Source organism: Ammospiza caudacuta, chromosome 11 (assembly GCF_027887145.1).
Source record: "Ammospiza caudacuta isolate bAmmCau1 chromosome 11, bAmmCau1.pri, whole genome shotgun sequence".
NCBI lineage: Eukaryota > Metazoa > Chordata > Aves > Passeriformes > Passerellidae > Ammospiza > Ammospiza caudacuta.
The window spans coordinates 5,512,137-6,073,754 of NC_080603.1; the positions used below are offsets into that span (position 1 = coordinate 5,512,137).

Sequence of the window (561,618 nt, forward strand, 5' to 3'; positions counted from 1 at the left end):
TTAATTAGGTGTTCACAGGGCAGCTGCAGTATGAAAATACTTCAAAGTCTCGAAATAGTCCAAAGCCCCTCACTGCTTTAATACAGGACTTATTTAAACATGACATCAGTGTTCAGCAGCAGGGCCTGGAACCTCACTGGAGAGGCTGATTTTGCCATTCATGGAAAGTTCTGTCCTGTGCAGTGGTCCTGACCAGACTCTGTCCCAGAAAAATTGTTGCAGCAGGGTGAGGGAGCACATCACTACAAATCCTTGAGACTCTGACTGCCTGTAAAGGGCAGCTTGACACCCATGTCACAGACATCTTTTATGGAAAATCCTTTCCTTAGGATTTTTCCTCCTGAGAAGCTGGGAGGCCTCAGGAACAAAATGTAAACATTGATTATCTGCTGCTGTGGAATGCAACAGGTGCATCTGGGATTGGTCTCATGTGATTGTTTCTAATTAATGGCCAAGCACAGTCAGCTGGCTCGGACAGAGAGCCAAGCCACAAACCTTTGTTATCATTCCTTCTTTTTCTATTGTTAGCCAGCCTTCTGATGAAATCCTTTCTTCTATTCTTTTAGTATAGTTTTAATATGATATATATCATAAAACAATAAATCAGCCTTCTGAAAGATGGAATCAGATCCTCATCTCTTCCCTTTTCCTGGGACTCCTGTGAGCACGGTCACACACCTTGACCTAGGGATTCAAAGCAACAATAAAAGAAATTTTTGTACAAAGAAAATTCTTTTCTGTCTAGTTTCTTAAACTGACATCATTATCTTTTAGTGAAGAAAAAAAAGGAAGAAACATTTTAGAAGTGCAAGAATATATTTTTAAACTTATTTCTGCTGGAAATAAATCTTTTCATTAAGAAAAAGCACTGAAAGATGAAAACTCTGATATATAACGATTTAAAGTTTTCTATCTTAAGGTAAAGATTTTTATGGTCCTTAATGGAGAAAGATAGAACATTTTGAATTACTGAAGTTGAATTCAAAGTTACCTGACTGGAGACTGCAGGAGTCAGTTCTGGGATGAGAGGAATCTGGAAGGCATGAACGGCGTCTCCTGCAGAGCCTTGGAAATCTCCAGGAGTGCTGCTCTTCTCTGCTTTTCCCCCAGCTGAGGAAACGAGGCCACTTCCCCAGAGGGAGCTTGTGTGGCTCCTAACTCAGTTTGTGTTCTGCTCCAAAGCAGGTCCTACAACTGCAAACCTCTGAACTACAAAGGACAAGAGCATAAACCTGCCCCCTCTTTCATGATGTGTTTGATGAGCAGAGCTGGAGCAGCTGCACAGCTGCTCAGAGGTCTCAGCGTTTACAAAGCACTGCGGAAGGCTCAGGGGGGAAATTGTCTTTCATTGAAGAGAGAGCTCCCTTTGATTCCTGCTGGAGCTGTGTTTCAGGCTTAGGATCTGATGGTGCACTCAGTTATGTCAGAAAAGAGGTCAGCCCATCCAGACCCATCTTCAGAAACATTCTTCAGGTTGCACCTTTCAGCAATGTCACCAGGTTAAATTTAGCTCCACTGATGTTGTTGAAATTTCCTTGAATATAACTGTGCTGCAATTGGATGATAAACTGTGGGGGTTGCTGGGTGTCTTGGTTTGGACAGACAGGTGTCTGCTAAGGAAGGCAGGAGACTCCCTTGAAATGGAAAATGTAAACCCCCTCCCTCTGAATTATTATAATTTTGAAATTAAGGGGCTCTCGGGCAAAGATGTGGGAACAGGAATAACAGTTCTTTACTAGGAAAATTAAAAATACAAATACAGTAGTACAAAAAACCCAACAGTCACAGAGTCAGAGCAGTCCCTGCCCCCTGTGTGCCAGGGAGGTGTCCCAGCCCCATGCCAGGGGGGCTCAGCCCTCCTGCAGTGCCAGCTGTGGCTCTGCTGCAGCAGGGATCCTGCACAAGGGGGGAGTTTTCCTCTGCAGCTCCAGGGCTGCTGCAGATGGGCCTGGGCTCCCTCTGGCCATGCAGGGCAGCAGAAAGCTGCTCCTCTGGCAATGCAGGGGGCAGAGGCTGCTGTGCTGTGCCAGGCTCAGATTGGATCCAGGCAGGAATGCTTGGCTCCTCCCCTGGGCGGAGCATCTCCCCATGGGATGCTGGCATTGGATCAGCCCTGCAGGGACACTCAGTGGCCATGGACAGCAGAGATCTCCTGCAGGGAGCGTTGGCTGGGGGAGAGAGAAAGAAAAAACTGCCCAGGGACAGCAGAGAACTGCCCCAGCTCTGACAGATGGGGATAGAATACACACCCTTAACTACATATTGCAATTTAAGACACTGGGTCTGAACCATCTTTGGTGCTGTCTATCCCTCCTCAGCTCTCCCATCTCCTCATCACATTCTGTGAGTGAGGCAGTGATTTTTAACCTGCTGAAAGTGTCCCTGAAGCCAAAGCCAAGATGTGTTTGGGTGACAGTATGCCCCTCAGGACAGCACATTTTAAGGGATGGCAGTGCTCAGTTTTTGGCAGTAGTGTCCATCTGGGGCAGCTCAGGAACGGCTTCCCTGCTCTTGGAGGCCACTGCTCCTGCCACATCTGCCTGTGAGAGAAATGGGGTCCACAGACCTGTCCCAGTTCCATCACTGGAACAAATCCATCCCTTTCTGCCCCTGCTGTGTCCAGGGCATTTCTCAGCTTTAGGCAGTGTTTGTGTCTCTGGGAGCCTTGGACAGTGTTTGTGTCTCTGGGAGCCTCCACTGGGCATTTCCCAGCCTTGGGCAGTGTTTGTGTCTGAGGGGGCCCCCATTGGGGCGTTTCTCATCCTTGGGCAGTGTTTGTGTCTTTGGGGGCCCCCATTGGGGTGTTTCTCAGCCTTGGGCAGTGTTTGTGTCCCTCCCTGTGAGCCCCCATCCCTCCTGCGTGGTTCCTGAGTAACTCCTGCTCAGGAGGGAGGCACATCAGCCAGAAGAAGTTGTTTTGCTCCACTGCCACCCCATCAGCTGCCCTGATGTCACCACACCCCCCCTGGGGTCTCACCAAGCAGAGCAAGGGGTGTCACCATGGCTCAGGACCCAGCAGTGTCACTGTGGCTCAGGACCCAGCAGTGTCACCATGGCTCAGGACCCAGCAGTGTCACCAGGACCCAGCAGTGTCACCATGGCTCAGGACCCAGCAGTGTCACCAGGACCCAGTGGTGTCACCATGGCTCAGGACCCAGCAGTGTCACCAGGACCCAGCAGTGTCACCATGGCTCAGGACCCAGCAGTGTCACCAGGACCCAGCATGTGTCCGCCTAGGGTGACAACAGAGGCTCAGCTTCTGGGCAGTGGCTCAGGAACAGTGGCCATGGGGACACCAGTGCAGAAGTGAGCAGATATTTGGAAATGGCACAGCAAAAAGTGGAATACGATGATTCTGATGCAGGAAGAAGAAGAGAGGAATCTGCCTTTGTGCACTAATCAAGCAGATTGACTGTTTGTATTTCTCCAGGACTGGAATTGGGGCAGGGGATGCAGAAAACTGACTCTCATGAATAATTAATATATATATATTTTTAAATGTTTCATCAACTCAGAGAATTAAGGAGATCTGCAATGAACAGATGAAGTATTAGACTGTGTGGAGTGAAGACAAGCATTTAAATTAAGAAAACAGCACGATAGGATTGTGCATGCTGAGTCCAAGAACCCTTGATCTAGACATTTAATGGATGGCAAGGAAGACAAGCAGGAATATATAAAAAGATGCTATTAGTGCCCTGGGGTTGTCTGAGGAAAAAGGGCTTTTCAGTGTGAGAAATTAATTTGAAAATGTTGGCTTTTTGTCCAGATATTTTATGAGGAACCTTATGGCAAAGTACAGAAAGAATAGGAAAGATAAAAATAAAAGTAGGGAAGGAAGGTACAATATTTTAGAGGCTCTTTTTTCACATTCTTGCACAGTGGAGCAGTCTGCCTTTTGTAAAGGAGATCAAAGCTGTAGGAGAAGCAAAATCTAATGAAAAGCATCTGGGCCTAGTGATAAAAGGAGGAAGTGTCTGCAAGGGGATGACAAGTGTGTAGTTGTTCCTCCTGTCAGATCTAACATGAAATTGGAGAAACAAAACACAACCTGCATCAACCCAGCTCTTCCCATCAGGAGTGGTGGGCTGAGGCACTGGAAGGACACACACACACACAGAGATTGTAAAACTCAGGGGAACAGAAAAGCTGCTGTGCTACAACTGAAAGGAAATGGCAGAAATTGTCAACATGTGCATTGCTTAAGAACGAACATGGTCAAGTTGTTGACTGAAAACTAATTGAAATTCAGTCAGAAAATGGTGGAAGGCAAAAGCTTTTTCATTTTTGTCTGTCTTGAAACATAAAGTTTGGATTCACTTTCTCAATTTCTTTGTGTGGTCGAGACCAAAACTTGATGAGAAGGGTGGAGAGAAGCCTCCAGCTCTTGCAGTGGCCCAGATGCATTCCACATTCCATCTTTCCCATTCCACATTCCATATTTCCCATTCCACATTCCATATTTCCTAGTACATATTCTGTATTTCCTATTCCTTATTTCCTATTCCACATTCCATTTTCTATATTCCATATTCCTCAGTTCATATTTCCTATTCCATATTTTCCATTCCACATTCCATATTCCATATTCCACAGTCCATATTTCCCATTCCATATTCCATATTCCACAGTTCACATTGCTGGGTGCATTCCCAGACAGCTCTTTAAGGGAACGTGACTGTGTTTGTGCATAGATTTTTACTGGAAAAATTGAAGAGGTCCAGGGAGCTCTGAAATACAGTCCTTTTGTGGTCCTTCTGTCTGAAAACACTTCTCTGGCTGCTGCTGACTCTCCTGGGGTCATCCTCTGAGGGAAGAAGGGGAGCTGGAGAGCAGGGTGACCCCCATGTACAGCTGCTGTTGTCATTTAGTTGCTCTTTTAAATTGAAAATTTTTTAAATTGAAAAATTTGAGAGACATTTTCTTACACACTCACAGGGTCTTCCTTTCTTCCTTTCTTCCTTTCTTCCTTTCTTCCTTTCTTCCTTTCTTCCTTTCTTCCTTTCTTCCTTTCTTCCTTTCTTCCTTTCTTCCTTTCTTCCTTTCTTCCTTTCTTCCTTTCCTTTCTTCATTTCTTCCTTTCTTCCTTCATTGCCTTTTTTTTTTCCTCTTTTAGAGGAAGACATTTCATAACAATGTAAGTACAGAGAGAGGGATATTACAAACCCACTGTGGCTGGATTAAGCAACTGAGCACTTGGCCAGAATGCCTGGAAAATTAAGAAACAAATAGTCTGTGTAAGAAAATAGAAAAATCTTTTCTTGCCCCAGAAAAAGTTCCCCTAATCTTAAGTTGCAATGCTCTTATCTCCATCACTGCCTGTAACTCATTTGTGTTATGTAACTGCTCCATTTTGCTGACCATTTAAAAATCCAGAGGAAATTGCTCAGCTCCATCCCTGTTTTGTTGCACACTTACTCTTCTTTACTACCTCTGTTCCAGTATAATCTCTGCATAACACCTTTTGGCTTCAGATGTATTTTTCCCTTCTCTCTTTTATATATTTCCCATTGTTTTGGTTGATGCTCTTTTTTGTTCTCTGGATCATGAAGGAGATAAGCTGTTCCTAAGAAGCTGTTTTGGGCCACGAGCTGAGACATCTGGGTCTAACAAAAGAGATCAAAAACCCCAAAAATGGGATGGGATGGGATAATGAACCATCCCCAAGACAGTCCTGCAGGTTAAAAGCAGCCTTTGGAGGTAGCTGGAAAGGCACAATTTGCTCACCTGGCAATGGAAAGCTATTTTCATCTAACATTCTTTTCTGTTGGTTTGGAGGTGTTTGTCTGGCTTTTCACTGGGTTTTTGTTGTGGTGTTTCTATTTTGTTTTGTTTAGTTTTCTGGTTTTGTTGTGTGGGAAATTTTTGCTTGGTTTTGGTTTTTTGTTTGTTTGTTTGGGGTTTTGTTTTTTTTTTTTTTTGGCCTTTTTTGTTTTTTAAGTAGCAATATAACCTGTTCTGGTAAGGAGCTTTGCTACTAAATTGTCCCACCAGCCTCCTACTTTTCCAAATTTTCTCCAGTACATTTGGGGTTTTCCTATCTGCTTCCACTCCCTCCTTTCACCTTTCTTCCCCCAATTCCAATATGATAAAATGGATGATAACTAGAAGTCCTCCTCAGAATGAGAAAAAAAATCATAAAATTGAAATGTATGCTAATAACTCTGACCTGGACTCTTTCTCTCTTAGGGAGTTTGAATTAGTTTGATGTAATTTATTAACACAAACCAGAGAACTGCAGGTGGATCTAAGTCAGGAGCTGAGGTTATTGATGACACAACCAGGTCCCTTGGTCTGCAGGTGTGAGGGGAGTGGATGAGGCTTGGAAGGAAAAGCAAAGTGCTCAGCAGTCACATTTGACCAGGTAAGTGGTGTGAAGCTGTGAAACATTCATGTTGAAGAAGATCTTTAGTTCACAATCACAGGTGCCACTTGAAATCCATTGCACTTCTTCCCACACATTGTATAGAACTGGAAAAACAAACTGGATGTTATAAACAAACACAGCACTGTTTTTGTGAACACAGAGCAGTCTCAAGCTCTTGGTTCACTTTCCTCTCTAACCCTGACCAAGGTTTCCTGTGAGATGCCCATTTTCATCAGGAGGTATCAGGTGCTTGTAGATGATGGCAGTAACTATTGTAAAACCATCAGTTCTAACATCACTCCTATAGAGCTGCTTCTTTTTGCAAGCAGTGGAATTTATATGATTGATTTTGACCTTTTCTCCCCTCTGGAAACCTGTGCTCTTGACATGCTGAGGTCTTTGCTCTGCTGTAGCACTGTTTAATACAGGTTTAGCTATCATTAAATGAGTATGAAATAGGACTCCCATGAAAGGGAGACATGCTCACTGCTCAGAATGTCACAGTCTTGCACGTGCTTGTTTAAATTCTCACATGTGAGAGACTAGAAGGTCTTTGAGATCAATAAAGGCATGCAGAAAAAGAAAAAAATAGAAATATATTTGCAGTAAAAAATATTTGTGTTTTTCAAGAAAAGCCTTGAGGATTTTCCATCAAGTTATCAGACAGCAGTCTTATAAAAACAAAATATCCTTCAAAAAGTTACAGCGAATCAATAAGGGATTTTTTAACACCATTGTGTCCATGTGAATTTTATCTCAAAACAGCTGCTTTTGTTTAAGGCTGGAACCCACAAGAATACATTTTCCTGGGTTTATATTTTTTCCTGAATCATGTCTTAGAGCAATCCAGCTCCTTGGCTGTGAAGGGACCCTGTGTGGGCTGGTGTGATGAGCTGAGCCACTGCTGTGTTCTCTCTGGGCTCTGCAATGAGGGGCTGCAGCTCCTCAGGTGAGGTCCCTCCCCTGCAGCCCCTTGGGGTGGCACCCAGGGCTTTGGGAGGTGTTGGGGAAGATGAAACAGGAAAGTCTTATAAATATGATTGCCTGGCAAAAGATTTTGAGAATATGGAAACTATAAGTGAGATTGAAATGAAAGCAAGCTTTGAGATACCTCAGTTACTGAACAACTGGAAAACAATGGTGTGGCCAGCTGAAGGTAATCCCCTCCTGATGGAACAGCACCCTCTGCTTGCAGACAGCTCCAAGGGTCAGAGCAGACCCTACAGCTTGGCAGAAGGGGCCCAAAGAGGAGTTTTTAGGGTTTAAAATGTAGCACAGTATGGTAATGTAGTGATTCTTATAGGCTGTATGGAAATGCTATAGGATTTGTATATTGTACTAGATTGGTTAGTGAGAATCAGAATATTCAACAGAGAAGAAGATTTATGGTATTGTAATGGGAACCTCGCTCTCTCATCCTCTTTTATCTCTTATGCTTTTGCTCTCTTGCCTTTTTGTGCTCTTATCCCCTCATCCTCTTTACCTTTGTCTTTCTCTCTGGGGCCTGCTCTGAGCTGTGTTTGGCAGCTCCCAGCAGGGCCCTGCACCCAGGCCCTTTGCAATGAACCCCAAATCCCAGCAGGGCCCTGCACCCAGGCCCTTTGCAATAAACCCCAAGTTCTCAGCCTCAGAGATCTCTCGTCTCTGTCCGTCCCCACCATCCTACTCCTGACACTCCTACAGGGAGGAGGCTCTGGAGGTTTTGTGGTTGGAATTCTGTATCCAGAGGCAGGCAGACCTCCTGTTGGATTGGGGCTCGCTCTAGCACCTTTGAGTGGCTTCTATCCATGCTTAGAATGTTTAACAGCTTAAAAATCATTGTTACAAATAAAAGAAAGCTGCTCTTGAAGCAGTACATAGGCTTTGACCCTTTCTTTGACTGCAGTTATTTTAGCTTTCATCCAATTCTACTGGAACTGCCACTTCAATCTTTGGCTTCTGATTTAATAGACCCCTGTCAAAGCCAGCATAAAACTGATTTAAAATAACCATAGAAACAGACAGAGTGTATTGTCTTTATCTTTTAGACTGATGTTTTGTTTCTCTTAGATCTTTGTTAAAATTCTGTAGAGGGACTTGATATGCTGCATTTAAATACAAGAAAATCTAATATTGAGGAGGAAAAAGCCAAGCCCAACTTGCTGTGTGCTGAAGGTCTCTTTTATGCATTACAGTTTAGCTAAAACCCATTGAAGGAGAAACTTCAGCAGCTTGCCAGGGCTGTCTCCATCAGCTGTGGCTGCTGTTAGGGCCTGCTGTAAATATTCTGCTGGTATACAGCTGCCAGCTGATGGACTTGGCACCACCCATGTGAAATGTTTAGATAAAAAAATAAATATTTCCCTTCTCTCCCTTCAGAGGTAATCCTGGCAATAAATAGCAAGAAGGACAAACCATCAAATTAGTGGTGAGGACTCACTTGTAAATGCTGTTATCTCACTCATTTCATTCATAAAGCTGCACCAGCCAGGTGTTTGGAAACCAAGCAGGTTTCACCTTTTAACAGCAAATCTACTAAACTGCAGTGGGTCTGTCTTTATTTAGACACAGCTCTATTTACATTTACTGAAGGAAAGGGGGTGTTCTTGGCACTTTTAGCAGATGGTCTGGGCTCTCCAGTTCTACTCAGAAGTTTATTTGTAAGTAATGCAATATTTGTAATATCATTCATGTATTTCTATTTTTTTTTAATGAACTGTTTTATAAAGAAGCTTCTGAAACTGAGGAGTGACATTTCTGAATCTCATCTGTGGAATATTTTACAACTTGAGACTAAAGTAGATATTTTTTTCATCTTATTATAAACCATATTTTTACCATATTTTATGGTTTAGACTCCTGACCTCTCCTTCCAAACGCTTCACAGATCATGTACTTGTTATATTGGACCTGTGCTATAGAAATAAAAGCATTAATGGTTTCTTGTACCTCCACATTTCTCCTCACAGAGGAAAGCAAGGCACAGTTCTTCCCAAGAATATTTCTGGGTTTCACATTCTCTGAACCTCAGAGAAAGAAAACACAATTCTTATCATTTGCTGTGCCTGTGTTTGTGCCAAAGCAGAATGCAATATGGAGATGGTTTACCCACAGTGATGGGGTTTTGGTTCCTTGGCCTGTCAGGGCCAGGTGTGTGTGTGTGTGTGTGTGTGTGTGTGTGTGTGTGAGGACTGTGGGGTGACAGTCATGAGATTCAGAATGTTGTGTGCAGGGCTGAGTCCTTGGCAGATTCAGTTAAGATGTATAGAATAATATAGTATAATAAAGTAATTAATTAGCCTTCTGAAATCAATGGAGTCCTCATCATTCCTTCTTCATCGCTTCATCGGGCCCTCACAACGCAGTGATGGTTTCCCTTTAGAGGTTACCTCACTTAAAACACAATTGGGGTGTAGCCATGATATTTTATGAAAAATCCTTTCCTTAGGATTTTTCCTCCTGAGAAGCTGGGAGGCCTCAGGAACAAAATGTAAACAATGGTTATCTGCTGCTGTGGAATGCAACAGGTGCATCTGGGATTGGTCTCATGTGGTTGTTTCTAATTAATGGCCAGTCACAGTCAGCTGGCTCAGACTCTCTGTCCGAGGCACAAGCTTTTGTTATCATTCCTTCTTTTTCTATCTTAGCTAGCCTTCTGAGGAAATCCTTTCTTCTATTCTTTTAGTATAGTTTTAATATAATCTATATCATAAAATAATAAATCAAGCCTTCTGAAACATGGAGTCAGATCCTCGTCTCTTCCCTCATCCTCAGACCCCTGTGAACATGGTCACATTGGGGGAACATGGTACCTGTGCTGATGAAGCAGGATGGAAAATTTTGTCTTAATCACTGTTTCCACTTTATTGTCATTAATTCTGAAGCATTTTTATCTGCATGAGCAGTTCAGCATTATGTTACTATGTTCTCCAAATCCCCCAAGTTCAGTGGCCAAAGGGTTGGAGCCCTTCAGGCCAGTGAGAACAGCCCATGCCCTGAACCAGGTCCTGGGGGAGCACTCAGGTTTGAACCCCAGCACTGGCTCCAGAAGTGTGCCCTGGGCTTCTCACCACCCCAGCTGTGCCTCTGCTGTGCCAGTGTGGATCCAGAAAGTGTCACCTCTGTCCAGGTTTGCCTCTCAGCCTGTCCTAAACAACTTCTTGCTCATATTGGCACCTTAAGGAGCTACTCCAAGAAGCAAAAGTTCTTCAGTCCCAACAGTGAGGAATACAGTTTGATTTTTCTTTTTAAATTTTTTTCCCATGTCATCCTCCAGGCTGTTGGCTCTCAGCCTAGCAGTTCTATGATTTTTATGGGAGGTCTAGGTGCCCAACTGCTCTAAGTGTTATCTCCTTGGCTTGAAAAAAAGCTCAGCAGCATTCTGGCTTCAAGCATGGCAGTAATTTGAGGGACAGGAAGCCAGACTGAAGTGGTGATATTTTTATGTGAAACAGAGATGCCTTAGTGCTCCAAGAGTAGATTTCAGTGGTGAGTGTCTACCCAAAGAAATCCATGGCTGAGAAGAGGCAGATTCCCAGCACATATCAATTACCCCAGCCTTGTTCACTTGAGTGGAGCTGCCAGTTTAGTGCAGGATTTGCTGCAGGAACCTGGCACAGAAATAGGGAATATCAGCAAGCACATCAATCACTGGTTGCACAGCAGTTTTCTTGGCATGTGGCTGCTTCCTACAAATTGCCCTCAAAAGCTTTACATCTTCTTGGAGCATGGAACTATTTAGCATGTTAGACTTCCTGCAATTTGGGGACCTGATAGAATTCCCTTTGTGGGCAATGGTCTGGCTGGCAATGCTTTAAGATACATAGACATGTATATAAAATAAGGTGTCAAGGAGCAAACAAGGTGAAATTGGGTTCTAGTGTGAAAATGTTACGTTTTCAGCATTCTCTGCAGCCACAGAAAAGCCAAGAAGCCATGTGGGGCTGAAAGCTTCTTCAAGGAAGAGACAAAGAGGGAGAGAGATGAGTTTCTCCTGTCTCAAGATTTTGGCTCTATCAGCAGTGCCCATCAGATGTCGTTTCAAAAAGGCTTTTCTTATTGAACATAAGACTCTGGTTAATATTTCAGAACTTTCAATTTCACATCCTCTGTAGCTGTCCTCCTTACCTGTTGCTCGTTTGTGCTTTTGACTTCAAAAAGTTGCCAGATTGGAAATTTCAGACTGAGCCTCTCATTAGCTGTGGGTGTCATGAACTCAGAGAAAGATAATGAGCAAAACAAACACCAGTTCTCAGTCTTCTTTTCTCTGAGAAAGTTCAGGTCTGGCTGTGAGTTTGGGTAATTATTCCTGCTCTTTGGACAACTTGTTCTTACATTTATTAACAGTATTGTGCCTCAGAGTATCACATTTTCTTCCCTGGCAGCATCTCCTCCATTTTGCATTATTTACCTGAGGACACATTTCCAGTTTCCCTTTCTCATCAGGCATCAGTAGGATGTTCCATTCAACAGGAGTTGATGGACTAGGAGGAGTAGGAGTTTCCATTCAACTCCACCAGAAAAGACCCCTGGGAAGGTCTGATCTCAATCCCTTTTCTTTTCAGAGTTTGTCATAGTTGATCATCCGGTGAGAGTCAGAGTTCAGGGATGAAAAAAGGACCGTATCCAGTTTTTGTGTTTAGACACTGGAAACTCCAACACTCCAATCATATGATGTTCACAAGGCTGTATGTATTGATTTTCAGTATCTTGAAATATTGAAAACAGTTTGATTAGCTTTTTTTTTATTAGGAAAACTATCAAAATCAGAAGAAAACCAAATGTTGTCTGGTTTAATTTTTTTGTTTGTATTTTTGTTTTGTTTTTTTTTAATAAAGAAACCAAATTCCTCTATTTACAGTCTTTGACAAAACTGATATAAACAAGCAAACTGGGTATTTTTTTTGAGCTTTAACTGCAACTTTGGGGGAAGTAAGGTTTCCAGAGCAGGAATCTGACATAATCATAAAAATAAATGTCAAAGAGTTGTGACATGCAGAGGCTCTTCCAACAAATTGGAAAACTCATTAAGTCAGACGTACTCAGGTGACTCCACTGAATCCAAGCCTCTTTGCTCCTTTTGGAATCTCAAAATCTTCGGATAAGGAAGTTTTGGAGGACACTTTTGTGTTCTGCTTCATCTCACCCAAAGCAGTGACACTGATGTCCACTGGTTTCTCCCACATTCCAAGCCTAGCCCTAACTTGGCTCCTACTGATCCCCGACCTTCCTGGATGTTTCTGTGCTCCCTCTCCTCCAGACCATGCTCAGATCCCAAACTGCTGATTGCTCTCAATGCTCTCAGGTCCCAAACTGCTGATTGCCCTCAATGCTCTCAGTCCCAAAATGCTGATTTCCCTCAGTGCTCCAGACCATGCTCTCAGATCCCAAAGTGCTGACTGCCCTCAATGCTCTCAGATCCCAAAGTGCTGACTGCCCTCAATGCTCTCAGATCCCAAAGTGCTAATTTCCTTCATTGCTCTCAGATCCCAAACTGCTGATTGCCCTCAATGCTCTCAGATCCCAAACTGCTGATTGCCCTCAATGCTCTCAGATCCCAAACTGCTGATTGCCCTCAATGCTCTCAGATCCCAAACTGCTGACTGCCCTCAATGCTCTCAGATCCCAAAGTGCTGACTGCCCTCAATGCTCTCAGATCCCAAAGTGCTAATTTCCTTCATTGCTCTCAGATCCCAAACTGCTGATTGCCCTCAATGCTCTCAGATCCCAAACTGCTGATTGCCTTCAATGCTCTCAGATCCCAAAATGCTGATTGCCCTCAATGCTCTCAGATCCCAAACTGCTGATTTCCCTCAGTGCTCCAGACAATGCTCTCAGGTCCCAAACTGCTGATTTCCTTCACTTCCAAGTTCAGAGTGGCCCCATTTTGTGCCATGAACCACAGCTTCAGGAGATGTCAGGAGAACATGAATGCAGCCGCCCCAAAGAAAGGACAAAAGGGAATTTAGGGAGACAGCTGAAAATAGCCATGGCCATATGGATTTCATTGGGTGTGTGTGATGTGCTAATGCCATCTCTTTTTTGGTAGCAATTATATGCTGTTTCCAAGTCGTCTAATTCTTGTTTTGCATTTAGCATTTCTCCAAAGCCATTTTGGAGAAACAAACTCTGAGTATCATTACTGCACAAATTGGTAAACTGGGTGTAAACATTTTATAAGCAACATGTTTGGTTTTATTTTTTTATGGTGGGATTTGTCGGGGCTTTGGTTTTTTGCTTTATTTTTTTAAGTGAACACATTATTTCACAGCTGCTGGCTTGCTGGGTCACAAGTTAATAGCATCTCTGCCTGGCACTGAGTTGGAGTTATTACTGACTTTCATAATGAGTTAGGCCACTGTGGATTTTTTCATTTCTAGCAGTTGTTGTTATAAATGCTGTGTCATCGTTGTATTTCTCTGATCTTATAACATAAAGCTTATTTGATATATCCTGAATCTGTCTGGTTTCTGATGGAATATCATCTAGAAGTAATTAGAAATATAGCAATGAGCATCATATTTAAGGAATGGAATCTTTAGGATTGTGCCCACTGTTTAGGATGACAGCTATATTCTTCAACTGGCTCAGTGTTTCAATTTCCTAGATTCATAGGAAAAAACGGAAAATTTTGTCCTCTCTGTTTGTAATAATGTTTTAAAAGAAGCTTCAGGGATATGGCCTGAGTGATCTATTGCTGCTTCGAGCTAAAACAACAAGAAGAGAAACTTGAAGCTTGCAGGGATTTCAGCTGTGACTTTCTTGGGTGCTGTCACAAGAGGGGAGATAACACAATCCGTGTATCTGCAAGTCCTAGGGAAAACTATCTTGTGTAAAGTTCCCATCTCCAGCAAGCATTCAAGGTGTAGGACAGATGCTCATGGAACATGGCAGGTAAAGTGTTGGAACGTTTATTAGCACCCTTATAAAGTCAGGACAGCTGTTGAGAGACCCAGTCTTGCTTTCTGCAGAAGCCATTACCACAGCTTTTAGCTCCCTGCTGTTGCTTCTGCGTCTCTCAGAGCTGTCTCTGGTTCGCTCTGTGGTGTGTTCTATAAATCATGCTTTGGCAGGAAACACTGGAGGGTGCTTTCTTTAGAGGTAATAACCCTTGGCATTGATGGGGCACATCAGGGAATCGCACAGAACTTTGCTGAGCTTCATAACAACCCTCTGGAGCAAGCAAGCATCATCACTCCCATTTTTTCAAATATGAATTTTGACCTCTCACTGTACCTTATGGGATGTTCTGCCGGGCCTTCACATTCACATCTTAAACTTGTGACTGAGTGGAATCCTTGTGTGTTTCACATGGTAAAACCCTCATGTGATGCTTCAGGTTTATGCTGCTCCCCAGTGAGTCACAGGCAGCCTGAGATTGGCTACCTGGAGTTGCCTCTGAGGGATCTTTCCTGAGTGAGGCTGGTGGCAGGATGCCTTCTCTTCTCTGCTGCTCCCTGGGCAGCTGTCAGACATCTCTGCTTTGCTCCATATCATTGTCCCCATCCTGTGGAGGTGAGTTCTGCAGCCCAGAGGGCCCACTGGAGGCTGGTGAAGCAGCTGAAGCAGGGCTTCACTGTTGTCATTATAGCACAAAGGTTCGTTGTCATTACATTGCAAAGGTTCCATATTGCCAGAGTTTTGTACCTCCTTGATGTTTTTTTCAGGCAGCTCCTCTGGGCACTGACTCTTCCTGGTCCTCACAGCAGCCAACTGACTCCAGTCCCCCTCAACCAACCAATCCACTCTTTTATAACACTCTTCTACAGCTGTGGCCTGTTAACATCACGCCAGCTCCTAATCTTTAATAATTAACCCAGCTGCAACTCTTTAGGGGGATAAGATTACATTCTATACCACCTTCATTTACCCACACTGTGTCCCCCTACACTTCACAGCTGTATGAACCTGACTGGGTTTGGACCAAGGCTCACAAGACACAGAGCTGGTGCATCTCTCTGTGCTTCTAGGGAGAAATGTTGGATGTGGGGTTTTGAGGTCACAGAAACCCGGAACACTCAGCTTCACATTTGTCTCTCCGGATAGCAGAGAAGTGGGAAACAGGAGCTCTAAGGGAAAAATGTCCCTGTGCTCCTCGTTCAGCAGCATCAGATGGGTAAATGTGATGAGGAGCAACCCAGTTTTGTGTCAGTTCAGGAAGCTGGACAAATGGAAGTGGGGAAGGATTTGGACAACTAATCCTGACCTGAGATCACAATCACAGGTTTCCTTACAGGGAAATAAGTGGAGGGAAAAACACACAAGAACCCACTACAAAACCCAACATCTGGTCTTTTTTCCTGAGCCTTACCTGGAGATGAGGTGGATATGTGAACAATATCTTTTCCCATAAAGAACAATTCATGATGTCATGAACAGGGAAAATCAGCTGTGCTCCGTCACTGTCCCGGGGACTCAACAACTCTTGAGTCGTATCTGGGAGGGAAAACAACCGGGGATGTAAAGCCCTGGCCTTCCAGAAGAGATGGGAGTACACTTGAGGATGCACCACTGGAGAATATCAAGGAATAAATGACCGAAACCATACAAGAGACAAAACAAGCCAAGGTAAGAAACTGCCCTTGTTTCACTCAAGTGCCTTTTGAAAATGTGCATTTGTTGAACTGCTGGCTAGAGAGATTAAAGGGTCTGGATTAAACTGTGCCAGACCCCGGGCTCACATTAAATGGCACAACTCTGTTAACTTTACTGGAGCCTCAGAGATTTGCGGCAGGTTGGGATTTGACTTCTTGCCAAGTTATTACTTTGGAAAACTCCCATTGACATCTGTCAGGTTAAGGACAACTGTATTCTCTATCTGTGGACATTGTAGACTCAGGATTGAAGAACATAATCTTGGCTTTAAACAGTGACACAAGCATTACATTAAATTTTTTCAGAATTTCTTTAACTGAGCTGGAATGTTCCATATTTTAGCATTTCTGAAGGAAAATACAAAAAACTATAGGTATCACAGAGAAGCAATTTGAACTCAATGTTCTTTTTGCTCAGCTTTGCCTTCTTTTTTCCTGCTCATTGTATTTCACAATATTATGTGCCAACTGGTTTAATATGAAGTGTTTGTGGAAGACAAATATAGTGTGCATATAGTCATTATGGCTGAAACATGTGCTTTTAGTACTGAAGAGAAAAGATGTTGCCTTAATTCGATAGTTATTCAAAATAAATGGAAAGGCTTCTAACACAGAGAATGGTCTGGGCTGTTGAAAAAAGATCTAAGGGTAATTTTTGTTTCACTACTAAAAAGAGTTCATGATAATGAGGCTGACATTTGCCAGTTGTTCTTCTCTATTTTTTACTCAGAAGGAATCCTAACTAGCCTTATGGCTGTAGTTATGGATAAGGTCATTTCTGCCTCATTCTTTTTTTGCTCCTTTGCTTCACGGTGGATTTGAAATGGAGTTTGGTTTGTTTTAACAGTTGCTACTCACTGCTTCCAAAAGTGACTGACTTCTTAAAACACAAAGGGCTTTCATTCCATTTCAAATGGGGGGGAGGTGTTTTTGTGAGCATGGGGCAGGAGAGTGAGCAACTAAACCTCACTGGGTGGGGCAAATTTTGTTTATACACAGGGTGAATCCCACACTCTGTGTGAATAATGGAGTACAACTGGCTGTGTGCCTGTAACATGCTGCAAGTGGAACATGGGTACTGGAGTTTGCAGGGAGAGCATAGCATTTTCCTGCTTTTGGCCCAAAATATTTCTGATTCCACTTTTTGGAGTGGAGCTGAGGGTACTGGCAGTTCCCCCTATCTTCCAAAGGCTGGCAAATTCTAGCAGATGTGCACTTTTTCTTTATTTGCCAGCTGATGTTTCAGAATGGACATAAAAGACTGAGGTCCTTACTGTGGTACTCCTCAGTTAAACATTCCCCTTGTTCCACCACTTTCCAAATAGGCACTCTCACTAAACAACTGAGATTTGGTAATTGGTTGCATGTGAATAAATTATGATCAGGTCTGTTTAATTATGAATGGGGATGTGTATGTAAGAGAGCAGAAGACATCTAAAGGAAATATGATATACACAAGGGATAGGAAATAAAAGAAACATTCCTTGGTGCTAAAAGCCATAAACTGTCAGGCATTCCAGTGATTTGTCACCTCTGCATTAACCACTGACTCAAGCTATTAATGATAAAAGCAGGTAATTACAGTGCCATCCTCTAACAAAGAAGCTGTTATAGCTGGGTAAATAACAGGCCCTATAAAATTGTCTTAAATTTGTGTTTGCACAGCACACAGCATTCAGTAAGCTCCTGTTAGCTCTGGAGACGTTTGGGAAAGGGAACCTATTCTTTTGTGTGTTTTCTGTTGTAATATCAGGAGAAGAAACAAAAGGTAAAAATGCCCCCAGATTGTATGACAGGTTTTAAAGTGCCTGCTGCAGAGGGATAAAGGCAAAATGGCCTTCTCAAAGCCCAAGGCATGTCTGTGGGATTGCCACAGAGCTTGCAATGGTTGAGCTGTGTTTTCTTCCACTGAAGTGAGGCATGGCAGTGCATTTTTACAGTCACGCTGGTGTTCTCTGCACTTCATTCCTTATTCCTTTCCTGGCAGCAGCACAGTCCTGACAGCTGTGTGACACAGGAGTGGGGAGTGAGCAGTGAGAGCATCCTGCTGGAGCTGTTCTGGGGGCCACAGCCACCTGAGACTGTTGTCTTATACATTACAACAGTTCTATTATCATTATAGTGCAAGGATTCCCTACTGCCAGAGTTTCGTACTGCCTCGATGTTTCTCATAGGCAGCTCCTCTAAGCACTGACCATTCCTGGTCCTTGCAGCAGCCATCTGACTCCAGTTCCCACCAATCCACTCTTTTATAACAGTCTTCTTATTGGCTACAGGTGTGGCCTGTTAACATCAGGCCTGCTCCTCATTGTTAGCAATAGGGTCCAGCTGCAACTTGTTGGGGGATAAGATTACATTGTGTTCCACCTTCATTTACCCATACTGTGTCCCCCTACAGGGAGTGAGCAGTGAGAGCATCGTGCTGGAGCTGTTCTAGGGCCCACAGCCACCTGGGACAGGTTATTAGGGACAGCAAACACCAGCCTAACGTGGGCAAACAGTCATCCTTGCCCCAGGAGCTGTCCACTTAGAGATACCTGACTCCTCCTGCCAGAAGGGGTGGTGGGTGCAGCTGTGCTGCCCCTCACACTTGGGCTCTGCTGGAGCAGCACAGGGAGTGTTGGATGGCTGGAACAAAGCAAATCACAGCAGGACAGGCTGAGGCACAGCCCCAGGAGTGCTCTATCCCTGGCTCAGGAGGTGCAGCCCCAAGTGTGCTCCATTGTGGTGGTGTTCACAGGGGTCTCAGGGTGAGGGAAGAGATGAGGATCTGACTCCATGTTTCAGGAGGCTTGATTTATTATTTTATGATTTACATTATATTAAAACTACACTAAAAGAATAGAAGAAAGGATTTCATCAGAAGGCTAGCTAAGAATAGAAAAAGAAGGAATGATAAGAAAGGTTTGTGTCTTGGACAGAGAGTCTGAGCCAGCTGACTGTGATTGGCCATTAATTAGAAACAATCACAGATTCACCTGTTGCATTCCACAGCAGCAGATAACCATTGTTTACATTTTGTTCCTGAGGCCTCCCAGCTTCTCAGGAGGAAAAATCCTAAGGAAAGGATTTTTCATAAAAGATGTCTGCGACACTCATCCCTGGCTCAGGAGGTGCAACCCCAGGAATTCTCCATCCCTGGCTCAGGAGCCGCAGCCTCTGCCTGTTGTGCTGGCTCTGGGAGCAGCTCCCTCTTGGCAGCAGTGAGCAGCGGGAGGTGACAGTGCCCATGCTCAGCCAGCCTCCCAGCCAATAGGGGACACCTCTTCCAGGAAAGACATTTCCCCTAATAACTACAGACAGGAAAAAGATGATGAAAATAGACCGATTTTCTGATTCCAATTAGTGCTTCACAGTTAGAATATTGTGAGCATAAAACATCTTGCAGAATGAAAAATTATCAGGACAACAGTAGTCATCAGTTCAAGTAATAAAAAAAGCCCTTAGGTATTAAAAAAGGATCTAGAAATAGACTTATTTAATGGGGCTTTTTTTCCTAGAGAAAGTTTAGCATTTCCTGCTGTACTAATGTTTATGTGAGATAAATATAAAGTACATCAGTTGAACAGCATTAGTTGCCACTGAGAGCCTCCATCTCCTTCAGCTGAATCTGCTTACCATGAGCAAAGCAACTGAGTGATACACCCGCTTAGATGCCAATTCAATTTAGGGAAAGGTTAGAAATGAAATTGCTCTTGGCCTTGATCAGTGTTAAAAATATTGATCAAACCGCTTATCTATCAAAAATGAAAGGCTTGTGAGTGTTCTTTGAAGATAGAGCATTGGTAAGGATCTGAGGGGATGATTCTAATCAGTTGTTTTTAAGGGATTTTTTTTTTGTATGGAGACCAGTGTTTGCTAGAGAAGGTGAAGGCTTTACTAAAAAAAAAAAATGTATTTTAAATTTTTTTTCTTGTGTATACACACATGTCTACGCACTGGTCTCTGTGTTAGTTGGCAGAGCCTATTCAAGGTGTAAATTATGTCCAAAGGGTGACAAGGACAGTTCTGGGAGCTCAGTGCCTGCCCTGGCACCCTTTGCTGCCCAGCTGCAGTACCTGCCTCTGTGGCCACCTCCTTCTGACAAACACTGCACATGGCTCACCAAAATAAATGCCCCCAAATGTTCTTATTTGAACAGCTCCTTCCAGATTCTCTCCCCATGACTGAACTTCTGGTCTCTGGCCTCCTTCACTCCTTATGCTGTGGCTCCTTGTCCCAGTTTTCCTGCCTTCCTCTCGCCCCCGTGCTGATCCTACTGTGTATCTGTGGTTTGGTCGTGCTGATTGCATTTCCTCTTTTTTTGTTCTTGTTGGCCTTTATTGCAATAAGCACAACACTGATTGTTTCTTTGTTGACATATGTGAGATGAGATATGACAATACATTATTTCACTGAAAATTTCCCTCAAAGGATTATCCCTCCAGGGTGAAATGATTGTTTCCTCTGTTTCAGATTAACCATGCTAGCAAGGAAATATTTCATGCTTCATTACTACCATTAATCTTTCAAGGTGCCCCTCTGAATGAAAATCCATTGTTTTCTTTAACAGAGAGGGACAGCAGTACAAGTTATCCTGTGTAATTACACTTCTAACAGATGTATCTGTCAGGTTGCTCAGTGTTTGGTAACATAACATCACTGAATATTACATTACAATGCTAAACACACTCTCACCTAGGTATGTGGACCTACAGTTTTTCTCTTAACTCTAATAAAATGTGATGGTGCTTGTGATGGTGTTCACAGGGGTCCAAGGATGAGGGAAGAGACAAGGATCTGACTCCATGTTTCAGAAGGCTTGATTTATTATTTTTTGATATATATTATATTAAAACTACACTAAAAGAATAGAAGAAAGGATTTCATCAGAAGGCTGGCTAAGAATAGAAAAAGAAATAATGATAACAAAGGCTTGTGGCTGAGACTCTCTGTCCAAGCCAGCTGACTGTGATTGGCCATTAATTAGAAACAACCACATGAGACCAATCCCAGATGCACCTGTTGCATTCCACAGCAGCAGATAACCATTGTTTACATTTCGTTCCTGAGGTCTCTCAGTTTCTCAGGAGAAAAAATCCTAAGGAAAGGATTTTTCATAAAAGATGTCTGTGACAGGTGCTTTGTCTGCTGGAGTGCATGGGAAGTGTATTCACCTTGCAGACAGAGGGGGACTCACCTTTGATGCTGTGGCAAGAGCACCTGAGGTAATGGAATGAGTCTGGAGAGCAGAAGAGAGAGGTGAAGTTCAGAACCCTTTAGACTTGGGAGCAAAATTCCCAATTTCTGTGGAGATAGGATCAGGATCAGCCAATGTTCCCTCTGGATTTGCTCTCTGGTTGGAGTCAGGGTGGCTGCAGCTCCACCTGAGGCAGTCTTCCTGCATCCTGTCCCTTCGGCACTCAGTGCCTCTGCAAGACAGCACTGCACATTGTGCAGCAAAAGGAAAAATAATTTTATGCTGCTCACTCATTTCTTTAGATACTCAAGTAGTTCTGTGAAAGCTTTGCATGAATTAATGTGTAGGATGTGCTAAAGCCATTGTGTTGCTAGCTATGATTTATGATTTCATCCTTTTCTTCTCCAGCCAGGAATACTCAGGTGTAGGAGAGCACTGCAAGACAGAGGAGCTCTGAAGGCAATGAGCCAGTGTGTTTGATTAGCTGTGTGTGCTGTCCTCTGAGGATTGCAGAGTCTTGTCAGTTCTGCTGCATCTTCCAGGCTTTTGTGTTATTTATCGCCCATAAAGCAAATCAAAGCACTCCTTTGCCACTGACACAGAAGGGAGGGCTTTGAACTAAGTGCTTTGCCTCTTACAGCTTTCCTTGTGATATGTTCTGAGATTTCTAAATGCTTATACAGGAATTGTCACTTACACTGAGGTTTTACAGTGCTTAGCAACTTTCAGACTGATCTGAGGATTGCTAAATAATAATTATATCATTCCTTTCTCTTCTGTTCTCTTTCTGTTCCTTTTGCTCCCACATGTACCCATCATGCTCCTACAGTTTCCAAGTCAAATATTAATGTGCTCACACATACTGGAATTAAGTTTGCCTGCAGTTAATTTGGTTTCATTATGTATTACCGCTTAGCTAGCAGGCACTGAGGTCTCTCTGCAGCACAACTGCCTCAGCCTCTGCTCCCAGCCAGCTCAGGATTCTTCTCCTTTTTCTTCCTATGGGTGGAGGCTGCAGACTGGGGAGCACAGAATGGATCCCTGCTTTCATGTTCCAGGTACTGATCCTGGCAGTAAAGGGAAAAAGGAGGCAAAATCTTTGAAATGCTGTGATAAACATTCTCAAAATACACAGAGCTTAAGCTCCAGACAATTTTCAGGAACTCCAAAACAGAGATGTAATTAAGACTTTTAAAAATACAGCTATGAGAACATATTTGAAAATGTCCTTAAGGATAGGAATCCTTTTTCTTATTCATCAAGATTTATATTTCTAAGCAAATGCTTTTTCTGAGGCTGATTATTTACAGCCTATTGGGTTTTAGTCCTTGGAATCAGAGGTTTACATATCCACAGATTTATCACACTGCTTGAAATGACCACGATTACAAACAACCATGAAAAAATTAAACTTGAAGATTATTTTGACAAATTGGTTAGACTCCCGCTTCCTCTTCTCTGCACACTCTGGAAAATGGATTCTGGGGCTCATGGAGAGATGAATTTTAAATTAGTGTGAATACCTGGGTTCATAAGGAACTGTGCATCAATTTTATCTCTCAGCTGGAAAGCAGAATGCAAGTTAGTAATTTTTGTCTCTGCTATAAAAAAAAAATTAATCCCTTTCAAGTATCTTTCTTTGTCTGTATTTAGAAAGCAGGTTACCTCTTCCAAATATTTTGAGATAGGTTAGCATTAGTCACTGTAAAGAGGGAAAAATCCCACTGATTTATTTTTATTTTTCAATGTATCCAACCCTCCTCTCCAGTAATGGTCTCACAGCACAAAGCAAAATTTGGAGATCCTTAAGAGGCTTGAATGTAAATAATGATTTCTAATAATGACTACAGGATTGTCTTTATTGGAGTTTTAGTGGGGATCAATGAGGTTAGACTGGAGAATACAAATCAAGAAGGGAAAATCAGGAGATTTACTCCTTCACTTTGTTAGGGAAGATGAGGCAGCCTGCACTGTCAGCCAACAGCCCAGCACTGGGGAAAGGGAAGATCAAACGTGCTCACGTCTCAAGACGTGGTCCCTTTCCCTTGGTGAACAGAATTCCCCTGGATTTCAGGGAGTTTTACCCCATTACCAAAGTGCATCTCTGGATCACTCTGCTCTGGGGATTGAGGGGTTTCCCCTGGGGCTATGGAGGATATTTTTCTCTTGCAGCATTACCTGAGGGGCCAAGGGTTCCATGGGGTCTGGCTCAAAGGAGGGACAGCACACACACCTGTCCTAGGGTGACGTTTTGATGCTTGTATCCCCATTCATGTGTTCTGTTTATGCTGGATATTATGTTCTGTGTCTTTGAGACTGGCTCTGAAGAGTGAAAGCTTTGATTGGGTTTTCTTATTAGCCTGGTGGGACACACAGACAGGGCAGTACATGGTGCTGCTTTTGCTTTTTCGCTTTGGCTTTTCGCTTTGCTCTCGCTCTTGCTTCTGCTTCGCTTCTGCTCATTAGCTAGTTTAGCTAAACAGTCCAAATTTCTTTCTGGACTGTTTCTCTTTTCCTTTTTTTTTGACCTACTCAAACCTGCTCTGGGCTGGGGCCTGGCAAACACCGAGAGTTTGCACCCTGTGGCCCAGCGGGGCCTACTCTGGGCAGCAGCTGCCCCAGCACAGGAGGGACTGAGAACAGAGCGACCACCCCCAAGAGAGACTTTCTGAATTTGTCATCTTTTTCAGAGCAGTGACAGAGTGGTGTCATCTGGTATTGTTCATTTTGTGTGCTGGGGGTGCTTTACCCGTTAAATAAACAGGTTCTTTCCACTTCTCTCCAAGGAATCCTTCCCAACCCAGTTGTGGGGAGGGGCTGTGTGGTTTTGCTTTCTGGAGGGGCCCCTTTGGAGATTCTCTACCAAATTTGCCCTAAACCAGGACAACACCTCAGAGCTCCATGTGCCAGCAGCATTTCATTGCTGAGAAACATCCCTTTCCCCCAGGGAGCTCAGAATGCTGCTGGGGCTGATCCCTCCAGCCCAGCTCCTGCCCAGGGAGGTTCCTGCAGCCCAGGACAGGTGAAGTCCTGGGTGGATTTGCATCCAACCCACCCCTGCCCACCCAGGGACTGTAATGCTACACTGCTGTGCTCACTAATTGCAAGCATTAATTGGTTTCTGAACTTGCTGATCATTTCTCCAGGGAGGTGTGAGGTTTGGCTGTGCCTGAAAGTAGGGTAGTGCTACCTTCTCTCTTCTAACAAACTGGAAATAAATTGGAAAGAGAAACCATAAAATGTTACTGCTGGAGCTGGCATTCCATGGCCCTCACACACTCAGTGCCCACAGATTGTGGAGGCAGATTCTGTTCTTTTGCAATCTCCAAATTTGATGGAAGCTCCAAGATGCTCCTGAACTGACCACAGAAAGCAAAGCGTTGTTTTCTTCTTTGGAAAAGTTGAGGAAAAGGCTAAGAAACAAAGTTCTTATCTTTCTCACCCAAGAAAAAATATTCAGGTCTTCCAGTGACAATTGCAGAAAACATTGCCTGTGGTTGTAACACAAAGAGCAGAATGGAAAGTCCCAGCACTGTTGCAAGACTCATGTGATCATTGTTGTTCCTGCTGGTGTGTTTTAGGCAATATTTTAAAAAATATTTTCCACTTTAATTTATTTAAAATTAATGCTCTTTTATGTAAAAAATAAGGTTTATGAATTCAAAGAATTAAAGTCTTCTGTTCAAATCTAGACTTAGTCCTTACTGCATAAATTTTCAATTTTCCTTCTGAGTATTATGCAAAGGCTTCCACACTTTGCTCATACTGAAGTTCCTGGGAAGTATCACCTGTATGCTGTGTATTTGACAGGAATACAAATAAACTGGAAGAACTACAATTATTCCTTCTTCTCAAGGTAATTTCTAAGCAGATTAGTTCAGAAATGGAAAATGGAAAAAGCATTTAAATTATTTCATGTAGCTTGGTTTAGGATATTCCTTTGCAATCATTGTAGATTTGTAACACCTGTATTTTATTTCAAAGAAAGTTGACTCTGGATGATCATATTAATTAAAGCAGAGAGAATAAAAATGTGCTCATGACATCCCTGCAGCCAAAAGTCAGGTGTTACCACATGGACAAGTAAAACAGGAAATTGAAATCTTTTGTCAAAGCCCTGAATAAAGTCACTCATTAATTATCATCAGTTCAACTCTTTTAGAATGGCAGATTTTGAGAGCCCAAACCAGCACAAACATTAAACTAGTTTTTATTCCTTCTATTATTTTTACATTGTTATGCAGAGACATTGAGTAACAAAACGTGGTAGGTTGCATTTACCTATATTTTAAACTAATTTCAGGCTTTCTTCTTTCTCCTATTCCTTTAATTTCCTGCCGATTGCACCCATGAGCCCATGACTGCATCTCTGGGTGCCCAGGAGGTTTATCCATGTGACAAGGCTGCAGCTCTCACCAAATGCACACCTGGACCTCCAAAACACTCCCTGCAAAAGGCAAAAAATGCAGTTTTTGCTTTCTGTTCACCCCACTGCACTGAGAGCAGGATCCACCTTGAGCTGAGGTTGATGGCAGCTCACAGGGGTTTTGGTGGAAGGGATCCTGTGTGGAGAGCAGGGAATGGGCTCAGCTGAGCAAAGCGGGCACCAAAGTCCTGCCCAGCAGTGCAGGGGGGTCAGATGAGAAAAAAATAATTGACTTTTTAAAATGCATTTCAATGTCATAATCTCTCTTTGGCACTCTATGTGCTGACATAAGCATCCATATTTTTGCTTCTCACCATGGGGTAGCATTTACATATATTTTTCATATATTAACTTTCTAATTCTTACTCTTCTGTGAGTTACCAGTTTATATAATTCAGTTGTTCCATAGACAGTAATTTTATAATTGGCTGTGCTGGGGCACTGGGCCCCGCTGGGGGACAGCAGAGCACAAGGAGCAAAGCACAAGGCTGGGACCCCGTTCTGGCCCCATTCCATGGGAATTCCTGCTCCTGCCCCTCCAGGAGGGCACAGGGTGACAGTGGCACTACCCAGGGAAGCAGGAGCCAGGGCTGATCCTGGTGCCAGCAGTGTCCTGCCCTCCCTGGTGTCACCTCATGTGGCTTTTGCTGCCACCGTGCATGAAAGATTCTGCCCTGCCCTGTTGGCAGGTCTGAAACTGCTGCTAGAAAATATGGCAAAACTTGTCTTTTAAAAAAATAAAAGTGAAACTGTCACCCTGATTTTTTAAGATTTTCTAAGCCTTCTGATGCTGACATTCTTGTAGTGAACTTTCTCACACACTTTCTGTAAATAGCTCATTGTTTTGCGTTCCTTTATGGAGGAGGAGAAAGTTGATGAGCTGTTGGTTTGACCAGTGTCATTGGAGAGGTGTCACTGTCACCCTCCAATCCACTGCCACTTTTAGAAAACTATAAATGCTAGAGTCAGAAAATAAACTCCCTTTTTTCTTCACTTTGAGAACAGCGGTGTGTGCTTGTGTTTTATTTCATGTCCTATAGTGACATGAAACACCACCCAAGGGGAAGAGAAGAAAAGGATTGCTCGTGGCCTGGCTTGTCCATCCACCTGCCAGTGCCTAGGCAGGTTTAGACCATGATTTTCATCAGTGGCACCTTCTAAACCACATGGATCTGACTGAAAACTGCTCCCTCCATTTTTATTTACCAAGCTTTCCTATTCCCAAATTATGCAGATAGTGGTTTGCAATGGCAACTAAGAAGTTAATCCTTTTCTTGGTAAGTCTGAAAGCTAAGAGCTGTGATTAACAAAATGACTAATGGAGTAGTTCTAGTTAATGATTTATATTTTTTTTAAGAGAAAGCAATTATTGTGGAAAGAAGTGAAAAAAATCATAGACTAGAAATTTCTGCCCTTTCACTAATGTGAAATCACTTTCTCCTGATGCATTTCCTGAAATGTTGGGGTTTGGGGTTTTTTTGTGGTTTTTTTTTTTTTTTTTTTTTAGGCATGTGACTTTTAAAAAGGCAGCAAAGCTTGACCAAATAACTAAATCACCTTAGCATTTTCATGATTGGGAAGGATCTACACAGAAATCATGTGCTTCACAGCAATTTGGTGCCTTTAAGGTCACACCAAATCCTCTGTAGTCATAAAGCTCTCCCTTTTGAGAGCAGTTTCTCAGCTCCATGATGACTTTGCCTTGCAGAAACCTCTCCTTCCTTCAGTGAGAAGGGAAAAACCTTCAGTGAGAAGGGACCAAAACCCTTTGGAAGCAGGGCTGACTGTGAGATGTAATTAAATGTTTGATGAGATGCTTTGAAATCCTTCACAAGGAGCTGCCTTTGTCTAATTAATAAACAGTATGGTTCCTGTTCTCCTGCATCTTTAGAGATTCTGTGGAAGCAGGTATGAAAGGGCAAGAAATGGATGAGGATTTCCTTATAGAATTTCTCCATTTTTAAATATATCTCTTATTTCAGACAATTGACTGCAGCAAGTTCCTCATTAAAAGTGTATGAGCAGGCCCAGTCTGTCTGCCTTGTACCTTGGCTGCGCTGTGATCACTGATTTTTCCAACTCTGCTGATTCTATGTTGGTTTTCTGTTTAGACAATTTGGATTTCTTCCTTCTTCAAGCTCATTTTTGTTCTTGTTTTGAGCTGACTTTCTTACATTTGCTTTCTGACAAACATGACTCAGAATGTAGGCAATGTTTCTGATGTAAAGATTGGTCAGATGAGAAGAAATAATTGCCTTTTTAAAATGCATTTCAATTTCACAATCTCTTTTTGGCAGTCTACGTGCTGACATACATATCCATATTTTTGCTTCTCATAATGAGATAGCATTTACATATATTTTTCATGTATCAGTTTCCTAATTGTTACTCTTCTGTGAGTTATCAGTTTTATGCACCTTTAGGTAAATAAGTTGTTACATATACAGCAATTAGCTTTGTAAAACATCTACATTCATGGAACTGCAGAAGTTTTAAGGCAATGTACTGTTTGCAATGCAAACAGCTGTAGGAGGAAAAAATTACAAGCAGCAGACAAAAGTAGAACACAGGAAAGAGATTTGATAGCTGCAGTAAGAGCAGCAAACAGCAGTAAACGAGTAAAAGATTCAAAATTTCAAATTAGTAAAGCTTGCTTTGAACTCAAAGAAACCAGCAGATCAGGTGGAATACAGAAAAATAACCCTAAAACCTTTTAAGATGGAATACAGCAGAAAGGAGCAGTTTGTAATGCAATCTTTTGTTAGAGAAAAGCCAGGTGAGCTGCTCAGCTTCGCTCCCCGAAGGAGCAGGGACAAACTCCAGCTCCCTGCTGCTGTCCAGGGACACCCTGGCTCTCCTCTTAACTTCCAGAATGAGTCAAAAACAAACAAAAACCCACAACCAAAGTCGAACAAAACCACACAGAGTGGTGTTGAAAAATAAATTTTGGACTAAATTCTTAAGTCTTCTGTATTTCACATGTGATTTATTTCAGAATGCATTAGAAACGTGACTTCTTGGCCTCACTGAAGTCACTGCAAGTTTTGTTCAGAGACTTTGGGTATCAATTTTTTAAGGCAAAACTTGGAGGAGTCAGTGGTGGTTGATCCCATGGAGTCCATGGCTCTGAAATGAGCCTTGCCCCCAGCTTTTTATAACTACCAATAGTGCTGTAATAAATGACTTGTGCAGTTTCAGTATTTGTGTTACAATAGAGCTTTTATTTTTTTCAAACAGTGAGGAACAGTCTAGGATAAAGTATTATCTTTTTTATGTTAGCAATTGGAGAGCAAAATCAGGATTTTAACTGGTGGAAGGGTAGGATTACACCATTCATTTTTCTGTCCTGCTCTTCCTGTTGGCATAGGGTTCTATGGGAATTAAAGTCTAAAACAGAATTATATTTTCTCATATGAGAAACAATTTACCAGTTTTTTTCTCAGAAGTCTTAAGTAATCAATACTTGATTATATGGAATATGATTTGTCATTTGAAAGCTGTAACTATTTGTGTAATCTAACCAGTTTTGTCTTGATTCTTGTGTGATAGCCCTACAAGTTAAATACAAATCAATCAGGCTTCCCCTCCACCTCTGAGTTGAAATATTCTCTATTCTGCTATAGTGGTTGGAACATGGACTCAGTGAAACCAGCATCACTTCTGGACAGTATTCTCCTGATAATTCTGAGATTGTTTTGGCACTCCTGCAGAATTCCCTTATTTTCATAGCTTTAGAGCTCTCATATCTGCTAATGATGAAGGACATGAGCCTCTTCTGCTCCTTTTCCTTAAATATCACAGCAGAAGGTTTACAGGGGAGGTGTTTGTAGACAATTCAGTAGCAATAGCAGAACGCTGAAAAAGCAACCTGTATTTGACAACTCTGCTAGCACCCAGCATTAGATCATCTCATTTTTCTTCAAAACCTAATGTATTGCTGTTATCTTCAGGGCCAAATTTTGTAGTTCTTTCACATGTAAAACTGCCTCTGATCTGGAAAGATGAATAACAGTTGCAATATATCTTCACCTCTGATTTCCTTGGCTTCAGTTTTCCTAATTTTTTTCCCTCAGTCCTTTCTACTTTGTCATTCCCAAGAGTTATCTCATAACGTGCTGCTTCATCAGATGCCTTTTTATGTATGCTAATCTACAAAAGCACAACTATAAAATGTTATGGCAGGGTGCTGCATTTACCAGCCACTAATTACCTCATGTTCAAGGCTGAGCACAGACAGTTTTTGTATGGAACTTTTTTCCATGGCACAGTATGGAGATGCTAGAGGACAACAATATGAAATTTAAAAAAAAAAGAAGAAGTAGAAGAAAAATTTAAAGAAAAAAAAAAGAAAAATAACACTGAACTGTGGGAGAGAAAGTTGTGGGTTTTTTCTTTGGAATTCATTTAGGCACAAACACATTCCTGGGAAATTGAGCATCCCAGTGAGAACAAGACAGTTGCCTGAGCAGGGAAGGGCCTGCCCAGGTTCCCATCTCACAGCAGGCGGAGTGAGAAGGGAAAGGACAGCTGAGCAGGGAATGGATGTCTGAAATTTCCAGGGAAGTGCTGACATGGCTGGAATTACAACCTGGCCCCGAGGCTTGCTTTTTTCATGGAGATTACAGACCTAAGTAGACCTTGTGTAGGTCTCAGTTCTGTTAATTAACAGTTTTATAACACATCTGAGGGACCACAGGCTGGCAGAATTTCCTAGCTCACTTCCATTTGTGCAGAAGCATATTGGTATTTCAGATTAATGATCCAGAAGTAGTAATTATGGTTTTATAATAGTTTTTTATGAGATATCAGCTCTCTGTCAAAAGAGTCATTTGTATGACTGGATAGAAACAAGACAGTGGCTTTTGAATTTCCCAAACAAAGGCCATAGCACTGCTCTGCTCACTGCAGCCTCTGCTGCATTTACCATGCCTATCTTTTGTTCATAATTAATTCAGTCTGGGGCTTTTTTGGTTTTGTTTTCTTCTCTCAAGAGATTAATTTTTCTGAAAATGCACTGAAAAGCATAGAAAATCCTTTTACATTTATTTAGGACATGGAAATATATACAATAAATTGGTAGCAGACTTGTTGCTTACATGCTGTACTGTTGATGGCAAAATGGCAAAAATTACCACTATAAAAATACTTCTATCGTTGTTCTTCTGGATGGGATATGTAGTTCAAGTTGGCTTTGTTTAATTCCTACAAACATTTGGAAATTGCATTTTAATCACTTTAAGGTTTGCAGAATCTGAACTTCAGATATTCGCATTTAAAATGTCCAGGTGCTTGGATGATGTTCAAGCTACATAGAATGCAGAAATACTTGTCAGGATGGGATTAGTGTATTGCTGTGCCAGAGCAAAGCTACAAGACCAATGAAATGGATCAGATAAATACCTGACAGCCCCTTGTACATCTTGAGGGATTACAGGACAAAGGGTGATGGCTTCAAATAGGATGGGTTCATGAAATATTAGGAAATATTAGGAAAAAATCCTTTCCTGGGAGGGTGCTGAGGCCCTGGCACTGGATGGGCTTCAAGGGCCCTTCCAACCCAGACCATCTTGGGATTCTGGGAACATGCACAAGTGTTCCTTAATGTAAGGAGAGAAATGTGAGTGCAAACTCTACAAAGGATGTCCTTCTGTACATTAGCTCCAGAAAAAACTTATCAGATAAGAAAAATGGGGGAGGAGGGACTATAGGCTGTAACACCAATTATTATAGAATAGTAAAGACACCTAGATATCCATCTGCCCATTTCCAGTGTTTTGAAATGTTTGATTGCAAAATAAAAATCACTTTTTTTTTTTTTTTCAGATTGCCATTTGTTTCTGGAGAGAAGCATTTGAAATTAACTCCACGTTACTAAATCCCACTTCAGCTCGGTGTGCTCTGCTAAGGTGCAATAGGAGGAGATGGAATGACTGCAGCTCTGATGCTGAGAGCCCTTTATGCACACCACCCCACGTCATGAATTTAGCTCCAATCTTCAGTTTGACCCAAGGCTGGTCCTCTGCACTGAGCCACAGTGAAGAGCTGGAAGACACCAGGTGTGGGCAGGAACCACATTTGCTGCTTTGATGTTGCTGGAAAGGAATCCAGTTCATGTGATCTGTGTGTGTTCCACAGGGTAAAAGGGTGTAAGAGAAGCTCTGAAGTTTCCTTCACTTGTCTGATTCTGGGAATTCAAGGACCCTGAAGATGCCCAACAGGAGCTCTGGCCTGGCTGAGGTGGATGTTTTCTGGATGTTATGACAAGTGGTTGTTTGCAGGTGTGCTCGCTGTGCTTTCACAGAACACTGTTTCAAACAGGTTCTGATTAATGGTGGCTTGTCCTTACACGCCTGCACCTGCCCCATGAGCTCTGACAAGCAGTGGCTTGTCCTTGCAGGCTCTCACCTGCCCCACAGACCAAGGGGTCTCAACACAATCTTCCCCACCTTTTGGCCAGATGCCACTGGCTTTGGATTGAGACAATATAGACTGTAACTTTTGAGACAACCTTGGTGAGCCCCACAGATGATGGTGTGTTGTCATTATACTGCAAGAGTTCTATTGTCATTACATTGCAATGGTTCCATATTGCCAGAGTTTTGTACCTCCTTGATGTTTCTTGTAGGCATCTCCTCCAGGCACTGACTCTTCCTTGTCCTCACTGCAGCCAACTGACTCCAGTTCCCTCAACCAACCAATCCACTCTTTTATAACACTCTTCTTCTTATTTGCTACAGCTGTGGCCTGTTAACATCAGGCCTGCTCCTAATCTCTAATGATTGGCTCAGCTGCAACTCTTTAGGGGGTAAGATTACATTTTATACCACCTTCATTTATCCATATTGTATCCCCCTACATCAGCAAATCTATGTGGCTGGACCATGAGGATTCCATCTCGTTGGTATCTACATTCCCCCTCTCTTTTCCTTTCCATCCTTTCTTTCCTTTTCTGATCCCTCTATGGTATTTGCTGTAGGCTCTCAATAAAGGTGCATTTGTTGTGATTAAACTGACAGTTCCCTGCTGTTTGTCCTTTGCAATTTTGGGATCTGGTAATGAATCATCAGGACTCGCTTGCCCTAGTGACAGAGGGGCATGGTGGGCTGGGACTGTTTGTTTTGTTTGCAAAGTGTGTCAAACCAAAGTGGCAACATGTTCATCCTCAGCTGTCTTTTATCAAAATCTTTGTGTTTTACCTAGTTTGCTGCTGATCCTGCACTTATAATTAAAAAAAAAAAAAAAGGAAATATTACACTTTTGATGTGCTTAATTTACAACGTAATCACACCTCTTATGATTGATTTAGTAAGGTGGGAACAGGCTTCAGAGAGAAGGAAAGCTTGTTTTGAATGTTCTGAACAACCTATCAATCAATTTGCTTGGCAAGGGATAATGTGATATCACTTGAACCAAATGCTGATCTGGGGGTGTTTTGTCTGAGCTGCTGAGTCCCAGACTCCCTGTGTGGCCAGGAGCTGCGTCCACACCCAGCATTCCCAGCTCAGAGTGCTCTTGGGAGGAAGGCAGAGCCTCCTCTCCCTCCCAGCCCATGCTGCTGTGACAGAGCTTTGGTGCCTGGGTGCTTCTTCCATGGCTCAGCTGCAGGAATTCCCTTCCCACTCAGCATTCCTGGAGCTCCATGGAGGGGATGGTCCTGCCTGAAGTGTCCTGGTGCTGCTTTGGAGGCTCCTGTGGGATGAGCCCCATGGGTGAGAAGGAGCTGGAGGCCCCCTTGGAACAGGGATGGGAATTTGCTTTCTCTTTTACTTTGGAGTTGTCCGAACTCAGTACATCCCTCTGGGGGTTGCTGAGGACCCCATCAGGGGGCTTGGAGACCCTGGCACACAGCCCAGAACACCTGGAGATTTGATTTTGACCCTTGGAGCAAGTTGCCGACTTTGTATGAAGGCATGAAAGTCACACAAGTTTGAATGGTGTAATAACAAAATTATCACAGGGTGAAAATGTAGGTTTTAGGATTTTTGGAATGGGGGTTATGGGGACAAGATGGAGGAATCAGGGCATGTCCAGCCTTTCTTCTTCTTGTTCTCCATTTTCTGCAGTGATGTTGGCACTTTGGGGTTGGTTTAGAGTAGAAGCTCACTGTCTAACACAGGTGATGGGTATTGGGGATTAAGTGTAAATATGTTATATGTAGTTTGTAGTATAAAAGGACAACACAGAGTGCCTGTGGCTGCCCTGCTGAGCAGATCTCGGCTGGGTAGAAAGAAATTTTATAGATAAGAATTAATAAACAACCTCAAGACCGAGAAGTGAAGAGTCCAGACTCGTTCTTCAGTTGCACGGGCTGAAGCAGAGACATCCTGCACATCTCGGGGCTGCAATTAAAACCAAAACCTGAGATGGAGTCACATTCCTCTCCCATTCAGAGCACAGCTACCAGCAACTGTATCGACTCTGCAAACCTCCAAACAAAGCAGGCAAAATAATGATGTGCTTACTGAAAACATTTTTGGAAAAGTAAACATTCCTCTTGATTAATGGACAATTTTAACCTGCTCTGGGAACAAGCCATTCCTTATTGATCCATGGGCAGCTGAAACAATATCATGCTGCTTGAATGGTTTTGCATTTTAATCATAATTTTGCTTTTCCTCTTAATTGGTCCCTATCAAATTCTAGGAGATTTCAGAAGCTAATGATATTTTTTTGTATTACAATAACAGCTTTTTGTATTATCACATCTAAATTGCAGCCTTTCTAAACTTAAGTAACTAAAACATAGAAGTTACTTTGTTGTTGCCAAAGACAGATGAAATGTAAATGTTGGGCAGCTGCTAAACAATCCTTGCCCACTGAGCACTGGGGATAAGAATTTCACTGGGAAATTTGCAGTCTGTGCAGCAAGGCTCTGCTCTGTGAAAAAGCTCTGCTTCTTTTCCTTTTTATTTTCTTAGTCGATTTACAGTAGAATTTGAGTCACTTAGTGGGCAAATAAGTTCATTCTAAATCCATTGCCTACCACAAGTTTTGCTCAAGTTTACACTCCTCAAAAAAGTCCATTCTCAATTATTTGGAAGACCAGCACTGTCCTTGGAAGTGCAGCAAGATGTAATTTTCCAAACCAGAGCAGTTTCACTAATGATGTTCTATACAAAAAATTAAATAAATACACTTAATCAGGAGTCTGGTGCTGTGTTGCTACAAAGTGAGGGGATGGGAGAATGGGGTAGGATACCTTGTGTTCCAATGAACTATTTCTGAAAGTTACTGTTGGTTATGGCCACTCCATGTGTCCCCTGGGGCTGTAAACAACGCAGGAGAGTTTGGAGGAATATTTCGAATTTGGCTCACTTAATGCACTTAGAAGAATCCTTTTTGCCTCCCTTGCAGTGTTTGGCTTTGCACCATTTCATGTGGAAAAAATGTTCCTTGTGACCGTGTTCACAGGGGTTTTCAGTTGAGGGAAGAGACGAGGATCTGACTCCATGTTTCAGAAGGCTTGATTTATTATTTTATGATATAAATTACATTAAAACCATACTAAAAGAATAGAAGAAAGTATTTCATCAGAAGGCTAGCTAAGAATAGAAAAAGAAGGAATGAATAACAAAAGCTTGTGTCTCAGACAGAGAGTCTGAGCCAGCAGACTGTGATTGGCCATTAATTAGAAACAACCACATGAGACCAATCCCAGATGCACCTGTTGCATTCCACAGCAGCAGATAACCATTGTTTACATTTTGTTCCTGAGGCCTCCCAGCTTCTCAGGAGAAAAAAACCCTAAGGAAAGGGTTTTCCATAAAAGATGTCTGCGACAGTTCCTTGCTCACATTTTATTTATATACCTAAACTTATCATTTGGGGAAATTGAGAGCAATTGCAGCATTTCTCACCTTCACAGTTAAAGGATTAGTGATTCTGGGAACTCAAGCCTTGCAGTGAGGCAGCACACCAGTAACTGGGATATTGCAGCAGCTCCTGGGTCAGCAGTGACACTGTGAGTTTGGAGATATCTTCTGGGACTAAAGCAGCAGTTATTTGTGCTTGGCTCTATTTGAGTTTCCCATAAGAAATTTGCTGTTTTGTTGAAATCTATGCTGAAGAGATAGCGCTTTGGAATGGTTCTAGGACGTGAACTCTGCTGGTTTTATTTCCTTTAGTTCACAAATCCAACAAAAGAGGTTATATTTTTAAGAATTCATCTTGGCTCCTGGAATGATGAATCTGCTATCTCTGCCCTGTGTATGTAATTCCTCTCTGAAGTCACTCTGGGTTTCTCAAACTCATTTTTTTTAGAAGGACTTGACTGCAATTCCTTTCTTTGGTTTCAGCTGAATTTTGCTGAAATTCAGAGATTCATGGATAGCAATGTGGATGCATTTCAGCACTGAATCTCTCTGCTGAAATATTTCCTTTATTTATCATCCTTGGGAACACTGTCTTTCAGTAACAGCTTTTCTGACTGGCTTCCAAACCACATTTTTATTCATCTGGGTGTGATACAGTGACCCACAAAAATCACAGTAGTTTCTCTTCTACAGAGAAGGGCTCAGCTTTGCAAAGGGAACAGGCACAGCTGGAGCAGCAGAAGCTGTGTGATAACAGCAGCACAATGTGAGGTGCTGCTGAGGACCCAGGAACTCTGATTTCCTGTGACACAGATCCAACCCGTGGCAGTCTTTAACCCAAAGTAATCCACATTGTACTGTGTTTCTCTAAGTGGGCAGAAAGGCCCCTGTGCTGTGACTCAGACATTCAGGTTTTCCCCATTTTCCATTTCCCTGGAGCTCTGTGTGCTCTGGATGTGACCCAAGCAGGTTTTCCCCATTACCCTGGAGCTCTGTGTGGCTCAGGCAGATTTTCCCCATTTCCCATTTCCCTGGAGCTCTGTGTGGCTCTGGATGTGACCCAGGCAGGTTTTCCCCATTCCCCTGGAGCTCTGTGTGCTCCTGATGTGGCTCAGGCAGGTTTCCCCTATTTCCCATTTCTCTGGAGTTCTGTGTGGCTCTGGATGTGACCCAGACAGTTTTTCCCCATTTCCCTGGAGCTCTGTATGCTCTGGATGTGACCCAGACAGTTTTTCCCCATTTCCCTGGAGCTCTGTATGCTCTGGATGTGACCCAGACAGTTTTTCCCCATTTCCCATTTCCCTGGAGCTCTGTGTGGCTCTGGATGGCACTCTTCACCAATATTCCCTCTGAAATGATGAGCTCCTGGAAATACCAGATCAGCCAAAACAGAGCAGCTCAGATCAAACAGCACTAAACCTGAAGTGGTTACTTTCAAAAATATGCCTCAAAAGAAAGCAAAATAGATCCAGTATAGGGTTATATTATTATAATAATCAACAGAAAATCAGACATGGGGGAAAAGGTAGGAAATTACACGGAATTATCATCAATCAAAAAAATGAGCAGCAATTGAAAGTTAACTGGCTCAAATTTAGCTTGAGGAAGAAATTCTACAGTGAGTGCAAAATCTTTACCTGCATCAACATTTTTTGACATTCAGCCTGATGTAATAATGGTAATTAAACTCCAGGAAAGGTAGCACTGCAGCAATGTTAATAGCCATGTAGAGATTCCAAGCTTTGACTACATTTTTGTATCAGAATATTCTTCTCCTGCAAAGGTGTGTTTTTTCATTTTGAAGTCTATGAGTTGCCAAAGGGAGGCTGTGCTTTGCCAAATAAATAGAAGCTCTCTAATTGTTAGTTTGGAATAACTTGTGTTTGTTGCAAATATAATGCAAAAACCTCATAGATATTAGGCTACTTTACCCTAATTTATAATCTGACACTTTGTTCATGAGCTTCAGGAAGTATTAAGAAAACTTACAGAAATTAGAAGAAAGTAGGCACAGCAAATATTGATTAATTGAAAGGTTAATATGTAAAATATTGAGGATGAAGTAAAATAATATTAATTTAAAACTTCTAGAACATGCAGAAACCTATAAGAGCTGAGAAAGTTCTGAAGAAGGCATGGAGCAGCAAAAACATTCTACAGAAATTTTGTTGTGCTGTCTGATGGGAGCCATGAAAGGCAGTACCATGAAGGGTAGATAGAAATGCCATAATTTTTCTCTTCAGTGCCATTAAAATTTTGTCAAATTGCATTTTTAGTTGGGCTTCAAAGGTCATCTTGGATATTTATTGTTATTTCCCCTCCACACATTCAAATGTGTCCCTACATGGATTCACATCTTCCCTAAAGTCTGTACAAAGCAAAAAGGAGAATAGAACGAGTGAACATGGGCTATAAACCTTGCAATGGAGCTCCAATTTACACCTCCAACTTTACTGTGCTGTTTACAGTCTGTTCTGCATGCAGGACAGAAAGGTTGGTTTGAAGGCAGGAAATATGAGGAAGAAGAAATAAATGTTTTGAAGGAACACTTAAGAGTTCAGTGAGTTAAAGAATTTGCGTGCTGTTCCTTCAGGTGACATAATTTCCTCCCAAGAACTAAGACTGCTGGAGTGATGTAGATTGTCGCAGACATCTTTTCTGAAAAACCCTTTCCTTAGGATTTCTCCTCCTGAGAAGCTGGGAGGCCTCAGGAACAAAATGTAAACAATGGTTATCTGCTGCTGTGGAATGCAACAGGTGCATCTGGGATTGGTCTCATGTGGTTGTTTCTAATTAATGGCCAATCACAGTCAGCTGGCTTGGACTCTCTGCCCGAGACACCAGCCTTTGTTATCATTCTTTCCATTCAATTCTTAGCTTAGCTAGCCTTCTGATGAAATCCTTTCTTCTATTCTTTTACTATAGTTTTAATATAATATGTATCATAAAATAATAAATCAAGACTTCTGAAACATGGAGTCAGATCCTCATCTCTTCCCTCATCCAAAAACCCCTGTGAACACTGTCACAGTGGATGTTCTCATTTCCCCTGGATGTTTAAGTCACCCAAAGTGCTGCCATCAAAGTTCAGCAAGCCATGAAGTCCATCCTGTGAAGAGCTGACTTAGTGTTCCACAAGGCCACGTTTTTGGCTCTCTGAGTGTAGGAAAAATGGTCCCAAAGAAAGGCCCTGGTTCAGCAGGTTGCACAGCAGCACCAATTTCATGATCTAATAATCTGCAAAGAGCATTATCCACTTGTGCCAGGCACTCCCTGTGCACTTTTCCTGTGGTCTGGTGCAAGCCCCAGTGTGTCGCAGACATCTTTTATGAAAAATCCTTTCCTTAGGATTTTTCCTTCTGAGAAGCTGGGAGGCCTCAGGAACAAAATGTAAACAATGGTTATCTGCTGCTGTGGAATGCAACAGGTGCATCTGGGATTGGTCTCATGTGGTTGTTTCTAATTAATGGCCAATCACAGTCAGCTGGCTTGGACTCTCTGCCCGAGATACAAACCTTTGTTATCATTCTTTCTTTTTCTATTCTTAGCTAGAAATCCTTTCTTCTATTCTTTTAGTATAGTTTTCATATAATATATATCATAAAACAATAAATCAAGCCTTCTGAAACATGGAGTCAGATCCTCATCTCTTCCCTTATCCAAAAACCCCTGTGAACACTGCCACAGCAGTGCAGTTGATCAGTCTCATGCTCTGATTCAGGTCTGTGTCCTGCTAGGGCAGCTCTGACCCTCCTGTGTCTGACCAGGAACCAAATAAAAACTCATTTATTGCTGCTGGGGCCCAATTGCTAATGCCAAATAGGAGAGATGAGAAAGATTGTCACTTTTCACAGCAGGAATGACACTGAGAACACTCACAAATGAAATAGGGGAGAATTTGAGGTGTTTTGAAATCATTCTGCTATGATTCATTACTTTTCCACTGAAATCATTCCAAAAAGTACAAAAATATTAACTGGGGGGGACCCCAGAGATAAAATGCAGTGACTTACTTGAAATCAACCGCCACCAGTTTAAATGTACATATAAGACTGCATTGCCCAGACTTTCAGAGCGGGAAGGAATTTCTGGTGAGTGGATGTGGGAAGCTGCAATTGTAGCTCTGCTGGAGGCATTAATCTCTGAGTCTGGCTAGTCAGGATCTGAGACAGTGCCCTAGCTGTGACTTACACCCAGTGGTTTTGATACCTTTGGATAGAGGCAGCAAAAACTAATTCTAAGTCAGACTTCCCAGAGTTTAAAAAAAAATAAAAATTATTCAGTGTGTTCCTAGTTTAATTTTCTTGAAATTACATCTTGGCTATAGGCAAAACTCACTTCCAAATTTTAATTTTAACTGTATCTTTCCCAATTTGGATCCAATGTTAAGGTTGAAATCCCGTGTTACCTTCATTTAATATTTCCTACAGATTTGCTAATTTTCTTGTTCTCTGCTGACAATCTCATTAATGCTATTAAAAATATGTTATCTCTGCTTCCAGATTCTATTTTATTTACATAAAATGTAAAATGTCTTAAATGAAAGATCCAAATTGGATAAGACAAAAGAAGGGTAATAGCACCCAGTAATTAATCTAGCACTGAAAAGACAAACAAGTGTGACAGGAGCAGAGTTTGAAGGCAGCAGTGTTCAGTGCTGGGGATTCAAACACCAGAGCTGAGGAACTGAGTGCACATTTCCATTATTCTGATTAGCCACTGCAGGGTTAAACACACTTGCAGAGCTCCCATCTGTATTCTCAAACAGGAATTACAGCACTGTGCACAAAGTGGAGGGGACAATGCAAGGGCCTGTCAGCAGTATTAATTCCCACCATTACAGTTTTGCTTGGGTTCTTAATGGTATTTAAACAAATACAGTTCTCTCCCCACCTTTCATGTGATTTTTCCTTCTGCAATAGGCCCTTCTGTTTAAAAACCTTCCTGATGGTTATAGAACACACATATTTATTATTCAGATGGTTCATTTATTAAGAATAAATAATTTAGGTACATTTTCTTCTGTTTAATTAACACATTAGCAGTTGCAGCGTACATGGTAACTAATGTTTGTATTTATACTCATTTCTCAGGCTGTTTTGTTCTGCTTGATGGCCACCGTGCTTATTTATGGAAAGTTCCTGAGCTGCAGAAGTCTGCAGAAATGTTTGCAAATCTCTGCACAGGCAATGGCCCCTGTGGCAGCAGCGGGAAAATGCTGCTTCATTCTCTTCATGTCCTCTGATATCCAAGGCAAGTTTAAACCCATGCAGCAAGAACAAATAATCAGGATGGCCCCAGGCCTGCTTCATGCTTGTTGGGAGGAAACATAAATTACCTCATTGCTGTTGCTGCTGCATTTGGCACACAGCAAACCCATTACTTTATATTCACCAGCAACCCCAATATTTACTTCCATTCTATTGGAAATTTATTTTTCTATCCTGTGACTGCAATAGCAAACTGCCATGTGTCAGAGAAAATGCATGCTCTATAATGCTGTACTTTAAATCCATTTTCTTCTTAAAAATTACATTTATGCTCCTTTCCTCTTTTTTTTTCTCTCCAACATGAAAATATGCTGCCATTTTCTTAGGTAATATATAAACATCTTCTAAATGTGATCAAATATAGATTCCTGTACCTTTGCTGGTTGGTTATTTCTATCTATACATTAAAATTTTTGGAATCATGGCTATAGGAACCCAATCAGATTATGCGCTTCCCATTTTTGGTGTTACACAAACATGTCTTAAAACAAAATTGTGAAGAACTTTAAACCTTAGACCCTGATCCTACAACCAATGCTGCAATGGGGTTTGCTGTAGGATCCAAATTATGTGTATTTACATACTGAATTCTTTTCTATGGATGATTAAGTGACTTTTATAATGTTAAAATAGATTATTCTTTTATGATTTCCTTTTCGTTATTTCTGTTCTTTTTTAACTAATGGAGTCTAATGCACTTAACAGTAGAGTAACCCCACTTTATACCTGAATATTACTGCTAAATTATCTCTTTGTTTCTCTCTAAAATCTAATATTCACCTTGATATTAAAGACTTTTATTCAGAAAACATGAACATCCCAATAGTTAAATCTCCCAGCTAAATGTCCCAATCTGTGATGAGGTAGGATCAACCATGACCTTGGAGAAACCCAGATTTCTTCATCAAATTCTGCCTGTCAGGGTTAAATCCTGGCCTCCAGCAGTATCTTGAATCCGTGCTAGGGAAATTATGATAAAAATAATCTTTACATCTCCAGACTCGAATGGATCTTTCTGATTGACTGCCTCTGGTGCCAGGCCCGTGTCAATAATTCGCAGGGAACGCATGGCTGTGACCTTTTCCCCCTTGTTTGAGAATTTCTATTTTACAGGACCAATAAACCATGTCAGGAGAAAGTGGCGGCTCTCGACATGTGAATGGATGGATCTCAGGTCACAGGTAATCCTTCAGCACGGCCCTGTTTGGGACTAAAGAACACATCTCCCTGCTGCAATGCTTCTGTCAAAAATGCATGCAAGGAAAAATTGCATCCTTCAATTTCCTTTCTTTCAGTTTAGCAGTGATTAGAAAGAAAGAATAAAATGACTGAAGGATTTTCCCCTTACTTTCTCCAGCCCCAGTGAAGGCTGTAGGAGTTAATGGACACTCTGGGTTTCAAGACAGCATTAAACAGAAGAGGTAGTGGCAATTACCTATTATAGATTCCTGCACGGTGCCATATCATCATTACTGTTTGTAAACCTTTCTATTCATCCACATCCATCTCCTGTATGAGACACCAGCAGAAGACTGCAGAACACCCAGGTTGTCACATCAATAAACAAACACAGGCAGGTAAAAAGGAGGAGAGTTTTTCATTAAGGCACCCGAGCTGAAATTAAGATTCTGACACCACCGCAATGTTATCTATTGGTGAGGCCTCTCCTTTTGTGCTTCAGCTCCCTGCCCATGGAATGGAGCAGCATTTATCCCCTTTTATTTCTGTTATCTGGCTTATTTATTTAGACTGTAAGTTGGCTGAAGAGATGCTTCTTGCTGTACCACATCTGCTGTACCACATCTAGATCCCACCACCAAATCAGTTTTATTTGGGATTCTTAATAACAGGCTTATACTAAAAATGCAATATTTTCCACTTTTAGCTCCCTCAAAGTCTTGCTGGTTGCCTGTAGGAAAATACCCTCTTCTGAATGATGATGCTGTGTTTATATTTATATATATTGCCGAGTGTTAGGTCGTATTTCTCGCCTTTCACAAAGTGGGATGTTGTGTTAAAAATGCTTATGCTGTTTGCCACTTTATTTATTTATTTATTTGTAAATTAACAGTCCTATAGGTTTTAAAGTTTTTAAAAGAAGTGACTGGTGGCAAAAATTTCATTTTTCTGGCATTCAAAGTTACTTTACTTCTGATTTTCCCTGTTTGTTCTATACAATATTCTACTCAAGCTCACAATAGAGATTACAGGAAAGCAGATTTCATAACTAATTAGACAAGCAGCCAAAAAAGAACTTTAGAAGTTTGTCCCAACAGTTTTGATTTGGACTTTATTTTTTGTCTGAATGCAATATAACAGTAAATGTGTATTTACATCTGTCTTCTTTAGCAGATGAAGCATTACATCTCTGGTTTGGAAAAGGGCTTGGGTTCTTCTCTCTATATCCCATCCCAATTTTTCTATGTGTGTGGACAGGAGGAGGAGGAGAGAATCCTTCATTCCATCCACTCAATGCATTTTGCTGAATGATTCATGCTTCTAACATCACATATATGGAAAAATAATGGAGAGGAATAGTGATAGAGAACCTAAACGATTTTATACAATGACTCTGTTGTCTGTGGTGCCAAATTTACAGTGCACTCTGTGGGACAGCCCTGGGGTTGCCCCTAGGTACCAAGTGCTCAGGGAACATTTCAGGAGAGCATCCTGGCACTGCTCTGTGAGAATGACCACGCTCCCACAGCCCAGCGACCAACAAGAATCCCTTGGAGTGGTGATTCTGTTGGAGGTACTGGCTTTTCCAGAGTCGGGTGGCTTTGATAAGCAATTTATGGGACAGAGCACAGATGAGGGAGCATTCAAAGCAGGGTGGGAGCTTTGAAGGGTACAATAATTCCTTGTGGCTCTCACAGTTTATGTGGAGCTTGCAGTGTAATGTGTAATCTTAATTTGTAATCTTTGTGCATCACGTCAAGCCTTGACAGGGCAGTCTCTGCGTCTAAGGTGTGTCCGTTCCTCGTTCCTTTCTGTGTCTAAGGTTTGTCTATTCCTCGTTCATTTCCTCCCTTTACCAAAACCTTTGCGATTTGTCCTTTTCCTCCAACAACACCATTTCACGTCCAACCCGCCTTGGGTTTCCAAGGTCTTCTGTCTCCCTCCAACTTTACTGAATTGTTATTTCATCTTTTCTCCTCCGTTCCTTTCTTCCAGCCGCCGCCTTAGTGTCTCCCTTTCCCGGGGCCCTCCGCATCCTTCACCAAAACCTCGTTTTCCTGCTGTCTGTCCCTTCTCCACCGCTCTGCCGTGTCCTTGCTCCCGGCTTGCCGCGGGCTGCGGGGACACCTGCGGGGCTGCGGGGACACCTGCAGGGAATGCGGGGACACCTTGGGGGGATGCGGGGACACCTTGGGGGGATGCGGGGACACCTTGAGGGGCTGCGGGGACACCTTGGGGAGATGCGGGGACACCTTGAGGGGCTGCGGGGACACCTACAGGGCTGCGGGGACACCTTGAGGGGCTGCGGGGACACCTTGGGGAGATGCGGGGACACCTGCGGGGACTGCGGTGACACCTTGGGGGGCTGTGAGGACACCTGCGGGGACACCTGCGGGACTGCAGGGACACCTGCGGGGGTTGCGGGGACACCTGCGGGGGCTGCGGTGCCACCAGCGGGGGCTGCGGGGACACCTCAGGGTGACTGCGGGAACATCCGCGGGGACACCTGCGGGGCTGAGGGGACACCTGGGCGGGCAGGTGCGGTGCCGGCCCCGGCCGCTGCCCCGGCTCATGAATATTCGGGCCTGCCCTCGCCGTGACGTCGCCGCGGTCCCGGGCGGGGGCCGGAGCCGCCCCGGCGCTGGCAGCGAGGGCGAGTGACGGCGCGGCGGCAGCAGCCTCCGCCCGCCGGCTCGCCCGCAGCGCAGCGCACACAGCCGGGCCGGGCCGGGCCGGGCCGGCGGCCGCCACCAGCGCCGGGGATGCGGAGACGCCGCTGCTGCTGCTGCTGGGGCCCGGCGGCGCTGCTGCTGCTCCCGCTGGGGCTGGGCAGCCTGCTCGCCGCCAAAGGCAGGTACCGGGGCGCGGGCCGGGCGCGGCTCCTCGGGCGGAGCGGGGCTGAGCGGGGCAGAGCCGCCGCTGCCCTCAGGGAGGGCACAAAGTTGGGGCGGGGGTCTCGGCTCGGTGCCCGCAGCTCAGCGGGCGCGGCTGTCCCGGGGCCGGGCGGGAGGCGCCGCCGCCGCCGCGATGCTGTGGGTACGGGCCGGGGCTGGGCTGAGGGGAGGCGCTGGAGCTGCCCAGGCCGGGAGTGGGTGAAGGAGAAGCGCTGTGCTCCCGCAGGCCGGGATGGGACTGCCCGCCGTGCCGCAGGTGCATCGGGGCTCTCGCTGTTCCGCGGGGCTCTCGCTGATCCGCAGCGCTCCCATCTCCCTCTCAGCCCCTGCCGACAGCTCCGGTCGCTCAGGTGTTCGGAGATTTCTTGCCTCTGTTTGTTTTCTTTTCCCTCGCAGTGTTTCCATGCGGTTTAGGACTGGCTTTGGAGCCCCCAAGTTTTAGAAACTTAGTTTTGAGAACTCTGTCTCAGTGTTTTTTAATATTCTTTTCAAACCTTACACTTGCATTTACACTTATATTTTTGTATGGGGCTTTGGTGTTTATTTCATTTGTAAGCATGTGTGTGAGAGAGAAGCGAAAACTTCAGTGCTTGTTTGGCGTTTGTTTTCTTCCCAAAACCCCAACCAACTGCTTGAGCCGTAACTTTGTGAGAAAATTGATTTTTTCCAGCAAATGTTACTTGACTTTGTTTACATGTACGTGTAGGAATAGCAGAAAGTGACTGTAAGAAATTAATTGCTCCTTCTGTTACTGACCCAACGTGCCTTGGTGTCCTGGTGGGAATGCCGTGTTTTCTGGGCGGATTAACATACAACGCGTAACATTTCGATGGAGGGGAGTTACTTTCCTCCTCTTTACTTTCTAATGTAATTCAAGGTAATCGTCTCCTTTAAAAGGACCTTTTCCTTAGACAAGCGTGGGAGGTTTTATTTCGTGGGAGATGGCTTTTAACCTGCCCGCAGCTCTTCAGACAAAACGGGGTCGGTGTCGCTGTGCCTTTGACCACTGGAGGGCTGCAGAGAACATTTCTGGATAGCAGAAGCCACAAGCTCCCAGTAGTTGGTGGTTAAAAATAGGCATTTTAATGTTATTTATATTGATATTCGAGTGCTTAAGTTTTTGGTTATTACTTTATATACCTTGTTTCTTAATATTGGGTATTTTCAAAGGCTATAAGGCGGTGTTAATAAATGAGGTAAGATGTCTTGGCGCTGTATGCAGTTAATATCTGATATGCTTTTTCTTCCTCCACCTGGTCGGTAGAGGGAAGAAAAAAAGGGTTTATTTCAGCAGGAACCTCGTGCTGCTTTCTCCTTGCTCTCTGTTTTTCTATGGTAGGGAAGTTCTAAGTTAAAAAGCATTTTGTGGGTATCTCGTGCACACAATTGCAAGGCTTGGTGCTGTAACCACAACCTGGACTTGTGGTCTGAATTGTGGTCTGAAGGTGCATTCTGGTGGGAGATGGAGGTAGGATGCAGGAGGTGTGTGCAAAGCTCCCCACGTGCCCTGAGCATCCTGTTATTTATAAGATCAAATACAACCAAAGATAATGATTTCAGTTCTTGTCTTACCTCACATTTCCTTGTGCTCTGCTGCTCTTCATTTTAAAAACAAAACCAAGCCCCCTCCACCCCGACTCCTTTTCCCTACATGTTTGTGAGGAAGGGGAGAAAGATTACAGGAGCAGTTCTGGTTCTCACTTTTCACTCAGTAGAAAATACAATTTCTTTCACTAAATTGTTTACTCTGAATAGAAGGGGGAACCTACCCTGCCCCCAAAAAGCAAACTCCCCAAAGTTTTTCCGAGGAAAAAGAAATAAGAGGCAACATCAGAGTGTTGAGGAGGTTGTTAGTTACAGAACTTAATGTGTGTATTAAATATGCACACGCAATTTGTTAGCTTTGCAGTAGGTTGTTCATACTGAGATGTTTGTCATAGGGGTACAATAAAAATCACCATTTTGGACAAAAAAATGTTTGCTGTTAAGTATTTTCAAATAGCTTTGCTCCATAAGACAGAGAGGCACACTTTCTGGTTTATTGGAATTGCATTAATGATATCTGAAATTTTGTGAACTGTCTCTTGTTCTCTTCAGTTATAGAAAACAGAATATGTTGAAGGATAAGGTTGGGGTTTTTCCCCATCATATTTAAAATTCATAGGTCCATGTGGTCACAGACAGGGAGTATTACAACCCGCAGCACTTTTTGTTTCCCTAAATCTCTGTGTAATGCTTCTCTCTTAAGTAATTTATTACCTTATTCTAGTATGTACTACAAAACTACTCAATGAAGTCCTAAAAGGGCTGTCATATCCAAATTTCTTGTAAGACCCAATTAATTAGCCTCTTAACTGTTACTGTATTTGAACTTCATCATTACCATAAACAACATTTTAGTCTTCATTTTTAAGTATGGCCGAAAGCCTTTCAATGAATAACTAAGCCTCTCAATTAATAACTAAGCCCTCAATGATCTGAATAACTAAGAATATTTGATCCTAGTTAATTACGTGGGCAAAACTTGAAGTCTTAGCCACTGCAGACATTTCCAAATCAGTGGAACATTCAGTCCCTGTTGGCAGGTCTGTGATGTGAGTGCATCAGATCTGACTCTCAGGAGCAGCTGACCCAGGGAGACAGAGCCAGAGACTTCTGTGTGAGAGAAACCTCACAGCCAGGGGGAAGGACAGCAAGGAGGAAGCTTTGAAAACACACTGGACAGATCCTGGAGTCTGAAATTTTCTGCATCGCTCATTGTTTCCTTGTATTCCTTTCTATCGTAAATAATAAGGAAATACTTCTCATCATTAAAAAAAAAGTACCTTCTTTCCAACCTCATTCAAAATACATCAGGAGCAATGTTTGGCCAGTGCTGAAGTCAGAAGATGGGAAGTGAAGCAACTGTGCTTTCTTTTGCTGGTGCTTCCAGTAGCTCACCAATAAACCCCAATAAAGACATGTAAATGATTTCGTCTTTCTGTTACTTTTCATCAATAAATGGAGTTAGGAGTCCTTTTTTTTCCTAGAGTGTTTTGATTGAAAAGCAGTTCATGAAGACTGATTCTTGTGTCTCACAGGATAAAAGATTCGTCTGATTATGAAGTCTGGGTGTCAAGATAATGAAATTATTTAGAGATCTCAAAAGACAGAAGTCAGTATTTGATAGCAGCTTTAGTATTCAGGAATTTCAGCACAGAAGACTGACAACTATATTTAAATTGTCATTATGAAGTTAGAGAATGTTTGCCAGTCAGAATCATATTGTTACCAATTTTAATTGCATTACTTGGAAGACTACCAAGACTGGGAACTTAGGAGATTCCAAAGCATATTTTAATTGTAAGCAGTGTGTGTGCCACTTAAAGAACACCCTCCAAGGTGTGTTTTTGTCACTTCCCGTTAAGTGGCTTGTGAGCTGTCAGAGCTGGATCCTATTTTTCCCCTTTGAAGTGACTGGTTTTGAACTGGGAGGGTTGTATCTGTATCTGGACACACCTTGTCCTGCCCAAATTGCACGCTAGAAAGGTGTAACAGGACAGGGAGTGGGCCAGAGACAGAGATGACCACACACCCAATGTCCGTATAGCAACACAGCATTTATTGTCCTTCAGCTAGCAGTTCTTGTACTAATGATTTTAGGGTATCTAGCCTCTCTCTTTAAAGGAGCCACTACGGTATCCACACAGGGTGACTACTAAGCCATTTCAGAGCTGGTGTGGGACACTTTACACCCTTCAACACAGTGGCCCCTGTTAAAAATCCATCCCCACCTGGACATCCCATGCAGGCAAAACATCCCTCCCGCACAGGTTAAGAGGTGTACCAGTGCTGTAAGGCCAGGTCGTAGCTGTTTGGCCCTCAGGATTTTTGATCAACACAGGATTGGTGCTCAGGCTGTGTGGGCCCTCCAAGGCAAGCAGTGGCAGATCCCACAGGCGTTGTAGGCCATGATGGAGGCCATGATGGAGGCCAGCAGTGGCAGATCCCACAGGTGTAGTAGGCCATGATGGAGGCCAGCAGTAGCAGATCCCACAGGTGTAGTAGGCCATGATGGAGGCCATGTGTTGGCAGATCCCACAGGTGTAGTAGGCCATGATGGAGGCCATGTGTTGGCAGATCCCACAGGTGTAGTAGGCCATGATGGAGGCCAGCAGTGGCAGATCCCACAGGTGTAGTAGGCCATGATGGAGGCCATGTGTTGGCAGATCCCACAGGTGTAGTAGGCCATGATGGAGGCCAGCAGTGGCAGATCCCACAGGTGTAGTAGGCCATGATGGAGGCCATGTGTTGGCAGATCCCACAGGTGTAGTAGGCCATGATGGAGGCCAGCAGTGGCAGATCCCACAGGTGTAGTAGGCCATGATGGAGGCCATGTGTTGGCAGATCCCACAGGTGTAGTAGGCCCTGATGGAGGCCACGATGGTGATGTCTGCCCCTCTGTCTATCATCCCACTGACCTATATCTGTGAAGGCTTTGCCTCAGGCACTGCAACAGTACAAACCACGTTAGATCTTTGATCTCCTTCAACCTGAGTGCAGTTCACCTGGGGCTGTCCTGTTGATTTGAAACCTTGGTCTTCTCGCTCCCTAGAATCTGCTTTGGGGGCACAAGACTTAAAAGGGATGAATTAAGGAATTCTGTTTTTTTCAGGGATAGTAATTGGTGGAGTAGGGGTGAAAATCAATGCCTGTATTTGTCTGGTAAAATCTGCATCCAACAACAGCAGGGTACCCAATGATATTTTGCATTGTGGCACGGGACCTTCCAATTAACAGTGCACTCAATCCTGTCCCAATAGGCCCCCAAGCCTTGAGAGGGACCTTATGTACCTTCGAGGTGCTTATGGTTACTGCAGTGGAGGAGGGCACATCCATTCCAGCTGCTCCTCAAGTCTTCCCTGCGAGCTGATCACATAAGCTGGTACTGGAGGGTGGGAAATTACTTGTGTCCTCACACATTCCCCTTTCACGTTCAGTTTCTTGTTTCCCCAGTTCTTGAGAAATTGATCATTAGCATGAGATTTGGACCTGCATGCCTTGGTCGTATGTGCCTTCCACATCAGCTGCAGCGTGCATTTGTTCCCTTCTGTCCTTGAAGCATCCCCTGTGGAAAGGACTTTTGGGGACAGTTTGCTCCCAGGTGCAAATTTACTTATCAAGAAGGTTAATGAGCGGGATCCAACTATTTAAAATGTGCAAGTGTCGATTTCTAAAGTGCGCTTTAAGACAGTACACTCTAAATGCCTTCAAATTCTTTGCTGTGAGCATTTCAATAAAAATGGATATGTTGATTGGTTACATCTATAAGATACTGATAAGAGCAAGGGAGTGAGTTACCTCGAGTAAGTTGATAGAACATTATGCATTATATTATGGCATCAAAGTTCAAGTGGCTTCTTGATAAAATTAGCCTAAAGGCTCTGGATGTGCATCAGTTTATTTGGCACTTGTTGTTCTCAAAGAGTGATATTAAAAATGTTAAAAATCAGCATTTAAGACATATTAAATCTAAGTGGGTTTTATCCCAAATCCTGCTTGATGTGGAAGATGGATGATTCTTAAAATCCATCTTTTAAGAAATTATTTGGGTTTGTGTAAATCTCTTGTGGTGCTTGGTGGTGCAGTATCCCTGATGCTGCTGGCTTTGTGGTACAGGTTGGGTGTGCACAAGATGTTCAAGCTTGGCAAAAATTAAAGGGATTGGAAAAGTGGTTCAGGTTTTTTGGGGCCCTTACGGGTCTGAGCATCCTCAAGATACAGAGTGTGAGTTGACCAATAGATTGTTGAAGAGTATTGGGCTAGGAAAGGTGATTTTTGCAGTTTACCTAAAAACACATTTTGGAATAGAAGTGTATGTGCTGAATTGCAATTCATTTTAATGTGGCTTCTCTCAGTATTGATTTTAAAGATGGCTCTGCATGGATTTGCAGTTTTCCAGCAGTTAATGCTGTTATTTAGATGTTTGGTTTTTGTATGTGTAATCCTGACCCTCATTAAATCAATGTGAGATCTGCAGTGTATCTTGGTAAAATCGGAGTTTCATCCTTTGTGTGTTTTCCTATAAATGTAAACAGTTATTTCAAATCTTTAATATTGTTCTGCTAATAGCTGCCTTTATCCAAACAGGAGGAATGTTTGATTTTTCTTTCCTTTTACAGCTTCCTGTGGTATAACTGCTTTCATTGAGCCAATAGAACCATTCTTGGTGGATTTTGTTTGGTTGGTTTGGGTTTTTTGTTTGTTTCATTTGGGTTTTTTTGTTCTTTTCAAAGTACTTTTTATTCAACTTCAAGCTATCAAGTGAGGAGTTGACCAGAATTGTTTCCTGCAGGTTTAAGTGTGGTTATTTTTCCCTTTGCTGCCTGTCAGAGCAGCAGTGTTGGAGCAGGCTGTTTGCTCCCTGTCTGTATTCCAGCCCCATGACTCCTGTCTCGTACTGGGTTAAACACTGGGAGTGCAGCAAAGTCAAGCAGGGCTGCACTCTCACAAAGTTTCACTCGTGCTCGTTTTGTGGAGCTGTTTCTTGTTGCTGTTATAAATCAGAACAATCACTTGAAGTCGCATATCCCAAATATGGATAGTACTTGGCTGTTTTTCTAATAGCAGTGATTAAGAATGACATTTAATTTACTAGTACTGTACTTTACGTGCCTTAGGACAGTTAAAATGAAGTGGGACAGCTTTTATTTCATTTGGTGAAAATTGCAATCAAATACAAATATTAAGATTCTGCTTTTTGATCAGCATTCATCTGTCACTCACTTGCTAGCAGGCTGTAGTAAGTAAAGTAGGTGAGAAAAATAAACTCTGCTCATTTTGGGACTGATTTTCCTAATATTTTCTTGGGTAGATTCTCTTCCTACTGAATATGCACATGATTATTAACACTGTGTATGTGTTCATATATGTACTGCATGTGTGTCATCATTATCAGCAACAAGGATTTCATGACTTTTCAGACACATGGGTTTTCTCCTCCAAGTTTCTGAAATAAGCAACAAAGAAAATTTAGTCTTTTATCCTTTAAAAAAAAAATATACCCTACCTTGAATGTGAGGGAGAAGCACAAAGGTCAGGCAGGTAAATCACAAAAAGTGACAAAGGAAGTAATGAGGGTTTCCTTCACAACTTGGTGGGTCATTTTTGTCTCACACCTGGCTCTTGGAAATGCAATCAAAGCGTGACTGTGGCTGGAAATTATTACACCCCTTGCCTATACCAGGCTGCACATTTGCAGTAATTGGGTTGGATTTTTTTGTTTGTGAGAGCAGCTTGTAAAATATGAGTTGGTGGAAATAAGTTAAAATCATTTGTGAACTCTCTCTCACAATTTACCGTGTGATAGATACTGCTGGTTTCTGATATTTGGTTTGGAGTTAGTTTCACAAAGGTTACTAGCACGGGTCAGTCTGTGACAGAATGCATTGGCAGGTATATTTGAGGCATTTCTGAAAAAGCTGTACAGCAATAGTGTTTGAAGGGTGATTTTCCCTTTTCCTTATGAGAGCTACTTTAAAAATTCCTGAGCTATAGCTGAACAGATGGTATTTGCCATTATTGTCAGGCTTAGATCTTAAAAGTTCATTTTTTCTTCCTTAGTTAACAGAATTTTAAATTTGTGTTGAAAAAGGAAAGCTAGAAAGATGTTAAATGTCTGATTTATACTGAACTGCCATAAAAAGTCAGCCTTTTGATGGTGGTCTTTAAACCTGGCAAACCTGGACTCAAATTCTTGCTTTGGTGTCATAAAGGAAAAAGCATTGGCTACTGAAGCCAGTTGTAGCTGGTTTCTGTCTTTTTCTTGCTCAAAAAAAGCATAAAGACCATGTGTATAAAATTATAAAAGTGCAATTATTTCAGTGTTCTGCTGAAGCGAAGGGCACAAAATTAGGCAGAGTTATGGAGATGAAATAATTTGAAGAGAAACATTTTGAGGTTTATTTTGGGAAACTAATTTCCTTTTTTTGCTTCCCCTGCACTCCTCCTTTAATGGTGGTCTTTGGTGTCATGGGATCTGTGGGACTGTTCCAATGGCTGCAAAAAAATAATCGAGAAAAACACGTCTATTTTCAGTAGGCTTGTATTACCATTCAGCTGTCCATCTAAATTTGTAGGGATTCACAAATCAAAAGGAGCTGGAGCTGCTTGTGAAGATCAGCAAAAATATCTGAGAGAGGATATTTTTGGTGGAAACAACATGACCTCAAAAAATGTCAGGCTGTTTGTTGGATGCTTGACTTTCTAATAATAAAAAATGTTAAGATATTTTTGTCCAATGCGTTTTCTTTTTAATAACTTAAAATCTGTGTAGATTTGACTGTAATGCCTTTAGTTAGAAAGTACTTCAATTTGAGATGTCTTAAAAGAGGTAGTTCCCTTCTAAGTTTAAGGGAATATTTACTTTTCCCCCCCCCTCCATTCTACAAAATACAAACTTGTCTTGTTTTCCAGTCTCAAAGAGTATATATTCTTTAATGCAGAGATGAATTTACTAGGGGATAAATCCTAAATGCTATAATGATTTCTTAAACTCTCCATTTGAATGTGAAGAGCTAAATCCATGCATGATTTGTCTTAACCTTCTTTGCAAATACTTGAACCTGAACAATAGAAATGCTTTCTGTACAGAGTGAGGCTGTGTACTTATTCTGCACAATAGAGAGCATTTATTTACAGCAAGATCAACAGAGGAGGAAAAGCAGTTTCATGTTTTGATAAGCAAAGCAGTTGGCAAATCAAGTTTTGAGGTTTTGAGGCTTCAGTGCTTTCAGCACTGCAAACCCAATGGAGGGACACAAGCTCTGAGCCACGAGCCTTCTCCAAAGAATTCAGATTGATGGGAAAACCTTGAAATTCTGTAAACGTTTGGGTGTGTGGCCTTGACTGTGTTTCAGGAAGCAGTTCTCATTGAAACCACAAATTCTAAAAATAAGTTAGGGCAAGGGAATAAGGTCTGTTATAGAAATTTAATTATAGACCAGCTCCCATCTCTTTGGAAGCTAATAAAACCCAATATATTTTCGCAAGACTTGCCGATATTGGCAGATTAGTGGATTGAAGGGTAAACTGGGACATAGCAGGAAAATTAATTTTAGCCTGTGTTTAAGTTCACTTTCTACACTAAAATACCTTCTACAAAGTGCTGACTGTACCATAATTGTCAAGGATTTTTGAGATTTTTTGAGTTTATCTTTGCAAAATGTTTCCTGGGTATCTTTTTGCAGATCTTATCTAACCCGGTTCTTTTAGGCTGAATGCACATCAGAGAATTATTTTATATTCCACATAAGCAATTACTCTGATATAATTTATGACCTGCTTACCTTTTCACTTTTCTGCTGCAATGATTATAATGAGTGTGTTGAACAAGGAGGAAATTGAAGGCCAAACACACAGGGGAGTTGAATCACCAGGAGCTGGAGAAGTCTGGTGTAATCTGTGGGCAGGGAGCTGATTGCAGCCTTTTCCTGGGGATAATGTGCAGATCTCTTTCTCAGCTATTGTTGCAAGCACAGGAGGAGAAATTTGATGATGGGGATCAAGGCAAGCAAGGAAATACACAGTGGGAACTCCTGGAAAAGCAGTGGGATGCTACTTAACGATTATTCTGCATTGTTCTGGGCAGCACTAACAGCTGTGTCAGTCCCTCCTCACGAGGGAGGGAAGGGACAGGAGCCTGTGGGACATCACGAACTACTCTTGGTTTGTTCTCTGCCTCATAAGAGATGAATTACTTATAAGGCCCCAGAGGCTGGGGGACCGAACTGAAGAGCTCTGGTTACAGAAAAACAGTGTTTTTTTGTTTTTTTTTTCCCCCCTGGTTGGCTTGTAATACTTCAGCTGGTTTCATATTTTTTATTACAAGTTAAATTTCAAGTTCTCAGATCTAAATGTAAAATTTAGTAAGAACTCTGTAAACTTGGCAGTATTTTTGTGATGCATATTGTTATAAATGATCAGCCAGAAATCCAAATTAATAAATGCAAAAGATTTTACTTCCGTGACCAAAATACGGTCCCCAAAACGCACAGCCAAAGAAAGAGCATCGAGATCAGTGCTGGGTGAACCTGGATCTGACCTCTGTCACATCAGAGCCCCCTCTGTTCACCAATGCCATTTCCAGCTGGGCTGTGCTATACAGTTTTTTATGCCTGAGGCAGAGGTGCCCCAATTTCGTTTGTAACCTCACATATGTATGAGAGTTTCTGTCTGAGTATCCCTCTGGGTGTCCAGAGTTGCATGGACCCTGCCAGGGGGCTCAGAGACCCTGGCACACAGCCCAGAACACCTGTGGGTTTGATTGTGACCCGTGGAGCAAATTACCAGCTTTGTATGAGGACCTGAAAGCCACAGAAGTTTAAGTAGTGTAATAATAAAATTATCACTGGGTGAAAAGGCAGATTTTGGGGTTTTTAGAATGGAGGTTTTGGGGACAGGATGGAGGGACTTGGGCATGTCTAGCCTTTCTTCTTCTTCTTGCGCTCCATTTTCTGCTGTGACGTTGGCACTTTGGGATTGGTTTAGAGTAGAAGCTCACTGTCTAACACAGGTGATAGGTATTGGAAAGTAATTGCAAACATGTTATAGGTAGTTTGTAGTACAAAGAGATAACACCACCCCAGGGGCAGGCAGAGTGCCTCTGTCTGTCCTGCTGAGCGGACCTCGGCTGGACAGGAGAAGAATTTCTATAGATAAGATACAATAAACAACTCTGAGAGCGAGAACTGAAGAGCTCTGGCTCATTCTTTGAACGTGCGGGCTGAAACAGAGACTGTTCACGTGTCTTGGGGCTGCAATAACCTGCAGAACTCCCGAGAAGTTTCTTTCACTGTGCAGGGCTGGACAGTCACTGTTTCCTGGGTAGTGGCAGGTGCTGATCATGTTAGGGGAAGTTGCATATTCAGATGTATGATCATTGGCGACTTAGATTATCTTGATTGATGGTATCTATCAAATGATCACCCTTGGGTGTCTCCTGATGGTTCCAGAAGTGGGAAGCGGATCATTGCGCTGGCCACATCTATTCATGGGTAAACAGGTCATTGTTCTCCTGTTGCCTTCAGGAATTTCAAAATTCCAAAGGAGTTATCTGTCCTTGGGCCGCTTGTGGTCAGAGACTCATTGGATTTTACAGTTTTTATAATATACATTTTCTTCTTAAGCATGAATTACTTTATAACATATCAGTGTATGTCACAGACATCTTTTATGAAAAATCCTTTCCTTAGGATTTTTCCTCCTGAGAAGCTGACAGGCCTCAGGAACAAAATGTTAACAATGGTTATCTGCTGCTGTGGAATGCAACAGGTGCATCTGTGATTGGTCTCATGTGGTTGTTTCTAATTAATGGCCAATCACAGTCAGCTGGCTCGGACTCTGTCCCAGACAAAAACCTTTGTTATCATTCTATCTTTTTCTATTCTTAGCTAGCCTTCTGATGAAATCCTTTCTTCTATTCTTTTAGTATAGTCTTAGTATAATATTTATCATAAAATAATAAATCAAGCCTTCTGAAACATGAAGTCAGATCCTCATCTCTTCCCTCATCCTCAGACCCCTGTGAACACTGTCACAAGTGTATGAGAGATCTGGAAAGCAGAAAGAAAATTAAATAGAACCTGTATGCTTTCACATTCTTAGGCATGTAGAAATTAATGTCTTCTGTGTTAGGGCTTTGCTCCTAACTTAGTGGTGGTTGTTGTTGTTGCAGGGATTTGATCTAAACATAGAAGAACTGATATTTAATTTCTGTAGTAATAAGTGCTGTTCCACTTGGTGTCCCCATTATTGAGTGGAACTGATTGCCAGCTTGTGACAGTGTTCACAGGGGTCTTAGGATGAGGGAAGAGATGAGGATCTGACTCCATGTTTCAGAAGGCTTGATTTATTATTTCATTATATATATTATATTAAAACTATACTAAAAGAATAGAAGAAAAGGTTTCATCAGAAGGCTGGCTAAGAATAGAAAAAGAAATAATGATAACAAAGGCTTGTGGCTGAGACTCTCTGTCCAAGCCAGCTGACTGTGATTGGCCATGAATTAGAAACAACCACATGAGCCCAATCACAGATGCACCTGTTGCATTCCACAGCAGCAGATAATCATTGTTTACATTTTGTTCCTGAGGCCTCCCAGCTTCTCAGGAGGAAAAATCCTAAGGAAAGGATTTTCCATGAAAGATGTCTGCGACACCAGCAGCTTTGTCTGACCCGTCAGGTGGGGAACTCGCTTTGGCATTTCCAAAATACCTGGCTCAGAACAACAATTGCACCTGCCTTGCGATGATCTTGAGTTCCCCTGTGGTCCTCAAAAAACATGGGCTGCTCAAATTGCTCAAAGCTGCAGCATCATGTGCTCACACTGGTGTTTTTTCTCCAAGATGTGTTTGGTGGGGAGTGCCCATGATCCCATTGCAGAAAGGGAATGGGGATGTCATTGCCAGCTTACAGATCCAAACGGGCTGAGTGAGAGTGTGACCCTGAAAAGCTGCTGCACTCTTCACTGCAGTGATTTGGATGAAGATGCTTTGGCTGCAGGGGAATTTCCATGCTGTACCTATCTGACAAAAATCGAAGAAAAAGTGTGTGTTGGTTTTACTGAAGTGTTTTTCTGAAGCATTCTTGTATTTCAGTGGCACATCAGCTCAAATGGAAATCAATGGCTCGTTTTCCTAACTATGGGGAAGCTGGGTCATTCCCTGTGTGCAGACCCTTGGTAATCTGCAAGTTTGCACACAGGAGTTCCGAGTGTCTGACAGAAATTGTGTTGATCGTGTTTGATAGCCTTTATATGAAAAAATGCTCCACATTGTCATGACCTGAAATAGAAACATAGGAGGTAGTATGCTGGAAAACCCAACGAACCATGTGGGATCGTGCTCCTTTGGGCTGGCAGAAATTGTGGAGAAGATTTTCTGGTGATTTGCAATATCTGGGTGTGATAAAGTGAGAGTTCTGTGTGAAACACCTGGCTGCTGCTGAGATGAACATGTTCTGTTAACACTACAGACTTGGTCTGAGCAGGAGAAAAACCAAGAGTGCTTTTGATTTTAAAATAAGTTCTCATCAGCTGCTGACTGGATTAACTAGGTATTACATAGGAATTGCTGTCTAGGCTATGTTTACCATGCAGCTGCAGATATGTTATTTTCAAATATCACTGAAAATAAAATTCCAACAGAAAATTTGTGTCTTGTCGTCCTCGCTTTCATAGCAGGAATTACATGAGGTTTGACCATTCCTCCTCTCTATTCAGAGCAGGCTTCAGTGTGACTGGTACCAGTGGTTTGTTTGGATTTTCTTTTTCTTTCTTTTTCATTCAGAGTGGACATACTGACTTTGTTCTCACTATGCTAAGGCTGTAAACTTCTACACATGGTAATGGTTCACCTTTTCTGCTATAATTCTTGAACGACTGTCTTTTGTGAGTTTGGGCTTGGTATTTCAAAAGCATCTACGTATCAAAACCTTCTTCAAATTGAGGGAATTGTTCTGGAATGTAAACAGGTCATAACTTTGTAGAACTAGCTCAAATTCCAGGGAACTTCTCTGTGTTCTTTCTTTCCTTTGCCTTTATAATAAGGGCAAATAGATTTTAATTTTTTTTTGAGTTTTTGTTAAGGGTATTAACTTTTGGATGAGATAATCTGCTGAAGTGCTTCATTTGCATAACAAATTACAAGAATGTAGTATTGATTGCTATTCACCAACATTCACTGAATAGCTTGGAAAGCTAATTAAAAATTATAATTGACTTTATTCTGCTTTCTCCTGTTAATGTTTCCCTTTCCTGTCAAATTGTAAAGTTGGTTTTTGTCTTCAGTGTTTGAAAATAAACCTGTCTGCAGCACAGTCAAGAGACTTTTGCAGCCTGTTCTGAAATGTTCAGGTGCAAAGTTATGGGTGAGTGGGATGAAGTCTCCTGGGGCTTCTTGATACCCTCTTTGTAACTCAGGTAAATTTAAAGACAGATTGTTTGCATATTTCACAGCCTCTTAAGATTAGAGAGTAAGATTTTTGTTTAAGAATTTTAGAATTTAGAGAACTAGAAAAGAAGCAAAATGTTGATTTATTTAAAGAAAAAAATCTTTACATATGTCAGTATTGTAAATACCTTTAAAAATCTTGTCTTGAGCAAATTGCTGCCTGACCAAATGTTGTGCTGAAAAGTGTCTTTATTGCATCAGTTTAAGCCACCGTTTAGTTTAACTAATGTTCTGTAACAGGAGAAGATGACAGAAATAATGATATTGTCCCTGTTTCTGGAGTCTTTGAGGTGAATATTGAGTGAGGCTGGGATGGTGTGCCAGAAAGTCTTGCTTTGTGCTTGCGGCTCAAGTTTTCCCTGTTTCTGGAAAATGCTGTTTAGCCCACTGTCGAAGACATCTTCTTGTGAAAATCCTTTCTTAGGATTTTTTCTTCCTGAGAAGCTGAGAGGCTCCAAGAACAAAATAAGCAATGATTATCTGCTGCTGTGGAATGCATCAGGTAGATTTTTGATTAGTCATCTTAGGTGTTTATAATTAATAGCCAATCAAGGCCAAGCTATCTCGGACAGAGTCCAAGACAGCTAGCTTTTGTTATCATTCTTTTCTATTCTATTCTTAGCTTAGCTAGCCTTCTGAGATGAAGCTTTTCCTTCTATTCTTTAGTATAGTTATAATGTAATACATATATATCATAAAATAATAAATCAAACCTTTTTAAATATGGAGTCAAATCCTCTTCTCTTCCCTCATCCAAAGACCCCTGTGACCACTGTCACAGCCCACCCTGACCTTTTGAGCTTCTCTTTTTCCCAAGGTGACCACCTGGGCAGGTTTTCTGTTCAACTGCAAGACCTTTCAGTCAGGGCCATCATTCCTGAATCTGCAGTTCAGAGAAACTCAGCAGAGCATTTTGCACAGGACACCACTGCTGCCACTCCTAACTCATGCCAGGGGATTTTTGATTGTATCCTATGAGAAATATCAAATACCATGGAGCAATTGATAAGGATATTAAAACAAAGTGGAGTGTGTTAAAATAGCTTTTGCAGGTAGAAAAAAATGTTATTTAAAGACTGAGAAGGCAGTTGATTTGCTCAATACTGAGCATAAGATGCACACTGTTGGGTGGACAGGGCTGTTTCTTGGCATGGTGCTTCTGAGGAGAAGATGGGTTTTAAAAAGTCTCATCACCAACGCATCCGAATGCAGCTGGTAACAGGATAAAGTTCATTGTGTGTGCTTTTTGTAGTTCCTTGTGTTCTACTCAAGCATCTCATACAAAATGTTATGCCAGCAGCTGAGGGAAATGAGTTAGTTCAAGGTTAGGCTTACTTTAGGCATATATATTGGTGCTTAGAATTTAAATTTATTGTCAAGTAATTTGTAAAATCTCTACCATAAAGAAGGATTTTTCATGCTGTTAGCTCATTTTAAATGCATTTGGCACACTGATTCATGAAAAAGTTTACCATTTTAAGTTGACTTCCTGAAGAGAACTGTAATATGATAAGAGCACTTAAGGAAATTGTAAAAACAGCTTTGAAAATACTGTGTATCCTTGCTGCATGCCTTGTATCATTTATGTGTACATACCCTGCGTATTCTGAAGAAATTATTGTATGTGGAGTCCATTTCCATTTTGTAGAGCAATTGATTGATTAGCTTTATGTCACTGTTCCTGTGAATGAGAATGGTGCATTTGTTAACTTTTTAAATATTAATTTGTAATTTTTGCAGGCAAGATCTGTAAACAGTTGAAGCACAAAAAATACAAATACGATTTATGCATTTCTTAATGACTTGGTGAAAAGACACGCTTTTTGACTTAAGTTTAATGTCTGTCTCTTTGTTATACATTACTTGTGGTTTGTTCTGTAATCAGATGGCTTTTGGGGATTAATGTGCATCAGATTCTAATCCTTTTAATTATGCTAGCTAATGTGTTTTCCTATTTTTTCTCCTTCACTGAAGTCAGCAGGGTGGCTTGTAAATGAATGTGAAAGTAAAGAGATCAAAACTGGGCTTTCAGTTGGGAAATAATTACAGTGCATATTCTGCAGATCCGGACTGGTGTGCAAGGCAGTACAAAACTATGTACTCTGTCTTTTTCATAAACCTGTATTTCACAATGAGATGACTTTGTATGAGGATTTGCCTCCAGATGTGGCACTGGAAGGAAAGAAGGCTCTGGGCTAAGACAATGCTCATGGATTTGTTCCTCGTGCTTCCTTCATGGCTCTGTATGGAGGGGTAGAATGTAAGAAAATAAAGATAGTGCAGAAGGTAATCTCACACCTGAGGAGTTCCAGCTGTGCTAATCACTAAAGATTAGGAACAGGCCTGCCCTTAACAGGCCACAGCTGTGTCCAATAATGATGACTGCTGTAGAAGAATGGGTTAGCTAGGTGAGGAGAGAGCTGGAATTTGTTGGCTGTGCTGTGAGGAGATACCCATGAGAAATCTCCAAGAAGGTATGGGACCTTTCCAATAAGATGACAACAGCTCTGTGAGATTCCATGGACAGGATTTGTCTTGAAGCTTGTTTTCCTTTGCTGCTTACTCTTCGTGGAAGAGGCGTGATGCCTTTTCTACTTGAAATGCTGCTCTTTGTTGAGAGGTGAGCCACATGCTGTGACAGTGACCTTGTCGCCTGTTCTGTGCTCCCAAGCCAGGGCTCTCCATCCACTCTGTGCAGTGAGTGAGGAACAGGATGGAGTGCAAGGAGAGCAAGCAGTGTGTGCTGTGTGTGGAGCCAGAGTACAGCTTTATGGGGCTCCTTTTTGTGAACTACAAAGCTGTGTTTGGTGTCTGGAACACACAGGCAATGTGTGTATTTGTGATTGTAATATGTGTGGAAACCAACCATGGGACAGTTGGAATTCTAATAATAACTGAGAAAAGTAAAGCATGGAAGAAGGCCTTTGAACCTATCTTTTGTTTGCAATTAACCTTAGTTGATTGAGGAGCATTGGAATGAAAGCGTTAAGGATGTGGCTTTTTGCTTGTAGTTAATCCTTGAAGAGTTCTGCAATAATAACCTTTTGAAGTATAATTTTAGAATATTGCTTGTATCCTTGAAACTATAGCTTTGGAATATATATAAAGGAAATATGCTTATCTCACGCCTTACTAAAGCAGAGAAAAGCAGCTTGAGAAAGGAAGATGAACATCACCTCAAGGATTTATAGTTTTGACCAAAGGAAGCTGGACATCACTGTTATGAGATTTATAGTCCTTGTCATTAAAAGGTGGACACACATCTGGGGAGGTGGACTTCACCAAATGGGATTTGTCTTTCTTTTTTCAGAAACTGGACCCCCACCATCTGGGGATGCTCCTTTTGGGATACATCCTGAGAAGAACTAAATCACAATAGTGTGTGGAATTGTGATGTAAAAATTGGAAATAGAAACTGCTGAGAAAGCTGATGAGTGCCCCTATAAAATACCTGTAAGCCTCAGCTATGGGTGTGCAGTTGGAGAGAAAACTTCCCCCACAGTACCCAGCGCTGTGTTGCTCATACTTTACCATATTAATTAATAAATTGATTGCTGCTTGAATATTGGCCTAGTCAAACTTCTTATTTATAACAGTGCAGTGGGCTTCTAAGTCCCAGACTACAGTTCTTTCTTTCCTTTCCCTCAGAGTTATGTACTATTCCTGTGAAACACTTTGTGACTTCTTCATTTTTTTCCCCCCAATGTTTTGGTTGTTTGGCTTGTGGCAGGGGTTTTTTGTGGGTTTTGTTTTGGTTTTTTATGCATTTTGTTTCTTTTTTGGGAGGATTGTTTCGTTTTGTGTTTGTTTGGGATTTTTTTCTGGTTTTTCCTTTGCTGACTCTGCTAGATTTTAAAGAATTCTTTTCCCCTTGCATTATGTTTTATTGTCCAGGGCATTACAAATATTTTTCTTTGGGTGTTGCTAATTTTCTTATCACCCCAATTTATCTTTAAATTTCTCCTCTAGCAAAAGCACTGAAGGAGCCTCAGAAAACAGAGATGGGAGAAAATGTTTAAACTTTTTTTTCCCCTAGGCAGAACACTTTGGCTCTTATCTCTGCTTTCCATTTGCGTAGGTTTTTATTTTAGCATTTCTAGCTACTGTAAAATAAGGATGTTATTTTTAATAGGTGTGAAATTATAGATAAGAATGGTTTGAAATAGGGAAAAAAACCACCCACCAAACCCTCAAAGCAAACCTATATTGTAATATAGATGCTACTTATATTTTATACTTATATTGGTGTATTTAGGCATAACAGCCAGACTCTTGGCCTTAATTCTGAATGAAACATAGTTTTCTTTTACTTTATTGGCTAGGGAAAGTTAAGAATTGTTTGTTTGGGTTTTTTAATTCTTCTCCTTAGAAATTTTATATGAATTAGGTTTTAGACTGCATAAAATGTGTAACTACTCTTATTGATTTTTCTCGCTGACGGAATAATGGTCATCTCTCTTCTTAGCTGGTCTCCTGAGATTCTGTAGGTCACCCAATAACATAATAAAATCAAACAGAGACACATTATCTGTTAAACTATACACCATGAATAGAAAATGAGCTCTGGAGTGACTCTTTGGTCTCTTTTGTATTTTATTTTACTGCTGACTTTGTTCTTGTGAGTTTTGTGGGTTTTTAAAAATATCACAGGGTATTAATATAGGGAAAAAAAGTAGGTGACAGAAACTACTGCTCAGATGGAAGTTGTTATATTAGGATTAGCTGACAGATAAAACATTAATTATAATCTATTTGTTTGCAGTCATGTACAAAAAAAAGGGAGTCAGGATTATGTCTCCAATGTTTTTACCTCCTTTCGTTCTTTTGTGAAATCAAGATTCGTGGGGAAATTTCATGAGGTGAAAAAGGGGATATAAAATTACGTGTGAGCCATTAAAGCACTGATTTCTTATGTTAATTTTTTACTTCATAAAATTCAAGGGGGAATAATAAAACCATGAGTGTAATAGCAGGGTCTCCTCCTTATTTGAGAAGAGATCTCAGAACAAAATTAGGACAAAGCTTTATTTTAGTCTTCATAAGAATAAAATTAAGTCAATTAATATTTTTAATAATTTAGAAGTTGGTCTCCATACTGGCTGTTTATTCTTGTCAAAATGTATTTTAAATTTCATTTGAAAATAAGTCTCTTTTAATGTGATGCAGCTTTACCTTGCAGGAGGAAGCATCTCTCTGCAGCACATTCCTTTGTGGTTTTTTTGTCTAAGTCTGTGAACAGACTGTTTTAACCTTAAATTACACCTCACATCCCTGGTTGCTTTCTTTGTAGGTTCTCCTGTGCCGTTTAGTGTGCAGGGTTTTATGCACCACCAGTTAGGGGACACCATGGAGAAGGTTGTGGTTCTTTTCAGGCTGATACAGGGCATCTCTTCTATCTTACATTAATATCAGCAGAGCAGTATTTCTCTGTTTCATTCAATTATTCTGCAGTCAGAATGCTACTGTTGAATTTAAATTTCATTAACTAGGAATAGATAGTACTCAAAAAAAAGCCAAGGTAATTTTGAAGAACCTTCTGATGCTATAAATACAATCCAGACTGGCAGTGGTTTAAGCAGTGGGAATCATGCTTACATGGGCTTTCTTTTAGATGACTTTTTAAATGGCTCGATGGATTCTAGGAGGAGCTTCCTATGTTTCTGACAGTTCAAATAACTATTCAAGAAGAGGCCTAAATTGTAACAAAAAACCAAAGTCAGCCAACTTGAGCACAGTATATAAATAAAAAGTGAAAGCTGCTGTTCCCTTTTCCAGTCATTTGCCCATACCCCCTCTTTGTTTTAGGGCCTGTAAAATGGGCTCGTTTTGATTAAACTGGCTGTGCTGTGGTTATGTTGGTTTTTAATTGCAGTCAGCAAAGAAGTTTTACTGCTGAGTAAATTAGTCACTTGCAAAAGTAGGAAAAAGCAAATTCAGTCAAGAAAAAATGTACAGGTGCTAATGCTGGGCTAGAATTAGATTCACTCTGAGCCACCACTACGAGGTAATAAGGCTGTGGTGATACTCAACAGCAATTGAATGTTTAATCAACAAAGCTTCCCGTCTGAGCATTAATATAAATGCAGTGAGAAGTCTGGTGCTCTTAAATGTAAAGATCTGAATCGAAGATTGCATTTAATCTGTAGGGAAGATGATTCTTCCTCTGTGAAAAAATGACTTCGTGAAGGTTGTAATTCCCTGTTTTTCTGCTTTGTGTGTTTGTACCTGTGGAACAAGAGGCTGGGGGGTTCACACTGGTGTTTTCCATGCTGGATGAGAAAACAATTTGCATGTCAGAGAGGAGTTTGGGTTGGTATTTTTTTCTCCCTGTAGCTGTTCCTTGCAGAGGTGCTGCACAGGTTTATTTTCACTATCTTGCTCTGCTGGTGTCCACACTTCAATGCTGCTGGCACAAAGATGTACACTGGCACTGCATCTGGGGCTGCTTTCAGATGAGTTTTGTGGGATGGCTTTTCTGCGGATCTCCTCTTTCCATTGTCCTTTTTTCATTGTGCCATGGGTGCTCTCAGTGTTGTGAGGGCAGCCTGTGAGCACTGTGCCCCTGAGATGAGAGCTCCCTTTGTTGGTCACAAATGGCCACACCTCAGTGTTCAACAGCACCTGTGTGTTCCTGTGGAGGGATAGAATGTAGGAAAATAAAGATAGGGCACAAGGTAATCTCACCCCTGAGGACTTGCAGCTGTACTAATCACCAAAGATGAGGAACAGGCCTGCCCTCAACAGGCCACAGCTGTGTCCAGTAAGGATGAGTGCTATAAAAGAGTGGGTTAGCTGGTTGTGCTATGAAGAGAGCTGGAGTTTGTTGGCTGTGCTGTGAAGAAGAAGGAGTCAGTGCTGCGAGGAGGTGCCCATGAGAAATCACCAAAAAGGCATGGGACCTTTCCAATAAGATGACAACATGTTCCCAGGGCACATTTCATGGAATACCTTTTCTGTTTGTTCTATCAGCAGTCTAAATGTACTCGGTATGGAAGGGATCTTCCTTCCCTCCTTTCAGATGTCTGGTACAACACTGCACAAAGCTCTTTTTGCGCCGGATCAGGGTGTGAGTTGTTGGTCTGGATGCTGTCAGGGCTCTCCAGGCAGCTCTATGGAGTTGCCCATCATGTCAGCTGGGGTGCTCTGCAACTATAAGGATCAAACACAGAAACACAGATATTTTTTCATCTGGCCAGGATCCTGAAGGGAGGACAGGAGGTAAGTAATATCCAATTGATTTCTGCCAGGGCAGCTCTGCCTTTTGCATGCTGACATTGCTCGTTGCCTGAGAATTTGTGGTGACACCTGGAGCTTGATGCAGATATTGATGTTAATGCAGCAGCTTCTGAGGCATCGTTAGGATGATGAATGGGATAATTCCGTCGTTAGATTCTTCTGCCACATGCTGTGCCCGGAGCTGCAGCTTAGCTTGCAGCCCACTGGGAGGGGAAGCGTTGCTGCAGTGTGAACCGTTCAGTCTGTGTTCAAATCTGAATAATGTTTTTAATAAAAGTAAATGCATTTGGTAATCAATATCTCCGTGTAATTGTTTAGCTGCTTTCCCAGTATGAATCTGTGTGCTTTAGGTGCTCTTTTGCTTAACAAGCTGCAGTCAGTGAAGCGTTTCTTGCAGTAAAAGAGGTTTTTGTGGAGGGGTGGGGGCAGAGAACTGCAATTGAGTTTTGACAAATAGAAGCTTTAGGAGTAAGAGCAAAGCACATGATATTGGATGCTTCTCTCCCTAAATTGTGAAAATCTCTTGGTGACTTAGTGAATATATACTATTTCACTTAGATTGTAAAAGCTTCAGTATCAATACCGATTTTCAGTCTTGTGGAATTTGATGGTATAATTTAAACCTGCAGCTGTTGTTTGCATCATGTCAGAGTGAAAAGGATTAATCTTCATTTGTATCCTGCCCTGAAATTATCTAGAGGTAGTGTGTGCCCTATATGATATAATCTGATACTGCAGAGGATTTCTTGTAGTCTTCATTCAAGCCAAACTTGAAGGGAGAATTTAATTTCGGGAAGGATGGTTGTCATGAATCAGAACAGAAAGTTCTGTATCAGAACTGCTCCTCAATTTCATGCCTGTAGTTCAAGCACTGCTGTAAAACTGCAACAGAATATCATTGTCCTCCACCTGGAGATGAGCAAAGGTGTAAATACAAAGTATGCAGGGGAGCTAAGACACTGAAGGTAGCGGAAAAGAGAAATGAAATCTGTGGGAGTGTGGTTACATAATAGGAAGGAAAAAAGAAATAAAGAAATTTGCTGTCTCCACTGTATGTATTTCCACTCTGTGGTTAGCCCAGATGACCTGCACTTGAATTTAAGTGGTTTAGGTGGAAGAGGCCATGTCTGAGCAGAGGTGTGTTGCATGTCTGTGCTTTCTGTCATTTTATGCTCATTTCTTGGGGCTCAGGCCTTCTGGATATACCAGTGTTAGTTCAAGAAACTGTAAATTGCCTCGTTGTTTTTCAAGGGATTATTTCTGCTTTTGGCTGGTCCTTGTGCAAGATCTTCATTCTTCCAAAATACGTTTTTCTGGCAGTGGCATTAAGCAAACATTTGCTCCTGTTCCACGTTCTCTGCAGCTGTGAGCCAGCGCTGCCAAAAAGTGTTGATGCAGTGATGCTCTGGGTGCCCGTGTCTGGCCAGGCAGAATTGAGGGGTCCAAGTCCATGAGATGAATCAAGATAAGATGAGCTCAGTTGGGTGCAGTGACAGTGTGGATCAATCTCTCTGTGGTCTTTGGGCTTCCCCTCCAACTCAGAATATTCTGTGACATCAAACACAGCTCTTCTGTGGAATCAGACTCTTACTGGGAGAAAGTGAAAATCTTGATAACTGTGACAATCAGTGACTAAATCAGTAAGGAAGTTTTCCAGTGAGTTAAAAGTTCCTCTTAAGTGGATATGAGTAATTACACCTTCAAGATTTTGGTGTGAATTCTGAAAGCAGGAGCAGGGATGCTGTTGTTGTACATGAATACACAGCCAAAGAAAAGCACATGTCTATCTTTTCAACGTTGGGAAAACTCAAACTGTTGCTGTCCGAGATTTTTGTTAGGCCTGGTTTACTAATCCAAACTAACTGGGGTTTTTTTGGTACCAAATAATTTATTTCTTTTTATTGTAAAAAGTAATTTCAGCCTGTTTCAGGAGGAGTTGAAGAATCAAAATTTAATTGTGGTATTGAAGCAGGGTCTGCAGATTTCCAGTTTGCTTCTGAAAAGCTGTACATACACATCAGCTTGTAAGTCATAACATAAATAGATTTCTACAGAAATGCTGAGGATACTGAGGTGCTGTGCAGACCTGCAGTTTTTCATAATGTCATATTTTATTTAGGAATTTTACAGAGGCTTAGGTAACAGCTACAATTCTAAGTGACTTTTTTTGGAGACATAAAGAAGTTCATAAAGGCTTAAACTAGTTTGGTTATTTCAGGGTTTCTCCTTCTGTCTCCTCATTCTGCTTTTCTCATTAATGAACTGGCATGAGGTACTCCTTCCCTCCCCAGGTCAGACAGTTGTTGGAAAGTGTGAGCATTGTTCTTAAAACCTTACTGAAACAGAGAAGGGTAACCACAAAAGACTTAAAATTCAATCATCGCCAAATAATGTTCATGAAATTAAATACTGTTTCTAATCATGTGGAATAACGTAGGCCAGCTGTGGTCAGTTGTAGTAGGAAAAGCCCCCAAGAAAGTATTGAGAAGCAATTAATTAACTTTAAGGACTAAGTGATTTTTTTGAATTTTCATCCAGCTCTTCTGGCTTTATCTCTGTGAGTAGAACAGTACTTATTTCTGAGGATTAATTAATAAGAGCACATGGTAGCTGCAAGTAACCCATTGACTGGAGTTCTTTTGACCTCTTGGGCAATGTATTGATCTGAAATGACTTTGCCATTATGTGATCAAGAGGAATAGAAGAACATAACTCTACAAAGTTACTGTAATGTGAGCAGAGCAAAGCCTTTTGTGTGAAAACATCAAGGTAAGGTTTTATTCCAGTGAAGAGTGACTGTCTTGTCTGTTCAGGTCAGTCTAAGGTTTTGGAAGCTTTTGCCCAACACAGTTACTTGAGAGGGAATGGAAATAGTTCTGTGGCATAGAGTTCTACCTCCTCTTGCAGGTGTAATCTCACAGTTTATGTTTACAGTATATTTCTGTACGTGTGTGCACACCGTCAGCACTTCCATTTTGTATCACTGGCTAGGGTTTGTATACAAACCACAAGCAGGATGGGATTGCTGTGGAACGTGCTTTGAGCTGTTTTATTTTCCAGCATAACTCTCATTCCATGATTATGACAGCGGGAAGATGCCACCAGCTCACATCTCAGGCACCAGACCAAGAACTTAATGTTACAACTCACTTTATAAGTTTTTTGACCAATCACACAAAGCAAAAGCACATTGACAGTAGTTCCATCCAACCACTGTAAGCACAGGTACCTTTGGTTAAACAATGCTTGCTTATTTCGAATGCAATACCTGCTTGTAAGCCTTGAAACACAATGCACAGAGCTCCATTATTAAGCTTAGAACTTCCCTATATCTTGCTAGATAAACTTTTCTGTATCTTAGAGAGTTATTCTGGACAAGTGTTAATACACAGACCATTGTTCTATTTGTCCTTGCTTTTCTACTTTTTAAATAATTTTTCTGCTGACCTATCTCATGGCTGCTGCTTAGCTCCAATCACAGTTCTGCTGTCTCTGAGGCCTGCCTCTTGCAGCTTTCCCAAAACCCTCTGATTTTGTGGGTTTTTACATTTGGACCTGAGTTGATGCAGAGACTGCTGCAGTTGCCTGGGATGGCTCACACCTCATTTGTGGATCAGCTTTCTGGCTGGCACTCATCTTCCACCATGTTCTTACAGCTGCTTATAAGACCCCTGAAACTGAAATGCTGGAAAAGTGGTGCTTTCTGGTACCATGTTATGTCTGGGGATTGATAACCACAGCCTCAGGATAAATCCTGTTGACTTTCATGAGGAGAAGGCCCTAAGACATTCAGGCTTTGTATTTCTGGTTCTCATCTAGGAAAATGGATGGTGAATCAAGTAAAATTATGGTGTTCAAGTCCGTCAGTATCGGAACTGAAATACAGATCTGTTATTTCTGAAGAGCTGTATGTGAGAGTTCATTTAAATCTCTCTTTAGGTTTCCCTGCTGCTGCAGATGTGCTGCTTCATGTCCCTGTTCCCATGGCTGATGTAGCGCAGGTGCTTGGCTGGGGATGTGATCCATGGCAGGAGTCATTGCTGTGGCCAGGGGAGAGGATTTGGGATCTCAGGAATACACCTGGACTCTCCAATCTGACTCACACTAAATTCTTTCCCTAGTTAAAGGAGGAAGCTGGGTGCCTTCTGTGATCTCTGTGGTGTGGATAAGGGGAACAGATAATTTCTCTCCTGCATCTGGAGCCCTGTGGATCTGCTGCCCTCCCAGCCAGAGGTGCTGGCTGTGTGTAGCCCAAAGCACTGTCACCCCCGTGGATCATCCCCCCAGGGAATGGAGGGGTGCAGAAGCTCAGGCCTCAATCTCTGCTCCACAAGTGCTCCTGCTGTCCAAGAGATTCAGCTGCAGTGCACAGATGTGGCTTTCTTCCTGCATGAGCCTTTACAGGAAGGTCCAGCTCTCTTTCACTTAATATCACGCTTTTATGTATGTGTGGTCATGCACAGCTGTGCATGTGACACTATGGCATAGATATTTGTACAGGATTAATGTTTTCCTTGCTATAAGGATTATTCTTTACTGCTCTGGTGCATCATGAGTAAATAAATTTAAATAGGATAGCCAATTTAACCAATTGGTCAGTGGAAGTAACTATATATGAAGTCAAAATAAGCTCAGGGTTGTAATGGAGGAAAAGTGTAGCTGTAACTCTTAGCTGCTGATTTGTATGTACAATCTCTTACTTTCTAATACTTTCTAATGTAGCATATTCCTCCATGTGTCATGCCAGAGGATCAAATGGGTGCTTTTCTCAGCAGTTTACTTTCTCCGTGGCAAAACAGTGTCTGGGTAAGAGGTGAATGATTATTTGAATTCCCTTTTTTCAGAGGATGGAGTTAGTTGGCAAGGTTTAACTCTGTGTTTAAGCCTGGCAGTGCAGGGTGAGTGTGCTGATACACCAGAGTCTGGCAGCCCTGCTCCTGTGGGCTGGAACAGCCACTGGGTGCTGGCTGGATTTGCCCATGGAATCCAGCATTTCTCAAGTGATAAGCTCTGTGCAGCTGAGAACTTGAGTATTGCAGTCATTGTTGCCCTCCTGCTCTTCCAGTGGCTTTTCTTGCAAGTCCTGGCCCTGCCTGCTGAGCCTTGTGCAGCCAAAGCTGCACATGGCATGCAGTCCTAGGCAGCACACACTGCAGCAGGAACCCATTTTATGAACTTGAGCTGGCTAGAAATTGTCTCTAAGCTACTTCTCTAATCAATATTTATAAAGAGAGAAGGGCTCATCTAGAGAAGATGGAACAAATCATTCTTTTTGACAGCTGCAGTAAGTAGAGTTGGATTCTGGCTTGAGTCTAGATTATGAAATAGTGAGTTTGGAAAATTTTGAATTTTCCCAGTCTGTTACTGCTGCACATACAACTGGGTAGGTTTTCAGGAATTAATTATTCAGGTTGATCTTCTCTGAGAAGGAAAGAGAACTTAGTTCATGTGAACTGCTTGTTTGTAATTTATAATCAAGGGCAAGCAACTTGAAGTGCTCTAGGTAACAGATTGTGTGAGAGACCACATGAATTACAATGTGGAAGTATTTTCATGTAATGTTCATAAAGATTTTCTTTAAACGAGAAAAATTTCAGTTTATTCCAGCTTTGTTTATGTGGCATAAGGAGGTAACTTGATTCAGAATATTTCTTTACCACCAGAAATGATCTCTGGGACGAGAGGTAAATGTCACATTTTGTAAAGTGCCGCTGTTTGCTATTTGTCCTACATCAGTGGTGAAATTAACTGGTTCTCATTCTTTCATGAGAGGAAACTTTTCTGACCTTGATTTGCAATATAAGAGCCGCAAGAGAGACCTGAGCTGGAGAGACGCGATTTTGACCTTTAGAGCCACATTTGTGAGTGCAGCTTTGATAGCTGAGCTGAATAAATAACTTCAGATGTGAGAGACAGAAGCGTTCCCTGGGAGGAAAGGGCAGAAGGAGCCTGTTCAGAGTCCGGATGAGTGTGGGAGATCACTCCAGCAGGAGAAGAGCCTGTGGGCCAACACCACCACCTAGTCTATTCACAAGCAGCCCATATAAGTTTTTGCTGTTTCATTTTCTGTATTCCGTCAACAGTTTTAAGTGTTAGTTAAAGGATAATTTACAAATCTTGGCTGTTATAATTACTCAGCAGAACAGGAGACTGAAATAAGCCTTCAGAGTGCTCCTGGCTTTTGTGGCAGAATTCAGCCATTAAGGCAGAATCAAGGTCTCTTTCTGGAAGGATGCCAGTGGAAATTATTTCTGTAATTTTGATTAAAATTTTAAAACTTAACCTTCTAAATTAATTATGTTAATTTTAAGACTATTCTTAAGAATGTGATTACATTTTCTCTAAGGGGCTGAACACAGGATCTATCAGCACTGTTAGTTTGTGTATATCTGACCTATTATTTCTTCTGACACCTCTGCAGGTTGTGAAGGGGCTACAACCAGGTGATGGCAAATAAATGATGAGTATTAATCTGCAAAATTTTATTTTAGAGGAGATGGAGTTAACTTTTGTGTAGATGGCCAAGGTGTCCTGTAGATTTCTTTTCTGAAACCTCTGGTTTTGAGGTTCTTTAAGGAAGAAGCCTAAATATTATTCTGTAAGTTGCAGGAGGGAAAATGAGCTTTTTGGAAGAGTGCTGGATTAGTCCTTACAGCCACTGTCACCATGAAACTCCTATGCTAGGACAAAACCTTTAGTTCTGACACTTGTACAGCATCACTGTTAATTAACTAGGTGATGCAGTAGGAAAAACTCAAACAGCTTTCTTGATGTCACAGACACATTTTATTGAAAATCCTTTCCTTAGGATTTCTTTCTCCTGAGAAGTTGAGAGGCCTCAGGAACAGAATGTAAACAATGGTTATCTGCTGCTGTGGAATGCAACAGGTGCATCTGTGATTGGTCTTGTGGTTGTTTCTAATTAATGGCCAATCACAGTCCAGCTGTCCAAACTGTCTCAGTCAGTCACAAGCCTTTGTTATCATTCTTTTTCTATTCTTAGCTAGCCTTCTGATGAAATCCTTTCTTCTATTCTTTTAGTATAGTTTTAATGTAATATATACCATAAAATAATAAATCAGCCTTCTGAAACATGGAGTCAGATTCTCATCCTCAGACCCCTGTGAACACGATCACACTTGACTCAAGGGAAAAAGCACAACTCTTATGTGTCTTAATGTTACCAGGATGGATTGTATAAAGTTGCATTCAGTCTCTAATTAAGATTGGTCTATAATTTAGGTGTTGTGATCATTGGGATGGGAGTGATGCTAGCAGAAGTTACTTTTCAGCTCCTTGGCTGCAAGATGGGGATTTATCAGGAGCTGGCCCTGGGTGCCCTTTGGTTTCAGGAATGGTTCCCTAGCCAAGGGAAGCCATCCCTAATCTTGGTACTGAGCACTTCTTTAGGAGAACGTTCCTTTCACTAAGGTGTTGGAGTTAAACTTCAATAAAGAGTTGTATTGCCAAGGACTTAGAAATAACAATTTAATACTTGTGTACCTACTGTTCTTCTGATAAACATTGGTAGAGGAGCATTATGGTGAAAAGTGGCCTGAAGAGGAAGAGAGTCCAAACAAGTGAACAGTGTGGAGCAGCACTGGCACCAGGGACTGTTCTTTTGAATTTGCCCAAGGTGTTTTGCTTTTAAATATGTTTAGATGGTGTTTGGGTTTCAATTACAGGGATTTGGGAATTGAAACTTGAATCTGAAGTGATCTGAAGAACTTGCTTTCATTTCTCCAGTGTTTGATTTCAGTGTTAGCTGACACCTGGTGTGATTGATCTCATGAGGGAGTGGGGTTGTTACAGTCTTCCCTAAGTCCTGGGCACTGTGTGATAAAACTGATTCTTTTAAAACCTAGAATAGGCAAGGGCCAAATGAAAATGCGATGGCAATTGTGGAATATTGGATCTTCAGGGAGCCAGGTCTGTTGGGATAGACACTGAACTGCAAGGAGAACTTGCCTAGATGAGGAAGAGACTGCTGGGTGACCCTGCCCTGATTTGTTTTACTGATCTAGAGAGGTTCACAGCAGCTCTGTTTCTATTTGGTCAGTTTAAGGTAGGCACGAGTGGGAGACATGGTCCAAACCTGAAGTTAAGTTGAATTAGATTTTGTTCCCCTGCATATACAGCGTTGGAAAGGTTATGGACCTTCTGTTTCCCTTCCTAAAGCAGGAGTGAGCCCTTCCCTCTGCTCAGAGCTGAAGCCACTCTGCGTTTCAGAAAGGAGTGGTGTCATATCTTACAGTGGCAGGGGTTGATGGGGAGGAGGACAAAGAAGGGTGGAAATAACGCTTGTGTACACAAACCCTGCACTGAATACATTGGCAGTGTACAGCTACTGGAACTGTGACAAATCCTTTCTCACTTCTTGATCTCTAGGAAAACACATGGCTTATGTGTTTTTAATTCTGAATGCAAGAGCTGCATTTCTGAGGGCAAAAATGCTTTATTTAAATTAATCCACCAGTGTTCAGTTAAGGCCCTCATTTACTCCCCCAAATTAAAATTAATAATTATTTAGTATATTATATTAAAAACTAAATTATGTATTAGTATATTTACTAATTATATTTAGAATTATTACTAATTCTAAATTAGTAATTAGTAATATTTGTTTCTAATTTGATGGATTTTGAAACAAATCAGTCTTTCTGAAAGATTTTTGTGTTTGTGTTTTGCTTCAGTATGCGACCTTAATTCTAGGTGTTAATGCCTTTTGCATGATGAAAGGTTTAACAGAGGTGAAAGATAAATGTTCACTACGAATTTCATTCTTTATTATATGGTGGCAAAAAAAGTATTTTCATAAGGTTAGCTCTGCCTGTGGAGTTTGGTTAATGTTGAGTGTGGGCTCATTAGGAATTCTTTTGAAATGTATCATAAAACTGCATATTAACTATGCTTATACTGCATATTAACTATGCTTATTTGCTGTTCCTGCCAGGGTGCTGTGGAAAAGTGTAATGGATTTATTATAATTCACCTTTACATATGTGTTAGTTGCTAGACACTGAAACCCCTGTTCACAAATGGCTCCCTGAGCTCTTTGTTAAAGGTTATTTTGCTGGTGTAAATTTCCAACTTTCATCATTATTTAATAGCTGAGGTGTCTCCCTGTCTTTGGGAAAATTGCTGATGAGTTAGTTGTGTCAGTAACTGGGAAATGTAGTGTATAAAAACCCCAGAAATGAAAGGAAATAGTAGACCTAGCAGGAGCCTTGCTGTCGCCAGAGCTGTGCCCGCTGTGCAGCCCTGGCATTGGGAGGATCAGGAATTGAGTAATTGAGAGGATCAGGAATTTTAGGAACTTTTGGCTGCTCAGTTATAGCATGGACAGGCCCGAACAGTGAGGAGCTCCCAGGGACTCAGTCAGAGGCAATTCCAGCCGTGTGTGGGCTGCAGCTCTTGGTGAGCAATCAAGGGATGAGTCCTCCCCAGCATCAGTTCAGAGATAGAAAAGGAACTCAGACCATTGAACGAAATCTGGTTTTTGAGGCTTAAATCTTCCCAAGAGCTCATGATCAAAAAGAGCCTAAAACATTAAATTTGAGATCACTGAGAGTTGTCATAAAGCAAAATTGCATCTCAATATAACTTGCAGGCACAATAACAGAGTCTGAAACATAAATCCAGTGTGACAGTGTGTTCCTAATCTGCTTTGGAAGGGACAGTTCCCACTTTTTCCCCCAGTTTTAATCAATTTTATTTTAATCAGCTCCAATGCAGGGCATGATGTTTGAGTTGTTGAGTTGGGTTTGGATGTTTCCTGCAAACAAACAGTGGAATTCTGGAATTTGTTTTGATTGTCATAACATTGGGGCTGACACCAGCAGCTGACATTATGAAGTTGGTGTCTTCAAGGCTGCTTTCCCTTCTGAAATGACCATGACTCTGAGGCCTCTACCCCTATTGTTTTTTTAGTCTCATGGTACAAAGTTGTGAAATGAAATCCCTGAGTAAAGTGAAATTTTGCTAATTGGTAGAGCTTGTTTTCAGTAATATATTTACAATATTTTGAACTGTCTGCTAAAGTTATTATTAATAGCTATTAATAGCTATTTTGTTCTATTATGGAATGGTACATTCTGTTACTGTTTCTTTTTCTGCTATGGAAGCATGAGACAATAATGAGAAGTGAATGTCTTGCACTTGAATTCTAATTTAGATATGGAAATAAACCTAAATGCTTAGTGAGGTTAGGGAGACTAATAAAGGGAACACCGTTAGTTCACACTTTGAAATGGTGTTCTGGCATTTGCCAAATTAGCTTTCATTACCTTCATAAAGAAAGCTTTTTCTGAAGTGCAGATTCGAGTCTTTTTACGAGTAATTGGTGTCAGTTTGGCTGGATTTTATTTTGGTGCTGTTCAGTCAAGTTACACTTTCTTCAAGAACAACATCTCTCAAGTTCATTAGGTGACCTGATAAGGAAGCTTTTTCTGGTGCTGCCTTGTATAATATGGATATTTTTTAATATCCCTTGAGACTGCAGTCAAGTAGAGTACCCTCAGATAACTGATGGACAGATTTGTAACCAAAATGAGCATTTTCTTTAGGAGTCAGCAGAATGAAAAAGGAGTCTGGGAGGGACATGTGCAGTGACACAGAGGCTGGCAAGGCTGCAGTGGACGGGCATTTCTCTGCCTGTGAACTGGTCTGATCATGTAATTAGAAGGTTTTTATTACTCTGCCACCCACTGCAATCCAGTTTTGCTGCAGCAATCAGACTTGTTCTAATTTTTAACACCCACAGTTGCAGAGGAAGCTCCTCATTCATTTGGTTGCTGCAGAAGTGAGCACAGGACAGGTTCCTCTCAGAATTCCTGTGCAGCTCCTGTTGCACCTGGTGAGAAACACTCTCCTAGAGCACCTCGTGGAAGAGATACCAAGGATACAGATGCAAACTTTTTTGGTGATTATTCATGTCTGAATGTTGATGTGAAATATCCATTCTTTCAGTTGTAAAAAACCCCAAACTCTGTGCTTCCCATTTTCATGTGATAATTTTTCCTCTAAAAATTCCTCAAATTCAGTTTTTTAAGAGCTGGAATTTACATCAGTCAGTTTGAAGATCCCATCATATTTTCTTCTGCAGCTTTCCCTGAACTGTGCATGGGATCTGTGATTTGCCAGAGGTAATTCCCAGTGCACAGCACCAGTGGACTCAGGGGACAATAAATGGGACAATAAATGCATCCCTACATGCTGCTACACTCTTTTGTCACCTACCAGTTTGTCTGGTAGCAGCAGTGTTATGAACCCTGCTGGACTGTCGCAGGAGAATCAGGAGCAATTTTTTCCTAGAGGCTGTTTACCTTCAGATAAAATCACTTAACAGTGTTTATTTGATACTAGCACAAGAGATCATCAACGTTTTATAATTGTTTCCAAACACCAACAACCAGTGGTGAACAAAGCTTTGTTAGATGTGGGCTTTACCTTCTCTTTGTTTACTCTGTTGTAGAATTAGGAGTAAATGTAAATGAAGTGCATTATTTCAGAATCAATAATACTGTGGGCAAGGCATGAGAAAAGAATAATATCTGACTGCGAGGTGTTGGATGGAGGACTGGAGCATCAGATGCAGGAAGAAACCACAGGAATTCATTGTGTGTGCTCTGTGTGTGTCTGTAATTCTAAAAAGTGTTTTGGATGAAACCTGAAACTAGGGTTTTGACAAATGAGGTTAATTATGAGACTTGCAGTCCATTTTCACAGCTGCAAACTTGTCATGTGCAAATTCAGGTCAGATTGTTGAATTCCTTCTGTTTTGGGAAATACCCCTTCTGATTTAGTCCATAAGTGGTTCTGAAAAGCTTTTTGTTCTCGTGGAAAAGAGGATATTTTGTAATGAAATCTGAGATGGGACAGAACAGTAGTAGTAGATGAGAGGATCCTCTACACTAAAAAATTTGGTACTTGGTGCTTTTTTTCTTAAATATCATTAGAGTTGGAAACAGATCCTTTGATGAAGCAATCAGTTTTAAAACAGGGATAAAACATGAATGATGTGGACAGGCGAAAAATGAGCTCTCATTTATGAGGACAGAAAAGTAAAGGTAAAGTTTTGTAAGTTGTTGTGTAAGAGAGCAACAATTTTTGTGTTATCTCTAATGTCACATTTCATTGCATTGTGGAATTCATAAGAAAAGGCTATTTTGGAAAAATGATAAAATATGTTTGCAGAGTTGTAAAAGAACTAAAGAGGGGTACACAGAGTGATGAAATTCTCAGAGCACATTCAGTGTTCCTGAGCAGTCTTGTAAACACAAAACGTAGCGATTAACATTTGATAGATTTCTTAAAGCAAAAAAGCTGGGAGAATGTACTAAGGAAAAATTACTTTGCACATTCCCTAACCCTATTTAAATAATGGGATGTACTTGCTAATTAATGGTATTTTGAACTGTGAACATGAGTAGGTTTTGAAAAATCTCAACCTTGTGTAATGTATTATTGGATTTGCATAGGAATTCTAATGAATGGTTAATTAACAGTTGAGATTGTCATCCTGTAATGAGGCATCCTCCTTACTGTTGAGATGTGTCAAGTAATAAAGATTATCTGCAATAGACACTTTTAGCCCTCTTGGAGCATGAATCTGTTGGTAAGCCAGGGTGGTCCCTGAGGAGCTGGGGACAGAACGTCCCGTGAGGAGCTGGGACAGAACATCCCATGAGGAACATCCCGTGAGGAGCTGGAACAGAACATCCCATGAAGAACATCCCATGAGGAGCTGGAACAGAACATCCCATGAAGAACATCCCATGAGGAGCTGGGACAGAACATCCCATGAGGAGCTGGGGACAGAACATCCCATGAAGAACATCCCGTGAGGAGCTGGAACAGAACATCCCATGAAGAATATCCCATGGGGAGCTGGGACAGAACATCCCATGAAGAACATCTCTTGAGGAGCTGGGACAGAGCATCCCGTGAGGAGCAGCAGGTGCTGCTCTGATCCAGGACCTTCTCACCTGTTGTGTTTGGATACTGGGCACTGTCTGTACCTGAACCTGACCCCAAACAAGCAGAAATAACAAACCCTTCTGTTTCCTCAGCCAGATTTGGACACATCTTCACTCAGTACTCTTGCAGTTTCTGTGTCAGGGAGGTAAGACTCATATTCTGTTACTCATTGTCTCCAGAAGGGGAATTCTTGCATGGTTTGGGATTTCCTCAGGTGACCAACAGTGGTAGAAATTGAACAGCAGTCGTTAAATAAAAAAGGCTTTATATTTCCATGTCCTCAGAGAGCTTAGTCATTGAGCTGGCTTTGGTTGAAACAACACAATTAGATTGCTCTTGGCTTGTCCTTGCAAATTTATCACAGTCTTTACTGCATTTGCAATATTCTGCCACTAAAGTCCCTGAACATACACATGAAAAGAAGCTTTTCACACAGAATGAGAAATGTTAGCTTGGATTTTCACAGAAAAGATGCCAGCAAAGCCTTTTTTCCCCTTAATGTGCTCTAAGTTAGTCTTATTTCTGCCTAATTAGCTTTATTAATATTAAAGACTACAAGCTGGTGTTCCCTTAATTCAGGGATCTTAAATACTTATCTGGGGATGCAGAGAAAATGTACATTATTATGTTCTGTCAATGCAAAGCAAAAGCCCTGAAGTCCTGTTTTTATCTCAGTCTTAGCAAGGCTTAAGAAAACAAGTTGCCCAAGTTGTAAACCAGCTGAGAAATAAACATCTGAAACTAGATCTGTTTTTGTGGAAAGGGAAATGAGCTGGTGACGGGGAAAAATTACTTCAGATAGGTTTATCTTGTTTTTCTTTTGGCTCTTTGACACTTCTTGTGAGCAGAACATTAACTGGACAAGTCAGCTGCCTTCCCAGGCTGGTGAGAGGTGAGAAAGAGCTGCTGTGGGGTTTGGAGATGCTGTTTCCTTTAGCAGCAGTGGGGATTTGGTGATGCTGTTTCCTTTAGCAGCAGCAGTGGGGTTTGAAGATGCTGTTTCCTTTAGCAGCAGCAGTGGGGATTTGGTGATGCTGTTTCCTTTAGCAGCAGCAGTGGGGATTTGGTGATGCTGTTTCCTTTAGCAGCAGCAGTGGGGATTTGGTGATGCTGTTTCCTTTTGCAGCAGTGGGGATTTGGACATGATTTCCTGCAGTAGCAGTGGGGATTTGGTGGTGCTGTTTCCTGCACATTCCCTGTGCTCCTTGGGAATGCCTGGGATGCTGAATGGGAATCAATCACAGTGCTCTGAGGGCTGGGCAGAATTTTTTTCCCTGGGCTGCATGAGAGCTTTATGCTAATTCTGTGTGCTGGAGCATGATTTCATCTCCCAGGAAACACTAGTTTCCATTTTTCTCCTTTGTCCTTTCTCATAATATTTGTGCTTTAGATATTTTAAGTGATCCAGCTGCAGAATTACAAGATTTTAACTTCTGCTTTCTGTTGAAATTGTTCAAGCTTTCCTTTGGGTGACTTTCTTTCACTGGCTTGCCCATACATTGTCTTCTTAAGATAGATTATTTTAATTTTTCTGTCTCTTGCTTTTTCTTTTAAAATCAGAGAATTCTACTGGGTATACCATCTCTCTTGCCATCTGTGTGCAAACAAAGCACCTAATTTTTAATGGTAGCTTTACTAAATTGAAAGTAGTTAAGGTTCCTATCCTAGGGTTTGGATAGGGCCATTTTTTACCCAGAAGTGTTATTTCAGGAATTCCAAAGTACACTTTAATGAACAAATGGTCTGTCAGTAGAGATGTTCTGGTAGCCCAAGTGGGAGCAGAGTGAAGTGTGGCAGTGTGAGGATGCTGAGATCAGAGGAGCCCCTTGGCTGAGGATTTCCCCTCAACCACTGCATGTCCTCAGCACTGTTTCAGTCAAATCTGAGAAGCTTTCATTCCAAATTTGAATTTTCACTCATTTATATGATCTAGAAGAGGCTTTACAATAACTTCATCTGTTTTGTTTATGAGCACGTGCAAGAGGCATTTTCCTTGCTGTGTTTTCATTGTAAACAGAAGTGCCTCTTTCAATTTGAAGTCTTGTGTGGAGGGGATGGAGGAGGGGCAAGTATTCAATATGGATTTCTTTTTTTTTTTGTTATACTTGAAGAAAAAAAAGAATGCTAGAAACAAGCTCTAACCCATGTAATTTAATGCTTTTTGCAAAGAATAATAGAATGCTGTGTTCCTAATTGCATTGAAGCCTTGTATTTACACTTTTATCACTTGACTGTAAATGCATTACCTCCTTTGGTATGCATATTATCCTTGTATTTTATTTAAAATTTTATTAACCAATGGCTCTGTAGCTGTTAGAGTGTAAGGAGAATTTCCTACATGGTGCTCTGTATTAAGAACCTGTTTTTAATATCAGTGATGGTTCTGAACATAAAGCAGTGTTTCTTCTGTGACATAAATAGTCTTTTGTATTAATGTTTGCCTCTGTGGCCTCATGACCTTCTGGTGTTTTACTGAATTTCCAGACTTACCTTCAATCATTATTCATCTTTAAAAGAATGGAAGTCACTACACCCATTTTTGTAATCCAAGCCAGCCCTTCATTATCAGTTTCCTTATCCTAAACACCTGGTCTGCTCCCAGACCCTTAAACAGGGAATCATCCTGCACAAGCCTCTTAAAGGCTAATTAATCAATTAACTTTGTCAGGTAAACTGAGATTACTGTGCTCTCTAGGCAACTTCAATCTTTCTTAAATTATTCCAAGATTTCTGTCGTTTCATCTGCTGCACTTGACACTTACATTTTTATATTTCCATTTTTATTTAACAGTCTGATGGTTCTGTATTAAGTTCTTGGGGGCTTCCTTACATTATCTCCATTCCTATTTCCCTGTGCCATGGGCTGTAGAAATTCTATATCTTGCTTTTGTTTTAGCTGCTGCTTGAGTCTTACCTGCACACTTAGAATAAAAAAGTTGAGGACTCATTTGCATTTTTCTGCTCTTTAGTTTTCTTCTGTGCCTGCTCTTTTTCCTCTTTTTCAGCTCCATACCACTATTGTACTCTGAGGCTTGGAGCAGACACCAATTTTTGAAGCCTTTTGAAAGTTTTCACATTAATTTTGGAGAAAGAAAGGCTATAATTTGCTCTTCAAGAATGTGTTTAAATGCCTTCCTGCTCACTCTGAGGAGTTCAGAGTTTCTCTGAATGGGCCTCAGGATCTGCCTGAGGGGGACAGTTCCCTGTTCCATGGGGGACAGATGTCAGAGAAGTGTTGGATTTTGCAGCTGTGAAAAACGCCAGTCACTTGTTTTTAAAATTTTAAAAGTTTAATGGTTATAAAAAATAGTAATACAATTAGAGTAATCATAATTTGGACAATTTGAATTAGGACAATATGTGACAATAGAGACAAAGAGTTACAGACAGTCCGGGTACCTTTTTCTGGGCAGCACAAGCCCTAAAAAGGACCCACGTTAACAGAGGATTAACCCTTAAAAGCAACAGCCTGTTGCATATTCATACACCTCATACATGCTGCATAAATTCCATTCAAACACAGGATTCTGTCTGGTCAGTGCCAGCTTCTTCCTCTGAATCCTGACAGCGCCTTCGAGGCAGGAAGAAGTTCATTTCTCCTGATAAGAGGGCAATAAATTCTCTTTCTCTGAAAGATTCAGGTGTCCTGTGGCTGCTATCTCGCTGTGAGTCCTTTCTTTGAAAAAAAGTATCTTACATAGCATCGTATCTATTTTAACAATTTTTATAACCTAAAACTATATTTAACACAGTACTTAAGAGAATTAATACAGCATTACTTTCTAACATAACACATCTAATATTCATTTTAATATTTGTGAAAAGCCAATCATAAAATACACATTTTTCACACAGCCTCCCTCTCTCTCAGCCATTAAAATTGTCCAGGCAGTTAAAGGAGCTCACCACGGTCATGAGGACTCAGCATCAATTCCTCTGTACTTAAATTCAGTTTGAGTTCTCAACTGCCCCACTACATCTAAGAGACCTACTCCAAAATATATCTTATCTTTGCTCAGGGATATTGGGACTATCTGTTCTAGCTGCCTGGGGAAAAACATTCTATTTTCTCAGTTAAAGAAGGCATCTAAATATCCCTTCATTAGAAAATCTCGTCTTACTCTTCCTCTCTCAGAGAGGGGACGAAGAAATGGAACTTAAGAGCATCTTCTCCATTCTGACACCACCATTAATATAAAACCACTGAGGGTTAAGAATGATGCCTCTTTGGAGGCCTGTTTCAAAATTGATTTTTTTTGAGTCTGCATGGCTTCCAAAACAAAGTTTCTTCATGTGGAAATAAAAAGGCATACATATGTATTTTTCCTTAAAATGTCATTATGAAATCCATCATAACTTTTAGTGCTCAAAAATCCTACCTTTAATTGCATTTGTGAAAATCCAACAGAGTAAACAAACATTTAATTTACTTGTGCAATAGGAACATGATTAATGTGTATCATGATGGTACCTGGGGCAGAACAAAACCCATTTTTTTTCCCCCCTTTAAATTAAATTGATTCTTGATCAAGAGGATCTGAAAAATACAAATAAACTGTTTCATCACCAAAAGGAGAAAGCTGTGAAGGATTCTGTTGGGTAAAATGTTGTGATGTTAAGTCATTTTTGAGACTGTAGCTATCTTTCCAGCATTGCTGCCTAAGGAATGTGCACATCATGGCTGATGGCTACTGATTTCTGTTCATTTCCAGCGAAAGAACTTTGTCTGCTTTTGTATATGTTCCTTCTTATAAATAATTAGGTGCATTTCTTCCAGAAGCTTTGTTAATTTGGGGATATGAAAATATCAAAAGGCCTTTCACGAAGTGTTTTCTTTACAGGTGGACAAATTTTCCTTCCCTTTAGCTAGAAGTTAACAAGATTGAGTAAGCAAATGCATTCAATTGTTTTTTGCAACTATAAAAAGCATATTCTTATATTTTCAAATACCTTTTCATAAGGTATTTACGGAAATTAGATTTGAAATGATAAAAGGATTTATTAGCCCAGACTAGGATTTAGGAAGCAGTAATGCTCTTTAAAGATTAAGGTTTGTGATTTTTTTTTCTTTATAATTCTGCTTTTACCCAATTGGGATCTCATTCTCAATACTGCTAAAAAGGCATTTGACATGTAAAGGCATTGTGTGCTTAGCACAAAATATGAATTAATTGAGGGTAATCCTTATTTTGTTACTGAGGATTATGATAATTTGTTGTTTATAAAAATAGTTGTTCCCTGAGTTTGGTTCATTTGAGTTTCAGTTCATGACAAGTTCATCTGGTGAATACGAGCAGCTTTATTGAATATGAATTGAATGAAAGCATCCATGTTGAATATGGATGCTTTATTTTGCTGTGGTACCTGGGGCTTGCAGTGGGGAGCCCAGAGGGCTGTGCTGGAGAGAACTGTGTGCATCCAGAGGTGTTGTCCTGTATATCAAGAGTTCCATTATCATTATAGTGCAAGGATTCCATATCCACAGGGTTTCATACCTCCTCAGTGTTTCTTGCAGACAGCTCCTCTAAGCATTGACTGGTCCTTGCAGCAGCCATCTGACTCTAGTTCCCACCAATCCACTCTTTTATAACATTCTTATTGGCTACAGCTACATCAGGCCTGCTCCTAATTTTTAGTAATTGGTTCAGCTGCAACTCTTTGGGGGATAGGATTACATTCTATACTACCTTCATACTGTATCCCCCTACACAGAGCAGTGGGAATTGTCAGATATGCCATTTAGTTCATTTGCCAGGAGCTCAGGATCTCTCTGGGGTGGTTGCGTGTGAAGCTGGGTCTGTGGTTTGGTGCAAAGAAATAAGTTAAAGATGGGAGCAAGCTGTGCAGTGTGGCTGTGCAAGGAGAACTGGGAGGTGCCTGGGGGAAGTGCTTTTTCTCTTGCAACTGGAAATTTAACTTGCACTTTTGTTTCTTGTTCTGCTCATTTCCCTATTGGAATGGAGCCTTTGTGTGTCACTGTGATGATTCCTCCATTGTAGGGGGATAGAACATTAGTAAATAAAGGAAGTATAGAATGTCATCTTACTCTCCAAAGAGTTGCAGCTGGGTTAATTATGAAGGATTAGGAGCAGGCCTGATGTTAACAGGCCACAGCTGTAACCAATAAGAAGAGTGTTATAAAAGAGTGGATTGGTTGGTTGAGGGGACTGGAGCCAGTTGGCTGCAGTGAGGACAAGGAAGAGTCAGTGCCTGGAGGAGCTGCCTACAAGAAACATCAAGGAGGTACAAAACTCTGGCAATATGGAACCATTGCAATGTAATGACAATAGAACTCTTGCACTATAAGACAACACTCCAGTGTTCTGTCCATCCCCTTTGGTTGCAGGGCTGTGCTTTGCTCTCTGCGGTGTGGGCACCCTGAGCACAGATCATTCATGGATCTTTGGCCTTTCTGTGGGCTACCCTTGGAAATTGTGCTGGGGCTTGTCCACTGCCAGGCTCTGAAAAAGATAAGGAGGTGACAGAGCTGATAGGAAAGGAGCTGGAGGCAGATATGCTCTTGTATCCCTGTCATTTCTTGCTCCAGTGACAGCCAGGTCCTTCAGTTTGCTAAAATCAAACACAAATATCTATAGAAGATGAGGGCAGGACCTCATTTGAGGATACCGGTTTTTCTTAAGGAGGAGGCTTTAGGGTGATTGGGAATAAGGAGAGATTCAGGCTATGACAGGGGGAAAGTTTCTGTGTTTCTGGGAGAGAGGAGGCTGTAATTGGAAGGACTGGAAGTGAGGCAGCAGTGGGAAGCCTGCAGAAGAGCTCTTTGTAGCTGGAGAGATGTGTAAAGAAAAAGTATTAGTGGAAGAGATGGACCTCTGCCTTAAAGAGTGGGAAGACTAAAGAATGGACACAATTTGAGGAGGCACTGAAGTTTGTGGAGTGTTTCAGGTGTATGGCATGAAGCCACAAATAAAGCTGGGCAGAAAGATTTATTTGCTGTACAGATGTGTTGGAAAGGTAGACCTTTAGCTGGTCATTTGGAAGATACCAAGATCAGTGACAGCAACAGACTGAATTGAACTGGCTTTAATTCTAGCTGCTGTTTTGTATCTAGTATTGACATTAAAATTAGACTTTGTATAATTATGAAAAGAATTGTTTCTGCTGCTGCCAATTAACTAGAGAAACACAATTACATTAATGCTTTTAACCATCTTTATATTGATACGATTTCATTTCCAGAAGGATGGTTCAAAACCTGCCATCAACAGTGGAACAGACCACAATGCTGGAAGATTCTTCCATTTTCCAGTTAGTAGACGGAAATCACATAGTGAGTCAGTTTTTACATAGGCTACTGTGACTTGTCCGATATTTGAGAGAAATGCATGTGAACTTGCTGGAGATGTGGCTTCTTTAGGCTGTTATTTACTGATCAGAAGGGTGAGGCAAAAGCAGCCAAGAACCACCGTGCAGAGCACGGCAATAACAACCTCTGTATTTGAGAGCCTGCAGGAATGTAGTGAAATCCCTGCTGAGTTCTGCTCTGAAAGCCTTTGTGACTCTGGGGAGGTGAAATTCATGACATTCCAGAGTGAATGTTCTGGTTTGTTCCTTTTCTCAGTTTATCCCATTTGCTCTCTATTAATATTGAGTTACTGTTTCTGTTGGTTTTTTTGACCAATCATGGCAGTGATACCTTTTGTTTTACAGCATCAGCCTTGAATAAATAATGACCTGCACTCCTGTAATCTAACCTAATGATCCCGAGACAATGGATAATGTGCTTCTCTGAAACTTGCTTATAAACGTTTTAAGGTCTCCTGTTCATTCTAGCATTTAAAATTCAGCTTTTACTTGGCAAATGGACTGCTTGGCTCTGACATTCATAGCACTGCTAGCTGTGAACAACTTCCAGCCCTGAGTTAAGGCTTGTACAAAAGACACAGACCAGTTTTAAAAATTGATATTATTTTGCTTACATGTGAGTGACATGGGGCCCTGGACACTCAGTCTATGCATTTCTGGTATTTTCTTATATGCCTCATGACAGTTTCTAGAAAGGCTTTGAAATTATTGAACTTCTGGAGGGACACCATATGTATAATACCTGGTTTGATTTCTCAGAGTGGACGTTCTTAACCAAACAGTTTGATGTTCTTCAGTACAGAAGAGGATAGAGGATATGTATTTCTGGTATTTTCTTACATGCCTCATGACAGTTTCTGAAAAGACTTGGAAATTATTATCTTTCTGGAGGAACAACATAGACTTAATGCCATTAATAGAGAGCCTGGTTTTATTTCTCGGAGTGGATGTTCTTAACCAAACAGTTTATGATGTTCTTCAGTACAGAAGAGGATAGGATGAGTATCATCAAGTGTTGCAGCAGACCTCTTGTTCGGGGTAGAAATGAGCCAAGACACAGACTCTCATTTAACAAAGTGCAAAGGGTCCTGGTTTGTTCTTCTGCACAGCTCAGCCACCCTGATGACTGCAGCCAGCTGCTGCTGCTGCCTGTTCCTGCTGGAACATGACTGCAGTCACAGCCAGCTCAAACATCACTGCAGCTCCAGCTCCATCAGAGCCACACTGAGCTCACAGCACATCTGCAGCAGCAGGAACTCTCTGCTTTGCCCTGTTCTTCCTTGTATCTCTCTAGGTCCATCCTTCTTCCTCAGGGCCCCTCTAGCTCCTCCAGGCTCCCCCTGCCAACCCACCCCTTTTATCACACTGATCTGGATCAGTCACAGCTGGGACCCATGAAGGGCAAGGCTGTTCTTCTTCTTTGGTAATTACTACAACTGTGATTTATCAGGGGTGAGGTCACTTGTGATCCCTCCTTCCACACCTACAGTCAGGAATGGTATTTGGAGTGGAATTTGTGGCATTTCTTTGGCAATGGCACTGAGTGAGGCTGCTGTGGAAGGAACCCAGAGCAGCAGTGCTGGTGCCCCAGGCTGGCTCTGCAGAGCTCACTCAGCCCTGTGTGCAGCAGAGATGTGCTTGTGTGGGATTGCTCACTGTCAGCTGCACCACTCAGCAGCTCTTGGGGCAAGCTGAACACCTGGAATGGGCTGACAGTAACCTTCCTTAACAGTTCAGGGCGTGAGTATTCAGAGAAGTTGATGGCTTTTTTTTTTTTCTTTGTATTTTTTTTCTTTGTATTTTTTTTCTTTGTATTTTTTTTCTTTGTATTTTTTTTCTTTGTATTTTTTTTCTTTGTATTTTTTTTCTTTGTATTTTTTTCTTTGTATTTTTTTCTTTGTATTTTTTTCTTTGTATTTTTTTCTTTGTATTTTTTTCTTTGTATTTTTTTCTTTGTATTTTTTTCTTTGTATTTTTTTCTTTGTATTTTTTTCTTTGTATTTTTTTCTTTGTATTTTTTTCTTTGTATTTTTTTCTTTGTATTTTTTTCTTTGTATTTTTTTCTTTGTATTTTTTTCTTTGTATTTTTTTCTTTGTATTTTTTTCTTTGTATTTTTTTCTTTGTATTTTTTTCTTTGTATTTTTTTCTTTGTATTTTTTTCTTTGTATTTTTTTCTTTGTATTTTTTTCTTTGTATTTTTTTCTTTGTATTTTTTTCTTTGTATTTTTTTCTTTGTATTTTTTTCTTTGTATTTTTTTCTTTGTATTTTTTTCTTTGTATTTTTTTCTTTGTATTTTTTTCTTTGTATTTTTTTCTTTGTATTTTTTTCTTTGTATTTTTTTCTTTGTATTTTTTTCTTTGTATTTTTTTCTTTGTATTTTTTTCTTTGTATTTTTTTCTTTGTATTTTTTTCTTTGTATTTTTTTCTTTGTATTTTTTTCTTTGTATTTTTTTCTTTGTATTTTTTTCTTTGTATTTTTTTCTTTGTATTTTTTTCTTTGTATTTTTTTCTTTGTATTTTTTTCTTTGTATTTTTTTCTTTGTATTTTTTTCTTTGTATTTTTTTCTTTGTATTTTTTTCTTTGTATTTTTTTCTTTGTATTTTTTTCTTTGTATTTTTTTCTTTGTATTTTTTTCTTTGTATTTTTTTCTTTGTATTTTTTTCTTTGTATTTTTTTCTTTGTATTTTTTTCTTTGTATTTTTTTCTTTGTATTTTTTTCTTTGTATTTTTTTCTTTGTATTTTTTTCTTTGTATTTTTTTCTTTGTATTTTTTTCTTTGTATTTTTTTCTTTGTATTTTTTTCTTTGTATTTTTTTCTTTGTATTTTTTTCTTTGTATTTTTTTCTTTGTATTTTTTTCTTTGTATTTTTTTCTTTGTATTTTTTTCTTTGTATTTTTTTCTTTGTATTTTTTTCTTTGTATTTTTTTCTTTGTATTTTTTTCTTTGTATTTTTTTCTTTGTATTTTTTTCTTTGTATTTTTTTCTTTGTATTTTTTTCTTTGTATTTTTTTCTTTGTATTTTTTTCTTTGTATTTTTTTCTTTGTATTTTTTTCTTTGTATTTTTTTCTTTGTATTTTTTTCTTTGTATTTTTTTCTTTCTATTTTTTTTCTTTCTATTTTTTTTCTTTCTTCTTCCTTTTTTTCCCCCATTTTTTCTCTTTTCTTGTTTTCTTTTCTCTTTTTTCCCTCCTCCTCCTCTTTCTTCCTCCTTCTCTTTTTTCTCTCTTTTTCTTCTCCTCTCTTTTTCTCCCCTTTCTTCTTTTTTTCTCTTCTCCTCTCTTTTTTCTTTTGTTCTCTTCTCTTTTTTATCTTTTTTTCTTCTCCCTTTTTTTCCTTTTTTCTTTTTTTCTCTTTTTTTTCTTTTTTTCTCTTTTTGCCCCTACTGCATTAATTCTCAGCGCTAATACAGTGAAGTCTCAGACCTAAGACTGAGCAAAGCTCATTTGAAGAGAAGTGTTTCGATATGTGATGGATCTAAACTGCACTAAACTGAGCTAAACTAGACTGAGCTGAACTAAATAAATTTAGCTTGTGCCCAGTTGAATTCTGGGGTTTGCAGGAGTGTGTGTGGAGCTGCTGCCCAGATAAAGCCCAGGCTGTTGGGATGTGTGTGCTGTGTCCTGAAGTGCCAGAGGATTTCTTTCCTTGCATCTGATGTGGAGTGCTGCACCTGACATCAGTGAGATTAATTGAACGTGTACCTTAATTAACTCATTATACTCTGTGTTTATTATCATTAATCAGCAGGAATTTGGGTCTCTTAATTTACACAGATGTCTGCTAAGACCCCCGGTGTCAGCCCTGGCAGGTTCAGCCCAAGAAGAAAACTGCTGTGAGGAGCAGAGCCTGACTGCAGAGGGCTGTGCTGCTGAGAATGAATCCTCACAAATGCTCCCTCTGGCCATCTGCATCCTGGCAGAAAAGTGGGGAGACATCAGGGGTAGCCAAGGACATTAGACAAAGGTGGCCTGGCAAAATAGCCATTTCAGAAAGGTATTGGAAGTCCTTCTTTAGTGGTAAGTTTTGCACAAGAAAAAGTAGTTTATCAGTGATAAAGGCTGGATAGAGAAATTAAGAGAGAAAGGCCTTTATTTGGTATTTTTTACTACAAACCTCTTAGTCCAGTCAGTCCTGCTGTGTGTGATTACAGGGCCCATATGTCCACTGCCAGAACTTCATTTTGCTCCTGTGTTCTTCTGGGCTGTGCAGTTTCTAGATAGGAAAATGCATTTCATTCAAGTGGTAGGACTGGTTTTATACAGGAACTTAATAATCTGCGGGATGAAAAGGTGTGATCCCTCTTAATCATTATTTTTCCTCTGTGTGTTGGATTTTTGAGGTGTGACTGCACTTTAAAGATGCTGCTTTCCAGAAAACAGCTCAGTGGAAAGACAGAAATGATTTTTGGCTGCTGCTCAAATGAGCGACTCCTCATCTAATGCTTAGTAGCTGATTGGTTTTTCTCCTCTAAATCTGTGTTTTCCATTTGCAGTACATATTGCCTAATTAAATATTGTCAGCCACTGTCTGACCTGTGGTGGTGGAAAACCTTAGGCTCAATTTATAAAGGAAGAAACTGTGCTGTAGTGTCAGTGAGATTAATGGTTCAGAAAATGCCATTATTGTTTAGGCCAGAAAAAGTGGAAAAGCAATGTGCATGTATGTGGACAGCAGGAAAAGGTTTTCTGACTCAAAATTCTAAGAATCTCAGTCTTTATGAGTGCCTTGGGTTTTCTTCTTAGAAACAATTTCAAGTAGTTTCCTTTCTTTATTGTTGTTTCCTCATTCTCATTGACATTTGAGATAATGTTATCCTGGCTCTTCGAGTGGGATTTGAGGGAGCTGTCACCGCCTGACAGAGAGCTGTTATTCAATTATATGCTGATTTGAGAGTGGCCTTTCCTAATGCACTGTACAAGGGGCACCCTGTGACCCTGACTGGAACCAGTTGTGAATCAGCCAAGGTGGCACTGCTGGATGTTACTGCTAGTGAGTGGTGCTGAGGTTTTAAATTCAGCCATGCAGAGGCAGAAAGTGATGCACAAAATATGATCTGCCTGCTAGGAATGTACTTTTCTCTTTTAAACTAGCAGGAATGTCAGTAACAACTGTGCTGTAGCATCAGGCCTGATTTAGTGGGCACTTATTCTGTAATTAGTGCTCTCAATTTAGCATCTGTTTTTGAGGTAGCACAGCGGGCCCCAAGGTAATCACAATGCATATGCTCTTTTGGAGTATTTTGAGGAATTAAGTTCTAAAATCAAAGTTCTGTTTGACTGTATCTATGAATCTTTTTACTTTTCCACCAGACTGTGGAAGCTCCATGCTCATCTTTAGTGATAAAGACTTAAATGCCTCTGTTTTTACCTCCTTATGAGCATGGCTAAAATCATCCTGTATCCTCAATTCCATGAGGTGATGGAGTGTGCTTAGAGCTCCAAAGGAAGGACAAAAAGTGCAGTGGTATCTCCTTCAGCCTAATTTTAATGTCTTCATATGTGGTGGAAATAATAATAACTCAAACGGTCTCATAGTATTTCAGAGAAATAGATCCAAGGGAAGTAAAAGTGCAGGTATTTTATAAAATGCAATAGGTAGGTGATGTTTAAGAATGTAAATAAATGTTTGTCCAATTGATCAGGGCCTCTCTCTGCTGGCAGGAGAAATGACTGTAGACTGCTGTAATAAACTGCACTGTCATCCTTAAAAGAAAGCTTCTTGCTTATTTAGCTCTAAGGGCAACTTTTCAATTTTTTTTTCCTATAACATAACAAATACGTCCTTAAAACAATCTGTTCTGTTGTGATTTTAGTTGTTGTATGGATGTTTATTATGGAAATATCTCTTTATTAGAAGTACAAAGTGATTTTCTGAAATATTGCTTTCCTTGGCTTTAGGGAAGTTCTAGCATAGGAGTGAGGGAGTATTTTTCAAATGATTGCATAAATATAAATAATGCATTGAGAGATTCAGATTAAAATTCAGAACTGTTTGTTCAAAAATCCAGGGCCATTTATCTCAGAATGGAAGAGTCATTTTGGTTTTCATATTCTCAGCTGAAAAACATGTCTAAAAGAAAAGAGGGGATTTTTTTCCCCCCTACTAAGCAGAAAACAATAAAAACAAAACTGTGATTGTCATATGAACTTCCCTACAGCAACATAGCAGCAATCACTCTTCTGGGTTGCACTAATACCCCTCAAATCACATAATAAAACATTGCATCATAAATAATTACCTGTCAATTGTGTATTTTCTTCCATGATGGAATTACCGTATCCCAGCTGATGCCTTTCAGTTCTTCCAGACACAGAACATTTAAGTGTTTAAGCCATTTTAACAACAGCTGTTTCTGTGCTTGTTGGAAATGGAGGGAAAGGTTTTTCTTTTCTAGTGCTTCTGTAGAGGATTCAGGTGTTTTAGAGCTCTCAGGGAAAGTTTTGTATGCTAAGAAGGCTTCAATGGCTGGAGTGGTGAGGATCAGAATGCACAGTTTGAGTTCCAGGTGCAGGAATTGGAGTGAGCCAGGGAGTGAGAGCTCAGGTCAGGACTGGAGCTGGATGTGTGTCCTTTACACATGGTGTAATAGAATATGGGTGCTCTGTGCTTCAGAAATCATTTCCTCCCTGTTGTTTCTAAACAAAAATTCAAGTTCAAACCTGGTCCAAATCTCCTGCCTGATGAAAGCCTGCTAAACAAGTGCAAAAGCCCAGCTCTGTGAGCAGCAAAGTCATTTGTTTACAAACTGCTGAGTACAAAACGTGAAAAACGCCAGTCAGTTGTATTTAAAATTTTAGAAGTTTAATAGTAATAAAATGGTTGTAAAAGTAGTCATACAATTAGAGTAATAATAATTTGGACAAATTGAATTAGGACAATATGAGACAATAGAGACAAAGAGTTACAGATGTCTTGGTGCCTTTTCTGGGGAGCATGAGCCCTAAAAAGGACACCTGTTAACAGAGGATTAACCCTTAAAAACAATAACCTGTTGCATATTCATACACCTCATACATGATGCATAAATTCCATTCAAATACAGGATTCTGTCTGGTCAGTGTCAACTTCTTCCTCTGAATCCTGACAGCGCCTTTGAGGCGGGAAGAAGTTCATTTCTTCTGATAAGAGGGCAATAAATTCTCTTTCTCTGAAAGATTCAGGTGTCCTGTGGCTGCTATCTCGCTGCAAGTCCTTTCTTTAAAAGAAGTATCTTACATAGCATAGTTTAAATTTTAACATTTTTTTATAACCTAAAACTATATTTAACACACTACTTAAGAGAATTAATACAGCATTGCTTTCTAACATAGCACATAAAATATTCATTTGAATATTTGCGAAAAGCCAATCATAAAATACATGCATTTTTCACAAAAAAACAAAAGCTGTTCCAGCTGATTGAAATGGATGGTGTAGTCATTCCTTGTTGTGCCTGGTCCCTTCACAAGGGATAATTCCTGGGTTTGGTTTGCTGCCTTGGACCAGCCCAGCAGGACCTGAAGGAGAGCAAGGTCTCTGTGCCCCGGTGCTGCTCGTGGCTCCCTTGATGGCACAGCTCCTGCCAGGCTGGTTATTGTGAGGGTGCTTATCCAGGCTGCTTATTGTGACCGTGTTCACAGGGGCTCTTGGATGAGGGAAGAGATGAGGATCTGACTCCATGTTTCAGAAGGCTTGATTTATTTTTTTTATGATATATATTACATTAAAAGTATACTAAAAGAATAGAAGAAAGGATTTCATCAGAAGGCTGGCTAAGAATAGAAAAATAAAGAATGATAACAAAGATTTGTGGCTTGCACTCTCTGTCCGAGCCAGCTGGCTGTGACTGGCCATTAATTAGAAACAATCACATGAGACCAGTCCCAGATGCACCTGTTGCATTCCACAGCAGCAGATAATCAATGTTTACATTTTGTTCCTGAGGCCTCCCAGCTTCTCAGGAGGAAAAATCCTAAGGAAAGGAATTTTTCATAAAAGATGTCTGCAACAGCTGATCAAAGGAGTATCTGCTTCTTCGACTCACAATTTCCACATTTCTTGGTGCTCCTATGGAGAAACTGCCGGGCTGGGCAGTTCCCTCACCTGCAACTACCATGTTTTAACAAAAAAGCAGCATTCTATACTGGTGCTTATGTAGAACTTCCTCAAACCACTGCTGATTTATTCCTTTCACATCAACTTCTCCGGGCCATGCTTTGTTATTAGATTTCCCACAGAGCTCAGCCTTAAAGGTAGCTTCAGCTTTTTTTATCTCACTATCTGATTATATTTAATGTCAGCAAAGTAAGGAGACTTGAGGAAGGGATAGGATGTGGCACTTCTGGGACTTTCTTTGGAGTGAATAGGATCACATCAGTCCCCATTTCTTATGCAATATAAAATGAATTTCTTTAGAGTTTTGGAATCATTCAAGTTGTGGAAGATGTTCAAAGAAGTTGTGGAAACCATTGCAACTTTCAAACTGTGTTGGAAACCTGTTGCTTTTTTCAAAGGTGCTTTAATGTCTTACTGCTGCCTTCCAGCAAATTTGTGTACTTTCTTCATTTATGAAAATTAAGTTATTGTAATATTTAGGGTAAGATAATATCAACAGGAATCCTGTGGGAAAATTTTATTACCAGCATTTGCCTTGGGTAATATCTTATTTCATACAATGATGAAATAGGTATTTTTGTATTCTCCAGGGTGATTCAAAAACATCTGCTTCACATTAGCTCCTCCAAGTACTTTGTTTAAAAGAAATGTATTAAAGAAGCCTTTCACAGCTTTTAGTAGAGCAACTGTCTCTTATTTAGTCTTGGGCTAAGTGCTTTCCAATATGAATGATTGCTCTGGCAGCAAGGACAATTAGAACAGCAGCCTGCAATAAAACAGCACCCAGTCCTATTTGGAGAGTATTAATGGTGTGCTTTCCCAGCAGGTTATGATCCAGATAATGCAAAATGAGCTGCTACTAAAAGTTCCTAGAATTTTATAATGCTTTATTTTTTTTTTTTTGCAGCACCAGCTACTGTAAGTGAACAAGGTAGAGACCATTAGCTGAAATTTTGCAAAGGTGTGGGATGATCCTCAGATTTGTGATTCTTCACTCCTGAATTAATAGGAATGTTGTTGTCTGTCACTGTTTTGTTGTCTTCTTTATTTTCCAGTCAGAAAAGCATTTGAATTTTTATTCAATGACTTTCATTATTTAATCTGAAATGATCTTCAGAAGAGAACACTGAGGGCTATTTTTAGTAACCTTCCTGTCTGGTCTTATTCCATTACCACCGTTCCATTATTATTCAGCCCTGTTTTTCTCTCTTGCATCTGTCCTATATTTCTTGTTTTCAGGAAGAACTAAATTTACAGCTGCCTTTTCACCCTCTGATCCTGTACTGATTCCTTCTCTGCAGAATTCTCTCAGCATTACAGTGTGGGAGTCTGTGTGGTTCCTTGGGGATGTGGAGTCTCAGCAGCCTCAGCCATTCCCACTCTGCAGTGACCAACAATAACAAATTATTCACTTGCACATCACTGCTTTGCCCCTGTGTCCTTTCCCTGCATGGGCAGTAACATTACCATGCTACACATTTCAGGGCTTGCTGCTGAACTGATTCATGTGGAGTTTGAACTCTCTGAAATATTAGAAATAATTATGTCATTTTTTTATTCCTACAACTGCTTTCCATGTAAATGCACAGAATTTGGCTTTTTCTGTGTGTATAACTGCAATACTTAGTTTCACGTAATTTTATGTTCCTATTTTTTAAGTAGGTAAGCAGGTGGTTTAGTTGTATAATTTTTTTCCTGTGATGGTGTTCACAGGGGTTCTTGGATGAGGGAAGAGATGAGGATCTGACTCCATGTTTCAGAAGGCTTGGTTTATTATTTTATGAAATATATTACATTAAAACTATACTAAAAGAATAGAAGAAAAGGTTTCATCAGAAGGCTGGCTAAGAATAGAATAGCAAAGAATGAATAACAAAGTTTTGTGGCTCGGGCTTTCTGTCCAAGCCAGCTGACTGTGATTGGCCATTAATTCCAAACAACCACATGAGACCAATCACAGATGCACCTGTTGCATCCCACAGCAGCAGATAACCATTGTTTACATTTTGTTCCTGAGGCCTCCCAGCTTCTCAGGAGGAAAAATCCTAAGGAAAGGATTTTCATGAGAAGATGTCTGTGACACCAACCTTTGCTTCTCTGTAACATCTGTCAGCTCCTAATCAGAGGACAGTGCAGGGTGGGACATTCCTGTGTGTGTGTAATTTATTTCCAGAACTTGAGGGTGTTACCAGTGCTAAATATCCATGTATTGCATCTGTAGCACTGCTGCAGGCTCATTTCTGAGAGTGCTGCTTTGAGTCTTCTCAGGCACCCAATACACTAGTGGATTGTGAGACATGAGGGATCTGAAATACCAAGGTACCAAACAAGTTTTCTGGACAACTCTGACAGAAAAGCCAAGTGAATTATTCCTTTCTCTGCTGTGATTGTGCTCCATCCTTCCTTTGCTGGATTGAGAACTCCAGTCTGACCTGGGCACAGCCTTGGTATCGCTGAGCAGAGTGGGAAACATTTACCAGTGTAGGAGTGTCGGGGGTTACACATTTGGGATGGATGGAGACGAGAGATCTCTGAGGCCAGGTCAGGAACTTGGGGTTCCTTGCCAAGGGCCTGGGTGCAGGGCCCTGCTGGGATTTGGGGTTCATTGCAAAGGGCCTGGGTGCAGGGCCCTGCTGGGATTTGGGGTTTATTGCAAAGGGCCTGGGTGCAGGGCCCTGCTGGGATTTGGGGTTCATTGCAAAGGGCCTGGGTGCAGGGCCCTGCTGGGAGCTGCAGCCACAGCTCAGAGCAGTCCTGAGAGAAGAGAGGGGTAGAGAGGGTGAGAGAGGAAAAGGCAAGAGGAGGAGTATAGAAAGTAAGTGAGTGAAGTTCCCGTTACAATACCATAAATCATCTTCTCTGTTGAATATTCTGATTCTCACTAACCAATCTAGTACAATATACAAATCCTATAGCATTTACATACAGCCTATAAGAATCACTACATTACCATACTGTGCTACATTTTAAACCCTAAAAACGCCTCTTTGGGCCCCTTCTGCCAAGCTGTAGGGTCTGCTCTGACCCTTGGAGCTGTCTGCAAGCAGAGGGAGTTGTTCCATCAAAAGGGGATTACCTTCAGCTGGCCACACCATTGTTTTCCAGTTGTTCAGTAACTGAGGCATCTCAAAACTTGCTTTCATTTCAATCTCGCTTATAGTTTCCACATTCTCAATATCTTTTGCCAGACAATCGTATTTATAAGGCTTTCCTGTTTCATCTTCCCCAACAACCAGTGTCTTCTGTGCTACCCATGCAGGATTTGTAGCTGTTTCTTATCCTGAATTCAGGAACAGTGTCTGTATTGCTGCTTCTAAAAGCCAGCCTAGGGGACAGGAGGTGGCTCTGCAGAGTACTAGTTTATTTATCCACCTTCAATAAGCAAATAGCAAAATATGTGCAGCCCCCCAAGCAGTTCTGTTTCTACAAGTGAATTGTAGCTAGCTAGCAGTGCCATGAATGCTCATGCTGGCTGAATCTTGCCTTGTTTTGAGGTTTGCTCAAATGGGAGATGAATGACTGGTCTTGAAGCCTAGCAAAATGCACTTCTTTTGAGAGGTTGAAATTATTTCAACTTCACCAAAAAAACCCACTGATTTTTCAAACTCATCTTAAAGTACAGAATACTCAGCCCTATCCTATTCCATTTCTTTGACCTTTCTGAAATGGATTTGATGGGAATTTTGCATGTAAGCAACAGATAACCAACTCTTGACTATAATGTGAAAATTATTAGTATCTGAATTGCTAAATCTTTAATGCCATCATGGCTGACTCAGCAATGCTTAAAGCCTTCAGCTTCAGCCCTTGTGGTGTGTGAGAGTGTCAGTAAGTGATGGCCCATTTGTCATGCAACATTTGGAGATTTCTTGAAATTTTGGGGAAGGCAAAGGAAATTTTTGTCTATTACAAATTTCCAGCCCGCTGGCGAGGCAATAAATTTAGAAAAGTGTGGTTCAAAGAAGATTGAGAAGTTAAAGTCTAAATAAAGAAAAATAGTTTAAAGTGGAAAGGATTAATATTTGTGAACATTATTTGTCTACTGAAAAACACTTAGAAGCTTTTTTCCCTCTAAATTTTACTGCATGTGTAGTAAAATTTAGGGACAGCACAGTGTGTGAACTGCTCTTGTCTTACTGAGCCAGCAAGATAAATCCTGCACATTCAGGGCTCTCACTGAGGACTAAAGGAAATCCTGTCATTAATGACAGCTCTCATGATAATTAGGTGTTAGTATAAACCATTGAGGCTTTTTGGAATAATGAAATCATACCTGCTGCATGGAGCTGATTTATTCTAAACAGCCACTGGGGATTAAATCATTGGCATTTATTTACATCTTAGTTGAGAAGTAAATCTGGTCATCTTAGCACTGTGCCTGGAAGCCAGGCCTCACTGAAATATGCTGCTGAGCTTTCTCCTGTTATTGAGAACATTTCACTGTGCATATTGCCCTCAGGTAGATAACCCAAATAACCATTAATCCTTTGGCTCTCTCAGTTTTAAGGGGCCACTTAACAAGATAAATTACAAGTATAAGAGCATTTTTCTAGCTGCCAAAACCCCAGGCTGAGGAGAGCCTGAATAATGCTCCGTGTTTGCTTATGTGGAGAGGCTGTCTCAGATGAGGGAGTGCTCTGCTGTTTGCTGGGTGGGGTATTCCCTGGAATATGGCTTGCTTCATCACAGGCTTTCCTAAAAGCAGCAGGTGGCTTTATTGTTGTTTTCCCAGTGTGAAAAATGCATGTATTTTATGATTGGCTATTCGCAAATATTCAAAGGAATATTATATGTGTTGTGTTAGAAAGTAATGCTGTATTAATTATCTTAAATAGTGTGTTAAATATAGTTTTAGGTTATAAAAATTGTTAAAATAGAAATGATGCTCTGTAGGATACTTTTCTTTAAAGAAAGGACTCGCAGCGAGATAGCAGCCACAGGACACCTGAATCCTTCAGAGAAAGAGAATTTATTGCTCTCTTATCAGAAGAAACAAACTTCTCCCTGCATCAAAGGCGCTGTCAGGATTCAGAGGAAGAAGTTGATGATGACCAGACAGAATCCTGTGTGTGAATGGAATTTATGCATCATGTATGAGGTGTATGAATATGCAACAGGCTGTTGTTTTTAAGGGTTAATCCTCTGTTAACGTGGGTCCTGTTTTGGGCTTGTGCTGCCCAGAAAAAGGTATCTGGACATCCATAACTCTTTGTATTTGTTGTCTCACATTGTCCTAATTCAAATTGTCCAAATCATTATTACTCTAAATGTATTACTATTTTTATAACCATTTTATTACTATTAAACTTTAAAAATTTAAAAAAAGAAGTGATTGGCATTTTTCACACCAGTCTTTGACTGCTGTGGCCCACATTGTCTGGGCATTTGGGAATTTGTCCCAGCACTTCCAATGAGCAACAGCCTGTGCTGGTGATAGAAATACAGTTACAGGAGCCTGTTTTCATAATGCAGAAAGTTGGTCTACACTGTTTTCCCTGAGAACAGTGGTGATACTCATTAGGTGAAGATCTATGGCTCACAGAGCCATTTAGGTGGGAAAAGGCCTTTAAGATCAAGTCCAGCTGTTAATGTAGCACTGCACGTGAGAAGTTGGAACATATTTTATCAACCAGTCTGTGCATCTTGTAGCTGAGTTCTGATGCAGTGCTTTCATAGACTCACAGAGGAAGCAGGACAAGTGTGAATCTTCAGCTCCTACCAGTACTCAAAAGTTCATTCTGTGTTGAAGCAACTGAATGTGTACTTTTTGACTATGCTGAAGTCTTACTCTGCTTTCCTATGGACAACAAAATAAATGGGTTATTCACCCAGCTGAACTCTTTTTCCATCTCTGCTCTGCAGATGTAGAAAATAAATTAGATTTCTGGCTTTTGTGCTGTATTTGATGAGCTCAAGTTGCACATCCCTGTTTTTGACATGAAACTGTATGGCCATGAACCATTGGCTGGGTGAAGTATTGCACTGAAGGGTTTCCACCAGTCTCATTCTTGAACACAGATGTGCAAGGAAAGGTTTTATTGTGCTGAACACACTTCAAGGAAGATCTTTCCCAGACAGAAATTACATCTTGCTGCCAAAAGAGTGAAAGTCTACAGAAAAGCATGATAATACATTTTTTTTAGTCCATATGTGTATTGCCCAATGCATTGAGTTTTGTGTGCCTGGAAAATAGTGAGATAAACAGAGCTTAACTGCAGCATCTTTTTATAACAATAATAGTAATATGGCATCATCAGAGAAATTAAATGCCAGTATGTTTTGAAAGTGTAGAGATATATCTGAAGTCAGGTTTTCAGCTTCCCTGCTTTTAGGCTGCAGTCCCTTAAGTTCACTTAAAAGCAGAAAGCACCTGGCTTTTACAGTGATTCAGATTTCATTTCATTCTCTGTATGTTCACCGTCCCCAAATACATTCTGTGACTGTGTTTATTTTATTGTACCCTGGTCCTTTGGCTTGTGCACATTCTTGCTGTCTCAGTTCAGTTTCTCTTGGCAAGGAAAGGGAACAATGCCCATTGTGCCCAGCGGAGCAGGTGAGAAGGTCAGGGAGTCTTTGAGGCTGAAGAGACACTGTTTTATGCTTAAATTTTAAACTAAAGTTTGTCCAAAAGGGTTGGATTATTAAAGGTGATGTGGTTGTAATTGGGTTAGGTTAATCTGTGATTGTTTAAAAAAAAAAAAGAGAGAAGGAAAGCATGGACATAAAGAAAAAAAAAGGGTATGTTTTGTAGAACCAAATGCTTTTAGTTGTTTACTTAAAAATTTCATATGTGTGGCTTTTGTACCTCATTTTAAAGCCAGCACATCTTGGGAATTGATTTTTGAATGACAGACAGATCATTAGAGTGCTGAGGAGCTGTGCATGGGATGATTGCCCCCAATCCTGTGCTCCCATGTTGTGTTGCTTTCAATTCAGGCACTCACAGGAAAATAAAAGCTGCTGCCCTTGCAATGTCAGAGATCAGAAGGAGCTGCTGATTTGGATGGAGAGCCTGTCTCAGCAGAAGGAAATAACACTGGCTGTGAGGAGCCTTTGCTGAGAGGCACCAGCAGCCATTAGCAGGAGTGGGATGCCAGGTGTCAGCTGGCTGGGGATGCTGCTGGTCCCAGTGGCTTGTGTGCTATAACTGGTGACAGCTCCTGGGAGCTGCTGCTGGAAGCACTCTGTGAGCTAACAGGAGGTGGTGTGCAAGGAAAGGTCTGAAAATGGGACACAGCAGATTTCAGAGCATGTTGGGGTCTCTGGCTGCTCACAGTGACCCCGAGAAGAGTTCCAAAGTCTCTTTTCCCAGCTTGGCACTTGAAGAAGGAGTCAGGGCTCTTCATTTCTCGGTCTCAAGGTTGGTTATTGTATCTTATCTATAAAAACTTTTCTCCTGCCCTGCCCAGGTCCGTCCAGCAGGATAGTTCCAGGCACTCTGCCTGCCCCCAGGGCAGTGTTATGTCTTTATACTAAAAACTACCTGTACAATATTTGCAATTACTTTCCAATACCTATCACCTGTGTTAGACAGTGAGCTTCTACTCTAAACCAATCTGTCAGTGCCACCATCACAGCAGAAGATGGAGGCCAAGAAGAAGAAGGAGAAAGGCTGGACACACCCAGTTCCCTCCATCTTGCCTCCTGAACCCCCATACCAAAACCCCAAAATCTACTTTTCCACCCCATGATAACTCCACTATTATTCTACCTAAACTGTTGTGGCTTGCTGATCTTCAGATAAGGTTGGTAATTTGCTCCACGGGCCATAATCAAACCCACAGGTGTTTTGGGCTCTGTGCCAGGGTCTCTGAGCCCCCTGGCAGGGTCCTGGCCATCCTGGACAGCCACAGGGATGCCCTGGGTTCCCACAAGAGCAGAGGAGGCATGTTCAGACTGCAGTAGAGATGGAGCTTGAAATTTTAGTTAGTCTAGAATGCAAACCAAAGTGCTTTCAGATTATGATGAATTATTTCTAAAACCTGAATTTTATGTACCACTATTAAACTGTTGTTAGGAAGCTATACATGTGAACCCTGAAAATAGGGTAATAAATCATTCATGTTACCTTTTTGAAATGCTCCACTGATTTATGTAGCTGGAGAGCAAGACCTCCATTCAGTATCCAGCCTGTGTGCTGAAACAGGATTGTGTTGCCAGTGTGTAATTCAACTATTCAGGGCATGGAGTGGCCTCTGAGAGCTGTGATGGCTAGTGGTGAGCAAAGCTGTTGGGAAGAGTTAACAGTAACCATTATCAATACTGCAAGAAGCTACACAAAAACCATGAAGTGAATTTTGAAAGTCTGAAATGCATTGCTGGGAATAAGGTGGAAGGCTTCCATTCAGCAATGGAGCTGCATAAATTGGTGCTTCGTGGTCTTTGAGGACTCCTGTAACTTTGTAGGCAGACAAACCTTGGCTTAGGGTTTGTCAGATTGGAATAAGATGGAAATAATAACTTGAGCCTGCGTTTGTTCCAAAGGACGTGATGAAAAGAGGGTTTTGTCACTCACAATCCCTGGATCCCAGACACCAGGGTGTGATGGTGTTCACAGGGGTCCGAGGATGAGGGAAGAGATGGGGATCTGACTCCATGTTTCAGAAGGCTGATTTATTATTTTATGATATGTATTATATTAAAACTATACTAAAAGAATGGAAGAAAGGATTTCATCAGAAGGCTGGCTAAGAATAGAAAAAGAAAGAATGATAACAAAGGCTTGTGACTGACCAGAGAGTCTGAGCCAGCTGACTGTGATTGGCCATTAATTAGAAACAACCACATGAGACCAATCACAGATGCACCTGTTGCATTCCACAGCAGCAGATAACCATTGTTTACATTTTGTTCCTGAGGCCTCCCAGCTTCTCAGGAGGAAAAATCCTAAGGAAAGGATTTTCCATAAAAGATATCTGCGATACCAGGGAGCAGCTGTGATGACTTCAGGCGAGGCAGGAGGTGTGTGGAGGTTTGTGCAGTTTGTATTTGCCTAACTGTGTTTGTTCTGCAAAGCTGAGGGACAGCTCTTTGTGAAGCACTTCCATGGGGTCTCTCTCACAAGCTCTTAGTAACCACACACCAGATTTCTCTGACACAAATGGAGGGCACACTGCTCATTTCTCTAGTGTATTTTCCAGTGCTGGGAGGAGCAGCAAATCTGTCATGGTGAATCTTAAAATAAAAGTCTAAGAGCAAAATCCTAGGACTTGTGGAGCGTGAGTATTTACATAGTAACATGAAGGTATTTAAATAAATGAACTTTAAAAATCAGTTTCAGACACTGAAGTGTACAAACAGAAAACAATGCTTTTCAGTCACAGCAGTGAGAATAGAGCTGTTTATGGTGTGTGGTGAGAGCTGATATAGGACTCTGCTCAGAGGTTACACTGCTAAGTTATTTTTCCATGTAGGAACAAGCAAACCTTCCCTTAACAGAAGCACCTTGTGGTGAGCCACAGAGATCTAGAAAAGCACTGTAGAGGTCTAAAAAAGCACTGTTTGGCTCATGGTGCTAATTATCCACCGTGCTCTGGAGCATTGCTGGGCCATGGCCCAGCAGACACCACAGGAATTGTAAACTACACCTAGTGCTTGTCCAGGACTGGAATTGCAGGGGTCCAGGGACACAGCCCCTGCTTAGGCTGCTCAGAACCTTTTATTCCTTCTGGCTATTCCTTCTGGCATTGTTATAAAAGAGAAGCTTGACTAGGCCAATATTCAAGCAGCAATCAATTTATTAATTAATATGGTAAAGTATGAGTAGTACAGCGCTGGGTACTGTGGGGGAAGTTTTCCCTCCAACTGCACACCCATAGCTGAGGCTTACAGGTATTTATAGGGGCACTCATCAGCTCTCTCAGCAGTTTCTATTCCAATTTTTTACTCATCAGCAGTTTTATTCCCAATTTTTACATCACAGTTCCACACACTATTGTGATTTAGTTTTTCTCAGGATGTATCCCAAAAGGAGCATCCCCAGATGGTGGGGGTCCAGTGTCCGAAAGAAGAAAGATGAATCCTATGTGGTGGAGTCCACCTCCCCAGATGTGTGTCCACCTTTTAATGACAAGGACTATAAATCTCGTTACAGTGATGTCCAGCTTCCCTTGGTCAAAACTATAAATCCTTGAGGTTATGTTCATCTTCCTTTCTCAAGTTGTTTCTCTCTGCTTTATTAAGGTGTGAGACAAGCATATTTCCTTTATGTATATTTCGAAGATATAGTTTCAAGGATACAAGCAATATTCTAAAATTATACTTCAAAAGGTTATTATTGCAGAGCTCTGGATGGATTAAATGCAAGCAAAAAGCCACATCATTAATGCTTTAATTCCAATGCTCCTCAATCAACTAAGGTTAATTGCAAACAAAAGATGGGAGCAAAGGCCTTCTTCCATGCTTTACTTTCCTCTGTTATTATTAGAATTCACAACTGTCCCATGGTCGGTCTCTACACGTTACAATCACAAATAGACACATTGCCTGTGTGTACCTGACACCAAACACAGCTTTGTATTTCACAGCATGCACCTTCACCCAGCTGTGCCCATGGTTGGGCTTGCCTGGGTTACTGTGACCAGGCTGCCCTGCAAATGCTCCTTAAATGAGCAAGCAGGGGAATAAGGGAATAGGGAAATTGAATGAGGGAAATTGAAAATGAATAAGAGAAATGTTGGCAATGTGATGTCAGGCTGCTCTGGCCACAGTGTAGGATGATTCCTATTCCAACAGCTGTTTTCAGCTCATACATTCTTAAAAAATGGTAAAAGAACAATTTCAAGCTATGCTTTCGGGTTTGAATAAGTTAAGAAAAACATTATTGATGTTTTTAGTATTGTGCTTAGCCTTGAAATCCGGATTTCAGAGGTCGCTTTATATTTTTTGTGGTCTGTCATTATTTAACATCTCAGATAATGTGATTTTTATGAGGGTTTATTTAGAGCACTCTTTTGGAGGCAGGAGACCTGTGGGTATTTATTTCTGAGGTGTTAGAAGGGGAGTAGGAAAGCATTTAAACACTCTGTGACTTCTAGAGGGTCCCTTAATTTTAAACTCTGTTCAGTGCAAACTGTAGCATTGTCATGTAACTTTTGACAGCGTTAAAATATTTCTCACTGTCTCTCACTGAGCATTTAAGGAGTGCTGCAGATGTGCACAGATTTTCTGGAAGGAAGGAGAACAGAATGTCCCAGGATATTTTCCTGCGCAGTGCTCCTGGTACTTCTGTCAAGGTATAGATTTACATTTTTAGTGCAGAGGTGGGACCCATGAAGGAAAGCTGAGTGTGTCTTGTACCTTGACTGTCCTAAATTCAGTTTGAGTGAAATGAACTTCCAGATCTGTACATTTAGTAATTTGTTACGTTATTTTATGTTATTGTGAGCTCCTTCAGTATATCTCAGGAAAGGTAGGAAAGGTCAAACGACTGTATTTTGACTTTTCTGACAATCTGCTATCCCACTTACTGTCTAGATAGAAAGAGAATTCATTTTGCAACATCTAAGAAGCACCAAGTGCTCGAAAGACTTTCTTTTCCCTAGTGCATTCATGACTTTGGAGAAATGTTTTTGCTCAGCCTGAGTCACAGCAGCTCACCTGGAAATCAGAAATTTAGAAAGCTGATGTATTTTGTGTTTTAGTTACCTTGCCTTGCTTATGATAATGAATGCCTGGAAGCACATGTTGACATTGCTGTGGGGGATCACATCTCACATGAGAGTCACTGCTACCAGTATGTCCTGGAAGCAGTGTCTGGCCTACCTCAGCCGTATTTATTTTTCTTGTCTGTGAAAAACACCAATCACTTGTTTTTAAAATTTTTGAAGTTTAATAGTAATAAAATGGTTATAAAATAGTATTACAATTAGAGTAATAATCATTTTGACAATTTGAATTAGGACAATATGAGACAATAAAAACAAAGAGTTACACACAGTCTGGGTACCTTTTTCTGGGCAGCATGAGCCCAAAAAAGGACCCACGTTGACAAAAGATTAACCCTTAAAAACAATAACCTGTTGAATATTCATACACCTCATACATGATGCATAAATCCCATTCAAACACAGGATTCTGTCTGGTCAGTGTCAGCTTCTTCCTCCAATCCTGACAGCACCTTCAAGGTGGGAAGAAGTTCATTTCTTCTGATAAGAGAGCAATAAATTCTTTTTCTCTGAAAGATTCAGGTGTCCTGTGGCTGCTATCTCACTGTGAGTCCTTTCTTTAAAGAAAAGTATCCTACACAGCATAGTTTCTATTTTAGCATTTTTTTATAACCTAAAACTATATTTAACACACTACTTAAGAGAATTAATACAGCATTACTTTCTAACACAACACATATAATATTCATTTTAATATTTGCCAAAAGCCAATCATAAAATACGTGCATTTTTCACATTGTCCATGACCTCTGTTAGATCCAAACATAAATCCTATTGCTGAAATGTCACCAAAGATCACAGAACTCCCTGTAGCTCACTGGGCAGCTCCGCTCAGAGGAGAGCAGAGCCCTGCAGGTGCTCCATGGGAGCTGTGGACAGTCACCTCTACCTTACACTGATGGATGCTGGAGCTTCACCTGAGTGGAAAATGTAATCAGAACACCTTTTATGGGGTAATTTGGATTTGTACAGCACTAAAGATCTGAGAGCTGTAACCACAGTGAAGGTCCCTGTCTGTCTCTTTATTGCATAGTTTTTATTTAGTTAAGACATGTTTTAAACAATTTGAGATGCACTTCAAGACAGACCTAGATCTGTTTTCTTGGCTCTTGATTACAAATTACATTTTCTGTTTTCCCAGCCTCTTCCAAAGTAACTTTTCAGCTTTTTACATTGATTTTTCCCCCAGGAAATGTCAGATGACTTAGCTCCCTGGTTTTAGTCTTGTCTGTATGTTCTCACAATGGGTCCAGCTGATGCCAGTTTATTCTTTTCTCTGAATGGTTCCCTGGTTTGGTCCCCACAGCTGCCAGTCTTGCTGTTGAGTCTGTGATAGGTAAAGCTGATGAAGTATTTAATATCTCTGACATATCCAGGCCACGTTGCCCTGTAGAACAGACTGTTTTCAGCTGTTTGCTCTGTGAGGTGTCTGAAATTATCTTAAAGGGACATTTTAATCTTGGGGTAACCTAGGAAAGGGAGGTTAAAAATGCTGTGGTGTAGAGTAGGATCCCTGGCATTATCACAGGTGGTTGTTAAAAATGTTGGAAAGTATGAAGAGCTAAATCAATTTTAGAAGTTCCCTGAAGAAATTAGTTGCTGATAATGAAACAATTTAAAAGGTGATACCTGGTTGTGGAATTTTAAAGTAAATAAACTCCTAATCAAGAGTTAACTCCTTTTCTTTATTCTCAGAATTGGCGCTGATATAATTTCATATCCTCAGTGGAATCAGCTGAGAAAGGAGGAAGAGGCTTAGTCTGAAAATCCAGTCTTAGCAGTGTGTGAGAAGGTGATCAATTGCTGTCTTTTCAGGTGATTGTCTCTTACACTTTTTGTTCCTTATCTTTGCAAATATTTCATGGAAGGGCAGTAGTGAACACGTCTGCTCTTTGTGCCAGACCATTCAGAAGTAAAGTCTTGTCCTTGTGCTCAGGAAAGAACCTCCAGTACTTCATTCTGCTACTTCCCCACACTCATCTATTATGCTGCCTGTTTTTAAGGCAAATCCTCTCACTGCTGCTTGGCCAGCCTCTGGAACATGAGATGTGTCATGTCTTCCTTGGCTATCTTCAATCTTTGCTGCAATGCAAAATTAATCTGCTGCCAATTCAGCCAAGTGTATCATCAATGAAATGTGTACTTAGTAAATAAAACCTGCTCCAGACTATTGCACCTAAAAATGCTCTTTCCATGGTTGTTTTTTTTTTTTTTTTTATACCATCTTGTATTTATATATTGGTTGCTGTCATTTTCATAGACCTCTTTCTCTGCCTTGCTACTTTTGTTTTTCCCCCACAGATTAAACAATCTTGATCCAGCTCTGACTTAAGGGGTTCTTTTCCCCCCTCTTTTTCTGCCAGTGAAAAATTCAGTACCAGCTTTTGTAACTACTTGCTGCCATTGTTATTTCAGCCTTTTGCACAGCCTGGTTTTGGAAAGGTTATACCAAGAGGTGTTCCACTGGAGACAGGCCATGGCAGTGTGACCTTGGTGGTTCTGCTCTGGTGCAAGGTCCTTCCCTTGGCAGAAAGTGCTTTGGGCTCTGTGGCCTCAGAGAGGGGCAAATGTGTCCCAAGGAGACAAAGAGACAGTGGCACCTGGCTGTCTGTTTATTTTGTCACTCTGGTTTTAAACCATGTCCAAGACATTGAAAAGCTGTTGCAGAAATGCGTTTCCTTTCTGCTACTTAGGGAAAGGTTGGTGATGATCAGTGTCTTCTAGTGATGGTGTATCTGCATCTTCATTATTAGGAGGAAATGAAAATGTGTTATCTCTCTGTGCACCCTAAAAGGTTTGACATCTCTAACCAACCTTGGGACCTTCCCTAAAGCTTCCCCTCTGTTAATCCCACGGGGAATCTTTCCACAGTGCACACTGCTGCATCACAGACATCTTTTATGAAAAATCATTTTCTTAGGATTTTTCATAAAAGATGTCTGTGACAGATCCCCAACACTGCCTTCACCTCTGCTGCAGTACAGACACATCACAGCAGCTGGGCCAAAAATGACAGACAACAGTTCCTGGCAAAATAGCTTAAATGCTTGATAGATTTAACTGTAATACATATGTATATAGATATATATAATTCCAGGCAAAATAGAATATCCACTAATGATAACCTCTGCTAGGTTTTATTACCTGCAGATAATGAAAGGTAATAAAACTTCTCTCTTTGTAAAAGGAACAAAAATGCTACATCAAACTGCCTATAACTGTGTTTCATTATCAAACTTACTTCTGGTTTTTCTTCTCTCACACACAGAGCTTTTAAAATTATTGTTGGCTTTGACTAGCCATCAACAGCTCATTTAACTGAGATTAGCCAATTCCCAAGAAAATTAGATTTTACTGAAGAATATGAGCTGATAAAAATGAGTATTTGATGTGTGTGTGGTCAGGTGTCCCTGGCAGTGCATGGTGAGCATCTGAAAAGTGTGCCAGGAGAAATGTGGGGGCTCTGCAGGAGCTCCTGCAGACAGGTGGGACAGGCAGTCCTGCAGCAGGGAGAACAGGAGGGCATGGAGAGGAACAGATTGCAGTTTTTAGCTTTTGGATGGTGGGGGGGGGAGTTGTGTGTTTTTTGTAGTTTCAGTTTTAAGTTTTTGTGATTTTTAATCATTTGCTTTGACTAGAATCTCAGAATTTGGAAGATTTCTGAGGATTCCCAGTGCCTTGGTTCCTAGCCATTTCTAGGGGCCTGTTGAGAACTATGGTTAAGATGAAGCTTTTTGCCATCCCAAGTCAGTTGAAATCTGATTGCTTTGATCTGTCACTTCTATCTGTTCACCACAATTATTCCCATCCTGCCCTTTCAGAAGTGCCTTTGCAATACTTTGACAAAACACCTTGACACTTTGCTTTGAAGGTTTGCTGAACAGTTCTGCTGGGGGGACATTTCTGCAAAGTCAAAAGCCACGTCCAATCCTACTTAGCACTTTATGTGTAACATTTCAGCTTCCCTTTAAATGGGTATTTCCTGCATTTGGCAGCTCTTGCATGTCAGAATCCCCCAGTGACAGCTTAGCAAGATGAGCAGGTATTGAAACCAGGGGCAGGCTGCTAAAGCATGTGTAGAATTATGGTTTTGTCCAGAGTTTTGATTGCTTTGCTAAAGCTGCAGTGAAGATTCGTTCATTAGGATCTCCCTTTAAAATAATGCCATGTGAATTTTCTCTCAGAGAGTGAGATGGGCTGAGGAGAGAGCCAGGGCTGGTTGTCGCAGACATTTTTTCATGAAAATCCTTTCCTTAGGATTTTTCCTTCCTGAGAAGCTGGGAGGCCTCAGGAACAAAATGTAAACAATGGTTATCTGCTGCTGTGGAATGCAACAGGTGCATCTGGGATTGGTCTCATGTGGTTGTTTCTAATTAATGGCCAATCACAGTCAGCTGGCTTGGACTCTCTGTCCCAGACACAAGACTTTGTTATTCATTCCTTTCTAGTCTTAGCTAGCGTTCTGAGATGCAACATTTTCTTCTATTCTTTTAGTATAGTTTTAATGGAATAGATATCATAAAATAATAAATCAGCCTTCTGAAACATGGAGTCAGATCCTCATCTCTTCCCTCATCCTCAGACCCCTGTGAACATGGTCACAGCTGGCAGCCCCAGGAGGGCTTGGAGCACTCAGCTTAGGGCTGCTCTTCTTTTGGCTTCTTTCCTCCCTTCTTGGCAAAGCTGTGCGTGGCCTCACAGGCACGAAGGAGATGGGGGTTTTGTCACCTTTGTGCTCAGACATACTTACCCAAGACTATTGACAGCCTTGGAGCGGTGGTTCAGCCTCGTTGCTCCCTGTTCCTCTGGAATATCTGCACACACTTGGAATTTCTCAAGGCTGACTCTCAGCCTGTCTGCCTCCACTGCTGCTCTTCAAGCCCTTTACTCTGTCAAGATATCAGATTAATTTCTGCACTTGTGACTCATGCATAAGGTGAAGGAGGTTCCAGTAATATTTAGAGAAGTGATTAAATCCCTCAGTAGGATGTAATTCTTTTGAATAATTGCCAAGAAGTCACCTTATTCTGTGAAACTCAGGCTTTCTGTTGTGGTGTGCAATCTGCAGCCTCCTTCACCACGCAACGGCATGCGTGCTTGTCTGCTTTTTTTTTTACATTTTGTCTTTGCATGCCTTTTGCCACCAAAGGATCCTTGTGCTTGAAAGCGTGGCAGATCTGCTGGAAGGCACGGCACTAACCAGAAGTGTTTTCTGCACTATATATAAATGTATTTTCAAAGAGAAGCATTAAACAGCATATAAAAAAATCTGGAAAACCAGATTTGAACTGATTTCCCAGTTGGACTATAAGATGGAAATGCTTTGCAGGATCACCTCTCTCCTGCTTCTCCTCCCATATCTCTGGGTTATGTGTCACATCATTTCCATCATTCTGTGGCTTCAAAGCAGTGATGTTGAGCACCTTTGTTCTCACAGCTGGCGTTGAGACTGGTGGGGTGCACATCTGACCCAGAATTTTATTCATGCAGCATATTTCACATCTTCACCCAGCTGCTTCAGCCACAGCAGTTAAAATAGTTCATCTAATCAATAAAAACACCCAAAGGAACAGGGAAAATACTAAATAAATGTTTTGCCAGAAATACTGTTCAAATTATGTGTTTTTTTCTCTATTTGTATTGTGTCAGAACCTATTTCAGTGTAGATCTGTTTAAATGACAGATAAATGAGTTGTGAAGTAGTCTGTAATCATGCTGTGGTCTCTGGAGAAATTTAATCAAAACTATTTTGAAGGCACCGTTTAAAGAACTCCAGTATTTGTAACACATTTCATGTGAATGTGAAAACGAGATTGGTGCTCCCTCTGCAAGGGATCAGCATTCTTGTGCAGGAACAGCTGCCCAGACAAATACAGACATATAAATAACGAAAATCTTTTATCGCCACACACAAATCAAAATTTAATAACTAAAAAAAGAACCTTGATATTAATTCAAGAGACTGCTGTCTTATTGCTGTCATTTGTGGACTGTTTTTTTTTTCCACACGTCCAATAAGGATTGAAAAATGGGTGTTCATTTCTCAGAACAGAAGAAAATGCCCTTGGGATTTGCATACCTGCAACGTTTTCTGTTGAAGTCTCAGTGTATGTATCAGCTGCTTTGGAAAATATACAAGTTTGTTGTGAGGTGACAGATCATTTGGAAAAAGAGGAATAAGAATGAGATGCTTCCACCTCCTAAAGGGGCCACAAGTCTTCTGTTCAGGCTGCAGAGGTCAGGAAATTATGATGTTTGCTGTCAATTTGAGCTCACAGGGTTCCAGCTGCACATTGCAGGGATAACTGCACCACGTTTTCATTTGGGGGTTTTAACGACTACATTACTCATATTTACATTTCCTTCTTAATTGGACATTTGGAGGAAAATTTATTTGGTAGTCCTCCTATGCTGCAGTTTTCATCTTGAGCAATTTTCTTTTAAAGAGCACAGTCTTGGTCAGAATGTGTTCAAAGCACTTAACATTTTTACAAAATTATCTGTGCAAGGATAATGAAGGGTCTAATTATCACTGCAATTACAAACTAATTCTCAAATGTGAAATATACCTCCCATATAATTACTGAGATCAAACTGGATTTTCAAATCATTTATCCTGGGTAACTGGAATGCCTTCTAAAATTAACCTGTCTCAACACTATAGGAGGCAATGCATTCCACTTTTGTTGTTCTTTTGGCTTTACTGTTCACCGGGAATCTTCTTATTTTTTTCTTTTTTTTTAAGATGCTGTGTGATTATTGCTGTAACCCAGAAATCAGTGTTATGCTGAGTTTGTGCAAATGTACTCCTGACGAACATACTTGCAGGAAAACACTGAGAGAAACAAAAAACACATTGAAATGTTTTCTTTAGGATCCACTAAAATAAATGACTGGGTAGTAACAGCTGTGTGTTAGGATTATTGTTATGTGAGTAGTAGTTGGGCAAGATGTACTGGTTTAACTTAGAATTAAAAATATGAACATGAAACTTAGCTTGGTTTTCCTGTTGATTTTCTCTTGGTTTTCCCCTTTCCCTGGTTTTGTATTCCCTCTTTTTCCAAGTGCTTTGATATTTTTAAGCCAAAGTCTTTATGTATCTGATTATTTACTGGTTGTAGTAATAATTTCTGCTGCAGTGATGGTATGGATCAGGGACTAATGCAATTACCAGACAGAATTACAGGCTCCAGATTCCTGCAGGTACTTAAAACTTGTTTTGCAGTCTATTAATGTTCATTCATTCTCCCTCATTGCCATGTCTGGAGTCTGTCCTGGGCTTGCTTGCCATTTTCTTTGGGCACCTCAAAGGCATCTCTTCCACACAGAGAGGATTCTGCATTAAAGATAAAATTCCTCTCCTCTGCTCCTTGTCTTCCTTAAGCAGTTAGTCTGGGCAAAGGGAAAAGCAAACATGCCTGGTCACATTCTGGCCATCTCAGGTCAGCCAGTTCCTCCCAGACTTTGGGAAGTCTGGGAATAAATCACAGCTTCCTAAATTCCCTTTGGAATGAGTCAGGGATCGGTGGATACCAACAGCTGACCTCCAAATCCAAGATGACAGGGAGAAAAATTATGTTCATAGACCCTTGATATATTGGTAATAATTTTTGGCTTAGTCTGACTCTTTTTTTTTATGCAAAAAAAAAATATGGGGTTCAGAAATTAAATGCTTTCTGAGCTGATGCAAAATAATTTAAAAACTCCTCCTGGTGTAAAATGGCCTTGGCAGGCTGTAGATACACCACTTAAACAAGAGAATCTCTTCTAGTGATTTGGGCTTAGACTTCCATGGTGCCAGAGCCTCTGAGGCCTCAGAGGAGCTTCCAGGGCCAGGGATTTTTGGAAGGTGCAGCTTTACTGTGCTGAGACTCTTCTGTCCATGCTGCGTGTCCAGCCTTTTGCTCCTGGTTGTAAGGATTTGTCCAGCAGCATCTCCCCACAGGAAGGGGAGCTGGGAGCCTGAACAGTGACAAGCCTTGGCCTCGCCCAGGGGCAAAATCAGGGAGTTGGAAATAAATGTTGATGAACAGCACTTCCTAAAACAAATATTTCATTATTTCTTTAAAATGAAACGTTATGAAAATGTACCTTGAAAGCCCTAGTGGTAGAAAAAGTGTTTGAAGTACTTAGCAGATCCAGAATTACATGCTTAGTATGTATGGGGGTTGGTTTTTTGGGTTTGTTTTGTTTTGTATTTTTAGTTCTTTCTGTAAATTATAATGATGTTTCTCGCTTGGAGATTGTACCTCTGCTCATTTTGAGTTTAAGTTCTGTGTCTAAGAATGTGCTAAGTCATTACAAAAAACATTCAAGTTGTCGTAGTCTGTGCTCTATCTTTTGAAATCTGCAAATAGCAATCTTTTCAACAAAACATATTTGCAGATTAGTTTGTCTAAGAAAGAAGTTCTACATCAAGCTCTGAAAGCCAAGTGACTGCAAATTCAAATTAAAAGTTTTATTCCAGTGAGGAAGTTAGTGGTTGGAAAGGTCCTATAGTATAATCTACCAAGTATTTATGGAAGTTACTGTAATACCAAGATACAACTTGGTGTTAAAGACAATATGAACCTGAAAATCCTTTCTGATGTTGTTGAGTCAAAACCAGTTGGGTCTTTGAAGTCAAGAGAGGGTTGGTTCTTGGCTTTACTGAGAAGCAGAACATCATCTATGTTTGGGGTGAGTTCCTGCTTGGTGGAGGGGAGGAGGGAGACAGCTCAGTGTAATCACTAATTCCCACTCTCTTCTGCTCCTGAAACCACCAGAAAAAGGACTTCACTTGTGCTGCAGACACAGGGGAAGAAAAAATAAGTGATAAAGATCCTGCAGCCTTGTGGGCTGCTGCGGGACAAAATGTTTCTTCCTGCCCCTGTGTTTAAGGGGAAAGTGCAGGGTTGCAGAACAGGCTGTCTTCTGAGACTTTCTTTATCCCCTTTACTTCTTTTAAACCTTTCTGTAAAGTGAGACTGCACCAGTGTTGAGGACTGCTCTGAAAGACTTGGAGCTGAAAGACTTGGAGCTGATCTTTCTTTTCCTGCCTTTTGTCACTGCTGTGGTGGCTGTCTCCTGCAGGCAGACCTTCAGGAACTGCTCCCTGGGGAAATTCTGCCTTTTCCAGCATGGCTGCAATGGGTGGCTCAGTCTGGCCACCCTGACCTGAAGGTGTGACAGGTCTTGGTTTGTCACAAGTCTTTTGTTTAACGTGTATGTTTTTGATTTTGGGTTTTACGTTTGTTTTCTTTTTTGTTTGCATCCCCAGGCTCTCCCCAAATGAAACGTTTGAAGATGATGTTCTGTGTGGTATTTCCCCAGCCAAACCAAGTACAGTGTTTGGGATTTAGGAGTCATGAATTAATGTTTTGACTTGCTGTTGTGTCTTGTGGATATGTGAACAGGAATAATGAAGACTTTCTGAATGAAATTACGTGAAGGAAAACATCAATATAAATTTTCTTAAATTTCTCTTAAATATTCAATTTTCTACATTTCAAACCCCTTGGGTGGAAATAGAGTCTTCTGGCCACTGTTGCCCAAATACAAAACTGATATAAATTAAGGTATCCAAACATAATGAGATTCTGATGGTCTGAGGACAATTGTAGAACAGATTTCAAGCAGACTTTGTTCCCTTTCTCCTGAATGATTCTGCAGCACTTGTCTTGACACAGAGGAGGCTATTTGGAGAGCATATGGCCTGGAAAAGTATTTCTAAGCAGGTGTAACAGGAATTCTTCTCATAATGGCTGCAAATAATTCAGATAAATATGTCATGGATGGTTGTTCCTGACAGGAGGGAGTATATAATGTATAGAAATGATAACTTGTGGGAGACTGACTTTGAAGAACCTCATTCTTTGCAATAAACGAGCTCCAAATGTATGAAATGCTGGTACAACTGCATAATGAAGGTGATTCACTTATGTTCCAAGGTTTTTTCAAGCCATAAATTGCATCAGGTGAGAGTTTTGTGATTTTATTATCATACCAGTCTACACCTAAACAGTAGTTGAAGGAGGATTTAAGTATTTTTATGTTGGTTTTTTTTCCTCTATTACATAGAATTTTAGAAATAATTCTTTGTGGAAAAAGAAAATAACCTTTATAATGTAACCCTCTATTAGCATCCATCTGAAAGCATTCATCTGGTTCTGGTGGTGACAAGACAGAAGGAAATGGATTATTGTCTTTTTAAATCTAAAATGATTCATGTGAAGAATTCACATGATTTTATTTCATGTGTTTGAATGGAATGATGACTTTACAAATGAATTTTAGGTTCTGTTTGCTGCTGCTGTTTTACAGAGAAATAGTCACAAATTTATATTTACAATTTATTTTTGGATTTCTTGCAAACTGAGGTGTAATGAAGGAAGCTGCTGGCTTTACATGTAATTACTAAAAGTTTCATTTTGGTGGAATTGTGATGCAGATCCTGGAACTTTATATATGAAGAAATAGTTAAAAAAGGTTGAGTGTCTGGTTGAATATAAAACTTCAGCTGTGATCAATCAATCTGTAGCCTGGTTATAATGTATATATACATTTTTAGTTTTGTTTTAGCTAAGCTAGATTGTTTTGAAAAGTAAAAAGGGACAATATTCATCTCAGAACTAAAAATCGCAAGGATTCTGATTTGTTTGCCATCTGTTCATTAAACCTGAGCATTTGAATTGGCATTTAATCTTAGTGTTTGCTGACACCTTCATAGATATAAAGTGAAATTAGAACTTGATTCCGCCCTTCCTCAGTCCAACCAGTCCTGATCCAATTATCTCATTCTTCGCCTCCGAATCAGCCAAAGGGTCCGAGTGAAACTGTAAATTCAGAATGTGGCACAGCACAAACTGATCTCGTGCACGTGCCTCAGGTGTTGGGATCTCCTGTTGGAATCTCTGGCTGCTCACAGTGACCTCGAGAAGAGTTCCAAAGTCTCTTTTCCCAGCCTGGCACTTGAAGAAGGAGTCAGGGCTCTTAATTTCTCGGTCTCAAGGTTGGTTATTGTTCCTTATCTATAAAAAGTTTTCTCCTGCCCTGCCCAGGTCCGTCCAGCAGGACAGTTCCAGGCACTCTGCCTGCCCCCAGGGCAGTGTTATGTCTTTATACTAAAAACTACCTGTACAATGTTTACAATTACTTTCCAATACCCATCACCTGTGTTAGACAGTGAGCTTCTACTCCAACACAATCTGTCAGTGCCACCATCACAGCAGAAGATGGAGGCCAAGAAGAAGAAGAAGGAGAAAGGCTGGACACACCCAGTTCCCTCCATCTTGCCTCCTGAACCCCCATACCAAAAACCCAAAATCTACTTTTCCACCCCTTGATAACTCCATTATTATTCTACCTAAACTGTTGTGGCTTGCAGATCTTCATCTAAGGTTGGTAATTTGCTCCACGGGCCATAATCAAACCCACAGGTGTTTTGGGCTCTGTGCCAGGGTCTCTGAGCCCCCTGGCAGGGTCCTGGCCATCCTGGACAGCCAGAGGGATGCTCTGGGCTCCCACAAGCTCCCACAGGGCAGGAGGTGCAGGACACTGGGGAACAGCAAGCCCTGTGAAGGAGCTGCTCTGGAGACACCTGGTGGGCTCAGGTGGATGCTGGAGCTTTGCCGTGGAGGATGGCATCCTCTCCATCACACCCTCGAGGACAGAAGGGGTTTCTGGAGCAGAGAGAACAACCCAGATTTCCTCACCGATCTGATATGAGCTGCCATGAAGTCCAGATGGGAGGAAGGGGGATGCATGCTGTCTCTTGAGAAGAGAAAGAAGTGAAGACCAGTGCAGTTCTCTTGTCCTTTGCTTGGAAACTTTTTTTTACTTCAGTATCCTTCACAAAAAGGTTCAATTTCTGCATCTCGGACTGTTACATCATCTGTAAATATAAATCTACTATATAGATTTTTTTTTTAAAAATAAAATTTAATGCAACTGAATTAACAGGTCCCATAAAATGAAGTTCTTAGATGTGGTAGGAATAAGGTAGGATTGCTACCTGATACAGGCTTATCTTAATCAGAGTGGGTGCTTTTTTAGTTTTTGAGATTCTGTTCTCAAGCTTCTGGAATCAATAACCTCAAAATAAAAGACTGTGTCTGGATTAAGTGGGGATTTAAAATCTGTTTTAGGGTTTATAATCCCAGATATTAACTGCATACTTCGTCCCTGTGGGTTATTTTGCTCCATACATCCATTCCTGGGAGGAAATGTTCCACCTGTTGGCACTGAGAGATGAGAAGGTGCCAGAGCCTCAATCCTGTCCTTCCACAGCCACAACACAGTGCTTTGATTGTTGGGAGATGATCAGGCATAGGAAAGGTGTGGACAGAATTGTATCTGTTTTCCAGCCATCTCAGCCCATTGGCTTATGGAACGGAAACCCCTGCTGAAAATAAAGTGTCTTTTGGAAGCAGTTTCATACTTCTCATGAGTTTCTAACATGTAGATCCAGGCCAAATACTGAAATGGAATACCCAATCATGTATTTGTCAGGTCCAAATCAAATATAAAAATTGGAGGGGAAAGCCTAAGGGGCGATGCACATGGAGGTTCCTTGAGATTTTCCCTACAGGAGAGACGAGGGAAAAGAGAGGCTGTGGCATCTCCATCCTTGCACACCCTGAAAAGAGGGTGTGTAAGGCCCTGAGCAAGTGCTTTAGCTTCAGAGTTGGCCCTGATTTGAGGAGGTGGCTGCAGCAGATGGCCTTGAAGGGTTCTTTGACTTAATTTATTCTATGACTCCATTTTCCTGTGTATAAAAATACCACCAGCAGCAAGTGTATTTTATTTTCAAAACTGGCTTGAATGCAAAACGTTGCATTAGTTGTACCTTGCCATTTACATTGAAAACTGACAAGATCAAATTTGTCACAGTGGTTGGTGAAACCACAAAACCAGTTTTATTGGCTGAGCTGGTTTGATGGTTTTGAAAGACCAAATGCTTTTGGGAACTGCCCTCGCTGTATTTGGTCTGGGCTGATAAGAGTGGGGAAACAGAAAAGATGTACAAGCTAGTATTCTTTTTGGGGTGAACGGTTAATTTGATACAGAAGTGCCAAAAGGATGCTAAAGAATTATATTTCTCACGTATTTCCTAGCAGAATAAATAAAAATGGGTGAAATGCTGGGAAGGTGTGAAGGACTTCACCATCAGCATATTGTAATTGCAGCACTGCAGTTTGCTGAGGCATTTGCTAGAAAGAGCAGTTGCAGTAAAACGTAATCAGCCCTTCGTGTGGTAATTGTGCAGAATGTTCAGAGCTGCTGGGAGTGCTGCAGGGCCATGTGTGCACGTTTGGCACACTGCAAAGAGTGTCATTTAACAGAGAAATGCTTGCAAATCATGAGCAGAAGCAGCAGCAACTGTGTGGCGGTGAGTCCTGAGGAATAGCTGTTTTTTCATGGTTAAAATTTGAGATTAGTAATCCAGGCTCTGTTTTTCTGTGAAGAGGCACTACACAGAGCAGTGTAATAAAGCTTCTGTCGAGAAGAAAACGTGTGGAATAAACTCTGTCTTTTTCAGGAAATATTGTTGAGACTTTGCTTCCGCAGGTTGCGGCGTTGTGTGCGGCTGAACGTGGAATGATTCTGAGGGAATGCTATTGCCTGGAATTCAGCCAGGGATACCCTTCCTGAGCAGGAGGGCAGGAAGGACGGTAGGAGCAGAGTCCATCTTACTGCAGGGGTAAAGGTGAAGGAGGAGATGCACTTAGGGACTCTGGAAAATCTCAGGTGACTTTTGCATTGGAGATGGATTTGCTGGAATCCTCAGGAACTCCGTGTGGCTGTGATGTCTGGGCACAGTCCAAAGGCTCTTTGGTGTTCAATCCACTCTGGCACTCGTGTTCTTAGACCAAGAGCTCTAAAATCCATGTGGGCAGAGGCTGCTGAGCTAGATATCATCATTAAATAAGAATGTAAGTATTGGAGCTTGTTCCTGTAACCACTTGCTGAAAAGTATCCTGCTCCCTACGCAGTGAACTGGGGCAAACACGCACAAATCTTTGTCAAAGCACAGATCACAGCAAGTGCAGGTGCCTAAAATTAAATACCTAAATAAGCCATCTGGATTTGCGAACTCCCAGAGCTCCCACTGAAGAAATTAATGCCAAAGGAGAGCAAATTCTACTAAAGATTGGGAGGGTGAAGGCGCTTGAATTGCTGTTGTCAATAATTTTGATTTTAGTTGTAAAGCTCAGGCTGATACTCTGCTGACCACTAAATATTGTCTATTGATTCTGTCACCTGAATTCATGTCTCTGAACTGCATCCTGTTTCCCCTTAATGCTTGCGTTCTTAGTATCAGATGCAAGAGGCAGAAGCAATGTGAAATTACAATTTATTATTTTAAAATATCAGTTTGGGCTGCATAAAACTTGACCAAATGTATAACCCATGTGAATATATCAATGTGGTGGTTAAAACAGGGCAATTCCATTTGTGTTGGGAAGAGATGGAATATTGCATGGCTTGGGGTTGCGCCTGATTCTGCACCATGCTGTTCTGATGATTGGAATATTTTAGTAGCCTTTTATTCTTTTTCACCCAAAGAAAACCAGGCACAAGTAAAATTGCTTTGTTAAAGTAAGAATGAGATGAGTTTTACTTCTGAAGAAGTAGTGTTGTCATAAAAGCATGTCCCCCAAAGGCAATGTTTTCCATTAAGAGTGGAAGTTTAGTGAATGTCCATTAGAATGGGATATCTTCTGGTAATAGGTAGTCCCAAGAGCACTTTCTCTCACAAGCTTTTTACAGAGCAAATCCTTGAGGATTGTTTGTGTTTCTATGCCATACAAATTCTAGTCTGTCTCTTACAACATGTGTTGTATAATTTATTTTTTCTGTTCTGCTTTACCTTCTACCCTTAACTTCTTGGCAATTTATTCAACTCCTGATAAATGTTTTAACACCTACAACTTTTTCCCTTCAAATAACAGCAAACCGCTGTTTCTGACAAAGTTCAAGTTCTGATTTTTTGGTTAAGTTGAAAGAAGTCTGTTCCCCATTGTTAAATTTTAACATTTCACATTTTTGAGTATTTGGTTACTAACACAGCTTTACTTTTAATGAGAAAACTCACATCAGATTTCTTTCCAGCTGTCACAGTGACATGCTGGGCATTAAAAGTTATCAGAGAGAGAAGCTGCAAAATGACATCAATGGTTAAATAAAGCATTTGTCATGGAATGTGTAAAAATTGTGTGTTTATAATTTCAAAGACAATTAATTACAAATGGGCTGGTTTTATAACCTATCTTTCAATATTTTAAAATGCCTCACAGTCATATTAAAAATATGGTATTTCTTTGATTTTTCTGGGCCTTGTTTCCAGTTCTCTTTTCCTTCCTGTTACACAACTGACTTGCTTTGCATTATTTACTGATTCATATTTTAGGATGAAACACGGTCAAACATGGAGAAATGCTGAGTTTAAGGTTTGTACTTTAAGCTCTTCATTTTAGGTCTCCTCTTGGTTCTTTGAAATGCAATTTCCAGAGGGGATAGTTCAGCAAAAAATTCAGTTGAGCACGGTATTTAGGAACTTTCCAGGAGATTGTTTTTTTCTTCTTTTTGTTCTTCAGGGTGTTGGTCTGTTTTTCTCTTGGAGTCCTATTGCTAGAATGGGGTGGAATGCAATGTTTAACTGGTGCAATCTCTGATGTGTTATCAAGAAAAAACATGTATTTGCTGCATAGAAGATGAGCACCCTCTAATATAACCTATAATATGTATGATATTGTGGGTGCAGTTTGTTTTCTGATGTGAATGAGGGAAGAATGTCCCAAGCTGTGGATGTGAAATGAGGACACAGCGTTTGTGTCTCAGGGCTCGGGGCAGGCTTTGCCCTCCTCAACTACTGCAAAAAGCTTTATTTATTGATATAAAATATTATTTATTTTATTTATTCCATTATTTATTTATTGAGGGCCCTGGGCCCCTGCCCTGTGGTGCTCAACATTTCCCTCCTGTGCTCCCATTTGTGGCATTCCCATGTAGAAGCATTCTTGTTCCAAACAGGAATCTGAGCTTTCCAGGCCTCGTGGAGCTTTTGGCATTGTCCAGCTCCACGTTCTGCTGCACTTACAGCTGGGGCAGAGCCTTCCCACAGCCTGTTCAGGTACAAACCAGAGAAAATAAATAGAGCAGGACCTCCTGTGTCCCCTCCCTGCTCCAGACCCTCCCAGTTCCTTCCAGCTCTCAGGCTGGCACTGCCGGCTGAGGCTGCCTCAGGTGCCTCTTCTGGCAGCCTGCATTTCCAGCTGCAGGACCCTGGACAGAAATGTTCTTAGAACAGAAGCATTTAGTGTTGTTTGAGTGCTCTGGCTCCTGGTGGCACCCGCAGGCAGAATGAAATATTCATTGGCCGGCATGACAAATCATAAGCCCTGCACCGGAGACTGATTGTTCTGTGGCTGATCTGACCTCTCTTAGCCCTCTCCTGGAAACTTTTTCTTGCTCTTGTCAGACTACTTCAACATCTGAAAGTGCAGTCTTTTTCTTGGCAATTAATCCCTGCTTCACATGAAGTTCTGCATTCGAGCAGAGGATGAGCTGTTGTCTGATCTTCTCGAGGAAGGGTTGAGGCTTTAAAAACAAAACCAAAAACTTGCTGAAAAGCAGCATTTTAGAAGTGGCACTGACAGAAGATACCATTCCCTTTGAGATTACAGGCAGTAAAAAGGTCCAGAAATGGAACAGTCAAGACCTTTGCTTTTTTTCTTCTTTCTGTGGAAGTAGTGTAGGGATATCACAAAACTGAATAGTAGGTCATTCCACGCTGTTGGTGGAAGCTTTGAAGTTTGTTCTGGAATTAGGTAACACCTCAGCAGCAGCTGATTTTTCCCCACCAAACCCACTGTGGTGTTGGCGCTCTTGCACTTTTGCAATGGCATATGATGTTGGGCTAGTTCAGGTCCTGTGCTTTCTCTGGCACCACCAGCATATCCCAGGTGTCATCCGAGCTCAAAGCTCTTCTAAACTTCTGTTGGCAGAGCAGGAACAGGGAAAGTTATTACTGTTAGAACTCTGATATTTCAGTAAGACCAGGATGTACGGCAAATGTTGTATTATAGGTGTGATCTCATTTATATGGATTTGATTTTAATTTGAAGCTTTCCAGTTCTGTAAAAAAAGAACAAAAAAATTGTCGCAGACATTTTTTATGGAAAATCCTTTCCTTAGAATTTTTCCTCCTGAGAAGCTGGGAGGCCTCAGGAACAAAATGTAAACAATGGTTATCTGCTGCTGTGGAATGCAACAGGTGCATCTGGGATTGGTCTCATGAGGTTGTTTTAATTAATGGCCAATCACAGTCAGCTGGCTTGGACAGAGAGTCTGAGACAGAGCCTTTGTTATCATTCTTTTCTATTCTATTCTTAGCCAGCCTTCTGATAAAATCCTTTTCTTCTATTCTTTTAGTATAGTTTTAATGTAATATATATCATAAAATAATAAATCAAGCCTTCTGAAACATGGAGTCAGATCCTCATCTCTTCCCTCATCCTCACACCCCTGTGAACACCATCACAAAAAATCCTTGAAGCATATTTGCAATTTCTGTTTCCTCCCCCAGAAGTTAGACAGTGCTATTCCAGTATAAGTTAGAAGAGAGTTTTCAAATCTCAAATATTCATAACCTGAACTAATTTTGTCCAGAAAATGATGGGTGGAATTGCCAGCTACTAATGATAAAGAAGGATGCTTCTGAAAGGGCAGAGTCTCTAAAAACTGCAGCTAGAGCATTGTTTTAAAGTCCCCTCAGACTGTGGTATTTTTACATGCTTCTGTACCAGTTGTGTGTTGTAGAGACTGTAGCAGTCCTTTGAAATCTCCAATTATTCAAGACCTTGCAATTATGTCTCTTATTGATCAGCATGCTGGAGACTGGTCTAGGCAGAGCCAATGATCTGTGACCCTCTGGGAGGCCTCTCATGTGCTAATTCAAAGCTTGTGGATAATTCAGGAACAATAGCAATAAGCCTTTGTGGGCTTAGGATGTTTTCAGTGGAATTAATGCACTCACTAGTTCAAAGGCTTTGCAAGCCAAATGTCAGCTCAGCTCCCTGTTAAACTCCTTCCTTGGATGTGTCACTGGGAACCTGTGAAATTACACTGATAATCTTCGTCAAATTCCAAATACAAACCCAGCATGTATTTGTTAATAATGTAAAAAAGCCTTGAACAGAAAAGCTTTTCCGTGCTGCAGCATTTTCTCCATTTCATAAATGGAGAGAATAAATACAGCTTGGTCATTTCATGACTACTTCAGTGCTCTCAAGGCCATAATTTACTGAAATGTAATGAGTTATTCTTTGTGAGGGGGCACGACATGATTGATTATTTTTTCCTTGAAGCTTTTTTATTTTTCTTGGGGTGTTTTTTTGTTGTTGTTGGTTTGGTTTGGTTGGGGTTTTGTTTGTTTATTTTGTTTGTTTGTTTTTGTGGCGTGCGTTTTCATTTGAGGTTTTTGTTTTGTTTTGGATTTGGCTTTTTTGGGGGTTTTGTTTGTTTGTTTAGGGTGGGGTTTTTTTTGGTTTTGTGTTTTGGTTTGGTTTTTTTTTTCCACCTTGGAGAATAAATTGCACAAAAATGCCTTTTAAGATGGAGATGATATAGCATCATTCCTTCTCCCAGAAATAAAAAATTTGCTACATGATTAGTTTGTGAAGGAAGCATTGAAATAAAAACTTCTCTGCCATGATAATTTAGTGTTGATTCTGCTCTGCCTTTGGTTCTGCCCCCAGTGGTGTTTGTCTGAGGGCAGGACACCTGATCACAGACAGCTGGCGTGGTTTTTCTCATAGCTCCTATGGGTACACACAGTAAGATCAGAAAATTCCCAATTCAGGCTGCTCAGTATAAGGAAACTCAGCTTTCTGTTCACCTCTCTGGGGCTGTACTTCAAAGATATTGCTGCAAGAGTCAATAAAAATGAGGATTTGTAGGCATAATAGAGATTCTGTTACACTGCTAGCTTCTGAAATTTCTTCAGGGCTTTTATTTTTTTGTGTGTGTGTGATCATTAAAATTATTAGCCTTGAGTGAAACAAAAGCATTTAACTTTCCTCAACATATGAAATTTTTGTTTTTTAAAGATTACAAAAATGGATGTAAATATTTTTCATTTTTAAATTGTGTTTTCCTCAACTCCACATTTTTAGCTGTCAGGATGTATTAGCACCTCTGGAGCTAAGTTCTGTGGATGAAAATGTCTGTCAATATTTTCAAATCTATTTTTTCACAAAGGGATTCTGTCATTTCTGTCCAGAATTGTGTCTGTGCTGAAGTGAACCCAGCCAGCCCCAAACTCATTGAGTTTCTTCAGTGTTCATTTTCTATAAATGGTGCTTTGGTGGAATTTAAAGCAGTGCAGAGGAAGGTGAGTTAGTGCAGTGTGCTCTGGGCTCTGGCAATGGCCATGTGCAGTCAGTCAGCTGCAGTCTCTCATCTTTGCTTCGTGGGAGCCCCTCTGGTGTGATAAATGGGGCCAGGAGAGCAGCTCCTTTAAAAAGGCTTTTATTAATGCCAGCTCTGGGTGGGGAACCCAAGGGGTCGCACACAGCACAACACTGAGGAGGAGGAGGAGCAGTGCAGCTTTGTCCCTGGGCAGAGCTGGGGCTTCCCTCCTCACCAGAGTGCTTAGGAAGACAATGTTGGCTTGTAGCTTAGGGGGATCCTCCAAGCTGAGTATTATTAAAATTTTAAAAATTAAAATAAAAACTATAAAACTATTATGGTGGCAGGACGGAATTTGGCTCTGGTCAGGGGTGGGTGATTGGGCTGGTTTTGCCCCTGAGCAAGGCAGCACAGGCCGGATAGATAGCTCAGTCCCTCCTGGGGACAGAATGCCCAAATACCCAGGCCACTTTAGCAAGCCCAAAGGATATCAGCTCTTTAGTGATTATCAGCTCTCTCAGAATTCCAGCTCTTTGCTTGCTAAGGCGCCTGGCAGGCTGTTGGGGAAGCAGATGAGAGAGGAGAAGAAAAATTGTCCTGGGGTTCCACAGTAATGGTTTTATTGAGGGGTCTGTGAAGGGTTCCAGCAACAGCTCTTCTTCTGTGGAATGGGCTAAAACAGCCTCTTTTTATAGGGTATGAAGGGATCCAAACTTGTCCAACAGTAGGGGTTAGGGGAAAGTGACCTATGGGGTTTCAGAGATAAGCTGGGGTCCAAAAGGCAGAAGACAGGAGCTTATTTTGCTGTCTCATAATGACTCAGCAATTCCTCAGCAATTCCTATGGATGTCTCAGCCCTCCATGGGGCCCGAGGCAACTCCATGGAGCCTGCTACATGTTACAAAAACCTTTGTAAGCCTCCAGTCGAGCTCTTGGGTGTTTGGAGATTTGAGCTTGAAGGGAAGCTAGTGCCAAATAAAGCTACCCCAGGATATGGGCTGCTGCTTCTTTGTTCCTGCTCTGGACCATCCCTGGTGGCTGGGATCCGCAGAGCAGAGCCTGCAGGGGCTCTGTCACACCCCTGGTGTCACCGAGCCTGGCCACCCTGCTTGTACCACACTGTGACAGGGCAGGAGTGGGGATCAGCTGATCCTGATGTGCCCCCGCTGATCAGGAGGCCAGGGCTGGCACAGGATCAGGGCAAGAGTTCTGTTTGGGATGGAGCTGCGTGTTGAGCCGCGGGCACTGAAGCGTCCCCCTGTGTGGTCACCAGTTGTTGCAGTGTTGTGAGGGTCCCTAGGGTGAGGTGAGAGATGGGAATCTGACTCCAAGTTCTTAGAAGATTTATTATATTATGACATTATATTAAAAAAAATTATATACTGAAACTGTACTAAAGAAAGAGAAAGGAGACATCAGAAGGCCGGACAAGAATGATACTAAAATCTTGAGATGAGAATCTGACTCCAAGTTCTTAGAAGATTTATTATATTATGACATTATATTAAAAAAAATTATATACTAAAACTGTACTAAAGAAAGAGAAAGGAGACATCAGAAGGCCGGACAAGAATGATACTAAAAACTTGAGATGAGAATCTGACTCCAAGTTCTTTGAAGGCTGATTTATTATATTATGACATTATATTAAAAAATTGATATACTAAAACTATACTAAAGAAAGAGAAAGGAGACATCAGAAGGCCGGACAAGAATGATACTAAAAACTCATGACTCACCAGAGTCCTGACACAGCTGGACTGGGATTGGTCATGAATTAAAAACAATTCACATGGAACCAATCAAAGATGCACCTGTTGGTAAGCAACCTCCAAACCACATTCCAAGCAATCAGGGAATTATTGTTTACATTTCTTTTCTGAGGCTTCTCAGCTTCTCAGGAGAAAAATCCTGGTGAAGGGATTTTTCATAAAATATCAGTGACACCCCTGCTCTGGCAGTTTGCAGCACATGGCTGGGATAGATGGATCATGGCAGAGAAATTGGGACTGCCTGGGTAAAAAAGGAGAAAAAACTGTCAGGGCTTATTTACCATCTCTTTTCCTCTGCTACCCTTTGGTTCGTGTATAAATCAATTTACTGTGCATTTAACTCAATAAGCAAGAAGCCTTATGAGGAAAGTGGGTGATCTGAGATCATCTTTGCTTTTGTAGAGTTCTTAATTTTTTATTAAGGACAAGTGGAGATCGTGTTTATATATACACACATACACATTTTTTTCTATGCTAGATTGTTCCCTTGGCATTTAAATGTCCTCTGCAGTCGTAGGAGACACACAGCCCTTTAAAGTAGTTAGAAACCATTGTACAGAGTTTGTGCCAGATCATTCAGGAGCACAGAAAAGGGAGAAAACCCACTGAAAAACTCATGATGTGTTGCAACCAAAGGCTGTGTATGTTTTGTCAAAATGTTGTGTCCTGTGTCCACCAGCAAGAAGCTGCTGTGATCCATAGTAAAGACACCTGTTAATTAGCTAATAATTTATGTGTCATGCCAGCTGATTGAGCTATTCTCGTTTGTTGTGTGCAATTAAATTTATGGCGGCCACTTCCTTTTTACTTCCTACAAATAAAAACACAGCCATCTTTCCTCCTGAAAGCCTCGGGACTTCTCATTTCAGTGGGAATACTGCAAGTGTTGTTTTTTTGTCTCAGTCCACCAGGTTGCCAGTGTAGGATTTTCACATGCAGTTCTGAATTTGGCACAACCTGAGCTCAATTCCTTTCCTCTCTGGGCTCTGCATTGAGGTCACTGGGGCTGTTCCCCACCTTTTTTCCTGTTCCAGGAGCAGGAAATTATTTTAAGTTATTAAAAAGGAGAACTTTTTGAAAGGCTTTTATATTTAATAATTTTCTCTCTCTTTAAAGCCATAGGAAAGTCAAGGTTCAATGGAAGTTTCCTCAAAATGTGATTTGCTCCTATAATAATACAGAGCTACAAAAAAGCCAGATGTGTGTGTTCCTTAGGTGTGAGTTAGCTCTTTGTCCAGTTCTGTGGCCTCCCTGATGAATTATCCTGGAGTGTTTGTTAAATAATAGGTTCAGAAAGACCTTTACACGGTCACCCTGACAGGTGAAGTCTAATTTCATGCATCACCAACTGATTAGTTCAATAGGAGTGGATACTTAGAATATAGAAAAATCTCTCTCCCCCCCAGGAGAAGAGATTGCAGCATTTTTTGGAGGTAGGGCAATTTCCACAGTTAGAAACACCTTATTAGCTTTCATGAAATATGTATTTCTCTTTGCAAATTAAGCTTTCCTTGCAATCAAGCTTTGTCTTAATTGCTCTACAGAAAATAACTGCCAATAGGGAAAAAAAGAATAATATTTAAATACTTCTGTCAATAATGCTTGTTGATCTTCAGAAAAAAGTAAACAATTCCCTACCAAGAGCTTGGTTTTGCCAGTGGTTGCTCTGTGAGAGTAATTGTTGATTTGGGGTTTTTTTCCAAGATACATGCTAAAAGTTTCATCTAATTCCACATACTTTCTGTTGCTTGTTTAATATATAATAAATCAGTTTATCCATGTACTTTCAGTTGCTTGTTTAATATATCAGTGTCAACTTAAACTTGGCTTGGATGTGGCCCAGCACACCCATGCCTGTCGTAGTGCACTCTGCTGGCTACAGGGGTTTAGTGAAGTTAAAATAGATTGTTCCCAATGGATTGAGAAGTGCCTTCTCAAGTCATGAATTATTTATTTTTTTTGGGGTGTGTGGGGTGTGTGACAGTGTTCACAGGGGTTTTCAGATGAGGGAAGAGATGAGGATCTGACTCCATGTTTCAGAAGGCTTGATTTATTATTTTATGATATATATTACATTAAAACTATACTAAAAGAATAGTAGAAAAGGTTTTCCTTAGAAGGCTAGCTAAGCTATGAACAGAAAGGAATGAATAACAAAGGTTTGTGGCTCGGACAGAGAGCCAAGCCAGCTGACTGTGATTGGCCATTAATTAGAAACATCCAACATGGGCCAATCACAGATGCACCTGTTGCATTCCACAGCAGCAGATAACCATTGTTTACATTTTGTTCCTGAGGCCTCCCAGCTTCTCAGGAGGAAAAATCCTAAGGAAAGGATTTTTTATAAAAGTTGTCTGCGACAGGGGTGGGGGGGAAAGGAAGGAAAAGGGATTAAATTAGTCTTGATATGACCCAAGAAGAAAGTAATAGATGGTATTCCTGATGTGTATCGTGCGTAGTTGTGCTGTTGGGAATGCCCATGCTGGGTGGCAGCTGGGGGATTGTGGAACTGAGCACGGGAAAGGTTCAGAGCGGCAGGAGCCGCTGAGATAATTGATGTGTGTGTGACTTGCAGCCTGAAGTGCCTCTTTTACAGGCACCTCTGGTAAGCAGTTGTGTTCTTGATGCATGGAGTGTCTTTCCCTGGGGACACTTGAAAGGAAAAGTGTCACTCAGGTCACTAATCAGCCTTTGTTTGGCAGTGCAGTTCCTGAAGGTAGGAGGATCCATCAGGAAGGATTACTCTGAGAGCTGAAGCACAGCTCAGTTCCAGGGCAAGGATTGCTGAGCCTGTGGCTCCAGGTCCAGAGGTGTGTTTGGGGGGGAAGCAGTGTGGGTAAATGAAGGTGGTACAGAATGTAATCTTACCCTCTAAAGAGTTGCAGCTGAGCCAATTATTACTGATTAGGAGCAGGCCTGATGTTAACAGGCCAGAGCTGTAGCCAATAAGAAGAGTGTTATAAAAGAGTGGGTTGGTGGGAACTGGAGTCAGTTGGCTGCTGTGAGGATAAGGAAGAGTCAGTGCCCAGAGGAGCTGCCTACAAGAAACATCAAGGAGGTACAAAACTCTGGCAATGTGGAACCTTTGTAATATAATGGTAATAGAACTCTAGCAATCTGTGACAGCAGGTGTGGGCTCTGCAGAGGTTGTTTTGTGACAGTTTCTGCTGTTGGTCTGTGGCTCTGTGCTCTGAAGGTGGGGGTAACGTCCCAGGACAGAGACACTGAATGCTCCAGGGCTGCTCTGCACCTCCTGCCTTGCACTGGGCATCCTCTCTGAAAAAGGACACGCTTGAGATACAAAAATGCTCTGTTCTGCCTTTTCTTCCAAGGTTATCTAAGGAGGCAGAATGGAGGTAAGGCAGGGATGAGGAGCAGTGATATATTCCAGTATTCTTGCTGAGTGAAGATGTAGCTCAGCTGAGCTGTCCTAATGAACAGTTTTATGGGATATTAGTCCTTCCAGTCAGGAGGGAGGGGTGGGAAAAGGCCTTGGTGATGAGACTTACAATCTATGCCCTAGAAAAATAAGGAGTCACTTGATTATATAAATTGCCAACATAGCAGGGAGAGAGAGATTCATGATAGCAGCTCTTTAATCTGCCAAAAACCCCAGAAGCAGTAATGGGATCCAATTATGACAATTTGAAGTTGAGTTAGAAATTGCAATGAGGGGATATTAGAAGCAGTTAATAGAATTAAGTGGACTCTTTCTACTGTAATGCTTTTCAGTGGACATGCCAAGCCAGCATCCTGTCAGGGTTTATTCATACAAAAATGAGTTTCCTCCCTGGCTGACAGAGCTGGGCACTCAAGGATTTTAGGTTCCTTTCTATTTTAATTTTGAAATTCTGAAACTGAAATACTTAAAATAAGTGCACATTTCAAATTTCAGTATTGAACAGTTCAAGCTGAACTTTTACTTTATGGAATTCAAAGCTTTTTGTGCTCCTCTAAAAACAATATTTCAGTTGTGTCTGTGAATGTTCCAGAATAGTAATTGTGAAAATGGTGGGTTTTTAACATGAAAAAAAGCGCAATGAAATTTAGAGGAAGTAGTTAATTCTCTTTTTCTTCTAACACAGTTTATAATTTCAATAGATCAGAAGATTAAAGTGTATATTAGAAAAAGAAAATAGTAATTCTGGCAGCTGGCTGAGAAAACATTGCAAAAGGTCACGGAGTTAAGTGCTTTTTCTTGCAAAAGGTTGAAGAATTCCCTTAGACAACTCCTTCCCACTGTCTGGGATCAGTTTCTAAGGGAGCAGCTGGATTTTAGTGTGAAGTTACCAATGGTAAATACTAGGGGACTGTATTTGCAAGCAGCATGTTTTGCTGTTGACTAGCAAAGAATTTAGCTATCTTGTGTTGGACACGAGGTTTTCCATGTTTGGGAGGGAAGGGTTCTGGTCTGTGTGGGATGGCTGCTATGTGAATTGAAACATTTTGTGTGCCTAGATTTAAATGTGCTTTTAAGTCCAATATTTCCAAACCTACCTGCCTAGTGAGACACTGATGCTCTTCCCTTAGTCATGTAAATCTGTGGAAGGTGCCAATAGTCTAAATGGGAAGATTTCAAATTCATAATGCTGATTTGTAATAGTTTAGCACAGGCACCTGGTTTGCAGGATCTGAAAGCAAAATGTGTATTTGCATGTGAAATCCGAGGAGTTAAAAAACAGCTAATACAGCGTGAGCCTTTGACAAGGGCCCCTCTTTGCTTTGTGATATTTTACATCAGTGTTTGTGAGGTGACTTTGCCTATAAAAGTTCATTTTCCACCTGCAGCTGATGTCTCACACAGTTAATCCAGGGAAGAGATGATCCTCCTGAGCCTTTGTTGGAGCTGAACTTTCCCTCTCAGCTTTAGGCTGAATGTTTTTCCTCTTCTCTCCCTTGAAGTCTGCCCCTGCTCCAGGCTTGGAGCTCGGGTGAAGCACAGCAGCCTGAGCTTCTTTATTCACCTGGAGCTTCCTCTCCTTCCTTAGGGTGAGTTTCTTGCTCTGTTCTGGAATGAGACTTTACAGGGTCACTCCAAAGACCTGGCAAGGTGGTGTGTGCTTTGGGAAAAAATTTAAATTAAAAAACAGGATTCTAGACTGATCACTTCCTCTCTTACCTCCTTCCAGTTTCCCTGTCCTGAAAATTGTTATAATTGTTATATAATTGTCAGAAAAAAAGTGAATGCAACCCAATGAGCAAGAGGAAACTCCCTCCAAATAGTAGGAAAGACAGGATTACTGAAAGCACATAATTATTTTTACTCAAATTGATACTGCACATGTTTTTGACAGGACAAAAGTTGAAGGCATCACATTTTATTCTTAAATAAATCTACTGCACAAACATCTTGGTTCATGCCTGGCTTTAACTTCACAGATGATTTATAAGAACTTTCCTCCTTTCAGACAGTGCATTTGTTATCCATTCTTCTGACTGTACATTGAAGTGATGATAAATGTTGAAAAGTTTCATAGGCATTAATTATTCCATGGAAATGGTTCCTAACTAATCTTGCTGGGGGTTATTTTTGGTAGAATTTAGAATAAATGTAATCATTATCTACATGCTTTGTGAAAATAACTTACTTTTTGGGGCTCAGATTCTTTATCATGCTGAAACCCTCATTGTATATTTATATTATCAAAGAATATTTGCTTTGCTCTTTTCAAAGATGAACTAAGCAATTTACCTGGGTGCTAAGAGGCTAAAGAGATGGCCAAAAAGAGACTAAACTGATATTTAGCAACATTAACTTATTTTTCCACTGATCCAAGCTGTAAAATCTTTATCAAAGAAAACAATGCCATGATCTTCTTCTGACCACCTCTTAATCTCCCTGAGATTCTGAGGGAGCTACAATAAATCAGTGTGTGTGTCGGTGGCTTCTATCTAAATGTCCTGGAGGTGTATGATGCCTTATCCCTTACAGGAAATGGAGCTTTCACATGAAAAAAAAGCACAATGAAATTTAGAGGAAGCAGTTAATGCTTTTTTCCTGCAGCCCAGGATGCTCCTGTGAGCTGGGATCCTTCCCTTTATCACTTGGGGTGTTTCAGATTGCCACCAGCAGTGAAGCACAAGTGGCTGCAAACCGGACAAATCTCAAAGGCTGGGCATTCCAAAAGGATAATATTCAACTCCAGAGCCATGTCAGGTTTCATTCTGTGTTTTACTGAAGGAAAATAGCCCGAGGCAGCTGCTGACACCTGAGCTGGTTTTCTGGGAATCCAGGTGGAAAAAAAAAATCTCTTAAAAGAAGTGCAGGTTCGGGGTGAAATCTGAATGTTCGTTTTCCTACACAAGTGGACTTCCCTTTCCAGAAGGTTCAGCAGTGGGATGCTCAGGCAGTGGGTGCATATCCAATTATTTCCAGCTAGTACACATTGTTCTCCTGTGCAGGTACCAACCAAGGCCTGCTGGACTGTCAGAGGCCCATTTCCATACCTGGTAGTTGGAACTGGATGCAGTTAATTGGTAGAAGTGTTGCTTTAGGGCTACCTGGCCAAGCTCTGAGTGTGAAAATGAGAAGCATTTCTCTGAGAGGCTTCAAAATTCAAAGTCATCTTGTGTATTTCCCTTGTGAGTTAAGTATTGGTTTAAATTTTGAGAAAGGAATGCTTGAGGAGGTGCAGGACAGGGTTCCTTGCCTGTCCTGAGAGAGGCACATAGAGGGAAAATGCAATTGTTTCATTTGAGTACATAATAATAACAAACCTTCCAGTTGGTTTTTTTTTTTATTTCTTTGAAATTTGTGTTCCTACTTTCCATAAAGAACTATTTTACTATTATCAATACATCTTCCAGATGATGCCTTGTCATTTGGTGATTCTTACCTGAGAAAGTATATGTGGGGTTTTTTTAATTTTATTAAAATTTTCACAGTAGAAGCACATTTTATTACCAACAAAATTATAACACTTTTAAAAAGAATGTTATCATCACAGACAAGTTTTCAGTAATTCAGGTTAATAAACCCAATTATATAACTGGAGATACAAGATCACACCAGAGAAAGGAAAAGCAAATTTTTAAATTTTTTAAAATTTAAATTAAAATCCTAAATTTGGAATTGACTTCTTGAATCTGTAAAGGATTAATTGTTTTATTAGTTTTATACCTCAAATCAGTGAGACTGTTCACTTATACTGAAAAGGTGTTAGATCTTTACAGCCTCTAATGTGGAAGCATTAAAAAAAGAAATGGGTCAAATAGGTTGTTTTGAAGCACAACTTTGTTTAGGCATTCTGTAATTTTAGACTTACATCCTGATGAGCTGAATGACAAGACCTCTGTGGCATTAATAGTAAATCAGATTTAGTTTATCTCTGCTTTCTGGCCCAATGAGCATGTTGCTGATCACAGCAGGAAATTCCAGCCCAGGGACTGAGATTGGGAATTTTGGGGGTGTATCCTGGGAGTACCCTGCTCCACCCCACACTGGCACTGCTCTTGTCTGGCTTGTGAGAAACAACCGCTCACTTGGAAAATTTTAAAAGGTTTAATAAACCTTAACAAAATATACTACAAAAGGACTAAATAAAGAAAAATAGCAGTCTGGACTACCCAGACCATCCTGAGATAACAGTGCTATAACATAAGTGCACATTTATAAAACTTCTCTTGACCTATTGAAAATATTAATCCCTTAATTGTGAGAGCCTCTCAGGTTTGCTCTTGCTGGAATGGATCCTGAGGTATTAAAAGGTCTTTTTTCCCAGCCCTGTGCTGAAGAAGTTGAGATTCCTTGGCTCTGCTTTTCAAAGTTGTTTATTTTCTCTTATCTATTCCATTCTTTCTCTGACCTGCTGAGATCTGTCCAGCAGGTCAGGTTGTGGCACAGTCCCTGCCCTTGGGGTGGTGTTGGCTTTTTATACTATAAACTATGTGTGCTTTATTGACAATAATTTTCCAATACCTATCACCTATGTTAGACAGTCTGTCTCTACCCTAAAGCAATCCAAAAGTGTCACCATCACAGCAGAAGATGGAGGAGAAGAAGGACAGGACACACCCAGATTCCTCCATCTTGCCTCTTGAACCCCCTTCTAAATCCTCAAAATTCTACTTTTTCACCCTGTGATAAATTCACTAACATTCTACTCAGACCCTTATGGCTTGTAGCTCTTCACACAAAGTTGGTGATTGTTTCCATGGGCTAAAATCGAAGGCATGGGTGTTTGTGACTCCATGCCAAGGTCTCTGAGCCCCTGCCAGGGTCTGAAGTCACCCAGAGCAGTCAGAGGAATGTCCTGGGTTCTGACAAGAGCCAACCATCTCATTACTCATCTATAACAGGCTCCAGGGAGGCATGAGGGCGGCCAGGCAGTGCTGCCTGTAGTGATGCTCTGTTTTTTCCAACTACAGCAGAGACAATCACCAGAGAACCCCATCCAGCCAGGGGTCACAGCCCGGTTCCTCGGTGCACCCCTCCAGCTTTTACTGGGATCACTTACTCCTCCAACTGTTGCAGACATCTCTTATGAAAAATCCTTTCATTAGGATTTTTCCTCCTAAGAAGCTGGGAGGCCTCAGGAACAAAATGCAAACAATGATTATCTGCTGCTGTGGAATGCAACAGGTGCATCTGTGATTGGTCTCACGTGGTTGTTTCTAATTAATGGCCAATCACAGTCAGCTGGCTCAGGCTCTCTGAGACACAAGCCTTTGTTATTCATTCTTTCTTTTTCTATTCTTAGCTAGCCTTCTGATGAAACCTTTTCTTCTATTCTTTTAGTATAGTTTTAATATAATCTATATCATAAAATAATAAATCAAGCCTTCTGAAACATGGAGTCAGATCCTCATCTCTTCCCTCATCCAAAAACCCCTGTGAACACCATCACATTCCATGGAGACAGTTGGCTATAATTGCTCTAATTGCTGTGATAATTGAAGATGAGGTTTTCTTATAAGTCCCTCTCTACTTCTGCTGGTTTTCCAGCAGCTTGTAAATATAGAGTGAATCCATTGGAGAAGGAGTAGCAATTTTAAGCTGTAAAGTCCACTTAAAAGTCCTTCTTTGTTCACAGGATTAAAGAGAAGGAAAACTCAGTTATTGCTGCATCAGAAGTAAAAGTAGCTTCAAAAAAAATTTATTCCCTTGACTATTGCATTGTCCTTTTCCACATTTAAAAATACATGAAAAAATCAGTGCTTTTTTGGTGAACCTGACATTATTTGCTTCTGATTCTCTGCTAGTCTCAAGACCACTCTTTTTGCTGCCTTTGGTCTGTGAATGTCTTTTGCTTTTATTCTCATCCAATACTTGACAGCTTCACTTTTGGAGAGCCAGATGACAGCTCACAGACAGAGTAAAGCAGTTTGGTGGGGTTTCATGGATGTCTTCTGAGGTGCTGAATGAGGTGATTTCTCACTCCATAACTTTTATCTGGAAGAAGGAACTGTGTGTTCACAGCAAAAATCTTTCAGTGACTCCTAACCAGAAGCTGTATCTGTGTTACAGGAGTAGAGATAAAAGTTACTTGTTTCTTGGAAAAATATGGTACTGAATTCATCTGTGGAACATCTGAGGGGGAAAGATGAGTGTTGGGTAAGTACAAGGACTGAAGGGTACATGTGTGACTAGGTTGGACAGAAGAAAGGGAAAGGTGAGGGTTTTGAAAGGAAACATGGAAGAAACCAGTAGGTTTCACACACCCCATGAGTTTAGAGATGAGATTGTAGACAGTTCTGGTTGCACACAGCCAATGCTGCATTCATTCCAGGTCTCTACAGCAAAAGTAAGTGAAACTTTACAGAAAATTGAATAAAGCAAGAGATAAATTTTGAGGACTAGAGGGAAAGGAACTCTGAAAAGCAGAACATGTGTATCATTAATGTAATTGTCAACATATGATTTCTATGCAAGCACAGATTAAAAAATTCAATTTTTGTTTCATGTTCAGCAGTGAGGAGGGCAGTAAAGGGATATCCTTAATACAAATACGAAGGGGAGAAAAGAGTTGTAAATAGATGCTGTTATTGCTGCTGAGGAGTTTCTCAGGGAACTGTTGCCACCAGAAACGTTCCAACTGAAGCTGGGAGAGCACCAGGAATGTGCTGTAAGGAAGGACCCTTTGTACAGCAGATACAGCTGAACTCTGATGTGGGATGTCATCTAGACAGGATGGGAAGTGGGGAAAGGCAGTGGGGGACCAAACTGGCTTATCTGGGTCTCTGAACATGCAGTGTTTATTTCAGACCTGCATTAGCCCAAGGCAGAGCAGCCTGTCCCAGTGCTGCTCGTGGATGTGTCACTGAGGAGTTGTTTCCATGCTTTGCAAACCAGGCTGGCCACTGAGCTGCTCTGGTTTGAACTTGGGAACAACAAAATGCTCATCATGATGGTGTCCAGTGCCTGTGCAAACCAATGGCAGCCCTCCAGGGGGCAAAAAGGCACCAAGCTTTTCCACACCTGCTCAGAAGAACAGGCAATATTGTGCTTTTCTGCCATTCCTTTTTCAACACTGGGATAACTGCTCAGTCTGCATGGTACAAACACTTGAAGTTTTCTGTGGGATTAGGGATTTAAACGAGAAATGTGATGGCTGCAGTGGGAAGTAACCAGATTATGGTAGAATTGTGTGGGAAGAAACAGGATCAGTAGCGGTCTAATTGAAGTCAGTGAAGAGGCTTTAATTGAGTGAGGGCTTTGCCATGAGTTTGGGAATGATGAATTTCAAATTGAAAAGCAAATTGGCAGAACATTCATGTGACATTTCTGCTGTGGACTGTGAATTTACGGAAGAAAATTGTGCTGAATGGTGACAAAAATTCTTCCTTCTGAAAGAGTATGAGAACAACGATAGCAGCTCAAAACCAAGCCATCACCTTTGGGGTGCAAGGGAGAATATAGAAACAGAAGAGTTGGCAGGTGGGGGTGTTTGGGGGCTTCATTTTGGTGTTGGGTTTATGGAGGTTAAGTTTTTGGAGGCTTTTTTTTCTTGTTTTTTTTTTTCAAATTGGAAGGAGGGAGTTTTTAGAAAACCAAAATTAAAGAGATGTCAAGCTATAACCTAACCTTGGAAGCAGGAAGAGAGGAAGGTGGTTGAGGTGGATGTGAGGGCAGAAATCCATCAGTCACAAACATCCCAGGTTGGAGGACTGACGAGTGACCCAATCTCTGTGGGAGCTCAGGGCTGCATCACCCCAGCAGGGGATGGAGGAGAACCTGAGCCTCCTTGCAGAGCAGCCCTTGGTGCTGGGGAGGGGATGAAGGCAGTGTCTGCAGCATTCCCTGAAAGCCCAGCTCCTGTGACCTCGCACAGTTTCAGTGGCTTGTTCTTTACCGTGAGTTTTTCATGAATCATAAGCATTTCCTTTAGACACATGTAAGGAATTGTCAGGTTTTGAGACCTTGAAGGACCAGTAGTTTTATAATTACGGGCTTTAAGGTAAAGGTCTGAAGATCTGTCCAACATGGGTCACTAAAGGGCATCCTCTCTGAGAAAACTATACTGATTTTATGTTTCTGTGGATAGCTGGGCTAAGTGCCCTTCATTAATCCAAATATACCAAGCCTCACTTAGAAAAGCAGCAGAGGCCATCGTGCTTTTCTTGCCCTTAGTCTGTCATTTGAATGTAGTAGTTTTTAAAGTCCCTTCGATATTCAGAGGTCCCAGAAAACTTCAGGCTTGTTTTATTCAAAGCTGTATAGTTGTAGCCACTCCTGAGGTTTAGACTGGAGGTGACCAATGTAAGGGAAGTATTGAATGTGCTCTGCAAATACTGCTTGGACCAAGCTTTCAGAATTGCACCAAATCCCATCAAGAAGCTTCACAGCTGCAAGTGTGTCAGAGCTGCTGTGATTTGGGGCATGTCCAGAGCAGACCTGGGATCTACGCTGCCGTGGCTGTGGAATGCAGTAGGTACCTGTATTAAGTAAAATCTGTTCAGGGAGAGATCTTTCCCCCAAACTCTGAAGGCCATTGATGCTCTGGTAAACTCAGCACTTCCCATACAAGTGTGACAGCCTCCCACCAAGCTGACATGATGCCCAGAGCAATCAGACCATTGAAGGGCTTTGCATACCTTCAGTTGTGTTGCAGGTTCTTATTGTCACAACAAGAAATAAAGCCAGGCTTACACCAGATCCCAAAGTATTCCTGGGAAGGAAAATAAGCCAGTAATTACATTTTATTTTACTTTTTGGAGCACTCGCTCCTTTCCTCCTGCTTATAATTATTGCAAGAGACTGGCAAAATAAATATTTTACCTCAGTGCACATAGCACTGTTTTCTATAAATTGTTTTTTCCTGTTAATTATTTGCAATTCTTACCTCAAAGGAAAGAAAAGGAGAAGTATGCCAAGGAAGCTGAGGAACTTTGGACAAAGTATAGGAGGTTCAAGGGAAAGTGCAGCACCCACTATAACTTTCTTCTTCTTTTAAATAGGTATTAACCTCTCCATGATCCTTATTAAATTAGCTGAAGTTTAGAACTAATTTTGCAGCTAAAATTTAGAGCCCCAATTTGCTGATATTAGGGAATTTGATGTAGTATCTATTAGAAAATAAACTAGCAACACTCTTAATTTGGCCTTGGTTTTAATTAACCCAAGTGTGTTTTGACATCCAAGCTTCCCAGGGCATCCCACAATCTAAAGGATGCTGCATAAAAGCTGCTTGCCTTGCATTGCAACTCAGGGCAGATTTGGGAGCTGATCAGTTATTTTTACCTTAAGGCAGCATTGATCTGCTTTGCACAAAGTTAGCAGCAATTGCTTAGTGTACTGAAATCATAATGCTTTGTAAAAGCTAATTAATGATGGAACTTGTACAGGCATGTGCTTCTGTTTACTGTGCTTTTGTGAGAATAGCTGTCCTAAAACAATTTCAGAAATGGAAGATTAAAGACAAAAAAAGAAAGGGAAATTATCTAATTATTCCCTAGAGAGGGATCTGGTACTGAGGTGGGTAAACTTCCCCATCCCTGTGAATACCCATATTCCATAAATCCTCCTTCCTTCTGTACTTGGAGTTTTGTGCTGGAGATCACTCACTTAGAGTGCATTTGCTAACGATAACTCATTAGTGGCGATTACCCCTCACTAATAACTTTTAACAGGCTTCTGTATTCTTGGTATCCTTTAAACTCTAATCGATATAAAAGGTTCTCTGATGTTGTGGTAACTTTCATTTCTGCCCACCTCCTCTTTAAATGGAGTAATCATTGCACATGCTGCTTTCTTTTCTGTTTTTGAGCTGAGCCTCTTGCAAATCACAGACTAATTTTGTGACTGGCACATGGTTTGCATTGTACAGGGTTAGAGATTTAGAAGTGTGTATTTGGACTCCTTGGGCGTTAGAAACACAAAAAGACAATGGGAGAGGAAACTTGAATAACTAAGACTTTGAAGAATTAAAATTTGTGTATTTTAGGTAAATGTTTAAATATAAATTGTAGACCTATAAATATCAGTGTCTGAAATAAAACCCAGGCAATTTCAGGATAATAGGACTTAACTGTGACCTGTTCCCCAGTAGAGCAGGGGACTAAAACACCTTGGCAGCAGGGGAGTATATTTGCAGTTTAACTTTCCAGTTTGGCTCAGCTTGGTTTTGTTCCATCTGGGACTGAATTTGGCAGATTTAGGCTAGCACTTTGAGGCATGAGTGCTTTGAAATCCAAACTACCTCCTTTTGGTAGTTTATTGCTACCTGGGGAAATCAGGGCTGCAGAGGGTGAGCGAGGTCCCTCTGCACCAGGTAGGATTAACTAAAAAAAACACTTGAGGAGCAGAAAGAGGCTTTTGAACAAGGACTTGCTCAAAGCACATGCAGCTTCAGGTGGAGCTGCTGCTCAGGAATAAACCTGTGCCAAGTGCCGAAGCAGCAATAGCAGCTTTGCAGAATGTTTCTGAGGTGATTGCCATTGCCAGGCAAAGTTTCACAGGAGGCACAATCCTCCAGTGGCTGCTTTTTCCCTGGATGCTTGCAGGGTATGCAAAGGCCAACATCCTTCATTTGATGAGGGTGGGATACCTCCCACCTGCCTGGTGTCTTGGGGGAAAAGGTTTCTTACATGGTTGGGTAGGGATTTCCCCCTTTATTTTTCCTTCTTACCATCTTCCCTTCAACAACACTCCAAAAAGTGAGAGGTGGTTGAGTATAGGTTGTTAGTTATTTACATTTTTTGTACCTGTTTCTTTCTGTGCCACGTGACTCAAATTTTCTGTATTTCTTAGCTTCCTTTGCTGGTTTGGGATTACAGTTGGAGATGAGGTTAATTAATGTGGAGAGGTGATGATGCTCTTTTAGAAAACAAAGGTATTTGGCAGCCTTCATGTCTTAGTGCTTCATTGATCAGGGCACTCAGCATGATCAAATTAATTCTTTTTCTTCCCAGAGTAGTGTCACAGACATTTTTTATGAAAAATCCTTTCCTTAGGATTTTTCCTCCTGAGAAGCTGAGAAGCCCCAGGAACAAAATGCAAACATTGATTATCTGCTGCTGTGGAATGCAACAGGTGCATCTGGGATTGGTCTCATGTGGTTGTTTCTAATTAATGGCCAATCACAGTCAGCTGGCTTGGACTCTGTCTGAACCACAAGCCTTTGTTATCATTCTTTCCTATTCTATTCTTAGCTAGCCTTCTGATGAAATCCTTTCTTCTATTCTTTTAGTATAGTTTTAATGTAATATATATAATAAAATAATAAATCAAGCTCTCTGAAACATGGAGTCAGAGTCTTGTCTCTCCCTCATCCTCAGACCTCTGTGAACACGGTCACAGATACAATGACTGGGGGTAGTGCAGAATAAAGAGGAGGACTGGCAAGTACAAATCTACTGTTCTGCATGTGTATCCTTCTATTTTCAGGGAAAAAGCCCTTAAATACTTGGGGTTTTAAACTTTTTTGGCATTGCCCTATGTACCCATCTTCTCTGAGTATGAGATTGCAGGACCACCCTTCAGACATTCTGGAATTTTTGCAGAGTTACCATCTGGATCCTTGGTGATGCTTTGCTTGTTTCTGGTATTTTGGTTAATATGATGTTCCTGCACTGATCAGCGGAGGGACAGCTCATGCATCTCGTGTTCTGTGTGACTGCTGCTCCCCACCCCTGCCCGTGAGCAGTGGGATGTGATTCCTGCGTTCTGCTGCCAGAGGAAGCTGGGCTGAGTTTGGAGAAATCTGTGAGGGAGCTCAGGGAGAGCTCAGCGTTGCCAGCTGCAGTGCTGGTGAGGACTGCTGGCAGTTATCATCCAGACAGAACTGGTTAAAAATGGACAACTCTTCCTGTTGTTGTGCCAGTGGTGTTTTCAGGGTGTGGTTTTGAAACACTTGTAACTTGCCAGTTTGGATCAAAAGTTCAGGCTGTTAGTAGAAAGCTTTTAGTTGGGCTTTGTAGGCATCCTTGTAGCACACCACGGGATAAAAACGTGCTAATGTAGCACTGTGTTGTTCTCTTTGAACTTCCTGCATGGATTAACTGTAGCAAAGAGTAAATAATTTACAGATAATTGTGGACATAAAGAAGTTTTTAAAATTGTTTGAATATGCTATTTTATACTGATAGAGTACAGTCTGCTGAGAAATGATGTGCAGAGAGAGGATGGACACTTGCTCTTGGTTCTTCCAGCGGTGCAGTTGACTCATCTGTACAGTTCTGCAATGGCCAGTGCTGCTCCTTGTGCCTCACACAGAGCACATCAAGTTACTTTTCCTGACAAATTCAGGCTCATATACTGGTAAAACTGATACAGGGATGGAGAGAATTGCATTTTCTTGCATTACCAAAAAGTGAATTATCCAATTTAAGGCAATCTTTGCTTTAATTTATTAAATACTTAATTTCTTGTTGAAGCAATTGTTATTTCTGCTGTTATTTTTTTTTTCCTTTGGAAAAGGCTGAGGAGAAGTCTTGAAGGTGTATAAAGGGTTTGTTCTCTTGGCATAGTGAAAATGGGAGCATGAGTGGTGATGTGGAATCTGCTGCTCTGTAGACTCTTATTCTCTGTTGCATTTGCAGAAATAGCAGGCTCAGATTTTTGTATTCCTCTGTGATTTCACTTGTTGCAAGCTGAACTACAAAACACTTTAGAAAGATGATTTAATATAGCAAAAACCACATGCAATTCTTTCCTTTTCCAGTTATTAATCATTTATGTATCTATGAAAGTGGCAGGTTTGCCCTTGGGTTTTGGTCATAGGTCATTATGATTTGCAATCCAGTATAGATTCTGTTGTGGCTTGATACAGGGCAGGAAAAGAGAGCCTGAGGTATGAATAAATCATCCAGCCCACTGTGGTATTGCCCAGCAGTTTGTGTCACCACTGCTCTGAAAGGCCAACAGTCTGACTTGCCAGAAGCAGAAAGTTTTAAAGAACACAGCATCCCTGCACTTTGGTCTGCAAAATGCAGCAATGATGATTAAATGTCTGAAAGCTCTTTTTAGAGATAATGAGAGTCCGAAGTTTGGGGAGCCTTTCAGTAGTGGTTCAGCACATACAAATCATCAGTGAAACCAGGAACTAACCAGCAAACTGGACATTTCCTCTGATCAGCTAGACAGAGGCTGTGCCTAAAATGTCAAGATTGCTATTGTGTCTACTTCAAAGGAAAAAAAAGTGCGCTTGAAAAACCCCACTATCTTATTTATCAGATAACAAGGAGATAGCAGAGAGTTTTCAGAGTGGCATTTGTACCTCTATGCTATCTGCTGATACTGCTGAAACAAAGGTGCTCACTGGACTTGCTCATTGGAATTAGTTTTGGAAAAAACCCTGGGTTGTAAACTTGTCTGGGTTTTGCTTAGGCCACGTTCTGTTTTAATTAACTTATGCACATTTTCAAAACTCAAGCTATCAGTGCCTCCAGAGCAGAAACTTAGTGTTTCAGACTTGGAGCTTTCAAAGTTGTTTGAAGCAGCGTGAAAGCATCTTTTGTGGTATTTTTCCGTTCTCTCCAATATTCAGTTCCTGATCTTATTATTCTGTAAAATGCATGGGAAATATGATTAGTTTTAGTTCAAATACAAAGAAGTAGGTCATGAGCAGACTGTGAAATGTGGATAAAATCCTTTAAATTAAATTGTTTTATTGAAGAAAATTATCTCAGTGCTGCTATGATGGAAAGGCTGAACATGAAAGAGATGTTTACTGAAAAAAAAAGTATTGATAGCAGTTTATAATTGTGGTAATGAAAATTATTTCAGTATATTCTGCATTGGCTATTGAAATCATAGCCTTATTTTTATTTATACAGCAAAACTGATATAAGACAGACCTGTATCCTGAAATCTTTGAAATTACATCTACTTTAAAATTAGATTTTTTTTTAATCAGCATCCTATCATTTTATTCTAATTAATATCTTTTGCTGTAGATCTTGTCCTTAAAAATGGGAAAACAAACTGTTAAAGCAAAATTATCCATTTCCTATATCTCAAAGTCTTATCTTGTAAGGTCAGAGGTAAACCCTTTATGCTCCTGGATCATCTCTTGTGGAGTGTGCTCCCCTGACTGTTCAGGGTGTGACAGTGGTCACAGGGGTTCTTGGATGAGGGAAGAGACGAAAATGTTGACTCCATGTTCAGAAGGCTTGATTTATTATTTTATTATATTTTTATATATATATATTACATTTTAACTACACTAAAAAGAAATAGAATGAAAAGGTTCATCTCAGAAGGCTAGCTCAAATAGACTAGAAAAGAATGAAAACAAAAGGCAGCTCTCTCAGACTCTGCCCGAGATAGCTCGGCCTTGATTAGCCGTTAATTAGAAACATCCAAGATGGGCCAATCACAGATGCACCTGTTGCATCCCACAGCAGCAGATAACCATTGTTTACATTTTGTTCCTGAGGCCTCTCAGCAGGGAAAAACATACTAAGAAAGGATTTTCACAAAAGGATGTCCACAACATTCCAGTTGCTGTGGGAAGGCTGATACCTGCTGGACATCAGGCAGTTCAGGTTAGCAGAAGAGGACATTGCTGCTGTTTGATAAATGGGGATCCAAAGCCATTTATGTGAGGGGTGGGGATGGTATTTTTGCACAGTGTGACAGAGGAAACAGCAATATATCCTGGGTACAGCTCATCCTGCCTGATGGATTTTGGCCCCTCTGAGTCAGGCTTAGACTTCTTCCCGTGGGCACACACAGAGCCTTGGCTTAGCTGTGGCTTCTGCAAAGACCATGCAGAGTCAGGGAAGACAATTCCAGCTGAGGCTGGAGCATACACAGAGTCTCTGGAGCAGATGTCTCACCCCCAGCCTGCTGTGCAGAGCTGCTGCTCACCCAGGCTGTGTCCAAGAGTCATCTCACACACGAGACCAGGCAGCCCTAAATTCACCCACATCCCTACTCAGACAGAGCTGATTTGTGCCACCAGAGTCCATTCCTGACTCACATGGCTCTCCAGTCTGTATTTAGCAGTCTTGACTTTTAATTGGGTACACTTATCATGTTTTTTTTCCATGTTTAAAATAGCACAGTAAAGCTTACTTAATTTTTTAAATATATTAGGAAGATTTAAATTTCTGGTCTTGTTGTCATTGCTGTGATTCTGTGCAAAAAAATGGCTTTTTCAGTGGGGAATAGCAGGACTGTGAGATAAAATTCAATTTTTATCATCTTTCCTGTGTCTGGTTCAATAGTGACCTGATTACTGGGCAACTCTGTTGCACCTATGTGAGACACTGAGATTCTGTTGTCTGTTAAAATTATGGTTTGGGTTACCATTAATAGCATTTTCCAGGGAATTTTGTTTTTTTTTTAAATTACAAATTACAGTCAAGTAGTTTTTTCATACATGATGGTGAAATTCTTGTGCAGTTTATTCTGAGAAACATATTGTTATTTCTAAGTTACCTTTTTTATTCTACTGAATGATGAAAGCCATTACAATGTTCTTTTATCTATGTTGAGTTTAATATATAGACAAAATCATGCTTAAAAACAAGAAAGTGGGAGACTGAAATAATTAGGTGTATCTTTATTGGAAGTTACAGTTGTACCTGAGTATTTGCTACCTGTGCTACCTGTGGTATTAAAATTATGACTTGTTCTGCAGTCTTGATTGAATTAAAAAAGGTCAAATCCAAACAGCTTTGTTCTCCTTCTCCTTGCTCAGTTTGTTACCTTACACCTGCCCACTGCCTTTGGGACTGGCCCAGGTTGGATTTGTCTTTTCCTGCTGGGCTCTCAGGGGGTCCTCTGGGTGTGAGTGTGTGCTGCCACAACTGATAGTGAATGGATTTGTGTTATTATTGTAACTTTCCTGTGTGAGCTTTTTTTCCCAGACTGCCTAGAGGGCATGAAAATAGCCATTATGTAAAATGAATACATTTCTAACAAAAATTTTGCTGAAATTCCCTATGAAAAATCACTTATACGGTAGGTAGTGAAATAGTATGCAGAGCAGTGGTCTCTAAGCAGCTATGGGATTTTCATTACGAATATCATTACACTGTTCATTTCTAAATTCAGCACTGTTGAGGGAACAAGCAATTACCACTCAAGGAATTCCATCTTGAGCTTCCATAAGTACATTTTGTGAAGTGATTCAAACACCTCAGTATTGGGAATCTTGTGTCTCTGTCACAGCAGTCTGTGTAATATATGTGTATGTAGACAGATATATAGAGTTACATTTTTAATCTATTACTATAAATGTTTTATTTAGTGTGAGGGGAATTTACTATTCATAAACTAAGACCTTGCTAACTGGGATTAGACCTACTGCAGATAAATGCTTTGCAAGCTCTTTGTGTCATTCCAACAGTTCTTGATGATCTTACCTGTGTGATTACTTGCTCTACCTATTTTTCATCTCACTTCTCTCATCTTTATAAAAGCGATTTTCAGTCTGCATCACAAGATGCTTTGTATCATGTGGCTTAGTGATGAAATGCTGGGGGAAAGCACAGCCACCGAGTTCTGCCGATTCTCGTGAGTTAACAGAATGATTACCCAAGCTACTGGATTCCTGTGATTGATCTTGTCACACTAAAGTGTTACTGGCAGTGGCTTGATTATAGCCTAATATCTGTCTGTATAAAATGTTCTACATATAGAATAAGCTTTAAAATGCCAACAGAAATGCCATTATTGGTAGTAACTCTCTGCATTAATGCAGAGCATTTGAAATTGCTTTTTGTGAGTGTATCATTCCACTGAGAATTCTTACGTACTTTCCATCGTGTTCTCTTCAGGATCCAACTTTCTTATGGCCTTGAAGTTTTAGCATTATACAAATGCTGAATTTATGTTTGCATCATCCCTCTGATAAGAAGAAAGATTTCCTGACATGTAGGTTCAAACCTGAGGGGGTGATTAGGGTGCCAGTCTGAAAGGTCAAGAAAAAAGTGTCAGAGACTGATGTAAAAATGTGGTTTGAATCTGAGTGTGAGATGTTTCTGAGGAAAAAAGGTGCTTTGGCATAACTTGAGAGACATGGATGCTGTTAGGATTTTGTTGACCCATACAAGGAAGATTAAACTCTGATGTGCTGTGTGCCAGCAGTCCCTCATCAGGAGGAGAAAGTTCCCTGCTGTGGTTAGCCCTAACAGTGCCAGTTCCTTGCCTCATTCTTCACCTGGGGATGGGAGCAAGGCTCCTTTAGGGCCAGCTCCCTTCACAGATCAGTGCCTGGATTTCCTGTTGATACATTTACAAACCTTGCAGAATTGCCATGCCGCTTCTCAGACAGCAGATGCTACCTGGACAGGTAACTGGTGGGGTTTTGTCTGGCAACTCACAGATTTATTGTTAAATTAATTATGTGTTTCTGAAAAGCACTAATTTTTGAACAGGTTTTGGTTTTTGCATTGTTAAGGTGCTTTTGAGAAACACAGCTCTTTGTTCTAGCCAGATGAAATCTACTCTTTATTTCTATATACCAATAGAATAGACTGTGATCCACAGACTGTCCTGATACAGACAGCACTGCCTTATCTGAAAACTTGTATTGTCCTTCCCTACTGCTGCATTTGATAACTGTCTCCACTGATACTGACAAAACTCTCAGGAGAAAAAAAAAATAAAGGAAAAGGAAAAACTATTCCATACTAGGTGCAAGCATATTGAATTGCCTGTGAAAGAGAACTCTGGGGGAGTGATAAGCACCAAGTGCCCCTTTCTGAAAAGGTGGATGTGTGTCCTCTGGAGCCATGTGCACTATCTGTATGATTCACCTTTCTTCACTGGAAATGAAATGTCTGCATCTGACTGGATGTGCTTGAAATTAGGGCATTTTAATAGAGCCGGGTGCTTTACATTTAAAATGGATCTGCTGTGCTGCCAGGTGTGTTCCCTTCCTCCAGACAGGCCAATTCTGGGCAGCAGGAGTTTGAACCCACCTTCTGTCTTGCAAGACTCAGACCAGCTCTTTTTTCCTTCTCCTGTGTTCTTTTGTTGTTAGCCAGCAGAAGCTTTAATCCTGCCTTTTTATCCTTATCTGCCCTGCAAGAGAACAGTTGTGGAGATGACTCTGTGCTTCTAAACTGGTTTCTCGTTCAAAGGGACCTAATAGTGGACAGATGGCCAAAGCCTGGAAAATAGGAAATGACAGCAAGGAGAAAATTCCCTCTGCCAAATATCTCTGCAGCTCATTGGGTGAAGGGAGCAGGGGGGAATATTCTATTCCTATCTCTTAATGTGAATGAATGTGGCAGAATTTCATTTTGTTTGGGTCAGATTCTGTGCTCAGTGTAAGATTTGGAGAATTATCTTCTTTATCTCTTTCATCTCTTGGATAGCTTAGCCAGGCATTTTGATGAAAATGTGCCCTAGGTGTTCTTTGAGTTCAAGCTGCAGCCACATGAAGGAGAAGTGACAGATGGGGCCATTTGAGTGAAATCCATCTGCTATGATAAGAATCCTAAGGGCAGCCTTTGAAGGCTTGTTGGAAGCACCCGAGCAGTCCAGAATTCTAGGGGGTTAATGTCTGCACCATTTTTCTGTTAATTCATTTGAGAGTTAGAAAACTTCTGAGAGGAAATACTCTCAGATGAAACTCTTGCAACTCTGTGAGGGTGAGATATCCCTGGTATTTTGTGACTTGAACCACGTAGCAGCATTTCTTAGGATGGACTTTTTTCTCATTTTCCAAGAGAAGCATTTCAAAATGTACTGTTTTAAAACAGCCCAAAGCTTTACGTTTATGGAAATTTACCAAAAAAATTTGCTGAAATTTTCCTTCGTGAGCAATTCTGATATCATGTGAGATCATTATGCAGGCACTTGATTTGGGTGTCATTTTGCAATATGCTCATGAGATCAACAGAGATGGTTTTCCCCCTATTTTTCTATAATTGAAAGAGAGAGAGGGAAGGTTGGGAAAAATACTTGCATCACAACTGGGAAACCAAACCTCCACACAAGTTAAAGGTGAGGATGCACTACTGCATTATGTTAAAGTGTTTAATATGTTGTGCCTCTGCAGTGCTGAATGCCTTAGCTCAAGTGAAAAATGCAATTGCTGCTTCTTCCATATCCCTGTCCTGGTTTTGCTTGAAGTTCAAATGGAAAGAAATCTCCAGAACTTAATAATTTGAATATTGATGTGTCATTGTGTAGGTTCAAGCACTTCTGTCTTTGTTTTGATCCCACACAATTGATACCTACCAGTAGAACAGCTTGTTTCTTAGTGTGATGATGAATGAAGTCCTGGAGTCAGATGACCTTTCTTGTTCTGGTTTGTCTGGTGTTTTGATAGTTTATATATGTGGATGAAACTAGTGGAAAAATGGGTGGCTGGGATGTGAAGATAATGCCAGATCATTGTGGCAATGACTATGAGAATTCATTTGGGACTGTGCAGATCCACAGAAGGAGTTTACCTGCACCTGCTTTATGGAAGGAGAGCAACACAATTCTTGCATAAGAAATTCTTCTCAAAGTATTTAGCAAGGAAACTAACAGAAAGTGAGCTGGCTAAAGAGCTATAATTTTGCTTGCAGTTACTCATTACTTTGTGGTAAATCTTAATTTGGGTCTATAAGAAATATTTTTTTCATTTTAGTGTATTCATTTAGGAAAAGCAAGGAGTTACTTAATATGCAGTTTCCATACATTGAAATGTTCTTTGCATTCCTCTTTGTTCCTTCAAGACTTGAAGTGTGTTTCAGCATAATCAGCCTCCCAGTGAATTTTAGCATGAAAACAAATCTCACTTTAATTTCACAAACTTCAGTTTACCAAGCAGCGCGAGGAAATTAAATTACCTGTTTGCAAACACAGCCTCCTTTCCTAGAAAACATTTTTACTATCACTTACGATTTTCATGTAGCTCTTTCCATTGGGGGTTTTTAACTATTGTGGCTGTGCCATTAATCAGGAGTACAGGCAGGGGAGCAATAAGTCAGGTTTTCTGCTTTGGGGACTTTGTGGTGTATTGTGGGCTCAAGGAAAGGTGGGGATGATGTCAGAGTGTAATGGTGACACTGGGGGAGCTAGCAGGTTGATCTATGTTATATATTACCTCTGTCATGTGCTTAAACAATTTCATATATATTTTGGGTTTGAATATTCAGAATTTTGAATACGTTGTTTCCCAGGTCATGACCCTTAAGCTGCTTGTGTGTTATGCCAGTGGTAGGCATGATACCTTACAGCTTTTTAGCACCTTTCAGGCACTGATGAAAACAAAGTTTTAATGAAACTGCTCACCCTTTCAAAGCCTAGCCCATTACTGTAGAAACAAATTATCCTTTAGAAGGATATAGGAGAAGGTGATAATTTTTTCATCACAGGATGCTTTATCAGAAACACTGATTTATTGACTGTGAAATTTCACAGGAATATGTGCCAGCCTTGATGAGCCTTTTGTGGAGTATTTCCTCAGGTCTCTGATAAAAGTGGTAACTTGAAAGAGAAATCCCCAAGAGAAAGCCATAGACTAGAAATTAATATATTAGCCTCATATGTGGGATCTGGAGTCTCATGTGACTTGTTCCTTTCCCAGCTGATTATTTTGGCACTGCCTTCATGCTAACACTGTCTGCCTGGTGTCATCTGCACTGTTGTTTTGTTTGGTGGGTTTTTTTCGTTTTTTTTTTAACCAAATCTTGAAATGCTTTGGTTTTCTAGTGATATAAAATAGAAGATATTTTTTGATCTTTTCCTTAACCTGTTAACTATTTCTTTGCCATCTTTATATGGCTCTTGTATGATTTGCTGCCTGGATTGGGGCTGGTCTGACACTCGAATCCCCACACAGCACACAATCAAACAAGGATGCAAATGAGTCTTCATGGTAAACATGAAGCATGGGAAGCAGTGCTTCAAACATGGAGGGAGTAAATCTCTCTCCCTTCAGATTAAGTACTTCTCTGAATGACAGTTCTTTATAGATTTTTCATTGGGATGATGTACAGCATCCATTATTTTGAAGTACTGCTCTTAGATAGAGGTAATCCCACAGCACTGGATATTTGTGGCTTTGGCATGCAGGCATTAAGTCTTAGCAGTGTGAACACAGGCACAGAATTTTATGGGCTGCAGAGGTGTCTGGGATCGCAAATTACATCTCAGCCAGGCTGAGAAAGGGCATCATAGATGATATTTTATAGAAAATTATTTGTTTACAGTAAAGGAGTGGGGGTTGGAGAGGGAGGTGTTTGCCCTCTGACTGATCAACCAAAGGCATTTTCATTAAATTTCCTGTAGGTAGGTGCATGTACAAGGTATTTATGAGGTGTGGGAGTCTGCAACTACAGACTTGGATCTCTGGCTCCTTTGACTAAAAACATCTCTTGCACGAAGTTAGTTATGAAATTGTAACTGATCAAGTTTATTATTACCTCACACTAATGCATGGGGTGTACATGTACCAATTCTGGAATCACTTGTGGTTCTCTATTCTGGAGCTTACTTGTAACTGTAAAGTAAATCTGTATTTTCATTCTTTCTTTTTGAGGGAAGAGGGGAATCATGTCAGCAGCCTCCAGCAGGGTGCTGAAGTAGGACTGCAGGAAGGTGAAGATTTCTGTGTTTGTGTCAATGCAGTGTCAGTGCTCCGGGCTGGGTGTGCAGAGGGGGCTCCTGTGGCACAGAATGCACAGCCAGGGTGAACTGAAACAGCTTCAGGCTGTGGCGATCTGCAGTTGTCAGACTGAATAGAAATGGGGCCTCAGGGTAGGGGAAAGGCCACAACAGGCACTCTCAAGAAATAATTCTCTGTGTTTGTATCAGGAGGAAAACTTAAAGTTTGGTGTTGTGAACAAGTGCTTCCTGCCTCTGCATTTTGTTCCTGTACTGTCCTCATTTTGCTGTGTAACAATGCTGGACTGGTTTTGAAATTTTTTCTGCCCAGCTTTGTTCAGTATTCATTTTTCTTGAAGTATCTAGTCTGTTTCACAAATTCCATGCATAAAATTGTACTGTGTGTTTTCAAAGTCCTGTGGGTAAAAAATAACGCTTTTTTCCTCAAGTCTTCAATTTATTTTTTTAAATGAAGAATTATTTTGGTCCTGAAGACATTAAATTATCCTATTACAGTGTGACCTCACAGCATGTTGCAGTGATGGTTCCCTGCAGGGGTAAGCAAGCAGTAAGTGCCATATGTACCCAATTCTGTCCCTGTGGAAAATATGTGTGAATTTGGGGTAGATTTAGTCAAAGTTAACACCCCTCTGCTTGAGGAAAAATAGCAAAGTGTGACTGTGACTAACTGAATAATTGAATGGATAATTGAATTCATTTCTAAAGGTGACTGCTGTGAGAGGGGTAGCTATGAGAGTTAGTGAAGAGAAAATAACTTCCTTCTTAAAATTAAGTCTTTTCTGTAGACCTACTTAGATAATAGTGCATGGAAATGGATTTTAATGTGGCTGTGGCCATTTTTTTGTATTGGTACATCATTAACATCATGTCTAGTATGTTGAGATCGGAGCAGTTACTCTAATGCTAACAGGTGGAGAGGACTGAAGTAACCAATGCATGGATCATATTGTGAGCTTTTATTTCTGGCTACTTTTTTTGTTTGTTTTTATATGCTACTTGGCCAGCTGCAGGTGTGTGGTGTGACTGCCCATAACTTAGCATTTAAAGAAGAATTAGTGAATTAATTTGATTTTCACAGCATCCTGCCTGCAGCTTTAATCTGAGCTCAGTGCCTCTGGATTTGTATGCACCTCATTTTGTCCATGTGAGAGGTGATCCCAGTGTACTCTGTGCAGAGTTTTGGATAGAAACAAAGCAAGACACAATCCAGCAGCCACTCTGAAGGACTCAGTACAAATGTTATCTCTGCATCTACTCCTGATGCAAGAAGAGCTGCTTCTGACAGGCTTCTCTTCTGCATTTGGCACTTGACATGGCAGATAATCTATGTGGATACTGATCCAGCAGATTTCTGTGTCTCAATATGTTGAAAATACACAGGTTTATACCCCTAAGTCAATTAACTCATCTTGAAAACTTCAGACTGGAGCTTGCACTGCTGAGTTCTGCCCTCTTTGGCCAGCACTTTTTAAACATGCTTCTCTTTTATTAACTGTGTCTAAGCCATATTGGATGAAATCTAGGTAAGGTCTGATATTCTCTTTACTTTAACTATTGCTGTTTTGTCACTTCAGTTGGGAGTGTGTACTGTGAGAGTGTTCACAGGGGTTTTTGGATGAGGGAAGAGATGAGGATCTGACTCCATGTTTCAGAAGGCTTGATTTATTATTTTATGATATATATTAAAAGTATACTAGAAGAATAGAAGAAAGGATTTCATCAGAAGGCTGGCTAAGCATAGAAAAAGAATGAATAACAAAGGCTTGTGTCTGACAGAGTCCAAGCCAGCTGACTGTGATTGGCCATTAATTAGAAACAACCACATGAGACCAATCACAGATGCACCTGTTGCATCCCACAGCAGCAGATAACCATTGTTTACATTTTGTTCCTGGGGCCTCTCAGCTTCTCAGGAGGAAAAATCCTAAGGAAAGGATTTTTCATAAAGAATGTCTGCGACAGTGTACCAGAGATGGAACCTGTGCTGTTGTCTTACTACTCCATGTGGCATGGATCTAATTTCCAAAGTATTAGTTTTAAGCTAAAAAGCATCCCTAAATAATTAAAATGTTGTTGCTGTTAATAATTCGGAATCATTGGGACTGTTACATTTGTTACATTAGTTTCTGTATATAGTAGATCTTTTCCTCTGGCTGAATTGTTTCCTCTGTTACAAAAGGGAAGTTAGATCTTTTTGTCAGGTCAACTTCTACCTCAGTTCCATTTCCTGAAGAAAGATGTAGCTTTGAGGCTGATAATACCTAACACTGACAGACTGCTATCCTTGCCCCTTAATGTCAATTACAAAGTTCCTGCAAGTGCAAGTTTCTGCTTTTATTTGTCATTCGCCCATTTTAAAAATGCTAATATAATGAGACTAAAAGAGATAATAGTATTTATACACTTGTGGATTGCATAATCCTGTTAGTTTTGAAAGCAGACTCTTACACTCACTGCCAGTACTTTCATGTGGCTGTGAAAAAGTTTAATTCCTCCACCTGAAAATCAGGTGGAAAGAGAGGACTTGCACTATCAGCCAGAAATTATTACCCCTGAGTCCTCAGTGTGTGGTGATACCTAGAAACATTTCCTTCTTCATGGGGAATGTGTCTGGACTGCTCTAGGAGCAAATGTCTGCTGTGGGTCTGGCTCCTCTGTGTTCCCCTGCCACAGAGGGAGTGGAACCACCCCACCTGCAGTAGGAAATGGCCTGGGTAGCCAAAAGGCAGGTCTTTGTCCATAGCACAGTGGGAGCAGGCAGATTCTTCATCTGCTGGCACAGCAGTGGTCACAGAAGGGCCCCTGCTCCTCTCTGGGTTTTGCCTGTCACACTTGTCTAGAGATGAGATTTCATCCCTCTGCTGATTTGCATCTCCCTGTTGTTTCATTCCATGCTAATTGCTATTCTGTATTTCACTTCTGTGACCTGTCTGTGCCTTATCTGTCACTTTTGAAGCTTGCAGTTGCTACACATTATTAAGGCAAATTATATCATAAATGACATCTTAATAGATATTTTCCTCATAGTGACACAACTCTACTCTTTCATATTGGTAAAAAAACCATATGAGTGGACAAGTCTCTATGCTTTTAATCTTTTGTTATGTAAAAGGATGCTAAAATTGAAATGAAAAAAAAAAAAAGTAACTGAAAATATTGATGTAAAAAGGAAGAAAGAAAAAAGTAAACACACTGTGATCAATACCAGAAACAGACAAGGGTAAGTGAATCCAAACACTGACAGATGTACAGGGATAAAGTTAACTGTTTTTGCCATCTAGAAAACAAAAAAAACCCTAAATCTAAAACCTCTAATACAGAAAAAAAAAATAAAAAAAAACCAAAAAAACCACCACCCACAAAAAAAAAAAAAAAAAAAAAAAAAAAAAACAAGCAGAAAGCACCCCAACCTGTGAGCCTTGTGAACACTTGGGTTGTTCCTTGGAGCTGAACCCTGTCCTGGCCATGTGCCGTCACCCATAATCTCTGTGTAAAAAGAACTTTCATTTTAACCTTGTTTGGTTCAGAAAGAAAATCAGTTATACATGTTCATGCTGAGGCTGTCATGGGAGGAGTTTGAAACCACTGCATTTGAAACTGATGATTAGAACCTTTGTTTTTCATAATGATCTTTCAATTGCAATCAGCACAAGATGACCACAGAATAAACCCAAAAGAACGATCAGGAGCTGGAAGAATACACACTGAAAAGTTAATTTATTTATACACTTTGGGTCTTACTGGGATTAATTCACAAAAGATTCTTCAATCCTATCTCCTAGCTGTGTGCAAACATGACCAAGGCAGGTTATTGGCCTAAAACTGGAATAATCTCATTGATGTCTGTGATACTATTTCAGATTGCTCTGTTACAGTTATGATGTGGAATTTTGTGATGCTGTTTGTTGCACAGAAGCTTTCTGTATCTGCACAATTCACCAGATATTTCTCACATCCTCCAAAAGAAATCAATTTCCCAGCAAGGGAAGGTGTGGGAGGCTGGCACTGTTGTACATTTTTTTGGGTGTCTTTGTCTGGGGGTGATGCTGGTATGAGACAGTGGCTACACAAACCCAGGATCCAGTGAAGCTGTTGGAGTAGAGCTGATTTACATTGATTTCAGTGTCCATCAAATTATGACTTGTGTAGGTTCTTGTCCTTCTTCTGATAAAAAAGCTTGAGTAATGAACCTGGCCACAGCATTTCTCTATAGAATATGACTGATTTAAAAAAAAAACTACACAAATGAAACCACTGATATGAGTATTTTTAAAAACAAATACGTCCTCCCCTTCCTAAAATTCAATGATTATAATATATTTGACATGACATTCATTTTCTGTCTCTAAAGTGGTTTTTTGGACAGAGTCCATCATTCAGTGGCAAAGACTAGAAGCTGCCAGGGCAGAGATGAGTTGCCTTTTCCCTCAGCCCTTTGTTCTCAGATTTTGCAGGTAACTGGCAGATCTGTCTCCCCAGAAAGACAGGACCTCTGCACATACAAATGCTGGCATTGCATTGTACTGCTACAAAAGCAGAAAACTTTCCTCTGGCAATGCTTTTCCTGCAAAGCCTGGACACTGCTCAAGTTGCTTCTGCTCTGGTAAGCTTTCTGAGTAGGCTCGAGCCTAAAAGCTGTGCTTAACAAAAATCACTACAGCTTTGATCCATGGAGAAGGAAAGGAAAAAGTCTCAACCAGCTCCCTCCTGCTTCACCCCAATGCTAGACTGCGGAATGTTGGTGGGCTCTGAGCTGCAGTGATGGGTTGTGGTCCAGGGCAGGAAATGAGTAAAGCAGCTGAGACTTTGTGGGGAGGTCTTGTCAAAAGTGATGCACTGAGCTGAAGGTCTGGACTGGGTCAGGAGCTCATTCCCAGTGGGATGCCAAGGTCCAGCCTCAGGGGAGCAGAGTTATTTGTCAAAAACATGGGGCAAAAGGTAATGCAGAGGGCTGTCAGCCATGCAGTTCTACTCTACCCCTGAAGTATGGCAAACTATGGAGCTCATAGTGATTATATACTTGTTACCTTTAATTCAGCTGCTTAAATTCTTGTTTAACTTGTTATACCGGGGTGAATGTGACTTGTGTGATAATCATAACATTTTCTTCTTTATTCAGTTTTAATTTTAGCAAGGAACTGTAGGGGGCTAGAACATGAAGGTAGTATAGAAAGTAATCTTACCCCCTAAAGAGTTGTGGCTGGGTTAATTATTAAGGATTCGGAGCTGGCCTGATGTTAACAGGTCAGAGCTGTAACCAATAAGAAGAGTGTTGTAAAAGAGTGGATTGGTTGGTTGAGGGGAACTGGAGTCAGTTGGCTGCTGTGAGGACAAGGAAGAGGCAGTGCCTAGGGGAGCTGACGACAAGAAACATCAAGGAGGTACAAAAAACTCTAGTGATATGGAAACTTTGCAATGTAATGATAATAAAACTGTTGTAATATAATGACAACAAGGAACAGTGAAAGGAAAACTTGGTGCTGTTGTGAGGTAGGAGGGAGCAGATAAAATATTCGGTTAGCATGACACTTATTTGTGATATTGCTTAACTAATAAGGGCCATACCAAGCAAATTCAGTGACTTTTTTTCCCGTGTTGCCCCTCACAGTGATACAAGCATGTTTTTACACTTTGTTATGCAAATGTGCAGTGTAGCATCAATGGTAAGACTGATGAAAATATGTGCAGCATTTGTTAGGGCAGCTTGCTTGTCATCATTTCCCTCTGTCATCTGCATCTCATTAAAATGTATGAGCACGTTAAACACATTGGGATAACAGTGGGTGTGTGTGTGTCTGGGAGGGGCAGTGGCTCCCAGGCCATGTCTTGCACTGTTCCCTGTGTGTGTGACAGTGGCTCCCAGGCCACGTCCTGCACAGCTCCATGTGTATGGCAGTGGCTCCCAGGCCACTTTCTGCACTGTTCCCTGTGTGTGACAGTGGCTCCCAGGCCACGTTCTGCACTGTTCCCTGTGTATGGCAGTGGCTCCCAGGCCATGTCCTGCACAGTTCCCTGTGTGTGTGACAGTGGCTCCCAGGCCATGTCCTGCACAGTTCCCTGTGTGTGTGACAGTGGCTCCCAGGCCACGTTCTGCACAGTTCCCTGTGTGTGGCAGTGGCTCCCAGGCCATGTTCTGCACAGTTCCCTGTGTGTGGCAGTGGCTCCCAGGCCATGTTCTGCACTGTTCCCTGTGTGTGGCAGTGGCTCCCAGGCCATGTTCTGCAGAACCTTTCAGCTCCCCCACGTGTGGGCCCTGCTGTTTCTCCTGCGCTGTCTGAGCTCGTATCAGGCCCCAGCTGCTGGTACTGGGGGAGCTTCAGGGGTACCCTTGATGTAAAGGCACTCCAAGTCCTGCTTTGAAAGGGAAGGTGCTTTTGAAGGGTTGCCAAGCCCTGCTCAATTCTGTGTCCCTTTTCCTCCTTTGTCTGTGGGGACTGGCCATATATGAGAGCAGTCAAACACAATTGGCCCCTCTGCCTGTTCCTGCTGAACCAGGCCAGGCCTCTGACGCTTGCCAGGCAGGTGACTTTTATTATTTATTACTGACACAAATAACAGAAAATACTTTTTTTCCCCCCCAAAGGCAAGTTAGTCTGGATTTTTAGGCAGTTTTCTTTTTACACCCCTGCCTCTTTAATCTCTGCTATAGCAGTAAAGGTTGATAAGCAGTGTTGAAGATGTGCTGATGTAAACTCAGCCAATTGCCAAACCGCTGCATCAGCCTTGTTAAATTCATGTTTACATGATTATGGGGTGTCATTTCTGCATTTATGTTGCTGCAGGCACTTTCCTGTTCTCCCAAGTGTGATGCAAACATTGAAGGAGTTCTGCTGTCTCTTGTTGCATTTTAATATACAACAATTTTAGTGTTTTTAAGTGTGATCTTGAATGAATGAACTTTCAAAGTCAAAAAACCTGGAGCTGTGTGGGATTATTTTGGGTTTTATCCAGGACAGGCTCGGGGCTGTTACAAGTGTGCTTTTAGATCAGATAAAACTTGTGAATGTTGTACAGTTCAGATGAGGACGTGACTGGTCCAGACCTTTTAGCTATTACACAGGAGGTCATAAATACAAGGCGAGGTCTTTAGAACTTTCATTTATTTACAAAATGCACATAAATAAATAAGCCTATAACTGTGATTTAATTCATTCCTTCTATCATCCTTTCAAGCATTGGTCTCTCCAAATCAGGCAATAAGCAACTGTCAGTGTTGACTCCTGAAAATTACTTAGTTTTTGCCTTCCCACTTACAATATAATGTAATTTCTGCATTTAAATAACTTCAGGCAGTTTTTTCTGCATCTTGGATGACTTGTTTAGTGGAGATCTTTGATTTGGCAGGAAAGGAAAGTGGTCTTTCCTTTCCAAACAGCCCCCACTGTTTGGGTTCTGCCACAGCTGCCTGGGCTGCACAGGCTGATGGAGAAGGTTCTCACCAGGCTGGGGACTGCACAGATTGTCCCATCTTGGTCCCTTTTGGTGTCACCCAGAGTAGATGCTTGGTCACTGATGAGGTGCAGCTGGGGTCATCAAAGCTTGACTTGTATTGAGGTGTGTCTGGTTTGGTGTTTTATGTGTGCCTGCTCTCCAGCTGTACTCATTCCTTCCATGTATTTTCTATTTAACATGCCATATTTCTTATATCATAACCTCCAGTTTTGGAGCCAGAACCTCTTCTTGGGCATGTCAAAAGGAAGAGCTGAACAATTTTCTATTAGCAACTCAAATTTTGTGAGGGCCAAACGTCCTTTGAAAATACTATTGAATATATCCAGTTCAATCAATGGATGAAGAGATTCTGATTATCAGCAATTATTTCTGGTGAAAGGAGCCTCAAAAGCAGAGTATCCAGAGAGCTCTTACTTAAAATTGGAACATAGAAATTGGCTGGAGTAGTTGCTTTAGGAAGCACAGAAAACAAGTTCTCCTTCATGTTACACACACTTTCAAGTAATCACTGGCTATCACCAGGGTGACTTTTTGAAATACAAAAAACAATTATTTTTTTGGTCAGATCTGAAATACTAGGAAAAATTGAGGTCCAAGTTTATTTCTTGAAAATATGTCCAGGAGCTTTAACCTTTTCTTCAGATTTCATAGGAATTATTTATATAGTTGTATATTTTTATGCCCAAACCTAGTTTTTTAACCAGGTTGTAAAAAATATCAGAAATGTGACTTTAGTCAGCTATTTCTTTGACAGCAGCCCCAAAAATTAATGTAGCAAGCTAGCAGAGCCTTTTTTATTTTTATTGAGGTTTTTTAAAATGAAAACTTGGTTGCAATCTCCTTTCAAAATTCTGTTGCTTGCTCAAATGCAGATATTATGTGCATAATGAGGGGTAAAACTGACAGGACATGTCTGTCACTGGAGTAATGAATATTAAATGATCAGTTTGAAATGAATGAACTGTAAAATATATAATTATCATTCAGTGTTCCATGCCTTTCACAATAAAAAGCATGAAATGAAATTTGCAGTAAAATGTGTTCCATCTGCAGTAGTGTAGGACAAAAGCTGAGATGTCACAGGCCAAAATCACTCATATTAGCAATTCATAGAGGTGGTTGGTAATTAGGGACCAAGTGATGAGGGGAAATAGTGTTTGATATTTAGTCACAAGACTTAACCAATTAACTAAAAAAACCCAAATGGGTGGAAGATGCAATTTCATTTTTCGTCCATCAGTCAGTCTTTTGTTTGACAGATGAGTTTTTCTGCACTCGCCAGAGCCCTGGGAACTCTTTTTACAGGAGACAGCAGTAATTAGGAAAAGATCAATGTAATTATCAGGGAATACTAATAAGCAAGGAATGGAAGTTTAGCTGTTTATGAAATTGGACAGACAGAAATTATTTAATTTGTATACCTAAAGAAGGTATATTATGTAAGTACTATTATCTAGCTCTTGTGAGCAATTAATTATTCCAGTATTATATAGTACCTGTTTTGGAGGGAAATGTACTGGTTGCATATAGTGTTCCAGTGTTTCTCAAAACAGATATTTTCTCCAAATGTATATTTTCATTTTTGGAGAAGAAACACAGCTAAGTTGTCACCTCCTGTGAAAAATGCGTGTATTTTATGATTGGCTTTTTGCAAATATTAAAATGAATATTATATGTGTTAGAAAGTGATGCTGTATTAATTCTCTTAAGTACTGCATTAAATATAGTTTTAGGTTATAAAAAGTGTTAAAATAGAAACTATGCTATGTAGGATACGTTTTTAAAGAAAGGACTCTCAGTGAGATAGCAGCCACAGGATTCAGGATTCAGGACACCTGAATCTTTCAGAGAAAAAGAATTTATTGCCCCATTATCAGAAGAAACAAACTTCCTGCCTTGAAGGTGTTGTTAGGATTCAGAGGAAGAAGTTGATGATGACCAGACAGAATCCTGTGTTTGAATGGAATTTATGCATCATGTATGAAGTGTATGAATATGCAATAGGCTGTTGTTTTTAATGGTTAATCCTTTAATATAAGTCCTTTTTTGGGCTCTTGCTGCCCCGTAAAAGGTACCTGAACATCTGTAACTCTTTGTCTCATATTGTCCTAATTGAAATTGTTCAAATTATTATTACTCTAATTATATTAATAAAATGGTTATAAAAATAGTACTATTAAACTTTTAAAATTTTAAAAACAAGTGATTGGTGTTTTTCACACAGGGTACCTGGGCAAGGCTGACCAATCTTCCTACCTATACAAAACCATACAGTAAAACCTCCTCCTCATTCAGGTGGTCTCCAGGTTTACCTTCCTTTACTTGGACATCTTCTTCCTCACCTGTTTATACTGTCAGGCTAACCTGAGAGGGACAGTTGTACAGGGAGGTTCCTTGGAGTCAAGATTTAAGAGAGCTGGAAAGTTTTTGTGGAATTTGATAGTTTGTTCTCATTCCTAAAGAGGCTATAACACAGTAAAACATCTTGGTGCTGTCATTGGATCCATATGGAGACAAGAATGTGTTAATTGTTGGTGCAAGGATGTGGTCCAGCTCTGACTGGAGCTCTGGGAACTCTGACTCCTAATGCCGGCAAATTGTGCCACACTTTCACCCCAAGCTCCGCCTGTACTCAGCATTTGTTACATAAATGCATAAATGTGGGCAGGAGGAAAGAGTAGTTGCTAATGTAAGAATTGCATTTTAAAACTTAGCTGTTGGCAGTATAATTTCTATGTAAATAGACTGATATGTTTCAAAACACTCAGGAATTAGGAGACACTTGAGGATGTTAATGAAAGAAAGAAAAATTAGAGCCTATTTCCAGGTTGAAATGCACAAAAAAAGATGTGAGGGAGTTTTGAGGGAAGAGTAAACCATTCAAATAGGATCAGTGATAATTTTAGGTTTAAGTCTATAGAAAATGTACTGAGAGAAAAGACTGCCTTGGAGAAAATAAAGACTGCATTGATAATGAGGAGGTGCATAAAAATAAATTAAATTAAGCATTTTGTTATAAAGTCAGAGCTATTTATAATAATCAGAAACAACATCAAAGCTTAAAAACATATTTCTTTCAGGCAGTTCCTAGGTCTAGACTCAGCTGTTAAAAGAAAACAAATGCAGTGGAAAAAATTAAACTGTAGGTAGAATATGTCTGAAGAATGCAGAGTAGTTGTGAAAAGGAGGGTGTCAATGTGTTCACTGTATGGATTCCATAGCTCATGGAATTCAGGCATTCTGTGCCTTGGAGAGCTGAAACACAGAGGTCTTGACTCTTACAATGTCTGGAACAGCCACATTCCCATTGATTTTGGGGGGTAGACAGATCATTATTTGTTTTGAAGTGTATAGAAGCTTCAGTCAGGACTGCAAACTAATAAGAGCTGTTGTATGAAAGTGCAAAGAAGTTGGGCTCTGTCCCAAAAACCAAGAACAGCAGTTCTTCAGAGTCTGTCAGAAATGACCACCATGGATAGAGCTGCACAGAATGGAACCAAGGCAGGAGACGCTCCAGTGTTCCCTTTGTTCTGCCTGTGTGTCATTTACTGCATTCCTGCTTTCTGCTGGGACTGAGAAGGGCAACGCAGGGGTCTGAGGATGAGGGAAGAGAGGAGGATCTGACTCCATCTTTCAGAAGGCTTGATTTATTATTTCATGATATATATTAAAACTATACTAAAAGAATAGAAGAAAGGATTTCATCACAAGGCTAGCTAAGAACAGAAAAAGAAGGAATGAATAACAAAGGCTTGTGGCTTGACTCTCTGTCCGAGCCAGCTGTGATTGGCCATTAATTAGAAACAACCACATGAGACCAATCACAGATGCACCTGTTGCATTCCACAGCAGCAGATAACCATTGTTTACATTTTGTTCCTGAGGCCTTTCAGCTTTTCAGGAGGAAAAATCCAAAAGAAAAGATTTTTCATAAAAGATGTCTGTGACACAACACCATCAGCTGACACCTGCCTGGTGCACTGATGGTAGGAAAACTTATGCAATCCTTGTTTTATTAATGTGTGGGACCGTGTGAGAAATGCCATTTAAAGGTATATTATGAGAGATGTGGAGTGAGGATGGAAAGTCAGTTAATAGATTTATTTTGAGTTACATTTTGACTTACGACATCTGAACACAAAATAAATCCTTGCAAATGGACTTCCTGTGGTGCTTCTCTGTGGTGCCCTTCTGCCTGCATTACTGGTTTGACACTTTGTGGTTTATCTGTGGGCTTGGTCCATGGCTGTTGGACTGGCTGTGATGAGCCTGTGCCTGGCATGGAACAGAGCTGTGCCACCCTACCTGAGAACAGTGGATGTGACACCTGCAGTCCCCCTGTGCGCTGCCCTTAATGCACAAATGGTGCAAGACTATCAGAGCATACGCACTCAAAAGGGTTCTCATGCCCCCAGCTCTGGATTTCTGTGCATTTTCACATCTCTGTCTTGACCTTTCAGCTTCATGAGCCTTTGCCTACACACAAATGTGCCTAGAATTTATCAGTCTCTCTCAGTTTCTTGCACTCTTCCTGTTATCCGCTCTTAAAGAATTGGAGTTTCTTGGTTTTCATCAGGGAATAAAGTATCTCTTCTGTAGTGCAGTCACAATTTCAAAACCAACATAGTTCATTTAGATGGAGGGGTGGCCATATGGAAAAAAAAAAGATGAGTAGCTTCTTTCAAGATCTGCTGGATGAAGTAGAGAACAGGTAATTTGCAGCAACACCTGTCCTATACATGATCAGCTTCTCTCCACTGCAATATCCTTCAGCCCCTGCTGCATGGCAATCTGTAATTTTAAACAAATAATGAAAACATAACCATCAATACTTTCTTCTATTAAAAAAAAAAAAAAAAACAGAAACCACTGACTCCTTTAAAATCCATGGCATTAGGATGTATCTATCACAATTCCCAAGATTTCCAAATGTGTAGGCTCATATGTAGGAGCATAGGATTTCAGTGAGATTAAATTTGTACACTGAAATAGCACTCAAATCTGTGCTATCAAAAAAGTGTGGCATGAAATTTTATAAAGGCTACCATTTTTAAAGCCTTTTTTCATTTATTTTAGCCTCATAATAGGGGTTTTAACTTGGAATTTTTCAAAATACTGTTCTCAGCTACAGAGTATTGCTGAAACTCTTGAGACAAAATTGCATAAAGCCTGAGGTACCTTACTATCCTTTCTTAAAGCTTCAACTCAAGGTACTATTTAGAAAGGAAAATGTGCTAATCTGAGTTATAAGGTGTTGAAAAGCCTTTGAAAATCTGCTCAGCCAGTGTTAAAATGTCTTGAGTTCTTTAGCATCTGCAATGTTCACTTTAGAGATATCAAAACTCTAGGAGTTATTCATAGGAGAAATAGCAGCAATTGGAAGGCCCTAGTTTTGGTATTTCAGGCAGTAAGGGAGGTATTACAGATGCAAATGTTCTTTTCTTCAGTTAAACAGGGCATCCTGCAGCTCCTCACTGAGGTCTGTCTTTGGTGCTTTTCGGGGATTGCTCTTGCTTTTCTGCACAACCACTGCATTTGATTTCTTTTGCTTCCTATGAAAACACACTGTCATGATAAAAAATGTTCACTGGGGATCTGTGTGTTCCTCACAATTACGTGAAATATTGGAATATTTGCAGTGCATTGATGTCCAGTCAGTGAAGCAGTGCTGGGAGCCCTGGTCAGCTCTGACAGAACCTTTCAGAGCTCACTCCATTCTTGTTTATTTAAGGAATAAGGACAAGAGGTTGAGTTAAAATGCCTGCTGTTAATGCTCATAATGGAAAAATAAATGCATTTTCTGAACAACTTTCACCCCACATGAAAGACATAATGTGTGTAAGACTGGGGCAGCTTCATACAGTGAGCGTGGAGTTATTAAATAGCAAAGGAAGTGAAATTAAATGATAGAAGGATTAAATATTGTGCATCTCAAGCTTTTATGTCTTTTTAAATGAGAATGAAGCTGTTCATGAGGAATCCATGTTGAATTGAAGATCAGCATTGATAAGCAAGATAAGTGAAATGCTTTTTGAGTGCAAGTAAATACATAGGAAAACACCTTCTTTGTGAGTTTTTTGTGCCCTTGAAACATCAATGAAAACATTTTTAGATCATTGGTTACTTTCCCCAAGATTTTTCAGTGTGTAATTTTCATGTCTGAGGATGCAATCAATAAGTGTTGTTAATGTTCCTGTGGATAGCTGTGGGACAGACTAATCCCCTAATTCCAATTTTGTTCCTTAGATATGGGACAGGAGCAGCTTCCTGCTCTTAGTGCTGAGGCATGGAGACTGGGAGCTCAGAATTCAGGTTTGAGTTCTCTGAGGTCTGTTACGGCAACTATCAGTAGATAAATTTATAAGGGCATGTTGATGAAGGAGTCGAAATGTCTTTTGTGTTAATTAAAATAACTTTGAAGCTTAAAGGCACTTCAAGGCCCAGAGACCACAACTGTGTGATCCATTCCCTAAAAGAGGGCGATGAGACAGGGTGTAAAGACAAATTCCTGCATGGATATGAAAATTCAATATGTGCTCTTCAGAAATAAGGATCAGAAGTAAAACATGCCGCTGAAAGTTTTACATCTCAGCATTGTCAGTGGAGTTCTACAAAATTTGTGGCTAGATTGTTTTTTCCTGAACAGCACAGGTTTGGGTTGAGCAAAGTATTCACAATGTTCCTGTTAAATGTGTAATATTCATTTCCTCAGTGTTAAGTTTCTCTCCCCCACTCACAAAAAACCCCAAAGAAACAGATTTACAAGAGAATTAATCATATTTATGGCTGCATAAGCATCTCAACATGTCAGAATAAGTACAGAGTATGTTATCTTACTTTAGAAATAGCCAACAGCAGTGAAATTACTGATGTTATCAAGTGTATTAGGCAAGGCATTTGGTGCTTTTGGTCAAATTAGTTTGTAATAAGAATTAGCTACTAACAAAAGAGTCTTCCTTTTCAAATGTTGTCCCTTTTTTAAACATAAGAACAAATTTTGTTGATGAGAACTGTCATTGTTGAAAGGCCTTCTCTTGGAGGCCAGAAAATGTGTTTATGGCAGGAAATTTGGTGCAGAATAGGTTTTGCTGTGCAGCAAAATCAAAGCAGCGCCAAGGTATCCACAGGAGCTCCACTGAGTAATTTAATGTTGCTGAGATGCACTGCCCATAAGGTGTTGCTCAGTTAAAATGTTCTCCAAAGAGTTCACATCTCATAATCACACATCATAAATCATATAAATTCTGCTTTAACTGATCTTAATGTCAAAACTCTTGTTGCCTTAATTGGGGCAGGATTTTCATGTTATTATTTTATGTAAAAGCACATAAAGCATTATAGTTTAAAGTTGTCTATCTAAAAATAAAGCCAGAACATAACTACTGGAATTTCAGTAATTCATGCAATGGCATCACAGGGAGAACGAAGTGTGTGGGACAGAATAAATTTCTTCTCTATAATTTGTCTTTGGCAAAGCATATAAAATGTGTTTTATATCAGAACCCTTCTGGAAAGTTTTCAGGGTTTTTGTAGGTAGGGAAACACAGTTCCTCCTGATAAAGCTACTCAATTTTTTTCCTAATGCTGAGACAGATTTAATCCTGTAAAATGCAAACATTTATTTACTTCTCCTACTTCACAGCCATTTTCAGTTTCCACTTTTTACTTAGTTTCTTTTTCCTCAAAAAGCATGCAAAAATCCAAGTTCTTGTTTTCTTTGCCTTCCAGAGGAAGTCTTAAATTCTTTCTCAAGCTCCAATCCTCATTTCTTTAGTGACCTAAGCCCCCAAATCTGCCTATCTTCTGAACATTTTTGTTCTTAGCTGCTACTTTATGAGATCTGGGATTTTGCTGCTGTCTTTGGTTTCTATTCCTGGCTCATTCTGGAAATCCAGGTTTCGATCTCAAGACGTACCTTGGGGGAATTAAGGTCTCCTGTGTTATAAAGCTACACGTGCACAATACAGTAACATGGATGACCCTTGTGAGGAGGACTTGCTTAGTAAAACACAATCTCTGAAATACTTCAGTGTAGTGACATCCAGCCACCAGAAACTGGAGCTACTGGAGACTCCAGTGAATTTCTCTTCAAGGATATGAAATTTCAAAACTTCTCGCTTGTTTATCAAAGAATGACCACAGCACGAGCCGCACTTGTGAGTCTAAATCATCTTCTGACCTCACCCTCTTTCAAGTTTCTCCTTCTTGGTCCAGAGCCCAGGGCTGTTAAAGAACAACTCACCGAAACTCAACAATGGACAAATTGTGGTTTTGGTTGCCATTTCCTTTGGAACAGCTGGAAAGCCAGGCGGAGCTGTGTCCACTGCTGACCCCACAGGTGTCACTGTGGTGTTTCCCCAGGGAGGAGTGGCCACCAGGCCAGTGCTGCCCATGTCCAGGGGCTCTTCCAGCCAGGGGCATTGTGCCTTGCAGCTGTTCCTGGGGAATGGGATCTCCCTGCAGGGCTGGAGCAGCAGGCCTTGCTGTTCTAGGGGGGGGCTTGCAGCAGGTTCAGTCTGACATTCTGCAGCAGTCAGATTGAATTCTGCTGCAGATTGAAGCAGCAGAGAGTCAGATTGAAGTCTGACATTCTGCAGCAGTCAGTAATGGGATTTCCTGCGTGCCTCAAAGGCTTCCTGTGTTAGTGTTGAGAAACACATAATCACAGGAATGATTATATGCAGGTGCTTTTATTGAAGAGCTCTGGGTGTCAGGGGTACAAACCCAAATCTGACTTCGACATGGGTTTGGGATGAACATGTTTTTCTGTTCTATCGTTATATAACTTTCATGTTAATTATTAAACTTATATTGTTCTATTGCATACATAGATTTCAGCCAAGCATAGGCTCCTCATGGTCCCCCTCAAACTTCTAACATAGTTTCTCATGATTCTTCTTACGATTAACAATAATTATATTTAATTACAAAACAATCATCACATCTAACAATTATATAATTTAAGATATACTGCTTATGCAGGTGCAATTTCACATGATCTGGCAAACACGAAGCCTAACATTTTCAGAGTCTATTTTTAACATTTTTCCAGGGCCCCACTAAGTCTAGCTTCTTTCTAATTCCCCAAATTTTATGATTTTAAAACCTTTTACTGTCACCTGGGCACCCTCAGTTTGGGTGGTTCTGAGAGGAAGGCCTTTGACACCTACACAGGATTGCAGCAGGCTGAGCTGAAGATCATTAAGTCAGCAGATGAAAAGACTTAGAGCTGAAAGAGGTGGTAAGAAAGCCTAAATTTTCTGCCAGTTTTTCTGGAATTGACAACCTCTTTAAGCTATAGATGGGAGAACATATTATCAACACAATTAAATGGAAAATAAATCCATTGTGCTATTTAGAGGAGAAAAACAAAGAAAACATTTGCTTTCACAAAGCAATTCTTAACCATTACAATTTGCTACCTCAGGTTTTAGCTGCCTGAAGTTTAGAAAGCATCAGTTAAATCAACTGACAGTATTGAATCTGCCCTGGTGTCAGGAGTTAAACCTTCTAATAGTCACTTCTTTTCTTTTACAATTATTTTATAATGTGTTCTTTTTGCATCAGTGACATTTCCTAACTGATTTGAGTCAGGAACCATCTGAATTTTGCAAATACCATTGTAATGTGTCCCTTGTACACGTGCTGCTTCCCACCCACTCCTCCTCTCCCCACGCCCCAGCAAGTGTCTGTCTCAGAGAAAAGGTGGCTTTGCTCATGAGATGATGGCCTCATGCATTTTGTCCTTATTGTACTCCTATTACTATAATGCTTCTGCGCTGACAAATGAAAGCCTGTAGAGTGGTTTCTGCAGTTAGTTGGTATGGTATGGTAACATTTTACCAGCCTTTAGGAGGGAGAGTATAAACAGCCCCCAGCCAGAACACCAGCTGTTCTGAACAACATCATCTCAGGATTAGAGATTTCTTAAATTGAAGCAAGTATCCAAAACAGTGCAAAAGGATCAATAATCTTCATGATGTGAAAATATTTGAAGAGACATCATCTGATGCAAAAGAATTGCTTTGCATTCCCAAAGAGCATGGATGTTTTCCATTTGTGAAATTTCCACACCACGGGTCACACAAAGCTTATATTGCCATAGGTTTTACATTTGGGGATGTATCTCCCAAATTCATCTCCAAGACAAGAGCTTTCAAATAATTTGATATATTATTTTATTTTGCTTTTGCTTTATTGTTCTTTTCCTCTTCCCAGCATGAGTCTCTAAGGTCTAAACTGCAGCATTTGTTCACAATGTACTTTTCTTTTCTTCCCCCCAATATAATTTAAGGAATGATGTTGCTGCCACTCATTTGACTGCTGTTATTGCTCATTGGACACCAACTGGAGAAAGCTAAGGCTGGTAGAATTGCGCTCACTCTATTCTGAGAGTTCCTTAGGTAAAAGTGCCATCAAAGTATTTCCTAGGAATCATTAAGAAGAAAGTTTTGGTGCTTTTTTAATTTGCTTGTTTGGGTTTTTTGTTTGATTGTTTTTTTAAGCGCTCAGACCCTTAACAGGACCAGGAGGAATTAAAAGCATTTGGTACTAGAAATTTGAGTTGCTTAAGGAGTTCCCTTTTCATGAGAGCTCCTGTTCACTGTCTCATTGTGGTTCAATTGCATTTGCCTGCAGTCAGGGGATGCCCTTTGGCTCAGTGCAGCCTGTGAGCCACACCTGAGTGTGCCACTGGAGCACACTGCTGTATCTGCATGCTCGGGCAATTCACATATTTCATTAACAAATAACAGAATACTTCAGCTGCCCTGCAAACCAGAATCCCAAATGCCATAAAAAGCTCTGAAATTGCATCCATCACTTCTCATTTTTCAACATCGACAAGACTTTTGGCCTTCATCTGTTATATAAACTCACCAATCTCTCCTCTGGCTGTACAGTCATTACAAGATAGAGATTTGAGATCCCTGTTTTCCATTTCACCTTTCCCTGACATATCCCCAGTTTAATCTTCCTATTGCTTAGTTACTGCAAAAATGGGGAAAAACCAACTACTGTGAAGTTAAGTAGGTTTTCTTCTGAAAGAAGATCTATTGCAACATGGGAATGAACTCAGAGCTCTCAGATTAGTGCTGGAATATAAAATAATTCAGCTTTAGAAGGATCAGTCTCCCGAGTCAACAGTTTCCTAATGGTTAGACAAAGAAGCAACAAAGGAACAGAATGAACTTCAATTTGCCATAAATATATTTGTATGCTTTCCCAAATAGCCAGTGAAAAAATAATTTGCTAATTGCCCATGTTTACCTGTGGCTAGAGCCCTGTGTTGTCTTGGTGGTTTTGCTGCTTTCTTCACAATTCGAGAAACTCGAATCTCATTGATGTCTGGGGGTTTTACAGAAGACAAGACAGGAAAGAGTTGAGGGTTATATGTGAAGATTTTGTTTGGTTTCATAATTATTTTATTTATTTATTTTTACATTTGGTTTCACTCTAAGTGTCAACTCTCCATCTTTGAGGTGGTTTCTGTTAACTCACCAAGTATTTTCCTCAGCATCTGGTACACACAGCTATATAATAGCTATAGAAATTACCTTGCATCTGAGTTTGCTGCAAATGGGGTAGATATTCCTTGGTGCAGTGCTCCCTCTTGCCTGGGGGAGTACATTCCTCAAACTGAAATTCATTTAGCTGTCACCATTGTATTCCTTATGTAGGAGTTCCAGTGACATAACATTCAGACTGTGCCTGCAGGAAGAAAGCTCAATTTATAACCACAGCAAAGCAAAGCCTCTTACATTTTTCCCCTTCCTTTTCATTTTGTGTCTTCATCCTTTGCAGTCAATAGGAGATGGATGGTGAGAGGGGTGTAAATGGAGAGGGTTCAGCAATAAGACAGTCTGATGGTGTAGTGTAGTCCCTCCTTAAAGTGTCTTTTTGTGTGATCTTCCTGTGTGCTTCAAGACCAGATATGCAAATGTTCAACAGGTGGATTTGAAGGACGGGTTTTCCCAGAAAAACTTCAGATCCCCTGGTTAAATTGTGAAGAAGTGCAAACTTTTATCTGTAATTAAAATGCAGATGTTTGTTTTCTCTGCAATGTACAAAACACAGAAGTAATTGTAGGTGTTGTTCCAAAAATACAAAGTGAGAAGGTGACCAAGAGTTGAGAGTTCTCACCCACCCTTCTGCTTTGTGTCTTGTCAAGTTGGGTTTCTCAGGATGCCCTTTCTCTTGTACCAGGGCTTTGCAACTGAAAGTAATTCCTGCAAAACTCTCTGAACCTAGTTAGGCTGACAGCTGAGAACACATCAAAAATATTTTGTGTGGGATCTCAGCACCTCAGGACTGAGGTGCAGAGGGACCGAGACCACCCTTGGGGGGCTCGGGAGTCCTGGAATGTTGCCAGAAGTGTCTGGTGGCTGCACTTTGATCCTGCACGGGAGACGACACCTGTGTGAGGATGGGAGGATTTCACTGGGGTAAATGGTGAAGGGATAAGTTAATTAGCGTGTGAGACACAGGGTTTAGGATTTTGGTACAGGGGGGTCTAAAGAAGTAAGATGGAGGAATTGGGGCGTGTCCTGTCCTTCTTCTTCTTCTTCTTGGCCTCCATCTTCTGTGGTGATGGTGGCACTTTGGGATTGGTTATTACTAAAAGTGCACTGGTTAATAAGGGTAAAAGGTATTGGGGAAAAATGATAAATATTGTACACGTAACTTTGAGTATAAAGATAGGTGACCGCCCCGGGGGCTCTCAGAGTGTGCTCATGGCTGGCTGCTGAGCAGATCTCTGTCGGGCCGAGAGAAAATCTTTTAGATAAACAATTAATAAACACCGAGACCAAGAAAAAACCTGAAGCCTCTTCTTGTCCTTTGAAGCGCGGGCTGTCCAAGGCCACCCCGGGCATTTCCAGGTCACCCAAACAGCCGAGAAACCGACAATTTTGCAAATTGCCTTTTTATTTCAGTGTCTTAATTGGAGGGATGTCTGCAAGTGTTGGTTTTGTCATCACTGCAGTACAATGTGCATGTCATTTTTCTTTTATGTTTGAATGCTTATTGCAGTGTCTTTTGAGTAATTTGTTAGTGGCTTTTGAGTAATACCATTAATATTGGAAGTATATTAAATAATTTCTCTTCATAGATAAAATAAGCTGAATGGATATGAAACACAAACCAAATTAATTAGGCATGGTTTCTTCTTTTCTAGTGAATAAACACAAACCTTGGATTGAGACATCGTACCATGGAATCATAACTGAAAACAACGACACTGTGATTTTGGACCCTCCCCTAGTTGCTTTGGATAAAGATGCACCTGTTCCATTTGCAGGTAGGAATGTTCATGAGCAGCACCATTTGAGCCTGTGGACTGCATTTTGAATTTGAAAATTTTGAATTTCAATGATTTTGAATTATTGGCATTTGTAAGGAAGGAATTTCCAGTGTAATTTGAAGGTTGTGTCTGAGTACTCAGGACCTGACTGTTGGCCCACAGATCCTGAAATGAGGTGTTTCCTATACTGAACTTGTTGTGAAGCACAACAGAATAAAGAGAATAATACAGCAGGCACCCACTATCAATATATTTTAATGAAAACACAATAATTACACAATTACACTTGAATTTGCTTTTATAGAAATTAATCATTGCAGTTGCCTGAAGTGATAATACATAATTAATTTTGTTCAGCAGTAAAAGCCCCTGCTTTCTCTCTTCCTGTTCTGCTCCCTGGCTATGGACAAAATGTGTGACAAATACTTAAAATTGCTCAAATCATATCTTACTGTGTAAGTACTTTTAGCTGTTGAAACTTTGACGGAAAATTTAATGGAGGTTTTGAACATTTTTGCTCAGGTTGCTGCATTGATAGATGTATGTCATAGCATTTTGTATGTCATTGCATTTACATTAAGTCTATTTTACCTGACACTTTTTCTGTCCTGAGTCCCTTAAACAGAATGTGGGACTTCTTCGTGTTGAGCAAGTTGTCTCTTAAATTCCCTCTTTCATTAAAAATAATTTTTGAAGAAAAGAGAGAATAGTAAAGCTTGATAGCTGTAAGATGGTGCAGTTGTTAAAAAGGTGGTATTGCTTAAGAATCTTCACCTTTTTTAAGGAAAGGGACTGGTAAAGGTGTTTGTTTTTAGGGAGTTGTCATGTTCAGGAAGCAGAAGTCCAAGTGCTTGTCCCAGACAGCATTTTACAGCATCCTGAAATAATTGTTCTCAGACACTTTTCCTAAATCTCACACTGGCATCAGCTCCTACCCTGCCATGCTAGAGCTCCCAAATGGTTTTTACATATTCACCCCCATTTTAATATCAAGATTGATTGTTGCTCGTGGTGCCCAGTGATTCTTGGCTGCATGAAGATCAGTTCCTAGTGAAAAGATGTCCTTGTCATTTTTTCCCTCTATTCCTGTGTGTGTTCCATGTTAGATTTGGTTCTTTTGCTTGCATTCCCTTAGGATCCTTCCAGGGATGTTCATCACGTGCTGTTGTCACTGACCCTGCAAACTCTGCTCACTGGGAATTTGTTAGCCTAATTATTTTCTTCAGCTTTTACATTGGGAGAATCAACACATTTTTCATTAAATAGTGGTTTACTTTTTGTGTAGAAAATCATCCTTTGAAATACTGAACTTAGAATGGCATTTGTGATAAAGGTTACATTAGACAGTAGTTTTAATCTAGCTTCTCCATTTATTAATTCAATTTATATTGTGAGAAATATCTCCTTCTTACAAGGGTAAATACTTTCTGTGTATTCCCTGATACTAATAGTTTATTTCCTGATAATATTTGGCCTCATGATCTGCAGTCCCCGCATAGTATTATAGTACTGATGGAACCCTTCATTCCCTTGAAGGGCCTGCATTCCCTATGTTTTTGGAACAACCTCTATGCACTTTTTATAAAAACTCCTGTCTTTTTAAATTGTTGGAGGAACTTACTATTTCTGTTGTAGTTTTTTATTTAATATAATGTACTTTTATTTCCTAATATCATTAATTTATTAAAGGTTTTTATGGAAAATTAAATTTGCGTAATGTATTTAGTAGGAGAAAACTCAAACAGATACAAGTACAACATTAACAATATTCAGTAGCTGTACATGTAATAGTGTGGTAATGTGGAATGTCTTTTATGGCCATATTTAATTTGATTGTGGAAGTTGCAGTTATATAATGTATCAGTCTTCAAGTGTAAGAGAGAATCAGAGGTCCAACAGTTCCTTTGTCATCATCCTGGTACTGTTTTCAGTATTTTGTGCAACTATTGGAGAAGGAAAAATTTCTAGTGCTTGGAAAGTTCTCCATGTTTGTTTGGTTGGTTGTTTTTTTTTTAATGGGCCCAGATTCAAGAATAAATCAGGGCAGTTTCTGATCTGTGCTGAAATGTCTGCTAAGATCTCCTTGAGCAAACTGTACTAAGACTAAATTTATGTGAATTCTTCCTCTGCAACAACCCTTGCAATAGTTTACAAGGTAAATAGTTGGCTCTTCCATCAGGATTTGTGTTACCTTATAAAAATAACCTTTTTTTCAGTAGAACCAGTGTGCATTTGACTTTAAAAACACACACAAAACCTATTGACAAAAGATCCCCTCCAACAAACCAAAACAAAACCCCAAATCTCAAACCAAACAATAAAGACAAAAACCCAGCTTCCATGTAGGCATTCAGTGCAGAGGGGCAGGAGTTCTACAGGACCAGGGAAACACCTATTTATTGAACGGAATTTTATCTACTAACTTACACTTACTTATTCCATATTTCTATGTTGTTAGTGAGGGTGAAGTTCTTTTGGAGGTGTGCTTAACTGAGTCCTTGTGTTTGCTCCTTGCTGCTTGCCCTGGTGTACAGGTAGTTCATGCATTTCATATTTTTCACCTGGGCAAATATTTTTTCACCAGGTAATTCCTTTGTTACTAAGAAGAACACTTAACTCTGTTAAGAGACATTTCCTATTCAGTGATTCTGATCTGCCCTTAGTGCTTTGATATGCTTTCTGTACCCATTCCTATGATCTCCTTTTTTTAATTTAAATGTTAGTACTCCAAACTTTAAATGGTGTGTTGGTTTTCACTTATGGAAACTTTAACTTTTTTCCTAATACCTCTGCCTTTTTTCATCACCATGCCTACAAAGCTAAGTCTGTCTACCCCTTCTAGGAGTGCACACATTATGGTGCACGTCAAACCTGAGTGGTCACAGGAGAAAATTACTGTAATCTGTGCTTTTTTCACCTCTATCTAATGTTAAACATCAAGGGTGATGACAGGAAAAATAGGAGTGTTCTGTGCAGTTACCTTCCTGACTGGTCTGTGTTTCCAGGAAGGAATAAGGGGAGACTAACAGGACTAAATGTGCCTGTGAAAATGCTGGCTGTCAAATGTGATCAGCTTTTTTCATAACTGGAGCACAAAGACTTTCACAAGACTGCAATGAATGGCTTTTCGTGTCTCTTTATCTAATGAATTTATTGTGAATAATTCAAGTATATGTAAAGTCCTGGTTCTTAAAATTATCATGGTGGAAGCATACCTCACTTTCTCTTTTTTATGCAATTGTATTTTTTGTCTCCTAGTTTGGAAGGAAAGCTTGAAAATACCAGTATAAGCTTCTAAGTGTGAGAAGTTTCAGGATCAGCAGCTTTCCATATTTCAGTTTTTCATGCCCTGGCCCAAAAAAGATTTTCACAGACTGGTGTTGAAATTCAACTGACCTTTAAAATAACTAAACCCACCATGGCATCCTGGAGCCTTTTGCAGGGTATCAGAGACATTCCCTCCCCTTGGCCAAAAAATCCCCCCCCAGAAAATGAAGCCCTACAGAACCCACAAAGAAATTGCAACAGTTCAGGCTTAGGGGTGGTTTGGCTAGAAACAAGGTGGGATCTACTGAATCAGTTTGTCAGGATTCTGTCCCTCACAAAATGCTGTGAGATGGTGGATGGCTTTTGGAAGAGACATCTGCCTGCATTCCAACAACAGCAACCACATTTCATCAGCAATGCTGTGCAAAAACAGATCTGAAAGGAACTTCAGGATGTTGTCAGTCCATGCTCCTGCCCAAGCCAGGCCCCTTGTCATTCCTGAGAAAGAGTTTAAACACTTTCCTGTCCTAATCTTACAGATCTGGAGTGGCAGAGATGCAACAGCTTCCCAGGGTGATCTGTTGCACACTTCACCACGTTCCTGGTGAAGTCGTGAAGTTTTCATGAAGCTTGGTCTGAACTTTCTGTACAGTGGTTTTAGCCCACTCCTTTTAGTCCTATCCACAAGGCAAAGCAGATTATTCTTTTTGTGCAGAAGCCTTTTATGTTACTCCCTAGAAGCACTGTGAGCATCCTGAACAGCCTGGTGTGGAGGGGGTTTCTGCTGCTCATGGTGTTTCCTGAAGCAGAAAAACAGGAGGTAACATTCAGGGCAGTGAGGTGATGGATGTCCCTTCTCACCCTGGAAGGGAAGAGCCTAACTTGTCACTGTGCCCCCATTTCTGGGCTGATAAAGTCACATTTGTGACACAGCCTTGTGTCCCAGCAAGGCTGAGCTAGATAATTGTACCAGAGCGAGCTGGGCGATTACATCTTCAGCTGCTTTGCTGGTCTTGATAAATTTATAGAGAGCCTTTCTTAGCAAGAGGAGAGCTCTGGCTCCCCCCAGACAAGAAATGTGTGTCTCAGAAGCAGTTCCAGGTCACACCTCCTGGGCACATGGAGTCTCAGACTCTGACTGTGTTTTGGCTGTGCTAAAAGCACTGTAAAGAATAAAGAGACAACAAAACCAGCCAGGAAGGATGCCTGAATATTCACTAAACTACAAGATGCTACCACAAACTCTCCAAATCTTCTTTGTTATTTTAGCAGCTCAGAGGAGTGTGTATTCTCAGCTACACCACGGCAAATCCAGCACTTGTCAGCCCACTTACACCCAGGGACTGAACACAAAATCCCATTTCTCTGTTTCAGACTCTGAAGCTGTTCAGCCTCCTTGTTGTTTGTTTGTTTGTTTGTTTGTATTGAAAAGCAGTGACATTAATAACAGCAACTGTCCTTTTGCTACAACATTGAAAATCCAGAAGTTATTCTAAAATTGTCATTCTGAATATTATTGTTTCTACTCACTGTCATCCAGACTTTGAACATGACTCAGTTTAGGATGCCCAGAATTAATTGGTGTTAAATATTTCACTGTAAAAATGAGGCTAGATCAAAAAATATGACATGCAGGCAAAGCCATGGAGTGCTGCAGTTGTTTATAACCATTTTTAATGATTTTTAATTTCTAGCTTTGAAGCTGACATTTATTACTGTAGCTTAATTAGTTAAGGCTTTAGCCTTCAAAGGCAAAATCCCAGTCTCTTCACAGTGATCCTAATCTAAGGTAAAATAAAAGATTGGTAATAGCACAATTAATTCTGGGGATGCTGGTTTTGACTTAAGGGAGGGGCTAGGGAGAAAATGAGAATTACATGCTTGGGTTGGGGGTGAATGCAGGTTCCTCCTGGCAGATAAAATCAATAATGAATGGGAAAATTGAAATTTTTTTTTACACCTAAATATGCTAAATTACTTGAAACTAGAAAGAATCCATGAAAATAGCCAAGGATTCCAGTCTGATGATATCCACTTGGACTTGTAAAACTAGTTATGGAAAACAGTGATTTGTGATACATTTGGTTTTGAGTAGTTTTCTTTATGTAGAGGACTTGATCTTTAGAAAAACAGGACAGGATACTACAATGGATTGACAATAAAAAAGGGTCAGACAATAAAAAAAATAAATATAAATAAAAAAGGGTCAGAATCTGTCATTTTATAGTCCTGATGTGGACTAAATAACCGTTTAAGTAAAAAATTGTTAAGTAAAAACAGATTGTCACTGAAGGTGCCAGGAAAACAGCGAGAGTTTTTAAACTCTTGGGCTATTCAGAACACGAGAGAGAAACTCGAGTGGGGAGTACTAGAATTCCTAAGTCTATAGGTCAAAAAATTTCTTGGCTGCTGTTATGCTCTGAGGATGGATGTAGATTTTGTGTCACACTCCTTTGAAACTAATGAAGCCTTGCTGTATGAGAGCCATTGCAATGTGCCTGATTCTGCAGCTGAAATATGATGTCATTTATTTCAGTGAACTATAAATCCTTTTATTTTCAACAAAATATTTCAAAAGCTGCAGAAAGTATTTATTTTGTTGAGGTACTATTTTTACTTTTTTTTTTTTCCTGCAATAAAACATTTTAGTGTGAATTAAGATGTAATTGGCTTTGGAGATGTGATTTTTGCTGTGAAATTAAGTGTGGTTTCTACACTTTTTAGATATTCTCTAAAATCTGAGGTGGTTCCTCAAGGATTTCAGATTCTGAAAGTCAAAGGAAGGACAGCATAGGAAACTCATCTGTTTGGGGGTGAAAAACGATGAGGACTGGTCATCCTCTTATGGTTTGAGTGATACATGGAGGTTACCTGAGGTCTGAACAGGCTCATTTGTTAAAAGAAATGTGAGCAGCTGAAAAATGTAAAACTGCTCTAGTTATCCCTCATCATTAAGATTGCAGTGGAAATCATAACTGCTTAGCTTCTTACAATTTCATGTAGAAATTGATGTTTTCTAACATGTATTGATATAAATGAAATTCTTTCAAATAACTATGCTAGCAAGCATAACTCCAAGCTATGAAGATTTATGGTGAGCCAGTTGAAGCAAACAAGAATTATACCCTGGGACATTTTCTTTTCTTGTGTAGTTTGATTCTCTTCATTATTTGATATTTGAGGAGCAGTAAACTTGAGCTGCTCACTTCTGCTCTCCAGTGTGCGTGAACCTGAGAATCGAAAATCTGCACCCATCTTTACTTCCAGTGCTGCAATAACAGGAGAGACCCCCAGAGGGAGGACTCAAAGGAAGGAACAAACTGAGTCAAATAATGGAAATTCCACCCTAATAACTTCCTTCACACATTGATTCCATCTGTGGTCCACCCATTACTTCAATTACATCTCTCTCCTCTACATAAATAATTTCCTTTTATGTGTGAGTTCCTGTGTTGTCATGTTCCTAGGTGAATGATGATGAAAACCTAAAATGCTTGTAAAAGCATGCAGCATTCTTTATACAGACTTAGGAAAATAATTTATAATGCCAGGGGGTGTTAATAATGCAACAAGTAGAATGGGAATATTCACCACTTAAAAGTTTACTGCGACAAAATTGGCACTGCAGGTTTAAAAATAAAATCAGAAGGCTTTAAAATGTGTTCCTCAGAATGGAACTACTTGAGTTAGTGTAAAGCAACAGGGACAAGTCTCTTGCTTGTAATGGTTTCTGAATATGAAAAATGTTTTAAAAGAACAGCCTGAATAGGTAATTATTTATTCTTTAGAGCTCCTTGTCCACAATTATCTTGTGGAAAGAATAGATAAGAGCCCCCACTTTTCTTTAAACCTGCTTCTTTCCACTCAGCTGAAAAGAAATTTTTTTCTGGACAGGAGGAAACACTCTCAGTAGCCTGAAACTGCTGTTGATCCCTTTTCTTGCTAGGGCTACCTAAAAAATGCATGTGATGCTACTTTTGTAAAGCAAGAAGGAGAAGGACAATATAAAGAATTCAAACTCTGGACAGGTGGTTTAGGTCATTGATTTTCTGTTCAATTCTCCTGTTTCTGGCTGTGTGAAATGCATCCAACCAATTTGTTCTCCTGGCTTGTGGTTTCCTCCACTGTCCTTTTTTCTGTCTGTTTAGATTACAAAAAAACCTCTCCCAGTGCTTTTATTTCAGTGTCAGTGGAGCGCTGAGAATCTCTGAGTGCAGCCCCAGCACAAGGAGGATTTGCTATTCTCAGCTATTTTCTGTTCCATACCCATTTATGGCATGGGTGTGTTTATAGGGGATGTAACAGTGCCACCAGACTGACACACAGCAATTTCGTTCAGTAATTTGGAAACAACCTCTCCCTTTATAAATGAAGTCCAATGCTTCTGTATTAAAAATTATATTATATTAATATTATATTAAATAATATATCATATTTATGCATTGTATATAATATCTATTTATATATTATATATAGTATATAATATCTATTTATATATTATATATAGTACATAATAGATTATATATAATTATATATATTATTATTGTATAATACATATTATATATAATTATATACAACTATAAATATTTATATTTATATTATATATTATATATTATTATTTATAAATATTATATATTATGTTATATTGTATATTATATGATTATTTTATTTAATTAAATTACATATAATTATTATATAAATATATATTATATATTATGCTATATTATATCTATTACTATATTATTATATATATTTATAAATATTGTAAATATATATTATGTATTTATAAATATATAATATATAATGTTTATAATACATTCAATTATATATTATATTATATTATATTATATTATATTATATTATATTATATTATATTATATTATATTATATTATATTATATTATATTATATTATATTATATTATATTATATTTTAAATGTTGTCAGATGTCAGGGTAACTCTTGTTTCTCAGACTGAAAGGCAGTCTAACAAGGACAGTGGAGGCAATATTACGATGTTGCCTCCATCGTAGTGGTGGTGAACATAAACATAGTAGAATTCAGAATGTTTTGAGAAAACAGTATATAATTTATGTTAGATTTTTGCAGTGTCACACACTCTGCCAGTCTCAGGCTTGACAGAGACCCTGCTCCTGCCCTGGTGGCTGTCACTGGAGCTGCCCAGCTAATTGGCTCAGGCCAGTTCAATCAAGGAGGACACGCTGGGCTGGTCAAGGGATGGAAAATGGGCACCCAATGCCATCCCCACAGCCCCAGTCATCTCCTCGGTGCTGTGATCCTTTCCTTGGAAAATGGGCACCCAATGCCATCCCCACAGCCCCAGTCATCTCCTGGGTGCTGTGATCCTTTCCTTGGAGAGCTGTGTGCTCCCATTCTGGGATTCTTGCTCTTTGCCTCACCCCCCAGTGCCTTGTGTCAGCCTCAAGGATTTCATTGATTTGTTTGTCATCCCATTCCACAACCCTGAGCCATTCTGTGCTTAGTGACAACACAGGAGGGCATGAACAGACAAAATACTGATGGGTATGAAGTATAGACAGATGTGTTATAGGCATTTATGATGCACGTTATTGCAAAACTTCCCTGTTGTCACAGCAGCTTTTGGACACAATTAACCAGCGTATGCCCTTTGTATCCACACAAACACTTGCCTTACACTGAGTTTGTAATAAAGTATTTCACATCATAGGTCAGTTTCCCTCACTTACAGCGCTGTCTCTTACGTGAATATTATACAAAGATTGAGAGAAAAAGAACTAATTCCTGGAAGTGATTGGGTTTTAGTTACTTCATGGACTGTGACTCCAGTTAGCTGGTGTGCAATTACCATGGTGATATAAACAGACTGGAAATAAACCTACATTGCCTTTAAAAATGTAATTTTAAAATTTATGATTTTTTATTTGTTTTTTAAAAATCATTATGTACTCTAACTTACTTGCCTTTTATATAAAGTTTAAAAGAACAGAAAATAATTCAGGTTTCCAAAGTAGAGCAATTGCCAGCCTGTTGTACGAATCCATCTCCATAAAGCTATATTTAAATTTAACTAATTTCCTTTAAAATTATTTAGTTAATTAAATTTAAATTTAGTTCAAGCATTCCTGTCAGATGACAAAGAAATTTAAGTAACTGTGATTCTGTGGCAGTGGATATGAGAACCACAACATGTCAGGCCCAGTGTGTTTTGTTGCTGCTGAAAAGTTTTCAAGTCAGGTGGGTCCCTGTTTAACCAGCTGCTCAAAAAATTTCTGAAAGGCTCATTGGTACTTGATTGATTTGTTAGTGCCTGTGACAGATTTAATGGATATTTCTGACAAGGCTTCTGCTCCTTACTGCTGCCTGCTTGGAGAGCTTCCAGGTGTGCTAATGAAAAAAAGTCATGAATGAAGGCAGGAGCAGTGAGCGTTCTATTTGGTGTGGCATCCAGAGGACAGAAATGAAGGATAACACTGTAATTAATAGGTGTGCTAGAATTGAAAGGATGACAGCAATTTAACATTCAGCTTTCAGATGCTTTTGGACTAGAATACATTATTTAGGACAGCAAAGTTTCTACAATCCCTGCCCCAAGCAGCTTCCCTGTAATTTGGAGCTGTTTCTGCATGGGCTCTTCTCCCAGGGCTTCACCTCTGCAGTGCTTCACTAAAAGTGGACAGAGCAAAGGGCAAAATCCTGCAGCTCTGTGGGTTTAAGTGGATGTTTGCCCACCTCTGCCTCAGTGCTGCCCTTGTGTGTGGGAGCTGCCTGCGAGAACAGCAGCATGAAAGGCAGCGGGAATCGTGTGCAATGAAAGAGAAATCATGTGCAATAAAAAGCCCCATACGCTTTGTATGAAATTTTTGATTAAAAAGTGCTTCCTTGAATGGAATTTGCCCCAGCTGTTGCCATCTGTCGGTGTTTCAGTGCCCTTTAGAAAGCACAACAGTGTTGATTTCGGTCCATCTCTCTGGGGGTGCTGCCGTAGGATGTGCCACATATGGCAGATTATCAGTGGCCCTGCAGGGGCCAAGGGCTGCTGGGTGTGGGGCTGAGCTGATGCACTGGAAACAAAACAGCCCTTTGCTTTCATCTGCAAGATTGAAGTAGCAGGGCCTGCCCACTGTTTACTGCAAAGTGCTTTTCTGTGCTAAGCACAGCAGAGAAATCACAGCTTTCTCCAGAGTCCCCACGTAATTGGTTTGCTTGGTGTGGTTTTACATACAGGGAAAAGTTAATTTGGTTAGAATGTTTCTTGCCAATGACTGTGGCTTAATTGAGCAGAATTATATATATAGGAATAATCCCCCTTGTGCTGATTTATTTTTAAGTTTTTTATTTCAGTATCATGTTATCTTCACAGAAGAGAGGGAATGAACACTCAGGAACAAACACTTTAATGTTTATGTGTCCTGATGCTGTGACTGCAGGTGTAGAGGTGGTGGCCTGACTTCCTGAGAGGTGAAAAATAAACAAAAAGGACAGTTTCTCAGACAGCAAAAAGTTTTTTTAAATAAAAAACTCCAAAATAAGTAATTCTGAAAGTGTATTTAATGTATTTTAATCTATTAAATAAACCCTTAAGTCAGAAAGCTACAGACTATCCTAAAATACCTTGTTAATTCTTTTGCCATGTCTGAAGCTGCCTCAGCATGTGGAGGTTTGAAATAACACTGTATGAGGGGCATTAGATAAACAGGTGAGGCATCTGGAGCCACAGGCTGGGTGCATTTTGCGGTTTTCAGCATCACTTTTTCTGGAAGGACAACACTGTCATGGTGCAGCTAAGGTAATGCTTAAATTTGCATTGTCATTAAACTCAGTCTGAATTTTCAGTACCATTTTGCCCACAGGGCAATTTCTGTATGAATTGTTCTGTGACCCAGAATAAGGGAGTGAAGTACAGCTACTTTGCTTAAATAACATAGATTGTTTAAAATAACATACAACTTCCTAGGAGTTTTTTAAATTGCTGTACTGAAGATGAAGTTAGTTCCTATACTCAGCCTTGAGACTGACTCTTAATTGTAGAAGATACTGACTTATCTTCAAATTGCAAAATTAAATCATATATAAATAACATCAAATATTTATTAGTTCATTCTGGGATATGTTTATTATGAAAATGGGAGAATTTTAACACTGTTCCTGTGATAAGGATGTAAAAATCAAAACATCAGAGGAGAAGTGACTGTAGATTTAAAACATGAAAGTTCAGCTTTGAATGAAAAAAGAGAAAGCTGAGTCATTGTTTCCTAAAAGTAATGAGAAGTAATTTAAGGAGCTGAAAAAAGCAGATGTTGGCTCATAATTAACCTTTGAGATTGATAAATCAGTAGATAAGCTCTAGGAAACAGAAGCCTGAATACACAGAAGGAGAGATATGCTGAGCATTCCAGGTAGTTCTGTGATTGCTACAGTCATAATATTTATTCTGAGTTTGTATTCATCTCGAGAAATGTTCAGACTCAATAGCAGTTTGCATATGAAGAAGGAGCTGCTGTCTTTCACTATGATTTATTGAAAACTCTGTTGAGTGTGTGATACTGCACTGTGATTTTCTGCTTTCTGAGTGCACTAAAGCTGCTCTTGTTGTGCTGCCTCTTTAGTTGCCACTTGAGTAAAACCAGGCTTTTTGAGAGGTTTGCACTGGTCAGAATCAATCAATTTTTTAGCTGGAAACCAAAAGTAACTTACCACACTAGAGGAAGGTGCACAGAGCACAAAACTAGGGCATAGGAATGAATATTTCAGTGTTCTGCACTTAAGCCACCCCATGCTTTGCTGAAAACACTCCATGTTTTAGTGATGACAATGGAAACAACTGAGAAAAGGAGGGAAAGAGAGGAATGCTCCCTTTCTTCCATTAGTATTTGTTTAAATCAGGTATTTGTCAGCAAATACCTGAATTGACTAAGGCTGTGATCTGGTAGCTGGTGTTTCCACCTCACCTGGCAGCCAGTTTTCCCACACTGTATATTTTATTATATTTCCCACTCAGTTTATTTTGTTCTTATTTAAGAATTATAAATTCATATAATTTCTTCTTTGAGCCAGGGTATGTATCTGTAATTGTTCGTAGAAGGAATTAGAGCCCAGAGGACTTCAGACACCAGCATTTAATTCTTTCATCTGACACAGATTCTGGGCAGTCAGTTAAGAAGTGCCCAGGGTTACCATTCATCATTGGGTGTCCATCAACATCAGTGAACATCACAGGAGGAATCTGTTGAAATAAATGGCTGATATTCATATAATTGCTGCTGTTCAGTTCCCTGTACAACTCTGATGACTGTAATGTGCACAATATTTCCTCTTTCATGTTCCAACATTCATCTGAACTTCTGCCTTCATTTCCTTTTGGTTTGGAAAGGTGGCTTCTCCTATTTTCCAAAAGCATGCTTGCTTCAGTTTCAGGGCCCTGTCCAAACTGGTCAAAGTACAGGATGTATGTGTATATTCATCTCTTTGAAGGAAAAATTCTTAGCAACTTAAAACCCTCAGAGAGTTTCACTTTATTGGCAGTGGACATTCAAATGATGTAGGTCAGTCCTGAGAGGGGGCTGTTTGACTCTCATGGCTTATTGCAAATTCTTTAATTGTCTCACCTGAAAAGCATTTAATTTTAGATTTCTTGTCATTTTGTTAATCACAGTCTGTACTTCAAATAGAACTTAAAATTCTCGTGTGCTTTTGTCTCTCAAATTATTCCAGATAATCAGTGGATTAGGTCAAGAAAATGCAAACTGCAGTGCTGGGCCTGAGCCCTTCCTGCAGGGGACAGAGAATTCTCAGCTATTCATTATTTGTGCACTTTAACTGAGATTATACACAAGAGATGATACACAAAGGCTTTGTCTGTCTCTCTCTGTTTCTAAGTGGTCCTAATCACAGGCAATGGAAATATAGTTTCAATTTATCTGTAGGCTTTTCAAGTTAAATGGAGGTTGCCTTTTCTGCTGCACCACAAATAAATATTGTGTGTATTTATGATCTGGTTCCTGTCTCTTATTTCCCCTGCCACACAGCACTGCAATTGCCACAGGAATTCTGATCTAATAATGATCTCATCACTGACACATTGGCACCTTTGGCTTGCACTGACACATATCTGAAGGAGTGTGACTTGTGTCAGGCCTGCACCTCTTGGCAGCTTCTGCTTTCTGCTGCTTCCTGCTACCCAATATTTTTCAGAAGGCAAAAATAAAAAGCTTTTCATTAAGACTCTCTATTTATTCTTGGCAGCGGAATAGTCCAGATGCCATTTGTGCACTTAATAGATTAGCTCTTGTTTATTAAGAAAATGGACACCATCAGTTTGAAATAAGTCAGATTTTAATCTACAATGAGTTATCAAAGCTCTGCTAAGAGACTGAAGGCAATATGAGTCTGGGCACACATGGGTCTGGCCCAACATTTACTCTCCCTTCTAATCAGGAAAGTAGCTTTGTTTTTAAAAGCCCTTTTGAAGGTGTTTGTGGTAGTCAGAAAATTATTTAGTGGCTCCATATTTACTATATGATTGACAAGTTTAATAGGCTACATTCTGTGATGTTAGTGAATCCTTTATTTTTTCAGAGCCAAGTGTAGGAAATGTGTATTTTAAAATTTATTCTTGTTAGTAGATCTGATTGCTTGAAAGAGTGGACAGCTGCAATAGCTCAGTTCTGGGGCTAATTAAATAATGTGTCTCTTGGTTTCCAATGGGAAGCAATTGCTTCCCTGATAAATAAAACAGTTTTCATGTTTTAGGTGCTAATGAGGAAAACCCGACAATGATAAAATATGTCCGTGTTCATTTTTGGTCTGTGTGAACTGTGTGACACAAAATAGTGCTGTTTGGGGAAAACTGACCATCACCTGCTGCAGAGAAACAGAAAAAGCCAAGAATTCCATCTGAGCCAAAATTCCCTAACTGGTTTTCTTGGAATAGCACTGCATCTTTTATTTCATGATTATGGCCATGTTATTGCAGCAAATAAATGACTGTTAGATCTGCAAATATCAAAAGCATAATGGATTTCAAATGATACATACAGAATTAAATATTAAAGAGCTGTTTGAACCCACTGCTCTGTTAATGATGGCTCGAGTCCTGGATCTAGTTTTTATTTCTTTCAGTGAAATGCTGACAGCAGTTCCTTGGCTTTTTTCCCAGTCTCCCCAGTAAAGATATAATTCTATTTGCTGAGCACAGGAAGGGTATGCTATATTTCTAATGCATACCCTTCCTGTGCTCAGCAAATAAGGACTAACCTTCCTGCTGGACCTTATCTTCCTAATTTCTAGCCCTTGAAGAACTGAAAAATTGACTATCAATTTACTTTACCTATAAAGTAAAATGAATCAACTGCTGCAGAAAAACAACCAATCTTTATCAATGCCAGGAGACCAGAATCTTCAGTGTGGCTGAAAATGAGCAAAAGTAACAGTAAAAGAGAAACAACCTCTCTTTTCCCACCCCCCTCCCTCCCCACTCTGTGTTTTCTTCTCATGACTAATTATTAATTTTAAATGTGCAACCATCTGCTGCAGCCAGCAGTAATATCCAATAAAGTCTGAGCTGGGATTTCCACCAGGATGAGTGGCAACTGCATGGCAGGGCAATCCTGGGCACTGTAAATGAAATAGTTCTCCTGGTTTGGAAATTCATTGTTCAGTGCAAGCCAGGTTTAAGTGCTTGGCTCAGCCCTCTGGAGCACACGAGGACAGAGTTCCCAGCTCTTCCCAAAGACTCAGCTTGCACAAAAGGTTCATTTGTACAGCAGAGTCCTCCAAGACACTTGGGCCTGAAATTTGCAGAAGGGGTAGATGCTGTTCCCTGCTGCTAAAGATTTACCCCACATGTTGAGGAATTGCTTTGGATAGGAGCTCAAAGCTACAGTACCAAAGTACCTAAGAGAATCAGAACAAATACTTATTCTAAGTTATGAAAACTATGGAAGAGCAGGAGAAGAAGGTGCTGTAGAACAGGTGTTTTCCCAGGGTTTTTAAGGGGATGGGGTAGTGAAACTTCTGGGTTTTTTTTCCCCTTTACAAATATCTTCTTGTAGACCTATTGAGCCAGCTGTGAGGGATTACTCAAGAGTCAAATAGTCCTTTACATGTATCCTGGGATGCTTCTGTGGGAGTTTGACTCATGTTAGGGAATCACTAGCTGTAAATTTAAGAAGCACATCTCTATTACATCCCTAAAGAAACTGTGTTTTCACAGTGGAAATGCCATGCCAGTGCTTGTTCTTTCTCTTGGATTCTTCTTGGTACTGAAACCAAGTGTAATGATGTTTGATTGCTTAGTTAGTGGTGGTGGTGATCCTTCTACCAATCCAAAAGGAAGTGATTTTGGAAGTGCTGTCCCTCCCAGCTCTCAGGCTTCTCCTCTGTTTAAACTCTTAAAGGGCTTCACAGTTCCCTTTTAGGATGAAAAGTTCCCTGAGTTCCTCATACCGTATTTTTTAATTTCCTTCACCAGTCCTGTGAACTTGGATGTGAATCTGTAATGTCCAGGGCGCTGCTTCCCATTCCTCTCACTGCTTCAAAGAACCTATTTCTATTAGCTATTCTATCATTTCTGTCTGAACATAAAACCACTTATTTGGTTTGTAATGTTCTTTATCTCCATTAGTTTTCATAAGTATAAAATATTTCCCCAAGCATTATGAAAAGATTAAAATTCAATTTGAGTGCTGAATTATGCATGGTTTTCAATTTGGCAATACTCTAAGAATTTTTTGTTTCTCAGCTTTTTAGTGTTATGAGAAAATATCTACTATCAAATGTATTTTTAATAGATATTTCCTGGTATTAGATGACACAGTTGGCATTTAATCCATTCTACGAAGATGTCTAAATATTTAATTTTACAATTCAGAGCGGCCAATCTTTTTGATAAATGGAATGCTTCCATTTATGGCTACAATTTGGGGGGAGCAAGCATATAAACAAAATTACTTCCAGAGGGGAAGAAAGTCAGTTCGGTTAATTATTTTACTTAACTGTGCGTGGCAATATCTATCAAGCTGCCAACATAGGAAAGTAACCATCAGCAGAATAAACCCTGAAAAGCACTAATCAAAATTCAGTATGATTAGCATTCTTAATTTAAATAAGGAGTAGGATCCTGCAGATATCCTGTGCTGCTGAAAATAACTGAATAATGGATAATAATAAAAGCCTTAAAACAGAAGAGAAGCTTTAAACAGTCAGAGTTTCCCTCTACCATGTTTTATCTTTTAGTATCTGGATTGAAATTACAGACATATTCTATTTCTACTTCATTGTAGTCTTGGTCTTTCTTTTCTAAATATTCATGTAGATATATAAATGAATGTCCAGAACACATTGGAATCACTTTGCTGGAATTAAAAAATACCAAAGCTTAAGATGCTGATTTCTTTGCTTTTATTCTTAGATTTTCATAGTTCTTTACCTGGAGACCTTTCAGGGGTTAGCAAGGTAAGGTTCCTTATTTCTTGAAAGGTACCAAGGAGAATTCTTTGCACATACTGTTTTTCTTTCTCTTTTGTTTTAAAGTGACATTTGCACACAGCCAATAAACTTTGTACCTTCATATAATCTTAGGTAATCTTATCTTGACCTTCTCAGGCAGGCAGAGAATCAAATGAATTTCACTTACTTGAACTTGGTTCTCTAGGTACTCTCAGCATTAGCTCTTTATATACCTATTTGCTAAAAATGCTTCCAGGAATTATTAGTGTTTAAATGTGTGCATTCATTCTTGCTAGAAATTTGACAGAGCAAATTTTATTGACTTTATTGGTTCATAATTTTAGCTTTATGTATGGAATGTGTGAAGCAATACAGATGGATTTACAACTAAACACATTCATCTCCATGAAATGTGCAGCTGAGGTCCTTAACTCTAGGATATTTCTGAACATTCACATAAATGCTTTCATTAAGTAATCAATAGCATTGAGTTTTTTTACATAAACCATATGGATGAGAGATGTCAAAAAGTAATAGGGATTATAAATCCATTTTGTCAGTTCTCAGAGTGCCTCAATACAAAATAAAGGAATATAACTGTGCATCTGTTTAAGAACTGATAGCTGTAATATTAATACACTCTAGACATGTTTTAGTAATGCAGAAATAATTTTTTGGTTATTGAGTTTAGTTAGAAACCTGCAGGTTTTGACCCACTATTCATATCATACCTAATAAAATACTTTTAATCAGTCAGCTCCTTTATACTTATACAAAAATATTTTTTTCCCTTTTGTATTAAATAAAGGTTTTATTTTGTAATTGTTTTTTTGAGAAAAGGTCTAAAACATTGAATTAATATGTTTAGTGTTGTAGTTCAATCAAAAATATGCTGCTTGCAAAGGATTTCAGAGTTGGCCACAAATGAGCAGGTTATAAAATAATCAGTTACAGTAATCTGTGAAAATGGTACTTTGTTGTTATTGGAAAATAAAATCCAATTCCAAATTTTATACAGTTCTTTCGGAGTTAATGTTTTTTCAACAGCTGCATAAATTAGGAATTGCTCAGCTGCTTAAGTTACGAGCAAAAGCCAGTGCATAAAAATCCTCCTTAAAACTTGTCTCTGAAATGAATTTGTGGGAGTGGAACAGTAATGAAGTCAAAAGCAGGCGAGCGGATTGAGATCAGGATTGTTGTGTTGTTGTTACCACAAGGTTTTATTGATGAATACATCTTCCCACAGACAGTTCTGGCAGTGCAATGAATTGTTCACAGGATAAAATGTGGGAGCCCAGAACAAAGGTTCTCCTTTGCTGTGCATGTCCTTGGTGGCACTTGGCTGAAACACCAACGTGTCCAAAGAAAACAGATTCCAGCATGCTTCTGTTTGGAATCAGGGAAATCTTTTCATGAAGACAAGCAAATAGAACCAGTCAAGAATTCCTGAATCCACCAATCTCATTTAATTACCAGAACTTTAATTGAGAGGAGTGTACAGAACACAACCTGGAGGTGCAAGCATCCTGTTGAAATTCCCATTGGACATGAATCTCAGGGATAACTTTGCTCGTTCTTGCCATACAACTCTTGTCTATCTTTCATATGCCTGAAAATTAACTCTGATTTCAAGAGTTAAGTTCATAAATTATCAAATGCCTGTGCTGCTCCTCATGCAGGGCCCTGGTTCGACTGGCTGAGCCTTCCTTGGCCCCATCCTTGTCTGTTATTAGATGATCTTGGGCCAAGAAAAAGTCCCTTGGCTGCTGTTCAAAGGGGCTTTAAATGAATTAAATGTGGCTTGGCTTGTAGGATCAAATCTTCTCACTCTTGACTCTCTCCAAATAATTTTCACAAAGAAGATAATACATGAAAAGACTACTTTTAATAATTGGATTTTACATCTGTTACACCTTTCCTTGTAAGAATGGGGATTCCTGACTTCTTGCTATGCCCATTATTTATTTGCAGCTCTTTTCTGTGTACACCCGCAGAATCATGCTACATGGGCAGAGATCCCAAGGAGGGAGCTTAGAAGGAATTTGGGTTATTTGATCTTTTGAAGAGAGGACTGCTGGAACAAAGGAGTTTTCAGGTGCATGAAAGGGTTGATAAGAGGAAGGTAGGAATGTCGTTCTCTGCTTGTCAGGACTAAAACAACGAGTAGTAGTTTGAAATTGCAGCAAGAGAACTTCTGATCCATTGCTATTTATTTTTATTTTATTAGATCCTGTGGTGTGCTAACAATCATTAACTATTAGACTAGTGGAGTTTGGCATTTCTATCATTAGAAACTTTTAAATAGATGTTGAAAAAGGTTTGGGTTAAAAATATATTTCCTTAGAGATACAGTTGGAGTAAACAGTTCCTTATTACCCCTTTCAGCCAGCTTCTGGTTGTCTTATGAAGGATTTTAAATGCACCCTGTTAAAGGGTTCAAAGCATATGGCAGGGAGTCTCCAGTGTGGTGTCAAGCAATGCAGTTTCCATGACAAGAACAGAAATAGCAGTTTGAAGTCTAACTGTTTTAACAAGATTTTTTTCATGGAAAATGTTGGCAGTACGTCACAAGAATATAAATACTGCGTCCTTCTCTCAGTTTTGTTTCCAGTTTCCCAGATGTAAAGCATTAAGAAAGACTGTTTCGATATTTTAACATCTAATTGATTGTCCTTAAGATGGATAATATTCTTCTGGTTTAGAAAATTATAAAATGTCATTCATGTCTCCACCTACACTGTTTTTCTCTGGTGGGTAATCTAATTGTAATGTAACTGTCTTCTGTTTTGTTTGTTGTGTTGGTCCTGTTTTGTCATTCTGTAAGAGAAGCTGTTAATCTGTCTTTTTGAGGAGCCCATGTTTTGAAGACAAACTGCCCAGAATACTTTAGCCAAATAGAAATGTAAATAGGAAAGAAAAGCTGTGACAGTGTTCACAGGGGTCTCAGGTTTAGGGAAGAGATGAGGATTTCACTCCATGTTTCAGAAGGCTTGATTTATTATTTTATTATATATATTACATTAAAACTATATGAAAATAATAGAAGAAAGGATTTCATCAGAAGGCTGGCTAAGAATAGAAAAAGAAAGAATGATAACAAAGGCTTGTGTCTTGGACAGAGAGCCGAGCTAGCTGACTGTGATTGGCCATTAATTAGAAACAACCACATGAGACCAATCGCAGATGCGCCTGTTGCATTCCACAGCAGCAGATAACCATTGTTTACATTTTGTTCCTGAGGCCTCCCAGCTTCTCAGGAGGAAAAATCCTAAGGAAAGGATTTTTCATAAAAGATGTCTGCGACAAAAAGCCACATCAGTATTTTCTTTGTAAATTAGAAGTTAAAATCTCTTAACCTGCATAAGCATATTCAGTAACACAGTACATACCTTGAACATTAAGTTTTGCCTAGGCTTTCCAAAAGTAAATATTGTGCTTACACGTGTTTTGCTGTTAATGCCCTGATACTAAAACTATGGCTGGTGAGTGCTCTGTGTGCAAGGCAAAGCCCAGGTATATGCACCCAAATTCTTGACTGTGACTGAGATACTGTTTTCTCTGGTAGCTTTGGGTCCTTCTCAGGTAGAGTCAGTTAAATCTGTTGAGGTCTTTGTAGATGAGAAAGGTCTGGAGTTTATCAGTATTCAGAAGAAGGCTTCTGGCAGTGGAAATCTTTGGCATGGTGTGCTCTTAGTGCCTTGTGTAACCGAGCACATCAACTTCACTGGGCTTATTCCTCAAGTGTCAGAATCTTTTAATGTCTTTATTTTTAGGTCTTCCAGAGTGATAACACCTTGGTATCCTGTTTCGAAGGTGTTGTATTTGCTGCTGGTCCACTGGGTCTCCACATGTTGTTTAGGATGAGTTTTTTCTGGGGGTTGAATGACAGTTTTCTGCCAAAGGAGGCACTGGGTTACAGCACTGGGTGTGAGCACTTCAGCTTGACAAGTCAATTCATGACTGGCATTTATCCTGCAAAGCTTTTTTTTTTTTCCTTTCCTTTTTGTGCAGTAAAGAATGATGCTCCATGTAAAGGCAAGAATTTCTGCCAATAGCAAAGAACTCAGCCTGATATCAGAGTATCTGTATGTGTGCCTGATTTCTGATTTACTCTTACATTTTCTCTCTTAATTTGAGCAGGAATTGTAGCACATATATCTCTTGCCCTGGTGACCAAAATGTCCATCATTCGATGACAAAATGGATTGCATTTGCAACTCCTGCTCTGAGTTCAGGAAATGAGAGAGGGGCTAAGGAGGTGCAGGAAATGTCCAGCCACATGTACATGGAAATTTTGAACTCTCTCTACAGTATCAGTTTGCATTTCAACCAGCTCTTTTGAAAACTGGTAGTTGTTGAGGGCTGAGGGTTGTTTTTTTTTTTTCAAGACACAAAGTATGTGCTGAGACTTGGTGAGGAACAGAGCAAGGTTCAAACAGATCCTGCCAGAATCACAGAAGTGGTTACCCTGCAGGATTTAAGGAGTAAGAAGACAAAAGATTATAGGCTCTGTAACACCTGGCAATTCTGGAATTTCTCACATTTATCTGGACTTGAGAGAATGGGATTTGCATTACTGCATTTGCTTAGAAGTAGTTTCTGAATTGTATGTTTTGTTTACTTAGGGCATCTTTCCCTAAGAGCTAGACCATGTGTAAGTGCAGGTGGCTGACAGAAGAGGAGAAATGCACAGGGATGATGAATAAGGGCTGGCTGGATGTTACACCGAGCTCCTGTTGGAAGGCAAACGCTGAGCAGTTAAAGAGCTAATGCAGTGTGGCAGGAAACTGAGTCCTCGGAAGAGCAGGGCTCAGTGTAAGGCATGCAGAGGGAGCACAGCAGTGAATTGCTGGTGCCATCAGGAGCCCTGTAAACCACTCCATGAGGCACAAACTTTCAGGTTCAGGTCCAGGTTCAGAACACAGAATATTTTCCTGACCTTTTCAGTGCCTATAACTAAGTATCACAGTCTCAGGCTTTGTTAGTGTGACTTGAATAGGCGTGCTTTATTCAGACATGTAATTACCTCTTAACTGTAGCTAAAGTAATTTCCTACGAATAGACTTAAATAATTCCTTTCAAAATGTTCTATTTTCTTTTATGTTGTCTTATACTTTAGATTTTTTTTTTTTTTTGCTAACCTTTACAGTTTTTCCTAACTTAATTGATACTAGTTGGGGAGTTGATTAGATTTTCATTATGATTATGCAAGTGTCTAATCTTTCTGAGAGCTGTTAGCCAACCCAGTTGCTTGTAAATTATAATGCATTAGAAATCCCTGGCTCAGAAACCTTTACATATTTTATACAAGGGGAAAAAAGAGCAGCATTTCTTCTGTATATAGTAAAGAGCAAGGCTACTTTCCCCTGGGGGCTCCCACTTACATGATAGTGCTTGGCTGAATATTCATGTCTGATTTAGTAAATAGGTGGGTGATAGCAATCAGGATGCTGCCTGCCTGAGTAATGAGATTCTGATGACTACCAGCTCCCTGATGAGAAATATTCAGAACTGTTAAGTGCTGTAAGATTCATGACATGGGAAGAGTGTAGTGAGCCCTTAGTATTTAAAAATTGTAGTAATTGTTTTTCATCGATTTTTTTTTTATTCCAATAAATAAAGCTTATTTGCTTTGTCTGCAGTTGTGCAGTTTTTAAATTTCTGAGTTTAAGGATTGGCTTTTTGTGTTCTCCTTATCATTGGTAAAGACATAAGCCCTAGGGTTTCTGTATGGATGCAGGGGGATCATGGCAAGGGTGTTTGGCCTTGGCCAGCCCTGCAGCAGATCCACAAATCACAGCAGCTCCAGCAGTTCCACACATTCCCTGAGATTTCTGTTTCTCCTAGTCACCTTTCTGCAGAGAGTAGGTACATTCATATAAACATTTCCATAGAAGCATACTTTCCACTGTTACCAAAATTAAATATTTGATTCTGTGCACTCAGCAATAGTGCTTGATTTAGCTGTTCCTTCTTCGTCAAAGCTGTTTATTCAATGAATACCCAGTTTTAAAATACCTTTTTAAAGAATAAATGGCAGAGATGGTGATTGTTATATGTTCTGTTTATCTATAATTTATCATTAGAATGCCATATTGTAACAACTATTGAGATCTAATAATTTGTAATCTATTTTTAGGCTTGCCACTGAATTTTTTACTACATTCTTCATATCTGCTAAGCCAAATATTTTAATATCACATCTCTTGAATGTCAGGATCCTCCTTGATTTGCTAGACACTCTGTAAGAACAGCAACAATTTAAGGGAAAGAGTCCACTTGTACAAAAAATGTTGGCATGATAATTCTGTTTAAATAATAACTTTTGTCATTAAAATTATTTAATGCTTCCTAATTTGCTGGAATAGAGAGCTTAATGTGGTCTTATGAGGAACAGCTATTGTTTACAAGGACTGTCAGCTGCTTTTATGAATTTTTGAAGCCTTGCTGATATGGCAGCAGATGAGTTCAGTGGGGTTTAATTAATTTGGGAAAAGTATTAAATTCCTTTTTATGAGATCATTAAATTAATATGAGTATTTAATTCATTTTATAAAAATACAAGCGAGAAGATTGATGCGTCCTGCCATATTTTTAGACCTCATGACTTTACATTAGGTTGGGCAGTGGACACTGAATGATAGAATACTTGAAATTAAAGCAGGAAAAAGGATTAACTACTCTGCTTTAGAAAAAATAGGCATATCAGCCTCTCTTTATTTAGTGGAGACATTTTAGAGTCCCAGTTGCATCACTGGACTGCTCACAGCTTTGGGGGCTCCTGCACTGTTATCTTGTTGTTTAGGTGAGAGATTTCTGTGTCACCTCAGCCAAATATTGTCCTGTGCTGCAGGAGGAGGAAGAGAAACACTTCTGGGTTCTTTTCCCAGGGCTCTGGTGAGCATCACCGTGGGTACAGCTGTAGATGTGCTGTAGCCTGGTGCTGGAGACAGGAGCTGCACTTGGTAACTAATCTGGTGCTTTCCAGCCTGTCAGATGCTCCTGTGCACAACCAAACTTGGGCAGAGCTGTCAGTTTGTGCTCCAGAGAAACGAAGAACCAGAACACAGCATCCTCGTGCCAACGGCAGTGACTCTGCCTGGATGCCCTATTCCTCTCCTTGTTGTGCGGACAAAATTATCTTTAAATAAAGCCACTGAAAAACTCTCCAGCTGCTCACACTTTGTGTTCGTTAAGCTGTGTTACCGAATGGACAATCCTTTATTATCAGCAAAATCAAGGGATGAAGGCCAAACACATGCAAATGATATTCAGGGATAAAAGTTTTCTGTATCCCGCCTGAAGTCCATGGCAGGAGACTTGGAGCTATTGGCTGGTTCAGCTCTGAAGCATCACAGGAGATTTTTCATCACCGGAACATCTCTCAGAAAAGCTTCTGCTGTCAATGCCCTGTGTCATTTGAGAGACTCAGAGACTTCACTCTTAAGTCTAACTTGTATGCTTTCCCTTTCCTATTTTGCACTGGATACAGAGGATAGAGTCAAAAAACCCTGTAAAAATAAAGAAAACTTGACTTGTTGACTGCGAGTCTCAAGTAGCTCAGATAATTTTATGTCTGAATTCTGGTTCTTAGTGTGTAACCTTTAAGGACATTGTCCTATTTCCAGTTAGTTTTATCACCATACTAATATTGTCAATTATCACCTGTCATAATTTTTTTAATTTAACATTTGGAGCTCACTAAAACACAGACAGTGTTTCCTACATTTTCTTACAGGATTTGACATGGCCTATTAGCCTAAAATTTTCGTGATAAATCATCTGCCTGATATTGTTATTATACTTTTTCCCCTTCTCTTATGATTTCTAATACTAAACCTGCCAGAAGAGAATAGAGAAAGGCAAAGAAATTGTGCTTCTGGAATGAAAGACTGTAAATTATAGATGTAGCTGAAAGATAAAACAGAAAATAAATTTAATGGGAGAAAAAATCAAGCAGAAAATAGAAAGATGCAATAAAATGGTTAAGTGAAAATTATAGAGGGAAGAGATAAAACATCAATACCATTCTAATTATAGTTGTGAAAACCATCACCTTCCCTTTTTTTCTGTTGATTTGAAGTGAAGGATATTTTCCTGTCTTTTCTATTGATATAGATCTCATGGAATATTACACTACAGTGCTCTTGTTCAGGCTGACATTTACAAGAGGACATCAGTTGAAAGCAAAGTAGAACAACAGAAGATGTAGGAACTCCACCAGTAAGGCCATTTAAGAGATATTAATACTCTGACTAGTTCTCAGACAGCTAGAAGGCTTTCGGGTAGACCATGAATTAGGGCCTGAATCTAAATTCCCATTTGCTTTTATGCAGTGGGAGGTTTCAGTGTCTTGGTGTGTTGAGGTGTTGTTGTGAGGGTCCCCAGGACAAGGTGAGAGATGAGAATTAACTCCCAAGTCCTCAGAAGGCTGATTTATTATTTTATGGTATTATATTAAAAGAAAATATATACTAAAACTATACTAAAGAAAGAGAAAAGAGACATCAGAAGGCAAGACAAGAATGATACTAAAAATTTGTGACTGACCAGAGTCCTGGAACAGCTGGGATGGGATTGGTCATTAATTAAAAACAATTCACATGGAACCAATCAAATATTCACCTGTTGGTAAGCAACCTCCAGACCACATTCCAAGCAATCAGATAGTTATTGTTTACATTTCTTTTCTGAGGCTTCTCAGCTTCTCAGGAGAAAAATCCTGGCAAAGGGATTTTTCAGAAAATACCATGGTGACACTAGTGAAGGAGCTGGAGTTTTTGTGAAGCAGCTTTTCCCTGACACTAGTGGTTGCACATGGAACAGATTTTTAGGATAAGCCATTGTTTTCTAACATGTCCCACTTCCCAGTGAACATGTTTGAAATACACTGTAGGAAACTGGCTGAAGTACCACCCTCCCCCAAATAATAACAACAGCAATAACAATGACAAATTACTTTGGTAGAATAAAAAGGAGATGGAATGAGAAAAGGTTTTAAAAATCTGATAATACCAACTGTTCCCCCTCCCCTTTTTCACATGTAAAAATCCTTCTAGCATATTATCATGAAGATAATTGGATTCCAGAACACTGTCCTTGTGGTCCTGTACCTCTCACTGACAAATGGCACTGTGTTTTAAGAATCCTGGATTAAATCTATTTTCTCAAGTTTTGGCTATGCTACTTCTCTTCTAAGACAAACCACAGAATCGTCCTAATTTCTGGGCTGCATCACTGTTTCCCAGGGAACAGCACAGGAAATCACAACTTGGTCAGTGACTAAGCCCTGCCTGGAGCCTGTGACAAACAGCCAAATCACCTTAAACACCATCTTTTCCAAACTAGAGCATCACTGATGCACAGGTACAAACCAAGCAGAATCAGCAGATGACAAAACAAAAGTCCCCATATCCAGGCCTCTCAAACATCTCCTGCTTCCTGTAGCATTTTCCTAAAGCTCCTGAAGAGATTAATTTATTCATTCCAAGCATCTCTACTCCCTCATTACTCGACACAGGGATCTCTAGCAGATTTTTATTTGCTTTTATAAAGGTACACCCCTGGGAAGAGTCCAGTTTTCTGCCTAAACAGACAGTCCAATTAACCAAATTATCTGCCCTTATTTAAGGTACCGCTTTGTTAGTCTTGGGATTGTTATTTGTATCTTCTAGCAGACCCTTTTGAATTAATTGTCACTGACAGGCAGAACTGAAATGCACATTTAGTTTCATTAAAAATGCAGATATCTGCTTTCATTTCCTGAAAATTTTAAATCACAATTATATGAAATATATATTACATTTAATGCATGATAAAAACGTCAGTTAACCTACTCATTATAAATAGAACTACTAAAGGTTTTTAGTGTTTGTGCCATCTTAGGTTATGTTTCTTGTCATGAAATCAAGTAATTGTTAGAATGACCATTTTAGGCCAGAAATCACAAAATCATATGGGTTTAAATGAAATTTCACCATTTTAACTTGAAGGAGTAGTAATGTAGCCAGAGGCAGTTAAGTGCATTAAAACTCTTGTTGGCTTCCTGAAAGAATTTTACCCTGAGGAACAATAAGTAGCTTTAAAATATTCAGTCCAAGTTTCTGTATGGTTTTGGAAATTTCAGCCTTTGTATTTACAGTGATGTTTCTACCAAAACAATGCTTGACAGGCATCAAACTGAAAAGTTCCTCTAACTGGTCACAGGAATGAATCCAAGTTTAACAAATGCTACAAAAGATGGGCTGGACCTTTTGAAGTGACTGTGTGGCACCTCTACTATGACTTTTAGAAACTGATTTGAAGAATGGGAGGTTTTTTCCCCACATCCCTTTTTCAGTTTAAAGGTATTAGTTTGGTTGCTTCAACCAAGTTAAGATAATGAGAATGTTTATTTTAAGTTGTAAGTGCATGAAAAGGCAGGAGTCTTTAGGTACAGAGGAATCTCACATCACAGAGTTCCCCACAATACCTATGGTTTTTTCCCTTTTCAACACACAGCAGAAGGGAGATAGCCCTTAGCAAAGGGTGTGGAAAATCCTAAATTAGTGGAGTGTGTTGGCATGGCCTGATCTAGGCTGTGTAGCTGCCACAGTGCCCAGGACATTAATTTAGACAGGCAGAACCTAGAAAGGTAAAGTCTGGGGTCTGTGTTCAGCACAGTATTATTTCCCTCTAAATGAACTGGAGTAAGGGTTAAAATAAAATCAGTATTTTCCTATCAGCTTTTCCAATCACATTGGGAGTGTGTATATGTTTTATTAGACCAAGGTAGGGACAGAGCCCTGGTCAGAGCTGGACTGAGCCATGAAGTCACAAAAGCACTGTGTTAACAGCTCAGAGCTGATGGATGCCTGTCAGATCATTCTGGAAGTCCTGTCAGCACCCTGCCACGGCCATGCTCTGGTGATCCTTCAAATGCAAACTCAGGAAGGCAAAGCTTGGGGCCTTGTGTGGAGGAGAGCACGGTGTCCTGTGACACTCAGCTCCTGCAGTGCTGCCATGAGGCCACAGAACTAACACAGAAATACTAACAATTACTTACTTATTTATTCCAGCTAGGAATTGCCTTCTGTATCTTCCACAACATATGGAAATAATGACTGTCAACAAAGAATTGCTTAACTTTTCATTCTAGATGGCCAGGTTGGACTCCAGCACTCAGGTTCTGCTTGAGCACTCTGTCCTATGTGCTAAGGCGTTCCTGGTGTGGGAGCAAAGTTCTTCATCCTGCTCTGTGTTGCAGTGTGGTTGGGTGTAGGGGAATAGAATATAGGTAAATAAAGGTAGTACAGAAAGCAATCTTATTCCCTAAAGAGTTGCAGCTGAGCCAGTTATTACTGATTAGGAGCAGGCCTGATGTTAACAGGCCAGAGCTGTAGCCAATAAGAAGAGTGTTATAAAAGAGTGGATTGGTGGGAACTGGAGTCAGTTGGCTGCTGTGAGGATGAGGAAGAGTCAGTGCCCAGAGGAGCTGCCTACAAGAAACATCAAGGAGGTACAAAACTCTGGTAATATGGAACCCTTGCAATGTAATGACAATAGAACTCTTGCAATATAATGATAATGGTTGGGTCCCCAGGATGAGGTGAGAGATGAGAATTTGACTCCAAGTTCTAAGAAGGCTGATTTATTATTTTATGATATGTTATTATATTAAAAGAAATTATATACTAAAACTATACTAAAGAAAGAGAAAAGAGACATCAGAAGGCTTAACAAGAATGATACTAAAAATTTGTGACTGACCAGAGTCCTGACACAGCTGGACTGGGATTGGTCATTAATTAAAAACAATTCACATGGAACCAATCCAAGATGCACCTGTTGGTAAGCAACCTCCAAACCACATTCCAAGCAATCAGATAATTACTGTTTGCCTTTCTTTTCTGAGGCTTCTCTGGAGAAAAATCCTGGCAAAGGGATTTTTCAGAAAATATCATGGTGACAGCCATGACATTCAACATGTGACAATCACTGATGGAGCAAGTAATATTTTAAGGAGACTGCTAACAGTCTTGTCAGCTATTCTGTGATTTCATGCCTGAATTAAGGCAGGAGAAAAAGTGAGAACTTTCTCCATGCTGTGAAAAGGCACCTGCCCTTTTTATGCTACACAGAAAAGAGCTACCTAGTCTTTGCATACAGAATTGTGAGGAAGGACTGTCCATATAGATGAGGTATTCTGGTGTCTTCAGATGCCAAAAGGCTTGCTTTTCTCCTCAATAGAACATTTCTGAGTGGGATAAATCATTGCTATGAAATTGAGATAGCAGTAAGCAAAAGCAAATTAAGCTCCATCATGGACCAAGGCCTGTTCCTTCATGCATGCCAGAACTGTCTGCTCTAGAGGCAATTCATTGGAAATTGCTGCCTTTCTACACTGCTTTATTTGTCATCTGAAGGACACCATGTATATTTTAGAGGTATTTTTTTTTTAACTTGGAATTCAAGCTAAATTCCTTTAGCCTGTGTACACAGTGAATGCAAAGAGAAGCATTTACACACCTTCCTTTAAACCATCATTAAAGGTGGAGCTGCAGTACGAAATTGCCCTCAGTGTAGAAGCACAGATTTGTTACACAAGAGTACTTTTTAGTGCTGTGGTACAAAAATTTAGGAGGTCTTTCCTCCCTTGGCTGCGTTCAGACTGACACAAGGAGGAAGGGCCATGCAAGTGTTGACAAATCCGTATGCATTGCTTTATTCACCAAAGAGCCTTTCCTACAAATGCCCCCTTGTTGCCTGCAGATAACCCTGTGTACGTACTGGAAATGCCCCAGCCTGCTCACAGGGTGATTATAACTGTGTGGAAGCTGGAGAGGGCTGTGGGCAGTTTGTGGTGGAGGCACTGCAGAACCTGTCCTGTGCCACAGCCACAAAACTGCACTTAGGCTGTGTGCTAAAGGGCAAGCCTGCAGGAAAAATAGTTTAAAAAAAAAAAGAACATCTACACTTTAGGATCATTTGTACAGCAATAGCCTGCCTTTGCCAAACAGCCTATTAAAACTGCCCCACTGCTCACCCCATTCAGTGGCATTTAACAAAGTGTTGCTGGGATGATACAAAATTATTCCAGCTGTGATCACTTTGTGGAGTTCTCTCCTCTTATGCAGCAAATTTCACTGAGGTGTAAAAATTTAAAAATACTAAACCCATGAAGGCTATTTGGAATATTCAGGCTTCTTTTCAATTTATGTTTGCTCACCGCAGTTCTAAAAATGAAATAAATATCCCAGTGTATGTCCTGTCTGGAAGCTGTAATGTATACTTGGGTCTTTTCAGAGTAGACCAAAGGTATGTGACAGATGGATATTTGAGGAATAAGAAATTCATTTTATCTTCCAGGGAGCTGTTAAGTATTTGTAGCAATATATAAAATCATTCTCCAACTCTCTCAAGAGTTGGAGAACCTCAACATTCACAAACTATGTTGACCTCCCTATTGCAAAATCAGTGTTTCAGAGGGCTCAAGACATATCTCCAGTTCTGTTTTATTTCTAAAGCAAATGGGACCACTCTGCTTGGTTCATCCATGCAGAAATATAAATCATTTAAAGAATGTTTATGTTACATTTCCACGACAGCACCTGGGACCTTTTCAGAAGCTGGTGCATGGCCGAGTGCCCACAGCAGGCTGATTGTGGGGACAGAGCACAGTGCTGGTGGCATAGGGCCTGTCCTGCATGGCTTCCATCATGCACAGCAGTGACATAAGGCACCCCTGGCTTGCCATTTCATGCTATCACATCATGCTGTATAAATTATGGATATTGCAAAATGTACATGCTGAATTCTTAGTTCCCATTCATATAGAAAAAAAATATTTTAACCCCCCTGCCCACTTGGAAATGATAACCAGGTTCATCTCTGTTACCTGAAGAACCACCTTTGGCTTTGCTGTAAAGCACTGACGTAGCACATGAAGCAAACAGAATTTTTATGCTAATTTAATTGACTTGCTTTCTGAGAATTTCTTCTCACTTGTTTTCTAGGTGGACTGTTATTAAGTCACAGGTGTTTGCAGTGGCAGTAACTGTGCCACACATTGTTGAGGCTGGAGGTTTTGCAGGCAGGGGTACAGGTGTGACTGGGTCGTGCCAGCTGGTGGCAATTATCCAATTACCCAATTACTTGTCACACAATGGATGAGGAACCTCAGGAACCTGGACTTCTCTGCAGCATCTTGGGAGTTTTATCAGTTTATCAGTTCTGTGTGAAGGTAAAGCTCAGGAGGAGTGTTTGCCCTCAGCATTTCCCCTGAATAGTTCTTAAAATCTGCTCTCTTATAGATTATTTCTCCGTTAAAATGTGGGAGAAAATCAGATCTGTATTACTTTAGCTGTATTAATGTAAAAGAAAAACTGTTTTGGGGAGCTTTAAATATAACTTAATTATTACATGGTCATTTTAAGGGCAGAATACTGCTTTTAGATGAGAAAGTAGCTAGTAGTGTGTTAAGCACAAAGGGAGTCAAAGGGTAAAAGTGAGTGAAATTTAATGTGTGTCAGTTTTCTGTTTTCTTTTTCATACTTAATTTTGGTTTTATTTAGGTTGATGAGAAGGAGGAAAGGCAGTAGTTCTTGGAAAAGGCAGCACAGCTGTTTCATAGTAATGTTTTGAAGGTTATGAGAGAGTTCAATTTTAAAAGTTGCACAGGATTATTTTTTTTACATTTACTTCAATTTCCTAAAGCTGTTATTAAAATGGATGAAGTGCTATATTTGAACCTTTAAATGGCTGCACAGGGTAATGTGTCAAAACTTTGCACTTTCTTCAGGCTTTTTTTCATCTCACCAGCCCTAGGTTATAGATGAACATAGTTTAAGGAGAAGAGCTGTGTGGTAGATTTTTAAATACTTTCATCTTTAATGGAAGGAGGAGGGAGAACTGTTTAAAATTATCATAAAATTTTGAATGCAATTTGCAGATCATTTGGTATGTTGATTTAGGCAAGAGCAGAAGCAGAGGTTCAGCTACGTGGGGGTGCTAAGAGACTTGGAGTTTCCACACTGTGTTGAACCAGAGGCCTTTTGTGCATGCTGGAAAATTTGGCTTTTACATCCACCATGAGAAATTCTGTCTGGGATTTCATGTGACCCTAATTATGGTGCGCTTGTGATGCTAAAATGTGTAACAAAATTATTGTTGAAATAATTCTATGCACTAGACAGGAAGGTACCCTGGAGTGCTCTGTAATAATTCTTGGGTAAATATTGAATGTATGTATTGACTTAATGGGGTGCTGCAATTGTTTGTGAAGAATTGATTGACAGGTTTGGACCTTGTTGGTGTTTTTCTTCACTGTCAAAATTCAAAGCTGGGAGGTTCATTTATGAACATTCTTAGTGTAAAGCATTGTTTGATCAACACTTCACTGAAGTTCAGGTAAATACATTTCACTGTCTGAACACTTCAATGTGTGCTGGGGGTTGTTGGGGTTTTGTTTTTTGGGTTTTTTTAGAAAAAACTTTTAACCACCTGCAGTGATAGCATGAGTAAATACCACTATTTATTGTAACAGTAGAAAATAGACATAGATTTAATATTTCAGTCAGCAGTCCTTGTCTCTCTGCTACTTGCAGTGTTTGTTGGACATCTCACATTCCCAGTTCCATAGCTTGGTTTATATGACTGCATCTGGCATTTGCTCTTCTGTCTCTCATCTCTCCTCCTCAGTGATGAAGACTGATAACTTTAGAAGAGCAAGCTCTAGCTGCTTTGCTCTTTGGTGTTCCTTTTGACTATTTGCTTCAGTCTTGCTTGTACTGAGATATTTTTGGAATATCTGGAATGTGATGGCCTGCTATGTCTGTGGAGGTTTATGCAGAACAAATATAAAAGACATGCTCCGCTACATCCTCTGAATAATGTGACAACTTCTGGGGTTTTTTGAACATTAGAAACTTTGCAGCCCATGGTGTTGAACAGAAAAATGTACATGATGATTTAAATGGAGTATTAAATGTAAATCCAGTGCAGTGTTTCCCTTTGGAATCCACAGTCAAACAGTACCACAGTAGCTCATTGGCTTTTTCAACGTGTAGCATGGCTGAAGTTAGAGCCATCACAGGATCCTTCAAAACTATCACAAAAATGAATTTTGCAGCCTTTCTGAGGAGATTCTTTGTCCTAGAAAATGGAAGGAGCTGAAAGTCAGGACCATGAGGGAGTTTGGATGGTGTTGTGCCCTGCCCAGGACGGCATAGCCTGTGTGCAAGGTACTGGGTCCCAAACACCCACCATGGTGAGTGTGAAAAACACCAATCACTTGTTTTTAAAATTTTAAAATTTAAATAGTAAAAAAATGGTTATATACATAGTAATACAATTAGTGTAATAATAATTTGAACAATTTGAATTAGGACAATATGAGACAGTACAGCCAAAGAGTTACGGATGTCTGGGTACAAGCACAAGCCTGAAAAAGGACCCACGTTAACAGAGGATTAACCCTTAAAAACAATAACCTGTTACATATTCATACACCTCATACATGATGCGTAAATTCCATTCAAACACAGGATTCTGTCTGGTCAGTGTCAGCTTCTTCCTCTGAATCCTGACAGTGCCTTTGAGGCAGAAAGAAGTTCATTTCTTCTGATAAGAGGGCAATAAATTCTTTTTCTCTGAAAGATTCAGGTGTCCTGTGGCTGCTATCTCACTGTGAGTCCTTTCTTTAAAGAAAAGTATCTTACATAGCATCGTTTCTATTTTAACATTTTTATAACCTAAAACTATATTTAACACAGTACTTAAGAGAATTAATGCAGCATTACTTTCTAACACAACACATATAATATTCATTTTAATATTTGCAAAAAGCCAATCATAAAATACATGCATTTTTCACAGTGAGTCTGCTGGTGCAGACTCCTCTTCCAGCTGGGAGACTGGGATGTGGGAAGGCCACCATGGGCTGAGCAAGCTCTGCTCAGCAGTGCTTTGTTTTGCCTGTGTTTAAGTTTTCTGTGGTTAAAATCTACAACATGCCCCTTAGAAACTTTGGTAAGCATGAGTAAACCTGGCAGAGATCACTGCTGTTTTCTGGCACGATCCTGTCTCTGTGGGCATTTGTGTCACAGACACATTATATGAAAAAATCATTTTTTTGTGATTTTTTTTTTTCTCTGGAGAAGCTAAGAGGCCTCAGGAACAAAATGTAAACAATGGTTATCTGCTGCTGTGGAATGCAACAGGTGCATCTGGGATTGGTCTCATGTGGTTGTTTCTAATTAATGGCCAATCACAGTCAGCTGGCTTGGATTCTCTCTCCAAGACACAAGCCTATGTTATTCATTCTTCCTTTTCTATTCTTAGCTGGCTTTCTGATTAAATCCTTTCTTCTATTCTTTTAGTATAGTTTTAATATAACATATATAATAAAATAATAAGTAAAGCCTTCTGAAACGGGGAATCAGATCCTCATCTCTTCCCTCATCCTCAGACCCCTGTGAACACGGTCACAATTTGTAAGCTGAGTTGGAGGTCTTGGAAGAGAGGAGGCTTCCCTCTCCCCAAATCATGGCAGCAAGAAGGGTGGGGAAGGAAAACAGGAAGGAAATATTTGTGTGTTGTCAGCTGGCAATTCGGGAGATTTACATCAGCAGTACTTCAGGGACGGTATCTCAAACAGGGCCCAAAGGCTTCCTCTAAAAAACCTGAGTTTCAGCAGCATGTGGCTCATTGTGTGACTGACTGACAAAAAACCCCTTCAGGTGCCGGCTTTAGGCAGCAGGGGAAGAGCTGCTTTACTTCCCTGCCGTGAGCTGGGTGTTGGGTGCACAGAACATCCCAGTGAGCCAGGAGTGGCAGGAACTCTGCAGCCACAGACACAGCAAATTTCCTGAAATTACAGGAAATTTCAGTACAGTTCACTCCAGAACTGACTGCCTGCAGTGTGAGGCAAAGCTCAGTAAAAATCACTGGAAGGAAAGCATACTCAGATTGCTGGGGAAGAATAACAGTTGAAGTCTTTAGGATCAGAAGAAGCAAAACAACAAAATAGATGAGGCTGCTGAGTTTCTAGATCATCCTTAGTGGCAATTTTTTACTTTTATAATGCGCAAAAATGGTAGCGATGATTGTGGTAGCAGGAGTTGTGGAGAATTTGAGCACATCAGGTGTGGGAACAAATGTCAGAGGTTTTTTAGGGGGTATCTTCCTCTGAGTCCTGTTCTGTAAATTAACTCTGGCACTAGTTAAAAAAAAAAATAACCTTGAAAAATAGAAAGGTTCATACAGAATGGAGTTTTAGGTTTTTATTAATTCTAATGATTTTATTTGTAACCTACCCCTTTTAATACACTTCCCTGCCAAAAGTATACTGCTAATACTAGGAAGCAGTGTAAGAGGTATTATTTATACATTTTTTATTGATTTTAATGCTTTACTCTTGATCTCAGGGAATAAATGCTGGACATGAAACTAAGATTCTTCTGTGGCAGTTAAGAAAATACTTCATAAAAAGAAAATACATGTGTATGGGCAAATTATACATATCTTAAACACTTTAGGTTATTCTCCAAAGAATGGATCATCAATTATTAATTTTGGACTTGTGAGAGCCGTTACAAATGTTAAATATATAACAAAACAATTAACAAGAAGCCCAGATTTGTAATAGTTTGTCTATTGTATGTCTAAATTAGGTGCAAAGGCAGTTCCTCAATAGCAAAAGTATGTTCCCTGAAGTCTCTTTATGTCTTTATGGGCATAGTTATTATTCAAGCCTTATTGATCTGAACAGAATTATGTAAACCTATTGTCTATTCTCCTTGAGCTATAGCCCAGATTTACCTGTATAATTCATAGTGCTGCTGCGTAGCACTTTTAAAATTAGGGAGGAACATTTACAAATTATCTTACAATTTGCATTCTTTGAATTTCTAATGAAGTTTTATATAAATATTTATTGTGATGGTGTGCCAGGAGTTGGGTGGTTTCTCAGAGTAGCAGAGGAGAATGGGTTTACAAGGGCCACCTTTGGGTTTTTGGGGTAATGATAGATACATAGAATACCTATTTCCAGCCCTAGTATTTCTGCACATACCTCTGTACTTTTGTGCCCTGGAGATGCTTCAGGTGTCTGATGCAGACAATCATAGATTCATTCTACTCCAAAGCCCTGGCACACTACACATAACTGATACTATACATATTATAGATATTATATTTATTTAGTTTTTTTTTATTTTATTTAATAAGATATTAATTATAATATAAATAATATTTATTATATATTATGTTATATTTAGAATATAATTATTATAATTATATACACTATATCATTATATAATAATATATATTTATATAGTATATATACTATACTATTAATAATTAATAAAACTATAATATAAAAATAATTTATTAATAATAAAATTATATATATTAAAAAATGATCATCCCCTCACTGGGTGTGACCTGGAACAGCTGGGTGTGACAGCTGGCGTGCTCAGGGCTTCCAGTCCTTCCTGGTTTCAGAGATGTTCCTGTCCCCCTGGTTTATGACACAGCCACAGCCGAATCCCATAATTCAGTTCCTTTCTGCTGTCCCAGGAATCTGCCCAATAAAAACAAATTTACCACACATAATCAGTGCTGAGGCTTGTAAGGGTGTACATGGTAGGCCAGATAAGCTCAGTTTGCTGCTGCTGTCACTGCAGTTTTGGAAACTTCTTTTAACTACTTTGCAGAGGATGTACTCTTTAAATTGATGTTTGTGTTTATCCCAGAGGTGACTGCATTTCAGTGAAATGTACCATGATGCTGACTTAATCCTTAATGATCTCTTAGAAGTACTTTGCTGCAGAATCTTGTTTAAGATTATGTGAAAGGTGCCTTAGGTTAAAGCATCCTGTTGCCATAACTTGTATTTACTTACTGTGTCCTTCTTCTGCATCTTTGTTTTATTGTTTTAAATTCTAAAACTTAGTAGCTTAAAGAAAAAAAACCAAAAGAAAACCCATGTATTCAAGCTTGGATTTTTGTATTCCTTTTAAAAATGTGTTGCTGTTTTCTTCAAAGATACTTTACTTCATGCTCTTGATGTTGTGACTTAACAGTTCTGGCTGTATGTTTTCAAAGAGCTGGGAAATTAAATATATACTGTTAATGACAGGGAAAATAAGCAAGTGTTATGGACAGATCTGACTTCTAAAGTAGACAGTATCTGAATGCTGTCCATCCAGCAAATATAATGTATCAGTGATATAATTAAAATTATTTTAGTACTTCTTGTAGATCTCTTCAGGTGTAGACTTACTTGTGGGGCAGGCATTGGTAAGCAAAGTTGAAATGACAGTAAGCCCTGTGAGTTTAGAAACTCAACAGAAATCCTAAGGAAAAAAAGCAGTAGTTTATAACTGTTCTGTAAATCTTATAAAGGATGTTCACACAGAAGAGAAGGTTTTGAAATGTCAGAATCTCCAGTGATTTTTAGTGCATATTTCAGGACGCGGAGCTCAGGGTGTGGCCTTTCCTCTCATGACAAGCTGGCTTGTCATGTAGCACTTGGAAAATCACTTTGATCTTGGTGTTCTATGAGCAGCCCAGGTTTTTTTTTTGGGTTTTTTTTTTTTCTTTTTGTTTGTTTAGGCCCTTCTTTTCTTTTGACAACATCAATACTTTGGGTGGCATTTTCTTATTTTTCCCAAACTATAATTCTTGAGGACTTCCCCTGCCAAATGCAGAAAGAGGAATATAAACATTTTCCTGTGTGTCCAGAAACATAGAAGTGGTTCCAAGTTTTATATTAACTTTAAAGAGATTCTGTGGAACTGAAAATAGTTCCATGCTCACATCAAATGAAATGTGTATGTTTAAAATACATCTAGATCAGGCAAAAACCTTGCTATTGCTTTGAGAAGCAGCATCTTTTTATGGTTTTATTCTGGTTTTCTTGGGGTTTTTTCCCCATTGGTCTTATGTGAATATGAAATTCACATTATGATTTTGTTTTTAATTGGAAATTATGTCCAGGTTGACTGTATTCAAAATGTATGAAACTAAGTAACTGGAAGCATCTAGAGACTGAAACTCCACTGGTGTAGGAACTCCTGTTGAATATTAGTTAAACCTTAAAAATAAAATCTTAACTGTGGTATAGGTGTATTGTAGAATGCTTTAAAAACTGAATTTTTCAACTAAGGAAGCTTCAACCCCAAACTAGGACCAGAGAAAAAAGGCTCAAAGTGGTTTGAGAGCTTGTTTTCAATTAAACCTAAAGAGAGAAGACATCTATTCTACCCTTCCATGATACTGGACATGGAAGAGTAGAATTCATAATGCAGAAAAGAATGGGGAAAATTCTCTGAGGTTCAAACCACTGGGAGATGAAGGTATTGTTCCTAGTATTCTGTTAGTATTTGATTTGTATGTTTCTAAATGGATGTAGACTCCCATGTCTTCATTTTACTAGTGACTTAGCTGGGAACTTAATTTGTGTTTCCTCTTTCCAAGTTCTCCATGAATAAATAAATTTGCATGGCTTCTGTGGTGAGAAAGCCATGACAAGGCAGTGCACACCTGGGATGCTGCCATGTCCTTTGTGTGACAAAAACCATCCACTTTTATTCCTGATGCTGTTTGATAATAAGCCCTAAACAGAATTGACAGATTGCCTTCAAGTAGGTGTAGCATATTTTTCTTTCAATATCTGGTGGAATAAAGGTTTTCTTTTTTTTTTTTTCTGTCAGTTGTATCTATGTGACCTGAATAGGTGGGGTCAGAAGAATGTTTAGGCCAATTTCTCTGGATCTGAAAGGGACAGGTATGAAAGACAAGGTCAGAGGCCTTTTTTGAAGCTGAAATGCTGATGTTTTTGTACACCCTGAGCATACTTTCAGTATTCTGGGCTTAGTTATATTCTGTATCAGAGGAGAGCATTCAGCTAAATGCTTCATTCTACAAAAGGCTTGCATTTTTGCTCATATCTCGGCAGGTGGGAATGCAATTATAAGTTCACAGAATGGTTTTCTGAGCTGAAATACCTAAAATTACTAAAATTAATAAATAAATTTTTATATTCAAGACCTTAAAGTGAGCACAATCATAAGCCTTCAAAAATGAAAAAAATCATGTATCTTCTAGGATTGGTCCACGGTACACCTATAAAGATGAAGCTTTGTAAATTATAATAGACCTTGGATTATTTAAGAGAGAATATCAGAGCAGAACATTGCAATGGGATAATGTCCTCCCACTGCTGGATGAATGTCTCAGCATCCTTTGGCACTCATAGGAAATAAACACTGAGGTGAAGCAGGGACATTTATTTTCAAAGTGAAAGTCATTTATCCTTCTAGAACACTGTATTTCAGGGACTCTGTTTCTGTTGTAACAAACAGTTGATAATGGAAGACGTCATTTGATGGATGTTGATATTGTAGAATGACAGGTAATCTTCATGTGACTTCTATGCAAAATGCACAGAATTAGTTTGAATAAGAGAAATATTTCCTAATTGTCTTGGATGACAGATCTGCATTTTGCTTTTAGCCATTGCAAAGGACCTTATCATAATACAGTCAATTTAAATTTTATATACTTGTCACACTGATTGAAGTATAGGTACAAGAATCAAAATTTTGTCATTCAGATAAGAAAAATATTTAATGTAGCTACAGCGGGTAATAAAGACATCCTGTTACTTAATGCAGTAGCAGCTTTCATTCGTTCACAAATAGCTTGAGCACTTCATCCAAAAGCGAACTTCAGCTTTGGAGAGTTTTGAATCTGATTTCAGAGCTGGACAGATTATGTTCAGCTATATTATATAAATATAAATATAGTATTAAATTATCTCCTAGGCAAAGTGTGGCCTAGGTGCTGTTGTCCCAGGGTAACTCCCTGCAGGCTCTGTCCCAGGTCAAATCCTAAGCTGAGTCCTTTCAGAGCAGCATTTCTGGGCACGTGAAAGAGAAGAGGCAATTATGCACAGTCAGTGTGGGTTTACCAGGAGTAGCTCCTGCCTTGCCACCTTCCCTGGTGTGAAATGGCCTGGTTTGAGGGCAGCAGAGAGCAGTGGCTGCCCTTTACCTGGCCCTTGGCAGGGCGTGCCCCAGCCTTTCTCCCAACACACCTGCGTGCAGGGTATGGGCACCCTGGCCGGCTCAGGGATGTAGTGCCATGCAGCTGTGATATTTTCTGAAAAATCCTTTCCTTAGGATTTTTCCTCCTGAGAAGCTGGGAGGCCTCAGGAACAAAATGTAAACAATGGTTATCTGCTGCTGTGGAATGCAACAGGTGCATCTGGGATTGGTCTGGTGTGGTTGTTTCTAGTTAATGGCCAATCACAGTCAGCTGGCTCGGACTCTCTGTCCCAGACACAAGCCTTTGTTATCATTCTTTCTATTCTTAGCCAGCCTTCTGATGAAATCCTTTCTTCTATTCTTTTAGTATAGTTTTAATATAGTTTAGTATAGTTTTAATATGGTATAGTTTTAATATAGTATGGTTTTAATATAATATAGTTTAATTTTATAATATAGTGTAGTTTTAATATAATCGTTTAGTATACTTTTAATATAATATAGTTTTAATATAATAGTTTAGTATATTTTAATATAATAGTATAGTTTTAATATAATAGTTTATATTTAGTATAGTTTTAATGTAATATATCATTGTATAGTTTTAATATGAGTATAGTTTTAATATAATATATATCATAAAATAATAAATCATCCTTCTGAAATGTAGGGTCAGATCCTCATCTCTTCCCTCATCCCCAGAGCCCTGTGAATATGCCACGTGTGACCTGGGACATGTCCCCAGCCCCAGAGCAGCCTGGGGCAGTCCCTGGGTGCACTCACACACCCAAATTTGAGGGAGCAGCTGTGCTCAGGGCAGGGCTCTGTTTCAGATTACATTTTTTTACAGGGATAACTCTCAAGATTTCAACACAGATTAAATATTGAGCCTGTGAAAATTCTTCTTTACATTTTAAAAAGCTTAAAATATTACATAAGTTTGATAGCATGCAAGTTGCTTGCAAGAAACACACACACTTTTCAAGATTGTGTGTAATATACTGAAGGCAAGATAATGTCACAAAATAATTTTTCACTGAAACATATGGTGCTGCTTACCTTGTAATGCTCTTCTAATTAACATGACCGTAAAAAGATGACTGTTGAAATTTAGATAGTAACTCTGATTGTTAAAATCCTAATTACAGTCCTGTTAACAATGCAGTTTCAGTAACACTCGTTATTATCTGAGAATCAGTTCGTTCACATTAATCTCCATGAACTTTGGAAGTGAATGTGTGTATTGATTAATGAGCCTGCTAAAGCATTTCATGTAAGATAACTTGATATTGGACTATGCATTTCTGCTTTCACTCTGTGGAATGTGGTGAGTTTAGGAAAATAAACCAGGTTACCTGGTTTAAATGTGTAGATGTTGCAAATTAATTTACAGAGAGTTGCATTAGAGAAACACCATTCTTTTGGAGGGAGGAACACTGAATACAAATACAGAACAAGGCAGGTAGCCTGTGCCACTGGCCAGCAAAGCAGGGCTTGCTTTTGAAGTGTACAGTGGCCAGTTTAACCCCAAGGGCAGTGCATGATTGCAGTCTTTTAAATGTATTCCAAAGATTCAGGAGAAAAGGGAACTGCTGTTTGTAACAACAACTGACACAATCTATTTTGAGATAATAAAAAAAGGTTCCTTGTAGGGATGGTTGGCTAAGAGAGAGTTAATAGAGTTATTTGAGAAGGGCAGAAGCTACTACTGAAGTCAAGCCTACTTCTTTTATGTGAAAAGGAGATGAATGCAGGGAAGAGGAGAGGAAACCAATAATAAAAGTGAAAAAAGTCCTTTTTGTTTGTTTTTCATTCAGCCTTTTGCTGTTGTACTGCCTCTGCAGAAACATGGGCTCAGCTCAAAGTCTTACCAGGAATTTTGTGACCTGACAAACTTGAATGAACATTGAACTGTTTAGGTCAATGCTCTTGACTGCCTCATTGGCCACAAGCTCAGTGAAAAATGGTCTTGTCTGGATAAACCCAATACTTGCTAAGCAAAAGGCAACTAAAAAATAAAAGGAAAGAGACTAGGTAGAGAAAGAAAATGAGCAAAAAAAGGGAAGGTAAACCAAACCGATATTTTTAGGTCTGACTTAAAGTTGTGATGAATATCTAATATATTCACACAAGCGTTTTTGATCAGGGAAATAAAAATTCAGGGGCATTATGAAGCACCCAACGAGCCTAAGGGACTGGCAGCTATGCTGATAAGGGTTTCCAAATGATGCAGGAAGAATCAATGTGTAAATTGCTTTGTGCCATCTTTGCAGATTGTGGTCCAGTGTCAGGCCTAAATCACAGATGCCAATTTCAGATTTCCTGCTCTTTTGTTTAATATTGCTTTTGGGTTTCATCTATGCAATATGTTTTTGCTTTAATTTGATATAGTAGCATATGTGGATTTTGATCATTTTGAATATGTTTTTGTGGTAATTACTGTGCTAAAATTCCATAGTATAAGATACCAGAAAGAAACATGACTGAATTGGTTGAAATGAAAATATCAGCTTGTTTGTTAGCAGTTTTTTAAATTTGAAATTAAGCTACAGGTACATGGTGATGCTAGAGGAGGACAGCTGGCAGAAAAGATTATTTTTGTTTTGGAATTTTGGGTCATAAATTCCTACAATGTGTAAGGATCTGCATCACTGGGGTAGCACCCAGGTACTCAGTGGATATAATCAGGGATTATGGGATTAACAAAGAGGATGTCCCTTTTGTAAATCTATTCAGTGCCCTCTCCTGAGCAGAAACTTTTCCTTTCTCTTCATCCTCTCAATCTCAGTGATTGTCATTTGTAAGATCCTTTATTCTCAGCTCCAGTGCCACTGAAAAGCAGACAGTATTTAATGACCTTCTGCATCAGTGGTTTCATCTCCTGAAAAATTAGAATTGATTTGTTTTGTCTTTGATTTTGAAAATCTAAAGCAGACCTTTTCTTCCTAACTTGTGTAATAGCTGCAGCTGTATTGAGGAAAGACTGGGGAAGAGGACAAAAGTTCACAGAAGGTGAACACATTGAGAATTAAGACTTAATTCACATTGAGAATTAAGACTACTTTTGAATAAACTTTGTTAACTAACATGCTCTAAAAAAAAGCCTTGTCACTAGGCAGTTTAACGTGTTTCCCTGAGAAGAATGAATGTTTTGCATCATCTCTGTATTATTACTGAAAGTTCAGTCTGTGTAAAGAAAAAAAATGGCTTAATATGACCAATTGTTTCCCTGTGTATTCCACAGGGAATTTATTCCTATTCCTATTATTTTATTCCTATTTATTTTTCTCATCCTCTCTTGGAAAGCTGCCAGGTTAATCTAGATATGGTTTAAGAAACCCTATACCCACCTCCTTTAAAGGGTAAATTAGTGTTTGACCTCAAACACCTTACTCTTTCCTGTGACAGACTGTGAGTTTTAGTTTATTATTTTAACAGATCAATAGGTACATTAATTCTAACAGGAAGCTCAGATTCTGCCTGAAGTTAAATTTGCCGGGTTTTTAAATTACTTTTATTCTCCCACAAGGTTGAAATTTCTTTAGGAGAATCAAAGACAGGAAAGTAATTCACTGGAGAAACAGCAAATGATGCTGAAAATGCCAATATCAATTTCCTCAACAAGTCATAACTGGAATGCCGGGAGTCTTGTTTCTGGCTCTAACTCTAATTATATGAGTAATCCGAGGCCCTGATTAGGAGGCACATTTGACAAACCTGTGACTTAACTTAAAAAGGTGACTGAGATAAATTAAACCCTGCTGGGCTGTGTGAGGTAATGTCTTGAAGAGAACCCTAGAGGAACTAATGTTTGTCGTATCATGATTTATATTTTAAAGGCATTATCAACAGTGTAGGTGGCCAAGTGCTGAAGATTTGTTTAGGAACATTCCCAGTTGTATTTTCTGTACTGTGTATATTTGAAATTGGGTGGAATCTGAAAACAGGCCTTTAAAGGGAAGAAACCAGTTAGAATTCTTGCTGTGTTGTGTCTTTGACCTTAGTCAGTTCATACATTTTTCACCTTAGCATCACATTTTGCAGATCTCCCTAGAAATTGGCTTGCTGTAATAACTTGTGGCTCAGTGGTAGAAGGAGTATAAAAATTCTGGTTATTGTTGATTTCCTCAAAGACACACGGGGACAGGACATGAAGACAAATGTAAGGCTCCAGGTTAGCCTAAACCAATTTTTTGTCTGCCTGTCTTCCACACTCTTCGCTTCTCTGTACCTTAGAAAACGTGGGAAATTAAACTTGTGTTGGAGGCTAATCCTGTGGAAAAGGGTGTCAGCCCAGACTGACTTCAGCTCAGAATAACCAGAGCCTTCTTCTGAGGCTCTGTGACAACGCCAAGATGTAAAATGTTCTGCTGGTGCTCCCTGAAGGGGTGAAATGGCTTTGAGGAAGATTAAGATACCAATAGAAACAAATTGATGGTGTAATTTTTGAAAAGGAGGAATATCTGAGTGTTAAAAGCAGTTGGGGGGTAAAAGTGATTTTCTTCCTTTTTTTTTCCTTGGAGATTTAGTGCATTATCAGGCAATAAGGAAAGGAGAAACTGCTTTTGTTCTGTTTGCAGTTTTGGACTGTGTCTTAAAAGTTTAATCATATTTCAATTTTAAAATATAATGTCTTGACATATTATTTTGAAGAGTCTGTGTGTTGGATCTTTACTTTGAAGAGGAAACCATTTATAGATGGCTTCATTATTTTATCATCCAAGCAAAATGCCTGTAGGTATCTAATGATAACTATTTTTTGTTACGTTATAATTATTGCAAATTAAGTTTTATTACAAAATGGTGTTCAAGATGCTAATTGCTTAACATTATAAGGGCAACCATCCTATTGGAAATATATTAGGTGTGATTTATAAAAAGAAAACATTAATCGGCTTTTGGAAAATAATCCTGGTTATATATGTGCAGCAACAAATAAAGTTCAGGACTATAAGTACTCATCCCACAGGAATAAAACAGGACAAAAGGCAGTTAATTGGAAGAATTTCTAAGGTGTGCTAGTGGAAATGAATTTTCATTACTTTATAGCTGAAATTCAAATCATGTTGACAGAAGCTTCAGTTATTGACTTGCAGCTAATTAGCAGATAGCAGACTAGACAATTAGCTGGAATAGAATGGAGTTTAACAAAATTTTAAAGTTTATAGCACTTATTAAAAACAAGTTTCAGTTTCTAGAAATGCACCATTTTAATTGCCAGCATGGAGAGAATGGTCTATGCATCTAATCTGAAGTCTTTTTTACTGTATGTATAGGTATTTAAACCTGTGTGGCAGCTAAGATTTACAAAGCCTGCAACACACCTTCTATACATGCAGCAGAAAAAGTTAGAAGTAACAGAAGTATTCCTTGGGAGGCAGGAATACAGGCAGTGTCAAAAAGGACAGTCCTAGTTAGAACAGATATGATTGCTTTAAAATAATTAGGACAAAGCCAATTAATAATATTTTTCAAAGGAGGTTTTGATTGTGTCCTGTGGTGGTGTTCACAGCAGTCCCAGGATGAAGGAAGAGACTGGTAGGTTGGTGGAGCTTCTCAGCCTGTGTCACTTGTTCCTGCTCCTCTTCATCAGTGAGACCCAAGTTCTTACCTTCTGGCCAATTTGTAATGATCTCTAAAATCCCAGGGCTGTTCAGGTTTACAGTATGGGCACACTGTGTGATCAGAGCAATCCATTTGCTCCATGTGGCATCAGGGGCGTGGTGGGTAGAGGAACCTTTCCTTTAAGCATCCACCCCAGCACTGGTAGTTGGGGTGCCAAGAGGAGTTGTGCTGGACTGCTGTAACTTGAACATCTGTGGGTTCAGTGGCTGCACCATCAGAGTCTCCCTCTTTGAGGCAGGGGGAGGGTTTCCCACCAGCTGGGGAAATGTACTCCTTCAGCATGTGGCCCGTCTCCTTCACCAGAACCCAGTCTGGGTGATTCGTTTCTGGGGTGGGCTGTGGGGCAGGGTCAGGCTCTGTGGCTGCAGCAGCATCCCTAAGCTCTGGTGCCGTGTCAGGTTCTGTGGTAGCATCCCTTGGCTCTGGGATAGGTGTCAGGGTGCTTATCCACGTTACTCTTCCCTTCTCCCTAAATGCTAAATAGAACAGGCATATCATCAGTACCAGCCACTGTATGGTATCATTAGCATTTAGAGTGGATCTGAATCCTTCAAAAACTGGTGGGGCAGACACAAAGAGATGGTTAAAGGGTTGGGAGAAGATTTCCCTGGTGTCATTTCCTCACAGTAGGTACCATTATTAAAGTAACCCCAAAAACATACAGTTAGTGTGTGATAGCTCTGAATCCACGTGCCTGCCTTTCAGAGGAAAATAAAAATCTACAAATTCTTCACTTTATTAATGCATAAAGCAAACTGGATAACAGCCACAGTAGCCTTGGTTATAGGAACCATGTTTAGATAAGGGTATGCAAATGGGAGAAATACAGCCAAAACCACGTGCCACCCAAACCAGGGTAAGGTAGACAACATGGTGATACCTAACGAGGTTTCTATATCCAGCACACAAAAATGAAATTACTCAAGAAATGTTATTCCTTTTTCCCCCTTTTTCTCTCGATGCCCTCGAGCCCCACTGTTGGGTGCTAAAATCTATCTTGGTTTGAAAGACAGGTGTCTGCTAGGAAAGGCAGAAGTTCTCCCTTACGCAGAATGCAAATCCCTTCCTTCCAAATAATTAAAATTTTGAAATTAAGGGGCTCTCAGGCAAAGATATGGGAATGGGAATAACAGTTCTTTGCTAGTGTGTGTAACAAGGCAAACAAAAACCAGTAACTGTGGCATTTACAATAAACAGAAGCAGGGAGAGCGAGGTTCAGGATTCCCAGAGAGCACTTGGGGTTTGGGAAAACTCCCAAAAACCAGTTTAGTTCCTCCTCTCCTGCCTCAAGCACCCAGCCACCAGTGCTTCTCACCAACTCAGTGGGAAAAAGTTCCACAAGTAACAAGGAAAAGAAAAGAAAAAAGCCCCAACCCCCAATAATTTTTAAAACTCCATTTCTCAGAGAGCTGCTATCAGAACTGTGCATTAATACCCATCTAAATTACAGCTCTTGCCATGTAGAACAAATTAGACTTCTTTTCATTAATATCAAAGAAGCAGAAAACAAGCTGAATCCCAAGTGAATTAAATGAACATAATTATTTGCCATTTCTTTTTCTACTACAAGCCAGTCTTTATTCAATTAAACAACTCGTAATCATGTACCCACTATTTCAGTGGAGTTCAAAACAGCTGGTGTAAAAATTAAGTAGTTTCCCTATATTTTGTATACAGGACTTTGAACTCCCTTACCCTATTAATGGCAATGCTCTGGTGCTTTTCTTTAAGCTAAATAAAACTGCTGAGGGCTCTGCAGAGTTTTTCTCCTATGCAGGTCTTTGAAATGCTGTGGTCAAAATCTTTAAATATGAGTGTCTCTGTGTTTTGTTGAACTTGATTCCAGTTCTAGATTAGGCTGCTAGGAAATAATTTTTTTTTCCCCTGAATGTGTTTTTGTGTGTGTATGTTTGTTTTTGTTTGAGGAGGAAAAAAAATGTCTTCATCCCCAAAATCCTTAATTACTAACTGTGCTAATGTTTCATTCAGAGCTTTATTATTTCCCTGGTGTCTTTATTGGTCTAATCAGGGCTGAAATGATGAGATATTTTCTAAAATGCAGAGCAAAAACTCTAATATTTAATTCTCAAAGGTGTTTTCTCCCTCTACTTCCAGTGATATATTTCTCAATGGGAAAAGTTCTATTTTCATGGGAGACCAGAGAAAAACCTCTCGTTTCTGCTGCTTCAATCAATATAAATGGATTTCTTAATTTTTTTTGGGACTGTTCTCCCAGAACTTCTCATTTCTGCCTCATATCTAAACGTTTCTAGCTGGTAGTTAATTGTTTGTTCCTTTCAGTATCACTCCAGAGATCCTCAATGGATTAGAACTTCAGTGCAAAGCATTAACATAATAAGATAACTCTCATAATGATACAAAAGAAAGTGCCCCGAAGTGATGAAAGCAATTTTCCCCTAATGTTGTTATATTCAGAGGCAATTCCTGTTATGGCTTTTTAAAACCATATTCTGCTACCTGTGCCACGGAATCAGAGTTAATTTAAAACGAGCAGACACAGCATTAGGTGAGAATGAACGCTTGAGCCACAAGGTGCAAGAAGTGAGAAATCTTCCTGTGCCTGGGAGACTCCTCACTCTGAGTGCTTTAGAAGGGAGAGAGAAAAAGTGGCTCAATCCTCCTGTATCAAATCCCTGAATATTGCAGCCCTTGGATGGAATATAATTTCTTTTTCTTTACAGGCACAATTGGTATAAAATATTATTGCTGTTGAGATGATGTTCATTGTTCTTAGAGGCTGGGTTATTGCCTTCACAACTTAATTCATGGAATAATTCAAATCAGTTCCTTTGGATAGTCTTAGACTCTTGTACAGACCAATGTTTGGGCTTTTTTGTTTGGGTATTTCTGTTTGTTGGTTTTGGTGTTTTGTTTGTTTGTTTTGTTGGGTTTTGGTGTTTTGGTTTGGTTTTTTTTCCCTTTTGAAACAGTTTTTTTATTTAAGATTAGCTGTATGTCAAAGACTATGGTGAAATATACTTCTGTGATGGTGACCTTGAAAGGACACTTGGAACAATATAAATTATATCTGTATATATACTAATTCTTTAAAATTCAATCTAGAACAACCTAAGGTTCCAGAGTAAAGCCAGACACTGATCTAGATTTCAACTTTTTGGTTCACATAATCTGGTTTATTGTCATCTATTCTCTTTCCTAAATTCTTACTTTTTCGGATTTTTTTCCACTGCTCTGGCTTCCAGTTAGGTTCAGAAACAAAAAAACATCCTGGGGCATGTGCCATCATTAACTTTTACCATCTACTATAAATTACCTCTCTCTGAGATTTAGTGTAGTGTCATGTAATGAAGATTCTTTTTATGTGTGAAAGGATAATTAACTCTTGACTGGAGTTGTTTTCTTACATGGACAGAAATAGAATACAAAGCCATCACTGCAGACTGGTTGTCTGCTTTTGAGTTCTGCTTTTTCCATAAGGGAAATACATATTATTTTTTAGGATGAAAGATAAAATAACCTGAACCTGAGTGTGCAGCATTTGATGTGTGTTGCAGACAAGTGTTCTGGGATACACTTGTTTAATTTACAAGTAAAGCACCTCAGGATTTCTTGTTATTTTTTTGTCAATGCCATAAGCTCAGCTTGGTGTAAATCAAGCTGTCTTCATCCTGGTTCATGCTTCATTGCCAATAAATGGGCTTGGGAGGTGAAACTTAGCTGGCATATCCCAGGTATTTGAAGATGGAATACAACTCATATTTCCACAATAGTCCAGATTCTTCAGAGCTATTGCAGTATATAGTAAATATACTTTTTTGCTGTTTGTTCTCTTTTGAGGACTTTGGGAGGACTCTTGGGCTGACTAATCAGTATTTTCAAGATCACAGACAGCAAACGTGCACACACATGAAACTACGCAACAATGGGGGCTAGTTTTATCAAATAAAATCACAAACTTATTAAAATAATAAGTCTAATAAAATTAATAGATGGTTTTATGAAAGCATTTTATCAATAACTTAGCAGGTATATTTTTCATTAGCCAGAATGAACTAGTTTCTCCAGTGCCTTTGTTAAATTCTCAAATGAACACTGTGTAGGATCATCAGCATTAAACAGCCTTTTGGTTTTTACTTTTTAAAATACCTATAATTTTATCTTTTATGATTATTCATAAATTCAAAATTCAAAACTGTTTTAAAATCGGTTCAAATTCTTGCATAAAGCTAACCCCAAGTTTCTTGTAAGCTCATGTCTGTTTTGGATGAAAGAATCCACTGTACTGGATTTCTGTGTTTGGGAATAATTTTCTTCTATTTAAATTTGCTCCAGTGGCACCCTAGAATTTACTTTATTGTATGAAATTAAAGTGCCACTCAGCCATCATCTCAGAGTACCTTTTCATTGAATGGTGCTATAAATCAACACCATCAATGTTTTATAATATCAAGAAAACTGAACCATACTTCTGTGTAGACAATTAATTTATATGTAATGCATAGTGCATTGAAATACTCAGATGAAAACAGAATAAAGTTAAGAGGGAGTAACAGGGACCTGTTACTTGTTCCTGCCTCTGTTCAAAGCAGACAGGCTGATAAATGCCCTCTCCCACCAGCCTGCGGTGCAGCTGGATCCAAGCACGCTTCACTTGTGGTCGCAGAATCAACTCCTAAATAATAGCTTGTCAGAAGAGGTTAATTTTCAGATCTGATACTCATGACTAGACTCTAAAGCATCAATTTAAATGTCCAAACATGTAAAACAGTTTGCCCTAGAAATTAAAATTAGCATGTAAGCTGACAGAATATGTGCTGACGTCTAGTTACGGTGCATAATAGGGTTTTGTTCTACTGTACTAACACCTCTCTTATTTTAATTTTTTCTAATCTTATTAATCTGGACTTGTAGGCTTTTTTTATCTTTTGGGCTCTCATTTGCTAAGATGCTAATTCGGATTCCAAGTCCTGTTACGGTTGATTAGCAATTTTTGCTGAAAACAGTTTTCTAGTAGGTTAAGTAAGAATGTTATTCAGATTCTGTCTTGTCTGCATTTAAACATCAAAGCCTGAGAGGAATCTTGAAGCCAAGTCTCTGCCATATCCTGTACCGTGCCCCTTTAGCTGCTTTACTCTCTGCTATAATGAGCTTTCAATAATAAGACCTTTATGGTGTCATTTTTTGGTTCTGTTCTTTTCTGAATTTCTGATTGATGGCATTAATAGAGTATTGGCTGCATTTAGCTGCATTTAGCAAGACATCAGCTGTGCTGCTGGGGATATGACAGTGTGCTGTGCAGTCTCATTGTCCCCTGGGGAGTGTCTGAGCCCTGGCGACAGAGGTGTGGTGTGTAAGAGCTGAAATGAGGGATGTGGGACTCCAGGGGCTCTCCAAAATGCAGTTTATTGTATGCAAAATGCAGTTTATTGCATACAAAATGCAGTTTATTCGATCCAAGAGGTTACAGCAGTCCAGGGTGGTGGGGACAGAGCTGTGCCCACAGCTGTCAGCTCCAGCTGCAGGCAGGCCTGGAGACCCTTAGTTTAGGTCATAATGCATTATATACTTTTCTTTTGGTCACAGTGCATTATAGACTTTTCTTTGCTGAGCATCTTCATACAGTAGAACCAATCTATACCTTAACTATTATCTATAGCCTGTCATAACTACTGTAATTACCATATTCATGCTACTGTTCTCCAATCACTAAAGGTTAGTACATTACAGTTTAAGCTAGAAATTGTTATTCAGTTTTCTTGCAGTGGAAAATTCTGAGACCTTCTTTCTACGTTTTCTACTTTTCAACTTTGCTGCCTTGTTTGCCTGTGCCTCTTTCTGATTGGTAAAAAACATCTTCTTGTTTGAGGTGGGATTATCCTTTGCTTTAAGCCATAAAAACCCCTTCTAACTAACACACCCTTTGCCTCCTTGGTTATCCAGTAATGCTGGCTCAGCAATTCTTTTCTTCTATATCAAAACTTGCTTCCATCTCTATTCCTTCATCAGACTCCACATTTAAAAATCTTTCTGCCAAGCACACATATCTGTGAGACTTTCCTGTCAAACTTTCATCCTTCCCAACAGTGGTGTCCAGGAGAGCCTGAGCTCCCAGGGGGTGCCTGCTGCACATCATCCCCTGGCAGCTTCTGGGGAGAGGGAAGGGTTGCTGAGAACTCCACGCTATCCTAAAGGTCTGTACCAATGTGTTTGTTTGCTTTTTACCCTGCTTGGCTCGCAGAAACATTGTTGGGCACATGTGGGAACCCAGCACATCCCTCTGGCTGGCCAGGATGGCCAGGACCCTGCCAGGGGGCTCAGAGACCCTGGCACAGAGCCCAAAACACCTGTGGGTTTGATTATGGCCCGTGGAGCAAATTACCAACCTTAGATGAAGGTCAGCAAGCCACAACAGTTTAGGTAGAATAATAGTGGAGTTATCACGGGGTGGAAAAGTAGATTTTGGGGTTTTTGGTATGGGGGTTCAGGAGGCAAGATGGAGGGAACTGGGCATGTCCAACCTTTTTCCTTCTTCTTCTTGGCCTCCATCTTCTGCTGTGATGGTGGCACTGACAGATTGGTTTAGAGTAGAAGCTCACTGTCTAACACAGGTGATGGGTATTGGAAAGTAATTGTAAACATTGTACATGTAGTTTTTAGTATAAAGACATAACACTGCCCTGGGGGCAGGCAGAGTGCCTGGAACTGTCCTGCTGGATGGACCTCAGCAGGGCAGGAGAAAGAATTTTATAGATAAGGAACAATAAACAACCTTGAGACCGAGAAATGAAGAGCTCTGACTCCTTCTTCAAGCGCCAGGCTGGGAAAAGAGACTTTGGAACTCTTCTCGGGGTCACTGTGAGCAGCCAGAGAGCCTGACAGGCACATGCAAATAACCACACCCATCATGATTCTGAGCACAGAGCAGGGGCCCATCAGCATCTTGGAAGATGAACACCAGGGCTGCTGCTGAAATCCATAAGGATGGATTGATGTATTTTCTCAGAGGCTTCCAGGGAAGTAGAGTTTAATGTCCAGTGGGATATATCACTTGATCTGTCACTTGGTGTGCATGGCTTGGGCACTGAAGGAGCTTGAACAGAGGGGCAAGCAACACCACACAGGTTGGGAATAAAATCTCAGGAAAACATCATAGACAGGAGAGCATCTGATAGTTGCATTTTATAGATTACACAACAACAACAACAACCAAACAAAATACCAAACACAAAAGAAAGGCCAGTTCAGATATGAAAAATTAAATTGGCCTTTTGAAAGTGACTCCAAGGAAGTTAAGTGCAGTGTAGTGTTGGCCAGCTGGGGTGGATTTGATTTGGCTTGCACTTGGAAATGGACACAGGTTTCAGGTGCAGTTTGCTCTGTGTTCAAAGATGAGTAATGAGGGTGTTTCCAAATGTAGCTCAGGAATATCTGTGATTACCGATAGAAATGCAGTTGTACCAAACTAATTCGAACATTAATGTTTATAGAGAAGCCTAGCTTTATGAATGACAATATTTACTATAAACTTCACAGACATTACAGTTTAATCAGTGTGTTTATTGTGGTCTACAACAGCAAATTGAATTTCTATGTTTTCTGTTGGCTTCAAGTAAAAGTGGGCTGATTTGTCATTGTGTTGGCTGAAATATTTGCAGTAAATACATGCCATACTGCTGTCCAGTGCCTGGGGCAAAATAAATTAGAAAACAGTAAAGAAAAAGACCCAACCAGCATTTCAAAGACTATTAATTTACTGTAGAAGGAACTTCTCATTCTTCTACATATTATCCGTGAAAAAGAATATATTAATATAGGACCATATTTTATAAAGTGTCTCCTAAAGCTTCTGAACGTGCCTAGTCCTAAATGTGTGTATTAGGGATGTTCCCATTGTGTTGGATATTTCTAGAATTCATTAAATACCAGCCACTCTGTAGCTGGGAACTTGTAAGGTAATTCAAGGTGCCAAATGTTTCTGAAGAACTGCAACAAATTACAGTCAGTAAAACTGATGCTGGTTATTTGATAGTTGGAGCGAATCCTCTGCAGCCCCCATCCTCGACATGAATCTGTTCATGGCTTTCATTTTTTGTTGGGATATAACCCAGTGAACTCACAAGCAACACCAGCTGGAAAAATCTAGGTGTTCTTCAGCATGATACTGGGATGTATCAATACAGCTTCCCTGTGCTGGGTCCTTAAAAATTGCATTCATTGATCCACAAGTTTTACTTTACTTTGGTCATTCTGTTGTTTATTTCTATTTTTGTTCAGTTTCTCCTGGGAAAATGTTATTAACAGCTCCTACTTTTGTTTTCTATTCCATTGTTTCCCAGGGTTGCGTCTTAAATTCAGATTAAATGACAATATTTACAGTGTCTGGTGAGGTTTGTAAAGCTGAAGTTTGTAATCTTTTATTAGGACTTCTGTTTGTCTGTAAAACTGGGAAGAAAAGAGGAAAAATAGAAAATCTTCCCAGAATACCGCTTTGGTATTGGAATAATTTGGTAAAGGAATTTGGTTTCCTTTACGCTATTTTTAGCTGCTAACATTTACGCTTTTAACTCACTTGAAAACATTTTTCTGATGTATTTCTAGACCACAGCTTTCATACAGAAAAGAGATTGGTCTTCTGTAGAAAGATTGCTATTAGGTTTACTTGGTTTTCTTATGTGGTGTTGTTAAAAAAAAAAAAAAAAAAGAAAAGATAGGAAGACTAAGGATGGTCTGGATCTTTTTGGTTGATATACAATTTTCTCATAATCCTTTGAAAAATGAATGTATAAACCTGATAACTGAAAATGAATATACATATCCATATATTCTTGTATATATATCCACGTACTCTCTTCCTTTCTTGATTTAATAGGATTATATATTTTTCTGTGTTTTATATGATACAATTTTTCCTTTAATCTGTTGCACTTCCAAAGGAAGTGCAGCACAGATGTGATCTGGAAGCGTATAAAAGAGGATGTAGAATAAATGAATAGAATAAATGAATGTTGCCTTCTCTTTTGTGAGGTGCCTGTAAAGCAGACTCAGTGCAAGGAAATGTTTGCATTGCAAAGTTCTGCTTTAATTATCCTTAATCTTCACTGAGTGACCTTTTCCAATTCAGAACAGTCCCCTGACAGAGCTGACAACTCTAATTTTGTTATCTATTTATTATTTTCTTTGTTTTGGTAATTTATGTTCTCGAGGCATTTTACCAGATTTTGCCAAATACCTAATGTTCATTAACATTTGATTGTTTACCAGATGTTAATAAAATGGACAGAAACCATTATTTTTTAAATTTATCCTGTTCTGCCTAGCTGTAGAAATAATTTAGAGCAGAGAGTCTAAGGCTGTTGTAATTCAGTACTTAGACATAATTCGAGAATAGATTATGTGTATATCCTGTATTTACAAAAGAATCATTAGAATATTTTCTCAGTTCCTGTGAAAGCAGGTGTGTTCTGCACTATGGATAAGAAGGGTAAAATAGCCTGTAGCTCTCTTATCAGTCAGATTGAGGCTGATATGGTTGGTGTAGAAGCAAATCAATGTGATGCACAGAATGCATCCCACAGTTTTCCAGACTGTGGGATGCATTCAAAGTCTAATCCATATGTATCTAATTGTCCAGTAGCTCTGCATTATTTTATGCAGATTGATTCTGTGATGGCAATTTTCTACTTTAAATGCAATAGTTCCATAAATCTTGAGTTGTCCTCCTGCTCCCCAAAGGACAAAGCTGTGACATGAGGGACAGGGCAGGGATGAGCGCTGGCTGTGGGCAGGCAGGAGGATCAGGATCAGGAGAATTCCTGATCCTGGGAAGGGCTCAGGTGAGGTCTGCAGTGTCCAGGACAAGCACGCTGCTCAAGAAGGGGTTTTTGATCACTTTCTTCCCTTGCTGTATTTTGTAAAAATATTGAAATAGTTGTTGGCATGGGAAATTGAACACTTTTCTTCTGTCCCAAGCAAATGCCTTCACTAGTGGACTGTAGAGTGTATTTATCCCCAGAATCAGCCAAATAAAATTAACTTTAGCAGAAGAATTTATAAGAAAAAAAGAATTACACTGAGCCTAGTGTTGAGAGATTTCACTTGGAGTGCAGGAGGCAAAGTTTTTCATCTGAGTCAGAGGTGAAATATGAGATTGAGTTATTTATGCCCACAATTAATATGTGCTTTTTACTCATTCCTCTATCTCTCTGGGGGTTTTTGGAGGTTTTTTTTTTGTTTGTTTTTTTGGGTTTTGTTGTTGTTGTTTTTGGTTTTTGTTTTGTTTTCCCCAAAGCATCTTTTTGGTCACCATTGTCATCCGTCTGCAAGATAAAGAAAAGTTTGCAATGTCCAAGACTCCTTCCTCCTTCCTCCCTCTGACAGCTTAGTTGTCATTTTAATAGGCAGCACACACACAGCATTTTAGACAAATACAGCACACATACAGCAGAGAATTTTAGACAAGTACAGATTTGCCAGAGGAAAAGCTAAAAGATAGGCAGGGTTGAGCACCAATAGGATGTTACCTGGTTGCTGCCCCAAAGGGAAAGAGGAAGCTCCTGGGGTTTTTATGCCTTTAACGTGTTTTCCACAGAGGCATGTACAGCTTTCCAGTGGCTGGACGCTTTGCATCACTTCTGTAAATGCCTCCCCATGAAAAACCACCATAAAAATGAAGATCATTCTTCTTGGAATGACAGTTTAGTTTTGTATCCTTTGAGGTTACACTAGTGAAAAAATGGGTCACCTGAGCTCTCTCTGTTCTGCAGCTTTCTAGAATTAGAAGTGGTCCTGGACTTTGTGCTGTGCACCTTTGTGGGGCAGTCCTGAGCCCAACACTGCAATTCTTAACTACTAAAAGAAACAAACTCTAAAAGAATTACAGTGAGGGTCCCAGAGGAAATGACAAAGTGATTCTGAGGGGTGGGAAGTGGCACCATGGAACACAACTTGGCTTTTGGCACCAGGTTTGAACCCGCTGTGCAATGGGAACTGAAGCATAAGCAAGATGGGAGCGTTGGGAAATTTCTGTCTAACACAGGCTCCTGATGGGAAAGGAAATGCTAATATGAGCCTAAATTGTGCATTTTGAAAAATAATTCCTGTAGCATAACATTCCTCATTCTAGAATGTGCCAGGAAATTTATTAGAGAATTTTGGTTATTTGATGCTCTTAGGGTAGATTTTTATCTATTAAGCTTCTCAGACACAGTTGACTAATTGATACTAAATCTTGCTAAAAGCCAAGATTTATCCTCATTTCCTACTAATTTCAAGGTGGCTGAAAAGAGGCAGCTAAGTAGCTAAAGATAACAAACACCTTTTTCCATCTAGTATTCTGTGAAAATTACATGATAAAACCAAGGTTTTCATTGTTCTGGGGACTCTTCATATGTGCTTGAGATATATATATATTTTTTTTTTTTAATTTTAAACTTCAAACAAAATTAATTAACTTAACTGAAAGGCTTTGATGAAAAAAATCCTCACTTTGATACGAGCAAAGCTAGATGGCCATATTGTAAAAATGCTAACATCAGAATGTTCATTGTATTAAAGAAAATTAATCAAATATAGTGTGAATCCCATCTTTTGGCAGCTGTTATACTTTATTGGCTCAATGATCCTGAAGAATGTTTATTGCTTAAGTACTCTTTTGTTGCTGTTATTCTTCCACATTGCTGGGGGAGAGAAACCCTACAAAACTTGAAGTGTTATTATCATGGTGCAGCAAAGACAGTTTCATGGCAGCAGTGAAATGAATGCTATCCTTATTCATGAATGCTGTTTAAATCATTTTACTCAGTAATCATTAGAACTCACAATTACATCATTCCAGTGTGGAAAAATGCGGTGGGGCTCACTGGTAAATGCAATTATGTGCTGTCCATAAAAACAGATAAAGGCTTGTGCAGGCAACTTGCAGGGAGCTTATGGGGAGGTTGTGCAGATCTCACCTGGCAGGATTTTACAGTGCTACAGAGAGGTTTTAGGTGTGGCATTCAGGATGATGTGTGTGTGCTGCTGGGGGATTTTACAGTGCTGCAGAGGGGTTTTAGGTGTGGCATTCAGGATGATGTGTGTGTGCTGCTTGCTGTGGCTCAGGGCTCACAGGAGTTACTGCTGGGAGAGAAGGGTTGGAATTCATGAAGTTAGAGGGTTTTTAGGAAGTGGTTAAAAAAGAATAGGCCTCAGACTGAAATTTTGTTGGCATTGCAAATACAGCAAAAAAGTTTTCTAAGCAGTAGAGCGTAGGTGACAAAAATAGGCCTCTGTAGAACTAGCTTATGGATGGCAACAAGGTTATTTAATGTATACCTTTAGAAGGTTAGCATGAATAGAGCTCTGTTCTTTGTCTCTTATGAACCAGTCTTTGTTTTAACTACCATTACGTGTGTTTTATAAGATTAGATAAAATGCTTGTCAATATGTGTTGTTCTATGTATGATTGGCTGAAATCTAGGCCGAGATGGTTTTATGCTATGCTGTAATGCCACACCTCCTTGGCATTCCCTGTGGATCAGCGAGCTGTTAACATCCTGTCTCCATTGTTTAACAATGTCCTGAGACTGATGTGCTGAAAATAAAAAAAACTCATGTCTCTGGTCCGGTTTGTCCTGTGTTGTCCATAACTGGACGTAGTTGCCGCGGTCAATGGTTTCCTCGGTAAGCGTGGGCATTTGACATAATTTGACACATTTCCAACAAGAAGGGTTTGCTTTGAGCAGAGGCATTCACTGGGAGCACTGCTCCAGCAGGGATGTTCCACATTCCCCTGGAAGCTGGATAGAGTTACTGGGAAGCTTTGCAGTACAAGGATGAACATCCAGGGACACAGACAGGTGTAGGACTTTGCCACCTTTTGAACTTGAGCAGCAGAGCGCTGACTGCAAAGAAACTCCATGCTCCCAGCACTTTGTTCTGATGTTCTATCCAATAATGCAGAGTTCTGGGGACAAAAGGAAGTCTCCCTTTCTCTGAGCATCAGCTGTGTTTTCACCTTTTCTTCCTGGCCCAGGAGAGTTCAGTGATGCAGAAGTACCCTCTAGTACAACGTGGTCATTAGCAGTGATGGAAGCCAGGCACTGAAGGGGGTCCAGGACTTGGGTATTCAGAAGGCACTGCTCAGCTGTCACGGCACCACCACAAAACCATTTTAATCAATGAGGATAATACAAGAAACTCAAATGAAGAGGCACAGCTAAGTGGAATACAGAGGAGCCTTAAATCAATAGCAGTCAGGTTGCATTATGAAGGAGTTGTGAGGTGCTGTTGTTCAAGGTCTGTCAAAGTTTCCTTGGCCAACTTCTGTTTTCAAGGGTTTAAAACTACATGTAATATCAACTTTAAAACTTGCAGCTCGAATATGGAGATTTAACTTACCATATCTGGGAAAATATAAGGATACTCAGGGAAGCAAGCGTTTTTTGAGATTTCATTTTATTTCGAGCCTGCCTCATTGTCTCTAGCCTTGATTTTGCAGGAAATATAAGCCAGCCAAGACCTACAACTGAGAAAACATACCTCATAGTCTAAGGAAGAACTGGTTTTCAGAATCAGATTTTGCAACTGACGTGCCTTATACAACTCTGTAAGAATTTGACTTTGCCTAAGTGGGAATATATAATATTTAGTTAAGGAGCAAATAATTTTAAATACTTTATTACCAGCTTCTAACTGTCAAATTTTATAAGACCCCACAGGGATAAGGTCATGTACTCAGATATTTCCAGATCGTTTGAAATATTGAACGATGAATCAGAGCATTTTTTTAAAAGATGGAGAAAATAAAAAAAGAAACCCACCTGTTTTCAGTAGGGGGTGTTTTGCTTTTGTTTGTTTGTTTGTTTTAAAGAAAAAAACACATAATTCTTCGTTGAATTCATTAAGCATAAGCTTGAATTTCAGTTCAACTCCTTATGCTTAGATTTGCATTCCAACTCCAATTAATATTGGCCTTAGTATAAAACACACACCAGCACAAGATTTTCAGTGGGGCCTGTGTCACATACAGAACTGTGTGCTCATTAAGGGGATCTGAAGGGGGCAATGTCTGGCAATGCTTCTCTGATGAAATCCATAATGCTCTTTCAAGGCTGATGTAACAGTGTCAGGATCACCTGAACAGTTGGAGTTTCTGGAGTTTTGTACTCTGAGTCACCAGCTTTTCCCTTTATACTAAGGGCGAGCTAAAAGAAGTTAACAAGCGCTAATATTTAGTATGTTTAAAGAATAGATTCCTTCATACTCTGTTTTACCACAGTGAGCCATGCTTTACCTGCTGGCCGCCTATTTATCAAGGTATTTATTTTAATAAAAGATGACAAAGGCTTATTTGTTTTGTAAACAGTGGTAGAGCTCCAGAAATCTGTCTCTAGTGTGGAGGGCTGAGAGCAGCGCTGCTTATGTTACGTTCATGTGCACTTCATGAATAGCAGCCTGGCTTCAAACAGATCCCACAGGATGGGAGGGCAGCTCTGTTCTGTGGGGAGAAGAGTATCAGGTTAAACATAAAGTGGTTTTTGTGATTTGCTTGAGCAAACCAGGTGACTCAAGCTGATTCACAGAGGAAATTAAGAGTTCGTTCATGTTTGCCCAACTGAGAGGAAGGTGATTGGAACAGAACATTGTCCTGTGCTTTCTCTGAGAATCCTTTTCCACTTCCTGGAAACCAGTGTCATGCATTTCCCCTTGGAAAGGCACATTGGAATACACTTGTGACCATGTTCACAGGGGTTCTGGGATGAGGGAAGAGACGAGGATCTGACTCCATGTTTCAGAAGGCTTGATTTATTATTTTATGATATATATTACATTAAAACTATACTATAAAAATAGAAGAAAAGGTTTCATCAGAAGGCTAGCTAAGCTAAGAATAGAAAGGAAAGAATTACAACAAAGGCTCTGTCTCAGACTCTCTATCCAAGCCAGCTGACTGTGATTGGCCATTAATTACAAACATCCAACATGAGCCAATCCCAGATGCACCTGTTGCATTCCACAGCAGCAGATAATCAATGTTTACATTTTGTTCCTGAGGCCTCCCAGCTTCTCAGGAGGAAAAATCCTAAGGAAAGGTTTTTTCATGAAAAGAAGTCTGCGACATACACTGACATAGTAATGTTCATAAAGCAATATAAAGTTCTGACCTTAGCAAACATCTCCAATCACTTATGGTTTTTGGAGGGTTTTTTTGATCCTTACATTAAAAAATGAGGAGAAAAAAATATGCATTTATGTTTTGTGGACTTATTAGGAGCTTTGTGACTTGCTGGGCCTGGGAACAGCTCCCTAAATCTGCATCATGTCTGTCCACCCACAGTCTTCTATCACCCTGTAAGCTGAAGCTGAAGGTCATGCGTACATGTTTCCCCAGCCTGCCACTGGCCAGCAGACCTGGCAAAAATCATTCAGAGGGTTTTTGCAAGATCGCTGCTTCAGGGTATAGAGGAATTGCACTAATCTGTCAAAACATTTTGGCTTATATAATTGCCTTTCTTTTTTTTTTTTTTCCCTTTCTGAACTTGTCCCAGTAGAGAGCATGTGCTTCAGTCCCCTCTTGATTTTTATTTTTATAGAAAAAATGTCAGCAGGACACCATTTGCAATTCCCCTTGGTGGCAAAGACAACTTCTGGGCATCAAAGTCATTTTCTTACACACGGATTAACATGACATTGTGTTTCTGATGCATTTGCAATATATTTTAATGTGTGGTGGCTCTTTGTGTTGAGATGGTTGTCTCTTCACATTTGTGTGTGTAACTGTGACCTCAGTGACAGCTCCTGGGTCCCCTGCTGTGGTAAATGCTGGATCACAGAATGGACACAGCTTCCAATTGCCTGCATTCTGGATATTACCCTTGAAATTTCCAACAACTTTCAGATAAACAATGAATTAATTATTACACTGATCTGGTTCTCTGCTCTCAAGTATAACACATCCATTTGAATACTCCTCTGAACTTGAAAGGCAGCCAGCAGCTCTGTTTTCTGTCTCAGCTCATTAGTGACCTTGCTTGTTTACAGCTGCAGTTTAATTCCCCCAGAGCTCATTTAGGGTGCCGCCTGCTGTTAGTGCCCCTGCAGTTACTGCAGTTTGAAGTGTGTTTCAGATGTGGCATTTAAGATTTAACACCATAATACATAAATATATATATATATAAAATAAATATATTATATATATATATATATAAATATATAGAATAAATTTCCCTAAGGCAAATTATTGGAAGTCTGCCCTTGCTACACTGACAACAACTGGGAAAATGCTGATTGGGTTTATTAGAGGAAAATCTAATGTTTCAAACTCCAAGAGGGCACTGTGCAGGCTACAGAGCCTTTAGTGTTTGAGATCTGTCAGAACAAGAGAGGATTACATCCTTTGTACCTCTACAAATTGATGAGACCTGGATAACCTAGATAAGATGTTCACCTTTTAATTTGGCTGAAAGGAATGATTTAGTTTGCATTTCTGGCTCCAGATTTTAAATCTGCCTCTCCTTTTTGATGTAAAACTGAAGAATAAAGCAAACATATTTTTAATGGACCACATCCATAAGCTGCTTACTGCTCCAAGCTAGAGAGATAAGCAAACTGCAGGGAATGCCTATAAAATGATATTACATGAGGAATAATCCAAGTATCCCTCATTCTTCCATGCTGAGGGATGCACCAGTGAAGCAACTGCATGTTAATTTGGTTAAGTGTGGTGAATTCCACCTTTGTACTAAGGTGCCTAACAAAAATTAGGCCTAACCTTTATTAATAGCAAATGTTTTCTTTTACAGACTTCTTAAATAACTAGGGCTTGCTGTGAAAATGAAGTACTCTGTAAGCAGAATAAGCAGAGCAAAAAGATAGAGACCCTCATGGAAGCTGTTGAACAACTTTTCCATCCTGCATCAATGAGTGCTCTCATACATGAGTACTCTATTTTTATTGTAGTAATCACTTACTGAACAAAACTCCTTTTTCCACAGGATCGCTTCTTTCTGCATTTTTCTCAATTTTGATCTCTTTGCCGCTAGTAATTTGTGATGAACAGGTTTGGGAAGAAATGGTACTCGTCAGTTGGACTTTCTCAAAGTTCAAAACTGAAATGTACAAAGCAGCTGCTTAGAATTACAAAGAAAAAAATAGCTTATTTTTTACTGCCATAAATGACAGGTTTTAACAGGCACTTTAGGAGTACACAATATTTTCTCTAGTTGAGCTTGGTTATTCTGTTGTCTTCAGCTGTGGGGAGCTGCCTTTTAGATAAAGAAATAAAATAATAGAGATGTAGCAAATTAGCTTTTGGAAGCCAAAATTCCATGTACAGTAATACCAGAAAAAGATAAAAGCAAAATTTTTACCTAGAGGGTTTTGTGTACAAGTAGTGGAACCTCTGTTTGTGAGTCTTTATAATCAGTACTGCTTGGTGACTCCATGTATTCAGAACAGCAAAATTACACCAAAAAAAAAAAAAAAAACCAAACCAACAAAAAAACAACAACCCAACACCAAACAGTTTGTTACAGCATTGTGATAATTTATCCCTGTCAAGTCTCAGAATGTGATGGAATAAATGGATTTCAGATAGCTCATGAAGCCTGCAGCATCCCAAGACAGTGGGTTAATTAGCTCATTGGGGAGAACCCAGACTGACCAGACAAAAATATTTGTGGTTCATTGCTCATAATAACTTTGTTATGTTTTGCCAGCCTGGCTTAACACCACGGCACTGGTGAATTGGGAGAGGTTTTTCTGTTTGTTTTGTCCTCAAGCAGAGAAATCCCCAGTCCCTGCTTGAATCACTCCAGAATGTGATGGCATTTCAGATGGCTGTGAGAAGGGGATGATGAAAGGCTGACAGGAATATGTGGAGCATTCAGCTGGACAACTCTCAGTGACAGGATGCATAAACAGACAGAAAGTGGTTTGGGAGAACACAATTCCCCAGAGCATTCTGTTTGGAACACACTGCCTTATTCCAGCTCACTTACGGCTTACTTATTTTCTGTCCAAATACGTGTGCAAAATATCTGAAGTGAAAAATATTCTGTTTTTCTTTCCTGTTCTTAGCATGTGCTGTATAACACAGAGAGGGGCAGGCAGGGTGTGTTTCCTGAGGAAAGTGGAGACACATTGCATTGTTCTGGGCTCACTCAGGCATGAGAGTCACTCCTGCTGTCCTCCACCGTCCCAGGAAGCCCGGACACATCAGGCATGGATGCAGGGTGGGAAGCCCAGAAGGCAGAATTGGGAGTATTGTTGTCATGGTACTTACATTCTTTAATTTCTAGCATGAATCATTAAACTTAGGAATTGCACAAAATGGCAGTGGGATAAAAGGTTGGTAGGGGCCGTGTCTATTCCTGGGTTGCATTAGTATCTTCAGATAAATGGCAATAAAGGAAGGAAATAAAGGACAGACTAATGCTGGGCACTTGTAAACACTGAGGGCTTCAAGGCAATTGCCTTTCTTTGTGATACCAAACTCTGCTGCTGAGGCTGTCTCTGCCTGGAGAGGAGGGAAAAATTCTCCTCCAGGCTCCCCTTTCCTTTTCAGATCCAGTAACTATTAGAATTCTGGTGGTGCTGGAGCAAACTCATTAATTTGGGTGTTGATGCCAGTTTGAGAGAGACACATCCTTCTGTCTTTGAACCTCTTCATTCTCTGTGTTCCATGCAGCTGATGTCTTTGCTCTGGAAAATCCCTTGGTGAGCGTTGTAGAGCATCTTCTGAGGAATGTTCTGACATTGCTGCAGCTCATTAAATGCTTTACTCTGCAACCAGAGTAAGCTCTGCTTTACTCTGTAACCCCAGCCTGGTCCTGATACCAAAACTTGACCAAACTGTGTTTGTAATCCAGATACATTCCGTGAACTACTGATAAACAGAACCCTAAGTGTAGAAAATTTGCATACAAAATCTGGTCTTCTGTCTCTATAGCTAAGGCACCCATCTATCAGGATTTTCCTGCATTAATTCAGGCAGATAAGGAAACCTGGAATATTTAATGAAGAATTTACACTTTGTAAAGAAAAAAGCAAAGTAAATACATCCATAGCACAGTGAGCTACTGTACACCTGCTTGATACAAAACATTATGTCTGGTATGGAGATGAAATATGATTGAATCTCCCTAGTTTGTGGAAAATATCTGGCCTTATTTAAGAACTTCTCTCAGCTGTTGCTTCTAACTGCACTTTATGACTCTCTAATAGCCAGTCACCCTCTCTGCAAGGGGGAATTCTGCAGTGTTAGCTCCAGATATAGCCTGTGAATATTCTATCCTCTGAATTCCTATGCCTGAAGGAACAGAAGTATTGTCTTGCCATTTTCAGACCTGTTCTGCATTTCTTGTTATTTGTTTTTCTTATGGACACATATTGCAAACTTGCTGTTGTAAACAGTAATTCGCAAACTGCTTTGTTTGCTTTTAAGTGGATTTGTCTGACCTCTACTGTGCCTGAAGGCTTGGAAGGCTTGGGATTCTTCTAAAGTAATTTTTAAAAATAAAAGTGCTTCAGTCTCTGTTGAATTAACACAGATTGACCAAGACAGTTAAACTATTTATTTTCTTTTTAATTGAAAAGCTCTCATTTTGTTAAAGAGTTTAAAACACAGGTTCTGTTGTATTTGGGGTGATTTACAGTAAGTTTATTCAGGCTGTAAAATATACCTTTCTATTCCCTCTATTGCTGATGCTTTTTCTTCCCCTTAATGTGAGATAAAAATTCTATTACTTCTCTCCGTGTCTATAAAACTCATAATCTGTGTAACCTTGGTCGTTTTTGCTGTTTCACTCACAGCTCTTCCCCTTGTTCTGTTGTAGATTGTTTTCAGTCAAGGAAATGTCCTTTCCAAAATGGCCCTGGATTAAACCAGGCTTCAGCCATGCTAAAATATAAAGGAAAATATGGATTTTATTCCCAGGATCTTTTCAGCAGACCTGTTCTTCCACATTGCATGATGTTAAAGACTGAAGGAACATCTCCTTTGGAATTAAAGGTCATCTGTTATTCGCACACTGCTGCCAGAATTTCCAAATGGTCAGAAGATCACGAGGAAGCCCCAGCTGAGCGTGGCTCTGTTGATTCTTTAAATAATCTTGGTGCCAAAGAAACAAGATACATTTTGAGTCTAAATTCTCTGTTACCATCCTGGTTTTCTTTTCCCCTGAAATGCTGCCACCTTCTGTTTTTTATGGTTTTGGCAGAGGGCGTGTGAATAAATCAGACAAAATCTCTCACTATCTCAGGACATAACTGAAAAGCGAAAATCTAAATGAACACCTGCCCAAACACAGCCTAATTTTTTTCATTTTAATTCCATTCATCCAGCTTGACATGATACAAATGGAAAACCTTTTAGCACGTGGAAATTTCAAATGTTGAGGTTGTCTTTTCTTTCTGCAGTGTATAATGAAATTACAGGGTTGCATTTTGAGCATCTGTTTCCAAAGCATACGCCTGTAGTCTGAATGAAAAGAAAAAATATTACAAAATATTACTGAAAGAGAAAATAGTGGTTTGTCTGTGGTGTCAGGGATGAATGAGGAACATCTGAAGTTCTGCCTTTGACGGAATACAGGTGGATGCTGTGGGGACCTTGTTGATGCTGATGTGTTGGGGGTTGGGGTTTTTTTGTGTTCTTTCCTTGTTACTTGTGGAACTTTTTCCCACTGAGTTGGTAAGAAGCAGTGGTGGCTGGGTGCTTGAGGCAGCGAGGAGGGGGAACTCCTCTGGTTTTTGGGAGTTTTCTTTCAGGGGGACAGAGATCCCGTGACAACAGAGGCAGGTAATGGGCAGGGCTGGGGAGGGCGGCCAGGCTGTCCCTCACTGCGGGGACAATTCACCGGCACTGCTGGAGCTCAGCCCTGAGGGACCGAGCACCGGCTGCTCCAGGGCCCAGGAACCCCGAACCTGCATTGCTCTGGGAACCCCGAACCTGCATTGCTCCGGGAACCCCGAACCTGGATTGCTCTGGGAACCCCGAACCTGGATTGCTCCGGGAACCCCGAACCCCGAGTGCTCTCTGGGAACCCCGAACCCCGAGTGCTCTCTGGGAACCCCGAGTGCTCTCTGGGAATCCCAAACCCCGAGTGCTCTCTGGGAACCCCAAACCCCGAGTGCTCTCTGGGAACCCCAAACCCTGAGTGCTCTCTGGGAACCCCGAACCCCGAGTGCTCTCTGGGAACCCCGAGTGCTCTCTGGGAACCCCGAACCCCGAGTGCTCTCTGGGAACCCCGAGTGCTCTCTGGGAACCCCAAACCCCGAGTGCTCTCTGGGAACCCCGAACCTGGATTGCTCCGGGAACCCCGAACCCCGAGTGCTCTCTGGGAACCCCGAGTGCTCTCTGGGAACCCCAAACCCCGAGTGCTCTCTGGGAATGCCGAACCCCGAGTGCTCTCTGGGAACCCCAAACCCCGAGTGCTCTCTGGGAATGCCGAACCCCGAGTGCTCTCTGGGAACCCCGAACCTGGATTGCTCCGGGAACCCCGAGTGCTCTCTGGGAACCCCAAACCCCGAGTGCTCTCTGGGAACCCCGAACCCCAAGTGCTCTCTGGGAACCCCGAGTGCTCTCTGGGAACCCCGAACCCCGAGTGTTCTCTGGGAACCCCGAACCTCGAATGCCTTAATTTCAAAATTACAGGTTTTTGGAGGGAAGGGATTTACGTTCTGTGTTCCAAAGGAGGTTTTCTGCCTTCCCTAGCAAACACCTGTTTTGTAAACCGAGACACAATGATAACATAGTTTAATATTAATTAATTAATTCATTCATTCATTCATTCATTTTGTTGCTACAAACTCTACCCTGGATGTTTTTTCTTTCCTAGTTTGATGTTTGTTCCAGCCTTCTCCTACTCTGCACCTTAAAGCCTTTGCAGACCAGTTTCACACAGTCTGGGCTTGCTTCTTTCGCTTTTTTACTTCCTTCTTCATCATACTCTGCCTGGAGTAATAATTCTCTGCCTCATGTCAAAGCTCCATTGTCTGTATTGCAGACTATGGTATTATATTGTATTTTATCTATCTCTCACATGCACAAAAATATTCTTTCTTGCTTTAACACCATTCAGCTTTACCTGTCAGGAATATGGATCAAGTGCTACTCAGATTAAATTTAGCACTCTCAGGAATGAGTTGTCCTCTCAAATCTGCTGCCAGCAAAACATCTTGTGTTGCAATCCTACCATCCTGTAATTCAAGTATTGTTTTATTAGACATTAACACTTTTCAAGCAAGTAAGGCTGATTCATCAAGAGTTATCTCGAGCAAATACTACAGAAGGCAAGCCTGTAGTATATAATCACACAGAAGAAAAACTTCTCCAGTCAACAAGATTAAAGTTACAAATAACTGTTACTGAGACTCCATAACTAAGGATCTCTCCTCCTTTCCTCTGTTCCAGTACATTCTTACAGGAATATGGCAATTTGGATCCTGCTTCAGCACATAAATAAATATCTGAAATAAATCTCTGCTCGCTATTGCCTGCAGTCAATCACTGTATTCTGCATGTTCACCCATTATTTGATTTGATTACCTTTTTAATAGCCTCTCTATGCAGAAAGAGGAAATTACACTATCAAAGGAAAAACAAAAGCCTACTTGAACATAAGTAATTATCTAATGAAGAAAAAAGCTGAAACAAAAGCAGTCCTAGACACTTCTGTTTGAGAGATGCAGGAGAAAATAAACCAGGTTTTGTGAAGACTTCCTGTACTTCCACTTCATTTGGCACTAGAGAACCATCCACAATCAATGACAGCAACAACAACTGAGGAGGGAGCAAGCCAGTTTACCATGGAGTAAATAAAGCAAACAAATCCCTGATTTACTGAAAAACAAAAGGAACTATAAATAGTGGATCTAAAACACTGATCTGAGGCAGGATGTAATCTCTTGCTTCCAGGACTCCTGTCAGCAGCACAGAGTTCAAAGTCAAGTCTCTTCTCCATAATGTTGAGGATATGAGGATATTCCAGTTCCTCATGCAGGAAAGCTGTTGTGAGCTTTGCAAGCCCTGTGCAACATTAAAGAAGGAGCTAAAACCTTCTCCCATCAAACGTCTAAGAGTTACGTATTGCATTTTCCAGGTCTAAAAGCTGAGATAGTTAGACAAACACCATTTTAAATGCTTGGTCTGTCTTCCATAAATGCCCAGTGTCAAATAAAGCCTTTTGTATGCCTTTACTATGGCCAAATCTGTCAGCTGTCTTCATTAACAGGCTTAACAAAATTTTTATCTTGAGCAGAATCAAAAGATTATCAAAAGTATATCCAGAGTGATGAGCATAAAATCTTTCTGAATGGAAATTCTTTCTTTATGAATCCACAGAATGTTCATCAGACACTGGAGTGCAGAGACTGAGAGACAGCAGTGTCTTGCTTTGACACACTCGAACAGACCCTGCTTGAAACCAGAGTGGGACGATAACATTGTCACACAGCAGGAAACAGGATGTTCCAGGACAGATGAGTGAATGGGAGGGGGGAAAAGGCATGTACTGACAGCTGACCTCAGATACCATAATCTCGATAGGGTAATGAGTAAGTGCCATGTTAGCAGACAGTGGAGAGCCTGAAGGAATCTAACAAAATGAATCCAGCTGTGATGCCACCAACATGCTGTGGTTATTTTCTGAACTATCATTAAGGTGCTCTTCAGGCCTCAGAGGTAAAAAGGGATGGTTTTTTTCTGACAACAGCAGCAGCAGCAGAGAAGCTAATAGCTGAACTGCTTATAAACACAGCTTCTCTCATATCCACCATGGCCTTAGATAGTGTTTCACTGTTTTAGACATGATTTCCCCCGGTGCAGTGTTTTCCTGGAAGTGCAGCAGACTGTGCCCAGCTGGCAGGGGCCCTGATCTTGCTCAGGGATGGTGCAGGACCAGCCTGGGCAGAGGTTTAGCCCCAGGTGACACTCCTCACACTCAGCTCTGCTGTTTCTCCACACTCACCCCATTCCGAGGGCCTTTCCCTGACACCCTAAAGTGGATGATGTGTTGGGCAGAGGCCTCCTGGCAGGGAAATAAAGAAGCTAAAGCAGAGAGGGAGCAGAGGCAGCTGGAGAGGAGCGATGCTCAGCTCATGCTTTGGGACTGAGTGGGGTGTTCAGTCACCTACCTGTACTCTGCAGAGACCAAACACACCTTTACACTAAATGACATTATCTCTTATGTGGGGGACACAGCATTTGTGGCCCTTGGTTAAAAACAGCATGAAAACACTCTAGGTTATTACTTCAACAGATAAAACTCCACAGACAGACGTTGCACAAGACAAATTATATACACAAAAACCTATCAAAAACTATTAGAATAAACACACAAGCGTTCTTTTGGTGTTCCAAGAGTTTTAAAGACCCAAAAACTCCAGGAAAGAGGTCTCCTGCACACAAAGACATTTATTTCTAAACCTGAGGATGAGAGCTGCATTCAGGGTTACTCAGGTGACAAAATAGGATTAGAAAGATAATACATGTAATTCTTCCCACTGGAGTGGCAGTAACAGCTATATTTAAGGCCAGGGAGACTGAAATGGATACAGTAGCTGGAAAGTGCTTTTGTTGTGAATACTGACTGCTGGGGAGACAAGGCTTAGTAGCTATAATGCTGCAAAATTTATCCTGAAAGGGTATAGATTTTTCCATAAAAACTACATTTTCAGACTCTGATCTAAGTGTTTTACAGAAGTTTTAGCTCATATATGTAAGTAATCCCATAGGTGTCATTTATTTGAAAAGAAAATGAAAATAGTTCTAAATTTAGTCCCTTTATAAATATAATTTTCTTAACTAAAATAGTGAAAATGAAAATAGTACTAGATTTAGTACCTTTATAAATATTATTTAAATAATATTTCTTATTTAAATGAAACAGAATCTTAACCTATGTTTCTACACAAAGGAATAGTGACACAATTTCCAAGCGTGTATAAAGATGATTTCCAGCTGTTTCTTATGTGCTATTTAAAGTCAAACCACTAATCCCCTAGGTACAGCTGATAAACTTAGTAAAAAAAGCTAAGGCTTGAAATCTAGGATATGGTGCAATGCTAGAACTGGGTCTGCAAAAAAGGCAGATTTTCCATGTAAATCAAAAATAAGAGAATCAAAGATATTTAAGGGAAATGTATCAAATATGTAAATTCCCTGAAATTAGCAGAAAACTCAAATGAGCAGGAAATCAGTAGGCTGATTAGGACACTTGTTTAGTGAATTAAGTTGTGTTTTCTTATTTACTTTTTCTAATTAAGGCTAAAATAGTAACTTGCATTCTGTGAATTTCTAGTTGCATAATTACTAGAAAATAATAATTGAATCTTGGAAAAAATTGTAGAACAAAGAATCCTTGAGAAAAATTGTACCAATTCTTTAGTTATATAGAATGAAAATCCCTTTCTATTAGAATTATACTGCAATTACTTCTGAATCATTCTTCCTCTGAAATGTCTAAGAAACACAGAGGGAAGTACTCCAAAAGAATATCTTACCAAAACTATGTGCTATGTCCAAGATGATGAAAAACCTTAGTGAGTGTTGCTACATTTATGTTCCACTTCAGTTGATCAGTAATTCAAGTGCTTCCATCAGTGTCAAAGGAGCAATTAAGCCAACTTCAGACAGTGTAATTGACCCCCTCTCTCACTCCTGTGCAAGAAAAGGGCACATCCAAACATCTGAGCAGGAGTTAAGAAGCAGAGTCCCCAACGAGGGTGATGCCTCTGTGCTGAGGGACACCCAGTTAATGGTTCCAGGACGGCAATAATTACTCGGTATTAACTTTGAAGAGAAACTGATGGTAAATCCATACATGGATGGCAGAAGTTGAGTCCAGCACACTCAGCGGGTGCAGTCGATGGCATCCAATTCCTGCATGAGGCCACTCTGCCCATGAGTGAATAAATAAATACACAGCCAGCCTTTCCAAGCTGAACATCATGGAACTTCTGCTTTGGATGGGGAGGTTTGTGCAGGCACCCAGCTGCTACCATATATTTCAGAGAACAGCAATTACAGGTGAACAATCACCTCAGGCACCCCCAAATATGTCCAAATTGCACATAATGTCCCCAGAGCTGCTTTTGTGACCAAGGCTGAGAGATGAATGGCAGCAAAGGCTGCTGAACATGATGCACACAGCACAGGACAAAGAGAAAATTATCTTCAGCAAAATTAGGGATGCACCGAAGCTTAGCAGTTATCAGTATAATCCTGCATATAAATATACCAACTCTTCCACTGCATGCTGCTTTAGCAATCAATAAAACCACTCTGGAAGTACTTTTTGGTTCTTACTTTTCACAGACAACTTTTATGAAAAATCCTTTCCTTAGGATTTTTCCTCCTGAGAAGCTGGGAGGCCTCAGGAACAAAATGTAAACAATGGTTATCTGCTGCTGTGGGATGCAACAGGTGCATCTGGGATTGGTGTCATGTGGTTGTTTCTAATTAATGTCCAAACACAGTCAGCCTGCTCGGACTCCCTGTCTCAGACACAAGCCTTTGTTATCATTCTTTCCTATTCTATTCTTACCCAGCCTTCTGATAAAATCCTTTCTTCTATTCTTTTAGTATAGTTTTAATGTAGTATATATCATAAAATAATAAATCAAGCCTTCTGAAACATGGAGTCAGATCCTCATCTCTTCCCTCATCTAAGAACCCCTGAGAACACGGTCACACTTACTAGATGTTTATATGTACAAAAACTGGACTTTACTATTCCATTGCTACCGCCTTCATATTATTTTTAAATATCCTCACTACAACTAGTGAGAAAAGAATGGATTTTTACGGACCAATTCACAAAGACCCTGAAACTCTTCAATTATTTAAACTATCAGAGAAGTGACCTTAAGCTGTAGTCCCAAAGTGCAACACTTGTTTTATAAAGTCTTCGTATGTACACCCACTAAAAAGTGTCTGATAACAAAAAATATAAATTGATAAAAGGAGCAAGATAAAAGTGAAAAAAAAAATTTTTATAATGTTACAGTTTAGATTGAAATCCTCAATGTAAGGAAATTGATGGAAAAGATTGACATTGCTGCTTCAGATCTGCTGATCTGAAAGTTCTCTTTTTTTTTAAGATACTATGGGAAGGCAGCCAGCTGAGATGAGCAGTGGTGTGGCCTCGGCAGCACACACAGGAGGCACCAACCTGAGACCATGGGAAGTGGGATACTGAAAGGGACATACCTGGTCAGGTCATGGCCAGAAGAGTGTGCTCATGGGAGTCAGTATGCTAATGGCATGCTAATGGGATGCTAATGAACTGTTCTAGATTAGGTCATGTTTCTGGCTCTTGTTCTCAGTTAGTTTGGAACCTGTCACGTTCAAGGTCGTGTTCCCAGCTCATGTTGGGGACTGGACCCTCACCCTCAGAACACCCCTGTATCTTGTTATGCTCCTCACACCCCCCTGCCTTTGGATCTTGCTCCTCAGATGATGAGCTTTCTGCCTCTGTTATATTGCTATTAAAGTTCTTTTTTTTTTTGGGCAAGTTTATCACAGCCATTCCTCTATTTTATGCTGTGCTCACCCTGCCTGAGCCGGACTAGAGATCGCAGTGAGCCAGACTACCACAGGATATTTTGACCTATTGGTGCAGACAAGATAATCCTCACATATTAGGTTCTTTTTCCATTCTGATGCTTCAGGTCCCAGTTGGAAAAAGGAAACCTGTGAGGTATTGATGTGTGGCAGTTTCTACCCTCTGCCAAAAGTTACCAAGGATGTGGAGCTCTTGGATAGCATTTCTCACAAAATCCCATTAACAAAATCCCCATAACAGCATGTAACACAACATGCCACGCTGCTGGGAATGCTCTCCCAGTTTCCTGCATGTACAGGCTGTAAAACTCCTTGGATCCTTGCAACCAAACTCCCCCTTCATCTTTTCCATGTGAGTACCTGAAGTTGAGAAAGATGACTGGCTACTTAGGACTGGGAAATTGTTTCATTACTTTTTTCCCTACAGCTATTTATTTACAAGATTCTGCTCTTAATAAAAAGCCACCTCAGAGACACCTTACACACTGTGAAGGCTCTAAAGAAGGTGAATGGAAATGGATCAGGTGTGCAGAGAGCTGGGAAGCTCAGGACTCCCTCTGGAAGCATCCAGTGAGGGACCTGCACAGACTTCCTGCAGGAGAAGAGTCAGGCATATTTCAGTGTGTAGGCTATCCCAGATCCAAAATTTCTCAGGCAGCTCTTCACTTTGTCTGCAAGAATCAGTTTCAAAAGTCAAATATTTGAGCTTTGTGCAGGCAGTAATGATATTGTAGGCAACATGAATTTACACAACCTGCGTTATCATCAGGGTTTTAACTCCTAAGTATTTTTTAAAAAACAGAACATAAAAATGCTACACATCTAATAAAAATCAAGTTAGGCAGATTTTTATGTAGTCTGGTGAAAATTGAGGCCAAGATGCCATCTGATAGCAATTTGTACATCTGATAGCAATTTATCTACTCTGCCTAATTCCCTGATTGTAATGCATAGCATTTATTATGCTTTCTACCATGAACTGGCCAGGGCAAGACTGACCATAAGAGCAATTATAGTCATTTGTTTTAATTAGTGAATTGAGGCAAGAAAACTAAGTCTAGAGGCTTGGTTCAGGCTAAAAGACAATACTTCCTTCTCCTGCCTAAAGGGAGAGGCATAATTGTCAGGAAAAGACAAAAATAAAGAGACAACAAAAAAGCCATCCTTTTGAAAAGCACCGACAATAAAGCAAGTGAGAGTCCCACAGGGAGCTGTGCACCAAGAGAGAAGGGAAGATGCATGGCCATGTGCCTTGCTTTGCCCCCAGGGCATGAGAAGAACATTCTTCATCTTCTCTTTGCCTGCCTGAGACCAGTGTCTCCTAAAAGTTTCCAAATGAAGATGAATTAGAGAGGTCCTGAGTCTGTGAGTTTGTGTTCCAACAGTTTCAGCTCTGTTCTTTCCTGTTCCAGTCAAAGCTCACCAATTCTGTCTCTTCACCAAATCCTGTGATATTCCTACAGATTTTTGTCTGTTAGCAGCTATTTCTTACAGTTGTGTGTTTACACAACCCACCCATGGGCTAAAAGCAGCAATCTGCAACTTGATTTAAATCTAGTCCCAGTGGTATAAACCAGAAAATCATCCCATGGAGCTGCATCAGTGGACTCCCCTGGGAGTAATCCTGATGTGTTTCCACAGATCAGACTGGGCAGGAGTTCACCTGCCCTGGAAAGGAGGCACAGGTAACAAGGGCACAGCTGGACTCTCCACCTGGCAGGGCTTCTAATCCAGAAGCAGACCAGCACTCTGGAGTTAATTACTTCTGCTTCTGAAGCTGACTCTTTCTTCTCAAAAGCAAAAAAAAAAAAAAGCTCTGGAAGTGACTGAAGGACATTTATCAAGTTATTTATGAGCATGAGAGAAAGCTGCCTTGTTGCTGCTGCCTTGTTTCTTCGTTTGCCAGTGTCATTTTTGGGACTGCTCTTGGCCTTTGCATCAACCTGGCTCAGAAGTAAATCTATAAATATGGAGGGGCTCTCCCTGTGTGTGAGAAGCTGCATGTCTTTGAAAGACACTGATATTTCAATATAATAAATTGCTGTTTCACATTTACAGAGTGTTTGGTACCATGTATATGCTGACTGTGCATTACAGAAGTGTCTAAGCTTGCAGACTTACAGCCTAGCAAGCATATTCATGTTTGAGGGTAGGCAGAAAGGAGACACCTCTCTGGTGGCTGAAAACAGGAAAGCTCTCCTCCATTTCCAAGCTTTCTAGAGAGGAAAAGAGCAAGCCCGTGTGTACACACCCGTGGGCATAAAAAGTGTTCATTGCTAGCTCTGTGCCTTGTAGGGTAGAAGATTAAAAATGCATCACCATCACTGTTGTGATAGCACACAATAAAAGGTCAGAGAGAATAAAGCTGGGAATTTCCAGCAGCCAGTTGATTTTTCCTGCACTCTAAAATCTTTGCATACTGTCAAATACTACATGAAGTGACACCTTACAAACACAGTGATGGAATTTTTGAAATGTTCATAACACCACAGTAGAAACCTGTGTAATCTTTTTATAGTAGTTTTCATGGTGTATGTTAATTATTTAGCAGAATGAGTTCCCTGCCTAACAGAAATACTTAAATAAAGAGATAACAAAGAAAAAAGGAGCACAGCAGTATCTTCAAAACATGCTTTTGTAAAATGTTTTCTAAGCATATTTTTGATAGAAAAAAAGTAAAAGCAGGCCCTGAGTTTTTCCTACAGCATGTTTGAAAAAAAAAAACCCACATAACCTATATTTTAGCCTCTCTGCAGAGATCCAGGAGAGACAATTGCCAGACAGCTACAGACAATATCTTGTTCCTTACACAGTTGTTCACCACTGCTGAACAGAGCGCTTTGAAATCCCTCATTAGCGGGGGGCCTCTGTTGTTTCTCAGTCTAATATCTCACTTATTTTACACAAGCTTTTTCAGAGTCATTCCAAGTGGCTTCTGACTCCCCAAAGCACAATCTCCAATACCACTCCTTCTGGAAAATGAATGCTCTCCTACCTCAGAGAGCAGTGACAAAGAGACAAGAACGTGCTTTCATCAGGACGTTTGATAACTCCATTCTGTAGTTTCTGCCTTCATTTTCTTTCATTATGGTATTCATCAGAGCTCTGGGAAACTACTCAAAATGATTCTTTGAGGCTTTCCCCCCCCCAAAAGTGGTTGCTATTTCACGCAATTTTACCTCTCCTCAGATCCACTTTTCCATAAGATTTGACAAAATTACTTTCTTATTTTTTGTGACAAAACCAGCAAAATAAGATTGTTTCTCTTGCTTTGGAATGAATAGATGTTGGTGTTATTCTACTGGAAAGCAACCATTCTAGTAGTAACATAACAATTTAAATGTATAAATCCTTCTAAAATTTCTTAATAACATGGAGATCCTTTGTCCTCTTGTACATCCTTTAAAACAGTAAATATTTTTTGCCTCTTTAAGAAAATGTTTTTGTGTTTTAAGAGATGTTGAGTCACTCTTTTTTCTTAGTTTCAGAATATCTAGTTCCACATCTTTTGTGTTAGATATAAATTGCAGTACAGCCTGGTATAATCCAAGTCCAAGAAGGCACGTTGCATATTCCAACTAAAATGCCTTTCCAAGGGATTATGTTTTTAAATAATGAACATGCTCACATCACACCTTGCTGCAGAGCATTGCAATATATATTTTCTTTGAATCCTCTGCTCAGCTCTGCATTATTCCCCACTGTCTTAGTTTGGAAAGACAAGTGTCTGCTAAGGAAGGCAGGAGCCTCCCCTGAAATGGAAAATGTAAACCCCCTCCCTCTGAAGTGTTATAAATGTGAAATTATGGGAGCAAGAATAACAGTTCTTTATCAGGGAAGATAACAAAAAGATAAAATAAACAATGAAGAAGACCAAAACAACACTGCCAGAGTCAGAACCCAACCTGACACCCTGTGGGTCGGGGTGTTGGTGGCAGTCCCATTGGAATTGTGGCTCAGCCCTCCTGCAGTGTCAGGGGTGGTTCTGCTGGAGCAGGGATCCTGTAGAGAAGGATGGATTCTTCCTCTGAAGATCCAGTGGAAGAGGCAGCTGCTGTTCCTCTGGGGAATCCAGTGGAGAAGCCGTGCTGGTGTCTCAAAACCTCTGGATTATATCTGGGTAGGAATGCTTGGCTCCTCCCTCTGGGCTCACATCTCCCAATGGGATGCTGTAGTTCTTATCAGCCATGCAGGGACATTCAACAGCCTCTTATCAGCAGATGCCCCCCGGAATTATTGGGTGTGCAAGAGATGAGGCAAACTGCCCACTGAACAGAAGACAGCTGCCATACAGATGGCAAATAGAATACAATCTGCTTGGCAATCCAGGACACCTCCCAGTTTCCTATTAATTATTTATATATAGTGAGTCTTTTCAACACATCTGAAACTTTGATTATACTGTCTCAGTTCTCAGTGTCTGTAAAGTGCTGTAACATTCCTCTTCCAAGTTGAGATGTTTCCTCCCAGTGATGTAAAATATCAGGCAAATGTGTGTGGAGGATGAATCCCAAGTTAAAAGTGGCCACTTCATGCATTTGCATGTCTTAAGTTTTAATATACCTCACTGTCTGCTTACCTGGGCTGAAGTTCCTCAGTTTGTCAGTGAGGATGTTACAGAGGCACTGTGGAAAACCTTCCTGAAGTCAAGAGGAACAATGTCCACTGCTCTCCTCTTGCCTGTACTTAGGGAATGAGAGATGTGACCTTGCAGGGAAAGCTCAAGTGCCTTCTGTGACCTAGTAAATACCTCAAGTCTTGAATATTGATTGGAATGTTCATCAGTCCTTCCTTTCTTCCTTGAATGAATTGCATCTGGCTAATGAATGGTAGTGGTGTGTGTTTATTAAAATTAGTTCATTTTTCCCATGCAATGTTGATATTTCAAACCATGTACTGATACTTAAAAGTCTGGCTTTAAGCCAGCCCTAAATATTTTTATCGTGTAACCACTGTGTGTACAGTCTGTGTGAAAACTTGAGGCATTTTTTAAGTTGAAAAAGGGGGTTGAGAGAACCACATTTGGTTCATCATTTGAGTAAAATTCTGTGTAGTTAGTAGGATGACAGGCCAGATGAAAGTCTAACAGCTGCTTTCTGTACTGTAGAACAACACTCATGTGCCAAACTTTGGTCTGCATTTCTGTTAGCTTTTCCTTTTTCTCTTCATCTGTATTTTCTGTTGACTTGCACAGCAGCCTTTTCTGTTTCATTTACCCCGAACACTTGCATCCTGCACAATCGGCAGGGCCAAGTTTTCTGGTCCACAGTCACAGTACATCCTCATATGATGTACATCCTCACATGATCACAGTACATCCTCATATGAAATTTTATGCCTTGCTGGGGTTACCATTACTGCATTCCTCGTGTGCAGACTGCATGCTTGTCTCTTGAAGGATGGTGAAGCTGTTTTGAACAAGAGCCTGCACCTCCAGACCTGTCCCACTGCTAATATGGTAAAGTATGAGCAATACAGCGCTGGGTACTGTGGGGGAAGTTTTCCCTCCAACTGCACACCCATAGTTGAGGCTTACAGGTATTTATGGGGGCACTCATCAGCTTTCTCAGCAGTTTCTATTCCAAATTTTTACATCACAATTCCACACACTATTGTGATTTAGTTCTTCTCAGGATGTATCCCAAAAGGAGCATCCCCAGATGGTGGGGGTCCAGTTTCTGAAAAAAGAAAGACGAATCCCAACTGGTGGAGTCCAGCTCCCCAGATGTGTGTCCACCTTTTAATGACAAGGACTATAAATCTCATAACAGTGATGTCCAGCTTCCCTTGGTCAAAACTATAAATCCTTGAGTTGATGTTCATCTTCCTTTCTCAAGCTGTTTTTCTCTGCTTTATTAAGGTGTGAGATAAGCATGTTTCCTTTATATATATTCCGAAGCTATAGTTTCAAAGCAATATGCTAAAATTATAATTCAAAAGGTTATTATTGCAGAACTCTTTAAGGCTTAGTTACAAGCAAAGAGCAACATCCTTAATGCTTTAATTCCAATGCTCCTCAATCAACTAAGGTTAATTGCAAACAAAGGAAAGGTTCAAAGGCCTTCTTCCATGCTTTACTTTCCTCTGTTATTATTAGAATTCACAACGGTCCCATGGTCAGTCTCCACACATATCCCAATCACAAATACACACATTGCCTGAAAGTACCTGACACCAAACACAGCTTTCACACTTTTCACACCTGACACCCAGTCACACTTTCCCCCCACAAATCCCCTTCAACTTACAGGTGCAACAGTGGTAACCAGAGGTGGAGAAACACTATGGAGAGCATGAAGGATGTGCTGGAGGGACTGGAACCCCCTTGTGCTGTGCAGATGGAAGGCTGGAACAGTGCCATGCTTGTGACCAGCCCCTTTAATGCACAGCCACTTCAGCTGTATTATTGAGTCCCTTCATAATGTCCATGCTACTTGCCTCAAAACAGTAAAGTTTAATTGTCAGCTGAACCAGGGAGATTTTGCAGCCTTCAGACATGACATAAAAATGAAAAAATAATGCCACCTACATGCTTTTATAATGTTAGGGAAAATACATTTCATAAGACAGTAACCAAAGTTGAAAAGAATTTTGTAAGGTACTTCGCAAATACTGTCTCTCTTGATTATATCCCAGGCCCTGCCACACCCAAACTAAAAGTGTCCATTAGCTGAAAATTTGCCCTAAGTTGTGTTATCTTTAGTCTCACAGAGCAATCAGTACAATATTATTAAATAATACCTTAAACTGAGCTGAGGCCTAAAAGCACATAGTCAGTTTGTATTTAACTCTTAGGTATTACAGAGCTAATATATTCAGCACTCTTTGCATTGTGTAAAATATAGTTGAGGTTATTGATAATTATTTTATTGTAACTTAATGAATTGTTAAAAAAAAATCAAAACTTTCAGAGAATATTTGTTATTTTTTAATGCCAAGTCACATGCTTATCTGGATTTTTTTGGCCAACTGTAGAAAAACATAGTAGGGGAGTAATGTCTCAAACACAGGAAATGATCCAAGTTTATGAGATGTGAATGTGTTGTAGTGTAGTGCAGTGTAAATTCTGTGGTGTAAATTTTGCAACTGTAAATTTTGTAGTGTAAATTTTGCAACTTTCAACTCAAATTAGAGTTGAAAGCTTGAAGAATCTCAAACGTTCATTGCACGAGGACTTGAGACCAAACCTTCCACATTTTAAATGGACAGGGATGTGTTGACTTTGGGAGATCAGAGTAAATTCTGGGAGGAGATGGGGTGGAATTTTTTAAGACTTTTGGCCCTAAGAAACAACACATGGAATCATCAGGGCCACCAAGCAGCCAGGGAAATGTATGGGCAGACAGGTGATGGAGAGGATGTGGATTGGTTTGGTTTGGTTGGATCCTTTATGAGGAAAGGAAAGGTGCAATGTCCTTATCCTGCAGGAGGAAAGATGGAGACTCCTCAGGCTGAGCAGGCAGTTTGCATCCAAGGACATGATGGGATGTGATACCCAGGCTGGTAAGAGGAGCAGATAAGGATTGCATCTTTGCTTTGTGATCTGTGATGGAAGGGGACAAGGACAGAGGAATTGCAGGGTAAAAAAGCCTGTGAGATTCTCCAGATAATACAGGAGACAGAAGGAAAATGTTGTTAGGTGTTGTCAGGGTGTCAAAGGTGAGTCACAAAATGGGGACATTTGTCACAGAATTAAAGGGTATGAAAAATGACAATGGCACAAAGTACTTTTTCAACTGAGCAATGCACTTCCATTTTGCTGGTTGAATTGAGAAGACTTACCCTTTATTCCCTGTATCACACATTGGGCAGCTGATATGTTAATATTGGGTTCTGAGTACTAAAGGTTAGAAAGACAATGCAAGACCAAGTGATTATAATATGACTTCCATTAGGAAGACGCAACAGGAAAAAAAGAGCATAATATCTCTGCTTCAGAGTATTACCAAAGTTTTTCACTAAGGGAATGTTGGGTGACTTAACATTTAACATCAAAATTATAAGCTTTTAGCCTGTGCTTGCCTTTAGGGCCCCTGTTACTTATTTAGTCACAAAATTACCCATTATTAGCACAAACTTGGCATGCTGTCATTCTGCAGTTCTGAATTGCAGGTGCTGGAAATGGGGCTGTTTGCACAGAGGAAGTGAATTGCCCATAATTTTGCAATTTCCTGCTTGTATATTACGAGCTTTATCACAGATTGTGTCCCATATCTGTGCCTTGGCAGGTAGGAGTGTGAGGTTGGAATAACTCTGGTTGCTAGGAGCTGATGTTATAAAAGTGCTTGAAAGGACTTCTTATTCCATCATCACAACCCAATTAAGCTTTTTAATACTTCCAAGAAATCATCCTTGGTTTCTCTGTATAACAGATAAATCTCTGGCCTTTAGACAAGCTCTGCTTTTGCCTGCAGAATGACTATGATTAAATGTTGCTTTTACCTATGAGAGACAAAATACACACAGCTATATTTTTGCACCTACTTGCCACTGCTTTTCTGTGGAGTCTGTTTCTCTCTTAAATACTCTGTGAAAAACACCAATCACTTGTTTTAAAGTTTTAAAAGTAAAATGGTTATAAAAACAGTAATACAAATTAGAGCAATAAGAATTTGGACAGTAAAGGACGACAAAAGCAAAGAATATCAACATTCAGACGCTTTCTTCAAAGAAAGCATGGCTCACTAACAAAGGATTAACCCTTAAAAGCAATAGCCTGTTGCATATTCATATATCTCATACATGATGCATACATTCCTTTCAAACTAGGGATTTCTCTGGTTATTGTTAACTTTTCTCCTTAATCCTGTTGGTGCTTCAAAGACAAAAAGGAGGTGGAATAAAGTTTGTCTTTTCCGATAAGGAGGCCTCTTGGGGATTTTGGTGTCTCGTTGCTGTTCTCTCTGTGCAACGAATTTCCAGAGCTAGTTTCAGTTGGAAAAAGTATCTTACACAGTATAATTTTTATTTTAATATGATGTTATAGCCTAAAACTATATTTAACACACTACTGAAAATTATTACAGTATAACTTTTTAACATAACATATATAATACTCATTTTAATATTTGTGAAAAGCCAATCATAAAATACACAATTTTCACACACTCTATGTCTCTACAAACACATAGGGGGGAAAAAAAAGGATGAAAAATAAAATTAATTAAGTCAGTCTTTTGGGTTGATTGGTGTTTGCAAAGCCAGAGGGAGGTGCTGGCACAGGTACCTCAGACTGCATCACAAGGATCCCAAACACAGGGCTCAGGATGGGCCAGGACCTGTTGGAGCTGTAGCAGTGCCCACAAGCTGCCTCACAGCATTATTCTCTTCCTCTTTACCCACTCCCCCGGTGTTGTTCCTTAGGAAATAGTTCTTGAATTACAATTTGTGGCTGCTTTAAATCTAAGGGCGGTTAGAAAATAGCAACAATCAACGTGCTAAATCTTTGTGTCTGTGCTATTTCATGCTTGGTTTCATTTTTAGTGATTCTCTGATTCTTTGAATGTTTTCAATGTTCTACACATTAATAACAGGACAAATTCTTGCCAGGCAGTGTAGCTTCTGTCATAGAGAGTGCATTATTGTAAGTCCTGGGGGAACTGGGGGGCTTTAACTTGGGTGCACTCAAGTAAAAGACTCTGGTTTGGCAACAGCAATATTTTCTAAGTTTTTCATCTGCCAGTCTCATTTCACATGTGTGAATCCAAGTCATCTTGAACAACACTAACTGCCTGCTCTGAGTAGTGCTTCTCCTTTGTGGATTATATTTCAGCTTCTTTTTTCCCACTGTAATTGACTGTATGTACAGTTTCTCTCTCTCTTCACCTGACTCTGCTCCCTAGAGAAGGGCTGCAGGATACTCTGCCTTTAGACCAGCATTATAGGAAAAGCAGGGGGGGGGGAAATCTTGCCATCTCTTCAACAAGAGGGAGAAAGGGAAAAGACAGATGTTACATTTGCTGGCTCACAAAATGATGTGACTATTCAATTGAAGTACCCAGTTTTTCTCTTGTGGGGAAGTGCATTTAAGCACTTTTTTTTTTTTTCTCTGTAAAAGAGGAGTCATGTTCCACAGGCAGCACCAGCAAATCTCAATTCACACCAAAAAAAATGAGGAAGCTTCTCTTCTTGTCTTCCAAACAAAAAGACATCAAAAAACCCCTAAACTTTTCTATGTAGGCCTGGAAACTGAAAGTCAGTTTAGGTTAGCTCCTGAGACATGGCACTAATGATTTTCTGCCTTCAGTTATACATAGATTTAATCTCAGAATCATCAGTGAGATTACAAACCTAAATCACAGTTCTTTGTCTGTGAAACAGACACAGAGGAGTGTAAGAACAAAAGGCAAAGCCCATCCAGTATTTGCTTGGGTGAGTTGGTTATGGATGCGAAAACAGATTTTAAAAAGCTTTTTCCAAGCCCCTGAGGGTTATGTCAAATTGGGAAGACTTGGCGCTGGTTTTAAGAATTATTTTTAACCCGGCTCAGCTCACAATCTGTTTCAGAACTCACTCCCATGTGTGTTTTTCTGAGAGCACTGAGGAAGGGACACGGTGAGTGTGGGCTGAGAGTGAGCAGTGAGAATAGAGGCTGTGTCATCTCAGGGCCTTCCCACCTCACCTGGGCACAGCAGAGGGGAATTCTAAAAATGTATTTGTCACAAATGAGATGGTGAAATGAGGGGTTGACTTCACCCATTTCACTGTGCTTTCCAATCTGATCATATATGTTGGAGCAAGAAATACAGACCCATTAAAGAAATGCCAATACATTTGCATATTGATTTAGATGCAGGAGAAGGAAAGGCGAAAACCAATAAAGGTAGTTCGGTCAGATCATTCTGCATTGAGAGGTAAATAAATAATGTTATTGATAATTTTACATTTGTTTTTTCATAGTGTTTTGTCTTACAGGTATTTTCGACTGGTTCAAAAGATTTCTTTCATCCTCTCTTTTAATTAAGTGAAAGAATGCCTGTTTTGGTTCTCTGCTGTAATAAAATCATGGAAAACTTACTGGCAAGAGAAGATTGCTGCTAATGCTGTTTTTTGCTAACCCATTTAACTGACTGTATTATATTACTCCCTGTCTGCCCCTTTTTATCAATCAGAAAATAGGAACTCAACTCCCAGAACTCCATCTCAGAATAATTGTTATGATTTCCTGGTATTTAAAAAAAAGCATAATATTACTATGTCAGCAAACTGACATTTGCCTGTGTACTCTATGTTTTGTAGTAGTAAACAGATAAATATTTCAGGAGGTTTTTGTGAAATATATGTATCATAAAATTCAAATAAGTATTTCAGTTTCTATTTGCGAATTTTAAAAGGCATTTGCAGGAAAACGCTGCTGGTCCAAAATGATCAAGTTACTGGCATTAAATAATTTTTCCCATTTACTTTTCATGTTTAATCTCAGCCAGTAACACAACAGCTAACTAAAGTGATCATGCTTTATTTCTGCAGATTTTACTTTAAGGAACTGGAGAGAGATGTAAATTATTAGATAAGAAGTGTGTGTCAGGAGCTAATGAATTAAGAGATGAAAAATATTTCCCATAATGGGAGGCTGTATCTTAACATTTCTTTTCCAAAAACCATATACTTTTTACTTCTGGGCATTGGGCACTCTCTTTTCATTCACTGATTTTCAGAGACCCCAGCAATATTTAAAATAACCCTTACTTCCCATGGAGTTTTATTCAAGACAAATGACCTCTTGATGATGTTTTTCACCATGGATGGAATATACCAGATTTGTCAGGGTTTAAAAACAAGTTATATTCCCATATGATTCATTATGTAGAGCCACTGGGAAAAAGCCACAACAGCATGGATGATTTCTATACTTTCAAATTACTTTTTCAGTAGTACAATGGTTTATATATGGCTTGTGCTCCAAGCCCCTCACCAGCCTCGTTGCCCTCCTCTGGACACGCTCAAGCATCTCAACGTCCCTCCTAAAGTGAGGGGCCCAGAACTGGACACAATACTCCAGGTGAGGCCTCACCAGTGCCGAGTACAGGGGAGAATGACCTCCCTGCTCCTGCTGGCCACACCATTCCTGATACTGGTCAGGATGCCATTGGCCTTCTTGGCCACCTGGGCACACTGCTGGCTCATGCTCAGCCGACTGTCAGCCAGCACCCCCAGGTCCCTTTCCACCTGAGCACTGTCCAGCCACACCGTTCCTAGCTTATATCATTGCAAGGGGTTATTGTGGCCAAAGTGCAGGACTCGGCACTTGGTCTTATTGAACTTCATCCCATTAGATTCTGCCCATCCATCCAACCGTTCCAAGTCCCTCTGCAAAGCCCTCTGTCCCTCTAACAGATCAACACACGTTCCCAGCTTAGTGTCATCTGCAAATTTGCTAATAAAGGACTCTAAACCCTCATCCATGTCATCAATAAAAATATTAAACAGAACTGGCCCCAGCACAGACCCCTGAGGGACACCACTGGTGGCTGGTCCCCAGCTGGATGCAGCACCATTCACCACCACTCTCTGGGCCCGGCCATGCAGCCAGTTCTGAACCCAGCAAAGAGTGCTCCTGTCCAAGCCACGGCCTGCCAGTTTGTCTAGGAGAATGCTGTGGGAGACAGTGTCAAAGGCCTTGCTGAAATCCAAGTAAACAACATCTACAGCCTTCCCTGCATCCACTAGGCAGGTTACCTGGTCATAAAAGGTGACCAGGTTGGTCAAACATGATCTACCCCTCCTAAATTCATGCTGGCTGGGTCTGATACCCTGGCCATCTTGTAAATTTTGCGTGATGGCACTTAATATAAACTGTTCCATTATTTTGCCAGGTACTGAGGTCAGGCTGACTGGTCTATAATTGCCAGGATCTTCCTTTGCACCCTTTTTGTGAATGGGTATCACATTGGCCAGCTTCCAGTCATCCAGAACCTCACCAGCGAGCCATGACTGTTGGTAAATGATGGAGAGTGGCTTTGCAAACTCATTTGCCAGCTCTTTCCTTACCCTGGGGTGGATCCCGTCTGGTCCCATAGATTTATGAATATCCAAGCATTTCAGTAGTTCTATGACTGCCTCCTCTTGGATAATGGGGGGACCATTCTGCTCCCTGTCACCATCAACCAGCCCAGGCGGGCAGGTGTCTTGAGGGCAAGTCATCTTCCCACTAAAAACTGAGGCAAAGCAGGCATTAAGCACTTCTGCCTTTTCCTCATCTTCAGATACTAAGTACCCTCCTTTGTCCAATAAAGAACAAAGGCTGGTCTTACCTTTCCTTCTACCATTAATGTATTTGTAAAAACATTTTTTATTATCCTTTACAGAAGTTGCCATTCTAAGTTCAAACTGAGCTTTGGCCTCCCTAATTTTTTTTTCTGCATGCTCTAGCAGCCTTCTTGAATACTTCCTTAGAGACCTGACCCTTCTTCCAACGCTGATACATCCTCTTTTTATTCTTAAGTTCCTCCAAATCCTCCTTGCCCAGCCAGGCTGGACGTTTACCCCGTTGACTGATCTTTTGGCACACAGGGATGGTCTGTTCCTGTGCCCTCAAGATCTCTGTTTTGAGGCATGCCCACCCTTCCTGAACTCCTCTGATTTTTAGGACTGCTTCCCAAGAGACACTCTGAATAAGTCTCCTAAACAGGCCAAAGTCTGCCCTCCGGAAGTCCAATGCAAGAGTTTTACTGGTGCTCTTCCTGACTTCACCAAATATTGAGAACTCTATTATTTCGTGATCACTCTGCCCCAAGCGACCTCCAACCACCACATCTCCCACCAGCCCATCTCTGTTTGCAAACAGCAGATCTAACATAGTCCCTCCCCTGGTGGGTTCACCCACCAGCTGCAACAAAAAGTTGTCCTCCATACATTCTAAGAATTTCCTGGACTGCCTCTTTACTGCTGTATTAAGCTCCCAGCAGATGTCTGGTAGGTTGAAGTCACCCACAAGAACAAGGGCTGATGATCTCGAAGCATTACCTAGCTGCTTATAGAATAAGTGATCTACCTCTTCTTCCTGGTCGGGTGATATACATTATATTAAAACTATACTAAAAGAATAGAAGAAAAGGTTTAATCTCAGAAGACTAGCTAAGCTAAGACTAGCAAAAGAATGATTAACAAAGGCAGCTGTCCCAGACTCTCTGTCTGAGCCAGCTGACTGTGATTGGCCATTAATTAGAAACAACCACATGAGACCAATCCCAGATGCACCTGTTGCATTCCACAGCAGCAGATAACCATTGTTTGCATTTTGTCCCTGAGGCCTCGCAGCTTCTCAGGAGGAAAAAGTCCCAAGAAAAGGATTTTCATAAAAAGATGTCTGCGACAGTGCAGTTCTGGATGAGTCCCTGTTCACAGAGCTGCCACTCCAGGTGCCTGCTTGGTGGATGGGAGAAAGAGCTGCTGGTCCTACATTTAATGGAATGAGATCCCTAAATTTGTTTCTGTATTTCTTCCTTCATAAGTGGGAGTTGCCATGGCAGAAAGAGTTGGAGCTCTGCCTTTAGAGACTCTGCCCCAGAGTGCCCAAATGACTGTGTTTGAAATCCCATGGGGCTTAGGCACTATGAAGTCTCAGGAAGTGTCTCATACAAAAACCACTGAAATATTTTTCAGGGTTAGTAAAATGCAGTGATCTGTGCCCAGGTGCTGTCCACCAAGGCACAGTGAAGCAAAACTGGTTCTTTGTGAAAAATGTCTGATCTTCTGCACCATGATTTGGATTGGAATGTCCGTGTACTTCTGCTGCTTAACCTTTTCCTGCCTGATGGAAAACACCTCAAAGTCACTCTCTCTTTACTGAAGAACAGCCTGTCAATTAAATGAATGCATTATTGGCAACAAAAGCAGGCCCTGTCAATTACTAGGAGCATTAATTATTACATTAATAATGACGTTGTTTAAATTGTTCTAAAGGCATATTGGACATTGCAATTCATTAGTTTCATTTCAGTTTTCAGCCATGTGTGCTAATTGAATTATATATATTTTGGCATAGCAGAATTCCTATTACATTTCCATTCCACCTAGTTCTCATCTGTCTTTCCTGAAAAAAATTAAATGCTGCCATTAAGGACAATCCTTTGAAGCTAAATATTAAAATCTGTATTACACTGCAGACTGAACTGCATAGTGATGGAAAAAATCTAATTTTTCCATATTGTAATTTTGAAACTCTGCATAGTGTTCCCTTAGTGCCCTGTATATTTCATGTCTTTTAGTTTTTTGGGGTTTTTTTCCCATTGTGGAACATCTAATTAAATAATAAATTAAAATACATTATTATTTCTCTTCTCCTTTTTTCTATTCTTATGTTTACTTTTTGTAACTTCCTCTTTGGAAATTTTGCTTCCCTTTTTACAGTAATTTATTTTAAATAGCACCTTTAAGTGTGTAATATATGGTCCATATATATATAAATGAGGCCACTGACATTACAGAAATTTTGTGTTATGTATTAAACCTGTAAATACCTTTTTCCCTGAGTTAATGAACTGCACAATTACGAAAAGAGCTTTAGAATGCATTTAAAGTTTCAGTAAGTGAAAATAACTCCTAATCTGAAAAAGTCCTTTTTTTCTTCATCAAAGATTCTGTTTGACAAAGAGTTCTTCACCATCCCTATTTCCCATTTTATCTAAATATATCTTAAACACCAAGAAGCATTTAAAACTTAAACCACCTGCTAGACCAGGTTTCTGTCTTTCCAGCCAACATCCCAAGAGGTGTCTAAAGAAGCCTGGTCATTAGGAAATATTGTGTCTTTCTCAGATGCTTTCTCTGGCCAGAGATTTTCATAGCACAGCAGGTGAGACTGAGACTTTTTCACTTTAAAAAACAAAAAATAAAAGCATTTGTTCTGACATAACAAATATTCAGCAGCTTTAAAATGCAGTTGTGGTGGCAGCGATTTGGGTAAAATTCACTGTTCCTCTTGTGGCTTCATTTAATTTCAAATCATTGATGCTGTATTTTACTTCTTATTCTGCAAAATATTGCTGACAGTCTTTTATGGGGAATTGGTATGGGTAAATGGATTCAAAATTGTTTGCTAGAAAAACCTATAGAGAACCAGAAAATAAATATCTCTATAAGCAGACATGTATTCTGAAAAATGAATCCTGAGTAGCTGGACTGATAAGATGCATTTACTGCTACTTTAACTGTATTTAGAGGAAAGAATTGAATCATTCTTTGAAGAAGATTATTCTGTTCTATCTGAAGAAAAACTCTCAATATATTTCATACTGTCTTGGGTACTATTGAAGAGAACATTAAATCCATACTGTTTGGAAGCTGAAAGTTGGTTAAAAAGAAACCTTAAGCAGGATGCTCTTTCGTGTAGATGTGATTTGGTTTTTTCTTGGAAGATCTACACCTATATTCAGTCAAGAATTTCTGTGTACTCACAGAAAAATGAGGGTTTTAGTGACATTCCTATCTTGAGACTTGTTTTCTGACTGTTTGGAGATTAAAAGCTTGTTTGGCAGAGTTTCTTATAAAGCAACTTTCATGAGTCATTAAAGGGCATTCTTGCAATAGTCCTTTGAAAAGGGGAAACCTTTCTGGGGTCTGCACATTTCCAATCCCCAAAAGGGAGAGGTTGGTCCAAAACAGAAGTTTTGGGGCCCACCCATCCTGTGAACTCAGTGGTGGCCTGTTGGACATAATGCAAATTCATAGCAAGTATTTAAAAATATTTGAATTATTTTTTAAGCCATGGCAACTATTAAAAAATAAAAGAGGAAGGGTAAGGGAACAGCAAAAGAAATACTTTCTAAAACAAAGTGTCATATAATTTATTTAATATTTTATTTAAAATTCTTATCTCCACAGTAGTTTTGACTGTGAATGCATGCTGTATTTTTCACTCTACATTCTCATTTCCTTTCCTTTTTCCTTTTCTTTGGTTGGTTGGTTTTGTTTGGTTGTTTTTTTAGGAGAGAAAAAAACAACTGGTGTTTTTATTTTCAGAGCCATAATGTGCTTGAATTCTTATTCTGAGCAGGCTAGATTTGTTGAAGGAGAAAATGAGCAATCCAAGCCTTTGAGCTGTGACTGCTTTATATCCCATGTGTTTTTTCACCCATTTTTGCTTCTTTATTAGCACCTTTCACTGTTATCAGCTCAAACAAATTGAAAAGTAATGGTGAGGTCCAGCTAAGTTAATGCTGACAGAGAACAAAATCATTTTGGAGTAGACAACTAAATTCTTCTGCAATATGATTCAGTCTCCTGGCAATATGATTCAGTCTCCTCTCAATGGGGGACATTGTTTCTGTTCAGTTCCAGCTGTGGTTTGAATATGAAATACTGGAACGAGTCAGAATTTGAAGAATCAGCTCACTCCTCAATTAAACTACATCACCCTGTTATTTGTATTTACAGCTTTTAAATCAGCTCCCACAAAAACTGTTGGGGAAAAGAAAACTTCACAAGGTTATAAACAACAGCAAAGGGACTTGGAATAATTTAAGCAAGCTGCATGGAATAATTGGATGCCATCCACTGCGTATGATCAGCCACTGCAGTTTTTTTCCTTGTTGTCAGTCCTTTGATCCTTTGTCTGACATCAGACAAAGGAGTAACAGATACAGAAAACGAGGTAGCTGGAGCATAGAGGAATGAGCTGACAAATCAACACCATATCAAACAAACTGCCAAAAAACCAACAAATCTATGGGTGACTGCTTAATCTATCGTACTGAGAATCTGGGACTGAGTGGGTCCAGTGGGAATGGTTAGTCTTTTCCTTCCTCCTTCCTCTGTTTTTTTAAACTATTTTTCTGATACTTTTTCTCATTTGAAGGGCTTGTTTTGTTTTGTTTCTAAGGAAGAAAGGACACTCCTCATTAAAACTTCTCTGTCTAACAGGGAGTAGTGTTGCCAGGTCACTGTGACTGCCCCTCACCCAGAGGAGAGAATAGTGTCCTGGTCATCCTTTTCCTCTGCAAGACTGTGAGAGCAATCATTTATGTGCTCCCCTACCTGCCATAGGACAACATATCCTTTTATGAGAGCCCTTAAAAGGTAGCTCTGTGTAAGGACTTGGGGATTAGTTCTGGCTCCTGACTTTTATGTCTTGGCTCTGGCTGAAGCCACTGCACAAATGCCATGAGAAGTGCTGTGTTCTGCTCCAACATGAATGTGTCCAGCAGAAGGCATGAGCTGAGATATTTTCACAATGCTCTCCTTTATTCAAAGTCATTTAAAGAAATTTAAACGTGTCAGAATTAGAAAATGTCATGCAGGGAAGAAGCACTCAACTGCATTTCAGATTTTGGGTCTAGGATGACCCTAAAGAATTCTTCAGACAAGCTAAGAAATTTCACAGAGCAACATAATTCATTTCACCTTTAATCATCCCGTTGTCACTGCAAGTTTAAGCATCCAACAAAAATAACTGTTTAGGAAAGATAATGGCTGTAACGCTGATTTTTATGATCAAGCTAGATACCTTCTTTAAGAGTATTTTATGGAAAAGTCATTATGTGAATAATCTGTTGTAAAACTGGAGATGTAGCTCTAGTGTTTATTGTGCCCCATCAATTTCCAATCTGAATATGCTGAAGTTTGAAGGAAAAATACTGAAGTTTCCTTTTCTGAAGTAAAACATGTAAAATTTGGGCATCTTTTCTGTGGACAGTTTCTAACCTGACAGATTCTGCAGACCAGATGCTGATGTCTGTAGTACCTGCACAGTACTTTTGTCTATAAAATTCTTTTCAGAATGTCCTGAGCATCTCATGTCAAGAGACTTGTGGTGCTCCCCAAGGAGACAGAGAGTTCCTGTTCAGAAAGCCTGAATCTCATTCAGAACAAAGCCTTGCAATCCATCCCTCCTGATGGGAGTGGTAGCAAAAAGCCACCTTGTATTCAGGATGTGCAAGATCTCTCCATGTGCCTCACATACCCCTATGGTTGCTAAAGTTCTCAAAGTTAAGAGAAATTACAAATGTATATATAGGAACTTCTAGTTCCAAAAATATGTCTGTAATCAGGAAATCCTGATGGGTGTAGAATAAACTGTGCAGCTTCTGCCATAGTGGATTTCTGATAGTTTTGATGGCTCTGACTATTGAAAATCTGACTGCTTTGTTTTCCTTAAAACAAAGTGATGGCTCAGAGATAAGGTGCACTCATGTCTGTGGGAATATATAAAATTAGAGGGTTTTGGGAAAGCTGCAAAAGGCAGGCCTCAGATATAGCAGAATTGTGAGTAGAGCTAAAGCAACAGTCATGAGTTAGGTTTGCAGAAAAATTATTTAAACTGTAGAAAAGGCAAGGGCAAATAGAACAATAAGCTTGTGTATTAATGTTCCTCTACCAAAGATGCTTTTCAAGAGATAGATCTAACAGCCCTTAAACCTGGTGTTCAACATGGGTGAGGTAGGACTGGCACCATAAACTGCAGGTTTCTTAATTTCCATGAGTTTTTGACAAGCCTGGTTTAGTCACTGCTCTCTCTTTGCTGTCAGTCTCTTGCAGTGTCTTGCTGGGGCCAAACCTGACTGTCTGACCCTCTTAAACCTGTCTTGGTGTGGAATTCCACAGATTCCTTATTCTAAAATACAAGAATAATCCTAGATTAGAATAATAATCCTTCCTGTTGCCCCCTGCCCTGCTCTCTATGAACCCCTGCTCCAGTGACCCCTCTGTTGTGGGGACAGGGACTTCTCTGTCACCTGGGGTTTGGTTCTGGGAGTTACAGGCTCACTGACCCTGGCTGGAAGCAGCAATCTCCTTGATAACCTCTTTATTGCTCATCCACACACCCCTCTGGTGTTTATTTGCAAGGTTTGCTTTCATCGTTGTTTTTTTTTTTTTTCTTGTTTTGCCTCATGCAGTACCATTATTTCTGATACAATTTCATGCCTCGTAGAATGGTTTTAAAAGAGATGGAGGGAGGAACTCGGAACACTCCGTTGAAAAAAGTCCCCATTGTCAAACATCAGTTGCATTTTCAGTATAGAAACCAGAAATCCTCACTGAATTGTTGAACATATATATTTTTAAAGCTGTGTATTTTTACAGAACTGAGTTGAAAATACAGGGAGTATATCAAAATAATTGCTGCCAGACTATTCTCCACCTCAAGCCTGGTTTCTCATTCTACTGATGGTGCCATTCAGTAGAAGAAATCAGTGTGAGAGTCATTGCAACCACATACTTTTGATACTCTAACAAAACACAGACTGGCTGGTGGCAGTGACCTCTCAGAGCTTCTACTCTGGAGAGCAAGGCATTAATGGAATAATGAATATTGATTTTATTCTAGCTCTTTCTGGTGTTTTACATGTTCTGCCATCAGTTTTGTGGAAACTTTGTTCTTGTGATTTTGAATTCGTTTCAAATCTAGTATCAACTAAAGAATTTGTGATTATTTTTGTTTGTTTTTCTTTATCATCAGAGCAAAGGCATCTCTCATTCCTGGATAGCACAATCTGTCAAACATCCTTCCAAAGGTCCTGTCAGAGTAGCAATGTGGTTGTGTTTTCAAGTAATCCTTTCCACATCCGTATTTTACTTCTATTTGCTGGCTAAGAGAATGTAATTCAGGGCAGAATGACCTGGGTACTGTGTAAAACCCCCTGTTTCTTCCTCTGTCATGGCAAATAGAATCACTTTCTGGGTGTGATTGTATCCATGTATCCTTGATTTATAGGTCACAGTACTAGTGACTGGTAGCAGTAAAAATAACTTTTCAATTATGCTTTTGAGTTCTCCAGTGAATTTAAACAGACTCTTGCATGGTTTTTTATACATACAGTGGATATGCACTATTGAAACAATAAATGTTGGTGTGTTGTTCACAGTGGAAAAATGCATTAATGCCCTGGAATTCCCCCCCAAAATGCCTCATTTGCAGCTGTCATTGGGCATTATTGTGCTTATTTTGTTCCCTTATAGCTTTAAAAACAGAAAACATTTTCCTGAAGTGAGTGGAACAATGCTATGAATAAACTGATATGAGAGAGATCTAGTTCATCACTAGAAACAACAAAAAGATCATGATCAGTTCTATTACCTGATTGCCTCCTACCCAGAATGTAAAACCTCCACAAAAACAAAAAAGGAAAAAAGAGTGGGGAGAAGGGAATCTCCAAAATGACTGCCTGGAGCAGAGCACAATGGTGTACACAGCTTTTGCACCCCAGGTTCACACATTTGTTCCACTGTGGAAAGGAAACCAGAGGAAACCATTCCAAAAGACCAAGCAAGCCTGGCACATGAATAAAGTTGTAGCCACTCCTTGGTGTCACTGTCTTTCCCCATGTGCAGGGGCAGATAGCAAGGGTTCATCTCCTTTCCAGCCAGGAATTTCTGTATGTTTGGGTTTCATTGCTATTTTCCCACCTGCTCTGCAGTGCACACATACATACACAGAATCCCCTGCATTCCAGAGAAGAGAAGGAGCTGGTGCTCCTCCTGAAATGGGCCAAATATGTTCCTTTCAGACTTCATCACACACACTTGTACCAGTGCCACAGCTGGGAAGCTTTTTTTACCCCATCTGCAGAATGTGGTTTGTAGACGTAAAAGTTGGCACACTCGGTAATTTGAAAATTGCAACTTGTGGAAAAAATGAGAAGTGCTTTAATAACTTTCCTCTCATTATCATCTAATTTATCACAACTGCAATATTCAAAATTCTTCAAGGGTTCCTCAGCTGCATATGTCTGTGCAATTATGGCTCTTTAAGTAGTTATAATCTGCCAAGTGAGCTGTCATTGTATCTGATAAGTAATTTTGACAGCCATAATGTGCTGATTATGGAGCAACACTGGGAGGATGATGAGGGTCATTGCTGGGGTTTTGCCAGTTGAAGCTGCTTATTTTCCATTAACCACAGAACTGGTGGTAATGTGCTTTCAGAGTGTTTGAAGAACTTCACTCAGGTGAGATTTACCCGCTTGAGAGCACCCTGTTTCTCTGGGTTCCTTCTGGTCCCCAAAAGAGCATCCTGCCCAGAGACACATGCCAGCAAACAAGCAGATGTGCAAGTGGGCAATTTTTGGTCCTGAATCCCAGTTGTTCCCAGGTGTTTGCTGGGCTTTTGTGAGATGACCCCCATCATCTCATGGTGTGCAGCTCTGCCCTGAGCCTTGGCACAAGCATGGTTAAATCCCTGTTATTTAATTTCCAGGAGTTCTTAAAGCAGTGCTTTGTTTGTATCTCTGTTTTATTATTTCCTTTGTGCTCAGTTTACAAAAAATCACAAGCTTTTTTTAACTGCCACATCTATAAACCCAGTCTTACTGAGACAAAATGTTCTAAATATGTAATGAGAATAAAGATTCCTTGGGCTCTGTTTGATCCCTCTGTGTTCAGAATATGCCCTTGGAGCCACTTGTACAATTCTGTTACTTAACTCAGATATCATCATGACAGGCAGCCTGGTCTTTAGGCTTTGTGATCACCTGCAAATTCCAGTGAATCCCCGAGGATCAGCATTTTCTCAATACATCTGGAAATGAGGTTTCCAGTAAACAAGGCTCTAATGCTGTGGCAGGAGAATGATGATGATCCTGGTGGCTTGGTGTGAGTTGTGTGCTGCAGGGCTGAGAGGAGAGGATGCTCTCAGGGACGTTTGTGACCTCAGAGCAAGCAGGGGTGACTTGGAGTGAAATAACCCAGTACAGATAACACTGCCATTATTGATCATTCCTGGAAGACAGCTTTGCACCATAGCCACTGAGAGAAAATACCACTTTAAAATTAAACCAGAATGTTCAGAAATATATAGAATAAAACCTAGCAGACAAGCTGTTTTCAGCAAATGCTTTGACAAGCAGTTACTCAGTTCCTCCTTCCAAAAACACATTTGTCACCCAAAATTTAAATGTAAATGGCTGTTCTAAAAACTGTGTCAACACAGCACTTGCTCCCCAGAGCTAGAGCTGAGCATTCATGAGGGAGTTCTGCCACAGCCAAATTCTGTTTGACCACTTGTGAAGGCATAAATGCAAATGCCACTCAGTGTTATTGAGTGGTAACTACAAAACTGGCTTTGAATTAAACATACCTACCTCTTGATAAAATATGTTGTGTTTCCTCCTAGATATATTCAAATTAATATTATAATTTACTTCAGAAACTGCAAATAGAATTTGTTTCTTTACACTGTTGAGCAACAGTTAAACACAAACATAAATAAAAATTTATTTGCACTTTCTGAATCGCTGGAATGATCTATTATTGTGGAACTTACATGGTGTTACTTTTTTATTGCTTTATATTGCACATTTGGTTTTAACAGTTGCATCCTTCATTCTGTTAATTTCAGATTAAAAATTGAATTGCAACTGAAGTTCAGCCATAGCTCCTAAAGCATAAAAAATAAGCTTTGGTTTTCATTTTCTAGAATGAAAGGGGGGGTGGAATACAGACTAAGTAGAAAAATAATCTCTCAGCAAGAACTGTGCTTGACATTATTCCTAACAGCTGCTGGTAACTGTGAGATCTGTGTTCATTTTTGTACTACAACCTTCATTTTTATTGCACTTTGGTTACCCAAGGTTAATTTAGACTTTAAACAACTATGGACTTTACCAGCACTCAGGAAGGGGTTGCCTTTTGCCATTGATAGCAATGCAAAATTTGTAAATAATCAGTAAGATCCTGTACTTTCAACTTCAGCTCTGTTTTCAGGTAGTTTTTTTTTTTTTAATGTGGTATCTCATTTGCTCAAAAAAATCGATACACAACTGTCCTTGGAAGTTCACATTATATAACACTAAAAGAGTTTGCTATGCAAAGAATTATGCCTATTCTTAAATCCAGGCCTCTCAAAACTCCTGCAGCAGTCTTAACTCTTAGAGATACAAAATATCCCCAAAGAAATAAAGATTTTGAGTAATTTAAATAATAGATTGTGAATCCACAAATATTTCAATATAGAGGTGAAACTGAAACATGTATCCACAACATGGTTTGTTTCACATTGGATTCCACTGAATTCAGCATTTTTGTCATTCCCGGTGGACTTCAATTTTGCTCTTGCAGGGACTTACTCAGAGACTGATCTGAGGCAAGAAAGTGAGGGAACAACAACCCTGGTACATCCCCAGACACTGAAATGTTTGCAAGACCATGGATGCTTTGAGGACAATAGATCAAGGGATTAGGAAATCCTAGAAAGGCCAAATTCACACTAAGTTGGAACTAAATCTCATGGTGAAGTCCCAGCCCCATTGCAGTACTCCATGTTTTCAGGACTGGAACCCCAGGCTCCTACATGTGTGAAGAAGAAAGGAATGATTTTTTTTCTAAAAGTCACAAGCACCTTTCAAACTAACACAGCCAGAAGTGGGCAGCAGACTTGGAGCAGGAATCAAAGAGAAAGAGCAAAGTCATTAAATATTTATAGTGGAATTGACATAAGTATGGTTTATCTAAAATGTAATTGCACTGAAGTAGAAGGATTTTGTGGATTTTTTGACGTTTTGAGGTTTCTGCCATTTCTGCAGTGCAGAGAGGGGTTTTGAGAGGACTGGATTGAGAGTCTGACCTTTCTCTGAAAACTATTTTGACACAGCTCAGTTTCATGAAAAGTTTCAAATAGCTTTTCATTTCACATTGGAGAAAAAAGCTAAACACCACCTTCAAAGCTGCTGAACAACACCATTTCTGTCCTCTGTGGTGCCCCTGCTCAAGAGGACAAGAAACAGGAGAAGATCTAAGAGATACAGCAAATAAATAGGGGTTTTCAGTGGGCTACATGATAAAAAGCACAAAGACCAGCATGTTGAGCTCACTGTGGTTTGGAATTTCCAGTTTAGAAAGCAAAGCTCTTTGCATTGCTGGATGGTGAATATGGGTGGGTGACACAGGTTTGGTGATGCTCCGGCTAGGCCTCACCTCCCGGCCTGTGCCAAGCGTGGCTGCCCCTCTCCACCCCTCAGGCAGCAGAGTGATGCATTTCCTCCGAGGGTGCCCTGAGCATACCATTTAAATAAAATGTAACACCACAGCAGAGCAGGGCTTTACTCCTAATGGCAGCAAAGCTGCTCCATGTGGCTGCGGATGGGAACCCCGAGTCCAGGAAGCCAGAACAAAGGAGACCAGAGGGGCCACTTGGGTAAGTTCTCAAGAGGGTTTAACCTCTGAGAGGGGCCAGGGACAAGTGACAAATGACAAGGCTCCAACAGGGTAACAGCTGTGGGAACCCAGAACATCCCTCTGGCTGTCCAGGATGGCCAGGACCCTGCCAGGGGGCTCAGAAGCCCTGGCACAGAGCCCAAAACACCTGTGGGTTTGATTATGACCCATGGAGCAAATTACCAACCTTAGATGAAGACCAGCAAGCCACAACAGTTTAGGTAGAATAATAGTGAAGTTACCATGGGGTGGAAAAGTAGATTTTGGGGTTTTGGTATGGGGGGTCAGGAGGCAAGATGGAGGGATCTGGGTGTGCCCAGCCTTTCTCCTTCTTCTTCTTCTTGGCCTCCATCTTCTGCTGTGATGGTGGCACTGACAGATTGGTTTAGAGTAGAAGCTCACTGTCTAACATAGGTGATAGGTATTGGAAAGTAATTGTAAACATTGTATATGCAGTTTTTAGTATAAAGACATAACACCACCCTGGGGGCAGGCAGAGTTCCTGGAACTGACCTGCTGGACAGACTTCAGCAGGACAGGAGAAAATTTTTTATAGCTAAGATACAATAAACAACCTTGAGACCGAGAAATGAAGAGCTCTGACTCCTTCTTCAAGCACCGGGCTGGGAAAAGGACTTTCAAACTTTTCTCAGGGTCACTCTGAGCAGCTAGAGATCCTGACAAACAGCAACTTAAGAACAGTGGAGGGCACTAGGGGAGGATAACCAAGAGTAGAACAGCAGGGGAGGAACATAGGGCAGGGATCAGATTCCAGGGATAACATGGGATGATGATGATGATGATGGGATGATGATGATGATGATGATGATGATGATGATAATAGTAATAGTAATAATAATAATAATAATAATAATAATAATAATAATAATAATAATATGGGATTATAATAATAGGGGACTAACATGGGAGGGGATCAGGCTGGACACACCAATGGAATGTTGAGAGAAGGGTGATAGACAAGGAAGTTTCTAGAGAAAGGGGTTGAGTTACATTTGATGAACAAGGGAAGAGGGCAGTACTTCCAGGATTGGCAGGGAAGGGTCTGGAAATCAGCGAGGTTGACATGGGGACTGACATAAGATTTGGTGGAAAATAGTAGTAAACAACTTCAGGGCAAAACCATGGAGGAAACCAAACATGGAATAAACCACTATAAACTCACAATAAAGAACAGAAACAGAAAAACAGTCAACCACAGATAAGATATCCCAGCGTAAAATCTTGGGACAAAGCCCCTGTTTTTATAATGCAGTTGTTAATGGCTGTCCTCTACATTTAGGCTCAACACAGCTGCAGTTTGTATATCCATTATAGTTATTTTCATGCCAGTGAGGATATGAAAACCTTAATCCAAGTTTCCATATAGGAAAAGTTACTGTATTCTGCTGCTGACCATGCCATTCCACAAAAGAGCCATGTTTGCAATCAGTCTGCAATTTACTGGAGCACAATCCCCCTGCCATTATAAATACTGTGTCATGGGGCTGTGCTTCTGGAATTGCTTTGGTGGCTGGAGTCCCATCTGAATCATGGAATATATCAGGATCTCTTCAAGCTGACAATCCTGCATTGAAAAACAAGGATCTTACTAAATTCGGAGTAGGAATTAGTTACTATCTCAGAAAAAGCTGGGGTTTTGCTCTGCTTAACCATTTGTGCTGCTGTTAGGAGAACAAAAAGCTGGGAATAAGGAGCAACATGTCAAGTAGGGGTTGCCCACGGGCAGCTGGAAGTACTGAGATAGTCAGCTCACGCAGCTCAGGTTCTCACATCTCCCATGTGTCAGGCATTGAGCCTGAGCAGGTGAAGGCAGCTCTGCCCAAGGCTGTGCTGGGGAGTCTTGAATTGCTGTGTCTGAAAAACCATGTTCTCCTGAGCTGCCTGGGAGTGACACGGCCCTGCAAGCTTGTTCTGCACAGAAACACAGACATTTGCTGGCTGCCGGCACTCTGGCCAGTGGCTGGAGCTGTCTCCTGGAGTACTGGCATGGTGGGGAGAAACCTTGCACTTAAGACCAGCACAGTATAAAAAATAAAGGTTTCCTACTTTATAAAGGTGAAGTAGGAAACATCAAACTCAATAGTACAAAAGAGGAGGAGACTGTGAGGCTCAGAGGAATAGGATGAACTGAATATATTTTGTTAGAAGAAGCAATTCTAAGTGTCCAAACAAATCAGAGTACGACTGATCTTCCAGAGAGATGTGCATTTACTTTTTCTTCTGATGAATTTTTTCTGCACTACGTGATTTCCATTCTGATAAAAAGCCAGATGCTGTAATTTTGACTGTGTTGCTTTTCATTTGAGATGATGCTTTGCAGGAGAAGTATTTGTGTCCAAAGTAACTTAGTGTGTCTAAGAGATCCAATCCAAATGATGACTTTACATCAGGAGCTGAGTATTTCAGATTGTTTAAAGACAGGCAAGTGGAAGTAAAGACAGATGAAAAAAAGCCATGATCAGGAGGAACCATATGGTACTCTTGTAACAATTAAACTCAGTGCTCTACTTTGGTGCGTGTCTGCAGGATGCACAGACTAATCCCTTGTGTCCAGGCTCCATGCCAAGATTAAATTAATGTTCCCAAATTTTTTACTTAATCTGCTTCTGTGAGAAGAGGCCACAGCAGAGTAAAGAGCTGAGTGAAAAACTGAGGATGTGTGAGCACTTTATCCCTTTCCTATCCTCTCACTCAATGCCTTGCCTTTCACATGTGTTTTCATGGGCAAAAGGTAGAAGGGTCCTAAAACACCTGATGCATCTCTGAAATTTCACTGTGTGTGTTATCAAGAGTTTAGGAGCCACTGAAAAGATCCATACTTTCCCTTTGAACTCATTTCATAGGCTGCCAATGCCATGCAAGCTCCACAATTATTCAAAGGTACAATATTGGAATTATTTTATGGTTGTTATTTTTGAAGGACAGCCGTAGCTCCTAGTGCTTGGCTCTCCTCTGGTTTGCATGGTTGAGTGTACTGTTTAAATTATGTGCTAGCCAGTCCAAAGTTCCTGATATAGCTCTCAAGTTAGCTCTAACTCATGCCTTTGATTCAAAAGAAACAGAAAAACTGATTGATCATTCACTGTGTGCTTTAAATTAACTAACTATGCCCCAAAAGAATGCCTTTAAAATTATTCAGGGAAATAATAATTTAATAAATTCAACATTTTCCAAGCTGCTTTATCTCAAAAATTGTCTGCCTTGATAGAAGGCCCTAGGGAAAGTAGTTTAATTAAAAAGTAAGGTTTTCTGTCAGTCTGCTGAGCCCTCTGCAGACTAAACAGCTGCTGATTTTCTACTCTGAGTGTGACATGGTGATGTTCATTTTCTTGTTTATCTCTGTGTATCTCACAAGGGAGCCAAATCTAGCAGCTCATGGAGCACCTATCCTGCTGAAGGAAATATTTGGTTTAGGTTTTCCTGTTGGACTGTAGGAATTCTGTAAGCAATATGTATTTGCTAACCAAGATTCCTAATTCTAGGTTTCTATTTAATTTGAAATATAAACATCATAGCTACTTTCACATCTTTTATTAGCATTTGTTCTTTAACTGCTCAGTAATACTTAGTGGTAGGAAATTATTGCAAGCATTGTAATAACCTTTATAATTTTACGTGCAGATACCTCTAGGCCGCTCTTTTAAAAATAGGTTCACCTTTTTTTTTAAATTATATACACACTAAATTGGGTCAGGGCCTCATAAGGCAAGTTATCTCCTATTTTTTCTATGTGTAGACCTCACTAATCTAGAGGAGAAATAGCTTTGTGACCCATCTTTCAGGCACGAACGTGGAATTAGGGCAGTGGGAGCATCTGGGCCTCTGTGTCTCCTGCAAGAGGAGCGTCGGAAGCAAAGTGATTTTTGATCTGCTGCAGCCACAACTGCAGACATTACAGCCTTGAGTGAGCATTGCCAGAGAATGCAGGTGATGTGTGTGAAGACAAGGACCCAGAGGTGTTTGTGATTGTTATTGACACCTGCACAAAAGGAAAGCAGAAAATGACCCAGCTGGGAACTGTGTAATTCACAGCTTCACTTGGCTCCTGGGGGATAAAGGTCCTTTTAATAATGTGCTTTTTTGCACAGGCTTAACTACACGGTTGCAGGATTAATTTTTCAAGTTTTTCATTATAATGTGGTATTGTAAAAAATGCCAAGGCAAATATTTCTCAGTGATGCTCATGTAACTGTTAGAGACACTGTGCTGTGCCCTACAGCACTGTAACTAAATGGGACAGCAGTTCCTGTGTGCTGAGTGTGAAAAATGCCAATGACTTGTTATTAAAATTTTAAAAGTTTAATAGTCATAAAATGGTTATAAAAATAGTAATACAATTAGAGTAATAATAATTTGGACAATTTGAATTAGGACAATATGAGACAATAGAGACAAAGAGTTATGGATGTCCAGGTACCTTTTTCTGGGCAGCACAAACCTGAGAAAGGCCCCCCATTAACAGAGGATTAACCCTTAAAAACAACAACCTGTTACATATTCATACACCTCATACATGATGCATAAATTCCATTCAAACACAGGATTCTGTCTGGTCATTGTCAGCTTCTTAATCTGAATCCTGACAGCTCCTTCGAGGCAGGAAGAAGTTTGTTTCTTCTGATAATGGGGCAATAAATTCTCTTTCTCTGAAAGATTCAGGTGTCCTGTGGCTGCTATCTCGCTGCGAGTCCTTTCTTTTAAAAAAGTATCCTACATATCATAGTTTCTATTTTAACATTTTTATTACCTGAAACTATATTTAACACAGTACTTAAGAGAATTAATTAATTAATTAATTAATTAATTAATACTTTCTAACACAACACATATAATATTCATTTTAATATTAGCGAAAAGCCAGTCATAAAATACATGCATTTTTCATATTGAGTGTGTGGCTGTGTGGCACTGGATGCACTCCTGAATCCATGGGATACTTCCAAACATGAGGCTTGAGGCTGACAACGCCTTCCATTGGTGCAGTGGGCATGGAACTCCACACATTGGTTAGAAAACTATACATTTTTGCTACTTTTCTTAAAATCACACTTTCTTCCTTTTTTGACTCTCTTGAATATGGCAGATTTTAGAAAGAATAAAAGGTTAGGAAGTGTTTCAAATTGTTTGCAATAGAGTGTTAATTTGGTAAGGGTTTGATTGATGGGAGGAAGGAAAGAAAATATTTTATATTTCTATGCTTGTAGAGTAGACGGTGTTTGCAAAAGGCACTGTCAGTAGTTAATTAACCACATCTTTATGTGCACAAACATTTATCTCCTTGTTACTTGCTTTTCTAATCCACCTCAAGGTTTATTGCAGTTTTCAAATAAACATCTATCAGTTCTCCATCATTTGAGGTGGAGTGCAGACCTGAGTGGGACGTGTTGTGCATCTCAGCAGTTGGGGATGCCAACAGAGCAATGTGGTCAGATATCTCACTAAAATCACAGTTTGTCCAGAAAAATCACACTTTGTAAGCAACATTTATGTAAACAAAACTGTAGATGAGGGAAATTTATTGTGGAGCCAGGAGGAAACCCAGATATCACTGCTGCTTTTATGTTGCCCATAGAACTGTCTTAATCCTGAGCAGCTGGTCCCTGCTTCAGGAGAAGGATGAGGTCTGGTTCATTTGGTGTGAGCTTCTGCCACCTATGAATAACTTGAAGTGCAAGTGCAGTTTTCCCCTCTTCCAGTTTCAAATCCATGGAACAGAAGTGTAGCAGTGGATTTATGCTCTTTCTTTGCAGAGCATGTTGCCCATAACATTAGATATGAGGAAATAATAATTTTTGGTATTAAGACATGAATGCCTCCCTCTATTCATGATTTCAGTATTTGCTTCCTGGAATTTAGTATTGTAGTGTGAGTTTAATAGCATTGACTTAAATGAGCAGGAAAAGCATTTACAGTAGTTACTCCCTTATATTATTTCCCTATCTTTACAGCTATTTTACATCTCTTGTTATTTTTTTGCCTCATTTTCCCAAACAACTGTCTTTCTTCCTTCAAAACATAACCTTCTGCTTTCAGTAATTATTTAAACAGTAGCAACAGCCTGTTATAGAAAAACTTGTCAAAGCTGTGAACCTTCCAAGTGGCATGGAGACACTCCAAAGGTCACCAGCTCTGCAGTGCAGGAGGTGTTTGCAGGATTCCAGCAGAGAAACTTGTATACAACTGTTATTGTGGAAGGCTGGCTTATGAAAAAAACCAAACAGAGGAACAGCAACCCCTAAAAAAAGTTATTGGAAAATCTGACATTGCCAGCAGGTCATGGGTCAGCGCTGTATTTCTGAGAAAACAGCAAACCTAGCAGTGTCCCAGCAGGTACTTATTTGCAGGTGGCCATCAAAGTGCCAGGAGAAATCCTTGCTGATAAATTTTCCAAGAACAGCATGCCTGTGTTTATGTTTCCATCTGCATGTAAAGCCTTAAAGATTCAAATTGGATTCATACTGAGAGTACTTCAGTTTTGTTGACAAACTTTTAGTTAGAACAAGAGGAGAGTCATGCCTCAAGCAAATCCACACATTATATAAAATTTTAGGAAGTCTACAGGTGGCATGTAGTGTATGGAGATTCTTCTTTAGTGGTGGCAGTCAGATACCTCTGTTAGGACTTGATGGATCCCTGGAGCTGGATTAGGATGCACCTTCTTGAAGGACAGGCCTAGGGAGACAGGAGTGTCATTGTCACTCATGTGCAAAGCTTTGGAGGTCACTGTAACACTTTGATCATGGCATTTCTGCCTGTTCTTTGCATCAAAGCTTGATATGCATCTGTCCTGAACAGGGGTTTTGTCTCCTTCAAGGTGGGAGTGGATTTGCCATGGGATCCTGGGACTTTTGATTCTTTGGGATCTTCCAGGGTCTCTGTGCTTACCTCAGGAAGTATAAAACTGCAACCTTAATTTTAAATAAAGGATTATCTGTATTGACTTACATGTTGGAGAAAAACCCACGTGGAAGTGTAATAAAAGTCTAGAGAGTAATAAAATTAGAACAGGATATGAATGTAAATGAGTAATTTTGTCAGCAGCAAACTAATGAAGCCTGGTTTCTCAGAGATTTGAGCTTCATGTTTGATTTACTGCTACCTAAAAGGTACAAGACAGAATTGAAGCTTTTCTTCTTGTGGAGCTTTTAGAACACTTTTGTGTGCTCTCTCTGCCGTTTAGTGAGATGTGACCTCTTTGTCACCCATCTGCTTTTTCTGTAGCATCTCTGTATTGTGGAGCTGCATAATTTCAAAGCACTTGAGGGAAACAATTCATCTCTTTAAAACATAGTTCAAGTTAACAGATGGTTTCAGGAACAAGTCCATGTGTGTAGTCACACATCCAGACGTGTCCTGGACACAGCAGAGTGATCTCCATTCCATAAGGAATCACGAGTTTGCCTGAGCATGCAGTTGTCACTGAGGCTGGAAAAATGATTGAGTCCAACCTGTAGAATTATTGAGTCCAGCAATAACCCAGCAGTTCCAAGCCACCACTAACCCCTGTCCCTGAGTGCCACATTTACAGGGCTTCTGAATCCCTCCAGGGATGGTGATGCCGCTGCTGCCCTGAGCACCCTGTGCCAGTGCCTGACCCACACTTCTGGTGGAAACATTTCTTTCCTGACATCCAATCTAAACCTCCCCTGGTGCAACTTTGTCAGGATCTCTAGCTGGTCAGAGAGACCCCAAGAAAAGTTCCAAAGTTTCTTTTCCCAGCCCAGCACTTGAAGAAGGAGTCAGAGCTCTTCATTTCTCGGTCTCAAGGTTGTTTATTGTATCTTATCTATACAAAATTTTCTCCTGCACAGCTGAGGTCCGTCCAGCAGGGCAGTTCCAGGCACTCTGCCTGCCCCCAGGGCAGTGTTATGCCTTTATAATAAAAATTACATCTACAATGTTTACAATTACTTTCCAATACCTCTCATCTATGTAGACAGTGAGCTTCTACTCTAAACCAGTCTGTCAGTGCCACCATCACAGCAGAAGATGGAGGCCAAGAAGAGGAAGGAGAAAGGCTGGACACATCCAGTTCCCTCCATCTTGCCTCCTGAACCCCCATACCAAAAACCCAAAATCTACTTTTCCACCCCATGATAACTTCATTATTATTCTACCTAAACTGTTGTGGCTTGCTGATCTTCATCTAAGGTTGGTAATCTGCTCCACAGGTCATAATCAAACCCACAGGTGTTTTGGGCTCTGTGCCAGGGTCTCTGAGCCCCCTGGCAGGGTCCTGGCCATCCTGGACAACCAGAGGGATGTGCTGGGCTCCCACACAACTCGAGCCATTTACTCACCCTGTCAGTTGTTACCCTGGAGAAGAGACTGACTCCCATGCCATGAGAGTCTCCTCTCAGAGAGCACTGGGGTTTCCCCTGAGCCTCCATTTCTGCAGGCTGAGCCCCCCTCCAGCTCCCCCAGCTGCTCCTCACCAGCCTTGTGCTGCAGCCTTGTGCTCCAGCCCTTCCCCAGCTCAGTTCCCCTCTCTGGACTCACTGCAGCCCCTCAGGGTCTTTCTTGCAGTGAGGGACCCAGAACTGGGCATGGGGTTTGGTGTGTGGCTGCCCCAGTGCTGAGTACAGGGGGACAATCACTGTCCTGGTGGCCACACTGGTCCAGGGCAGGTACCAAATTGGCTTTTTGGGCCACCTGGGCACACCTGGCTCATGTTCAGCCCCTGTTGAGCAGCACCCACAGGTCCTGTTCTGTCAGGCATTGCCAACCCCAGCCTGGAGCACTGCAGGCTCGTGGTGGCCCAGCCTGGCCTTGCTGAACCTCAGCCAGCACAGTGAAACAACATTTGCTGATTCCTGATTCACACATAACTTGTGCCTTTCTAACTATTGATGCCAGTGATGGAATGTCAGAGATCCCAGCTTTCCATCTGAAGTATTCAGTATTCTTAGTGTAGTGAAGGCTGAGGAAGTAGAAAGGGAGCTGTGAAAAGCCAAATAATCCTCAGTGTTTCTTAATAACTTCTGAAATTGATTTCAAGTGAATGAGGCTGTGTAGTTATTAAAGGAGTAACATTGGGGATTCATATTTCACTGGAAGAAGCATGAATGTGGTGTTTCATATAAAAGACAGTAATTTGTAATACAATTTTATTGATCAAGGCTTATAATCACTAAATCTTGCATGCAAATGTGACTGAATGTGAAACATTGTCTTTATCAATTTCCAAACAGTGGATAAATTTGTTGGTTATGCTACTGTAATGATGAACCCTCAGTACCTTTTTTCAGTCTATTATTATTTTTACAGACGAAATAATATCCTTATTACCCCAGGATTAGTAACATAGGGATCTGGCATGGCTTTAAAACTTAAAAGAATGTAAACTTCAAAATTCATAGGTGCTTATGGCTAATGATAGTCTGAATGATTTGAAGAAAAAACATGTCCAGAGTTTAGTTAAAATGAAACTCTCAGTTGAGTTCAGCCCTGTAACCAGAAGTTTTCATAGGAAGCAACTGGAAGCCCTCAGAGTGTGTATCCTCGCCTGGGAGAAGAGAAATTTTCCCTCTGCCTTGGCAATTGCTGTAGGATTTCATCAATGTGCTTCTACCTTTACATGGTGTCACCAGCTTTTCCTTTTTTTAGTAATTAAGTGCTCCCACCATTTCTATGATCACAAAATCCTATATCCACCTGCTCACAAACCCATTCAAATGAAATGAAGAACAAAGCACAGAATTTTGCTGGCTTGTCTGTTGGGAGAAAAACAATGTCCCAGTTTGCACTCTCATTATTTCAGCCTTGCAGAGGGGTAGGGAAGAAGGGGGTGCAAATGTCCTCCAACTTCAGTGGTGAGTCTGAGGAGGAGAGAAACCCTGCCTCGCTTTTCTCCAGTGATTTACAAACTCAGACTTACCTAAGGGCCCAGGAAGATAAGCTTGGCACTGTTCCCATTGGCATCATGTATGTCTGGTGCAAGGATCAACTGACATGGACTCCACTCATGCCAGCAAAGCAAAGCCATTTATTACACAGTTTACCAGAATTTACAGGTCACTACGTTTGTAAAATTTTCCATTTTGACCCCTTTGTCCTGGTCTGTGACAGTGTTCACAGGGGTCTGAGGGTCTCAGGGGTCTGAGGGAAGAGAGGAGGATCTGACTCCATGTTTCAGAAGGCTGATTTATTATTTTATTATATATATTATATTAAAACTATACTAAAAGAATAGAAGAAAGGATTTCATCAGAAGGCTGGCTAAGAATAGAAAAAGAAAGAATAACAAAAGCTTGTGGCTCAAACTCTCTGTCCGAGCTAGCTGTGATTGGCCATTAATTAGAAAGAACAAACATAGGCTAATTAAAGATCCACCTGTTGCATTCCACAGCAGCAGATAATCATTGTTTACATTTTGTTCCTGAGGCCTCTCATCTTCTCAGGAGGAAAAATCCTAAAGAAAGGATTTTTCATAAAAGATGTCTGTGACACTGGTCCCCTTTAGAAACACAATCTTCTGATTATTCTTCTCATGCTAGTAATGTCCTTTGTTATGTCTTTTGCCATAAGGTCCTTTTTGCATCTCCCCTCACCAGCGTGGTCAGTGTCAGTGACCAGACATGATGTCTTCACTTCTGCTCTTGCCCCGAGTTTCTCTCTCCCTTGGCTTTCACTGTACCAGGGCCAGAAGGTCAGTGATGCTGCCCAGCTCAGCCTCTGTAGCTGTCTCATCTCTGACAGTCTGGGGTTAGCTCAGCTGGCTTAAAATAAACCCCTGTAGCTCTATTTAATAATTACAAATAATATCTGTTACATTTTAAAGACATTGTTTGAAATGCTTAATAAGAGTCTTTCTATAGATGTGTCAATGTCTTTGTGTCTGGCAGTGGACCTTACTTAATACTCTGCTTTGTTACAGCTCTTACAACTCTGTTATGATTTCCATTTGCAATACAGCCATTAAGACACCTTTTTAAAAAGTGATGATCCTATACATTTCAATTGTTCGACAGTGTTAGTTCATTTCTTTGGAAACAGCAGTAAAGCCCTTCTTTTGAAAACAAATCTTATCCAATTTTTAACAACATTTCCAGTTGTTTTCAAATAAGCAGGTTTCTGTAGCCACATTCTGGAAGTGCATGTTGGGTTTTTTGCAGTGTGTTTACAAATATCTCATCATTTCCAGGCAGCTGTCATTATTTTATTTTTGGAAAATGGGAATATGGAGGCAAAATTAGAGTCATATTTAAAGCTGGAGTGTCTTGCATAGGAGCGGGATATGGAGACTTCTAATATTTGATGAGAACTGATTGGAACATGTGCTGCTTCTATGATTGCTTTGCATTAGGGCACTGCCTTTGGAGAGGGAAAAATTATTCATATTTAGATAAGGGCTGAGAGAACTTTTATCTGCCTGGAGCTATTTCTGCTTTTTAAGAACTGTAGCTTGGACGTCTGCAAATGCTGTCTTGTTTGCAATCAAACAGTGGATCAATAAAATAATAAAGACAAAGCACTGAAGTTAGGATTTTTGTTGATGGATTGTGCATCTGAGGAAAACTTTATTAAGGAACTATGAAGGCCAGTCTTTATAGCACACAACATACAGTATTTGCTATTAGATTTCCCATGTTTGCACCGGTTTATTTTCTTTTCAATTAAAATAAAGCTGAAATCCACAATATCATTTTTAGATGAATGTTTTGTTTTGAAGTTACAAGGAAATGCAGATAATTTTTTTTCAAAGGTTGTGTGTGACAGCAGTGGGATGCAAACTCAGTGCCTGTGATTAAAGCTGAACAGGCTGCTGCCCTTCAGCCTTCTCTTCATCTTGTGCTCTGGGCCCTGTGCACAGTTCATTATCACTGTGCAGCCTGCTTTTAGGATGTGCAAGGTGTTGAAAATCTCAGGCTAAAGTCCATTGCTTCTTCTGTAGCCCAAATATTTGAGCTCACTGAGAGTGGAGAGCAGAGAGCCTGGAAAAGAGCACAGCTTTGTCCTGGGAAACTCCACAGCCCTTTCACACCCCTGGAGGGAGAGGGGACAGCAGGAAAATGTGTAAGCAATGCTTAGTGTATGTTTTCAGCACCTCATAATTACCAAAACAACCGTGTGCTGGTCCTTTAAAGGCATTCACAGGATTGATTGCAATTGTGAAGTGTGGGATTTGTCTGCCTAAATGTCAGTGGATGTAGCTGAGCAAAGCTTCAGCTCCTGTGGTCATAAAGGGAAGCCAGTGTGATGATAGTGGAGGAAATATTCTAAAATTCTGTGTTTATACCTCCATACATAATCCCCACCCTCCCTGCACACACGCCCTTGCCATTTTCTATTTTTCACACATAATAGGAATTATGAACTTCAGCACTTTGTAAAAGTCACCGTCTGTTCTCTTTTGCAAAAATAAACAATATATTGTAATAGAGCAACAGGAACCTAGCCTGAATTAGAGGTCATAGATTCAGAGTTAATTTAGAATTTGGCACTTGGCTCAGATATGATTGGCAAGGAGATTTTCAAAAGGCTGCAACTGTAAATTGGAAATAAATGGAAAAGGATTATGTGAGTGGGAGATGGCTTTGAATTTATAATGCATGTCCTGAGACTGACTTGCTCATAAAAGAGCATGTGTTTAATGTGTCATAAAAATATTTAAGTCATATTGATCTTTCTATAAATATTTCATTTTTAAAGTTGGATTCTGGAGTATCTTGCATAGGAGCAGGATATAGAGACTGAACTAAAAGTAAAATAAAATTAGCTCAGTGTGCATGTCCTTGCTATCATTATGAAGGATAAAAAAAGGAACACCAGAAATTGGGTCTTTTTTCCCTTTCCAGTCTCATATTCCCACAATATCCTTTATGCTGTCTTTTGTGACCAAATCAATTTGATTAGTCCTTGCTATATCATCTGTTCTGTTCTCGAGTGCTCATCTGAGAGGTGCTATGGATCTATTGCATCAGGAAACAGTTTGGAGGCAGAGTGAGTTGCTGCCAGGAAGGCACTCATGTATGAGAGTGAGAATGTGGGTGTGTAACTGAGATGTCCAAAAGGGACACTTTTTGGTGTGCCTTCAGCTGCTTCTGATCCAGAGCCGATGTATGTCTGTAAATAAAGCAGGATGTGTTTTGAATGTGCCCATGTTCTGCACCATTAGTTTTTCCACTGTTGGGAAACTGAACTGCAAGAATCTGCACAGCTATCACCTTGGCCGCTCAAGGGGCTCAAGGAGTGACAGCAGTTATAAAAGGACCACCTCTGGAGTATTATCTGTTTTTCTTTTTGTTATTTCCTTTAAATAAATACAGTCTCCTAATTTAGCTCAAATGTAATTTAGCTCACTGTTGCTGTTGGTACCATATGGAATGGCCTCTGGGGCTTTCAGGAACCATTTAGTACTGACACAGGAAGAGGGAGGAGTGTGCCTAGAGCTGCACTCAGAGCATCCCACTGCACAACACCTGCCTAATGGTTCTTTTGGATACACAGTGACCTGGTGCCTGAGTCTGTGTTTCCCTCCTCTGGAAAAGCAGGTGAAATACAAATGAACTTTGCAGGTGCCTCTCCAGTGCATAAGACTTAGACCCACCCCCCCCCTTCTCCCCCAGTTATGATTGTTTTGTGCTGTTCCTCACAGGTGAAATTTGTGCTTTTAAAATCCATGGGCAAGAGATGCCCTTTGAGGCCATTGTGCTGAACAAGACATCTGGAGAAGGTCGGCTCCGAGCAAGGAGTCCCATTGACTGTGAGCTGCAGAAGGAATACACATTCATCATCCAGGCCTACGACTGTGGATCAGGACCAGGTGGAACCAACTGGAAGAAATCTCACAAGTGAGTGAAAATGAGAAGAAATATTTTTTTGCTTTGGCATACATTTGCTCCACAGTCTATGTTATTTCAGGTAGAAAACAAATAAAGATAAATCGTAGTTGCAATATTCTATCCATTTTTTCATTCCTTTTTCCTAGTAGAAAATATATTTCTTTTTGTTTGTTTCAGTTAAAGCTTTGCACAGGATCCCCATTCAAGTGGATAAATGCATCTCAGTTTCGGTTTATATTTTCCATTTGTGCTTTCATTTTAAATACATCCAGGTCATAGAAACTGGCTTTCAATTGATATTTGCAATTTTTAAATAGGTTTTCTCTCTGTTCATCTCATTTCAAATGGTAAGAAAAGAGGAATCATCCCCTTTTTTTAGCATATCTGTGCCATAAGCTGAGCAGTGTCACATTTGAATGGAGTCTGACCTCAGCTTTTGTCCAACAAGTCTCAGAGAAAGTGAAGTCCTCTGAAGTGGAGTGTATTGAAGGTCACTGGGTGGTACTTTTACTTTGGAGCCAATTCCCTGAATAAGCTTAGGTGGCACAGTGCCTTTTTTCCCCTTTGAATTCATGAAACAAAGCTCCAGCTCATTTGTCATTGAAGATGGATTTAACTCACGTAGATGTATAAGTGCTGTACAAATAGTTCCTTTTGCTGAGAGCCATTATGATAAACGATTTATAGTAATCATTCTTCCTTTTGCTCATCCAGGACATATGACAATTAAAATTTTAATTTGGTCTGTAATGCAAGCTGAAGTTTTCAGGATATTTATTTAAAAAGAATACAGAGTTAGGAAGAAGCCTGCAAAAGCAGATAACCATCAAATCACAGAAAGAGGTTTTGCTTCACAATATCAAATTTTATTATGTTTCCCCCTCTCACGTTAGTAACAATCTGGTAGAAATCCAGTTGTGGAAAATTTTGGTCTAATCTTGACTAAATGAAGTCTGGCCCACTGATTTTGTCTAGCAGCTCATGCTCAGCCACCCTGCCTGGGGTCCCAGCCTTTATTGCAGCTCTGCTGTTGCTCCAGAACACCCCTTTTGTGTCCCTGTGTCACCCTGCCCATCAAACCAGAAAGCAAAGCCTTCCAAAGCAGGGCCTTTGGGGTTTACTCACTAAACACATGTGCGGTGTTGTGACTACTTGAAGGATTAGATAATTGTCAGCAGCAGAAGGTGAGAGCCTTACTTAATATGGAAGAATGCCTGTAAACTGCTCATTTTTAGGTAGTGGGTACAGAAGACTACTGTGTCTTATTTTACTGTGCAATGATATCATTGGCTTTCTGCTGGGGTTCATTTTTGAGGGCAGATTTTAATAGCAAAAACCATAAAACTCTCTCCCTTACAAGCCATGGCAATGGACTTTTACCTAGTGCCACTTAAGATGCTAAATTGAGCAAATGAAACATAAAAATTCTAGTATCTCATTTTAATAGGAGTTCACATAGTTTTCTAGATATGTTTTGATAGTCTTTTCAAGTGTTTTGAAAATAAACTGTTAGTGAGGTGTCACAATAAATTAACTTTTCTCTTTGATATTTTTCTGTGCCTGTTTTAGGGCAGTAGTCCACATCCAGGTGAAGGATGTCAACGAGTTCTCCCCAGCATTCAAGGAGAGCATGTACAAGGCCTCAGTGACAGAGGGGAAGATCTATGACAGCATCCTGCAGGTGGAAGCCACAGACGAGGACTGCTCCCCCCAGTTCAGCCAGATCTGCAACTACGAGATTGTCACCACGGATGTTCCCTTTGCCATCGACAGGAACGGTGAGTGTGGCTCCAGCAGGGCTGTCTGCAGGGCTGGCAGTGCTGGGGGCATGAGCTGGTCACCTGGCTGGAGAGGGAACTCCAGAGAGAAATCCTGTTCTCATCTCTGAGGGCAGAGGGATCCTCACACTGAGCGATTCCATCCCTTTTGTGTACAGCCATGCAGTAATCTCCTGTGGAAATTAAACCACCAGGTTTAGGTGAGCAACACGATTCTTGGTCACCTGGTCCATTCTCCTAATTGTCTCAGATCCTGTTTCCCTTCCAAGTGATGGCATTCCCCAAGGCAGCATGTGTTCCCCAATGCAGGGGTTATTTACTGGGTTACAGCCAGTCCTATTCCCCTGAATTTCCTGAATCAGAACCCGAATATGGCAATATTCTGCATATGTTTATTGATTGTTAAAGCTTTTAGGATCATGGGTCCACAGACCTGCCCAGCTGTGGTGCTTCTGAAGTGGATCCATTATCCATTATTATCCATTACAGTGTCACAGACATCTTTTATGAAAATTCCTTTCCTTAGGATTTTTCCTCCTGAGAAGCTGGGAGGCCTCAGGAACAAAATGTAAACAATGATTATCTGCTGCTGTGGAATGCAACAGGTGCATCTGTGATTGGCCCATGTTGGTTGTTTCTAATTAATGGCCAATCACAGTCAGCTGGCTCGGACAGAGAGTCCAAGCCACAAACCTTTGTTATCATTCTTTGCTATTCTATTCTTAGCTAGCCTTCTGATGAAATCCTTTCTTCTATTCTTTTAGTATAGTTTTAATGTAATAAATATCATAAAATAATAAATCAAGCCTTCTGAAACATGGAGTCAGATCCTTGTCTCTTCCCCAATCCAAGAACCCCTGTGAACACTGTCACACTGCAGCATGGAAGAAAATGTACTTTGGAGAATAAGTACCATTTCTTAAGTTTTTGTTGGCTTGTTTTAGTTGTTTTTCAAAGGTATATATTTTATATTTTAGTGAAAATAATAAACCATATTAAGTTTTCCAGAGGCAGCAGTTTTTGATCTTAGTGGCTTTGTATGTCAGCTTCCTGGATCAGCAAAGAACATGGATCTGAGTTTGGGAACGATGACAGAGTTGTATGAAAAGTGTGTGGAAGGTCCTTCCTCCCATTCTCTGCTTGCTTCAGATTATACAAAATAGTTTCCCCTGAAGAAACACCCTGTGTGCATACCCAGCAATGCTCTGATTTATCTCTCCTAGCAGAAACATTTAATCCATGTTTGTAGGAGGAGAGTAGAGTTTGGAAGTTAAATCTGACTTTTGGCCAAATTGTGAATTGAATGCATGCATGGAGCTACTGTTTTCTCTGAGCAGTCATTTTTATGTTGGGATGTTTTATAAAAACTCTTAACCCTGTTCAAAAATTATTCATCTATATTTGTTCAGTTCTTGCACAATGCACAGATGAGCATCAGAAGATAATAACCTGTTACATCAATAAATTTTAATGACTTTGGGGAAAAATCCATCTCGTTATCACACACTGGGAAGCAAGTGTATGATATGGGAAGTGCAACCATGAGGAATATGTTTGTGTTTAAGTAAATGAGGGCAGCTGCCACAGTAGCCCTGAGGATTCTTGAGAATCCAGAGAACTGCACAAAGGATTTTTTACAGCAACTGGGCATTTGGAAGGACATATTTGGAAGCAATTCCCTGGAAGATTTTCCTCTCCATGGCTTTTTTTTCTAACTGTGAGATTTCCCATGTTGTCATAAAAGAAAGTTCTCTATGTCTCTGAATCCATTTTTTTCCAAGGCTCCATGTCTGTGTGAAGGGTGGGTACTCGGGGAAGCCACACATTGTCTCAAAATTTCCTGTGGGGTTTGTGGCAGGTATAAGAGACAGAGAATACCCTGAAATTGGTGTGATGCAGAGTAGTCACTTCTACCATTCATGCCTTTTCAGATCCTATCACACAGAGCTGCTGCTTCAGGAGTGCTCGTGGCTTTTTACAGTCACAGATATGATCAAAAGCATAGGAAATGCCAGGAGTCGTTGGTTACATCTTTGTCCTCATGTGCCTGGGACCTGCTTTGCAGCAAAGGCAGTGAGAAAATCATTGATTTAAATGTGGCTTTAAAGCCTGCAGTGAATAATTGGTATAAGGTTATAATACTTGCAGTTTCTTGGTCATGAGTTCAATTAATATTTTTGATCTATTTGTTCCCTAAAAGAACAGTGCTGCCACAACCAACAGTAATTGCAGTCTAATTTGCAATTTTTTAAGATAATGGTAATTGCTTAAACCCACTGGGATTAGAGACAAAGTCAGAATAGATGACTATACTTTTATTTTGTGATAAAATTATGCTGCTTAGTTCCACCACATTTCACTGCTGAGAATGTCTCTCTATGGCAGCTGATAGAAACTTTCTGTGGTGCAAATTCTTTGGAAACATGCCCATTTTTGTTCCTGGTCAGGTGGTTAAAATAGATGTATGAGATGCCTGGGTCTGTCTGGTAATACTGTGCTAATTAGGATTTTGTTAACAGGGGTTTTTTTAGCCATTGTGAAATACAAATCTAGGTTCTTGTGTCTCCTGCAGGTTATGATTTTTTTATGCTTTTCAGTCACCGACATGTGGAGCTTCATTGCTCAGAAAGAGGATAAGTAAATACCTTAAAATCAAATCTAAATATGGAAAGGGGCCCCAAAAGATGGAGGTGAGGGTGAATTGTGAGGAAAACATGCCATTGTCTGCCCCAGATGGTGGACTTTTTCATGACCAACACATGAAACTAACCCTGAATTTAGGTCTGTAAAAAGATGGAGCTCTATGATCAGCTCTTTTTCTTTTGGCAGGCCAATGTCTTGTTAGGTAAAACTTACTTCTTGTCCCTAGATCCATGCATGGAGCAGTTTTTTGGGCTTGAAAAATTGAATTGCACATTGGGGAAGGTTTGCAGAGCGGCAGAGAGAGCCCTGCAGGCTCAGGTGTTGGTGCACAGGCTGCCTCATCCCCACTCCAGGGGAGGCAGGAGTGAGAGGGCACAGGAAGCAGCATCAGCCTGAGGGTATTTCCTACTTTGGGAAGGTAATATAAAACTTCTCAGTTATCTCTGGGGACTCTGGCCCTTGGTATGTGATTTCCTTGTGGATGAAATTGCTTTGTGTTCTGAAACTATAGCACTAGTAAAATGCAGTCTTGTGTATGATGAGCCCAACTCAGAGGGCAATGAACTCTGAGTCATAAAACACAGTCACGTAAAGGCAGGGGACAAATCTGTGCTTTGCTGTGCAAAGAACTGTGATTAAAGGTGTAAGGCATAATATGTTTTAAAGTAGTATTGCATGCAGATTAATCTCATTTTATCCTTAGCAGAGAATGCAAATCAAGTCAGTTACTGCAGCAACAGTGTAGGCTTTTTTCAGGTGACAGAAAAATTAAACCACAATGCACAGATCTGTCAGAATGCCAGCAAAAGCCATTTTTATTCATGTATCTTGTGCTTTATTTGTCAGGGATTATGGTCAGATGATCTGGGAACTCAGGTATAAATACAAATTCTGTCACAGCTCTGACCTAGTCTCACCTCAGAAATGGGGATGATTCTTATTTGCCACCTGGCTCTGGGGAGCACTTCACAAATGCTTGTTTAAACTGTTCAATGTGAGGATGAGACAGGGACCTGTCCAGGCTATACAGATTTTATCAGGTTACAAATCCTGGACAGAACAGGACCTCACAAAATCCCCCTTTACAGCACCCAGGGCTGCAGCAGGAGCTGTGCACACTTCATATGGCCAGGAAAGTAAAGCCAAACTTTATAGCTGAGCATCTGCATTTGATATTTATATATTTATTAAATGACAGATTCTTTCCATTGTCATTTAAAAATGAACCTTTCTGACAGGAAGATCGATTGATTTAGTAACTGTGGAATTTAGGAGGGAATTGCCATACTAAATCAGTCAAGTTTTTTCCCCATTCTTGTGTCTGCTCCAAAGTAAGGTGGAAGAGCCGTAAAAGAGGAATGTTTATATCTATCTATCCCCAAAACTGACCTTGAAGAAACAGACATGTAAATGTCCTCCTGTGTCCTCAGGAAGGTCTTTTTATATTCCTCTAGTCACTGATCTGCTTTTTGTTGTTTGAAAATAGCTGGTTTTAGCTCTGGGTATTTCCAGGGAAAGGCAGATATTTAGGAAAACTGAATAAAAAATGTATGGACTAATTTTGAATTGTGTAGAAATGTACTTACTTCTCCATTAAAATTTTCTCTTTTTAATGTTATTAATTACTTTTTTGTGTGTTGGTGAGATGTAAACAGAAACTTTCAGACTATCATCTCTAAAACTTTACTTAGTCTGTGTTTATAGTGCTTTCGTTCTGTGTCAGCTTTTTAATTGTATTGATTAAGTTATAAAAACCCAAAGAATCATAAAGCATCAGAGGTAAGAAAAAACAATATTAGGAAATTAATAAACTATTGGATAACATCTGCAAGTCATCCAAATGACCTTCCAGAACACACCTAAGAGTCAGAATCTTTGTGGTCCAAATCTGAAATGGCCATAATGAAATACAGATCTTGGAAGATAAATTTAATGAAATGTAAATATGTTGTAATGATTTATAAATCCTGTAGGACAGTTGGACAGTTTTGGTTTCTTGAGAATTATCTTTGCTGATCACAGACTAAAATAATACCAAGAAGAACCAAATAGGGAAATATAAAGATTCATGTATGAAATAATATAATGGAGAAAGGACAGAAGAACTGAGCAGATATTAAGTCAGTAATTAAGTACATACATACAGTGGCAGTTTTTCATTAAATCCTCTTAGGCAGCCACTAATTAGGCAACTCAAGATAGTAAAATGGGCGATTAGATTGTTTTGTCAATCACTAACTCAAAACCCAATGAAGTAGTTTCTTGGGGGTTCTGCAGGTTATTGCAGCCCCGAGACACATGAACAGTCTCTGTTTCAGCCCCCACACTCCAAGAATGACTCACAGCTCTTCAGTTCTCGCTCTCAGAGTTGTTTATTGTATCTTATCTATAAAAAATTTTTCTCCTGTCCAGCCGAGGACCGCTCAGCAGGACAGACAGAGGCACTCTGCCTGCCCCCGGGGCGGTGTTATCTCTTTATACTACAAACTACGTGTAACATGTTTACAATTACTTTCCAATACCTATCACCTGTGTTAGACAGTGAGCTTCTACTCTAAACCAATCCCAAAGTGCCAACATCACTGCAGAAACTGGAGGTAGAGAAGAAGAAGAAAGGCTGGACATGCCCAAGTCCCTCCATCTTGTTCCCAAAATCCCCATTCTAAAAACCCCAAAATCTACCTTTCCACCCAGTGATAATTTTATTATTACACTGCTTAAACTTCTGTGGCTTTCAGGTCCTCATACAAAGCTGGTAATTTGCTCCACGGGTCACAATCAAACCCACAGGTGTTCTGGGCTGTGTGCCAGGGTCTCTGAGCCCCCTGGCAGGGTCCTGGCAGCTCTTGACACCCAGAGGGATGCACTGAGTTCTGACAGAGTTGATGAGGTTGTTGCAGTTCTTGTGGGGAGCAAAGAGCTGTGCCCATGGCAGGCCTGAAAACACCTGGCAACATGAGGCACCCCAGAGAGAGACCCCCAGAGTCTGCAGGACACTGCCCTGGGTCCAAACCAGCCTTCAGCAGTTCACAATTCCATTTTTCCTTTCAAGACATTTAAATATGAGAAGGGTTTGTCCACCTGCGTGCCCTGCCCACAAAGAGAGCAGAAGAGACTCAGAGCCAGCAGTAAATGGGGTATTGGGCCATTTACTGCAGATGCAAGGGTGTATTTAAACTACAGTCTTTGAACCTGGAGCTGGTGATAAATGCAAACAACAGCCTTTCTTCAGGCCTGACCTGGAAAGTTTTGCATCCATTTCAATAAACTCCTAGAGTTGGCTTTAATGTAGTAGTAGCAAAAAGTAGAGTGGTGGGCTCTGACAAGATAAGGAGTGTGAAGCAGAGAGACAGCAGCTAAAAGTCGTCACTTGTCAAATTAATGGAGCTTTAGTGAAAGACTTCTTTTAAAAAGCTGCATTTTTCTGCTTTCTCTTGTCTTTCATCCATTTGTGTGAAAAGAAAAAAGAAAATGAAACTGAAATGGTCAAGCCAAACCTAACGTTTTGTGCCTAACAAAAGAGAATTTGGCCAGCACCTGTAGGGACCGGTTCACTGCATCTGACTAAATTCCAGGATATGGGGGGCTGCCCATTTCAAATTTATCACAAACAATTGGATTTTGCTGATCCTTGCTTGCAAGCAGATGTTACGTGTAGCAGTGCTGCAGAGTTTGTTCTTTGAATTCTGGAACAAAATCCTCATTCAAAGAGATAGTAAAGCAAACAGCCCTGAGCAAAAGCATAAAATTAATTAAACAGGATGAAGTTTCAACTTGTGCAAAAAGTAAATTCCAGTGGAAATGGACAGGATTAAAATGCTGAATTTGTTAATAGAAAACCCATATATTTTGCATGGTGCTCTCCCAGTCCTCCAGGAACTATTCAGAGAAAGATCTTTCCCTTTCCTTCTGAAAGTTATGCTGGTTTTGTTCCCAAAGCAGGCAATTTGTTACCTTTTTATGTGAGTCAGGTTCAGCAGATAAACCCTGTTGTTGCTGGGTTTTATTTTGCATGTGATAACTATGTGCTGCCCTATCAAATACTGCTAAACACTGTAAGGCAGGAGGTGATTTTAGGGCTTTTCCTATTTTTAAAATGTCTCTCATCTACAGGGTAATAGCTTTTGAGAAAACAGGAAGATACTTGGGTTCAGTAGTGGATCTTGGGAAGGTGGCTGTTAAAGCCAGGTATTATGGCAAATGTGGAAAAGGAGAGTGCACTAATAGCTCACGTGTCAAGATGTAACTGCTAATTACTTTTACCATCTTACTTTTGAAAGTGTTGTTGAGCAGATGTTTTTTGATAGAGCCATGCCCATATTATATCACCCCCATCTTATATTTTCCCACAAGTATCTTATTTCCATGCTGGATTGAAAGAAAATCCTTCCCATTCCTCAGAGCGTCCTGCCTCTGCATGTCCTGTGTACTTCAGAGAGTGTCACAGACATCTTTTATGGAAAATCCTTTCCTTAGGATTTTCCCTCCTGAGAAGCTGGGAGGCCTCAGGAACAAAATGTAAACAATGGTTATCTGCTGCTGTGGAATGCAACAGGTGCATCTGTGATTGGTCTCATGTGGTTGTTTCTAATTAATGGCCAATGACAGTCAGCTGGCTTGGACTCTCTGTTATTCATTCCTTCTTTTTCTATTCTTAGCCAGCCTTCTGATGAAATCCTTTCTTCTATTCTTTTAGTATAGTTTTAATGTAATATATATCATAAAATAATAAATCAGCCTTCTGAAATATGGAGTCAACATTCTCATCTCTTCCCTCAGCCTGAGACCCCTGTGAACACCGTCACAAGAGAGCTCAAAAGTCACAAAGCACTTGATGAACCAGGACCCAGATGTTGCAGTCTGGGGATGCTCGGCCAAGAATGAATCTCTGAATGTTTTCTTGTGTTGAACCTCTAGGTAACATCAGGAACACGGAGAAACTGAGCTATGATAAGCAGCGCCAGTATGAGATAATGGTCACAGCTTTTGACTGTGGGCAGAAGCGTGCGACAGAAGATGTCTTGGTTCGAGTTAATGTCAAACCTGTGTGCAAACCAGGCTGGCAAGGTAAGGCTGAATAGCTTTTCTATTGTAATTCTTTATTTAAATCTCTTTCCTTTGGTGTTTTCCCTCTACCTCACAGTAAGGAAAGGAGGGTGCTTGTTGCACTGGTGTGGAAAACTGCTGCTGTTCCTTCTGCCTCATTCCAAGCCTGCTAACGAAGTGGATGATAATCCCACGTTTGCTTGCATTTGCCATGCTTCTTCTCTAGGCAGAACAAAGAGCAGACCAGACAAAAAGAACACAAATTTCTACTCCAATAAGTTATCTCATGAGTCTAATAAGTTATCTTATAAGAATATTCTGGAAGGTAAAAAAAAATGATGCTGTTTTGCCATTGTCCTACTATTCCTTAAAAGAGCATTTTTGAAGCCACCATGGCAAGATGTTTCTGCCATGTGAGCTGGAGTTGTTCAGGTTATCTTGTTCAAGGTTCAGGATTGGCTTTTGTGGCATGCAGGAGCCAAGGCACCCCCAGTGGATGTGAAAAGCATCTTTAAAGCTGATTCCTGTCTTGATACTGAGACATTCTGGTAGGAATCAATTTGATTTTCTAAAAATGCTGTAAGGATCTATACCCTGTCTGGAATGGAGAAAAACCCAGCTGACAATGTACAGGGAAGATAGATATGCCACTAATTATTAGGAATTAAGATGGAAATGAGGGCTGGATTACAGACAAACAAATTGGATGTGACCATGTTATGCAGGTGTCATTCAGGACTAACTTGACCTTCATAATTGTAATTTTTAAACATAATGATTGAGAAGGAAAAAATCAGTTTTGCTGTTGTACTTAAAGATAAATTTGCAGGTTGACATTTAGAAGAAAAAATATTTTCTTTGGGAAATGAGAAGCTCTCGTCTAGAGGAGCTAGTAATGAAATGTTTGCAATAGCAGGATTCCATTTCCACAGCCCTCACTTGGACCAGAGGCATGTTTCAGATTTTTGGGATGTACTAGTACTCAAGTATTTGAAGAACATTTTTGTTGAAAGAAACCACAATAGCTATGAACTATTTCCACATTCTCTAACTGATATTACTGTTCACATGATTTATTCTCTAAAAATATTACGGTCTCTTTACACTGGAGAAATATTCTGTTTCCATTTTATGGAGTTATCTCAGATAAATTACTTATCCCCAAATTAGCTTGAGATTTGTATTAAAATGGGTGTAATGGATGAATATTTTTTTTTCATTTTTTATATTCAGGTATTTTTTTGATTGAATAAGTTTTGCAAAGGTGGCAATGGTGTATTTCTATTGCCCAGTATTATTTCACAGTTCATGTGGTTGTTATGCTTGTTACTGGCTCCATCAGGTGGGTTTAGACACTAGGCAGCCAATAAAAGGAAAAGGAGCAATCTCAAACAGGTTTGATCAGGGTTTGGGGTGTGTTTTTGATGCTTTGTTCGTGTTATTTGTACCTTTCCACCTGTCAAACGCACAACTCTTCACCTCCCTGGCACATCCCCAGGTCAAGGAGCACAAGATGCAAGGGGATGTCTCCTACTCAGGGTAGAAGGTCTTTAAGTAAACAATTGAGTAGATAGGGCTTCATTGCATAATTATTATTAATTCATTAATTGTAATTTGAAAATGAGCTACAACATAAGCATTCCAGAGATTTATACATTTCTCTTAAAGAGATTTTTTTCATACCCTTTTATTTTTACAGGTGGAGAAATTCATGTAGGTGATGGTGTTTGCCAGTTTGAGCCAGTAAAAATCACCTGTTTCTAGGGAAAAAATAAGATCAAATAAGCAAATCTTTCCAAGAGTATATGTAGTAGTTAAAGAGGAAATGTGGAGACTAGAAATGGAAGATATTTATAGTGTTCTTTCTTCCCTGTGTTTGGTGCTCTGTGACCTCCCCACAAAGGGGCAGCCAGCAAGTTTGCTCCATCTTCTTTGAAATAATGCTATATTTGTAAAGATTGGATGACTTCAGGAAGTAAAATAATGGGAAGTTTTTGACAGAAAAGAGGAATAATCTGAGTCCTTGGTTATAATAGAGATGTTGCTAAAATACGTGATTTTTTTTTCTTGTTCTTCAATGTTATCCTGAACAAATAAATACTCGGATTTTCAATTTATGGCATTGGCACTTAGTTCTTGAAAGCTAATGGCTTTTGTAATTTGAAATATTGTGCACTTGTTTATGTAACTATCATGAATAGAGATTAGAGTGGTCTAATGCAACTTCAGTATTAAAAATTTTATTGCAGCCAATTTCAGCGTAGATGCCCTTCAGATAACCTCCACTGTGCAGGGCTGCGAGAGGGAAGAACAGGCTGATGTAAAGCAATTCAAAATTATTCCTGTTTCTTGAGGCCAGCAGCATGTGACTGATGTGTGGCAGAGCAAATAAGGCTCCACCAGCCAAGGTGCTTTCCTTTAATCAATATTTCCTTGGGCTAACGGCGTTGAAATCTTCATTAAATCCAGGAGCTGCTTCCCTGCTCTCTGATGATGATGGGCATTAATACACCAGCAGCCAGATCCCCACATAGATATTTTCAGCAAAAAAGCCTCCCCTCTGTTCAGAGGCTGCTCTAGAAACAAACTTAACCCAAGCTGGCATCTGCTTTCTGAGCAGAGCACTCTGGAGTGTTATTCATATACTGAGCAAGCTAAAAATATAAATCAATGGGCTGAATTACTTCCTAATCAGGTATTTTAATTGGAAATGCTCACTAGTGGGTTTTGTCAAGTGACTTCTAGAGCTGTGCTACAAAATCTCTTCATGCCAGCTGTGTTTTCATGTCCATGATTTCCAAACAGTGCAGTGTCCATGTCCTGCCAGGTAGGTAAAGGACAGAATTACCAAGAAAAGCTGGATGATGACAGTACTCCTGACATCATCATGGCTCAATCTGCAGTCGAAGATACTTAGATTTTTGGTATAAAACATTTTTAATCCTTCCATAGTGGGATTACAAATGGAAATTAAATCTAACCCAATGTGCTGAAAGATGCAATGTAGCAAAAAATTGAAAACAATTATTCCTGTACCAGGCTCTCTGGTGACTAGCGCACTGTGTGGGGAGAAGAAGAGTCTAGCCTCCAAAAAAAAAAGAAAAAGGGTAGAATCATGGACCTGAAAACTTGAAAAATATGTTTTGAGATTGTCAGAGGTCTGCTCAATTACTGACAATTAAACTACAAGTGAGGTTGCTCCCTAAAATGCAATTGATTTCTGACAGAAAATAGTTACTAGAAGCAAAAAAACTTCTCTGAAACAACCAACTGAATATCCTGGGAAAGAAAAAGAGAGCTCACAACAGGGAAGGCTGGCTGTGCTTCCTGGGGAGATGAGTGTGGAGCAAAGACAACAGCCCAAAACTCAAAAGTCACTTTGTTTCCCCTCGTGAAAGGAGAGTTTTCCATGCCAAATTTCATATGGCCTTGCATAGGCAATGGTGACTAACCTGCAGTTGGACTGTTAGGACTCCAAATACAAAACATGATTTCACAGCATCTAGCCTCAAGTGTTTTACCAGTCTGAAAAGATTTCTTGTATTTATCTTCCAAGGTCTGTGAACCCATATGCATCCACAGCCAGCTACGCAAGAAAGAGAATAAGGTTGAAGTTCTTTAAAAATTCGTCTTAAAAGAGATAGTCCTGAAAAATTAAATTACTTTTACGTAGCGTTGGCTTAAAAATAGTTTTGAAATAAAAGCTTCTCTTTGTTCATTCATCCAATAGATTGTAAAAATATTCTTAAAAGGTTGTTAGTGTATCAGAGATGGTGCATACCATTTCCTTCCTAAGGCATGTTGGGCCCACTAAGGTGGCCCGGGCCCTTCCCAAAGGCACATTCCCAGCACCTCTTTAAGGATGAATAGGCATTCAGAGCCTGTGTGCAGTCACATCAGCTTGCTCTTCCTGCTGAAATAAAATCTTTCTTTTGTACAAAGAAGGGCAGGACCTTCCACTTCAGTAGCAGAGTGATCTCACATCACTTCTGAGTCAACATTCCTCAGAGATGTTGTTTGCAGGAGCTGCTGAGTGACTTCAGAATGGTTTTCATGAGGGCTTTCTAGTAAGATCCAGTTACTGAGGGAAACCAAAACCATATTGGCTTTCATTCTGACAATGCTTTTAACAAGGAGGAATATTATTACTAAGGTAATTGATTATTTGGAGGAGGCTGGTCAAGTGCAGAAACCTTGCTGATGAAGGTAATATTCTCAGTCTTCCAGAACAATTTAAAAGGACCAAGTAATTTCTGCACTAAACACAAATCAATTTGCATTACTCCTGTGCAGACACCTAGCAGCTCAAAGCACCATCCTTGTGTTGTCTTAGCTGTGAGATATTCACCCATACTTTTATAAATAAAATTTATTGTGAAGCACGAGTGTTTATGGAAGTCTAAGCTTAGCACTGCTATGCATGCATTAGCCACACATCCTTCAACCAGGGCAATCAGGATGAAATACTTACATTCAGCTGTTATATTGAATGGCACCATTTTAGTAAAATACCCACTCTAAATAACCACTCCAGACATTTGAAAATTAACTAAACTCCTGAGTACTACCAAGTTTTGAGCTTAAAATTTACATAAGTTCATATTTGCTTTATTACTTGTATCTATGTCGTTTTTACTTTGCTTTGACTACCAGACATACTCAGAGAAGGCAGTCATACCTGTTCCAATCTAATTTTTTAGATATGCTCTCTTTAGTAAGTTCTGTATCTGCATTATAGTTAAATACGTCTTCCCTGAGCACTCCAGGTCCTCTCATGTTTCTTTTTACCATGTCCTCTTACTGAAAACAGTGCTTTAGATATTCCAGGACTGCCTTGCTTTTGCCTGGCCGTATCAGACTGGTGGCCTGTGGAAATGCTTTCTTGTCTTAATGAAATCAGCTCTTTTACCATCTGTTGTTTTTCAGTGATTTCTCAGATGCTTGCTGAACTGCCTGAGCACTTTGTATCATTACTAAGCACTATTTCTGTAACACCAGTTCTCAAGGTCACCTTGTTCTGTGTTTAGGATATCTTCTTTCTAGACTGACTTCTAGTGTGGCACTGCCTTCCTTTCCCTTCACTGGCAGCAGTAACTAACACAGTCCTGGTCTTGTGCCAGGGCTGCAAATGGAAATATCAAATAACACTCCCAAGGCAGGCTCACAGGGATCATTACCAGTCAGTTCCCTGTGTACCATGAGCTTCACATCTGCCGAGTAACCCATTACTGCCCTCTCTGCAGGCTGTTCTGCTTCTCTCTGGTTGTTCTGAGCACTGAAATTCTGAAGCCAGTCTTTTTCATCTTAAGTGATACAAAACCCCCATTCATTTTAGACCTATTTAACTAGATTTTTATTTCCATATATAACTCCTTTGTTCACATTTCTGTATTTGCAACTACAAAACTAGTAATTTCTTGTTTGAATTTTCACTGCAAGATCCTCCTGAGCTTTACTGGGGCAATTATCATTTCATTGAGAAGTTTCTTATCTCTGAGATGCAGCTGACAGCATCATTCCATTAACATTTCCTCTGCCAAAAAGTTAAAGCACTGCAGGGTATCCAGTTAGGTTTGAAGCTTTTCCTTATGATTTTTTTTCTCTGCATGTAGATACTGCCACATATTCTTAGACCTTGGGCTGAAAAATTTAAGGATGAGGATTAGGATCCATTGAAGAAGGATTTTTGGATCCATTGATGAGGGATCCATGGATGAGGGTTGGGATCCATGCATGAGGGTTGGGATCCATGCATGAGGGTTGAGATCCAATAATGAAGGATTTTTGGATTAGGATTGGGACCCATGGATGAGGGATCCATGGATGAGGATTGGGATAATACACTGGGCCAGTCCACAGTACTGAGGCTCATGTCAAGCCAGAGCAGCAAGGCCTGGGCTGGCTCCTGGATCCAGAGATGCTGTGGCTGAGACAAGCCAGCACCTGCAGCCCAGTCTGATGGGGCTGAGCTTAAACAGAGCTCCAGGCCCATGGAAGGGCAAGTGGAGGCCCCAGGTGAAGCTTGTGGAGGTTCATTAGGGCTTATTAGTGCCCTTGGGGCTCTGACACTGTAGGAAATACATTATTCAAATGAAATCTCATGACAAATAATAGCTTAAGCTGTGCTGTTTCATGGGGTTTAGATTCTTATATGTTTATTTCACATAATTAAGCACCATTAGGTCTGGGAACTTTATCACTTGATGGAATATTCAGTGTCAGTAGGTCAAGCACAACAGTTACTCGGTTGGGTTCACCAGCTCCTGCAGCATCAGCCTTTCCACTGTCCTGTACTAAGCACAAATTTCTGTCTCTTTTTTGTTTGTCTTTTTGAAACTATCAACATACTGCACAAGGAAAAGGTGTATATGAATGTTTGTTCATGCTTTGAGATGTGCACTTAAATCTCTTAGCAAACCAGCAGAGCTTTGGACATTAGTTTGAATTTTCTCTTTGCTGTGAAAACCCTTCAACTGAGTCAGACCTGATTACCATTTCCTTAACAAGTCACTCATCTTATTTCACATTAAAAAGGCACCAGAGTAACCTTTAGCCAAGTCTCTAGCCTACATAAACAGCACAGATGTGAGAATGCTGCAGAGGAAACAGAAGAGATACCAATTACACTGCTCTGGGAACCTTCTGTTCCAGCAATTATGTAGCGATGCTGCAGAGACTCACTAACGGCACCACATAAATTTTATCTTACATTCAGCTGCCAAGATGCATATCTTCAGTGCAACAGGAGAGAAGTTTCGTATTTCATTGTGTTACAATTATCTTTAATTACATCACTATCAGTTTTAACACCGTGAAATGGAATCAAAGTTTATGGCCACACACATGTAGGAGATGTGAACCATGTCATACCTCCTCTGCGTGATCTTCAAGGGACAAAAATCAGATTAAACCCCTCAGTGTCATCTAGCATTAAAAATTAATTAAACTACAAAACATGAATCACAAAGACAGCACAGAAAACCTTAAGTTTAGAGATCAAGGAACATCTTCACACTATCCATCTGTTGTTACAAGGAAAATTTGTTCAGTGCATTGGGATTTACTTTTAAAGGCTGAAACTGTCACTGAAGTTTGATCCATTTTGATCTTGGGATCGTTTGAGTATCTCAGCGATGAAGATGCATGTTTACATAGTTGCTTTATAATTGATGAAATCTGAACCACAAGCTTGACATGATGATATTTACACTCTAATTGTAGGGATAACCCAGCTGGGGTTGTCTTGCATTGTCTGGAGCAGCTTCATGCTACAAGTGGCAAGCAAGAAAAAGCCTGCTGAATTATAAAATCAAAACAGTGGCTGCAGGACTAAACAGTGCTAGTTTTATTCAGACTTTCCCCCTGGAATCAGTCTTCTACCCTGACAGCATTTACTTTCCTAAGTTTGCTGTGTAATGCGGTATTCTAGCAGGACTTGGGTCAGGTTTGTGTCACAGCAGGAACTGTGTTGGTTGGGTTTAGTTAATCTAAGTGCAGCCTGCCAGTTCAGGTGGGGTTATGTATCAGAACATATCTAGAAAATACCTAAATTCAGAGGTATTTGCAGACTCAGGTTACATAAGATTTTTCCTGTGAGTCACTCCAGAGGAAATGAAAAAGTACCACCACATTCCCAAAGGGAAGGTGCTAATCCTTTGAGTAAGTCCAATGTGCGATGTTATTCTGAGAGAAAGCAAAATACACCATTCAAAATTAAATTAAGGACTTGGGTTACTGTCACAGCAATTTCTTTGTACTGTTACTACTGCTTATTGTTGCTTGTCCCAGCTCTGTGCCCTTGCCAGCGTTGCTGCCTGCAGTGGTGGTGAGATGCAGAGGGTGCTAGCCTCAGCTCCACAGCTCTGGGAGCTGAGTGCCTGGGGGCAGGTTCTGTGGAAATAAGCCACTTGTTTTTTATCAGAGCTGTTGCTGCCTTCAGGGATGGTTCTGCCATCGCAGGATTGTAACCTGCTCCAGTTTTGCCTCACGCTTTCCTGGGAATGCCTTTGGCATGGAGAGGGACTTCTTGGTGGAATCCCTAAATCTGCACTAAGTCAGTGAAGGAAGTGCTGGTGCAGTTTAGGATGGGGATTGGTCTGTGGTGATGCAGTAGACCAAGGTCCAAAGACACTGGTTCAAGTCTAGTTGATGTTTTACAATTTAGAACTGAGATAAATGTGAGTGATTTAGGGAGGTGCAGGGTTTATGATCTCTGGGTACACATTCCCACTTCTACCAAGATGAAAACAAGCATGAAACAAAATACCTCTTCCAGTTCTTGTGGCAGAAACAGAGGCCTCCCCTCCTTCTTCCTCATGAGCAGTGCTATTTTATATGATGTGAGTTTTACAGGACACTCCTTGTATAGCTGGAGCTTCAGGCACCTTGCAGTTTGTAATTCAGTCATGTCTCACATCCACTAATGAATATTTTGCATGAGTACCGGTCCATTTGGTATAGCTGAGAAATAAAAATGTTCCTGAAAGCTGCTGAAATAGTCAGAAAGGTTCCAGACATATATAAGACTTTATTTTCCGTTTGGGGTAGAGGAATACAATTCCTGAACTGGTGAATAAGAGATTATAAAGATCAAAACTTAATATATTATTAGTTTGCATAAAACCAGCAAATTACTTTATTTTTACCTGAAGAACCTCAAAGAATTTGCTGCTCTTGCTCTATTGGAAAAGTGTTAACCTCAAATTTCTGCAATGGAGAGGGAACAGAAACGTATTATTGTAATGATGTCCCATGTATGGTACTTGGAATTCTAATGGAACTGTTTAAATCAACAATTGCAGAGAAATTATGCAATACTGTAGATCAAGTCTAACTTAATGTGGAACAAATGGAGTGAATTACATGAAAATTACAACTGAAATAGTGGCTCAGTTATATGTGCACAGGCAGTCATGGTTGCCTTAGTCATGATGTGCTAGTCCTAAAGATTTTAGTAAAAACCAATTGGGTTATGTCAGAAAGAGGATCAGAGAATTCTGAAATGCAGACCAGTGGTTGTAGCATCCTTGCCTGGACTCTGGACTAATGACTTCCTCACACTTCAAAGTGTTTGCATGGATGTTTAGAATTTCTTGGAAATGTTTAGTTTAATGCAGTTTAAGTCCTGAGCTTTCTGAAATGAGATCTGTTGAAAAACACAAACTCCTTCACCTACTAAATGCATACATACATCTTTGTATCCACTATTAGTTTTCCCTTCCACTGATATTTAGAACAAATCTCTGTCCATTTGCTTTCACGGATCTTGTTGACTGTCAAGACCTAGAACTTTTCCATTTTTGAAGTCTTATTTTACCTAGAAAGATTTGAACTTGTTAAAGCAACAAGGGGAAAGGCCATGAACATGGCCAGAAGACTGGACTGAGAGTTGGGGTTGTTCAGTGTGGAGAAGGCTCCATGGAGATCTTGCTGAGGCCTTTCAGTGCTTGAAGAGGACTTACAAGAAAGATGGATAGAAAGATTTTACTGAGGCCTGTAGTGACAGGACAAGAGGCAGCAGCTTTAAGTTGGATTTAGATTGGATATATGAATTTATTTTTTTTCCTGTAAGGATGCTGAGGCATGGCACAGGTTGCCCAGAGAAGCTGTGGATGCCCTGTCCCTCAACCTGAGATCAGGCTGGGTGGGACTTTGAGGAACCTGGTTTAGTGGCTGGTGTCCCTTTGAGGGAGCTTTGAAGATCCCTCCAACTCCAGCCATTCTGTGACTTGATGAAAATATGAGCTGCAAAGACAGCTAAAATAGATGCTTGTAATTACTGCTGCTTTTTCGGGTTTTCTCTGAAGCACGTTGCAAACACCATAATTAATTGGATTTCAAACATTAAAATGCTTCAGTTGAGCAGCACAGGGGGTATGTGTGGCACAAACAGGTGGCTGCCTGAGGCAGGGGATTGTTTAATTGTTGTGGGCTGTGAGGCATCTGCATAAACACAGATTAGTCAGATCTAGCTGGAAGCAGGAGTCATCCTTTCGGCTGGAACTTCCTGTCACCAGTGCTTCACAAAATAAGGAAGATGTTCAAAGACAAGAAGTGGCACTACAGAGGTGTTATATTAGACTGACTGGTGTAGCCTGGTCCTCGGAGGCATTTGTTCTTACCACAAGGCTGTGAAATCTGACCAAACTGGGTGCAGCAGACAACCTCCCCCCTGCAGAGTCAGCTTGTAGTCTGTCACGGAACGTGGGCACTGCAGCTCCAGACTGACACCAATTAGCACTTCTTGTCAGGAGCTGTCTGCAGCCCCTGTGTGTGACTCAACCAGGAGAGGTATTACTTAAGTGAGCCTGATACTCTTAGAAAAACAGGGCCAAAATCCAATTTTTTTCACAGAGTAGCTTATTGGTGCCAACTTCAGAGACTCTTATTTTTGCCTTAGACAGTGTCCTTTGAGAACAATATGTAATTTGAAATTATATAACTCCCTTTCCTTTACTCACCATTGGATCTTGGTTTTGATTTGTTTGTTTTTCCAGACTGGAACAAACGGATTGAATACAGGCCTGGCTCTGGCAGCATTCCCTTGTTTCCCAGCATCCACCTGGAGACGTGTGATGGACCAGTGTCCTCAATCCACACCACCATTGAGCTGCAGACCAATTACATCGGGAAGGGCTGTGATCGTGAGACCTACTCTGAGAAATCTCTGCAGAAATTATGTGGTATGGATATGGATTTCCATTTCCATTTTTGCAAACAAGGCACCAGCTCCTTGTGACCTGTAAGCATGCAGAACTTGGATTTAGCTCAGCTGGCTCACTTTGGATTGTAGCAATGAAAATTGAGAAAGTGATGATATTTGACAGCTGCCCCATCCTTCTTTTCCATTTGTTTTCACTCCATACTTTCTCCCTGCCTTCTTTTAATTTTTTATCACTCCTGCTCTGATTCCCCTCTCAGTTTTTCCTTCTTCCTCATTCCATCTCTTTCCCCTTCTTTCTTCCCTCTGCTACAGATAGTGGTGTGACGCTATAGTGAGATTTCCAGTGTAGATTTGCCATCACAGGAAGACCATAGGATTTGAAGGGAATTAAATCTCCCTGTTGTGTTTCAGTCCTCCTGACTCAGCTTTCTATTCTGCTGCTCAGTGTTGTGCCAGAGGACAAAGAAACAAAAAGTAAAATATTATTCTGGGCAAAAATATTTAAGAAACACAAACTTCAGATAAGAGCTGACCTGGTGGAGAAATATTTCCAAATTTTTTCCTCCCTTTTTGTACTTTTTGATAACTTTGTGTAAAATGCAGAAGTCAATTCTGAAAGGCAGGTTAAATACTTGAAGATATTTTTTTCAGATTTTAAGATTCTGTATCTGACAAAGCAATGGCCGCACAATAATCCCTTCATCTTTTGAGATCAGATGTCTCTCCTGCTCTGATGTCCTTAGAGTCCTCCTATGAAGCCCTGATGGTGTAGACATTAATTCTCATCTTCCCTGTCTCTTTGCCTGGTTTCTGTCTCAGCTACAGTAGTAATTGTGCAATTTTTTCCATTTAAATGCCTGGATTTTGGTTCTGGGTGCTCTGGTATAGGGCTTACCTTTGCTCTGATAACCACTCAGCAGTGCTGCAGGCATGTTAAGATCAATACACTGACCTTTAGGAAATAATTTTTGTAAATGAAAAATTTCAGCCAGTGTTACTAAATTATTAAAAATGGAGAAGCAATTTCCAGGGAAAAATGGTTGAGAGTTGCAATTATCAGTTATCAGTGGAGATGAAGAAAGGGAGGTAAAGGTGAACAGGAGTAGTAGCATTGTCATAAAATCTGAATGTTTTCAACTTCAAAATTGCTTAGTTAAGATCACAGAAACAATCATGACTTTGATTCTATGTCTTAATCCAACTGCCTGGGCTCTAGAAGAGGAGATGAAAATCCATCTGCCCCAATATGCATCTTAATCATGGTAATGATATTAAATCTGAGAGGCAGACCAAGGCTTGATTTCATAAAATATGAAAATTTTAATAAAAATATGTTGAATATTTAGATAATAGCTAAATATATATAAATATTATATATCAATTACATATAAATATTCTATAAATAATATTTATATAATAGCTAAAGTAAAATACTTTTGCCTCCTCTAAGAAGCTGTATTAGCAGCCAAAACAACTTTGCTTTGTGCTGTTACAGACCTGAAATGCAAATGTTACAGTCACTCAGTGCAGACCGCTATGAACAAGACCTAAACCACAGAATTATTACCTTGTAATCAAACAATGATAGCAGCTATATCCAACAATATTATCATTTCAAGTGTAGGCTGAAAGGCAGTACCTTCAGCTGGTGTAAAAGTCCTTAGTTGAGGAAGGTTGTACAAGCTCTAAGGGGCTCAGTTTACAGTGTGGCTTGACTGCCTCACCTGCTGACACTGGAGCAGAAAAGAGAATTACAGGCAGTTCTCAGGTCTGCAGGGCCATTGTGGTGGCTCTGAGCAGGGGACAGACATCCCTGCTGAATTTCACCTCTCCTCATCCATAAAGGAAGAGAATGGAAAACACTTGAGAAAACAAAAGTGTAAGAGTGTACATAAATAGGGGGGAAATTCTCACTGCTGAAAGAATTCTTCTTTTGTTCCAGGTTTTCCATATCTTCATAGCGAGCAGACATGGTAGAAACTTGTAACAGGACTTTGATGAAAAGTGACAATGTGCTTTACATAAGAATTGCATTTAGCCTGGCCTGCACTTTGCTATTTAGCAATTTTTATGATCCTTAATGTAGAGAGAAGTCTTATGAAAGCCACTTAAATTATTTCTGGAAATCAGTTTTCTCCCAGAAGTTACCTTATTGTAACTAATAGTTGGATGATAAGATAAAATCCTTTGAAAAGGATGAAAACCCTGAATTTTTTTATACAGTGATGCATGATGTGATTGCAGAGTGTGCAGAACTGAGCACTCATACAGCTCTACACCATGTAAAATGCAAGGCTCTCTCTGTAAAAGTAAAGATCCAGTTTATAAATCTTGTGCGCATTTCTTCATTTATCTGTTGGAAATCTGGAGAAGGAAGATGTTAAGGAGGGCAAATTAAAATTCATTTTTTATATGATGGAAGGTACAAGTCTGCTTTTCAATAACCCAGAGATTTGCATCCCTTGGATGGTCAAGGTGGGCAGCTTAAATGATTAAATTACACTTGAGTCATTTTAAAGGCAAGGAACTGTTAGTGTTGTGCCTCAAAGCATTTTAGAAAGCATTCTTTCACCTTGTTACCTCACAGTAATAAAAAGTACAGACTGTCTAAAAGACACCACTTGGACTGCAAAAACATATCAGAAAAAATCACACTTAAATAAACACAGGATAAGAGGCCTAAAATATAGTGGGAAAATGGCTCTGGTGCTGTCTTCTTTCCCTCTAAATGTAGATAAAAGAGAAAATAATGGGATTGCTAATTCTCCCATGTGTCAGATGGGAAACTGAGGCAGGGAAACACTGTCAGCCTCAAGGCCCTGCTCCAGCCACAGTCCTGCCCTCTCTCCATTATCCTGGGTGGTGCAGCATTGCAAGAGGCCCAAAGTTGCTCTGATCACAAAGAAGAGTTTGAGCTGAGTGTCATTTGCATCATTTGTTTCCAGCTAAGCCAGCAGTCTGGTCCAGCTCAGTGAGCAGCATCACCGTGTGCTTATCCTGGCACAAAGTTTGGAGCCCAAATGTGCAGGACTGGGAGAGGAGGTGGGGCCAACTGCATAAATCACTTGTGAAAATAAGCACTTTCATATGCAAGAGGTGCCTTAGGGGTCTTAGCCCAAAACTGAGCTTCATGCAACAGTTCCTGCATTGTTCTGGAAGCATTTTGGGAGAAAAGGTCATCAGGTACTACATTGTGGAAAAGCACTGATCCCATGGTCAGGCTGTTCTGGGAACACCTCCAAAGAGATCCTGTTTGCATTGTTCCAGATCTGTCTCTGTACATGGCTGAGCAGCCTGGCACTCTGGTTGGATTTACTAGGATAGGAAAAGCATGATTTATTCCAGCCAAATCTCCCCAGTAAATAATCCAATGATTTTTCTCAGGACAGGATTAAAACATGTTACAGGATGAGATTCCAAACTTAGCCATAAATCTCCATACAAATATAGGCAGATAGAGTAGAACCTGTTGAGCTTGGTGCTGGTTACACAAAATTCAGTGTCTTGTATTATCCAGAATTATAGTTTGTAAAATAAATACACTTTGTCTCCAGGCTCAAACTATGAACAGGTAGGTTTTGGGTTTGATATTCAAAATATCACTTCCAAATAGCCTCATTTTACAGTAGTAAATTTTGGAGAAGAACCCAAGACATTCAGTTACAGAATAAGATAAATATTTCCAAATCATTGCTATAATACATTTTTTTTAAAGCCTCTAGGAAACAATTCTACACACTTTTGGCTTAAATTTTTTTGCACTCTTGCAGAGATTTAGGATCTTTTATCTCTTCCTGGATGGTGAAGGAGGGCAGAACACCTTAGCAGGGGATTTTTTATGCCATCACAGTTTGCTCACCATATTCTTACTTGACAAAGCAGCAACAGGAATACAAAGATTGTTTGTGCTTTTTATTCTTGGAATCGTATTTCCTGCTCCAGGCTGTCTTTCACCAGTGGGTCCATGCTCTGGGTAGCTCTTTGCATGGTTTTCATAGTGCCTGGCAGTTGTTGAGCTGTAAGCAAACACAGAGCTGTGAAGAACTGTGCTGTTTTATCAGATCTTGGTACCGCAGTGTTTTCCATCTCTGTCTATCATTAAAGAACACCCAGAGCTCCAACCATCAAATATGTACCAGAAAGCAGCACTGGAGTGATATTATCTGGTTGGGGTGAATCCCCCACTGTGAATGGACATTCCTCCCAGAATTATTGGGGATATCCATGGCTGGCTGCTGGACACTGTGGGGCTGTCCTGCAATCATGCCCACTGCTGTAAGGGAGGGAAGAAAAATGCAGAAAATTTGTTTTGACTTAGCAGATCTTGAACTGGCTGAAGAAATGCCGTTAATCAGTTTCAGAAAATAATGAACATTTCCAAGAAAGATAACTTTACATTATTTTCTATAGTTTTCTGTGCAGAACATTTAATCTAGAAAACTCGTGCTGGTTCATCATGGTGGGTATTTTACAATGTTTCAGTGATTTGGCATTGAGGCTGGTAGGACCATTTGGGTAGTAAAGTAGTCTAAAGAGTGTGAAGCAGAACCCTAGCCTATATTAATCTCCACAGCTTTTTCACTGGTCTCTCATTGTGTTAATCATTATATGATTTGCAGGAGCTTCCTCAGGTGCCATTGACCTGTTACCATCTCCCAGTACAACAACCAACTGGACAGCTGGGCTCCTCATGGATAGCAATGACATGATTTTTAAATTTGATGGAAAGCAAGGAGCCAAAATCCCAGATGGAATAGTCCCAAAAAATTTAACTGATCAATTCACCATCACTCTGTGGATGAAACATGGACCTAGTCCTGGATTAAGAGCTGAGAAGGAAACTATTCTCTGCAACTCTGACAAGACAGGTGAGTCTGTGTATGGAAAAAATGTTATGCAAAGGGGATATCAACAGCAGTAGAGTGTTGCCATGTCTCCTCATTTAATTTGATCTGAGAAAAAACTGATCTCAGATGTTGCCACTTCCAAGCATTGCTGCCTTAAGAGCTTACTGAAGGACATAAATTTCAAACACAGCTGGGATAACACAGCTAGAGATTTCACAGGAATTGACTGATAGCATAACTAAATTATGTTTAATTCTTTTTCATTATTTAGATTGAAACACTTCTAATTCTTCACTGAAACAAGTTAGGTAAAATACGCATTTGGATTTCATTTATTAGCTAGGGCAGGATGATTCCATGAACAAAGCTGATATGGCACAATTCAAGAAGAGTCACACTAATCCACGAAAAAGCTCAGTTCTTTGGGGTTTCTGTGCTGTGTCTGGGTGCTGTTGGTGTGTGAGGCACCAAGGGCTGTGTGTCCCCGCAGAGATGAACCGGCACCACTACGCGCTCTACGTGCACAACTGCCGCCTCGTGTTCCTGCTGCGCAAGGACTTCGACCAGGCCGACACCTTCCGCCCCGCCGAGTTCCACTGGAAGCTCGACCAGGTACCACCCTCGTGCTTCCCATGGTCATCCAGGACCTGTAAGAGCTGAAATGAGGGATGCGGGACTCCAGGCAGCTCTCCAAAATGCAGTTTATTGCATACAAAATGCAGTTTATTGTATACAAAATGCAGTTTATTCCATCCAAGATGTTACAGCAGCCCAGGGTGGTGGGTGACAGAGCTGTGCCTACAGCTGTCAGCTCCAGCTGCAGGCAGGCCTGGAGACCCTTTGGTTTTGGTTACAATGCATTATGTACTTTTCTTCTGGTTACAATGCATTATATACTTTTCTTTGCTGAGCATCTTAATACAATAGAATCAATCTATACCTTAACTATTATCTATAGCCTACCATAACCACTATAATTACCATATTCATGCTACTGTTCTCCAATCACTAAAAGTTAGTATGTTACAGTTTAAGCTAGAAGTTGTTATTCAGTTTTCTTGCAGTGGAAAATTCTGAGACCTTTTTTCTACTTGCCACTTGCTATTTCTACTTGCTATCAGCAGGCTTGTTTGTTTGCCTGTGCTATCTTTCTGTTTGGTAAAAACATCTTCTTGTTTGAGGTGGGTTTATCCTTTGCTCTAAGCCATAAAAACCCCTTCTAACTAACACACCCTTTGCCTCCTTGGTCATCCAGTGAGACTGGCTCAGCAATTCTTTTCTTCTATATCAAAACTTGCTTCCATCTCTATTCCTTTATCAGACTCCACATTTAAAAATCTTTCTGCTAAGCACACATATCTGTGAGACTTTCTTGTCAAACTTTCATCCTTCCCAACAAGGATCCTTTCTCCTCCTCAGCCCTTTAGGCAGCACAGGGAACCACCCAGATCCCAGAGCAGCTGTCCGGAGTCTGTCCGGAATCTCTTGGAATTACACTGCAACTTGCAGCTGTTTCAACTCTATTTAGGATCCACATAAAAAGAGACAATTAAGTTAACTTTGTCAAGTCATTTTATGCACTAGTTTTTTGTTGTTTATTTTAATTGAGCCACTTTAAATGGTAAGTAGAGGTTTATATGCTTTGGCAGTGGAGAGAGATGTGACATTCCATATAGTTCCCTAAATGTTTTCCATTTATAATTTTTTAAAAATCTACTTTATCAGCACAATGAGAGTGATGGAAACCTTTATGGTAAAGAGTATGGTGATACACAGAAAGGCACTTCTATTATATTGTAAATCCTATCTGCAGACCTTTTATTTTATCTGCTGTGCTGTATGTAATTTTGCCTTATTATTAAGTGTATATTGCAAGAAAATTATTATTAAAGAGATAAGAGTTGCCTTTCATAGACTTGTTCATTTTAGGTAGGATAAGCATCATTTGGATGAAAGAAGACAGACTTCAGCAAAGTACTATTTTTTCAAAGCAAATTTCTTCTTATCTTTGATTCCAAAGCATGTTATGGAAAATGTAGCTATAGTAATGTTTACTTTTCTAATTCACCTTCTAAATGTATATAAAAATGAGATCTTCATCGTGGTTATCAGATGAGTGTGGTAAGAAGCCCTGTGGTGGTCATGGCACTCGCTTTGCATTTAACACTAACCAGTCTGGAATCAGTTTGTGCTGTACTCAATATGAAATCTTAGTGTCACAAAATAAACTGAAATTAAATCATATTGAAGAGTGCAAGTCAGGAGTAACTGATATAATCTCAGATAAGCCTGTTGTGAGTGCTGAAGATGGACTTGTATTTCTAAACTTGGTACTAAGCATCTAAATAATGGTAACGCTAGGTTTTGGGAAGTATTTTGATTTTGAAAATTGAGTGCAGTCAACTTCTATATCCTTAAAATGAGAGAGAACCAGTGTCGTCTCAATAAATTAAATTTGTGTGTGACTCTTGTAACTTGGCCATGAACTTTCCTAACTACTACTGAAAACTCTTACATGATGTAAACTAGAGACAGAAAATATTTTTTAGGTCACTTGATTAATTGCCTTTCATTCGGCTGCTGTCAGTTGATTTCCACAGTATATTTTCAGCTGTTGTTTATAGATGAAAAAGAAAGTAAGATTAAAGTACAAATAAAGTTTGTTATGGGTTGTGTGCCCAGACTTCCATGAAGACAGATTTATATTGTCAAGGTGATACTATTGTAAGTTTTGTCATGAAGGGACCTCATAAAAATTGCTGCTTTATCTCTTCTTCATGCTTCATCTGGCCTATATGGTAAATTAAAAGAAACTGAAAATAAAACATATGTGAATAATGGGCCAGGAAGGAACTTGCATGGCTTTGAAGACAAGGCAGTGAGAAATTGTCACTATAATGTAGTAAATTGATGCCTTCTTCTAACTGTATACCCAGAGTGGTATATCTTAGAAAGCCCCGGATATTTTAAAACCACATCATAAAACAAGCTAGGGTCCTATTCAATATGAAAAGAAGCTGGACTAGACTTCCAGGAGTGGATTAATTTGATAATTTGCATATTTCGACACTGACGTACCTCTGGAAATCTCACGTGCAGAACAGTTCATTCTGTAGTGGCAAACCCTCCGATTCCCTCTGCTGTTCTTGTTTTGTTAAGAAAAGCCTGGGAATGGAGCTGTGCCCAGCTGCTGTCCCTGTTCCCCACCTGCCCTGCAAGAGCCTCCAGGGCTTGGTCCCAGCCACAGCCAGAGCAGAGGAAGATGTGGCAGAGCACTTTATTGCTGAGCTCACTTTATGAACGCAACAATCCAGAGATTGTTTTTGCTGAGAGATATCCAGTGACCTTGGAAGAGGGTGAAGCTTGAACTGGTGAAATCATTTATCACTCTCACTGCAGAACAGTAAAATTTATGATACCAGCTGCTCTGGGCTCTATCCACTCCATGAGACTCCTCATTCTTTCAGGGCACTGACTAGGTTTAATTTAATTGTCTAGATCTCATTTCTGTGGTGGGTGAGTTTGGCTCACACCTTAGCTGCAGGCTCTGTCCTTGTCTGGATAAAGGGATCCACGGAACATTTTACACAGCTGCACCTGAGCAGTGCATCTGGAGCTTCTCAACACCATGACAGCCTTTCACAAGCAGTGTGGGGAAACTCCAAATGACAGTATCTGCCAGGCTAGCTCTGGGAATATTGTGTCTTTAAGTCAGTTCATAAACCTAAGGATTTATTTCCAGTATGGCTTTCAGTTTATTTGTCCTTATTTGTTCCATTAATAGCCTTTGCTTTCAGTTTATTTGTCCCTATTTGTTCCATTAATGGCCTTTGCTAGGTGGATTTTTCACTTACTGCACTGATCCATGACCTGAGAGTGCCACAGCCCTGGGCAGAAGTGCCTGTACTAGTGACCTGCAAAGGATGCTGATAATCAGAGCTATCAGACTTTTTGCTGAGGGTGTCCTTGTTATTTATAAGAAACATGGAAAGAAAGAAGTGTGGATAGTTTGGGATTTTCCCCACTTTCATCCTTTTGCAAATTAAACGTCTTAGTTGTGAGAGAATCCATTAGCAGTAATCTGGAAGAAAAGGTATGGAAAGAGCAATGTTAAAGAAAATCAGTGTCAGGTCTGTAACATTGGTAATAAAAACTGCAATAGATGCCCAGGTAGAGGAGGTTCCTTCATTTTATTTCCATTTCTTTATAAGCCCAGGTGTTTCCTTTGTTTCAGGATCATGACCTTTTTCCTGAATTTCCCGTTCAAAAGTTTAAATTTAATATCATGATGTGTTTGTCAACATTTATGTAATTTCTTTTCTCATACTTGAAGTATTGGATTCTTTTTAAACCCAAGAACTTATTACAAAAAGGGCAGAAATTACTCTTAACAAAACAAAAAGTTTTGTTACCAAAGTCAGTAAAAGGTATTTAAATTATTATCTAATTATCTCAAATGAGCATAGGTGTTATTTTAAGTGAATTATTTAGGCAGCTAAATATGCATTTGGGACATCTAAGAATAACATATAAAATATTAAATCTGTTTCTTTGACTTGCTTAGAAAGCTGTGAACCAAACCAGAATTGCAGTTTGAATGATTAACCAAGTCACTCAAGCCTTTGGTGACAGTGGAATACATAACACTAAACAGGATGGTGTATTTCACACTGTTCTGAACAGGTATGACACTTTTCATACAAATATGAGCACAGCGAAAAGGTATTTTTTCTTCTCCTAAATCAATAGGATAACAACACTTTTTTTAGTGGGAGAAGGTACCGGAGCCAGAGATGAGCAATTTTTTCATGTACTTTATTCACAGTGCAACATTATTTTCAGGATCTTATCATTCTGCAAACAGCCTTCACCCCATAGGCAAAATTTATGTTGATCCCATTAAAAACGGGGAATCTAGTGCAGGATGTGGAGTCATTCTAAGTCAGCAAAAACCAGATAAACATGAAGAAAGTTAATGCTTCTTTACTGAGATGAGATAAATTGACTGAATAATCCAGCATTAACCTGCAGTGCTTTTCATTGTGAAAAACCCCCAGAACAATTCATTTTCTAACAGGAACCACAGGAGATGGTTTGGATAAGTCTAAGTGCTGTGCATTTGGTCAGTGTGGGCACAGAGCTGCTGAGGGATCAAGGCAAGGCCTTGGTTTGCACTTCACCCCTTCCGTGGCCTCACACACACCAGGGGCCATGGCAGGCAAGTGCTTCACTCCCAGCTCCCTTTTTAAAATCAGCACCTGCTCAAGGACATGGAACTGACTTTTGAAGGAATTTATGTTACATGATAAGAAGACAAAATGAAATTGATTTGGTATTTGAACTCTTTTTTTTTTAAATATAGTTAAATTGGATATTTTCATCAAACAATAGGATTTATGTCTGGAAGTTGTTCTTTTTTTTGGATTGTTAGCCATTGTTTAGAATTGGTTTTTGTGTGCGTTCAGTTTTAAGAGCACCCTTTATATAATGAATGCTGTGTGTGGCCTCCCTCTTGAGAGACTGGAGAGAGAGAAAACAAGTGAGTTCATATGGAAAGTGCACCAAAATCTCAGTCCAGTAGGGGTAAGGGTACACAGAGAGACAAGATGCTGCAAGTTTCCATCATTTCTATGCATGAAATCTAATCTCTAGGTAAAAGCCATCGGTCTTAGCAGTCCCATCCTTTCCAACATGATGCTCTATTTGAAGTCACCTTTTTTCTTTATGATGGAGTTTAGTTGTTTATTACTTGAAGCTCAGAAGAGTTTCTTATGCTCTTAAACACTTACTTTAGAAATTAGTATGCAGGCCTGCACTGCTTATTGCATACAGCTTTAATAAAACTGCAGAAACAAATCAGTGAGGTGTTTGCCTACAGAGCCAGTAAGAGAGAAATGATAAATGAATGACTAATTCTGCAACAGAGATTAAATAATTCCAGGACTTAAAGAAGTCTTTGTGGCATTCCTGGCACCTTAAGTGCCTTCCATTACAGCCCTGTCTGTTCTCACACACTTTATTGCTACTTTCCATCTTTGAATGCTATTTTGACAAATATTTATTCAGTGTCTTGCTTCAAAACAGTTTTTGGTAGCACAAGGATGAGTCACCAGTGATGATAAATGGTGAAAATATTCTTTGAGATCCAAACTGAAAAAAGCTTGTTTAATGTAAGTTTTTAATGCAACTGCTCTATCACTGATAACAACAAAATCTTCACAAACCACTCACAGTGGCTGTCCAGAATTTGCTTTGTGACATACAGGATTCCTCTTGAGGCACTCTGAAGTATTCCCTAAAAACTGGTGTGCCTTTTTGCATTTCTGATTTCTGCAGCACAGCCCAGTGTGAAATGCAGTGACTGCTCTGTGCTTCTGTTAAACTTCTATGACCTTAAGGAACAACCAAGCTCAATATTTCATCATTTCTCTACTTGCTTTTGCTTGAAGTTATTTGGACACTTTTCTGCATATTTCTGTTCTACATTTTCCAATTTTCTGACCTGTTTTATTACAGCTTTATTACACTGGTGTGGGACTTTCAGCTACTTTAAATGAACTGGGTTGACCCTTCTGAAAATGATCCCTATAATGTGCTGTCCTTGGGGTCTTCCATGGACAACTGTTTTTCCCATATGTAGCTGTGGTCATTCCCAAGGGAAGTTAGAACTGTTGCAAACATTCTTTAAGACACTAAGACACTAATTTCTCAATGAAAGCAGTAAAAAGAAAAGGAAGGAAACTCTACATAGAATAAAAGGAAGTTTAAATTGTCTATAGTACCATGAAATAATAAAAAGTATGACATTCTTAAAGCATCCTGTGGGAAGACCCTCCAACTGATTTAATTTCTTAGTGAAAATCTTGATATGGAGTTATTAATAAATCTAAACAAGCTGGATTAAAGTGTCTGTTATTGCCCTGGTTTTACACTACTCTGGGAACTCGAGAAATTTGAAGCCTAGAATGGAAATTTCCTATCAAACTATTGTTTGAAGGTGAAAAGTCACATTTACTCTCTTATTTGTCAGCTATTTCTAATATTTATCTTTTACACTGTATGTGATTTATCACTTGTGCTCCAGAATTTGTGCAACACCTGCAGAAACTGGTTTGGAAATGTTCAAGATCCATTACTTGGGCAATTTCCTGAGGGCCCTCAGGAAATTTAGCTTAAAGGAAAAGCAGGTTGGCTTTCAGGTGGTGTCTGAAGCATTTCACAAAGATAGGACTGATCTTTATCCTTGCAAAGGCAGGTTAGGAGACAAAGAGGTTGTGTTATTAATAAATATAAATCCATTTATCCATGTTCATGAACTGTTTATTCCAACCTTAGCGCCAGGGTTTCTGAATGTCTGCAGTTCAGGAATAAAGTATGGTGGTGCTTTTCCATGGATTTGCTTTAACATCTGGGTAGTCTCTTGACAATGTCAAAGCCTAGGAAGGCATATTTTCAAGCACATGGTGAAAAATTATGTAAAAATGCAAAACTGAGCAGCTTTCTAGTTCTACATTTAAAAACAGGGTGCTGCCTAACTGCAGTCAGCAAGTGTTACTGAACTGACACATTTCCTTGATGCAATTTAGGAACAAGAAAGGTGGGCTATAATAGAATTATTTCATCATGAATGAACTACTGATCTAATTTAGTAAGCCACCTGGAAGTTACAGCATTACAGCACAAAGACATGCTGCAGCTACTGTACATAATCAGGCTTTTCAGGTGCTTTATCTGTCAGCATGATTAAGCAATTTCATTATTTAAACTTGTAATTAAGCCATCCATATTTTTGAAACCCATTGTGAAAATCAGTATTACACATTAGGAGTTTCAAGGCTACAGAAGCAGCTCACAGCTTGCATGCAAATCAGTTTGCAAACTCTTCCTGTCACTGCAGTGAAGTGTCCTGTGTCACCACCACAAATGAATGAACTTTAAATAGAAAGGCTTTTATTTGAAAGCTGCATTTTCTAATGCAGTTATTTGCTTGCACCAAATAATCCTCCTTTTCTATACTTTACCCACTAAATTTTTATTTTCTTATATATATTATTGAAATTGTAGCATGTGTACATTGTGCAACCTTGGCACAGAGAAAGACACACTTTATATATCCCCTTAAAGTTCCTTCCAGCTCTAAATAATGTCTGATATTCTAAAAATATATCATTATGGTTGCTAGTGGTTTAATAAAACTTATATCAGGCATTTGTCATGTGAAAGTAGCCATATAAACAACTCCTCACCTAAGACTGCAGGAGTCATTTAGCTGTACTATGGATTTGTCAGTTCTCACTGCACCACCTCCCGAGGTCATCAAAATCAATATTCTTATTTACAGAGCTCCTGGGATGTATTAGGAATGACTGTGGTGGGTAAACCAAATGCGTGGTATACATGAATTTGAAGAAAGATCAATTTCACTTTTCATAAAGAGCTCTACTTTTCTAAAGATATTGACTGTCTTAAGACATAGATTTAAAAAACACTTTTTTGCACTCACCGGGATTTCAGAAGAATTTATATCTATTGGCCATATTGAACTTTGCTGCTATTACTGTGTTTATGTGCTGCAGAAAGTAAAAAATTCCCGAGGGCTGCAGCAGGCATCTGCAGAGCTGATGAGCCAGTGTGAAGTCACTGGTGTGAATCTGCACTGGCTGAGATTCCAAACCTCTGCCTCCTTACCAATGGAAATTCACTGTGTAAGGATAAAGGAGAATCAGCAGCTGTTAAATAAGGTCAGGGTAACTGTGCAGGTTTTCAGTTCAATGCCACCAATTAAAAATGTGCTCTTCAAGCTGTGCCTGGATCCCTGAGCTTTGCCAGAGCATGGCAGAGCCAAGCTAACTTCAAAATTTAGTATTAACTCTTCTCTCATTAGCAGTTACAACCTGATTGGGTTACAAATAATTGTGGATCCACTTATAGTCTTGTAGCAGCACTAGTGCTGGCTAGGAAATGGAAATCCTTATGAATAATTTCATGTCTTGAAAGCCTTTTCTACTTGAGAGTTGCATATTCTTTATAAGCAGGCAGCAAACCCTACAGAAACTTCTTAGGCAGGCAAAAGCAGGATCCTTACTTGAATCTTCCATTAGCAGAAGTTTTCAAATGAAATTAAAAGTGCAACTTTAATCTTAGAAATTTCAAGTTTATTGAATCATAATTTCAGGAAAGTTCCTGCCATTCTTTGGTATTATTCATAGCTGTAATGTTTTGTAGGGGTTCTTAAAGTAATTGCATATTAAAGTCATAACAAACCTCCATCAGCAAGAAAATTTCCCAAAAGAAGCATCACTATGCCATAGAAGTTGCACCAAGTTCTGGTAGGGTATTATAACAAAACTTCAAATTTTAAAATTTTAAAACTTCAAATTTTAAAAGCCAGTGAAGTTCCTATTTATAATTTACTCACAACTGCTTGAAAACAGACAAAAAACCTGCAGACTGATACTGCACAGATCTTCCTACCCCTGTTTTAGTATTCTTCCAAATGGACAATGGTATTCCAGACACTCCAGAATTTTACTGCATTTTTTCAAGCAGTCACACAGCCCAGGATCTCACTAAGTTCTTTTCCTATCTTACCGTGATCCTTTCATTACTGATTCAATCTTTCCCCTTCCAGTTTGTTCACTCCAATTAACCTGTGGACTCAAACATGTTCAGAGGAATTTACTGTAATTACTGTTGCTGTAATTGCATGCATGGCCTGCGTGGCATTTTTTAATCTTTCCTAAGTGGCCTTATGCCCTCTCTCCCTGAGACACCTCTGCCACCATCCCTGGATTTGGATGCACTCCCAAATGAGGATTTGCTGTAACTCCATGGCCAGCACAGAGACCCTGATTTCAAATTCAGCCTTCATTTTCCATATGATCAATATTTAACCAAATGTGGCTGGTTTAATGAAAACTCTTGCAGTAACTTAGCACCCAGTGCTCAGCTAAAGTAAATAGAAGGAGAACTGTGATAACAGTTAAATGTATTACAATTCAAACATAAATGAGGGTATTAATATGACTCCAGAGTGTGTGCAATAGGAGGCCATAGTCCTCTGCATGCTGAGGTGACAGGAAATGTCCAGTTGCTTTCAGGTCATAAGAGACATTGCTGAATGTCACACTTGGATTCCTTCCCATAGGGACAGAGCTGCTGTTGCTCTCCTTGAATGTCACTTCCTAGCCCAAATGGACTATTTGTTTGGATTTCAGAAATGCACAGCTCTCCGCTGGCAGAGAATCCACCTATTGTCTTTATTTCTGCAGTTACAGTTCTTTTATGTCATGTAAGTCTTCCATATGACTTGGTATGGGTCTGTTATTACATACTTTAGGGGAGCATGTTGGAAGTTTTGTCCTTAATATTCAGATTTTTTTGAAAGTTATTTACAATTTTGAAAGCAAACACCTATTGACCTATTTGGCAAAACTAAAAAGGCATATTTTTCAGGGTTGTTTTTTTTATTTTTTACCTGAAGAACCTGTTCTCCCATTTCTAAAAATAGTAATTTCAGCACCCATTTACCAATCAGCGAAACAGTGCTTCCCTGGGAAAATTTCAGACAGCTCAATTGTGAATAAAGAACATCATGATTAGTACTAGAAGCAAGCTGCATATTGACAAAATAACAGCAATCTTTGGCAAAGTCACACATACAGCTGATAACTAATTACCTTCCTACGGTATATAACACATAATCAGTCTGTCTGCAAAATGCCAGCTCTGTAATTAAAGTCCCAGCAGTCCCCATTTCACTAAAGAGACTATGCATAATATTTGAGTTGTATCATTTCCTGACTTATATCTATGTGTAAATACAGCAGCATGGACACACAACCATTCTTCACCTTACAGAAATTATTAAGGGAGCCAAGTATGACTCATTGCCACCTTTTAGCTGCATTAAAACAAAATAGCATTTGCTTTTCCATGCATTATGTCCTAATTGTCTGCTGGAACAGAAGTAAATACCAGACTAATAAGGAGCACCTATTTTTGCTGTGCCTTTATGCTGCTGTAGCTGCCCCCAGCTCAGGGTGCTGCAGTATCCACACCTGCCAGAGCTCTGAGCTGCACGAGATTCCCTCCATGGAATTCCCTCCATGGAATTCCCTCCACTCCCTTCCCTGGAAAGATCCTCTCAATTCAGTGTGAGACTTGTGTGAAAAGCAGGGATTCTTTCATCTCCAGTTTGCACTGTGCCCTTTCAACAGAGCAAATAACGTTTCAAGTAAACCGCTTCTCCCGAAATGTGGAAATCATGAGAGGTGTTTAACACCCATGTCAGCTGCATCTCCCTTTGCTGAGCATGTTCAAAGCAGCCCTTGCAAGCAGTCTCAGCACTTCCTTCAGAGATCAGAGCCTTTGAAGATGGATTTGCCAAGTGCTGGGGGCCTTCAAAGAGCCAGCAAAGGACAGGTGTGCAGCCCCAGGCAGGATCCAGGTGGGTTTTCTGCTGCCTGCAGCCCAGCCTGGGAACCCCAGTGTTTCCCAGATGGGAGATGAGAGCTCAGGCATCAAGTCTGGATGTTTATTTAATGAATTAATGCCAGCATATCACTTCCCGTGGGATGTGCATTGATAAGGGAGCATAGTCCCTTGGTCTGACAAACTGAGTGATGTGTGTAGGTGGGACTGTGTGAGAGGGAGGAGACAGGAGCTCTCTTCAGGAGGTGTTTTTAGAGCTGAGCACAAGTGTTTGTCCTCTAAAGCAAACAAGGCCCAGCCACCCTGTTTTCTTTGTCTCCGGGGTCAAGTTTGCATTGATCCCACTCTTTGTACCTTTATAACATCTTAAAAGCTGCCTGAACCAAATGTTTTATTTGTTCGGCAGCAAGGAAAGGATGTATCATCCTGCTTTGAACAGGGACAGCCTCCTTTTTCTTCATGCCACCTCCTGATGCTCAGAGAGACAAAAAAGACCCTTCAGGAGTGTGGCCACAGCTCTCAATTGTCTCAGCCCTTGAAGCAGCAGGCAGTCAAGATGCCTGACTCAAATGTAACCTTTAAATGTTTGAGTATTATCATTTCAGCCAAGCTTCTAGAAAGCAAACTGAATAAAAAGCATGTATATTAATATTTGAGAGGTAATGGCAAAGAATAGCAGGGTTTGTTTTGTATTAACCCTCACAGCTTTTGTTTTTTTTAATTAAACTTATTTTTTTAATTAAGTACTATTAATAAACTGAAAATTATTTCCTTGGTTTTCTAGCAAATAATGTTTTTTTTCAGGAGGTGTGCTAAATGAGCATTTCATTTAGTTTATGACCAAAATTCCATTTGCAGACAGAGCCCTCCAAAGTGAAAAATAAGTTTGTTGCAAATCTCTTAATAGAAACATCTGACAGACAGAATTCCTGCATGTGTCACCTAAGAAGGCAGATTTTGGAGATGAGAGAAAGTGATTTAAATTCCAGATAAGATTCAAAGGTGAGGCCTCATGAGTGAAATGAAGCAGAATTCTATGTATCCTGTCTTGAGGAGGGAACAAACTCACAGACCAAAAGCTCCTTTCAGCTCCCTTTGAAATCAGGTTGCTCAAAAGCCCACACCTTTTTAGATTTGGAAAGGACATTAATAATGCAAGAAAATAAGACTGACACAATTTGTGCCTCAATGTATACTAAAACATCCCTGATCTCTGTACTCCCTTCCCAGTGATGCCCTCAGGAACATAATGGGTGCCATTTGGAAATAAAACATGCTTTAATGCTATAAATGCTTTATAAATGCACTAATAGGTGAAATTAAAAAAATTATTTGAGCACTTCAATAAATAATGCCAACCAAAGATCAGGAAACAGAGGTGTTTAGGCCATTTCAGTAGGTAGGAGCTCAAAGGATCTGGTGGGTTTCACAGTTCTCCTTAATATTATTCTTATTTAAGTGGTAAATGTGTTCAGTTTGTGAATAATTCCCAAAGACATGATCTCCCCAAAGTCTTTGAATTTTTTCATCTCTGATCAGATATATACACATTTGGGTATATAACATTTATAGTAGTTTCTTTAGTCTAGAGAGATGTTTAACAGAAAATTAATACAGACAAATCACAATGTAGATCAATATCTGGCATATAAATGAAACAATCATAGAGGCCCTTTCAATTGGGAGGCAGGAAATTAAACTTGTAGTGTTTATTCTTGCTAAGACTTTGGTTGATATTTTCATTCCTCAGATTCAGTTGATTCAAGCTGATCTTAAAAAATGTCCCCATGTTTCATTACTTGGTAGAAAGTGCATACATCTCAGAATATTGATCATTCTTTCCATTTAGATAGGAGCAGTTTTCCACCCTGATAGGAGCCAGGCAATATTTTATTGAGCCTGACACACTGCAGCATCCATGCTGGGGCCTCTCTTCCCTTGCTTTTCCTGCTCTCCTCAGCTGTAGATTTCCAAGGGCAAATCCAAGCTGCCAGTGGCCATGCTGCATCTCTGAAGCAAAATTCTTTGCATTATCCTTAATGGTTTTACTTGTTCCTTTTTTATCCTGACATCAGGGGATTTTTCTGCCTTTTTTTAATTCCTGATGGGTTGGTGTTCATTAATAGAAAAATAAAGGAGATTTTAGAACAAAAGGAAAAAAGGGAAATAATACACCACGATGAGTTACTGTTCAATAAAGCTTCCTGTTACAAGTAATGAAATATTATAAGAACAAAGAACAGATAAAATAGAAATAGTTTGATTTTTTAATTTACTTTTTTAAACAACAGTAGAGGAACATGAAAAACACTTAAAGTGGTCTGCTCCCCATCCTGGCTGTCTCACTTTTGCTACTCCCTTCATTGGGTACCAGTTTCTAACAGCTTCAGAAGGGAATATTGCTTCTGAAACAGGAGGCCACTGCCTTGCTCCCATTCTAATTCTTCTTTGGAGACCAGTCCTTAGTCCAGAAAGTCTGGAAAGAGGGATGGTGCAATCCAGAGCACCACAGTCAAATAATGTTAACTGGGTTTATTTACACAAGGCAGTGAGAGCAAGAGAGAGATTATCGCCCAGGAGAAATTCCCTTACTGGTGAAGAAGAACCAACATTCAACCTAATCCCATGGAAGTTTCTTTATGGGACCATTATAACACTTTGTATAAATTATTTTCCTTTCTATTACCTACCAAAATTGTTATTTGGTAGCTTAAGGAATATCAACAGTAACTTTAATAGTAGAGTTAACAGGGATCAGTTTTAATTAGCTGTGTGTCACTTCAGTAGTTTAGTTTCAATTTCAATCCAACTCAGTTATTAAATACTTTGTTTCTAAAATTGTTTTTTCATCTTTGTATGCTAATAATTTCCCTTTCTTTAATAGTTTTTAAATCAGTTTGTTCTGATATGAGCTGTTGAAAATACCCTGCCTGAACAACTAGAATACTACAAATTGGTCTAAGAAAATATTCACATTGATATGAGCTGTTTGAGTTTCTTTATTTCAGTGATTGTACCATGCTTTCTAAAAACAGTGTTCCCTTTTTACTTTAAAGTTTTAGAAATACACAACTATTCTACAACGTTGTTTTCAAATGTTTCACTCCAGTTTGTAATTAAAAACGCCAAAGTTTTGTGTGTGTGTATGTATGTATGTATATGCATATTTATGTATCTCATACATTCATATGTATATATGTACCACTAAAAGCTGTAAAAGACTGCACCAGTGAATTGTTTTTATCATCTCTCCATCTCAGAGTAATGTGAAAGTCTTCTGGTCTAGGACAGAGTTGTCAAGTCTCTTCTAAGAGTAAGACAGGAGACAAATCTGTGCAGGTGAACAGCCAGATAAATTTCAAACAAGGGTGGTTTCTAATGGAAAAGGACCAGCACTGTGGCCATGCAACCACAGAAGGCTGCAGAATATGAAACTAAGATGTCTTTGGTTATCATTTTATTCCATGTCCTTTTGTCCTGGTTTGAAAAGGAAGTGAGTTTTTTGGGAGTTTGGTGGTTGTCGCAGACATTTCTCCACAGAAATCCTTTTCTTTCATATTTCTGTGTCTTCGGGAGCCAGAGGCCCCCGAAGAGAAGGTAAACAATTATTATCAGCTGCTGTGGAATGCAATAGGATTCACCTTGATTGGCTCATTTTCTATGTTTATAATTAAGGGCCAATCATCAGTGCAAGCCAGGGGACTGAGTCCCTGGACACAACTTTGTTGTGGATTCTTTTCTATCTATTCTTAGCTTAGCTAGCAGCTCTGCAAACCTCTCTCTATATTCTATTAGTATAGTAATAATGTATTATATACCATATATTAATAAATTCAGCCTTCTGATCAAGATACAAGATTCACCGTCTCTCTCTCACCAGCAGCGACCCACTCAGGCCGCTGTAATAGGTGGTCAAACCAGTAGGTGCTCAGATTTGAATATTGGCCACTGAGGACATGGATACGCCTCTGAGAACACAGGGGGTTAAAAGCAGAGCACTCCCAGGGGAAGCTCTCTTGGGTTCTGGTGGTGAAAGAGGTCAGAGCTCCCCTGCCCGGCTGTGGGCTGGGTGCGGGAGGGGAAGCCATGCAGCCTGGTGAGGTAGGCCGGGGCCTTGGACGGAGATGGGAGGTGAAGGCCTTTGCAGGATGGAAGGGTGGAGGAGCACTGAGAGGCATTGGGCAGCACCCCCCCAGAGAGAGAGAGAGAGAGAGAAAGAAGGTGTCTATGCTTGTGCCACCTTGAAATTTGATAGCAGGGCCGGCCGAGAAAGAGAAGAGGGGGATGCAGCGAGAAGGTGCCCAGCAGGGCAGCCGTGGGAGTTCTGGACAGGCAGAGCCTGAGATTTTTAACCCTTTTCTTGGATGATGGAAACCTTACAAATGCTGATCCTCCTGGAGCTGAATGAGAAGAGAGATAGAGATGAAATAGGAGGAAAAGGGCAAGTGTGATGGAAGTTTGTGCAAGTGAAAGATGTCAGAAGAGTTGAGAAGAATTCTAGGTGGGAGGGATCATGGAGTGGCCTTTGGGTGGACTTTTCTTGTATAGCCAGGGACAGAACCATTTTTCCTGTGATACAGAGACTGCATTTAGGGGGAGGCAATGGCTTGGAGCCAAGAGAGTGCAGTGATGTTATGTGAAGGAGTGCGTGAACAGAGACGACGAGTGAGGAGGGTGGTGGTGCCCTCCATCTTCAGGGAAGAAGAAGATCTCTGTTCTCAAGACCTGTCGGCCCCAGGTGGTGAATCTGGGGGGGACAGGTGTCCCAAAAGTGAGAGACTGTGCTTTTTTTTGGAACTGGGCAAAGCATCCTTAAAAGGAAAACCCCAGAAGCAGCTCTGGTCCATGTGCGGTGGTGAGAGCACTGGGCATGGAAGGAGGATGTCACCATGGCAAATGTTCTCTGGGTGGTGCCACGTGTGACAGGAAACACACAAGGTCTCAACTGTGTTTCCAGGGGAGGCCTATGGAACATGAGGGACTCCTCTCTTCTTGATGAACTGATAATTGATTATCTGAAGGGTGGTGATGGACTGAGAGCTGGTGATCTAAGGGCTGGTGACTGAATTGAGAGTCCAAGCTTTTGTCTTACTGTGATGTGTTGGAAATTTGGCGGGAGGAGGGGGAATGTTTTTGGAAGGTTTTCAGTCTGAGTTCTGTGTGCTTCTTTTATGTAGTTGTAGGTTAATAAAGTGGGTTTTTTTTCCCTTTATTCCTAAGGTGGAGCCTGCTTTGCCCTTTTCCTGGTCACATCTCACAGCAGACACCAGGGAGAGGGTATTCTCATGGGGGCACTGGCACTGTGCCAGTGTCAAACCATGACACCTTTCTACAGTTAGTGAATAGAGGTTTACCCTGAGTTTTCTTAAATCCTTTCTGTTTTTCCACACTGAAGGTTCATTTGCAGAGGACTCAAATGTCATGTGTGGTCGGATTGCAGCTGGCTTCATTAAGTGCTGGAATACTAGAGTGGCTGTTATGGTTCCAGAAGGGGCAGGGGATGCTGAGGTGCAAGGCAGTGATCTGCTCTGCCTGGCAGAATGCCAGCAGCACCGGGAGGGAAGACACTGGCTATCAGTGAGGTCAGTGCCACAATTAACATCTGCTCTCCAGCACATAGGGCAGGGAGCTTAGACAAACCAGATAATAAATCTAAGAAAACATACAGTTATGTTTGTCTACTTAGCTCTTTTACACCAAGAACGACACACAAACCAGAATAAAACTAACTCACAGTAATGATAAATTTCCCCAGTTGCTACAGGGTGACTTGCAGTGTCTTTGTTCACCTCCTTTCTTGAGAAGAAAGACATTGGCTGTGCCAAATAAAACACATTGCATAGTTCTGCAGGATTCAGGTTTTTAATCGCGGGAAAATCAAAGACCAAAACATGGTCTGGTGCTAAACACAGACTCATCTGTTTTAGGTGCTTGCTGTTCCTTCTGCATTCATTTGAATGGACATAAAGGGGAAATGGGCTGAGGAGGGAAAAAATAATTACTTTTATTTTTCACTTAAGAGTAAAGAAGAATTTCTGATAAAATACAACAAGGTGTTTCCTATGGGAAAATCCATAGCTATGAAGACAGATACTTGGCAAACTTGCTATATAAATGTATTTCAGGAATTAGTTTGGATTAATTGGTATTGCTGGGGTACTTTCTCAAGAGAAAAAAAATGGTTAAAAGATTAAACTTTCCTCACCAAATTTTCTGAGTGATTTAGTGAACATCCACACTTCTCATTGACATGTTAAATTAATGATATTGCATAATAAATGGCAGGGCTCAAGGTACTCTAACAAAATATTCTATTGATATTTTCTTTAAAATATCAAGTCTTAGAGATGTTTCCTAAACAGTCATTGAAAATCTGGTTTTTTAAGTGAAAGAAAATGCCTAAGTCATATAAACATTAAGCAGAAGAAAATATGTACTAGACAGTGAGTAAATAGTTGAAAATATCAGTTTATAAAGATGGTGATTAGACACATGCTTATTTGCATAAAGCATTTACTTGAGCACAAGTACACAAGAAATTCCATCAGGTTTTTCTAATGGGCAGTTTTCTAAACTATATAACTGAATAGTTCATATTGAAGAAACAATTGTTTTATAAGGTACACAAATTCTCATTTTAAATCAATCAGCATGAGGCTGCATTATCCTTTCAATTAGTGAGATTATAAGGGCAAGGTGGTGCTTCCCAGTCCTTCACGTCCATCCAGTTTGTTCCAAAGTACACAGTTGTGGGAAATCCCTCCTGCTTTGCTCAGCTTTCTGAAGGTGTCAGTGCTGGGTCTCACAGTGTCTGTGGAATGCCACCAGTGCCTCCTTCAGGAGCTTGGGCACGAGGCACTGCCAGCAGAGTCCTGAGAATGGCATCCCTGTGGCTCTGCCCACCTCAGTATTATTACAATAGGATTTTCTTCCTTTTATCCATTCAGCCAGGGTAGGAAATACAACCTGTTTCCAGATTCCTTGCCAAAACTCCTGTGAGGAAGCAATACCTTGTTTGAGACCTCCATAAGGAGCAGGGAAATCTCTTTTGCTCCCTTCTCTGGGTAATGTTCTTCTGATATTGAGCTGAGGTTCCAGAAGGAAGGGATTAATTTGCACAGTGTTCATCTTCTTTATTCTATGACGGATCACACACAGTCCTTTACAAATGCAGCTATAGGACAATGGTTAATTATTTTTCCAAATAACTCCCTGTACACAGAGCTGTAACATCACATCAGCATCTATACCAGAGACATCCAAGTTGTGATACAGCTCTGACAGCTGTGGAATAGCTTCCTCACTAAGGGGTACATTACTCCATCCTACAGCCACTCCTGCTGACACTTGGAGAAGTAGTGATGCTCCAGTCTCAAAAGCAGAAAAGAGCAAAGCAGTCTGGCTGGTTGGGTTCTTCCTTCAGCCACCAGCTGTCAGAATTCTGCAGCTTACGCAGGGAGACTCTGTGATCACTTTTGAGCAGGGCTGTGCAGGCTGAGATTCAAGGTACAAGATTTATGTGGAGGTTGCATGTGCAGCAGTATTCTTAGGGACAAAACACTGCTTTGTGTGACATGGAATCAGAGTTTGGAGACAGAGACAGAGACAACCCACTCCTCAGATTTACACCTGAATAGAGCACCCTTTATTGTTTCCCTTTATACAGGTGGTTTGAAACACCCCAGTCTAAAACACTCATTGGTCTGGTCTGAACAGCTCCCAGCTGAGCAATGAGATGTCTGCAGTTTAGGATGGAACAGGATTGGGTGAAATCCCTGTGTGCCAACCTAGGGGCTGGGTTATGGAACTGGGCTGGGTTTCTTATTTATAACTGAATTAATTGCTCAGCCACAGACCAGCTGTGACAGCTTTGGTAGATTATGATGATGCTTTGCAGTGTATCACCTGTAAATTTAACTGTGGGAGTTTGTATCAATGCCTCCTTTTCCCATATGCAGTGTATTTTCCTTCCATCCTGCCTTAATTACTACTTCCATATCTATTGGCACTGCAGTGACAGGGTATATTGATTTTACAGATGGAGGAAAGATGTCCTGTGAAGGAGCTGCTGAAGTATAAATGTAGAACATGAAACACAAAGAGAATATCTTTTCAAAACGCCCTGGTACATAATATGAATATTTTGATTGATTTAAAGTTTTCTCAAGAGGTTGTGGAGATATTGGAGACCTATCTGCAATCTGCACACCTTCACTTCGTGGTCAGGGATATCAAACCCTTTCCCAGAGATCATTTAATCATTTCCAGGAAAACAATGCTGACGTTGAATAAAGCCAACACATGTGGTAAATATGTCCTAATGCAGAGTCTATTCCTGAGGCAGAATAATAATGCTATAATAATAATAATGCAGAATAACAATACAGCAATTCACATGGCTGAATGGATTTGATTAGTCAGTGTTTGCACTTCGCTTTTGATTATTTCCAAAAGCTCTTCCCCAAAGTGAATATGCTGACAGACTGTACTGTAGCACAAAGCCAATTTCAAGTGCGTATCTGTTGACTCCCACAAAAGCAGAATTTTACCATAAAACCACATATTCATGGCAGAAACAGATTTTTGTTCAATGTATCAGAAAACAGAAAGACACCAGGTAACCCAGGTACCCCCAGTGAAGCAATGTCATTCTTCACACTGAATATCTGCATACTGAACTACACACTTGAGATCAACACCAGGATATTTTTAGCAGTGTTTACTTCCATTCCTGGTCATGTAGGGATAATTTAAAAAAAAAAAAAAAAAAGTAAGAAAGAAGTCAGAAGTGTTTATAGACAATGCAAAAAACAGCTCAAAAAGTCAACTGTGTTACTTTTTTTCCTATACCACTTAATCAGCTTTGCAGGTAGCTCAGCTACTGAAATTTGAGGCAAAGATTTATTAGAAGAAATTAAAAGGAAGCAGCAGTCATAGCAACAGCAATGCCCTAAGGTATCTCCTTTTCTTCTTTTAAACTAATATTGCTAACTTGCAGACGTCTGTGGATGAGAATTGACATTAAAAAAACAATTAGGATAATAAATGAGATTCTAAAGTAACAGATAAAAGCTCATTCAATATCTTTAAAGATCCCATTTCAGAGACAACCATGATTTATCCCAGAGTGGGAGAGGAGAAAGGCCCTCTGTGCTCACCTGTGAACTGCCTTCATGAAAAACTCGCCAATCTCAGGCAGAATGACTCAACTGCCTAAAATGTTTAATTTTTTTTAAATTTACATATGTAATACACATCTTTCTCTGAATAAGTGCAAATATATGTAACTTTTTCAATTTATATGAAATCTACTGCCAACCAATTCCAAATTATTATCTTTTGTAGGCTTCCTTGTTGCAGGAGCGCTACTGCTTAGTTCCTGAATCAAAGTATAATGAAACAGTCTCTCAGAACCTTCCTTTTAGCTCCCTGTTTGTAAGCAGTGCAGTGTTTTCTCTCAATACTATAAAAATATGTTCAAAATACATAATAAGATATTTATAAATATTTTAAAATAGATAAAAAACCTATCAAAATTATTTGAATCAACAGAAAAAGAGCAATTCCAAACCTTTTTAAATTTTTAAAAAGCTCTTTCAGGAGGATTTTTTTGGTGATGGAGAGAAAAATGTGGTGTTTTTTAAACTCAAATCAATATCCCTCTCCCAATCCAATTATCATCTATTTTCAGTGCTCTGAACCAGGGTAGAGGGGCCAGGCTTTGAAGCCGAGCCACAAAGCATTTGGCTGCTTTCAGAGTAAGGCAGGAGGGTTGACCAGGGGACTGTGGCTGAGGGAATCATGCTAATGCCATTAAGATTCCCTGCATTTTTTTGCCTTCCTTAGTGAGGGGATATAAAAATGCAGTTGCCCACTTTGAAAAGCCTGTCCATGGTCACTTCTCCCTTGGCACTGCAGGGCTGCTGTTTTTCCCTAAGGCTGCCTCCCCCTGGCCAAACAAGCTCAGTTCTCTCAGCCTCTCATGTGGCCAGAGCTGACACTTCTGCTGGTTCTCCACTGAATTCAGCCCAGTTTATCGAAATAATCCTTGTATTTAGGGTCCCAAAGCAGGCCCAGTGCTTTAAGTGTGCTCTAATAAATGATGGCTAAGGATGGGGGTTAAGATGCTTTCTTGAAACAGGTGGTTCAGTCAGACTATTTTGTCAACTGAATGAGTGGTTCAGACCACTCAAGCGGAAGGATTTTTGTCTCATAGCTGCAGTAAGTGGTGCTATTTGCAGTGAGCCTCTTTCCTTTTCCTTTCCTTTCCTTTCCTTTCCTTTCCTTTCCTTTCCTTTCCTTTCCTTTCCTTTCCTTTCCTTTCCTTTCCTTTCCTTTCCTTTCCTTTCCTTTCCTTCCCTTCCCTTCCCTTCCCTTCCCTTCCCTTCCCTTCCCTTCCCTTCCCTTCCCTTCCCTTCCCTTCCCTTCCCTTCCCTTCCCTTCCCTTCCCTTCCCTTCCCTTCCCTTCCCTTCCCTTCCCTTCCCTTCCCTTCCCTTCCCTTCCCTTCCCTTCCCTTCCCTTCCCTTCCCTTCCCTTCCCTTCCCTTTTCTCTTTTTCTTTTCTTTCTGCTTTTGTTGAGGATGTTTGAGTATGTTGTGAGAGCCCTTCCTCAGCAAATTCCCAGGAAGCAGAAGATAGAAGCCACAGGTGCCTCTCCAAGCCCTGAGGGGACACTCTCAGCTGTGCTCTCAGCAGCACCAAGGGGCTCTGCAGAGCTGTTTCCCTGCCCAGGCTCCCTGGCATGGGCACACTGGGCTCTGCAGAGCTGTTTCCCTGCTCAGGCTGCCAAGGGGTACCAGAGGGATGTGCAGGGAGCTCAGCAGAGGCTCGTGGTGAGCATGAACAGCTCTTCCCTGAGCACTTGGGGAGCATTCTTGGTGTTGCAGCCAAGCAAGTGAAAGATCTCCATTCCAGGAGTGGCCCCACTGACCCAAGGGAGGCTCCGAGAGCTGGAAATTGCAGATTGTCCCAGGTGCCAGGCCTGGGCTGTTGGACAAAGCTGAAAAATGGGGCATTTTGCAGGCCACCTGTCGGGAGTTTAGTTCAAGCATGGCTTAAAGAAAAAGGCCATGAAGCCATGCAATTGAGAGAAAAGTAAAAGGTAGTTGCGAAGCAGTTCCAAAAGCAGTTCCCAGCCTGATTACTATAAACAATTAGACTCTCTCAGGCATCACTCTATAAACAATAAGGTTCTCAGACAGTCTTCCCATAACAAGTGTAACACCCTCTCTGGGAAAAGATGGCACCCTGGGAACAGATGTGGAAGTTTTGGGAACCTTTCATATCACAGTGGGAACACTGGTTTTGTTTTGTGTAAACAATTGTCGGTATTGTAAAACAAAAGGAGTGGTTAGAGTTTTCTCTGTTAGCCTATCGTAAACCTGGATTTTGGAATATGCATGAAGTTAATTAACACTGTTATTTAAAGTGACTGATCAATCAATAAATTGGAGTTCGATGCATTAAAGGATGGTCGTCTCCCCCTCACTTCAACAGCCACCAAAGTCTGGTTCTAAGCACCACATGCTTCTCAGACCAAGAAGTCTGGTTTCAGTCTTTTCCTGAGCATTCCAATATAAAGCACAAAAATCTGATGTTTTTCATTAGAAGATGCCAAGAGCCTAGGTCACATACTCCATAAGATTTATATGCAGGCTGTTTTCAGCTATTTCATAAAAATATATTCCGATGCAATGGCTTGTAATCAGCACTAGGACTTCAGGCTGTTTCATTCACTGTGATTTGATTAATACTTTTTTGAGGCAGGCTGGCATGATAGACTGATTAGACCAAGCCACCCAGCACTTTTGGAAATCCCAACTCACTCATCTGTGATTTTATCTCATTACGATAGCTGTATAAATTAGATTTTTAAAATAAATTTCCAACTTGACAGTATTAAAATTTCTTTATTTGCCAGTGTAGTATATTTTATAATTTTCTTTTCCTGCTTTCACTGCTTCACATTGCATTCCATTGCCACAGTGGAATACATGCAGGGAAAAAACTGGTTTCCTGTGTTAAGAAGACAAAGAAGGTGTCTGAAGTAACAGCATAACAAATTGCACACCACAATTATTTATTTCATTATTTTGTTGCTTGTGAAATGGCCAGCCATGAAGTATTACCTGCTGCTGAAGCACTGGGATGTATTCCAGAGTTTGGAAGTAATTTTTTGCTTCCCTGTAGAATATTTGATTTTACACTGGGGCCCAGTACAGATACTGAAAGATGGTTTAGAGGAATAGACATGTGTCTGTGTCCCTAAGCTGGATTGAAATTGGGTGACAATTAGGATGACCAACAAGTGGTGTTTAAATCTCAGGAACAACCAAGCTGAGACTGTAACTCTTATCCTTCAAAGCAACGCTTGATGTGTTTATGTGTTAAAATTTAAGGAAATGCAGGTCAGTGAGGGTTTGAGGACATCACCAAGCTGTCTGCACTTGCATTATCTCATGTTCCAGAATGTATAAGAAAAAATAAAAGCTACTGAGTACTTTGTGTGGACATCTACAGTTGGACACATCTGTATTTTCTGTATTTTTCTTGGAAGCACTTGAGCGCAGTTGCAGGAGCCTTGAATTGTGGAATTTATGAAATGTTGTGTTTTCAGGAAGCATTTTCTTTGAAAAATCTAACTGCCTAATGGATTAATTAAAGTGGCTACACATTATTGTGCTCTTTATGGTGTAATGCCCCAAAATGTTTTGGTTTGGTCTGTCAAAGTGCCCTTGCTTGAGTTAAACATGAGGATTACTCACTCATTGGGGTGCACCTGGGGTGCACATGGTGCAGTTCAGGGTTGCAAAACAGGAACAGCGTGGAACAGTTCTCCACAAAGTACCAAGCATTCATCCTGCAGGTTTGGCCATGCAAGGTCTCTGAAAATGAGGTTTTGTTTTCTGTGAAATGTCAGCTGCATGAGGCTTTGATGGATGCATCAAATGCTGATGAGGTCAGGGGCTTGGCAAGCTGTTTTTCCTTGGAAGGCAGGGCTGCACAATACTGTTGGTGGTTGGAATTTGTTCGATAACGTTTTCAGTCTTCCAATTTATTTACTTTCAATTTTGGTTTCAGTTCATTTAACCTTCAGAAAACATTTGTGCTGTCTGCTGCTTACAAAAGGAAGGCTCCCCCCAGCAGCCCCTTGCTGCATTTATCTCTTGCTGTGGAGCTACAATGTCTGCAGTAATAAATGTATCCATTTGAAATTGAAGTAATTAAGTTCTTGTTGAAATGTCTTCTGGAACAAAACATTAGCTTTTGCTTTCAAAGGGGAGATATTGCCCAGATAGCACTTCACCTGGCCAAGGACAAATGTTATGGTTAAACATCACTTTCTGCTTGCTTCTGTGAAACAGCAAGCATATCTGCATTCAAGCACTTCCATTTCTTAATGCACCAAAATAAGGATCTCCCCAGAACTGAAAGCACCGTCGTTGTAACTATTCTTTTGTTTTTAAAACAGCCCACTCATCCTACCAGTTTGCTGTGATTTATTCCTTTGAACTTTTAAATTGAAAGATACAACAGAAAAAAAAAAAAAAAATTTGGGCAGACATTTATATTTGCACACCAGACTTCTGTCTCTAGAGGCATGGATTCATCCAGCTGTACATTTGTAAACTAAAGCTGGATTTGGCCATCCTGCAGTAATCCCTGGCTGTCCAGCTCAGAAATTCATATGTGACTTGACACTAATGTTGTCATCCTGAAAGTATGTTGTAACTGTGGCTGTTGCTTTTCAAAGCTGGTGGCTGTCAGGGAAATCATAAAGATCCTCATTTTCCCACCATCTGGGGAAAAGCTCAAGGCCAAAAGATGAAGGGTGGACAAGAGGTGAGTTCCCTGCCCAAATCTATAGATGGCTGGTCCCTCTGTGTTGCACAGGGCATGGCCCAGATCCTTTTAGTACTGTCAAGGTCCTGGCAGGTTGCACAGGACTTTCTAAGTACTGATGGGATAAGTTAATAATGGCAATCATCAGTCCAGTGACTAAGGGCTGTACATTTTCTTAATCTGAATCTAATAGGAATGCTCAGTAACTATGCCAGTACATCCTCTGTGTATCTTTCATGAAGTGTTCTGTTTTCAACACTAGATACAAGTATTAAGAAACTAATATTATTGTCTTGGTTTGAAAAGACAGATGTCTGCTAAGGAAGGCAGGAGCCTCCCCTGAAATGGAAAATGTAACTCCCTCTGAATATTTATAATTTTGAAATTAAGGGGCTCTCAGGCAAAGATATGGGAGTGGGAATAACAGTTCTTTATTAGGGAAAAAAAAAAAAAGGCAGTAGTACAAAACTACCCTGCCAGAATCAGACCATGCTCTGCCCCCTTGTGTGCCAGGGAGGTGTCCCAGCCCCATGCCAGGGGGGCTCAGCCCTCCTGCAGTGCCAGCTGTGGCTCTGCTGCAGCAGGGATCCTGCACAAGGGGGGAGTTTTCCTCTGCAGCTCCAGGGCTGCTGCAGATGGGCCTGGGCTCCCTCTGGCCATGCAGGGCAGCAGAAAGCTGCTCCTCTGGCAGTGCAGGGGGCAAAGGCTGCTGTGCTGTGCCAGGCTCAGATTGGATCCAGGCAGGAATGCTTGGCTCCTCCCCTGGGCGGAGCATCTCCCCATGGGATGCTGGCATTGGATCAGCCCTGCAGGGACACTCAGTGGCCATGGACAGCAGAGATCTCCTGCAGGGAGCGTTGGCTGGGGGAGAGACAAAGAAAACTGCCCCAGGGACAGCAGAGAACTGCCCCAGCTCTAACCAATGGCAATAGAATACACACCCCCAGCCACATCTTGCATTTGTAACCTAAGATAATTATGTGTTAGGAAATATGAAAATATAGATGAAATACCAAATTGCCTGATTTTTCTATTTTCCTATCCATGTCTTGTTTCAGAGTGTGTTTTAAGAAGCCTCTATTTATTACATATATTTTGCCAAGAGTATTTATCAACATCATTAATATTGGAGACATAGAAATTACAGTAACATTATTTCCCATAACTGAAATTTGGAAACGCAATTTGAAAGCCACATGGGATATAACAATCAGCCACTGTAAGAGCTGACTAACACCTTGCTGTGTCTCCCAGATCTGTGACAAGGAGTGGCACTACTACGTGGTCAACGTGGAGTTCCCCGTGGTGACGCTGTACATGGACGGGACGACGTACGAGCCGTACCTGGTGACCAACGACTGGCCCATCCACCCCTCCCACATCGCCATGCAGCTCACAGTGGGGGCCTGCTGGCAAGGTAAAATCACACCAGAAAACAGGCAACACTACCAGAAGTTCAGGCCAAGAAAGAATCTTGCCTGTCTTGCTGATTGTATAGGAAATAAACTGCTAAGAGATTAATGGCATAAAATCAGGTGTAAATCCAGAGTTGTTAATGAATCAAGTCCAAGGATAAAATGGACAGGACATTAACAGGCTTTGCATTTTCATCACCTGAAGAAGTATTGGATACAGTTTGTCTATTCAGTGTGAAAGATTGCCTTCTTTATCTTTTGTGCTCACTTCTTTTAATTGTTTCCCTTGTTCTTCCACCTTAAGTGAACTATCTAGGTACTAAAGAACTCCAGCTATCTCTTTTCAGTCCCTGCCTCAGATTTCTTTTACAACTCATGGCCCAGTCCTGGGCCCTTCACATTGGATGTATCTCACCAGCAATTCCAGGAATGTACTTGATTCACCCTGTTGTACACCAGAGGTAAAAGTGAGAGTAAAATAAATCCAGAAGTCGAAACCCCTGAGCCATATGGGCTTTTGCTCAAATATTATCTTTCTCTGTTTTCTACCCTTTATAATCCAATTCTTCTCATTCTCTTTACCTGATCCTTGCACCACTTTCTTTCTCTGTTCTCTGCCTTATACCTGAAGCGCTCCTTTTTCTCTGCTCTGTTTTTGTAAAGTTGTCTCCATTACCCTTCCATGTTGATTTTCTATTTACACTGTCTTTTTTCCACTTGAAGTATGAATTGAAGGAAACTATAATTAGGAAAAATGCTTTAACATTGATTGTGTCTCTTCCCCACTCTTTCATGTAGTCTCACTTTCTCCATTATCACCTTGTTTACCAATTTGATCTCTGCTTATTTGCAAAATTTGGACATCTTACTCATGGCAGGGCTGTTCAGTGTTAATAGTACTCGAAGCAAATTCAGCTGTTAGATTATGAGTGGGGTAAAGATCCAATCTCTACTTTGATGACAACATGCAGGATGAAGCTGCACTAACCTTAAAAACAAAATTTCATAAGTTGACAATATTGATAATTATTGGAGGTATGATGAGCTGGTCGGCATTGCACTAATCCCATATACTTGGAAAAGTATGGACTGTTTCTAGTCTAGCTGGTGTTTGCATGTGTTGATTTTTTTTTTTTGTTATGCAATATTGGTGCAGTATTTTTAGATCAAAGTTCCAGAGTTAGAAAATGCAAATGTAATTTGTAAATTTAGTTCTTTCCAGACATGAGCAAATGCCATAGAGGCTGTGAATAATCCTCAAATTGGGAAGAGAAGGAATTAAGGCAAAACTGCTCACATAGGCTCTCAATACATTCAGGCCAGGGACTATATTTCATATTTAAGCTGTTAAGAAATAAAAAGTGGATATTGTTTTAAAACATTTTTATTTTTGCCTGGGATAATTTGATGGCTTAATTAATAACCATTCAGGATAAGATTCTTCTTCCTTTTTGGTGGAATACCTAATTTAAACTACTGAAATCATATGTATAGCAGCCATTAGTATTTACTGTAATATTATGTTATTGCTCTTTTCATAGTGACAGAATTTGAGTTCCTCAAAAGTGGAAACAAATTTTCCACCTAATGAAAATGCTAAGATTTAGTAATGCAGTGTGCTGAAGATTCTGATAAACTATCATGGGTGAGGCAAGAAGATAAATTTCTAATGGTTATGCGAAAAAAGATTTCAAGATACTGCTTTTGACAAAGCTTATCATTTGGTACATTTGTTTTGATCACCTCAAACTATTCTACATGAATGGTGTGGAAAGTCACTTGGTTAATAAGATTCAGCACTGTATTTCAGTCTGTGAAATAGTAATTAATTAACATAGAAAATTTATTCTGTTCTAGTCAAATCTATTCTAGTCAAATCTATTATAGTCAAATCATTCTAGTCAAAACAATAATTTTCAAAGTTTGTATATTTCAAGAAAAAGGGGGTCAATGAAATAAATATTTTGTCTATAAATACTTTCTGTTAAACTGTTATTAAGTCTACTTAGGCTTATACATTTTAGCAAGTAACAATAGTCTAAACCTCTACATTTTCACAACATTATAAAGCTGCTTTACAGCATTCTGTGGTTTATTTCAGTAAAATGTATGGTGATTTCGGTGTTATAAGCCGTTCAGGAGTCTCTGTGTTAAGAGGATATGAAGAATTTCCAGCTCTGGTTTGCTAAGACTATTTCCTTTCTTTTCATTAAAGCACTGGCAGAAAGGAACACTGGTGTAACCTCTTCCTTCAGAAAGGGCAAGGTCTTCTTTCCTGTCTTTACTAAACCACTTTACAGTTCTGAATTCACAGCATCCGTTTGTCAAAGTCAAATTATTTGAAAAACAGTCTCCACTCAGACAAGTAAATGAATCAGAAGAAATAACATTCCTTTTTTTCCCCCACACTGACTCTGATTTGCTGACAGCCCAAAGTCATTGAGGCTGTGGGGCAGCTGAAAGACTGGCAGGGAGCAGGAGGAGTGTATTTAGAGGACAGTGAAAAATCAAGAACAAAAATGGCCATTTACTTTGTTAGCACTGATAGGAAAATCTGCTACTGCTATGAGGGATTTACCCTCTTGTTGATGAAAATGTTCAGTTCTGGTCTGGAAACTGGGAATTGTTCTCTGCTGCTTCTTTAGGAGCCTGAGTGTCCTCTGGGATGTGACTGACTCTTTGAGCCCTGATCTTTCCATCTCTTACACTGCTCCTCATCCTGGGGCTCTGTAGCAAGCACCATGCCTGCACCTCCTCCTTTTCTTTCTCAAAGTTCTACCCTGAACGAATCTTGGACATGTAAAATTCTATTATTGCCTATTACTAATATTCCAATGCCTGAGTAACTGTTTTCTGACTTTTATGGGTTTGTTAATAGCTTCCATTATGAAAAGTTAGGTTGTTTTTTATTTCTACCTTCAGCTTCTCAAGTGAAATATAAGAGCAGTTTAAGATCAGTGCTGTTCTCCTGACCATAACATGGAAACAAACTGAATGTGCAATTCCTCAGGCTTATGTGACAAATTCAAACTTTAGCCTATGGTGTGCTCACTTGGTTTGTCTGTGGCATCAGCAAATCTCTCCTACATCTTTACCCTTTCCCTGGCAATGTAAAAATCTTGCCTGATTTGTTTGTTCCTGATTTTATGCAAAATTTCTTTAAATAATGTGAGTTGAGTGCTAGGGCTCTCCCAAAAGCAGGGAAAATTGGCCTTTTCCTGAAGGGCATATTCTTGGAGACTAGCAGGGAGTGAAGATGGTTGAAAAAGCAGAAATCCAGCCTTTAAAAGTGAGGGAAAAGACCCTTCCTAGGGTCTGTCAGGCACTGGGTTAAGTTTATTGCAGTCCAGGAAATGGCCCAATTACTTAAAACCAAGCCGGGGGAATGTTTCCCAGTTCGAATGACACTCTGCACATGAGGAAAGCTGCATGATTTGTTCTGGCATAGTCAATATGAACTTTACTAAAAATTAGGTATACTGTATGTTGCTGTGGCATAATTTTCCTTTTTTAATCTAAAACCCTTGGTTCTTTCTTCAAGGATCTTACTAAACAGAAGATCTAAGCAGATTTACTCATTGATTTAGGGTCCTTCACTCCTTGATTTAGGGTCAATGGTTAGCCTAGAGTGAATTCTTTTTTGTGCAGCTGATGTGCAGTACTGCTATACTTGAGTGGGGTGGTGTATTTGAGGGTAGGAGTTTAAGCATTATCTTTAGGCTAAAGTGTTGATGTTGGTTTGGTAACCACAGTAAAGGGCCAGCTTCCACGCATGGCAAATCCCATCTCATTCCTTAGCTGGGATTTCAGTGCTGTGAGGCCTGGGGAAAGGTAAGGCTGACCACAAAGCTGAGCAAAATGGGCTCCTAGTGAGGGCAGAAACAAACACCTGGAATTAGCCCTTTCTGTACCCTCATGAAGTTTGACAGCTTTCTCTGCAGGTACATATGGTTAGTTCTATAACTTAACCTTCACATCTTTAAAATTTTGTTCACATCGCTGGTCTGGTGATGATTGTCAAGGGTGTGATTTTGATGGAGGTCAGGTTATTTAAGGCCAAAGTGCTTCTCTTTCTCTAATGGTGAAAGAAATTTTCAGGCAGAATTACTCTCTCAGCATATCTAAAGGACAAAATTGACTTGCTTGCACATCTGCCTCCCAGAGCAAAAGAGACAGCACAGAGAACAGGAGGGAGGTGGCCCTGTCTCTGAACTGCTTCTGCCCTGAATGGGCATCAAAGCAGACATGGTCCATTGGGACCTCCCCAAGGTTCTCATTACTACACTTTTTATTCTTTAGCATAAAATTACTTTAAGATTTGCCCGTTTACCTTAAGAGTTTCAAGATCTTTTCAAATAATAAAAAGGTGCAGCAAGGCAGGAGAGTCACCCATACTCTGTGGGAATAAAGGGCAGTAGATGATTTTTCCACGGGTCACTTAAAAAATCTGCATCACAGCAAGAATAGAATCAGAATTCATAATCTTCTGTTCTTATTCTCCCTTTTAGGTTTTAACATCCTATTTAATTCTCATGAGCAATGCAAACAAATTGTTAGTCTGTCCTGGAGCACATTTTACAAGAGCTCACCCCATGAAGTTCTCCTCTGAGTTCATTATTTCTGATTCAGTTTATCTGAGGACATAGCAAATGGACCCTTTTACAGAGTGACAAACTTCTTCCATTAAGCCAAGATTTATAGGTTCCCACTCTGATCCCTTTATTGCTATACATTCAGGGGCAAAAGCAGACAGAGCAAGGAAGCAAGTTTACGTGATTTGGTAGTCTGATAATTTTTGTAGCAGGGGCAGAAGACAGACTTCCTCATGGTTTCTCTGACAAGGTAAGTTCCTGAGTTCATACAAGGCATTTTGGGAGGCAAGGAGTTTGTGAATGGCTCTTAAAGCTCTGTCAGGAAAGAAGGGACACAAGTGAATTACTTGCCACAAGGTTATGCTGTAGCTTACCATGGCTGTAATTCACTGTTTCTATCAGTGCCACCCCTTCAGCAGTGCTGGAACTTCACAGTGTAATCCTGCTGGACACTGCATAGAGAAGGTATTTAAGAGAAGCCTGTCAACAGCTACTTTGTTATCACAGATACAGCAGAAGGCTATTGTAGGTCCTGTTTTCTAAGGAATTGCTGTTTTCTATTATGCTTTTCTTCTGTATTCTCCTATAATTTTCCTCTTATCTTAACATATGCTGGAAAGATCAGGTTTTCTATGAAGCCCTTCTGTAGAATAACCTTATTATCCTCACATGCCAGCCCTCAGCTGACACAGAAATCATCCAGGGCAGTCAGAACTGACTAATGATTCAAGGCAAGAAGCACCAGAAGAGTTAAAATTTGGAGAGGGGTCAGAAAAAAGAGAGCCAATGTGGGCAGTGTAGCAGTACCCTGTGTGGGAACCCACAAAATCATAGGGGTTTGGGAAAGCTGCAAATGGCAGGCCTCAGAGACAGCAGAACTGTGATTAGAGCTAAGCAGCAGCCATGAGATAGGTCAGCGGAAAATTTATTTCAAAAGTAGAAAAGCAAGGGCAAATAGAACAATGGGCTGTGTATTAACACTTGTCTAGAATAACTCCCTAAGCTGCAGAAAAGTTTATCTAGCAAGGTATTAGGAAGTTCGAAGCTTAATAATGGAGCTCTGTGCATTGTGTTTTAAGGCTTACAAGCAGGCATTGTATTCAAAATAAGCAAGCATTGTTTAACCAAAGGAACATGTGCTTTTGGTGATTGGATGGAACTACTGTCAATGCCCTTTTGCTTTGTGTGATTGGTAAAAAAGCTTATAAAGTGAGTTGTAACATTAAGTTCTTGGTCTGCTGCCTGGGATGTGAGCTGCTGGCATCTTCCCATTGTCATAACCATGGAATGAGACTGATGCTGGAAAATAAAACAGCTCAAGGCACGTTCCACAGCCCCGTCCGGTTCCTGATTTGTACAGAGAACCCGGCCGGCGATACCCTGTATCACTCAACCTTGGACTTCCTCCAGAAATTAAGGTATTTAACAGATAAAGATTCCCCCAACTGTGCATCCAACACTGCTGGATCAGGCCAAGGGTGCTGCCAGGGCTTGCACAACCCTGAGACCTCAGAGGAGAGGTACAAGCACACCTGAATGCAAGAGCACCAGGACAGAGCTCAGCACAGTGAGATGCTGAGCATCTGTGTCTCAATGCTTCCATGGGCACAGCAGTGCTCTTGCTGCATTGCCCTTTGTGACCGTGTTCACAGGGGTCTGAGGATGAGGGAAGAGATGAGGATTTGACTCCATGTTTCAGAAGGCTTGATTTATTATTTTATGATATATATTACATTAAAACTATACTGAAAGAATAGAAGAAAGGATTTCCTCAGAAGGCTGGCTAAGAATAGAATAGAAAAGAATGATAACAAAGGTTTGTGGCTCGGCTCTGTGTCCAAGCCAGCTGACTGTGATTGGCCATTAATTAGAAACAACCTCATGAGACCAATCCCAGATGCACCTGTTGCATTCCACAGCAGCAGATAACCATTGTTTACATTTTGTTCCTGAGGCCTCCCAGCTTCTCAGGAGGAAAAATCCCAAGGAAAGGATTTTCCATAAAAGATGTCTGCGACAGTCCTTCTCATCCAGAGAAAGATGGGGCAGATTTCACTGCACTTCAGAGACCTTTGCTGAGTTTCAGCTGTAATAGAAATGCAAACACACATGGAAGGTTTAGTTTAGGAGGGTGTTTTCTTGGAGAGCTGAATTTGCATTCAAATCTGTCATCCCAGATATATGCCCCATTTATAACTGAATTTCTGCAGGGAGAACTACTTACCAGCACAAAAATAATTTTTGGAGAATAGGGATATAGGTTTTTTTGAGCAACATTTATCTATTGGTCAAATTGTGAAAAATTGTATAGTATTTTTATTATCCTAAGAAAAATCATTGTCAATAGTGTAAGTTATACCCACTTTGGGTTTAAGGACGTATTGCAAAGACATCAGTTAGCATTTGGACGTGTAAGAGCAGGGAGCCCTTAGTATTCTCTGAACTTGGCCTACTTCAGATAAAGCTTTAAAGCCTAAAGCTGTTTGAGTGAATTGTTGGGTTATGATATCTACCCAGAGCAAGGCAGACTTAACATGGGTCATGTCTGATGACCAATTTATGATTAATTTTTATCTGAGTGATATAAAAAACCCCACTAAAACTTTTCTGTGCTGAGAAATGTCATGTCACTTATTGGGGCTACTCCTGAAATCTATGTTAAGTTTCATCCTGTTTTACAGCCAATCCCTGAACTGCTGTAGTAAAAAGATGGGATAAATTTGGAGGCTTGGACCTGAGGACTTCAGAGCCAGAATGTCTTGTGCCTGCTCCCAGATTAATTCAGTCTTTATGGTGGAACCCTAAATATTCAATTGTTCTTTAATTATCTAGCTCAGTATAACCAGAATCTAGAATATCTTCAAAAAATTGCATCTCAGTTGGAAATTCTCTTGACTTCACCATTTCCCATGAAAAGCTCATTGTGATTTGACTGCCTTGATAATTACTTGCTCATTATTAGGATAGGACAAAAAGCCTGCGAAATCTGTGAGCTCAATAAAGTCACTTGTTTTGACGTGATGATTGTTCTTTGGAGATTGGTAAGGAAGGCAAACAGCACTTTACATCTGTGTAATCAAACCTACAACTGCAAAATTCAATGCTAATCAAATTCTGTCACACTTTATATCAACTCAATGCAAAATGAAAAACAAACGTGTCATGGAAACAAGCTCTGCTTCTTAAATGAACACATTTCAACCCCATGAATTCCAAACCCTGGGATTCTTCAGTTCCCCCTGGACTCCCCTATGCTATATCTAACAGATTTAATGTTATATCTAGCAGAACCTCTCTGTGTCTGCAGCAAGAGGTGATTGCCAGGTAACAGTTCTCAGCCCCCCTAAATTGTTGTTCATCTGGCAGTCTTCAACTGTTTATAACAAAACATTTCTTTTCCTCCATGTGTGTAAGGAGTCATCCCCACTGAACTGCCCCTAAGACAGACAGACATCTGCAGCATACTCAGCTAAAATTAAGTAGGTTGGTCTTCTCCATTTGTTCTGGTGTGTTTGAAATTTCAGGGAGCAGCTGTAGCTATGTCTGTGCCTATTTATGTCCGTGCCAAGAACTGATATTGTAAAGTCTTGCTTTCACTGGCAGCGTGATCACTCCCCACTGAGGGGCCTGTGGGGTCTCCTGCATGTCCCTAGATAATTCCAGCAGCAAAAGAGATGAGAACCAGCACAGAAGAATCTCAGTTCAGAAAATAGTTATTATTTTAGCAAGTGAAAGCTATGGTGCATGCTACTTCGACAATGCCTAAGGGGTGAACGGTATTATAGTGAATAATAATGGATGTCACGGTTCTTCTGGATGCCTCCACAGTCTGCTGACACCACCTTCCTTTTACAAGGGTTGAATTAATGCCAAAAGCCACCATCCATCCTCCTGTATCTGCCAGACTTCAGAAGTGTTGGTGCATGCTGGGTCAGGTGTGAAAAGCAATGCACAATTTTATCAGCAGGATCTGAACAATCCTGTGGCCCTCACAACTGTGATGGCAACCACAACATTTACATTTAAGGAAGAGAAAAAATCAGTAGCTTCAAAAATTTTTCATGGAAGGAATTGTAGTAAGAATAGTTGATGACTAAACTATAGTGTAATTTCAGTATTTTTTGTGTTACAGACATTAACTTAATTCCCTGACAGCAGGGAAGGTTCTGTTTTCCTCACTTGGCTCTATCATTAATTAGCCTTAACCACTTAACCATCCTCCAAGAATTAGCATTCACAGCATATTAATTCATAGCAATCAATAAACACAGTGCTGAGTGAAACACAAGATACAACACAGTTGAGGACTAGGTTTTTGCTGTGTTTGATGAGTATTTCACATTTAAATACATTCACTGATCTGAGCCTGCCTCTTATTTTGCATCTCCTCAGAATTATTAAGACCTACTGGCAGACTTACTATAGGTTTCTAAATTTCAAAGCTCCAGGATTAGTGTTGGTATTTTAGCCTTGGAAATTGCTGTCTTCACAATTCTGTAGTGATATGAGAATGTGAAGCTTCAAGCAAAATGTAATTCCTTCTTCTTCTGTAATCTCTTAAATGATTTTGTCTCCTTTTTAAGGAGATGCTTGCTTCTTTTTTTTTTTTTTTTAATTCAGCATACCTTTTTCTGTCCAGTTATATTACTGCTGTATATGTACTTTTCAAGACAATGTAAGCAGATAAAAATAACAGCATTTTGGCTGAAAAGCCAATGTCCCCATAATGCACTATTGATTTACCAAATAATTAACAAATAATTCTCTTGGTAAGTATCAGAAAGGTTGAACTTTAGCTGTCATATATGTGAAAGTTTCTAGGAAATCTCAAATGTCAAAAAAATATCTCAAAATTCTGCCCAGAGGAAATTTCCTGTGTAATGGACAAATGAATGAGAGTGGACAAGAATAATTTCCCCTTGGGAACTTTTCTTTGGGGTAAGAAAAAAAGAGGCAGTTTGTGCTGTAATGTTAAAAAAAAAAAAAAAAAAAAAAAAAAAAAAAAAAAAAAAAGAGAAAAGAAAAAGCAACAACAAAACAAGAAACAAAACCACAAAAAACGCAAACCAACCAACCAAACAAATAAAAAACCCCTTTCTACTTCTCTGAAGAAACAGCCTGCTTGGGTGCCCCTTTTCTGCCAGTAGACCAGTGCGTATTTTCTTCACTATATAAAATAGCTCGAGTCTTCCTCATAATGCTCATCCTGCAGAGACTGGAAGTGAGGCTTTTCAGGCTTTTAGGTAACAACAGCAGCCTAAAGAAAATCTGCCACTGCATCCCTATCCAATTCCAATCCACACACAAGTTAAAGTTCAAGTTTGAGCTATCTTGCCTGCCAAAACCAAGTTGTTTGATACTAAAGCTACAAACACTGTAGAGATGAGTTATCTACCAATTACAACACCTTATTATCCGCTGCTAATCCAATTAGTCTGCCTGGCTCCCTGCTCTGTGGCTTCCTTGGTCCTCCCAGGCTCGAGGCAGGCAGTAATTCACATGCACTGAGAGAGATAACACTGCAGGAAAGACAAGCTCTAAAAATTCTCCTAAAGGAGGATGAGTAAATCACTAACTGTCCCAAGAGTAATTGAGATGCCATGATCACTGGAACAGGCAGTCTGTAATCATGTTTTATTGACAGCTCCTAAAGATCAGCCTTCCTTCGGAGCTGCCTGGAGTGGAACCAAACCGAGCGTGTCTGCAGGTGCAACACAGAGAGACAGGACCAGACCTGGCTCCAAATGATGCACCTGGGGTCAGGGACAGCACTCCCAGCCTCTCAGAGAGGGGCTGTGCACAGCTCCCTGCGCGCTGCAGGAATTGCCAGCGTGTCCTCAGACACAGCCCAGGGAGTGTGCCAGTTTGCACACACACAGCCACCACTCTCAGCTCATCTGGTGCTGTGTTCTTGGGAGGACAAAGGCAGAGGTAGCTGATCTTGTCACAGAACACTTGCAAATACTGCTTTTTTATAAATAAATATTGGACTTCAACATTTATTAAGTTAGTGTTTGAGTACTTGAGTAAGGTAATTTTTAAAAATCATCTGCTTCCTTGTATACATTTGGGACGCCCTGTTTCATCTCTGGGTTTGCTGTCTTCTTGGGTTGCTGTTGATATTTGCTGCCCCGAGATGTGCAGGATGTCTCTGCTTCGGCCCGCGCAACTGAAGAATGAGTCTGGACTCTTCACTTTTCAGTCTTGAGTTTGTTTATTAATTCTTATCCATAAAATTTTCTTTCTGCCCAGCTGAGATCTGCTCAGCAGGGCAGCCACAGGCACTCTGTGTTGTCCTTTTATACTACAAACTACATATAACATATTTACACTTAATTCCCAATACCTATCACCTGTGTTAGACAGTGAGCTTCTACTCTAAACCAATCCCAAAGTGCCAACATCACTGCAGAAAATGGACAACAAGAAAGAAGGACTAGACATGCCCTGATTCCTCCATCTTGTCCCCATAATCCCCATACCAAAAATCCTAAAATCTACATTTTCATCCTGTGATCATTTTATTATTACACTGTTCAAACCTGTGTGGCTTTCAGGTCCTCATACAAAGCTGGTAACTTGCTCCAGGGGTCAAAATCAAATCCCCAGGTGTTCTGGGCTGTGTGCCAGGGTCTCTGAGCCCCCCTGGCATGGTCCTTGGCAACTCTGGACACCCAGAGGAATGCACTGAGCTCTGTCTCAGCTTTATAACCACCTGAACACAATCCTGGAAAATGAAGAATCTTAAAGACAGCTTGCTACCAGACACCACCCAAAAATCCACAAAGACATTCCACTGTACCACAATAAATGGGATCTCAAACACACTTGGCTGAGATGGATAGAGATTCTTTAAACATGTTAAACCATAAAGTGATTTATTACATTTGCAGTTTGTGTGTTGGTACCAATAACCATTTTGCATCCTCTTTTTTTGCAGGAGGTGAAGTCACCAAGCCCAGGTTTGCTCAGTATTTCCATGGCAGCCTGGCCAGCCTGACAATACGGCCAGGGAAAATTGAGAGTCAGAAAGTGATTTCCTGCTTGCAGGCCTGCAAGGAAGGCCTCGATATTAATTCTCTTGAGAGTCTTGGCCAAGGAATAAAGGTGAGGGATGAACTGACATCATCTTTGATAAAAATTTAGATCTGATTTATGAAATGGAGAGCCCAAGGTAGAGTACACAGAGTGCAAATATACTCCCAGAAGCAATGTAATTTCCCATAAAATCATGCAAAAAAAAAAAACAGAACAGTAAAAGAGCTGTGACACTGCAAAGAAAAATGTTTCCATTTTTGCAGAGCTAGATGATCAGAAAGTAAGAGTAAGGCACTGCTGATACTTCAGAGCCTGTATAAATTGCCAGGTTGTGTTTTCATGCTTATTTTGTTACTTATACAGAAACAGACATTCCAAAGATTTATTGAATTTTGATCTCAAGTAGTTTTAAAGCAGTGGAATACATAAGTCCTAATGCAACACCATTCTAAAAATCTGTGTGTTCAAAGAGGAAAACTTTACAGTACATGAAAAATGAACACAAAAAACTCTAAAGTCAAGAAATTAAATTTTTAGATTTGAATATAAGTCATTATCCATCTTCATTATGCATATGACTACTGGTAATGTAGAGCTTTTTCTAAGATTGGAGAAAAACAGACAGGGAAATCCTGTTTCAGTTGACCTAGTGGCTAGATGGGTTTGCATTCATTCAGATGATTCTGAAATTCTGTTCTTTGGATACACATGTAGGATGTTGGCTATCCTCACATAAGCTGCATTGTCAGTTTTCCTTTACTGACACCATTATTTGGTGGCAGTGTTCTTGTGCTCAGTGTAAATGAATTTGTGAAGCTGTTTCCTAGCACACAAATACCACTTCCAAAGGAGCTGAGCTTCCCTTCCAGCCCAGAAAGTTCCTTTGGGTGCAGACAATGCATCCTGAGGAACTGAACAGGGGTGTTTTGTTGTGGGGTTTTCAGAGGGAGGAGGATGCTGCTGTAACACTTCATCTGGAACGTGCAGTGGGAGTGCCATGGACAGCATTTTATTAGCCAAACCTTTCTGCTGTACAGACTTGACCTGAAATACACCCAAATAAATGCCTGTCGGGGTGATGATAGGTTGCAGTGGTGTAGTATAACTGACACATTTTGTGAAAACGAGTGTAAAAATGAAAATTGAAAGTGCAAAGGTAAGGAGGAATTTTGCTAGCTCTAACTTTTACATATGAGGAAAGACCCCAAAGAATTATTTTATCATCCTGCCAAGGACATCATTAAGAATTTCACGTTGCTGCTTCTCATAGCAATAGGACACAGGGGTCAGTTAAAGCTGTTTTTAAAAGGTAGTGCATACAGGGAGCAGGTGGAGATTTGTGGAACCCATGTGTGTTTGCCTAATAGTAAGTTCTGTGCTGGGATTTTCCGTTAATTAAAGTACTAGTATTGGTTTGGAAAGACAGGAGTCTGCCAAGGAAGGCAGGAGCCTCCCCTGAAATGGAGAATTTAAACCCTCCCAATTGCTATAGATTTTAAATTAAGGGGCTCTCAGGCAAAAATATGGGAGCAGAAAATAACAGTTCTTTAATAGGGAAAAGGAAAAAAAATAAAAGGATAAAATAAACAATGCAGTACACTAGAACAACACTGCCAGAGTCAGAACCCAACTTGACACCCTGTGGGTCAGGGTGTTGGTGGCAGTCCCATTGGAATTGTGGCTCAGCCCTCCTGCAGTGTCAGGGGTGGTTCTGCTGGAGCAGGGATCCTGTAGAGAAGGATGGATTCTTCCTCTGAAGATCCAGTGGAAGGAGAGGCAGCTGCTGTTCCTCTGGGGAATCCAGTGGAGCAGCCGTGCTGGTGTCTCAAAACCTCTGGATTATATCTGGGTAGGAATGCTTGGCTCCTCCCTCTGGGCTCACATCTCCCAATGGGATGCTGTAGTTCTTATCAGCCATGCAGTGACATTCAATAGCTGTTATCATCAATGTTCCCTCCCAGGGAGGTGTGATTGTGGTCACTCAAAGAGAGAGATAAGGCAAACTGCCCACTTGACAAAGGTAATCTGCCATACAGATGGTAATGGAAAACAACTTGCGTTGCAATCATCAACAGTACTGTGCATTTAGTCCATGGTGCTTAAAAGCATAGTAATTCCTCCCCTGTTTTTTCCCTCTGAAACCTGAAAATATTTGAGTCACTCCTGTTTCATGGCATGGGAAAATCCCTGTCCTACCAACCACTGCTGCTCCAGCATCTGTAACTGGCTTCTTCACTGCACTGGCAGTACAGAGGGGAAAAGGAAGACAAGGGATTGTTTTCTGCCTTTTCCTGCTTTTGCAAACCTTTGAAACATCTTCATCTTCTGAAATACAGATATTGGGCTTTTTAAGTTACTGATGTTGCTCTTACTGCCTCAGCAAGCCAACAGTGAGAGCAACAGAAGGAGGCAAAAATGAAAGGAGCAAAGAGAGAGAGAGATTGTGGAAGGGTTTCTTTGGGGGGCTGACAGAAGGAAGCTCAGCTGAAAGCAGAACAGTTGCCTGACCTTGAAGAGAAAATGAGAGAGAAAGGTGTTGTGGTGTCAGACACAAACACACCTGATCCCAGGCAGGCATGTGCGACAGCTGCACAGACAGTGGGTTCTGTGGGGCTGTTTAGGTGGTGCTCTGCAGATTCAGAGTTGGCAGACTGATACTGGAAGGTGTTTTGGGCACTTTGCACCACGGAGATTCATGCTTCAACCACCTAAGAAAGAGCAGTGTAGCAGCATTTCTGAGACAATAGTGTTGGACTGGTTTTGGGCTGCAGCCTAATTTTCAGTATCTGTAACAGCTCTCTGAGCCACGTTCTAAACTGTTGCTATTTTTAGCTTTTTTAATGAGAAAGACAAAAATGGCTCAGACTGGGCCTTTCTCTGGTCCCTTTGGCAGCATTCCAGCTGTTTTGCAGCTGAGCTATTAACTGGCTAGCTAGAGTCTCCCTTTGCTAATTTTATTCTCTACTGTTGCTAGCTTAAAGAGAGGATAAAGAAGCGTATGCAGGCTGGGATTCATGTTAGCCCTCCTCTTTGTTAAAAAATACCCTTCAGTGTGTTGTGACCTTCCTGCACAAGCTTTAAACCCAGTCCTCCATGTTCTGTTTGACAAAGGACCTTCCACTTCCTCCTGTTCCTCACAGACTGTTTGATGTGTTTGGCTTTTTAACCTTTCTGGCTGTAAGGAAGTGTAGGCAGCCTCTGTCTGTATTTTAACAGAATCTTCATATAATCAATGCCCAGCTTTGGGGAAAGAAAGCCTTTCCAGGAGAGAAAAGTGCTGCTTTTGTCCTGTGCTGGCAACAGTAGGGTACAATGTCAAGTGGGTGACTCTGGTTTCCTCAGCAATGCAGATGGTTTACTGAACCAATTAGCAGATAAAACAGATAATTAGGATTAATTATGGTGCAGGTAAAAATCAGTCATTGGTTGTGTCACAACAGTGACAAAGTTTTTGGTCATCAAGACTGATGTGTGTTCAGTGCAATGCAGTACAGAAGGCTTGGGGCTACAAGAGCAGGCAGTGATTTTGCAGGGTTTGCTGGCCCAAGTGAGCAGCTCCATCTTAAATCAAGACACCCTTATTGATCATCAGGCAGGATGGAGAGTCCCCTTTAGTGTGTCTGACATTAATGAAGATGTAGGAGGCAAATGTTGTAACTGTTTTGTTCATTTGTGTTGAAATATATCTCAGAAAGGTAGCCCAGGATAAAACCACAACAGAAAGCAGCCAAAATATGCTTCTACATGCTAGGCTGGCTCAAAAGGCAATGCTTTTATATGGGGAATGTGTTTAAGCTAAAAAGATTACATAGAAATAATAATCATGGTGGTAAGTTAAGGTTTTGAACCTCTACAGAGTTCAAAAATAAATAGCATTGGAAATTGCTGCAGAAATTGTACCAGCAAGGTTGATAAGGCTGGGAAAAGAACAGCTAATCTGGATTAATTTTTTAGGTGACTGATACAAGTACATGTTATAGAGAACAACATGTGGATTCAGCCAATGATAGTTACGGAGATTTTTTTTTCTTAAATCATTAAAATTTTTACTTACATTTGTGCAACATTCCTTAAAAATATATATTATTTTGTACTCTGTACCTGGTCCCTTAAACACTAATTTTTTGTATTTCTCCTAGTATCACTTCAACCCTTCCCAGTCAGCCCTTGTCATGGAAGGAGATGACATTGAGAATATAAATCAAGCCCTCCAAAAGGTCTCATACATCAACTCCAGACAGTTTCCTACTGCAGGCGTGCGACGTCTCAAAGTCTCATCTAAAGTCCAGTAAGTTCTACTTCAGCTGAATTGAACAGATTAGGAGCATTTTTAATGAATTACTTTTCTCTTTGGCCATGTAAAAAGAATAATTTTAACTAAATTAAATTGATAAATCATACTACTTTGTTATTGAACTTTAAAGGATTAATTTAATTTACTTTTATGCCAAAACCACCATTTACATGGTGGATTACTCTTGATATTACCTTCTTAAGAAGCCTTTCTTGTTAGTATAACGTACTTGCATTCTCTTTATCATTTTGGGGCAGGGAAAGCAGGGCTTTGGAGGGAAAACAAGCAGAGTTCTAAGAGCTCTCAGGCAGCCCCACTGGAGCCAGCCCAGCCTCACATCCCAGGGCTGGCCCAGCTCCTGTGCCAGCGTGAAATGAGGCAGAGTTTGTCAGGAGATTCACTTCCTGCACACTGCTGATTCAGGTGAAAATAGAAGTACAGGCACCTCTTGTTCACTGCAAATATTGGAGTGTCCCAAAAAGAGTTTCCATTTAAATGGAAAATTAGGCCCTTTTAATCACACATGACATGATAACCGTGTTGTATTTATTAGCTACCACTTTCTGAATTTAACGTTTGGTTAGCTAAAGTTAGTTGTTATCTAGTTAACTTTGTTAACACTTTGCTGCTCTGTTAAATGTCAGTGAAACATTAAAATAATATTCTGATAGTCACCTTAGGAAAGACTGAGTTTGTCCCTCAGGATGAGCATCTGTGAAGGTGGGAAGGGAGGGGAGGGCCAGAGCTGGGTGCCCGAGGATGAATTGGAGTGACCTGAGAGCCACGAGCTGGGCTTGGGGCATTGCCAGTGCCACACTGATGTGCAGTGTGTTACATGCAGTTAATGGCTGATGTGTCTTTTCAGATGTTTTGGTGAAGATGTCTGCATTAGTATCCCAGATATAGATGCCTATGTAATGGTATTTCAGGCCAATGAGCCCAAGATTACCATAACTGGGATGGACCACTTTGCTAGACCAGCTGCACAGTTTGAAAGTGAAAGAGGTGTTATTTTGTTCCCTGACATCAGGATTGTCAGCACAGTCACTAAAATGGAGCATCCACTGGACTTAAGAGAACATGACAGAGGTTTGTGTCTTTCTTTTAAATATTATTACTCATTGTGTAATGTCTCCTCATATTTTTTAAAGGATGGTGCAACAAAGGAAGTCACTTCACCCAGATTAATTAGGCCACAGTAATGCTGTACTGAAGAAATTCAATTCAGCACATTGAAAAATGTGTTAAATGGTGGCAGATCAGAAGGTGTTTCAAAAAAAGCAGATTTTCCATGTCATATTCATTTAGTATACTTTATTCCTTTCTGCTCTTCCTTTCATATTCTGTTACGTAGGGTATTTTCATTAGAATGCCTTTACTTGTAACAGAATTTTGTTAATTGTGTTGATAAGGTGAAAAGCAGTAATTGAACAAAAGTTGAAGTTTTAGTCTCCTCTTATGTTTCCAGCTTTGATACTAACTTGTGAGTGATACTTGAAAAAGTAATCTCATGCCTCAGTTTCCCACCTATAAAATGTATATATCATCCTTTAAAATATTTATTGTCAATGATGATTGTTATTCTAATGCTAAGCAATGTGTGTATTATTATTCAACACTGTGTGAATGTTCAAAAGTATAAATCAAGTTTAAAATCATTGTCTATGAAGGAATCTTTTAAATGTTTATGCGCAAGGCAGATGAAATGTCTAGTAATTTGGGGAATCATTCTAAACACAGTTTAGAATGGACTAGAATAAGCAGCAACTAGATGGATGTCTCTGAAGAAGAGAAAATGGGTAATGGTGTGCAAGTTTACAGGCACAGATTGCCTAAAGCCTACAAATTTGACTTGGGCTGCATTTTTGGATATGTTACAGCTGTAACTTAGAGCTGAGGTACCCAGATTCACTGCACCAGGAGTTGGCAATCTAAGGCATAATGCTTTCCTGGCTGTGCCCTCCTTCCCAATGACTTCCTTCCTAAATTCCTGCCCTCTAACATCAAGTTTGCAAAATGGGCAGGAAGTTCCAGACTTGCAGTGTCTGTGCTGTCAGGGAGCTGCTTAAGCAGTTTTGCCACACACTCTGTGCTAAGTTGATCAGAGAATTTAAATATTAATTTCATATGCTACCCTTTTTCCAGTAACAGAATTATTTTTTTACTTGTACATGTTGAAGGACAGTCAGTTTATAACTTAATTTCTTTAAGTCACACAGCACAGGATCTTCCTATTTATAATAATGCCTTGCTCTTGGATAGATGGCCAGGTCTTTGTAATGTAAATTGTTTATGGGGCATAGAGTAACTGAGAGAATCATCCAAGCATAGATATATTGGATGTGTATTTTTCCAGTTTGGTTTTCCTTGAGAAAGGTGGTATCAATTCAGCATGGAAATGTGGAATTTTTTACATGAATTTATTTCCAAGAGCAAATTTCAGTTTTCTACTTCCAATATTGTTCTTGTGTGCCTTATTATACTACAGAGCAATATATTTTCTATTTATCTCACTGTGTGTTTGTAAGGCCTTCATCATCACAGCACCTGTGCAGACTGGACACTTCTCTTTATTTGCTTTAAGTGTGCTGGATTTAATATCATTAAAAGCAGTTCAGCTACCCTGGCAAAAATTGAAAGCCCTGATGCAAAGCACATAAAATGAATGAGCTGATCTGTGATAATTTGTCTTCATTTCTGTCTTTTTTTTCATGCCCCATGCCATGGATTCACAGTCAATAAACAAGTGGTAGTAGAGGAAATGCTCCACAACTTGGATTTCTGTGATGTTTTGGTCATTGGTGCAGAACTAGACCCTGAACAGGAGTGTTTAGAACTAGATCATGGGGAGCTTCAAGGAAAACATCTAGATGCCACAAATTCCACTGCAGGATATTCAATCTATGGTAAGTTCAGGAAATTTGTTTTCCCTTATTTTATCACATCAATTATATATTGGAATGAAAGCTCAAATGTATAAGAAATTGGACAGAAATCTGTGATTTTCTAGCCATGAAAATATCCCAAGGGTGACTGTATCTTAAAAAACACAGCTGCTCCCTGATCTCTGGATGTGCTGTGTTTGCCCTTTGGATTCTCAGCATCCCTACTGCTACTCCCCAAGTAAGGAAAACGATATCCCTGCTTTCTTTAAATGTGGGGTTCTTGTGGACCATCACAGTGGAACATGGGAGTGAGGGGGTTCCTGTACAATGCTGGGACATTGGCCATCTTTTTCTCTCATCACTAAGTAATTTATTCTGTACCATTGTTGTATTTTTCCCTGCCCATCAGGGACCTACATTCAGTTCCAAAAACTTATCCTCACATAACGGAGTGTCAGGGAACATTTGACGCCCTGTCATTTCCAGACCTTTCTGCCGAGTTCTGTGTGTTCTGTGAGCAGTTGATTTGTTGTTTATTGCCAGAGCAGTGTTCCCTTGCCTGTCCCAGAGCTGTCCCTGCCCTCCCACCCCACAGGTGTGGACAGCATGTTCAGCTACGAGCAGGTGCTGCGGCAGCTCCGCTACCGCAACTGGGGCACCTCGGCCACCTCGGACAGGAAATTCAGGGTCAAGTGCTCCGAGCTCAACGGGCGTTACACCAGCAATGAATTCAACCTGGAGGTGAGCAAGGAGTTCAGCTGGAAGGTGAGCAGTGAGTTCAGCCTGCAGGTGAGCAATGAGTTCAGCCTGCAGGTGAGCAATGACTGAGTTGTGTTTTCCAACACAGCGCCAAAAGCACAGGTAACAACTCCAGGAAACTGCAGGACCTACTCAGCAATATGGTCAAAATTAATAAGTGTTTACAAAGACAGCTTAATAATTGTTAAGAAAATTAACAGTTATTTAATAATGTTTAGGCAACACCTAAAAGCTGATTATTATAGAGAGAAGAAAAAGTCACTACTGATCCAAACAGGTAAATCAAAAGAGTCCTGCTCTGTGTCACTTCAGAGTTAACAGCCAGAAAGGTTTGAATGCATTTTTCAAGCTGTGTATTTTCCACTGGCGTTAAAAAAAAAGTTAATTTGTCCTTTAGCATCTGTGAAGTAGTGTCCCTATCAGCTGATGAAATTCATAGTCCAATGTAATATATGGAACCAGCAGGCTTGAAGTATAAAACACTTTTGAGTATCTGGTCTCAAATTTTTCTCTTCTCCCAGGTTAATATTCTGCACAGTTCCAACTCAAACTTCATGGACCATGTAAATCACATGATATTCCAGCCCAAATTTCTCCAATCTGTTCAGCACCCTGAGGGGAGTGTAAGTGCAGTTCCCAGCTCAGGTATGTGACACCTTCCCAGAGACTGCTCACAATGATTCCGATGTGTCAGTGTTTCCCTTGTGGGTCAGCCTGCTCCACAGACTAAAGTCCATTGTTTCAGCTTCTAAGACCTCTCAGAGATCACAGGTGTGAAAGAAGGTAACTCTGAATTCTATTCTGTCCAAGAATGTACTTTTAAATTAAAACCTGGTATCCTTTTTTAAAGTCTTCATTAATGGTTTTGTGCTCTGACCCCCACAGTTAAAAAAATATATAGGATATATTTTTATTTAATTTTTAGGCTATATGAGTTAAAATATATACCCAAATCTGAAACCTTTTCAGTGAAGTTAAATGCAGGGCAAAGATACTTGTTTGAAAGTTGGATTCTGAAATCCTTTTAGCTGAATGATACATATGTAAAGAAGTAAAGCTGATGTAAAGTGTAGGTAGTTGTAATTAGCTATATACAGAGATGCTTAGAAAATTACTGTATTTTTCTTTACATTGTAGAGACACTTCACTAAAATGAAACTGAATGTTTAATGGATAAACTATTGCAAAATAGGGTTTTTTTGTTCCTAAATACTGTTTTGATTACAGACTTACATTCTTACAGGCAGGGCAAGGCAACAGAATGGGTTATGGACTGGGTTATCCCATGCTCCTGGAAATGCAGTATCTCGCAGGATATAGAAAGTGGCAGCATTTCTCCACTAACCTAATTATGGAGCTGATTACATGTGGCAGTTCAGAGAGACTTCTTCCTGTGACTAGGTGGAGACAGAGGCCTCTCAGAGTACAGCCAAACAGTGGGGGGAAATGTCTTGAGTCCTCAAGAGTCTCCCAGGAAGGTTGTACACACAGAGAAATAGCGTGGCAATGCATTTATTTCTGGGAGCTTGAGATTGAAATCACAAGCATTTGAAACCTTTGAAAATATAAGCTTTGAGATTTTGTGTCAGGTAAGCTTGTGATCAGAAGAGGTCAACATGCAAGTGAGATAACAGAATTTTACTGCAAAAACTATTTGATTCTGCAGTTATTAACTACCTAACTGCCTGCCTTCTGTAGTTAAGTGGCTCAAAAAGCAAAGGTGAGCATGCTCACTTTTCACTTTAGGGTTTATCATAGTTATCATAAGATACCTGTGAACACCATTTGTGTGTGCTCAACCTTAGTGGATGGGCACTGGTCAGCACTTTCCATCATCCCAGGCACACGGAAGGTGTCTGTCCTGATTGTCACTCCAAAGGGGGGATGCTTTGTGTTGAAAATGAACAAGGTTAGTGAGGTTTAGATGACTTGTTGCACGAGTGTAACTGCATTCCCTTTGCCACCCTCTGTCCCAGTGGTTCCCAGCGTGGCCACGATGGTTATCATCGTCTGTGTGAGCGTCCTGGTGCTGGTGGTGACGCTGGGCGTGCTCCGGCTGCGCTCCGCGCGCCAGCACGGCTCCCTGGGGCACGAGGGACCCAAGGACAACGAGATGGACTGGGACGACTCTGCTCTCACCATCACCGTCAACCCCATGGAGGTACCGACCCCTGGCACTGCCAGGAGCCACGGGCTGGGCTGGCAGGGGGTTTGAGCATCTTTCAGGGTGCAGTTGTTCAGCTGTGTGTGTGCATACACTCAAGACTCCAGCCCAGTTCTCAGCTCTGCACACCTTGATCAGATATAATTGAGAACTTCAGCTTTGTTGTCATGTATAATTATTAAAGAAGATGGTGAAGAGCTCTCAGGTACAGCAGCACTTCCACTCCATCCTTGTCTGTTTGTAGGTACCTCTCGGGAGCTTGCAGTTTATTGCAGCCCCGAGACATGTGAAAAGTCTCTGTTTTGGCCCACACGTTCCAAGAATGAGTCAGAGCTCTTCAGTTCTCGGTCTCAGAGTTGTTTATTGTATCTTATCTATAAAATTTTTTCTCCTGTCCAGCCGAGGTTTGCTCAGCAGGACAGACAGAGGCACTCTGCCTGCCCCCAGGGCGGTGTTATCTCTTTATGCTACAAACTACATATAACATGTTTGCAATTACTTTCTAATACCTATCACCTGTGTTAGACAGTGAGCTTCTACTCTAAACCAGTCCAAAAATGCCAACATCACAGCAGAAGATGGAGGTGGAGAAGAAGAAGAACAAAGGCTGGACATGCCCAAGTCCCTCCATCTTGTCCCCAAAACCCCCATTCTAAAAATCCCAAAATCTACCCCTTCACCTAGTGATAATTTTATTATTACACTACTTAAACTTCTGTGGCTTTCAGGTCCTCATACAAAGCTGGTAATTTGCTCCACGGGTCACAATCAAACCCACAGGTGTTCTGGGCTGTGTGCCAGGGTCTCCGAGCCCCCTGGCAGGGTCCTGGCAGCTCTGGACACCCAGAGGGATGCACTGAGTTCTGACAGGTACCCAAGATGCTTTGGTTTTAACTTTTTCATGTAAGCATTTATACACTAAAAGGAGAGGAAATCATCAGCAGTTTAAAGAGGATGATGTTGAAGGTTTAAATTTTGGTAGTGTGGCTAACAAAGAGATTGCTTATTGACATTCCATTCTCCTTGCAGTAGTTTTTTTGTTTGCTACCAACTTGTATGAATTTGATGCTTAATAATCACATAATGATGGAGAGCAGATTAGCATTTCTAAATGCTCATTTGAGACAGCTCTGGCTGTCAAGAAGGCACCTTTCTGATACTGTCTCATTTCTTTAAATGTATTGTAGAAATATGAAAAACCACACCAGACAGAAGAGGAGAGTGAGGAAGAAGATATAGATGATGAAGAGGAAGACACAACCAGTGCTGAATCAGATGATAGTGAAGAGGAGGAAGAGGAGGAGGAAGTGATTGTCCAAAAGGGAAACAAACAGAATGCCACCAGGCAAGAGCAGTTGGAGTGGGATGATTCAACACTCCCCTACTAACAAACAGCCTGCCAGCCACAGCTCTTTTGTAACAACCAATACAATGTTTTTTTGGAGTCTATGAATTCATTGACAGGATTTGAACTTCTGCTTGCCTGTAACTGTTTTGCCTAAAATGATCTTGTTGTAGTAATTGATAACAATAGAACTGACCCTTTTCTTACAAAGCCTGGAGAAAAGATAGTCCAAACCTCCTGGCACATGCAGTAATAAAGTAATCCAGAACTTGATCTGTTAGCAAGCGTAGTTCTCAATTTCCTGTTTCTACCCTGGAGATGTGTGACAGAAGTCCTGTCACTCAATCCATACAAATTTTTGCCTTTGCTACTTTTTTCACACAGGAGAGATTTCAGCTCGTTATGTAGAATAACTTCTGTGGGTCCAAATACCAGTTGCCATATAACTTCACATTTTTACAGGTGTAAAAAAACATAATCCACCTTCAAATTGGGGCAGGGTTTTAGTGCTACAGGGGCTAAATTCCATCTATCATCTCGTCCTGCCTTTTGGATGTTAACTGTCTTCTGCAAGGGAATATCTGGGACTTGACAGGGGATGCATGTGTGCTTATGTAGATGTGGATGGTGTATTTTTCAGGCATGCTGTCAGACCCTCAAGAGAGGGATTTTTATCCAATCTATCAATGGAAATTAAAAACAAGTTTGAGAAAAACAGCAACAAGAAAGGGCTGCTGATGGTTATCCAAAAAAAAAAAAAAACCATCCAGTCTGTGTCCATAGATTGAGTAATATGGTCTTATGCAAACTGTAAATTCTAATGGGATTGATTCACTTAAAATCTGCAGAGCTGCTCATTAGTTATGGATTGAGCAATTTGCAGCAAATCGATGCTTTAAACTGTCTGTCTCATGGAACCATTAGCTTGCTGCAGCATCTTACTGAACTAGTGGAAAATAAGTGACCCCATTATTCCATAGCTATGTATAGCTGGGATTTAAACAATTATTTTAGATGAGGAAAACGTTCCCTTTTGCTTAGTGAATGCCAGCTGGAATTCCTGTCTGACTGTATTCTATAAAAACATGATGCCCTATTTCTTCTGCACCCCTGCCTGCCCGTAGTGCTCAAGAGAAAGGAACAGCACTGTGAGTCCTCTTCTGTGCTCATAATTCTCCCTTGTTTCTTCTGCCTGAAGCCATTAATGTTGACAGAAGGTTTTATAAAGTAGACAGAGAAGAATAAAACCTACTTGGAACCAAAATAGTTGAAAACAAAAACTAAAATATTAAGAGGCTGAGAGAGTATTTTAGTTTGTTATGGTAACACAGCATATTTTTCTTAAACACTGTTTAAAAAGAAAAAAAAAGGAAAAGCAGAGCTATATAAACTACATATACAATGTGTTGATTAGTCTGTGTGGTGTGTTTCTGGTCCCTTTTTCCTTGAGCACCTTTCAACTGCTCTGCTTACCAAATGCTGCAGCACTTGCTGGGGTGGCTGCTCCAATGCACAGAAACAAAATGGCATGGAAGTGAATGCTGCTTAGTGGCTTGTCTGGGTTGTTCTCCTGAGTACTTTGTTCTCTTTGCAATTTCATCTCTGACTTTTGCTTTTTTAATCTGCTGTTTGAAATAAGCTGCTTCCTCTTCTTCACCCTCGCAGTCAGTCTGGCCACAACAGGACCTTCCTGAGCCCCCTGAGTGGTGGCTGGTGTGGCAAAAGGCACTTGAAGCAATCCTGAGGGTGCCCACCTCCCTCAATACTGCATTACTAACAGCTCCTGAATGTCATGGGATGTGAGGAATATGTCGGGTGCTTGGGGATTCTTGTAATTCCAGTTTCTGCATTTGGCAGCTGAAAGGAAATACTGAGAGCAACTAGGCCCTTTAGTTGAACATCTAGAAAGTAAATGAAAGAAAAATCTATGATAATTTTAAAATTGGAGATATTTATGCTTTTATTTGTTGTGCCAGCAATCACGTTGTCACGCGGTTGCTAAGACTGGCAATACAGCAGTTTTGTTTTGTTATCAATCCTGTTTCATTTTATTCTCTCACACATATTAAACTTAGAAGAATATTTGAAGAATCAAGGCCACATAAGTACATCTTATCTGCACGAATAACAACTGTAAAAATGTCCACAATTTTTCTGTTTAATACAAAATTAATATTGATATTTCTGATTATCTTGAACAAAATGTTATGTTAGATCAGTTCCTACCATCCTAGTATCCTAGATAATTTCCCAGTTTTAATTTTTTAGTGACATGAAGCAGGCTCTTCATGATGCTTGTTATCAGCACATATCAGCAAATCTTTACGCTCAGAAAAAAAATATTCAAAATTAAATGTAGATATTTAAAAGTCAATTTCAAATTTAAAACTGGACTTAAATTATTTTAAAGTTTCTGTTATTCCTGATTATTATTGTCATTGTTGCTGTTGTTGTTGCTGTTATCATAGCAAACATTAGGGCAACTTGAAAACAGCAATTTACAACGTGATTGACAGCCTTTAATTCTTTTATATGTTTGTGAATTCATCAGTGTGTTTCTCCATCTAACAGACTTTTATCTTTTTTGCTGCTGGAAGCAGATCTTTTCAGGTCGTATTCGTACATTACACAAAAAGGAAACAAAGTATTTTCTCTACTATAAATAAATCTACATTTTTAAACCTAAGCAAAGTCATACAGGCATGTGTGTTATCACTAAAACTTGATTTGCAGTAAGATTCTCAGCAAACTCAAATGTATCACTGTACTTATTTTAGATTACTTGATGGAGTGCATTATGCAGCATTTTTCATTCAAATAAATAGAAACATCCTTTTCACAGAATGGCAGTGAGAATGAGGTACTTCTTCACAAAATGGGCCCTAAAATATTTGTATAGCACTGAAAGCAGTGGTTTCCTGAGCAAAACTACTACTAGAAAATCACAGAAATATGAATTTTTCTAAAACAATTCTAACAATATTGCCTCCCCTCCAGAAATTATTATTTATATAACCTACTTGCTTATAAACCAACCAGAACATATACACACATATGTACATAAAGACACACATGTGGGGGGTTTTGCCCTTAATCAAGAGCCAAAATTGTCTCCTTTTCTCCCTGAAAAAAGTGTTTAGAATTGTAAAACCATTCAGGTTGGAAAAGACCTCTGAGATCACTCACTGCAGTCCCTCAGGGCTGGCTTGTGGTAAGGTGGCTTTTTCTACACTAGCAATAAACAAGTGTATCCAAAGAAAGCAGTTCTGAAGACGTACCAGGAATCCAGAGGTGACAACAGAGGTCTAAAATTACTTCACATCAATGATCCCTTAAATTTTTGGAGTTCTAATTTAAGGCTGGGAAAAGCTGTAAAACCTACAAATGCAAATTGAAGGTGTTATCTGAATTAATATAACTGCCTAAGTGGTTATTTGTGATTTATAGCTCCCATTTCTCTTTCATTTCTACCCCTCCATAGGTGTTTTATCTTTGCAAGTAAACCTTAAAATGCACAATATTTACTGCACTGGCTGACACATCTAGAACTAGACATAAGATTTGTGACATCTTTAATACTAATTAAAATAAACAGTTGCTGTTTTTTCATTCCAACAGGTAGCACTTTGCAGTGGTGATGGGACTGCTTTTTACTTCACCAGAGGCTAATGGGAGGGAGCAGTTTATTTTTCTCTCTGGAATGTGGTGGTGCTGAGCTTGCTGAGCCCCATCCTTACTCCATTCTGGAACAAAGTAAGGCTCAGAAAGCATCAGAGAGTTCTAAAGTTCCTTCTGTGACTGAAATCCACTGTCTCCATTGCAGGAGCTGTCCCTGCCTGACCCTAAACTGAAAATAATGCCATGGGAAATCAGTAGCCCCAGGTGAAGGATGGGCAGAGGGTAGCCCAGTAGCAGCCCTGTGGCAAAGCCTTTTGAGCTTTGATGAAATATTAATAATAAATATTTTTGTCTCAGCTGTCCCTTTTCCCAGCTGTAATCTCAGAGGCAGCTTTACTTGCCTCCCTGGGACCCAACACTGCCTCTTCTCAAAGTTTTGGTGCCAGCACACACAGCTCTGCACAGAACAGCACCAGGAAAGACTTTACTGGGGTGACAGTAAAGGTCTGGTGGGATGGAGCCGTTCCTGGTGTCCTAGAATAGAAATTATAATACCAAAATTAAGGATGTTTGCAAAAACATATGGATACTGAGAGAGGGAGAGGAAATAACACTGAGTACATCTCCTTTAAGGGGCTTCCCCTTCTCTTATTTCACACATGCTGACCAGAATAAGTATCTCAAAACTAGGATACCCCCAGTCTGAGGGGGATATCAGGTTTTATCAGGTTCTGCCTTAAGAATTGCTTTCTGCCTTTAAGCAACTGCTTAAAGTAGCTCTACACCAAGTGAGTAAATCCAAGGAGATAGGAGAAAAAACCCAAATGACAAAACATAAATATCAGAAAGATTGCTGAAGAAATCAAACCCCCTTCTAAGTCACTGAATTAATTCCTGTTGGTTGTACGTAATCCTGTGCTGTGTAATCTCCCTCATGCTCTAGCATCACCAATGGCGTGAGGTTTTCCCTCTGTCTGGCCCAGAGCCTGAGCTCACAGCATGCCAGTGCGACTGCAAACAGCCATGGCAACAGCAGCCAGCCCATCCCTTGGTGTTCCCAAAGAAACCCACACTCCCATGCACCCAACCATTACACTTTGTAATATTTCCTACAGCACCCAGAAGCTGCAGTCCTGTACGGTCTCTGTACATTGGGGTCAAGTGGGGTTTTTTTGCTTTTTTTTTTTTTTTTTAATAAAGAAAGGCATAACAAGCAATGTGGGAGAAGTGATGTAAACTGAAATGGAGCAGGTTCTCTAAAGCTGCACGTCTCAGATTGTGTATCCAATGATCAGACTTCTGGTTGATGGACTCTCTTGGAATCCAACTTCATTTTTGTTAGCATGGAGAATAAAGATACAAAGAATAGAGATAACCACTAAAGCTACAGCAGAACAAAATTCATACTCTCCTAACACACCCAATCTCAAGAAATATTTCTGCTAAATATATTAGGATAATTGCTCCAGTGATATCTCATAAAGTAATTATAATTCATCACCTTTGTAGGATTAGCAAGGTTCAAGCCTGGTATGGTTTTTTTTGTTTTGGTTTTCTGTGAAAAAGACATGATCATAAATTAAAAATACACAAACCTGAACAGTGCAAAAACTGAAAGAGGAGCAAGGGCTTTAATTTCATAAGCCTCTGTCTAAGAGAGGGGGTTGAAGTAATAAACAACTGTAGCCCTCATTATTGAAACTTAGCAGAATAAAATGAACCCAGGAAGTTTTGTATGTTCATAACCTCATTTCTGGTGATGAAAAGGCAGGCACCAGAGCAGGTTCCCTTTTTCCCTCGAGGCATTTTGCTGCCTTTGGAGTAGGTATTGCCAGCAGTTTGCTCGTTATGGTTTCCCTGTCTCTGCTGGCAACAGGAGCAGTGCTGCCAGCATCCTGTCAAAGAGCCTGCTGGTGAACCATAATTCAATAATTCTCCTGCTGCTCTGCTCTCAGCCCTCCATGGTGGAGCACTCCAAACACAGGCAGAGGGAAAGACTCAGTGGTTAAAGCAGAGAGCTCTGGGCTGGTGCTTCATTAGTTACTGCCTGTAAAGAAACACACTCAGCAGCGTGAGGCACTGTGAATGTGTGAAACAGAGTTCAGGAGAAGCCCTCGTTCTTCTTTTCAGTGCTAGCTCATGGGGAAATTGTGCATTCATCAGCTGTTCAAGCTCCATGCCCATGCATTGTCACTATTTATGTCTGTGCTGAGAACAAAGAAGCAGCAGAATTTTTTTCCCCAGTTAAGCACATTGTACGATAAAAGAGTTCAGCTTTCCCTGGGCAAGGTGCACAAAGCTTGCCAAATGCAAAGAGAAGCTGTCTTCAAGTAGGGAACAAAGATTTTACAATGGTATTCCATCCTTGTACTTCAGACACCCAGAAAATTTCATGGGAGTAAAATGCTTTCCTGCAGCCCTACCTATTCCTTTTGTATAAATCTGGATCCAGTTTTGGGTTTTCAGAGGCATTTAACTTCCCATCTGGGTATAAACTTCCCAGCTTTCAGTGTCCTTTGGTGTACTAACCCATAAAACTATTTTTGGCTGCATGTTTCAGGATATACTAAGGGGGGGGAAAGCAAAAAGTTATTAAAATTACAACGTCTTTTTTTTTCTACTCCTGCCTCCCCTAAATATATCAACAGGTACAAAAGAAGTGATCAGACAACTCTGACCAAGTCTGTGACTACAATGACATTTCAAACCAGTACTGAAATTGGCAATAAATCTTTATCTACAAACTGCTTAATGTGCAGTAGAGGAGAAGGTGGATGGTTGTTTTAACTGGGCATGCTCTTTAGAGTGTGGAATGGATCAACTGCAGTCAGTTCCATTAGAAAATCAAATGATTATTTAAGGAAGAGTGAACAGGAAAGTAGAAGAGAATACTGCATGAATAACAGAAAGAGTGGAGGTTTACAGTGATGTGAAAAAAGCTAAAATTTGATCTTGTAGAAAAGAAAGAGACATAAAAGCATCAGTGTCAAATAGTAAGAAAATGGAAAAATTCTGTGTTTCCGTGCCAGAACTGACACTGACCAAGAAAGAGAATGAATGTAGGGTGTTGAAGGGTTCCAGGATGACCAGACAGATGCAAAACACACATTTGTGTGTTGTGTACATAAACCTGTGTGTGCACAGGAAAATCACAGCATGGTGCCCGTGGGGAGGTGGTGGCTGTGGTGATGAAGGAGAACTTGCAGGTTTTTGGCCTGGCTGATGCTGAAGTTTCCTTCTTGAGTTCCAGTCCCAGCACCTCCAGCAGAGCTGGGAAGGCAGCAGGGCCATGAGAGGGGTTTGCTACACTGTGTGTGCATTAAGTAGAGAAATGTAGAGCCAAGACCAGCCCCAGGGGCTTGGGACAAACATTCTGTCTCCTACAACTCAAATCTGAGGGTTCAGTTACCACATAGTTTATTTGAGGTAAGAAATGGAACTTTTGCCCACAGACAGCTGTCGATTAATTTTACAGATTTTCTACAACAAACATACTCCATGGGTGGATGAGGAGCTGGAGATACCCAAGGCAGACTATATTCCATATTGAAAAGGCCCTCGAGTAAACTTTTTGTAGTGATACAATCTCCTAAGTGGCCACACAGTTAGGAAACCTGATTTTTGAAAATATACATAATAGAAAACTTTTTAAGGATAACAACCATCCCTGTGCCAATCTGAGAGCTGAAGTTATTGCCTCTCTTCTCAGGAAAAACTACATTTATTTTTGGCCTCTCCACAAACTGATGTAAAAGTGTAGGGTACATCTGAAAAGAGATGGGGTTTTTGTGTGTATTCTATTCCAAATACTGCGCCACCAGTTAAATAAATTTTTTATTGTGGTTAATAATCAATTCAAATATAATAATATTCAAAGGGTCATCATGACAGGGATGGGAAGATACACCAGAGTGGATTATTGCTTTGCAGGGTAATACATGTGTACAGGGTGTGCTTCCTGAGAACTGTTTCATCTCAACTTCAGTGTGTTTTGAAGTTTATAGTAGGCTTATCAAATCCTAGAAATAAAGATTAGTAGACAAAAGGAAAAAGTAGTGCAAGTAGAGTATTATGCTAACAGTGCAGAATTATTTCCTAGAATATATTTTTTAGTGTTAGGGGTGGGGGTGCTTCAACCTACTTAAATGTTTCTAAGCCTGGGGCTTCTACTGCTTCCCTTGGGAGATTGTTCTAGAGTCTATTAGAATTCACCATTAGAAAGCTTTTCCTGAAAACGAATTTAAATAATCCTTTTTGTAATTTTTATCTCATTAGTCCTAGTTATACCCTTTTGCACCACTCTAAATAGTTCCTCTAACCATGATTTATATCCTTTGAATATTTTTAGATAGTTATCAAGTTCATTGCCTTTGGTAATTTACTAGAGAAGCTGTGAATCCCTCCTCATCCCAATTCATTCCTTCAGTTTTGTATTTCTTACCTTTTCATGAAATGTCCTTAATGCACAAACTAAATCCCCTGGTATTTCCTTAAATGAGTCACAGTCAGTTCACTCTGTTAAGGTGCTCTGTGTTGCTGGTGTCACTGCATAAGTTGTTAAAGTTTAAACAATAAATTTAAATTGAAACTTGATTTTTAATTTTGTTTTCTGTAATCCATGGATAAGTTCTCATATGATATGAATTTGGCAGTGTCTTTTACATGGGTATGATTTAACAAAGCCAACCAATAAACACTGCAGCCAATCAAACAATAATACAAAGTATAATTTGTTAAAATTTAGGTTGCTGTCATCAGTGGGAAAACAGACATTGTCATTCCATGATTTTACATGGAATGTAATGTCCGTGTTTTTTACACTAAACAGCAGCCACTAACCAGTACTTTCACTTAAGACAGATGTCAATGCATCTGCTTCCTAAAACAAATGCTCAAGATTTCTAGATAGGCACTAACTGCTGCAAAGAAACAGAATTGTGCCAACTCTTCTGATTACTGCCATGCCTGCCCTTATATTGCAAATTTGTGATCCATTTCTGGTCCCTGGCTGGCATGATGACCATGGGGTTTGTTTTCAAGCATGTCCCAAGCAAACCTGTGTTCGCTGGCTCAGAAGCCGCACTGGCAAACAGGGAGGATGTACAAAGGCAGCTTGGCTCTTCTCGTTGATGTGTTTCCTTCATCTCCTCCTGCCTCCAAACCAGAACTGAAATCCTTGTGTTTGAAGAGCCACTGCATCACTTAACACCCAAGGGAAATAGAATTTGATGTCTTCTTCATTTGGGCTGTCTGCAAGGATTGGTGTGAAGGGGAGAGCAGGAATGCTGAGGGTTCCAGGGGTGACTCTGGGGAGCTCTCTGCTTCCCTCAGCACATCTCTGTCCCCAGTGGGTGCAAATTGTGCAAACCATATTGTAGGAAATTAATTGCCAGGAGTGGGTTTGGGTCACCTGAGCAAACAATGAATTCCTGGGCTGTTTGCTGTCACTGCTCTGCCCACCTTCCCCAAGCATGAGGAGTACCCAAAGTCTGATGGACAGGGGGGAAGATGAATGAGCCTTGGAAGGTCAGGTTGCAACACAAAGGAGAGGAATTCCTGAGCAATGAGCTGCTTGTGATAAGCAGAATCAGACATGCACTCTGAATATTGCTGCATTTTGGTGAAAGGGGTTGTTCTAGTTAGATTTTTTTTTTAATAACTATCTATATAGTTATTAAACATTTAAATGTTACTGAGACTGTAGGATTTTGAAGAGCTGAGAAATTATCTCATCATGGTGAATGTAATGGCTGTGCTCTAATTCTCTAATTGGCTGGGACAATTCTATTTCATATTTCATCATCTCTTGACAGTAAAAATGGTATTTCATCTGCCTGCAAAAATTTACAATTTTTCCCACACAGTTCGTCATTTCCCACATTGTTTCCATGTTAGTGCATTGGTTCTTGTTGAGGAGCAGTAACTGCAGCTGGTAGCATGTATTTTGTAGCTTGGGATTGCTTCCTAGCTGTCCAAATTCTGTGTAGTTGTGGCCACTTCTATGGATAATAAAAAACTATACCGGAGAAGGGATTAAATAAATATATGCTGTATGGTTGTACATACAATGGTTGTACTCTGTAAACATGTCTCAAACCAACAGACTGTTCAGCCCAGGAAAAATGCCCTTACATGAAATATCTTGCTGTTGATGTGAAACAACCATGAATCATATCTTGGAATGTCTCGTTGCAGATGTTAAATGCATTTCTGAAAGCATGAATCTACACAATTTATGCAGTACGATGAATTAAATGACTATATGCAATTGAAAAGATTAATATGAAATGATTTTTTTAATATAGATGAATCAGCTATTAAAAAAAAAAAAAAAAACAACCCAACCCTTTCTTAATGAAATGTACAGTAAATTTTGACAGGCAGTATAGTACACAAACCCTAACTTTACATAGAGTAAGAAGTTGTACAAAAGCTCCTCCATGCCATAGTGGTGTATTTCATAGAAGCCATGTCAATTTGCACAGTAATTTATGAATTCAACATTGTTACTGCCCATATATTTTCCACAGGACTGATTAAATGCATATTCCAAATAGATCTGTTATTTTAACATTTGTTCTGTACATCCATACATGTATAAAGCCAGAATCATTTTTGTGGTCACTACAGCACTTTCTGTGAATTGGCCAATAAATATAATTTTAGAATTTCACATAAAAGGCAATGTTGTCTAGTCTTTATTTCACTGATTATTGAGATGTTCTCATTTCCTGAAACATAACCCTTGAACACTAACACACCTCAGGTGGCAAAGGTTAAATATCTAGCCCACATCTGCCATCTCTCTTGCTAATTCCTAAGGAGGAAAATGCCACATGTCAAAAGACTCAGTCCAGTTTTAGGGCATCTACACAGCTTTTCATCCTGCTGCTGAGAAAGGGAAGCAAAGGAAATGGAACTTTTTCAAGAGCTGCTGGTATTTATATTTAATAGCCATCTATTTCCCCCCTTCATTTTTGGTGTGATAAAAGATGATAAAATATTAACAAGAAGGATGAACATACCACATATTGCACACATAAAATGTGAAACACTACAAGGGGAAAAACCTAATTCTGGGTCAGCAGCCTATGAATTGCATTAGTGCATGTAAGTGATGTGTGTGATCTCATCACACACAGGAATGTGCACTGACTGCAGCCTGGCAGTAGATTGGAGCCTGTGAGTGCTGCTGCCTTTTCCACACACACTGGCTGTGGCAATGATCAAATATTTCCCTCTTTCTTCAGCACTGTGCCCTGACCACATCAGCAGCTCTCCCTCACAGCCCTCTTGTCTCTTCTCTCATTCTGTCCAAGTTAGAAGTTACAGTCTGATGTTTCTCAACAAAAGTGGGACAGACTAGTAAATAAGACCACAGGCAGTTTTTACATTTCCCTGGCTGCTTCTGCATGAAAGGGCTTTGAGGAAAGCTCACCAAGGGAATCAAAGTGTGCCCTCCAGCAGGGAAGCTCCTGAGAGACTGAATTTTTCAGTGCGACTCTTGCAAATCCCACTAACCTCTCAACCAGAAATGCCTGCTCAAATGAAAACACCACCAAAAAAAAGATTCACAAACATATATGAATGAGAAAAATTGTTGCAGGGGCTAAGGCAGAAAAATAAATCTGTGTGTAAAAGATTTTGGTAAAATAAAATTAACACATAGCTGTCTCCCAAGACCGAATTTGCCAAGATCATGTAAGATGCCCTGTGCTGTAGAGTTAATGATGTTACACAGACATTGACACAAAAATCACTAGAGACCTTGGAGTGAGGAAAAACAGGGAGTTGTTTTTTCCTGCGGTTTAAATTAAAAGGTTTGAAATGTCTTTCTAGTCTGAACTTAAAAAAAGAAAAATTATAACTTTCCTGAACATAATAATAGATAAAGGGAGGAAAAAATTATTTAGGCACATTATTGCAAACATTATCTTTAAAACAGAGTCACACATAAATATAAGCAAAACCTTTAGAAATTTAGCACTTAGTAAAAGAGTTCAGCTGTGTCTCTGAGATTAGTACAACTTTGTCAGCAGGGCTTTATTTTTTAGCCCTTTCTAGCTCTGCCAGCAGCTTTTTCAAAGGAAAAGGAAGGATTCTGTCTGCTCCTGCTGTCTTTCAGTGCAGTGGTCAAGGAAGAGAGCAAAAGCTGTGGATTTGTTTGTGAAGCTTGTATCTTCACATAAGATGGGCAGGAATGAGATGTTTGAGTTCCAAAGTGATAACTCAAGCTCAGTTATATCTTTAGAACAAGCAAGGTATTTTTGTGTTGAAGAGATGGTCCATTTAGTTTCTGGAGAGGATTGGTTCTGCTTCCTCATTTTACATCACTCCTGTTTCTGAGATCTTTCTACATTTAACTGCAGCACATTTCTGTCTCATCCCTTCAAGCAGATATCTATGACACAAGGCATCACCATCATCTAAATTAGTTATACTATTAGCAGCTCCAGCAAGAACCAAATAATTAATCTCTCTGTAAATGAACTATTTTGAAGAGCTCTCTGTAGTGACATCCACTGTCTGCCTTTCTGTGGGTAAAAGAATCCTTCCAGTTTCTGAATTTTTCTTCTGTGCCATTCATGAGTAAAAATATTATTCAAGATAGAAACAGCCATTCTTTAGGGAATAACATTTCCAAAAAGGCATTTGCTTCTTATCAGGCTGCTCAGCTTTGTCTCACTGTTCTCCACTGTCTAAGATTTAGCTGTTTGTTGTGGCCTGTTACAATTTACCTTGTAAGGTTTTGGGAATAGTCTTTTCTACTGCATGTGTTATAGAGTACAGCATGGAGGACACTTGGATTTATTAACATGAATGATACCACACAGAACAGATCACAGTAATAAAAATATTATTATTGTAATACTTGGGATGTGAGAGGGCAGAACAGGTAGAGATGAGCCTTAACTATGCCAACCTTGACTCTATTTCCTGTCTTTTTTGCCTGTCATCTTCATAAGATTCTGCATCCTCCTTTGTATTCCAGTTTTTCCACCTATGAATTGGATCTAAAAAAACTTTTCTGGTTATCTCTTCTCATGTATGACATGAACTCTAACATAACACCTTAAAGAGCAAGATGACCAAATACAATTACTGCAGATCATAAATATTACCATTACAAGCAAATCTTGTTCTCCTACAGCTCCTTTACAGACTGAACCAGAGGGTGACATCCAACTGCCCAAGAGTGAAAGGCTTTGTCCAGAGAAAGAAGATAACTGCAACAGTGACAACCCAGTCCTAATGAAATTCATTGTTTACACTGAATATAATTTTCTCCTTAAATACATGACAAGTACATATAGATATGGCCATGTCTACTTCTTAGGGAAAGATTAATACTAAAAATATTGTTTCTCAAAGGCTCTGATTTTATGACCATTAGGACCAGCTCTTACAGTGGTCTAAGAGACCTTGAGAAATTCCTTAGAATAAACAGTTACACAATTGTTGGATATTAACATAAATACTGATAATGTTATTCAGACACCAAATATTTTTTCATATTAAGAAATAAAACATCAAAAAATACTTAAGGAACTAGAAATACCTTTAACCTTATTATCCATCAAATCTAATGGTCCAAAATTCCACAGTATATGCTGGGGATCTCAGTTTTACTGAAGCAATAATTGAAAAGTACATCATGCTGGTGGGGTATGTCTCCTGAGAGGACAGAATCAAGCCTGGCAAGAAGCAATGTGGTGCAGGCAGGACAACAAGAGGAGTTCTGAGATTCACAGCCTTCAGGGCTCCTCCTTCCAGCACACTCTTTTAAAAAGTAAAATCTTAATGTTGATGCCTGCTTTGGTGATCTTCCTGCAAGGATGATCCAGCAATGAGACAAGGCCTCAGGCCAGGGATGGCTGGAATGCACCATTTTCATTTACTTTGTTGAACTTACAATACTTCTGAGGCAGTTAAAAGGTAAGAGATAGAGTTTATGCCTAAGGATAAAATTGTCAGCCACCAGCATTGCATTCCCATAGTACATATGTTTGGAAGACAACAATAAACACAGAGCTGGGGAGAGACTTGAAATTGGGAAGGTAGTGTAGAAATTCTGAAATTATTTTGCCCAGAAGTTTGAGTTCAAAGTCTGTATCCCATATATTTTTTCAGTTTAATGGCAGCATTGTCGTTTTTAGGTTTCTTTTTACAATAAATAAGTGCCATTTTTCCCAAAGTGCTGGGTTTCAGTCACATTTAGGGCAGCTAAGAGAGCTCGTTCAGAGACTACACTATTGTTGCAGAATATGTTCCTCTGCTGTTTAAGTAAATGCTAAGGCAAAGCTGAGGCATTTAGCCAAAATAATTGTTAATGCAAACGGCCTATTAAAGTAGGAAGCATCAATTTTATTTATGCTGTCTCAAAAGTCTAGAGTACACACAAGTTGTTTTGCTTGCTGATTTTCACTGAAGACAGATTTTTTTTGTACTATTTGGTCAATACCTCCATTCTAAGCGGAATAATTATCACAGGGAAAATTAATCATAACCACCATCTCCATTAAAGTGTGACAGAACAAGAAATTAGCAAGGATTTTGTACCATGCCTACTTAGTCTACTTAGGAAGTGGTTGCATTTTGGGGCACTTCAGTGTGGGTTGATTTTCACACGATATTGAACTGAATATTTTCACCCTCTGAAAATATTTTGGCCATGACTCTCCCACCCAGAAGCATTATCCTTGTTCCCCAGCTGCTTCAGAGCGCCCTGTGTGATGGAAACCAATTCCCACGGGACAGGGACACACCCTGGCCCATGAACGGACAGAAAACCTGCTCTTGGGAAGTTCCCTGGCACCAGAGGTGAAAAAGAGAATGAGCACTCAGACAGCTTCAGCACAGCCATCCCAGCACTGGCAGCAGCGTGAGCTTATTAGGGAAAGTTTAATACCAAAAATATTGTTTATCAAAGGCTGTAGAAGGAGGAGGAGGAAGGTTCAAGACCAGTGAATATGTGACTGCAATATAGAGGTGGATAAGGGAGAACTAAGGAGGAAAGAAAAAATGAGTCGGAGTCTTGAAGGGGAAAGAAAAGGAATTACTCACTGGGGTGCTACAGAACAAGATTCAGCCTTGCTTTGGACACTGGACATGACTTAATAAAAGTTTTACAAACAATAAAGGTTAAACAGTAACTTTGCTAGTTGGCCTCTGTATTGGGAAATTCTCCAATTCTCTGGCCTCTATGGAATCACAGAGCAAAAAACCTCTTAAATACAGGGACTGCTGCATTCTTTTGTACTTATTTTTGTGAAGAGCAGGTCACAATAACAAATAGTTTTCTGAAATTTAAAATACAATTATTCAGCATTCAGTTGCAGTCCTCAAAGGTAGCATTGAAGCAAACAGGTTTTTCTTACATGCACAGTCAAGGCAATTGTGTGCTCAATTACACTGGGAGAATTGGCCCTTGCAGCACAAACCCATGGACCAAGCGACGTGGTTGGTTTATGTTAGTACAGCAAAACTAAAGCCAAAAGTGTGGCAATTCACACCACTGTATGTGATATTTATACACAGAAAAGCACTATATTCATCACAGTTTTTTGGGTTTTTTTTACAACATTAGTTTTTTCCTTTAAAAAATAAATGCCAGGGTGGTTTCTCGGGGAAAAACAGATTTTTCAATTTCTTAAAGGCAACATTTAACTTGCAATAATATTAATGAGACATGTGGTGTGGGCATCAGTGGAGATCAGGAATCATCTTGATCACTGATTAAAAGAGTTTATAATCCAAGGAAACCTGAAAATCACAGACCAAGCTACACCAGCAGATTCATGGCACAGCTGTGAATTTGAGACACAAAGATTCCTCAAGACCCACAATGATTACCACTTACTACCTCAGGTGAGACACTGCAGTTTGAAAGCTAAATCTCTTTTACTCCTGGCCTGGTGCTGTGGAGGTGATGCTGTGTCACAGAATCACAGAATGGCTGAGCCTGGAAGGGACCTCTGGGTGTCCATCTGACCAAGCCCAGCTCCAGCAGGGTCCCTACACCTCCAGCAGGCTGCCCAGAGCCACGTTCAGGTGCTTTGGGAACACTTCCAAGGATAGAGACTCCACAGCCTCTCTGGGTAGCCTTTGCCACTGTTCAACACCCTCACAGTGAAAAAAGTGTTCCCTGAATTCAAAGGGAACCTCCCGGGTTTCACATTGTGCTCCTTGTACTCCTCTATACCATCTCTTGAGATATTTACACTCTTTGATAAGATCCCTCATAACCCTTTCAAAATACAGAATTTACACGGTTTCCCCGGTGTCTAAATTTCACCTATTAAAACCTAGAGGACCCAAATTAGGCACTGCATCAGATTTACATGCCTTAGTAGATTTCATATCTCTTTATATACTATTTGTCCCTTCTTCTCTCATATTTCTCAGTGAAAAGCACACCCAGAGTGTATCTGGTCTTATACTGAGGCTCTCATTCAGTCAACAAGCAAAGATCATTAACTAGATGAAACAAAACACGTGTTGCTTGTCTAATGCACTTCATTATTGATCAGTTAACTCTGTAAAGTGCTTTGTTTCTTCTGGAACAGAGGACGAGATGGGAGTGTAAGGCACTCGACCTGTCTGACTGACAAGCACAATCAAGCCAGATTAACACTTTAGCAGTTTATCTGCGGATAAGCAGCACCACAGGTGAAGGAAGGAGCTCCCAGGACACAGAGGCAGATGGACTGGGAAGAGCTGAGCGCCTCGGGTGTGCTGCCAGGGGAGCACAGGGGCGCTGCCTCCCTGCCGTGCCAGGAATCCCAGCAGATGAGTTTGCAGGGCACAGAGCAGCATGGCCAAGGCTGCTGGGCCTGAGCTGGTGGAGCTGGAGCGTCAGGTTGGGCATCTCTGAGCAAAGCTGCCCACGGTCATCTTGTATTTCACACAGCTTGTTAGCTCAGGCTTACTGCTGCCTACTAAAAGCCTCTGGATGACCAAGCTATCAAAAGTCCCTCTAATATCTTCGCAAAGGAAGAGCTGACTATTAAAAATATCCTTCTCGCTTTCCAAACCTGTCGGGCTGATTTTTAATACTAGATTTTATTTTTTTTTCAAATTTCTGTAGCATGCTTCTCTGGAAGTATTTGTGCATTGTACCTCACTGATACTGTTGTTAAGACATCCTTTGGCCCATGTAAAGGGGTTTTCTTATCCAGAAATAGGCTTCTCGTTTCGTGAGCAGTGATTCACGGGCACTGTCATTAGGAAGTGAATTGAAATCTCTGCAGTGCATCACAACTGGGCTTTGCCAGTCATTGCTACTTGGGTCAGATTCTGCATCCAGCTGAAATTTCTATTACACTATCTAGATTTCATAGCTGCTATTAATACAAGCTATGCTTCATTAAGTATGAATTTGAAGCTAACAGGGCTCTGAAGTTCAATAAAGTGCTGAAGGACAAACAGAACAATTGTTTTTATTCCTAGAAGTGTCAGCAAGACAGAGAACAACATTTGTTTCCACTGCATATCCACCTCAGAAACAGCTGGCTCTTTTAGAATGATAATTCCCTCATGGATTTTATTTTCCCCTTTAAATAAAACTTATTTTGATTCAGGCTTAGACAAAAGGTGGGTGAAAACTGCTCTGAAATACACATTTATTCTCGGACTGATTTTTTTTCAGTCCATTGTTGCATATAGGTAAAACCTTACAAAAGGAAGGCCTTGTTGAAACCATGGCGCAGTCTCCTGTTACTTTGGCTGAGTAGAAAAGGACTGTGGGAAACAAAACCCAGGACAAAGTGTGAGCCTTGATTTTGGCTTCACATCTCCCCTTGTTCCAAATGGGGTTAGATCTATGTCTCTATAAGGGTGTGAGATGTGCTCAAAAGGTGCCTCTCTTTGGAAGTTACCACAGAAGGGCTCCTTGCCATGAAGTGATTTGGTTTGGAGCTCTCACGTCCAGCAGGACAAGGGGAACGCTTTCCCCCAGCATTACCCTGGGAAGCAATAAGAGCAGACAAAGCAGGAGGTTTGAGTGAAAGGGTGGCACTTACAGAACGACAGAGATCTAAGACAAAAGCAGTTTGGACACTGAGGGAGAGGAGGGACAGGGAGAAGTTAGGTGAAGGGAGATTATGGGAGGCTAGTGGCAAGGAGTGGATGTGTAACTATAGGAGTTAGTGCAGTGTAAGACTCTCATCCATGGGGCTTGATTAGGATTGTCAGGCACCACCAGTTGTTGATGTGCATTCATTTTGTGCAACTCCAGTCTACAGGAGTTGTGATTGACTTTTAAGGAGTTATAAGAAGAGGCTGTTTCAAATGGCAGGTCGGCTTCCAGCTACTCAGCTTTCACAAATGTGAGAAAACTGTGTTCTGAGTCATACCTAGCTTTGTCCTTCTTGCAAGCCAAGAAAAGATTTATTTTCTATTTTAACAGAATACTTACAGCATTCCTACTTTGTTGTGTCTGTAAAGGGATTGCTGGCCCTTAACAGCTCAAAGCCCAGTATCCCCTGACTCACTCTGGGTATACTTTGCTTCCAAATAGCTCCATTTTTGTGTACCAGACCCTAACACCTGTTGCTAATTTTGACTTCCTTCTGTCACGCATTTGTTATGATCGTGACTGCTTAAATTCTCCATTTCTCATTATACAAATGCCACTTGTATTTCCAGTCATGCTCCTTGGCTACAGAAGTACTTCAAGAAGAGGCAGCCTATTCTGCCCATTGTACAGCAGCAAGGCAGCTAGTCCAGAAATATTTCAAGTCTCAATTGTTTGAGTCTTGTAATTATAGTACTTTATTCATCCCAGAAGCTCCTCATTCTATTAAATCTTCCATTCATCTGCTTCTTTCTAGAGACCTCCAATATCATAGCATGGGTCCCCACCAGGCAATAATTAGCATTGACTCCATGGCTCCAGAAGGCTGATCAATCACTTTATTACACCATATTATACTTATTAAGAAACTCATTGCCCTTTACAGACAGACCAGATTGGTCAACTGAATCCAAATACTATCACCAGTGGCCAATTAAAAAAATCACCCTTTGGTAAACAAATCTCCATAACACATTCCACATGTTCACAACAGGTGCAGCAAGTGAAGATAATAATTCTTTATCATTCTTTTCTCTGATCTTCTCACAGCCTTTTCCAGCACAATGCCTGGGAAAGTTGTGCCTGCTGCTCTCTGCTGTGGCCCCACACAGGTACTTAGGCTTTCCAAATAAGTAACCTGAAACAGAACGTGACCATAAAGGTTGCTCAAAGTCCCAGTTATTCTGTGGCAAAACCTGGAAGAAGTCCCCCTAATAGTGTATTTATCCAAATCAGGTTATATCAAGAACAGATTTTTTACAAGAAACATGAAAATTATTGTTAACAGACAGAAACTAGAACTCATAAGCTGCAAACATTAAAAGATCTATAGAACACAAAGAAATAGAATCAATTGGGAGAATATGCAGGAACTGATAGAAATAGAATCAGTTGGGAGAATATGCAGGAACTGATGGTGGGAGAGACCCTGTCCTCCTAAAAGACAGCTTGCCTCAGGACAGCCCCCTTTTTCCTCCTCAGAGAGCTACTAGTACTTAACTGCTTCTAACTGCTGAATTTCCAGATAGGAGCTATTAACCTTCAGATAAACATCTAATTCTTTTGCCCTATAAAACCATTTTTTCCATGAGGAGCATAGAATCATCAAACATAGCACAGGGACATTTTTCTGTACAGTTTAAAGCCAAAATATTCTTTAAAATGTAGCTATTCATCCTCCTGGGTCTGGCCTCCACTCTACCCTCTGACACTATTTTAGAAGTAGGTGCCATTACGTGTCTATTAACCAGGAAAGTCTTTGGATACATTATAATAGAGGGGATTTTTCAAGTGTAGACGTAAAGGGGATTTCTGAAGGAACCAAAATATGGCTCTTCTACCTCAGGGTTTGGTGAGCTTCTGCAAAAATACTCAATCCTCAAAGGTATCACAAAAGAAATGAGTAATTGTCCTAAAGAATATGATCATACTGACAAAAACAATTAATTCCTCTGGGAAATTCTTGCAGATTTTTAAAACCAGCCTCTGAGATTTGCTAGCAGAGATATAATTATCTTCTGAAGGATGATTAAAGAAAGAAAACCCTACAAAAAGAGCAATTGCTCTTTATTGCATACAATATCTCTTTGAAACAAATTCAACAGAATCCTCTTGGGTTTATTCCTAATTGGTTTCATAGGATGCTCCCAAAAGGGAAGCAATTTTGAAGAGAATTCCACTGGGACCTTTTCATCATCTTTGCATAATGCTGATCATATATCGTTACTGAAAGCCTGTTGTATTTCTAGCTCCAAGTTTAATGTAAAGCATTTTTTCTTCTGACATTTCTTATGTTAAGCCTCAAATACAGAAAAGACCATAGGCAGCTTGTGGGCACATTATGTATGGTATTTGAAAAGCTACTTGTGCTTGAATAAGAGACTATTTATTGAACAAACATCCTGTGATTTATAAGTGAAAGGATGAAATCATGAGAGAAACAAATTTACAGGCAAAGCATATTCAGCAGTGGTCTCATTGCTTTCACTGCTCACACTCATATTTATTATACATTACTTGGACCTACTTATTTTGAGAGGGCAAATTGCACCTTGACAACTTCACTGTATTACTAAGTACCAAAATCATATTTTTCCTTCCTACTTATCTCTGGAATGAAAATGAAATAATTATCTTTTTTTTTTTTTTTGCATTTTCCCATGACACCCAAATACTAAGATTGGTCAGTAGCTCTCTGAAAACACTGTAACTAATCCACACTATTTAATTCACATGACAGACAGTCTCAGTCAGCAGATCCCTAAAGCTGGGTATGGGTCCATAAAAGGACAGGATTCTCCTAAAAGGGCTCTGAAGTTCTGGATCTAAACAAAATGTCCAGATAGCCCAGCTGCCAGCTGGACTATTTCCTGGTAGTAAGCCTGGATACAGAAGCATGTTAAGAAAAAAGCAGAGCTCTTTTTGTTAATAAGCAACAAACATTTCAAAGGTCAATAACACAGTTTGTAACACAGAGCTAGACAAATCTGCAAATACAAATTCAAAAGGTACCCAATTCCTCCTGCTTTCTTTAAGGTCCTAAAGCCTTCATAAACATGGTGATTAATACTCAACTGTGAAAGTCTTTTCTTAGAGTTAAGCCAGTGATCCAAAGTGACAGAACAAGCAGTAAATTGCCACTTGTCATCTGCAGAATAAAATAATCAGAATGCTAGAGCGAAAAACGTGCACATGGACATAGGAATGTGCCTTATAGAACACATGGACATTTTTAAGCATTGATGATTGAATTGCCTGTTCAGACCCTAATGCTGAGATTAATATTTGCTTCAGATTGTGAGGAGGAGTAAACAAATGAACAAAAACAAAAAAAATCAAGAATGTCCCTTCAGCGATAGTCTCTTGAAGAGCTGGCAATTATTCTGTCCTCAAACTGGTCAAAAATGGAAATGCAATGCAGAACAACTGGAACCAATGGACAAAGTGGCTGGATCAGGAGTAGCCTTTCAATCCAAATGACACCATTTGACATGGTGGTGTCGCCAGCAGAGCTAAAGGACTGAAAGAGCAGACATTCAAAAAAAAAGGATCCTCCTCAGTAATGGGAACTTAATAGAGGTTCAAGCACACTGACCCAAAGGGACACCAGCAGTGTGAGAGCATCACTCTTTAGCTGGAACACAAAATTGGCGCAAAGGGCAGAGAATCAGGACCAGCACATACAGACCATATCTGAAATGATCACTTCCTTTGTAGAATACTAAAACTGCACACCATATGTGTGCATGACCACCCCCAGAAAAATCCAACCTATTAATTCTTTCTTAATCCAGGAGGGAGAGCATAAGAAAAAAAAAAAAAACCTGCTTGCAACTTACCACATTGTTTAAGGCATGATTTAAAAAACAAAAAGAATTAATGTATTATAAGATCACTGAGTGCAAAGTGCAGAGAAGCACACATGATCATCTTTATTCTGTATTTGAACTTCATTTTTCTAATCCCTAAGGCACTTCTAAAAGATTTTCTAATAGGAAAAGTTTTGTTCTCTGGGGTAAAAGTTTTCAATTGCTCCAATTTTTCTCACTATCTCGAGGATAATTATCTCCTCTAACCACTGATACATCGTCTGCTTTGAATCTTCCACTTCTTTGACCGAGGAGTTCGATTTAATAGAAAAAGTTTAATCTTCCCTTCCAGGGAGTTTCAATAGTGTTTTAATTTCATTTGTCTGGAAGGTGATCAAGTCCAGCCCTTGTACAGAATCTGCTTTCAGTAGCTGTCCCAAAGATCAGCCTGTGGGAGATTATCTCTGACCACAGCATGGGACAGGGGTCTGTTCAGGCTGGCAGGAACAGCACAAACCTGTGCCAAGGAAAAAGAAAACATCCATCCAGAGCCATTAAGCAAAAAAAGTGAAGTCTGTAGTTCAAGAATTCCTACATTTGCACATTTCTGCAGGGTGGAGGAATACTCAGATGAACTGATACCTTTTCATTGTTCCCATTCTCTTCCTTAGGGCTATGGTGCTGCCTGGTGTCCAAGGCAGAAAACAACCAGGCTTGTGTTTTCTTTAATGAACACAGACATCTTTAAAGATGATGAAGAAAGAAAATTCACTGTATAGTAGGAAGGTTAATAAAGTATTACAATTATAACCACATCTTAGTACCTGAACAGCTTGAAAATACATGTTCCTTTTGTGCTCATTCATTTTGTTTTCTCCTGAGCTCCAATCTATTTTACTGCACTGTTTCTAGTCAGTTCTGAAAACTTCCAGCCTAAGGCAGTCAGACAGTCTCTGTAGGGACTCCATGTACAAGGAGTCTTGATCCTCTCTTGATGACATGCAGTCTAATTAGGAAATCAGGTAAGGGTGGGCAAGGCAGCAGGAGCAAAAACCCATTGAAAGCAACCAGGACTTTCTTGGGAATTTTTTTTTCTTTTTCACAAAGAGTCTGCTTTATCAGAAGTCTTGTGCCCTGAACCGTTAATTAATTAAAGTTATGGTTTCAACCAACTCTCAGAGTAAGCTGCTTAATTTCATCCTGGCTGAGAGAAAACTCCTCAGCAATTTTGTACTTCCTTGACTTTCAGCTATGTAACTGTTTTAAAATCAGGAAATTTTGAATCTAATTGTGCAATAGCATGGCTGTTAGGATTATTGTTACAAACAATATTAATGTGTTATGCACTAAGACAGACTATTTATCATATTTTATTTTAGAAATTGATTTTCTCACTCTCCTGTTGTATTCAAAATAGAATTTCCCTGAAGTCAGTGGTACGAACAATCACACAACCCAAAGTTTAGACTTCCATATGCATAGCTTTGCTCTAGGAATGCATTCTTCCTATGCAGCAAAAGTCCATTCTCAAAGAAAAACACAAGAAAAAACAGCTTTAGCATTGAGATTGCTTTAAAAAACTCAGTAGTGAAGGAGAAGGGCAGAATTCTACGCCCAGAAGACTAAAATCATGGAGCAAACAAATACAAAGGAAATGAGGCTGAAGGGTAGTGCTTCTGTACAGTAAAATAGGCTGTGTGGACTTTGTAGATTCCTTTAGCACATTATTCCCTAAGGCTTAGTGACAACATGCTTGTGTTTTCCTGTATGGCTGCTTTGGATGACCAATGACCTCTCAGGAAGGTTTTATCAAGGGCTGAATAATCACTCTTGGTGTTTCGCATGACATTGACATGAATGAGGACAAACCTCTACTATAAAATGAGACACACATTAATAAATGTAATTCTGTGTAAGTGTATTTCAAAAAGCTGTCAAAGCAGGTTAGCTCAATAGCGAGTCCTACTCCAGACAGCATTGTGGAGCCCGGTGGGCCTACACAAAAAGGGTCCATTATGGTTCCATGGAGGGACAGATCCCAAGTATGGAAAAAATCTCCCCTGACCAAGGGAACGGAGCAGAGCCTCTCCCAGGATGCTTTGTTGTGTATGCAAATATACCCCAGTTCTACCTCCCTGGCTGGCCCGTTGCCCTCTCTGACCCTTTTTCCTTATATGTATAACACCTAGAATGTTCTCCCTTCCCTGCTTACCCATTGGCCCTCTATTGCCACAGCGTCCTGCCCCCTTTACCCTATTGGCTGCCATCCCTTGTCCCACCTCTCTACTCCCTGAGCCCTCAGCCCATTGGCTCACATGCTCTGCTCCGCCCCCCCGTCCTCATATTTAAACCTGCACCCTCCCTGTTGGTTTGTGTTTGTTTCTGGACGCTTTTGTGCGTGGCTGGAATAAACCTTCTACTTGGCACTCCACACAAAGACCCTTCCCACTTCTTTGTCGTGGGTGGTTCTACAAGGGAAGTGTGTGCTGCAGTGATTGTGTGTGCGTGTGTGTGTGTGTGTGCGCCTGTGCCACCAAGCACCTTCATTACTGGAGATGCTTCTGGAAGGTCGCAGCACCGCTGCCTCTTGCTCCACCGCCAATGGGTTAGCATTGGCGACACATCGTGGTCCTAATTTTTGTATACACTCAAGAACAAAATTTTGATGGCATAAAGTAACACAGATTAACTATAATCAGTACTTCTCACCCCTGAAATTTTTGCATTAACACAAGGAAGTTTAGCAAAAGCTGTGTTGCAATGGATGGATGAACAAGATCCAGGAAATGCTGGTATTACTTGTCTCCAAGAGGAGAAAACTCTAAGCTTCATGTAAAACGAGGCCTTGCAGAGTACACGGGCCAGATAAAAACAGAAGCAGAAAAATTCTCTTTACAGAGTGGCATTTTAATTCCACTTCTCTTTGCTCGGGCCTGGGAAAGCAGTGTGGTGCAGCCATGGACACAGGATTCAAAGCTGTTAGAGTTGTTAGTTGTGATGAATCAGATTCCTGAAAAGGTACAATGGATGCCTGTTTGAGGACTTACACACTCCTTGGGGCAAGGATCTGGATCACATCCTTCTACCTTGGAGCACAGGCAGAGCTGGGTCCTCTCAAGCTGTGCCTTGTTGAGTACTGAGGAGGACCAGGCTGTGCTCCTCAATGCCAGAGATTTTGAGCAGTTTGCTCTGAAGAAAGAGAATGAGAACATGTGCAAGCAGGAAGTGTTGAATATCAACAGAGCTGTCAAGTGAAGCAGATAAGAAGACAGGACATGGGGTAAAGCTGAAGTGATAATGTAATGGGGAAATTCAGAAGTCACATATCCTGCAGCTGCCCTCCATTTAAGGTGGCTTAAACGCTTGTGCATCCTTGGAACTGGGCAGCTACCGCCTCTCATGGAGAGGAGACAGAGCTTCTGGAACAGACACCCCTCAACACCGCACGGCTGTGCTCTGTGTCTGTTCCATGCCTGAAAGTTGGAGGAACAACAGGTCAAGAGATGTCTTTAGAGAATCAGAAAAAAAAATCTGAAATAATTAGATTTGGTCAGCTCAGCCAGCAGAAGTAATACTGCATTTCTTTCTCTTCGCCCATTCTTGAGCTTCTAAAAAGCAAAGACAATGTTCAGCTGATTTATTTCCCCAGAGACAGGGAGCTAAAATTGTCAGAGAGAAAAGGAAATAAAAGTTATGCCTGCATATGACAACTATGGTTGGAAAAAGCAATAATAAAGAAATGAATGTTTCTTGTATATACTTGTTCAATTCAATTAGAGCACAAGATGTTTGTTTCTTGTAAAGTTAAATTCTGCTCCATATAACAGACACATAAAGGTACAATAACCCTGTTTGCATCAGACCAAAACCAACAATAATTTCCTATAAAATTAATTTCCAGGTTCTTATGAAAACAAGTCATTTTTTAATAATATGTTGTGACATTATTTATTTGCTATAATTTTAATAACAAATGAATTCTGAAAATAAGGTATATGTTTGAAGAAAGCACACAGTGTTATTTGCAAGAATAACTTCATGCAGGAATTATATACGCAAGAATAACTTCATGCAGCTCTTTACATGACACTTATGAGTTACTGTGCAGATCTTTTAGCTTTTATTGCTATGATCCTGACAGGTCCCTTCCAACTCAGCACATTTCATGAAAAGATAAAAAAAAACATGGGAGCGAATGCTCTCCCTTGGCTGAAGGGGAGAGAAATTTTGAAAATTTGCACTGTGTGTATGTTACTCATCATATCTAATGAAGAGACATCTCAGCATTTTTGCTGACAGTGGAACTTTGTTAAAGACAGTCCCTGCCAAAAAGAATAATTCAAAATCTGGGTTAAAAAAAACCCCATAATTAACCCCATCAGACAGAATTAAGGCCCAAGGATTATGGGGCCAAACTTAGAGGAGTTCTGCACTCACAAAGCAGCTGTAAATTTAGGGGTCCTAAATTTTCAGTGGTAAGCCTGTCTACACATGTGCAGGCCACACTGAGGCTGGGCTGCACCAGTGGATTGTGCTGATGGATGATTGTGCCAATGGATTGTGCTGATGGATGATTATGCCAATGGATTATGTCCATGGATGATTGTGCCGATGGACTGTGTCCATGGATGATTGTACTGATGGATGACTGTGGTGATGGATTGGGTTGATAGATTGTGCTAATAGATTTTGCCAAGGGTTTGTGCTGGTGGATTGTGTCCATGGATGATTGTGCCAGTGGATTTTGCTGATGATTGTATCCACGAATCATGCCAGTGGATTGTGCCGATGGATTGTAACAATGGATTGTGCCAATGGATGATTGTGCTGATGGATCGTGTCCATGGATGATTGTACTGATTGATATTGTGCTGATGGATTGTGCCGATGGATTGTAACAATGGATTGTGCCAATGGATGATTGTGCTGATGGATTGTGCTGATGGATGTTTGTGGTGATGGATTGGGTTGATAGATTGTGCTGATGGATTTTGCCAAGGGGTTGTGCCGATGGATTGTGTCCATGGATGATTGTACTGGTGGATGATTGTGGTAATGGATTGGGTTGATAGATTGTGCTGATGGATTTTGCCAGTGAATTGTGCCGATGGATCGTGCCAGTAGATTGTGCTGATGGATCGTGCCAGTGGATTGTGCTGATGATTGTGCCAGTGGATTGTGCCAGTGGATTGTGCCAATGGATCATGCCAGTGGATTGTGCCGTGTGGCTGTGGGTGCTGCACTGTCTGTGTGTGAGAGGGTGGCATCAACACAAGCAGGCAGAAGGCTGTGGGACCGGGGTTTTCTACGTAACTGCCACACACCACAATTGTCCCTGTCTTACATCTCAGTATCCCGACAATGCTGCCCATGCTGGCTCAGCTTCATTACCCGGTCATTTCCCCACTTCACTTTGGAAGTGTATCTTCTGCCAACTCCAGGTTTTCAGACGCCCCAGAGGCATTATGTGCAGCTTCCTTTCTCAGCTGCAAAACATCAAAATAAAGAAACTGTTAAACCACACAGAGGAAAAAAAATGCTCCTCTCCACTTCTGCAATAGAAGACTTAGAATTATTGCATGTATAATACAATTCAGTAAAGTTTAATGAGTTTCTGAAAAAGTAATCTTGCTTTATTATCCTAAATTTGTAGGCTAGACCAATATGAAAGTGATTTAATAACAGCACACACAGCTTCACTAACGCTTTTATGGACAGTTCAATGAGAAAAGGAGACAAAACTTATTTCTAAGATCCGTTTTTATATATTTCTTCTGACTTTATGGCATGCAGGCAAAAAGCGTAGGCTTAACAAGAGATGGACAGAAGATAGTTGACAGCATTTTCTTCATTCCCAAAGAAAAAATACATGGAAATACCGTTTCTGCAACTATGTTTCAGTTTTGGATTCTGGATGAGAAATTGTTGATCTACTTATGTGATACCAAAATTGTTTTCAAGCCCAACAACTGTAAGCAGGCATCCCTCAGAAGCTATACCCCCTTCAGGTTTCCTGTTCATTCTTGCAGAGGCCAGAAGACCTTGGTAATTTGAATTTTCATTTACTTTCATATAGTACGTGCAACTTCTCATCACAACTTCAGCAAGCAGCAGAACATCATGATGTAGACACAATTTTTTTTAATCTAAATAACAAATAAAATATCCATTATTCACTAATAACCTGGCTCTGAAGGATGAATAAGGTACTGCACCAGTACTGAAATCAAATGTGTGGGTTTTGGGCTGAAGTATCCCTTGTGAGCTGTATTTTAATTGGAGCTGCATAAACCCGGCAGTATTAATTCCCAAGGGCATGAGCAAGTTTTTTTTTTGTTCAGATTCAGACATTGCGTCACACAATGCAGGATATGTTGCAATTTCTTTTGGCAAGAAGTTGACACAGGATTATATTTTGAAGATGTCTGCCTGTGTCCTCTGTAAGTTGCAATTTTTACTACTTCCTACAGTTAATGAGATTGGTGTATATTTATTGATTTTGTTTGAATAAGAGCCCACCCTCTTGATACCTGCAGAGAAATAATGTAAAAACTCTCCTTCATATCTCTGAGTTGTTTTCTACTACAGAGCAAAAACTCAGACTGGAGATAATAGATGACAACAAAGACAAAATTCCGGGGTTGTTTAGAAAATTTCTGACTACGTGTCAAGATTGAGGCTCAATGAAACCTTTTTCATTTTACAGACTGAGAACCAGAGGGACAGAAGCTGACACTAGGACATCAAAAGTGGGATAAGATAAGAGCAAGCATGTCTTATACGTATCCTTGAATGTGTATTTCCACAGCAAACAAGACATGTATGAGAAAGTCACAAAAATCTGAATATAACAGGGATGCAAAAGAACTTCCGACCCAAATTTATCCATCATCTAGTTATTCATCTGTTCAGTTCCACCACCACTGATTTGGTATATCCTCACCTTGGAATTCCTGAGACAAAGAATTTTCTGAGTGCAACTGAGTAACAACTAAGTGGCTCACAGAGACACCTCTGAGAGTGGCTCCTGAGCAGTCCTTGCCATGCACACTGGCTATTTCCCAGGTTCTTTCAGACTAGCAAAACACAGAGCACTCATCAAAATAGCCACTGAAAGCTGTTCCTGGCTTTGGACCTTCCAGCTCATTTAGAGATGCACATAAAAAGCTACCAGTGAGGGCTATATGTATGGTCCTGTGACCCTTTGGAGCCATCTTATAGACAGACCAACAACCTGAATATGTTTCTCCAGCTATACAGATTTTATGTATTTCTCTCCGAACAAAATTCTGACAGTAACACCAAAACAGAGAAGCAGCCCTAACGTGTGTTTGGCGGGCTCTAGGATAATATAAAAAAGTCTCTAAGAAGTAAAGTACAGTTTCCTTCTTTTCTCCTTTGCAAAGAAACGCATTCAAACAGTAATTGCTTGCACAAAGTGCAAGAAAATTCTGAAATAATTTGCACTGTGTGACACTTCCCTTATGAAGTGAGAGACAGGTAATATTCTGGGTGTTATTTTTTAATTAATGCCAAAGAGCAATCTGGATAGATTTTATTTTTTTCTTTCAATAACATACAAGTCATCCCAAGCAATACAATGCTATGAACTATTTACCTCTTAAACAGCAAGGAACTGCAAACCATGAGCACATTATGCACTTCCTCACTGCAAAACCTGAATAGAATATGATTGATAGAAAGGTCTCTTAAGACAAATTATTTTCTTTCTCTTTTTTTTCTTTTTTCTTTTTTTACCTATCTTTGAAGTTATGCTGCTGGCAGTCTACAATATGAAGCAAATATTACTTAGGGGTTCCTGTAGTGTGTGTACTGTGCACAGAATGAAAACATTACAAGAAGGTTTATAATTTTAAAGTTCTGCTTGGCTTATTAGGATTGCTCTCATCATAGTCCTGGGTGAAAGGAACAAGGAAATCTGTTGTGAGTGGTTAGAAAAAGTCATTATAGTGAAATAAAAGGCCCAATTACTTTAACCCACATTTCCACATGGTTCAGACAAAATTTGCCAGCGTGGATAAGAACACACTAAAATCACATCAGCACAGAAATTTTGGTAAAATAAAAGTCGAGCCACTTTTTACAGCTTTGATGGATTGTAAACTGTTATATAACATTTAGTTTAACAGTCAACCCTCTTCTTTCACTTTGACTTCCTGATACCGTTTGAGCTGTAAATCAGAATGCACATGGATACAAAGCAAAAGTAGCTTGATGGCTTTGTGACTTGTTTTTTTTTTTCTGTGGAGCTACTCCAGAGTTTTAACTCTGTATATACTTTACTGAATCAGAACAGTAAAGTCTGTATAAAGTTTCAGAAAGCAAATATAATAGGAAGAGAATTTCTGGTCAGTAAACTAACCTTAAGGTAGATTTTCATTAGGATCTGAGTAGATACTGAGCAAAGTCTTGATTTTTTTCCTAAGCTTTGCCTTACAGAATTTCCTCCCAGCTAAGAGGGAAACTGCACACAAAAAGACAGTGACAGCAGTGCCTGTTTTTTCTTGGTTGAAGGCAATATCTTGTTCTTGAAGCCAAAGCCAAGTATCTGTGCTGCTGTGCACCCTGAATCCTTTTTTTTTTTCATCAACTTGCAACCTTGAATATGACTCCAAAGAATGATACTCCCTGTGATATCAAAGGAGGCAAGTTGGGGAAAATGCCTTGTTTGATCACGTGGCCAAGAAATACCCAGGGGACATCATGATGAGCCAACATTACCGTGTGCTGGAATTTGATAATGAAAATGCTGCTGCCAGGCATTGATAAACAGCCACTGAAAGTCAAAAGCAGTCATTTTACAGAAAGTATTTTATATTCAGGAAAAGCTAATTTAAAGATGCACATAAAAAGCTACCAGTGAGGACTATATGTGTGGAGGTCCTATGATTCCTTTGGAGTCACTGAAAAGGCATCATCAATAGCTTTGATTCTTCTCTTTTAAGGTTTTACTTTAATAATTGGTGTGTTTAAGACCTGTACTTCTGCCTGCATTTTTAATTCCAGACAGTAACTTCTTTCATGTGCCTCGATGTGGAAGGACAAGAAGTCAGAGGCAGGTTTTGTGAGTTGGAAAAACCATTTCCTTTTTTGATATCTGTGACTTATGTCACTGGAGGATTTTACACAAATATAACTGAGACCATGTTTCAAGTCTTTCAAAGGCTCTTTTGGGCATCATATATAATAGTGCTCATCTACTATCAGGATTCAAGCCAGTTGCTGTTATCTAGTGAGTTACAAGAACTGCACATTATCTGTACTATCAGACAGCCAGGCAGCCACCAGCACAGAGCCCTGATGATGCTTTAGCTCTGAGGAGGGAACAGAACCTTGGTCTGTACACCACACTATCCGTAACTTGCCCTGGCATGCAAAGATGCTGGACTGAGGTGTTGTTTGTTTATGTTGTCTCCTCAAATGGCAAGAACCACGTGTCCCTTCTATTCCCTGCACCCACAGCAGCCCCTGTTGCACAGGGGGCTTTGAAACAGCCTGGGGTGACACCAAATGGCCAAGATATCACTCCTTTCCACAAAGGAGATCCATTCATTTCTCACCTGGTCACTTTTAGCAAATGAATTTCCTCCATGTCCTTAACAGTAGAGGTATTCAAAAGCACTAAACAATCCAATACAAACATAAAATTTCAGTATCTGCCTTCTTTGGATTGAGGAGGCTTCAGTTGATGTGACCAGTCATTAAACTCCTCTGGGAGTTCTCAGTTCAGTGTTCTGGTTCTCATGTCACAGATTGCATGCACAGAAGCAGACAGAAATTATGAATTTTTTTCCACCCAAAAAAAATTCGGGTGGAAAAATTCTCACGGTCCATATATAGTCAAAATCAGCAAAACACTAAGACATAGAACTTATTTCCACCGTATCTACATGGAATATATATCAGGATTATTTAATTTTTTTTTTTTTTCGCAGCACAACACACAATGTTGTAGTTTCTGCACACTTTATGGCAATTTACCAAGTTACAAACACATGAGTGTTCCTAATCTACCCATAACAAATTTTTATTTTGCGTGAACCTAATATATCATCACAGGATTTCCATGCATCCAGATGAAACTTCCCACTTTCATCCTTGCAGGTAAGAAGTTTTTATGACAGATAAATATTAGTATCCTACTTTTGATCAGCACTTTGTTTAAAGAGTCACAAATCCAGATGTTCTAGTAGAGTCTCTACCACACTGATGACTTTCCACAAGTTTGTTGTGACAGACATCGTAGAGATACTGCCCAATTGTCACCTGAGTTAAAGTTGAAGATTGGCTTCCTTGCTAAGACTGTCTGCTGCTGTTGGTCTTCTTTTTCCCAAATTCCTTCAAAATCTCTATTGCCCCCAGAGCTTTCCTCAGTTTTGAGCACATTCTGGAGGACCAGGTGACAACCCAGACCATTTGCAGCAATACCCACCCAGGCCTAACAAACACACAGTCCCAGCAGAGCAGAGTTCCCCCAGATTTCCTACCAGAAATTTCAGCAAGGACCCACCAGGAATGTGTTTGCCTTCAGCAGAGAGCAGTGGCTGATTCCTGGCATTCAGAATATGCCCACAGTGCCCCCACTGCAGAGGATGCCATTCTGATCTCAGGCTCTTTTCTCCAGTATCTCACAAACCTAATTCATCTTGAAAAGTGCATGGCAGTTTGTCTTTATGTTTTAGTCTTCTTGTTGTTCTTTACGTAGCTCCTGCAACGGACTTTGAAGTGGTAATTTTTCTGAGTTTTATGAATTATCGCACTCTGCTTTATCTCCAAACACATGGTTCAGAAGGAGAACTATCTACAGAATTCCAGGTGCTTCCAGCACTGAACAGCAGCTAAGGGAGGACATAAAGTGTCTGTTTATTTTACTGCATCAGACTGTCGCCACACAGCACAGGAAGTTTTTCACCTTGTTCTCCAGGCCGTCCTGCTGATTGAAGCCAACAAAAGGAGACCATTCTTGCAACTACAGCTGCAGGGGGTTTATGTCTTTTTATGTCTAACTTCCTCTGAATTGGCCACCCTGGGGATTTGAGACGTGTGCACAGCCCTCTGACTACCAAAGCAGAAAAAAAGCCCTACATGTAAATAGTTATAAATAGCTTAAGGATTTTTATGCTGAAAGGTTCTTTTGACCATCATGCCAGAAAAAAAACATTTGGAATGGGTTTCCTCCAGGCACTTGGATGATAAAAAGAAGGTAAAGAATAACAGAGGAAAAATAAAGGAGGACAAAGGAAAAAAATCCATTACTTGTAAGCAAACCACTAGAACTTGGGTACATTTCCTGAAATCAAAGCAGCTGTGTTTCATTTATACATTAGAAATCCCTCTTTTTGACACTTCATTATTGGCAGTGTGACAATATTCACTTGCTCTTTCCATGCACCCTGATGAAGGCTGATAGTTTGCCTCCAATAAATCATGCCCACTGCCAAAGCAATGCTGATTGTCACCTGTGATCCAGCAGTTCACTTTCACAGGACTGTTGTCCTCTAATCCCTCTCTCTGAAATGTACCAATAAAATTACAGAACAGATTAAAAATTGAAAAAAAAAGGCCTACTGCCCCCTAGTAATATTTTGTCTTATAAATCATTTAACCTCATCTTTTTCCAAGTGTAGATGGTTCTGGGTTATGGCAGACTGATGGCAAAATAGTATTTGCTATCCTGGGTCTATTATAAACCACCTCTCATAAGACCATCAGAGGGTTTTTCTCTATAGCAAAGGGATTTGCTAAGAGATAACAGAGATCTTTTAGAAAGGCAGATATCGTATTTACAAAGAATACTAAAAACTTGCTTCATACAGAAATAAATTTTTTTTGTTTATTCAATGGGTCACCAGTGTTTTCTAAAAAAAAAGTATATTTTCTCTTGCTGCAGCAGCATGAGTTTTTCTTTGCCAGCTATTTGCAGTAATTTCACTGACATGTGGAGAACTTTATCAGCTTATGTTTTTGACCTGGTTGCAAATGTCTCGTCTGAGCATTTGAATAAAATGAATTGTTTGCAAGAAAATAACAAACAAAAAGTTTTACTGTACAAAGGGACAGACATACTTTAGAATATAGATAGATATAGAATATAAAAATAGATAACAGTACTTACGAAAAGGAGAGGGGGAGAGAGAGAGAAAAATAGCTATGGTGTTCTAAGAACTATTAAAACTATAATTATTGAAGAACTAACCAAGGATGCTAACAAATTGCTCTTTTAGATGAATGAACATTCACTCAGTATCCCATGCAAAATTGTTGAATAAAGACTGAAAACTTATTTCTGTTGTACCATTGAGTGAGTTTACATTTCAAGCAACAGCTGCAGTTAAGAGCTCCAAAGAAAGCACTTTTGGTTAAGGTTTAACAGCAGGGTGATCTGTCAACTGGTATAAGTGAATATGGCCTTACTGACAAAAAAATGACAAAGTCTATGTTACTGGGTGAGACATTTGGTGCAAGTCGCCAAATATGAAAAAATATGAATTGTGAATGAAAAAAATATGAATAACTGATTTACAGCACAAGCTAGGAATAACTGTTTAAAATTTTTCTTACAGATTTCTAACTTCCACCCAGAAACCTGTGTGCTTCTGCAGACATGTCAGACGTGTTCCTTTGGTCTGCTCTGATGGCTGAACTCCTCAGGTGCAGAGAGAGGGAGAAAGGACTATCCAGAGCCTGTCAGTGTTATGTTTTATCTGCTTGCACGAGTTTAGGAGGCAAGTGCTAAAATCTACCCAGGCAGCGGCTGGAACTGCCTGCTTGCACTGGGAAACTTCTGGTCTTTTATAATCTCTAATATCTTCTATGTCTTTCTCTCACAACCTTGTCCACAGAGTGATATGAATTTTCCAGAAGCCATTTGACTCTCTGCTTGCTCCATGGGAAGGCTACAAAGGCCACAGGAGGCAGTTTGACCAAATGTTAATGACCAAATGTGTTCAGCCACGCTCATTTTATGGATGTTGCTGCATAGAACCCACTGGTTTACCAGAGTCTCCCACAGTTTACAGGTTTTTCTGGAATCCCTTCAGAACCTGGAAAGGACATTCTAGCATAAATATAGGTTGTAAAAATCTAAGTAGAATTGCTTTTAAAAGTCCTTGAAGCCTTGCTAGTGGAACACCCCTACATTGTAGACATTTTCAAGAGCTATTAAAAGTTTTAAAAGTGAAATCTGGAGCTACTTCTTCAGCAGGCAACAAAAAAAATTTGTGTAACAAATGCCTTAAAAGTACAGCTTTTGATTGGACATTTTGGGCTTATTCACAATGAAAATAACTTTATCTTGTAGCTTAATTTGACAAAGAAATTCTTGGTTGAGCAGGTGTAAACACATGTGTAAACACAGGTGACAAAGGAACATCAGTAAAATGGGTACAAATTAAGGAGACAGAATATCAACTCAGATGAAGTAAAGTATCAATTATCACAATGAAAGTATAGAGATAATGGGAATAAATGTCAGAACCAGAAGACAAAATGAAAACCAAAACTATCCCTGCTCCTCAAGAAAAAACCCCAAAAATTGCAGCAGACCTACTGTGAAGTCAAGTATGAAGTTATGTAAATACAGAAGCACAAGAAGGGAGCATTTTGTTGTGAATGAGATGAGCAAAATGAAATTTGGAAGACAGACTGGGAATTTTTAAATCATTCCATAGGTAACAGTTACCTGCTTTTCTCAGGTGCAGAGGACACACATCTCTCTCCCTGGGCAGTGCATGCATCTTTATTTCATGCACCAATTGACCTGGATGTACAAGAACTATGCAGCTTCTGCTTCTTGAAATTGAATTATACACCACAATATCTACCTGATGATAGAATGGCAGTAGGGCACAGGGCAAGGAGACATGGAGAAGATTCAAGTCCTCTGGCAGCATTTTGCTAAACACGCTTCTGCCTTTTCCAAAGAGGGAACATGAGGTGTGTTCTCAGAAATTCCACCTGAGGCACTGGAAAAGGGGACTGCACTTTCTGGTAGGAAAGACCAACATGAACCTGTTTGAAGATGAAAAGGGACAGGTGTGATCACTCAGTGTCCTGACATGGCCGTGCAGCACCTCACATGGAATTCTGTGCAGCAGCCCCTGTGTACCCAGCACACTTCATGTGAGGAATACAGAAACCAGGGCAGCCCAGGAGCAAAAGTTTGTCCCCTCTTGTGGGGGACATGTGGCAGAGCACAGCTGCTCTCACCCTGCCCAGAGAATGGGTATTAAACTCCAGTGCTCCTAGTTGAATTGCTGCATTCCCTGCATTCCCATAAGGAGCTGCAGAATTACTGCATTGCTGCATTCCCTGCATTCCCATAAAGAGCTGCTGCTGGAACTGGAATGGTCTCTCCTATGGGCTTAAGATGCCTTTGGCTTTGTGGCTGCAAAATGAAAATCTATGCTTTAGGAATGGGAAAAGTGTAATGAGGAGAGAAAAGGGGAGTCCTCCTGCCTGTTTAGGAACTGTGGCCATGAATGTACATATAATTATCATCCTCTATCTGCAGTTCCACCACTGAGGGTCCCACTGTAATTGAAATGGTTCCAGCCTGTGGGGGGACCACAGATTAAAGCCCCTGCCCCTGCAAAGTGAAGAAATAACTTTAACCGTTCAAACTCACAAGTCTGTCAGATTTCTTGGAAACAGTAGGCAGAAAATTATGTTACCTTAATTTTTTCTTGTTTTAAAATATTTAATATTTAATATTTAAGTCCTCAACTATCACTAAAATTATTTTTTTGTCTGAAGAGTCTTGCGGATTTCCTCTACAGTGTATTATATCCTCAGTCTAAATGTCTAAATCAGGGACTGGGTGGAGATCACAGTTCCCTCATGGCCATTCCCTGGGGAAACTGGGATGTGCTCAGGAGATGATGCCTGAATGTGGCAGGACCAGCCCCAAAATAAAGAACAGAGGGGATTATGTCTTCAAGTTTCATAGTAGGTGAGACATCCAACTATTTCTCCCAAGATGAGGTCCCAGACATAATATAAATTATTGTGGAATATCTATGCCTTCAGTTCAGGAGCATGACTTGTTTATGAGTGGGATGCTTTGCAAAACATTATTGAAAAATAGGTTTCCCTATTCTGCCTCCCTTTCCCTAGATTTTAGCAATATTTCTTCTCTGTATCTTTCTACTATTTTTTTTTACCTTCACCTGAAAGGTGACTTCTTTGGAGGGATGAATGATGAGATCTCTGCAGTGTCTGAAGACAATTCTGGATGAAAGATGCTGCAGGAATGCAAGTCATTACCAGTACTGCATTCCTCTGTGTTATGGTGGGTTTAGCCTTATTATATTCTCTTTTTTCTTTGCCAGATATTTGCACATGTGAGCTCTTCTTTCAGTCCTGTCCCTCCTCTCTGCTTGTGTTTACCCTGAGATCTTTTCAATCAATCAGTCTATCAATGAATCAATCAATCAATCAATCTCTTCACTATTCACTACCTACTGAAAAATGGACTGTGTTTCATTGTGATTTAAACTGATGTTAGTAAGGAAAACTCTCTGGTCTACAGGAGAAAAATCTTTTGATATTTATCTACATGTGGAATCCCAGGATTCATTGCAGCAGAGTGAAATATGTCAGCATCATACAGATGGAATGAGCATGCCACCTACAAACAGTATCTCCATATTGATATTTGGCTTTATTTTAAGATTTTCCAGCTGACTCAAGGTTGTTGTTGCTGTTGAAGCTCCAGTTCTGTACCCAACACAAAAAGTTTGTTCATGATGTAATGGGCATCACACATAGCAGTAGTTCTCAACCCAATTTCTCAGGATCCTCATTTAAAAAGAAGGCAGCTTGGTTAGTTCTCACCATAACAGTTAGAACTATTTTTGCATCCCAATCCAATGATGGAAATGTGTTAGCACCAGAACCAATTAATTCACTATTAGTTACTACTACTATTCAGATTAAAACAAGATCCATGGTAGTCACCAAACCCAAACTCTATTCCTTTATTTATTAAACACTTTTTTTCCAATCTAAGACATCCACAAATCAGTCTTGTGAGATTTTTCCTTGAAAACAAGTGCTATTTTTTCCTGTTTTGGCACTTAGGCTCAATGCAGAGATTTTAATTACATTCCCTCAATAATTCAGTATTCTAAAAAACTTGTAAATATGATAAGGAAGGCTTGGAGTGGAGGGAAATAAAAAATATGTAAGAGAAATAAATTTTTCTTCAACTCTAAGTGTTTTTTCATCATCGACATTCAATATGGTTGATGAAAAACCTCTGAATTACTCTATTGGTTCTGCATCTCAAGATGTGTTTAGGCTACACACAGCCCCTTAAATTTGCCCTGAATTTGGGCAGATCATCAAGCATTCCTCCCTTTGGAAAGGTGGGGAAGCAGAATCTACCTTTAGAGAACATGGAAGCACACACACACATTTACCAGCTGTGGAGGAGGTGAATGGAAGGGACAGGCTGGAGGGCAGGAGGTAGATGCAGTAATACACACATTTTCTTGTTGTGCTGAAGAGAAATAGTTTTTCCTACTCTGGATTAGATGTACTTTTTAATGCAGCTGGATCCCTTTCCCCCCTTGCCTTCTTATTAAGCACTTTCTTTTGTTTTTGGTGAATTATCAAAGGGAAATAGAATAGAAAAGGAAAGAATGAATAACAAAAGGCTTGTGTCTTGGACAGAGTCCGAGCCAGCTGACTGTGATTGGCCATTAATTAGAAACAACCACATGAGACCAATCCCAGATGCACCTGTTGCATTCCACAGCAGCAGATAATCATTGTTTACATTTTGTTCCTGAGGCCTCCCAGCTTCTCAGGAGGAGAAATCCTAAGGAAAGGATTTTTCATAAAAGATGTCTGCGACTCAGGAGAACCTCCTGATAGTCCCCTGTACTGTGCTGCTGTCACCTGGAACCAGCATTTCTTACCCTGCTGTAAAATGAGAATTTTATCCCAGTCTTCACTGCAATTACACCAAAGCATCCCTGACAGAGAAAGGCTTTTAAAACACCGACTGGGACTTGGTTTTAACTGTCCAAAGCAATACAGACCTTATCAAAACAATAAAGTTCTGCAAACCTCTCATCTGAAAGATTTCATCCTAATCATTTCAATTGGAACTAATGCTTTACAAAGGATAATTTTGGCAGGACTTTCCTGTTCTGCACTCTCTGCAGGAAATCAATTAGAGGTTTTGTCTGCCTTTTGAAAGGACAAAAATTCAAAGAATAAGTAATCTCTGTTTTAGTCAATACTACCATTCTGAGAGAGATTTGTAACACAGATAAAAATAGATGCAAAGCCACTGACATTGGAATAAAATACCACAACTGTTTCCTTCCAAAATACTGAGTATACCTTGTATTGCCTCTACATAATAGTCTTCAGAGTCAGGATAGCTCTTAAATATTGCTTTCCCCCTTACTTAAATTGAGTAATAAACCTTTCTCCCTTTTATTTCTTGCTTAGTTTGTGAACCCATTAGAACTGGCCCAGCCTGTACATTTCTGCAGTTCTTATTCCATGTGCACATTTTCTTCTCCTAACTTTGGGAGCAGCAACCAAGTACAAAAGGAAAACTCCAAAGAATCTAAATAGTCTAATAATCTAATCCTAATAATCTAATAATCTAAAAATCTAATAGTCTAATAATTTACCTTCTGTTAAATGGAATTTTTTAAACTACTTTCTTATGGCTCCTTTTGAGCACAGTAGCTGCAGAAAATGTCATTGTTGACTTTTAGAATTAAACAGGAATAGTCAGGCAGTAGGACAAGGTGATTGTGTAGGTTCTTTCCAACTGAACTGCTCTAGTCAATCGACTGGAATAATAAATTGGAATAAAATTTAAATGGGGTCTAATTACAGGGATCTTCTAACTTCTTATGACCAGGTAGGATACCTTAATAGCAAAACATTTGTATTGGACAAAACAACGTGCTAGAATGTTGTTTCAGACAGGCAATGTAAACAAAAGCAGACATATAGAAATATAAAATGTTACTTTTATAGTTCTGTTTCCCAACAGAGAGCGCACAGAAGTGGATTTACAAAGCTCCTAGGAAATATGGATAAAACAGACACAGGATATTTAGATTTTGATGCATAAATATAGTTTCAATGTATATATATACTGCATCTGCCATAAAAAATACCTTTCTTCTGCTTTGACTGCAGAAGCATCATACTTTGTCAAAAATTAAGTACCCTCATTCTTTCACCTCTATGTCATGGATCAAATAAATGAAAGTGCCCACTGATCCTTTTGAAGAACAATAATAGAGACCACAGTAATATTTCCAGAGGCTTTGAATAAAAGTGGACACATCTGGTATCACAGTTTTCTCTCACTGCAAGCCCTTGTATGGCTTGGCTGGGGAACTGGTGAAATAAGGGACAGAAACATGATCTTGCTTGAAAAAATAAAGACTTTAATAACAAAATAGCAGACATGGAAAACCACAGAGTTTGGGGGCGAGATCAAAAGACCCAGGGGTGTCACAGCACAACAAGGTCCAGGGGTCTTTGGATTGAAGGGTCCAATCACCAACGTGAACTCAGAACACGACCTTGTTTGTATCAGGTACTGAACCAGCTGAGAACAAGAACCAGAAACCTGGCCAAATACAGGATAGTTCTGTCAGCATCCTGACTCCCATGACCCCACTCTTGACCTGGCCAGGTGTCCCTTTTCCAGTGTGCTGTTTCCCATGGTCTCAGGTTGATGCATTCTGTATTTGCTGCTGAAGCAAAACTGCTATTTATCCCAGCTGGACCAGATTCCAGAGTCTGAAACACATTCACTTTGTGTGCCTCAGTCCCCTGTGCCATGGAGTATTATACAAGTGCTCTTTAAATACATGATTTACTATCCACAAGCAAATTAAATATATTAAAAACTGGCTTGTTCTGGAAACACAGTTCTTGCAATTGACTTCCAAGTCTCACCTGCTGCTAATTTTGTTTTACTCTTTGAATTCATATTTTTTACTACATCAGTAGAAATCCTCATTGAATGGCATTTTGCTCCTGAAGTGTCCTATGCTACTTCATCCTAAGACACTGTTTTTCAATTTGGTTTCATCTTCTCTGCCTCCTGATGAATTACTTTGGGTTCAAAAAGCAAACTATCAGCCCTAGCTGATATCTTAACCATAGGGTCCCAGTGTCCCTCTCAATACAAGTGCCCATGAACTGTTCTCCTTCAAATGCCACACAGGAGGTGTGAAAGAAATACCCAACTCCATTGGAACAGCATGTCAAAAAAAAAAAAAAAAAGCAAACATCAAACTGGTTCAGTGCTGTGAGGCTCTCTAGACTGAAAATCAGTCAATCCCATTATAGGAGTACAATGACATATAATGCAGCAGTGGGACAAAACAATCTTCGGAAATGGAACAAATTCAGGAATAATTTGGGAGCTACCAGGAACTTCACTGCATCCCCAGCAGGAAATCACACGCCAGTCTCCAGCCATCATGAATTCATATGTGTGTGCCAGACCTGAGGAAAGTGCAGTTTAAAAATGATTAAAATATTCAAAAATAAAATTTAAAAAAAACACTGCAAGCTACATTTCTTTCCCTTCAAGAAAATTATGGAACTGGACAGAAAGCTGTAAAGTGCTTTCATTCTGCTGAACACCATAGGAATACAGAGCGAACTAAAGTTTTACACATTTTACTTTCTTTTTGTTTTCCTTGTGAGGTATGACACCTACTGTTTCTCACCCATCTTACACAGAAAGTTACTCACTATGAGACACACCCATGTAATCACAGTAATTATCTCCAAAAACTGAATAGATGCCCTTGAAATGCAGAGCTTTCATCTTTGTTTCATTCAACTAGGATTTTAGAAATGCAACTTCACATACCTTTTAATTTTCTTTAAGCAAACTGCATTCTTTTGCAAAGCTTTTCTGTAGACAACAAAGCTGCGAGGAAGCAGGAAAAGAATTACGAGTGACCTTCTAAGTTTTTGTGTTATTTTGGAAAGCCTCAGAGGCATTTCTGGGAAGGAACGAGATAGCAAACAGCAACAATAAAAATTATAATGTCATTAAGGATGCCTGAAATGACATTGTCAATGTTAAGGAAATGTCTATGTTTGTAGCATCTCAGGATTTAAGACTGCCACTGACAAATTGCCATAACTAAATGGCACTGCAGATGCAGCACTTGCCAACTCCTCTGTGCACAAACTTTGACCCAATCGAATTGGTTTGGATGCCATAGATTTAATTAGGCAGACAGAAACTGTTGTGTACTGATGAATAAATCTTTGTAACAGTGACTTTACATTGATCTTTTTTACGCAGGCAAGTTATGCTACATTGTTATAAATCAAATTACAGTGAATGTCTTGGAGAATTTATCAATGGATATGATTGATTTTTCTTTTTAAGTACATCTCTGAGATGCATGTTGTGCATCTTAGTTCAAATCAGTCATCAAAGGGCATGTTAGAAATAATTCTGATTTCTTTCTTTGCATTTTGGTCTACATACAAAGAAAGAGAATTCCTGGAGCCCTACATCAAGAATACTGTGATGTCAGTGCAGAATTCCAAACATTTTATATTTGCTATTCTAGTGCATCTGGTTGTATCTGACCATGTTTTCCAGTGCCTTATGTTTTATTTCACCTTCATTTTGTGTTTCTCCTGCAAAACATCTATTTAAATCTTGCAGTCCTTCACCTTGCAAGACAGTAAGCCACATTAAGAGCTCTGAAGACTAGAATCTTCAATCATGTCTTCTTTTTCTTCTCTCCCACCCTATGATGTAACTTACTATGTTTGAAAAAAATTAGAGTTTTTAAAATGTATTTCCAACAAACATATACGCATGATTGTTGGCATATGTGTGCATATTATACACAAATAATTAATGTCAAAGCTATACAGTTTCACTTCTTTGTTTTCTTTAAAAGATAAATTTACAAGCTTGCTATCTAAACAGTTGCAGTGAAAAGAAACACAATATATTATGTCTTTTCTTTTGACTGTAGCTTACTACAGGTCTTCCAGGTGTCTCTTTGGTCATCTGAGTGAGGAAGCAAGAGATTGAAATATGGTTTCTTCCATCTGTTGAGGTATTTCATTGGCAGGTTCATATTTCTGAACATGATTATCCTGATTTTGCTCTAGTTTGATGGCTAAGCATTCATTGTGGGTATATGGATTGTGTGCTCTCTAAAAAGCACAGAGAGTTCATCACACAAACCACCATCCCTCTTTCCCCCACCACCCAGGACGTGGTGGGGGACCTACAGTTCCCCACATTTTACTAGACAAATACAGCTACAGCCAGTATGCAAGGAAAGTTAATATGCTAAAATTAGTAGTTATTCCAAAATTCGGTGACTATCTTTACAAGAAAAGCTTTTTTTTTTTTTTTTTTTGATACACATTGGCAACGCCATTTCTAAATATTAAGGCCTCACTTTTCCCCTAAAATTTCTAGAATGGGTTTCAGGCAATTTACTGTGTAATGACTGTCTAAATGCAGCGAAGATGAAGAATCCAGTTTGGGTATCATGGAACCAGGGACTGTGCTTACATTTTATAAACCATTATGAACTGCAGTTCACATAGCTCTTTCCATCATATTTAGGAGCCAAGGAATCAGAGGTGTCAGAAATGAAGTTGATTAATCACTGAAAGAGCTTTCTCAAGGTCCACTGCATCTGCCTACCACCTACAGTGTTTATTCACTCACACACTATAAAGTTCTTTATAGAAAAAATTACTGTCTTCCCCTCAGCATAAAAACTGGCAAAACGGTCCAGCTTAGACTCATGCAAAGAGACTGTTCACTTTTCTTCTTGACATGAAAAGCCTTCACAGAAAATTTTCTCTGCATCTTCCTAAGAAAAACTGAGAAAAATATGTTTCAGCCAAAATAAGTCAAAACATTCTTGTAAACAAAATAGACTTTCCTTCTAATCTAATTTTTTCTTGCATTGTAATGTTAGAAGTGTATGGACATTTGGGGGAAGCTATTTTTGGTTTTACACCAGCAGGAATTTATCACTTATATGCTGTATTCCCAAATTTCAGAAATTCAGCCTAACTTCTGAATTAATGGGTTGCAGTGGTGTGCCAAGAGCAAACACGAAATATGACACATGCTGAAGTCCAGTACCACTCATTCTATTTGCCAGATCTTCAGAACTTTGGTTTTGTTTGTCGCAGACATCTTTTTATGAAAATCCTCTCCTTAGGGTTTTTTCTTCCTGAGAAGCTGGGAGGCCTCAGGAACAAAATGTAAACAATGATTATCTGCTGCTGTGGAATGCAACAGGTGCATCTGTGATTGGTCTCATGTGGTTGTTTCTAATTAATGGCCAATCACAGTCAGCTGGCTGGGACAGAGAGTCCGAGCCACAAGCCTTTGTTATCATTCTTTTCTATTCTTAGCCAGTCTTCTGATGAGAACTTTTTCTTCTATTCTTTTAGTATAGTTTTAATGTAATATATATCATAAAATAATAAATCAAGCCTTCTGAAACATGGAGTCAACATTCTCATCTATTCCCTCATCCTAAGACCCCTGTGAACACCGTCACATGTGTTAGTTCATTATCAGGCCAAATTCTCTTATTATCATGGAAGAATTAGCTCCAGGTTCGAGCAGTGTCCTCATCTGTGCCTTGGCTCCCCAGACTCCCTTGTAGTATCAACAATTGCTCATTACAGCCACTTAGCACAAGACATTGTTTTGTGCTTCACAGCTGCTTGCAGTGCCTCAGAGGACACATCCTGCTGCAGAGGGGACTGAGAACTCAGCTGTGACACACTAGGTGTCCTCAGAAGAAAGCTCATCTCTTTGCTGTTACTTGGAATAAAGCAATATCAGATTTTGTAATAACTCATTAATGGAAATACTGCTGTAAAAAAAAAGAGTTCAGAGGGAAATCAGTCTGCAGAGAGCCGCTGAGAAAGCAGGAGAGACCTGCAACTCTTGCTAAATGTAATGATTCATTGATATAAAATTACAAAATGAGAAAACATGTAGGTGAAAGGACACTGCATGTGGAAGCTGAGAAGCCAGACAAACTGATACTTCTTTATGGAATAACGGAGTAATACGGGAAATAACATCAGATTTAAAATATGTCAATAGGAATATCCTTCAATCTCCTCATAAGCTTGTCTGCTAAACAGTCCGCTATGGAAAAGACCAGGGAGATCTGACACAATTGTTAAATTGATTTGCTAAATCAGATATTCTGCATTCACACTCCTGCTGTAGGTCCTGACAAGACTAGCCCATAATCCAACATTTACATACTAATCTCTACTGTAGTCATGAAAGATTAGAATACTGATAAAACACATTGAGGATGGTGGGGAAAATACTGTTCCCTTAAGCTTCTTTTTCCGTGTAGAAACAGATTTGTCAGCTATGTACCGAGAAGGAAACAAACACTGCCATGCCAGTCTGAAGATGAAATAATTAAAGGGATAAAAACAATTTCACGATAATCAAAGCACTCCCAAGCCAAGCACAGTTCCTTTGTTTACTTTCACAGCAAACAGATTTACTGTCTCATCAACATTGTCAGCTACTAAAGCAAATGTTCCTGGCAAGAACCTGAGATACAAAGAATGATAAAGATCATATTTTTATTCTGAGTTGAGGTCTAAATTGTGGCAGCTTCATGAGAAGCTTTTTGCACAAATTAGCTCCTGGCAAACAGATTTGCTTTCAACAAATCACAATTCACCAATGTTTCTGGCATGGAACTTTTATGCACACCAGGATTCTCATGTGAAAGAAAGGGGAAACCATATGTTTTGATTCATTTTCAGTTCTCTCTGCCATGTGATCTTCTATTCTAATGACAAAATGCTTTCAGTGAACAGAATGTGTTGAAATCTATTTCCAAAAATGCATAAAAAGTAAAATATTGAACTCATATTAAGACTAAAGATCTGTATTAATAAAACCACTACAGTTCAATATAAATTAAGGAATTTTCTTTTATTCCAAAACCTGGTTTTCCATAAAGATACTTCAGGCTCTAAGAACTGATTTTACTTTCTTGTTAAGCATGTCTGAAGAGAGATCAAATGAAAAAACCCCACATCTTGAGGATGTCAGAAACTTATTTTAAAAGCTGCTATACCAAGAGCTTAAGGCCAACTACGTTTTTAGAAAACCTAGAAAAATATTCTTGTTTCAATTAATAAAATATTATCTTTTTGAAGTCCTAACTCCTTTTTTGCAAGTAGTAGGTGAGCTTGCCCCCAACTTCATTTTTCTCTTCTTTATCAGAAAGTTTAAAGACAAATGTTAGACTTTATCAAAGACATAGATTGGTAGCTCCACAGGCTTCTGAAGTAGAGCATAAAATTAGACAATATCCTTAAGTGCTAATGCCACAGAAATCTATAATATACTACATACTGTACCAAGTCTGCCTTTCCTGAGTAACAGATATATTTCTGTAAGAGAGTTGCAGTTAAATCTCTGGTTAATCTGTAGTTTAAGAAAATAAAATACCTCCAGAATTTGCTAATAAATAATTGTCATCTTTAAAGTATTGTTTGAACTTTGTTGGAGGGGTTTTTGGGTTTTTGTTTGCTTGGCTTTTTTTGTTTTGGTTGGGGGTTTTGTTTGTTTCTTTGTTTGGGTGTTTATGTTTGTTGGTTTGGTTTTGTTTCCAAGTGAAATGACACAGTGAGCAAAATAATATATAATTGCCTGTATAATCCTAGTCTTTCAATGCACTGTTTCTGACTGCTTCTTTACAACTTCTCTACCACTTCTCTGCTTCTATGCAACACGATTTTCATCCCACCTCACAACCAAACATTCTACCCCAAAAAAGGCGTTGAGCTGCAGAATGCACCCCAAACCTGTCTGCATTTTAACACTTCTAGGGGCAGACTGATTTTCCAGACAGGAAAATACCTAATAAAATTACTGCTTGATGTTTTCTCTGTCTCTGAAACATAAAAACCTTTGGGAGGTTTGGGGGACGCATTTTAAAATGTTAACTAATGACAGTGGTTTTATAAATGACTTTACTGATACTATTATGTGTTATTAAACTCGTAGCAACAAGAATGTCCAAATATATAAGAAGTAGTCAAATCCTTACTGAAACTTGATGAGTTTTGTAGCCTTTTCTCAATGGGTCCAGCAGCAGCTGCACCATTATTGATTGCTGCACTAAGTAGTTTTTAAATGTTTGGTGTCAGCATTGCAAACCTCATCATTTATGAATAGCCTTTTTTTTTTTTGTCCCCCTTTGGTACCTGTTTGGATTTTTGCAGCAGGGAAATTGAATAATTTAAAAAATATTTGTTTCAAGTCACTCAAAAATTGGTTCTGAAAGAATCCAGATTTGATGTTTATTTGTGCCAGAATATCTTGTAGGCTTATACAGCTCACAGAATTTATTGCCTTTTTTTTTTTTTTTTTTTGGTCTGGATTCTTCATTTCCTCTTGGTTTTTCTTCAAGCTACACAAATAATCATTTACATAATTTTTACTTCTAGCCAAAGCAGATATTATTACAATCAGTACAGTATAATGTTTTTCCTCTCTGTACTGTAGCAAAATTTCACTGTTGCATTAGATGCAGGAGTCCTGCATTTCTGGAAATTTTTCTGTGCATTTTCTCCCTGAATGATAGAAGGCCCTGTTTTCAGTTTGATTAGAATAGATTAAATGGGAGTGAAATTTTTAGTGACAGATGCAGCAAAATATGATGATGAGAGGTTTATTTTATTTTTATTCAGATGAAGGCAGGATAAAAAATCTCTTATTTCTTCCAGAATAGAATTACTTTATTCTATGCCAGTCAATGATGAGTTTTCAGAGCTGTTTGTGATCAGTAGTATCAGAAACCCTGGCAAGTGTTAGAGTGCAGTCAAAAATGTAATGCTTGACATGCAGTTGACATATTCTGAAGGAGTCACTAAACTGTAAAATAAATTCTTTGTACATTACCATGATTATTGCACCAATGTTTCTTAGTATGAAAGCCTGTTGTCAAAGTTTTACGTACATCCTCAGACAGCAAAAGGAATGGAGTGATTTCCAGAGGCATCCACAGACTTTTTCACTTATTTCTTCAAGGCAATTAACACTATTTAAGCACATGAATTCTCCTGAGTTCCATTTTCCTTCAAGTCAGTATGAAAAATCCATGTGCTTCAGTTTCTTGCTGCAAAATGACCTCCTGTATAGATTCTCTAAATGGATTTAGTTACATATGGGTGGGTGCCTAGATTGGATGTCTGACCTACATTTGCTTATCATGGATGTATTTCAGTGATCATGATAACTATAACTGAATCCTTCCCCCTCAGAGAAATCCCCAGGGCATTGCCTTGGAAGAATTTACTATTGAGTTTTCCCCACCTAGGCAGAGAGAAAATATTTCCCCATGGAGTCTTTCACAACACCATGAACCACTCCAGCTCCTTTTCCCATTTGTCCCAGGCATTGCTGGCGTGTCTTAAAATGCCACTTGTAAATAATATTGCTCTTCTGGAACACCTTTTCCTGATTATTCAGCTGAAGGAGCTCAAATGGGTGGAGTAGCCTCTTAAAAGATCAAGGCTCTGTAGGATGTCCATAATTTCTATGTGAGCATAGAAGAAAAAAGCTGCTCCCAAATGATAGTAAGGAAATAAGTTTAAAATTATTTTTTTTTAATAGGAGCTGTGACTTGTTAGATTTTACAATAATTCTGAAGCTGTAGGTCCAAATATGTTTACAGAAATGAACTTCAGGTGATATTATTTATTCCTATGTTGAAAGTGCTACGTATATCACACTGTACTGTTATTCTGTTCCCAGAATTTTCAGAGATGGAATGAACTGCAAAGAACATATCACCAAGCAGTTTTCTGATGAAAAAGGGGACAAGGTGTATTGCTGTTAGAAGAGAGAATTCATTTAAGTATTAATCTGAAGTGCAAATGTTCTTCTGAAGCTCAGGAATGACAGTTTTCTGCAGCTTTATATGACAAGATGTGTGTGCATTCAGCTTCAAGGAAGATCTTCCCAAGTGCTTCAGCCAAAGCATCTCAGTTTTCCTCATAAATTACTTAATGAGCATTTTTATCAGAGTGCACACACATCTCCTCATACAAAGCATTTGTTGATGGAGCAGTGGCACCTGAGTGTCTATACAGGGTTCACTTCAAATATGCTTTTAATCAGCAATAGTCATTTAAATAATATAGGACATCTACTGTGTCAGGGATGTAAAATAAATCAAGATTCAAAGCATTTCCCCCTCCTGTAATAGTGAAATGAAAATGTACTGGAACTTTTACAAGGTAAGTGAATTCTAAAGAGAATTTTGATGTAGGTGTGTGTAGCAGTTGTGAACTGATTTTCAAAGTTCCTGTGAGACTTTTTGAGTGGATGTTGTAAGATGAATGCAGTTCAGTATTTACAGTCAATACAGGCCACTGAAAGTAAAAAACATACCATGGAAAGGAAGGGTGACTTTTGTGCCTTCAAAATAAAGGTTAGAAATGGATTGCAACAAGCAGTCAACACGTCAATATGAAGCATCATGCTGAAGTATGATCCATTCCTTCTAGAACAAAGCTTGAAAGGAACAAGAGTCAACTTCTGTGCAATTTAAACTTTGCTTGTAACGACAAACTATTACATGCTCTGTTGGTGTAGAAAATGGCATTTTCCTTTGAGCTATGTTACTTTTAAAACTATTTGAATAATGGGACACTTATACATCCAAATCAATTTATTAGAATAAGTCCTTGCTTTTAAAACAAGGCTGACTTGTTTAAACATGTTTAGTTGTGATTGAATTTCATTCTTCCATTTAATGAACACTGTTCAGTCATCGTGTTCAATTGCTAAATTAATTAACATGTCTGTAACTCTAATTGTGCATATGTCAATCAAAATCAATGGAAAAAGTGACAAAGAATTTGCCCGGCAAACAAATAGGCCTATTATAGGAAATGAAAGTAAATTGAAAATTAGAATGAAGTGTATTTATCTACAGTAAACATGAGTTATTTTTCTATTTTTTAATCTCTTTTTCAATTAATTTTTTTAAGAAATCATGTTTGCATAATTTTAAAATATTATCTGAAACTCTTTTATACTTATTTTGACTGCCAGTCTGTGACTGACAATGTGCACCATTCCACATCATCTATGTACTAATCTCTTTTACAGTGGGAACACACTATTCTATTGAAAGGTGAAATTCTAGCTTTAAAGGGATGAGCTTAATTCTTAAGTATTGTATAATAGTATTAACTTATGTATGTTTTGGGGTAGTGAAAGGGAGGAGTATCTCAGTTTTCCTCATAAATTACTTAATGAGCATTTTTATCAGAATTGTCTGAGTCATTCATCAGAGTAGTTTTCAAATACTTCTGTCCTAATTTGATTTCTATTTCAAATAATTTTTAAAAAAAACCTAATTTGAGTCCTTTATGAATATACTGCTGTGAGTTCAAAAAGTAACACTCAGATATTGCAGACTGTTACTCTGGTCAAGCTGAAAGTTTTTCCTCTGTAAATAATTGCATAGAAGACAAGGAAAATGGTTTCATTTGAGGGATTTACAAAAGAAGAGTGCAAATAAAAATTCCTGGCATTTTGCAAAACAGATAATTTACCTTTATCAGACTTGGCTGCTACAAGCAAGTTGTCAAGGAAGCATTGACATGATTGTGCTGAGCAGCACTAACTGCAGGACAGATGAAGGGGGAGTTGTGGAGATGATATAATGCCACTGAAGCAGCTGAGTGACTGACATGTCAGTTGTGGTGCCCTATATCCCCGTTCACAACAGAGCCATTACAATGTAAATTAGAGTATTCAATTAAATGCTCCGTGTACCCTTTATAATGTCATTGGCAACAACCCATACAATTTATATGCCACATATGGTTTAATATCCTGTATCATCCTAGTGAGACATTACACTACAAAAATGCTCTGAAGTAAATTAAGATTACAAATTAAGAAGATTGAAGTAAAGAACCAGAGAGTGCAATGATCACTTGGCATCCAGAAACCCCGACTGGAGAGATTGCACTGGAGAGATTCCATTTTCCAGAGGAGTGAAACTTCCTGCCTGCCTGCAAAACCCCAAGAGTTTGAGATGAGCTGCAGTGTGTGGTGAAGATTTGCTCATGGACCCTGCTCTGATGGATTTGGGTCTGTGCTGTCCCATGGACAAGCTGGGCTGCTCTCCCATCACTGCAGCTCCCTTTTTGAGGTTTGCTGCCAAATTTGCCCTAAGCCAGGACAAGAAGGATGTGTGACTTAGGGAATGATGGAATCACTTTGGTTGGAAAAGACCTTTAAGAACATTGAGTCTAAATGTAATTGGCAAATGCAACCATCAGGAAATGTTTTGCTGTCTGGAGAGAACGTGGTTTATCTGGTGAGCTTTGCAAGTATTTTGTGATCAAAAAAAAAAAAAAAAAAAGGTATATATGGAAAATATTAATAATTTTAAATGTTAGAAACATAATTTAAACCACATTTACTTCATGGGCATGTTGAGTGTAACCTGGCTGTTGAAGGCAGCCAAACTTGAGCATTCCTATAGGAAATTCTCATGGAATTCATACAGGTGATGAGCTAAGGTCAGGGTGAGCTGGGGATGATGCTGGAGGCGCTCCTTGTTCTATACAGAAACCATTTTTCCTTCTATACCACACAGCCACTTTGGGTGGAGTGCACAAAATCGGTGAACTTGTGCTTCTGACAGTTGATGCAGCAACCCAGTGTCCACTCATTCTTTTTCTATGCAGCGTCTTTAACCTCATTTCAAAATGCACTTTTCCTTGCAATCCTAGCAAGTAAGTTGCCTAAAGAAAGTGAGAAGAAATGCGCAAAAAGTACTTGCAGAATGAAGTTTGGCTTTGGGTTCCACGTGTGCCATGTGGGTTTTGGCAGGGGGAAAAGAGGCTGGAAGTTAGAAGTCTGAAAATACAAGCAATTTAGTTTTAGGCCAAAGGTGCTGCAATCAAATCAAAAGCTGAGATTTTAGTGGATGCCGTGAGGAGAGCTGGTCTTTTATTATTGATTCATTTGAACTTTTGAATTTGAGTTGTCTTACAGAAAATGGACAGGAATACTCAAGCGTCTTACTCTCAAATCTGATTGGGTCTGTGTGGTACCAAGGTTGCACTTTGTGCAATAAACGGATTTCATTTGAGCACAAGTACAAAGTTGATAAAGAATACACTAAACTGGGGGAATTTTCTTCCTAATTAGTAAAAAAATAGTATGAGGAAAAATCACCTTATAGCCATCTACCAACTCCCCAGGAATCAAAAAAATAAAAATACTATCCGTTCCTTTAAATGAATGACAGATAAAATATCACCATGGAACAACAGACATACACTATCTAGTGACAGTTCTTTTGTCCTGCTTCTTTTAGAATAGCAGATATTATTAATGAAGCAATTTTCTATTCATAAAGAACGTCTCCAGCATTTCTGTACTTCGTAATTCAATTTCAGCAACTTGCCATGCCAGTAAGTAACACCAAGTTTAGAACAGAAACCACACCAAAAATATTTGCTTCTCTGTTAAGAGCACATGGCTAATGCCCTTAAACATGGCATTGAGAATTAATTTCTAAATACACTTGATAGTGCAGGTTGCCCCACAATGTAAAATGTGAATTTTCAGGATCTTTCAACAACATAAATAGTTCACAATAGATCTTGGAAGCCACAGCTAAAGGAAGGAAAACTAGTTAAGGAGCATACAGGATTTCAATGAAAATTTATCAAAATAAGATTGAATAAGTACTTAATGAAATTCCTCTTGACATAAAATAGGAATTGTATATGTGCCTAGCAAGGTTACAGCTCTATTAAGTAAATTCTGGTTTTGCTTAGGACTAAAGTTCAGTTAAAACCAAACTTGTATTTGGTGACATGAAGACATTGTGTCCTCAACTTTTTGAAACACATTAACATTCATTTTAATCCTCAGTTTAAAACAGTATAATGCTAACCAGTACAGCATGTACATAAGTTATTTAGAAAAAAAATGTCATCTGAACCCAAATACAAAATAATCAGATACACAACTTGAATGTCGGAAAGTTCTGTTCCAGTTTATATTTAATGCTGTACAAAATGAAGCAGCCCCATTTCATACCTTTATAAAAAGAAATGGTCTGGATAATGAAAGCAAAATTACTAAATCAGCAAGGGATCCCACTAGGGCTATATTCTGTATTTTTCTTCACTGTGCCATGTGGACCTGTATTCTGTGCTTGGATTAATAAACACTACTGGAACTGCATTCCTGAAACAATTGCTGAGATAACATTACTCCTGTATCTCTTACATTTGTTAGAACAAATACCGATGCAGATTGATTTGAATTTATGATGTGTATTACTATTTATTCCTCCTAATAGCAAAATAGATATTTGCAATAAATAAGAGATGGCGTTCATTCCGTCCGTGCTTTTATGAGAGTAAAAGAAGTTTAAAAGGCACTGGCTGGTCCATAAAGTAAGGAGACAAAAAGCTGTCCTAATGCACACAAAAGCATCCCTGCAGTTTCTACCACCTCTTCTGAAGCTCTACGACCAAAAGCTGAAGAAATGTGGGCAGTTCAGCAGAACTTAATTGATTCCAATGGGCTTGCTTGGTGCTGTATCAGGCCACTATAGAACAAGAATAACTTTTCATAACATTTTAACACCTTCTAAGTGTCAATATGAAGAAACTGCATTTTCTAGCTAACTATATAACATCTGAATCGTGGTTCTTCTAATAATAATGTTACTGACAGCAGTTGCTTGTTAAATTCCATGTGTATCCAGCCTGACCCACGAACTTATGCAGTATCAGAACTTGGTATGGTGACCATATGTCCACAACATGATATGAATGAAAGACTGAGTTTCAATGGAAGCTTTGCATTTTTTTAATTGATGCTTTTATCACCAACTAGCATTCATTCTAATATACCTTTGAAAATAAATAGTATTTATACATTGCAGTTCTGTAAATAATTAGATAATCTTCTTTTATTATCTAACAACGGTCAGACCTGAAAAAATAGTACTGCTAAAGTTACATTTCTCTCTTGAAAGGCAGGATATTTTCACTTGTGCCAAATCATTCAAGACTGAAAACTTTTATTTCTTCGTAATTAAAAAAAAAAATTGTGTTCATCCTCATGTTCCATCATATGAATGAAATCTATCATTATGTATGTGAGAGATTTCTTCATTCCCCTCTCTTTTCAAAAACTTGAATGCTTTCTCTGTGCCACCACTATCAGTTCTCGCCCTCTGGCAACAAGATCAAAAGGCAAGTGGAATAAAAGGGAATGGCACAAAAATAAAGAATACAAAAGAAAGATGAAGTGGGAGAGGAGCAGAAGAAATTATTAAAGAAAGGGAAAATAAGAGAGATGACAGATGTAAAGCTGATATGTAACAAGGTTATGAATGTTTTCATGCAACTTTTATGGAGACAACCAAATGAATTTCAATGTACTTGGAATTCTGAGTGCATTTATTGATTCTGCAGCATGAAGATAGTCAAGTGCTCATTATCTGCCAATAAAGATCACATTCACATGTGCAGGAAAGTCACAGACTAGTTTTTCAAGAAAGAATGTATTAATCTACTACACCTCTACTTAAAGGTAGAGGTTTCAAGGAGCTACTCTAACTATCTGGCTGTCTTGGAATACAAATATTTGAGATGAATGGACTTTGTGGAGAAAGAGACAGTGTGGAAAGGATGTCAGAAGTAGTTTGCTTATGTCAAGCACTGCAGAAAACAATTAATTTGTATTGATCTGCCCATTTATGTTTATTAAAAGTACGTGCTTTTAGATGTGTGTCCATAGGGACTTCCTCTGGCAAGTGCAATAAGTTATGTAGTGGACACTATATTCATTTTTCTTTTTAAAATAATATATTGTGAGTTTCCTAGAACAAAGGCTTTTTTTTTTTTTTTTACCTTATGCTCCTGTCTCTTCAGTAGCATGCTGTGGTAAAACGTGGGTGTAAACAACATTACACAGTGCATGCCTTGTGTTGTGAATTGACAGCTCTTAATTGTTTTCTCACTTACTTGGACTCAGATTTAACTTGTTGGTTTTCTGGGCTATTTTTATTCTGTGGGTTTTGCATGGCCTGGTTTTTGGGAGTGCAGGGGCCACGGAGTGGGCAGCAGGAGAGGGGCTCCTCTCCCTGAGCAGGGAGTAAACCCAGATGTGATGGACTGAGGATAACCCCCAGTCCCTGTCTCTCTGCCCTGTCAGTGGGAAGGAGGGAGGGGATGAGGGGGAAAGGTGCCTTTAAGGGCTTATTTTAATTCTCATTATCCTGCTCTGATTTTGTTGGTAATAAATTCACTTTATATCTCCAATCTGGACATATTTCAGTCCTTATTTCAGCCCATGAACGCTTCATTATGTTTTGTCTCCTCTGTCCAGTTTCAGAGGAGGGTAAGCAAGCAGCTTTTTTTGTGGTGCCTGTGGTAATCCTCAAAATCAGAGGGTTTGGGAAAAGCTGCAAAAGGCAGGCCTCAGGCACAGCAGAACTGTGATTAGAGCTAAGCAGCAGCCATGAGATAGGTCAGCAGAAAATTTATTTAAAAAGTAGAAAAGTAAGGAGAAATAGAACAATGGTCTGCATATTAATGCTTGTCTAGAATAACTCCCTAAGCTACAGAAAGTTTATCTAGCAAGATATCAGGAAGTTCGAAGCTTAATAATGGAGCTCTGTGCATTGTGTTTCAAGGCTTACAAGCAGGTATTGTATTCCAAATAAGCAAGCATTGTTTAACCAAAGGTACCTGTGCTTATAGTGGTTGGATGGAACTACTGTCAATGTGCTTTTGCTTTGTGTGATTGGTCAAAAAACTTATAAAGTGAGTTGTAACATTAAGTTCTTGGTCTGCTGCCTGGGATGTGAGCTGCTGGCATCTTCCCATTGTTATGACCATGTAATGAGAGTGATGCTGAAAAATAAAACAGCTCAAGGCACGTTCCACAGCAATCCTGTCCCGTTTGTGATTTGTGCAGAGACCCTGGCCAGCGATAGGTCTCTGGCATCCAGCCAGTGCCAAGCCACAACACTTATGAGAAAGGGAAAAATTCCTTTGGCTGTGCTATCAGAACCCACCAATAACTTCATACATTGCAAGAACTTGTCATTCTCTCCTCCCTCTCCTCAACCACTGGTTTCTCTCTGCTCCAAGGCTATGATTCCCTCTGTGACTGCAGAAACTTGTAGTGTTTGGTGGGAGGTAAATCCAGACACACAGGAGCAAATCCAACAGTTTCATTGGCAGAACCCCAGTAAGCCTGTATGACATTCTGCAGCAGCTGTCGCAGCATTACTGACTTCTTCCCAAAATTCTGGGTCCTGAGCTGTGTCTTCACTACCTTAAAACTGTGCTATATGCACTGCCTGGCATTATCTTCTGGTAAAAAAATAAAATAAAACTACAGAGAGAGATAGTATCCTACTTCAGACCTGGAGTCTATCCACCTCTTCAAGGATAGTGCATTAATTGAGGGAAAAGCAGAAGTTTTGTCCAACTTTTGCCCTCTATGACCTTGAAATCAGGGAACTGATAATTGCAGATAGCCAAAGCTGCTGCCCCTTCCTCTGTCGTGTCACCCATGCTTGGATTGCACTGAGAAGGGGCTGCTGTAATTTCCTCAGCAGTTCAGGGTGCTCAGATTCTGATGTAACTTGCTGATTTTTAGCAAGGTAGAAAAGGGCTTGTTGCTAATTTTTGAATTTTCTGTGTTTATAATGACACAATGCTGCATAGATTTTTGGCAGCTCTGTCCCCATAAATAACACAGCTAAATATTTACAGAAATAGCAACAGGAACATTGATATGAATCCCCAAGAGGACTCAACACCCTGTGCCAGTATATGACTTCTGGTATAGCAGATGGAATGCTTGGGATATTTGGAAGTATTATAACCATCTCAAAACCTGGTTTTCTTGTTCTTATAGTTATTGGTTGTCTCTGGGAACAGGCCATTCTTAGAGATGTCCCATTTTACCAATGGCAAAGCAAATTGTGCCACTCCTTCTCTGAACTGACACATTTCAAAAATATCTAATGTTGCTTCTGTGTTTATTTTCCCCATAGCTTGGCACATCACAGTCTATTTACTGACAGATCCTTCCTTTTCCACTCAAGATTACTTTAGACAAAAATGAGAGAAGCAATTTTGAAATCTTGCTCTTTGCAACCTGAATTGTTGTTTTATTTGATCATATGGGAACTCAAACTGGTGGGGCAAATGAAAGTTCATTTTTTTCTTTCTTTACACACTCTTTTCCACAGAAATAGGCCATATTATTATTATTATTTTCAGTAAAACTGTGTGGGGTTTTGTCAAGATAGCTGTAGTTCTTGGGAGAGATATGTAGCCCAAAGTTTCCTTTATGTCTGTTAAAAGAGAGTTTTTCAAGACCTCTTGGTAACTCATAAAGGAGAGTTTTTGTTGGTTCCCCCATCTCCAATCTGGTTCTCCAGTTCAGAAAATCAATGTTCAGGCCACACTAACTTCTCCCCAGTTTTATAAGCCAGGTCACATCTGTACCCACTTCCTGTGTTACCTACAGTCACATCATTAAATAGAGTTTGGGTACTTCATGGCCAGTACAGAGTAATCAACGCCATATCCTAGGAAGACAGCTTAATTTTTTATTTGCTACCAGTTTTACTAAGCCCTGTTTCTGTCACCTTAATACATTAATCTCTTACTCACTGGCTAACAAGAAGCTGAACCCAATTTCCTGAACTGATGAACTTTTGTGACTTCAGTCGAGGTAATTTACATCTGAGGCTCTTAGTGTCAGAAAACAAATTAGCATTCAGGTTTTTTTTGACATTGCTTTGATGATTTTTGCTTTGGGAGTCAGATTGGTTAGATTGGGGTTGAACAGCCCAAGCAATGTCCCAGTGTGAGCACCAGGAGCTCCTGCAGAGCTCTCCTGGAGCTGCTGTCATCATCATGGATCACCCTTCAAAGCAGCATCTGATTGCTGAAGTCACTTGGTGTGAACACTGCAAGGGGCAGCAGAGATGCTTAAGCATCATGGAGCACAGCCAGTGAAAATATATGAGGTAACACTTATTACAATTTAAACATATTTTATGTAAGTCCGAGTGTAGCATTTAGACTGCTCTTGTGAAGATAGATCAGTCTCAGGAGAGATACAAAGAACATTTGGGTCACAGAAGAAACATGCTGAAATTCTAATTACGGAAGATCATGTTTTTCTCCTCTGGACTCCATCTAGAAGTAAAACCTTTTCATTACTTGGTATCTCACTGGTATTCCATCCCCATTGCAGTCTGGGGTAAACATTTTGGTGGTTCCTGATGGAATCAGGATCTCAGCTCTGCATTAGGTGGTGAAATCAAGTACAGAGACCTGTTAACAGGATAAAACAGGAAGAGTTCATGCCAGTGTTTTAGCCAGCTGATACAAGAGGCTCCAGACAGAGAGGTGGAGCTGGGTTTATGCCTCAGATAACTGACTGATGCCACATCCAGGACTGGGTTTCCATCACAGCAGTGGCCATGGAGACATTTCACCCATTGCCACTTGGTGTTCAGGAGTGCTCTGAGGGCCATTCCAGGAGGTACATGACTGAGGTGTAGCTTCTTGTCTGGAAAAAAAAAACCACAGATGACATGATGATAAGTATTGCCCTGAATTATTAATTAAAATTAATAGACTTTCTCAATGATCTTACTATGCAATACCAGTAAGATTATATGAAATCCTTTGTTTCCAGTTTCTAAAATAAAAAGCCCAACACAGATTCTTCTGAATAGGAATGATTGTTCTTCCCATCTGTGCTCTAGGTGACCATATGACCAGCCTGCATTAACAGAAAAAAGTAAAAGTTATGCAGGGCTCAAACCCAAAGCTGTACTTTGAGAAAAACGCTATAAGCATTGGCATGTTCTGGAAAGTTTCAGCAAATGTTGAAGAAAGTCCAACAAGCACAAAATCCACAAAAGCACAAACATAAAATTCCACTTGCCAACTGCAAAAATTCTGGCTCCTTTCCTCTCCCCTTATTTACCACAGCCTCATTAAGCACATGAATTGGATGATTCCAAAAGCACTTTTTCTGTAGGGCAGTCTAGCACAAATTTGCAACGTGTTCCAAGAACTCCCAATGAAACTCTATCAGAAATAAATAATTCTATTGAATAAGCAAACAGAAAGTTACCAAGATACAACTGTACGTGTGACAGGAGAGTTGTTGCAGCCTATTTGCTTGTCAGAAGATTGAGTGCTTTTTTCAGTGCTGAAAATTAAAATAGTTACTTCCCATTTTTCCCTTTACCTCTGTGGGAAGTAATGATTATAAGAGGACTGTGGCTAAAGGGAGTACTTATGGTAAATGTAGAGGATGCTGTGATAGACACTTAGGAATGAATAAAAAAGGTTTTCAATGCTTCAATTCCTTTCAGATTCTCCATCATCTGCTTAAAAATAGATATCCCGGCTTGGTCAGTTTTGAGTGTTCCCCTTCTTCTTTCTCTTGCTGTGCTTATTGCTCCATCTAACTCCCATCTAGAGGCACTTTCTGTCTGCCTCAAGGCCCCTCTTTACCATCTTCTGCAAAGCACTTGTGTATTTGTCCTGTACTATAGAGGTGCTGACAGTACAGGCACAGTGCAGAGAAGAGCTGTAAAATCATACCAGATGTAAATGGTACAAGAAATGAAGACAAGGTCTAATGACTTATTTATGTTCCACAGGAAGAGTGAATATGATTTGATAAATATGTTTTCCAGTCATTCTCAGTTTACACCTTTCCTTATGCCATAGGGAAGTGATGTATTGAGCCTTACTTTAAAGGTAAAATAGGAACTGAAGACATTGAACTGCCTGTGTTGAATTTAGTATTTCTAAATGCAGATGTACTGAATCAAGAAGCTGCTGTCTAGAGAGCCACAATGTTTTATGCTACGTTTTGGGCCTTTATCTTACACAGAAAGAATAGTTATTTTCTAAAATAATAAGAGAGCAACTGCTGCGGTGTGTAGTATGAATAAATATCCAAGCATTTAACAATGCAGGAAATTGTTCTTGTCTTATACAACTGTGATACTGTTATAAACTTTACAGAGAATGGAGATAGAATGATAGAGTTAATCATGTGCTTAAAGGTGAAAATGTAAAATAATGCATTCAATGGAAAGGAAGGGCAAAGCTAATACTACAGAAATATCAAAGATATTGTTTTTAATAAGAAATCTATTTTAAAAATATCAGCAATCTAAAGACTAGATCACAAATAATGGGTCTATAGTCATCTGTCTTCAGGTTTGTTAATTTTCTTAAATACATCTATTTAGGCAGTATTTATGGTTTGGGATATTTTGTCTTTTGGGGTTTTTTTTGTTTGGCTTTCTTTTTTTTTATATCAAGGCATCTCTCCTATCTTAATATAAACTTAACTGCTTGGTAAGAGATTCAGTCAGTACTATGGACAGATTCCATTGTGAGTCAATTGAAACAGGGAAAGATCCTAAACCCAAGAGGAGACAAAGTTGTGACTCTTCCTAGAGACATTTTAGTATTCCAGAGTGAGGATGACAGTGTTTTAGCTGTTTAGCTGGAATGGGTTTAGCTGTAGCTTGTTACGTGAGGTCATTGATTGGAGACAGACAAACAACACGGCTCACCCAGGGTCAGCAACAAACAGAATATTTTATTTCAGAACTTTCTCGTATAGGGGGTTTGGATTTCCTGGGTTTAGAGAGCCAGTTGGTTGGGATCTCTGCACTGCCCAACTCTCTGACCAGTGATGTGCCTGCATTCCCAATTGAATGGGGCTGGCTGAGGTCTCTGTGATTGAATCCAACCTATCCTCGCCTCATCTGGGTACTTGTTTTACTCCGAGGCTGGTCAGGTTTGGGTGTCTGATATCAGACAAATTTATCTTTGCAGTTACAGGCCAGCTGTGCTGTGGCAGTAGCTGAAAAGGCTGGATGAATGGATTCACCTGGTACCACTCACAGTGTTCAGAATCAACTGCAGTGCTGGGGTGAAACTTCATTTCAACACAGGGCTCCTGTTGTGAGGTGCAATAATCTTTTTTATTATACTTTGAGACTTAATTTTTAATATTATTTTTTGTTGTTTGGCTAATTAGCCATTCTTGTCTTGTTACCTGCAGTTTAGAGAACCTGAGACAGAAGAGAACAACCTAAATAGCCCTGGCAGCAAATGAAATTACAGCCTACTGAAAAGGTCAAAGCAGTGCTGCTCACAATGGTAATCTGCAGAATACATGAGGCATTCCTTTCAAATACATCATTTCTCTGTCAGAAACTGCAAAAGAGCACAGCAAATGACAAGAAATGAATCCGTAACTGTTGGAATGAAGTTGGCAAGAACTTGGACTTAACATGTTCCAGATAAAAAAAATAGCCATTTGTACATTATTCTCAACCACTGCACTTGAATTCCAGGGAGAGCTGGTTCCCCACCTCCTCAGTGTGACAGCCTTTCTTCCATTTTGCATGGAATACTGGGGTAAAGACAGAATATGTGCGCTGCAAGGGTGTTTTTAAAAGGGTAAATTGTTTCAGAAATATAAGTAGCATTCATGGTGGAACTTCATCAGCTGGGGCAAATGGTGAAATGCTGCTGCAAAGAAAAGAGGACAACCTGATCTCTGCTGCCAAGGCTGATGTATGGAAGCAGATCCCACAGACCAGGCTGTGATGCTGACTGATCCTGTTATTTCATTTAGCTTTCTGTCCCACGTGGCATCTGGTGTTGGTGTTATTTTTCTTTGCAGCTCACATTTCCCTGGCTGGTGGAAGCATAGGAGGTGTAAATGCCATTTGCTTCTGGGGATACTTAGCTGCTACAAGAGGCAGCAATCAGGTCAGGGAAATAGCATGAGCCAAGTTGTCATCGGGAGAGAGACAAGAAGCAATTCTGAGTGGCTCTGTCACAATCCATGATGATTTTATAGTATGCAGAATTTCCTGAGACAGTGAACTGAAAGATGTTGGCCAGTAGGGAATACTGACTCTTAAAATATGTTGTGAGAGCTCTGTGCAAGGTGAGCTCTCCCTCCAGTGCTGTGGAAGGCAGGAGGACAGAGTGCCTCAAGCAGGAGCAATTGGCAATCCCTGGTGCTTAAAATGAAGTGGTGACTTTGAAGCCAAGCACACCAAAGAATACCTCTGCATTTAACACCTCTCAACGGCAGTCCTCAAAATTCTGCTGTCAGTGGGAATATAATTTTCAGTTAACTTAATGGTGACAGAAAGAAGGAGATGATAGGTTACATTTTGCCATCCTCGTTGTTTGCTAATTCCTCATTTTGGAAGCAATTCCTTCCGTGGGGCACACAGGGTTGTGCAAAGGGAATTGCTTGTCCTGGTGCATGATGGAGCAATCCTGGGCATGTCCAGCACCCAAATAAATGATTTTTAAAGTTTGATAGGTGGTGGCAGCTGCTAGGCCACGACACCTTCCTCAGGGAAACACTTCCAGGTTGTTTCTTTTCCTAACAAAAACCTCCTCTTTATCTGTTCTGCATTAAAACTTCGAGGCTGCTGGAAAGCCAGACCCTTTCTGCTAAGGGATTTCTAGTTTAATCCCTGTCTTTACACAATGCATGGGCGTTTATTAACTTGTGAGATAACTTTTATATCCAAATTATTTGTGCCTGAGTTTGCTCTGTGATTTACTGTTCGATTTTGGCTTCCAAATAGCATTTCTTGGAGTTACAGCAGAATGGCATAACTTCCAAAGATGCACTCTGCATGGCAATTCACATTGGTTTTGTTTTGCTTGGCAGTGTTAAAAGAGGTTTACAGAGATGTAATTTTAGATGTAGGTGACTTCATCAGGCTTGCATTGCTTCTGATTCTGGGTAGAGTCTCCTTGTCCATTCTGCAATTACTCAACCACAGAGGATGAACCGACCCCATATTTTTTGTATTGAACTGAACACAAAAGGATCACAATCCAGATAAAGTCCTTCAATACATCTCCTATTTCATTCAGTGTGGCTTCTTACTAAAAATAATGACAATATGTACACAACACTGTTAAATTTCAGGTCCTTTATTTTACTTAAAAATAACTTCAGTTTATCCCTTTAAAAAAAGAAAAAATATTTCTCCAATCAATATTTGGAGGTTTAGAATGCTTATTAGCCTTTTAGTAACTTTTCCTTTTTAAGAACAGGACACTACATAATGCTGTTGCAGGCTTTTTTGAAGAAAAGGAAAATGATAAGGAGCTGTGATTTCAAGGCCCTTGAAAATAGGGGAATTCTCATGGCTTAATTCCTAAAAAAGGAATATGTAGTAAAGTCCATGGAGCTTTTTATTACTGCCTCTAAAGAGAGGAAACTTAAAAGACAGACATTCAATGCTGCTTCTTGAGAAAGAAGGTATTGATCCTGGAGATATTTCTATTATCACTAGGAAAATCACTAGGTCTGCATGGCCACTATCAGATCCAACTTGCTATATAATAAATATAGCATATTTTTACCTGTTCCTCCAGCAGCTTTTAATAAGGTGGGAACTGTTACCTGTTACTTTGGTTTTTTAACATTTTCTAAGCCTTCTGATGTTTGCATTCTTGCAGTGAACTTTCTCACGCACTTTCTGTAAATAACTCATTGTTTTGCATTCCTTTATGGAGGAGGAGAAAGCTGTTGGTTTGTCCAGTGTCATTGGAGAGGTGGCACTGTCACCCTCCAATCCACTGTCACTCTTGGAAAACTATAAATGTTGGAGTCAAAAAATAAACTTCCCTTTTTTCTTCACCTTGAGAACAGCGGTGTGAGCTAGTGTTCTTTCGTGTCCTATACCAACAGTTACCTGCCCTGTTGAGAAAATATTCTTTTCTCAACCCTGAAAAACCTCAAATTTGTGATACGGACTAAAGAAGTTTTGCTAGCTCCCTAGAAATATATTTTTAAAAGTTAATCAAACTACTGAAAACATGCAGATCCGGAAAGATGAAGTAATTTATAGGAGAAAACAAAACTTGAATTAGCAAGTGCTTAAGCTAAGGAATAGTTATATACAAACTTTCCAAGAGTATGTTGAGGCTGGAAATCAGAACATGGGTTTTAGTCATCACATAAATGAGATTCTAGAGCAGCCTTTTAGTATGGAGAAACAAAGCCCAACTAATTTTTAGGAGGAGCTAGATCAGTTTCAGAAAGAGACAGCATGATGTAATTATTTGTGAGGGTAGAGAAAACTTAATAGTCTGGGCAGCACCTTCCAAATCTTCTGTTTCAGCTGAAGTTCCTTGTTCAAAAGCCTCCTTAGCCAGCATGTCTCTTGGAAAGATGGAGCATCTCAGCCTGGGATTCAAAATATCAGCTGAAAAATTTAACAGCGAATAATTTTGTTCTAACTTCTCACTTGGTCTAAATTTTCACTGACATCAGAGGGAGCTGTGCTGAGTGAGAGTATCTGAATGCATTTCCACATAATAAGTTCATGCCTCACCATGACTGGATTTTCACTGTACACAAAAATAAATTCAAAACTGATTTTGAGGAGATGAAAAGAATGCCAGATGTAAGTGCTTTATTAATGCAAGCAGCAGTCACATCCTCTAAGTGTGTTGTGCTGGGAAATTTTCTCCAATGATATGGGATTGCTGTGTTATCGGGAGGCCAAAATTTTCAATTCAATTCAATTTTCAATTCAATTAGCAATGTTGGTGGTGACCCATAAGGCTAATGAGAAAAGCTTTAGCAATAAGCATTTTCCTAAATGCATGAGCATCACTTGTATTTTAGAGGCCGTGCTAATTACTTTTATTCTAATTTGTTTTGGCTTCGGTTTTCATTTTTGGAGGTTTTTAAAAAATTTTGTTGCTGTTTAGAAAAAGAAAATTTAAATAGCTGCTGTCCTCTGCACTGTACTTTAAATTTCTTGTTTCACCAAGGATTGAAATAAAAATGAATCTTTCTAGGTTTATATCATATCAGGATACTAAAGGACCATTTGAAAGTAGGTCCAACTCTGAAAGCTGGAAAAGTTTCCCCACATAATTTGGACAGAAATTTTATTAAAATTCAAAACTATCCTGAAAAAATGTTATCAAATTTTCTTCATAATCCTTCCTCTGGGATTGGTCTAAATGCCAAAAAATGAAAGGGACATCTGCAAGTATTGCAACTTGAGCTTATCAACAAGATAAAAATAAAGTTTGTCTGCTTTTTTGAAGATTTAGGTTATTTTGACTACTTTCCCTAAGCATTCATCTGTATGCACAACAGAAGTTCTAGTCACCTAGGGGGCTTATATTACAGAATTTGTCCCAGTATGTCACTATGAAGAAGCATATGATGAACAGTTAAAATACTTCATATTGCAATAAATGTAAAACTGAGCAGAGATCATTTATACATTATGTATGGTAATGCCTCAGGAATATCATTCTGGAAGAAAGTCAGAAAGGAGTGCAGGAGAATACTAAAAAATCTTTCCAGATTAAATTCAACTTTTTCACTTGCAGGAGACACCTCCTACTGAGGTGAGCAATCTCGTCACATCATTGCCTTTCTATTTCTGCCATTCCTTAAGCGCTCGTGTGGTTGGACTAAGCCATCTCCTCCTCTTCTATATTTATGTGTTAAACCTTTGGTCATATTTTTTGAGAGTCTGTGTGTGAGGGGGGTGGGCAGTTGATTCTGTGAGATCTGAGAATTTTTTCTCTCTTTCTGTCTGTAGTCCTACGAGCAGGACAACAGAGGGAGCTGTCAGACACTGAACACGCACTGAACTTTCTGCAGACTTCTCAAAGTTTCACTCTTTTCCTTTAGCTGACTCCCACCTTCAGAACTTTTCAATTCAGGTATTTCTGAAAGTAAAAAAAAAAGTCACAAAGGTGAATTGTTTGAATATTGTTAAGATTGCTACTTATCAATCTTACTGTCTGGTAAGCTTTCATCTTTCCTACAGAACAGAAGCACAATAAAGCAAACAAAGGAAAGAACATCATCTGTTGTTTCTTGCCTATATAAACCAATGTTAACCACGTCTCCCTGTCCTCAGATGCTCAAACAGTCAGGCTTTGTGTCCATCTATAATGGCAAAATAGTTAAATTTTATCAGAACACATAAAGAAAAGGGGATGGTCGAGAACCTGTACAAATCCATACTAGGAAAAGTGAACAAGTCAGGTTTTTATTAATTCATATACTTGTGGTTTTTTATTTAAAGGTGATCACAACATGTTATTCATCCATACACTGCCACCTCTATTTTTTTAGCAACTATTTTATGTCTACATTTTAAGCCTACTTAAAGGAGTAGCAGAAATGTCAATTAAAATGTCACCTGTCAGCAGTGATAGGAAATTCCCATTTATTGAAACTTCGTGCTAAATCTTTGTTTTGTTATTTACATTTGGTATTCCTAACATTGCCTCGCTTCAAGTTCAGATGTGTGGGTTCAATCTGGAAATAGCCTAATGGACAGGAATTGTCATCAAACATTATTGATTTTCTCCCGTTTAAAAGGGAAATCAGGCTCATTTAAATGATTCCATCAGAGGAAGGCTGAGTGTGAGTCACTGTGCTCTCTGCACTCAGCCCTGCCAGCTCTCCACCACACAGAGGCTCAGTTTCCCCAGAGCTCTGCCAGCCAGCACCTCCTCTGCTCAGAAAAGAGCAGAGTCCGGCTGATCAGCTGAGGGAGCTCAGATTGCAGCACCCAAGGAGGATGGAGAGCTCAGAGTTCATCAAATAAACAGAAGGAAGGTGACACTTCCTCTAAGTTTTGCAGTCCAGGGAGAACTTCTGCTTTTCTACCTTTCCCCCTACGTTGCTAACTCTGGATCAATTTTTAATTTGCTCAGTATTGCTATTTCTTGCTGTCTATAAAGTCATGTCAGTCAGTCTATAAAGAATAGTGAATTCATATCTCTCATTTGTTTCACCCCTTTTACCTCACTATAGAGGAACAGATTACTTTCGTGTTATTTTTCATTTCTGTGAAAAATGCATATTTTATGATTGGCGTTTGGCCAGCGCTAGACCCACCCCATTGTTATAAACAAGTTTATAGGTAAACTCAGTTAATCAATAGTTACCATGTTTGTTAATTGTTAAATGTTAATCACCAGGCTAAATACATCGATTCTGTTGATTACCAATATTGTCAACCACCCTACCCTTACCTGTACCCTTTCTTTTATCCATCTAGTATTTCCTCTGCTGCTTCCCAAAATGGCCCCAGCTATAAGGAAGAAGGTAACATCACGGGTGTATGTGCAAATTAAGAGACATCTGGGACCATTTAAAGGAATAAAACCCTAGAAAAGATGAACCAACCTGCAGTTCAAGAGAGTGAGTGACCTGTCCTGCTTGAGAACTCTCCTCCTATTCCATCAGCATAATTCCAGTTATCACCATAATCTGACAAGAGCTGGACTAGGGTGGGGACCTTAGACAATGAACCCAAAAGTGTCTTCCTGGGCAAGCTCATGAGGATGGAAGCCCCAGGTCTGCTGTATAGCAAAGCTGCCTTCCTCCTCCTCCTCCATGTCACCAAAGGGAGCAGCAGTGATGTGCACGACCCCTCGGGCCCCCACCCAGAGCTGATTTCACAATAAAGGCGTGAAAAAAAGGAGCCAATTTTATTTCGACATTATTTAGTGCATGAGCCAGGAAATCTCAAATAGCCAAACCAAAACCACTACAAGGCATGACTCTTTGCTTTATTATCTTGAGATAGCTAACTGCAAGGAGCCCAGGGATGAAGAGGGCAACAGCAGCATCTCTTGGAGTGCTTTAGGAAGTGTGCACACATCTGGGAATGGCAGAGCACTCCAAGGTCCATGGTGGCCATCACAGTTGTCATACAATGCACGTTTTAATATCCCCTTAATTACACTCAATTCAGTGGCTATCTGATTAACTATTTGCTTGAGAGACATCATAATGCTTCTGCAAATGGAGTAAATAGGTGATATGGGAACTCCCAAAAGTGCACTATGGGGTTTTATATATAAATACAATTATAGGTATACACACAGGTATATGAGGAATTAATCAGCAAAGAGATATGTATGCAAAATCTCTAGGAAATGTTTATGGTGCCAAACTCTGACCTGTAAATTGTTGGATGGAAGGGTTGAGACTAAGGAGTTCCCCAGTCATTTTCCTCTAAGTGATAAGGAGGACACTGCCACCTTTTTCTTAATGCTTGGGTACAGAAGCAACTGTTTGCATGGGGAAACAAATATTGGCTTTTGAAGTGGAAATTAATTTCAATATGTTTTGAATAAAGTACTTCACTGTAAAAAAACTCTCAATTTTTTCCAGCTTGTTTTGCAGAAATATTCTCTTTAATATTCAATGAAAAGTCAATTGTTTCAGTAGGGATTTTCACAGTCCTTGTTGTCAAAAGATTGCATTGTGCTCTAAAAATTACTTGAATGCTTCTATTGTGGTTCAATTACTGCATAGGAAGTTGTGCAGAAAAAACCTGAAGCATTCACAAACCAGAGCACAACCAAATTTATGTGACTGATACAACAATTTTTTTTTTAACTTTCTACCGATATTTTTAATCCCATGTGGTAACTTTCTAATGTAAACAATATCAACTAGTGTAATGTTGAATTTGCACCCAGTTTAAGAAGGCTCAATATTTGATAATAGAATCTATTGTTTGTTTGTCCTTCAGTCAGCTAAACAACCAGCCTGGAGCTGGATAAAAGCTTAAAGAGACAGAAGGAAATGAGCAAAACAGTATGAAAAAAATAAACACAGGAAAATTTAGAATAACTCTATTAGTAATACAAGGCACACAGAATTGGGGTTTTCTCTGATTCTCTGCTGAAGCTCTGAAGCAGCAGTAAAGTGGGAGAGCGGTCGTGACATTGCTGAAACTGGATTTGAGAGTGGTGTCCTTTCCATCATCCTTCCAGGGTGTGAGGTTTCAGCTGTTACTGAGCATTCCCAGTCACTGGAACAAGTCACCTCCCAGCTTAACTTCTATGGTCTATTCCCTGCTCCTCATATTCCACTGCTGCTCTGCAGTCAAGACCTAGAATGTTCTTAAGCAAAGCTAATCTGGACTTTGCCAAAAAGTCTGTCAGAAAGTCACTTTGACTGTTGTCTTTTAGCAGTCCAGCACTACAATTTCCTCAAATTTTTTGCCATTTTATGGATTTTAAAATATTTTAAATATGTTCTCAAAATCAAAATAGTCAATGTGTTGGAGAATAGCATTTATAAAGTCATTGTTTCAATGTGCCTGGAGCAATGAAATTGTCTGGAACAAACTGCTTGTCAAGGGCATAAATTAAATAAGCTGCAAACTACTTTCACTTAGGAGTCCTCTGGCTTCAGCCATCGCTTGGGCATTTTGCCTCAATTTTAGCTTTTTGAACCATGCAGCTCCAATCATTTACATATTTAACCCTCAACCTGTTCTGTAGTGCTTACTGGGTGCTAAATATTTTTAATTATCTAATCCTATTTAATTTCATTTAAAAAACAAGTTAGAGGATGTGCTGCCAATTTGTTTCTTCTCTCAAATATGGTTTACTATTTGCACTATGGCTGGTGTTTGAAATGGATACAGTCAGTAGGTTAAGCTGTAGTATCTCATTAGCTGCTCTGTGTTAATTGCAGGTGTAGGTACTACTCCTCTTCTGCCCTCAGTGGTTGTCAAATTAGTGCTGGGCAACAAATGAGTTTTCCTGGGTGGTATAAATTTGCTTACTTTTTTTGTATGTTCTAGGAAACCAAATAAAGTTATATATGTCCCATTTTTCCTCACCATTATCTCTCTCTACCTATGTACTGTGTACATTAGTACACAGTATCTGATTTAAAAAATCCTTCATTTGGTAAAATTTCTGTGCATCCAAGAATTCAGGGCTATTTTTTTGCTTTACCTCATTTAATGGCATCGTGGTGCCTTTGTAGTCTGTATGCTAGCCCAGTGTTGTAGTTAATTTTAATTTTGAAAAGAACATTTTTTTACTGAAATACCTACATTTTCAGTGCAGTAGCTCCAATGAAAGGCATTTCAACCCATCCTAAGGAGAGAAAATGGTAAATGAAAAAATAAAAGCTATAGATTTAGGCATTATCTTTAGCTCATGGACAAGGAATTCTTTAATGTCGAGTTGTGGTCATAAATGGGAAGTGAAAGGTGTTTCATGAATAAAAGATACATAAATATTCAGATGAATTTGGATGGTTAAGTTTTTTAAACATTGAGACATGTTTTGATTTTCTTTAGAGCTGACTATTGTGCAGTGATTATAATAGAGCTCTGCTATTGCATTAAATCCAGTAGAAAACGTGGAATGAAAGAGGAAGTAATCTTTAATCCAAGTTTAAAGCTCAAACAGTAGTTAATAATTTTTTTAACTTAACTCTGTTATATAAGAAATAGTAATTTTTCTTCTAAATTGTTTACAAAGAAATCTGAAGGGGGATGCAGTAAACGGGGGATGGAAGGTTTTGCCAGTGAGCCAGCAGCAACTCTGCCATAATTAACCAAAATGTTGCCACATTTGGAGGTGCATTTTCCCAGAAGAGAGCGCTGTTATTGTCATTTGTGTGTATTTCCATGCAGCTTGGCCCACGGGGTGCTGTGCAGTGGGTTCTGGCAGAGCCTCACCTGTGGTGCTGCAGCTAAAGCTGAAACTGCCCGAAACTGGGGTTCTGCTCTAATTTTCATTGCAGCTATGTAGGGACCCTCCTTCCTGTGCTCAAGGGAATATTGCAGGTGTGTTTTGGCGCACAGAGCTTTTTCCAAACAGCTCAGGGGGTCTGACAGCACAGCAAAGCTCCTGGTGTATCTCAAAAGAGCTGAAGTTATTTATGTAAGAAGCAAGGTTTTTCCATAAAACCTAAATGGAAAAGCCCTCTACCCCCACACAGCAGCAACAGGCGCCTGTGTGCTATGAGAGCTGTCTCATGTGGGATAAATAAGTGAACTAGATCATTTCCACATGACTAAAATTATAATGTCTCCTAAACAGAGCTACTCTTAAGTCCCTGTGATACAAACACACAAAATCAAGTGGTCTGAGTTAAGTGGGTGAAAAAAGAGGAGAAGGTTCATGCGAGAGGGGCTGTGGTGACTGAGGAGAATGGCTGTGGCCTCCAGGCCATGCAAATTTCCCTGGTCACTCAAGAGAGAGGGTGGTAAATGATGGAACTGCACAAGCAGAGAAATGCGCCTTTCAGATGTCAACCTGAAAGAAATATGCAATATGTGTTTTTCATGACACTAGACAGGCAAAGATTTTAAAAATCCAAATAAGCTAGCTTCCTAAGTGGTACAAGAAATTCTTAGACAAGAGGAAATTACATTATTGGATTTGTCTATCAATCTTCTTTACTTCTACCTTTGTGTGTGAGTCAAAGCAAAGATTTTTGTTCATCCCTTCACACTTCTGCTTGTTCTTAGTGGCCAACAGGTCACCAAAACAGCCTCTGTGCAAAGCCAGGGCAGAAGCAGTACAGTATTAAACATTCTGTTCGGGATCAGCAGCTCCATGTTCCCCCCTGAAATGTCTTTTCAGAACTATCAGATTTGAGTCCCTGCCATGGAGCTTCAGACAGAGTGTGTTACTGCCAAAGACAATTCCAAAAATAAAATTAGACATATGGTACTCAGTAATAATGAATGATCATCCAGGATTTCAATTTGGTTTCAGTAAGTGCTCGGGAATCTGGGTGTTTATCTAAAATGGAATTAAGCAGATGAAAAATGGGTTGGAAATTTTCCCCAGATGAACTGTATCAGATACTTTCAATCTTTCTTGGGCTTGCTAGGAAGAGTCATCTTTTATTCTGCCGTCTTAAATAACTATCAGTCTGTGTTTTGGTCTTCCCTTCCTTCTATTGACCTTTGAGCAAGTTACTGTTTTATTCTCTGCTCCTCATCTGTTTTTAAATAGGTAATACGTCCTTTGGTTCATAGGATCACTGTTAAAGATAAGCCTCCTAAAATTTCTGAGCAGCAAAGTGCTACAGTTATGCAGAAGAGCTGGACATTCATCTCAGATTTCATCTGAGTTCCTGTGAGAATGTTAGTTTTAGTATTACCTTTGGGGTTAAAATTCTAACTTTTCAAAGATTTTGATGTTGGGTAGTGAAGGGAAAGAAATTGAAAGAAAATAAATGGACTAGCTTCTGTTTAAGCTTATGGGATCCTATGGTTTATTCATGACCAGCCCTTATTTAATCTAAATTAGCTCTTTCATCCCAAAACTTTGGTGAATATCAATCTAGTAATTTTAAAATCTGTTTTGTTACCTTCTTGTACTGTATCTGTACCATCTGTACTCGATATTGTTGTTTACCTCAGCGATGCCCATGTGCACTAGCATGTGTGCCAAAACAGAATTTAATTTTGGACCACTGAGTATGCCTTTATAATAATAAATGTTATGCAATATGTTGCACTTTCACAAATGTGGAAACCAAAACACATTTTGGGAGTGGAAGTAAAGGGATGAAAAACCCATCAGATGAGATACATGAAGAGGCCTACTTTGTATCTATGGTTAACATGTCAATGTTTTTGGAAGAATAATTATCACTTGGTAATTGACAACTAAAACAAGCAATTAGGTAAAAAACTCCCGAAATATATTTACTGTGTTTTCATACTATACTTTTTGCTTGAAATACCTAGGTTTAGTGTCTGGATCCATAATTTTGTTTTGAGAAATATACAAAGGGTGGATGTATGGGGTTTGTTTGGTTTGTTTGGTTTTTTAAGCTGATTTTCTTATGCATACAGCCTTTGGAAATGAATAAGCACCCTTTATTTTATTTTTTGAACAGTTTTGTGTAACTGTGCACTTTTTTTCATGTCTCTTTAACAGGGTAAGAGTTTTTTGTCAATAAAACTCTGAATAGGTGTAAGAGAAGCTGGCTTTTAAGACACCTGTGTTAGGATAAAATAACTATGTAAGGATAAGATAACTATGCCACGAGATTTATTGGCATAGTTCAGGCAGATGTTTTCAGAATTGCAATCATGTGAAATTCCTGTAAAGTGATGAGTATTTAAGTTGGACAGTGCCCAATGAATGTGGCACATGCGGTGTAAAGGGAAATTAATTAGAAATTAATTCACTTCCCATTTCTCAGCAATGAGCAAAATCTATTAGCTTATATAATCACACAGACTAAAACTCAGTGCTCTTTTAAGGACTGATTTGCTGTTTGAAAGTGAAATTAACTGCATATGACTGTAGGAAATCGACTCAGGTGAAATCTCCCTCTCACTGCAGTCAGTGGATGCTTCATGATACATCAGTATGTGACCAAAACTTTGCTGCCCTTTGCGGATGGCCTGTTGTGCTGGGATGAGCATCCATGAGAAGCAGTCCATGCACCAAACCAACAGCCTGTCACAGAAGTGAGGTTTGCACAGGGGAATGGTCTGGGATCAGCCATACCTCCTAAACTTGCATTTTGTCCATTAAAACAGAGATGCAATCTCTTGGAAATTGAGAATGGGGTGGATATTTCAGCCTGGGGTATTCACAGGGTGCAGCAACACGAGTTCCATGTGTTCCTCCTGAGGAGTGACAGCAAGCATAGTGCATGCACTGCCTGCTTTGCACTGACAGGGATTTTTAACTTCCAGTGTCCTACTGGGCAACAGGCATGAGCTGCAGAGCCTTACATTTCCTTTATTATTATATTCAAGGGGAAGCAAAGAATTTTAGCCTGTGTCTCATTTGTCAGAGATCACAGGATTCATGTTTTTTAAGCTTTCTATGGATCATGAGATTTAGTTCACTTTGTAAGCTTACTGTGGCTTTTCATTCAGAAGTTTATTTTCAGCTGTAGTAACCTATGGCAATGCAAATCTCATTGTCTCTGCAGCTAATTTGTTTTGGTATTGTATATTTCCAGTACAGACATAGGGTCTTGTGGCAAACCTTGTGTCTTATACCTGTTCCTCATGTGTAGAGGATACATCAATGTTTCTGGTACTTGGTTATTCAAAAAATTCCCCAACCAGTCCTGGAGTGGAAAGGGTAAATTGGCAAACTTGAATGGGAGACAGCTAAATTGACAAACAAACATGCAGGTTCCTGGGATGCAGAATGTAGTTTAAGCAGTGGAGCTGTTATTCCAGCCACAGGCTTTCATTTACATTCCCATTGCACTCCATCAGCTAAAAACTGAGCTTTAAAATTTTTTATCAGTAGCCATTAAGGCGAGATTCCAGGGTTGTACAAACATGCTGTCATTGGGGAAATCACAGAAACAGTCAATGGATTATTTGAATGCTATCTTTAAAACTACCAGGGACAGCTGTACTCCCAGTTTCTGTGTAGAAGCGGATCTCCAGTAGCAGCCCTTGGCTAACAAACTTTATCACTGTCTCTATTCAAGATTAGACAAAATAGAGTTTTCTCAGGAAGGTGAGAGCGCAGTTTGTGCAGAGGAGCAGCAGCTGGCTGGATTGTGGGCTCAGTGAGCAGCACTGAAGCACAACTCTGTGTGCATCTGATGGCACTTACCACAAGGAAAGGGCATACCCACTGCACCTGATGCTGGAAGAAACTAGTCAGGGGAATAAGGGCAAAGATTAGTGCTAGAAATTATTTATTTAGGCTCATCTGGAATCTAGTTCGTTCCAGCTCACCCAACTGAGATGCACCTAGAGTTGATAGGTTTTTTGTTGTTCTATTGGAAACACATTTTAGAAGTAATTTTATGACTGTGGGAAATGCAATCACCGGGTTCATAGCTAAGAATTTCCTAAGATGCATTTCAACACTCGTGATTGTATAGTTGGGTTTTTTACATAATTTCATGAATCAGTATTCTAGCAAGCATGAAATGTCTGCTGTTCAGGACTGCAAATAAACACCCCAGCTTTCAACCAAATAGAGAATGGACTGTGAGGAACTTGCTAAAAAATATGTAGGTGGGTAATTGCGAAATTTTTTCTACTGATTGCTTCTGCTGTTATGAGAAGTTTCTCATTTGTTGAAGTGGTAAAAAGCACAGAAGAAATTCTGGATAAAATGTTTTCTTGGGTATGTACCATAACTTCTACAGATGAGGTAGGAGGAGCAAGAGTAATTATTCCAAAAGTGACCCCTTGGAAAAGCCTTTGCTCTGTCTTACATCTGACAATTTGGTGATGTGGTCTCAGATCTCACTGAGCCTTTACAAACCAACTCACTTGTTCAAGACACCAAAATAGGTGAAGTCTCTACATGTCAGGTTGAGAGCTTTTGAAGTCAAGTTGTTGGTGGCTGCATTAATATTTTTGATAACTTCCATAAAAAACAGCACTAACCAGGAGCTCAGGTTTTCTCATGCTGAACCAAACCAAGGTTGAAACTTCGTTCCCTTCCATCTCCTCCAAATTCCCTTTCATCTGAAGCTCTCTCTCAATTACTCTGAGTGTGAGCAAGAGCAATGAACTCAAGGGATTAGTCACTTGTGTGTGTGAATGCACTTTAGATTTTTATTCAGACTCCTACATGAGGGATCTCTTTCAAATTCAGACATTCCTCTCAGGTCACATTACGAAATTTGTAAAGGCTTTTGGGATTTATACCAGCAGAAATATAGCTCATTTCCTTGTAATCTCCTAATGTAAAGGTTAAAGCAAGGGATAAAATCAAATTATCACACTTCAATAACCGTCATTGATTTGCAAATGTGAATATAGGATCTTGCTGATTAATATTGGTCTGGGTTTTTCTCTTTTGTGGCATTTTTCCCTGTTTAGCTGTTCTGATGTCCCATCAATAAGTGGTGTAATTCACAGAATCACAGAATGACCAGGTTGGAAGACACCTTCAAGATCATCAAGTCCAACCCATGCCCTAAACACATATATATAATTATGTGTAATATGACAAACAGTAGGGTCCAGTATAGACAACATAGAAACCATAAGTTAGTAAAAAGTACAAGCAGAATCTGAAAGAAAAATGTCATGAAAATTATCTAAAAGACTGAGACAGGCAAGATTATTCTGCTTTTTCCTAAAAATGCTGGTTTTCCTTACACAATGACATACAGAGGTCACTTCCATTTCTCATTTTCCAAATGGTCCCTCTTTCTGTGCTCTATGTGCTGCTGAGAGGGATCTGCTGCTCCTTACATTACCCAGAGCTGTGAAAAAATATGTTGGCTGGGCAGTTACTGGGTGGATTTAGTAAGTGTGGTAATTGAGTTAATTATCAAGGGATTTAGCTGGTATATGAGCTCACTGGTCATTGTCACTAGAATTCCCAATCTCCTCCAAACGAGAGGAAAGATGTCTTCCCTGATTTATGGCTTCTGTTTCTCACAATGAATGGATGCTCAAGCTGCAAGAGAGTAGTTCCTGTTGTCCTGTAGAGTTAAAAAGCCATTTTCTTTTTATGAGCCACTCTCCCTTTAGTTGCAGAGTGGGTATTAGTTTATCCTTAATTTCCCCACACTGCTGCAGTTCTAAATTCTTGTCATTTTTCTAACAGCTTGAGGCTGAATGTTCATAGGGACGTAATCAGGTGCCATTGTTGAGTTGTGACTTTGTGTTCCAGAAACAGCAAACTGCACCTTGATTCAGTTGAGAGGAGGGCAGAGTTAAAATTCTGGCATTTATTGATGCATGCAGCTTTAAAGACAGATTTAAAATTAGTTCAGTTGCATTTCTGCTACGTTCTGGCCAAGACCCATGGAATTTCCAGGGTTGCCCTGGCTCTGCTGCAATCCGGGGCTGTGTGTGCCCAGCTCAGGGCAGCCCTGCTGCCAGCTCCCTGCCACCCACACCAGCATGAATGTTATGGGACAAGATGAATAATCTTTGGGGTTTCTGAAATATTTGGTGACAGGAGTTTTGCTGTTTATTGCAGCCCTGAGACACGTGAAAAGTCTTTGTTTTAGCCCGCATGTCTGGAGAACGAGCCGGAGTTCTTCAGTTTTTGTTCTTAAAGTTGTTTATTGTATCTTATCTATAAAATTTTTCCCCTGCCCAGCCGAGGTCCACTCAGCAGGGCAGCCAATACTTTCCAATACCTATCACCTGTGTTAGACAGTGAGCTTCTACTCTAAATCAATCCCAAAGTGCCAACATCACAGCAGAAGTTGGAGGTGGAGAAGAAGAAGAAGAAGGACTGGACATGCCCAAGTCCCTCCATCTTGTCTCCAAAACCCCCATTCTAAAACCCCAAAATCTACCTTTTCACCCGGTGACAATTTTATTATTACATTATTTAAACTTCTGTGACTTTCAGAAGCTCATACAAATTTGCTCCACGGGTCACAATCAAACCCACAGGTGTTCTGGGCTGTGTGCCAGGGTCTCTGAGACCCCTGGATGAGGTTCACCCCTTCATCAGGCACTTGTCAATCCACTGAGTCAATCTGTGAATGAAGAAAAGGATTCAGTGGGACCTTGTCTAATATTTGTAGGATTTCCTGGACTGCACTCAAGTTGGATAAGTAGAATACTTGAAACGTAAGTATGTAATGAAACCCCAGGTTGGGTTTGTGGGTTGTATCTGGTGTTTCCCAGCAGCCCAGTGAGTGCCAGGGGAAGAACAAGGGCTAAGCAGCAACAGGCAGCTGCCAGGCTCATCTCTCCAGCCCAGGTGCCACCACACTCCAGCTGATGCCATCCTGGCAGCAACGGAGAATTCATCATCTGAAATCAACAGGAACATGAACTACTTCCGTCTAGTTTTCAATTTCATGTGTGCAAAAATAGCTGTCTGCCTTTGGGAAGCTCTAAAAAATGTGTAATCTATTTAAATTAGGGAAAGGAGTCCCCAGAGAATGTAAGAATTCTCAAAAAACAATCATTACCCTTCCCAGCATCGTGTTTGATGAATTTGGTGCCACATTGTGCCCATATCAACCACAGGAACGCTCAGATTGTCCATGAAATAACCAAGTGATGGGTTGCATATGTTCTGTGAAGTGTCTGTGGTGAGGGAATGGGGATGCCTGTGTCTGACAACATTTCTCATAAGCAATAACAGCTGCCAGATTGAGAGAAACCAGCGTGGATGCTGTGTGGCAGCTCAGCAACATTTGGAGTTGCAAACCCAGAAGATTAAAGATTGCTTTAGGAAAGAAACAGAGCTTTGCTTTAGCCAGTGGCATCCTGAAGTAATAACTGCTATCTGCAGGTGTACTGAGTGAGGGTTGAGTAGCTTGGGTTATACTTTTTTCCTGGTTTTAGGAATATTAGTTATCAGTGTCCGCAGAAGCTAATGGATCTTAGCCTAAGGGCAAAAATTTATTCCTCATGTTACAAAATCCAATTAAAATTTTGAAAGTGCATGAAAAAATGCTGTTGGATAGCTATAAAACAGGAAGAATAATGGAGTGCAGGAAGTTTTTCTGGATTTCAAGGACTGCTTGAATTTGGGTTTTCACTAAAAGTTAATTGGATTTCATGCTAAGACAGCACAGGGAGCCAAAGTTAGAAGCCAGGGCACTGGCAAGGAACTTCTGTTCTCACTGGAATACAGAGTCAGGCATTTTTTACTTTATTTTGGCCCTTCAGGCTTTTAATATCCTGGTCTATCTTCATTTATAAATATTTTGCTGATAAAGATATCCAGGAGTTCATTCTATGAACAGCAAAACTGGTGCTTCTATTTCAGGGTAACATATCTGAGTGTTAGGTTAAAAAGTTTCAGGTAGGTTGGATATTCAGGCAGTGAAGGTAATAGCCTGAGGTCTGTTGCCTCAGGTTTTATTACAAGGTCTGTTTTATTTTCTGTCTAATCTCTGACACTTACTTTGGAGGATAATTTTGTAAGAAATATTCTATCTGGGTTAAATAGCTCACTAATGTAAGTTCACAAGAATCTCTGTTCCTGTTTCTGTTCCTGTAAAAGGCCATGTAAAAGAAGCAACGCTGATTAGATCCAAAATTAAATGAATACACTCTTTTTTAATAGGTTGAGGGGTTTTTTTAGGGCAACAATGAGCAAAAGCTTAATGGCAAAGAGGTTTCCTAATAACTGTAGAGCATAACAGCAATTTCCAGTCTGGGCTTTAGGTTCTGTTTCGTTTCAAGTGGTTTGGAAGATGAAATTATTTCACAGATGTGGAACTGGCAAAATTGACTGATGAAGCACAAAGCTGTGGCAGTTTGCTGATAAATGACTGCTGGAGAGAAAGCATAGGTGATTCTTAAACTAGAAATTCTCTACTGCTCTGACCAACCAAATAGTCTCACACAGCTCTCAAATACACACTCCAGTCTTTTTCATGTGGGTAGAATCCAGCCCTTTATATCCTTAATGTACAACTTCCCTTCAAGAAGAATTCTTAGTTTATTTTACTGAAACTAAATTAGTTCCTCTGTAAGGAGCAGAAATCACCTTGCAGACAACCCAAAAAGGTGCAGTTTCATAGCATTCACAAACCTCACACTCAAGACAAACAATGCTGATGTCAATTATTTTTATTTTTTCTGTTTTGGAAGAAAAGTGTCAAATTTCTGCCACATTTAAGACCACCCAACCTGTGGTCCAGTATATGCTGGGACAAATCATGCACAAAAAAATTATATTTACTGTGACAGTGTTCACAGGGGTCTTATGTTGAGGGAAGAGACGAGAATGTTGACTCTATGTCCAGAAGGCTTGATTTATTATTTGATTATATATATTACATTAAAACTATTCTAAAAGAATAGAAGAAAAGGTTTTGTCTCAGAAGGCTGGCTAAGAATAGAAAGGAATGAATAACAAAGGTTTGTGTCTCGGACTCTCTGTCTGAGCCAGCTGGCTGTGATTGGCCATTAATTAGAAACAACCACGTGAGACCAATCACAGATGCACCTGTTGCATTCCACAGCAGCAGATAACCATTGTTTACATTCTGTCTCTGAGGCCTCTCAGCTTCTCAGGAAGAAAAAATCCTAAAGAAAAGATTTTCATGAAATGATCTCTGCGACAATTTAGGAACTTCTGCTTTTCTGTTGTCCTAAAATTAATGAGGTCTCAAGTAGTAGAAAATACTGTGTGTGTGATTCTGTAGGAGGAAATGTTCAGCTCTCCAGTCTCATGCTGTAGATGGAGAGAGGGTTCTGTGTGTCTGGAAGGAGGGCCAGCTGGAGCATTTTGCACTGACTGTCAATCTGGTTTGGAATCCTTGCTTTCCTCTCTCCACCACAAGGATAATACCAATACCAGCAGGAAAACAAAAATAAATTACCTTCCAAACCCACAACCAAAAATGAAGAAAACATCATCCCAGTTGTCTGCGTAGTGTGGTGCTCTTTCAGGTTTGCCTACAAATTTAGACTGCTTTGGTCAAAATGGTGTGTCTGTGGCACTTTGTTGTGGTCCACCTGTTGGCACCTATTTGGAGGAAAGTCTGGGATTTCAAGTGCAAGTTTTATACACTTGAAAGTTTTTAAAATTTGGGTCCTTTGCATGCAATATTGATCATATGACTTACAGACACTAGAAATGTAGACAGGCTTCTCAAAACCCTGCATTTTTAAGTGTATGATTGTGAAAATCACACAGTGTGCTGGGCCCATGAGCTCTGAGTTTTCCCAGTCTAGAGTTAGGTTTGCATAGAGGGGTATGGAATGGCTTATCTGAGACTGAGTCTGGAAAAATTACATTCTGACAATTTAATCAGTTGCAACAGATTTCGTTATAAATTTCAGTTGAGAAATGTGTTATTTTTGTAATTTTCACTAATCTTCCTAATCTCTGCACCAGGTCTTAGACTTTCAGAGAGAACCTGTATTTAAGCTAAGTCTCTGTAGCAGAAATTCAGCCCAAAGGAGTTTTCCATGGCCAAACTATAAACTGCTGTAAAATAAATTTCATTTTGAAAATGTGAATTCAGCCTCCAATGGCACAGCACTTTGCTTTCCCCATTAATAACGTGGTGACCCATATGTGCAAAGTTTCTTAAAGTGTTTCTTGAGGCAAGCTTTTTCTGCTCTGGGTAGGAAGGGATTTATTCTTTTATGGAACCTACTTGGCTCCAGGAAAGTGTGTGATTAAAGGCTTCTGTAACAATAGCAGATGCCCACAAGTAGAGTTGATAAGATCAGGGAGTTTTTGAAGTCCATGTGGTTTAGTCACAGGCACACTTTTAATTGATGTCTGTACCCATATAGCTGAAGTCATCCTCTGTATTTTTTCAGAATGGATCTATGGACAGTAACAGTGTGCTGTCTGTGGGAAAAAAAAAATTCCAAATTATGTAAACGGTAATGTTTTCCTGAGACCTGCATAGAAGGTAAAAATTAGATACATTCTATGGGAACAGGTCAGACCAGAAGAAATCTTTTCACACGGGATGTTTATGATTTGTTAAATCAGTAATTTTATTACTCAAGTTGATAAGGACTACTGGAAGCTAAAAAAATCTCCATACTCCCATATTCACTCAGTTATGTATTATATAGCACCTTTTGCATGCAGTGGGAAATAAATGAATGCATTCATTGAAAGGAGCTAGGACCTTAAAGAAATCAACCTATTATATTTAAATTTAATACTTTTTTACCTGTTTTCTTTAAGACAAATATGAAAGAAAAGGATGCATGCCATAAATAGAGGATGACATTTTGTAATGAGTCTTGGCAGCCAGAGGTTTTGGCCTGTTTAGTTAGTTAGCTCAACTAGAAAAAAAATGATAAATCATGTCGAGATGAAGAAGTCCTTTTACTGCTTCAAAATGGAAAGAAAATCTGATTTTAGGATGAATTCTGAATGTCAGGTTCAGGATTTATGAGTAGGAGTCACATAATCAGTCACTCAGAATGAATCGTATTATTTAAGATGTATTTTCAGGCAGACAAGCTGAAAATATTTCTATGTACAATGCCAAGTCAGTTTACTCTTTCACATCTAAATTGCTTTTTCACCCTATGCAGATGGAAACACACACATAAACACAGACACACAGTTTGTTAGTGCTGAGTTCCCTTATGAATTAGTTATAAACTCTGACAACAGTCCACAACTGCAGAAGGGGAGGGAGTCTGGAGTTTTATCTGTAGTATCTTACCTTGCAGAACCACAATGAAACCTATTATAGAATTTCCCTAAATGGTATTTAGTGGAGTTAACTCTTAGAGGGCGACCAGTTACAAGGAATGGGCCTAAAAATGGGCCTGTATTGAGTCTATCCTTCAATTATTTAGGAATTTAGACTTCCATGAGAGGGCAGAAAGAGCTGGGAAACACCTAATTAGGTAGATGTCCTTCTTCAGAGATGCCAAGGTAACATTTGGTGTTCAAGGAAGGGATTTTCCTTAATTTTGTCTTTTGCATATAGAGGTCATGGCCACTATACTGCAGTACAGTAAGTGAAATGCATGCAGTGAAGTAACTATATAGATAACTACAAACTGTAAATTACATACTTGATCCTTAAATAGGTCATAGTGTGTCAGGCTACTGGCCTGTCTAACTTTCTGGTCTTTCAGAGCATTCTTACACTTGTTTTCCCTTATCCTTTCACCATTTCTTTTGACTTTTTGACATGGGAATTTTTCCCCGACGTTCATACCCAGCTCTCTGCAATCAGAGTTCCAAAACACCAAAGTTTATGTTCTTTAGGAGGACAGGAATGACTATGAGCCAAACTAGTGCAAGAAATGCTATCCCTGCTCTGCCTGTCTTCATCAAAAATCTGTTTCAAAAATGTCTTTCCAGCCTGCAGCTCTCAGTGTAACTGATAATACAGAGATTTAAGGATAAATATAATCCTATGCAGATCCTCTGTGCAAAGTCATTCTTGTACTGGCACTGGGCTGAAGGTGATCTGAAGCAGGAGGGTTGTGATGGATTTTAGAGATGTATGCATGGGGACAACTAGAAAAATTGCTGTCTTGTGTGAGTGGACACTTGATACAAGTCCCAAATTATGTAAAATAAGCCCAGATAGGGGAGCATATGAATTGGATCCCAAAAGTATTTTCAGCACACTGAAAAAGGGACACCTAGCCAGGTCAAGAGTGGGGCCATGCGAGTCAGAATGCTGATAGAACACTCCTACATTTGGCCAGGTTTCTGGTTCTTGTTCTCAGTTGGTTCAGTACCTGATACAAACAAGGTCATGTTCTGAGTTCACGTTGGTGATTGGACCCTTCAATCAAAAGACCCCTGGACCTTGTTGTGGTGTGACACCCCTGGGTCTTTTGATCTTGCCCCCAAACTCTGTGGTTTGTTATTTTGTTATTAAAGTCTTTATTTTTTCGAGCAATACCATCATTCCCATCCCTTATTTTGCCAGTTCCCTCCGCCAAGCCAAACAAGGGATCACAGCAAGTGCAAGATGGGATAAGAAAGCAAGGAGCAGGACAAAAACTAGATTTGGGAATGGCATATACATGTTTGGTTTTTTGTTTAAGGACTCTTCTGTTCAAAGGACCTTACCTGAGCAGTAGTCATGCCTTCAGATGCACACACACCAATTCTTCTGCAAAGTGCTGAAGAAATTCCTGCTCCGGGTTGGAGAACACTGTAAACCCATACCCAGATAAGACTCTCCACACCAAGGAAAAGTGGGAGGTGGAATCTTGGGGTGTCACGCCAGACACCTCAAAGTGCTATCACTGCCTCCTCTTCATGTGGGCAGCAATGGGGAAGGAGTCTGATTAAATTACTGAGGTGATGCCTAAGCAGCTGTGTATGCACCTGTTCTAAGCTACAGCTATGAGTGGATCCATAAAATATTGCCACTTCCAGAGTGAAAAAATTCCAGAGTAAAACTCACTGCTTTCTTTTCTTCCTGAAATGGGATTCAGCGCACAAGGAACATAATTACATGGCCACAGCTTAAATTGTAACATGCTCATGGGATTGGATAGTATTAACCATAATATGGTAATGATAGTACTTATGATAGGCTATAGGAAATAGTAAAGGTATTGACTGGGTGTTATGTATTAAGATGCTCAGCAAAGAAAAATATATAATGCAATGTAACCAAAACTGAAGTGTCTTCAGGTCTATCTATGGTTGTAGCTGTCAGCAGTAGGAGTGGCTCTGTCACCCAAGACTGCTGTAAAATCTTCTATAAATAAACAGCATTTTGGAGAGCTGCCTGGAGTCCCACATCTCTCATCTCAGGCTCTCACTAAAAGGTGTTAAGATAATTGAGAGGACAAGTTGTCCTCAATGCAATGCACAGCTGTAATCAACTCTCAGGAGATCCTTATGTCCAAGACTTTAATAAGATGGGCTGAAAGAAATTATCCTTTAAGTATGAGCACCAGTAAGAAAAAATTGTATCAGATACCCTCTCAGTCAGAAGGCAGTTTGGAATACTGGATCATTTGATTCTCTAGAAGATAAGCTTGAAGTATTTAATCTTTTACGTGAAAACTTTTTCTGTACACAGAGAGGCAGAGTGGATGGCAAAATTAACTGATGACAGGATGTTAGAGGTGGAAGATTTCTGAATACTCACTGACAGAGGCAATATTTTACCCTAAAATGGCACAGTTCTTAGAGTGCTAGGTCTGACATGAAATTCTCAGGATTTGCAGAGCTACAAAAATTACCTTGAACATATGGAATGATGATGCAACTTTAAATGAAATCTGTATCTCTCTGCATTTGCCTCTAGGCTATTTTTGCATTTCCTTATTAGGCTATTTTTGCATTTCCTTGTTATTTGATTTCTCCTGGGCTAGACTTGGGTCATGAGAAATCAACCAAGAAAGCTGGCAATGGAAGTAAAGGAGTGCTACATATTGACATTTCAGGATGTGGTGTCTTAGATTCTCTGTTACAGTTTTGCTTGGGTAGAGTTTCAATTACCAGACTATTTGAAAGTCAAGGAGTCTTGCATTTGGACTGAGGGCCTAAGAATACAGCCTGTAAATAAGAATCCATTCCCTGAATTTCCTCAGTAAATTGCTGGTTTTAATTTCCTGTGATTTCCTTCCACTTGGATCCACTGAAAGTTTGGAAAGCTGTTCTTACAAGGTTTGTTAGTAGCAGAAGTGTACCTGGAAAACCTTTATCTAACTTTTGAGGATCTGCCTTTGCAAAACTATTCAAGCTTTTTAAAGAATTGTCTTCCAAGATAAAACAGCAACAGTAAACCAAAGGGAGAGACCTTGCTCCACAAAAGATAAACAAAGGCGTTTTTCAAGAATCCCAGTGAGTTGGCTCCTAAATCTCTTTCTGCTGGATTTGTGCTCCTGAATCCAAACTTCTGAAAATCTCTTATCTTCTATTACATCCATCATTTGTCATTTTTCTAACAGCACACAAAAATAAAAGGGAGAATCTTGTTATGGGAAATGAGTGTGCAGCTGCTGAGGAAAATGAAAGTAAATGTGGATTTGGCTTTTTTTTTGATAATATACCACCCACTCCCAACTGGAGACAGAAACCTTGTAACACATATTTCAATGTTCTTTCTTAATTTTTTTTAATACAAATTAACTTTCTGGTCATTCTATCTTTATAGACATTTGCTGCCTCTTCTATTTGTAGAGTTTAGTGCTAAGTTATCCTTTCTACTAAAAATTATTACATCAAATTATATTTTTTCCCCCATGATTTGCTTGTTCAATCAGCTCCTGATTTTCAAGCATAGAGAAAAAAATTCTTGTCTGCCATGGCAGCTCATGCTGTGCCCTGCCTGTTCACTTGCACTGATGCTGGAGATAGCCAAAGCACTGAATGGAGTGAAAAAGGCAAATGGAATTTTTATATTTTCCTGTGGGAACAAGGACATTTTATTTTTGTAGAGCCAGACTGTAACAGGAAAAAAGAGAGTGAAAAATTAACTCTGTCTTTCCTACCACCTTAGGAATTAGTATTGATGCCACTTCATGAGTAAAAGAACCTAATTTTCCTGCAAGTTATCACCAGGAGTTTAAACAAAAGGCCATCATCCTCACTCTGATGTTTCTTCATTTCTGTACTGCTGGTTACACAGGGGAAATTTGGCATCCTGTTTGCAAGCTGGTATTGATTAATGTTGCATTGACACTAATGGAGTGAAAGCTGCTATTTAAGGAAAACAAAAATGTTTTTTAGTTTGGGAAAAGACTCTCATAATCTCTGAATACTTTGTGAAGATATCTTCCCCTCACTCTGTAATAAGTTGTCTCAACACAGTTCTTAATTCTGTGTCTTAAAGAGAGACTGAAATATGCATTTCTAGCTGACCTCTGCTGCACATTTTCTGTATTCAATACCCCAGGAAAGTCTCTTTGCAGCAGTCTCTCTCATTACCAGGAAACGAGCTCGTAGCAAAACTAAGCTGGGAAAGTGATGGCAAAAGTAGAAATTAGAAAAAATAAAGTTGGCCACAGCAATATTATTATTCATTTGGGCTGTGCAGATTCTTCTCATCCAGTTGGGCACCACTCCAGTAATGAACTCCACATTTTTTAATCTCTGAGTACCTCATCCTAGGATGCCTCAGACAATCCATTTTCCAACTCCGTCCTTGTTCTCATTACTATCTCCTTGGCCATTACTTCTTCATTTGTCGTTTAAAAGAAGCTGTCAAAGAAGTAAGTAGCTCTGGATAATACCTTGGAAAATATTCAGGTTTTATTGGTACTGGAGCTCAATAAAAATACCCTCCCACCCATTCACAATGTGAGCTGCACCAGAGGAGGTTTAGATTGGATATTAGGGAAAATTTCTTCACTGCAAGGGGAATTTCAATCTTTGGAACAGGCTGCCCAGGGCCAATGAAGTCACGGTCTCTGGAGGGATTTAAAACACCTCTGGATGTGGTTCTTGGGGATTTGGTTTAGTGGTGGGGTTGGCAGTGCAGGGGTAATGGTTGGAATCTGTCTTAAAGGTCCTTCACAACATAAATGATTCGATGATTCTGTGACTGTCAATCTTCAAACCAGCTCTGAAAAGTACAAAGAGGGAAGCACACACAAAATTAACTTGCTGGGTGGGGTATCACACTCTGGACCTCCCCATTTGACCTCTGCCAAAGGAGGCTCTGAGGAGGACAGACCTTTGAAAGATTCAGTTCAATCACCCTTGTGTTACTGTATTTTTCTGATCCAGACAGTGTTCCAGAAGGAGAAATGCATTTTTAATGATGAAATACCAATTAATTGATTCAGATATCAGAAGTGTATTCACCATTCAAACACATTTAATCATTGCAAGTGCTTGGGTTTTGGATTTAATAATGTAATATTGGTTAGGTGCCTCAAATGCTTCTTTTTCATTGCTGCTTCTGGTGCCCATAGTGCCTCAAACTGCTTGCAATTCATCAGTAGTGTCTGAAATAAGGTTTTATCAGAATTCTGCCAGAACTTCCTAATTAGGTGTAATTAAAATGTTTCACAGTGATAGCTAAGTTAAAAATGTTCTTTTGTAAGCAACAGAACTAATGAAGCTTGGTTTTCTGAGAATTTATCTTTCATGCCTGTGGAAGCAGCTTCATTTCTTTTGAAGTCCCTCCATTAAATTCCTGTGTTGTTCCAGCCTTTCTGACTTCCCCAGGACATTCTTGTGAAATACAAAGCTGTGTTTGGTGTCTGGAACACACAGGCAATGTGTGTATTTGTGATTGGGATATGTGTGGAGACCAACAGTGGGACAGTTGTGAATTCTAATAATAACAGAGGAAAGTAAAGCATGGAAAAAGGCCTTTGAACCTATCTTTTGTTTGCAATTAACCTTAGCTGATTTAGGAGCATTGGAATTAAAGCATTAAGGATGTGGCTTTTTGCTTGTAGTTAAGTCCTAAAGAGTTCTGCAATAATAATCTTTTGAAGTATAATTTTAGAATATTGCTTGTATCCTTGAAACTACAGCTTTGGAATATATATAAAGGAAATATGCTTATCTCACACCTTAATAAAGCAGAGAAAAACAGCTTGAGAAAGGAAGATGAACATCAACTCAAAGATTTATAGTTTTGACCAAAGGAAGCTGGACATCACTGTTACGAGATTTATAGTCCTTGTCATTAAGAGGTGGGCACACATCTGGGGAGCTGGACTCCACCAGATGGGATTTGTCTTTCTTTTTTCAGAAACTGGACCCCCACCATCTGGGGATGCTCCTTTTGGGATACATCCTGAGAAAAACTAAATCACAATAATGTATAGAATTGTGATGTAAAAATTGGAATAGAAACTGCTGAGAGAGCTGATGAGTGCCCCCATAAATACCTGTAAGCCTCAACTATGGGTGTGCAGTTGGAGGGAAAACTTCCCCCACAGTACCCAGCGCTGTGTTGCTCATACTTTACCATATTAATTAATAAATTGATTGCTGCTTGAATATTGGCCTAGTCAAGCCTCCTATTTAGAACATTCCCCAGGATGTGCCCTGAAGCTCCTGTGATGCTCTGCTCCTCTCCAGGCCCCACTTGGTTCCATGGGCAGGAGCAAGCAATTTCTTAGGCTGCAGAGGGGAGGGGAGAAATCACAGAATAATTGTGCCATGCAGAGGATGTGAAAATGCAGCTGCTGGCTGCAATGAAATGTTAGCATACTTTGAGAGCACCACAGCCTCAAACAGTGAGACCACCTCCCCAACTATAAATAAATAAAGTGATTGTATAAAAACTTGGTGCCAATTACTGTTTAGAAAGCAACCATTACTTTGTCTGGCTTAGAAAATACATTGCATGAGCTACAATTACAAAATAAAAAGGGAATTCTGTATCAACGTGACCCTAAATCCTTAAGATAAAAAGAAAATTAACTAAATGCTTATATGTTTTCCAGGGACATTCCCTGAAGTTAATGCATCAATTTTCAGTCTTAATTGCAGCAGCAAACTGGAAGCAGCATTTTCAAACTCAAATCATAGTGATATTACAGATAAAATGTAAGAAATTGCAAAATGGATCTGGAAATTTAGGGAAGAATCACTGCATCAAACAGGAGGGCATTTGAGAAAGGGCAGGGAAGAGAATGCTGAGGAGTTTAGCCATTTGAAATAAGAATTATACATTCAAAATAGTTGATTGTTCATTCTTCTGGCCACCCATCCGGCCAAAAATTCAGTTTAAAATTCAGTATATATGCTCACTTTTGATGATGCTTGCCTTTGATGCTTAAATTAGGGATGGGCAGTGTACATGAATCTACCTTTAATTTGGATGGACACTTTTGAAGAGAATATCCTCATTATCTCTGGTGCTTTTGTTTCAGAACGTGCCAGCTGGTTTGCTCTCAGATACAACTAAATTAGAACATGTGCTCAAAGAGTTCACCTGATGTGCTACAACCATTACCAAGCACTCAGGCTATAAATATTCCAAAATAAAATCCCTAAAGCACATATAGTCTGGATCCTGCATTCTCAGCAACAAGAGCTCACCTTCTACAAAGATCTGTGCTTAAGTTCTCCAACTGACACTGGAGACCTGGCAATGAATTTTAAGTTTGTGCGTGTGACATGAGAGAAATCAATCTCTTTTTCTCTCAATAGAGTATTTTCTTTCAGAGATTTTCAGTCTTTTTCAGTCATGAAAAATATAGAAATCCCAGTGAAAGAAAAAGCTCTGAGTTCAACAGGAGCTCTTTTTGTGAAGTTCCAAACTGTCTCAGCTTTGCCTGAATTTGCACTACATGATATACACCAAGTTGTTTATACCTGCTTTTAATGAACTTTGGATATTTGAAGTACACACATACATTAGGAATTGTAGTTTCTGGAAGAGGAGATCTGTTATTGATAAGAATATCTGTGCTACTTCAATGAACAAAAGGAAAAGAGTTCTCAATTTATTTTCTGATTTAAATGTAATTTTTTTTTCTTCATTTTTCAGCTGCTGACAACTTCAGAGCAGAGTTATGTCACTGAGCTTTCATACTTTGTATGAAAATATTTTACTGGGCATGCAAAACCCTCATCTAGGAATCACAACTGGCAAATCTAGGCCAGAGTGATGTCTACTCTCCTTCCCACAATTATTCAGTCAAAAACAGAATTTGCCTAATAGCCATTATTTGCATTGCCTGAAAGAACTAACACTACTGCTGAAGGTAAAATAAATGAATCACGGAATAATTTGAGTTGGAAGGACACACAAAGATCCTTGAGTCCAGCTCTCATAGGGAGATCAAAGCCACCAGCCTGGCTCTGAGGAGTTTTTGTGGGAAACAAGATCTCCTTAATTAAAAGGAGATACATAAACACATTAATAGAGCTAAGTGTGCCTCCTTCTTCACAGTGGTTCCCCACTTTTCTCTTGTGAGGATTTTTTGGTTTTGTTTTCTTGTCGTTTCCACACGGACACGCACTCGCCACAGCGCAATTGCAAAACAGAATTTTGCCATCTGGTGAAGCCCAGCAAAACTATCTGCAGCACAGCATGGTACCACTTGCAGGAGCTTTGCTTGAGCCAAATTTAGTGGTGGCATAAGTGGTGTAAATGACATGCCAGTAAATCAGTGCGAGTCAGCATGAAGGCAATTTAGGTACTGGAAAGTGTGGGTTGTTATAGAAAAGGATCCAATTTAGGTATGCGCTATAATGGAACGGCATGTAGCTGATCACTTCCATAAATGATAAATTTAGGCTCTAAAGTCACAGTGTGGAAGGTTGCATCTAATGGCATTCAACTTAAAACAAGGCTTTTCTCATACAGAACTCCCAAAAGCTCCATAGACACAAAAGAGGAAGACTGTTTTTAATGATGACCACAATTGCAATCACTAAACAAGGGAACTCAAAGGGATATGGATGTGTGGTATATGACCTGTGTGAAAGACTAGGGAAGCCTTATTATGCGTGTTATTTTTAAAACTAAGCAGATAGTTTGACTTTACTAATCTGCTGATGAATTCTGCTTTTCATTTCCATTTGAAAACTGTCCAACAATACTTCTTTATGCTCTTAATTCTCCTAATTAAACTCATTGGTTCTCTAGCTACACTTAAACTAAAAAGTTGCTAAAATAAAATAAAATAAAATAAAATAAATAAAATAAAATTGAACTCACCAGATTAAGCACAGGGCATGTTAAGGTTCAACCCCAAAGATTTTAGATTCTGCAAATGGTGGATGTATTTCACCCAACTGCAACTTTGCCTCTCACATCCATGACTTAGAAATAAAGGGAAAAGTCTGCTCTTTTGGGCAGCCAGCTGGGAAAGGATAATCATGTACTACACTCTGTGAACTAATCAAGTATATAAACAGCTTCATTTTCCCCCTACACTTTTATATAATTTATTCTTATCACAGCGTTGTGTGACAGTAACAAACTACAAGAAATTTATGTCAAGTTTTAATCTTCAGCATTTAGCAACTTTTCCAATCTTTCTTTTAAGTGGCACCTTCAGAAAATTGCCAAGCAGGTACTCTGTTTATGACAAGATGATGGACGAGGAACACGGTTAAAGCCAAGGAACAGCAGGGATCCACCTCAGGTGTCACTGTTGTAACGTGTGCCAAGGTGTCCAGTCAAAAAGACCGACTCATTTTTGGCATTTAGTTCTTCTCTGTGAAAGGTCTGTGTGAGAATTCATGACAAATGAGGCTGAGGTTTAACCCGTGTTCGCCACGAGGGAAAACACAATCTTGTGAATCAGAGCCCAGCAGCAGGTAAAGGTCAAGGAGAAAATGTGCTTTATTCTGAGAGCTTTTCATGGCCTGACTCAAAAGCTGCTGGTTCAACTTTATGATATCCTTTGCCCTACTCTGTCTTCCCATTGTGGCTGGAGGTGCTTTAAGCCACAGGTATTCTGTAAAGAAAAAACAGGGCTGTTGCACAGCTAAAGAAGAATCGCTGCTTAGGAAGAAGAAAAAAAAAACAACAGCAAAGAAATTGTGAGAAAAGTGTAATTTCTTTTGGCACCACCTGGTTTCTTGCAAGTCAAAATAAATGCAGACTGAGAAGGGCAGCGCTGAAGAGCAGTAGAGTGAAGGTGCTGCTGCAGGGAGGCTGACAGAGCTCTGACCCCTGGCCCATTATTGTGTCTTTTCATAGATATTTTTCCTTCTTCAGCACATGTGAGCCTGTTATATCTACGAATAGCTGTATTCATTTGATCTGTTTGGCTGTTTCTTAGATAAAAACATCTGCTGCTTTCTCCCAAAGCCAAGCTTTTGGTAAGTTGTATGACTGTCTTAAATGTCTCTTACAAAACTGTGTTATTTTCTTCCATCATATCAGTGTTTCACCTGATTTCGAGACCTACCTGATACTATGTTTTCCACATTTTTTCTTTAATTTGGAGTCCAAATCATCAGGAAAAATATTAGATTTTATTAAATTTTTTTGGTAATTGAAGACATAGCGTATCAGTTTATTAATATGGGAGATATCTAAAATTGACTTTCTAGTTATTAAAAAAAAGCTGAAAATATAAAATATGATCAGCAATGTTACATTAAAGGATGTGGACATATAGAATAAAATACTAATATTTGTATGCTACCTTTATGAGGGAACGTTGATTTGGAAGGCTGGCAGCAAATTATTGTTGATCCAGCTATATGCCATTGATCATTTCAACAGGAATGGAGTTTGGTGGAAAAAGACTATTGCTCATGGTAAAAGATGTGTTCTCAGTTTAATCACAGGTAAAATAGAGGTTTTTACTTTTAAAACATGAAATTAACACTTCTCTTCCAAACTATTGACTTACAGAACAGAAGCTTGGACCAAAGTTCTCTGATTACCAGTGTAATCAGAGCCTAAATTGTTACATTTTCTGATTGTGTTGAATGTCTTCGTATTTCAAATAAGTCTTTCAAAACTGGCAATGCTTCCTTGAAATACTTGAAGTTCAGTAAAAAGGTGTATTTTGATAAAGACAAAAAATTGTTGGACAAAAACTAGTTTTTCAAATGAGCCATCTATTGATCCAACAGAGAAAGCAGACAAAGGTTTGTCAGTCATGGACTCATTATTGCTCATTCCCTGCATTTTTCCATATTTTTAACTGCTGTTTACTGATTGTTAAAGGGCTAGAGAAGGTTGAGTTGGATTTTAGTCTATTGCATTTTCATCTTTATCAGTCAAGGACTTGACTAATTTAAATAAATCAAAGGATTAGCTGAAGGTCTTATGCATTTTCATAAAGTGAAACCCTCCTGCCCTTGCCTGGACAGTTTGACTGGTGGTTTCCTTGGGAATCGGGTCTGGAGACTTCATAGAGACACTACTCTGATGTGATTGTTTGGAAAGGTGAAAACAACCAACAGGACAAGGTGCACTGCCCTAGGAATGAACCAGAAAGGAGCAAGGGCCAGGGTGAAGCAGAGATATTTATACATTTGAATATAAGGTGGGGGTTAAGGCAGGGTTTGAGGGAAGCATCCAATGGGAGAGAATGATTAGGAATACTACAATTTGTAACAGGAAGAACCCAGAACTTTCTAGCAACAATTTGCATAACTGAACAGAGGGATCTTGGGAGTGAGCTTTTTGCTCATTTCGACTAGAAAGGATTTTCTCACAGCCTTAAGCCAAGGTTTCCTTCTTTTGCTGAATCAACCCCAACAATAAAGCTTGTTTTTATTTCTTGTGACTGAATCCTGGAGTAATTTCAACTAAGTCATAGTGGCCTTTGCCTTCTTCCTCCTGCTGCATCTGTTGAAGTACTTAAAGTAATGAAGATCTTATTTGGGCTTTTTCTGAAGGAAGTTCTGGCTTCTGGCATTTTAAATGGAACTTTTAGATTTGCCAACCAGTATTTCAACTGCTGATCAATATTTGTATGTATGACCTGAACTCATAGCTTAACAGATTGCTTGACCAGCTCAAGGAGAAATTTTATTTTTCAGCTATGTGTCAGTTCCTACGTGACTTCACACTGAGGATTGCTGGAAAACATTATGCTCTGTTTATGCAAGGTTAAAAATGTAAATTCATAAATGGGAATAATCTGCATTGTTTATAGGGTCATGGATCAGGGTTGAACAGCTGAACACAGTCCATCTTGTCACCATCTCATTTGTGTCAATTTAAATGGTTTATTAGTTATGCCTTTTTACACACTCATTACTTATTTAGCATCAACTTTTTTGGCTTATTATTAATTTGTAACCACTTTGGTGAAAGGTGCTGTAGTTGGTCCACTCAAACAGTGCTAGCTGTCAAAATGAATTAACTGCAAGACTCTCAATAAACAAGCTAATTATGTTTAGCTTAGAATCAAAAGAATATCATTTTCCTGTGAGCAGCCTAAAACTTGCTTGTTTGGGTTTTTTGGTTTTTTCTGGTTTTTTTTTTTTTGCTTCTCCAAGCAAGATCACGTAAAGAAAATGGAACTAAGAAAATGGAGTGCTTCAAGCGTGAGTTAAGCAGAAAGCGGCAGTGACTTGGACTTCATTAATTCTCCAAGAATGATGAAATAGGAAACCCCTGACAGCCGTCTTAGAAAGCCACCTGTCCTTGCTTGTGTGGGTAAAGCACTGAACTGTTGCTTTAATATCACTAAAAGTAGTAAGTATTTCTGAGGAAAAAGGTTTATGATCCTATTCTATTAAGAAATAGGGAACTCTTGCTCACTGGGAAATGAATTTAAACAGAATCTGCAGAGGGAATGAATCAGTTTGCTGCAGCTGCCACAAATTCTTGCTAATCGACCCTTTCCATTTTTTGCTGAGTGAGGTCAAACTCTACATCTCCTTGTGAAATACAATATATCAGATACTGCTGCCCTGTGTGTGTCTGGTCTTACAAATGGCTCTTTAGTTTTTAGGTTTTCTGTCCAAAAACCCCAAACACCCAAATGGTCAAGATATACATCCCTAGCATGTTTCACATAAGCTGGACAACAAAATTCCTAATAGATGTTTCTCCCAAACATACTGTGCATCAGGGCAGAGAAAAAAGGTCAGAGAGTTAGAGAAACATGCAATCACCATTCTCAGATTCATTTCTGCAATTACAACACAAGTGAAGAGAAAATATGAGTTTGCAGAGCTCTAAACATTTGAAATTGATTTAGCCAGAATAAATATGTTCTTCAGTAAGTGCTTTCCTGTGTACAAGATTCAAAATTTTGTGACATAGGAGAGAGATCTATAGGGATTTAATCAACTACTTTACTGTAACTGCCACTCACAAAATATGCTGCTATTTTTTGATATGTCAGCATTTATCCAGTAAGGGCACTGGAGTTGGTAATTATTTGTATACAGTTAATACAGAGACTAGCAGCTGCTGCTTTTGATTTTCATCAAACTCTCCACAGATACATGTTGAAAATTATTTTCTTCCACAAACACACTGAGTATTTTTATTGCCTTAATTTGTGGGCAGTCTGAGGCATTTTGAAGTCTAATTATTTTTCAGTGGGTGGAATAGTCAGCACTCTCTAAAATTCAAAGCTCTACAAGATCATTTGATGATTACTGAAACTGTTGGCTTGTGACCATGATTTTAATGGAGAACTGCTTAATCAGATACTGAAGTAATTTTTTAAAAAAGCAACATCTCTTTCACATGTTTGTTTTTTACCAGAGTTCCATATGTTTACTCCCTTGGTCTCTTGCTCTCAGATTATTTACTCTTTAACCTCTGCTTGTGCTTTTGTATCATTGACTGTAGCAGTTACTTTATGGTGCAGAGCAAATTCATTAATAAATTTTCCTTTTCCCAAGTTCCATTGGAACATGTCAATGCTGTATATTTGATGCTTCAGTGATGAATCCTTTTTCCAGCAGGAATTAGAATATTCCCTATTGTTGTGTTAGAAATGGGCTGGCACTGCTAACGTCTGTTCTTGACCATTCTAATGAGATGAGGTGCTGAGATTTGGCATCATGCTGAGGTGAGTTAAGCCTAAGCAAAATAATCTGGCTTGGCTTCTGACATAGTGAAAACTATGTGGAAGCAATATTATTCTATTAACTGATTTTCTGAGGCATCTAAAATTAGAAAAGCTTTGGGATTGGCACTGGCAACGTGTTACAAAATGAAGTACTCCAGAGGTGCCAGAAATTATATTTCTGGAAACAAGTATAATGTAATATTAAAGTTTTATCCGTTTTGTTATTTTGGCTCTTTGGATTTCTCTGCCATAAGAGTTCTGTCTGGTGAGAGAAGGAAGTAATACACATTGTACTGCAACTTATTGTCATAATGATTTTGTTCAAAGACTTAATAGTGTTCAGACTATCATCCCTGGGGTAAAATGGCAGCTGCAAGGCCCTGAGCACAGGGTACCTGAGTAAGAGTGACTCTTAGCAGGGGACTCTGTGACCTGCTAATATTCTTGGTGGCACTGATTTCACTGAGGGAGAATCCCACTGTAGTGGAATTTTGCCAGATTTTCTGCAGAATAGGTGAGAGCAGAGTTCAGTGGCCTCAAATTCCAATTAATGGTTGAAAGAAGTTAGTAACTTATACTTCAAAATGGATTTCATTGTCTGCAATATAACTTTTAAAACATGATAGCCATGATCTTTGAAAAACTTTATCTTTAATCTCTGCAGGTCTATTTTGTAGATGTCCTGGGTTTGGTTTGGAGGAGATTTTGTCTTTCTGAGTAGCAATCAAATTAGGGAATGGAATACTGTATTGCTAAGGCCTAGTAAAGACATTTTGTGTAAGTTCCAAAAGAATCAAATGCTGCAAACAATGTTATAAAGCTAAAATCACCAATGATCATAAGCTCAAGTGCTGAAAGATTGCTGCTGCCTGGCTTCCCACTGAATTATTACTTTAAAAAATTGCACTTTTACATCACTCTTTGATACGATTCTCTTTTCACATTTTAATAGTGTTTACTATTGCCTGTTTCCCCAGCTGTGCCTAACCTTATCTGAAATTTTTAATGCAGTGGTTCTCGCCTTTCTTAGGAAATGCATCTCCTTGGTTTTTAACTGTTAATTCACACCAAGTCCTGGAAACTATCTGTGCTCTCACCGCAGCAGTGTGAATCTTCCGCCACTGTAAGTCTGTAACACTCACACTGCAATCTGTCTGAAGTTTCAAAATTTCCACTAATGCTGTAGAACCGAGCAGGTCACTCTCATCTCCCAGGAATCTCTGATGAATGAGCAGCTGTGTTATCTCATGCCAGCTTTGATGCTGCAGCACAGACAGCAGCCACGTTCCTTGCCAATACCACCACCAGCAGAAGTAAAGTGTTTATTTAGGTTTTCTCAGTGCTAAAGGTGATCACCATGTAAGCACAATTAACTGCTTGCCATAATTCTGGTCAGAATGCTTAGAACTTTGCTCCACCATCATCTTTCTTAAAGCTCTTGCGCATTTGAAGCCATTTCTTACCATGTGGATGAGTTTTGCATAGCGATCTGAAAGTGTACTTTTGCCTTGTTACTTTGCACATCAATCTGACCTCAGTCTCAATGTGTCCTTTATAAGGAAAATGAGCACGTGAACAGTTTACACTTCCATGAATGAGGCAGGAGAAGGCCACGTGGGTTGTGCAGAAACAGACAATTTATAGTTCAGTGTCCTGGGCCTTATAAATAGTTTGTTATATCAGATACCAGTGAGTTTGACAAGATACTCCACCCAGCATCACAGGACAGGCTTGACAAATACCCTTCCTAAACCCCAAGCAGAGTTCCCTGACTGTATCATTGGCCCGTGCCAACGTCCTGCTCTGCCATCACAAACGAAGTCTCCTTCAGAGCATTCAGTCAGCACCCTCTCAGCAAGTCACTTCCAGTTCACACCCTGCAGCCCTTGAAGAAAGTTTATATTTAGACAGTGACAGAACAGCAGTTTCAGATAGGCAACTTCATCTTGGTTACCTCCCTAAGGCACCAGATTTGCCAATTATATGTAATGCCCCTTGCCTGTAGCAATTTCATACTTGGTTTGTCAAGCACATTTGTTATGTATGTTCAGGCAAAGACTGCGATAATGAAAAATACCTTATCCTGCAAGTTCTTCCATCTCTTCAATTCCAAACTTAGAGCTGAAGCTTTTGCATCCCAGCAGTAACTGATATTTAACTCTTAGTGGTTTTCAATCTGAAATTCATGGAAAACTTCCAAGAGGGGAAAGTAGTGAGGAAGAAGCAAAAATATCTAAGGTTAAGTCAGACAAAGGTCACAGGAAAAGTCAGTGGTAAAAACAAAAATACATAGCAGAGAGGAATGTGCTCTCCATTTGGAATAAAAGACATAGGGGACATGGATGTCCCTTTGTTAATGGCTGTCCTGTTTTAACAGGAATTGTGTATCCAATCCTATATCATCATATATATAATATATGTACACATTATGGTAAGTGTTTATATAATGCATATAAAATAAAAATATATTCAGATTGCAACTGCAAAAAAAATCTTACTTTCATCCTTCTTTGCATTCAAAACAAAATGAATAGGGCAGGCTTCCAATGGAGAGCAGCAGGCTTTTGAGGCAGTGACATTGCTGTGAAATTGCATCAAAAAATTGACTGGTTTTAGTGTAGAGACTTGAGGGTTATAACATGATCTAAACCATTACTGATGTGAGAGAACAGGCAATAAAGGAAACTCCAGAATTGTTCAAACTGGGGCCAAAGGCTTGTGTGCAGCAAGGGTCAGCCTAATCCAGTGGTTTGGGAAATCTAGTAAATGCATTAAAATGTGTTACTTCAACATAGTAGAATATGTAATTCTTCTAAATCTTGAGTCCAGAAATAATAATCCAATAATCAAGACTACGTAATGTGGCACTTTACTAGAGCAGTCCATCCCTTGAATGCTGGAGAGGAACAGTTTCTTCCTAGAAGAGAAAACAGGCCAGTGCTCATTGCCAGGAGTTTTTCTGACAAGCTTCTTTATTTTCCTTATTGAAACTTTACTTCTGGGTAAATTGTGAGTGTTCTGACCTCAAAGAAAGTGGGGGATCATTTGAAAAAACTGTGAACTGCAGCCTGGCAAGCAGGGCTCCCTATCCCTGTCCTGGCACTAGCCAGACATCCAGAACAGTATCTCCTGTTTGTTGTTTGCTTGAAGTGTGCAAAATGCTCGGAATCATTTGTTAACACAGTGATAGAATTTTCCTAAAGCAAGGATTATCCCAGCTGAACTGGTTTAACACAGGCCTTGGGTATTTCTGGAAGTGTTTTGCAGTCCACTTGGGAACTGTGGATCTGGAGATAAGTAAAAAACAAGTTAAATAAAGAAAAAAAAATCTATTTAAGAAGAAAAAAAGCAACAAGACTCATTACTGATTGAATAGGCCCAGGGTGCAGAATAAGTCATTTCAGTTTCCCTAGCTCAATTGCTGCTTTTGGTTTTCTTGTCTGTTCTATAACAATCTCTCTTGAGATTTTCACTATCCTGCAAGCAGCCCTAGGTGCTCCCAATATTTAGCAGAAGTGTACATTTACTTTCCAAAAGCTGGTTTCTGTGGGTAAAAGCCTGCTTTGAGAGCAGCTGTAGCTATTGACTGACCTGAGTGGATTCAGACATGCAGTCCATGCCTTAAAAGACACAATAATTGTGCCTCATCTGCAGCCAAGCAGTATTACCAACATTTTGAGAATCAATGAGATCCTGACATACTGTTTACTTTTTGGAGAAAAGTAGCTACTTGAAAAGCTCTGAGGTCCAATTCTTAGCTGGTTCAGCCCCATTCCATTGATCTTAATGTTTCAGAGGGAATGGAAGCTTTGAGACATTGACAACATATTCCAGATGAGGCAGTTGTGTAAAACAGGTTAAATGAAATATCCTAGTGGTTAATTGTTCTGTTTGAAAATTCCACTTTGTCTTATACAATCACTTATTTAACATTCAGTCCCCTTTTTGCCTCTTCTCCTTGAATTGCCTAACATCCTGAAAGTAGACACCTATAATTGCAAACAGCGAATCAGAAGAGTTGCCTGGATCTGTGGTTATGGTCAAACTGCAGGAAAATAAGGAGAAGGAGAAGAGAGTGCTGACAGGTGATTTAAGAGTTCAATTTTTGTAATTCCCATTTTACTGAAGGCTCACGCAGCACTGGCCTGCTGCACCAGATCAGAACAACCTCTGAGTGAGGAGAAAGGGTTTTCATGTGCAGAAAATATTTCTTAGGGGAATATTAAAGCAAGAAGGAGGAGACAGTTTTATAGCTGCCTGTTGTGGGACTTTGTTGGTACCATTTCTATAGCCAGGAGATAAGGCAAGATCCTGTTCCTGACACCAGCCATATCCTGATTTTGAAGGAGCACTTTTGTGCTAATGAAAACAAAAGAGAATTAACTGAAATTTGTTTTCTTAATTTACCCACTTATATTGAGTCAATGTTTTAACAAAAACTACCCCACAAGATTATCCAAGGTTCTGAAAAAGCAGTGTGAAGATGTCTGATGTTCCAGCATGTGCTCAAAAGACACTCAGAGGCAGCTGCCTGGGCATTCAGTGAACTGCTGGTTTACAATGATATTTAGAAAGAGGAAAGTAATGCAGCATGACTGACCCTGTAGATACTCTTACCTGCAACAATTTGCAGGAAGGAGTTAAAAAAATGACAGCTCAAGTGGTGTTTTTGAATGGAATATAGTATCAGTGATATTATAGTGTGTGATACAAATGCTGCATGGATCAATTGATTGCCCAGTCTGCAGCCTCATCATTTTTAGTGTGATGAACTGTTTGTTTCATGGTGTAAGAAGACCTACATCAACTGTAATTATCACTTAATCAGTCTTGAGCAGTAGAAAGCATGTAATGGGCTGCTGGATCAATTAGGAAGTTAGATCACTTCATCAATATAGCAGGGCAAGATTATTTTGAAATCTGATCTCCTTTCTTTAATAAAACGTGCTTTGTATGTCTGAAACTGAAACTGATGTCAGGCCTAAATTATACATGAAAGTATTTTATTATCAAAGCAGCAGTCCTGAGGTTGAAGTTAGGCTATTTCTGAGTTATGCAAACAGAGCCAAGCATAATAGAAATAAGTGTTGGTGTACTGTGCCATTCTTTATGCAGTGGTTGAATCAAACATTTGTTCTAATTAATAAAAACTTTCTAAGCAGTTGCCTGATATCCAAATTCACCTTTGCTATCCAGAGCTTCACCTCTTAATTTGAACAAATGAAGTTTATCACAGAGTGCTAGAGCAGTCTGTTACTGTGAAAAGAGAACACAGTTGTTGGTGGATTAATTAAAAGACAATATCTACAACTGCAAAACATATTATGAAAATTTGTAAGAGAACATCAGAATGCTGAGTGGGAGAAAGATAAATCACTCTGGAAAGGGAGATATTTTAAATTAATGGGTGTTTGTGGCCTTTGAAATTGCTGCAAATGAAGTCTGTGAATGGCTTCTGGAATTAATATTGGTGTGGTGGTGTGGTTTTATGTAATGTCTTAACTGTAGTAATTAATCTAATTTTTAAATCTTCTGATAATGTTTCTGATCGTTCTTCACTTTCAAGTAGCTGCAAAGACTTTTTTAATGATAAGTTTCAAATTAAAAGCAGAGAATATATAGCTGAATAGTTACACAGATAAACCCACAGGAAAATTTTACAATTTTCACATAAAGGAGTAAAAGCAGCAGTAAAAAATGAGCCAAGCCAGGCACAGCTGTTTTCTTGATGAGCAGCACTGACTGAAGTTGTCATGAAGAGTCTTAGTACATAACATGCTCTCCATGGACCTGATTGAAAGCCTATTTACAAGGCAGTGGGAATCTTTCAGTGGAATTCCCAGCTGACTTTGAATCAGATCCAGAAAATTTGAACTTGTTTCTCTTGAATTCAAATTCTCTCGTGTGCTAGTGAGTCCTAAGTTTAGCACCATTTTAAAATAATCTAAATATTTTTCTATCTAAATGTTATCAGGCCTGTAGCAGCTCTCACACATCTTTTTTGCCACTGAAAAATCTGAGAAAACAAAAAACCACAAACAAACAGAAAAACAAAACAAAAGTAATTTTAAAAAGTATGATGATAAATAACCATACTAATATCTTATAGAGTGAGGCAGTTTGGAAAGAAAAATGGGCATAACTGGATTGGCAAAGAAAACCAAAAGGAGTGTATATAAAAATAGCAAATTATGATTTTTGACATTCAAACAGAATTAATTTCAAATACTCTCATGTGTCTGTATTAGTTATCCAGCAACATAATGCTTCAGAAAGATCAGTGTCACTTCTATACTACATAAAGGACCCAACTGGAGTGAGGGTTTAATCAATTTTATATACTGATTTAAACAATTAGAAGTGCTTAAGAATATATTTACAAAATGCAAACCCATTTCTGTTTAGATAGCAGTGAAATGAAAATATGGCCTGCCAATTAATTTGAAGACTCCCGTAGGAGTAGAATCCTGAAAGTACTAGTATTTCAGAATAAAATATTTTTCCAAAGACTCAAAATGACAGTAGCTTCAGTTTCAAATCATGTATTATCCCCCTCAATACAAGCCAATTCATCTGTAGCCTCAGTATTAACAGAAATATTTCAAACAAAGATAAATACTTGGCAGGAAAAGCTTGCTTCTTCAAATGAGAAAACTGTGTATTACGTTTAGCTTGTCAAGGAAATTATGATAAATAATTCCTAGCTTAAAGCAGAGAATTGTGATTAAATGATCTGAACAACTAGTGGCAATATCTATCCTAATGACTTTCCCTGTGCCTGCATAATCTCTTCTGAAAGCGTAGCCTTGCTCATAGTGAAATACAAATGTGATAATTGACATTTTCAGCCTAGGGCAGCAGAGACACCTCAGCAAACAACCTGTTCTTACTGCTGCAGAGGAGGTTTTGGGTGTGCATGGATGTTCTCATGGCATGTGGCAAGGAAATGCATGTTTTATTTGGTCCTTGGAAGAAACGGATTTGCTCCCGGAGGGAATGATTTCAGGAGAGTGTCCTATGAACACAGGCAGCCATTGAAAATCTGCTTTCTCTTGCCCTCTCCAAGAACAGCAGAAAGGGGCAGAGATGGAATCAGTATCTTCATATTTAAAATTAATATTTGCCAAGCTAAAAAAAAAAAAAAAGTGTAGAGAGAAGATCTTCCTGTTTTCTATAAAAACTTGATAAACACCATGGAGGCTGGAAGAGCTACTGCAGATGACGAACAATGCTGGCATAACAAAAAATGAGTCTACAGTGCCCCTGAAGAAATTCATGGTGGAAATTACGAAGAACTATGAATGGAATTAGGACCTGGAGCAGCTATTCACAGGGGCAGAGGGGCCATTTGGTGTTGGGATGGATTTTATTGTGCCCAGAGTTATGTGATGTGCTTGTCTGCAGTAGTGATGGGATGGCTCTGTGATGTCTGGCGTGCTCTGCCTCGTCCTTTCAGAGTCACACTGCCTACAGAAAGCAGTGCCTGGGGACATGTAAGACACTGGCACTTTTTTAGCTCAGTTCACCTTAATGATCACAGCTGTAATCAGGCTTTGAGTTTAATCCAGGACACAACAGGTAAAGGATGACATGATTTAAGCATCAAAGCCATGCCTGCCTTTCGTGACAATTATTTGCTGGCAGGTGTGTTAGTACATCAGTGGTGAGAAAGATGACTTTCATCCTCCTAGATAAAAACCAGACACTGCAGCTGAGCACTGAAACCTTACCTTTTAAATCAGTGCTGCATGTAATAAATGGAGATGTTTGGCAATTTAAGGATCCTGCTGAAATCTTATACAGGAAAACCTGATGCCGGAGAAAGTGGAAACACATTTTGCAGGCTATGCTGCAGATCTGGTCAGATAACACAGCTATAGTAATTACTGGCTCCTATGAGTCTTTCGTGGTTTGTGAATATCTTTCTTGTTGCTAAAACAGGTGTCTAAATTGCTTCCTTTTTCTAGAATTATATCTGATGTCAAGACAGAACCTTAACTCAAAATTCCTGGACAGAAAGTCTTTTCATATGTGCATCCCTGACAAAGCTTTTTTTTTTAAATTAAACAATAGGAAGACAAATGCAGTTCTATTAGTTGTATCCATTTTCAAATACTTATTTTGACTGATTTTGAACAGGAACTTTTAATTCAGTATTATGACACTCTTGAACTCTCCCTTACTGACACAAAATATTGTACTGTTTCCATGTCTAATCAGACTGATGTTTAACACCACAAAAACCTGTTTTATGTGATTTTGCAGCCATGGCTCCTGTAGCTGAGCAAAATTCCTGGTGAGTTTGTGGATGATGCACTGTAATCTAATCTAGAGCTTTCTGTAGCCCCTGAATTTTCCTGAGGTACACAGCACAGTTGGTCTGTTGTGTTTAATTAAGAATAAACTCAGCTGAGAGGGCTTTTTTATTGTTTTATCTACTTTTAGTGTGTTTAACGGAGTCAGGTGGATGTTTGGCTGGATAAGCTTGTGAAGATTTGATTTCTAGTTTTGTAGCAAGACTGGGACTTGAATGAGGGCTTGCTTGAAATTTATTCCTCCGTGAGTAATTCACTCGCTAACTCTTCGTTGAGAAAAGATCCATACAAGATAAAACCACCAGCATTTTTGCCAAATTTCTGCACACTGTAATGGCCTCATCCACTTCTAAACTCCTACCACAGTCATCTTCAGGGTCAGTTCATGGATGTGCAGAAAATGCAGAGCTTGATTCTGCTTGATTCAGAGACATTGCCCCATGGTTTATTCTCCAGACAGATTTCCACCAGTGACTACAGAAATTATAAAAATCATTCCCTAAAAGGATACTTTTTAAATGTAGCATGTAGAGATAACTTGTACTGCAGAGTTTTCAAAAGAATTATATAAAGCGTTTTCCTGACCACTTGTCTACTTCTGAATAAATCTTGGAAAATTTAGGAAGGTATAGCTTCCCAAAAGAAAGTTATGCAAAAGCTATTATTTTAAAAGAAGATCACCCAAGGACATATAAATATATACCAACAGTGGTGAATAAGAGAAAAACTTAGATCTTACAATGATTATTACCTTTTCCATTCCAAATTTCTGAATATCACCCTGATTAGTTTTTAACAAGATTTACCTGCATTTATTTGCACTTTTGATAGAAAGTCCCTTTGCAGATGTCCAATTTTAGTTCCATTGGAGTTACTTATTGGAAATATTTTTTTCGTGATTGCAGGCATTCATAAAAAAGTTAGGCAACAAGAGAGGCTTTGTCTGGTAGAAAGAAATTTTAAATATCAGATGGGTATGATGAAGTTCTAAACTCAAGTTTGATTTTACTGCTAAAGAGGATGAAACTCCTGTCACAGGGGTTATAATGCAGGCAAAAAGTTGTCAGGATCTCAAAAGGGCAGCCCACAAATCCAAAGAAAACACTTGTGAGCTGTTGGATACCAAGAGGCTCTCTGTGGCTGGCAAAACCCTTAAGCCACACCATCCAATGGCTTGGAAAACATCCCTATTTGGAAAATATCCCTCTGCTGCTGGTCGCTGTTGGAAACTGTGGGTAGGACACTGGGCAAAGCTTTCATCCCTCCTCGCTGTTTCACATTCCAGAATCATCCAGGTCACTGGGAGCTGTAACACTGCCCCAATGTGACTGCCCAGCTCACCTGCTGTGCACCACGTCCAAAGGACTGAGAATCCATGACAAAATCCTGTCACAGACACATTTTATGAAAAATCCTTTCCTTGGGATTTTTCCTCCTGAGAAGCTGGGAGGCATCAGGAACAAAATGTAAACAATGGTTATCTGCTGCTGTGGAATGCAACAGGTGCATCTGGGATTGGTCTCATGTGGTTGTTTCTAATTAATGGCCAATCACAGTCAGCTGGCTCGGACTCTCTGTCCCAGACACAAACCTTTGTTATCATTCCATTCCTTTTCTATTCTTAGCCAGCCTTCTGATGAAATCCTTTCTTCTATTCTTTTACTATAGTTTTATAGTAAAAAATATATATATAAAATAAAAATATATAAATTTTAGATATAAAATATATATCATAAAATAATAAATCAAGCCTTTTGAAACATGGAGTCAGATCCTCATCTCTTCCTTCAATCTGAGACCCCTGTGAACACTGTCACAAGCAATCTCTTAGACATTCCAATGTTCTCAAAAATGGAAACTAGGAATTTTATAGGTCAATAGAGACACAGTAAAATCCCCAGAAGTCAGATATCAGAAATTTAGATGAGTCTCCTGGCCTATGTGTGAGGCAGAAATTCACTAACAGGAAAGGGCTAAAAGGTCTGCTGCACTTCCTCCAAGGGAAGTCACTGATGTGTCTAAATGTTTTTGAGAATGCAATCTTTGTGAGTCTTTTTTTAATAATTAAAAAAAATGTTAAAACCTTTTCCCCTTCAGCTTATGAGTCTTGTGAGGTATTTGTATTGCATTTGAGTTAAAGTAGAATTAATGGCTTGATCATAGATTTAATATGATTTGTTTCCAGCCATGAGCTGCTAAAAGGAAGTAATGCAAAAATCTCATAGTAACTAACATATTAATAAATGCAAGCGCACATCCAGGAGGCTTTTATTTGCAGAACAAAATTTTAGAATTTATAGAGTCTATCTTAGTTAGTATTGTGAAGAAGAGGAAAAAAAAAAGCAATGAACTCTATTAAAAATATTGATGCATGACTGTAAGAGCTCTTGAAAACTAAGATTCTGAACACTGTTCTGCCATGGTACCTGGGAAGTTTTCTCCCTGCTCTCAGATGTTAGCACCTTTCAGGCAGGCTGTTACTTTACTCCTGCTTTGCTGTCACTTGGATGGATAGTGAGAACTTCATTCTCTTACATACATTAACTTTCCTGTGAATGTTAGTGAGAGCTGGAGGTCTTCAACAACCCAACAGAGAAGTTCATGTTTAATTTTTCTGTGTAAATTAATCCTCTCTGATCTCCAGTAATTTTGTTTGTCTTTTACTATCTAGACTTTACCATTCTGAATTTTGTTCCAGTTCCCCTTCTGATTCTGTTTGCCATGGCAGGAGCCAAGTAGCCAAACCCATACATTTATTAGCACATTTCATGTATTTTTTTTTTATTTTTATTTGTGAATATCTAGTCCCTTTTTTTCTATTTATTTTAGTTCTGCTTATACTTTCAAACTACATTATCCAGATGCTTTTGACTTAGGATGCATTGGGGGGGGCTAAAAGTTGTGATTTTTCAAACAACTTTATTAATTCTTTTTTCATTTTTGTTCCTTCTTCTAATTATGTTTGCAGAACCTGGTACTGCTGAGAAATATATTTTAGAATGCATTTCTCAGCAGTATTAGACAATAGCATTACAGGCCAAAACAGAACAGTTTCAACAAGCTGGTTTTGTGTATTTATTGCTCTGCTTTATTTCCTTAAAATGTTGTGACTTAAAAAATGCTTGCATTTTGTCTTGATTTCATCACTTAACAAAGATGGGAACCACCATCTCAGAATATTTTCTTTCAAGTTTTCATTATTTGCTTCAGCCCAGCTGTTTTCTTGGCTTTGGAGGAGGTAGTTTGACAGCCACCTTTATTCTGTAATGTTTTGTTCAGCACTGTTCATTACAGATATTCCAAGAGACAAATGGTGGGAAATGAAACAATGGCTCATCTAATATTCTATTACATATATGTCTTTCATTTTTCACCTTGGCCACCTGCCCAGCACAAATAGATACTTATTGTTCCCTAAATAAATTATGTTGGTTCTAAACTTCTCTGCAATTTGATATGAGTTCTGTGTTTATTTGCTGGCACAGGCTGCTCTAAAATTATTCAACCTTCTGTGGTTTGGCTTCTGTTATACTCATTACCTTGAAAAGTAATTATGCAAATATCACACTGCATTAAATACAGGCGGGTTTTTACTTATTTATAAACATCTCAACATTTCAATTTCTGTGCATGCAGCTGAGACAAGTCTGCTTGGATTAAGAGATGGAGATGCCTCCGCACCCATTGCTGGAACTGAGCAGCAAGCAGCAGAAAAGGAAAATTGTTCCATTCTTTGCCTTACCTGCTTTATTGAAAGGAGGAGTGCAGTAAATTGGGCTGTAGCATCCACTCACCAGGGGATTCAACCATGCTCAGTTCAGTGCTTGCCTAGTGCATGCAAAGAACTTAACACATCTTTTTTTTTCTCCCACAAAAATAAAGAGAAAAAAAAAAAAAAAAGCAAAGAGCTGAGATAGAGATGTTTGAAATGCAATTTGTTCAACAAGAAATGCAGGCTTCCAGCAGCCCCACAATAATTAACAAAAATCCTAAAGCTTGTGGCTTTGGCCTGATTCTGATCTCTCAGTGATATTTATGAAATTCCCTCTGAGTGATCTGAGTCACGGTTTGCATGCAGTGGGAATTGGGAGCTCAGTTTGGCTGTGGCTCAGAGCTGTGCATACAAATGGCATCCCTTGGGCACTGCTGGCTGCAGAAGCTGCCATTCCCATGGATGGCCAGGGGCTGCACAGGGGTTTCACCCACCTGATCCAAATGGCAGCCTCACCCATCCGCAGGGAAATAAGCTAAAAGAGACACCAGATGGGTGAATATCTGGGGAGCCACAGAGCACCAACAAAAACTCACAAGTCCCTGAAAAAAGTGGAAAACGTTGCTGTCTGGGGAAGAGTTTTTTAAAACAATGAGTATTGGAGGGATAATTGGGCTTTACTATGTGAAGAGCTGACATTTAGGTTTCTGTAAAAATCTAGCAAAAGTTTTAGAATGCAGGTGTGATCATCAGGTCCCTCTAACTATTTCAAAATAAGCTTCTTAAAATCAGACAACACTGTAATTGTTTAATAGGTTTGAAAATTCAAGGCTTCTTTTAAAACCTTTACTCCTATCTAGAGACTTGGTTGAAACAGAAGTATGTTGTCAAGGAAAGGCTGCACAGACGTGTTGGCATGAACTGAACATGAACTGAAGCATCACTAATACCTCACTAACTAGCACAAGACAAAGAGCTTGGCACTCTCAGAGTTCAGATTTCAGCTTTGCTGCCCTTTTGTTTGGACTGTTTTTCCATGTTTGTCGTCCACAAAGCAAGTAGAATATCACCACCTTGCAGCAAAGCTCAAGCAGAGCTTCAGAAATGAAACTTGCAATAGAAAAAATCATATATTATTAATAAATATGCCTAAGTTTTATTGTGTGCCTTAAGGAAGGTAGTGGGAGGTCCATGATTTCATGGGCAGTATTCATATTATGTGATTTTCCCCAAATAGATTTGTGCTGTGCTGAAGGCAAGACACAAATATCCAGTTTAAAAGAGCTGGTAGTCACCCTATTTCCATTCTGATCTAAATGCTGTACTTGATAGGGACAAAAAAGGAAATCCACCTTCTAATAGTTATCTCCAACTTACATCTGAAACAACTTATAATCTTTCTTGAAGCAGTAAAGGACAGCGACATCTATATTGTACATATTCAAGAACACCGACTTTTAATGTCAGTTTCTGTACTGTAGCTAACGTGATTTTCCAAAATTTAGCAATTCAGCTTGTGTTAGTGGGTTAATGTGTGACTGGGAGCTGGTTAGACAGGTCTTAGCATAGTTTATTGCAACAGCTCCTTTGAGCCTGTTTGCTCAAAGTCTGTTCAGCCCAGAGAAATTTTAATTCACTGATCCAGAGCCCTACAGGCCATAATGGCTGTGTCATTATGTACAACCATTTACATGATGGGCCATAATAGGTTCTTTGGAATGGTTATAACCTATTGTGTCAACTGGATTTTCATGCATAAGTACTAAATTTGGGTGGTGAATTGCTTTCCATAGCATAACCTGAACCTTTAATGGACGTTATTTATTCCCTTTGTCTTTCCAGTTTAAGCAACAGTAATGCTTTTTTACTGTGCATATTTAATTTTGGGGAATTTAAAGGCTGTTGTATTTGATCATTAGAAATAATGGATCTTGTACTGCATTTCTGACTTTTGCAATTCATTTGTGAGTACATGTAGAGTTTTTTGAGGAAGGAAAAGTGGGACAGTAAGAAAACAAATAAAATATGTGTCTTGTGCACCACACGTTGATACTTGGATACTCTTTCATATTTGCATGAAAATAAAGTTAATGGTACCTTGTGCATATATCATTCTCAGGAACACACTGCTTTTTCTTGCATTCTTTGTGAATTGTGTTTTTCTGCTTTTCTTGGACAACTTTGTCTTCTGCCTCATATAATCCCAGTGACTTAAGAAACAGTAGAATTTACAGTACTCATTTTTTCTAATTTTCATGAGCCTTATTGTTCATCCTTCATTCGACTTTTTGCCTGCAGTGAAATAATTACCCTTGACTTATGTTTCTAGCAGCAGAATTATTTTGCTACCTTCTACTGAAAAAAGGCAGAATTGGTGATACTCAAATCTCCACAGCTGAGCAGGAGTTTTTGCTATTAAGGAGGCACACTGGAGGCAGCAGCAAGACCAGACCAGGGATGGGGATTTGCTCTCAAGGTCAACATCTGGTAAAAACAAACCCCTGGTAGGCTTTAATGCTTGTTCACTGCTTTAAAGCTGGATAAGGGGTATATCACACTGAGCACCATGAGCCTTGACCCCAGATAAAGAACTGGATGATAAATTATTACAAATTTCCTTCTACCACTTAATAAAGGCATTAAAAAGGAGAAAGATCTGCTGCCCAATTTGTAACTACTGTACACTACAAAAACTACAACTGTTATGATTGACTGTGAATGAGAAATACTGTATTTGAGGAGTAAATCATTTGAGCCAGAGGGAAAGCTAAGAGTATACAATGCCAAAGGAAAGGATTTTGTAATATATCTTTGCATATTTCTTCATTAGCAAAATTAACTGAGATAATATAGTAACACAATTAGCACCTTAGAGATAAGAGCTGTCTAAATAATTTTTTTTAATCATTTAAATGAACCTAATATTTTCAAAGCATTGGGTCCTAGAAAAATTCACTCAAGGAATATAGACTGTGGTAATCTGTTATTTTACAGTTTGTTCTTCTGTAACATTCCTTGTTATCAGTTTGTAGTGGTTTGTTCCATGTTCCCCATTTGGCTTCCCTGATGAGTCAGTCCTGAGCTGTTTACTCCAGGATTTTCCTGCCAAGTGCATGTCAATCCCCCTGTCAGTCTTCTCATACCTCCCTTGTTCCCTTGTCTTACCCCATATGTCAAAGACAGCACACCCTTTTTGCTCTGGAATGTTCTCTGTCCTTCATCCCTTCCTCGAAGAAAGATTGGATTGCAAGGTTTGCTCCTTCCCCTCGTTGGCTTCTATTGGACAGCCCTTACCCTGCACCCCTGCCCTAATGCCTTCCTATTGGTAAAAAGTTGTGTCCTCCCCTTATTCCCTGCCTTCTTTAAAAGCAGTTTTTGCCCTCAGTTGAGGTCACTTGTTCCAGACTTGCGTGGGGCAATAAACTTCATTAGAACTCAAACAAGTGATCCCTCCCTATTCCTTTGCCCTGGTTCTTCATGCACTGCTGCTGCTGTGCCACCCACCCCACAGCCTAAGAGGACTGGATGAAATTTAATATTATACAATTTAGGAGAGTACCTTAAAAATCTCATTTTGGTTGGGACGCGTTTCGCACAGAACAAGGGCTTCGTAATGCTCGTGTGAGAGAGAAATCACAGCATTTCATTCCCCTTTGCAGAATCTCAAAGGCATTAAGTGAATCTCTCCAGGATGCTTAAGAGGGTCTATTTTACATTGGATATTATGGATATTACAATGGATATTAAGGAACTACAACAGTACACTGTCACCACATGAATATTGGTACTAGGGTCTGAATGCATCAGCTTTTCCAGCCTATTTCTTACTCCTGCTGTATGAAGCCTTATTGTTTTATGTATTAGTTTTACTGAGTCCTGACATTGTTTGGAACCTATAACAGTTATGAAAAATGTTACAAAAGCATTTTACAGAATGACTGAAAGTACTGGCTGTGTATTATCTGTCTCTCCCTGATTCCCCTCCAGCCCTTGTGTGTGTTGTCCTTACCCTGGTGGTCCTTTGCCTGATGTGTTTTGGTTGCTGGGTTGGTTGGCTCACTTTTGGATCCCCTTGTACTCTTTTTGAACTTGTTTATTCCCACAGTAAGGGTCTTCATCTCCTTAAGGCGAGGCATGACCGTGCTGCTATTCAGAGGAGAAACTTCAAAGCAAACACTGCAATAGTGTTAGGCAGAACAAATGTAGCAGCTGCAAACCAATACATTACAAATTTAGGGCCAGGCTGCATCAAAAGGTGCTGCACTTGTATTAAACATCTATCTGTGCCTACAAACCAACCAAATTTCTTTGAGTTTTTTTAAAAATTCTATTACAAAACTGGGTATTAATACGCTGTGCTTGTTAATGCCAAATCTCTGTCACAGTCAGCAGTTACAAGGCACTTACTCACCTTCAGACTGGCAATCTGAAGGTATAGCTGCTTTCCCAAGCCTAGGATCAAGGTCCAGCCTCACTTTTTAGTCTGGTTTTCATTTTTGTGTTGGTTCTCTGCTGGACATCCTGACTCCTCTCCTGATTAGCCTGGCTCCAAGCAGTAACAACCTTATCAGGAGGCTCTTCTGAGAAGTGAAATATGCGCTAATAACTTGGCTATCCTCAAAAGAAAAAAAAAAAGAAAAGAAAAAAAATCCCACTCATTTTATTACTTACACTGCCTAAGGGAGGAGAGGAAAATATAAATGAAGTGGTGAAGGTGAAAGTAAAGACTTTATGGAATAAGCAGTGGTAAGCACAAGGAATTAAAGCTGTGGTAAGCAGAAGCTCCCTGTGTTCAGGGAAGTGAAGATTTTCCTTCACCCCAGAAGCTCTTTTTTCTCACTAGCTGAGAAGGTTTATAATACATGTAAAAGAAAAATAAAATAAGATTTTAGATGAACTTGTGAAGAGGAAAAGAGCTCCCAGCAAGGAAATCAACAAGTGTAAATGCTTCATCTCTAATTAAAAATCTGAAGACAATGCTTGCTGCTCCCCTGTGGAGAGGACAGAGAACATACCTGTCTGCATGCACTGCACAGCTGAAAAAGTTTCTTGAACAAAGTTTTTTGCTGTGAGTCTAAGTTTGCACTTGAATTAGGGCTGGAACTATTGCGTCACAAACAGTAAATTTTCAATTTTACTTACAGTTTTGCAGCTCTGGGGTTTTTTTTCTTTCTTCTGCCCCTGTGCTTGCTGTGTGCTTACGTCTTGTGCATTCACCCTGACTGGGACAAAAGGTGCCCACCAACCTCTCTATCACTCCCCTCCTCAAGTGGACAGAGAGACAAACAATAAGGAAGGCTCATGGGCTGAGATAAGGACAAGGAAACATAACTCTTCTTTTTTTCTCTTGAGAATGGAAAAGCAAAGTTTTCACTACCACACTCAGAAAATCAATCCGGTCCACCTAAAGAAATAACTCAGACACCAAGCAGCATTTACAATGATCTTTTTTCCTTGAGGAATCTGTTGGAGTCCTCAGACTATGATTATCATTGAACTTACAATTGGGTAAATGGGATGATTCTTTTATTTTTTATGTACCTGGAATAAAAGTGACAAGTTAATACCAGCTTTGCTTCTGTTCTGCAGACCTGTTTTCTTGGGTAACTTTGAACAGAAATTAATGACTTCAATGGCATCCGCATATGGTTATACTAAAGTGTTTCCCTGAAGTTTATTTGATAAAACAAGCATTATTTAGAGCAGAGAGGCTAGCCTGCTGTTTGTCCAAGATAGTTATGCTCTACAAAAACACATGAAAATGTGAGGAGGAATCACTGCGTCTTAACCAAAGAACTGTGGGATTCTGTCACATCTGAGATGGGAGTGAAGGCTCAGGTCTCTGAATTCCCCCTGGAGTGAGCTGCAAGTCCAGAGCTGAGCTGTAGAGGCACAGCTGATGTGTTGCACTTGGTGTTCAGCCCTTGTATGCTCCCAACACAGCTGCCACTGTAAACCAAGGTGTCCGAGGGACTGAGCCACTCAAACTGCAGCTTGACACCTCTAAGTGCAGGTAAAGAGCAGAAGGCATCTTGGTCCTGTTAAAAAGCTACCAGCTTTGGAGTTCATAATTGGTTACCATCTGGGATACATTTTTTTTAAAAACTACAGGTCAGTAATTTTACTCAGTGCATTTTAAAGAGATGACCGAGCATACGAGAGGGGTGTAGACAGAAGTTAAATAGAAAGCAAAACAAATATATACAAAGAAAGTAATCAAAGCAGAATGATACAGAAAATGAAAGATAAAATAACATCATGATGAATAACAGATCAAAACATTATTCACTCGAGATTGGAACTCTCAGGATTAAAGTGAATAATCCTCAAGGAAAAAAAAGGGAGCATATCATAAAATATTGCCGTATCTGGTAAAGATAATTGAATGTACATAGTGTAAATCTAAATAAGAATATATTGAAAATTAAAATAAACACCCCGAAACAACTGGAACAGTAAAAGAAATTGCAGAAAGAAACTGTGTGAGTGGAGAAAGTAATAATGATAAATGGCAAGGCAAAAGACCAAAAACTCCCCAAGGAAATGGCTCAAGGGAGCAAGCTGTTCAGTTACAAGGATAGCCAAAAGTAATCCTGCAGAAGTTTGAAAGAAAGCTGAGAAGGTGAAGGTGAATAAGTTATTCTGTTGAACATTTTCCGTACCTCTTTTTCTTTGTTAATTTAGTTAGAAAAAAGTGAATTGCCTTACATCATGTTCTGGAATGCGATGTGATTAGACAGTGTGAATGCACGAGATGAAGCCATTAAAAACACATAATTCAAGGGAAAATATATATTGCTTTTGACAGTCAGAACCTGTGGAGCCAAACTCTGGTGGGTAATGATGGGGCTGTCTTTCATGATCTTCAGCCATCTGATCCCTCTCTCGCAGTATGAGCACATGGTGAGGTATGAATACATCTATAGGTTTTGCAGAATTTTTCATATTGAGAGAGTTTATATCCATAACGTTCCCATTCAGTGAAAAACAAATGAGAAGACATAATTTGGTAGTACCTAGATATGAATACGTATCAAGTATTCATATTTTATTAAAGCCTAAGATAATTACATGAGTACTTGTGATGCAGGTCACATTTAACTACTTTGAATAACAGAGAGGGTGAAGATGGTAGAAACAGCTCAAAGGACATTGTTGTCTTTTCAAAGATTTGTTCTATGCTGTCCTATTTAATTTCATATTAACATTTTTGAGAATGCTGTGTGAAGTTTCCTCTTGGAATGGAGTTAATAGTGGCAGCTAAAGTTAAAGGTAGCTTGGATTTTCTGGAGGTGAAAACCCAGGGATGCTCTGGCTGCCTTGAGCACACAATTATTTCAGAGATGCATGATCTGAAGGAACAAACAAGGGAGTGCTTAAGAAGGAAGTGCAGCAGACCTTTTAGCCCTTTTCCATTAGTGAATTTCTGCCTCACACATAGGCCAGGAGACTCATCTAAATTTCTGATATCTGACTTCTGGGGATTTTACTGTGTGCCTATAAAATTCCTAGTTTCCATTTTTCAGAACATTGGAATGTCTAAGAGATTGTTTGTGAAACAGTGTTCACAGGGGTCTCAGACTGAGGGAAGAGATGAGGATCTGACTCCATGTTTCAGAAGGCTTGATTTATTATTTCATTATATATATTATATTAAAACTATAATAAAAGAATAGAAGAAGGATTTCATCAGAAGGCTAGCTAAGAATAGAAAAGGAATGGAATGATAACAAAGGCTTGTGGCTCAGACTCTCTGTCTGAGCCAGCTGACTGTGATTGGCCATTAATTAGAAACAACCACATGAGACCAATCCCAGATGCACCTGTTGCATTCCACAGCAGCAGATAATCATTGTTTACATTTTGTTCCTGAGGCTTCCCAGTTTCTCAGGAGGAAAAATCCTAAGGAAAGGATTTTTCCTAAGAAAAGGATTTTTCATAAAAGAAGTCTGTGACTATTGCTGGATTTTTTATTTGGAAAAAGAATTTGACTTTTCAGAAATCTGGAAAATTAAACTGCGTTGAACTTTTGATGTTATATTTTTCTGGAGGTATGAAATAAATTTTCTTTTTTGTGCCTTTCTATTAACGCTAACAAGCATCACTTTTAAGATGAGCAACTCAATGCTAGTTATCTTGAGCACTGAAGGATCATGGAAAGACAATTCTTCATGCAGCTTTTACAGTCTCAAGAATTTACCTCTCCTTTTCCATCTGTGTAGTCAAGAAAATATTCCCATGCCACGGCAAAACAATATGAGGAAAACTTCCATAATTTTAGCCTCTTCCTGGACGTTCAGCAGGCTCTTGCTGAGAAGAGCCAGCCCCATATGATCAGGTCACAGAGAAAGAGCCTGTGTGCAATCAAGGTTTTAAAGCCTTCCCAAAGCCAAGTGTGCAAAAGGAGATCATCTACATTGGTTTGGTGTTGGTACAGGAATTATAACAGACTCTCAAGATGCTGGTTATAGTGCAAGAGTTCTATTGTCATTATATTGCAAGGGTTCCATATTACCAGAGTTTTGTACCTCCTTGATGTTTCTTGCGGGCAGTTCCTCTAAGCACTGACTCTTCCTTCTCCTCACAGCAGCCAACTGACTCCAGTTCCCACCAATCCACTCTTTTAGAACACGCTTCTTATTTGCTACAGGTGTGGCCTGTTAACATCAGGCCTGCTCCTAATCTTTAGTAATTGGTTCAGCTGCAACTCTTTAGGGGGTAAGATTACATTCTATAATGCCTTTATTTACATATATTGTATCCCCCTACGTGCTGGGGCTAAGCACTTAACAAATGTTCATGACCTCCCACAGCAGGGAATAAATGGCACATTTTATAGCAAACACAGCCCTTTGGAGGAACAGGTCAAGACACAAATGCAATGAAAATGATAAACTCATTCCAGGCGGTCAGTCTGATACACAACTAATGAAAAATAGCTCCAAACATGAAATGTATTGAAGTTACACTGTGTTGGCCCTGCTGTAATGGAGATAACCATACAGCCAGCTTTGCAGTCAAGGTATTCCTAAAGCTGGAAAGACAAGTTAAATACAGATCTAACCCTGAACTGATCATATCAGGTCAGAGCTGCACATCAGGGAAGGCACAGGGCAATGCTGACAATAAAACATGGGTGAGGCTCAAAACCTATGGATGGGCAAATCATGCAAATACAAAAATTAAAGTCCAACAATGGTCTTTTGTAAGTCAAGTGAAAAGTCTTAAAATGCAAAAAGGCTTGAACCAGAAGCCATTATAGAAAGTTTCAGAATAGCATGAACATACTTCAACTTTTGAAGCAAGTAATAATTCCCGAAGTGGCATTTTGTATTAATTGAAATATTTTCACCAATTTCTTGGGCACTTCAAGTAGGAGAAAACTGCAATATTCAAGTAGAAAAGTAATAAAACTACAAATCTCAATATATCTTAGAGTCACAGAGGCAGTCCCTCAGCAATTAAGAATAAGTTTTAAAGGGCTCTCAATTACATAAAGGAGGTTACTGAACATTTTATTGGAAAGATGGCAGATACTTGTCAAAGACAGTATCAGAAAGAATTTGGAAGAGGTAGGAAAAGAGTCATAAATTGGAATGGGTACAATATTTAAAAATAAAAATATTAAATTCTCTAACTTGATTTGGTGCATTTAGGCTTGAAGTCTGAATTTTGGCTCATTATATTTAAGAGTGTAAATTCTAAATAATGTTCATTACAGAGAAGAAAAGAAATTACAGAGGATGAAATACCACAGTTAATTATGTCATTGAATGTAGATCTGCAGACTGTGCGCAGCTCCTGAGACAGGCACTGATCTTTCTCCTGTCCAAATATTGCTCACTGTTCCTGATGTGATGCAGGCACAACATGATATAAAATGGATGTGGGCCTGCAGCAGCACTTTGCAGTCTGGCAACAATTCTCTTAATCATTATAAATAGCACTGATAAACTTTGATATCAACTGTATTCCCATCTCCACCTGTGCAGGGATGTAGAAGATAGGTTCACCACTTGTCTCTGAATCCTCATAGCAGAGTGCTCATGTGAATAGGATCTTTTATTTAATTGCCTGTGCAGTTCGTGAGGAACCCCATGCAGGTCTAAAAGGGAGGACAAGATCATGACAATGAATTTATCATATAGACTTTCAGGTCAGAATCCAGAGTGTTCTAGTTCTTACTTCAGTGCTTACTCCAATAAGTAACAATGAGAAAAATCCTGGTTCTTTTTAAAAAGTTAACATTTTTTACTACTGGTTTTCATGCAGCCAGGATTTTACCTCTCAGGACTGAGATGTTCCAGTTTCACCTCTAAAAGGGACTCTGCCTCTGTAAAGACAAATTTCTCTGTGCAATACTTTTATAAAAATTCACTCTTACTTCTTGGTCAGTGTCTTCTCCCAGAAAAAATCTCAAAGTTTGAATGGTAACTTGCCTTGAAAACAGTTTTCCCTCTCTCCTTTCATAACTTCTGAGTTCAGTGAATTCTGTCCTTCTTTGTTTGCACTTACTTGACATAGTTCATTTATGAAAAAAATTATTTCTCTTCTCTTGTAATCTTCTAAATGCAGATAAACTTTCCAACTCTGGGCACTCTTACTGTGTAAGAAATTCACATTTCATATGTAAATGTTTGCTCATCCTCCCTTTCAAACAGGTTCAGTTCAGATATTACCCAATGATTGCTTTTGAAACAATTACCCTCAGGTATTTTCCTTCTTACACTACCAACTGCACTTTTCACAGCTTTCAGTAAACAAGGGCAATTAACAGCTGTACTGAATTTCTCCTTTGGATCATGATATAATTGTGATAGAAGTTTAATATTGTATCAGTTGGCTAAAAGATGTTGCAAAGAAAATTAAAATTCTTTACAGAGTTTTTGCTATTTAAAGAATTATCATCAAATACCACAGGGGACCATATAAAATCCCAGAAAAGTGGCTGAATTCCCAAGTGAGCAAAGCTATTAGAGGATATTAATTTTTTTCTTCACAGTAACCACTGTAGAAAAGACCAAAACCCTTTCAATTCATAAAAATATAAGTTTTAGTACATGACTCATTAAAATATCCACTTTTTAAGCAGTGAAAACTGAAAGCATGCAGAGAAGAAAGAACCCTGAATGGGGAGATTTATTATTTCAGAGCTAAAAATGGAAGAGAAAGGTATCTAGAGGAGCATGTGCTTTAATTAGCATAACTCTCTATTACTAAACTTCTCCCAGTACCAGAATAAAGCCTTTAAAAATGAAGAGAAGAGAAAAATCTCCATCACTGGGGAAAGAGGCAGCATTTAGAAGTGACATTAGTGGTGTCAGATTGTCTTTGCTCAATCCACTCTTGCAAATTATTCCTCAGCCTGAGCAAGACTTTTACAAACTGCCTTATTTTGGTGCATAAGGCCATAAATAAATACTATTTAATTGCCTCAAAAATACTTTCTAAAGATAGGCATCTTATGAAACAGCTCTTCTGAAGACAGAACACATGAACAAAATCTTTTCACATGCAAAAAATTCTGTCTTCCTGCCAACAAACTGCTTCCAGGTCAATTTGAGAATTATTTAGTCAAAGTTAGCCAAATAAATTATGCAGGAAGAAACCTATTGAAAAAAATTAAACTTTCTGCATGCCAATTAAAGTATAAACTAATAACTGACAAGTAGTGACATAACAATTATTTATTATTAGTTTGGTCTGAATTAACATGCAATTTGCACCAAATCAACTATGACTTACTAAAGTAATAGGTTTGCCCTTCCAGCATCACATATAATACTGAAGAGTGTTCAACCTATCATATTTTTCCACAGTGTTCATGAGCTTGCTAATCAGGAGCAATTGATAATATTAAATATTTAATTCTGTAATGTTTTATTAATCTCTGCTCATGAAATGTTAATAGCAAAGTTTGGCTAATATAATATGGAGTTCTTGGTAAATGTAGCACTTTGTTTCTTAATGCTGTATATTTTGTGGTGACCACAGAGTAACAGAATCAAAAAGACAACACCATGAGGATTAAATGCACACCCACTAGCACCAGAAAAATAAAATGCAGACTACACTCTGAAAAAGTGTTAGAGTATAATTTTTCTCATGTCTCTCCAAGGATCTGGAGGAAAATTTAAATTATTAACTTCCTGCAACAAACTGACCAGCATTAACTTTAGTTTAATGACATGATATGTAATTTTCGAGAAGTACACTGGGCTAATCTTCCTGGATGACTAAATCTTCAATTAGCACAGCAACACTGGGCTGTGTGTGGGATGACTGTGAATTACAGTGCAGGGATAACAAAACCACCAAGGTGTATCAACAGAAAACTTCTGAGTTTCTGTTTAAACAGCCCTAAAAGACTCCTGTGCTCCTCTGGATGCTGCACTTCCTCATCTCACGTTCTCACTTCTTTCTTTAAAACCAAGCAGCTTTCAACCTCTTTGCCACTCCTTCTTGAAAGATATTTAAACTTCCATCCCAGTCTTCAAAAACCCTCTGTTCACTATTAAAAAAAAAATAAAACAGCAGAGCTGATAATTCTCAAGTAGTTTATGGCCACACCCCTGGCTGTGGAACTCTCTGCCGCTGCTTTGCTTCTGCCTTCAGGAGCACATTGAGGGTTAATGGAGAGCAGGAACATTTAGGGTTAATGGAGAGCAGGAGCTCTTCTGCAGGTCCTGTCAATCCCCAGTTATTATCTGCAGTGGGTAACATCCAATTATTCTGGTCACCCAGAGGTAAAAGCCAGAAGAGTCTGTTGAACAACTTGAGCCTAGAGGATGAATTTCAGTCAGAATCAGGATATAGGTGGGATTAATTACAAAAAGAGGTAGACTTGTCCAAAACAATACTTAGCTATGGAAACACACTGTGTTTCCTGCAGTCACAAGAAAATAACAAAAATGTTTTGTTCTACTTATTAGCAGAGAGTTCTGGCACTTACAGGGCTGCTGCTCTTTGCACATGTAACAAACCCAGTGATTTAAACAAGTGCCAGAATAATCACAAGGACCCAGGATAACTGGGCAAATCTTTTTTCACTCAGTTGATCTTACTGACACTTCATGAGCTACCGAAGGTCTAAAAGTGCAAATCTTCCCAATCCACAGAAAACTGCTACGTTATTAATTGGAATACTCAGTATTATGTTTGGGTTTCAAACAACGAGTCAACATTACCTTATTAGACTGAAACTTGTTTGACAATATCGAAATTAACACAAAAAACCCCCTTTCATATCCCCACTCCACTATGTGAAGGCAAGATAAGTACAGACAGCCTGCAGAAACTGGTGAGGTAACACCAGCACTTTGCAATGTGAAGTTAAGGTCAAATGCTTTAACATCCTTGGCTACCCTGAGAAGGCAACTGCTTGGGCTGCTATCCTGACTCTTATTTCAGTTTCAAGGAAAGAATTCTTAAACTCTTTAACATAAGTTGAAATTCTTGAGACGTTATTGAGAAAGTCTGAAAGCCCCAGGGATTCAACTAAACACTCTCACTGGAGAAGTGTCCAGGGGCTATCCAGCTAATATGCTTTTACCCTAAAAAAACTACCTATTTTACAAATGAAAAAAAATTATGGATTTATGACAGCATGTTGCAAGTGTGGGAATATACAAAATTAGAGGGACAATTAAAGGGTTTTGGGGAAAGCTGCAAGAGGCAGGCCTCAGAGACAGCAGAACTGTGATTAGAGCTAAGCAGCAGCCATGAGATTGGTCAGCAGAAAAATTATTTAAACTGTAGAAAAGCAAGGCCAAATAGAACAATGGGCTGTGTATTAACGCTTGTCTGAATAACTCTCTAAGCTGCAGAAAGTTTATCTAGCAAGATATTATGAAGGTTAAAGCTTAATAGTGGAGCTCTGTGCATTGTGTTTTAAGGCTTACAAACAGGTATTGTATTTGAAATAAGCAAGCATTGTTTAACCAAAGGTACCTGTGCTTATAGTGGTTGGATGGAACTACTGACCATGTACTTTTGCTTTGTGTGATTGGTCAAAAAACTTATAAAGTGAGTTGTAACATTAAGTTTTTTAGCCTGCTGCCTAGATTGTGAGCTGCTGGCATCTTCCCATTGTCATAATCATGTAATGACACTGATGCTGAAAAATAAACAGCTCAAGGCACATTCTATAGCAGCCCCATCTCATTTGCATCTGTAAATAAACCCCCCTTGCTGGTGTCAAAAAGTTATGGTATTGTTTCAGCTTCAGCAAGGCTCATGCAAGCACTGGTTCTGTGCGAGACTTGAAGTAAAACATGCCAGAGCAGGGCTTTGTCTCCTGCAAGCAGTAGCATTCCCACCAGCATCATTCCATCTATAATTTAAGGGAAAACCTACCAAAGTACAAGAACACATTAAACTCCCCTTCAGAAATCAATACACACAGTACAGTAACACAGTCATTAAATAAAAATATTTTTGAAAATAAATCCCCTCAAAAAGAAAAATCCAACATATGGTACAATTCTTTCCCCCTTTGAAAGCTCCTCTCACATTATCCCAGTGTTAAAAATGCATGTAAGAATATAAATGAAGTAGTTGCAATATTGCCACCATACTCCCTATTTCCACAAGGGAGTGAATGCCATGAAAAAGTGCTTAAAGATGCCAGGAAACCAGGAGAAAAAGAAGCAATGTAAAGTTTTATTAGGTGTGTCCCCATTTCAGCTCAGCTGCAGCCTGCACAGAGAGACAGACGTGGAGCCTCACTAATTTCAGTGCAGCTGCTGCTGTGCTCCAGCTCACCTGAGCACACAGAGTTGTCCTGCATGGGAGAAGATGGGAGCAACAAGCTGAAAATGAGGTTGTGCAGTCTGCTGGGAAAATGTTGCTTTAAAGATTTAATGGAAGAACTGCCATATTCAATATCCTAGTGTTTTCTTGAGTTTTTTGGGGGGGGTTTTGTTTGTTTTGTTTTGTTTTGGTTTTTTTTGTTGGTTTGTTAGCTTTTTGTAAGGGTTTGTATTTCAGTTGTGGCTTTAAGGTTTGGGGTTTTGGATTTTTTGCTTCCCATCCCCCAGTGACTCATTAGGAATGTATGCCTGTTAGTGTATTTATGAACTCGAGTATTTTGATTTTATAAATAAAGCTGTCCTTCAGCACAACTCTGACCTATATTATCTACAGTTTCACATCTATTCTAGATATATTTATATGCACTTTATTAATGAGGTATCTGCCTTCAGCCACAGGTGCATTTGCTACCCTCACAAAGAAATATCCCTTCTCTTTAAAAGCAGGAGCTGTAACCACAAACAATAACCAATATTGACACAGAAAGAGCTGAGAACAGATGTCAAGTGTCTCATGTACAATTCTGAATTAAATATATTCCTTATTATCCTTATTAGAAACAATAACATGTATATCAATTATTAACAGTACAATTTTCACCCTTGAAAGATAGCCCATGAGGCATAACTGGTTCTCTCCAGCCCAGATAATTATCAAATATCTTGTTTTTTCCATGATAAATCCATGTGCAAAAGGAAGACAGGGAATCAGTGTGGGAGACTGGCAGGGAAGAGCTATGGTCCCACACTGAGGACTGCATCTCATGGAAGCAAGCAAACAAAAAAAAAGCATAAGAGCTGCAAATGTTTGCTGAACAATCACCTGGTGCTCAAAAATCTGTAATTAGTGTTGATAGATTTTTGGGATGATGCCCCAGCTCATATATTACTCCAGTCACTTCCGTTTACCACTTTGAAAACGCTGCCAAATTATTACCCAGTCTCTGGTAATTGCTCTGCATTTGTCTCCTCACCACAAACGCTTGTGCTAAGAGACCTTGAGCTGTGTTAATGCCCTGACAAAACACATGCAGCCTCCCACAGCCCTCATCAGTCATCTCTCCCTTGCATAAATATCCTTCCCCTCCTGTCAGCATCAGCAAAAATGCCAAAGAAGCCAAAACACAAAATGCAATGACTGCATGAAGAACGGAGTGCAGTAATTCTGCTTCTCAGTGCTTTCCCTTGTTCCACAGAACCCCTCAAATATTCCTCTGGCCACGTTGCCACAAACCCCAGTGATGTCTCTGAATGTCTCAAGCACCTGTGCTCCATTCAGCTTGTCATCTTAAATTTAAATAGCAGCTATAGCTCTGCTCTTTGGGCCCCAGCGTCTCACCAATTCACACTTTTCCATCCTGAAATTTATCTGTTTGGGATTTTTGGTCATGTTGAAATGTTTGCTCTACATTTTCCTTAGAAAAAGGTAGAATTATGGATTCTGCCAAAGTGGTCCACCCTACTACAAACCACGACTGTGACTAATTCTATTAAAGACAAGGATGATTAACATCCAAGAAGGGCCATCATGTGGTAAAACGGTTTACAGCTTAACCATTATACAGGAATTTGTTTTGTATTCTTTTATTACTTCTAAACAAAGTGCTGAAATTAATCTGAAGGAATTTGTTGATCTCTTTTAAACACTGATATTCCTACCAATACTGATTTCCAGTATGCCGTAAACAATGAGGACAATTAACTGGTTGTAGACTAAATCAAGCTTTGCCAGAGGCTAACAGAAATCCTTTTCCTTACCTGTGCTATCCTGAGAACACTGAATTGAAACAGGAAATTCAGGATAAGAAGAGAAAAAGGCTTTGTCAGGCAAAATGTTAATTCTGGTTAAATCCGAAGGTCTCATCACAGCAAGGGAAAGCAGAATTTATCTGAAGAGTAGATCTGCTCAGTGAAATTACTGTAAACACTTAAAACACTCTTAATACTTTCATTTAAGTACTTAAAATTCAATACTTAAAATAAGTAAATAATAATATGTTATTCAAAGAAGATTAATGTCACCTACTAATCTGCTGTTGAAATCCACACATGCACTATTTTTTTGAATGAATAACTATGCAAATAGCCAAGCAATCAACCAAACAGTGCCTGTCCCATGTGGGAATGAAGCCAGCTGGGATAAATAGTGGTTTAGCCTCATTATCAGATACAGAAAGCATCAACCTGAGGCCATGGGAAGCAGGGTATTGAAAAGGAAATATCTAGTCAGGTCATGGTGAGAAGAGTGTGGTTATGGCAGTCAAGTGTCACAGACATCTTTTATGAAAAATCCTTTCCTTAGGATTTTTCCTCCTGAGAAGCTGAGAAGCCTCAGGAACAAAATGTAAACAATGGTTATCTGCTGCTGTGGAATGCAACAGGTGCATCTGGGATTGGTCTCATGTGGTTGTTTCTAATTAATGGCCAGTCACAGTCAGCTGGCTCAGACAGAGAGTCCAAGCCACAAAACTTGGTTTTAATTGTTTCCTATTCTATTCTTAGCCAGCCTTCTGATGAAATCCTTTCTTCTATTCTTTTAGTATAGTTTTAATGTAATATATATCATAAAATAATAAATCAAGCCTTCTAAAACATGGAGTCACATCCTCATCTCTTCCCTCATCCTCAGACCCCTGTGAACGCAGTCACAAGGAGGATAGAAAAGAATGAATGATAAAAACCCTTGACAGACCAAAGAGTCCAACACAGCCAGACTGGGACTGGTTATTAAGTAAAAACAATTCACATGGAACCAACCAAAGATGCACCTGCCACATTCTAAAGCAGCAAAACACAGGGAGAAATGATCAGATAATATTGTTTACATTTCTTTTCTGAGTCTTCTCAGGAGAAAAAATACTGGCAAAGGGATTTTTCAGGAAATATCATGGTGACACGTGATATCAATTTGCAGGAGGCACATGGCACTGCCTAACCAGCCCAAGTTTGCAGTGGTGCCAGCTTGGGTCTGGGAGGCATCCTGTGCAATGCGGAATTTTTGGGCAGATTCATCGTACCCGTTATTGTATTTTATGCCACGCTCTCCCTGGCTGAGCCAGAGTGGGGATCGCAATACAGACTCCTCTCAACAGGCAGTGAAAAGCACTCTGAATCGTTACAGGCCCTCTTGCCAGCCACCTCATTAACACTGAAGAGAAGGGTGAATGTCATGAAAATAATGGAATTAGCACTGAAAATATGATATACAAAAATCTCTATAGATAGCACATATTTTCTATTTTTCTGTATTTGAAAAAAAAAAAAAGAAAAAACAAACTAAAATGAGCATTTGATACATAATCCAAATAGTGACTACTGATTTTTGTCCAAAGGGATGTTCTTCATTTGTTTCTTACATTTATTCTAATCTGTGATGGTGTTCTCAGGGGTCTCAGGTTGAGGGAAGAGACCAGGATTTGAGTCCATGTTTCAGAAGGCTTGATTTATTACTTTAGGATATATATTACATTAAAACTATACTAAAAGAATAGAAGAAGGGATTCCATCAGAAGTCTAGCTAAGAATAGAAAAAGAAAGAAAATTATAACCAAGGCAGCTATATTGGACTTTCTGTCTGAGTCAGCTGGGCTGTGATTGGCCATTAAATTAAAAACAATCAACATGGACCAATCACAGATCCACCTATTGCAGCAAATATTGTCATTACATTGCAAGGGTTCCATACTGATAGAGTCCTGTACCCCCTTGATGTTTCTCATAGGCAGCTCCTCTGGACACTGACTCTTCCTTCTCCTCACAGCAGCCAACTGACTCCAGTTCCAACCAATCCACTCTTTTATAACACTCTTCTTAATGGCTACAGCTGTGGCCTGTTAACATAAGGCCTGCTCCCAATCTCTAATAATTAACCCAGCTGTGACTCTTTAGGAGGTAAGATTACTTTCTAAACTACCTTTATTTTCCCTATATTCCATTCCCCTTCATCCCCGTATTTTTCCCAAATGGTTTACCCCAGATTGTATCCCCTCCCTTTACCTGTGTAATCCCTTTCCTTTGCTGAGATCATCCCCAAATCCCCACCCTGGCTCTCTGTCAATCACTCAGCATCCCATCCCATCCATCTAGAAGTTTTGGTCCAGGATATTGAGTGATTAACCAGGGGCTGGGAATCAATGCCCCAAGTGTTTCTCCATCCACTGTCCTAAATGTCCATCCCCCATTACCCATCCCTTAGGGTCACTTATTGATCAGTAAAATGTTATCTACTTTCAGTTTCCACCTCCCTTTAAATGTAACCTTGGCACCTCTCCAGGGGCTCTCAGCAGGTGTAGGTGAGGTTTGTGGGGCTCCTCGGAGCTCCTGAAATAAACCTTGAATTAACCCCTGCTAAGAGTCGACCCTTCATCTTCTGCTGTTGTTCCAGCATCTCCTCTGCTGCAGGCGATCAGCCTGGCTGCCTTCTGTCACAGACATCTTTTCATAAAAATCCTTTTTTTAGGATTTTTCTCCCTTCTGAGAATCTGTGGCCTCAGCAACAAAATGTAAACAATGGCTACCTGCTGCTGTGGAATGCAACAGGTGCATCTGTGATTGGGTGGATGTTTGGATTTACTGACCACTCACGGCAGAGCTGGGTCCCACTCTCTGCTGAGACACAGACCTTTGTTATTGATTCCTCTTCTATTCTTAGCTTAGCTAGCCTTCTGAGAACTTTCCCTCTATTTCTTTTAGTATAGTTATAATGTAGTATATATATCATAAAATAATAAATCAAGCCTTCTAAACATGAGGTCAACATTCTCGCCTCTCTCTTCATCCTGCAACCCTTGTGACCACTGTGACAGCCCTCTGTCCTTCTGTACCCCAGGGATCAGCCTGGCTGCCTTTGGTACCCCCAGGATCAGTCTGGGTGCCCTCTGTACCCCCAGGATCAATCTGGCTGCCTTAATCAGGACATATTTAACCATAATCAACCTCGATTCATCATTTTAAACCTTGGTCCAATAGAGAATTATGTGATAAGGAGATACAGCAGGCCAAAGGGACTGAACAGTAATCCAGGAGAGGTTTCACAGTGCATTAACCTGGCAAGTAACTCTCTTACCAACCACAGCACTGACTGCATAAAATGTGACATACACCAAAGTCCTTTGAATTTGCCACCTCATTTGGGCCAAGTTTGTTTTGTTAATTCTTGTAAAAAAGGCCAGACTGGAGGTGTTGGAGTCCAAGTCCCTCTTTTACCAGTAGAGAAGGAAAGACAACAGCAGCTCCTGTGTACTGCTGTGCTTCAGTCTTGTTCTGGAATGGCTGCCCCCTGGGCTGGGAATACCTTTTTATCTGCCATATTAATTCATGTCCAATTAAATATGACAGTTTCATTAACCACCTTATTTCTTATTAACTTGTTACAACAATCTTATTGTTACCACACTGGCTAAAACTAATGATTGATCCAATTTTTTGTCTGTTTAGCACTGGACACCCTCTTATCCATGCTGCAGAGGCGAAGGAGAGGCCTCCAAAGAACTTCAGCTATTTCTAAACTGGGGTAAATTCAGCTGTGTAGCCTGTGTGGAATATTACCAGTATCTCAAGCCGTGTCAATGTGTCTACTCACCATTGCACATGGCTAATTTTGTGAATTCTTATGAGACCATAATTAAAAGAGGTTTTTCTTACATGTCTGCCCTAATTCAGCAGTGCCAGTGGCTGAGTATTATTCCTGTGAAGGAACTGATCAGAGCTCATCAGACATGCAGCTAAACAAAGCTTATACTTAGAGAATTCATTGGAGCTGTTTCAGGCAGAAGGTTTGCAAATGTCTGTGACCTCAAGTGAGGAGAATGACTCTTAAGCAAAACAAAAAACACAGAAGATATGCAGAAGATGGAAAACTAGCACATGTCAGAAAAAGTTTATATTAAGTGGTGCAAGCAGAAATGTTTTATTTAAAAGATGCCATTCACTACCAGGCTTCTATCTTATTGTCAAAACCAGCAAGAATTTTAACAAGGGCTTCTTGAGAGTAATTATGAATAAGCAGGACACTGCGGAGCTTTAACTCATGAAGCCACATTAATGGAGGAAACTCTCGTAGCCTCAGCTTCAAACATTTCGAATCCCATAATGCCAGCTTCTGAGCCAATCTGGATATCAGTGTGGTCCATCCACACAGAATTCCTATGTGTGTCCAAAAATATGTGTATAGAGCAGAGCAGCCCTCTCATTTGAATCTTCTGAGAAAGGAACAACACTCATTATGTTTAGTTCACACTTTTTTTTTTACGATCTAGCCTGTGTTTGATCATTTTACAGTTTATTCACAGGAGAAAGAGGAGTAGACTGTGAATGAGTAATACAAACAAAACACAGGTACCTGTTTCTCACAATGTTTTCTCCAAAAATGCTTGCTGTTGTGATCAGCATTTCAGTTACAGCTGCGCATTTTAAGTGCTTTATTCCAGTTCCACTCCCATTTGCCATAACAGATCCATGGAGTCAGTGGAGCAGCACAGGCATAACCAAGGGATTCATTTACTCATTAGCAGTTAAGGCCACGGCCACAAGCAATTTTAAGTCCTGCAGCATGTCACAAATGATAATCGTATTGAGCTGCTCACAGCATCTTCTTCTCCATTTTAATTTCCAAGGATAAATGGAGCAGCACAGTCTCAGAGTTCCCAGAGCACCTCCCTGAACATGTACATCTCTCCTAGGATGCTTTTAAGGGCACAGCTCCCAGCCTCCTCTGCCCATTTGCCAGCTTCTCATGCAAGCATGCCTTGCGTGCCTTCCCTTCAGCCAAGCTGCCCTTACACACAGAAACTCAGAACTGGCTGATTTCTCCCAAGGTATTCTACAGATTTCTTTCTCTTACAATGACTTAGGAGGAAAAAAAAAATCATCAAAAATTTACTTTTGGAGTTTAGAGAAAAAGCTGGTATTTAGATATAAAAATGAATGCAAAACTCATCAGCGTATAGGCGGGAAAAAAAACAAAAAACACAGTCCTAAATAGGTTGTATTTTCTTGCTCTGTGTTTTGTGACTTGAGGGCCACCAAGGTGATCACAGGGATGGAGCACCTTGGCTACAAGGAAAGACTGAGGGAACTGGGGTTGTTCAGCCTAGAAAAGGGAAGGCTTTGGGGTAACCTGCAGCCTTCCAGGACCTGAGTGGAGCCTACAGGAAAGATGGAGAGAAAATCTACCAGAGCCTGGAGTGACAGTGCAAGGGGGAATGGCTTCAAACTGACAAAAGATTTGGATTAGATATTTTGGGAAAATTCTTCCCTGTGAGGGTGGAGAGGCCCTGGCACAGGCTGCCCAGAGAAGCTGTGGCTGTCCCAGGCCTGGAAGTGTCCAAGGATGAGGCTCTAAAGCCACCTGGAACAGGAGAAGTTGTTCCCCCATGGCAGGGGGGTGGAAGGAGATGATCTTTAAGGTAATTTCCAGCTCAAACCATTCTGTGACTTGTCCCCAGGTGTGAGCAGCTGAGGGTACACTATCAGCCAGATTCTGATATGCAGTAAGGTGTAGGGGGATAGAACATAAGTAAATGGAGGTGGTATAGAAAGTAATCTTACCCCCTAAAGAGTTGCAGCTGGGTTAATTATTAAGGATTAGGAGCAGGCCTGATGTTAACAGGCCACACCTGTAGCAAATAAGAAGAGTGGTATAAAAGAGTGGGTTGGTTGGTTGAGGGAACTGGAGTCAGTTGGCTGCTGTGAGGACCAGGAAGAGTCAGTGCCCAGAGGAGGTGCCCGCAAGAAACATCAAGGAGGTACAAAACTCTGATAATATGGAACCTTTGTTATATAATAACAATAAAACTCCTGCACTATAATGACAACAGTAAGGTTTTTTCATTCCCCTCTGACAGTGTAAAGAGATTTGAGGAATATTTATTGCAACATTAAAACACCAAGGAAGACTAAAGAAGCTTTGATGGAGATATGAATAAAGCCCTTCAGCTTCTGTGTAACTGTGATAGTGGCAGAGATTGCATTTGCAGGTGAGCCAGCCTACACGTGACTGTGCTATCCAACAAATGCAATTATAAAGGAAAACAGGAACATTGCCTAGGAAAATATTGCATGTAAAATTCACAGCAGTTTGATCTTCAGCACAGCTCCCCAGCCATCAGGTGCTCCACAGGACATAGATAAGTAATCTAAAGGTTTATGTCTTACCAGCAGGGCATCATGTAAACAAAAAATATTCACCTTTTCTTTGTCCTCTCTGCTCACATTCCATAAAACAGCAGAACTAAATGCCAAACACCTTCCATAACTCTGCTGCCTTTGCTTATTTCCCTGCTTTTTCCCTGGAGGTGCAGTGAGCGCACTGAACTCAACACATTCTGACAAGGAGATGGGATTATGTGCTTCCCCTTGGCTTCATCTGTGGATGAGACACCCTGGCACAATTCAGCAACACTTCACATAAGAGTAGGCTGAGAAGTGGGAGGAGATAAATGAAATGAAGAGCAGAAGTGATAGTATTAGATTTCTGCCAGCATTTACATACTTCCAATGTGAGTATGGATATCACAGGGTGAAATCCTGGATCCACAGCAGTTCAAGATTTGCCATTTCTGAAATATGCTGCTATTTTCCTTAAACTTACACGGTTTTTGGCGTTTGAATGCCTAGACTCATTTCCCACATGTAAATGGTGGGGTTTTTTTGTAAAAAGCCAACCGGTACTTTCCTGCAATATCTTTTCAGGTTAATTCTGGCCCCATTTGAAAATTAACATTTTGGCAATCCCTCAGCACAACAGGTTCAGTCGATTTTGAAGATGAAATTAGAGAAAAAATACAATATTTTGTTTATTTGTAAGAGAAAGGCCTGAACTTTTTTTGCTTCATGAAGAAGGGAGAGTAGCTGGACTTGAAAAAATTAAATGAAGTGTGATGGTGTTCACAGGGGTCTTAGGATGAGGGAAGAGACGTAGATCTGACTCCATGTTTCAGAAGGCTTGATTTATTATTTTATGATATATATTACATTAAAACTATACTAAAAGATTAGAAGAAAAGGTTTCATCAGAAGACTAGCTAAGAATAGAAAAAGAAAAAATGATAATAAAGGTTTGTGGCTTGGGGCTCTGTGTCCAAGTCAGCTGACTGTGATTGGCCATTAATTAGAAACAACCACATGAGACCAATCACAGATGCACCTGTTGCATTCCACAGCAGCAGATAACCATTGTTTACATTTTGTTCCTGAGGCCTCCCAGCTTCTCAGGAGGAAAAAATCCTAAGGAAAGGATTTTCCATAAAAGATGTCTGTGACAGTGAAGTGTAGGTGTCTCAGCCATACTGAACAAAGTCAGAACTCCTCTTGACTTGTTATACCTCTGTCTGTTGGCACAGAGCAGAAGCCACTCAGCTGCACAGAGCTGGTACAGTCCTGGTCCCTCTCACTCTCTGAGCATTCCTCCTCACCCAAAAATACTGTTTCTTTCTTGGGAAGCTTTCCTACTGTAGGTACAAAAACTTCTCAGTCTTCACCTGATGGATGCATTGGCCAGGTTCCCTGAACCTTAACCACAAGACAGAAGACTTAAAAATATTCCATGCTAGACACCAGAGAAACTACATTAAATAAAGCACTTTATGTATATCTTTACTCAGCCTTCAGTCAGGGCTTCTTTAACATGACAGGCACTCAACTGCAATGTTGATGTTGATTGGCTTTTAACAAAAAAACCCCACCATTTACATGTGGGAAATGAGTCTAGGCATTCAAACGCCAAAGACTGTGTAAGTTTAAGGAAAATAGCAGCATATTTCAGAAATGGCAAATCTTGAACTGCTGTGGATCTAGGAATGGATCTACAACTCCAGAAGAAACATAATATCTAATTATTAAATAATTCAGCTTAAAGGAGCTTTTAATTATAGGAAGAAAAACTCCAAAATATGAATTCAGTGAATTCACAGCTAATATAATCGGCATAATTTCAATGCATTGGACAGAACTGAAATTTTTAGAAATTTTTGGATTAACTAAAAAGCTGGATTCAAAATGCTGCCCTTTACTTTGATTAACTACCTTGCAAGCACCTCACTCATGCTCAATTTATACAGGACACAAAATCTTTGCTGTGCTCCAGTATTAGCAGAAGCTTTACCCACTTAATTATTTAAGATAATACAATGAAGTGGTCACTGACCTGGGAGAATAATTAGAGAGACACTCAGTAAGCTTTAGATCATCAGCACAAAAACTAAATCTCCATATTTTCTGTGAAGATACAGCTCCAGAAATTTATTCAACACTGCCATCTGTGCTTCTCAAAAGAGAAATACATTTTTTAAAAATAAAATGTGGAATCTTAGTGGTAGACAAGCAAAGCCTAATATTTTCCCTAAATTTTCATCAGGGAGTATTAAAATGTTTTACCAACAACATTAACCTTCAGACTGTAGAATCTTACCTTCTCCTGTGCAGTACTGCAATCTCTGCCCATTTCTCTCATTTCTCAAATAGGATTGCCATTAGAAGCAATTACTAAATTAAACTGTTTGTTTCAGAATTGCTCCTAAAAGATAAAAAACACTCTTGGGGAAGCCTCTGAGAGCAGTTGGATAGACTGAAAGGAACTGGAGTCAAATTATTTAAGCCCTACATGTAAATCCTTTTGTGCACATTACAATACTTTTCAATTTATAGACATGGTTGTTTCTTAAAATTCTCATTCAGAAATAATGTAGAATAAATGAAGTTTCTAAAATAAAGTTACGGTTTCCAATGTACCTTTGCCAGAAGCACTGATGTGACTGGCTGATCTCCAGTCTGTTCTGTTAAAAGTTGTGGCTTTTATCTGCCCATTCTAAGCAAGTTTTGGGCAATTTGAGAGTGACTCTGCAGTCTGATGGTCACTTCAGAAATGGAGTCTAAGAAGTGTTTTCCTTTATACAGAATCTGGAACAAGGGGAAGAACTGAGGTCTGCAGTTATTTCCAGAACATTCTCTGCATCAGACATTAGATATTATCAGGAGAAATGGAAGACGCACACCCAAAACCCCACTGCACATTCCTGCTCCAAGGCAGGAGAGTTCTCATCTGTTTCCCAGAGGCATCACTGTTCAGAGGTGTTTTACCACTGTTATAAAGAGCCCCAGATCGTGGGCACAAGGTGAGTCCTGGCACATCTCAGGTATGGGCTGAGACTGTCATCAAATACACAGAAATACACAGAAAAAGATTTATAGGTGCTTCACCAGCAAAATCCTCACTGCTGAGGGACAGCTGCCCCCATGGTCAGTCAAGAGCTGAGCAAAGGTTTTTGTGAATGTTAGTGACATCTAAATACTGGCATCTGAAAGAAGATTTAGTGTCTATTTGAGCCTGCAAATCAACCCTAAGGGGCCTTTTCCCATCCTAGGCTTTCAAAAAGAAAAGATTAATTGACCATCAATAACATTCTTTATCTTCCTGGCAAGCTCTTGTTGGGTACAAAATGTAGCTAATCATGTCAATCCATTTTCTTCTGTTGTTGACATGAAATATCATATACCTCCAGGCTGGAAAGCTTCCCTCTTTTTTGATATTGGAATAGTTTTAGACAACTGAACCTCCAGACAGGGGAGTGAAATTGCCAAGGGAAGGGTGCAGGAGGACCAGTGCCATTTTGCACACAATTCATCATTACTTTTTAATCTCTAGAAATTTAGCCCTTCTACAGCCTTCCCTGCAATTTGTCTTTTGTTCCTTCAGAGTGAAATGAGTCGGAAAGTTTAAAAGTTCAGCAGAAAATCTTTGGAAGGCAATGACCTTAGAAGCAAAACCCAAGGTACTCTCAATAGACAATATTCTGATTGTTGCAAAACCACTCCTGTAAAGCTGATGGAAGATAATTTAGAATTGTGCCATTTAAAATACAGCCACTCTCTAATCATTCCCTTCAGCCTAAAGTCCACAGGAACAGTTCTCTGAGGATGCACTGGCAAGTCTGCATCGCTGCATCCTTACTGCTGGCAGGCCTTACATGCACATGTCACAAAAAGACTGTAGAGACTTTTATTCATCGTTTTGCTGCCAAAGTTAGCAGAGGTTTGGTAATTGTACAAACTGATCTGACAAGAAATTCACCCACCACAGTTCACAAATCATTGTTAGGGGAGACTGTTGCTTCAGGACCATCAAACAGGTCAGTACTACCCTCCTGCTGTACTGCACCTACCAGTTGTTAACAAAAGAGTTGCAGGATTCTGTCAAAATTCTATCAAGGCAACTGTCACCTAAGGGAACAACATCTGTGAATTCCACCAAACGCTGTCAAAAATGTCCTGTAGGAAAAGGCACTCCTCAAATACTCTTACAGAGATTTAATCTTAGGTACAGATGTCAAATAAACGCCGTAATACTGCCTTGTACTGGTATGCCCAGTATCTCCATGGAACTTTCCTGAGAAGAAATTAATTTCCTGCATGATACACATCACCATTGCTCGATTCTGTTGTCTGCCTGCTTCTTCACCTAGAGAAAGCTGCCCTGTCTCAATCTAAATATTTACTCATGGCATCACAAGGACTGAATAAGTTTGTCAGATGCAGCGTGTTCATCAACTGCATTTCTGAATTTAAAAATTAGTAGACTGGATGTAGAGATAATATCAACTTACACCTAGCACAATAACTTAGGCCACTTGAAACAAAATTCTACTTCCTTAAATTTTCTTATCTCACTTTGCTGACAATACTGCTTCTGCTATAAAAAGTGTAATCCTATACACTTTTTTTTACACAAAGGAGTGTAACTGCCCATTTTAGCTCTATTTTGGTATAGATACCAAAATATATATGGTTAGGATTTGAAAGTTACGTGAAATAAGGCTTTGCAACACTTTGACAAAACAAGTGTAAGAATGCCTGAGACCACAAAGCAAGGGGAGCCCTCCTGCCTGGATAGAGAAATAACACAGGCCAACACTGTCATTTTGCACTGTCTGTTCCCTGGGAGACCTTGGGTTTTACCTCAGGTGACAAGAGTCCTCAGAAGTGGAGATCCAGGCTCGGCCTTTGCATTTAAGCACGCCAAGAAGAGGTTGTTGTTGTCAAATTGTGTAACTGGATTATCAGAGAACATCACAAAACCCTGGTCTGGATCATAATTTCTGAGGCAAATCAGTTCTCTTTCCTGAATCAGGTATTTTGTTTCTGAGAATCAATTTCCCATATCCTTGTAGCTTTCCTAATACTGAATAATTAAAAACATTTTGACACATTCAAAGAGCTCCATTCAAGTTCCCTTAAAGGAATGACACTGAGTCATTAGTGCCACTGGCAAACACACACAACACATAAATTAAATGGTTTAAGGTATGAGAGCAGCATAAAAAGCATATCAAGAGTCAAAGTAAACATCACTTTTCTTTAATTAAACTCAGTTTAAAACAAATGTGTAGACCTCATATATGTAGACAATAGAATGCCTGCAGAGAAATTCAGGAAAGCCTCCAAACACATTCTAGCCAAGCAACAGGAAACTGTGATCCTAAGAATGCACTGGAGACGTTTTTCTGTTGGTTTCTTTTAATAACAACTATAGGAAAAACCACTTGGTATGCAGTTTGCTGTGGAAATATTGCAATCGTGTACATGTCAGCCCTTCCAAGAAGTCCCATCCCAGTCATGGACATAACTGCAGAATAAAGTAATCAGGCCCTCCCCTCTGTGTATGGCAGGCTGGGTATTCACCTGTGCTGCAGTTTCTCCCAAATTCCTTTTCAGTCTCTCCTTGGAAATGAAAAACTTTTCAGTTGCCCTCTGGCCAATTATTTTCCTGGATTTTCTGGACTGACACTTCTTTCAGGCCTTGCATATGCTGCAATTTGAACTATTTTCCTCTTTCTCATCCAAGTTAATCTTAGTCACTGCAAACTTTGTTAATCTAATAGAGGTATTAAAGAATGGAGAATCAAAACCATGCAGGGAAACTTTATCTCATATCCAGTAAGATATTGGTCAAATGTACTGAAAAGGTTGTGCTGAATTCTGCACCAGACTGACTTTTTTAATATCATATCAGTGATATTCTACTCTGCAAAGTATGAACAGGGACTCATAGTTCAGGGGGTTTTGTGCAATTAAAACTTTCAGAAATGTGCCCCTTAGCAGATTAGATATCAAGGTACATCTTTGTACATCAACAGAGGTGTCCAGATGAATAACTAGGCAGGAGATGATCACAGCATCACTACTTGGCTGCAGCATCGCAAAAACTGCTTTCTTCCAAGGTGAACAGGGAGCCCCTGGAGTTCTCTGTCTGCACTCCTGCTTCCTCCTCCCACTCCAGGCACTGCCCCGAGTTCACGTTTTCCCCTTGAAGGCAGGAACACACAGTGCAGGCAAATGTGATCCCATTTCAAAATAACTCAAATACCTGGCATAGAATTAACCTTGCAAAGATGAGGCAGATGATAATTCAGGTAAGAGCTGCTTCGCCCTCTTGTTCAGGACACTCGAGCTTCAGCCAGAGAAATGGGAATCTGTGAAAGGTACCTTGCTCAAACTGCAAGAGACAATATCCAAAAGGAGATTGAGCCACAAGACAGAAATACCTTGATGGGTTTATTCCAAAAGAGAGACATTTTATGTAAAGAAATGCTAGTGCTTCAAATCACTGAGCCAACTTTATTTTGTCTGTAACTAAGTTAACTGTCAATACAGCTACAAGTAGAATAAATTTATCCTCTGGGATTGATGTTTTGATTTTGTGGCTTAAATACTTTATTATCTACCTGATAAGTTATTTTTATATTATACTACCTTTTTGGTCTAAAGTAAGAAGACTAATTTCTGTGCCTGTGTTCAAAGCCATTATCTCCAAAGCATTTACTCAGATGATACATTTCACTTTAAATTTGATTCCAGCTTCAACTGGACTGTTTTCTAATTACATTTCTGGTGTAGGTTTCATCCTTATATCCATGTGACCTGAGTTATTCACAGTTAGAATTTTATTGCATCTAAATTACAAGTTTGGAATGTTGCTTCATATGTAATTAATTTGAGTAATTGTCATGGGTCTGCTAAACAGCCCATGTTCATTGAGATGAGGCTTTATAAATCAGACAGGCAGTGGGTCTACCAGGAGAGTTGGTGCAGTAGAGAAAGAGTGCAATAGCTAGTGCTGTTTTCATGTGTAATTAGAAAATGCATCATTCTCCAATTAAGGAAATTAATTAAAATCAAGCAGATGGTAATCAAGGCATATTGCAATATAATTTTCCCTAGTTCATGCATTACTCTCAGGTGCTATCAATGTACACTATTGGTTTTACACTGTAAATTTAGCTCCAAGGTACATTATCCTGATTATCTATTTCTTGAGATAATTTTCTCACTTAGTTTTCAATGTTTTTCATTGAACATTGTACAATTAATCCTGTGCTACACATAAAAGGCAGTGGCTACAAAATTTTTATTATGGGATATTGTTCTTGTCCACAATAGTCCTGGGTCAAATACAAACTTAGATTAGCAAATATTTTGTCCATGTACAAATTAATCTCATTGTTATATGTGATGTGTTGTGATAACATTGATCATGTAATATAATGAGAATAGTCATCATATTGACCCTGGAGAACAGAACATGTTGCACACTTTACAAACATTTAACATTCTCTAAATGCTTAATTGAGAGAATGTTAAAATTTGCTGAGCCTGCAGGGTCTGGGGGTGTGTGAAGCACCCCCTGGCAGCACCACTGAGGCACTCTGGGGGAGTGGCAGGCTTTGGGAAGGTCAGTTCCTGGAGGAACCCTGTGCTTGGTGTCCCACTGGGCATTGCTGAGTCAGGGATGGCAGACTGGAGAGGCTTGGTGCAGAGGGTGCTGGTTTAACTCCTTTCCTGGGATGCATTGCTGCAGATCAGGCTGCACTTGTTGGACACAGCAGGTGCAGCTCTGGAGAGCAGTTCCAGCGCTGCTGAGGGCTGGCTCTGCATCCTCACTGGGGATTTTCCCCTCAATTTGGGCACCCTCCCCAAGGAGAGGCGGGAGGGCTGGCCTGGCAAACTGGGCAGAGCCTGCAGAGCACTCCCAGCCAGAAGCCCCTGCTGTGTGGATCGAGGGGTTTCCCTTGAGAACTGCAGCTGTTTGCTGGGCACAGCATTAACTCCAGCAGCCTGGGCTCTCCAGGCAGGGCTGGCTGCAGGCAAGGAGTGCCTGGGGATGGGGCAGGAAGGGCTGCTGCACCCAGAGCAGGGCTGGTGTGCTGGTGTGTGCCGAGTGCTGAACTCAGGGGTGTTTGTGCATGCACAGGAACTGCCACGTGTGCCTTGGATGGGCCAAAGCAGCAATGTGGGAGCAGGACCCCTTCAGGATTAGCACAGTGGCGTGGGTTATCCCTGTCCCTCTAAGCCCTGGGGATAAGGGCAGCACAACTGGTGTTGTCTGACTCTGAAGTGCATTTTTGTGACTTTCCATCTTGTTAAATGATGACTTTTCATTTACTTAAATAATACTTGCACTGTTACATCAGTGCAAGTATTCATTTTCTTTATATCCCCACACAGCTAAATGAAAGAGAAATCTCCAAGTCTCATTTCTTTGTTATTTGCTTTTTAGTAAAGCAGTGGCATTCTCCTTTTAAGATAAAATACATGGAAATGGGCAGCAAGAGCAGCTTGTGGCCTGGTGGTTTGTTCACCTGTAGACAAAGTGCTGCCTGCCCTCATATGGCTTTGTAACTTCCCCAGAAAGAGCCTAAGTGGTACACAGCAAACCAGCAAGGAATGGGATAGTTTGCCCATCAAAGAAACCTGTTGTATCCAGGTTAATACAATTTTTAAAAATTTTATTTAAAAAAAGGATTCAAAACTACTTTTTGCATCCCCTCTCCCCACTCCCCCATCAGAATTTTTCTCATTTATGCAGCTCTTTTGGGGTGGAGGGTGATCAGTTCTTCAGCATTAAGTATATACAGTTACATGCTTCAATAGGTACTTCAAAAAGCAAAAGGGGAGGAGTGCAAAATCCTGTTGAGGTCATAGGCATATGATGTGTATTTATTCTTTCTGGCTGCTTCCTTTTCCTCTTTTAGTTGTCTCCTGGGATTTGGTCTCATTTCCCAAACCTGAGCAAGTTCAAACAGTCAAGTGCAGGTCTCTGTAGCATTCAGCTGGGCTTCCTGTGTCAAGCTGTCCATTTTATAGCTCTTTGATTAATAAAGATGCTCTGGAAAAGAGCCCTTGAGAGTCCCATAGGAGTTTGGAATTCATTCCCAACTCTGAAAGAACTTCAGACACATCTCTGTACTTGGAAGTATTTCAGGAGCATCACTTTCCCAGTGCTTACTGTGAAGGATCAGTGTAAAACCAAATCAAATGAAGAAATGACAAAAAGCTGACCTAGAAACATTCTTTTATAGTAGCAGTAGGTAGAGTTCCAAAAAAAAAAAACAACCTAAAAGGCAGATTTATATAAAATATTCCTATTGTTTAACAGAAGTTTAGGGGTTACCCAAATACCATTGTTAACAAGACTGGCTGGGAGGAGGAACCCTTTCCTCTTTTTCCTTTCTGGCTTTTCAACAGCATCCCAACACCTGCATGCAAGAAGTGAAAAATGTACTCCAAGGAACACTATTAAAACCTCAGTTATGTGCCCCAAAGCAATTGACAGGAGAGACAAGGGTAAAGAACAGCAGAGGTTTTATTGTGTTGGATCTTGTTCTTAGGGAAGCTCACTGTGATCTCAGTGCCAGTCAGTAAAGAGAACTCCCCACACCTTGGATCACTTGCCACACAGAGTTATGGAATATTCTTGAACAGATTACAGAAGATTTGGGTAAAACCAGGTCATAATTTAACCATGTTCTGATTCCTAAGACTGTTACTGGGTATTTACTGCTTTTATATGTCCCTTTCATTTTCTTTATAACCCTATATGGCTAAATGAAAGAGAAATCTTAAAGTTTTGTTTCTTTGCTATTTGCTTTTAGTAAGGCAGTGAAAAGTTCCTTTTAAAATAAAAGTAGAGGGCATTTCTCAAGTGTGAACTCCTCACCAAGAGGTCAAGCTGCTTTGTAGCCAGAGATGGCAACAATGTCATCACCTTACCCCAGATGTGGCTTTTCTACTCTGAGGGATGCAAAACCCCACTGTGACCTCTGTAATCCCCATTTTCTAATTATCATCACTCTGCTAGTCCCAGGACCAGGCCATCAGTGATATGACCAGCAGCTGCTCTATTTCATTAATAGATTAATTTCATCTCTCTACAAGATGCTTTCTACATGAGGGTAACAAACTATTTTTCTTTCAAGGCCCCATTGAGCATCTAAGAGCAAACACATGCACAGATCCAAAAGAAGTGATTCTTCTCTTTTTGATTGTCATTTTTGGGTGGAAATAAATAGTAGCTTCTCAGGAAAAATGGGGAATAGTTCACATTCAGAATGATCAATACCATGTGCATTTTATACTGTACTTGAGAACACCTTAAAAGTACAGCAAAGGTGTAGAATCTCACAGTATGCTTCTGGTTTCTTTCTGTATCAATTGTGAGTTAGATGACTTTTATTTCTTCATAAAAAAATGAAGAGCATAGTGTCTGTTAACTGGAGACATAAATACCCTCCATAGCCAGAGAGATCTTATCATTAAAAAAAAACCAATAGGATGCAGTGTGGGTGTTCAAGTACATACATTACCTATAAGAATGAAGAAGCATATTTAAAAAAAAAATTGTAACTGACATTTAATTTAGATGTATTTTCTTATCCAACAAAGCATTGTAAATGTGCTGAATTTAAGAGTTGGGTTTCTTCTCAGTCTTGTGGCTCCTAATATAATTTGGGAGAAAAAAGAAGCCAGATACAGTTCTAGAGAGGAAAGGGCCTTGAAAGGAACAGCTGCTCCTGTTCTGAGGGCTTGAGCACATTCTTGCTCCATCTATCTCCAGAAGGAATAAGTGGTGTACAGCTCCTGCCCACTCCTCCCTGTGCCACTCCATGTGCTCCAGCAAGGCTGAAGTGATTCGGATCAGAACACAGAAAGGACAACCTTGCCTGTGCTGTCTTAGCTGTTTAAAAGAGGCTAATTGACACAACATGTAATTAATTTGTTAACAGGTGTATTGTTTTTTACACTAGAAAGAAGTCCTGCTATTGTAAGTCTGCTTATCCTTAAGTGGAGCAGTTTTGATGGGAAGCATAAGGCACCTCACCTGTCATTTCCAGAGACACCAGACAGACTATCTGAATTTAAAACCCCACAAAGTGGGAAATACTTAAGCTGATAAACTCTGTAAGTTGCTCTTAATGTGCTTTTTTTAAGAGTTTGGGCCCTTCCTTCAGCTGGCTGGAGAAGAGCTGCTTTTTCTCTTAAATCACACTATTGAACAGTTTAAACACTGCTGATGTCTTCTTTCATATTCCTCCAAAACATTATAGCATTTATAACACAGCAATTCCAGAAGAATATTTCAATATTCTTATACTGAGATATGATTATTGGGTTGAAGGTCTTACAGCACAAAACATTGATAAATGTATGAAAACAAGGGAGTCACAAAAACCAAAAAAGTTTGGATTTCTCAAGCTGCATAGGTGACTATATTTTGTACTAGAAATCTCCTTTTAGTTTTTACATTTCAACTCTTCAGAGTTACAGGGAGCAGACTATATTAACCCTACAAAATGGGGGAAACTGGGTTTGAGGGTTTTCTTTAATTGGTATGTTCATAGTACAGAACTATGGCAGCAGCAGCATCTTTCAAAATGAAGACATGAACATGAATGATAAAACAGCCCAGGGTAATTAATCCTTGCAAGAAGAAACATCTTTGTCTATGCACAGAATGCAAGCAAATGCAAGTGAAATATCCAGAAACCCCAAAATCAAATGAGGACTCTAATGTGTGCAAGGAAAAAGGATGATCAAAGTGGGAACTAAGGCTTAAGACCTAAGAACTCTGAAGTTTTTATTGATGTGACAACTTCTCTGTTTGAAGAAAAATAAAGTTAATGAAATTTACATGATGATAAACTTCCAAGTTCCACAGATTTTTCATAAACAAAAAAACATTCATGAATCAGTGAACCACAGCAAGAGTAAGGCCCTGCCAGTTGTGCAGACTGATTTACACTTGGAGGAGGAGGAAGGGAGGGCACTTTGATTCAAATCATAGAGACTAGGATGAACTCAGCTGCCAAATTCTGTGTTCTGCTCACTTTGTGAGCTTAGGCATTTGCATTTGGATGGGCATTTAAAGAGACTGTGGTAGAGCTTTACATTAAGCCAAACCATCAAAAGTTGGGCAATAAATGAAGACAGAAAAGAGAAAATCAAAATAATGCTGATTTTGTTACAAAATCAAGGGCAGACTGAACAAATCCAAGAAGTATTTTCAATTGTTTGAAAACCTGAAGATGAAACAGTGTCCCAAATTCAAGGCATAATTTCGAGCTTTATAATGTTACCTGGAAAAAATTATGTCCATCAGATGAGGTTAGGATGTATGTCTGCAATTCCCAGACTGTCAAGTTAGATCTGAGGCTAAACTGGAGCTTCAGCAGTGGTGGAGGCAGCAACAGCTGAAGGAAGAGGCTGTGGCTCTTCAGGTGGATTGTGAAGTTTGGTTTCTGAAACACTAAATTCCATCACGGGGTCTTTCATCACCACCACAGGTGCAAAAAACACCAGTAATGCTAATTCCAGCAATCCAGATCCTATTTCATATGCAGAAATTAACCCAAAGGCAAGGAATAGAAATGCATACATCATCCCATTCAATTATTCAGCAGTTTTGCAGACACACCGGAAAAAAACTAGCTTCCAATATAAAAATTGTCTATGAAAGAGTCTAACTTGAATTTGTCTCCATGGATCATAATTCCACATGTGCCTCTGGATCTGTAGAAGAGGAGAGAAAAATGAGCACTCAGTTTGAGCTGCCTCAGTTGGCAGGTTGGTTTGAGAATCAATAAAGCCTCCCAAGACTTGTTCTTTGCAAGGTATCAGTGCCTGAAGGACAATTCTCACCCACAGTGTGTAGCAGAACTTCTTTAAGGGTTAAGAAAAGGCCAAGCTCATAAAATTTCAGGAACAGTGAGGGTCTTTTACAGAACTGGAACAAATCTGTTCTCTGGCTTTCAGAATTAGGTTAAATTACACCAGACTTGCTCAGCAAGTTCCTTCCATCCCATGATGATTTCATTCAGCCCTGTGCATGGTACAAGTGAGGGAGGACACAGCACAAGACCAAAAGGCACAGAGAAAGTCACAGAAGTACAGAAAGAAAAATTACCATGTGTGTGTTGTCCTGGCATCTCAGCTGGTGTTCCCATTTCCTTCTCCTTCTGGAAATTACTCTGGAGCAGTTTGATTTCTTGATCATAGTCCTGCCACTCTGGAACTATCCTCATGGCTGCCTGCAGCTTGGGCTCTTTGGTCATTGGGTTGTTACACTGCAAACAGAACAGATAGGCTACAAAAGGTGTCTGCACTCAACAGAGGTGTGCTCCCCTCTGCAGGGATCTTCAGCCAGAGAACAGTGCAAAGTCTCTTTCCAAATTCATAACAATGCCACTGCTCCAGGTAAGAGAAACACAGAAACTAATGGAAAAAACTCAAGTGCTGAAAATGTGCAAGTAGTGGTAGAGGCTGAGGAAGGGAAGTGCCTCTACAACTGGTTGCTGTATTTTATTGTGCTGTAAGAGTGAGGGAATCATCCTGCACTCACCAGATCAATGGTTTTTGCTCTCTTCTTTGAGGAATCATCACACCATGTTTCACACCACAGCCACTCCTGTGGTAAGGACTTGATTGGTACTTGGTGGATCATGTTGTTTGGCAAATCCTGTCGTGCAGAGTAAGAGTTAGTGGCTGTTTCCACAGGGTGCAGGATGGGAGGAGCAACCCCCCTCCCAAACCAACAGGATTGTGAAGGTTAACTTCTGTAAGAGTTTTCTTATTTCCCAATGCAAATATAAAGTGATGAATCCACACCTCATCCCATTCCAAAGACCTCGGGGAAAATCCCAAGTCCCATCCTGACACCATAGCCCAGTAAAACAAAACAAACACAATAAAGCACACCTGATCAAGGTTGGACAGACTGTTTGGATCCTGACTCAGACCCTGATACTGTCCTCTGAGTCGATCTCCAGCTGCTATCTTCCTGAACTTCTTCAGATCCACAACGTACAGAGCACTACGTGGAAATGATGCAATTAGTTATGACTGCAATTAGTAATTCACTGAGGGGTAACACTGCAGCCCTACTAAACCCCTGAGACACAATACCCTAAAACAGTCTCAGGGTGGCAGCACATCTATGATCTATTACAAAGCAGGAAAGCAGTTCTAACAAAAAAGAATTTCCAACAAATTGGAAATTCAGGAACAAATCATGGCATGTACAAAAAAGAATTTCCAACAAATCTGTCTTAGCTTTGCTGTCATGCAGTCCCTGTTCCAACATTTGTTATTAACAAAGGAAGATGTCTGTTAGTTAACAGTTCAGTTCTTCATCTCTAAAAGTTGTAGCAAACTGAAAATAACTTGTCTCTAGTGCTTCACTGGCCACAGAACCTTAAAGAGGCAACAGGAAGCAACAAGTGGTTTTCAGGCAGAGCTGCATACCTCAGCTAGTTTTCTGCTAAATCCAAGTAGCAACCTCTCTATTTTAGGAAAAAAAGAAGAATTCTTCATACCTGATGTGGTATTTTCTTCCAGCTAAATGACTTGCCCAGTATCCTGATTTCCAGAACCTGTATCCATCCATCTCCCTTCGGCTGTCACAGAAGGGGGTGTATCCATAAGGAGCACCATCCAGGTTAAAATCCCTCAGTTCCTTCAGGTCTGTGCGCACAATCTGAAGGGAAAGGACATTTTATTTGCATTTCTAGGAGCCTACCCTTCTAGGGTTGCTTGCAAATGCTGTATAGGATTTAACTCAAACTGAGCAAGCAGATAAAGGAAGAATTACCTGATATATATGTGGCAGTTTTTTGCATTATATATATGTAGTACAAAAATACAGCACAAAAGGTGTTGTCTCCCCTGCCCTAAGAGCTGGAGCAAATAAAATAGAGCTTCAAATAACCTGATGGGGGTTGGTTTGGAGAGATGAAGTGCAAAACTGTTTCTTAATAAGCAGCAAGAATTCTCACTATACATGAACTGGGATTCTTGGTATCCCTTCCTCTTCAGTGTCTGCAGACTCTTCAGGGATGAAAGCTTTTTAATGGCTTTTTGACACAGATGTGGCACTAACACTACTTTAAAAATACCACTCTAATGGGAAAAAAATGCCTTAGTGTCTCTCACAAGCAGAGAAACAAACTGTCTAAAATGACAACTGGGGAGCTGGAAATCTCTCCTAACTGATCCTTCAGCTTCAGTTTGACCTGGCATGGCTTCCCACTGAACATGTGCCAAACACCCCAGGCAGTTCACACTCACTTGTTGATAATCTGATAATACTTCTCACTTCACATGTACTTTGAGAGTAGTTTTGGCAGTTCTCACTGTGCACATTTCCTGCCCTTCCCACCCAGGAGCTGAGGAGGGGGCACAGAAAGCCTCCCATGGCCTTGTGCACAAGGGATTTGCCTTCTCTACCTCTGGCCAAGGTAAAAGCAGGGCCTGGGAGGGCAGAGTGGTTGGTGAGTTAGGAAAATACCATTTGTGGTAAGTGATCTGCAGGCTGGGAGAACAGACTGAACTGCAAAAGTGGAAGGGTGAAATGAGAATCTGTTTGGCAAGCTGGCTGGAATCACAGTGAGTGAATGAGGAACCAGATAACAGTAAAAGACAGGCCAACAAAGCCAATCTTGTGGAAACAGGCACAAAACCCAGCCCTCAGTGAAGCATGCCATAATTACAGAATCAACCTCTAGTCATGCCTGTGAAGGGCTCAAACTTGCAACCCTTCCAACAATATGGAAATTGTATTCTAGAACTTATTAAGAAAAAAAATTAGGAAAAAAAGAAAAGATCAAATAACTGCAGCCTCTGTGTTACCTGATCAGCATCCACAAAGAGGATTTTATCAACAGCTAATGGGAAGAGCACATCTAGAAAGAGGATCTTGTAACCCCAGATGATTCGCTGCTTCTCTGTCTGTTGGTGCAGCCAGCGTGGCCATTTATACTGGACAAGCTCATACTGGAAATTGTACTTCTTGGCCATGTATGGGATGAACTCCTGCAGAGGGAGGGGAAAAAAGCAGCTTATCTCAGTTCTTTGTTCCTCTGCAGGAAAAAGAAAAGCACATTACAAGAGACAGACTTCAGTCGAAGGCACAGAACATCAGCAAATGAAATACCACAAAGAAAATTAGTTTTATTTTTAGTTCACACAAAACAGAGGCCCAAGCTGAACAATCAATACAAATTGTAAAGGTAACTAACTATTTCAGCATTTTTGTCCATTACGAGCCATTTCATAGTGATCCACAGAGGAGAATGCATTACTCAAATCATAAAAATTCACAGATGGGACAATTGTTTAGGGGTGTACACAGCAGTGTAAGTGGGAGCATGTAAAATGAGAGAAGAGCATTGGGAGAATTTTTTTACTAGAAAAACTTGGCCCACTGTCACATCAGCTGACATTCCCATCTGTGAGGCTTCCTCCAGCTTTGGGTGAGTTCATGTTTAGCCAAGTGATGCTGGGAAAGGGAGGGGGAAGCAGCTTGTGGCACCTTTCCCCCACCACCAAATAAATTTCTAGTTAGTAACAAACCTTGAATGTAGGTGATAAGTAGTTCTTCAGAAACCAAAACTTTAAAGGAGTCTTGGTGTGTTTCAGCACAGACAACATCATTATGCTATCAAAAGAAAAAAAAAAATAAAGCAGTTACAGGAACAAGTGGCATCCATGAAAAGTGAGCTGTGGAATAGATCACAAATTGCTGGGCTACATGATTAAATTATTTGTAGTTATGTGTCAGGTAACTGAACTTTATAAATAAAGAAAAAGTGGGTAGCTTCAGCCTATTGTAAATTGCTTAATTTTATCCACAAAATTACTAAACCCCCAACATCTCTATATTTTAACTAGGCAGAGAATATACAACCTGTTGGCTTTCACAGTCCTTTGAGAACAACAGAAACTCAGATTCTTTCCAAAGCAACTGTGACTTATTCTGTAACTTCTTAATGATACATTGGTTATATTGTAGTGAGAAAACTTAGGACAGCAACACACCATCTATTAAACTAAGTCAATTTTAACTCATGAATGCTATGCAGACAGAAGTTCCCATGACATGGTAAATGCAGATTCTAGTGGACTTCTGAAGCATTGAAAAAGTGGAGTTTTTTATACTCTTACAGATTGTAACCTTTTTCCTTGTGCAAGGCCACCACCCTTTGGCACACTGGGGTTATAAATTCTCAACTAACCGTAGGAATCTCTCATACAGGTGTCCTGAAGCCACAGAGAATATATTTAGTACATCATCTTTATCCTGTTTCACATCTTCATTCTTCTGTCCTCCTGTGAATCCCCTGAAAGGAAAAACATGGTTCTGTGAAGGACAAGCTAGGAAGGGCCAGCTCTATAGGAAAGGCTGCAAATACAAATGTTTTCAGGCTCCCAAGTAGCAGGGGGGGTAAAGGAAGGTAAAAGCAGGTGCAAAGCAGGAGCCCAGAGCTCTAGAAACAGAGGAGTCCAATCAATGACAGCCCTGAACTCAAGCAGACTTAACAGACAGCTGTGGAATTTCACACACATCATGGTATTCCCAAATAGTTTTCCAGTTTCAAGAAACTTGTAGGTTATCATTGAATTAGTTTTACCATTTCAGAGATTCCCAAAATCCAGATTCATTCTCATTGGTGCCATCACTTAGCAGATCTTCATTCATCATATCAAACTTTTTCTGCACCTGTGAAGCAAGACATGGCTTTAGTGAGTTGGAACCACATATTGAGTAGATATTGCAGGAGTGTTATCCTGCCACTGGTTCTGTTTTTACCTACTTGAATTACACCCCATGAGCTGGCAGGTAACCTAAGCTCTCTGGGAAAACAGCTCAGTAATGAGTGACTTTTTCCACACAGATTTCAAAGGAGCTTTTAGACACCAAAGGCATTTTAGTCTGGATGGTTAAAATGCTTTTTTAAGAGATATTTAATGAGATGGATGCCAGTGATCTTTCTGGCTAAGAAAAACCTTTAAAGAAACCAACAACCCCTACCACCCCTCAAAAAACCAACACACCAACTCCACCAGTCTCTAAGTGGCATAATTGTCACTGAGACTCCAAAGCAGATACACAAACAAGACAGTGAATGGGGAGAACATCCCAAAAATAGCCCAGCACATGTAAATAGAGGTGTGAACTGGCTCTGTTATAGCCATCACTTATCTACCAGTCATTCTCCTTGAACTTCTCAGCTATGGCATTACCTGACAGGCAACCCTAAGAGACAGCAGATTAGTAATTTACCATTTTTTTCTTTTTTTTTCAAATGTATTCTCACCTAGTCTGTGCCAGAGTGACACAAAAAAAATGAATAAAATTGTGAGTATTATTGTAGCTCAGGGACATACACAAGGAACAGGACTTTGTCATTCTCTCCTGTATTAAAAACCCAAATCAAGGCTACAGATGATGCTCTCTACTCCTGATACAGTGAGGTGAGCTTAGTGCAGACTGCCTCAAGTGTGAGCTCATGGGAAAGGAGCTTCAGGCCTTAATCCAAGTTTCTCCCCACTGTTGATCCACCTGATTTCTTTAAGGGCACCTTAGGTTTATAAACTCACCTTCACTTTAATAATTTTGCTCTTGAAGTTATTGAGAACAACAATAACTTCATTAGCTTCAGGTGGAGAGTCCGTGCCATCATGACTGAAAATAGAGCAAGATACTGATTTTTACTACAAAGCAAAAATATGGTTTTTATTTCTTCTGGCCATTTTTATACATATATTTAACCTCAGCACTGCAAAACAGGTTTCAGACATGCCAAAGAAACAAATACATTTATCTGAACACACTTAATGGGGTTTTTAATTAATGAATTTCACCTTGCATAACCTATGTTTAGTATGACATGTAATTTGCTGTTTAATTTGCTGTTCAGGTCACCACACTTTGGCAAGGGAACCATTAGATTCACATATTACAATGCCTATCTACTTCAGAAGCTTTACAAGAAAAACACTGAAGTATTTCTTTTCCTGGCCTACCTGTAGATCCTGTAAATATCTTCAGATCTGCCTTTTCTCAGTCTTAGAGTCCATGCACCAGGATTGGCTTTTAACTGGAAGTAGCCCTGTAAAGTGAAAAGAATATTTGGCACTTTCCAGAAAATGCAAATGCAGAAAAATTAGCTTTAAAGTTATGGGTTTTGACTCACTGTTTTAGATCTAAAATGTTATTTGCAAGGCCATTGATTAAGGGTTTTAAACCCAGAGAACAGGAGAAAAGCCCCAGAAATCATTCCATTCAAAATTGCTGGGTTTTCCTAAGAGCTAGAAGCTTGAAAAAGTCTTGCATTATTTGTTAGATCAAAGTCTTCGCTGTCCTGATGGGAGCAGTGCAAGCCCAAAGTCTTTTCCTGCAAAAGGTTGCCTTCATGAAGGAGTGAGGGAATTTCAAAACTCTAATTTGTGATTATACAAGAAAATCTAAAGGAATTCTGAAGCTCTACAGAGTGGTAATTCTAGAGCAGAAGCAGTAACATAATTTACAAGTTACAAGATATCTCTTCTACAGAAGTTAAAAAATTACAATGTGAAATTCAAATATTGTGTTCAAGTCTTGTTAAGCTTCAGATTCCAGATCTGAATATTTTCCTCAGTGATTTAGATTATTAGACCTATAGAAGACACATGCAACTGTAGAGATGCTCCCATTCACTTTTGTACTGTGGCTTCAAATGCTTGCAGTTCCTATGTGAGCCAAGCTGCTTTAATAAGAAAATTTTAAAATATTTTTGAAAATTTTGATGCAGTTAATTAGAAAAAGGACACTTCTGAGTTTTTAGTCCCCAACATAAACACACCACATGTAAAATCACATGTAAAATAAGGCACATCTTTCTTTCTACAGTGAGAAATACAACATCACTGTAGGATATACTCTGGCTAAGAAAAGGCATAAATTGAAAATTAGTAAGAATTCTAAAGTAAATATTTAGCACCAGGAAGCAAGGAATATTTTCTCCTTGTTTTTCTTTTAATTCATTTAAATAAATGTAATAACTTTAAAAACCTTAAAAATAATAATAAAAAAAAAAAAAAACAACACAAGAGGTAATGTACTTCAGTTTTTCACTAACATTACATATCAAGAAAACACTCCAGTGCCAAAATTCCTCTGCCATAATTTCAGTCCATTACCTTTCCCCTGCTCCAGTGTGGACACTGAGAACAGACACATCCCTTATGCAGAGACATTACAAAAGCAGCTGCAGGGAATAATCATACACTTGGATTTCCAGCATCTTTCCTCACCTAAAATAAGCAAATCCCATTCTTTCACACTTCCTTTATTTTCTACAATGCCAATTGTCCTTGCTGACTCTCTCCATTTATGGAACAGGTCTCTTGAAGAAATGGGTCCCAAAAATGAGACAGCCTGAGGCTCACAGCACCAGAGCGATGGCCCAGGGAGGACCCTGTCCCAGGAAAACAACTGAGCTCCCCTGGAAAGGGGCTGCTTGAGAATACTGGCAGCATTTAAAGACATTCCAGAATATCTCAGAAGGGAAAGGAGCTCATCTTGAAAGAGGTGAGAGGTGTGAAGCTTCAGACATCAGTGTGAGGAATGATGGGGTTCTGGTGCATCTGCATCAGCTGTGGAGCACAAGTTACATCCCAAAGCCAGAGGCCACGCTAGGAAACACCCAGGGGTGGAAGGCAGGGCTGTGCTGGCTGTGCCAGCTCCAGGGGGACACTCACCAGGTTGGCCATGACAATGGTGTCCACGATGACAGGGCTGCTGGAGGTGCCCAGGGTGAACTGCAGCCCCCGAGGTGGCTGCCCAGTTGTAATGTCATAGCAGTGGCCCTCCAGCAGCAGGTACTCCAGCTCATACTCTGCAGCTACAACACTCTCCACCTGAAAGGAGCAGATACTGCTGACTGCAGCACGAGCTCTAAAGTGCCAGATGTTATTCTCTAGAATAGCTATAGTCATTTAAAAAAAGCTATTTCACCAGAGTAATTTTATTGTTAGACAAATACCTAGAAAACCTCAAAAAGCTCAGCTCCTTCAAGTGACAAACCTCACACAAATATAAGAGTGGCCCAGACAAAAGTATTTGAATCTCAACATATGCTAGGATAGGAAAAGGGAAAGATTGTTGCTCTATTCCACAATTTATTTTTTTAACATTTACTGGTGAATGGAGAATTGGTATCTCATAAAAAGTATATTATGGGATCCAGAATTTTGACTGCAAATGTGTTTAAAGCTCATCTCACCTAGTATTAGCCACCTGAAATAAAAATTTTATTTTGCTCTGCATTACTCTTACAGTGCACTAGGGTACTGTCAGGACACACCCATTCTTTTTTTTCTATACTGAACAAAGGTGACGAGGAAAGAGAAGAGAAAAAATAACCAAAGAAAACCCCACAACCCCAAAAGTCTTGGGTCCCTACCAGGCCAAATTCAGATGTAGCCTGAGGACAGTACATAAGCAGAATGTTAGTCTAATCCCACAAAGCATCTCCTCTCACTGCACATCCAAAATGACACATTTTTAATTGCTACAGCACCAACAGACTGCACATTGGGAACTGGAAATGGTGCACCTGCAAAAGTAAAGCTGCTGTTTATTTGGAAGTTCAGGAATGCACTTGGAATGCCTGAAGCATTTAATCCCCCTCCCTCTCAGATTTTCAATTAATCAATGGGCCAGGCATGGAAATTAGAGGCTTTAAATGTAGTATCAATGCTTCATTTATGGCTTTACAGTTAGATTAAGAGATGAAAACAAAGAAACTCCTAAATCAAAACATACTAACCCAAAACCAAAACCATAAAACACACACACAATTTCCTAGATTTGTGAATAACTAGTACAGAATCAGTAATACCAGATGTAGCACAATACCACACCATATTCCCAAACAGTATCAGAGAGATGCAGAAGCAAGAGGGGGCTAATAATAGGGACTAATAATACAGTGATCAGTGAGAAGGGGACCCATATTTGTGATGCCCACAAGGCTGCAAACACTGTCACTTTTCCAGAGGCCTCTTTGTAAAGGCTTTGACAGTCTTGCTACACACACATGTGTAATATTACAATAAGGTAAATAAATAAGGGATTTTCCCTATTTCTCCCTCTGAATGTTGGGCAGCACTGCCCAGATCCACAGTCCAACAATCTGAGTCAAAGTCTGCTCAAGCAGCAGCAAGCTCCTGAACCTCAGCTGGGCCTCCTGAACCTCAGCTCCTGAGCAGCTGAGTGGATTTCTGCTGCATGGTTTTACTGCTGCACTGATACTGCACATCCTTCTGTGGACCACAGCAGTGTTTGCCAGTTAATAAGCACTGTGAAATTAGTGAAAACTGAAACCAGCTTGGTGGCTTCTAGGAGCAAGGGGAAGGACCTGCTCCAAGCCTATGGTGTCTGAACCCCTGAGTCAGGCATCCATGAGTAATTGAGAACAGCAATCCTGCTGTTGGGGAGCTTATGCTTCCCCTCCTAGAAATCATTTAGAGGTCTGTAAATGCAGTAATATCCACAGCTCTATGTTTACTGACATTTTAAAATTCTGCATTTCTTTCCCATTAAATAAAAACAAGCCCTGGAAAAGCAGCACCATTTAAATGCAGTAGGAACATGATGATTTCTCTTACCTCCTCTAAGAAGATATTGTCAAGGTCATAGGGGGTTCTAACAGATTCCACCATCCAGCTCTCAGGAGTGTTTAAATTCAGAGTGAACAGTGGAGACTGGGGCATATCCAAAAACTTGGCAATTGGTCCTGGAGCAAAGTTATTCTCTGCTGTGAAAGAAATCTCTGGCTCCAAAACATAGCGGTAAAAGCTGAAATTTCAGAGAGAAAAGGTTAGAACACCCATCTGCCAAAATTTGCTAATATTTCACTTTCATTGTATTTGCAGATGCCATCAGCTTTCCCTGACCTCTGATATCTCCAAGCCTTTGTCCAAAGCAATGCAGGTTGTGTTAACCTTAGGACAGGTCAGAATTTCTATCTTGAAGGACCAAAACAAACTGTGCAAGACTTAACTAGTAAGTTATTTAATTTTATATAAATACAAAAAAAAAATTAAAAGCAGCCAACTTGTAAAATAGCAGAATTACTTCATGCCAATTCCCAGATTCTCTGTGGGAAATGATGTTATTATATAAATGAGATCAAAGCAGTTATTGAGATTTCCCATGGGACAGCTGACCATGCTTCTGTGCTTGCACATTCCAACAGGTTTCTCTCTCTCTGCCCACCCTGTATCATGGAACTGCTTACCTTTTCAGTGGCATGTCAGAAAGCTTAGACTGGCAGTTCATAAACACTCTCAGATTCATATTTATCAGTTGGTTCAAAACCTAAAGTAATAAGAAAGAGACATCCCTTAAAAATCTAATGAGGAGAGCTGACCACTGTTTTATAGACAGGACCTCAGGGTGGATGTTATCTGCTCATTCCCAATCCTCCCTCCTTGTGGTTTTCTTTACCACCCCTTCCCCCTTTTTAATTGGTGGTTTTAAGCACAGTTACCTGCTCCTCATATTTCAGGCATTCTTTTTGGCTAGCTGAGACACTCCTCAAGAACAGAGTTACTGCAAACTAAGCTGTTAGAATAGTGAAACTAAAAGCTCTCTGGACAATAGCTGAGTATGATTTTATTAGTGTGTAATACAGCTTAATTAGTATTTCCACTGATAAATGCATTGTGAAATTCAGACACACTATTAGAAAGCCACTGGTCACCACACAGTCAAAGAGGAAGCAAACATTCCAAAAGGATGGAATTTGAAGTTCTCACAACCCTGCCTACGTACCAAAAGTAATGGAGCAAGTCTTTGAGCATCTCTGGTCACAGGATCAACAATAGCCACAACATCAAAGTATGTCTCCCCCTCTTTTGGTCTCAGTTTAACTGCACTAAACAGAAGAAAATACAATTTTAAAGTATCAAATACATGGATAAACACTTGAAATGCATTACAACCCACTGCTATCCACCTCATTCTGAACTGAAATTACTTCCTAAATGCTGTGCACCTTCAGAAACTTAATAGAAAAAAAAATAGACATATAAATGTATGTTTATATAGATAGGTGAAGAGATAAAATGAATTTCTGGAATCTTTCTGAAAACTGTTGGAGACTTTCCTACTGCTACTTAGATTTTTTTTTTAATTAAATGCAACACAGAACATTGGGGAAGTTAAAAGACACAGAAAAGCCTTGTTCAGCAATTCTATACCTGTATCGTTCTTCAAAAAACTGATATTCAATCCTTGCCTCTCCTTTTGGCTGAGCAGAAAGAAGAGCATCCACTTTCATTACCAAATCACTTGCCCTGAAAAGGAGGAAAAGAATAAGGCTTGCAGATATCAAGGAAAAAGGCTGTACTTATCACATTTCTGTCAGGCAGCAGCAAAAGAGAAGGCAAATAAAATCCAGATACCAAACACTCCTACTACCTACACAGGCTCTGAAGAATTAAACATATTTAAGGGTTAATCCACCAGTAATTTAAACTGGTTGCAGCCTTATTACTGAGTATACCAAAGGATTTAAGTCTAACAAATACAGAACAGCTGTATTTTAGGGGTTACCCATGTTACAGGACCTGAATTCCTGATCTTCACCAACCACTCAGAACTGAAAGCCATTCAGATCAAACCCTTATTTCACTACTCTTCCCATTTTACACTGCAACTCTGAGCACTAGGAAGCAATCCTCTAAGTGGAGAAACTTTTGAGAGGGGTCCTATCATAAAAGATAATTACTTTTGAGCACTACTTCTTTTTCAGTATTTCCATAATTTTTCAGTCTAGTATTTTAAGAATATATTCAATCGTTAAGGTGTAAAACCTCTTGAAAGTTCAATGAAAATAGATTTGTACATCACACCTTTGCCAAGAAGCAAAATTGCAACCTACAGGTCTGTCAGCTTTTCTTGAATTAACTGAGATTTCTAGTGACAGCTGTTTACTTACAGATCTTCTTCAAATCCCAGCTGTTGAATCTGAGATTTGATTTTCTGTCCCGATGTCTTTAGGATTATATTTTCAAGGAGATGAAAATCATCCTGGTTGAACATCTCTCCATCCTCTAATGGGCCAATAATCTACCAAAACATAGCAGAATCAGCATTATTAGGTGCCCTGGTTTGAAAAGGAAGTGAGTTTTTTGGGAGTTTGGTGGTCAAAGTAAAGGCTACACTGAAACAAAATTCAAAGATGTATTAAATAAATACTCCAGCCCAGTCTCAGTGGAAACCAACCATTTAGGCTGGTATTAATGTCAGTGGCAGCAGAGTTTAACAGGTAAATTCAGGTATTGAGAGCCAAGAGCCCCAGACTAAGACATAAAATACACACTTAAAATTTTCACTGGGTCAGGCAATTAAAATTATACATGAAGTACCACATCTGGAAGGGGCAGCAGAATACCAAGCCAATTCTAATAGTACAGCAAATCTCCCTTCTGCAACCTTCAGAAGCCTAAGAGTTATCTAGACAAGTCTTGTTATTCTGCTAATGAGAAAAATAGAACAGAACAACTCAACGCCTGAGATTTTTAACCCACTGAAATATCCAGCAACCACTGAGACCTGAATGGGTTTGTTCCTAACCAGAAACAGATGACAAAAGAAAACTCAATGCTGTACACAGCTGTGTTTCATTGTTTGCAGTGAAATGCTATTGTAACATCATTTACCTCATTTCAGATAAACTATAATAAAAACAGATGGTAGAAGAGACCAAAGCACCTTGGTCAGGGCATTTTCAGTACACTGAAGCAGCATAATCTTACAAATTTACCATCCCCTTCTACCTCTGAAATCAATTCACAACCAGCATGAAGGAACTTTGTTATTGAGAGACCTGAATTTGTACCAAATGCCAGCAACTAACTGCACACATTAAAAAGAAAAGGTCACACAGGTGTGAATAAATCAAACTGGAAGTGATCCTAAAGATTGCTGAGACCTAAAACAGGCTGGCACTCCTGTGTCTGATCCCCACCCAGACTCTGCTGCTCAAATCTGCTCCTTTCTCACACTGGAAAGTCTCTTTCACTGTCTGTTATCATCTCACCCGTCCATTGCTGATCACAGCCCTCTGCCCCTTCTTCAGCTTCAGAACATCTCTGCAGTAAATAGCATGGGAGAGAATAAAATCCACCTTGGGAGATTCAAAGGCTTCTTTGAAAATGTTGGTATCCATACCCTAAAAGAAAAGAACACTTGACATTGGAATAGGAAGAAAACTAGACCATTGCACACTTTTTAAAAGCAATCTTTTTGTTGTCATTCAAGAACATCTTTGTATCTTGCTAAAACTGATCCCTGGCCCCCTTTTCTTTGTGGCCTTAAACCTAATTCTTGCTTGTCACCACTATCCCAACTTCTGCTGTGAAGCTACTTAGACCAGTTCCAATCTTCCTGCCCAACTTTTTAAAACCTACTTTGAGACATGCACTTCTACTTTTTCCCATCTTTTAAAAGAATATTATTCTCTTAACCATCCAAGAAACACTGACTCACTTAAATAGATCCCTGCATCCACGTTCCTTTTGCCTTCTTCAAGATACATAGCTCTGATGAGTATGAGGATTTACTTGATGTTTAGATGGATTGTTCTATTTAGGTAAACCCTTCAGAGACTGAAAAAAAAGCAAACTAGCAATCCCAACAGGGTTACTTTTCTCTGTTACTGCACCTTCTGCATATGAATATACTACACTAAAAAATGAATTTGAGGAACAAGCAAAGCACCCTCCCCATGAAAACACCAGCAGACATGCCTACCCCAACAGCAAATTCCAAGATGTCAGCTCCTGCCTCCAGTGCCTTCACAGTTTCTTCTTTTGCCATCTTGGTGATGAAGTTCTTGGCATTATTTGAGGTTTGTGTCTGCAAAGCTGCCCATATGGCTTTAGCCACAATGGTATTCTGGCTGTTGGGTTCTTCACTGGGATTATTAATCATGCTGATTCGAATGTTATTGCTGGATTTCTGTGTTTAACAAAACAGGTGATGGAAAAGTTTAACATTTCAGATGAAATAAATATATAATAAACACTATAGCAAAAGCTTTGTGTTTCTTAACCAGAATATCAGATTTCAAATTGGGTAAATAGCAGCACAAGGTTAAATAATGAATTAACTAATTTAACATCAAGCATTTAGCTTATGTATAGGCTCCACTGTCACAGCAATCTTCCAGATAAGCCTGTGCTACCTAAGAAATCCAGGACCATGGCCACCACTCAGTCTGGCAAAACACACTGTAAGCTGTGCTTTATTTTGTTCAGTTATCCTCCAGAACCAATGGAGCAGAGAGTAATGCTTTTGTTTATCTCCAAAACAAAACATAGATATTTCAGTTTAACACCACAGGTTTAAAAGAACATTTATTGTATTCTGTCCTAGCTTAAGATCAGCAATGTTCCAGTCCCTAAAAATGAGATGAGGCTGGAAATTAGAGACCCTGCAGGGAGAACCAGGTGATTTCACATGAAGACTGTGTAAAACACAACTTGTGTTTTACAAGCCTCTACCAAGGGCTTTGCTAACCCATTCCAATGAATGTGTTACCTACCTGATGTTTAATGGCATCATACAACAATTGCCTTCCTGAAGGTTTATCAAAATCACCAACAATCCAAAAAGTAACTGGTCTAACAAAGGAATCATCTGCAATTATTAAAAAAAAAAAAGAAATTTGAGAGTGAAAGGAAGGAAAGCTTCATTTTTTTTCCTCATTTGGAGGTAAACTGCAAAGACACACATGCAAAGACTTCAAAAAAGTAAAATTCCATAGAATTTTACTATGGGTGAACCTAAGCTATGAAGCCTGGCAAGACAAAATTAATAGCATTGGTGTATTAGTCTTTATTAGGTCATTCAGAAAACCCATGTGGGACAGCATGCATTGCTCTAAGCTAGAATCTTTTAGGATTTTTGTTTGTTTGCTACTTTTTCAATTACAAATCATAAAGAAACACATAAATAACTTGGAGATTCCAGCTGGGATTGGAATCCAGCAGACATATCACTTCTTTGTATTCAAGCTGTTAATTCACAAAATCAGTTTTGTATAAAGACAGAAGTGCTGGAGCAAACATGCATTCCAACAGCTTCCTTCACTGCCTGCTGGTTCTAAAGCCAGTGTCATAAAGGAACCAGAAAATTCCAAGAATAATATAAAAAATGCCAAAGCATGAGTTACCATAGATCTCCTTGGAAGACATTCCTGGTCAAAGAGCAGAAAGGAAAGGGGAAAAGGAGAGACACATTAATAACTTGATGGTAATCCCAATGTGTATTTAGAAACTGCAGCACTGTACTGGGCATAACTGAATCACTACAGTTCAGATCCAACAGCAACAAGTTGTGCTAATTTTATTCCAATAAGCTTTGACTTTTTCTTCCCCTCAGACAGATGGATGCTTGATTTTCATGCTAGCTTTAATTAATATTACCAGTTTCATACCACAGGGTGAGGACATCATTCTGAAGACTGTTTACAAACACTGCTGTGCCACTGTGCTGTTATCTTCCCTCTTTAAAAAGCAGCGTGGCAGTGCTGTATCAGTGCTGGTGCTGAGCCAGCAGCACACAGAACTTCTCTATTACTTCAGAAAATAAATGTGGTACAGCAATACTGTAACCAGATAGCAGCTATTAAATATCTTAAGTGGCAGAAGAGGCAGTGACCAAAAAATGTCAAGCCATGGAATTGCAAATTAATGCACTTTCCAACAGGCATGCCAAGGTGTGGACTTAATTAAATCCACTTGTTTAAATCCCAGGGACTGAGCATGAATGAAGAGCAGGCATGAGGCAGGAAGAGCAATGGGAACATTTCAGGCAGTGCACATGGATGGCAGTGACTGGAGACAGGACCATGGAAATTTGGGACAGTCTAGTAAAGACAGGAACAGGAGGATTTGGACCAAATGACAGCAGCTTATTTCTGGAATCTAACCAAAATGGATAAAGGAAACACCTGATGGTGTCTGGTTAGACCTGGTTAGGCTCTGTTTTATGTCTATGCATGCATTTCCTACACTTGAGAGGTACAGGCAAGTTTGAACACTTTTATGTGCAACTGTAACAACACTGCCATTGGAAAAGCAGTGCCTGCACTGGAGCAATAAAAACAGCACTGACCACATTAGGTGATGTCTTATATAATGGGCAGTTGGAATTTTCCTCTGAATCCATGTAACTTCTAGTAATTTTGAATTGTGAGACAGAGAACTAAAACCCCTTTTATATTTTCCTAGTCACTTGCTTACACTGCTGCATTTCTGGGAGTCACTTGCAGAAAAGCAAGAGCAGTTTGGTTGAGACTTTATTATTCAGTAAGAGGTTGGACTAGGTTTAAGAGGGGAAAGTTCTTGCTCCATGTAGATGTCATGTCTTACTAAAAAAAATCTTTAACAGACTATGCTGTCACCCACAGGCCTGGCAAGGCTCAGTGAGTGTGTGAAGATCTGCACATGTGCTTGGAAACAAACATAAAAGCAGACTTGGATTCAGAATCTACCACAGATTTACCTTTCTTTGTTAAGTAGGTCATGCTGTTTGCAACAGCAGCTGTCTTATCTTTAGACTCCAATGTGGTAAATCGAGCAAAGTCATCCACAAAATGGTTATCTGAGGAAGAGAGCAAGCATTAAATGCCAAAGCAACTATTCCATATAAACTGAAAATAAAATCACTACTATTACCAGAACATTAGGAACATGTCCCATTTTGCTCCTTGTAATACTGCTTGTATCTCATTTTCACTGTTAATACATAGGCTGAGAAATGAATTTTGCTGTCTCACAAGACACAGTAATAATTACATTGCATATTTGATAGGGAGAAGTCAGTTGAAAGAATTTTCCAAGTCTCACTTAGTTGACACCAGTGTATGTAAATAATATAGATTGAAAAATCCACTCTGTCACTTTTTCAAGCAACTCAAAAAAGGCAGGAGTAATGTCATTGTACTGCAGTCACTTCATTGGGTGTTCATTTAGCAAGGGAACATTTTGCTAAATCTGAATTAATTCCAGAGATGACTGTCAAGCCTGTTCAAAAGAAGGTCAGAACTAAGAAACAAACTGCTGCTTTATGCATTATATAATTTCTCAGCTTCATGAGTCATATTCCCCTTAAGGTCTGTATAAAAACAAAACAAATTCCCATTTTGAAAATCAGTAGATATTTAATGTTGTACATAAACATCTGTCTGTACCAGGACTGGGTCATCACTTCAGGTGCTGTTAATGCTTTGCCACCTGAGCTTTCCACTGGAACAGCAAGTCTTTCACTCAGACATTTCAGGTTTAACACAATTAAAAGCATCCCTTACTCATTCCTGTCAGATCTAGGTACTCTCTGTCAGACCTTAGGATTCTTGAGTTAATTCTTGGAACAACATTAGGCTGGTTCATGATATACTCAACCACATCTTGGTCATTAGATAATTCACCCTGAAGGAAAGAGGAAAGAAGCATTATTTCTTATTTGACATATAAAATTGCCTTACATAATCTTAAAAAAAAAAAAAAAAGGCAGAAAGCAATTCTGAAAGCTAAGCTGTCTTGTATAATATGCAGCCAGGGACTTGTGGATCAGCTTTTCCAAATCTGGTTTCTCTCAAGCCTCAGAGGAGCTCAGCACCCACCAGGTACACGGCTCGCTGGAAGATGCTCGTGGTTTCCAGGATTTTGTGCATTGTCACAGTTTCCAGGTCATCAGGATCCAGCTGATCTTTTTGGAAAGGCATCCCATTGAACAGGACAACAGGGAGGGGGCCCACACCAGTTTGCTCATAGTAAGCTCTTGCTGCCTAAAAACAGGAACAGAAGCAACTTTAGCACATCAGCCACAAAGGTTCCTAACAAGTCTAAACACACATGAGATCCTTTACCACTTCTGTTAGACACAGACAATGTATCTTTGAAACTTTCAAAGCAAAAAAAAAGTTCCTTCACAATACAGAAGTGCACAATACTCCTTTAAGTTCATTTTGTAAATTAATTTCAATGAGCACTTTCTGGTAGTGGCAAAAGATGCACAACAGGAAACATCACTTTGCCTGTGGAAGCAAATGCAATGCAAGCAGTGGTAGCTGTAATGTAAGACAGCGTAAGGAATGTTTATTTTTTTAAGAATGTATTTCTTAAACCTGTAAGAAAGCAGTTACTTGTGAGGCAGGGATTATTTTGTCAAGACAAATTTCCCTATTTCATGTAACCTCTGAAAAGTGCACCAGCATTGACAGATACCCTGTTAAAAGTTAAAATGAACTAGGTTCTGCTGGTTAGAGGTTCTGGTTGAGGCCTCTCCTCTCATACAAAATGCCTATCTTACTTTTATGGATTTTAATTTCCCTAAAATGTTTTTCTCTTCACTATCCTGCACTGGAAGACTCATAAGCCTAGGAGCCTATTTTCTGTAACCCTGATGGCATTCCTTACATTTGCAGATGTAGGCAGCATCATGTGTGTTAAGAGATACTGGTGACAGTATTTTCATTTCTTTTAGAACAACAAATAATAAGAAATATTCGCCTATAAAACCTCAAATAAAATCTGCTTCATCTTACATATAACTGGTTCAATAGTGATTTGCCCTCCTAATTTTCTCCATACAGAAAAGTATCAGACCTAAAAATCACTTCAAGAATTATTTGCAGAAATTTGTTGGATGTCTTGCTATAGAAAAAGCATTTTGAATTCATAATCATGTCTTTATCTCACTCAGTACTCAAATACTGATTCAGAAGCCCCCACTGATACCTCCCAATGTTAAGCCTCTTGGTTTTTTCATTAACCACTCCATCACTTTGATGTTTTTGCAAACACTAATAAACTCTACTGAAGTATGCATTCCATAATGAAAGCATGAATTATGAGTCACAAGAAAGCTATCTTGGTTCTATACATACAGATTTTTAAAAAATATATATTCCATTATATGTACTATGTATAATATATAAAGCTTGTGCTGAACATAAACAGTGAAGTATAACTAGAAATCCCCCAAGGTGGTAACAAAATAGTTCCCTGGTTAGTAAGAGAACTGGACCAAGAAATTGTATGTAATTATATTTTCAGAACTGTTGCAGCAAAAGAAGTGGAAAACAAAGCTCTATTTGATGAATTCTTACCTTTCTGTTTTGATCATAGGCAGAATCAATTCCCAGCACGCTGCTGATTTCCACATAAGGATACTGTTTCTCAAGAACACTAACAACATGTTCCACTTTCAGCTGGTCTCCTGTTTTCACTTTGTTATAGATCTGAAAGGGGAATACAAGTTTACAGCTGCAACTGTAAAGCCTCTGTCCTTCTCAAAGCAAACTGATCTGTCACCTGTATTACAGTAGTGATAATAAGGCATTAACAGCCAGACTGCAAAACTTTTTTTCATATTTATCAGTTGCAACAGCTCTCAAGCACTTGTAGCCATTATAAGTATCTTGTTATACCTTGTAGTCATTCCAGTGAAATATATATACTTCTTTAAATAATAACTTGCATCTTTAATTAGAAAAGGTATTTGAGGAGTGAAAAGAGTTGTCCGGGGAAAAAAGCCTCAAATAAAGAATATCCAAGGAGCTACCTTCCCTTCAGAACTTGGGATATGCTTATGAACAGTACAACCTCACAGGGAAAGCAGGTAATAACTCTTTCCCTCTTGAAGGCACAAGATTTTACTTTGAGCTACAAATACACACCCAAAATAAAAAGAATTTAAAAAAAGTAACCAGCAATTTAATGTCACAGCTTGCCAATTTGTACAAGTATCAAACCACAGGTGAAATTCATTTACCAGCACCTGTATTGTCCTTTGATGTGACAAAGGTACACAGCTGGAATGGTTTAAACTCAATTATAACATTGAAGGGATGGGGCAGTTCAGAACTCAGAGACTGAATGAGCAAAGGAACAGGATCAGAAAAACATGCAAAAGTGTTAAGTGTCACCATGAAATCTGTGTCACAATGAAACCCAGTCTCACTTGTTAAAGTTAGGTCAGAAACACATTACAAGGACACGTGTTCTGTGGTACCAGTATCTGGAAATACTCTGCATACTACCCCAGCCAAAGAACAATTCCTTCCATTGGCTACACATTAGCCCCATTAACATAATCTTATATACATTGAAAATATTAAAACATTAATTTCCCTTTTTAATTAATACTTACAGACATGACAGTCTGAAAAGCATAATTATTGTCCATTTCTTGTGCCACATAATTGTATGTCCTCAGGAGGGCAACACCAGGATCCTGCAGTCCATCAACATCCTCTGAGTCATTAACCACAAAGACTAATCCTATCCTGCAATCACACAAATCCCCAGGTCGTCATTTCTATAAAGAATACACTTTTCACACAACTGCTGGCTGTGATCATCATCTTAAACACAGGTTTTTTCTAGAATAGCCTGGGAAGATGTTGAGAGCAGCCAGGAATCAAACTTAGGACATGGAATGAGTCCATCAGAATCTTGCTTTTCACCTCTCTCCTATCCAAAACTTTAGATTTCTTTTGGACTGTTAAAAACCAGAACTCTGTTTTGCTAGTAGAGGAAGTTATACTCAAGAAATATACACATACCTTGAACACAAGGAATGCAACATTTCTGCAGTGCCCTAGCAATGAGAATTTTACAATGGCAAAAGTCACATGCATAAAAACTAATTTAAAAAACCCCAAACATTAAAACCCCAAACATTAAAATCATAGAATAATCACTTATTCTATGATTACCTCAGTGGGATGTGGTTACTGAAGAACATTTCTGCCACATTCAGTAATTCTGCTGTGGTCTCATGGGTAGGATCTACTATCAGCACCTGTATGCAAACAGCAAGTGAAAAGTTTTTATGCCCTGGAGAGCCAAGATGTTCTCTGCTGTCTCAGCCCAGACAGAACTGGGCCATTCAGACTGCATGTAAAGCCCTCATTCATGCAGCTGTTGCCTTAGAATTTTAAAATTTTTAGGCTAAAAGTATTGAACTCCAGAGAAAAAGGTAACACATCCAAGCTCCCACAGCTTCAGATGGTTCAAGTCCCTGTTTTCCCCTAATCAGAGTTCCTGTTTTGCATAGGGCCACTTTGCCACATGACAAGAGTTACAGTGCACAATTTGCAAACTCTTCATCAGATCTAAGTAATTTACCTACAGACTAAAAGGACAGCAGGACTAAGCTGAGGGCTGTGATCATTTGTTCAAGTCTTGGTGCATGAATGCTTTCTAACTGCAACAACTGAAGTTGGTCTTAACTCTGCCAAGAAGACAATATTTAAGATTTCATTAACCAACTTCAGGTATTATCACTAAGTTGAAACACACCAAATTGTTATTTATCAGATAATTTTGTCCATTGACAAAACAACACCTGGCATCAATAGATGCCACAGAATCATGCTCAGAAATCTCTGAATCTCAGCCATAACTTACTAATACTAGGAGAACAAAACCTTTTAGAAAAGCACCCTCTCTCTCAAGCTATTTAAGTGACAGGGAATCCAGTGTATACATGAGGTAAGTTGCAAAAGCTGATGTTCCTGCTCTTGACAAAACAAATGCACATTTCATCCAGTCAGATGATTACTTACAAAATTATGGAAGTTTTTTCTGATTTGCCTGATGACACCAGGAAATGTGGGACGCAGCAGTTCCTGCACGCTGGAAGGCCAGGAATTGTATCGACTATCAACTTCCAGATTGTTGATCCACTAAGGAAAAGTAAAGGCATTTAAATAATTTACAGTCCTCCTGCTCTGGTCTGAGACTAAAATATTTTCAAATCAGACACTATATTGAAGAAATAAAGCTTTTAAAAAGTGCTAATTATAACCTTATTATCCTTTTTACTTCACTGCAGTTTCAGAGCTGATTGTGAGACAACGACAAAAGCTCCCCTGACAGTTTAAGAATGCACTGCCCAACAGCAAATCAAGTATTTCTATCAAAAACCAAACTCACTGAAATGGCAGGGCTTCTGATGTCCACAGCATAGTCAGAATCTGATGGCTGGATGTTCAACTTCAGGACATTGTGTAAGGAAACTCCCTCAATTCCCAAGCTGTGCAGGCCTTCCATAACTCGGGCTTCATTGCGGAGCACATCAATCAAGCTGCAAGGAAAAGCAAAATGGGGCTGAATTTTAACCCCACAGCAAATAACTTACCTTAACCTAACAGATGAAAGGTATAAACAAGTCTGTCTGTCCAGACATTACTTCTTATTTATCACCTACTTCTTACCATCCTAAGAAACTTGAGATGACTTAAATCTATTCAAATAATATTGTATAACTAGGAAAAGCAATGTTAAATCAGGATAATTAATCCATTATATACATATATATATACATATGGATTATTCAAACACATCTTGACAAAGGTATAGGGTGGTTTCCAGATGAACAATTTACAGTGGTTTATCCTTTGAGAATCACTCTGCTGTCTTCAGAATAAATCTGTATGCTGACAGGCTGAGAAAACAAAATCTTGCTAGTCACAGCACAGGTCAAAAGAACAGCACAAAGGTCACTCCTCATTCCAATCTTCAAGAGTATTCCACTTTTCACATTAGAATTTTTGTTGGAAATGCACTTTGAATAAGACAGGGAACCATTATTTTCTTTTTACAGTACTTAACAATTAAACCTAGTCTAGACTATGAAGAAGGTTCAAAACTGTCTAAATAACTTTATCATTCATGCACAAGCAAGATGCAAGTTTCTAAGCAGGATGCAATTATTGTGAAAAATAAAACATTCCTACCTAAATATATCCTGAGTGTCTAAGTCAATAAGCAGTCCATTGATGAACAGGGCAGAATCTCCTGGTTGCAATCCTAACGTTCCCTTGAAATACTGAAAAGAAGCAGAGAAAATATCATTAAAGATTTTAATGTTTTTTTTCCAATAAGTCTTGTCTTGCAGTACCAGTCACAAATTTCTATTTAGAGGCATGATGAACACTGAAGGAGAAACATTGTATTTGGATATTTTACAACACTACCATCATGAACACTGTGAGCAAAGCAGAGGAATAATAAGTACCAAGATGAAGTACCAAGTACATGAATAATAAGTACCATATGAAGTACCAATAACAGGAAAGTAGCTTCTGAACAGAAAAGATTTACGTTTTTTATTAAATTTGTAAGGCTCTCAAAGAAAAGCTGAGTGTTAAATTGTATCTTTCTGTTGATAGTTACATAGTAAACTCTAATGTAATAGTAGCAGTGAACTTAACTATCAAATAATACCCACACGAAGGGAGTCGTGCAAAGAACAGCTCTGAAGGGCACAGTGAGATAGAAGTCTGGTCTGGATGCAGCAGCCCAGGGATCCTCTGAATAAAAATGAATCCACAAAATCATGGGTGTATTTGTGGACCAGAGTCTGATCTAACACACAGCAGAAAAAGCTAACCAGGTAGTTTTAGCATGGACTTACATTCTATACTTTGTTCCTTCCAGAACCACATGGGACAAGAGTGTCAAACCCCATCCCTTCTCCTCTGATTTTATCACTATTGAACAACAAAGCATTTCTTTCTCAGAATAGGAACCTCAGGGAATAAGTAGCTCTGCATTTACTACTAGACTCCCCAAACAGATTTCTAAACAATATGTGTGTACTGAACATACAATGTCTTTTTTTCTGATAAAACCAAATGAGACTGAAATGTGTGAACAGGGCACTGTAGCTCAAACAGCAAATGCTGCTGTTTGACTTTTTTCACTACTATCCTAAACTTTTGTTTTGTTCTCTATCCAGACCACACTACCTGGCATATTTTAGTTGCACAAATTCCTGTACAAAAGCCTGTACAAAATTCCCAGGTAGCTGTTGGTTTTTTCAGTGCTTTGCTAATGCCAAGGACACAGCTGAGCTGTCTGAAACACTTCTGCAAATACAGAGCCTACTCAGTGACCTCCAGAGGCCCCTCATGACCTGGGGAGTTTTATGATTCTGTTTCAAAGCACATCTAGATTTAGCTGGTTAATTTTATCCCTTCACTAAGCAACAACATTGAAACCATTTCCTCCACACAGAATGAATCAGTCTAAAGCCATGGCAGGTTCTGAATTTATTCTGTGATTTCCTAGTGATCACTGATGTAGACAGATATCTAAATATCATCTCAAACTGGATAAGGAGAACTAATTTTCTTCTGCATTGTTAAAACTGTAGGAAGATGCTTAATATAGCTGCTTTTCAAGCAATAAATTTCTAACCAGAGTAGTATTTTCCTATTTGAGCAAAAAAGTTTAATAATGCTCCTCATCCATGTTTGAAAATCCACCACTTCTTCACTTCCCAGATGCATACTATGAAATTTTGTGTGAAAACACTGGGTCATTATCTTGAGCAACATGTAAACCAGAGTGCAAAGGCACTGTGTTACTTTTTGGACACGTTACCTTTTGGTTCTCTTCAATTTCTGCTCTGAGTTCCGAAGACACAACTGTTTTTGTTATGGCTCTGCAAAAATAAAAACATCATGCTATGAATCCTCTTTCTGTTTATCTACTGGATAGATATTTACTTATCTACCTATTATACCTTACATATTAAGATAATTAACCTTCTAGTATAAAGGGGTGCAGCAAGAAGCAGTTGCACTTGGTGACACCATAAATAGTAGGATGCAGCATTTTTCTTACACTGTATAATCCAGCAGTACAAAAATGTTAACCACATGCCAACTCTCACAGTCTAATTTCACATTAACCATAATAAAAGTGTGCAGCTGCCAAAAATGTAAAGATGGAGGCTGACAAGAGAAAATAGGGGATTTCACTGATCATGGTGGGTTCCCATTCCTTTCCTTACTTTGGATGCAGTGATTGCATCATCAGAGTGGGTGAGTACAGCCCACAGATCAGCCTGGAAACACAGTGAGATGCAATGCCTGCCTTCAGAAGCTCTAAATAACAACTTAACATCATGTAATGGGAAATAAGATCAGAAATCAGTTTATTTTTACATTCATCTCAGGTATATCTCCCACCTACTCAAAAAGGTTCTGTAGTATCATCTTCACAATCCAGGCAATGGAATTTTTCAAGAGAAATATATCTCTAAACTGGCTGGCCATGCCAGGTCATATTGAGTTTTTTAACTGATTTGAATGTGCTAAAGACAGGCACTGACAAAGTGCAAAAACCAGTGGAATTGCACATCAGCCTCTGACATGAGACTGACTGGGTTGTTTGGCAATGTGGACCCCAGAAGAAGAGTGGGACCCTGTAAACAGATAAATGTTAAGGTCATTAAACAGAAAACCCAGCCAATAAATTCTTGATGACTTCATGTAATAGGTTTCGATGCATTTCACAATAAAATAGCATGGGCAATTCTGGAAAATTTTCCACCAGTCCACATCAGCTGCCATCCAAGAAAAACACCATGAAATCCTCTTTGTAACAGTAGGCTGAAGAACTTCTCAGCATAAACATTCCCCAGTGTTTGCTTCCAGCTAAATGAAAGTCAGAGTTAACCCAACCAATGCTGCTTGTCTCAGGTCCTGCTCAGGAAAAGGAGAGTAATAAAATTTGCTAGGAGTCAAAATTAAAGTTACCTGGCCTTTGTAGGAAAGTTCTGACTAAGATCTTTCATGACCATCAGGGCATCCACAGGGGGAGCAGTCAAAATGCGAGCAGCAGTTTGAAAACTCAGATCTTAGAAATGAAAAAAAAGAGGTCAATAATTCAAAACTGAAAACAAGGCAATGCAGAGACATCTTAAGTTCATCTTGCAACTTTTTTGCATGTTACCTAATGAAATTCACTTTTTATCTGCACCTATAGATACTTTTAAATTCATTTTCTTTATATTCAACTTGTATGTGTTGCCTTGGAGCAAGTAACCCTCTCAGGTTGTTTAGGTGAGTCCAGACCAACCCTCTTTGTTTGGCTGAGCTGGGAGGATCTGCCCTTCCACTGATACTGGTAGATTCCCCATGGCTACAGCATACATTCAGCTCTTTGAATTAATCTTTTTGAGAGGATGAAAACTTTTTTCATAGGCTTTTATAGATGTTTTAAGGGAATGAGGTCAGAGCAGCATGTAACTGATTTTGAAATACAGTTTTCCTCTGGTCTTGAGAAATCTCAAGATTTCACATCAGAAGTGTGATCATGGAAAGAAACTTTGCATTCCTTTCCTTTCTGCATTCAGCAGACCATACAAGCAGTCAGTTTAAGAGCAAGTAGCTTACTGTACTTCACAATACAAAAAGCCATCCTCATGTCAGAAGTCCTGTGAAACAATGCCAAAAGCTATTTCAACAGGAAAAGGTACTTTAAAAACCAAGTATTTTCCAAGTGAGACAATGCAGGAATTTACATTCAAACTGTTAACTGTACATAGCCACTAACAACCTCAATAGTGTAGAACACCAGAAAACACATTTACATTGAGTTTTTTAGACCATAACTGAAAGCCTTTATCCAGATTACCTTGGAGCTGCCACACTTTCAGAGGTGCCATTTCGTTGGTACTTTCCACGAGGTGTTTTCTAAGCTCTTTCAGCTCTTCTGACAAGTCAGGATACAGCTGCCTGAAAGGATACAAGGGTCAAACAACTCCTGTGGTTTCCTGTAAGAAAGTCTGCTGCTAATTTAAAGAAACTACCACATTAAAAAATATGCTGCTATCATATACAGAAAACTCAGACATGTAAAAAATAATAATAAAGCAAAAGATCAGCATTTCTGCAAAAGTTTTTTTATATGATAAAGTCCAACTGTGTTTTACCTTAGTTTTCCAAACAGAAATCCTTGCACTTCATCAATAGGGTCATTTTCATCTATGACTGTAGCATTCACATCTGTGCCTATAAACACACAGAGAACACCACTAGCACCAAGCCATTAACAAACAGAAAAGCAGGAGAATCTGGGGTTTGTATGTGTATGTAAAGAAAAAGCACAGACACAGATTACACCATTAAAATAGTTTTGGCAGGTGCATGGGAGTTTGTAGAACAGAGATCACTGCTCCATAAAAGCAGTAAAAGCAAAGAAAACATGCAGAATTCTGAGAATTTTGTCTTCCCCCAATTAAAAAAAAAAAATTTAAAAACCAAAAAAACAAAAGTGAGGAACAGGGAACACAGTCTGCTCTGAAGATGGATAGGTTAAGGCAAATTAAAGTCAAGAAATTTCCTTTACAGCTGCAGAGTAGCTGGTAAAAAATGAGTTGCATTAATAGTGCCCTTACTAAGATCTAGTCCATGGCTATGACTCCAGGATTGCACAAATGTGGAAGTGCCATGGCAAAGATCTGTTTCATAAGGAACATGCTCTCAAAAGGGATTTCAGAGCTAAGGAAAGAAAAATATCTGCAATTCAGACATTCATAGCAAAATGAGTATAAAATTACCTTGGCAAAATTAAAATGTTCACATTAAAATACTTGAAATAAAAATTCACCTTTCACCTGGGTATCATCCTTGGCCTTATATTCTGTACTTTTAATAGCCAGTTCTACACCATAGCCAGAGAGGTAGACCTTCTCCTTGCTGGGATTCTGTAAGGAAAAGCCAACAGTGTGATATTGCCATCTTTGTTTGATCCAAAAAAGAAAAACTACCACTTCCCAAAGCTGAGAAATCTCAGTCTGGGATTTCAGACATTATGGGTAGAGAGAAACAAACACTGTGAGTGGCTCTGCAGTAGCATACTCTAATAATTTTATTTCCTACTGCTTTTCAACACACTTCTTGAAGTTCAGCAAGCAAAAATTATCTCTGTGAACCAAAAAAACATCAATATCCACAGAGTAAAGAGGAACACAAAACAATGTTTTCAGGATTCAGTGTGTGAGCAAAGCAGAGGGAGACAGAGTCCTATCATCAAATCAGGTAGAGGGTGGAAAGGAACTTCAGCCTTAAGTTCAAAATGAAACATTCACTGAAGAGCTACCACAGAGAATGGCTAGGAATAAAATAATGACAAAAGAGTGGTGCATAATTAGTTCTGCCTTTAATGAGAGAAGCATGACCACTTTCTAAAAGTATTTTGAAGTATATAACACATAACAGTACCAAGATCTAAAGTGCAATACACTGAATTTTGAATGTATTCCTCCCAATACTGACAAACAACTACTTCCTGTTCTAAAAGGGAAGTAGTGTATGCAATGCATTACTTTATTTTATTAATAGTACAAGTAGTATTAGAAATTAAGGAGCTGATGCCTTTATTTTTTTTTTTTAATTCAAGCCTGACTGCTACACTGCAGGTTTTGGCAATACTTAGTAATATTCAAGCAACAAATCAAAGAACCCCAGCTCTTCATACCTTTTGAAATGTTGTTTTAAATACTAATCCACTGGCTATGCACAATTTACTGGAGGAAGATGGAAACCAGGACAAACTGCACTAGAAATGTTAAGTGGTTCTGTAAAAAAATTACTACAGAAACAATGTCTTTCTTTTGAAAATTGTACCTAAATGTTAATCCTTACTTTTTATACCAAGTGACTAAGTGGCCTGATTGTGAAAGATTTGACTACTTCCTATGTTCTAATATGGGTAGAGAAACACTTCTTTTTACACTAAAGTCTCTAATTAATCTGGAATTTAGGTCTGGATTTATGAAATCAAACAATCTTACTTAAACAATCAGGAGATGTAAAATATTCTGTATTCCTCAGGTACATGCAATAAAAAATAAAACTTAGAGTATTCCAAGTAAATTAACAATGAGAGTAGGCAAATGTCAATGTAAAGGGAACAAACCTGGGTCAGTTTTCTTTTTGAAAACCCAGGCCAGTTCCTCAATTTCAAATTCCTCTGTTACAATGCACAAATATACTCACAGCAATGTAGTGTCTGAGCACATAAGTGATTTCTCCAGCCTCAGCCTTTGCAACAAGCCTCCTGTGCTGTCTGTAGAACCCCTCTGAGCCAATCTCTGCATAAAGTATGACCACAGGGCTTTCAGGGTTTGCTGCTGGGTACTTGTGGTCCCCCTTGAACAAAAATGGCTTTGGCCTAAGAGGGAACAGTGAAGAGTCACAGTGTGAGTCACAGCATTTCCTCACTCAATGCAAAATGAACTTTTTTCCCTGTTTATTCATTTTCCTGAATACATATGTTGAGCTATTCCTACATATTATATCAAGGCTGGCAGCACTTTGTGCACATTGACAAAAGCTTCGTGAAAAATGAACATATGAAAAGAAACAAGTGACTAAGAGCTCTTTTGAATCGAATATGATCCTAATTTTAAAAATGAACAACTTCCCTTAGATTTCCAATTAACTTTCTCTCCCCACAGTGATTCATAAATTCTGCATGAAAAATTAAAAAGGCTGATAGAACAGATGTGCCAATGGCACAAATTCATTTCAACCTGGTCCTTGGCTTAGTATTCAAACAAAAAAGTGAATGAAAAGTCTATTTTCAGCTCCTTTGTTTACATTTTGTCCAAAGTGCAATAAATACTTAAAGTATTCCCAGTAAGTCAGAAGAACAGCATGTGAGCTATAGATGCCATATGCCTGCACATTGACAAAAAATTCTTTATTCTCAAAAGAACCAAATAACCAAGATCACAAAACTTGTATTGAAAACAAAAATGTTTTCATATTATGAAATGTAAGGATTTGTGTTGGTTTTGGTTTATTACTTGTTTGGGGTTTTTTAATAAAAAGTATTATATTTTATACCTTCCTTTTGTTATTAGCAGTTACAATCAAGTTTTGTTCTTGTAGAGAAATCTGAATTTTAAATATATAGTGTGGTAATGGTTTTCTTTGTCAATGCTGAGAAAAGTATACTGTGCATGCTTTCAGCCATTCACAAAACAATTTGTTACATTAATCTCATTTGAATATGCAGCCCAGCTCCTATTTTCCCTGCACACTGAAGGTTTTACACACTTCTGAGAATTCCTACTGTCCTTCAACAGTTCCCAGCTACTTCCAGAATTTGTTTCCAAATTTTCCTGTGCACATTCATCTTCCTAGCAGAATTATCAAAGAGCAAGGGATAAGAAAACCATCATTGCAATTTGAATTAACACCAAATAAGACATTGCCACTCCAGTGCCAACAATGGATAGGAGAAATCAACACTGAAGAACACAGAAATAAAAAGTTTATTACAACCTCTTCACAGCAGTAAGTCTAAAGTTAGGTTAAATTTGAAGGGCTAATCCAGTAATAGGAAATTAAACAAATACCTGTCTGAAGCTGCCTGTAAAAGGTTTCCAAGAGAGTCAAATTCACAAGTTTTCTCCCCATGCACAACAAAAAACAGGGTACAGCCCTCTGGTGGAGATTCATCTGCTGCTATCTGTATAAAACATTTATAATAATGTAGGTTAAATGTTTGCCCTTAGAACAATCAAAAATTTTAACAGTGTAGCTGTGCAGCAAACAGTATTATTTCCTATACTCCAAACTAATACTTCTTCCTTGTTTATGACATAATTGCAAGATGGAGATTTAAGCCTTTACTTATTTTTCAGTCTGTTACAATTAACTGTAAGGTTAGTTGCAGGTACAGAAAGCAAGGCTTGCAATTGTAGGGGTTTTGGTTGAAGGGGTTTTTTTGTCTTAGACATCACAAAAATCTGTATTTGTTAAATATCAAACAACAAAATGAATCCACGTGAACAAGGAAGATGTTTCACAGTATTACTTAAATAAAGCACATTCTAATGTGAGACAATTTCCAAAGAATTAAAAAAGAACAGAGAACACAATGAACTCTAATTTATGAGTTCTAATCACTCTATATATATATATATATATACATATATATGGATTACTATCTACAAGTCAGTTCAGCCGAGCAACAGGAACAGCAGCAGCATCCCAAGTACCAATGGAGCCACAGAGATGGTCCTCACAAAAATCTTTGCACCAATTCTTAGTGTAGCAGGCAAAAGGTATGCAGGCATGTCAAAATGCCAGTTCTTTAGTCTATTCTAGACAAAAATTCAGCACCTCATGAAATTTGTATACACATCACTCTGTAGCTCAAGTGTACAGAGCAGTGAATCAGTTTAGGTTTTTTATATCTCAAATGTCTCCTTCCTGAGCCTTGGTACAATGCTCTGCATCTCACCTGAGCATTTCCTGTACCAACCTGTTGGAAAGCTTGAACTGCTGCAGAGTAGGAGCGTAAAGACAAGGAAAATTTCAACAAATTCTGCTGCAAAGGTGACAGAGTCTGGCAGGCCACTTTCAGCATTTCCTGGTAAGAAGAATAATCACTACCTGCAAAATCAAAGTACAAGCAGTTATCTTTCTATCTCATAGTCTCATTGAAGAGGGGCTTCTCATCCCAGTGTGATTTATACCAACAAAAGCCCATTACATGAATTCTGAGTTTGCACATGACCATTCCTTCTCTAATTTCATTACAGCCAATTCTACAGGATGAGAGTGAACTTGAACAGAGATCCAGGAGAGTTCACCTGAATTCATTTTTGAGGATGCAAACATGGGCAGGGGAGGAGGGAAACAGTTTAGAGCTCCCAATTAATTTTGGCTGACAAATAGGAACACAGAGAAAAGGCTTTTAAAATATTTCATGCTTCATGTTGAAAAAGAATCTGGCAAGCAAAATGTTTCAGACTCATCCACTACAGCTTTCGTCAAATGGATATCCAAAAGCCTTGAGTACATTACAGCAAAAAATATTACTGTAATAAGTATTTTACAGAAGTCAAATGAGGATTAACATGATGGAAGACAGAACACTGTGGTATATTTTTCAACTATCAGTCAGCATTGAGAAAAAAACTATAAAATCTTACCATCATGCTCAGCTCTCTTAATATTCTCACTGGCTTCAACAAAGTTCCAGAATTTTTCTTGACCTTCTTCTGATAAAAATTCACTAAGTAGGATGAGAAGAGTGAGTTAGATCTACAAATTTTCTTCAAGTTACAAATCTGACACCTTGTGATGCTTTACAGAAAGTTAGCACCTACCACCTATATCAGCAAACCGTGTTACTAGGAAAAGTACTGCAGGACAGCTAAAAACAAACCCAAACAAATAATCACTGCAGACCAGGACAGACACAGAGCACATGCAAGCAGCTTGTGATCCTTTCAATGTCACTAACAGGCAGCAGGGTCCATCCTGGCAGCTCTCCTCCCTAATGCATTTCTTTGGAATCTCTCTTTTATGAGAAACACACATTGTACATGAGGCAAATTGTAATTATGAGCTTTGGTAGGCTTTGATGGAGGTTTTCTGTTGGCTTGTTCTTGAAGAAGTAAAAGGAGAAGTCACAGCTTCAAACCATGTTATAATTCCCATATCTGAAGCACGTAATGGGCAGGTATACAAGGCTAGATAATGAAATTCATCCTCTGAACATTGCTAAGCACAAACACTGTATCACATCCACGCTTGTAACATACTTGCTATGCTCAAGGATGCTACAACAGCAGGTTTGGAGCCTGCTCAGTGCCACAGTAACTGTGTGCCCCAATCCAAGGGTAAGTGCTGCTGGAACACCTGGGTACAAACTGCAGGGCTGGGCTAAGTGCAGTGACCAGCAGGAGGGATTTCTTTTACACTGCAGTGCTGCATCATGCTGCAGTTCATCCCAGGTGAACCATCCTGCCCTACCCAAAGCCTCTGGCTACAATGGATCAAGACTTTGGCATGTTATTTTGATTATTTGCTTACTGCTCTACACTCTCTTAGGTTGAGTTTTTCCCCAGCAGTGTCTCAGGGTATCTAAATCCTGGCATTAAAACCTGTGCTTTGCATTTTACTACTCAAGGAACTTTCAGGCTTCAGCTTCTCCAGAGAAGGTTACAGAAAAGTAACTTCACCTAGGAGACACCTGTCCTCTGAATGAGAGCCATGCTCATGTGAATGAAACCCAGCAATGCTCAACTATTTTCATGTGAAACAATCTGCAGTAAAACAGACAAAATTCCACATTTGGCAATACCCTTAAGTGATACAAAATTAAGCACACATTAACTTGAAATTCTAAAAGTCCTACTGACATCTCTAAACTAAAACATGACAAAATTAAACAATGAGGGATTTCAAAAGAGACAGCATTTTGCTTTCTTTTTACACAACATCTTAAAAATAAAGTCTTTAACACCATAGAAGAAATGTTCCCAGGGTAACTTGCACGATCTTTAACAAAGGAATTGACTTTAATCAATGCAAAACTCAATGAACAAAGTAAAACTCAAGTTTTACCAAGCTAAATAGACACAAGCAGCAGATGTGTATCAAAAGCTACAACACTGAAGTAAAAGACATTCAGCTGCAGAATCTTACAAGACCTTGCTGAACTCTCTATCTAATGCTTTGAGTAAAACTTCATAAGGCAAAAAATACCAACTATGTAATTGTTTATGGTTATTCATATTTGTTCTAATGCAAAATGAAAGAATTTACCACACAGAAAAATTACTGTCTCCCCTAAAATCCTCCTCCCATCTCCCCATGCACAGCAGGGATCACATTCCCATGTTATTACTGTTGGTAGTGACCAGAAACCAAAGTGCCACATAACAAAGAGAACTTTACTTTATCCTCTAAGCATATTCTGATTTGACAATGAAAAAAAGTCACAAAGCACCTACCTTGTTTCAAGGAGCAAAGGAGTTGAAGACCACTTTGTAGTCAGAGATGTTGTCACAGCCTTAGAATCTGCTTGTACAAGTGAAGAGCTGAAGCAGACTCCAAGAACTGCAATAAGTATTCCCATTTTATAGGACACTGAAAATGATGAAGGAAAATAATAAGTTTTGCATTGCCTCTTCTTATAAATACAGGATCTCAAATATATTGAGAGGTATGTTAAGACTTTTAAAACTGCATTTAATGCAATATATTAATGAGATGATCATCCTCTCACCTGATCTTGTGAGGGCTTACAAACTCACAAACTTGAAGAGAGGCAAGGAATTTACAAATTCACTCCTGAGATGCAACTAAACCTAAATCAATTCCAGTTTCCTCTGTGTTTATGCTTTCAAATAAGCTTGCTTCTGTTCCAGGACACCAACACCACATACTTCTTGTTTTAAGAGGTATTACAAACTGCACACATTTCAGACTGGGGGAGAAAACAACCCACTGTTCATATTATGGGAAGTAAAATCACACTTTGTGTCAGCACAGATCCAGCAGCTGCGGACTAATCCAGGCAAGGGTGAGGAACCCCAGTCAGCCCTTTAGGTTTTTGGGGAATGAAGAAACAAGTATTTCCTGGCTGCACTAAGCACCACCAAATTTAAAAGCTGAAAAATGAGTGAAATCACACAAACAGACTCAAATGATACAACCTACTGCAAGAAGTGACCAAAAAAAAACATATTATCCCATTTCTTTATTGTCCTTCACTTTGTGTATTTTCAAGACTTTGTATTCTCTGGCCTATACCCCAAAATAAAGCCAAGGGGAATTTCCTTGCCCACAACTCTTAAGCCTATGGAAGACCTGAATTCTTCTGTTGGCTTTCCATTACAGTCTCCAAAAGTTTAAGCTTTTTTTGCCCCTCTCTGACTATAGTATATTTATATTTACTACACCCCCAATATGCACTCAAGTACTCTTTCATTTCTTTATCTTTGTTTCCCTGGATAACTCATTTTCCATGTCCCCCCTGCACCTGAAAAAACATCCTGCTGCAATTCTACATATATCACACCCAACAAGCTGCCAGGATCTAACTTCTGTCTCTTTTTTTATTACCATCTCAATGTAAAGAATATGGTTATAAATCTGTAGCTCTAAGCTACCTGTATATATACATAAATAAATGAACCAAATCCTCCTCTCTTTAAAAGTTTACACCCCTCCAGACAAATGCTTCCCAACAACAACTCAGGCATTGTTCTTTCTCTGGGAATAAAACCAGAAATTCCTGCTGTGATCTCCAAAGAGCACACGACATTTGCTTTATGCCACACCTGGGAAGCAGACAGATGGCATCACAGAATGGGCACAGCCATCACTCCCTGTGTGCAGAGGGGGAAGCTCAGCCAATATTTGTGGAGTGAAACACTGGCCAAGTGCAAGCAAAAACCACAGTTCACAGCTCCTCCCAGAGATGGGTCCTTCTTATTCTCTGAAAATCACACACTGGAGTTTGGAATAGGTAAATGAATATACCCAACAGCACTCTCATGGCTAAAGCTCCTATGCTGCTCTCTTGTGCCAGCCTTCCTGCTCTGGGAAAAACTGAATTATAAGCCTTTTTCTGCATGAAACAGGCAAAAAACCAAATGACACATTTGTCACCTGACACAGTTTAGCCAACTGAAAATCTGCAGATTAGAAATATCTACAAGCCCTCCATAATAACAGCCATAAAACAAAGGAATGGCCGATATCTCAAGGAAAAAATACACCACGGAAGAAGAGGAAAGAGGCACAGGAATGAACAAAAGTGACACAAGGAGATCCAGCTCTGTGCCAGGCAACAAAGCAAAACCCAATCTGAATTACAACACCGCAAAGCAGTGTAAATATTTTTCCTCCTTATTTTTCTTCCAATTACTCCCTTTAAAACACTCCGGGCAGCTTGCACATCCAGCCTTGGGGGAAGGAATAACGCAGCCCACATTGACATCAGTGGGGTCAGTCTGGTGCCAGGCGGGTGAAGGGCAAAGGGAAGCGGGAGCGAGGGGCAAGCCCTGCAGCAGGCACGGCTCTGGGGCACCGGGACCGAGCCGGTGCACGGCAGAGATCCCCGATATCAGCGGGCACCGATCGCACCGGGGGAGCACGTCCTGTAAAGGGCTCCCACTGACACCAAACCACGGCGATTTAACCGCGACTAGAAATCAGCCACTGAAGCGCTGAGCAGCCAGGGCTCAAAACACGCATTAAACTCGGCCCGTCAGGGTGTTAATGGTGCAGAGCATTAAACCCGAGCGCAGCCTCCGCCGCTCCCCGGTCCCGCTGACCGACCGACCGACCGACCGACCCCCGCGGGGCGCGGAGGCCGCTCGAGGGACCCCGCCGGTGTCGGTCCCTCCGCAGGACCCGCCCCGACCGCCCGCTGCCCCCCAGGCCGCCGCTGCCGCCGCCCGCCGCGGGCCCGCCCCGCCACCGCCACCGCCACCGCCACCGCCACCGCCACCGCCACCGCCGCCTCTCCCTCAGGGCCCCGCCGGTGCCCGCGGTACCGCACCTGCGAGCGGCCGCGCGCCCGCCCGGCTCCCGCCGCCCGCGCCGCTTCCGCTTCCGCTCCGAGCCGGTGGCGCCGCGCAGTGACGGGGCCGGGGCAGAGGCCGGGGCTGCCCGCAGCCGAGTCCAGAGCAGTGACGGGACCGGGGCAGAGGCCGGGGCCGCCCGCAGCCCGAGTCCAGGGCAGTGACGGGGCCGGGGCAGAGGCCGGGGCCGCCCGCGGCCCCAGCCCGGAGCAGGGCCGTGCCCACAGCAGCGGCTGTGCCCGCGCTGCCGTGCGGTCTCGGTTTGAGTAGGTAGCGCCCGAAGCAAAGGCGGAACCTGTGTGGTTTTTGTGATATTAACTGGCCCGTGAGCAGTCCCCAGCCTGTGCTGCTGGAAGGAGACCCTGTGCGAACAACTGCTGATTTATTTACAGTGTAGAGACGGGAGGGGAAGTGAAAGCAGCATACGGCAGGTTAAAAACAGCCGTTCTTCATTTATCTTCTCTGCACCCTTTACACGTTCTCCATCAGAACTGCCCTGTCCGTGCCGGGCTCCGCTCGGCTCTGGGTGTGCTCCGTGCCCCGCTGCCCCGCCGCGCCCTCTGAGCCTTCCGTGGGCACCGGGGCCCTGCCGAGAGGTGCAGCAGCAGCTTTGGGGGCTCAGGAGAGACGTGGAAAGGCAGAAGGAAGCTGTAAATCCAGCCAGGCACAGAGAAAGGGAATGTCTCAGGAGGGAGCTGAACCGCAGGACAGGCTGGCTGGTGCGGGTCCTGGAGAGTGACACCCGCCGCGACAAACTGCTGCTCGTGTTACACAAATACAAACACTGTTTGTGTTCCTGTTCACAACAGACACTAAGGCAGACCTAAGGATTACTTACACGTGATCCTGAAATTTTAACGGTTTTCCTCCTGGTTTCGTTTTAAAATATTATTAAATCTCTGAAACTGGCAGGTGTCTGGCTGAGTTCATCTGTGAGCCTCAAAACATGAGAATATCATGAAGAATGGTGGTGTTCTGATGTGTTTGTAAGCAAACGTGAGGCAGCCCTGCACTGTGGTCTCTCAGGGCTGTGATGTGTGTCGTCTCCGAGGTTTGTGGGGTTGGTTTTTTTGGTTTTTTTTTTTTTATTTATTATTATTATTACTTTTCCTCCTCCATCCCAGTGATAGGGGAGGGTGGGGTGCCCCGCCCGTATCCCGTTGTCCCTTTCCAGAATGAGGGTTGGGGATTTCGGGGAATCCCCAGGGTGCTTCGGGGACACCCCCGAATTTTAGGGGATTTGGGGTGCTAAGCGCCAGAGCCCCGCCATGTCCTTGTGTCCCCTTCCCAGGACTGGTGGGAACACTTTGGGCGGCCTCCCCAGGGACTTTTGGAGGACCGCCCAAATTATGGCGGGTTTAGGATGTTTTTGGTGTGCTGACTCCCTCCGTGCCCTCCCCAGCGACGCCCAACGCCTTCCCGCCGCGTCCTCTTGTCACTTCCCAGACTGGGTGCTGGGGACTCTGAGGGGGAGTGTATGTGGGGGGGGGAGTGGTTTGGCCGGACGTGTAGAGCAACAACGGGGTGCGGAGCTCGGGGTGCGGCCGGAGCGGGTCCGAGGGGGTGTTGGCGGGGCAGTGGCGGGTCCGAGGGGGCAGGCGGGGCCTCGTGGTGACCGTGGCCTGTCCCGCCCACCCCGCGTCTCCTCGGAGACCTCGCGGCGCGCGGCCAATGGCGCGCTCGGGCACAGCGCCGCCCCTCCCGCGCCTCGCGAGATCTGTGCCCGCCACACCCCCATTGCGGACTACATCTCCCGGCGGCCCCGCGGGGCGGGCTCGGCAGCCAATGAGACGCGGCAACTCAGGGTAGGCGGGGCTGGCCGGGGCCAATCGGGTGCGGGCAGCTACAGCGGCGGAAGCGGCGCTCGGCAGCGGCGGCGACGCGGGGCGACCGGCCTCAGGGACCGGCGCACGGCACCGCCCCGGGCACAGGTACTGCCGCGGCCGGCGCACGGCATCGCCTACATCTGCGGGCCGGGGCTGGCTCCGAGGAGGGGCTGCGGGTAGGGGACGGCGGCCGCCGCTTCACATCGCGACGGCGGCAGGGGGCAGCGAGCCTCCAGCCGGCAGAAGCACCGCGGAGGGGGCATCGCGAAGGGGCGGCAGCAGGGCAGAGCGGCGCGGTGCGGCCCGGCCCGAGGCGGCGGGGCCGTCGCGCTGCCGGGCACATCCGGGCCCTGCGGCCCGGCGCGGCGGGGCGGGGCGCGCAGGGCGGACGCTGATTGGCCGGTGCCGCCCCGCCGCCATTGGCCGGGCGCCGCGCGAACCCGCCCGCGCGGGCGCGCCGGGGTGGGTGTGGCCGCGGGGCCGCGCCCGGAGAGCGGGAGGGACGGAGGGAGGTCGGGACGGCGGGGCCGGGCCGGGCGTGTCGCGACATAACGGCCGCGCTGCCCTCCCGCAGGTGACATGAGCTCGCAGCAGTTCCCCCGTTCGGGCGCGCCTCCCGCCCCGCTGGGACCAGCGCCGCCGCCCATCCCCACCAGCGGCTCGGCCGGGATTATCGCCCCCGCCGCCACAGGTAAGCGCCATCCCGGCCCCGCGGCTGTCGGCAACGGGGGCGGGGAGCGATCCCGGGAACCCCGCCCCGCCCATGGCGCTCTGCCGCTCGCCTCGGCGGGAGGAGCGAGGCGGGCCCGGGCCGGGCCGGGAGCTGCCGCGGGTCCGCGTGCGGAGAGCACCGGGGCGGCTGCCGGGACAGCGCCGCAGAACCGGGATGTGCCTTGTGCCCGGTGTCTGCGCGCAGGTGCCTGTCCCGCTCAGCATCTCATGGAACTGCAAATAAATGGGGCGGGAACTGTGATCCCAGCTCCTGCTGTCCCTGCCGTGCTGACAGGTTTCCAGAAGTGACTGGGGGAGCAGCTTCATTTTCAGGTTTTATACCTTTCTTCTGCTCGATATTCACACACATATTGCATTAAATGTGCAGTTTTTCATGCTGCTTGATCTGGGACTTAATAGCAGTTACTTAGATAATTAAATATTTTTCACTTGAAAGAAAACTTAATTAATCTGTGTTTAAGGAGGTGTTTAGTTGGACTTCTCAGAGTTGACCCCAGGTTCCCCAGCATTGCCCACCCCATCAGCTCTGAGGGGAACAGACAGAAGCAGTGCCAGAATTCCCAGTTTTTCCATCCCTGAAATATGTCTAATTATAAAACTGACTTTAATTTAGATATTTCCAACATCTCATCTCTGACCTAGTGGGTGACCAAAGCAGGCTTTGTAACAATTCTGACCTTTTTCCCTGTTTTTCCCCAGTGAGTGAGGAATCCAGTCGTGAGGCAGAAGTCGCTCCCAGGGAGCACATGGGCCCCAGTGGCTCCATCCAGCCCCGGGAGGAGAAGCAGGAGCCCGTGGTGGTCCGGCCATACCCACAGGTCCAGATGCTGACCCAGCACCACCCTGTCCAGTCTGGGGCCCCAGTGACAGTGACAGCACCACCAGCACATTTGACTCCAGCCGTGCCACTTTCTTTTTCAGATGGACTTATGAAGGTAATGAGAGGATTCATCAATACAGTCTGTATGAGTAGGTTTTGAAAAAAAGTAAATTACACCAAAACCTTCCCTGCTTTTGATTCTAAAGCTTTCCTTGCATGTTCTGCTAGCTGTGCAGTGCCTTGTGGGTTTGGCTGTTCCAGATGATGCATTGAGGACTTGCTAGTATTTCAGCCATGATTTCAACCAAGTTTCCATTTTCTCTGCGGGATATAATGTTAACTGATAATATCCAGTGCCTGTAGGGCAATACCATAGCCCTGACAGATTCCACTGATGGCCCATACCAGAACCTGCATATTTCCAGGACAAAATATGCCCTTTCTTTGTTTGGAATAACCAAACGTTCAATATCTTTCCTCTCCAACTATTAAGCCATACTTATATAAACTTTCTCCTCAGGCTTTGACCCCACAGAATGATTGCTGCTCCAACACTTGGGTCTCATTTGAAGTTGCCAATGTTTCTGTTTTTCCATTTCTTGCAGCCTCCCCTGAAGCCCACCATGCCCAGCCGGCCCATCGCTCCTGCTCCACCCTCCACTCTCTCAGCTCCCACAAAGGTCCCTGGGCAAGTGACTGTGACCATGGAAAGCAGCATCCCACAGGCTCCAACAATCCCTGTGGCAACCATCAGTGGGCAACAGGTCTGGTTTTCTGGTGGCTTTTCTGTTCCATCTCACTGCATGCTCAGATCAGTACCAGTACAGCTGAGGTGAGGGAGTTTAAAGAGAGCAGATTTCCCTGTTCAGTGCTGCCTGGACCATTAAACTTCAGGCTTGGTAATCACCATCTCTTTCCAAAGCTGCTGATTTTTGGGATCATCCAACTGGATAGCACAGCCAGGCTGTGATGGCAGAGCCATACCCACAAGCTGGGTTTTTCCTTAAAAGCTCCTGCTGTGTCAGTGTCACTTGGAGACTTTCTGCTGTGGAAAAACTGCTGGGATTCATTATTGCAGTGTTCTTCAGCTTCCCTGGGAGGAGATCAGAAGAGATCAGTGAACAGTGCATGGGTTTGCACTGTGTTCTTACTGAACTAGGAGTGACAAAATTTGAGTCTGTGTAGATCATGATTTGAAATTCTTTTTCTCCTCTAACTTGACTGCAGAGCCAGCCCTGTTGGTTTGAAAATAGTTTGTCAGAACAGTCATTACTAAACCTCTCAGGGTTTTGATGTAAAGTGCCTTTAGGTGGACTTGAATTAGTCTGGCTAAGGATGTGCAGCAATTTCATGGATTTATCTTATATTAATATCCCCAGGCGGTCCAGAATTTAAAAAAAATAGAATTTGTTCCAGCATTTGCCAGGTTTCTACCATTCTCTCAAGTTTATTGGAGAGGTGGTATGAAACTCTGCCTTAATGTCAGCAATGCTAGAAGGGACAACTCTCTGGCTGTTTGTGGGTGGCTGCTGGGTGGCTGTCACCAGGTACCAACCATCAAAACACACCAGTGAAACAGAGAAGTGTTCACATCTTCCAGTGGCAGCAGGCTCTGTAACTTTATCCTGTCTCCTCCACTCAGCTTTTAATGCATGAAGCCTTGGTACACCAAGTATTCCTCCAGGATCTCTTTTCTGTCCCTGAGGCTGAGATATGGTGATTCTGTGGCCACTGATTCTTGTCAACACAGCTGACTTGTTTTGTTCTTGAACTCTGCAGGGGCATCCCAGTAACCTGCACCATATCATGGCCACCAACGTGCAGATGTCCATCATCAGGAGCAGTGCTCCTGGGCCTCCCCTGCACATTGGAGCTTCTCATCTGCCCCGAGGTAAAGATCCAGCTCTGCTGTCCCTGCCTCCTGCTCACAGGCTCTCAGCTGCTGCATTCAGCCCACACCTCTGAAACTCTTCACTGCTAATGCAGCTGTTCCCTCAGATGTTAAAACTGCTGCCATGAGGGAGTGACTGCTGGCCTTTTAAGAATTATGTTGCTTTCAGCCATTTAGGGCAGAACCACGTGACAGTGTTTAAAATGCTGGCAGATAGCAGCACATCTGTTATTCTAATTCTTTGCTGTTAAAACAATCAAGAAAAAACATCCACTGGTAGAGACACACCTGCCCTGCAAAATGTCATGTGCATTCTGGGCAGCAAGTACTGCTCACCTCTGGCAGTTGTGAGCCACGTTCTTGTGTCCCCCTGTCACAGGACCACTCGTGCATTGTTATGCATGCTAGCACATCATATTGTGTGCATTTGCATTTTCCCATGAGTTAAATGCTGGTGATACCTACAGGCTCTTGTTTCCCAGCATTTTGGATGCTACAGCTTGTAAAACAGGAAATCAGCCCTTAATGCAGCCCTGTGCTCAGTACAGCCTGGCAGATTTCTGACTGCAACTTTGCTTTCAAAGTCTTATGGGTTGGGTTTGCAGCTCAGCTTTAAATTGATCTGAATTCCAAGTACCATTTGTCAGTTTTATTTCTTTTTATGCTCAATGTTATTTGCTGACTCACTCAAGAAAAATAAATTGATGTGAGCAAAAACATAATCTTCAACTAGAGCAGGTAGAAGGACTGTGGAGGTTTCTCTGTAGCTACAGTAGTGTTGTTCACCTCATTCTGAGGGGACAGCTGCCACAGACTTGCACTCTCAGTACACATTTTCTTTTTTTCCCTGCCCTTTTTCTCTGGGTTTGAATATTAACTTTTGAGGTAATTTCAATGGAGGACATGTACAGAAGATATATAACCCAGTTCATCATCTGACTGCAAGGCTGTTTACCTGCTACTGTGATTTATTATGATCAGGAGTCATCAGACAGGAGACAAATTAATCAGTTGCAGGTTTAAATAGTGTGGAGTTTTGGTCTTGGTTTTCTGGGGGGAGGTGTAGCTGTGTGTTTTGTTTTGTGTGGTGTGGTGTTTCCTTGTTCTCTTGCAAGTGTATTTTTCTTCTGAACTTCATCAGCTGCAGTGAGATCATTGCTGGTATCAGATGACTTATTTACACATTGGCCCAGTAATCAAACTGAATTATTTCTACTGATTTCCATAGCTTGGAATAAGAAAACATGGCATTTGCAATACAAGGCTATTATAGGGGAATATGAAATACCTCTAAAGCAAATTAATTTAAAATAATACCTACCCCTCCACACATGCTTTTGTAACCCTTATATATGTTTATTGAAAGCCTTATTTTTACACCATTATCATGAACTGCCCTGAATATGAAATGCATTAGAACTGAAATACCAGCTGATGTCAGGGTGTGTCTGTGGTTGTGATGGAGCTGAATTTTAACGTGCTTGGTTTCTTCCCCAGGTGCAGCAGCTGCTGCAGTGATGTCCAGTTCTAAAGTAACCACAGTGCTGAGACCAGCCTCCCAGTTGCCAAATGCAGCTGCAGCCCAGCCAGCAGTTCAGCACATCATCCACCAGCCAATCCAGGCAGGTAGCAGCCAGGCAGCTCTGCACATCACTGACCTCCAAACCCTTCCTGGCACTCAGCTGTAATGTATAAATTCTCATTATTTGTGTGCAGCTGCTGTCAGCTCTCTTCCAGCTCTATTTGCTGTATTTCCTTCATAGACCTGGTGGGTTTTAATCTGGCTCCAAAGTACTTAGAAACTGGGAAGACAATTTCATTCAGACACACTCAAATTTTAAAGACTGAAAGATCCAGTACAATGTGCTGGTGTTAATTTATTGTTCAGTATATGAATTGATGTAGAATTTTTGAAATCTCACTGTAATATGCTGCTGTATGTCTTGGCTTTTGTACCTGTATAAGGAGAAGATGGTAGATCTTGTCTCCCTGCAGCAGTGCTAGTGTTCAGCCCCCGGACAGAGGGTTAAACATCTTCCCACTGTGCTTTCACTTAGGATTCCAATCACCTCTAACTTTGTGTGTACTGGAATTTCCTTTCTTTTCATTTTGAAGGGAACTGACCTTTGAGGTTTTTCCTAAAGACCTTCAAGGTCTTTAATGTTATCTTTGTTGCTTCCTGGTTCCTGTGCTGTATGTGTGTTGAAAACCAGGACAGTTCTGCTTAGGAGCTTGTAGATCAATTCAGGAAGACTGGAAATGCCTCAGAATGCCAAAACTTAGTGACGAGGTGCAGAGAAACCAGTTTTAATCAAGTAATTCCTAGTTGTTCTCTAAACTGCAGAATTTCCTTTCTTAATGTTCTCTCTTTGATGCTTCTTTTTTTTTTTTTAACAGTCACGTCCTCCTGTGACAACTTCAAGCACTATTCCTCCTGCAGTGGTGGCAACTGTCTCAGCCACGAGAGCTCAGTCCCCTGTTATAACCACAACAGCAGCACATGCCACAGAGTCAACTCTTAGGTAAAACCTACAGAAACTCTGAATATGACAGAAATTGCAGCAAGGGGAAATGTTAATCAGCCTGAGCTGATAATCCTCTATTTATGGGAGGATATAAAATGAAAATAGTAATATTTTGCACAGTGCAAATCCTTGAAGTTCTGTGAATAAAAATGTGTATAAGCATGAACTTATACAGATTTATAAGGGTAAAAGGGCTTTATAAGGGCTCTGTGTTATGGAAAGGAAGGACCTTAAGGAATCATTTGTGGACCGCAGAGTTTGTGTTGCAGGAACTTGTGGGTATTTGGCCTATATTTTTTATGAAGACACAGTGAAAAGTGACATGTGAATGCTGAAAGGAAGTTTAACTGATAAGAGTTATGATAACTCCTGGCTGGGTGCACAGAGCAGATGAGGACAGAACAGTGTAGCTCAAATTCCTTATGTTGCTTGGCCACGTGATTGACAGCAGCGCTGCTGTCACCAGGGAGGGCACTGAGGCCTGATGTGTGTGCCTGTGTTATGTCCCACACTCAGTCTCCAGAAGGTTCCCTTGATGAGTTCTTGTCTTGCCCCGCAGCCGCCCTACGCTGTCCATCCAGCAGCACCCGCCCTCGGCAGCCATCAGCATCCAGCGGCCGGCGCAGCCGCGGGACACGGCCACGCGCATCACGCTGCCCTCGCACCCTGCCATCGGCACCCAGAAACCACAGCTCCACACCATGGCCCAGGTAGGCCAGCACAGCACCTCCCGCTGCTGCTCGAGGCTTCTTTAGAGCCTGCAGGCTGAGATTGCACTTTGGAGAAGAGTTAGAAAATAATGTTCTGTACGGTCAGTGCAAGGTGATTCTATACTAACTATAGATGTTAAATGTAGTAGTCTTCTAAATTTAAGACTTTTTTTTTTTTTTTCATAGAAAACCATTTTCAGTACTGGTACTCCAGTGGCAGCAGCAACTGTGGCACCTATTTTGGCAACAAATACCATTGCTTCAGCGACCACAGCTGGTGAGTATTTATAAGGCTGTTGTGGGAGCATCATGAGGGATGGGGCTTGTTGCTTTTTGTTGGCTTTCTTTGAATTTAGAACCCAATCATTTTTGAGCAAATATTTTTTCAAAATAAAGACTGCATTTGGAGGTGCATGGCTTCAGGAGTGAAATTACTGAGTTTTTCAGGGAGTTTGTCTGGTTTGGGGGTTTTGCCCTCTTTAGGATATGGATACACTGGCATGGTAGGGCTCCATAAAAAGATCTCCTGTTAAGTTTGGTTTTTTCCTTCAGGTTCTGTATCTCACACCCAAGCGCCTACAAGCACCATTGTTACCATGACAATGCCCTCACATTCTTCCCATGCTACAGCTGTCACGACCTCAAACATCCCAGTTGGTGAGTGATTTCAGTTCTCAGAAAAATGTGTAACTCGTGCTTCAGTTTTTCTCTGCATGCTGGAAGTGTTTGTGCATGTTAGCAAATTAAGGAGGGAAAGAAAATCAGGCTGGGAGAAACCAATTAACACATCTAGTATTCTAATTTTTTTTTAATATCAGGAAGAAATAGATGTTCCAGGAGGAGCAAGTAATAAAATGGCTCATTTACTTTCTCTGTTGAATTTTTATACAAACTTGGGCCTTTTGGCATTTCAAAACCCACATTGGATACTCTAAAAGTTTTAACTGCTTGGTGATAGACTATGGCTTTCATAGCTGATTTTGTTAAGTTACTTCATGTGCTTCTTGAGGTGTTAGGTGGATTTGATTAGTGTGTTCACTTGAATGTGAAACACAAAGGCCTAAAGGTTGGAACTTTATTTGCCTGGATGCCTGTGGAATGTGCCTGAGATGTTTCCTACAGAACTGCATAACTTTCCTTTTGTTCGTCTGTTTTTCTGCTGACCTCCTTGTTCTTTTGAAATCTTGAAATCTCTTCCCCAAGTATAAATTTCCAAGGAGTGAAATTGTATCTCATACATCAGTGTTTCTTGTAAAGCTCTTGTAGGTGTTTTCTTCCTTTTCATGGCCTCTATCCACAGACACTTGTCTGCCTTGGTCTCATTTCCAGTGTTCTTGTTCTTGACATCAGAATGGTTTGGGCTGATCTTAAAAAAATTGACTTAATCTGAGCACTGAAATGACTTTGTTAGCCAGTATCATTTATATAAGTATTTAGAATATCCATCCATTCTGATATAAATTGATGAGAAATGCTTTGTTCTTTTTCTTTTGGCCTATTGTGGGTAGGAAATCATTTGTGGATAGGGTAGGTTGTTCTGGGTTGAGAGGGAAGGGAGTGGAGTTGGTTGTTTTGTTTGACAAGGTTATTGATCTTGCTTTGCAGTGTTCACTAGCCTTTCCTTTGACTGTCAGTTGATGATATGTTTGTTTTCTTGCAGCTAAAGTGGTTCCCCAGCAAATCACCCACACTTCTCCCCGGATCCAGTCTGACTACACAGCAGAGAGGAGTAACCTCATACCTCTGTCCAGCCACAGGGCATCTCCCAACCCAGTGGCCATGGAAACCAGAAATGACAACAGGTGAGCAGAACCAACACCTTCACCCATGAGAGAGAGTGTGTGAGTGAGGTGTGAGTGCCCTTTTCTGCTGTGGTGGAAATAACACTGTAAAACCTGAGGGGGAGGATGGGATTTGGTAGTTCAGGGAGTGCTAAAGGGCACTGAGGGTTACCTGTTGAACTCTGTGTAACACTTGCTCTCTTTGATGCCTGTAGGCAGTCGGTGCCTGTCCAGTTCCAGTATTTCTTACCCACCTACCCCCCCTCTGCCTACCCTCTGACTGCCCACACCTACACCCCCATCACCAGCTCCGTGTCCACCATCCGCCAGTACCCAGGTAAGCCCAGCTGGGGGTGGCAGCCCTGGGGCTTTGTTGAGCTTATGGATGTGCTCTAGTGATGGAAGGAACTAAAAGGATTGTGCTTGACTCTGAAAATTAGTCACAAAAAGTCTCTGATGATTTGTTGTTTTTTTAGGAGTTTCGTATTTGATATCTCAAAGGCTCTACTTATAGACTTTTACTTGTCTATAAGTAAAAGTTTTGAGTCTACAAATTAAAACAGTTTGGCTCCTCCAAACCAAGCCAACTCTTTGATACATCTTCATTCCCTGTGTTCTGATAAGCTTTTTTAATATATTTTCATGTGAATGTACAGTTTGAGATGGAAACCTGAACCAAAAAGGGAGAAATTAATTTGCATTGCAACCTTGCATTAGTGTTCTGTTTAGAAAAATGGAGCAATTAATGTATTTGAACAGTCACAGTAATTTGCAGTCAAAAAATTGATGCACAACCCAAGCTTATGTGATTCTGTGACAAAATTTGGAGCACTTTTACCTTACCAGGTTGTTTAGGGCTGTTCTCTATAATGGGATCATTTCCACTATCCAGACTGCAAGAACATGCATGATGTGGATTTTCATGGAATATCTGTGTCTGCTGGCAGCATGATTCCTGTGAGCAGTACAGAGGAAATTTAGAAGGACTGGGAGGAGGCAAAGCCCATTTGTTGAACAGGAAAGTGTAAAATCATTGGGTTCTTTAGATTGAGAAAGACCTTCAAGATCATCAAATCTAACTATTAATCCAGCACTCCTAAAGGCACCACGAAACCATTCTCCCAAGTGGGAGATATTTTTTTTATATAATATATATATTAATATATTTTATATATTTATATTAAATATATATATATATATATATTTTTTTTTTTTTTTTTTTTTTTTTTTTTTTTTTTTTTTTTTTTTTAATTCTGCCAGGGTCAGGGACTTCACCACTTCCCTGAGCAGCCTGTGTCAAGGCTTAACAACCTTTTATGTGAAGAATTTTTTCCTACTATCCAATCTAAACCTTCCCTGACAGAACATAATTGCACACAGTCAGGGGTTCCAGTTCTGGAGGGATATTGGGGTGCTGGTAGGCTAATGGTCATTTGTATAAATGCAGATGTATATTCTTCATCAGGAGCTTATTGACAGAGACATTTTACATAATTAACTTGTTAAATTGACTTGAAGAATCCATGGAAGGTATTAATTATGGCAGCTGGTGGTGGCAACTTAGAGAATTCAGGGTATGAGGAGGAAGGTGCACCTATGCTGAGCACAGCTGGGTGAGGGTACAGAGGATTTCAGAAGAGACTTTTTAAAAGATCACTGAGATAAGGAGAATTAGTGCAGAATTTTGGTTTACCAAATGCTGGTTGTGTTTTATTTATTATCCTAAAAGGATTTTGTTGGATAGAAAGTTTTGCAACAACAGTGTTTTGACTAAGAGAATAAATGTGCCACACTTTATACAGAGCCATTTTCAGGGACCTGGTTTCAGTTTTTGATGCCTGTTTTTAGAGTGTCTTGTCAGCACAAGAACTTGATGGAAATCCTGTGACAGCGATAAAACCAGCTTGTTCTGCGTTGTTAGCAATCAAGGCCATTGTTGGCAAGTTCACACTTGCATTCTGTGTGTGGCTGCAGAAATCCTGGTGTAGCTCTGCAGAGCCTGGAAATCTGGAGATCCAGGGTCTGCAAGTGGCCCAAAAATATTAAAGTGCTGCATGGGAGAACTGTAATACACAAAAAAAGGTGGAATCAGTAGTTTGGAGCTGTGAATTTATTTAAATTATTCTACTGCTTGAGCTATTGTTGAAAACATTGTTCTGCCACTGAAAGATAATTGTGTTCATTTGAGCTGTAGGATCCAGCCTGTAACTGGATCCCTGTTCTATCTGGCCTGTTCTGAGGCCAGATAAGGTTGTGTTCAGCTTCAGAGTTGAGTCAGCTTCAGAGCACAATAAATTACTTAGGTTTCTGATTACTTTTAATCTATTTTTTAAGGAGGGAAAAATGCCAAGTGTTGGTACTTACAAGCACTGTAAAATACGATAGTGGGCAAAAATAGAGCACAGCATTCTGAGACTGTAATTTGAGTCTGCCTAAAACCAGAGTTAAACTGCTCTTTTCTCTGGCTGCAATTAGAAATAAAAAAATGGAATTAAAATCAACAGTAATTAATTCCTCTGGCAGACAGTCTTCCCTACTCTCATATTTACTACTGCAACAAGCAGATGGGCAAATTAATTTTTCAAAGCAAAAAAAGCCTTTGAAAAGTTGTGTTTGAGCAGGAGGTGGGAGGGGGAGCTGAGGTGGTGACCTGCTGCTGAGGTGTGTGCGCTGCTCCAGTTTCAGCCCAGGCACCCAACTCGGCCATCACGGCTCAGACTGGTGTGGGAGTGGCCTCCACCGTGCACCTGAACCCCATGCAGCTGATGACAGTGGATGCATCTCACGCCCGGCACATCCAGGGCATCCAGCCTGCCCCCATCAGTGCCCAGGGCATCCAGCCTGCCCCCATCAGTGCCCAGGGCATCCAGCCAGCGCCCATTGGCACCCAGGGACTGCACCCTGCTGCACCCATGGGCGCCCAGGGGCTGCAGCCAGCGCCCATCGGGGCCCAGCAGCCACCGGGAGACACCAAAACCTCAGGTAAGAGCAACCAGCCAAGTCCTCTCTTCAGAGTGAGACAAAGCAGCTGAGCTTTGAGTCCTGCACATGTGGCTGTGACTCATGATGTTGTTGCAGTCTCTGTGGTCCAGAGGTGGACACATCCATGCACACACTCTCCCAGCAAATGCTTGTTGGCTGTTTCTGAAGTGATTTATTTTTAAAGCATGCTAGGTGGAGCCTGTGGGTAGCCTTGGATGGGTTACTTCAGTGGAAAACACTGGTAGTGCCTGAGCTTAAACAAATGCCTTCAGTAAGGCCTTGTAGCAAAAGTAATTTACAAGTGAGTGATGTTCTCTGGCTGTGCATGAGATCCTAGGAGCAATTAGAGTACAGCCAGGTACCTTCTGCTGTTGGTAACCTGATCTTGAGCTGTGACAGAAACCATCTTTCATTGTAAGTTATTGGTCTGATGAAGCCCCAAGAGCTTACAGGAGGAATGGGAGATGACATCCAAGAGAATGAGCTGTTGCATCGCTGGCAGGCACTGCACAGTGATTTCCTGGCTGTCCATGTGCTCTGCATCCCTCAGCTGGCCAGACAGGCTGTCAGAATGCAAACACACCTGATGTCACTTAGAGCTCACATGTGTTGCCACATGGGCTCTACCAGAAGTGTTGCTCTGTTGACCCAGTTGTGTTGGTGATCTCCCCAGTGATTTCTGCATTTTCCTTGCCTTCTGGAGAAGATAATTTCTCTAGAAGTGGTTGTTAGGCAGGAAGTAGTTTCTGTCTTCCCAGCAGAAGGTTCAGTGATCAGATTGCTCGTGGCAAAGGCTCTGCTTACAAAGGAGTCTGAAAGCACTGCAGTTAAGAGACTGAGGGACTCAGAGAATGGACAACATTTGCTCTGCAGACACCTGCTTTGTCATCACATTCCCTTAAGTAACTGCTGCTTTCCCCTCTCTGTTTTTGTCTCTGCCGTGTCCATGTCCATCCTTCCCAGCAGTAGTCTTGGCAGATGGAGCCACCATTGTAGCCAATCCTATTAGCAGCACATTCAACACTGCATCTGCAGCAACCACAGTTGTGCAAACCCACAACCAGAGTGCCAGTGCCAGTGCTCCAGCCCAGGGCTCCTCGCCACGGCCCAGCATCCTCCGCAAGAAACCGGCCACGGACGGGTGAGTGCAGCGGAGGTGACTCGTGGGTGACACTTCTGTGCAACCACCCAGCCACATGGAATCATTTCAGTGGAGATAAGCAGTACTCCAGCAGATTATTCAGTCAGCAATGGTTATAAGTAACCTGCTGATCAGTGAAACAATGATTTTCCTCCCCCAGGGCAGGATATAGTTTTCTGTAGTGTCAGTAATAAAATGAGAAGGACAGTTTGTCTCCTAGGTCTTGAAAGTGACTTTTTGAGACAAAGTGGATTTGAGGCTTTCTTGCTTAGTGTGATAAGAAGAAGGAGTTCATAGTCTACTAAAATTAGAATTGGGTGCTTTTTCTTCAGTGCTTTTCTTGGAAGAATATGTGGATGAGTGGAAAGGATAGGATTAGTACCCTGCTGTGAAATCTGATTAGGAAAAAGGGAGGGAGTAACTTAAACTCTTAAAATATTTTATGTTGCCTGTCTATTTTTAAATGCCTTAATAAAGAGGCAAGAGACAGCTTTAGAATTAACAATGCATTTCTTCCCAGCTAGCAGCTGAAAATGTGTGGCACTAATGTGTCCTGTGAGATTAAAATTGCATACTTTCTATGTGGGTGGAAACCTTTTTTAAGGCAGAGAAGCTGTAGGCTGTAAAACTGAAAGAGAAGTTAAAGAGTCAGGTAGATCACTAAAGACTGTTTAAATTTGTTGATTATTTTGGATAACAGTTTGACTTTTGGTTCCACGGGAGACTGAGTAGTGTCTAAAAGACCTTTATCAGCCTCATCATCCTAATATCCACACTCAGGTTTGAGGTGCTGCAGTCAGGCTCTGACAGTCAGGTCCAGCTAAAGGAGGCAGATGCCCATGTGAGCCCTATTTAGCTGCAGATGATTTGCTCAGTCTTGAAGCAGCAGTGGCATGGCCAGACCCCTTTGTCCACTGCTGGAGCCTGGCAGTTGCAGCAAAGTGTTCCCACTGATGGGATGAAAGTAAAGCTGGCATTCTTGGAGAAGCCCTAAATTGGGTGAGACTAGGCCAGAGCAACTTATCTTTTATTTTAAAAGAAAATAAAATACCTAATTTGAAAAGTAAAATGAGACTCTTTGTGTAGTGAATTGATTACACTGAAGACAGAGAGCAGTGCCACAGCCATAACTCCTGTCCTGGTTTAAGAGAGCTGATTTCTTTACTCTCAGGGGTGTTTGTCTTTGCACCAGGGAGGTGAGAATCCTAGATCTGTCTGTCTCTTTTCAGGCTGGCAGTCCGGAAAAGTTTAATTCCCCCTCAGCCACCCGAAGTGGCCAGCACACGTGTGGAGAGCACGATGCGAAGCACGTCTGGGTCACCAAGGCCTGCTGGGTAAGACTTCAGGGAGCAGCCACCTGCACCATAATAGTTCCATTATATTTATTTGAGTTGTATTCTTTGGCTATTGGCACTTTTCTTTCTTTTGGGAAAAAATCTATTTTGAATTTGTGACGAACTCAAACAGATTTGACAAGTTCTGCTGTTTGTGAAGCTGAGGAAATTACCTTTAAAAGCTGTGGTGATGAGCTTTCACAGAAACAAACAAAAACCCTCTGCTAGTGTAAGGGCAGATAGGCCTCAAAACTTTATTCTATAGTACTTGAAAATTCATTCTGAGGAAAGGTAAATGCAGCTTCTGCCCTGCCTCACTTGAGTTCAGTGGCTTTACAATTTGTTGTTTTATAACTGTAAGCCACAGTGGGAGCTCCTGCAGAGGATGGGGCCAGTACAGTTGTGGGTAAAAGCTCCTCTTGGCTGCGTTGTAGAACTGTTTTAATCCTTAACAATTATTTTGAAGTTACCTAGAATTAGTAATGAGATTTGTTTGTCACAGTGAATGGAAAAAAGTAGTATCTGTAATCAATACAGGTAGAAAGATTAGATTAAACTGTAATCAATACAGATTGGAAAGGGAGAGGAGGAGGAAATATAACTGAGATTAAGCCTTCTCCTGTTGTTAAATAGTTTACTGCACCAGGTGGGTGCAGGAAAAACTGAATAATCTGACTGCAGTTTGGCTCATTCCTTTTGTGCTGGGTGCTCCCAACTGAGATACACTTCATTTCTCTTTGCTTTTATTTGTGCTCCAGGGGCAAGCCAAAGCCTGAAATCCACGTGTCCATGGCCACCCCAGTGCCTGTGTCTATGGAGGCAGTGTGTAACCAAGGGGGTGAGCAGCCCACCATCACGGTGCCCCCGAGCTCCCAGCAGCCTCCCTCTGCCATCCCCACCATCATCGCAGCTGCCAGCCCCACCTCCCAGCCTGCAGCAGCCCTGTCCACCATCCCAGGAGCTGTGGCAGCTGCCCCACCCACCTCCACCACCATCGTGGCAGCTCCTGCTCCTCCATCCACCATGAGTGGGGCCCTGTCAGCGGTGCTGGGCCCTGTGGTACCAGAGATCAAAATCAAAGAGGAAATGGAGCCTATGGACATCATGCGGCCGGTATCTGGTACGTGCCTGGGAATCATCACGTTGGGTTTTGAGACAGTGGAGGGATTAGGAGGGTTTTTCAACAGTTTCATCTTGAAAATTAAAGGACATCTCTTCCATGGTAGCAGAGCACCAGAGTTCCCATATGCTTTATAAAGATCTTTTCTGCCTTTTTCCTAATCTCCCATGAATCCACTTCTTATTGTGGCTTCTTTGTTCATATTCAAATGATCCAACTCCAAAGAGTCTGTGTGAATTCCTTGCCTAAAATGCTCATGCTCAGCAGTGGTACCAACATATTATGGAAGAGCTCAGTTGAATTCAGTTTGTTTACAAATCCTACTGTTCAGGTGCAGTGGCCTTTCTTGTATGTGAGGAATTCATGGCCACAGTAAGATTTCCTAGGGCCCTCATGTGATTCATGCATATTTTTCTCTAGAACTTTTCAAAATGTTCATTATATTGCCTTACTTTTCCAGCTTGGCCATAGTTGCTATCAAATTGCATGGTCAGTAAATTCAGATCCTTACAGATCTTACTGGGCACTGTATAGTGGCAAAGTGACAGGAATGCATCCCACATTCATGGGTTTCAGAGTTCAGGCTTAGCTTCTCCTTGAAGCTGTGTGTTGTCTTGTGAGAAAGCAGCTCCTTGCTGCAGCTGTGTCTGGAGCATGGGCAGATAGCATTAATTAAGCTCTTTGGGGCCCTTCTGTCTCTTCCTGGCATTTGTGGCCAAATTGTCAAGAGATCCCATCCCAGAAATGTTGTGCTGCAGCCTTAGTCATGCCTGGTTGTCCTTCCAAGTTCAGGGAGTGTTCCCTCAGATTACCTGCCATGCTGCTGCCAGCTGCACAGGTGTGTTGGTTGGTGCAGTGACCTGCTGAGCAGTGCTGAAGGCTTGGCAGTACAAGCAGACCCCTGCAAGCAGAGTGCTGCAGTCCTGCTTTGATTCCATCTGACTCTCCTCTCATGAGAGAGTAGGGATTTGCTTACTGTGACAGTGACCTGTGCTGGTGTACATACAGAGGGGTTTTTACAGTAACACAGAGAGATGTTAGCATGACTCCTTTTTGTAACATTGAACATAAGCTTCAAATATGAAGCAACTGAGGGACAGACAATTATCTCTGCTCTCATTGTTTATGTATATGAGACACTAAAGACTTTAGCTTATAGGCTTGTCCTATTAATTACTACTGGCTTAATATCTGGGCTGTTGGTGCACATCACACCCCTCACACTGTGCTGAAACAGGACCCACTGTTTGAGGTGGTGTTCAAACAGTGCCTTATCTTCCCACTGCTGATGGTTGGGTTCTTCTTTCTTCCTCTCAGCAGTCCCTCCCTTGACTACAAGTACTGTGTCTCCATCTTTGGCACTGCTGGCCAACAATCTTTCCATGCCTCCAAGTGATTTGCCACCTGGTGCCTCCCCAAGGAAGAAACCCCGTAAGCAGCAGCATGTCATCTCCACAGAGGAAGGGGACATGATGGAAACAAACAGCACTGATGATGAGAAATCCACTGCCAAAAGTTTGCTGGTGAAGGCAGAGAAGCGAAAGTCTCCTCCAAAAGAGTATATAGGTAATGACATCTCTGATGTCTTTGTTATTATTCAGTATTTTCTCTTCTGTTTGTTTCTCATAGAACGTGGTCTGTCACATTCCCACTTCCTAAATATGAGTAATAGAGAATCCAAGGATGTGTTCCTCACCACTTTTTGTATAGTGTGGTAGTGTTCACAGGGGTCCCAGGATGAGGGAAGAGATGAGAATTTTGACTCCATGTTTCAGAAAGCTGATTTAATATTTTATTATATATATTATATTAAAAGAAAATTATATATTAAAGCTATATTAAAAGAATAGAAGAAAGGATTTTGTCAGAAGGTAGGAAAGGAAAGGAAATCTTGTGACTGACCAGAGAGTCCGAGCCAGCTGACTGTGATTGGCCATTAATTAGAAACAACCACATGAGACCAATCAAAGATGCACCTGTTGCATTCCACAGCAGCAGATAATCATTGTTTATGTTTAATTTCTGAGGCCTCTCAGCTTCTCAGGAGAAAAGATCCTAACAAAAGGATTTTTCATAAAATATGTCAGTGACATTATGGGGCTGGGAAAATGTCAGGGAAAATGAATTTTCTCAACCCACATTGTGTATGAGGCAGCACTTACTGACCTGCTGCTGGCGTTCTTGAGGATGCCAGCCTGCTTTCACTCCTGATGATAATGCAGTTGTGGCTCCTTTTGCAGATGAGGAGGGTGTGAGATACGTCCCCGTGCGGCCCCGGCCGCCCATCACGCTGCTGCGGCACTACCGCAACCCCTGGAAAGCCGCGTACCACCACTTCCAGAGGTACAGCGACGTCCGCGTCAAAGGTCAGTCTGGGCAGGGAGCACGGCGAGGGAAGGAGGCTGCACTGTCAGCTCTGCTTCTGTACATGAAAACATGCTCTGGTTATTGATTGATCTGCCTTTGTGCAGTGATAGAAATGTGCTCACTAAAGGTATCCTCATAAAAGGGATGTGCTGTAGTGATAGGCTGCGGCTGAGTGTTCTCATCGGCCACCTAACACTTGCCAGTTAATCACAGACATTCCATATTTAGTCTAACTAGTCTTGTCAAGTAACCAATGGGCTTTTAAAGAAGACCTTTTTACCTAATACAAGGAAATCAGAGATCACATACTGTCTTCCAGACTTTTCAGCTAGTATTTTAGAATTTCTAAGCAGACTGGGTTTTCACAACTCTGCAAATACATCTAGGAGAGAGTAGAAGTTGTACAAGATGTACCATTAACTTGTTTGTGCCAGGTGTTTGAAACATTGAGCACTACATTGTTTAAATTAGAAAAAAATGGGTTATGATATAATCTTTCTGAAAGTACAGATAACCTGTTAGTCAAAGCAGCAGTCAGGTACATGGCAGATGGGAAGTCACTTTCCTGTCTGAATGAAAATGCTGCTTATTTGCTATGGATTATTAGGACGTAGGGAGAACAGAACTTGGGTTATTGTTGTTTGAGAGGAGAGGCCTGGCCAACTCCCGAAATTTGAGTCCTGTATTCTTGTGTTTCCTGGTGACAGAAGAGAAGAAGGCCATGCTGCAGGAGATTGCCAATCAGAAGGGTGTGTCCTGTCGTGCACAAGGCTGGAAGGTCCATCTCTGTGCAGCACAGCTACTACAGCTGGTAGGTGCATGGGCCTTGGAGCTTCCTGAACATGGGGGAACACAAAGCTGTGTAAGGCAGGAAGACATTCTTACAAACTCAGTACATTGGGATGCCCTAAAGGAGCTGGTGTATAGTGCCCAAAGGGAGTGGGACATGCTTTCCCCTGTCTCAGGAATGTGGCATTAAGTGGCTTGGAAACTTGGAGTGTTGGTTTTGATCCAGACATAAGAGCTGATGTATTTTGTACAGATGATCAAAACTGGCAACTCCCTCCTGCTGATGCACAGGTCTGAAGAAGCGTCTGTTTGGGATGGTGCGGCTGATCTGAGGAGGCAGCACTGATCCACATTCCTGGATGCTTCTGTTTCAGGTTGGGGGTGAGGTAGGTGCTCTGCATTTTAGCACCAAACTCCCCAAAACCTCTGCATTCCTGGAATAGTATTGTGAGCAGTAGGGGAAGCAGTTGTGGTAGGATCCATGTTTCTTCAGAAGAGGAGCAATCCTGTAAATAGGATGTTAAAAGGAATGATAGTGCCACATTTTGTCAGAGGCTCCATCTTCTGAATCACTGACAAGAGCAGCTGAGAGGGGAATGGATTGTCACTGTTTCTGTGTAGGTTTGGTAACATGGGCAAGTTTGCCAGCTTGGCAGTGACCCTTCTCATGAAGGGCTGATGTCTTTTAGACAAACCTGGAGCACGATGTGTATGAGAGACTGACTGCCCTGCAGGAGGGACTCATTCCTAAGAAAAAGGCAGCAACTGATGATGACCTGCATCGAATCAATGAACTGATACAGGTAGGTCCTGTGGCCAAAACCCAAAACCATACCCTTGGTTACAGGGGTAGTTAGTAAAAGCTAGTGCTGACATAAAAACCCCATGTGGGTTCACTGCCTGTGTCATCAGTTACAAGGGGCACAGGTAGGGAAATGGGAAGGCATTCTGTGGTTAATGACAAGTGTTTCCTTTCAGGGGAACATGCAGAGGTGTAAACTCGTGATGGATCAAATCAATGAGGCTCGAGACTCCATGCTAAAGGTCTTGGATCACAAGGATCGTGTTTTGAAGCTTCTAAACAAGAATGGAACTGTCAAGAAAGTGTCCAAATTGAAGCGAAAGGAGAAGGTTTGAATGCAGACCAATGACTTTGGAAATGGAGAACGTGTACAGAACAGAGCTGAACCTTTTTGTAGTTTGGGTTTATTTTTAAGCAGAGCATCGGAATAAAAAAAGGATGAGTTTAGGGAACAGATGGACACGTGAAGCCTGGTGACCTGAAGGGATTGTCCTTGATCTTGTCATAATGAACAAAGATTTCTCTCAGGCTCATCCCTTTTTAAAGTCTTTCGAGTCCCACTGTTTAACTCCTGATGTGTCAGGTTTGGAGACACGTGTAAGGCAGGAGGTTGTGCAGGGGACTCCAGGAGGCTGACACACAGCTATGGACCCAGACAGCAGCCAAGCTTCCAGCAGTGGAAATGGCACCTCTTTCAGTTACCCCATTCAGTTCTCATTCTGACCTTCCAGTGTCTCAAGCAGCCTTCTTACACCAGTGCCACTGCACTATAGGGGATCTGCCACAAAGAATCTCCAACAGCTCAGAAGCCCTAGCTGTCAAGATTAAATAAAAAAATTAAAAAAAAAAAAAAAAAGAAGGGGGGAGGGGGGAAATCATTTCCAAGTGATATTGTAGTGTCTGTGTCTGTGTTGGTGCTCTGGGATACTTGTGTTGAGGTACCTCTTGCAAGAGGTGCTGTAGCTGGTGTAATGTTAATTGTACGTACCACATACATCCTGAAAACATGAATAAAGGAATTGGAGGGTTTTGTATGTGAGCAGTTCGTGTACCTTTGTGCCAGTTAAGCTCTTCAAGCTGTAAACTTGAAAACAAGCTTTGGAAGGAGCCTGAGAGGAAGAGAGCATGTTGGGGACCAGCCAGCACCCTGTGCTGTGGAGGGTAAGTAATGCAGTTCAGGTCCTAAAGATTAAATATGGATTATCCCCCATGCACTTGTGCATTTAACCTTCATATTTTAGAGAAATTGCTAAATCAGTTAATTTTTAGTCTCCTCAGCAGGAAACTTCAGTGTCATGAACTATTAAGAATATATTCTTTTGCTCTTCCAATTATAGTGCTGTTATGTTGCCTTTATTCAGAACTGAGTTCTTTCAGCATTTATATTAAAAATATAGTATTTAATTCTTATTTCCTGATTTTTATAATTAGAGAAGTAGAATGCCCATATTCATACTGTTTTTGTGTTTTTAACACATGCAAACCAAGTTTATTTCAGCTTTGGATGGTAGTCTTTCATGTTAGCTTGATTTTGCTCATTCAAATGAAACCACTTCCATTGTAAGATACAATTCTAATACGATGATATTGTAATTCTGATATTAGGAAAGTTGCAGTAGTTGTGTGTGTGTGTGTTGAAATTAAAAGCAGAGGTAAGACCAGAAAAGGTGGGAATTTAACTGCTGCTATCACCTCACATTTCTTGTGCTCCAGGAACAGGAACTCCCTCTTGATGTGTTATTCTGGGTATTCTCACCCAATTCTTCGTAACCTTAGTTTTCCTGAGTTGCTATTTAGGGACTTAAAAGGATGATGCTGTTCTATAACCTTAGAATGGCAATAATTACAGTGCTGTGGAAACCGTGTAGATTATGTAATGTTGAAGGCCAGGAGCAAACTGTAGAAGGCCACAGCAGGGGGTCGAACAAAACAAGCTTGAAGGTCCTTTCCTACCAAATCATTCTGTGATTCTATTCTGTAGGAGAAGGTAAGATCCACTGACATTGAACCAAATTTCTGCAGCTCATGA

General features: G+C 40.1%; 3 protein-coding genes across 4 annotated transcripts; 2 read left to right on the forward strand and 1 right to left on the reverse strand.

Annotated features, from left to right (window-relative positions):
• Positions 1 to 44,458: 44,458 nt before the first annotated feature.
• Positions 44,459 to 369,701, forward strand: CLSTN2 (calsyntenin 2). 2 transcript variants are annotated; one of them, XM_058811966.1, is made up of 17 exons: positions 44,459 to 44,655; positions 172,744 to 172,866; positions 284,472 to 284,667; positions 286,228 to 286,436; positions 293,997 to 294,146; positions 304,622 to 304,807; positions 309,408 to 309,656; positions 310,126 to 310,247; positions 336,166 to 336,328; positions 347,859 to 348,025; positions 352,096 to 352,244; positions 353,116 to 353,339; positions 354,986 to 355,156; positions 355,731 to 355,900; positions 356,416 to 356,539; positions 357,871 to 358,055; positions 359,246 to 369,701. In XM_058811966.1, exons 1-17 carry the CDS (start codon positions 44,568 to 44,570, stop codon positions 359,444 to 359,446), a joined length of 2,877 nt encoding a protein of 958 aa, XP_058667949.1. In that variant the 5' UTR covers positions 44,459 to 44,567; the 3' UTR covers positions 359,447 to 369,701. The 2 variants fall into 2 exon arrangements, with proteins under 2 accessions (XP_058667949.1, XP_058667950.1); XM_058811967.1 differs by having other exon boundaries at positions 355,731 to 355,876.
• Positions 369,702 to 501,337: 131,636 nt separating this feature from the next.
• On the reverse strand, positions 501,338 to 538,810 carry UGGT1 (UDP-glucose glycoprotein glucosyltransferase 1). The gene is made up of 41 exons (XM_058811881.1): positions 538,748 to 538,810; positions 536,190 to 536,325; positions 534,381 to 534,463; positions 533,708 to 533,838; positions 532,797 to 532,909; positions 531,430 to 531,604; positions 530,039 to 530,135; positions 529,362 to 529,440; positions 529,064 to 529,164; positions 528,184 to 528,283; positions 527,024 to 527,084; positions 525,373 to 525,464; positions 524,570 to 524,720; positions 524,200 to 524,319; positions 523,348 to 523,433; positions 522,780 to 522,915; positions 521,737 to 521,868; positions 520,249 to 520,413; positions 519,934 to 520,054; positions 519,129 to 519,227; positions 517,795 to 517,818; positions 517,165 to 517,259; positions 516,372 to 516,578; positions 515,659 to 515,790; positions 514,555 to 514,685; positions 513,815 to 513,910; positions 513,387 to 513,489; positions 512,851 to 512,930; positions 512,219 to 512,408; positions 510,308 to 510,466; positions 508,592 to 508,677; positions 508,166 to 508,250; positions 507,196 to 507,284; positions 506,800 to 506,904; positions 506,138 to 506,222; positions 505,415 to 505,597; positions 504,103 to 504,263; positions 503,486 to 503,600; positions 503,130 to 503,246; positions 502,695 to 502,854; positions 501,338 to 502,300 (listed from the first exon to the last, which is right to left on the reverse strand). The coding sequence occupies exons 2-41, from the start codon at positions 536,312 to 536,314 to the stop codon at positions 502,275 to 502,277; spliced, it is 4,596 nt and encodes a 1,531-aa protein (XP_058667864.1). The 5' UTR covers positions 536,315 to 536,325; positions 538,748 to 538,810; the 3' UTR covers positions 501,338 to 502,274.
• Positions 538,811 to 540,665: 1,855 nt separating this feature from the next.
• On the forward strand, positions 540,666 to 560,478 carry SAP130 (Sin3A associated protein 130). The gene is made up of 21 exons (XM_058811974.1): positions 540,666 to 540,700; positions 541,170 to 541,286; positions 542,027 to 542,262; positions 542,753 to 542,911; positions 543,927 to 544,038; positions 545,536 to 545,660; positions 546,436 to 546,560; positions 547,123 to 547,273; positions 547,460 to 547,550; positions 547,826 to 547,930; positions 548,934 to 549,075; positions 549,270 to 549,391; positions 551,734 to 552,036; positions 553,000 to 553,177; positions 554,407 to 554,511; positions 555,270 to 555,631; positions 556,949 to 557,197; positions 557,872 to 557,997; positions 558,706 to 558,809; positions 559,477 to 559,590; positions 559,766 to 560,478. Exons 2-21 carry the CDS (start codon positions 541,175 to 541,177, stop codon positions 559,922 to 559,924), a joined length of 3,180 nt encoding a protein of 1,059 aa, XP_058667957.1. The 5' UTR covers positions 540,666 to 540,700; positions 541,170 to 541,174; the 3' UTR covers positions 559,925 to 560,478.
• The last annotated feature ends 1,140 nt before the right edge of the window (positions 560,479 to 561,618 follow it).

What these genes read in the sequence shown, in the direction of transcription:
- CLSTN2 (XM_058811966.1), top strand. Translation starts at nt 44,568, where the DNA reads ATGCGGAGACGCCGCTGCTGCTGCTGCTGGGGCCCGGCGGCGCTGCTG. An exon ending in TGCACCTGTTCCATTTGCAG is followed by an intron (nt 172,867 to 284,471) that starts GTAGGAATGTTC and finishes TGTTCCTCACAG; the next exon opens with GTGAAATTTGTGCTTTTAAA. An exon ending in AACTGGAAGAAATCTCACAA is followed by an intron (nt 284,668 to 286,227) that starts GTGAGTGAAAAT and finishes TGCCTGTTTTAG; the next exon opens with GGCAGTAGTCCACATCCAGG.
- SAP130 (XM_058811974.1), top strand. Translation starts at nt 541,175, where the DNA reads ATGAGCTCGCAGCAGTTCCCCCGTTCGGGCGCGCCTCCCGCCCCGCTG. An exon ending in AAGAAACCGGCCACGGACGG is followed by an intron (nt 553,178 to 554,406) that starts GTGAGTGCAGCG and finishes GTCTCTTTTCAG; the next exon opens with GCTGGCAGTCCGGAAAAGTT. An exon ending in GGGTCACCAAGGCCTGCTGG is followed by an intron (nt 554,512 to 555,269) that starts GTAAGACTTCAG and finishes TTTGTGCTCCAG; the next exon opens with GGGCAAGCCAAAGCCTGAAA.
- UGGT1 (XM_058811881.1), bottom strand. Translation starts at nt 536,314, where the DNA reads ATGGGAATACTTATTGCAGTTCTTGGAGTCTGCTTCAGCTCTTCACTT. An exon ending in TAAGAGAGCTGAGCATGATG is followed by an intron (nt 533,839 to 534,380) that starts GTAAGATTTTAT and finishes TTGATTTTGCAG; the next exon opens with GTAGTGATTATTCTTCTTAC. An exon ending in CTGTATGAGAGATTCCTACG is followed by an intron (nt 506,223 to 506,799) that starts GTTAGTTGAGAA and finishes TTCTTTTGATAG; the next exon opens with CATAATGATGTTGTCTGTGC.